Below are 576,716 nucleotides of genomic sequence, written 5' to 3'. Positions count from 1 at the left end.
AAAATCCATCGATTCCCTGCATCACAAATACGATACGAGTTCAAACATGAAGACCTTGAAAACAGGGCATGCCGCAATAACCTCCGCATTCGGGGCGTCCCATCCTCTATCCCCGACAACAAGCTAGCGGACTATGTGGGTAGCTTCTTTGAGGCCCTACTCCCGGACCTGGACAAATCCCAGCTCCTGCTGGACTGGACCCACAGACTCTGCCCGCGCAGTGGGACAGATTCGGACCCCCCCCCAGATGTTATTACCAGGGTCCACTTCTTCACGACTAAAGAGGCAATATCAGCCATCAGTCGCCAAGGAGATGAGATCACTTTTCAGAGCACTCCACTTCAAATATACCATGACCTCTCACCACTTACTCTCCAGAAAATAAGAGCACTTCGGCCTCTGACAGTGCTCCTTCAGGAGCAACAGATCTGTTACAGGTGGCTGTTTCCGACAGCTCTCCAGTTTACATATAATGGCACCCTACGCCGAATCAGCCACTTGGAAGACGCAGAGAAAATCTTACACCCAACCTCACCCCGAGATCCTTCCACGCCAAACCCAGAGGGGACCGAAGACTCTGGACCGCTTCCCTCCCCAAAGCCCAAACGCACGCCATGGTCGTCAACCCAGCGGAGCAACAGAAAGAGATGAACGGGGACGCTTCCACGATCCCAGGTTCCACCAGCAATTAAGCCTGGACACAGATGCCCCTACCTAAAGTAGGACCTGCCACCTAGATTTAGAGCTAAGGAACCTTGAATTCCGTGGCGGCAGGCCATACCCATGGTTCATACCCACTCCAAGGATACTTTCCATCCCTTGTTCCTTGGAAACCCACAGTACACGATACGTGATGGGACAGTTGGCCCTGTTGGCCGTAGGTACGACCATACTTACAATGTCGGTCTACCCCCCTGTTAAAGTTGCGGCCCCCTGTTGGGGCTCCGCGTTAAAACCTCAAGTGCAGGATGATATCAAGAGATTCCCTAACAGGCATGGCAGTTGAACCACCGCCCCACGACCCCCCCCCCCAACCCAAGGAAAGGAGAGTGAGTCTTCAGTGGACCTCCAGACGCTTCGGATCCTCTCCCTGAATGTTAATGGCCTGAACTCCCCTAACAAGCGAAAGGCAATTCTACTGAAACTCCGGGACGAAGACGGAGCGATAGCCATGCTCCAAGAGACTCACCTGCTGCCGGCAGATGTAACCCCTCTCTGATCCCGGTTATTCCCGCTCCAATTCTTCGTCTCTGGCACAAACAAAAAAGGAGGTACGGCGATTCTCTTCAGGAAAGACTTGAACCCACAGATTCTGGAAACGAAAATATGCCCACAAGGCCGATTTACAGCGGCCAAATGCGTCCTGATGGGAGACCTATATACCCTCATCTCAGTGTACACCCCTAACACTGGACAGTCACACTTCTATGACTCCTTGGGCGCATCTCTCGCTAGCTTTGTGGAGGGCCAAACAATTGTCGGTGGGGATTTCAATGGGGTTCCCGACCCCACCAAAGACCGATCACACCCCCCGACTCCAGGCGACTTCGCCCAAGCACTTAGCCTCCTCCGATTCTTCAGGACCCTGGAGATAATAGACTCATGGCGGGTGTTCCACCCTGACGAAAAAGATTTCTCCTTTTACTCTTTCGTCCATCGCACCTTTTCAAGGATCGACCTGTTCCTGATCTCCCCGCAAACGTTCCCCTCTGTCAAAGAAGTCTCCATCGGCACAAGAGCGATATCCGACCACGCCCCAGTGCTCCTGGAACTCCGGGTTCATAACCCTAACCCCAATAACCCACGTAAATGGATGTTGTACGACCCGATCCTTAACGACATGGCCACCAGAGACAAGATCGCAACAGGAATAAGAAACTTCTTTAACGAAAACCCAGCCTCAGACACCTCATAGCGAACAACTGGGACGCCATGAAGGCAGTAATCAGGGGCTCCCTGATAGCCCAAGGTGTGGCCTACCACCGAGACAGGCGTCAGACCCGGACGGCCCTAGAGAACGAACTAAGAGAGGCCGAGGCACTCCATAAGGAGAAAGGCTGGTCCCCCAAAACACAACGGATCATTCGTACGGCACGGAAAAAACTGGAAGCCCACTATGCGGAACAAACTGCCCAACTAATGGCGAAGGCCAAACAGTCATACTACGCAAAGGGTAACAAGGCGAACAAGTTCCTGGTGGCCAATCTAGCCAAGCAGAGACGCGTCAACGCAATCACGGGCCTGCGTGATTCCAACGGGGTCACACTATACTCAGAGCCCGATAAGCAACGCTTCGCAGCAGGCAGCAGTGCCCCGGCTCTCCGACGCAATGAGAGACAAACTGGAGGAGCCCATTACAGGGGAGGAAATTGAGGAGGCCATCAAATCACTTAAAACACGGCTTCTCAACCAGATTTTACAAACTATTCAGAGCACAATTGACCCCCCACCTGGCTACCCTATTCAACTCCTTCAGGGAAACGGGAGCGGTGACCCCATCGATGCAGGAATCAACTACCATCCTCCTGCCTAAACCTGGAAAAGATCCAAGAAGCATAACATCCTACAGACCGATCGCACTTTTAAACATCGATGCGAACATATACTCAAAAATTCTAGCAACCCGTTTAAACCGCATCTTGCCGAAGATCATTCACCCCGACCAGGCAGGTTTCATCCTACACCGGACAGCAGGTGACAACATCCGGAGAACCCTGAACCTGGTGGACCTTGCCTCCCAGAACTCCCAAAAACTAGTCTTGGTGGCTCTCGACGCAGCTAAGGCGTTTGATAGGGTGGATTGGATGTTCATGAGACACACCCTAGGGGCCTTTGGCTTCAGGCCAGCTTTCCAAACGATGGTTCTAGCCAACTATGATAGCCCTAAAACAAGCCTGAGGATCAACGGTCATAACTCGGCCCCAATCCCCTTATCATGCGGAACCCGGCAAGGCTGTCCACTGTCGCCCTTGCTCTTTGCACTCACCATGGAGCCATTTGCACAAAAGATCAGGCGAAATGACCAAATCAAGGGCATACAAAGTGGTCCCATGCATCACAAACTCGCCCTATACGCGGATGACATTCTGCTCACGATCTCGGAGGCCCACTCATCTCTCAAACACGCGATACGTGAAATCGCCAGCTACGGCGAAGTCTCAGGCCTCACCATAAACTTCGATAAATCATCCGCCTTGGGTATCGGCCTCACCCCAGCAGAACGAGAACCATTGACTAAGATGTGCCCGATAACATGGGAAAAGAGTGCCATCCCCTATCTAGGGGTCCACATCCCGGCTGACCCAAGGGACACGTACAAAGCCAATTTCCCCAGACTCTTCAAAGAACTGGAAGGCGACTTGAAGCGCTGGGAGACCCAAGAGATCTCACTGCTCGGGCGCATCACTGCATGCAAGATGAACCTCCTTCCGAGATTCCTATACGCCTGTGCCTCCCTACCAGTAGCAATCCCCACGCCAACTCTTCGAGGGATCCAGAGAAAAATGCTGAACTTTATCTGGAGAGGTAAGAAAGCGAGAATCCCTCTCAGAACTATGCTGGGGAGTTCCAAATTGGGAGGGCTGGGGGTCCCAGACTTGCAGGCCTACAGAGTGGCAGCCCAACTGGCCCAGGTCCAGGCCTGGCAAAATACGACGAACCGCCCCAGATGGGTAGAGCTGGAACAATCGCGGGCGCCCCTACCCCTACAATTTCTACCACACATCCCACCCCCCCTCAGGACCCAATGGGGAGAGCTCCTGCTATCAACCAAACACACCCTTAGCACGTGGGACTGGGCGCTAAAACGAAAGGGAGTGCCAAGAGGACTGAGCCCACGTTCCCTGGTCTTCCATAATCCAACGTTCGCACCGGGAACGAATCCTCACAATTTTCGTAACTGGATCAAAGGCGGGCTGGAGACCATAGACCAGCTGTATACGGGGGGGAGATCTCTCACATTCGCCCAATGCAAGGAGAAATTCCAACTTCAGGAACGGGATAGATTCACATACATTCAACTACGCCACTGGTGCTCACATCTCCAAACTTTGCAAGCAGCGACACGCCCTCCTACTGCCCTAGAACTCACTCTGGGAGACCTTCCAACCCGCGGCAGAGTATCCACCCTATACAGGCGCTTCCTAAGCGACTTCCTGACCACAAGAACCCGCTGCATGGCCCAATGGGAGGCGGACCTGGGTCACCCGATAGAGGATCAAACCTGGGTTGACATATGGACCAGAACTCACTTCTCGTCCACCTGCATCACCAATAGGGAATGTGCGTACAAGATCACGCTGCGGTGGTACTATCCGCCCCTCGACTTCACCATATGAACCCCCAGGTGGATCATTCTTGCTGGAGAGGATGCGGCCACCCAGGCTCCTTCTTCCACATGTGGTGGGCTTGCCCGAAGATCCAACCAGTCTGGAAAGCGTGCCCAGGGTCCAACACACAAATTACCGGAACAACGATTCCCCTGGAACCAGAACCGGTTTTGCTGGGAGCTCCAATTCCCGGGACCTACCCGCGCTCCGGACCCAGAGCTAAACTACTAACCCACTGCCTACTAGCAGGGAAAACGGTGGTGGCCCGAGCTTGGAAAACCCCGGAAGGCCCTCACATAGCCCAATGGTGGACCAAACTTTGGGACATTTTGGTAGCAGAGAAGGTGACGGCAGCGCTAGCGGGAACTCTTCATCGTTTCCAGAATATCTGGGCCCCAGTGCTGGAATTCGACCAGCGCTTCCCCGCCCTGACCTATAAACCTACCGGGGCCCACTGGATCTTAAAAAATCAGGAGATCCTGGAGGAAGATACATAGACGCTGAGGCCCAATCTGAACAGCCCGGGAGGGAAGAGCCCGCCTACAAGGCCTAAAGGACAGATGGACCAAGGGGAGGGAGCAGGGAGGAAACGCAGGGGGGATAAAGGACTGGGGATCAACATGCCTAAATAACCACTGCTTATAATGTCTGTACTTGTCATCCTGCCTTGATTTAAAATAAACAAAGTTAAAAAAAAAATAAAAAAAATCTGATTATCCCTTGTCGGATACTAATTGTACTTTAAAGTCTCTACTTGGATACCATTGGAAAAATGAACATTTTCAAGATACAGTGGAAAAGCAAAACTGTTACATGATCCGATTATCTGTTAAAAATAGGTGTGAATTTGCATAGCTACATCAATGCAGCTTTCAAAATGATTGGGCCTTTCCTTGAAGCAGCTACAGCTATGTGCACACGCATATTTTTGTTGATTTAATCGATTGGTCAATAATTTAGGTGCTAACACGTCATTGTTCTCGGGCACATCCGTGCATACGGAAAACACATTCTTGTTCTCTATATCATGTAACCGTGGTTATATCCCACTCCCAAGCATGTTTTTCCTTTTTTCGGTCACTGCTTTTTGCCTCTTGGTGGGTTAACTTATTTGTAAGCCTTTCAGGAACTTTCAAAAGCAGTAAGATGTATCCATTACTTGTTTACCTTTCTTCATCCTATACCTTTGTCTTGTGCTTTGTCTTTTTTTATTTTCGCTTGTTAGTTTTTATTTTTTAAGTTTTTTATATTAAGTTGCAGAGTCCTTTTTGTGTTGTGTGTTTTTACAATATTTATTTTTCTTCAATGGTCCTGCATTTCAAAATGAGCATGACCAGCAGTGATAATGAGGTGGTGTGGGCGGCTTCCGTTTAACAACTTCGTAAGAAGCAATGTGCACAAAAATAAATTCTGACAGTGGCAATATTTCCATGTAAAGGACCAATGCAGCAAAAAGGAGTTTGGGGGGGTTATGTTCAATTTTTGTTGTAAGGTTTTGCAGAGTGAACCTTCACACAAACCGCCACAAAGCTTTGAATCATCCACGTTAATTCAACATCTTGTCCAGGTTCATTGGGATGAAGTGGATGAATTATATAGGAAGGCTCATGTGAAACATAAGGTAAAAGTACATGGAGCAAGATCAGCACAGCAATATTTATCATCTGCGCTACCGATTTCCAACATAATTACTAGCTATTTTCCCCCAACTAACACCCAACCTCAGTCCCTTGTGTGTGCACCTGATCTTTCAAACTTTATTGTGATCTGCAAAACCTGTCTAGGTGGTACCCAAGACCCTTGGGGAAGGGCTCTTTCAGATCATACGACCAATTGCCAATGCTAGGCATTTTTTTAAGTGTCAATTGTTTTTTTACCCTGTTATTTAGATTTTAAAAAACACAAACAAATCTACTAAATATAGGTACCTTTTTTATAAGTGTGAATCCTAGTATTTTCCCTTCCCAGTTCCTACCTCTTTTTTCCTTATCTACCAGAACGGCCCTTTTTAGGGTCAACTTATCATTTATAAAAATAGACAAATAAAATAGACAAAAAATACCATACTGAATGTATGGTTCAAGGACCTTTCATTGATCCTTTCAATATAGTGTTAAAAGAAAAAGACATATTCTTATGTATTTCATTATAGCCGCTGTTATCCCCTATGGAAGCTTTGGGTAACCCCCCCACCCCAGTCTGCTGCATTTACCCATGCATGCATCTTTGGTAGCATGGGAATAAAACCATTAAAAAAAATAAACATATGTACATATATATGTGGGCAGTAGGATACATTGAGCGCAGTGTTTGTAAACATTTACTGTAACACTTTACTAACTTTCGATTCATCAACAGTAAATATAAATGTAAACACCTTTAACAGTTAAATAAATATAAAAACAAAGCTTTTTAAGAACAGGGTTATTTGGGGGGAATGTTGTTGCACAATTTCTTTTTATTTTACTTTCTACACATGTTTGATGCATTGTTTTCATCAGCCCAATTGTCTGTAGTATTAATGTCAGTTGTGTATGGAATACCAAAATGCTTAAAATTCAAGGAAAAACCTTTAGTTGCAGGGATGTTAAGGTGAGCAATACATTGTAACAAAACTTTTGAAATTCAAGGAAAAAACATTAGTTGCAGGGATAAGGTGAGTACATAACGCAACAAAACCCCTGGAAACCAGTTAAAGCCACCTAACCTTTGCGTCCCCTGTTACGCAGCCTATGACCATAATGATGACATCACAGATCATATCACTGATGACATCACTAATTACCAGTTGTATGAGAACACTGATGGTCACTTCCACCATCTCCTCACCTGTGTCTCCTGTGGAAGTGTCTGAGGTCTCGTCTTCTTTCTTCTTTGGGGTGCTGGCTTCTTACACTTGCTCTTCTTCTGGAAGAGATAAGGGCGGGCTCCCCCGGTGGCCACCTTGCCTACTAAGGAATCTGCCCGGCAACGGAGACCCCGGGGAGCCAACCCCAATACAGGGAAAACCCATTAGGTAGAAAAACCCTGGTTTCAGTGGTTTTGTGCAGACAAGTTGGCTTGCAGGTTTGTAATCCAGAAAGAATATCCAAATGTTCCAAAGATTGGGCAGTAGAACCAATAAGGTAGGTGTTCTGGTTTTGTGATGTTTTGAGGCTTGCACAGATGGAAGATGTGAAGCAGGACTCCAAAGCCCAAGATGCAACAGGTGGGAACCACAACTCCAGAAAAGGTATGGTAAGCAAGGACAAAGTTAAGTGAGCATGCGAGTAGATGGGAGACCAGACGTGGGGGAACAGCAAGGGGATTAACAGTCAGCAGGCAGGCACATAGCGAGAATCCCAACAGAACCAGCTGGGAAGTGCTGGGAAGGGAGAGGAGAAACTGGAGCCAAGCTACCATAGCAAATGCAAAGCGAGGAAGGCGCAGCAGCGCGGGACGCACAGAGAGAAGTGAAGAGGGAGATGCAGTACCGAAGGAGCCGGGACTGGGAACAAACGCTGGAGGGAAAGCACAAGAGGAGAAGGTGTAGCGAACTACGGAGCATCTGACCAAGCTGGGACAGAGTTGCAATGCACATGAGCGATGCATTGTTCTTTGGATAAGCATGACAGTGGCCATGTTGGGAGAAGTCTAGACCGCTGAGAAGGGTTCAGGCCGTGAGTCTGTTAGTCAACAGAACTTCCAGCAGTTCCATATTCTCCATGGCTGATTTGTGACAGAAAGCCCAATCATCCCTAGTGCCTTTTACTATGTCAGACATCCAGTGAATTCTGCTCTTCACCAGTTTACTGTTTCCAATGTCAATATCATGGATGCACTAATCAATTTTACCTGGAGGCAGTGAGAACAGACTTGATAATGGCCTAGCAGATGCCAGCAGTCCTGCCATTGCTGTTTTCATAGGTCGGGGAGAACTGGACTCCTTTAAGAGACCCATCGTTGGACTCTGCATGCCCAAAGTCTGGGAGGGAATCTCTCTCCTCCTCAGTTCCATCGTCTGTAACAAAATATATCATCAAGTAATTCTGGATGCAGTGAAGCTTCAATCAGTTGCCATTAAAGACCCTGTGCTTCTGCTCTTTGGTCTTTGCATAAATTATGTAGTTAACATCAATGATATTTTCAAACACTACATAAGGCCCAGTCCACTTATCATGAAGGGTGCTGGGCTTGATAGGTTGCATAACCCAGACCATCCGTGCTGGAGTATACTTTGTCACTGTGGCCTACTGATCATGCCAATGCTTCATGACCTCCTGGCTGACCTTGAGATTCTCAGTGTTCTCTTCTCTTTACTGGGCCATCTTGGAGCTGAGACTAAGCACATAAACCACTATGTTATGGGAAGGAGTTTGGGTATTGCCCTGCCATGCTTCCTGCACCAGTCTTAGTGGACACCTAATGGGATGACCAAACAGGAGCTCAAAAGGAATGAAAGCCGCACTGCTCTGTGGTAGCTGCTGTTGGGCAAACAGAAGGTATGGCAGGAGAATATCCCATTTCATCCTCAGAAGTCCAAGCCACCTATTATTATTTCAGGGTCTTGGTAAACCTCTCAACAAGGCCATTTGTCTGTGGGTTAAATGTCTGTAGAAACCCCACACTCACCCACATAGCCTTTATACACATCAGAAAGAAGAAGAGCTTTGAGGTTGGATTTAAATAGTGGAAGAGTTGGAGTAGTACAGATAGGGAGAGGAAAAGCATTCCAGAGTACTGGAGCGAGAAGAGAGAGAGCGCAAACTAGAGGGAGCACAAGGGGCTCAAGTGATGGCAAGGAGGTGAGCTGAGGATGATCTTAAAGGAGAGAAGAGGATATAAGAAAACGGTCAAGGGAGTTTCCCTTTGAATGTGTGGACAGAGAGTGGATAGAAGAGAGTGACTGGTTAAGTTAAAGTCAGTGGATAGAGCAGCAGAGAGGGGATGTTGGAGTCACCAATGACAATGATGTGATGATCGGGAGGGAGAGAGTCAATTAGTTGAGAGATGTGGTCAAAGAATTGACCTACTGGACCAGGTGGCCGGTACAGAGTTATAACATTGATGCTATAGGGGAAGGTATTGTGAAGATAGTGTATTCAAATGAGGGAGAATTTGCAGGAGATAGGGCAGTAGTAGGAATAGGAGGTTTGGAGGATGAAAACAGTCCTACACCACCACCCCTGCTAGTAGGGGGGGGGGGGAGAGTGAGTGAATGTGTAGGCAGGGACATGAAGGACAACAAAGTTTGCAGAGTCCGAGGAAGAGATCTATGTTTCAGTAAGGGTAATCATTTCAAGAGAAGGAGAATGAGAAAGGAATAAGTCAGAGGAAAAGGAGTTATTTCTGCAGACAGAGTGAGATGTAGAAGCATAGCAACGTTGAGTCTGAGAAAAACAGACACTGGGGTAGATGAGAGAAGAGGATGTATATTTGAAGTTAGGGTTGGAGTAGGTTTTGTGAATAGAAACAGTAGTGGAGCAAGAAACAAGGACCGAGGAGAAGAGATGATAGGGATGGGAAGAGAGTTGAGATGGTTCTGAGTGGAGGAGAGTAAAGAGAGAAGCAGAAGGGAAAGGAGGAGATAGCATGGGAAGGGTGAAGCTGGGAAGAAGCAATTAAGGGTACTTACAGACAAGTAGCAGGACATGGCTAAGCAAAGGCTTATGCCCTTAACTGGGACACTCCTGGTGCACACCCCTAGGGAGTTCAGAAAGGATGACACATGCTGTCATCACAGATCACCTAGTCCACCGGTGGTTGGTCTCTCTGATATTGTCCCTTGTGTTGCTGAGATGAAGCAATTTCTTCCTGATTGATGTTCCGAGAGGAGCCTCTTTTGGTTTCCAGCTGGAGATAGGGCTGGTCCAAGATGGCCACATGAAGTGCTGTCACCAATCAAAGATGGCCACTGGAAGCAATATCACTGTTAAGACACATTTCTGAACTCTGACCTGGTGGGCAGAGGTTCAGAAGGCCAGCCTTGTTTCTTGGAACAGGGTAATTGTTACGCTCACCTGGTACCCACGGGGGCGTCACCCAGCCGGGTCGCTGGTATCCTTCTCAGTGGTTCCAAGATGTGGCCTTCGGGGAAGGTTCTGCCTGAAAATACAGGAGGGCTGTGTTCAAGACTGGCTGACCGAGGTAAGTATCCTCCCACCACCCCGTATGACTTCAGCCCTTCTGGGTCCTTGTTGTAGAATTAGGCGTGCTCTCCATCCTGCCTCCTTGGCAGGGGCACGTTGTCTTTCGTGGGCGTGTGCAGTCCAGTTACTTCACTGACGCCGGCCCGTTGGATGTCTTTCAGGTAGGTCTTATTGCTGTTTTTTCGTATTTTGTTGTTATTCCTGCATGCCTTTCTTGGTTAAATAATGTCTCTGTTCTCCCTTAGACATGCAGAGCTTCAGCGTGGCGAATTGGCTGAGTTGGGCCTCGCCGGTAAATGATGGCGCCTAATGAGCGCTATGATATGGTAAGTAAGCGTTATGCGCAGCGCTGTCATGTCTTGCCTTTGCTAACCTGTTTTCCTTCTTTTCTCGCAGGTCGCGGTGTTTTCCCAGCATGTGTGGAATTTCGGAGCGATGCCGGCTGAGAGGCAACCAGCCAGGTAAGCCTTTTGAGCAGATCTTAATTTTGTAATGTCTCTTATGCCTTCTTTAATGTTGTCGTTTCCTTCCTCTTTCAGGTCTTTCGTTCCGGGAGGCTTGCGGATCCAAAGGAAGCTGTTCACTGGAGCTGCGAGTGGATAAAGATGGAGATTGCAGGTAAGATGCTGCTGCTAACGATGTTCCTCTTGTCTCCTTGCAGGTTCTGTTTCTCCGAGGCTTATGGGTATAGCTGGACATGATGAGCGTCACGTTGCAGACTGCAAAGTAACGCAAAGTGGGTTGTCTAGTTCGGGTGTGGTTTAAATAGCCTCAACAAAGTAGTCCAGGTAAAATAGTCCCTAGGCCACCACACCCAAAACACTATACCACATAGCTTGGTTCCTAGGAGCCAAGCTATGTGGATGCCTCCATCTTGAACGCCTCAAATAAAGTAGTTCCCTGAACACATGTCTTTCACAGTGTATGAGCCTGGTGCCATAGGCACCAGGACTGTCCCCAAGAGGGCTTTGGAAGTGGATGCCAGGCCTTATTAGAGACCCAAGCCCTGATTCCACCTGACTAATGGGCTTGCCAGTGGGGATCTGGGATGAGGGTTGTGACAGTAACCTTCTGGACAAGCCAGACCAATCAAGGTAGCATTGGCAGCGGTCAAGACTAGGTCTCAGGAGGGGTGAGGGTGACTGAAAGACCTCAATGAGCACACAGAGTAGGACACTTACAAATCACTCCCAGTCAGGTGTGTATATATTAAAAATACAACTACATTTATTTCAAGGCCTTTGGGTTTCAACACACAAAATAAAATCACAGTAATACTTCCAAGCCAACAAAATCCAATCAATATGCATATATACAAGACCAATGGGGTCTAAAGGGTGATTGCACAAAATGGGTCCACAACCTACAAGGGTAAGGAAACAGGCATTGCAAATAGTCTTTAGTTCCTTCTGCATTAAACACAATCCTAACTGAAAGGCAGTCCAATCTCTAAGAGCAGTGGAGCCTATTGCTCAAATGTACTTGCAATGCTGGAGCACGCGTTAATGCAGATGTGCAAAATGTTGTCTCTTCAAGGGTCTGTAGCAGCTCAGGAAGGTGGGTGAGGTGATGCAGAATAAGATCCCACTATTTGTGGAGGAACTCCCCAACAGGGCAGAGCAGGTTCCAGAGTTCAGGAATAGCTTGCTAGTTCGCACTAGCAGTGAAAGGACAGGGGCCCTCAGGAGCCACTCGTACATAAAAATTGATGGATGCGCTAGGGCCCACCAGTTAGGGTTGCAATAAGTCACCGACCCCTGGTGCACTCCGGACCAAACTTTGGCAGTCGAGTCCACTTCGATTGCAGGTTCAAATGCAGCAATCTCACGACTCTGCAGCTTTCAGCGATAAAGTTACAGATTCCCAAACGGGACAGTGGCAATGTATCCTCTCCTGGTGGATGGATCAGGCCAGTTCTACTGTATCAGGCTTCGGTGCAGAGAGGGGTACAGCTGCAATGGGTTTGCAAAGTTTGTCACCATGGCTGGGCGACACGGTAACCGCGTGTACTCCAGTTCGGGAGCTCTCTCTTTACTCCAGAGCTGGGAATGCCAAGTGTACGAAATTCAGTGTGAGAGTGCCGTGAACACAGAGCTTATGGGATACAAATTTTCAAGGGCCTCCTCAAAACGGCGGCAGTGACAGAGCAAAGGTCCTGCGTAAACTGGTGAGCTCACTGGTTGGCCCAGGGACACTTCTGAGAAGGCTTACTTGCAGATTTTGATGAAGGTGCCGAGAATAGTTGGTTCCACTACTCCAATGGGTCAAAGTGCCTTTGCAGACCTTCTAGGACGACCAGATGCAGAGGGGTCCAGCGGAACGACAGCTGGCTGAGGATGCCAAACCGTCCAGCAGGTCACCAGTGGTTCCGCGACTCAGCTTCTTAGTTTCAAGATACTTGGATCCTATCCTTCTTTCAGTGAGAACTCCAGAGATCGACATGGTATGGGTGTTTGGAGACTTCCCTTATCCAAAATCCAAACGTTGTAACCACGGTTTACCTGGCAGGAAAGGGTTAAAAATACATGAGAAGATAAGCTTGTCCAAGGCACTTCTGCACTTCTCCTAAAAAAATCCTTTGAGAGTATTAAATGACAGGAAGACCTAAGTGTACTGTACTGTAAGGTACTTTGTACACTTGCAACATGTTGCAGAAAAGTTGCAACATTGACAAGGACTAAGGGAAACAAAGTCTCCCAGTATTGACTGTCTTTAAGATCATGTCAGTTTCTCCATAAAAGATGAGGGAAAAGCCCAGGGGAGTGCAGCAGAAGGCTGTGCTCCTCTGGTAAAATCAAACTTTGGTGTTTAAACAGAGCAAACATGTTGGGGGTACACAACTGGTGGGAAAATTACACATCAAATGGAAATCTTTCCTGACAGTCACCAATCCAAGATGGCCACTAGACGTGAAGTTCAAGACAAGTGAAGCCAAAAACCAGAAGGGATGACACGCGCTCTCATCCCCTGATTGCCAACTCTATCAGTGGTTGTTCTCTCTGATATTGTCCCTGGTGTTGCTGGGAAGTGGCAATTTCTTCCCTGATTCCAATGTTGTAATGACCGGTTGCCCATCTGTAGTGCACTTGCTTAGCTTAGGCTTTTGCCTCAGGACAGTACCATGTGCACAAGGTTTGGCCCTTGACCGATGCTAATATCTTGGTTGGGGGAGTGGTTACTTGAATCATGTGACAACTCATTTATTCTGCATGACATCCTTCGGCAGGGTCGTTAGTCCTATTCACTCTTTTATTGTCCAGTACACACCACAGCAGTTCTGAAATGCCATCTACGTACCTAGACTCCTTAGAGGTTCATTTAAAAAAAAATGATTTAAAGGTTAACATCAATAAAGTTAAAGTTCTGGTGTTTTCAAAGTGTAGGTCTTGAAAAAAATTACAATGGCTCTTCTATTGACTTGTCATGTGAGAAACGGAACACGTCTTTGCTTGCATTGACTAAATATCCATTTGGGTTGTTTGTCCTATGACACAGAAGGAGGTGCTAACCATCGTGGCTATGCAGTTAATACATCTGGCTAATCATTCATGCCATCTCCACTTACTTTCCATCCACAAAGAATGACTGGCGATTGTGTACAATTGTGCACCTGTGCAGTTACTATGCAGGTACTGTGTGTGGGACGTACATCATTTAATGATCATTTATGAGTACAATTATTAGGGCTTTCAGTGGTACTATAATTATGAATGATATTGATGAAAAAAATATATTTTTTTTTTGGACACCTTTGAAAGCGGATGTAATAATTACACCGATTATATATGGAGCGCATTGATTAGTAGAGCTATGTACAAGTGAATGTCAGTGTTCTGCGTGGATGCTATTTAATTGCATTTCATATAAAGTAATGTTATTTGATGAGCCCAATCAATAGATTGGAAATGTCACGATCTTGAAAGCTGCCACGGGGCTGCCACCCCTGACTACAGTTGAGTGGAAAAGTCAAGATCCTTCTTTAACGTCAGGGGACTTGTTGAAGGTACCACACGTTGACTATTGGGTATCATGCTTCGGCAGAATACATTCGCCACTGGCTTTCTGTCAAAAATCGTGTTACAACCAGGCAAAACTAGCATCGAGAAACTTATATAGTGATGTCGGTTTCCTTTCTCTGCAGCAATGGGGAAAAGGTGTATCATGGCCTGTCATGCACCGCCCTAACTGGTTTGCGCAATGTTTTCATAGTACTGCATTTAATAACATTTTCTTTCAAAATGTCTTCTTCTTAAACTACTTCTTCCTAACCATCTACAACTGTCATAACTTGCATGTGTATACAATAACGCAAAGTTGTAAGCTGTCCGCAAATGTGGACGTGATATTTTGAAGGCGGCCACGGTGATGCAGGCTGCATGTCAAGCTGGGGCAACTGCAGCATTGTCCCCAATTCCCCCCCCCCCCCCATCAAGACATCACAGCAGATTAACTGGGTGCCGCCACTTATCGCGCCCCAGCGGCTCCCCTGGTCTGTTTGTTCGAGCCTTCGCCAGATTTCTGCATAAGTCAGCCACGGAGCTGCGCGCGCGGGGCGGCAGGTTGGAAGGGGGATAATCAGAAGCCAGACTGAACGGTTTGTGAAGAGTCAGACTTGACTGGTCCTGCAGCCCCACGTTGACAAAGGGATCCTTTCCGCTGGGCATGCGCATGCGCGACGTCACCAGGGCTGCCTCTACGGCCATTATCTCCTCGGAAGGAAGACGGGCTGATGGTTTGACCTGAAAACTCTCACGATTCTGCATTGTCTAGATGGCGTCGCTTGTTTCCGATGCACTGTGAAGTGCCCATGGCCTACTTAAATGAGAATGGTAATGAGTGACCTGTGCAAAGAAAGTGCACACAGGCGAAGATCCACATTCTACCAACGTCCACTGCTCCAAGCTATGCCTGTGTGAGCGGCCTTGTCGAGCTGGGCATTTAACCTAAACTCAGTTGAACACGAGGCTACATTATGTGTTATGGAAATCTGAAAACACAGCTTTGAAGTAGCTCACTGCTGATGCCTTGCTTTCAACTTAGTTATTGAAACCGGTACAGGTTGCAATTAAGTGCACCGCTTTGAAAAGGGTGCCTTTCTGGCATGGCGGGATGGTCTGATCGCCCTTGGCCCTACAGCACACGCCTAAAAGCAGTTTAAACTAATCGAATGAATACATTAATGCACACATGAATAAGCCAGCAGATGAACAGATGTATGAATTAATGAATGTATGAAATTTGATAGTGCTGCTCTGCACATTGAATTCATTTAAGGAGCTTGTTTTACTAAAGTGCAGTGCACCCTGTGAGTCACAATGCACTTACCTTACGGCACACCTTTGTCCCACACCCTTGTTCACACAATCCATGTTCTTTGTTGATGACTGTGACATCATCAACAGGGACAGCAACTTCTAGAGGTATGGCCCAGTTCCACACCACAAGATCATATATATATTTATTTGTAATTAAACACACTTAGCACGAGCAGCCTGAGTGCTGTTGGCCAGTGCTCCCTTCCCCGGCTGATGGTTCCCATAACCGCTCCATGCCCAACTCTTAGCAACCGTGATAAGATATGATAAGTAATTTATAGTGCGCCTGTACACAAGTGTTTCTATGCAGGTGCTTAGGGTATTGAATAAGAAAAAGAAAAAGAAATATGACCTCATGGTGTGAAAACAAAATCAGAATATCAAGGCTGAGTACCCCTAAAGGAAATACACCGAACACGGGTTACAAAGGAACATACAAAGTATTTTATTTTATACTGAATTCAGTTACAAAAACAGAGCAAAATCAGATAGCTATCGGCCCTCAGTACAACACAATGAACCCCAGCATGGTTCAATGTGTTCAGTGGGAGACGTTGTACATTAGAATGCATTCGCTTTTTATACACTTGGTGGGCACGATGTCCAGCCCCACTTCGGGTTAATATTCCACTTAATACATCACCGATCTAGGGTTCGTGCCAAGTCTCGAACAACCGCATATAACTGGTTTCCCTTTAATACATGTATCAACAAGCCTATGCAATAACTGTGTGATCTGGGATTTTTCCATGCTAATCTTTTTAAATATTAATACAATGCGGTTAAACAAGTGTTCTATGTTCAGTATTTGGATACATTGTTTTTATAGTATACTCGTGGCTTAGTTTCTTTACACGAGTAATCCCTTACACACAAGTCAACGAAGGACAAGCTCTCAGTTCATGACCTCAACAAGTGGCCTGCAGGCAAGTTACATATTAGCTATGTACAGAGGTCAAGACGGCCATGTTGTATTTTGGAAGGACATCGTCCACCATTTTAACTCACAGGGTGACTTTTACAAAGCAAATCCTAAAATGGCAGATTGACCTAAAATGGCGGCTCACATTGATTTTAAGGTCAGGTCAGGACCTTGCAACACGGATTCTTTTGCAAGCGACTTTTGAGCAGCTTGGCGTAGGCCAATATACATATATTTATTACAATAGGAGGCACGATATAATTTCACTTTTGACAAGCCCTCCTTTTGGCCTATGCCAAGTACTAAAACTACTTTGGATCTCCTTGCAAATAACTCCATGCGTGATCGTCTACACACTTTGTAAGAAGATTCAATTCAACACTGAGCAGTTGAAAAGCTGAGATTCTAAGCTTTCAGAGGAAAGTTAAACCAAGTTCCTAGCCCAAACGGTTCCAGAGATACGGACGATTAAATAAAGGTAGTTTTTCGGATTTAAAGTAAACTCAAAATGACAGGTGACAGCTTGCAGCTGCAGAATTGACAAATGACAGTGGTGCAGCTTTACAAATGACAGGTGACAGTTAGAAGGCAGTTCTGGTTAGATTAAAATAGTTTGGATTAGATTATTTTAACTAAGAGATTGGTTCTGCACAGTTCTGCTAGGTACTCACAATACATTTTTGAAATAGGCCTCGCCACGGATCTGGTCAGATTTTGGACTGGACTCCGGTTCTGGTCTCGGCACTTCACAGTGGTCTGGGTCAGCTCTCTGGTTCTACTCACAGCGGTCTGGGTCACTCTGGATCTCTGGCCTCTGGTTCTGGATACTGCTCTGCTTTCTCTGGGTACAGCACTGCTTCTGGATCTTCCTGGCACAGGGTTTCAGGCCAGAATCAACAGCTGAGCCCGGCTGTGAATAGTCTGCAAATGATTTTTGGGCCTGCTGACAAATACTTTTGCTTGCAGTGGGCCTTCTTGTTTCAAAGTTCTGTAGTCTCTGTTTAGCTTGGAAGTCTAAGTGTAGGATCTCTGGATGTGAAGTCGTCGGTCAGCATGCTCCGCAGCAAATGGAATTGAATGTCTCTACCTGTGCCAGCAGTCTCTTTTTATGTGTTTTGAAAGTGGGTGTGTGCCTGGGCCTAGCTAAGCCTGCCCCTTTCTACTTGTCATTGGCCCAATTCTCCCCTCTCCCATGATTGGGGGAAGGAAATGTGAGTCAGAGTGATGCTGTAGGTTTTATGGGTCAGAGGATCCTCCCCTGGTCAGTTTGCCCACAAATCTATATTTGATTCAAATACATATTGCACAGATATACAGTTGTTTAAAATTACATGGACCCATCACATATCACATGAGGTATACTCTGTTCAAACTCTGCTCTTCCTGGGGGCTTGCATTCAGAAATGGCAACATTTTGCGCTTTTTAACTGGTTTTGCACTATCGGACATTAACCCAAATTTACACACATGTGCGCAAGGAGTATGGACATTAATTGATGAAGTGTCAGATTTTTAACATGCAGACATTTGGAGTGAGACCCTATTTTCCGCTAGCAACCCCCCAGATCATACCACCAGGTCCTAAAACCTCTTAAAATGTGGGCAGAAAAATCACAAGAATTATGGTATCATTTAGATAATTTTGACAAGTCCGCACCATGAGTTATACATCTTTCTTAAAATCATATTCTTGCCAACAGGGGTGTGTCTTCCCAGGTCACATGGTGGTAAACCAGTCTATCCACTTTCTTTAAGCTCAGCCTGTCCTCAGAGGGGCTGCCCCTCCCCGTTTCTGCCAAGAGGAAGCCACTTTACGACCTCCCCTATAAACCATCTGCCTGAGTCAAGGAAGGGCTTTGTTCAAAAGGAAGCCATTTACGACCACCCTAATAAACCATCTGCCTGGGCCCAGGACATGCCTTTGTTCAACTCCCTGTAGCTGCTCCACCCCTAATCTAATCAGAGAGGTGACAGCTCCTTTTGGCAAGGGTAAGAGTGGCTGAGCAGGTTTTAACTCCTGTGGGGGTAGATGTCAGGCAGAATTCAGTTTCATTAAGCCAGGTTTCAGATAAAATGTCACTTTTTGTCCCCCAGTTTAAATCACTTACGATTTTTACATACACATTAAATAATTACTTCCTTCAAGTCATTTTAGAATATAGTTTTACATTGTATCCACCTCTTAGCAAGTCTTTCCTTGGTCTGGTTTTGTTTCATTTATTCAGTTTTACACAAAAGTCTGGTGGTTTTAAAACGCCGGCTTTCTGATAGTGGTGAGTACTGGTAATGCAACCATTTTTGGGATTTAAGAAAATGAATTCCCCACAGTTCTAGGTTGCTTTTGGCAATCAGCATTGCCATTCCCAATGGTTTCAGGCTACTGTGTGGGTAGCCCAATGGTGGTTTTAGGCAGTGCCCTTCTGTGCCCATAACATCGGCAAAAATGGGTGGCAGCCTATTCTTCATGCATTTCCCTGTGCATTTTCTGGGAAGCTCTGGCCATCATGATGTTTTCAATGCCAGTAATGCACAGTTTTTTTTGGTAGGGCTCGGATGCATGGGTAAAAACATCCCACAAGATTGGGCGGTACCCCGGGCCCCTCGGGTCTCTGCTCCCAGTCTCCGGATCATCCTCCTTGGCCAGTCTCCAGGTTTTCTTTCTCCTAGGACGACAAAGGAAGAGCGGCAATACCTATTCATGGACATTTCTCCCCCACCATTGATATAGTGGGGTGGCATATATATTTTAGAACTCAACAGATATGAACATGCACATTTTTTTTTAATTAAGAGACAGGAACACAAACTTGAGAAACACAGAATTTGATAGGCTATATGGAGGATCTTTTAGGGTTGGAATTGAATTACTCTGGAGCGGTACCCTCTGGGATTACAGAGGACTCCTCCAGTTGCTGCAAAGTGTGCCTGGGATGGCAACACTTCAACTGGTTTATGTGGACCCACTTGTCTTCCCCCTCTGCCAAACCGCCTTTGAGGATGCAGATCTTGTAGGCCACAGGGGAGATCTTGTCTATAATCTCAAAGGGTCCCTTCCATGTAGGCAAGAATTTTCGCTGTTTTGCCTGGTTTCTTTGGAAGTTGTATAAATAGACCCGATCACCCACCTGATATTCCTTCCTGGAAGTTTTCAGGTCATAGTGGGTCTTCATACTCTCGGCTGATCTTTCTAGATTCCGCTGAGCATAGGCAAAAGCATGCTGAAGGTGTTTCCTTAAATTCTCCACATACTCATGAGTTGTGGAGGCATTTGTCAACGTTTGCTCTTGGGTTCTGTAGAGAAAATGCTGGGGAAGCACCATCTTGCGTCCAGTCATCAACTCAAATGGTGACATTTTCGTTGCAGATGAAGGGGTAGATCTGATGGCCATTAGGACCAGAGGTAATCGGATATCCCAACTTGGCCCAGAATCTGCCACAAACTTTTTTAAGATGCTCACAATTGTCCGGTTGTAACGTTCCACTGCTCCAGAAGAAGCTGGCCTGTAAGCAATATGTAGCTTTCTTTTGACCCCCAGTATCTCCCACATCTTTGTCATCACTTCACTGGTGAAGTGGCTACCTCTGTCTGACTCAATCCTTTGAGGTAGACCAAAACGGGAAAAGATGTGGTTAATCATCAGGGCAGCTGCAGTTTCTGCCTTGCAATTTGGGGCTGGGAGACATTCCACCCACTTGGTAAACAAGCATGTAACGGTCAACATGTACTTGTTTCCTCTAGACGAGCGAATCACAGGGCCTACAAAGTCGATTTGCAAATCTGACCATGGCAGTGTCATCCCCCTCTTTTGGAGAGGCGCACGGTGTGTGAGGGATGATGGCTGAAATTGTGCACACACAAGACACCCCTTCAAGTATTGGTCGAGGTCCTGCCCCATGTGTGGCCAGTATGCAACCTCTCTTAAGATTTCCAGTGTTGTGTGAAACCCCCTATGACCGGCGGTGGCCGCATCATGGGCGTGACTTAACATCAGGCTTCGGAATGAGGTAGGAACCACCCACTGATCATGGCCAGCTTTGGATTTCCTTACCAGCAAACCGTCTTGAATTCAGAACATTTTTGGACATTTCATCAACACTCTTAGGTCCTCTTTCCCAATGTAATCGGTATCCGTCAGGGGAAAGTTCTCAGGATCCTCAAGGTGTTGGTAAAACTTACCAATAATTGGATCCCCCTTCTGAGCTGTAATTAAATCAGCATCAGGGGTTTCCTTACTCCATTGGGCAGTTGAAAGATCATTGTGGGCATTTGTCTGGGACCTAGTGATAGCAGTGACCTGGATTTCCCCCAACAGGGACTCTATTTCGATTAGATCCCCTTGGATGGCCCCGGTTTTGGCCAGCTGATCAGCTAAGTCATTTCCAGTTTTGTCTGGTCCCTCTACTTTGGAATGACCCTTGATCTTTTTCCAGTAGATGGTCATCCCATTTGATGTGACCAGATCATCAATGTTTTGGATTAACTTCCCATGTTTCAAGGGTTTGTTATTAGCGCATAACATGCCTCTGGTTTTCCAGTTGACCAGGTGCTCCACGAACCCATTCCGTACATAATCCGAATCTGTGATTATGACCAGTTCGTGGAGTTGATGCTGGACAGCAGTGAGGATGGCCTGATGCACAGCCATCAATTCTGCCACCTGACTACTTCGGGGACCAATTTTGTATCCAGCGGAGGGTTCTGGGAACTCCTTCACCCATGCATTCCCTACGCCAGCCACCAGTTCTTTCTCCCCGTCGTTGTCAACATGGTAAGAGCATCCATCCACCTAGACAGTGGGAATTCCCTCACACTTGTCTTCTTCAAAGACTTTGTGTGGGGAATTAAGGTAAGCCTCCGTGTTGTCCTTGATTTTTAGACTTTCGTCCTCGAGACAGTTTTCTCTGGCACAATCATGCAAGTCAGCCAGACCTTGCGCGAGGGGACTCTTCTTGTTTTGGCCATATCTGACCTCCAAAGGAAAGCTTTGCATTGACAAAATCCAGGAAGTAATTCGGGAATTACTCACATTTCCAGCCCGGATTCTGTCACTTTGAAGATATTGCAGAGGCTGGTGTGGAGTCTCCACTATGATGTGTTCCCCTTGGATAAACGGGCGGTAATTCTTCAATGCCCACACCGTTGCCAGGAGTGCCTTCTCACAATCGTTGAATTTTTCCTCCACAGAGGATAAAGTTTTGCTCGCATAGGAGATTACTTTATTGACCATGTCATGCTTTTGGTATAATACTGCCGTCAAGCACGTATTAGAGAACCCTGTCTCCAGGAAGAACTCCTTGTTTCTGACAGGGTAAGCTAGGCAGGGCACTTGTGATAGGCTTCTTTTGAGTTGTCTTACTGCCTCGGCTTGTTCTGGACCCCATTCCCACTTGACCCCCCCCTTCAAGAGATGAATCAGCGGTCTAGTGATCTCTGCGTAGCCTTCAATGAACTTCCTGCTGTAATTAGTCAGTCCAAGGAGGCTTCTTAGTTCCCGCAGAGTTGTGGGGTCTTTCATTTTCTGGAGTGCTTCCACTTTCTTTTCTTGGGGACAGAGACCCTGAGGAGTAATCTCATGCACCAAGAAATTAACACGGGTTCTACACCACTGTGCTTTCTGAAAGGAAAGTTTTGCTCCGGCGGCCCTCATCTGGGTCAGAACATAACGGATCTCCGCTATGTGTTCCTCCACAGATGAACTTTTGATGAGGACATCATCTACATAAGCCAGGTTACCCCTTGCACCCAGGTCGGGCATGGCCTTGTGTAGGAAAATGTTGAATTCATTGCCGGAGTTGAGGTATCCGAAGGGAGTCCGGGTCCATGTGTACTGCTGGCCCCCAAAGGTAAAAGCCAGCTTGTATTGGTCCTCCCTACTGACAGGCACGGTCCAGTATCCATAGGTCAGGTCTATTGCAGTGAATACTTGTGACCCTTGAATCTGGGCCAGCCCTTGGTCAATGTAGGGCAGAGGCCATCGGGAAGTGTGGACCCGTTTGTTGAGCTCCCTAAGGTCGGCGCAGAGTCCCCACTGGCCGTTTGGCTTCAATATTCCCAGCACCGGATTATTGAAAGTGCTGTGGACTGGACGGATTATTCCCCGGGACTCAATGTTCTTAATTATTTCAGTAAGGGACTCCAGGGATGCGAGAGGCAAACAATATTGCTTCACAAAAACTGGAGTCATTCCAGGGTCCGTGGGAATTGTTGTTGTGTGGATGTCGGTGCGACCACAGTCATATGAGTCTACCGCAAAGAGATCTTGGAAATCCAAGAAAACTTGTTTCAACTTTTGCTTTTGTTCCAGAGTCACACAGGCATCAGCTCGGTTGACTCTCTCTTCCACCATCTGCATGAAGCCTGTAAAGACTTCTGGTTTGGCTATCTCAGCGGCCTCCTCCAGCTGGGTGGAGAAGTCCCTGGTCAGAGTGCTGATTTGGACTGGAGGCCTCAGGTGGGAAAGGCAACCCTCATGGACCTGGAAAATCACCTCATCCCTCCTGAAGTCACAAGTCACATCTTCCTTACCATAGGGGCAGGAAGTGTACACCAGGAAGTTCCCCCCATGCCGGGTAAAAATCCTGTCTGGTGTTGTATTGTCATCACTGTCACTGTCAAAGCAGTCCTTGGGGATTGGTCCTAACAGTTCATTTCCTAAATCAATGGAAAAATGTCGGTCATCAACCGCCATTCCAATAGTGGTGCCTACGTCTAGAGTTATACTCTTTAAGTCGCTGTTATCCACCTCTATTGGAATGGTGTCAAGTTCTATGTTGACTAATGGTGTTAGGTTTACCCCCAACCCTTGCTGTTGGAGAGAAGCGTTTAGATGTATGTAAGCATCAGGGTTTTTCAAATGTTGTCCTCTTTTAACTTTCACTTCCAGGGAGAATTGTCAGGTCCTTTCTGGGATGGTGACTTCCTCTTTAATCTGAATTTCAACTGCATAAGGTAGCAATTGAGCTGACCTACATGCTTTTTCTGGATCATCAAAGCCCATGGGATTATCCGCTAATCGGGACCAAGCTTTGAAGTTTATTAGGTCCAAACTAATGGCAAAGCGATTGAGAATGTCACTGCCTAAGTAAAAGGCAGCAGTGACGTCTCGCACGACCCAACAATTATGGACTATGCTCTTGTTGCCAATGGAGATTTTGAGCATACACCTGCTTGGCAGGAGCTGTTTGGAATTAGGTGCTTCCAGGTCCATTTCCCATTTGTCTATCAGTTTGAATGTGGGAATGGCTGGATCTTTTGGGAGTTGGCGGAACATGGCTTCGCTGATGAAGCTCTTACCGTTGTTCACGCACACTCGAGCGAGAACAGAGTCCTTCCCATCATTTAACTGAACAGGGATGAACAACTGCTCTCCAATTTGCTGAATATCAGCCAGGCTCTGAGCTGATTTCACATCTTTCTGGACTATAGGAGTGGGAGTTTCTGATTGTGGATTAGTAAAGAATTTCAGGGTGTTTCCTTCCAGTGTGGAATACCACCTTAAACTGGAAGGAAGGTTGATTTTCAGAAATAGAGAGGACCCCCCATCACCAGTCTGTTGTCCTAGTGCTATTACTGTCACGTCTGGAATTTGGTTGTTCTGGAAGTGAAATTCTACTTGGTCAGATTTTTGTTCAACCATGTGGCAGGTGCCGTTTAAACTAACATGGTTGACACTCTGTTTTAATTTTATTGGTCGGCTAGTCTGGGTCCAGAGGACCTTGTTTACACAATCTATTAGGGGTGACAACCTTCTCAGGAGGTCATTCCCTAGTAAACAAGGGGTGCCCTCTGGAGTCACTACTATGACCGGGTGTTTCACCTTGTGTCGCCCAATTTTAATGTCCAAGTCTGCAGTCCCCTCAACGGGAATTTCCTTCCCGTCAAAGTTCTGCAGTTGTCCAGGAAGAGAGGTGAGAGGAATTTGGTAATTCTCCCCCCTTCCTGCATTTAGTTCCTCAAAGGCCCTTTTGGACAGAAGGGTAGCTTGGGATCCACTGTCCACCAGTGCCAAAATTGTACCCTGCCCCTGTATTTGTACCGGGGCATAGTATCTTCCCTCCTTCTCCTCAAGGGGGCACAGATAATGCACATTTTTGGACAACTGGTGGGCTAACTTTCTGGTTTTGGACATTGCTAGAGAAGAGATTTGTGCAGAATTCTGTGGAGAGTCTTGGGAATCTGAAAGAAAAAGTTGGCCACTGGAGATCAGAGCCATTGTGGGTTCCCCTGGTTCCGGTCCTGGGCTGCCCCCCCCTTTTTGGAGGCAGTCACCAGGATGGGTTTGAACCAGGGGATTTTGGTATTGTGGGTTCTGGGATGAGATGATGGGCGGCGGAAGCTCAGTTTCCATATCTAGCCAATCTGGATTGGAATCCCTTGGGACCCATTTTTCTTTGGGAGGAGTTCCCCCATCTCTGAAGGAGAAGATCCTTTTCCCAGGATCTTCTGAGGATCCCTCTCCCTCAAATTGGAAGATCTGTACCTCCTCCACAAAGTGGGTCTTTTTGGGTCCTTTGTTTCTCCTACCCCCCCTCTGCTCCTTGGGAGGCAGGCTTTCAGGGGTAGGAGATTTTGTTTCCGGTTCCTGGTTTTCCAGGGGCTGTTTACAAGTTGGGAAGGAAGCTTCCTCCAAGGATTTACACCCCCCTTCCCCTTGTGCTTCCTCCCTGGGAACCGGTGTGTTATCGGGGTGCTGCCCCCGTCATTGTTCTGGAGCACCAGGTCCAGAGTTTGGGGCATTCTGCTGTGGCATGCTCATCTGAGGGTTCTGTTGAGCCCTCAGTATGTGACCCAGATCTCGTGCCATATTTTGGACCTGGCGCTCAAGTTGTGAAACCCGCTCAGGCTGATACGGGGCTCTATTTTCTCCCCTGGGCTGATCCAGGGAAGGGTAGCTATCCCTTCTCTGGTAGTAACCCTGGTTGGGAAGATTTTGGTACCCCTCCACCCTTGGCCTCCCCTCTCCCGGATTAGGTTGTCTGGGCTCAGGGAATTGGGGAAAGAAGGATGGATGATTTTGGGGCTGGAAATTGGGTGAATACCTGGGGAAAAAGTTCTGCCCAGGATTTGGAGAATTTCTGCCCCCCTGTGGGAAGTTAGGAGGGAAGTTCCCCGGGTCAGGTGCTTGGCTGGATCCCCCCCTTGGGCTGGAGGAGTCCACACATAACCCAGGATTGGTCGGTTTCCCTTGTAGCGGGGACTTACATAGTCAGGGGAGCGGGGGACCCCATTTGTGGGACTACCTCCTCGACTCCCTGTCTGTGACTGGCCCGAGGGCCTTCTGGGCTGTGAATTATTTGGTGCAGGCAGGTTTTTAGGCCCCCCCATCTCCAAATCTAAAACGGGGGCAACCTTTACCTCTGCCACCTTGGCAGCAGCAGGGGTGCTGTTGGTTTTGGGGTTTTTCGGTGCGTTATTTTTATTTTCGATAGGCTTCTGCACCTCCTAGATCCGGGTAGCCTGTTCAATGACCCAGTCTAAAGATCTTTTCTCATGAAAATCTCTCATGAGCTGGGTCATTATATATTTAGGGAGAGCATGGAAAAATGTATTGACAAACTCTTTGCTGTCTGTGCGCACCCTTCTGGTGGTCTGCGCAAAAGCACGCTTTAATTCTTGCACAAACTCTTGTGGGGCCTGATCCTCCCCACATTGCAAATTGTAGGCTGCCTTGCGAGCCTCTTGAGGATTTCTGTGAACAGAAAAATGTTTCAAGGTGGCCGCCTTATAGGTGGACCATCTTAAATGATTTTGGTCCTCCAGCCCCGCAAAGAAACTGGAGTATTCTGGGGAGAATGTCCATTTGACGTACTGGATGCAGCTACTGCTGTCCTTCAAATGGAAAGTCTCCATCATTTGCTCATAGAGCTCCAAGTGTTCCCAAACGGAATACTTGGCGTTCATATGATAAGGCGTGATGACACTCCTTATTGCCTTTATTTGCTTCAATGGGTCCTTAAGCAAGGCCCTTTTTGCCTTATTTGGCCTTTTTGGTTCGGGTAACCCTGGTCCATTCATCCTCTGACTCAGAGGCACTGCTCCCAGAGGTTCCTGTCTGCTCTTCCAGGTTTTCCCGGATTCTGCGAGCCTGGGAATGGCTGGCAGAATGTGGGGACCTGGTCTCCTGTGTCCTGCGCCGTTCAGAGGAGTCTTCAGATTCCTCCTTGCTGCCAGGATTTGATGGGTACCCCCCCACTGACCTAACTGGGCAGAAGTTTTCAGGATGCCCTTAATGGGCCTACTCTCTTGGGGTTCCCCACTAAATTGCACCGTGCTTGGGTGCCCATACCCGGATGCCCGCCCCTCCATTCCTGGGAGGTACTGGCCTATGAGCCCCATACTTCTGGTTGGATAGTAATCTGCCAACCCCGTGGCCCTGGGCTCATGTGCGCGAGGGGACATGGGGGTGGCAGAGTCCAGGGACTGAGAGATATGAAGACCTCTGGTACTAGGGCTCCTGAGGTTATGCTCAGGAGTCTCCCTCTCCCAGCGAACCTGGTCTCTATCCGCCCCTGCTCCCTGTTGCAATGCAAGAGCCTGCGCTTTCAGTTCCTCAGTTAAGGCCTTACTCGACTCTATCAGTCTCTCCTGCATCGCTACCTGTTGTTGGAGCCTATCATTGTGCTGACAGAGAGCCTCATTTTCTCTCTGTGCCTCCTGATTGGCCCTGGAGTACTGGGCCAGTCTCTGCTGCAGGAGGGTTACCTCCTGAGCTGTGTCCCTATTGGCCTGCTCCTTTCTTGCCAGAGCATCCTCCACCCTCCTGGTGTGCTCTAACAAGTTCTGGTGTTCTTTTTGGAGGTCACCCAGTCCCTGGAGTGCCAGGTGATTTTCTTCCATTTTCCTTTTTAAGTGGCAGACTTCCTGGCCTAAGGTATCCCTTTCCTGACTAAGAGCCTGCATCTGTGCCGCCAGGTCGTCCCTTTGCCTTTGGAAGGCACCAGCTTTCTGGCGCTCCTGGTCAAACTCTGCCTGGGTATCTAGGTCTTTCAAAATCAGTTTATTGCTCTCTGCCTTCTCCCTATCTAGGTGGCTTTGCAGGGTGACTACCTGCTCAGCACATGCCCTATTGAAGTCTAACTGTTGCTCCAGCTTTTTCTGGCTCTGCAGTAGGGAGTCCAAACCTTCTTGGTACTCCTTCTGCAAGGCCAGAAATCTGGTATCCTGGTCAGCCTTTTCCTGTTGCAGCACATCCATGTCCTCCTTTATTTTAGTGATGTACCGTCTACTGTCATTTTTTGACTCCTGGCTCCTGAGCAGCCTCTGCTCAGAAGAGTCCAGATCAGATTGGGCCTTCTGTAATGCCAGCAGTTGCCTACTCGCCAGATCTTGGCCTTCAGCACATTTGTCCTGCATGGCTCCCATATGTAAATATAAATATGCCGCTACCCTGGAAATCTTGTTGTGCTCATCCTTGGCCTTAGGGGCCATCTATAGTTCACTCAAGGCCACATGTAGGGGACCCTGATCTCCCCATATATCTGACCCTGTTTCAGGGACCTGTTGCGCGATTGCCTGCAACCAGACCGTTTGGTCCTGATGAGTCCACTCACCTCTCACAAATAGCTTATGTAAGAAGTGCTCTCTGGCTATTTTGATGTCTACCAGTGTCGTCATTCTGGAATTTGAGTTCCTTCCTGACTTGCAGAAGTTTGTATTTTATTTTTGCAAAACAGACCGTTTCCTTAGAGCGTTCCTTTGAGGAGTGCTTTACCGCGTAACACAGCGTGGTGATCCGACCGGATGTATGTATCCCGTCAGTTAGCACACTGTATTAAGCTGCACAAGTGATAGATCTTACCCAGACATCCCGGACGAGCCCCCACTTTGTAAGAAGATTCAATTCAACACTACAGCTAAGTCAATGCCTAGTCTGGGATACTGAATGGAAACCCTTATTGATATATCTTTATGTCCAGTTCATGAGTTCTGGATGACTACCCCTATATAACACCCCTCTCTTAGAATCCCCCTGACCCCACTGAGCCAAGAAGTAGTTCTGTCTTGCAAGTTTAAAAGGTTTATTTGAAAAAAATTAACAGTATATATATATATCACACTTTTATAATGAATTAATAATTAATATCACACTTAAAACATGAGCAGTGATCTTTCTGATAGTGGTGAGTACTGGTAATGCAACCATTTTTGGGATTTAAGAAAATGAATTCCCCACAGTTCTAGGTTGCTTTTGGCAATCAGCATTGCCATTCCCAATGGTTTCAGGCTACTGTGTGGGTAGCCCAATGGTAGTTTTGGGCAGTGCCCTTCTGTGCCCATAACATCGGCAAAAATAGGTGGCAGCCTATTCTTCATGCATTTCCCTGTGCATTTTCTGGGAAGCTCTGGCCATCATGATGTTTTCAATGCCAGTAATGCACAGTTTTTTTTGGTAGGGCTCGGACGCATGGGTAAAAACATCCCACAACCCTGAATCACTGTCACAAAAATCTATTGCCATTAGGTTATTTGCTAAAATTTCTTTCAACACATATTCCTTGGAGGTTTTATCTGGGGCATAAACTCTATGTCCTATCGTACCTAACGCTTGTGCGCAACATCCCCCTAGCATTGAACATATACCAGGTAGACACTGAATACAGCAACAAAGAAACAACAAGATTCCCAAAATAATCAGCAAGACCGAAAGTACCTTCCAACCCCAAGATCGCAAGAAGTCCCAGAACCAAGCGCTAAGATCCCAGTTTCCCTCGGGAACATGCACTTCGGAACTGAGGACGTACAGGTTCTGTATTGCCTTGAAGATAGTTGGGGAGGAATCTGGTGTGAAAACACAGCAAGCGGACCACACTAATTTACACACTCCACACGCTCAGCCAGAATGACATCTAATGCCATTCGGTTTTGAAGCGCTACTAGCCTTATCGCCTTTTGTTCTAACATCATATTATAGAGTATGGGCCTCATTACGACCCAGGCGCTAATGGGTTAATGGCGCTGTAAAAGGCTGCAGCGCCGTTAACCTATTAGCGCCTAATTACAAGGTCCCTTTGCGGGACCCGACCTTAACGGCTGGTGTAGACCAGCCGTTAAAGTGGGGACCCGCGAAGGGACCTTGGTGCTAATTACGGTGCCGCAATTTGCGGCACCGTACTTAGCGCCTTCCCCATTCCCATTGATCCCTATGGGGCAAAAATGGGAATGGGGAAGGGCCATGGAGGAAGGGGGAATTACCGCCCCGGCAACCTTGTAATGGGGTGGTAATTCCCCCTTTCTCCATGGCGGAGTCGGTAACTTACCGGCATGGACCATGGTGCTAGTAGCACCATGGTCTTCCACCAGGGTCGTAATGAGGCCCTATGTCCGTGGTCCGGTTGATAGTTCTCTCCAGTACTCTTGCTAGCTTTCTAATGTCTTCCGAATTCGTTATCTGCCCCCAAAATGACACAAATGATTTTGCTATATCTCCCAAGATTTGTGCTGGGGTGTCACCATTCTCGTCCCGCCGTGGACGAGCCTTTGAAACTTCTCTTGTACTAGCTATAAACACCCCAGGTAACAGGATCCCTAAATAACAGGATCCCTGCCAATCCCTGGGCAACCATGGGAATGCTACATTGCCGCAGACAAAGTAGACAGGTTCGCCTACGTGCAAAGGTCTGTTTTCCCCAGTCAAATTTGCAACGTTGGCACAACTAGAAAATTTCCCATTGACCCATTCCATTCCTCTGTATGCAGAAGGAGACTGAATCGGGGCTATGATTAACAGTGTAAGAAGGAGGCATGGCATCCTTATTACCTATAGGAGCCATTTTAAAGGAAATCAAAGATTGGAAAGGACGAGAAAGTTTATCAGAAGGCCTAATAGAAGCAACATTCGGTTTACTCCTGTTTGCGAAAAGCGAGCATCCCAGGGGAGTTAAAACATGTTTCTCAAAACTATTCAAATTGGTGCCATCAAAGTTCCCTGAGATGCTATCATTCCATCGGCCAAAGAACAGTGCTCTAAGAGAAGCATAGCAAGCAGTTGTCAAAGGTAAAGGATGAATATACCAACCTAGCCCCTTATGTTCGTGTTGCGGTAAATGTGAGCAGACCCAACAGTTAGATTTATTCAAAATGGCATGCGTAGCATTCATGATAAGCAGTAGAGTGTTATTGTGCTACCTTTGTCTATGCTAAGAATCCCTAGGGGATAGAGTATGCAAATGTACAAAGGGAGTAGGAACAATAGGTGTACTTTCAGTAGGCAACAAAAGTTCTAAAGAATGAGTTTCCTCAAGGTACCACAATCCTAAGGCAGCAACTATTAAAAACCCAAATATCATTATAAAAATACAGCAATACATTTTCGGGGCCCAGGCATTTTGTCCATCGTCCCGGTTGGTCACCCCCTTATTTACAAGTCCCATACGAGCTGTAGCGGTTGCAGGCATTGTAGTCTTCAAATGGATACCCCAATGTTCATTGCTGGCGACCTCCTGGTCGAGCGACTTCTTAGTCCTTCCACAACCCTAGCCAACAGAATCCCCTTTCTCAAATTTGGGCAAAAACAAGCCCTCGATGATCCTTTTCTTCTTCAAATGCACAGCCAAACCGTGCCATAAGTCTATCAGATGCACAGCAAAACCATGCCATAAGTGTATTTTCTTGGATGCAGATTGTACCTTACTTTTCCCGGTACTGATTGATCCGGGAACAATATGTCGTCACTTCCTGGTGGAAGCAACTTGTCGCAAACAAGTGAAGATGCTGAATTCGAAATAGCAGTTTCCGGATGCAAAACCTTTGGAGAATGTGGAGAAAAAATGGCAGCTTCCCCAAGCCTCACAGGCTCAGAGAGATTCTCCGACACACTCTCAGTGCTACTTACTGCTTTGGGATCGTTGGTTGCAGCATTAGCGAGGGGTTCTGTTTCTTCTGTAACATGTGGCACAGGGTGAGGAAGTTTCTTGACTTGGGACGCGTGTATCTAGTTCTTTCTCCCAGTGACCCGCACCGCTGTCTGGGTGACCAACAGGACTTGGAATGGACCCCCGCCAGCGAGGCGCAAGGCAGAAGGAGTGCTCCAACGATTTGACGAGCACCCAGCCTCCAGGCCGTATGCTGTGGCCCGGGCCCTCGTATCGCACAGGTAAAGCTTCTCGTACCTGGTGATAAATCAAATACAGGTTTTTAGTCAACTGACTACAATAATCTGAAAGTAATACATTTTCAACATTTTTCAATGAATTGCATTTAGGAAGGTTCCAAATATTGGCAGGTCTCCCCATTACCACCTCAAATGGAGAGAGCCCAGTCTTAGTTTGAGGGGTTGTACGCATGGATAACAACACGATCAGTAAGGCGTCCAACCATTTTAGTTTGGTGCCGGCACACGTCTTAGCAAGCTTGTTCTTAATGATACAGTTGTGTCTTTCTACTAGTCCGGCGCTCTGAGCATGTCTGGCCGAATGGAACCGTCTGTCAATTCGTAATGCCGTACATATCTGCAGAATTACAGCAGCAACAAAATGTGGATCATTGTCCGACCAGATAACTCTTGGTAGCCCGAACCGCGGGAAGTATTCCCTTGACATGATTTTTGCAGTAGTCATAGCTGTAGCATCTTTAACAGGGAAAGCCTCAACCCATTTACTAAAAGCGCAGATTACCACCAGCACATATTTTTTATTATCACATCGTTCCATTTCAATAAAGTCAAAGTGGATCACTTTGAAGGGGACAGAGGGTGGCCCAAAACTACCCCTTGGAGTTACTGTCCCCTTTCCCACGTTGTGTTGTAGGCAAATCATGGGATCCTGGATGTAGCGCTGGGCAATTTTTGAAATGTTGTCATTTACCCAAACTTTCTCTAACATTTTTTTTCATCTTCTGGGCACATACATGCGTAGGACCATGAGCCATAATGACCATCATCATTGCATGCGCATCAGGGAGTAGCCATTTCCCTTCCACTATATCCACCCAACACCCGTCATCATCAAGTTTCCCTGAGCCTTCAGCCCACCTTTTGGATTCTTCTAACGTGGCATCAGCTTGGATATGCCATACAGACCCAACACCCTCATCCATAGCATAAGCATTTACAATCTCCCTTGAAACATGCATCTCCGTAAGGGGATCGGTAGCAGTTTGTCTAGCTATCTGATCAGCGAAAGCATTCCCTTTCCCTATATCATCTGTAACCTTTTGATGTGCTGCACATTTCATAACTGCTAACTGAGTAGGGAGCGCAAACGCTGAGAGTAGTTGTACTATTAGGGAGCCATGTTGGATTTTGGTGTGATGTGAAGTTAGAAACCCTCTCTCTGACCAAAGTCTCCCAAAGTTGTGAACCACCCCAAAGGCATACTGACTATCAGTATATATATTTACTGCAAGCACTTTGGAAAATTCACAAGCTCGGGTTAATGCTATAATGTCTGCGGCCTGCGCAGAATTATGCGTGATTCTCTTAGTTTCCACAACCGTGCTTAATGTAGTGATCGCATAAGCAGCTGTGGATGTACCATCCGGAAGTTTGAAGCAAGAGCCATCACAAAACAGCTCTCCTTGCGGATTATCCAAAGGAGTATCTTTCAAATCAATTCTACCCTTTGTCTCTTGTTCGGTCTATACAAACAATCATGTGTCACTTCATCGGCGCAAGTAGTATCTTGCGGGAAAGGTAGGAGTTCAGCCGAATTAAGAACACAACACCTCTTAATTTGAATGTGGGGAGCAAACAAGATCAATTCATATCTTGTTAATCATGCAGAAGTGAGGTGTTGCGTTTGAATTTGGTTCAGTAGAACATCTACAGAGTGAGGCACCATCAGGGTTAGATCATGGCCTAGGACCATTCCCTCGCTCTGTTTTACAGACGCAGCAGCAGCAGCGACAGCTCGCAAACATCTTGGCAAAGCGCATGCTACAGGATCAAGGGCGGAAGAAAAGTAACCGCACGGCCTATTCTTTCCTCCATGTGCCTGCATTAATACAGCCAAAGCACATCCATCACATTCATGCACAAACAACACAAAGGCCTTTTCATAGTTTGGTGTGTCCAAAACTGGTGCAGAGCATAATGCAGTCTTAAGCAAGTCAAACGATTGCTGGTGTTCCGCATTCCATGGCAATGGTGAAGAAATGCCCTTCTTCGTTAACGCCAACATCAGTTTGATCACTAGTGAAAAATTTGGGATCCACAACCTACAGTAAGAAGCCATACCTATCAAGGCTCTAACGTCCTTCTGTGTATTTGGGACAGACATGCCAGAAATGTGTTTTATTCTTTCAGGTGTCAATCTTTTTCCCTCCTTTGACAGGAGATAGCCTAAATAGGCGACCTCCTGGCAGCAATATTGACATTTTTTAAGCAAAGCTTTGTGACCATGCTTAGCTAGATGGATAAGCAATAACACAGTGCCCTCCTTACAGGCACTCTCAGAGGCAGCAGCTAAAAGCAAATCATCAACGTACTGAAGCAAAGTACAGGTAGAGGCCAATTCAAGGGTATCAAGTTGTTCTTTCAAAGCCCTACTATAAATGCTAGGACTCTCTGTGTACCCCTGAGGTGCAGGAGAAAATGTGAACAAGCGTCCCCCTAAGGTGAACGTGAGCAAGTATCTACTATCCTTGTGTATAGGAATACTAAAGAAAGCATTCTTTAGATCCACCACACTAAAGTAAGTACCTGTAGCTGGAATCATGGTTAGGATTGTCGTTACATCAGGCACAATTGGAAATTGTGGAGCCACGACTTTATTAATGGCACGTAAATCGATTATGAAACGGAATGGAATTGCATTATCGCCTTTCTTATGCACGGGTAAAATTGGACTGTTACACAAACTTCCTGAAATTTCTTCGATCGCCCCTCGATGCACAAAATCAGAAACAATGCATTTCAAAGCTCGCTCGCCCTCAACGGAAATCTTATACTGGGGAATGCGTGGCAGCTCAATTCCATGTTTCAAAACTATTTTAACAGGTTCAATCTGTAAAACACTGACATCATTGTCTTCAACAGCTCATAAGCTTTCTGGTACATTAATGTATTCTGGCGGCAAAGGTCTAGTCAAGAATTGCGAGACAGAAAATTGCTGTGGTAAAATCATCAAACGCACTCCATCAGAAGAACAATAAATCACTGCATTTAATTATTTTAACAGATTCAACCCCAGCAAGTTTTCTCCACAATTCGAATTCAACAGAAATGGACAGTGGTCCGTAAAGGGACCCAAAGAAATAGGTACCGGCAAAGAAACCGGACAGACAACTGGTGTGCCAGAAAACCCTACAGAAAGATTGGTTGGCCCTGACAGTGGAATGTTTGGAACCCGTGAATGATCAATGGAACACTTCTGTGCTCCAGTGTCTATCAAAAACTGATGTTTCCTATTTCCCACCACCATTTCAACGTAGGGACCTTTCTGATTGATGGGAATAGGTGTAGGTTCCAAACCCTGCTTCGGGCAATCCTAACGAAACAGAATATCATCAAAAGGAAGCTCTTCAGATAAATATGCAGCAGAAGGATGATCAAATATGTTCCTGGTGTCCACACTTGAAATCTGATTATCCTGCGAGAAAGGTTGCTGAGGGTCCTGTGCAGACTGACCTCTACCAGGGCCCCTACACCCGGGCGACCTCTGGATCATCTACCCATATTTCCAAATGTATTATTTGACTTTTGTTGAAGGACGGGGCATTGTGCTCGCCAATGACCCTCTTGACGACAATAAGTGCACTGATTAATGTTCACAGGATCCAAGGGCACATTCCCCTGTGGGACATACTGACCTCTAACCTGAGAACTACCCCCTCTGGGGCCTCTAACAATTTGCTGCAGTAGCACTTTAGTTTTCAAATCGCCTTTTCATTTTTCAACCCTATCTTTTTCATTATTGACACGGTTCTCGTAGTACTGAGCCATGTGCAGTACTTCTGATTGTGGTTTTGCCTGGCAAGCGCTCTCAGAAGACATAATTTGTGACTGGATGTCAGGCAGCAATCCACGCACAAATGTGTCCACGAACAACCTTTTCCCAGACTCTGTGCCTAGGTCTTGTCCACTGAAATCTGAGAATACCTGTTCGAACCGATTAAAGAACTCAGTAGTACCCTCAGACTTTCCTTGGACACAGGCACTAAATTTGTCCCATATAATTCTTTTTTCTGGAATTATAGTTTTTAATTTTGCAATAATTCTATCAGGCAAAGTTAGTATCACCTGAGGCGGTCTTTCACCAGCTGGCCTTTCTCCATCGAGTCTAGTTATATTCACCCATGTATCTCCCAACCCTGCTACGTCGTCTATAGTTCTAACTTGTTTCCACAAATCTACGGGCAGGAGTACAGGGAATAACAAATCGATATCACCTAAGGTGAACACTGAGGATTGCAAGACAGACTCTATTTCTTTATAGAATCCTGTCGGATTTTTCTTAATATCAGGAATGCATTGCCTAATAGTATTCACTTCCTGTCTTGAGAACGGGACGTGAACGAACTGTGATACATAATGTGCAGGAATGTTCACAGCAACTATATTTCGTGCAGCATCGGCTGCAATCTCAACCTTTGGGACAAATGTCGGAGGAACCTCTCTCATGGGCAACTGAGAAGTAGGTGACTCTGAACGCTTACTAAGCAACAGAGCTAAATTGAGCGCTAAAGCAGTCAAAGAAGTGTCAAGTGATAAACTCTCTTGTAAATACTCAATAACTCTGGGGGACAACTAATCTTTCTTTTTACACAATCATCCTGTAGGTACTCTATATCATTACCTGTATCACTTTCCTCTGCATTTCTGGCGTATACTGACTATACGTGTCATATACTTCAGCTGGAGTTATCGACATATCCGAAATCCATCTAAGTGCGTCCTTCGTACAAATTCGTGCTTCCTCAGATATCGATTTATGACAAGGAAGGAACCGTTTCTGTACATACATACTTTCCTCCTCGTCATCCTCATTCTGTAACTTTTCTAACTTCTTTCTATACCCAAATAACCTCTCGACATGCTCATTTACCTTCTCCACAGTGTCCCTAGAAAACGCTAAAGTATTTAGATCCCTTAACCATTGCGGGAGATCTGTATTATTTAATTTTCCCCACATTATACATAACTGAATCACTAAACCTTCAATAAAAAAAAATGTTCTCAGGAAAAATATCCATATTACAAAGTGTGGCAAAAACACTAGCTTGATCATCCTTCTCCATACAATGCTTAGCCCATGCAATTAACTCACGTTTCTTCTCCGGTGGTATAGTATTGTGAGTGACAACCTTTGACCCTGCACCTTGATCGATTACAAGCGGCTGAGAACCACTTGGAAGAGAGGGAGCGGGCAAATTCAATGGAGGTACTGTAACTGGTGCGATAAGAAGAGGTGTAGGAGCTGGAGGAAGGGGAACATTAGGAGGCGCAGGAACAACGGGAACAACAGCAGGTAGAGCAGGAATAACAGGAGGAAGAGGCAAAGCAGCAGGAAGAGGAACATACGGAGATGGCGCAGAGGTCCCAGGCCTTCGTTCATTTAATAATTTATCTATAAATTCATCGGAAGCCTGGAGGTCTTTGGACAGATATATTTTTTGAATTCCAAGTGAGAAAGCCATGTCCATTTTTCTAGTCGATTCAGAATGTTTATCTTGGTCATACATAATGCTTTTTCGGCGTTCGTCTTATGACCGCGCGCATGCTTCTCTCTACTTTTAAGTTGTTGCAAAGCTTCTTTGTTCCAATTCTGCAAAACATTAAATGCTGCAGGTCTAGCCTTTTTCTTTAATAGAATTGACTCTCAATGCTCAATACGAGGGATTTCAAAACTACCGTTGATTGGCCACTGAAGTTCGGAGGCATGTCTGGTTTGTCTGTGCCAAATATCATTAAATACTATACTTCCAATGCCATGCTTACAGTACATAGTACATGCCGGCGACCCCTACTGTGGTGCCGGACGGCTAAATTCCAAAGATTGTCTATCGCTGCGGAACAATGGCCTGAAGCAGGTAGACAATTTCCCAGGCATATCAAATTATTGGTTGAATTAAGAGTTGGGTCACGACTCACCTGAACAAACCAAAGGAGGTCCGATCTGATTTCAAAGAATCTTACCTAACTATCTTATCTCGTGTATGGTGATTTTGGCAAATCTGCCTGCCTCGATAATTGGACCCTCGCCAAGATGCTGTCTCAGACCACAAGCTAATCGTCCAGGGATCGGGTCATGCAGCGCTGCTGAGGTGTTGCGTCTCGTTCAGTGGGGCCCCTTTTTGTCACACCGTCCGATCCCGGTCCGATAGCCTGCGCCAACCTTCAATATTCCGGCATCAATCTTGAGGGTCCCTATTCGGGTGCTAACTGTGAAAACAAAATCAGATTATCGAGGCTGAGTACCACAAAAGGAAATACACCGAACATGGGTTACAAAGGAACATACAAAGTACTTTATTTTATACTGAATCCAGTTAAAAAACAGAGCAAAATCAGATAGCTATCGGCCCTCAGTACAACACAACAAACTCCAGCGTGGTTCAATGTGTCCAGTGAGAGACGTTATACATTAGAATGCATTCGCTTTTTATACACTTGGTGGGCACGATGTCCAGCCCCACTTTGGGTTAATATTCCACTTAATACATCACAGATCTAGGGTTTGTGCCAAGTCTCGAACAACCACATATAACTGGTTTGCCTTTAATACATGTATCAACAAGCCTATGCAATAACTTTGTGATCTGGGATTTTTCCATGCTAATCTTCTTAAACAATAATACAATGCCGTTAAACAAGTGTTCTATGTTCAGTATTTGGATACACTGTTTTTATAGTATACTCGTGGCTTAGTTTCTTTACACGAGTAATCCCTTACACACAAGTCAACGAAGGACAAGGTCTCAGTTCATGACCTCAACAAGTGGCCTACAGGCAAGTTACATATTAGCTATGTGCAGAGGTCAAGACGGCCATGTTGTATTTTGGAATGACATTGTCCATCATTTTAACTCACAGGGTGACTTTTACAAAGCGAATCCTAAAATGGCGGATTGACCTAAAATGGCGGCTCACATTGATTTTAAGGTCAGGACCTTACAACACAGATTCTTTCGCAAGTGACTTTCGAGCAGCTTGGCGTAGGCCAATATACATATATTTATTACAATAGGAGGCACAATATAATTTCACTTTTGACAGTGGTGCGGAACTGTGCCGTCACCTTCATCAACAGAGAAAAGGGATTTCAGATATGCTGCAAGCTAAGTTTTTAAAAAAATTATTATTGAATATCTGTGTCACCTTTCTGGTGCTAAGGGTGTTTAATAAAAAAACAAAATATGACCTGTGGTGTGGTGCTGTGCTGTTCCATTCCTTTAGAAGTCTGTTTCTCTGTTGACTTCATGGTCATTAACAGAGAAATGTGTTTTCCGGAACTAGGGTGTGGTTCAGAGGTGCATTGCAATGTAAGTGTGTTTTTTGTTCAATTAAACTCACTTAGCACCTGCATGGGGCTACTGGTGTTCAATTAAAAAAGTATATAATCTTGCAGTGTGGTGTAGCATTGGGCAATGTGGTACTTTCTGAAGTCTGTTTCTTTGTTGATGCCACGTTCATCAAAAGAGAACAATTATTTCAGAAACTAGGGTGTGGTGCCAAAGTGTGCTGCAAGGTAACTGTGTTTTTCACTCAATTAACACCACTAGCACCTGGATGGTGCTAAGGATGTTCCATTTAAAAAAAAAAAAGACATTGGGCATCATTACAACCCTTGCGCTCCAGGAATGAAGGGGGCCGGTCCCGTACAGGCCCCCTTCATTCCGGGAGCGCGTATTACGAGGTTCACTTCACGGGACCTGGAACAGACATCTGGTAAAACCAGACGTCTTTTCTGGGTCCCGCGAGGGAAAAAAGGGAGGTAACAACGGGATACTTATAATGTGCCCGTTGTTACCTCAATCCCCATTCCCATTGAGCCCTATGGGGGCTCAAATGGGAATGGGGAATGGTTCCTACAAGGAGGATTTACCGGGTCCTCCTATGTCGGAATGACCCGGTAAATCCCCATTGCAGGAACCCGGTAAAGGAGCCCAGCCATGGAGCTAATAGCTCCATGGCTGCCTCCAAACTCGTAATGAGGCCCATTGTGGTGTGACAATGTGCCGTGCCGTACTTTCCGAAGTTTGTTTCTTTGTTGAAGATCTCACAGTCATCAACAGAGAAATAATTTCAGGAACTATGGTGTGGCGCCAAAGTGTGCCTCAAGGTAAGTGTGTTTTTTTCAATTAAACACCCTTAGCACCATTCAGGTGGTAGATCTGCAAGGTCCTAAGGGTGTTCAATAAAAACTAAAATAATCTCTTGTGGTGTGGTGCTGTGTCATGTCATACTTTCTGAAGTAAATTTCTCTGTTCATGATGTTACAGTTATCAACAGAGAAAATGGATTTCGGGAACTAGGCAGTGGTACCAAAGTGCTCCACAAGTCAAGTGTGTTTTTCCAATTACACATCCTAAGCACATGTGCAGGAAACTACAAATGGCGATATAATCTGCAGCGGTGGGCCGAGACTGCTGGTAACAGTGCCGCTGCCTGTGTTAAGGGCCCAAGTTTCATTTGGCCCTTGCCCAAGTTTCATTTGTCCCTTTAACTTGGGTGGCGGGCGGTTACAGGTAAGGTTAGCACGTTGCAGTGGGGCTTAACATTAAACACACCTCCCCCTAGTTTAGATCTATTTTGAACTTAAATGGTGGTTCTGAAAAGAACCGTTGTGGGGTTAAGGAGGGTATGGGAGGAGGAGGGAGTGGATGTAGGACACGTTATATATATATATATATATATATATATATATATATATATATATATTCACTGAAAAAACCCACTTTGCTAAAGGGACATTATGGTTAAGTTGCACTAATAAAAACCGATTAAATTCAATGAAAAAAACTTTGTTAAAGGGACGTTATGATTACAAGTCAAACCAAAAAACCTCTGAAATTTGCTAGTAACGGTAAGCTAAGCAACCATAACTCGCACCACCACCGTGTTCTGCTAAGACTAAAACCCAGGTCATGAAAATGACATCAGAAATGTCATTGATGACATCACTGATTCATTGAATTTCAAAGGTGTTAATGAGTGCAACTTAACCATAATGCCCCTTTTAATAAAGTTTTTTCAGTGAATTTCATAGGTTTTTACCAGTGCACCCTACAACTTACTATCATACTTACCCCAGTATAGCAAACTTTTGTCCACTTTCCAAAGTTTCACCTTAAAACTCTGCCATTCCCCACCTTCTAGTATAATTGTTAATACTCCTATACACTTTTTGCAACTTTTTCTGTGTGTGACATTGTTTGCGAACATATGACGTCATTGCAGACTTTTCTGAGAGTGTGACGTGACCACGTAGTCACACGCGGCTTGATGACGTGAATAGGTCCATGCTTCGCGAACAGCTCGGAACTGCATTTTCTGCTGATCTAGGAACTTTCAAAATTTACCCATGCACAGCTCCTACACCTATTCTTACTTATTTTCCATTAACAATCTAGCACAGTGCACATACTTGGAAGAATATTAGCACAACTGCTATTTATCTTATAAATGGCATCAGCTATTGCCATCCCTCCTTGCCAAGAGCAACCACCACAATCACCAGCTGGAGCACCTACACAACAAAAAAAGCACAGTACTTGAAAAGACAATGAAGAGAACCAATAAGATGAGGTGAAGGAAGTGCCTACCTCACACCCAGAGAGAATCATGTGTGTGGCAGTTCTTTACCACTGTTGGGAATGACCAAAGGCTAAAGCTACCAAAATGAAATGCATTGAGTGCAACATTTTACTCAGTCTCAGACTACATAGACAGTACTCCTACGGGACCACCTCCCTGCGCGCCACACCAAATCCAACCACCATAATGCTCTCAGAAAGGTTGTTCCTTTCTAAGCAAGTAGTAGGCTGTCTTCCTCCACCTCATCTTCCTCAACCAATACTGTAACCGTGCAACCTACTTCTGTGGGACAGAAAATCCCACCAGCAACCTTGCAAGCGATAAACAAGGCAGTTGGTCCATGTCTTTCAAACACAGCAATACTCTGTATATACTGCAACACACCACTCTGTAGGGGGCAGTAATTTCTAAGTGCTTTTGAAGATGTAATCAAGGAGCATGGTAAACACTGCCTCTTACCTTAGATGTAACACATGCGCAACATCTTCCACTGTCCACCTGCCCCTCCATGTTTGTGGTTGGTGCCTCTTCCCTCCTCACCTTACTTTCTAAACACTCCTGTAAAAAAGATACAATAAAAAAAATTAAAAAAAGGTTCCTTTAGGAACTACCTTTCACAGTTAAAAAATAGAGCAAAGGAAAACAATTTTATAGACTCCAACTACTTTATATTTCTCAGTAAAGTAGTTAGACTCAATAAGATTTTCCAACATTTCCAATAACATTTTCTGTTATGCTAATGGGAATAATGGGCAATTGTATACTAGAGAAAAATATAAAAGGACAGAAACAATTTTTTGTCCACAACACTTTTCTCAAGCATACAATAAGGACCATAATCGATGCACCTTTATAACTATCCGCGGTCTCCACAGTCCCCTTTCCAGGCCATGGATAATTAAATGACCCGGATGGCACGTGCACACCATTGCATAGGGCATCCCTTCTACCCTTTTTAATTTTATATTTGTAACAACCCCTCAACGCCTGCTTTCATACAGTCACACTTCTAAAAACTGTACATATAACCCTATGACCATATTATGCTTCCACACACCAGCTGCCACTTAACAATCTTCTATAAATCTTTTGCATCAGCATTTCCCTTACATATGCATTGTGCAGTTAGAGAAGTGCATACATAAAAGGGGCAGTATGGATGGACAAGTGCTCATGGAAACCCAGGAAGGAAGTGTCAAAGGATCCCACATTGGGAGGCCACTAGCTAAGTACTGGGGCAGAGGAGTCCCAAGGGTGGGGTTCATCTTAACTGTAACGTCCCTTTAATAGAGTGCTTTCTCTCAATTGACTGGGTTTTTATAAGTGAAAATGTTTCATAATGTTACTTCACTGTATATAAGTTATTAATAATTCCCATTTTAACATATATGAAAAAACTATAAAAATTCTTTAACAAACATATTTTTTGCAACACATACTTATGTTAGTCATTATCATTAGTGCATACTACAATAGGAAAATTACAGTAGACATTTGTCCTTGCCGAAGGCCAGGCCCTTTGCCCACGACAGAAAAGTTATGTCACTATTTCTTGTACATAGGTTTTGACAATTTCCAAAAAGTAAAACATAGGACAGATTTCCAAAAGGATCCTTTCAGGTCCTTGCTGATTCTCCTTGCACAACTTTGCTGCAATCCTGTCTAGCACTCCGGGCTGCAGCCTCAAGCAGATTTTTTCCCCCATTTAAACCTACAGCTTCAGCCATGCCGCATGTTTGTATCTCTGCTGCAATCCGGTCCAGCTCTATGGGCTGCAGTCGCAAGCCAATTTCTTTTCCACATTTAAACCTGCATCTTCGGACATGCTGCATGCCCCAATAAGTAAATCAAAGTAGGCATTTGTCATTGCCCATGCACCAAAAGTGTATCACTATTTTATGTACCAATGCCCACAGCAGAAAAGTTATATTACTATTTTTTGTACTTGCGTTTCAACTCTTTCAACAAATTAAAACACAGGACCGATTTGCAAGAGCATTGTTTCAGGTCCTTGCAGATGCTTCTCGCACAGGTTTGTTGTCATTCAGTACAGCACTTCAGGGTGTAGCCGCAAGCAAAATATTTCTTCCCATTCAAAGCTAGGGTTCATCCATGCTGCATGCCCCAATTATCAAATCAGAGTACACAATTATCAAGTAATTGCAGTGTGGTAGAATGGGTAAATCACTACACTTCTTCTAGTACTTTAAACAGATAAGGCCTCATAACGACCCTGGCGGAAGACCATGGTGCTATTAGCACCATGGTCCATGCCGGTAAGTTACCGACTCCGCCATGGAGAAAAGGGGAATTACCACCCCATTACAAGGTTGGAGGGGCGGTAATTCCCCCTTCGTCCATGGCCCTTCCCCATTCCCATTTTTGCCCCATAGGGCTCAATGGGAATGGGGAAGGCGCTAAGTATGGTGCCGCAAATTGCGGCACCGTAATTAGCACCAAGGTCCCTTTGCGGGTCCCTACTTTAACGGCTGGTCTACACCAGCCGTTAAGGTCGGGTCCCGCAAAGGGACCTCGTAATTAGGCGCTAATAGGTTAACGGCGCCGCAGCCTTTTACGGCGCCGTTAACCCATTAGCGCCTGGGTCGTAATGAGGCCCATATCCCTGCTGCTGGTGATGGGTTTCTTTTGTTAAGCTGCCCTCCCTTCTATAAATGTTAGGTTTGGAATCGGAGAGTGAGCCCTGTTCACTTCAGCATTGGGTTATTCAATAAGTAACTGTTGTCGTAATGAAGCAGTCTTCAAAACCATTCTTGATGCTATACTTATTTTTAGAACTCAGCCGACATGTAATTCTACTCTCTAGAGTTTTTCTCAAGGCATGTGGATTGTGGGCCAGTCATTGCTTCGCAGTTGTGAAATGAGTCCAGCATCCAATCCCAATATCCTGGTTCACTATGGTCGCAAATAAGGGTAGGTAATGATTTCAGGGGGGGGCCTGGTGACCATGTGGGCACTTGGTTCGGCATGCTTGGTAATTATCTCCTGAGTAGAATTGTCTCAGAGTTCATGCAGCGATAGTCACAGTGATCTGTTGATGCAATCCTGTGCAGCACTTTGGGCTGAAGCCACAGGCAGAATTTTAGCCACAGGCAGAATTTATTATCCCATTCAAACCTATGCCGATTTTGAAAAACTTCACCACATAGCCAGTCCCTGGTGACCATGACCTTTATATCAAGAAATGTGTCCCACGCAAGAACAACTATTTGAAACGTATCCAAAATGGCCGCTGGCATGCAATGATATCACGTTGATGACGTCATCACACTCCACTCGCCGGCGCCATTTCGGAAATAAAAACGAGCAGGGAACACAGGCAGTGGCATTATTGTGATTCTGGTGCCCCACGGATGCTCTGTTGAACAATTGAGAAGGTACAAATGTATTATGTATAGTACATTAGACAGAAACTATGCACTTTTAGGAATCCCACCTATCTAGTGGCATATTTGAATCCAGGGCACCAGAACAAGAACCCTTGCAAAACTGAGTGAGCAAGAAAGTAAGGTAGGATTTGTAATAAATACTTGATGTTAAACACTTCACCAGAATTACAGAAAAAGATAGTAAATTTGGTTGAACATGAATGTATTGCAGATTCACACAAGGGCTACCGACCAGAAAATGCATCTATAATGTTAATGCACTAATGGTGTCCAAGTAAAAAGCCTAGTAATTATGAGAATGTAACTATTCTGGTGTTGACAATATTTTTAAAACAAGAAATCCTTTTGAAAAATGTTTATAATGATTATGATTTTCTGTATATATTCTTCTTCTTTTTAGAAATTGTCCCTGAAGATGGTCACTAGGATCGAAATGCATTGGACTTTGATTTTATAGGCCTTTTCTTTCTTTGCAATAAGACATCTACAGTATTTTACTTGTACTTGAACTTTTATGAGCTACAGAATTATCTTCTTCTATGAAAAAAATGAAAAATGTATTAAAACAGACTCAAAGAATAACAATGAACTTAGAGTGAGAACTCACACATGTCCTCCGAGGTTTTTGGGTCACCACACCCAGACAAAATCTTTCCTCATGCCCACTTTAACCCCATTGCCAGTCTCTTGTTGTCATGGTCAGTAGTCAGATTATCCGAGTCATGGCCTCTGGCCATGACTCGGAAAATCTGGCCACTGCTGATGGCCACCAGCAATTCCTCAGTCACCAAGGGTATATCACTATTCTTTGTACCACCATTATGACTTTTCAAGAAATAAGACACAGGCACATTTGCAAAAACATGCTATCAAGTCCTTGCCAATGCTCCTTGCACAACCTTCCTGCAAATCCATCCATGTTTTAGTTTTTGAAAAGTGTCAAAATATACGTACGTAAAATAGACATATAACTCAGCTACCAGTTGACAACATCCATTAATACTTTGCAGAAAAATTCAAGGTTTGATCTATAATCTTTCTAAAATCTTGTGTGCACATTAGTCAAATCGCAACAAAGTTATAACCCATCTAAAATGTGAAACACTCCCTCTAATTTTGCCCCCTCTTCACAACATCCTACCAAACTTTGTAAAAACATCTCGGTCTTAAATATTTTTGCAAACCTTTGTGCAGATTTGTGAAACGGCACCACATTTATAAGCCTTTCAAATATTTTGGGACCCCACTCTAATTTCGTTCCCTCTTGGCAAAACAGCAACTATCTATGTAGAACCATTCAAGGTCATGCCTAGAATAATATCACAAAACGTCATACAGTTGCATTGAGTGGCGCCAAAGTTATACGCCATCCAGAAACTGCTTTTCAACAACACTGTAATGCAAAAATATGTATGGATGTCCCTGAACATCTGAGATGTTCGTGAGCATTAGAGGGCTGTCCCCAAACCATTCACGGACATCAGAGATGAAATCTGCCAATTTTATGGCTTTTTATGGCCATGTCCCATCCCATCCTCATCACCCCTCACGTCCCCAAAGATTGTTTCATTAGTTTGACAAGTGCAATGTTGTGGTTTTTAATGGGTTTTTACTGTGATGTTCGTGGACTATGGGGGCAGTTTGTGAATCCAACATGGCGTCAATTTAAAAGGTTTTGCGCACCTCATGTTTTTAATTGACCAATCAGCGGCGCAAATGATGTCTGCAAATACCACGCTGCTCTCTGATTGGTCCAGGGCGTGTATGCGGACTCCAAAATCAGGAATGGAGTCCGCATCACTAATTAGTCTTCTTACTTTTTGGCAATTTTTAAAAAATGACTGTACAGATTTACAACAAATTTGCAAGAGCCCACTTGCAGGACCAAGCTGCCACTCTTTGCGCACGTTTGGTGAAAATCCATCAACCGGTTTGGGCTGTAAGAGCGAGCAAAATTATTTTTCTACTCTGTCTATGAGGATTTAAAAAAATGTGGGACCCCCCCTTTAACTTTGCACCCCCTGGATGAAACTGCACCACACTCCACAGGTGAGGATTCAACAAATGGCGCCAAAGTTATAAGCCACTCAGAAAAGTGCTCTTTATATGAGTTGAACAACTTAACCATAACAACAGGGCCGCTAGCGCAGGCCCTGTAATAAATATATATTAAAATGAGCAAACCTGGAAAATGGAGTAAAAAAAACAATAAAAAAATGAAATTACTGCCAATTTCACCCATGCTCCACCCAAGCATCCCCAGTTGCCTCAAAAGTAGTTGCATTCAGTGCTATTGGCATATGGCACTTTCTGCAAGTGAAAGCTCCACCTACTGGAGGCCTGTGTTGCTGTGGACAGTCAGATGGGTGGGCAGCAGAGGAGACACTCCCATTATTGGCACTAGATGAAGTAATTGAAAGTGGTGCTAAACCTAAATACAAATTCTGTCTAACTTTAGTGAACAAAGGATTGGTGTTTTTGAGGCAATGGTTATGAAGGGCTTTAGGAAATTGACAACTAAACATAAGACTTATCAATTGAATCTAACTATAGCTCAATACGCAGCTATTAAAGTTCTTCTAAATGTATAAAGTATTAGTATCCGTCATGCAGATAAAGGTGTTGGAATGGTCATTTTGGCCAGAGACTTCCATTTAAAGGAAGCTTACAAACAGCTTAATCACTCTAATTGATTTGAACTGGTTAATAATATGCTCTTATACAAACCAAATAGATGTTTGGTACATTATTGAATGATTGGCATATAAGAGGACTCCTGGATTGGATAGAATTCTCATGTTTGAAAAATTGTAATACTCTTACCCCCATTCTATACTTCTTTCTCAAAGTACACAAGAGTATAGTTACCACTGGCAGACCCATAGACTCAGCTAATAATGGCTTACTAGAAATGACTTCCAAGTCTTTGGATATCATTTTGCAACCTTTGGTTTAGAGGTTACACTCATACATAAGGGACAAATCAGATGTATTAAACAAACTGAAAGATGTAAACAGGGAACCTTCATATAAGTTGGTATCCCAGGATGTGTTTTCCCTTTATACTAGTATTCTGTACATATTTGGTTTGCAAGCAATAATGTTTTGTTTTTACACATGATGTCTATCAGTTATAAGCAACAGAATGACATTATATTGGCCATGATGAAATTTTGCTTAGAAAATAATCTTTTTCCCATCCGAAGGAGAATATTTCAGGCAAACCTGTAACACAGCCATGGGTTCCTGAATGGCACCAATCTATGCAAATCTCTATATGGGCTGGTGATGGGGAATGATGGCATGGTCAGACACATTTGATGAATATATTGATCATATAATCGTACAGTACCAGTTCACTAACCCTCCACACTTAATCTGTTGGTTGTCCCATGACCATCAGTCTGGCTTCAGAGCAAACAGATGGACAAAACTGCTCTCCTGAATGCCCATGAAGACTTGCACTCTAACCTTAACTCTTACTTTCCCTCTGTGCTCATCCTCCTTGACCTTTCTTCTGCCTTTGACACAGTGAACCACAACATTCTGATCACCCATCTCTGAGATACCCTGGGCATCATGGATCTGGCTCTGGAGTGGCTATCCTCTTTCCTCTTGGACCGATGTTCCGAGGTTGAACTTGGGTCCTTCCCCTCCTCCATCACACTCTCTACATGTGGTGTTTCCCATAGATCTATCCTCTTGCCCTGGCTCTTCAATGTCTATCTGGGTCCCTTGGCCCGACTGATATCTACATTTTCCTCTAACGTTTGGTGTTATACAGATGGCAGGCAGCTCTCTTTCAGGCTTCCCTCTGCCTCCTCCTCCTCCACGCTCATCACTGACTCCCTGCCCTCCCTCTATTCAGGCATGGTGTACCTCTAATGACCTCTGCATTAATTCCAGATCCTTCTCATTGGGACCCCTGCTCCCTCTTTTCTCCTTTTACTCTGGCCAGCCTCCTTTGTCCTGTGTGCCAACCCTCTTGTGAGGCAATAAAACCTTGGGATCACCTTCAAATCCACTCTCTTCTTGTCTCCACACATCACAACGTCTCTAAAAAAAAACATTTCCAAATGCACCTCTCAGAGGTGTTCTCCCTTTTGCCTGACATTCCCACAGAAGCTCACTTTCTCCAGAGCCTTGGTTCTTTCAAAGCTTGACTATTGCAACAGCCTCTTTCTCAATCTACCCTCTTCCCTCTGCAACTCATCTAAAACAGAACTGCAAGACTTATCCTTGGCCTCAAGCCCAGGGACCACATCTCTCCGGCTCTGACATCCCTACACTGACTCCTGGTGGCTGCAAGGATCAAGTTCAAGACCCTCTGCATTGTCCACAAGGCCTTTTGGGGCCCGCATTATCTCTGATGCTCTCGTCCTAAGCTCCTTCCTTCCAGAGCCCTCCGCTCGTCTACCTCCAATTCTCTACAGGTGAGCCTCTTCTCCAAGCAGAGACTGGGTGGTAGATTTCTTTTCTCTGCTGGTGCCTCCCTCTGGAATGGCCTCCCTGCCACTCTCTGCCTTGAGCCGGACCTCCTTAAATTCCAGAAGCTCCTCAAGACTCTCCTTTTCTCCTCTTCCTTCTCTTTGCCGCGCCCCTGCTAACTTTTCCCCACCTTCCTTTTCTCTCTGCCTTCCCTCTGCTATCCATCCCTTCCTACTGCTGTTTCATCTACTAGCTGCCTGGTGCTCCTCTTAGTCATATAGGACACATGCCCCCCCTTACCCAGTCCTTAGCACTTGCCTTTGGGCCCTAATATGCCCCTTGGAGGCTTAACACAGGGCACTGTTCCACTGGGTGCACTTCTCCCCCGTCCCCTACACTTCTTGTCTGCGCACTTGCACAATCTAAATGATACTAGGGCTAGTAAGATCGTTTGTCTTGTTCTCCCCTGTTTAACCCCACCCTGCCAGTGTTGCACCTTGAAACACTTGTGTATAGGTGCTTTATAAATAATTTATCAATGTATCAATCAATTCATAGACGATTTGTTTATTATTTGGAATGGTTCTGAGGAATCATGTTGACTGTTTTAATGAAAATTGATTGCAAGCTATGAGAAGTTGAGTTTGTGGCATTAGCACACATCCCATAGGATGAAAATTAACAAAGCGAGGAAACTTAGGCAGCTGTAATAAGAACTCACCATAGAACTTAGCACAATGAAACCGTTGGCACAAAACTCTGATGAAGAATTAGCGGTCCACCTTTTAAATTGTTACATTATTCAGTCTCTGCCATCATTTTATTTTAGTGAAGTGAACATTATAGTGTAGATCCACTAATGACCCACTAATGGTACAGTATGCTATCATCTGAGGAGGTAACTGTGCATATTGGATGGGTATACATATAGTTGCCCCACTTGGAAGGTATTTACTATTTTGAAACCAAGTGCAATTATATATCTTTCTATAATTTACATGTACTGGGCCTCATTATGACTCTGGCGGAAGCCGTGCAGGTAAATACCGGCACGGCTGCCGCCGGAGTCATTTTTTTTCCAGCACCCGGCAATGGGGACTTACCGGGGCATTACAGCCCTGGCGGAGCCAGTAAGTCCCCATTGTCGGGTGCTGGAAAATATGACTCCCCATTCCCATTTGAGTCCCATTGGACTCAATGGGAATGGGGAGGACAGATGCACCAGCACTATTCATGAATGGTGACTGTGCATCCGTCGAGGTCTGCGAGCGGGTGCCGTTTCGCCCGCCAGTTCAGACCTGGCGGGCTGAAAGGCACCCACTCGCATATCTCGTAGTTTGCCGGTCCGGAAACAATGGTACCGGCAAGCTTACCGGTACCGTTGTTTCCGGACTGCCAAACTTGTAATGACCCCCAGTGTTGTATCTGTCTCGCCTAGCAGACTATTGTTGTTTTCCATTGTTGATGATGTTTGTTTCACATCAATCAGGGTGTTTTAGAATTCAGGATTTTCAAATTTTGGGGATTTTTATGTATTGGTATTGCAGTGAATATATTCCATCACACATACACAGTGTTGAATTGTGGTGTCATACAAAAGTAGAATTTTGCACATTTCACATTGCACTTTTTGATATTTTGCATGTATGAACATTGTGATGAATTTTAACTGATGAAATTGTTTGATTTTTGTGATTATTGTAATATGTATGTCCAACAATATAACAAACCAGCTATTGCGGCGTTCTAAGACATAATGACCAAGTGAATAAAGCATTGTGATGTGAAAACAATTACTTATCCTCATTTCATCTTTTTAGTGTATCAGCACACAATGTGGAGATGCCTCTAGCTCCCTTCCCCAAGTTCAGGATACAGTTCCAACAATTATGGCTTTCAAATGTTCCATGAGCACTTCGGTTTCTGTTCCCCAAGTTTCAAGCACACTTGGTTTTAAAGTTTAAAAGGAGCTCAGGGTTCCCTTCCCCAAGCTTCAAGCACTGGTTCACAAAAAATAACGTTCCAAAGTCAAGCACTTGGTCACAAAGCAATTTTCCAAAAGAGCTCAAGATTCCCTTCCTCAAGCTTCAAGCACTAGTTCACAAAACAATGTTCAAATGAGCTCAGGGTTACCTTCCTCAAGATTCAAGCACTGGTTCACAAAACAATGTCTCAACAGAGCTCTGGATTCCCTTCCCAAAGCTTCAAGCACTGGTTCACAAAAAACAACGTTCCAAAGTCAAGCACTTGGTCACAAAGCAATTTTCCAAAAGAGCTCAAGATTCCCTTCCTCAAGCTTCAAGCACTAGTTCACAAAACAATGTTCAAATGAGCTCAGGGTTACCTTCCTCAAGATTCAAGCACTGGTTCACAAAACAATATCTCAAAGGAGCTCTGGATTCCCTTCCCCAACCTTCAAGCACTGGCTCAAAGAACAACCTCACAATGTTCAGCTTGATCTTGCTTCAGGGCTATTTTCACAATTCTCTGGGATTTGTTAGGGTGTCCTGGTTGAGGCGCAGTTCACAGGCCGCACAGCCCACACATTATAGGTACCAGATACCCTTGCACCAGCTTTCTGCCACCTTGACTTAGATTGGTTTGGCAGTTCACAACCAACTCAGAAGCTCACAAGTTCATAGATTTCTCTTTCTTCGCACTTCCTTGGCTCACTTTTCCAAATTCCACTTTATTAACTTTCATTTACAGCCTTCACTTCCACTTACTCAGCTTACTTTGGTTCGGTCGGCATTCTGTTTACAGGCTGCCCTCTGCTGCTCGCTCTGAGCTTTCATTCTTGTTTTTGAGGCATTAGCAGTTCATATTATTTTCTTAGTATCCTTGATTGATCAAAGAATTTTGATGATGTATAATTTCATCAGACGTGACCACTCTGATATATTGTTTTTATAAAGTCCACTTCTAACATTGCATTACTTTCAGCTTGCTCTTCTGCTTGATCAGCGGCTTTCGTGAATGTGACGATTGCACGTAACCACTCTGATACAGTGTTACGCAGCACCTTTGATACATGCACCAGGTTTCTCGTATTCTCTGAAACTCACCGGATGCGGTGCTCTTTTCCTTAGCTTCCTGAAGATGATTTCTTACACTTGAGGCCAGGGTCTCACTGCCTGCCTCTCAGATACTACCGGACTGGTACTTCCATTCAGGGGAACTAGCACTGTTTGGCCAGAGCGAAGGGACCATCACTCTCTATTGTTTCCTTCTTCTGCCTTTGCCGGATACCTGGAGACACAGCTCTCTCACCATGCATGTCCACTCTGCTTCACCATTCAGTCCTTCAGTCTCTCTGCGTTCCGTTCTCCTTTGGCTTCTTGCAGGTTGGGCTGGCCTTCCTGCTGCTCTCCCTCCCTCCACCAAGGCAGCTCTCTCTCTCTGCACAGGGTCTCTCTGAGTTCTTTGGTGTCCCACCTTTTATACACCTGAGCTCCATCAAGGGGTTTCAGGAGTGATCCACTCGCCTGGTTTGCCTGATTCCAATTAGGCCATTTACTGGGACATGCTTGACCTTCAGCCCTAAAAACATTGGGATCCTTCTCCTTCATCCCAGTACTAGCGGTGTTTCCTATAGGTAGTCTGTATTACTCCTAGCCCCTTCTTCTTCATTTCAATACCCTGTATTGGTGAGTGGGGTATTATGGTTTGAGATTTATAGAACCCATAAAGGCTAAGGAAGGGTTAGATAAGTCAGTTTTGGCAAAGGTGGGGAACCATGTCTCGCCTTCAGGTCCTCTCTCCCCAATCCCCAAGGACCCTCCACCCAGGTGATCCTCCCTCGCTAGTCCACCCCAAGGCTCGGGATCCAAAAGTGATGGCCCTTCCCAGGCCACCCGAACAGAAGATCCCTGGGGAGTAGATGTGAGAGCACCTTCAGGTTTCTCACAATTGTGAAATGTGGGTGTGCTACAAAATGCATTATCTAACTACTCAGTGTTGTGTTCTTCTAGGCCTACTAAATGCATGTTGTATTCTCATTCTGTTGACCTTGTCCTTTGTGTAGAATGCCCATAGAAGTTTTAGAGGTTTCACATTCACCTCTGTCTATAAAATGCATGTGGGAGTCCTATTCTGGGCTTCTCCTTTGCAAGAAACCTGTGCAACCAGTTATTATATTAGTGTCTTGTAATTATAAGTTCCATTCAAAATGCATGTGAATTTCTTGAAACTTTGTCACAACTATGTTTCATAGTCAAAAGGGTAAATGCTGCACCTTTACCTTGTACTCTTTTTCAAACTCAGTATGAATTAAACAGAGGGTCGGTCACAGTGCTGAAAAGGTCTTCTCCCCATAATTTTCATAATTTGCAAGTAGTATTGCAGGAGGTATAATGTGGAGTTGAAAATGCCTTTATATCTCTCTTTTGTACTCTGACATACACACTGTATAAAAGCCACCTACCATTTATTTATTTTTATTAGCACATTTTTCTAATAGTTATTACAACTTTTTCAATGTAGAAGTGCAGAGTCGGTTAGCAGATGTTCAAGTGATTCTTACAAAATCTACATGTCGTGTTTAGATTTAAGGATTTATTATACATATCTAAATTGGTTTTGGTGGGCCACAAATTGAGGCGTAATATTAAAATAGAGTGGGCATACTTGGGATCTGGGAATTGGGTCAAATATTAGGGCATCTGATGGAGTGATTTCAGCTAGAAGGATCCAAATTGAAATTTTGCGTACATGTTGCAGGTTTCCCACGTGAGTCGCCAGTCCCAAAGCCAGAGTTTCTGCTTCACCGTGTCAGGAAATTCTGTTAGCAAGTCGATGGAGATGTCAGCAAGTGTACCTGCTGAGTACTAACTGCACGTCTGCATAGTACGCTGCCTCAGATTGCTTTTCAATGCGCTCAAACCTTTGCTGCTCTGGACTTCAACCAAACTTCGATTTTGGACTTGTTGGGTATACTGACCTATTTATTGGATTCAAATGTTTCACTTAGCATACAATACCATCTACAAGGAAGCTAATTATTCTTATCTTTACACAGCTCCTGTAGCTCTGCCTACTCTGCCTTCATATTCATGCGCCACGCGCAACAGTGCACGCGCACAAAGCAAGAGTACCTGCTGACTACTGACTGCTGACCGCTGCACCGTGGTGCAGCATGTCAGCGATTCAGCGACTCAGTTATTACTATCCTGGTTCCCATATTTAGCTTTCAGCGCTTCCTGCTTTCGCTGCGATAATATTATCGCTTATATTTCTTTTCTACTGTTACATTTATTTGCACAGGTAAAAACGAGAAATATACTCATATAGCCTCAGAATTGTGAGTCCATTTAAGTGTCTGAACCTATACAAATGATTTGTCTTGCCTCAGGTATGCCTTGCCCACCTTTCTACGTAACCCAGCGGTTACCGCCTGTCAAATCTATTGCTAGCCCTTCTACTTCAAAGCCTGCTATCCCTCCTAAATCTATGGGCTCCTCTGTAGATATTCGCAATTTCCTTGTGTCTGCCAAAGCGGACGATATTATTACATCGAACTCAACAGCAGTGAATACTGCTATCGTCCAACCGGCAACTAACGGTGTACCTCTGCACCTTGAATCAAGAAGTGGTGATCAAACCCCCTTGCTTTCTGACCTTACTTTGCAAGGCTGTGCTTTATCTATAGCTGCAGTCTCAGAACCTGAACCTGAAATATATCACACTCCTAGCTATTTACCATAACTGTGTTTGGAGGCTCTCACCTCTACTTCTATCCAACCGTTACAGGCTTCTCTCTATTCAGAAGCTGCTAGACCCCCAACTGATATAAATGAAGCTGCAAGCTTTGCTTGTAAATTGTCGTTAAGAATGCAGAATTTAACTCAACCCTTTTCATTGCCAGTGTCTCACTCTACACATTCCATCTTGATTAATGATGTTGATCATCAACTGCCTGAAATTTCTGCCCGACAGAGTTGTGCTGCCCACTCTGCTCTCTCAAACTCCCCGGAAGTATATCCCACTGATGCCCCGGATGATATCATCTCCTCAGGAGATTCTGAGTCATCCTTGGTAGCCTCCTTCACCAAACCTGTCCGCCGTCCGTCATTTGGCTTCCCTTCAATTTCAAATCTGGCCTTAGAAACAGCACTTACCGCTATAAACACGAGCATTTTTACACTAACTAAGCTCTATGAAGTGCTAGATTCTAGATCTGCTTCTCAAGCCGTGTCTATGAAATTACTTCACAACAAACTTGACGTCTAATACACCTTACTGTTTAAATGCAACGATGGCCAAACCTGATGTTACTGTGCTTCCAACTGAATGCAATGTTGAAATACCTCTGGAGATGTCTTTGAATCAGAGGGAGGGTTCAGTGACCTCAGTTCAAAGTTGCTCCCCAACATCGCATTATAAAATTCCTCACGATTATAACAATGGGGGCGATGACACCGACATCCAAGTAATTGAAAACCCCCTATATGAAGTCTTTTCCTGCGCTTCTCAAAATAAACGAAGGAAACAGAAAAGCAAAAGAAACAGGAAACGCACCACCCGAATTTTTAAGGACTCAAATCCAAACCTGAAAAATTTAACAAAGGAAAAATAAAAAGTCTAAAAATGTACCAACTCCTCCCAAAAATAAAAATTCCAAATCAAAAACAAAATTCTTTGTGGCAAATATTTCTCCCCCCTCAATATTGCCACCCAGTATTTTGGACCCTATGGACGGCTGCCCTGCTCAAAAACTATACACTGAGATTGCGGGCCAAGTCATTCCCCCTGAATCAGACAGAGCCATCTCCAGAGGTAAGTCGAATCTTGTTTCCAATACACAATGTGATTCTTCAGTGACTGCTATTGGGGACCTGAATCAGGTTCTCAAAATACGACACAAGAAAACCTTATGAATTTATCTGTTTACTCTCATAGTAACAATTCTATCTTGCAGGATGTTCATCATAGTTTACATGATGTTCTGTGTAATCGCCATGTATTGCCATTGACATTTCGTGTGAATTTTGATATAAACCCTGCTGTTTTTAAAACGTTGCATCAGAAGCATAATTTAATAGCTATCAAGGGTCCTTTTATTCCAGAAAAAACTGATTTGCAAAACTCTACTTCTTTAAACTCTGTTACTTTTCCTCTAAATACTACTTCTACTGATTCAGAACCTCTAATGACTTCAGATGTTGGCATACACTCCAACCCCAATACTTGTATACCATCTGGAACTTTATCTAGAGCTTCATGTCTAGCTCCCCTTAACACAATTTACAAAGACAGCCGACCGGCTATATACAATCCTGATCCAGCAATACTTAATGACGAGATTATACATATCACCATGTTCGACAGATTGCATTCTGATCCATTCCCCAATCGAATAACAATTCTTGCAGTGTTTAATTCGATTCTGCCTTTGAAACAAATCAACTCTGGTGACATTGCGTCAGTGAGATATCCCATCCCTGCCCAAAAGGATATCACTGAAATTAGTATCCAATCGCAAATAGTCAAGAACCTAGTGTGGAAAGAAAGACAGCATCTGTATACTAAAGGGCTATGCTTAGAAGTTATCACTCCACCTCCACCAATGAAGGAAAATTCCCAAATTGAGCTTGTCTGCACTGTTAATACCGTTAACACTGTTGCAAGTAAAGAAGTATCCTGTTCCAGATGTAAAAATGACTCGCATCACCCTTCTCAATTTCCTTCCTCTAAATGGGATTGGGTGATAGCAGCGAAAAAAGATGGACTTCTGTCCGCAGCTCATCAACATGATCCTCTTGATATAACCCATGCATGTTCTTTCACTTGTTGGAATACTAGGGGATTTTCTAATTTATTCACTACTCACCCATCTGTTTTAAATGAAGCTGATGTAGTCCTACTTCAAGAAACCTGGATGCTGTCCACAACAATATGAGAAAATCACCAAGTTAAAGCTGTGGCAGCTTCCAAAGTAGCACGAGGATGTCCAGCTGCTGGGCTACTAGTTGCTGTTCGCAATGATGCTCAACCATCTCTAGAAGCTTGGACATCTCCTGATTCAGGCATCCACGTTACTAAATTAACCACTCTAAACAAAAATCATCCTCTTTACCCTGCTGCTGTGATAATAAATATTTATTGGAGCCCTCTTTCCCCCTCAGTGGCACAGTTAATTGATAAAATTGAAGCTATTTTGAACAAATGCTATTAGAACCCGATTCTACAACTACAATAATAGCAGGAGATTTTAATTTAAATTGCTTCACAGCTAATAACACACCTTCTGATTCGAGAGCATGTAGGTAGTTAAATCTATGATTCTACTCCTGAAGATTCACCTCCAAAACCCATATTGTCCAGAAATGTGAGTGCTTCTGTCCTGGACTACGTGTTTATCTCATCAGATATGAATAAACTAATAGCGTCTTTTCAAATGATCCCTTCTTCGGCCAGTGACCATAACATTCTGAAGATGTGCTGATTACCTCATACTCAATTAAACCAACAATTTTATGATCATCACGTCATAATAAATAGTGCTAGTAATCACCTTAAATGGTCCTCTAAGCAAATTTCCAACTTGAACCATAGACTTCTACAAGGTGATACTAATGCTCAAAGAATCCCAAAAGTATTTTTACAATGATTGCATCCTGATGATTAAGCAAACGACTTATTCACTTAGTTGCCCCGTTTATACCCACCAATATCTTCGAATATCAGCTATTAGCAATCTGAAGTTCGAAATAAAGCAAGCTGTAAAAACTCCTCTTGTAAAATCATCTTCAGCGCTAAGGACTCTTCTGAAAACTAGTTATAAAAATAGAAATAAGCAAGCTTTAGTACTCCCTAAACAAACTAAAGCTGAAGAAATGCTAAAAGCTCTCCTATCCAGATCTTCAGGTGAGATATGGAAAGTTATTAATAACACACCATCTAATGCTCGCAGATCAGTTTTGATAAACATAATCTCTGAGTCCATCTGGACTACTTATTATCAAAACCTTCTCTTTTCCCCTAATATGCAGACGAGCGTTCATTTTTCAACTAAACATGATTTAACCCAGTTAAAATGTGACACTTTAGACATTGGGTCTCATTACACGGTAGGCGCTAAGGGATTACCGGTACCGGTAAGGTCACCGGTGCAGGTAATCCCTTAGCGCCCTACTACGAGGTCCCTCAGCGGGTCCCGTCCTTAATGCCTTGTCTGACCAGGTGTTAAGGACGGGACCCGCTTAGGGACTTCAGAGCTAATAACGGTACCGCAAATTGCGGTACCGTTATTAGCTCCTTCCCCATTCCCATTGAGCCCTATGGGGGCTCGAATGGGAATGGGGAATGGTATTCGGTATGGGGACTTACCGGGTCCTCCAGGGTCGGAATGACCCGGTAAGTCCCCATACCGCCAACCCGGACCCGGTATGCGGTAAGGGAGTAGCCATTCCACTATTAGCGGCATGTTTACCTCCTACCGTGTAATGAGCCCCATTGTTTTAATAATCAAAAAATTTAGCTCCTCCAGAGCCCCAGGTGCTGACAGCTTAACAAATGCAATACTTAAATCAAACCCTGAGGCATGGGCCACTCTCCTTGAAATTGTTTTTATGAGGGTAATAAACACGACCCAAATCTCACCATCATTGAGAGTGGTTGTTCTTATCCCAATTTTTAAAAAAGGAGACAGATCTAAACCTGACGATTATAGACCAATAACACTTCTAGATGCTCCTGGCAAAATCTTTGCTAGATTAGTTGTTCGAGATTTCACAAAATGGCTTACTGATAACCAATTAATGGACAAACACCATTCAGGTTTTGTGCCGGGTATTGGCACAGCACTAAATCTTCTAATACGCTCCATCATAAAACACCAAGCAATCCAAACAAAGCAACCTGTTTTCCATGCTCTAATAGATTTTAAGGAAGTGTTTGATTCGGTCCCACAACCGATTTTATGGTAAAAACTTTTAAAAGCAAATTGCCCTTTATATATCAGGTTTTTAATCTATCCATTTTATTCTAACACATCTATTAAAATCAAATTGACAATAAATGGTCTTTCATCTCAGGGCATCGCAACAAATGCTGGCCTAACACAAGGATGTCCATTTGTCTCCATTCTTTTTAATTCTTTTATTAATGATGTTCACCTTTGTCTTAACTCTATGCGATAATTTCTGCCAAAGTTGGGATCTTGTGAAATTTCATATTTATTATATGCAGATGACTTAGTGCTGTTAGATAAGACTCTGATCGGCTTGCAGAGAAAGTTCTCAGCTCTGTCAATCTAAGTGCAACAGAATCACTTGGTTATTAACACATCAAAATCTGACATTCTGATTTTCCATCATCAACACAAGAAATGAAGATACAAATTCAATTGGAAGCTTGATACGTGCTCATTACTTCAGATCTATGAATATAAATATCTTGGTGTTAACATAAACTCGCACCCTTCAGATCGACCTTATAAAGGCTGCTAGCAATTCAAGGAAAGGCCTTACAAGCAGCCTATGGTAAATGTTCTCTTTCACAAGCTCGTATATTCTGTGTACAAAAAGTTATTCTCATTATCATCTATGTAAGTCAAACCAATACCTTTCCAAAGTCAATGAGATGGGACATCCTGGAGGGCATATATTGGACACATATTCAGCCAGTTCCTCCGAGCATGCCAATTGCTCTTAGAAGACACAAACTTGGTTTAACATCTCTTAATGCCGCAGTCTCTTGGTCAATGTTATAGACTTACAGGAAATGCCTCCTCTCTTCTTCCACCTCAGCCAATATATTTCCTAGTCTTAAAAAATGCTACAAGCTCCTGGCTCCACGCCACTACAAGAATGGAAGCAGTCCTGCTGTGAAATACTTGAGGAGGCTGACATTGCTGAATCTATGCTACTCGATACCCCTGATAAAGCTAAAACTAAATTGTGGATATCTGACTGGATCAGCACTTCTGGCAAAATCAGAATCTATAAAGCAGTTAAAGAGGGCTCTTTTCAAATTAGAGCTCTAAACAAACTCCCTCAGAACCTTGTTAAGTTTCCTAATTGCAGATACGCTGACTCCTTTCTACGATTCCGGCTAAATCTACTTCCTACAAATGATAAACTTGCAACGTACAACAATCCTATTAAATTATCCAGTACGTGCAGACATTGCAAAATTGCTAATAGCATCGAGACCACAAGACCTCTCATGATAGAATGTCCATTACTAACTGATATGAGGACTTGTTACTTGCATAAACACTTTCGCAATGTAACTTTATTAACCCAAGATGAACTTTGGGCAGAGCTATTTAATGCTACTAAAACACCCCTTATTATTGATATAATTCAATTCCTTACAGAACTGAATTTATTTCCATCTTTTCACCTTGGCACATCAAAAGATTAATTCATGTGTGACTTAACATTGCTTTGACAAACTAACTGTATTAACCTAAAGTAATAAGGATCCAACTGAAACAGTTGCGTTTATCGATTTAATTTTAATGATTTAAAGCTATGTGTACGCATGTTTATCGAGGCTCCAAGTTTTAATCTTTTTCATGCTTTGCATTAATTTTAATATCTGGTTTTAAATACTAGAATTGTATAACATTTTTGCTCATCATTGTAAGGCCAAGATATGTATCATTTTAAGTTTACTGTATATAGTATCAGGGGTTTATCCTGGATACCTCGCAATTCGTGTAATGTTTCAAAAAGTCGATTTGCCAAACTTTTCAAAGATCAGTTTTGAGTGCAATTTTTATTTTTATTTGTTTATCAATTGTTTCATGTGGATTTATAGCCCCAATTGTGATCAGCCGACACATGTTTCGACTGCGTAGGTCTTTATCAAGGCAGGTAGTTTGAAGTATAAGCCCCAAGTGGGCTTTGGGTGGCGAGGAGCGGTCAGTCCAATGGATGACGGCTGTGCTTGAAGTATGCCCTTATTGTTTCAATGTGTCTCGGTCTGTTGTCTGTTGTTGGCATGTACATATTATGCCAAACAATTTACAAATGTTCTCAGAAAGTATTTGTAGAGCTATAATTGAAAAAGTTAGTAACTCAACTAAACTTATTTTTACTCTCACTGTGCTTAGAGAGGCATCAGCTTCACCTCACTGATGATCCCCAACAAGGGTGAAACACGTGTATGGGGTTGCTGGTGGTACTCTCGTTCAGATTGGAATTGCCATTGTATTTCGGTGCTGGACTGCCCCTGGGCAGGACAAAGACTGATATGCAAATGGATATTTCCCATCTGTGAAAGGCACAGTGAGTAAAAGCAGTGGCTGCGAACTCTCAAGTGGTTAATAACCACTGAACAGGTTATCATGTCTGTTCTTGCGAGAGAGGGGCGCCCGCTACCTTTGTAAAATTATTTTTACTTGAAATAAAAAATAAAAACAAAAGATGTCAGCCTCATTGAGAATGGCTATGAGCTTTCCATGTTTGTAGCTGGCTGTTATTCATAGTGTCTAAAGTTGCTTTCAAAATTGGAAGCAAAGTGCTATTGGTGGATAGTGTTGAAAGACATTTTCTGTAAGAGGATACAATTTGCCATGCTACAATTGCTGCCTATGTCGTTAGTCCGAGCTCGTATCTGATGGTAGCTATTGGAGTGCTGGAAGGGAGAGATATGATTTTTTTTCCAGCACACGCCTTAAGGAGTTTCCCATTTTGGAGAGTTGGCTGGCAATTTGCTTTGGCGCCATAGGTAATAATTGGTATTACTTTATGGCTATAGAAGATTTTGGTTGGGTTATATGAGAATTTGCAATATTTTGTTTGGATAGCTTTTCCTTGAACTGTGAGAAGTTTCATTCTCGACTTCAGTTCCATTTTATACGGCAAGTCAGAAGCATGGCTATTTAGTTTTGTGCCAAGGGACTTATACTGGGTGATTTGGGATAAGGAAGCTTTAGCAAGTGTCCAATTGAATTTATGCTGACTCTTTGGCATTTTGTGATGGAAGACTAAGGTATCTGTATTTCTGCGTATTGATAACTAAATGGTTATCATGGGCATATTTATCCAGTGCTGCAATCTTCCTTTGTAATCCTATCAGTGTTCTGTCTAGTATCACCAGGTCGTCAGTGTACAGAAGCCATGATATTTCTTTTGTGCCAAGTTTCGGAGGGACAGAGCGCTCAGCGTCAAAGGCTTGGTAAATGTTATTGATATAAAATGTTAAATAATATTGAGGCGAGAATACAACCTTGTTTAAGTCCTGCATTGGTTGCAATATTGTTGGAAAGTAAACCATCATTGGCTAATTTCACCTTTACCGAAGTGCCTGTTTAAAATCAATAAAATCTAGAAAGACTGCTTGTCTGTTGGACATGGCTTGTTTTTTAATTGCCGAAAGAATAGTTAGATTTAATAGGGTCCCTACTCCTTTAATGAAAACTGATTGATGTTTGTCAAACAGGTAACTAAAATTCATCCGTGCCGTAAGGTCGCGTAACAGGAGCCTAGTGAAGATTTTGCCTGGAACATCCAGGGGAGCTATGGGCCTGTAGTTCATAGGGTTGGTGTGGTCTCCTTTCTTAAAAATGGGGATTATAATTGACTCTCACTGAGTTAGGTGAATGATGTCCATCTGAATCACATTGGAGAAAAATATTTGGTCCAGGTCTGCTCGCTGATAGAATTTAGTGCCAGTGATGATGTAACACAATTGTTTGTTTCCTTCAAGAGGTTCCGAATTTGTGAGGCTGTTGTGGCCATTTAAGCTGTGATCATTTTTTCTGCATTTTCTTTTTTATTTTGGCAATAATCTGTGTGATAGCGTTTCTGTATGTATTTTTTAGTGTGGTTCTTTGTTTTGTATGTGTGAGGGGCGGAAGTTGTCTCATTGCATGTCATTATTTTCTTTTGAGATCATGAATGAGTGAGCCATAGGTGTATTTATGTTTGAAAACCGGTCAGCTTGAAGTGGAGGGTGACAGGGCAATTAGTTGTATGCAGCCAGCCAAGGGTTGTATGATTGGGTCTGTTTTCATTTTAGTAGATTCAGAGAGCTGGGTGGTTAGTAGTTTTTGCTTATGCGGTTGCCAGATCAGGCGATTTCTGCCTTGATTAACGGCTACTGGGTGGTTGCAGCGTTTGGGCAGGGGTGTCACATGAGCAGCCCACCTTACTTCTAGGATTTGATGATCGCTTGCTGTGTTGGGAATTACTTTGAATCCTGAGATCTGTCTCACGGCGTGAGTAGAGATTAAAACATAATCAAGAGTTGAACATGCAGTACCTCTCGACCAGGTAAAGGCTGGCGGTATATCCTGGTCAGTTGTTCCATTGAGCATGATGAAGTCTCTTATTTTCATGAACATTAGCCACGTGTCAGCTCGATTTGTGGTTTGCTTTGTATTAGCCATAATGCAGTTGGTGTTGAGATCTCCAGCTACTATAGTGGTGCAAATCTGTGGGTCAAGGAGAATGAGGTCTAACATAGATTTGATGTGGGTTAGGAATTGGTCTTCATTAGAGGCTATGGGGTTCCAATGTATATTCAAAATTGCTGCATGGGGATAGAGAGGGTGGAATCGATTTGTTGGTGATATTTTTACTAATTGTATTCCAGGGTGAGGGGATTCCCGATTTTTTAGATGAATTTGCGAGTGGCGTTTGACTGCTATTAGTAGGCCAGTGGCTGGGTGACCTCTAGCGGATTTGATCGCAGGAACCCAGGCTAGTTGAAAATCTGGCCATATGGGTTGTACTGTGATCTAGGTTTTATGGAGGAGAATGATATCAAATGAGTTTAAGATATTGGTTTTTGAGGTGAGGGATGCGAGAAGCTTCTCGTATTCCATACCATCAAGGAGCAGGAGCGAGGATATTTTTTCAAATCGCTCTAGCTAGAGCTAGTTCGGTTGGAGGTTTTCATGGATTCAGAAAGCCATCTGCATTTGTATTTCGGACATGCAGGAGTTCTGTCTGGGTTGAGATTGCATTTACTGGGGGGAAGAGTTTTTGGGGCAGTTGCGTTTGCAGCAATCTTGTTGGGCTGGTTCAATGTCAGGTCGTGAGTGTTCCCTAAACTGGAGTGGATTTGATTGTGGTTTCTGATTGCCTATCCTGTCTGTTTTCCTGATGTAGGGGTCTGACTGAAGAGCCTGATCTGCAAGGTCTAGTTTTGACAGTGATAGTTGTTTTTGCACCTGTAGATCAAAGCCACAGCGTTTTAACACATCTTTAGTGTGCCATATAAGATTTTCTTACAATTTTGGATGGAATCTTTAATTGAACTTTTGATGAGTTAATGAAGCCAATTGCTTTGATATCTTGTGTACTGATGTGTACTAGTTGTGAGATGGAATGGAAAGCTGTTAAGATCAAGGTTCTACTGTGTAATCTGTCTAACATTGTTATAGTTAGGTGGTCTGATTCTAGTATAACAGTTTCGATGGGGTGAGAAGGGATGGATAGGGTAGGGACACTGTTTGATAATCTAGGAGCGGTCGTAGGAAGGCAGTCTGATGGTCTAGCCTGGCTCGTGTCTGTTTCCATTTGTGTTGTGCTCATGTGTATGGAAGGTTGCATTCCTTCTATTTTGGCTCTCTTTTGGTCTAGTGTCTTGAAATTTGGGTAGTTAACATCTAGATTAACACAATATTTTTGTTTGGCCTTATTCGAGAGGTATTGAGGATGATGTATGCTCTGATAAACGATGTCTACGATGGGGCGAGAGGGGACAGAGTAGAATGAGAAGTTCATGAGTGCCTCATTGGTGTTGTTAGAGTCAATTGGGGCAACATTCACAAGTAATGAATTAGCATTGTCACATTTACATTTGAGACAGAATCATGCAGGTTACCTTGAGTTGAGGCCAGGAGGCACGGCGGAGGGAGAGCAGAAGTCAGAAGCTGGATGGACCACTGGGAATGCAAGTAACTTTGTCAACAGTTTCAGGAGGAATTATGCTAAATTGATTGTCTTTTCTGGCAATAGTTAGGCTAGAAATGAATTTCCTAGATTTTTGCTTAGAATTCTTTTTGCTTTGTGCAGGCAGTTTTTTTGGTTTCTTCTGTGTTTCAATTATGGTTGGGCCATTCCGTTTCTCGGATTAGTTTTTTCTTTGTTGTTTCGGGTGGAATAGATCAAAAGTTGCGGTTTTAGTGTCAGTAATCTCCATAATTTCCTGGTCAGCGTGATGGGTCTCAGGTAAGTTTAATGATTGATCTGGGAATGAGTTTGCGCTGACGGATGCATCTGGTGATGCTCTGCTGGCGACTATGTTGCTCTCCGTCCTGGCCATTGGGGGGCTCAAGGTAACCTGAAAAGGTGTGGATAGATCCAGCTGAGGTACAATAGAAATGACTCTTGGGATGGTTGGATCACTCCAAACTCTCCAGGCGAGCAAGTCAATTTTTGATCTGAGTGATTGTAGAATGGAGGTGTGATCAGATGGTTTGTTTTCCACAGATTCGTACAGTTTTGTCAAGGTGAGGATAATTGTATTGATGGCATGAGGGTCGTGTCAATAGACAGAGAAGTGGGGGAGGAAAGCCTAAATATGGTATCGGCTTGGGTTTGGAGAATGAAGCCACTAGGGAGGATTCAGAGAAGGACGAGGTGATTGTCTCTGGGACCTCTTTGTTGGTATAGAGGTTGGGGGAGTTTGATTTTCTAGTAGGAAGTTTGTTTGTGGCGCCTTGATATTGCGTATCACGGATGGCGTTCAGAGGGGTTTGCATGGAGTGGCCTAAGGGATCAATGAAGGGAAAGCTTTGAGGGTGATATTGGTCATCTGGGTTGTTGGGGGATTCTCTAGGAGAAGTGTGTTGCAGTACTTGTGAGTAGAGAGGGGAATTTGGGAAGAATCAATGGTGTGTATGGCTGCAAGCATTTGGGGGCATGAGTTATAACTGGGTAGGCATTTGGTGTTGCATAGAGCTCTTGGTCCTGTTCAAGTGTTGCTGAAGTCAGGCAGGCTTTCAAGGTGGCATCGGAAAGAGTTGTGGCCGGATCTATCTCTTGTAAGTCTCAAGTTGATGCAGCAGGGGGGTGGGACAACTCGGGCCACTGTTGGTTATCAGTCAGAATATTTGTGAGTGGAGATCTTGCAGAACCATTGTCGATAGCTGAACAGAATTGTCTGATGTCAGCATTACCCATTTTCACCCACTTCAGTGAATGCGCCCGCAAGTTGGGAGATTTGAAGTCGTTGCAGATGGTGGGTTGATCATTTGGTGTTTAGTATTTAGCGCAGCAGCCTGTTGGGGCATGGCACTTGTTAAGCGGTATGCTGTCATAACTAAGAAGAAAATGAAAAGCTAAGAGAAGGGACAGGGGTGAGTAAGTTGAGAGGGGGATTAAGGTGCTGCTTGAGGTTCAAGGAGGCAGATGCCACTGCGGCACAGTGGACCAGCGGTCAGCTGTCAGCACTCATCTGATGCACTCCGCTTGACGCACGTGCGCGATGCGCGTCGGCTCCTCAATTTGAAGACGGTCACGTGACTGGTGGGCGTGGCTAGGTAGAGGAAGGAGAAATAGATAGTAAATTAGGGTTTTTTAGGTGGAATAAAGGTCCATAAGGTCCATAAGTGATGTCAAGAAGTAGTCCATGTACCCAATGGTTAATCCAGGTTAAGTTTCAGGTAGGGTGAAGCAGTAGGACAGAGGGACAAGCGGCAAATAGTAGGAGCGGCAGGTTCAGCTGTCAGCACTCATCTGATGCACACCGCTTGATGCACGTGTGTGATGCGCATGGGCTCCTCAATTTGAAGGCGGTCCCTTGACTGATGGGCATGGACAATGGTTAATCCAGGTTAAGTTTGAGGTAGGTTGAAGCAGTAGGATAGTGGGAAGAGCGGCGAGTAGCAGGAGCAGCAGGTTCAGCTGTTAGCACTCGTCTGATGCACTCGCTTAATGCGCCTCTCATGTTGCGAAATCCACGCCCCTTCTCCTCCTCAGATGTAATGTCTGGCAGGCTCGCATGGCTACTCCTACCATTTATGCATGTCAGCAAGCCATTACAGTGGATTCCTATGGCATCTTCCAGCTTTTTTTGTGGTGTAAAAAGCAGGCAGATTCCAGAAAAATCCACATAATTTACACCAGCATGAAAATGACATGCTGTTGGAAATGCCAGAGTATGTGCATAGTAGAGAGGACATGAGGAAGAATCATTAATTATAATTCTTGCCCCCTCTCCGCCATACAAATGAACTAAATGTTGGATGCTCAAAAAGTTGTGCATAAAATGTCAGTGCCTACATGTTACTCATTCATTTTACTGCACACACTCAATAGCAAGACAAACAATGCCTCTGTTAATAACCATTCTATAGTATTACTAGTATGGGAGATCTGAAAAGAACTGTAAAATGGTTAAGGATGGGAAAATGGATGTTTGATGGAACAAACAAGGATGAAAGGATAAATATGTGTTTAAATGTTCATATGTGGTTTAAATATTATTTGTTAATAAATTGAAAAACAAAAACAGGAAAAACATACCCAAAAAAGAGTTTAAAAAAATGTCAACAATGGGGGGTAGGAGGGTTGCGCTGTTGAGCAGCCCAAAGATGGCTGCTTAGTTTATAAGCTCTGTGTTATGCCAACGACAATATCCTTGGAATGGCGGTTTTCCTGATCTTACTGCCCTCAGAGGCTGACCACACGGCAACGAGGGTGTGAAGCAGCTCTGGTCCAAATTTTGAGCGGATTGGATGTCTTATTGTAAAGAAGTTGGGAGCTGTGAGGGACGCTGCGCGGCTGCGATGGCCTCTGAGCTACTGATTGTGAGGTGAATGTTCCCGGGTGTGCCCTCTTGTGACAGAGACTCGATAGAGAGCTGTATCCGGCACTGTGCCCGCATCCATGACCACACAGACCCGACTGTGAACTCGAGCCTTTTTTGCCACTGTGCTGTGTGGGCTGTGTGCGGCCCATGTTGGATCCCTTGCGGCCAGTGGGTCAGGAGTGCTCTGCGAGAGAGGACTGTTCGATCCCACACTGCGGTTGGGGTGCGCTGCCTGCCCGGGCTCCCTGAGCGGACTGTCTACCGACTCGCCAAACATAACCCGGCATTACGAATAACACTAAGTGCTGCGGATGGGCGCAGTGCCCCCAGACATCCTGACACCGTGGACAGGCCCCTTCCAAGAACTGTTGCTGACCCGAGGACATGCAATCCCTGCACTGAGAACATAAAGAGCTGTAAGCGACCCCGCGGGGAGGGGGCCTCGGGCACTCACACGCCCGCATTGTGCTATGGTGCTGTTTCTGACGGCCTTCCCATGCAGGCATACCCTTGGGAGCCTGTTGGTCCACATAGAGACCTGTGTCCTGGCCCATTGGAGGGGTGCTGCATGTGTCCTCAGTCTGGCATGCCACGCCGCACCAGTGGATGGGAGTGGGAGCCCCAGGTGACCGAAAACCCACACTACTGCCTGAGTAGTATCACAGATCACACCGGGCTGGCATCCAAGCCGGCACCCTCGGACACAGCAAGTAAGGGCACTAACTGGGGTGTTCCCCAGGTGTCCCGCTGCCTGATTGCCGGGCATGGGCAGGCCCAGGATCTTGTATCATTAGCGCTGCTGCGCCCTGCCCCTTAAGGGCGCCGCTGGCCGAAGGCACGCCGCAACCTTGCTTGCCCCATTTCACCGCCGGAGCTGTGTTCTAGGTCCCGATGGGCGGAACCCCTCCAGGGACACCCTAGCTAATGTTGTCTCACATCACTTGTCCAGACCTGAAACACTTTTGACTCTGTTTGAGTACCTCATGAGTACCGCGCCAAACCCCACCATTCCAGCTTGCTACACTGGCCGGGCACTGCGGGGCTGGTGGTATGTCGAGTGCTGGGGGGACTACACCAAGTTACTTCATCATCACCTCAGCTGTGTTCCAGCTACTAGTTGATGCCTACCCGGCACTGCTCCACCTTCCCACTCCCCACCGGCCTTCAACCCGACACCATTGTGGGTGTAGCCCTGGGTCACCGGCAGTCTGGTTAGGCCCATTGGATCTAGGCCTTGCACATTCACTTGTTGCCACTGTTGCCATAAGGAATACACACTGCTCCCACCTACAGCTGTCCTGCAGGTCTGCACGAGCTGGATGGTCCTCTTTCTATAGCTGAGATACCAGTGGGACATCCCTCCGGCTAAAGATATACTAACAGCAGTCCTGAGGCACGGAACGCTGGGGGTGCAAAGCAACAAGGATCAATACGTATGTCTTGCTGCTATATACCATGTCTCCAGCTCTTGATTTACCACCCACTGAACCTGGTGTCCACATGAAGACGCCCTTGGAGCCCTTCCATAATCCTCTCGTACCCCGACAGGACTGTGGTTGGTTTGTGACCCCCGGATTGGCCCTTCGACCCAGCACTTCGCTTGAACCCCCATCACTACTGCTACACCATCTGTCACCCCTGGGCCAAGGAGAACACACGACCATCACGCCCGTGTCGATCAGTGGGAGCCAGATACTCCCGGCTACCTTGCAGAAATCACTTGCCTACATGTACAATGTCTAATAGATCCCATGGAGCAAACAAGGTTTGGCCATGCACAAATTTGCCAAGGCAACACCCAGGCCTGAACAGGGGCAGTCCACGTCCAGCCAGGAAGAAGGGAACATGCCAGTCAGAGCCTCAGCTCCTGACCTAACCAGCATGATGTAATCCATGGCTAAAAACTTTGCATCCTTTCATGAAAAGCTAGATGACATAAACGCAAACGTGGCGTCACTCAAGTCCAAACTGGATCAGGAGGGCACTAGGATCACTGAGGCTGAAACCAGGACCAGTGCCAATGAGGACGGTATCTATCCATGTGCTGCAGGACACAGTGGCCAACCTCGTCCATGATATTAAGTTTGTCAAAGCTAAATGTGACAATTTGGAGTCCAGATCGCGCAGGAATAACATTTGTATAATTGGGGTCCCAGAGAATGCACTCAAGGGACGAATCGAACTGGCAACTGAAAATCTTCTTAAAGACCTGCTCGACAACCCAGAACTGTCTCCCTTCTTTGCTGTTGAGCAAGCCCACCATGCTCTGGCCCCATGTCATAAACACAGCGATTTCCCAAGGCCTATTATTGCTAGAATTCTAAGCTACAGAGACCATATACTCTGCCTGGCGCAGGAAAAAGGGGAACTTAGGCTAGACTTGCAGTTCATCAGGATCTTCCCAGACTTCTCCACAGGAGTGCAGCAGGAGCGACGTCAGTTCCCTGGAGTCAAGAAAATGCTTAGAGTGAGAAACATCGCTTATGCAATACTATTCCCAGCACGCCTTAAATTCACATTCAGGAATAAATTGTACTTTTTTACAGTTCCAGGTGAAATTCATAGACGCACACATCCCCCTACATCATCCCGTGGTTGAACTTATGGAGAATGACTAAATATGAATGCCGCCCTCTACCGAGGGCCCCTAATTTCAAGCTCAATGATCCTCTATTCCACGTGCTGTTAGCACCTCAAATAACTGTGCCTCCCCTGGTGCGTTGTACATTGCATGCTTGATCAGGTTTCACTGCCCGCGCTGCAGTTCCTCATTGAGGATTCTCGCAATCCTGTTACTCGCCTGTTCATATCAAACAAATGCCTATATGCCATTCTGCTCTATCGGTCTCTCTATGCACGGTGGGATGAAGAGACCGCCACAATATGAAGTTGGTAGGGTTCTTACCATGTCTCCTAAGAAGTTGGTAACACAGCAGCGGCGCACCCCACCGCGGCTGCAATGGTTATTTTTGTGTTTCTGTTGTACACGAGCCTCTGTTGGGCCCGTGACATGAGTGGGCCAAGTTGGGGGTGGCTCACTAGAACAAAGTTTTCCGGGGGGAATACTCACACTGCTGGTTGGGAAATGGCAGTGAGGGTGAGGGGAGGGAATGTTGGGGTATGTTACATGAAAAATGACGGAAGTGGTGTGTCGGTGCATATGGTGAATGAGCGACATGTTGCCAGTATTAATGCAATTATATATGTTCATAGGCGTGACAGCTGGGATGTCCCTTGAAGCGACGAAATGGCCACCCGGATAATGACATGGAACATCCGAGGGTTCAGTAACTTCACCAAGGCCCGTAGAATTACTGCTTACACACAGAAGCATGGGGTGAAGATACTCCTACTGCAGGAGATCCATGCTGTAGACCGCCTTGCATCATACCTAGCACCATCCTGGGGCCCTAACAGGTTCGACACGACATACTCCACACAGTCCAGGGGAGTAATGACACTAATTCACAAATCCATTTAATTTGTGTTGAAGAAAAGCCACATTGACCCGGAGGGCAGGTATGTCACACTACATTGTGTAATAGCAAATGAGCAGTACCTGATGGTGAACACCTATGGCCCAAATGTTGATACTCTAAATTCTTCGACACTATTGTTTCCCTACTTATGGGATACATCGGGGTTCCTATAATTTGGGGTGGGGACATGTATTTGATAATGGATAACAATCTAGATAGAACAGGAGTGGCTCCAAGAGTCCTGTCCCATGCGGCTGGGAGACTAGACACGCACATAACGTCATTGGGTATGCACAACGTCTGGAGGACCCTCCACCCCCAGGTGCGAGAATATACCTTTTACTCGTCTGTGCACGACAGCTCGTTTAGGATAGATATGTTTTTGGGGACGGGCGGACTGATGGGCAGGGTTGTCGACACCCAGATACTCACATGCACTCTATCAGACCACGCCCCAGTTGTGATGCTTGTGGAGCTAGGGATAGCCCCACCACCCCATGCTGCTTGGCGTTTCAAATCTGAAGCACTACTGGAAATAGTGTTTAAAGCAGAGATCCTTTCGGATATAAAAACCTTCTTTGAATGTCATGCACAACAGGACACTACCATTGGGGTCCGGTGGGAGGCCTTCAAGGTGTATTTAAGGGGCATGTCTATCTCATGGGAAGCGGGAATATTAAAAACCATTAGGAAGGACCTAGCCCGCTCTGAGGCTAAACTCAAGGACTTGGAATGTGAATGTGCTACGGCAGCTGCACCCTCTATATTGGCACAGATCAGGGAGGAACTGGAAACGTTTCAATCTCACAACCTGTGAGAAATAAAATACTTTGCTTGCCCATGCGCAGCGAGGAAATATGGGGAGGGCGATAAACCGGGGAGAACACTTGCTAGACTAGATCGAGCAGAAGGAGGCAGAGCCCAGACCGAATGCATAAGGGATGCCCAGGGCACCCAGCAATGGTCAGATCAATAAATACTTGAAATGTTCTCACAATTTTACAGCGACCTGTACACACCACATCATGGACACTATTTACAAGATGTTCGAGAACTACTCGACCAAATCCCCATGACATATGTATCCCAATCTACTAGGGAACAGCTTGATACCCTGATAACACTGGACAAAATAGTTAAAGCCATCACTGATCTCCCGAGAGGTAAAGCCCCAGGGCTGGATAGACTCACACCAGAATTTTATCATGAGAATGTAGCACTTCTCATCGACTCTCCCTCCCTCAATGCGGGAAGCAATTATAACGATCCTCCTTAAGCCCGGCAAGCCTAGTGACGAGTGTGGATCTTATAGACCTCTGCCGCTTATGAACATTGACACTAAGATATTAGCCAAGGTAATAGCTAACAGATTACTCCCAATCATGCCACATCTCGTCCATGAAGAAAAGGGCAGATTTCTGCCAGGCGGTCGACATCCTTAAACATCACATGGCTCTTTAATGTCCTTTCTAGGATAGACCAGGGGCTGAGGCTGCAGCGGTCACTTTAGACGCTCAAAAGGTTTTTGATATAGTTTCAAGGCAAAACATGTGGTTAGTCATCGAGAAAATGGGGATCGGTCCGAGCATGATTCAATACATCAAACTATTGTACACAAGCTCGACAGCTAGAGTCCTTGTCAACTCCTTGGCCTCGCCGCGCTTCGGGCTGCACATAGGTACCCGACAAGGGTGCTCGTTCTCCCCCATCCTCTTTGCATTGGTTATCAAGCCAATGCCGGATTATGTCAGGGCGCGGCACTCCTGCAAAGGCATACGCCTAATTGATGCCCTTGAGGTAATATCACAATGCACAGACGACGTGCTGTTATACATCAGGAGCCCATCCACTCATTTAGACCCCATTGTACTTGACATATTTAAAATAGGTACCTTCTCCGGCTTCACCATTAACTACTCGAAATCCAAGATTTTCCCCCTTACCAGCACGACTCAACAACCAGCATGAAAATATCCTCTCCGCTGGTCCCCGGGGGGCATCAGGTATCTGGGGGTTCAAATATCAATGTCCAAAATGACCTGATAACTGACAATTATACCACGGTGGCGCAGTACTTCGAATCAAAAGTAGCGAGGTGGCGATCTCGCCCGCTGTCACTAGTCGGGAAGCTATCGCTGATCAAGATGATCCTGTTCCCTAAACTCCTATATATCTTTGCAAATGTGCCGATCTGGCCTGTGGAACAATACTTTGATAATCTGCATAAAATGGGCACCCAATTTCCATGGCATGCTGCCGCGGACCGGAAAAATGTGGGAGCACATGGCTCTACCCTGTGAGAGAGGGGGCTTCACTGCTCCTAATCTGACCTTATATTGGGTTGCAGCACAAGCAACGGCTGAGGTCAATATTATGACACTGGTCCTCCAATACAAGTATGAAACCAATGCTTTATCTGACCCCATAGCTTCTACTTTGTTGGTGTGGCAACATCTCCTTGATCTGGTATCTGATCCGCGCCCCTATAATAAATGGCCCCCCATGTAGAATTTTCCCGGGCTGGAACCCACACATGACAAACTCCTCTCTCAGCGCTGGCTAGAATTGGGTTATTAAGCTCTGAATTACCTGTTTCCAGAAGGGAAGTTTATCACCCCACAGGCATAGCACCCTGGACACTCCAGCTCGGCACTTGCGATGTTACAGTATCATAGACTCAGAACTGCATTCCGAGCCAGGTGGTCATCATATCCGAACGAACCCCCAGACACACCCGCACTACAATACATAGCCAACTCCAGCAATAGCCAGGGGGGTAGTTTCTGCGCTCTATAAAACACTACTGGCAAAGTCTCTGGACCATCCCCTAAAGCACACAACGCGTGGGCTGATGAGCTAGGTCTTGAGATCTCAGACGGCCTGTGGAGGAAAATGTGCTTACATACATGCAAAGTTTCACTTAACTTCAAATTCCGCTGTATGCAATATAAGCTATTGAACAGAGTGTACTACACCACCGCATAGACTGACTAGGTTCAATTGGAATCGGGTACATAACTGCTCCAGATGCCGCTATGAAGGCGCAGACCACATGCACATGTTCTGGTCTTGTACCGCACTCAACACATTTTGGGGGGATAGCCTCAGTGCTCTTTCTGAAATTGTGGGAACTGAAATTGACCCCACCCAATGTATGTGTTGTTCGGGGTGTGGAATGGAGACAAAGGCCCTCATTACGACCCTGGCGGAAAGTGACTGACCGGACCGCAACAGCGTAAATAGCGTTTCCGCCATTGCACGAAGGAGCAAAGTGCGGCTAATCACGACCCATCGGGCACGAGCATTACGCCATGGCGGAATCCGAAAGGCTGCGATGGCGGAAATGACCCCAAAACGGCCCTTACCGCCGCCGTACGCTGCACCAGGTGCAATACCGCCACCCATCTTAGCGGTCACCGTAATGAGCGGTCACCGTAACGAGCGGGCACCGCAAATTACGGCCACCGTAAATATACGGAAACGGAAGTAAAAGCATGTGGCCGGAACGGGAAACAGCACGCCGCACAACTATAAAAACCGAATCCCAACACAACCATTAAAAATCCGACCCTGACACACATCCCAACCCGTTAGCAACCCCAGTTAAAAAAATAAATATGGGAAAGGTAGCCAAGAAAGCGTGTGACCGCAAGCGGCAGGTACACTTCTCCCGAGAGGAACTGACCGTGCTCACCGAGACCCTCCAGGAAAATGCCGCCGTCGTCTTCTCCAGTCAAATGACCAGGACGGCCCTTGCCAACAAGAAGGCCATATGGGCCCTGGTGGCACAGCGCGTAAGTGCGGTGGGGACAACACCCCGCACGCCACAGCAATGTCGCAAGCGGTGGGACGACCTGCGGATCCGCGTACGCAGCATACTTTCTGCGAACAGGAACATCGCCACAGCTACCGGGGGGGGTTCAGAGTCGCCCATCAAGTTGACCCCCTGGGAGGAAATCTGCGCCTCCACCATAGGAATGGAGAGCATAGAGGGAGTCGGAGGGATGGAGAAAGGAGTGCCGACATCCGGAGAATCAGGTAGGTTGGCCAAGAGAAACAATGCGAAATCCACAAACCACGAACATGTGCAGTACCATGTGACCCCATAGTGCAATACATACTTTGCCCTGACAGCGCCCTCTAAAAGTCAGAATGAATAAACAAATCAATCAAGATGCCATAAACAACCCCTACATGTGCAGCATGCACCCCCTAACTGCAGGCAGCCAAATGAATGCATCCTCAATCCACACGAAAATGAGACCACCTCCAAGGCCCAGTCCCAAATCAGCCTCATGTACCACCCCAATGCATTTGATACGTTGCCATTCCAAATCCGACAGACCCATAACTAACGCTCGCCCCTCTTTACTCCACCACAGGGTCCGATACCAACGACGAGCTGCAGGACACCCCTACCAGCACGCCTGCAAAGAGGGCCAGGACCAACGTCCCAAGAGCCTCCACCTCAGGTGCAAGGATCAAGACACGGCAGCAGCAGGAATCAAGTGGCAGCACACTGGAGGGGACTGCAACAGGCACCCCAGCAGCCAGCAAGTCCACAACCCCAGCACCACAGGTCCCCCCAAAGAACGTATCTGATGGCACTGCCTCTGGTGGTAGCAGCACCATAGGTGACACAGCTGTCATGCCAGCATGCTCCGACACGGAAAACAGTGCTGGCGACGTAGGTACCATCCATGACCTTTCCCAATCCCCCTGCATGTTCCATCCCCTACACCATGACGAAACCACGCAGGGGCACCCTGAAGACGACGACTGGCCAACCCCCACAAGTCCTGTGCCAAGGCAACATGTGTTGAGCAGCCCCCCTGTCACACCACCGCAAATGTCCATGGCCCAGCAGAGGCAACAGTCCCTCGACCTGCTGATCGAGCAACAGCAGGAAGTGTCCACGCTACTCAAGGACCATGCAAATGAATGCGGGGGTTCCAGGGCAGCCATGGAAACATCCACCGAGACACTCAGGGCACAAATAGAGAAAAGTAGTGAGAGCCTCAGGGGAGAAATGGAGAGAAGCACCGAGAGCCTGAGAGCACAAATGGAGAAAAGCACCGAGAGCCTGAGAGCACAAATGGAGAAAAGCACCGAGAGCCTGAGAGCACAAATGGAGAAAAGCACCGAGAGCCTGAGAGCACAAATGGAGAAAAGCACCGAGAGCCTGAGGGGGGAACTGCATGCGACGTCCAAAGACGTTTGTGCTGAACTTGCTGCTGTGCGCCGTGTGCTCTCGGAGCTCTCACAAACCCTCAGAGACATGCATGGACGCGAGCAGGCAGAGACATCATCCGTGGCAAGTTCCGTCCAGGGCAGCCCCCAACGCAGATCTGGCAGGAACCTGCGCTCCACGGGCAGGGGTGCCCCTGATACCCGTAGAGGGGGCTTGCAATAGCGTCCAACCACGGACAGCATGCATATTTGGACACTGGTGTTGGGGGGGGAGGTAGTAGGGTGGAGGGGGTGTGTTGGGCTTCACTGGGTGGCGGGTCCATAGGGTGTATAAATCAAATCACATTAACAATACAGCATCTCATAATCATCCAATGACATGTGTGGACATTGATATTTGCGTACGAGGCCTTCATAGGCGTACAGTCCACAATGTGCCTGTACTACACACACACAGTGCCACAGGTCCCCTTTCCGTGTAATAGGCACCATGCGTGGTTGCTAGAAGCATGCATCTATGATGCTCTGTCGGATTGCACGTGCATCCTGTGCCTCATGGACTCCTTGAGGTGCCTCCACATCCCCACCCTCATCATCATCATCATCTTCAGGTGCATGCAGTACAGCGTCAGGGGGCATGGGCACATTCCTACGTATGCACATGTTGTGCAGCATGACACATGCCATGACCATCTTAGAAACCTTCTCATGGCTGTACATGAGTGCCCCGCCAGACCTGCTGAGGCTGCGGAAACGAGCCTTCAGTAGGCCGAATGCCTGTTCAATGACCACACGGGTACGTGAGTGGGCATGGTTGTAGTCCTCCTCATGCTCGTTCTGTGGGTTCCGGATTGGTGTAAGGAGCCATCTCTTCAGTGGATACCCGGCATCACCTGTATGAGACGAATAAAGGGTGTCAGTGGAATGATAGTGCTAAGTAGCCCCCCCCCCCTCCTGCAAGGTCATTGACGCATCAAATGGGCCACGATGTCATGCATGGAATGAGACTCACCGAGTAGCCAGGATCTGTGCCCTGCGTGTCGCTCCATGTAGCGTGGTATTCTTGTGTTCCTCAGGACCATAGAATCATGGGTAGATCCTGGAAATCTTGCACAACAATGCGTAAATATCTTGTTGGAGTCACACACCATTTGCACATTGATTGAATGAAATTGTTTCCGGTTGCGGTACTGGACCTCCATGGCATGTGGGACAACCAATTCAACATGGGTGCAGTCGATGGCACCAATGCAACCCGGGATGCCGCCAAGTGCATGGAATCCCACTTTTGCGTTGGTAATCTCCTGGTACGTGCGTGGTAGTGTGATGTGGTCGTCGGCGTGCTTCAGGAGGGCATCGTGCACTTGGAAGAGTGTCCGTGAGAACAGTGGCTGTGAAATGCCATGCAACTGTCCCACTGTGTGCTGGTAGGTGCCTGTGGCCAGGAAGTGGAGTGCAGACACCACCTTCAGTAGGGGTGGGATGGCGGTTGGGCTATCTATCATGCTCACGAGGTCAGCATGTGTCATGTCCACAATGGCGATTATGGTGTCCCGGTCCAAACGGTAGAGGGTGTGGATCTGCTCAGCAGTGAGGTTGAACGGATCGGCTCGGAGGCGTGGGATTGCGGGCCGCCTGCGTGGTGGTAGTGGCAGTGCTTGTGGGCCTTGCTGACCCTGCCTTGCCCTCCTCCTCCTCCTTCTCCTCCGTCTCCCCTGTGCGCCCGGTTGTTGTACCTGTTGTTGTTCGTCGTCTTCTTGTAGTTGTAGCACTTGCAGTGCTATCTGGTCCCCCAGGCCCAACATCGCTAGTCCTGCCGGTAGCATTTTGGAGTGGGAGTGGTTGTGGGAGGGGTTTGGGTCTGCTATATATGTGCTGTCGGCCTGTATGGCCTCCACCTGTGCTGATTGAATGATTCTGTGGCAGATGCTATCCCTTCTGGCCGAGCACGTCCCGCACGTAAGGCTGCATTTGGCCGCATGGCATCTTGGGATTGGAATCATGTATCAAATCCCGATGGCAGTGTGATGTACTTTGACTGATTTTCATGGTATGCTCCCATTGTTACACATGCTATGATTGCAGCCGCTTACATACCTGTGAAGAGTCAGTGGTATGTAGGGCTCGATCGATGGCCGACCCTCATGCAGCACAGTAACGTACTTCACCGACGGGCGTGGCGTCCCATTTCTGATTGCAGCCAGTTAGCATCATGACACACAGCCGCACTACATTGATGTAATTGTGAATGCAAGCGTTCACAGAAGCCTTTTCGACGTAATGTTGCAAGTGAGGAATTCGAAGGCCAGCATTTTTGGTTTTGAAGTAGCGGCGAGGATACGCCCACAGGTCTGGCTGGAAATGTAACGTTCTATTGTAGAATGTCCTTGGGACATGGCCCATAACGAGCAGGCAATGAATGATATGAATTGAATGGGATGCGCAATAGCGTAGTGGACGATAAGGCAGGACGTTCCCAAATCCATCTTGCTTCACAACACTACAGATCCGGCCAGGGGCACAGTGGTTTTTGCGGACTGCATTACGCACAGACGCGATGGAAGTTTCACATATAATGTGAGTGAATATTCATGCGTTTTCATTGCGGGATGAGGGAATGATGAATGGATGCATGGACTGATGATTCCGTTTAGGGTCTGCCATGTACATGGGTTTTTTGAATCACTCCCCTTCCCCTGCGCTATGTGATGCAAGGCTGCCATAGTGGGACATACGTCTATCTGCCCTTGTCGGATCCTCCCTGTCTCGACGCGCCTTCATACACTTGTGTCTAGGCACGTTACTAATCCCATGTCATGGGTTCTATCTTGACGGACGCATGCACAGTAACCGACGTTGCCAATGGTGTATTTAGCTCGATTGATTTCGTTATGATTCGATACTGATTTAGGGGTGTGTATATTCCTTTGGAGTGGGCTAGCATGCATATGGGTGTGGATTTGGTGTGTTGAATGAAGATTGTAATGCATCATGAGTCCCGTAATGCAATCGGTTAATTTGTGTTTCTTTTGGGTGACAGGTATCTCCTGCCCTATTGCAGATGCCATCTCTACGCCACTCCTCCAGATGGTTTTTACTCTCGACTCCTGCAGCTTCGGGTGAATCAGTGGAGCACCATTTCGATCTTATGGGACGATCGCCAATGGGCCACATGCCCTTACGCTGTACTGGTGGCTAGGTGCAACATTTCGGCCTTTCAGCTCGACTAGTGGCTGCCTCATGGGACGGACCTGCGGTTCTTGCCGCTTCCATGTTGCCTTTTGGAACGTTGATGTAGGCCCTGTGTGCCATGATGGTACAGGGCGTCACACAAGTGGAAGCTGGTCAATTATTGCAGATGCAGACCTCGGTGATGATGGTTGTTTTGGTGTTATTTTGCAAATTGCTGTGGGGCCTTTGTCATTTGGATGTGCATTTAAATTGTATTCCGATATTTGTCGTGTTGCGTTGTTCTTTGCAGGTGATGTGGCGATTTTCGCTTTGTGGCGGTATGTATTGCGAGATGATCTGCATTGTGTTCCGCCTTCTGAGTTGAGTTGTGTGGTACAGTACTGGCCGCGTTTGCCTACGTAGCACAGTATGGTCACGGATAGGGGCTGCCATTGTGACTGTTTACATGATGTGCTGTTCAGGGGCGGGGGATTGGCTTTTGGCCGACTGGTGCCTGTCAGCCAGGTCGATTGGTGGAATGATGGGATGTTCAGAATGTGGCTGGTCACAGGTGACTGTGTTTGCGTGCGTTTGTTGGAGGGGGACTGGGGTCATGTCCATTGGAATAGCTTCTGTATTGATGCCATCTGTGCCCTGCAGCTCCCATCGGCCCCTCTTGGGATGAGCCTGGCTGCTCAGTCACTCTGCCAACTTGTGTGGTACATGCTTCTGCTGATGGTTGGTTTGTTTACTGGCATGAGTACAGGGCTGGTGCAATCCCCCTCAGGATGCTGTTTTGGATGTTGCCTTGCGCTGGTGGCAAGCGATGGGGGACTACTGTTGTTTTGTGTCATGTGTTCTTGATTTTCATTTTGATGTATTGTACCTTCACATGCCTGTGCTGCGTCAGTACGGCTATGGTGACATGCCGTACATGGATGCCCACTCACGGGGCGCTTTGAGCCCCTGCATGCTTTTCTACGTTGGCATGCATGGGTGAATTGTAGATTTCACTGGTTGCATAGTGTGAGTACATTGCGCCTGCCAGGAGTTGTGCAATGTGGCCAGGGAGTGGAGTACAGGCACTCAGTGGGCCATTTACGGTTGGTTCACGTTGCCGTATTTCTCGCCATGGCGGAATGGTACTTTACGACGTGCTTGATGGCGTTCAGTACATGTCCGCTAGGGTCAGAATTCGCATACCGTTGCGCCATGGCGGTGATTCCGGTTTTGCAAGGCGCGCGTGCGCGTACTTGGTGCAGTTAGCGTTGCCGTTCACTGCGGTGTCGCTAATGGCATCGTACTTTACGGTGACGGGTCATGATCGCAACGAGCGGTGTTCGATGGCGGTATTGCATTTCCGCCATCATTTTTCCATTTCCGCAAGGGTCGTAATGAGGCCCAAAGTCAAGAGAATGGCACAATTCTTGAATGTAAGTAGTATGGTAGCCAAGATGTGTTTACTGCCGTGCTGGAAACGCCCCTCTCCCCCCACCTTTAAAATGTGGCTGAAAGAACTCACCTGGACTCAAACATGTGATGAGGAATAGGTTACCTCCCTTCCCACACAATCCCATCCCAAGAACATATGGTCTGCCTTTTGCCGTTATCTCAACCGACAGGCCGATGAAGAAGTTGACCTATCAACATCATCAGACCTACAAGACTAATCTGAACTACTATATCATATGCTTGGCCTATAGTCGGCAAACAGTTTTGTATATGCTGTCCACTAATATGTAACAGAAGGTATCTGTGTAATTGTTCAAACTATGCTCCCTTTGTGTATCTGCCACTAAATGTCTGCCAATAAAATAAAAGTAAAAATAAAAAAATCAACAAAAAAAAAAAATAATGCCGTTGTCAGCAATCCTCTGCCCAAGTGTCCTCAGTTGCCGCAAATGTAGTTGCATTCAAGATGACTGGCTGAAAGCAAGTGCTGTGGGGCAAAACAGACCATATTGGAGACCTGTGCAGGGTTACTGACACAGACGCAGCCGAGGAGCTTATCCCATCATCATTGCTCCCTGATCACTCAGCCACAGGAGGCACAAAAGAGGAAAGATGCCTGGAGCAGGACCAGCAGCAGCATCAGATGCCAATGGCTGAGGAGAAGAGGTGAGAGAAAATAAACAATAATGTCCACATAACAACTTTTTAACTTTACACTCATCCGTGGTAGCTTACTCACTATGTGAGGTTCCTGCAGGGCCTTCCTCACCGCTATTGCGCATGCAATAATACGCGGGACACGAGACTTGGAATGCACGTTTTCTTTATTTAAATAGCAAACTAGAACTGCCCATTTCCCCCTGTCCCGCTCCCTACCCAATGTCACTTCCTTCCCCTTAGGGCCGCAACGGCGGACTTCGCACCAAACGATGTGGAGGGGATGGACTGCTGCTCAGGGTGTTACGGCACATCCTGACATCTCCCCCCTTTTAGCCTGTGGCCTGGGAGGTGTCCTTACCCCATCTCTTCAATAGCCTTTGTGGCTTTATTCGACTTCTCTGTGGCCTTCCGTGTCTGTGAGGGGTGGCAGGGACCGACCGTGACAGTGTCTCTTCCTGTTCGGTTTCGGACGCCTCACTGTCACCCAGGTATGGTTCATCTCGCCATCTTCCATCTGTTCCGTCGTCAGTTCTTCTCCAGACCTGTTCTAGAGGAGCCGCCACTCTCCTAAAGTGGGACACATTGCGGGTCGTTGCAGCATGACTTTCTCCCTCCACGGTGATCATGCTGCTTTTCTTCTGGGTCACCATGAGCAGCTCAGGTGCGAATGTGGCATCCTCCTTTTGCCCCTTTTGTTGTTTTATGATCGCTAGGTCCCCAGGTTCTATGGTTGACTCTTGAGCTCGTCTTTTCCCGTCTGCCGTGTCTTTCATTTTTCTTTTTCCCTTTGTGTCATTTAGTCTGGTCTGTTGCTCTAACAGCATTGGGGGCTCTGGCTGTGGGTCCTCTGGTAACCTTGTCTTTACTGGTCTCCTGAACATTAGTTCAGCCGGACACACCCCCTTGGTGCTGTGAGGGGTGTGTCTATACTCCCTTAGGAATTGGTAGAGAGCTTGTTCAAACAGTTTGTTCAGTATGTTGGCTATTTGCAGTGTCTGCTTGATGCTGGACATAAATCTTTCAACAATGCCATTCGCTTGCTGCCATCTGGGAGTGATCTTTCTATGTCAGAAGCCCATGTATCTTGGAAAGTTCTGAAAGTCCAGGCTGGTGAATGGTGGGCCGTTCTCTGATTTTATTATCCCCGGGACCCCGTATGCTGATAGCATCCGGTCCAATGCTGGGATGATACAGGTGGCGGCTGTGCTTTCGACTAGTTGTGCTTCTGGAAATCTTGAATGCTCGTCAATTAGTACCAGTACGTATGTGCCATTTCTGAGTGGTCCGAACATGTCCACCGCCCGCTCATCCCAGAATTGTTCTGGGAGCAGGGATGTCTGTATTGGATTTGGACGCGTTGGGGGGGCTACCTGCGCACATGTCGTGCATCCCCCCACTAGCCGTTCCACCAGGGTGTCCAGCTTGGGGAACCACATTTTTTGTCTGAGAAACAGTTTGGTTGCTGCCACCTCGGTGACCTTCATGTGCCAGCTGGACCATCTTTTCATGGAGGGACTTGGGTATGATGACTTTTCACACTTTTAGAATGACGTGGTGCTCCACGACAGAGAGTTCATCCCTAACTTGGTCTAACCACCTTACATTGTCCTTGACCGTCTCCGGTTCACGTCTAGCTTGTTGTTTCATGTGGGCACGTTTGTCTAGCTTTATGCAGTGTGGACTATTCTCATGGCCGGGTCTTTTTCCGATTGGGCGACCAGCTCCGGCCATCCAACCGGGAGTGGTTGCAGGTGGTGGATCACATAGTTGATGTATGCATCCGCTATGGATAGTTGGTCCGCTGCTGGTCCTGTGGGGTAGCGGGACAGGTAATCTGCAGGATTATCTTCTTTGCCCGGTCGGTGTCTGATGACGAATTTGTAGTCTTCTAGGTGCAATCCCCACCTTGCGATTCTTGGAGGCATTCTTGCCTTGGGGTCCCCGTAGATCTTGAGTAGGGCTTGATGGTCAGTTATGATTGTGAATTCCTTTCCGTACACAAATAGATAAAAGTATTTGCACGCTCATACCACCGCCAAACTTTCTTTCTCTGTTTGGGAGTATGCTTGTTCAGTGGGGGTGAGGCACGTGCTGGCGTACGCCACTACAAACACATCAGATGGACTTGTTGGGTCTTCTTGTGTGAGGATGGCTCCCAGCCCTACAGGGCTGGCGTCGACGATCAGTTCCATATTTCATTGGGCGTCGAAATATGCCATGTCGTCTGCTCTGGTGATGGCGTTTCGGATGGCTTCAAACGCGTGTTGGCATTCTTTGGACCACTCAAAGGTTTGGTCCTTGCGATTGAGTAGTCGCAGGGGGTTGCTTACTGTAGCGTAATCTTTTAGGTACCTGGCGCAGTAACTGGCAAGCCCAAAGAAAGAGCGTAGGTCTGTTGTGTTCGTGGGGGATGAGGCCGTGTTGAGGGTGGCCACTTTGTCTGGATCTGGGCGCATCCCTTTCTTTGAAAAGATGTGCCCAAAAAACCACAGGGACCCCTTGTTGAATTCACATTTTTCCTTGTTGAGTGTGAGGCCTACTGCGTCCAGTGCAGTGCAGACTCGGTGCAAGGACATGTCATGCTCTTCCTTGCTCTTCCCGAACACTAGCACGTCGTCTGAGTAGTTTAGGGAGTTCGGCACGTGGCATATGACCAGGTGAAATTCTTCCTGGAAAATCTCTGCAGCCGATGAGATGCTGAAGCTGAGCCTCTTGTATTGGAAGAGTCCCATGTGGGTCACAAAGGTTGTGATGTAGCGAGATTCGGGGCTTATATCTATTTGGTGGTACCCCTTTGTTAGGTTCAGTTTTGAGAATGTTGTAGCCCCATGGAGGAGGTGGATCATATCCGTGATCCTTGGTACCTGATGTCGCTCTCTTTCGATTGCCACATTCTCCTTTCGCATATCCACACACAGGCGAATCGATCCGTCCAGGGACTTTTTGGGGACAAGGACTATGGGTGACACCCATGGGGTTGGTCCGGTAACAGGCTCGATGACTTGTGCCTTGATGAGCTTTTCAAGCTCGTCTTCCACCTGCTTTTGAATGTTCACTGGTATTCCCCTGTAGTGCTTCGCTACTGGTGGGATGTCCGGGTTAATGTGGAGGTGGACTTTCCTGTTTTTGAGCTTTCCGAGCCCTTTGAACAACTTAGGGAACGTGTGCTCAATGGTTTCTGGTTTTCCGAAGTAGTTGTGTGCCATTAGTTGGTATAAGATGTGCACCAGCCCCATGTCAACAGTGGTCTTGAAGTTCAGGATGCATCCACTGTTGGCCTCAGTCTTGAGTACGTGTAGTGGTATCTTTGCAGCGTGGGACTTGTGCGCGCACCACATGGTGATGGTGCATTTGCACGGCAGAGGCGTGGTTGCCCCGTATGGGTATATGTCCACGGTGGCTTTGCGTATTTTTGGTGGGTTTGTCAAGGTGTTGTATGCCTGTTCACTAATGATATTGACGGTGGCCCCTGTGTCTATGAGAAATTCCAGGGGTGTGTTGTTTACTTGTAGCGTGAGAATGGGACTGTGCTGGGTGGCCGTTTTGTTGTCGTTTAGGGTCCAGACATACCTTTTCTTTCTTTGGTCATCTTCGGATGACCGGGTGTCTCTGGATGATGGAGACTGCATCTCTATGTATCTCACGAATCTTCTCCTCTGGCTGCGTCTTGATGTTTCCACTGAACGCCTGTCCTCCCTGTTGTGAGTGCTTCGATGTTCCCTACCTTCTCTGCGTTGTGTTCTGGGGTCATCATCATGTCTCGTGTCTGTCGGGCTGTGGCGGGTGCTCCTCCTACGTTCTGACGGTCTCTGTCTACTTGACATGGGGGTGGGCACGTTTTTGCACACCGCCCTGAAGTGGTCCATCCTGCCACAGGCGGCGCATTGCTGGCCTACTGCTGGGCATTCTCCTGTGTGCGGGTATCCGCACCTGTAGCAGGTGGCCTCTGATCGCTTGTTACCTGGGTTTGCGAATGTAGCCAGTTTATTGATTTGGTCCTGGTGTGGTGTCTGTTGTTGTAGTGCTATTTTGCTGAGGCTGTCTAGCTAGGACTCTATAGCTGCTTCCATCCTGGCTAGGGACAGTATTTCTTCAAGGGTTCTCTGCTTTTGCAGTAGTTACTTCCGGAATGGTTGCTATATGCATCCCGCTATGACTTGCGAACGTAATGCCTCTTCGTTGGAGTATCGGTGAAATTTGCAGTACTTAAGTTTGATACGGCGACGCATTACGAAGTTGTCGAGGGACTCGCCCTTTTCCTGCCTGGTAGTGTGAAATAAGTGCAGCTCATAATCGATGTTGGTGTGCGGGGCGAAACAGTCTGTTAATTTGCCATGTAGCTCTCCGTAGGTGGCGTTGTCCAGATTTAGTAGCTCTCCCGCTACGTCCCTGACTGCCGGCCCTACCGCCACAGACAGGGTGTTTTTTAGCCTGTCATCGTCCGTGAGACCTATGGCCCCAGCGTGAAATTTAAAGTCCCTTAGCCATGTGGCCCAGCGGGGTCCTAGGTTGGTGGTGTCACTCAGGTCGAATGGCGGGGGCATGTTCAGTGCTTGGGTTGTCCCTCCTGCTGCTATGGCCTGATTTACGTTAGCATTTGCATTTGCATCTCCATCTGGTTGTGACGAGGATGTTGTGGAGGCTGTGGAGGCCGAGGATGCCACCGGACTTGACATGGTGTCGCTGTTGTTGGTGTGGCGTGAGGGTCTTTTAAGTGGTTGTTCTGCATTGCACCCTTAGTGAGTTGGCTGGAACAGGGTGAGCCTGATTGTCACTATTGTATTCCCCCCACCAGCTGCTTTTGGTCGGCCTGTGCTGGTTTGGCGTGGGGTGTGTTGAGGCCTTTGATGCCTTGTGATTGTTGTTCAGTCTGTGGGCTTGTTGTGGGTGCTTCCCTCCCCACTATGTGGGCTGATGTTGCCTCTCACATGGTTTTCCGTATGCTGCAGCAAGCCTCGCTTTACACCTGGACCGCTGTGCGCCCCTCCTTATGGGCTCCCGGCTCCTGCGGCTGATTTCAGCACGTTCCGTCTGCTGCTTGCCTCGCTTTCCACGTGAGACGCTGCATGCCCCTCCTTTCGGACTCCCGGCTCTGCCTGCGGATTGAAGCTTGTTTTGTTCCACGCCGTCCCGGCAGATGCCACTGCTGATGGCGGGCGTGGACTGCCGCCGTGTCACTCAGGCAGTGTGCGGCGGGCTGAGGGACTTCGGGGCTGCTGCAGGTCTGTGCCTTCTCTCACATCTGGGAGGTGCGCCGATGCTCGCTAGCTGTCCGACAACAGCCCTCCTAGAATGCTGAGTCCGTGTTCTTCGTCGCCATTGTGAGGTTCCTGCAGGGCCTTCCTTACCGGTATCGCACATGCAATAATACGCGGGACACGAAACTTGGAATCCACGTCTTCTTTATTTAAATAACAAACTAGAACTGCCCGTTTCCCCCTGTCCCCCTCCCTACCCAACGTCACTTCCTTCCCCTTAGGGCCGCAACGGCGGACCTCCCACCAAATGATGTGGAGGGGCTGGACTGCTGGTCAGGGTGTTACGGCACATCCTGACACACTAGTGTATATCTTTTGATGTTTTTACAGATGTGTTCAACATTCGATGATTGCAGGTAGCGCCTTATTTTGTTTTACTGTTGCAAATCTTGTAGTACTATGGAGTTGCGCTATACAGTGATCGAATTATTTGGCCGGTTTAGCATCCAGGTTTTGCCATGAAGTGCATGGTCATTTATGGAGTGCTGAAGAATTAGATCTACGCAATTTATGAGATACAGGGGTTGTGAATTTTCCATTGACAAGGAGGTTAGTAATTGTTCTTGCCGATGAGACATTGTAAAGGTATGTCCTATTGTTACAATTACATTTTAAAGCATTTAGAAATCATCAATCCTGATGGTGGGGTGACGAAGAATGCCCGAAATGTGCTGAGTTATAACATTCGCAAGACGGGAAGTCTAACATAGATGCAATATTTAAAATTAGTTGTTGTGACATCTATGCTTTGTTTTGAACTCATTCTGTAAATGCACATGCCATCTGGGATGGAGAATAATACTTATATGTTATGTGTATCTAAGACGTTGACTATTTGACACTAAATTTGAAGATGATTTTAAATTTGGGAAACTGATTCAAAGTTTGAATTAATGAGAGTTATGTTTAGGTGGCTTTATCACATAATGTGGCACGATTTACACAAACTGTGTACGTGTGACATTTAATGATATTTGTCTATAATTCATAGCGGAAGTCCTTTAAGTCAAACATTGATGCATGCTTTAGGAATGTATATGATTTTACTAGGAATTAGATTTTTAACGTGACATTAGAGTTCAGTCTATCAACTTTGTGATGTTGTGTACACATTAGGTTCAACTTGGACATAGCTCTGCACCACATTATTAATTTATTTTACTAAAATTGAATACTACACAAAAAGATTTATGAACCTGTAAAAAACCCAAGGAGAAGGGTGTAATTCATAGAATTACTGCACACAAGTGGCGCACGCGGCTGGCGCACAGTGTGCGCGTGCGACAGTCTGCGCCAGCCGCGTGCACCAAAATCCATTTCCGCGCACAGCGTATTCATGGATTTTAACATCCATTACCAGCCGTGGCGCAGAGTGGCGCTGCGACCCTGCAGCAGAGCCAGTTACGCCCCCAACCCCTCCCCGTGCACCATGTACAGCGCACAAATCCCGTACATGGCGCACAGGCCAGTGGACCAGCATACAGGCCCCCAACCACGAAAACGCCTGTAAACCCCCCCCCCACCTCTACGAATACACGTACCCCGCTGCGCAGGGAAACTCACATGCAATTGGCCCTGTGCAAGCGGGGTACGTGTATTTTGGGGGTGCGCGGGAAGTTTCACACGCGATTGGCCCTGTGCGAGCGGGGTACGTGTATTACTGTGGTTCGCGGGGAGTTTCACATGCGATTGGCCCTGTGCGAGCGGGGTACATGTATTTCAGAGGTGCACGGGAAGTTTCACACGCGATTGGCCCTGTGTGAGCCGGGTACGTGTATTACTGGGGTTTGCGGGGAGTTTCACATGCGATTGGCCCTGTGTGAGTGGGGTACGTGTATTTCAGGGGTGCACAGGAAGTTTCACAAGCGATTGGCCCTGTGCGAGCGGGGTACATGTATTACTGGGGTTCGCGGGGAGTTTCACAGGCGATTGGACCTGTGCGAGCGGGGTACTTGTATTACTGGGTTTGCGGGAAGTTTCACACGTGATTTCGCTGTCAGAGCGGGGTACGTGTATCTAGTGGGGTATGCAGGGGGTCCCACACGTGAATTGGCAGTGTGGGTCCTCCCAGGTGTACCCTCTACCCCCTCCACGGCCCCTGCAGGCAGCCCACACCAGAGGGGACTACCCAGCACCCCTAGCCATGTCCCGCACGCAGCCCATCCACCATGAGCATGCCCCCCAGCCAGCCCACATGTCACCTTGCACTCGTGATCACCAACTCGTGTGCCCCAGCACCCCCACCCACCCAGCAGTGAGGGGCACCTGCCAGCAGGCCCCGACTCATGTCCCCCAGCATCCCCACCCCCAGCAGTGAGGGGCACCTGTCAGCAGGCACCGACTCATGTCCTCCAGCACTCCCACCCACCCAGCATTGACTGACACCTGCCAGCAGGCCCCGACTCATGTCCCCCAGCACCCCCACCCCCCAGCAGTGAGGGGCACCTGCCAGCAGGCCCCGACTCATGTCCCCCAGAACCCCAACCCACCCAACAGTGAGGGGCACCTGCCAGCAGGCCCCGACTCATGTCCCCCAGCACCCCCACCAACCCAGCAGTGAGGGGCACCTGCCAGCAGGCCCGAATAATGTCCCCCCCTACATGACATAAAGATGCACAATCATGGCCCACATCTCCACCAAAATACCACAGCACACCACCCCAGTCTTGAGACGCAATGATTTCCCAATCCACCCCACACTGACATGCCTATCTCAAGACACAAACCAAAAGTCAACTATGTACATCAACACATGTCCGTCACACACACACACTGGTTGGCATTGATTGTGTAAACCCACATTTTCACATGCATGAACTCAAAGAGCGAATTACACTCATGGAAGTAAAATATCAAAATGTATTATGGACAAAAATAAAGCAATGAAATGAAAGCATAAAAAAATTGCTAACATGAAATGAAAAGCATGTCCAAAAGATGAGAACATGAAAAGTATAACCAATCCAAACAAATCCAAAAGAAAAATAGTCCAAACTCTCCCTCCACCAAAGCAAATCCAAAGGAAACGTAAAAAGTAAAATCCATGAATCCATGGTGAAATCCAAGGAAAAAGTTCTGAGCCATCATTGCTCCCACCTAGAGCCTGCTGCTGCTGTCCATGTGCCCTATCCGATGATGCCTGCATATCCTCCATCAGATGGTCTACAGTTGCTGTGGTGTCCACCCCTGCTGGACCGCCGACTCCCGACTGTGGCAGGGATGGGATCTCCACCTAGCTGGCTGTGTTGGTAAGGCCAGGTCCACAGGGGGCCCTGGTGGAATCTGGGCTGGAAGACGGCAGGGAGAACGACTGGCGCATAGTCTCCACAGAGGAGGAGAGGTCTGCCAGAGTGCGAGACACATGTAGGAACCCACCGACCAGGGCCCCTCCCAACAGTGCCACGTAGCGACGCCGCTGTTCGTGATGGCGGGCGTGCTCCACCCAGGAAGCAGGCACGTCATCACAAATGTCACGCGTGCGCAACGCAACACAAATCAGGACGGATTCCACACGGTCATGGACCCCTCGTCCACAGGTAGTGGAGAGGCAGATGACATAGCACTCCCCCTACCTGAGGACGGGTCTGGGATGGGGCATCCCTGCTGGTGCATGGTGGTACAGTCACAGGGTCAAGGACAGCGACATGCATAGGCCCCTCTGTGGTGACCTGTGCTGCCTCCTGACCCTGGCCCTGGACTGCACCACTTGCACCAGTGGTACTACCCCCACCAGGCCTCATGTGCGGCTCAGTAGCGGGCTCCTCCTCCTCTGTGGAGACCACCAACCTGGATGTGTCCGCACCGTCTTCCGCCATTGCAAGCCCCTGTGGGGGCTCACCCGGCCCTTCCGCTACAGTCGTAGAGGCAGACACGGCACCAGTCCCCTCGCTCCCGGATAGTGGCAATTCATGGGAGGGTGGCTGGGCCTTGCGTTGCCGCCCGGTGGAGGCATCCCCGCCGCTTGGCTCCACAGCGCCGTCTCCGCCCTCTTCTTCACTAAACGCTGCATAGAGGGAGACATAGAACACAAGCATCAGGGTACAGTACAATATTCCCCTAGACAGGAAGCAATAACACTTGAGTGGCACTGTCAAATGTCACTTCCATCCTGTCCCTCCACAATACATGGGTGAATGCACGCAACACACATGCAGAAACAGGCACGGCGCCTGCAATCAAGATCAGCATCCATGTACAAGGGCCTCTTTTAACCAAAATGTTGCCTTCAAACTCACATGCATCTTGGCTCACACTGATCCCATGCACACACATCACTGGACGGTCATGCATCATGGCTTGTACACCACAGCACAGTGGATAGACACAGTGGATACAACGGTGACCGCACTACATGAGTGAATCTACACATCATCACGGACATGTGTCATGCATCCATGGTGTTTCAAAGTCACACACACACTTCTCAGACACACACACATGTGCACCATATATGTACATGAGAGCAGCACCCATCCCCCCCACCCCTCCATGTCCAAGAACAGAGACTGGCATGCATTCATGTGTGCATTCCGCATACAGATCCCCATGTTGCATTGGAAAACATGCACCATCCATGTGGTTCACACATTACTGGTCTCACATGCATGACCATGATGTCCCTGCACACACACATCCATACATGGCCTATGTCACACATACAGGCAAGTATCAGACTACGAACACTGCAACATGCCCTGGCTCACACAGCAATGCTTGGCCACTTACCGCTCAACTCCAGACGGGTCTGGAGGGGGCGTGGAGCGCTGGGCCTACGCGTTTCAGGACCCTCATCTGGATGTTGCTCATGCTGACCCGGCACACCTCTGCATCCTCTGCCTTCGCAAGGTGTCGGGCCTTGTAGAGAGTCCTGGACCTGAAGTCCTCCCAGCACTTCCGGACGTGCTTGATGTCGCGGGTTGCCACCCCCTCCGCGTTGATGGCAACCACTGCGTCCTCCCAGATCCTCTCCCGTCCTTCCTTGTTGGCACGTGATGATCCGAAGAGGGCATCATAATGCCCCAGGACATGCTCCACCAGAACACCAACTTCCTTCTCACTGAAGCTGGTGGCCATCTGCCTCTCTGGCTGCGGGTCGCCAGTGGTCTCAGATGGTGTTTGCCCCGACATGTCGACCCCCGAGGCAGGCGTGGATGGGCAACTGGGTCCTGGGGCTGGGCTGTGGAGCGATGGTATCCCAGTCTGGAGTCTTCTGTTCCAGCAAGGGTGGACACAGCAACTGGACCCCTGCAGATGGCTGACGTGCAGGGCACGTGGGCAGCAGGCAGCAGCAGATGGCTGGTGGGAGAGTGCTCGGGGATCTTGAGGGCAGGAAAATGGTCTTTTGGGCAGGAGCGTGGTCTTCCGTGTGTTTTCGCGTGGCCAGCTTGATACGGAGTGATTTGGCATGTGAAAAAAGTGCACGTCAGCGTGAAATCTGAGGAAAGGCCCTTAGTGCGTAAGCGCGTAAGGATGTTACGCGCACGGGCGTTCCCCACAACACGGGTGCATTGTGAATCAGAATGTGAGAAAACTGCACGTCACCATGCTATTGGAGGAAAGGGCCTTAGCGCGTAAGCGTGTAAGTGACGTCGCACATGTGGGCTGGCTTAAAAGGTACGAGTATCACACTATTTTCTTGTACGTGCTTTTTGTGGAGAGCGAGCAGGTGTTTCTTGTACTTCTTGTCGGTTCACACGCGATTACTTTACGTTTCCAGTTCTTACTCCCTGTTTCCTCGTGTCTTTTTCACATTCTTTTTCAAGGCAGGCGGTGAGTCGCGCACGTATTTTACAACTGTGGTTGCCCCCATGTGTCGCGTACCCCTTCAGAGGTCATTGTAGGCTGCGTGTAACACGCATATGCTTATTTTTGTGTTTCTGGGTGCTACAGCGTAGTGCGGGTTCATTTTTCCATGCACGCGGTCTACCAGGGGTTGCGTGCACGTGTACTTTTGTTATTGGGTTGCCTGTGCATTGCGTGACCCGTCATCTTCCCCCAGGGGGCACATACAGCCTTGCTAGAGCACTAGGGTACGAATTCCATCTAGTACCCTACCCCTTTCACCCCAGTTGCCCAGGACAATTGTTTACTGCAACTCCCATACGCACAACAACATCAGTGCCATGGTTGGGAGGCGACCAAGCAGTAAGGGAGGCAAAGGTGGCTGACCTCCAAAAGGTGGGTGTGGTGGGTGCGGTAGGGGATGTAGCCAAGATGTGCAGAGTGCTCCTAGAGCCCACTGTGTGGAGGACCAATCGGGGCCACCTATGCCCCCCCCATGGTTGTGGGAAACGTAGCTGACACCATCCCAGCTCAGCCCTTGTTGGACTGGCCCATTTTGTCACCTGAACCGGCACCGGATGACTCCCAGGCTGACTTCCAGGTCAACAAGTCTAATCCACGTGTGGCGGTTAAAGTTGCTGTCACCAGGCCATGTGGATCTGAGGCAGCAATGTCATCTGCTGCCCCAAGTAGCCAAGGGGGGAGGCTGCAGGGGCAGCTGCAGCTCAATCCACCCCAGCTCCGAGTCTCCCAGCCGGGATAGTGTCGGTACAGATCCATCACACCAACGTTGGCCCTGCCAAAACATCACCCTGCAGCCAATGCCTGCACCAAGACCTATGGTCATTGTGCCTTTACAGGCTTCTAGTACCCAGTCCACCTGCGCTTCTGCCCCTACTGACCAGAGCGGCGTAAGCCACTCAGGATCCGCAGCACCTTCCAAGAAGAAGAAGAAGGGTGCTCTTGCACTACAGGCTGAGACCCCAGACACGGCTACACACTCCGGCACATCAAGGAAGCCTAGCTTCAATGACGCCGAACTTGATGCACTAGTGGCCTATGTGTTGGCATATAGCTGCAAAATGTTGGTGACTGCAGGCTGTAAGACTACGACTGCTCAAAGTAGGGCCCACTGGCAGACCATCGCGGACTACATTAGTGCCCTTGGATTTGTGAGGCGCACAGCTGATAATTGCTACAAGTGGTAGAATGACCTTAAACGCAGAGCAAAGAACAAGCTGGCTTCCAATCATGCATCTACTCTGGTGACTGGCGGTGGGTCTCCACCAGAGGATGACCAACTCACTGAACATGAGTCTGTTGCAGAAGCCTTCGTCACAGAGGAACAGATCCAAGGCATGGGCGACCTACCAGATTATGAGGCATTGTCCGGTGAGTGCCCATGCAAGTGTTTGTAATACATGTGTATTTTTCTTGGGTGATGTGTAATGATTGAGTGCCAGGTGAGGATGTGTACTCCTTAGTGGTATGGGTCACCCATGTGCTTCCTCCAAACCATTCACCGGGCTTGGGTTTGGGTATGACAGTATCCCTTCTGACCACAGTAGCCAATTAGCGCCACATTACTGCAGTTGCCCTTGAACTGTCATCTTTCAACAACATTGTTCTGATTTTTCAGTGTTGATTCAGCCTGATTGTTTCAATCCTCCCATTTTTGCAATGCATTTTTCTGCCCTAATGCCACATATGTGACATGCTTCTGTAATAGATTACACTCCACAATGACCCACATTTATTACCTTGTTATGGGAATGATTTGACCATCCAGGCTGATTGAGTAAGGGCCTGCTCACATTAATTTTTGGGGCCTGTTTGAATGTGGAACATGATTGTTGTTTCCTGTCATGTTGAAGTGACCAACCATTGATGTATCCATCTGCCTGCCATCACTGTATTATTGCACACTGGATGTGTTGCAGTGTGTGGCACATGCGTATTTTGTCACACTATTTTGCATTTATCATCTCATCATGTCCCTCTCACATGGATGGGTGACAGTACTCATTCACTGACATATGGCTGTACTTGTCAAATGTACCATGGCTATGATACGTGCCATCTGTGTGCTGGCATGTGTCATGTATGTGGATTGCCCATGCCACTCACAGGCTAATCTGTGATGCCAGTGCTATCTAGCATGCAGCACATGTGTTGATTTTCCATCTTGGAGTCCTCAGTGTCTGCTTGTTGCCTCCCCTTCCAACTCATTGACAGTGCATGCATGCCAGGGTTATAGTTGTGTAGGACATGTGTTATTCATGTACTGGATCTCTGCCTTGTCAGGCCTATGTGTGTGCTATGGTGCTCATGCCTATTTCCATTTGTTGTCTTTCATGTTTTTGCAGGTAATGATGAACTTGATGCTGTTGAGGTGGAGGAGATGGTGCAGACCCAGGAGGAATCTCATCCACGACCGGGCACCAGTGGAGGACGTGGTGTGGTGGTGGGTGAAAACCCTATCCTCCTGCAGACCATACTGTCCACGGGTGTCTCTGGGTGCACCTCCCCAGACCTCTATGATTCAGGTGCTGAATCGGACAGTGGGACTTATGTGCTGTCGCAGGTGAGTGTTTCTGGCAGGGATGCTGTTCTGTCCAACCCACCTGCACCGGGGGTAGGCCCCTCTATGGGGATGTCAGTGTTGGTAACTCCGCCTTTGGCGGTTGCGGATGCAGGGTCACACTCCACAACATCTGATCTTGTTCCTGGGCCAACAGATCAGAGTTGAAATGCAGTCCTGCAGCCTCAGGCAGTGCCAGCACAGCAAGGTGCAGATCGCCTTGCCCCAAACAGGTGTGGTGCCCGCCGATGCGGTGGCCATACGCCACCAGGCAATACTGTATGGGAAAACTCCATGTACAGTATAGCAGCACAACAGGGAACATCGGTTGAAATGATGGCTCAGGCAATGGAGAGGGTGGCCACTTCCATTCTCTCCCTGAAAGGCAGATGGAGCAACAACAACAGACAACAGACTCCATTTGCCAATCACACAGGGAAGACATGTTGGCGTCTAACAGGGACCGACGGGCAGCACTGGAGACTCTGCGCGAAGCCATATCTTTAGAGTCACAGGGCCACAGGGAAGCCCTGAGGTTAGAGCTCCATTTCCTCAGGGAGACTCTGGGTGAACTTGAGGCTTCCCGAAATTTTAGGTCAGAACAGCAGCTGGAGCAGCTCACACGTTCGCTCTCAGCTGAGCTGCAGGTAGCTCGTGAGGAGATCTGGGCATCACGCGAGGCCATGCATGCAGAAATGCAGGCAACCCGTGAGGTGCTGCATGGGGATCTCCGTACTATCATCCTCCAGAACCAGACCTTCAACACCCGCATGCTTGCTGCCATGGAGGACCACACCAGGGCTTTGCGTGGGCTGCCTCCCATAGCACCGGCACCTCCTGATGTAGCAGCAGAGGGTGAAGAGAGTGACAGCAGTTCTCCCACATTGGTGTAGCCGTGCAGGCCATGAGCCCATGGAGGTATTTTATTTTTTTTGCAACATCCACGCAGGTGGGTGTTGGGGTTCACCCTGTCCTCGAACCTCCTGGGTGGCGCCCCCGCTGGTCCACACATGGCGACAGTGTGTTGCCTTGTGTGGCTTCCGTGGGCATCCGCTGTGTATTCCAGCTGGGCACATGCAGGCTTGTCCTGTCTTTGGGTTAGATGCCTGGGTTCATGACACACACACCCCTCCTGCTTCCCCTTTCCATGGGCTTGCAAAAGGTGTGACCAAGTGACAGTGACTTACACAGTGACATTGGGCTCCCATGAGCTGTGTGGGCAGTATGTAGTCAAAACTGTGTGGACATCCCTAGTGGGGATTGTTGTATTGAACACTGCATGGTGATTTGATATGTGCTTGTGCATCCATGTCTTCCTCCTCATTCACACGTACCTTCTTCATGTCTTCACAAGGCCGTCTCCTTTGCAGATGCAGTTCATGTTGTATTCAGTACACTGACACATTTGCCTGACAGCAACACTCTGCAGTTGGAAGGGGTCGATGTGCTGGCTTATTCAGGTTGTAAGACTTGCACTACTTTGATTTTGTACTGTCATATTTTGCCACTGTTTCATCCTGTGTTGCTGTATTGTGCTGCTGGTAAGTATTTGTTCATGTGTGCTGTTTGTTATTGATTACTGGGATCATATTGTCTGTGGCCTGTTTCCATTTGGGACAGTGCACTTTGTGACACTTGTGTCATGTGTGTGCATTCATTTGGTTGCTTTCACATTGCATGACATGCCATGGTGTGTTGGGTAGCTGAGATGGGGAGGGGTTTGGTGACATGGCGCTATTTTCATGTTGTATTTTGCAAGGGGGTAGTCATTCATGCAGCATAAATGTGTGTCTTTTTGTGACACAGCATTGTTTGTCTTTCAGTAGGTAGGGATGCACACAATGTAGCACTTCAAGGTGACCAATCTCAGGCCGGTATGGTTGTGACAGTTGACTGTCCCTTATGTCATCAACATTGGTTGTCAGCTGGTATGTGCCAGGGCTGTGTGCACTCACAGGGGTGTGATTTTAAGTGAAGTAATTAGCCACCAGCTGCTTACGGGCAGCCTCACCACATGCCCTTTCCCCTCCCATGCGCAGCATCGGTGCATGTGGTTGGGGATGTGGGGGCACCACCATGTCCACCACCAGGTCCCGGCGGGTTGCAACGTTGTGCAGGACACATGCTGCCACTATGATCCTGCACACCAATCAAATCCGCGTATAGCAGCTGCCCACCAGAGCGGTCAAGGGAGCGAAAGCGTGACTTCAGCACTCCGAATGTGCGCTCCACTATGCCCCGGGTTGCAGTATGGGCTGTGTTGTATCTTACCTCGGGTGGTGTGGTGGGGTTTGGAATTGGTGTCATCATGTGGGTGCTCAGAGGGTAGGCACTGTCCTCTGGGGAGGTGATGATGGGTATCATTAGTGGGGTTGTGACATTACTCAGTATCTGACATGCATGCATGTGCAGAGGCATTTATACTCACCAAGCAGCCATGTATCACCATGCCGCCCAGCTTCTAGGTCCTGGTTTAGGGGTGACATTCTGAAAATGAACCTGTCATGGGTGGACCCTGGATAGTTGGCATATACTGAGGTGATGATTCCCTTGGCATCACATACTACCTGCACGTTGATGGAATGCCAGTGCTTGCGGTTTCTATAGATGTGCTCAGTTGCCCTGGGAGGACGTAGAGCTACATTGGTGCAATCAATGGCACCTAGCACTTTGGGGAAGTGTGCCACCCATAAAAGTCCTGGACGGCAGCCTGCCTTTCTGCAGGTGTTCTGGGCATGTATATGTGCCTGCGGACTGAAGAGCGTGCAGTCATGATGGCCAACACCTGGTGTAGGCAGCGTGACTGTGTGGCCTGTGACACCCCCCCCACTATGGCACTTGTCCGCTGAAATGAACCAGTGGCCAAGAGGTGCAGTACATTGAGCACCTTTTCCAAGGGGCTCAGTGCTTGGGAGCACAGGGTGGGTGATGTGAGGTCATCCTCCCACTCACTCACCAGGTTGAGTGTTGTGTGGTGGGACCCTGTACCTCCCATACACCTGGTCATCAGGCATCTCAAAAAGGCTGGACTTGGGTGTAAAATTTCTGGGCCTGGCTATCCTCCTCCTGCGGTGTCCCACGACCACTTCTGCGAGGAATGGTATATTCATCATAGCGCCTGAGCTTGTTTGTTGTTTGCACGCACTTTTATGCTACGCGGGGCCGCGTACGCCTGCTTCCTGCTGGCGTACGTGTTTCTGGATTAGCACATCTTTTTTGGCGCACGTGTTTCCCCTGTTCGATTCCATGAATACGTGTTGTAGGCGTGCGTGTGGGCGTTCTGCGCATTTACCTCCTGTACTTCCCCCGTAATGGCCACATTTTCACGTGCTGTTCCCCATTCCGCGTGTTACGCCCCGTGTTCCGCCAACTTTTGTTGTGTGCGCCGCACTATGCGCGCTTCACTGTGTGCAGACTTCCATGAATCGATGTGCGTGGCTTTCGCACGCTTGCGCTGCAATTTTTGCACTTGCGCTGCGATTCGCACGCTTTCGCACGCTTTCGCACGCTTGCGCGGCGATTTTCGGCGCACATTAATTCCATGAATCGGCCAGTATATCTCACTAGAAAATAAATTAGTCCAAAACCTTATGCCAGTTCCTTGGACAGTACTATACAGCCCAAAGCATTCCCAAAAATCTAAGAGTAAATTTAGCCCTGACACTTTGTAAGAACAAACTTACCTTCATAAAGAAGCAGCATTACATACTTGTATTGTATTTGGTTATTTATATAGCGCTCTTTCCTCATTTGTATGGCTTCAATGCGCTTTGTGGTTGGAACCCACTCGGTGTCCGTAGTCAATGTGCTGGAGGTTCTAAGAGTTTTAGATTCGGAGATGCATGTGTGCATTTTCGCTGGTCTAAGACTTAGGTGGCTAGCAAGGCTTGAGTAAGCAGCCCAAAGAGGTTAGGCACGTGGGTAGGCAGTGTTGGTGGTTTGCGATAAAGTGCTATTGTTGAAAAGAGTCGATGTGTGGCAGAGGTGTTGAGGTACTTCAGGTGTTTCTGTGTGAATGGCTATGTGTGCTGCTAGGCCGGATGAGAATCACCATAGCTGTATTCTACGGTACATGGATGTTTGGCCGTGCCTGCGGCCTTTGTCCACAGACGTGGTGTAAGGTATACGTACCATAGGCTTTGATGTTGCTCAGCTGCAGTGATCTTTGTCTAGTGTGGACGTAAGGGTCTCGTTATTCTTGGTCTCTCTGGTGTGAGAGTCTGACCTGCGAGGGCGAATGAGGCCTGGGTTTCACAGCACAATTTGGGTACGGGAGAGCACACCTAGATTTCAGAGTCCTGTATAGTGGGAGGGAGGCTTAGGTTTCACAATACAGTAGGTTTCACAATATACTAGGCAGAAATGTCGGGATATAAGTAGATTTTAGAACCCAGTATAGTGGGAGAGAGGCCTAGGTTTCACAGTACAATTTGGGCACTGGAGAACAGACCTAGATTTGAGGGTCGTGTACGGTGTGAGAGAGGTCTAGATTTCAAATACAGTAGGTTTCACAATATACTAGGCATCTATGGGGGGATATACATAGATTTTAGAATCCTGTATAATGAGAGAGATGTCTAGGTTTCATAATACAATTTGGGCACTGGAGAACACACCCAGATTTGAGAGTCCTGTATGTTGGGAGAGAGGTCTAGGTTTCAAATACAGAAGGTTTCACAATATAATAGGCAGATATAGGTGGATGCACTTAGATTTGAGGACCCTGTATAGTGGGAGAAAGGCCTAGGTTTCATAACACAATTTGGGTACGGGAGAAACACCTAGATTTGAGCGCCTGTATAGTGGGAGAGAGGCCTATTTTTCAGAACCAGTAGGTTTTACAATATAATAAGCAGATATGGGTGGATACACTTAATTTTGAGGACCCTGCATAGTGGGAGAGAGGCCTAGGTTTCACAATACAATTTGGGTACAGGAGAGACACCTAGATTTGAGAGTCCTGTATAGTGAGTGAGAGGCCTAGGTTTCACAATAAAGTAGGTTCCACAATATAATAAGCAGGTATGGGGGATACACTTAGATTTGAGTGCCCTGCATAGTGGGAGAGAGGCCTAGGTTTCACAATAAAGTAGCTTTCACAATATAATAAGCAGATATGGGGGATACACTTAGGTATAAGAGTCCTGGATATTGGGAGAGACGCGTAGGGTTGACAATAAAGTAGGTTACATAATATAATAAGCAGATATGGGGGGATACACTTAGATTTGAGAGTCCTGGATAGTGGGAGAGCGGCCTAGGTTTCAAATACAGCAGGTTTCACAATATAATAAGCAGATATGTGCGAAATACACTTAGGGGTGAGGGCCCTGTATAGTGGGAGAGAGGCCTAGGTTTCACAATAAAGTAGGTTTCACAATTTTATAAGCAGATATGGGGGGACACACTTAGATTTGAGAGTCCTGTATAGTGAGTGAGAGGCCTAGGTTTCACAATAAAGTAGGTTCCACAATATAATAAGCAGGTATGAGGGATACACTTAGATTTGAGTGCCCTGCATAGTGGGAGAGAGGCCTAGGTTTCACAATAAAGTAGCTTTCACAATATAATAAGCAGATATGGGGGATACACTTAGGTATAAGAGTCCTGGATATTGGGAGAGACGCGTAGGGTTGACAATAAAGTAGGTTACATAATATAATAAGCAGATATGGGGGGATACACTTAGATTTGAGAGTCCTGGATAGTGGGAGAGCGGCCTAGGTTTCAAATACGGCAGGTTTCACAATATAATAAGCAGATATGTGCGAAATACACTTAGGGGTGAGGGCCCTGTATAGTGGGAGAGAGGCCTAGGTTTCACAATAAAGTAGGTTTCACAATTTTATAAGCAGATATGGGGGGACACACTTAGATTTGAGAGTCCTGTATAGTGGGAGAGAGGCCTAGACTACACAATAAAGTATGTTTCACAATATAATAAGCAGATATGGGGGATACACTTAGATTAGAGATTCCTGCATAGTGGGAGAGTGGTCTAGGTTTCACAATATGATAGTTTAAAAAAAAACATTTTGTGTTGACAATGGATTTCCTAGTGAGTGTGATGGATTTGATTGGTTGGTGTATTTCTTTACTGGTGGTGCTGCTGTGTAATGGATTGAAATGTTGGGTGGTTATTATTATCAGTGAAAACATTGTTCCTACCTTATCCTTTCATGCTGGTTGATGGTAGTCTGTCCTCTGACACCTGTAGACAAAGTCTGGGGCCGCTGCAAAGGAGCCGCCCTTTGTCTTGGGCTCTAAACCGAAGGGCTGCACAGGCAGACATCCTGCCCTGGGAGGTTGTGGGCCTAGATCAGGAAGCTGGAAGGGGAGACAACAACGGCCCGCACACAGAGAGCAAAACAAATGAGAAAACCTGTGTGTGGCTGGGGAGAAGGTTATCAGGTAACTACCTTTGAGGGCATGATTTATTTGGTCATGCGTGAGCACATTTTTGCCTCTTGTTCCCCAGAGCTTAAGCAGCATTTGGCTGACTCAAAGGAGTTAAATCCAAAGAGACTAGCCATTGCTGCTGATTTATGGGTCTCACATAGAGTGTCCCATAAGGACAAGCCTGCTTCAGATAAGCAGGAGGAGGGAACGAAGCAGAAGGAGAAAGAGGGTGAGGGTACAGATAAACCTATGTCCAAGAAGGCATACAAACATTGTAATAAGGGAGAGTCAGGTCAGGGTAGTGGGACTGACACTCTCAAACATGAGAGTGGTTTCTCTAAGCCTCCCTATGTGTCAAGATCCAGTGTAACGGGTTACACATGTGGAGCCAGCGACCACAAGAAGGGGGACCCCAAGTGTGAGGGGTCCTAAGGGGTCCACTCTTCAAGTCTGGCTTTCTCTCAGTATGAGGAAAAGAAGATTGAAGGGGTGTCCATCCCTTAAACTTACTTCCCCACAGTTGAAGAGTCTGAAGATAGACTAGGTTCATTGGAGGATAGTAGGGCTGGAGCTTCTGCTGCCTTTCCAGAACTGTCCCTTAGGCATGTGTTCTCTGAGGATAGAAGCAGGTTGTTTTTACAAACACACTGCGCGCACACACAAATTGAATATAAATTGGTGTATATTTAAATCCCAAGAAAGTAGCCTGACACGTGTTTCGAGTGACTTGCTCTTCCACTGAGGCTACAGGTTAATGTACATGCAAATTAGGCCAGTACATGGAAATACAGGAGAATGTATTATACATGAGAACGACCTAAGCAAAGAATCAAAAAACAAGTGGCAAATCAACGCACAGTTACACATTAGTCATATGAAGTCCAAAAAGGATTATATCAACCACAAAAAGGCAATTGAATACATAGTACCAAGGCGATCCAATTGCAAAATAAATTGTGCCAGTGCACGAAAACAGAAAGCAATTCAAAATATAACAACGAATTGACACATTGAAAATGGAATGGGGGTAGAGAAAGACAAAAATAACAAAGAATTCGTTATAATGGTTGATCACGGTTGCCCATCCAGTTAGTTACATATTTCCATAAAGTTAGAGCGAATTACCTGTGCTGGGGAATTCTGTATTTCTGACACTAAAACAGAAGGATATGGGAGGGAGGAAGACCCTTTAAAAACTTGGTCTCAGAATCAGGCTGCCTAAGCCAAGCCTAAAGGAAAGCCTAGGCCTAACGGGAAACCTATGGCCAGACGAGTCAGAAGAAGAGGTGGAGGAAAAGAGAATATTCCCCCTGTCCTACCTACAGCAGCTGTTGAGGTAGTTCGTAGAATCCTTATTCAAGGTTTCAAAGAAACACTCCCAGAAAATCTTGGATCCTATAAGACTCCCGAACTGCCTAGCATTCTGGTAGATGAGATCCCTAGGTTAGAGATTAGTATGGTCCAACAAGGAAGGAAAACAACATACATCAGCCTGTGGAGAAAGGCCTTCTTCCAGTGGGAGGGTTTCCCTCCAATGAAGCAAAGAATATAACAGGAAGGTGGGTTACTGGAAAGTAAGCCCACAGAACCCACCAGAAAACCATGAGAGGTTGGAGGTTTCTCAGGATGTGAGGCCCTTCCTCCTAAAGTTGGGGTGTGACATTCCCCTAGTGGTTCATCATAGTGACACCATACCACCAGAGTGGTCTAACACACTTTCTTGCTGGTCCAAGATGGGATTGTTAGGACTGATGTTCTACACCTCAGCCCGGTGGAGCGATGCACAGAAGGCCAACCCACTCTGTGAGGGACAACCCCAGGGAGGCTCAGCCAAACCCGTCCAGGCAGCAGCGAGCTAGCAAAGTGCCCACAATAACCCCACACAATGGGAATCACAGACCACACCCAAACAGGATGCACAAAAATACTATTATTGCCTATTGGCCAAAACACACTATAGAAACATGACCACTAGCAAGTAGAGTTATCACACAACACCAGCAAAAATAGATACATATATGCATTCACTTATTAGAGGGCACAATATTCAACAAAAACTCCAGAAAAGGAAAGATAAGGTTATTACTATGCACTCAAGGTCCACAGAGATTGATCCCTACTTAAATTGTCCAGCCCTAAATTGTCTGGAGCCCCCTGCCCAATAGTTCAGGCAAAGCTCCACAGAATCTTTGAAGCAGGATAAAATGCAGGTAGGGTCTCTGGGGTCTGGCGTAGGGTTCCCATGGCTAGAGTACAAGTTAAACCAACCAACAGAAGTAGTCCCAACTCTCGGAAGTCCAGCGCAAGCAATGGCAATGGCAAAAGTGTTATTATAAAGTTTATTTTACATCCATTGATTTATAATGGGAGTTTATGGGCAGGCAAGAAGCTTAATAGATGTTTATTAGACCTCACCCTAATAACCATTGAGGAATAAGCTAAAATAGTTTGTCTCAACTTTTCACGAAGGAAGAATGAACAGCCACATCACTGCTGACACAAACCCTGATTCATGGAACTGTGCAAAGTCTATTTTTGCCGTAAACAGTAAAGGCATAGACCTCTGATCGCACACTCCATAGTAAATACAACCCGCTAGGGAATAAAGCAAATAGATAGTTTTGCAAGGATAACAACATTTTATATAATATAAATGTCAGCAAAGAACTCTGCTTCCCGAGAGCGCGCTGCCAAAAATTACACGGGCAGCACACTAAAAAGTCCAAACGCATCATCAGTGACATAATCATATACAGTAGTAATTCACACAGCTGGTTGGTGCAGACATATACCGAGGCCTGCTCCATAGGGGATGCCAGGCGCTAATTGGCTGCCTCTTACCAGTCGACCTTGGTGCACATGGGTCAGCTGGGTTCATCCTTGTGGTGAAGGTCAGGACGGACATTAGAAACACTCTATCTAATCTAAGCTAAATAACAGGAACTAGTTAATCATTCATCATGGCAGGCACCTGAACATCATATGAAAGGGGTGTCAGAGAGAAAGGAGGTTAAAATACTGTTATGTTTAACCCACATTCAGGGCTTCATTAATACTGCAGTTCCTGCTCCCACGGTCTCCCCCTGGGGTTTGATTTATGATTTACCTTCCCCGGTGCCTCATGATACAACAAGACATATGTTGCTATCATAGAGATATGTGGTCGCGCAAGCTTTAGATCTGTGGTGGGCACCCTGGCAGTGTCAGGATCAGGGGGTTGGATACTTATCGGTATGTAAAGAGGTAGGGGGTTGGGGTGATGAAGTCTGGCCGGCTCCGGCCTGGCGTGGTGGGGGTCAGGGGCGCAGTGGCAGTTTATTTTTTGTTTTCTCTTCGGGTCTACTGTTTGTTAGCAACACATTACTACTTTTGTTCATGCTTTCATTTGGTGTCAAAAAGTGAGAGGAACCTATAATTAGTGCATGGAGTGGGCAACAAATGAAATACTGAGGTAGGTTTTTGAACTGTAAACATTTTGGGGGGTACAAAAGTAACATTTGGTACATCTGGTAGACTTTCAGTCACCTTGTCATTGAATATAGGAACACCGGGGGCTTTTCTTGTCGCATTTCTATGCAAACTTGTTAGGTACAAGGATATGGTACCATTCCACTTCCATTGAAACCCCTCCCATGTCCATGAGTATTACTTATAGTCACTCCAGCTCTAACAGCAATGCATGTTCTTTCTTCCATATGTCACATGCAATAATAAAAATTCACTCAGCGCTTCTTCTTAAGGAGTGGCAGAAGTTGTCTGGTTCTCAGACTGGGTACTTGAGGGCACATTACCCTGTGCTTTCCAGACATCTGAGAGGTGGATCCAGTACTGCAACCCTTTCAATTTTACAGCGATCTGGGTGCAGTACACTAATTTGTACACTCCATGGAACCTTTGAGAGAATGCCATTTCCGAATGAAATTTCGCACATAGATCCATTCTCCCGGCATTAAGGGTTGCATGGGGGTGATTTCCGCTGGAGCCCCCGTGGTTGTTTCACTCTCTGCCTTAAATGGGGATGCAATTTATTTTGATATACATCTTATTGCACGGGTGAGCTGTGTGAGGCACTCTTTGAAATCTTCTCCTAGGACCGGGGCCATCCTGTGTGCATCAGAGGCTCTTCTTACTGGTGACAGTGTCATTTGCATACGTCGACCAGTTACTATTTCATGGGGGGACAGGTGGTGGTCCTTGCTAGGCTGTGTGCATAGCTGAAAGAGTACGCAAAGTCTGGGCAAAGTCAGCGCATAGTCATTTTTGCAGTGCAAATAGTCCATGAATTTGGCCCCAAATGTTCATATGCTAGAAACCCAACACACAGAAGTGGCACACTCATATGCCAGAATCTCACACACAAACGTATGTGCCACATATACAAAATATTCACATATGTCATACACCATACCGTGTATGTCATATGTCATATACTCATATGCCACACACTCATATGCCATACACACCCACACAATTGACATGAACACAGACAACATAGGCACATATGCTATAAACTCACACATGTGCCTTACACTTGCACACCCTATGCAAATGATTCATACACCATACACTCATACGCCATACAGGAAACACCCATACACGATAAACTCATTTGACTTTCATGTAGAGCATATCCTCATATGCATGAGCTCATACACTAATACACTCATATGCCACACACATATACGCGAAACACTTATACGACATACATTCATATTCTATATGTCACCCTCCCCACAAAATGCCACTGATATAAAATTGGAAAAAAAACTTGATAAAAATAGTTATGGTTATTGTAACAAAAAGTAAAGTGTATAAACAGTAGAAATAACAATTTTACATTACACACACTCACTCGTAGTTCATATACCAATACAAATTCATCCATGAAATGTGGAATATAAACACTCACTCCATACCACTAAAAATCCAAACTTGACACTTTATTCAAATATTATGCAGTTTACATCAATACCATAGTCCAAGTGAGTGTTTACTTTTTGCTAGGATAACCTTAACCCTTTTTTAAAAAAAAACATATTTCTATTTTTTATATCTATGTGAAACTTTCCAAACATCATTTCTCTCCTATGACACTAATAAATGGGGGATATTTGTGTAATGGTTTAAAAGACATAAAGCCTTTAGAAAGAGTGTTTTCTTTTTACTTGTGCAATGAATTTCCCATAGGGAAAACAAGCATTAATTGAACAGGAGCACAGTTGGACAGCTGTGCATCAAAGTTTAAACAGGTCAGTCATAAACTGCTACCTATGTGACTTTTGCTGGTTTGGTGGGAATCTGTCTAGTAGTAGGTATACAAATGTGGCCATGAATGGGGTGCCCTGGCACCATTTTTCCGCAGGGTGTATTGCAGCAAGTGAGGCTTTTCAGAAATAAAAAGACATCATTTGTTTCACTGATGCAAGCTTTTCTCAAGAGTATTCACGCGAGAATGTAAAACTGAATGTAATAAAAATATTACGAGTGGAGAAGGTGATTCATGCCGTAAGAGGGAATCAGGGGAGGATGAAAGCGGAGCATGCTAGTAGTGCAGGAATGGTATCCAGTGATAATGTCACCATGAAAATGGCCACACGATGGCGACATTTCCCTAAAAATGCACCCTCCAGACAATCAAACACGTTCCCAAATATTCTAGGATGGAGGTAATCTATGTATATATATTTGTGAAAGCTTGTTGGTATATTCAGGATGGGCTCCAGCCTCATAACAGTTGGTGGGCTTAAACTTTTGCCCAAGGTCGGCATACCAGTCTGGGGTGTACTGACGATAGTGAAATTTGATCAACCTCAGCCATTCACCCTGTACAGAGTGGGGTCCGGCCCTGTGCTATCAGTATAGGTGATTTTGGGAGATTGACGATTTTGCGATTGCTGGCTCCAGCCCCACAACAGTTGGTGGCCTAAATTTTTGGCCTGAGTTCGGCATACCAGTCTGGGGTCTAGTGGCGATGGTGAAATCTGGCCAACCCCACCCATTTGCCCTGCACACAGTGTGACCAGCCCTGTGCTATCAGTATAGGCGATTTCCGGAAATGTTCGATTTTGCGACTTTTAAAAAAAAAATAGGAAGTTAGGACACAACTTCATCATACCAGTCTGGGGTGTACTTGCGATGGTGAAATCTGTCCAACCCCACCCATTCGCCCTGCACAGGGTGGGATCCATGCTATCATTATAGGCGTTTTTGGGAGATTGGCGATTTAGCAATTTTTCAAAAACAGGACCTTATGACACAAGAAAACGTACACAAGGCTATAACAGACCCCACGTGAATGTCAGCTGCAGACCTTTGCAAAGCTAGGTGGTACCTTTTACACAGCGACATTATCACATGGAACTGCAGGAGCCTGGTGTGGACTAGGGTAGACGCTTTCTTACCTTTAGTTCTCATCTTGTTGTGCAAGATTAGCATGCTCCCAATCTGTTAGCGAGTACACTGATATTCCTCCGAGGAGCCATTTGAATATTGGTTGTGTTTGATGGGAAGAAGAACTGTGCTACAATTATATTATGAAGGATGATGGGAGCACTTATGGCTTCAGGGTGTTTATGGAGAGACAAAAAGAGTACCATTGAGACAAGTTTTTACAGATTTTTCATCTTCATGTGAAAATAAATTACATATTTGCAAGAAGCCTAACTTCAAGTGGTCAAGAGTTTTGTGCTAGCAATGGTGAATTCTCACAAGACTTGTATTATTGCCACAATCAGGAAAACCATCATGTTCTCATGAGAATATTTTACTAGAAAATCTTGTGATAAAATCTTGAAAGACAAAACAAAAAAACACTTTTTAAAATGTCTGCAAAAACATAGTATATAGCAGGACATTTTTTAACCAGTCCATAAATATGCTGTGGTGCCCAGCTAAGACACATAGGCCATTTTTAGTGCTACAGTTTTGGTGTTATGTATAGCAAAACAAAAACCATGCAATTCAGTTAAGTTGAAGCAATTCAACACATGGAGACCATTGAAATGAATTGACAAACCATTAGTTGAAGTGACATTCCGGTTACCGTTTAGCACATCAAAATCCTTGAAATTCAGTAAGTGTTGGACGTGTCACCATCTTAAGTCTGAGATCCCATCACGCAGCCCATGAGCACAGTGATGACATCATAGATGACACTACCTACTAAATCACAGATTACCACGTCTGAAATCACGGTTATAGGTCAAAGGTTCGACTGAAAAGGATCGAATGACAAAAGGGTTGGATCAAAAGGACTGAAAACAAAAGGGTCGATTTTTTATTTATTTTCAAAAAAAGTTGGGGGGCGGGCCCACCAAACCCCCATTTTTGTGGTAAAAACAAGTATTTTTCCTATGCGGAAACCCCCCAAAAATATATATTTTTAAAACAAATTCGACCCTTTTGTTTTAGGTCCTATTGACTCGACCCTATGGCATTCGATCCTTTTGGATTTGAACCTTTGACCGGACACCTGAAATCACTTATTACACCATTCACTGGAAACTAGAGAAAAATGATGGTTTTCGTGGGAAACTATATGTCAGAATGCAAATATGTTCTAGTCTATTTCAAGAAACATGACAAACATATTTTATAGGTGTATGTGTGGTGTTTGGAAAAAGAGACGTAAAATACCTGCTGAGCCATCATGGGTATAAATTAGCCATGATCTTAGCTGAAGGACAGGCCCACTTCCTACTTTGGGCGCCTTGGTGAGTCATGGGGTTTGATCGAATGCCAGGCCACAGGTGGTGTTGCCACTGTCCATGCTTGTGCTCCGGGGTTAAGGTGTTCACTGGGCCATGTCCAAATCTAGGCCTAGTGACTCCTTTGGGTGTCTGGTGGCTCTGAGGCATGATCTATAGTTAAGGGGAAACATAAGATAAATTAGCCCACATTATGAGTTTGCTGGTAATCCGCTGGAACGACCGGCAGCTAACCAGCAAACTCGCCTTACCATTTCCGCCACCCGATATCCTGCTGATTGCTGGATATTACGGGTTTCGGCAGCATTGTTCCAAGACCAACTTACTCGTAATCAGGGCCATTGACTTCACGAACATTATATTGCAAATACCTTTTCACACATTTGAAGTATATTTATATATTCCAAATATGTTTTCTGATAGTATGTTTATTTTGTCCAGTGCACAAAACTGCATAGCAATTTTTGCAATACATGAGAAGCAGCTATTATGTTTCTGAACAGACTCTATATGGGTTATTCGTATTAACATCTGGATGATCTCTTGCAAGATAGTAAGAATTAGACCAACTATTAAAGGGGATGAAGGTGCGGCCATGCATTATAAGAAATGCAATACCACCGACTGTATATAATACGGATATTGCAAGTTTCCTTGGTGTCTGTGCCTTTATAAAAGAATTTATATTTTGGCCCTGTTTCTCTATTTCATCATAAAACTCCTCAGAACATTGCCATATCCTTATGATGTAACAGAGCAGGCACTTTGCCCAACAAGATTGCCCGTTGGGTGATGTTTACTAAAGTAGGGGTTAAGATGTGTATGTTGCAAAAACTAGTGGAATCCACCCTTTTCCCATAATGCAAAGACAGACTAGATTAGGCATCTCTTTTGTCTTCAGCACAATGACAAAAGAGACAATGAAAAATGCATTTTTGTCATGAAGGTTTACATCCAATGCCTTTCTTGGGTTGTGCGTAAGAAGGAAACAATACACTTAAGGATCTTCTAGAATACATGTCAATACTCACGATTTTCCGGAAACCCTTAACTCACTTACAGAAGGTATCAATTAGGTCATTTTAATTGTGGCAGAGCGCCCACACAGTTCATGAAAACCATGCAAAAATGTAAACATGGTATTACTGTATGTTGCGATTTCAGTCATTTCTTTCATGGAGTGGGGAGACATGGTTCACAAAGATCAAGTCCACCTTTCCCAACTGCTCCGTAAGAAATTCAATCGCATCTCCCCCCACATTGAATGCATTTTCCTGCTAGTTGAGAAGCTTTGGATTCCTGTAAAATCCACGTCTTCACACCTGCAACAAGGTGATGGATTCCATGGTAATCCATATGAATGCTGCCCACAATGCAGGACAATTCTAGGTGGCATTCATGATTGTTTGCATGTTTAGGTGTAAACATGGACTGACTCCGGGGCCACCCAGATGTATGTGCATTATTTGTCCACACAATGAAACAATCAATATTGCATGGAGTGGACTGCTTATGTGCTAGTCTATGCATAACCTGTCCTCTCAGTGCAATATACAGGTCTATGACCCCATATTATAAAATCAATGAATTGTGATTAAGTTAAGGTATATAGGTTTCCTCCGTGGACGTTGACTTTCTCATAATATGCTTGTTTTCCTTCGGGTGAGTGAATTAAATCAATTAATATCAAAAGAGGTTACTCCCCTACTGACATACCTGCACCATCAGCTCACCTGAGTGCAAAGATCAACCCTAGTCATGTCCAGTTATGTAGATCACAGTTTTTCATGCTATCATATTCATCCTTTTAATTTCATTAGGTTGCAATGCACTGGACAAATTCCTGGTTAATCAACTATGGCCCAGTGTAGGGAGTCCCGTTCCATCACACAATTTTGATATTCAGGAAGAAAAAGTCTAAAGTGGTCTCAGTGGAATAGGATTATTTTACAATTGTGTTGAATGCTGACAAATGCGTTGCTCATAGGGAAAAGGTGCAAGGTTGTTAACTACTGGCAAGACCTATTCAAATTTAAATTGTGTTAGTCATTTGAAATCACTTCATGTGTGTATTAGGTCAGTGGTTGGGTTGTTTAGACTACTCAAGGCTTAGGCACTAAGCCCTGTCCCCCATTTAACAAGTAGAATGGAACATCATTCTTAAGATAAGGGAGTCCACAGCAAGCACTTAATACTGCAGGTGGAAAAATGTGTTATTGTATGTGTTAACAAATACACTAATACAACAACAAACTAATAGTGAAAATTTCAAATCTATTTAACAACAAATGCCAGCTTTAAGATATTGATTGGGATGCCATATGAGGCCAGTGGATGCAGTCGCGTATACTATATTTACTTAAGTTTTCAGTTCAGTCAAATGTAACGCATTTTCTTGATGGAGACAATGAAAATTACCCCTGCTAGCTGCGCAGGGAGTATTAATTCTATTAAAGACTAAGGAGGCGAGCATTATGCTTCATCTTCATTTATTTCTACTCTTCAGCAGTTCAACAAAAACACTTAAAAACCATGAAAAGTGTAAACAAAACTTTTCTTTTTTTTTTTTTTTCAAACTACAAAATCCATGAATCTCTGTAGTCCATGCTCTTTCCACCAGTCACAATCCACTTCCTGTGCTTGGACTCCTCCTCTGCTTTTACTTGCTCTGATCTTCCTCATGTTCTTAATTAATCCTCGCCAACGGTGCGAAATCTGTTCTGAACTTTTAACTCAACTACCGGGGCACTTCCGGTTCCCTGCAACTGTCAGCAACGCCACTGTCCTCAGTTATTCTTCTGATCTTCCCCTATAAAGAAAAACATAATAGGAGATCTTAGGGTGGTGCGTACGTAGTGTACTAGCTCATCTAATGCATTGACATTTTATACACAGTACAATACTCGGGTGGGAATTTAATGCTCGCCTCCTTAGTCTTTAATAGAATTAATACTCCCTGCGCAGCTAGCAGGGGTATTCTTCATTGTATGACAAGACTGGAGGCGAGCATTATGCTTGTTCAAAGCTTCCCTAACACCGTACTAGCCAAACCCTCTACTGGCTTAAAGTAAAACTCTTTAAATGTATGTTCGCTGGACCAGTCTGCCGCTAGCATTATCTCACTTAAGGGTACTCCCGCTCTCGCGGCTGACGAGGCCATTGCCCCTGTCACAGAATGAGCACCATACACGGTCACATGCACACCAGCTGCTTGCATTATTTCCTTGACCCATCTCGCGATGGTAGCTGCTGCTACCGCGTGGTAGGGCTTCCTGCGCGCTATTAGTAACTGGGTGTACTTTCTGCCCTATTCTCCGCAGTTCTACTCTCGTATTCCTTAATGCATCGCGCTACGCACCATTTTGGATTGTTCGAGAAGTATGGATAATGGACCGTAGAGGTCCCTGACTTGGTCCTTCTGACAATGGAGAAAGTGACTCCCTCCGGTCCAAAGGATCGTCTGTTAATCTCCAGAGCTCTTACATCTGATACTCGCTTGCAGGAAATTAAACATAACAGCATAGCTAGTTTGCCTGATAACTGCTTGAGCAAGAGGTACTTATCAGCTTGCCAACCTGATAGCAGGTTCAGCACTGCCGCAACGTCCCACGTTGTATCATACCTAGGCTCCGGGGGCACCTTAAATCTTGCTCCTCTAATGAGCCTCACTACTGCAGGATGTTCCCCTGCTGGGGCGCCTTCTATCGGGAGATGGCCTGCCGAAATTGCCGATCTGTATACTCCTATCGTACGGAAGGCTCTCCGTTCTGCAACAAACTTGCTAGAAAATTCAAAATCTCCACTACAGGTGCTGAAACGGGATGAACACTTCTGTTCTTACACCAGCTTGTCCATTTTGCCCAAGCTGCGTCATAGCTCCTCCGAGTGGAAGGAGCCCAGGATTCAGCGATGAGCTGAGCAGCCTGTGCCGAAATTCCTGGCAGCGCCCAACGCTTCCTGATATCCTGCACACGACTAACGGGAGTGTCCCTCTCACTCTCAGAGGATGACACGATCCAGCTGGGTCCGTGAGGAGTCGCTCTCCTTCGGGGAGAACTCTGGGTATGTCTGATACTAGTTCCGTTAAAGTGGGAAACCACACTTGCGATCTCCACAAAGGCGCTACTAACACTAGCTCCGCTTTCTCCCTCCGGCATTTCGCCAGCACTCTGCTCAACATCATGAACGGGGGAAAAGAGTAGTGTGCTCCTCCTATCCACTCTTGAAGGAATGCGTCTGTTCCTTGAGCTCCCGGGTCCAGCCTCCAGCTGTAGTAGAGGCTCCTCTGCGCCTTTAGTCGGGAGGCGAAAAGGTCCATCTGTAATGGACCCCATCTCGCGTTCAGTCTCTGAAACACTGTTGGATCCAGTTTCCAGTCGCTGGAGTCCGTCAGGTATCGAGAGTTCCAATCCGCTACTACGTTCAGTGATCCTGGCAGGTATTCTGCTGTCACTGATGTTCCTGACTGGAGGCAAAAATGCCACAGGTCTTTTGCTAGCTCTGCCAGCATCTTTGATCTCGTGCCGCCTAAGAGGTTGATGTATCGCACTGCTGAGATATTGTCCATCTTCAGCAGGACACAAGACTTTACTCTTTCTTTCGTGAAGGCCTTGATCGCGAACGATCCTGCTAGGAGTTCCAGACAGTTTATGTGTAACTGAAGCTCCTCTTCGCTCCACTTGCCTCCGGTCTGTAGAGACCCGCATCTGGCCCCCCAACCTTTCCGACTGGCATCCGATTCAATAATCAGATCCGGCATGTCTCCGAATATGGCTCGCCCATTCCAAGCATCCATATTCTTTAACCACCATTCTAGCTCTGTAATGGAGTCTTGATCTAGGGGAACTAGTTGATGGTACTTCAGACCTTGCTGCAGATGCTTTATTTTCAATCACTGCAGTGCGCGATAGTGCAGGGGACCAGGAAAAATGGCCTGGATAGAAGCCGCTAATAGCTCCACTATTCTCGCTAATGTCCTGAGAGATACTTGCTTCTGTCATGATGCCTACCTCCAAGGAGCCAAGTCCGACCCAGCAACCCCAGAGGCAGGCATCATTCCCCCCAGGGAAGTGCCAGCGGGCCCAAGTTGGGGCCCTTTGGACACAGTCCTGGCGCCTTAGGCGCCAGGCTCATGTTGGACACCTGTCCTGGCGCCTTAGGCGCCAGGCTCATAAAGCTAGACATGTGTTCAAGTGTTTTAATGTGCACTTACCTGATGCAGACCATGCTGCTACATCCAGGCCCTCTTGAGGCCTGAATGGAACTACTTTACCTGTGGGACTACTTTCCCCTGGGTGTGGTCGGGGAAGGATACATACCTGATCGGTGGCAGGATACATACCTGGAACTTCTTCCAAAGCTATTTAAACCATGCCCGATCAGCAACTCACGCTTCGCGTTGTTCTGCTCCTCGCAGCTGGACGCTCACCGTGTCAGCTCCTGCATCTGGACTCCAGCCACGCCTGTCAGCATCCTGGGTCACCTGCTAAGAGAGAATTGGAGAGAAAGAAGACCTTACCTGCTAAAGCTGCATCACAGAGACATAACACCGACGATCCTGAAAGGGAAGACATCATTTTTAAAGCATTTCGCTTCGATCGCTGCAGTGCTGCATTTCACTCACCTTTCCTGGGCACCTCCATCTTCAGCAGCGATCATCTGGATCCGCAGCCACTTCCCAGAGCCTAGAGAGAAAAAGACAAGAACACAAGGTGAGAGAAGGAAGGGAATAGGAAAAGCTCAGTTTCCTTCTAAGACTTACCTGTTGGGTCATTCCCATTTCATTTCGGGTCCTGCCGCTTCCTGGCATTCCGGACCCCGGCCCCTATGGGGAAAAAGACAAAGACATTGAATGAGCGAATGCAAAGACATTACCCGAACGCTCATCCAGAACTTACCTGTCATTTACTTGAACTGCACGTTTCACTTCGGGTCGGCGCCATATCTCCGGCATTCCGAACCCCGGCCCCTAAGGGGAAAAAGACATAAGCGTTAGCGCTTGCTGCAATAAGACAATGAACATTATTATTAAGCTTGAACTTTTGAACTTGCTACAGAACTCTTACGGTGCCTTACCTGAATAGTCAAGCCTATTTGAACTCCCATCAAACCTCAATCCAGTTAAGTAACTGGGTTTCAACACGCCCCTGCATCAGAAGCAGGATGGAGAACTCATCCTTCCAGACCCTAAGGGGAATATTCCTGCGAGCCAGAGAGTCCATCTTCAGAGTCCTGCGCTTCACCATTGAAGAGGCATCAGCACTCGAAGCCAGACCTGCGCCTCCGTGGGAATCAGGTGAGCGTGACAGCTTCTTCTCTAAGCATACTCTGATCTCTCTCTTGATATCTCTCGTCTTCCGAGCTGGAAGTTCCAGAGTCGCCTTCCTGGTGTCTAGTATGAATTCTAGGAAGTCTAGTCTTTGCGCAGGTGTAGTGTCTGACTTTTCTGTGTTCACTAGGAATCCCAGTGAGATCAGAAGGTTCTGAACCCATTCCGTCTGGTACAATAGTACTTCTCGGTCCTCTGCCATGAGTAAGAGAGCGTCTAGGTAAATAATCAGCCTGAAGCCCTTCTCTCTGATAGCTGCTGCTACTGGCTTCATCAATTTTGTGAAAGCCCAGGGTGCAGAAGCAAGACCGAATGGCATTGTCCTGAATTGCCAGAATTGTTCTTGCCAGCGAAAAGCTAGGAATGGTCTGCATTCTCTGATCACAGGTATCGTAAGGTAAGCGTCTTTCAGGTCTAAACACGTCAGCCAGTCTCCCTCTCTTAGGGAGTCTCTGAGCTGATGGACGCCCTCCATCTTGGAGTGCCGATATATAATCCAGCCGTTCAGCTCTTTGAGATTTATAACCGGGCGTACCTTCTCCTTCCTGTGGACCAGGAACATATTGCTCACAAACCTCGGTGGTATGTCGCACTTCTCTATCGCTTGTTTGGTGGCTAGACAAACCTGTTCCGCTTGCGCTAGTCTTTGCCTCTGCAGTCTGCACCGCTGAACCGGGGCCTCTATGAAATCTAGCTGTAGACCTCTGACGGTCTGCAATATCCAAGAATCGCTTGAAAGCTTGCGCCAATTCTCTAAAAACCTGCGCGTCCTCCCCCCTACTGGGGGATACTGTATAGTTCTCACCTGGTGTAAAACCTTGACCTTGTCCTGCTCCTCTGGACCTACGGCCTCTTGGGAATCTTCCCCTGGCCGGAAAGAAAGTGTCTTGGCTTCTGTTCTCCCAGTATTGCGCCCTGGTGTTCTGGGGTCTTCTGCCTCCTTGGTTGCGACCGGCTGCGCGACCCCTGTAGCGGCCGGTCCCTCCAAAAACTCTACTGGGGAATATTTTTCGGATAGACGCTTGTGCTTTTTCTAATGAAGCGTATGTTCCGACGAAGCGTCCCATCTCCTTTCCAAAGTTCTCTCCGAAGAGGAGGCCTTGGGCTCCTTCACCCGCTTCATATGATGACAAATCGCTGAGCTTTGAATCTATCTTGAGTAGGAGACCCTTCCTTCTTTCTGACGCAATGGCACAATTTGCGTTCCCGAGCAGGCAGACTGCTCTCTGGGCCCACCCTGCTAAGGCCTCTAGGTCAACCTCTTCTCCAGAATCCTTTGCCCTTTCTGCGAGGTCCATTATTTTGGCTAGGGGCCCTGTTAAGTCTAATACCTTTTCCTGGCAGCTTTTCCAGGATCTATCAATGCCCTTGCGGGGGTCCTTACTCGTCTTTGACACAAAGGTCAACATTTTCGGGTCGAGCTCGGGTGCCTCCGTGTCCTTTCCCGGCAGGTCTGGGCGTGGGCACTCTGCCCATAGGCGTTGTCTCACCTCCTTGTCCAGGGGTTTGCGCAGCCTTGCTGCCATATATTGTGCCACTCGAGGGGACGGTTGCCACTCGGTGGATCTCGGATTGCGAATGCTGTCCGGGTCGAACATGTCGTCTTGCGATTCTAGGAGGTGCTTCTCTTTCCGCAGCTTCTTACCCTCGCTGGGATGCGCCCAGTCTTCCTCCTCGGCCTCCTCCTCATCCTGTGAGGCCTGATCTTCCATCGGCTCCTCTTCCGAGCCTGGGTCTTCTCCATTGTTGTCATCCCCTGGATTGGGGGTCGTGAGGTTCGGCACAGCCTGCTTTCGTAGATAAGCATCTTTCAGCTTAGAGAAAGCGTCAGGCACCTCTGAGGTCTTTAATACTACCTCTTCCAAAGAGCCCCGGGGGTCGTCAGAGGCTTTCCTCTTGAGGGCTAGTGTACTCCCCTTTTGTCCCTCCTTCACGGGATCTGCGGGCGTGCGCTTCCAGATCTTGGTGCTGTTACTAGGCTGCGAAAGCATGGCTTCCAAAGTCTCCAGCCTCTCCTGGAGGGGTCTGACGCCCTCTGCCACTGCGTCAACCAGGGAGCTTCCCAGCACTTTCTTAAAACTGTCCGCGAGGTCCTGAGGCTGTTCCTCCTCGCTCCACTCAAATTCGGACATTTTTGTACTGTGCTGTGTGCCTAAAATGCCTGTGTCAGGTGTCTTAGCACGCCCACTGCTCCTTCTTACTGGTGACTACTTGGTATTCGTATCCCTTTTTTTTTTATGTGGCTGCACCTTTATCTGTACACTGACTTTCTTCAGGGAAGTGTACTTTCTTGCAGCATCAATCTTCTGCTGCTCAGCAGTGTGGGGGACTCATGGTCCTGTGATCTGCTGATCCATAGCACAAGTGCTGCTATCTCATTGAGTGATCTCCTGCCACTCCGTCGTGCGATCGTTATGACCGCTGCTGTCTTGAATTGCTAATCAAAGTACCTAAGGTCGGAATGTCTTCGGCTCGTGTGAGCGTTCCGAAATGCGTGTATCCTTACACCGTTGTCGCACTAATGCAACGAATTTCGATGCGCGGATGCCTTTGTGCTAATGCTCCGCCCCTACAAGGGTGGGGGCTACTCCTCCGGAGTATGGAGCTCCGTATGGGCTCACGCAGCCACAGCCCGCTCACGCAGGGGCTGAATTCCGGCACGCTGTTCCCTCGCGAAGGCTAACTCCTGCCACACAAAGGTGGGGGCCGCCCTCGCGAGTGCGGTCGCGGGCCGTGCCGCGTAGCTCGCGAGGCTGATAGATCCCCTGGGGTGTCGGTCTTACGACACAGGGCCGTCAGCCTGCGAGTAATCTCCTGCTCGATAGGAGAAAACGTAAGGGTTTTCCTGACTAATCCTCTCGGTATCTAAAGACCGCACAACGCCTAAAGCTGCTCGCGAAAGCGCGCTAAATCAAGGCGAAAACCTCACATGAAAAATTATATACATTTTCTTTTTTTAATAAAAACGCTCTAAGTCAATCACTCTTGCGTGTATGCCTACTATATATACTTTTCTAGCTAATCTTCCGCTCACACTCAGTCAATTCTTTCACTAACAAACGGAGAGGGAAGAAATGCTACTTATCTGCTTGAAGAGCAGTAAAAGAAGAGGAGGAGTCCAAGCACAGGAAGTGGATTGTGACTGGTGGAAAGAGCATGGACTACAGAGATTCATGGATTTTGTAGTTTGAAAAAAAAAAAAAAGAAAAGTTTTGTTTACACTTTTCATGGTTTTTAAGTGTTTTTGTTGAACTGCTGAAGAGTAGAAATAAATGAAGATGAAGCATAATGCTCTCCTCCAGTCTTGTCATAGAATTGTACCATCATTAAATAATTAACAACGTAATTCCTGACATGATTACAAAGCCACTGCACCCACAGTTGACACTTTTTTGACATCATTATAAATAACATGAATACATTATCCCAGGAAATACTTGATAGCAACATGATAATACAAATAATAGAAATATAAATGTGTAAATGTTTTATAGGGATTTAATTTGGCTCCAAATGTATGATTGCAATTGATGACTTTAATCAATTAATATCACTTTGCCAAAGCATTTTCTTTTTTACTTGGGTTCCGTCGCATTGGCGTGTCAAGCCCTTAAGGGAAGTCGGTTTGCATCAGATTATGTTTGCATTTCTATGGCGGCACAACACAGCCTTTGATTCTTTTTGATTATTCAAAATCTTTAAGAGAAGAGTTGAGGTGTAACCCAGTAGGGATCCTTCACGTTAAAGACAAGAGATCTTTTCCCCAAGTCTCCTGGCAGTCTCTGGGTATAGGAAAGATGGCCTGGATCCTTCCAGTGGGATCTTTGTACAACTTAATGTTCTATAAAGGATGGGGGGGCAGAAGATTGTTGGACTTCATGTTCTATGTATCATCTTAAATCATGTATGTGCTGGTCACAAATCACACATAACTCTGCGTGACATAAATTCCTGGAAGAAAGAACTACCAGACTAAATTAGGAGAGGGGGACACTGGGGAATAGAATTAAACTAGAAAACTCAGAGCTGCAGGAATATTTGAAGTGTGGTCTGGGGTAAGTCAGAATCAGGAGACATACAACTCATAATTTCTAGTAACACAAGTTTTATTCAGGTACCAACATCCTACCCTTCAAGGACAGCCATATGTAAGGCGTCTCTATCCCTTCTCTTTTACTAGCTATGCTGAATGAAAGGAAAGAGTTAAAATGGGTGCAAATCAGGGTGTCATACAAAATAAAGTATGTCTGCCATTTATAAACCTATCCTAGCCTAATTCCTGCCCCTACCACTATCAAGGAAAATAATCTAACTTAACCAAAGGACATCATAAGCGTCTTTTACCTAAAAGAAACAATAGGGCAGGTTTCTGTCCCCACCAAAATGTCTGTATGGATTTGAAGAGGTATCTTGCCCAAAGCCCAGTAATGTTAACAGCAAATGTCTCTGGAATTCTTGCCCAATGCACAGTTCCATTGATGTTACCAGCAAATGTCTTTGGGATTCTACCCTGCTGCACAGTTCCAATAACGTAGTTAGGAAATATCTTTTGGGTTTCCCATCCATTGTACAGTTCATGCACAATTATCAGTAAGTGCCTATAGGACTCCTTGCCCATTAAACTATTCAAGTGGAATGTTGTACAAAGCCCTCTCATTCTCCCTTGAGAGCCGGGCCGCTTCTACCATGTTTTGAATCCCATTGGTTCTAACTCTGCACTGGGGTCTCAAGGTTTACACCTTTTTTGGGGTGGGTCTGCTTTCAACCCACTCTGGGTCCTTCTGCTTCCCTCCCAAACCTGGGGTCTCAGGTTTCAAACCCCTTTTTGGGGTCGGTCTATTTTCAGCCCACAACCATTGATGCCTTTTCTTAAATACATTCACCTTAAGGGGGATGGTCAGTAATCAGTTTAAATGTTAGTCCCATCTGGTAATATTGCAGACTAATGATGGTCTACTTGATAGCCAGGAGTTGCATAACTTGGTTCTTGGGAGAACAATTTCCTGAAATTATATAGGAACAGGCATTCATGGCTATCATGCAACTGCGAGAGGATGCTCAAAGGCCTACCATGGATGAATCTGTCTGCAAAATCAATTCCATATTAAAGTCAGGCATTTTGAGGATGGGCTCATTGCAAAGGATTCTTTTCAGTTGATCAACGCTGGACTGTTCCTGTTGGGTGCAGACAAGTTTGTTGAGTTGGGCATTCTTAAGCTTATCCATAAGTTTTGCTGCAGTGGTTGAAAAGTTTGAAAGAAACCGGCGGTAATAGCCTGCTAACCCGAAGAAGGCTCAGAGTTCGCTCTTAATCTTAGGTGGAGCTGTAAATGACACAGCCTTCACTTTCATTTGATTTGTTCTCAGACTGGGGCTGGATGTGCCGGTTACCCATATAGCAGCTCAAGTACTTTACTGCATTCTGGATGAGAAGAGACATTTTGGGATTGGCCTTGAGCCCTGTTCTGCATAGGGCTGGAGTGGTCTCATAGAGGTGGTGGAGGTGATCTTCCCAGCTATTACTATAGATCACAATAAGGTGGAATAAGGGCGTAGTATGTTAGCCATCAGCCAATAGAAGGTGGTTGGACCTCCATGTAGGCAGTACAGGAGCATTTTAAATTGGAATAAACCCCTGGGTGTACTAATCGCAGTTGTTTCCTTATCTGAGGGATTCAAGGGGACCTGTAAGTAAACCTTAGTTAAGTCTACGGTCATAATAAAGATACTGTTCTCCAGTTGCTTAATTAGCAAAATAGCAAAATTAGGGCAATAGGGAGGTCTAAGGGCTCTCTGAGGGTTCGATTACTCCCATCTTCAACATCTTTGCTATTTTCTCCCCTATGATTTTCCGGTATCCCCACAAAATATCCCCACCAAAAATATCGCCGTACATATGTTTGTCTCGCCATAGGTGATATTTTTTGGGGGGGATAATTTGTGGGAGCGGGGGTTGGGGGTGTCCCCCGCACATTTTAAAATAATGCAGGGGTTACGGGGGTTTCCCCCGCAGGGTCTATGGGTCAATATTGCCGCAAAAATATGGCAATATTTTTGTATCGCAATATTCTTGCCGGGATATTAACACATGGAACCGATTTTTCTCCAGACCTCTGGGATTCTGTAGGGCTTCATGTTTACCAACTTTCTGGTAGGTGTTCTAATAGGATTGAAGACATGTTTTTACTCTCCCTGGGTTCTTCTGAAAGATCCTCAGGGAAAAAGGGAAACAAATCTCAGAGGTCTTGCTGTGGGGTTTGCTGAGATTTTCATGGATCAGGCAGCTTCATTTTGATTCCCTCCTAGGAGAGTGGCCCAGGTCTGCTCTCCAAAACTTCAATAGGTTTACATGGTCGATTTGGTTCTTTTGCTCTTATCTGGTTGGAAGCTCAGGTAATTAAGTGGCCCTTTGTGCTGAAGCATCTGGCCTAGGCCACAACACTTTGAGATCATTTTGTTTTTGGAGGAGGGCAGCAGGACTAACGCCTGATCTCCTACTGAAAAAAGACATAGCTAATGCCTGTTGGTCATAAGTACCCTACTGGTGTCCCTGACCTTTGCAGCGGTAACCAGTGACAATCTCCGTCACTGCTTTCATATGGGCCTTTAATTTGTTGCTGGCTTGATATATCGTAAAGGGAACCTCTTCCCTCTCCTACCAAGTTTCTCTCCACATGTCTAGGAGACCTCTGGGATTTTGCTGTTTGTCTCCAGCAATTTATTTAGAATTTGCTTCAGGGTCTTATTGAAGTGCTCTACAAAACCATCCATCTGCGGATTGCAAATAGGTTGTCCTTGAGGTCTTAATATTGAGTATATCCTTCACTTCATGCATGAGGCATGGCATGAATGTTTTAGCTTGGCTAAGTAGAATTTCTTTTGGAAACCCCACTCTGTAAATTATGTGAATCAGATGTTTTAATATTTGTTGTGTCACATTAGTCCTCATTTAAAAGGTCTCTGAATTGTGGATGGCAAAGCCCAAGATCACCAGGATGAATGAATTGCCCAGTTTGAATGGTTCAATGGGTCCGACTATATCCATGGTGATCCTAGAGAAAAAAACTTTGATGATTGGGGAGCTGTTGTAATGGGGCTCTAGGAACGGGAGTGGTAGAAGTATTCTGGCATATTTCACAATTGGTAGCATAGATCTTGACATCGGCATATACACTGGGCCAGTACAATATGCTCACAACCTGATCCTGTGTCTTTGTCACTCCCTGATTGCCACCGTTAAATGGGAATAGGCTAGATCCACAACCACCCTTTGGTCGCTCCTAGGGATGACAAGTTGTTGTCAGTAGGTTCCTTGCCTCTTGATATATCCCCTATAGATTAGGTACCTCTGCGTAAAGAAGAAGGGACCACTCTGTTCCAGGCCCACAGTTTCAATGACCGCCCTCTAGAAGGTGTCTGCCAGATTCTAGCTGTTTCTCTGTGCAAATGCCAGGTCATGTAAGATGTGAGTGTCAGCTGGGGAGGTAGGGTCTAGGTTTTGTGCTTCCTAGTCAAAGTCTAGGGTGTCTCTAGTAGTCAGAGATAGACTGTCTACTTCATATATTTTAGGTTTATGTGTTTGTTCTAAGATTCTTGTGCTGTGGGTCCCCCTTTTTTCACAGTATATTTTTATGGTATCTGTAGAAATAACCGAATTCAAAACTTACTAGGTAGAAATCACTACATTTTGTTGGTCGAATTTCTGTGAAATATGGGTTCATTTTTAGTACACAATAGGTGGGGGTGGGGTAAGAGTATAAGTTAGAGTAAGGGCAAGTGGGGGGTCTCGCCCCCATTATCAATAAAAAAGTGCAAAAAAAATGGTTAATTTCTAATTCATTATATTATTTTCGTTTGTTTCATGGACAACCTATATTTATGGCTCTGTATTGCACAATAACACTTGAACCCAGATGGTCTGGATCTATGGCTCTGGTGGCTACATCCAGGGATTATTTCAAGGTCAGTCCTGATGTTGCTGCCAGTCTTAGATAGTTGCTCTGGGGAGTGGAGATGGCCAGACCTCTAGTAACGAGCAAAATCTGTTTTATTACAATAATTTAAGCCTATAGCTGAAGTCCTTAGCTCTGACTAAATGTCCCCAAAGAGAGAAGGAATCTGTTCCAGGTTTTATCCGGGAACAGCCAAAGGGGCATTTACCCTATCCTGGCTCACTACTTTCCTGTAGTTACTAAAAATAGGTGCACGCCCTTGGGAGTCAACAAATATCTTTATTTATGTTGCTATCCCTTGGTGTGACTTATATTTAAAAATCAAAGCGATCGTTGGTCCAAGTCCATTTCCTGCTGGGTACTAAAAACACAATGGATAACCTTTACCAAGCTCATATATTGCTTCCTTATGAGTCAAGTAGATCAGGACATCACCCTGAGCTTATATTCGTCAACCGGTTTCAGCAGAGGAATATGGTTTGCCACTTTCTTCAGGACTATAGAGGTATTTTTGACACTCTACACATTCATAAAAGGACAGTGACAACAATTCTCCATCTTTCAATTTCTTTGTTTGGATCCCGCGTGTTCCATTTCTAGATGGGACATCTCATCTGTATTTCAGCTCCCACTATCGGCTTTCTATTGTGGTAAGCCATCATTTCGGATTTTTCCCAACCTTATATCAGGTTGATGAAATCCCACTGTGACCTTCTGGTTCTCGGGTAGCCTTCCTGTCCTCCTATCAGTTTCTTGGCTCTCTGTTTGGTACTCCTCTGGGTAGGTGTTTTGTCGCGTGGACTCGCCTCCCAGTTCTGGCTTCTCTGAACAGCTCTTCAGCTATTGCAGCAGCTGTCCTGGTCCCGTGGCCGTTCCGTGGGTCTTCAGCACTGACTTCTCAGAGTCCATCCCAGTTATGGGTTAAGCACTTCATGCTGTTGCAAAACATTCATGATCCGGCCCCCTTGCTCAAGTCTTAGCACGGGAGAAGGGTGCTCCACTGGCTTCTATGGGTTTCTGCCCCTGACACTGGGCATTTGTACTCCTCCCGCTGCCACACCTCCCAGGCAGAGGTCTCTCTCTCTCTGCGTTCCGATAGCAAACTTCTGCTCTTCTGCCCTGTGAGCTTCTCTCTCCCCTGGTTATCTTCCTTGCAGAAAGGGGGTTGGATGCTATACCATTCCCCTCACATGCATAGTCAACAGTGCCTAAAAGTGGCCAGAAACCATCACAGACATCTTTGTACAAACGGGTAAGTCATTACACAATATTAATTGCCATGTAACAAACACAACCATTACAATACTGGGATGAGTGAGGTTGATACATATCGCTATCTAGGGATTGCATTTAGCAGAGGGGGCTCACTCCCAGTGGGATCCATCTTGCCCTACACCCTAGTGGGTGTTAGTCTTAGCGAGCTCACCTCCCTAGTCTCAAAGGTAGTGCTTCTCCATTGCGGAGGGGGGACGAATTCCCTGGATTTGTCAAAGGTCCCAGAGGACTTTAAAAGACTGGTTGATGCCTAAGGGAGTATGGAATAAGAACTCTTGTCCTCCTTCCAGGACCAAAAATATTATCCTGTTCCAGATGTGTTCTATTCTGATAGACCAGGTGCAGAGTCTCTACTGATACAACCTAAGCACTCCCAACTAGAAGCCCAGAATGTTAACAACCTGAACCCGTTCTTACCTGTTCTTGGAGCAAGTGATCAAATCTGTCTGTAAGTGCCCCTACGACTAGATGAAGGCTACTCCCAGAGAGGAGTAGCTGTACAGTGACATAGCTATACATTGATTCATTTGCATCTTAATGCATTTGCATTGGTACATTTCCATAAGTGCATTTTCAAAGATTTTTTGATTCTTTTTGAGGGAACCAGCAAAACAGATGTAAAAAAAACGGTAAGGGAGTATGGAATCATCAACAATGTAGGGTTGTCCAAAGGCTTTTTTTGTTTGTTTTTTTTTTTAAATGGTGAAAATGCACAGATTCAAAGGCATAAAGATGTAAATGCACGAATGCAAAGTCATGGAATGGAACCTTGTGTACTAGTTTGTCAGGAGATGATCCTAGTTCCTCCTGTATTGTCCTGATGCCTGTAACAAAGTTTGGGCATCCTGGGATGAAGTCTTTTGCGCTTGAATTCACCACTGCTCTGCTAGTGCATTGACTACTCTCAGTGAAACCCTTATGAATCACAATCAGCTGATGATTGTTTCAATGGTATTCCGCAAATGAATTAGCCAAACAGTCACGTTGAAGTTCTTTATCTTTAGTCGGAAAATATTAGAGTATACAACATGAAAACGGTCATCTAAACTGTTTCTATAAGAGAGGAGTGGAGCGCCCCAAAAATTATCTCAATAAGGCAACTAGCTCTTTAGAGGCAAAAGAGACAGGATTTTTTCAGTTCGATCTACCTTACGGAGCACATCTTCGAACCCTAGCACACTCTAAAGAGATTATGAGGGGATTACAACAAATGTTGGACCTTGACTCTTAATTATTCCCTGGGACCCATGTGAGTCTATAGCAAGAGTGTTAAAATGAATCAGACAATGGGCCGGTTTGGATTCAAATGCCCCAGTTGTGGGCCTCATCACCGGGCCTCTGAAAATGAACAAGTTAATAATAAAGAGACTCACAATTGCACTGTGCATTGATAAGCTAGACTGCTGAAGGAACATAGGCTGGCAGCTGGACAATAATTGTAGATTTAACTGTGTTTCAGTTAATGAATAGGTTTTCAGGCATGGTGTCCTGGCAATAGAATATCTCCAATGTTTTATAGTCATTTCTCCGTAGGTTTATGGGCACAGAATAATGGCCCTTTTTGTTTATTAATGGCCCAACGTCTTTTGGGGTTGCTGCAGAAAAAAAGCCATTCGGAGTTTGCTTAAAATAAAACCTCAATAAATGTGACAGTTACTGAGAGTGGACCTCATTCCGAGATTGGTGGTAGTAATGGTGCTATTTGCATCATGAATGCCACCAATAACGGGTCCGACACCGGTCCAGTTCAATGGGGACTTACCGGTGTAATCCGACCTTTGCGGGACCGGTAAGTCCCCATTGAAAATGCCATTCACCATTCCCATTTGAGCCCCCATAGGGCTCAATGGGAATGGGGAGGGCGCAAATAACGGGCTCGCGTATGTCAAGTCCATTATTTGTGCCCTGGTCCCTTAACGGGTCCCGTCCATAACGCCTGGTCAGACCAGGCGTTACTGGAGGGACCCGCTAAGGGACCTTGTAGTAGGACGGTAAGGGATTACCGGCACCGTTTTCCTTACCGCTGCCTGGTATCCCTTACCGCCCCACTCTTAATGACCCCCAATGTCTATACTTGTATTTAGTTTGCTTCATTTTCAGTTGCAATTTCATTTGTTCACCTTTTAGGCCGTTTTGCTTTCAATACAGGGGTGTTTTGATGAGAATCAGCTACTGGCGACATTGCCTTTCCCTCACATCAATGGAACGCAAGCTTCTGATGTGAAGAGCCTTGTCTTAGATCTTATATAGCTGAACACATTCCTCTGCAGCATGCACCATGTGTGGATGGCCGGAGAAAGAGGCTTTTGGGTCCTTCCTGGTCCTGCTTGCAAACCTTAAGTTTGACGTACTTGGTCGTTGGGCACAGAATATCCCATTGTCTGCCTTTATGTAATCATAAAATCCCCACAGACTGCTAATTCCTTTTACTCTTGGTTACAATTCTAAGCATGTTATCGTGATTGTGGCACATCTTTTCAATAATTACGGGATTGTTCTTACCTTAACATGCTTTCTGAGAACATAGGACCTATGCAATGTTGAACACATCTTCCACACTCTGATTCATGTCTTCCGGTCCGGTTGGATTTGATTTGCCGTATGTCAAATACACTTTCCACCTGTGAGGGGCTGAGGCAAGGGCATGTTTTGGCCCCTGCACTTTTTAAACTATGGGCCTCATTACGAGTTTGCCTCCAAGCCGGGCTCCATTACTGGGTTCCTGCAATGAGGAATAACCGGGTCATTCCGACATAGGAGGACCCGGTAATTCCTCTTTGCAGGAACCATTCCCCATTCCCATTTGAACCCACATAGGGCTCAATGGGAATGGGGATGGAGATAACAACGGGCACATTACAAGTGTCCTGTTGTTACCTCCCTCTTCCCCTCGTGGTACCCAGAAAAGGCGTCTGGTTTTACCAGACGTCTGATCCGGGCCCCGGAAAGGGAACCTCGTAATCGGCCCTGACGGAATGAAGATGGCCGATTACGAGGGAATGCCTTTCCCCCGAAATTGGGATCTATGCCTATTCACCATTTACCTTATGCAGACGATATTCTCTTCTTCTTGATCAAACACCAATTGGCACTAGCAGTCATATGTCTATGAATAGTCTAAACATAAATATTCAAAACACAAAGATAATGGCAGACGCGGCACTAAGGAAAAGGTCTTGTTTTTCACTTTTGCCTCTAATTAGTTATTATAAAGCTAAGGTGATTCCTTGTTTAAGAAATCAAGAGATGGAGTGCCCATGAAGGTCTAATCCTGTATAAATACTTGTCTTTACCCAGGGGAGTCCAGGTATCTGTCCTTAGATAAGGATTGCTCTCCTTTTAGGTACTGATTAAGTGGAAAATGCAATATTTATACAAAAAGGTAATTCTTGAAGTTATTGGTGGCAGAAGGTCAATCAAGCTCTTTGTTGGAATGGGTGAATGATTGGGTTCCATGTCATTTCATAGCCTACAATGTCATTCCCTGTCATTTTAAAGTGTACATTCCAACGAAAGTGCTCATTGTTTATTTCTTTTTTTTTGGCTGGGGGGTTCCCCCCAAACCTACTCCCACACTTATTTTTGGCTATTGCCTACCCATCCAAACCTTTATCTGCCCTTTCCCACCTCCCATAAACAATGTGATGAGCATATCCGTTGTAATATGTACATTAAAATGCCTGGGGATGAAAATGCAGGCGATGAAAGCACGTCGTACCAAATGATTGCCAGTGTATACTAGGCGGTATGAATCATCCAGTCTGGTTATTAACCGAAAATCCTTTGGCAATTGGGAAATAACTTTGGTCATATTAATGGTGTGAGACAAATGATGAAATTAGCAGCTACATATTGTTTCGTTTTGTGGGGTTGACAGTTAAAAATAATCAGTTTTGGTTATCTCCTTTTCGAGACTGCAATTTAATCTGTTCTATATTAATGAAATGATTGGGGAATATATCAAAAGTCCCCTGACAGGAAAGATCTTTCAGATTTTGTAAAGGTATTTTAATGTTGGAATCCTGCGATCATTTTCTAATAACGTCCACTTTTTACAGAAGTAAAGGGAGCATAATTTCTTACATTTTGTTTATGAGGCTACTTTTCTATCTGCACACATTTTTTGGTTGGGGATTTTATCCGGGAGGCCACATTATTTGATAATTGTTGTAACTAGGTTATTACTCATGTTTTATCAACTGTAAGGTCTTGTACGGGAGTATTTATTTATGTGTGCTTTTCATATTTGTAAGTGCAGAAAATGTTAAACTGTATTGCACAAATAAACAATAAAAAAGATTTAGGTTGGCCCAGGTACACTACAATGCCATAATTGAGACAGGGCTGGACCAGAGCAGCAATAGCAAAATGGTGTGCTGAGGGCGAGATAAAAGGGACAAGATGGCAGGAAGCCAAAGTTGGACAAAAATGCAAGAAGGCAATACGGTTGATTTTGGAAAGTAAAGAAATACAGACTCAAATATACTTGTAAAGTTGCCAACATAGGGGATTCGAGGAGTAGATATAGGTTGAGATGTGGACCATAACACTGTAGGCTATCTAGACCTTCAAACTAAGTTTCAGTGGGTTAAGGTTGGCGATAGCAGATATTTAAGTCTGAAAGTGGTTAGGTGTGGCACCCAGGTCCCCATCCAACTGGTGCGAACCCGACACGATGGTGAGAGCTATTCGCACCCCGGGACTCCGTCTGAGGTGTGAATAGTTTTGTTTATTAGACTTCTCAAAGAAGACGGGCTAAGCATGTATTGCGCAAGCCCAATCTACAATGAAAAAAGAACAAGATGGACACTGCCAAAGAAAATAGAAACGGGGCAATTTGGAGTGGGGGTGGATGACATTTGAGGCATGACGTGTGAATAAGGGGGAGGCTCTGGCATTGAGAGGGGCGGGGGTCTGGAGGAGGGCTCGGGTGCCAAATAAAATGGCGGCATGTGGGGAAGTGCCTCGGGTGGCTGGTAAAATGCAGGTGGTATTTTTGGCAGTTCATTCCCACTTTTCAGCCACTTGATTGATTGAGCGCCTTTCCGCAGGTGCTAATAGAGTTATACATATTATGAAAAGCTGATTAGCAGAATTAGGAGCTGAGTTAAGTGCATTGCCAAGATTACACTTTTTTATTTTTGGTATAGCCTCTTTATTGATCTTGGTATGAGCCCTTTCAAAAAGGCGTATCCTCTGTGAGTAAACTCTTTTGCCATTTAAGTTCAAGTGCGCAGTCTTGCTGTTCAAATTTGGAATGTGCAGAAGTGAACCAAAGATTGACCACTTTCCTTATGGATTGTTGGCTAAGACTGGAGGTAGGTACACAATGAAGTCAAAGTGACTTCCAAGAGAAACAAAAGCAAAACATCAGGAAGGACAATGTTGCCTTCTATGCAAGTCTTAGGGAGAATTCTCCAGAATTGCTAATTTCCCTAACCTACTGAGTCCCTCAGCGGCTTTGCTGGATTTCTAGGATTTATTTTTTGACCTGGTAACAGTGTGAGCCTTTTTTTCCCACTCTTACATGTGTTTTGCTGTGTGTATTTAACATTTTCTTGTGTTCATAGACTGTGGAGCCTCACCTACTCCATGGGCATCATCTTTTTACTGTGTGTTACACAGCACCTTCAGTGCAGTGACACAGGCTTGTCTTTTTCAGACTTCCCAACTTCGACTCCATTTTCTGAGACTGACTACTGTCTCTCAGAACATGTAAAGTTGCCATTGACTTTATTAGTCGTTTTAAACTCACAGACCCAGTACAAACTGTCTTACATAGAGTTCTGGAAAGGGTTAATACTTATCCCTTTTTGTCTGTTTCTCATGGAACATTGTTTCGTACTCTTTTAATCAGGACTTGTCTGGTGGCAGTGGTAACTACCCTATTTTTCCTACCGCGGCTATCTTAAATAGCCCTGGTATTGTTTTAGGCTATCTTGGTAGCCTCAAACTTAAACCCGCTAGACCATATACGGTTTTATACAGTTCCGGCTGGGTTTATTCACCATTTCTTTTTGTAAAAGTCTTTCTCGTGTTTTACTCTGCGCGCCAAACCAGGTTTGGTTCCTTTGTTCACCGGCCTTTCATGGGCTTCTGCACAGAAGCCCTCCTTGGACGCCTGTATGTCTCAGGGGCACAGGATGTGAGGGAGGAGTTTGAGACTCCCTGCACAGGGTCTCCTTGGAGACCCATGTCGCACTCTGGTATGATTGGCTGTGGTGACTGTCCCGGCGGGACAGCCACCCGGCTGCGTGATTGGCAGCCAGGCTGTGTGAATGGGGGAAAACTGCATAAAAACCACTTCTCTGGGGCTTGAAAGGCAGAGTCACCACTCGATCGAGAGAACCGAAGAGAAGCTGACAGAAAATGACCTCTACCACGACTGAAACTCCCGGTGAAGCCCTGCTGCAGGTCCAAATCTTCAAACTTTGCTGACAGGGAAGATCTGCAAGGAATCTTCTCCCCTTGAGCTGGTGGCAACAACCAGTGCGCCAAACTGCTTGTCAGGCCTCCCTTCTCTGGTCGAATTTGCTGTACACAGCTACAGTGAACCGGATAGTCAGGAGGAACAGAAAATGCTTGTGTTTTAAGGAGCGCATCTTTTATTCCTCGCTTTGCTCCGCTGCTGGTTTCTTCCATGGGCAGTGCAGGACCCTCCAGTCTTCCTCCTTCTTGTCAGTTCGACAGTCGCTTCAGGAACTGAGAGCCTGCAGGACCTGCCAGGAACGTCTGCCTCAGCTACAGCATTCTTCTGCTTTAAAGGTACTGTGCTAACCCGATTGTTCGTTTCGTCCAGCCGCGGTGAAAGTGTGTGAAATCTTTCACCAATCCGAGGGCTTGTCCTTCTTCATTCTTTAAAGTAACTTTTCGTCTGACCAACTTCGTTCTGAACTCTTGGCAAAGACTTACCCGCAAACTACTCTGAACTGTGTGATCCTCTGCAAAGACTTTGGTCCATTGACTTTGGGCCAGGGCCCTTTAATTTGATTTCCTCATTATAGTTCCTTTTTCTAGATTGCCCTGCTTACTTATTTGTTGGTGCTGCTCAATTTCTGCCTAACTTTGTCTTTCCCAACCTTTTAAATTGCTGCAGTGCCATTTTGCTCACACTTCATTATGAGCCTAACTTGCCCAAAATCTTTTGGGTGCAGTGTAGTGTATTGGTAACATGATGTTTCTACTGTTTGATAATAATGAAATGTTTAACAACTGTTGTGTAAATAAATGTATATTCTTTTACTCAGAAACCTTGAGTCAGTGTTTGTTTGAATCATAGTAATTGCTGTCATTTGTGTAACTATTGGTACGGCTCACTTTACTCTTGAGGTAAGTCTGGCTGCTCAGCCATCGCTACCACTTTACTGTGTAGTATGGGCTTGTACCAAAGGTGAATTTGTACTGTCATTTGTAGCCCTAATTGTGTGTGGTGTTCGCAAAGGGTACTGCATATAATTCTGCCTAACAGCAAGTCATGTACAAGGCCCCCTAATACCCTACATTCTATGCAGCCACATTACCCTGAAACTGCCCCACGTGACCTGACTGCTGACTTCCAGTGCTGGTGGAAGGCTGTGCTGGAATTAAAGACATCGCATTACACTCACCCAAGTTCGGGGCCTAGACTTTTCTCCTGCCCCCAGTCACCCTTTTCTCCCCTTTTCTCCCCTTTTCATACACTTTCAAGAAACCTTAAACTTAGAATGCAGGCACAGCTTTACTTACTTCTGCTCCACAAACCCCAAGATTGTCTAATGTAAAAAGGTCCCATACCTCACATGCCACTGTGGCATCCTCTCGGAATGTCCCTTTGTGGCGGGTTTAGGGTTGGGGAAACCATTACTAGGCCTTGGTCAGAATACTCACCTAGTTATACCTCTGCCAAGTAATTCAATTTCTACTTCAGCCACAAAAAGCCACCAATAATAAAAACAGTGCGTAATTTGTAAAGAATAAAGAAGTGCCAGGGTACAAATATTTTCCAGCACTCCTGTTACACTATGGATGTGCAGTTCCCACCAGTGCTGCCACCACCCATAGTTGCTCCAACAGTGTCGACGCATTTGGGGTTAGACTACAGGTCGCACCTGCTCATTGTGGTTGAAGGATGCAGTGACTATCACCACTTCATAATTAAAGTGCGTCTGGGACATTAAGTGCCGGGTCTCAGAAATAAGTGCCAGGGCTGAGCCCTGGCAAACACACTCACAAATGAAACACTGGTTCTCTACCGTCTCGCCCTTTGTCCTAGGTGACTGAGACGGAAATGACAGCAAGTCTGTACATCGCAGATGATGCCACCTTTCTGGGTAGCTCCAGTAAATCCGTTTTCCACCGGCGTACAAGGCGGGACAATGGCATCAGGGGTTACACGAGGCCAATGCAGTCTCGTTGGCTCCTAAACCTTTGCCGTTTTGAATGATTCTGAAATCGTAAATTCTGAATATTTTAATAGTAATTGGGTTCTCCTTTTTTACGGCTATATTGCTATAATTGCTGAGAGGAACGTGGCGTGCCCGCCCTAAACACTCCTCCCATGCAATTACCATGTGATGCTTTTAAAAAGAACAGTGTTTTTATTTGCAGACAGCACACACTCTCCTGGCTCTGCAGTCCACGCACATGCCCTATTTGGTTAATCTAAAACCCCAGCATCATTATACAAATGTTGTATTCTTTTACTCCAGTACAGTTTATTACTTCGGAATAAAAAAACTATTTAAAACTAGGCCAAGCACGAACATGCTGACCAAAAAACATAAATTAAAGGCAGAACTTAATTTAGAAAGTGTCAACAAGGATAGATAGCCATGGTCCAATAATAAAACCTGGTTTAAGAGCCTTCTATCTTTAAATAAGCTTGCACGCACAGCCCGTTTGCGAGCAATCTGTGCTTTCCAATCTTTGCTTCCAATGTGATTAGCATACAAATGCAAACATCAAGGTGTCTACATGGGTGACGATTGTGGCATAGCCCAGTATGACATCCTAGGGGATTTGCCAGAACATTGTGAATCCAAAAATTAATGTTTTTCTATGGCGTTTTAGTCGGAAATCGCTTATATTCATGCATCGCCATCCGCAATATTCTAAGTTGGATTTAATTTAAATTGCTGATACATTCCTCCCCTAACACACGGCCGTGGCGATATGGTTCTTCTGAGTTCGAACACTGCTTCATAAGGCACGGGCTGGAACCGAGCACTTTAAACAACTGGTGATATTTAGAGTTAACTTACGCCAAAATGTACTTAAGAGAATACTTTTGGGCCGAATGACGGTGAATTCGACAACTTATTGAATGGACATACAATGCACTTGTTGTACTTGGCAGATGAAAAGTGCAGTGGCCGTATTTACAATGGTTAACAACCCCTTTCCTGGGGGCTGGGTGCCAGCGCAAGTGATGTCCAGTCCATCCCTTGAATACATTAGGACAGTCACATGTGGTCAACAGGCATGTGTGAGAGACTCACAGTGCCCATATTGCTGCTTGCAGTACATTTCACGATGACAACCCTTTAAATGGCCATAAAAGCCATCATGGTGAATTGTTTCTCAGAGCTCATGAACCTCTCTCTCTGTGACCCTTCCCTGCCTCAGCAAGTGTGTTATCCCTATTGAAGAAACCCTCTAATGACCAAACATTATAGCAAACTACCGACCATTTTCTCTCCTTCCCCATTATTGAAACGTCCTTACGTTAGTGGTCTTCGCCAGATCATTACATACCTTGAGGACAATGGCCTTGAATCCATTTCAATCTGGCTTCCATAGTAAACGCTCCATCGAGACCATCCTCAAGCAAGTCTCCCACTTTCTCTCTAATGCTCACGACTTCTGAACTCTCTTCTATACACATCCTTTTGGATCTTTCTGCTGCTTTTGACACTGTCAACTACTCCTCTGTCCTCCTCATTCTCCAGTACCTTGAGTTTCACAAATCTGCTCTTTCTGGGTAGCCTCCTCCTTGGAAGGTCGATCCTTTAAAATTTCTTGGAACTCTGAAACCTCTGACCCCGCTCCTCTCTCTGTTGGCATTCCCAAAGGGTCACTCCTTGGACTTCTACTATTCACCTTTGATACCTCTGTCCTAGGAAGACTCTGTCCTATTGCTGATGACACTCAAATATTTGTTCTCCCTGCTCTCCTTCACCGTAGCCATCTTGGAAGCGATTGCAAACTGTCTCACTGCAATTCATCAGCTAGTGGCTCTCCACTCCTTCATGCCTCTTCAAAAATGGAAGTCATGTGTTTCCAGCTTCCAATGCCAGCCCTCTTCTCCCCTTTCTCCTTTCCACCTAACTTTGTTGCTCCCTCACCCAAGACTCACAATTGTGGGGTCCTCTTTGATATCAACCTACGACTGCAACAATTCATCACTACCACTCAACATTCATAAAATCCTTCCTTTTCTTACTAACAACTCTACAAAATCTCTCATGTTCATTCTTGTGCCCAGCAAACTGGACTACTGCTCAAATCTTCTTCTTGGCATTCATCTCTACACCTTCCTCCCTAAAGACAAAGCCCTCAACGTTGCTACCCTCATTCTCTACAACCTACCCAAATCCTCTCCTACTTCGGCCTACTGGCACCATGCTGGTTGGATCAATGCACAACCGCTCTCTCTTTTCAAATTCCTTCTCTAATCTAGAAAGCTATCAATGGTCTTGCTACGCAGTACCTCTCTGATTCTATCACAGTTTATTCAACCTCACCATCCAATACCATCCCTGTGCCTCTTCTTGCTTCTGCTATTTCTCCCTACTCACCCACTCAACTGGAACCCACTGCCCACAGCAAAGCCAGACCAACAGTGTATCTCTTCAAAGCTCAGTTTAAACTTCACTTACTTGCTAAAGAAGGAGCCCCACCTTCTCTCTCCTAATTGTCCCTACCTGCCTCCAGCGACACTTAATAATGCCATTTAATAATATATTTAATTAGTATACCTCTTTAGTTTGAATCACTTGCCGCTTAGGTTAATGTTATCTGTGTAAGTCACCTGTCTTATTATAGACATCTTGTTTCTGCTTGTTTTGTTTTATCCCTGGAATATTTCCACATTTGTACACCATCATAAACTGTCTCACTGCTTCTTCTCATCTTTATGCTATTGTACCCTTCATGGAAATGCTTCAGCCAACCGTAAATGTATTATTGTTATTCATTTCTGATCAAAATTGACATCCCTGCTCTTGAAATATATACAAATACAAATTTGGCATTAGAAATATGCAGTTTGCATGGTCTTCTAAGCTTTGCAAAATCTGTATTTCATGCTGCACGTTAATAACTTGGGAGAGCATGAATGAACAGATGCTAGTCTATGACCTGCTGTAATGCAGCAGAAATATACTTCCAAGCATGGCACTTTGCACTTCCTGGCATTAGGTGGGATCACAGTCTTGAAAAACCTGAACTAATGCTTTGTGCTATAATGTAATTATGCTTCTGCACCTCTATTTTGTAATTGGGGGTTTGCTGTCTTTATATCATATTATGGTTCTTCGAGCATACTGTGAACATGCCACTGATTTAAAAACAAGTTTTTGGTTGTTGTACAGTTTGATAATACACTAATGGGGATTGCTCCTATTGGGTTTGATGGCTTGTTCAAGTAATACTATCAATAACCATGCCTATACAGAGCTACAGAGAACATGTCTAGAGCTACTAGAGGCAATTGGTCTATAAGGATAACATCTATGATTTTATGAGAAAACTCAAACCCAAGAACACTGATTGGAATCAAATATCAATCTTGGAGGCATTGGCTACTAAAAGGTGATATTATCAATGTATGAAACACATCTTTACCCCAAACATCATCTGTAACTATCGCATAAAAATATGTGATGTAAACCTTGAGAGATTTGTTATCTACCTATGTTTTGACATACTGAATATACCGGAGCTTGCCTAGATAATCCATATGAGAGATGATTGTACTGTTTGTGTAGACAGAAAGTAGTAACAGCGAGGCATGTATTAAAAGAATGTCCTTCTTTCGAACAGCAGTATTGGAAATGACATTCCAAGTCTGTCAGTTTCTTTTCTAATGTTACATTGTATCTATTCTGGGCTAGTATGTATTTTATTTATTTTTTATTTTATTAATTATTTATAAGGCACTTATACAGCAGGACAGTATACCAAAGCACCACAAGGCAAAAGCAAAGGGAACACGGGAGCAGTGAACATAGAAATTGCCAATGAATAAAAAGAAACAAAATAACGGTCCTACTAGGCCTTGTGGCATTCAGAGTGTGCAAGTGCAGTGAAGAGGAAGAAAAAGGGTGTGTGGTGTGGGTAAGTGCTATTAGAGTGCCCCGGGGGAGGGAGGGAAGGAAGTGCCAGAGGTGCCTGTTGGAGGGCAACAGGTAAGTGCATGGGCGGATACATTCCAGTATACTGCCCATCAGTTAAGTGAAGAGTGGGACAAGCAACTCGACAGGTGGGTGTGGACCCTGAGGGCATTGCAGGGGATGCTGGTGGTGATTTGGCAGGGGGCAGTATCCGATTGGTGTCTTTAGAAATCAGTTAGCACAGGCGGGGGAAAGGGAAGTAGGAGGAAAAGAGAACGGTCTTGAGTAGTTTCCAGGACTTGAGGTGGTCTGCTTCCAGACAGAGAGAAAGAGAAGGAGATGGCTGAGGAGAGGGATCTGCCTCCAGCTCTCTGCTTGGAGAAGCATTTGACCACCAGAGAGTTGGAGCGAGAAGATCAAAGGGATCTGGAAGGAGAGTAGTTAGTAAGAGAAAGCTGAAGGTGGTGTGGCCCCAGGCCCCAGACAGCCTTGTGGAGGATGCAAAGGGTCTTGAATGTGATCCTTGTAGCAACCGGGAACCAATGGAGATATTGTTGGGCTGGAGACATATGGTCCCAGGGCATGAGGCCAAGGATAAGCCTTGCAGCCCTATTCTGGATTAGTTTAAGTGTGCAGAGTGAAGAGAGAGGCAGGTTGAGGAAGAGGCTGTTGCAGTAATCCAGACTGGACAGGACCAGAGCTCTAGACACATTGAGCTTCTGGAGGAAGTTAAGGAAAAGGAGAATGCCTCTAAAGAGGTAGAGTTCAAAGTGGGCCTTCTTGGCAAGGTCCAAGATGTGAGTAAAGGAGAGAGAGGAGTCAAAGATGACCCAAAGGTTTCTGGCTTCAGTGGAAGGAGAGGGTTGTGAACCCATAGAGGGCAACCAGAGAGCAAGAGGGAAACAGGCAACAGGTGTCCTGATAGGACAAATCTTGTTCTTACTGGCATTAAGACAAAGATCATTGGAGGCACACCAGGATTGAATAGCAGACAGGCGGTCATGGAGGATAGAGTGGGGAGAAGAGGAGGAAGAGGGCAGCTTGAAGAAGAGTTGTGTATCATCTGTGTAACACTGGAATTGAGGAAAGAAGACAGAGAACAGGTGTACAAGAGGTGCAAGGTAGATGTTGAAAAGCCAGGGCAAGAGGATGGAGCCCTGGGGAACACCACAAGTGGAGAGAGTGGTGGTGGAGGAGAAGAAGCCCAGAAGCACTTGGAACGTGCGATTAGTGAGTAAGGAGGTCAACCAATCCAGGGCCCGTCTGAGATACTGAGGGTATGATAGAGCTGCTTTGTCAGAATAGAGTGGTTGATCATGTCAAAGGAGGAGGAGAGGTCAAGCAGGAGAGTTAGAATAAAGATTTGCAAGCAGTTCCTCACGGATGTTCAGGAGAGCAGTTTCCGTGCCTCTGGATGCTCAGAATCCAGATTGATGGTTATCCAGACAGCCAGTGAGCTCAGTGTGTTGGGAGAAGACCAACTTCTCCAGGGGTTTCACAAGGAAGGGTGTAGTAGAGATAAGGGAGTAGTTGGCCAGACAAGAGGGGTCAGCTGAGGCTTTTTTAGGAGGGGGTGCACAAGGGAGTGCTTTAGAGAGAAAGGGAAAGAGCCAGAGGCTAAGGAGTCGTTACAGAAGTCAGCAAGAACGGGAGCAAGGGAGGAGATGTTGTCCTTAATGGTTCTTGAGGAGCAGAGCAATACCTTTTTGGATGAGACCTTCATAGAGTGGACCACTCTAGAGACCTCACCTGTTGTGATGGGAGAGAAGGAAGGGAAATCAGGTGGGGGTGGATGAGAGGCCATGGGAGGCAGGGAAATAAGGGGGAATGGAGGAAGGGGAAGACAAAGACAGAGGTCAGAATATCACAGGTTTTGGAGGTGAAATGGGTGGCGGGTGCAGTACAGAGGGCCTGAGAAGGGAGAAACGAGGTGGAGACTGCAGATGGATTTGCTAGTTTCTTGCAGATTGTGAAGAGGTCAGTCGTGTTGTTAGAGGCTCCGGAGATGCGGGTATGGATGTGGGCCCTCTTTTGGAGTGGATAGAGAGACGATATTGTCTCCGTAGGAGGAAACAGGCCAGTTTGTCAGAGGATGAACCCAAGGTCTGCCACTTCCATTCAGCAACTCTGCACTTGCGTTTCAGAGAATTTCAGAAACTGTGAAGACAGGAAGGGGTATCAGTACTTCTTCTGCCCTATATATTGCAGAGTAGAGGCAAAGAGCACCCCAGCTAAGGTTCTCTATATGGTAGTTTATGGACAAACAACCAATATCTAAGCTCTCAGGAGGTGATGCAGGCTGGTTCTTAGGTACAGTGAGTCCCCAAACCCCCAAAAAGCAATGTCCACACACTATGTTATGTGCTCATTTTTAAGAATGTTTTAATTAAGTCCATATGGTTAATTTAACCTTTCACACTTTTCGACAAACAGGCCTCGATACGGTGACCCTGGTCATGATGTCCTACTAAACGCTGCTCACTGTCCAGGGATCGGGCATGCAGTACTGCGGAGGAATCATGTCTCACTTTGCAGGGGCCCCCAACACTCTCCGATCCCGGTCTGGTAGCCTTGTCTTCGTCTAGCAATGTGATTTCAATCTTAGGGGTCCCTATTTGGGCGCCATCTGAAAGATTAAAGAAAATCGAGGCTTAATATCACATAATAGGAATACGTCAGTCACAAGATCAAAGTATAATTTACATTTATTAACAGGCCGCTGTCTGGCTCTCAACACCCCGCAATGTGTGCAAGCAGACACCATGAGATGAGAGAGTGCTGGACATTTCAGAAACACAAGTATTTATACAAGTTTTCCACAATCCCGGACACATTGTCCAGCCCCTCTTCGTGTAATACATTTACCTAGGGTTCATGCCCTATCCACATAACTAAGTTATGCTTAAACATCTTTGAATAGTTTGTTGTTTTCCTTTAAACATTTCACATATTTTCCTAATTATAAGACACAAAGGTAACATTCCTTATTTTGCTTGCTTATATTTGTCTATCATTTGTTCTTCAGTTTAAAGTCAGCTTAATTTCAAGGAGAGAAAACAAAGATTTCTGCAAAAGAGCACGTTCAACTATTCATCATTCTACTTGGCTGTTTGAACGGAGAAGGCACTATTGGAACAGATGGTATCGAAATTACTGATTAGTATGGCTTTTGTTTCACTCCAAGGTTTCTCAGTGTAGGACAAACAGTCAATTTTAGCAGCTTCAATATTCTTATCTACGTTGACATCATGGAAACAGTACAAAGTTGATTTTGCTCTGCTGGAGCCGAAAACACAATTCTAAACATGGGACAGAAAGCAAGAGGTGATCAAAATGGCGGATAACTCAAAATGGCGGCGTAGTCAGCCTGTTTCAGGTTCATTCAATGTGATATTACAGTGCGATGCGAATGTGCTTAGGCCAATCGTTTACTATCCGGTGGTATTCATGCAAAATATACTTTTACAACCAAAACGTCACCCTTTGAATGCAGCGAGAGCCATTGTCGAAGGATACTAGTGAGTGCCACCTTCAGCCCCTTAGTCTGCAAGCGACCAGGAGGGTCATACAAGGAAAATATTAACAAATCCCCTCCACCCCAAAAGGTAGCTGTCACGATCCTCGCCCAAAACCCCCTCTGGCAAACCCATTGGCCAGGTGGAGTCAGGACTCGGGCCTCTAGAGCTTGGCATCCTCTTCAAAAGCCCTCATGGGGCCAGTCCAGGCGCCTATGGCGCCAGGCTCATACACCATGAAAAACAATGTGCTTGGGAACTACTTTACTGTATTGTCAGCCACATGGAGGAGGCATCCACATAGCTTGGTTCCTAAGAACCAAGCTAAGCGGTCTAGTGTTTTGGGTGTGGTAGCTAGAACTACTTTACCTGGACTATTTTGTTGGGGCTATTTAAACCACACCCGAGCAAGACAACACGCTTCGTGTTACTTTGCAGCTTGCAACGTGACGCTCATCGTGTCCAGCTAGTCCCTTCAACCTCAGAGAAGCAGGACCTGAAAGGAGACAAAAGGAACATCATTAGCAGCAGCATCTTACCTGCAGTCCTCATCTTTAAACACTCGCAGCTACTGAGAATAGCTTCCTCGAATCTGCACGACTCCCGGACAGAATGACCTGAAAGAGGAAGATAGAGGCAACATTAAAGAAAGCAGTAGAGACATTTACAAATTACGAACTGCTCAAAAGGCTTACCTGGCTGGTCGCCTCTCAGCTGGCACCGCTCCGGACATTTCACTGCAGCTTACTCGTTAGAAATTCCATGCTCAGAGCCAGACTCTCGAAACTCCATGAGCCTCTGACCAGAACCTTACCTCCCACAAACAAAAGATCCAACACCCTGAAGGCTAACATCGCCCATCTCAACAACCGTAGACAACTTCTTACTTATACCAAAATTGAAACGTCCCATCAGCTAGCCCCCCCCCTCAAAGGAGGTTAATAAATGTCAGATCCCTGATAGCACATGCTACAGACATCTGCGATTTGATAGTACTTGACAACTTGGACTTCATCGCTATTACAGAGTCCTGGCTGCATGACGCAGCAGGACCCCAACTCTCACTAGCGATCCCAGAAGACTTTAAAACCAACATGCGTGGTGGAGGCATCGCTATCATCGCTAAAACTTGCTTAGGGATGAGAATCTCACCCTCAATAGCAGCTGATTCTTGTGAATCGCTTACCATTAAAATTCCACTAGCCAGCTCCTAAACATTAACTATCCACCTCATCTTCAGACCTCCAGGACCACTAGGGACATTCGAGGAGGACCTCCACAACATACTCTCCAACAACCCCAAAACCTCCTCCCAACTACTTATACTAGGGGACTTTAATTTGGGCTTCAATGACCCCTCAGATAAAAATGCCTCCATCATTGCTAACTCCCTTTCCAATCTGGGTATGACGCAAAAAACCCTAGAACCGACTCACAATAAAGGAAGAATCCTTGATTGGCTAGTAGATTATAACTGCACCGCCAATATCAAAGCCATTATCCCCCAACCTTGGACAGACCATTTCTTCCTGTTATTTGAACTATCTACCTCTAGACCACCTCCACCAGCCTCCATCCTGGCCCCGCCTTGCCTAACAAGAAATAAAAAGAGCATTACCAGAGATAAAGTGATCCCGGCCATACTACCTACCCTTAACGGTTTAGAGGATCATTTAGACCCAGAAACATGAGTATAACAAAATTATGTTAACCACCCTTGACAACATTGCACCTTTGAAACTCAGACAAAGTAAACCAAAATCTCATTTAAACAAATGGTTTAGCCCCGAACTAAAGGATCTGCGACTACTCAAGAGGAGTTGCGAAACAGCATGGAGGCTCACCCCTTCAGAAGATCATAAAACAAAATTAACAGAAATCTCCTCCCAATATAAGAAAGAAATCCATTTGGCCAAACAGAACTCATTTAACAAGCGTATCTCCAGTGCCAACTCAAGCATGAGGGAACTGTTCCCCATCCTCAAGGAGCTAGAGTCTCCCATCCCCATTCCGGACATATGCACCAAAGATAAAACGTGGTGCACCAACATCCAGCAAGCTTTATCAAACAAAATGCCCTTACTCCAAACGAAAATAGCCAAAAAGAAAGCCCCCCTTACACAACCATCGAAGACCACTAATGCCATAACAGACCCTGCCCTAAAGGTTCAGGACCAAGCTACACGGTTCATGTTCTCCAAAACCTCTGTCCTTGAGGTGGAGAAAGTTATCCTCTCCCTTAATCCGTCAAATTGTCAGGGCGATTCCTGCCCTGCCCAGCTTATAAAAGATGCTGCTAGGGATCTTTCCCCGTTTATTGCTAAACTTGTCAACTCCTCATTCACGTCCGACACGGTACCCACTAATCTAAAACAATCCTGGGTACTACCACTGCTTAAAAAGCAAACACTAGACCATCTTATACCAACAAACTACCGTCCCATTACGACAGTCCCCTTCCTGCTCAAAATCCTGGACAAGTTTGCCTATAATCAAACCCAGAGTTTTCGGGAACAACACAGACTCTTAGGACAGCGACAATCAGTATTTCGCCCCCAACACAGCACAGAGACTGCCCTCATTGACCTAAAGGCACAAATAGATGAACTAAGAGATAAAGGAAAAATGGCTCTCCTTTTGCTGTTGGACCTATCAGCAGCATTTGACCTCGTGGACCATGGGGTACTCTGTAGCCATTTAGACTCTGCCGCACATTTCTCTAGAGATGCCATAACTTGGATTGAATCTTTTCTTAGCGACAGGACCATGAGGGTGTTCTCCCCATCATCAGCGGCGGACCCAATCCCCATCCGATGTGGAGTCCCTCAGGGCTCATGCGTATCCCCAACTCTTTACAACATATTTACTAAGCCCCTCTTTGACGATCTGGACCATCTCGGTATCACCTACACTAACTATGCAGATGATACCCATATTCTCCTCCCACTTTCCGGGATTACAATGAGGATTTGGCCTTGGTGAATAGGGTGTACATCATCATCCTAGGCATGGATGGCTACCCACGGTCTATGCCTGAACGATGATAAAACAGAGTTGATCATCCTAGGTACACATTCTAACCTGAAAAAACTTAGCCTGGATTATACCTCATTTGAAATTGACGGGAACATCATCAAGGTATCTAAAGATGTGAAGACACTTGGCTTCTATCTGGATGCCACCCTCTCATTCGATAAACAGGTGAATTAATTGGCTTCGGCCACCGCCTACACATGCAAGCTCATTAGAGCAGGCAAGCACTTTCTCTCTGACAACAACTGCCTTATCCTAGCAAGATCACTAATCCTCTCGAGGCTCGACTATTGTAATGCCCTATAGATTGGAGCAAATAAATCCATCACCCACTGAATCCAAATACTACAAAATAATGCCCTACAGCCGCCCTTGGTGTCTCTAAAAGATCACATATCTCAAAGATCAGGCGTCAAAACAACTGGTTGTCCACCCAAAATAAAATCCACTTAAAAGTAGCATTGCTGGTTCACAAAGCCCTGAATAATGCTGCACCAAGCTATCTCTGCAATAAACTCACTAAAAGAAGCCAAACACGCCCTGCCAGATCTTCAAATGCCAATAGCCTCATCATTCCAAGATTCAGACTCACCAGGGGGGGGGGGGGGCGTCAGCAGCTTCCAGGTCCAAGCAGCCCAATTATGGAACTCACTGCCAAACACTCTACGGGAGGAGCAGCCCTTTCCAAAATTCAGAAGTAACTACATTAATCTGTTGAGGTCTGCCAATGATTAACCCCTTTGGCTTCCACTTATCCTCACTCAACCCCAACTTACACACACCTTGATCCTGCCCCTTAATCTTTAATCTTATGGACCTTCTCACAGTGCCCATCTGGCCACTGAGCGAACGTCCGAGTGCCTTATATATACCATCATTATTGTATCTTGTATTTATTTTACATGTATTTGTGTATATTTTGCTATCGCCACATACAGGCGATGTATTGTGTTTTGTATCAGTATTTTTAATGTTTACCCTGTAACCTAAGCTTCGCATTTTCTGTACTGCTGCGCCCGGCTACCTTCGGGTCTGGTGCGCATTATAAATGAATAAAACAAACAAACAAACAAACAAACAAACAAACTTGTGCTGAAGAACACCGCGACCTACAAGGAGGGAAAACGCAGGTTAGCAAAGACAAGACTTTGCAGTGCTGCACATAGCGCTTACTTACCGCATCATAGCGGTCTTAAGGCGCCATCATTTACCAGCGGGGCTCAACCAAGCCAGTTTGCCGCGCTGAAGCTCCACATACCTAAGGGAGAAAAAAGAGAAATTTTAAACAAAGAAAGGCATGCAGGATAGCAACAAAACTAAAGAACACTAATAAGACCTACCTGAACGATATCAAACGGGCCGGCGTCAGTGAAGTAACTGGACCGCACTCGCCCATGAAAGACAACGCGCCCATGCAAAGAAGGCAGGACGGAGAGCACGTCTAATTCTACCACAAGGTGAGGAGAGGGTGCCAGAGGGACTGAAATCATACGGGGGTGGAGGGAGGATACTTACCCCAGTCGGTCAGCCTTGAACACAGTCTTCCTGTAATTTCAGGCAGAACCTTCCCTGCAGACCACATCAGGGCAAAGCTGAGAAGCATACCAGCGAGTAACCCGGCTGGGTGGCGTCCCTGTGGATACCAGGTGAGCGTAATAGTAGCCCAGCAATTTCAACACAAAGCAAGTATTCCTTTCCCCCCACAATTTTAAACTCTTTAGCTGCATAAAGAGTTGTAACACCCACACATAAACCACCCATCGGGTAGCCAGCCTTATGGGTTAATGACCAGAGAAAAAACATGGCATAGCCATCCAAATGAAAAATAGTAGTAAGCCTTGTCTCCTGGAGTAGAAAAATATCATTAAGCATCATAAAGTCTATTACATTCATATTAAACATTAAAGAATGATGGCCTCACAAATTCCAGGACATGACCTTGAAAATAGCATTTCTACTAGTGTCCAGATTTCAATATGGGGTGTGGGATGTTTTTACCCATGCATCCAAACCCTACCATAAAACTGGGCATTACTGGCATTGAAAACATCATGATGGCCAGAACTCCCCAGAGAGTGCACAGGGAAAACATGAAGAATAGGCTGCCACCCATCTTTGCCTATGTTGTGAGCACAGGAGGGCACTGCCTAAAACCACCATTGGGCTACACACACAGTAGCCTGAAACCATTGGGAATGGCAATGCTGATTGCCAAAAGCAACCCAGAACTGTGGGGAATTCATTTTCTTAATGTCAAAAATGGATGCAGTACTGGTGCTCACCACTTTCAGAAAGCCAGCGTTTTAAAACCACCAGACTTTTGTGTAAAACTGAACAAATGAACCCAAACCAGGCCAAGGAAAGACTTGTTAAGAGGTGGATACAATGTAAAACTATATTCTGAAATGACTTGAAGGAAGTAATTATTTAATGTATATGTAAAAATTGTAAGTTTGATTTAAACTGGGAACTAAAGTGACATTTAGCTGAATTCTGCCTGACAACTACCGCCGACAGGAGAAACCTACTCAGCCACTCTTCCCAGGCCTAGCTGCATCCTGCTGCCCCTGCCAAAAGGAGATAACACCTCTCTGATTGAATTAAGGGAGGGGTACCTGCAGACTGCAGGAGGTTGAACAAAACCCTGTCCTGGGCTCAGGCAAATGTTATATTGGGGGGGTCGTAAAATGGCTTCCTCTTGGGGGAAACTGGGAGGGGCAGTGCCTCTGCCAGCAAGCTGAGCTTGGGGGAAGTGGATAAACCAGTTATTCCACCATGTGATGTGGGAAGCCACACCCCTTTTTGACCAGGGCATAATTTTAAAAAGATAGATAACTCATAGTGCGGACTGGTTAAAATTATATAAATAATATCATTATTCTTGGGATTTTTTCCGTGCACATTTTAAGAGGTGTTAGGACCCTGTGGTGTATTCTGGGGGGTTGCTAGCAGAAAATAGGGTCTTACTCCGAATGTCTGCATGTTAAAAATCTGATACTTCATCAATTAATATCCATACTCCTTGCGCACATTTGTGTAATTTTTGGTAAATGTCCGATATTGGTAAACCAACCAAAAAGCGCAAAATGTTGTCATTTCTGAATCCCAGCTCGCAGGAACATGGGGCCTGAACAGAGACCTGTCTTAATTCATCTGTAATATGTACATGTAATGTCAACCACTTGTGTATCTGGGAAATATGTAATTGAATCAAATATAGATTTGTGGGCAAATTGACCAGGGGAGGATCCTCTGACCCTTAAACAGACCTCATCATGATGACAATCCATTTCCTTCCCCCAATCATGGGAGAGGGGAGAATTGGGCCAATGACAAGTAGAGAGGGGCAGGCTTGGTTATGCCACGCACACACCCACTTTCTAAACACATAAAAGCAGACAGTGCAGGACAGGTAGGGACATTCACTTTCCACTTTCTTGCGGGGCGCTTTGCCGGGAGACTCCAGACTTCAAATCCATCAACCTCCACAGACCAGAGATCCAGAGAGACCAGAGATCCAGAGAGACCAGAGATCCAGAGAGACCAGAACCGGTGCCTGACAGACCCAGAGAGCAGAGCTGACCCAGATAGCCAGGACTTCAGAACCACCCGCCGGAAGTCCCGTCCAACCTGACCAGACCTTGACGGCTTATTTCAAAAATCTAGTGTGAGTACTCTAAGACTGTGCCAGACTAATCTCTTAGTTTAAAATAATCTAATTAAAACTATTTTAACCTATTTAGAACTACCTCATAGGAATCGTGTGTGTCATTCTGTCCTTTTGAAAGCTGAAAACTGTCACCTGTCATTTTGAACTTTTAAAATTTCAAATCCGAAAAACTACTTTCACAAAATTGTCCGTATCTGCGGAACCGTTTGTGCTAGGACCGAAATTATATTAAAGCTAAGATTCTAGGCTTTCCAACAAGCCTAGAACCGACTTCCTACTCCTTATAGTGCCTCCGCAATCACGCTCGACGCATGCGATTACATTTGCCGCGATTTGACATTTTGCACAATTTCAGCCACGTGTAAAAATCAGCAACTCCTTGCTTTCCTTTGCTAAAATTCGTTTTAACCTGCTAGTTACTCATAGAGCATTGCTAAAGTGAGCCTGAACTAATATAAACTAGATATCACCCATGCTGAACCTCTAGAGGGAATTAAAAGCATTTTTAGCACAATTCTCACTTCATTGTCATCACATTCAAAGCATTTTGGGGCCTGTGTTTCAAACTTCTACCTGTTTTCCTCTAAGCTTGCTAGGGGGGAAGTGCATTTCGTATTGCATTTTGTTGGGATTCTTGAAGACTGTGCACTCTCCTTCCATTTCTTACATTGCAAAAGGGGGGGGGGGTGAATTGCCAGAGAAAAAGTGATTATATTATCTTTTACCAAATCATATCAAGTTATATAAAAGCATTCTCAGCTACTTCATCCTCTCTATATCACTTCTAAGCCATCATAAAGAGTGTACCACTGTAACATTATCCATTGTTGATCACTATCATCCTCACAGGTGTGCTATCAAATATTAATTTACTATAGAAGTGTGATATATATATATATTGTTAATTTTCAAATAAAACCTTTTAATTTGCGAAACAAACCTACTTCTTGGCTCAGTGGGGTCAGGGGGATTCTAAGAGAGGGGTGTGATATAAAGTTTGTCATCCAGAGTACGTGAACTGGACATACAAATATATCAATAAGGGTTTCCATCAGCATCCCAGACTAGGCATTGACTTAGCTGTGGTGTTGAATTGAAGTCGCTTACAAAGTGGGGGCTCGTGCCGGGAAATTCTGGGTTAGACTTACCACTTGTGCAGCTTAATACAGTGTGCTAACTGACGGGATACATACATCCGGTCGGATCACCACGTTGTGATACGCTGTAAAGCACTCCTCAAAAGGGACGCTCTAAGGAGAAGGTCTGTTTTGCAAAATAAAATACAAACTTCGGTAAGTCAGGAAGCAACTCAAATCTCCAGAATGACGACACTGGTAGACATCAAAATAGCCAGAGAGCACTTCTTACATAAGCTATTTGTGAGAGGTGAGTGGACTCATCAGGACCAAACGGTCTGGTTGCAGGCAATCGCGCAACAGGTCACTGAAACAGGGTCAGATATATGGAGAGATCAGGGTCCATTACATGTGGCCCTGAGTGAATTATATATGGCCCCTAAAGCCAAAGATGAACACAATAAGATTGTTAGGATAGTGGCATATTTGTATCCATATATGGGAGCCATGCAGGACAAATGTGCTGAAGGCCAAGATCTGGCAAATCTACAACAGATCGCGTTAGAGAAGGCCCACTCTGACCTGGTCTCTTCTGAGCAGAGGATGCACAGAAGCCAGGAGTCAGAAAATGAGAGCAGACAGTATCTCATTAAAATCAAAGAGGACACGTGTATCCTGCAACAGGAAAAGTCTGACCAGGATACCAGATTTCAGGCCTTCTTGTACCAAGAAGGTTTGGACTCCCTACTGCAGAACCAGAAAAAGCTGGAGCAACAATTAGATTTCAATAGGGCATGTGCTGAGCAGGTAGTCACCCTGCAAAGCCACCTAGATAGGGAAAAGGCAGAGAGCAATAAACTGATCCTGAAAGACCTGGATACCCAGGCAGAGTTTGATCAGGAGCGCCAGAAAGCTGGTGCCCTTCAAAGGCAAAGGGACGACCTGGCGGCACAGATGCAGACTCTTAGTCAGGAAAGGGACACCGTAAGCCAGGAAGTCTGCCACTTAAAAAGGAAAATTGAAGAAAATCACCTGGCCCTCAGGGACTGGGTGACCTCCAAAAAGAGCATCAGAACTTGTTAGAGCACACCAGGAGGGTGGAGGATGCTCTGGCAAGAAAGGAGCAGGCCAATAGGGACACAGCTCAGGAGGTAACCCTCCTGCAGAAAAGACTGACCCAGTGCTCCAGGACCAATTAGGAAACACAGAGAGAGAATGAGGCTCTCTGCCAGCACAATGATAGGCTCCAGCAACAGATAGCCATGCAGGAGAGATTGATAGAGTCGAGTAAGGCCTTGATTGAGGAGCTGAAAGCCCAGGCTCTTGCATTGCAAAAGGGAGCAGGGGCTGATAGAGATGAAGTTCGCTGGGAATGGGAAACGCCTTAGCATAACCTCAGGAGCCCTAGTACCAGAGGCCTTCATCTCTACCAGTCCCTGGACTCTGACACCCCCATGTTCCCTGGCGCACATGAGCACGGGGCCACAGGGATGGCAGATTACTATCCAGCTAAAAGTATGGGGCTCATAGGCCAGTACCACCCAGGAATGGAGGGGCGGGCATCCGGGTATGGGCACCTAAGTACAGCGCAATTTAGTGGGGAACCCCAGGAGAGTAGGCCCACTAAGGGCATCCTGAAAACCTCCGCCCAGTTAGTTCAGTGGGGGGGATACCCATTAAATCCTGGTAGCAAGGAGGGATCTGAAGTCTCCTCTGAGCGTCACAGGACACAGGAGACCAGGTCCCCACATTCTGCCAGCCATTCCCAGGCTCGCAGAATCCGGGAAAACCTGGAAGATGAGACGGGCACCTCTGGGAGCAGTGCTTCTGAGTCAGAGGATGAATGGACCAGGGTTACCCGAACCAAAAAGACCAATAAGGCCAAAAGGGCCTTGCTTAAGGGCCCATTGAAACAAATAAAGGCAATAAGGAGTGTCATCACGCCTTATCACAAGAACGCCAAGTATTCTGTTTGGGAACACTTGGAGCTTTACGAGCAAATGATGGAGACTTTCCATTTGAAGGACAGCCAAAGCTGTATTCAATATGTAAAGTGGACCTTCTCACCAGAATACTCCAGTTTCTTTGCAGGGCTGGAGGACCAAAACAATTCAAGATGGTCCACCTACAAGGCGGCCATCTTGAAACATTTTTCTGTTCACAGAAATCCCCAAGAGGCTCGCAAGGCAGCCTACAATTTGCAATGTGGGGAGGATCAGGCCCCACAAGAGTTTGTGCAAGAATTGAAGCGTGCCTTTGCGCAGACCACCAGAAGGGTGCGCACGGCCAGCAGAGAATTTGTCAATACTTTTTTCCATGCCTTGCCCAAATACATCATGACCCAGCTAGTGAGAGATTTTCACGAGAAGAGGTCACTAGACTTGGTCATTGAACAGGCTACCCGGATCTATGAGGTGCAGAAGCCCATAGAAAATAAAAGTAATGCGCAGAAAAACCCCAAAACCAACAGCACCCCTGCTGCTGCCAAGGTGGCGGAGGTAAAGGTTGCCCCCGTTTTAGATTTGGAGATGGAGGGCCTAAAAACCTGCCTGCACCAAATAATTCACAGCCCAGAAGGCCCTCGGGCCAGTCACAGACAGGGAGTCGAGGAGGTAGTCCCACAAATGGGGTCCCCCGCTCCCCTGATTATGTAAGTCCCCACTACAAGAGAAACCGACCCCTCCTGGGTTATGTGTGGACTCCTCCAGCCCAAGGGGGGGATCCAGCCAAGCACCTGACCCAGGGAACTTCCCTCCTAACCTCCCCCAGGAGGGCAGAAATTCACCAAATCCTGGGCAGAACTTTTTTCCCAGGTATACACCCAATTTCCAGCCCCAAAATCATCCATCCTTCTTTCCCCAATTCCCTGAGCCCAGAAAACCTAATCCGGTAGAGGGGAGGCCAAGGGTGGAGGGGTACCCAAATCTTCCCAATCCGGGGTATTACCAGAGAAGGGATAGCTACCCTTCCCGGGATCAGCCCAGGGGAGAAAATAGAGCCCGTATCAGCCTGAGCGGGTTTCACAACTTGAGCGCCAGGTCCAAAATATGGCACGGGATCTGGGTCACATACTGAGGGCTCAACAGAACCCTCAGATGAGCATGCCACCGCAGAATGCCCCAAACTCTGGGCCTGGTGCTCCAGAACAATGACGGGGCAGCACCCCGATAACCCACCGGTTCCCAGGGAGGAGGCACAAGGGGAAGGGGGGTGTAAAGCCTTGGAGGAAGCTTCCTTCCCAACTTGTAAACAGCCCCTGGAAAACCAGGAACCGGAAACAAAATCTCCTACCCCTGAAAGTCTGCCACCCAAAGAGCAAAGAGGAGGTAGGAGAAACAAAGGACCCAAACAGACCCATTTTGTGGAGGAGGTACAGGTCTTCCAATTTGAGGGAGAGCGATCCTCAGAGGAAGCTGGGGAAAGGATCTTCTCCTTCAGAGATGGGAGAACTCCTCCCAAGGAAAAATGGGTCCCAAGGGATTTCAACCCAGACTGGGTAGATGTGGGGATGGAGCTGTCGCTGCCCATCATTCTATCCCAGAACCAACAATACCAAAATCCCATGGGTCAAACCAATCCTGATGACTGCCTCCAGAAAGGGGGGGGGGGGGCGGCCCAGAACCCGAAACCATTTCCAGCTGCCAACTTTTTCTTTCAGATTTCCCAGGCTCTCCACAGAATTCTGCCCAAATGTCTTCGCTAGCAATGTCCAAAACCAGAAAATTAGCCCACTAGTTGTCCAAAAATGTGCATTATCTGTGCCCCCTTGAGGAGAAGGAGGGAAGAAACTATACCCCCGTACAAGTACAGGGGCAGGGTACAATTTTAGCACTGGTGGACACCGGATCCCAAGCCACCCTTCTGTCCAAAAGGGCCTTTGATGAACTAAATGCAGGAAGGGGGGAGAATTACCGTATTCCTCTCACCTCTCTTCCTGGACAACTCCAGAACTTTGACGGGAAGGAAATTCCCGTCGAGGGGATGGCAGATTTGGACATTAAAATTGGGCCTCACAGGTTGAAACACCCGGTCATAGTAGTGACTCCAGAGGGCACCCCTTGTTTACTAGGGAACAACCTCCTGAGAAGGTTGTCACCCCTAATAGATTGTGTAAACAAGGTCCTCTGGACCCAGACTAGCCGACCAATAAAATTAAAACGGAGTGTCAACCATGTTAGTTTAAATGGCACCTGCCACATGGTTGAACAAAAATCTGACCAAGTAGAATTTCACTTCCAGAACAACCAAATTCCAGATGTGACAGTAATAGCAGTAGGACAACAGACTGGTGGTGGGGGTCCTCTCTATTTCTGAAAATCAACCTTCCTTCCAGTTTAAGGTGGTATTCCACACTGGAAGGAAATACTCTGAAATTCTTTACCAATCCACGATCAGACACTCCCACTCCTATAGTCCAGAAAGATTTGAAATCAGTTCAGAGCCTGGCTGATATTCAGCAAATTGGAGAGCAGTTGGTTATCCCTGTTCAGTTAAATGATGGGAAGGACTCTGTTCTCGCTCGAGTGTGTGTGTGAACAACGGTAAGAGCTTCATCAGCGAAGCCATGTTCCGCCAACTCCCAAAAGATCCAGCCATTCCCACATTCAAACCTATAGACAAATGGGAAATGGACCTGGAAGCACCCAATTCCAAACATCTCCTGCCAAGCAGGTGTATGCTCAAAATCTCCATTGGCAACAAGAGCATAGTCCATAATTGTTGGGTCGTGCAAGACGTCACTGCCGCCTTTTACTTAGGCAGTGACATTCTCAATCGTTTTGCCATTAATTTGGACCTTATAAACTTCAAAGCTTGGTTGGTCCAGATTAGTGGATAATCCCATGGGCTTTGATGATTCAGAAAAAGCATTTAGGTCAGCTCAATTGCTACCTTATGCAGTTGAAATTCAGATTAAGGAGGAAGTCACCATCCCAGAAAGGACCTGACAATTCTCCCTGGAAGTGAAAGTTAAAAGAGGACAAAAATTGAAAAAACCCTGATACTTATATTCACCTAAATGCTTCTCTCCAACAGCAATGGTTAGGGGTAAACCCAACACCATTAGTCAACATAGAACATGACACCATTCCAATAGAGGTGGATAACAGCGACTTAAAGAGTATTACTCTAGCCGCAGGCACCATTATTGGAATGGCGGTTGATGACCGACGTTTCTCCATTGATTTAGGAAATTAACTGTTAGGACCGATCCCCAAGGACTGTTTTGACAGTGACAGTGAGGACAATACAACACCAGACAGGATTTTCACCCGGCATGGGGGGAACTTCATGGTGTGCACTTCTTGCCCTTATGGTAAGGAAGATGTGACTTGTGACTTCAGAGGGGATGAGGTGATTTTCCAGGTCCATGAGGGCTGCCTTTCCCACCTGAAGCCTCCAGTCCAAATCAGCACTCTGACCAGGGACTTCTCCACCCAGCTGGAGGAGGCCGCTGAGATAGCCAAACCAGAAGTCTTTCCAGGCTCGGGCAGATGGTGGAAGAGAGAGTCAACCTAGCTGATGCCTGCGTGACTCTGGAACAGAAGCAAAAGTTGAAACAAGTTTTCTTGGATTTCCAAGATCTCTTTGCGGTAGACTCATATGACTGTGGTCGCACTGACATCCACACCACAACAATTCCCACGGACCCTGGAATGACTCCAGTGTTTGTGAAGCAATATCGTTTTCCTCTTGCATCCATGGAGTCCCTTACTGAAATAATTAAGAACCTTGAGTCCCGGGGAATAATCCGTCCAGTACACAGCACCTTCAATAATCTGGTGCTTGGAATATTGAAGCCAAACGGCCAGTGGAGACTCTGCGCCGACCTTAGGGAGCTCAACAAACGGGTCCATACTTCCCGATGGCCTCTGCGCTACATTGACCAAGGGCTGGCCCAGATTCAGGGATCACAGGTATTCACAGCAATAGACCTGACCAATGGATACTGGACCGTGCCTGTCAGTAGGGAGGACCAATACAAACTGGCTTTTACCTTTGGGGGCCAGCAGTACACATGGACCCGGACTCCCTTCGGATACATCAACTCCGGCAATGAATTCAACATTTCCTACATAAGGCCATGCCCGACCTGGGTGCGAGGGGTAACCTGGCTTATGTAGATGATGTCCTCATCAAAAGTTCATCTGTGGAGGAACACATAGCAGAGATCCGTTATGTTCTGACACAGTTGAGGGCCGACAGAGTAAAACTTTCCTTTCAGAAAGCACAGTGGTGTAGAACCCGTGTTAATTTCTTGGGGCATGAGATTACTCCTCAGGGTCTCTGTCCCCAGGAAAAGAAAGTGGAAGCGCTTCAGAAACTGAAGGATCCCACAACTCTGCGGGAACAAAGGAGCCTCCTTGGACTGACTAATTACAGCAGAAAGTTTATTGAAGGCTACGCAGAGATCACTAGGCCTCTGATTCATCTCTTGAAGGGGGGGTCAAGTGGGAATGGGGTCCAGAACAATCCGAGGCAGTAAAACAACTCAAGAGAAGCCTCTCACAAGCACCTTGCCTAGCTTACCCTGTCAGAAACAAGGAGTTCTTCCTGGAGACAGGGTTCATTAATATGTGCGTGACGGCAGTATTATAACAAAAGCATGACAAGGTCAATAAAGTAATCTCCTATGCGAGCAAAACTTTATCCTCTGTGGAGGAAAAATTCAACGATTGTGAAAAGGCAATCCTGGCAACGGTGTGGGCATTGAAGAATTACCGCCCGTTCATCCAGGGGGAACGCATCATAGTGGAGACTCCACACCAGCCTCTGCAATATCTCCAAAGTGACAGAATCCGGGCCGGGAATGTGAGTAATTCCCGATTACTTCCTGGATTCTGTCAATGCAAGGCTTTCCTGTGGAGGTCAGATATGGCCAAAACAAGAAGAGTCCCCTCACGCAAGGACAACATGGAGGCATACCTTAATTCCCCACACAAAGTCTTTGAAGAAGACACGTGTGAGGGAATGCCCGCTGTCTATGTGGATGGATGCTCGTACCATGTTGACAACAACGGGGAGAAAGAACTGGTGGCCGGCGTAGGGAATGCATGGGTGAAGGAGTTCCCAGAACCCTCCGCTGGATACAAAATTGGTCCCTGAAGTAGTCAGGTGGCAGAATTGATGGCTGTGCATCAGGCCATCCTCACTGCTGTCCAACATCAACTCCACGAACTGGTCATAATCACAGATTCGGATTATGTATGGAACGGGTTCGTGGGGCACATGGTTAATTGGAAAACCAGAGGCATGTTATGAGTTAATAACAAACCCCTGAAACATGGGAAGTTAATCCAAAATATTGATGATCTGGTCACATCGAATGGGATGACCATCTACTGGAAAAAGATCAAGGGTCATTCCAAAGTAGAGGGACCAGACAAAACTGGAAATGACTTAGCGGATCAGCTGGCCAAAACCGGGGCCATCCAAGGGGATCTAATAGAAATAGAGTCCCTGTTGGGCGAAATCCAGGTCACTGCTATCACTAGGTCCCAGACAAATGCTCACAATGATCTTTCAACTGCACAATGGAGTAAGGAGACCCCTGATGCTGATTTGATTACAGCTCAGAAGGGGGATCCAATAATTGGTAAGGTTTACCAACACATTGAGGACCCTGAGAACTTTCCCCTGACGGATACCGATTACATTGGGAAAGAGGACCTAAGAGTGTTGATGAAATGTCCAAAAAGGTTCCGAATCCAAGACGGTTTGTTGGTAAGGAAATCCCAAGCTGGCCATGATCAGTGGGTGGTCCCTACCTCATTCCGAAGCCTGATGTTAAGTCACGCCCATGATGCAGCCACCGCCGGTCATAGGGGGTTTCACACAACACTGGAAATCTAAAGAGAGGTTGCATACTGGCCACACATGGGGCAGGACCTGGACCAATACTTGAAGGGGTGTCTTGGGTGTGCACAATTTCAGCCATCATCCCTCACACACAGTGCGCCTCTCCAAAAGAGGGGGATGCCACTGCCATGGTCAGATTTGCAAATAGACTTTGTAGGCCCTGTAATTTGCTCGTCTAGAGGAAACAAGTACATGTTGACCGTTACATGCTTGTTTACCAAGTGGGTGGAATGTCTCCCGGCCCCAAACTGCAAGGCAGAAACAGCAGCTGCCCTGATGATTATCCACATATTTTCCCGTTTTGGTCTACCTCAAAGAATTGAGTCAGACAGGGGTAGCCACTTCACCAGTGAAGTAATGACAAAGATGTGGGAGATACTGGGGGTCAAAAGGAAGTTACATATTGCTTACCGGCCAGCTTCCTCTGGGGCAGTAGAACGCTACAACCGAACCATTGTGAGCATCTTAAAAAAGTTTGTGGCAGATTCTGGGCCAAGTTGGGATATCCGACTACCTCTGGTCCTAATGGCCATCAGATCTACCCCTTCATCTGCAACTAAAATGTCACCATTTGAGTTGATGACCGGACGCAAGATGGTACTTCCCCAGCATTTGCTCTACAGGACCCAAGAGCAGACATTGATAAATGCCTCCACAACTCATGAGTATGTGGAGAATTTAAGGAAACACCTTCAACATGCTTTTGCCTATGCTCAGCGGAATCTAGAACGATCAGCTGATAGCATGAAAACCCACTACGACCTGAAAACCACCAGGAAAGTATACGAGGTGGGGGACCGGGTCTATCTATACAATTTCCAAAGGAACCAGGCCAAACAGCGAAAATGTTTGCCTACATGGAAGGGACCGTTTGAAATTATAGACAAGATCTCCCCTGTAGCGTATAAGATCCGCATCGCCAAAGGTAGTCTGGCGGAAGGGGAAGACAAGTGGGTACATATAAATCAGCTAAAGTGTTGCCATCCCAAGCACACTCTGCAGCAACTGGAGGAGTCCTCTGCAATACCAGAGGGGACCGCTCCAGATTAATTCAGTTCCCATCCTAAAATATCCCACATATAGTCTCTAAAATATTATGATTGGAAAAAAAAAATGTTTCATGATGATATCGTGTTTTTCAAAATAAGAGTGCTATGATCTATTCTCGGGATTTATAAAATGTATGTCGCCCCACTATATCAATAGTGGTGGAAAAATGTCTATGAATAGGTATTGCCACTTTTGCTTTGTCGTCCTAGGAGAAAGAAAACCTGGAGACTGGCCAAGGAGGATGACCGGGGACCGGGAGCAAAGATCCGAGGGGCCCGGGGTACCGCCCAATATTCCCATCAGGACCAGCGAGGAGAACCGATCGATCAAACCGGGTGGAGGAAAAGATGCTGAACTATACCATCTACAGAATTGGAAGAAGATGAGGCGAACATCCCAGATCTTGCGAGTTCCATCAGTGAAAGGACAGAATGGCCATCGCAAGAGGGGGGCTTGTGGGATGTTTTTATCCAAGCCCTACGATAAAACTGGGCATTACTGGCATTGAAAACATCAAGATGGCCAGAACTCCCCAGAGAGTGCACAGGGAAAACATGAAGAATAGGCTGCCACCCATCTTTGCCTATGTTGTGAGCACAGGAGGGCACTGCCTAAAACCACCACTGGGCTACACACACAGTAGCCTGAGACCATTGGGAATGGCAATGCTGATTGCCAAAGGCAACCCAGAACTGTGGGGAATTCATTTTCTTAATGTCAAAAATGGATGCAGTACTGGTGCTCACCACTTTCAGAAAGCCGGCATTTTAAAACCACCAGACTTTTGTGTAAAACTGAACAAATGAACCCAAACCAGGCCAAGGAAAGACTTGCTAAGAGGTGGATACAATGTAAAACTATATTCTGAAATGACTTGAAGGAAGTAATTATTTAATGAATATGTAAAAATTGTAAGTTTGATTTAAACTGGAAACTAAAGTGACATTTAGCTGAATTCTGCCTGACAACTACCGCCGACAGGAGAAACCTGCTCAGCCACTCTTCCCAGGCCTAGCTGCATCCTGCTGCCCCTGCCAAAAGGAGATGACACCTCTCTGATTGAATTAAGGGAGGGGTACCTCCAGAATGCAGGAGGTTGAACAAAGCCCTGTCCTGGGCTCGGGCAAATGTTATATTGGGGGGGGGTCGTAAAATGGCTTCCTCTTGGGGGAAACTGGGAGGGGCAGTGCCTCTGCTAGCAAGCTGAGTTTAGGGGAAGCCACACCCCTTTTTGACCAGGGCATAATTTTAAAAAGATAGATAACTCATAGTGCGGACTGGTTAAAATTATATAAATAATATCATTATTCTTGGGATTTTTTCCGTGCACATTTTAAGAGGTGTTAGGACCCTGTGGTGTATTCTGGGGGGTTGCTAGCGGAAAATAGGGTCTTACTCCGAATGTCTGCATGTTAAAAATCTGATACTTCATCAATTAATGCCCATACTCCTTGCGCACACTTATGTAATTTTTGGTAAATGTCCGATATTGGTAAACCGACCAAAAAGTGCAAAATGTTGTCATTTCTGAATCCCAGCTCGCAGGAACATGGGGCTTGAACAGAGACCTGTCTTAATTCATCTGTAACATGTAAATGTAATGTCAACCACTTGTGTATCTGGGAAATATGTATTTGAATCAAATATAGATTTGTGGGCAAATTGACCAGGGGAGGATCCTCTGACCCATAAACAGACCTCATCATGATGACAATCCATTTCCTTCCCTCAATCATGGGAGAGGGGAGAATTGGGCCAATGACAAGTAGAGAGGGGCAGGCTTGGTTATGCCACGCACACACCCACTTTCTAAACACATAAAAGCAGACAGTGCAGGCCAGGTAGGGACATTCACTTTCCACTTTCTTGCGGGACGCTTTGCCGGGAGACTCCAGACTTCAAATCCATCAACCTCCAGAGACCAGAGATCCAGAGAGACCAGAGATCCAGAGAGACCAGAGATCCAGAGAGACCAGAACCGGTGCTTGACAGACCCAGAGAGCAGATCTGACCCAGATAGCCGGGACTTCAGAACCACCCGCCGGAAGTCCCGTCCAACCTGACCAGACCTTGACGGCTTATTTCAAAAATCTAGTGTGAGTACTCTACGACTGTGCCAGACTAATCTCTTAGTTTAAAATAATATCATTAAAACTATTTTAACCTATTTAGAACTACCTCATAGGAATCGTTTGTGTCATTCTGTCCTTTTCAAAGCTGAAAACTGTCACCTGTCATTTTGAACTTTTAAAATTTCAAATCCGAAAAACTACTTTCACAAAATTGTCTGTATCTGCGGAACCGTTTGTGCTAGGACCGAAATTACCTTAAAGCTAAGATTCTAGGCTTTTCAACGAGCCTAGAACAGACTTCCTACTCCTTCTAGTGCCTCCGCAATCACGTTCGATGCACACGATTAAATTTGCCGTGATTTGACATTTTGCACAATTTCAGCCACGTGTAAAAATCAGCAGCTCCTTGCTTTCCTTTGCTAAAATTCGTTTTAACCTGCTAGTTACTCATAGAGCATTGCTAAAGTGAGCCTGAACTAATATAAACTAGATATCACCCACCCCGAACCTCTAGAGGGAATTAAAAGCATTTTTAGCACATTTCTCACTTCATTGTCATCACATTCAAAGCATTTTGGGGCCTGTGTTTCAAACTTCTACCTGTTTTCCTCTAAGGTTGCTAGGGGGGAACTGCATTTTGTATTGCATTTTGTTGGGATTCTTGAAGACTGTGCGCTCTCCTTCCATTTCTTACATTGCAAAAGGGGGTGGGGGGATTACCAGAGAAAAAGTGATTATATTATCTTTTGCTAAATCATATCAATTTATTTCTGTACTGCATTTTATTCATCATTGCATTGTCCTTGAAGCCATAAAAGCATTCTCAGCTACTTCATCCTCTCTATATCACGTCTAAGCCATCATAAAGAGGTACCACTGTAACATTATCCATTGTTGATCACTATCATCCTCACTAGTGTGCTATCAAATATTAATTTACTATAGAAGTGTGATATATATATATATATATTGTTAATTTTCAAATAAAACCTTTTAATTTGCGAAACAAACCTACTTCTTGGCTCAGTGGGGTCAGGGGGATTCTAAGAGAGGGGTGTGATATAAGGGTTGTCATCCAGAGTACGTGAACTGGACATAAAAATATATCAATAAGGGTTTCCATCAGCATCCCAGACTAGGCATTGACTTAGCTGTAGTGTAGTAGAGCCCTACATTCTTTCCTCCAGTCAACCATAATCAGAGGGGCATACTTCCTCATAGCCCCCAGCAAAAGATGTCTTAGCTCGGGTATCAGGGCCAGGAGCCAAGTTTTGTGATGAACAAAAAACATAAATATCAAAACCCATTTGAAAAAGAAACCCCAAAAACTTGCATATGGATTTAACCACCTGGGGAGAAACAAAAGCAGCCAATACCCAGTTTGAAACACTGTTAAAAGCCGGTAGCTCCATCCCCTCAATATCCTTCGTTGTAATAGTGGTGAGGGCAGGAATTTGATGAAGTAAATTCAGTAATCATGTCCGATTTAAACAGGGACTATCACCACTAGATGATCTCTCCACAACTTTTAGGTATTTTAACCCGGAGTAACATGCAGGATTAGGCAATGAAGTAACAAAGGCTGACCTGGCATTCCTCGTAGCCTTCACCTGAGGAAGCCAGTTATCGTGATTTTATATATGTGTATTTTCTTTAGACCCCAGACAAACAGAGCCCTCCATCACCTGAGGCCCAGAAAGTCGAGGTCCTGTAGCAGCTTTAGTTACCTGTCTTGATGAATCAACCTGCGATGTAAGAAGTGATGACTCCTCACAGCCCTTTTGAAGACTGGGAGGAAGCAAATCCTGTCTCACTATACTTCTTTTCTTAGAAGTTTTTGACAAACCATTGCCTAGAGCGACTTCCTGAAGATTCACCTGCACAGTAGAACCCACCCTACTCGGTATTCCTTTGCCAAAATCAGTAAGGGTAGACAGATGTTTGATCGCATGTGCCATTTTCCCCTAACCATTTGTCCAGAGGGCCATGCAAAAGGACTTGCCATACTGGTCCCCCCTTTTTTAGTGGTGGTATAACGGCCCACCGGAGGGGCAGTAGGGGGGGGGAACAGACATGCTTGCTACCTTTAGGAAGATGGATTTTCCTGTGAGGCTTTGCAGGGTTCTTACAACCTATCTTGAGTTGTTCCTGAACATCAAATGAAGGCTGTTTGACCCTGGGGCCTTTGGCATGCTCCTCGAGCAAAGATGAAGGACTATCCAGTATAGAGGACTCCATACAGAAAGCATCCAAGGCTATATCCTCTGTCAAAGCAGTAATATGCACAGTATCATATTGAAGAAAAGGAAAGTCTTTGTGGGGGAAATCAAACTTCTCGTGCCCCCACCCGCCCTGATGATTAGTGTTATCCCCAGTAGGGACCTGAATTGCCTGGTCACAGATGGTAGAAATGCGTCTCACTTCGGTTAGCAGCTTATACACACTATTCTTAATGTCAGTCTGACCCATTGCTAGACTAGAACATAGCTGAAACAAATATTTTACCTTAGCCTCAATATTCTGCAAAAGAGCAGAAGTAGAAAAAGTAGCAGTCTTGCACCCACCAGCAACAGTGGACTGAACACCCTCTCTGTCTTCACTATACAAGCTAATGTCATCAGTAGAAGACATATATTTCTCCAAATCCGGGGAGGCAAAGAGATTAATAGGCAAATCCCCTCTATGCTTTTTACAGGAAGGGCCCAGAGAGTTCCTTTTTAGGGGCAAACATAAGTTCAGGAGAGACCAATTGTTATCAATTGAATTGCCAAAGCAGTCCATTGCAGTTATGTGCTAACACAGTTCTTCACATAAAAATAATGTTCAAGGTATGCACCTAATTCAATAACACACTTTGTATTCTGGTAATTCTAATATGGCAAATATATACAATCTGTATTTGGTACCACACTTAGCTTTAGATTCCTTTAATATGCATCAATGCTAACAGTTGTAAGGTAGCATACAAATTATATGCAGTAAGGTGTATCAACATAGATCCTAGGAAGGAAGGCAGGTTAAGTTAAACAATGGCAGAATGCTTTCTTTAGCTTGTAAGACACAATTCCGAGTGAGGATCCCCCCTTCTTGGCAACCTGAAATTAAGTAATAAAAGTATTAACAAGCCCAGTCCATAACTGTTTAATATGTCTTGCTTCCTCGTCAAAATGTTCACCATCCCAATGTACCTGTTGCGAAAGAGTTTCGTTGACGGTTCGTCGACGTTGCCTTCAAGGGTGGGCTACCTTTAAAGCAGGAGCCACTGGGATTTTAGATCCTTAACAAAAAGTGGAACACGGGCATCAATGTTGCAGCTTGGACCTTCTCAGTGCTCTTCGATGATTTATCATGGAAGTCCTGGGAAGATGAGGCGCGCAGTACACCGTGATGCAAAGTGTTTGGTACCGCAAAGTAGACTCAGTGATGGATGTAGGCCCAGCAGTGGGCGTTGGGTGTTGGGAGTTGTGTTCAGCAGTCTTCTGGTCTGTCGGTGCTGCAGCCGGAGCGCAGACCTCAGGATATCTTTGGCGATTGAGACTCAACCACGGGCTGGACCTTGTATATTCACTCCGTCAGTGTCCTCAGGATGTCTTTGTCAGCTTCAGGTGGTGGGAAACCCACCAGCGGACTTTCCTCAGTAGCCGGTGACCTTGATTTTCTGTGGTGGGACAAAGTGGTCGACGGTGTTGGCAAAGGAGCCCTTCGTTTAAACGTTCTTAGGCGATGAAGAGCATTTGAGCTCCAGGTGTCGAGCAACACAGCGTCAAGATGTCCCCACTTCTGGGTGACATGAATCGACTGAATTCCAGTGGTCACGGAAATCCTCGGAACCCTGGTCGATGGCAATGGACTTCGAAGCCTCGATGTCCAGGCGTTTCTCATAAGAGTTCTTGGCGGACACCTTCTCTGGTCGACAGCCTTTCGGGACTGGCTTCCAGGATGCCTCCATGAAGGGCAACAGGTTTTACATGATGGTCCCTTAGCCGTAGCTCGGGAAATGATCTCCTAGCCAGGTCCTTTCTTAGATCAGTCCTCAACAAACTGAACAGCTTTTAGATTTCATCAAAGGAAAGCAGCAGCAATTTCCTTCTTCCAGCTGGGCTTCAAGGATGAGCTTCTAGTTTCAACTTCAGCTTCTGAAAAAATTGGTAAGTGAGAGGTCCCCAGATATACACATCTGTCTCTCATTCACTCTGGCTGAGCCAGGCTCAGTCAGCCAATCACACAGAAGGGCATTCATGCAGGCAGGCAGTCAATCAGGCTCACATGCATTCAGGCCATTCACTTCCACCCACGCACCCATAACAAGGAATGTGGATTGGGGCAAACACCCAGCCTTTCAGAACACCACCTTGCATTCATGTCAGTTTCAGGCAGGGCTGTCTCATTCATTGTGTCACACACACAGAAACCAGACACCCATAACATACAGTCACTTGGAAGGCTGCAGCCGGTCTGGCCTGGACTTCCCCACAATACCATATATGGTTCTTCCACTCAACAGCCATTCAGGGGAAGGGACAGAGTCAGGGCTACCCAGGATTTTGGGAAAACAAGGTAACCGGCAATAGAAACCAAGAGGCCCCAGGGGCCATCTTGCCTTCTATCAGGAATCTACTGATTCCTATGACAGGGCCTGGGTATCCCAAAATGGAGGATACTCAGAGCTCCTGTCATATCAACATGAAGCTGGCAACAGCCCATACCCAGCTCTGTGGGCAACACACAGGTGCCCAAAACATACACTAGTGGTACAGGGTAGTACCCCCACCCATGGGTGCCATGAAGGTATCCCAAGGGTCTCTGTTCACCATGACCAAAAAGAGGAAGAGCTGCACTGCCAGTGGTCCCACTGGACTTCTGTGCAGAAAATAACACAGAACACACATGATAAGGGAGTACAGGATAAGGACATGTGGCCCTGTCCCTCCAATGCATTTCTAGCATCACAGATACTCTGCAGAATCACTGATTATCACGGCTGCTTCATACCATATATGCAAAATCGTTTTAAAGCTGTTCAATAAGATCAAATAATTACACTGGGAAATTAGTGTGCATGACATGATAATTGATATCTAATTATTCAATGACATGTTGTCCTTCTATTGTGTTTTATATGATATATTGAATGATTTTGTCACATTTCTGTATACTATGCATCGTAATGAACTGCAAATATCCTATGGATAATGTGCAAAATGTTTTGTATTAAGCCATATGCACTTAGAAAATACATTAAAAAATGTGAAACAAATGTAAGTGAGTGACTGATATACCCTTCTAGGATGGTGTGTTTCCCGCCCATGTTTGGGACAGCTGCAGGAGAATATGTGATTGTCCAGACATTTCCTTATGCCTCCCATCTATGAGTATGGGACGTACCATCATGTGTGAAAAAAAGTACTCTCCCACCTCTGAATTTGTGTAGTTTTCCACTGGGATTGGGGTAACTGTATTTATATTTATTTAATGATAAAGCACTTTCACCAAACCACTGTGCAGGACGGAACAAGTTGTTCAAATTAAAGGAATTGCAAATACAAACTTACAAAAATTACACATGGCTGAAGAAGATAGCAAGAAAGTTTTCAGAAGAACAAATAAAGAGAAACCAAAGTTCCAGTGCTTACAAACGAGTAAAGATGAATAATGGAAATGAGACTGTGCACAGAGAGGATTAGGCGGAGCAAGGAGGAATTGGGATTGATAATGTAAAGTATGTGAGGGGAATAACTGGACATTAAGGAAGAGAGGTATTGGGGGGGCTAAACCAGGAAAACATGTCTAGACGATGGAGAAGAAGGAAAAAGAAAATGGGTTGCAAAATAATTAATTTGAGGTAAAAATCATTTGAAGTTCATCACAAAAAAGGGCATGAATGACAGAGTTAAATACTGAGCGAAGAGTTAGAAGCTGATAAGCAGAGAGTCTGACTAGCAAAGCAAAACAGTAGACAAGACTGGAAAGAACAAGATTGCGAATTAGTAATTTAACAGCATGAAAAGATGAAAAGGAACAGACTTTGCTAATGTGCAATAAACATGTGGTAACGTCAAGACTGGGAGACTGAAGGTGGTCACTCCCCACATTGCAATTAGAGACTCAGAATAACAGACACAACCCAGTGGGGAATGAGACGAGGAGATTGGTTGTGAGAGACAACAAAGTCTTCATGTAAAATTCAGCATCCAGAGAACTCTGCTGCCTCGAGAGCGCTCTGGCCTACAATACAGATACAAAACATTTTTAAAGGGTTACATTCATAGATGACGTTTTCAATGGTTTATAGTCATAGTTTCAAATCAAAAGATTTGAAAAACAAAAGTTTCGAAACAAAAGCTTCGAAAACAAAAGCTGCGACGTGCTATGTTTAACATGCGAAGTGCATTTCTTTCAAAACCAATCCGTCGACAATAGTCATGGATTGGTTTCAATTGAAATGCACTTTTACATGTTAAAAGTAGCATTTCAATGCTTTTTTTTGGTAATGTTGAAACGTTAGATTGAGCTGTCCAGTTCTGTAATTTCAGCACTGGACAGCTGATTGTAACGTTTCAAAGTTTTTGTGCATATTGGCATTTAAAAGCTTTTTTTAAAACTTTGAAACATTACATAGAGCTGTCCAGTGCTGTAATTTCAGTACTGGACAGCTCCATTTAACGTTTCAAGGTTTTAATGTATATTGGGGGGTTCCCCCTACCTCCCCCAACCCTCACGCCACCCTCCCAGCCCCCAACCCTAACCCAAGCCCCAACCCTAACCCAAGTTTCGAAAGGCAAACTTTCACATTTTTTTCAAACAAATTGTAATTCGAAAGAATGGCATTTTGAAAAAAAATATTCGAAAGTTTGCCTTTCAAAACTTTTGTATTCGAAAAAATTAATGGACACCGTTTTCCAAACAGTCTACAAGTTACATTTGGATTGGTGAGGGAATGGGTCCTATTATGGTACTATAGGGGCAGGCTCCATGAGATTGGCTGGCAGCTTGGCGGGTTGGTAGGCATCATGTGGTTAATCTGGGCTCGTCCGTGCGAGGTGAAGGTCAGTTGGGTCCAGGAGAGGCAGCTGGTAGTGTCTAACTAATCTACATGCTATCACTGGACATGCAATAAATAATAACCCATAAACTATACCTTTGGTATTAAGAGAGGCCTATAAATTGTACACACTTATTTACATTATCCCGCCTCAGATCATTGGCGAGGTGAAGGGTGTGGGGTCTTGCCCTCCAGGTGGCTTACTGGGGGGGGTGAGATTTAACAGTTGTCGGGTCTGGCACTTCAGAGCAAGAGGGGGTGGATTGATATGTGTTGGTTTAGGGCAAAATATATGACAACAGGAGATTAGTTATCTTGGGGCACTCTAAGGTGGTCAACAAGGAAGGGTCACACTTCTGCTACATCAAAAGAAGGCTGGAAGGCACAGGGTTGAACAGGCAGTAGCTTTCCAACAGAGGGGTGAGAGGTGCAGGAGCGGGTTTGTTGAGATGGATAGGCCACAAGCCATGATTCGGCCCGGTCACTCGCAGTGCAGTGGTCTCAGAGGAAGGATGAAAAGAATATACTGTTTGCTTGTATCAATTCACGCCAGAGCATCCGTGAGAAATGAGCTTAGGTGGCACAGGCCCGGGAGGAAAAAGGTGGGGGCTGTCAGTGCTCACTGTGTGTGGTGCTGCTGAGGGGAGAGAAGGCTTCAAAGATACCAGAATGAGGCCTAGTCCAAAGATGGAGTCTGGGTTACAAAAAATGGAGTCCAAATGTATCTTGTTATTGTCCCGCTTCGGTATGTGCCAGGGACCCATCCACTGAGGCCACAGTAGGGCAAGGAAGGCGTCCCCCCACTATTGCAAGAGTAGGTGGTCCCTTTCATGTTGAATGCATGGGGAGGTTGGGCAAACTGACCCCTTCTTTCCTTACAAGAACTTGGAAATATATGAAGAAAAGGAAATAGAGGAATCAGGGAGGATACCTAGGTTGTGTGCAGAGGAAGAAAAAGAAAGGAGAGAGGGTGGAAAGGAACGTGGAGGGGGATAAGGTGAGAAGGACATGCTAGAGGAAAGGAAGAAAGGAAGCTCCATTTTAGACGCATTGAGGTATAGGAAACGAGAGAGCATATGAGATTGGATAGCTGACAAACAAGCTGTAAAGGGTTGTGAAGAATATCAGTAAACATGTAAATGCAAACCAAGATCTGAAAATCACCAGCATAGAAATGATAGGAAAGGCTGAAGGTAGCAATGCCAGAAGAAAGAAGAGTTGTGTAGAGTGAAAAGGCAGCAGTGTGAGACAGCGCCCTGAGGAACACAATATTGAAGAGTAAGACGGTAGGACTGTGTACCAAACCAGGAGGCCTAGAGAATATGGTCTGATAGGTAAGAACAAAACCATTGCAGCACAGAACCAGAGAAACCCATAGAAGAAAGTGTGCTAAGAACTATAGGGTGACCAACAGTGTTGAAGGTGGTAGGGGCAGAAAGAGCCAGAAGAATAAAAATGGCAGTTAATTTAGGGAGAAGTGATTTAGTAATGTGAAGCAAAGTAGTTTCAGTTCAATGTAGGGGATGAAAGACCGAATAATGTTGTGTCAAAAAAGATAATCATAATCATGGTGGTGTAGACCTTAGTGTAGATGATTCATTCAAGTATTTTAGATAGAAAAGGGAAAAGGGAGAAAGGATGAAATTAGATGAAATAGAAAGATGGAGGCATTGTTTCTTTACAATTGGGAGACTAACAGCATGCATTAAGTTAATGGAAAAGGTAGAGGTGTAGAGTGACAAAGTAAAAATGCAAGTCTGAAAGGCAGTAAGATGTGCAAAGGAAATAAGAGAGGAAGGTATAGGGTCAAGTGAGGAAGCTGTAGAATAGACATGAGTAAGAAAAAGAGAAGTATTACAGTGAAGAGAGAAAGCAGAAAAATACCGAGAATGGGGAGAATGAGTGAGTTAGTGATGAGGAAGCAGACAAATAAGAAACAGAAAAATAGAGTTGAACAACTTTATTAGAGACAATGTTAGCAATATCAGTAAGAGCGAGAGAGAGAAGAAAAAGAGGAGTGGGAGAAGACAAGAGATGATTAAGAAGTTGAACAAGTTGACAAAAAACTGAAGAGAATAAGAAAGAACAAAATCAGAAGGATTGCTTCTTACCAGCTAGTAATGTAATGTCATAAGAAGAATGGAATGAGGAACGTAAGTTGGGGTCAGAAGGAAAGTGGAATGTTTTACAACACCTTTGATACATGCACAGAGAGGAACAAAGGGGAGAAGGATCTGGAACAAGCACGGCTGCAGATATTTGTGAAGAGGGAGAGAGAAGGAATGAGACAAAGGTCAGATCAAGTTAGAGGTGTCACAGCTTTTAAGATTACACTGAGAAAAACTGGAGAAGAGAACAGGCGGAAAAAATGAGTCAGAGGGGGGAATGAAAAGGAGAATAAAGTATGATTAAAATAATAGAAGCATTGAAAGGAGAAGGAAAAAAAGTAAGTCAAGAACACATCCCAAAGTGTTGGAAGGGGAAGAACAGTAATGGATAAGATGATAGAATTCCAGCATGGAAAGAAAATGGGAGGAGGCATGAGAAGTCAGCCATTGAAGATTAACATCATCCATTAGGCAAGAAAGGAAAAGATAAATGAAGAATACAAGAGAGCCAAGGTCATCACAGTAAGAAGAAGTACCTAGAGGATGATGCATGATCAGAAAAGCAGTAGAATCAAGTTTAGCAAAAAGAGCAAGGTTATATTCCAAGGAGGATAAGTGAGGAAACACGTATGAGGGGGTGAAGGAGAAAAGAAAGAATGAACTAGAATTAAAGTGCCACTGCCTGTGAGAGATTTAGATGAGGAATAATAAAGGGAAGCAGGAGTAACAGTATCTAATGGTGAAATCCACGTTTCATTGAGACAGAGACACTAGAGATTAAGATGGGGTATTCATTAAGCAGGCCGATAGACATAGAAGGAGCACTCCTAAAAAAGGAACAGGAATTAGATTAGGTGAATTCAGAGAGCAAAAAGAAGAGGAGCAAGAGAAGGAATGTGACGTAACAGGAACTGGAATAGAATGGGATGTGAATCAACACAAATAGCAGGAAAAAAGGGAAAAAAGAGTATAAGTGCAACGGCAAAAGAATGCAAGCAGGACACCATCTGTGGTAAACAAGAAACAAGTACTAGGCCCTAGAGAAGCTAATCAAAGGATGCCAATACTTGGAAACCCACAGATGATATGATCATAGCGAGACTGAAACCATTGAAAACGGCCACTAAATGTTACATATAAGCTCAGATCAGTCTTAAACTGGAGCCAACATGATGGTATGCTGCGCTTAGAATCAGCCGCACTTTGAAGGAGAAACACACGGCAAGTACCCGTTATGAGTTTGTATTTAAATGGAGAAACTGTTGGTTGCGTGACAAGGTCGCGTGATCTAATGAAACAGGTGAGATTGGAAGGGCTGGCCTGTATCCCACGGCCCAATGTCAGTGGCAGGGAAAAGGAGGGGCAGGGCGTGATTGTCCAACCATGCCAGCACAGATGGAGGCAGGAACTGCAACTTCTTATTCCAGGAGGGCAGAGTTGAAGCTGTGGATTAGTACATCCTTCTCCTGGCGGTCCATGGGTCACGTGACAAGGTCGATTGTGCATGAAACGTTGATGATGGCTTACTTTGCATTACACACAATAAACACACTTTTGGAAGCCATACCATTTGGAATGTAATCATCATGGCCCCAAATAATAGTTTTATGAGGGGAGCATAAGTCCCGTATAATGCTGACTTTACCAACGAGTATGTCATCTAGTCCCTGCCACTACACAAAATCGATATATTGCACATATTACGAAAATAGATGCTTTTCAACATAGTTGAAGAAAGGCATGAGAGATAAGTGTAATAGCTTCTTATGATGTACTCAGTTCGTTATTTAATACCCCCTTACAATTATCTTATAGAGAGGCCCGGGTAATGAGATTAATAATCACTTGTCCTATCATCTCATTAATGATCCATTCATTATTATCTGATTGATTGTTCAATGCTATTAACTGAACGGTAGATCAACATAAATAACATGCACTAGGGCTGTAACCGTTTGCACTTACATATAAAAGTTTCCGTTCTGAGTCATTTCTGTCATTTCCAAACGGAGTGGAAATGTGTAGAATAAAACCACTCTACTCTTCTCTTTTTTATCTGTTTTGGAAAAATGGAAAAGCCACCCGCCGGCAGCATTTACAAAGCAGGTGTACAAGTCATGCATAGTCCATATGAATCCTTAGGCTTTCCACCAGCATGAAAATATATGCTGCCAGAAAACAATAGTGCAATTTATATTCTGTTCTGTACCCCCACTCCACCTTTACATTGCTTGGAAATCCCCAGATTGTTCAAATGGAGCATAAAGAGCCGATGCTTTGCTTTTAGGCTTCTTTTTAATGATCTGGGGGTTTAGAAAATTATCCCCACTATCTATGTTCCGCAGTGCCACCCTAAAATGAGGCAAGGACAGGACTTACCTAGCTCCCCTTGTCAGTTTTGAAAATGCCCCAAGCCAGATTTGTACTATTTGAAATATTCCTCTCAGTTTAGCCAATAAATACACCACATTCTATTAGTTTATTTCCATTAATCAACAGCATTGTGCCAAACCACCTCCAAATCAACTCACTGATATGCTCAGTAGATGATGCCTGCCAGCTCATAATGAGATTTTTCTGGCCACAATGTCATCTCACTTTACCACGACGGAGGGCCTGATTCTGAGCTAGTGATAAAAGTGTGTAGAAAGCCACATTCTCCCCTCCAGTTTCCAGCACCACCATTCTGAGGTGGGTGGAAATATTGGACAGGAGATGTTGTGCTTTCCAGCTGCAAAAGCTGCTAATATCACACGTTGTGGGGGATACACGTGCTCCAGTGACATTGTGAGCATTTCTTAACTTTCCAGCAGCAAAAGCTGCTAATATCACACGTTGTGGCAGATACATGTGCTCCAGTGACATTGTAAGCATTTCTTAATAGACTGCCACTTTTCTAGTTTAAGAAAGTTTTCTTAAACTTTCATGAAATTAGAAATGTGGTGCTGCAGTCTAAGAAATAGATTGTTTATAAAGGGGGAAAGTGTGCAGTGGAGTTTAACCTTTTTTGCCATGCTAAACCAGTTCTGCTGGGAGGAGAATCCCCTCCATTTGGAGGCCCTGCGTGCCTAATGGTTGCTAGGGCTGTTGTCAAGCCATACATCAGGCACGTGCAAAAGTCAAAGCGTTCATGTCCCTGCACCACATTCTTTCTTCATCCGAATATGGTGTTTCTAAGTAAGGTGTTGTTCCTTCATGGAGGAACACTTTCTAACATTTGCACACACCTTAGAATTGGCCCTTGAGTCGCTAGAAGCACGAGAAGATTTCAGTGCTGACGAGCATGTTTGGTGACATGAGCCCCTGTCATCCGTCAGAAACAGATTAACCAATAAGCAACAATCTTGGCTCCCACATAGTTTGCATAGGGTATATTCGTGCCATGCAGTGCTGTAGTGTAGGTGCAAGCAGCTTGAAAACGTTTATGATATTTTGGTTTTCAGCTTTTTCAGTGCGTTGAAAATAATATTTGCTGTTGGAAGCGGCTGCATGTGTGTGTGTGATTGTGAGAAGCAGGGCAGTACGGCTTCACAGCAAGAGGTACTTTCCTCTAACTACCTAAACTCCAACAGCCTAGAACGCTGCGTTGGCTCGGTGCAGTGGAGCGGAGAAGGTGAGACGAAAGCTGCGGTAGACACGCAGTGCCCATCCCGCTCCTGTACCGTGAGTAGCCTAGAAGCGGCTTTAGAGCACTTGATGGGTGGTGGTGTGGCCTCTGCCCCACGGGTAAGTGCTGTGCAGCTTGAACATCCTGCACCGTGCTCTATCAGCATTCTGCACAACCAGGGGGCTGGAGGCACAGAGGCTGTAGTCCCATGTTCCGGCTGGCATTGGGGGATTTCTATATTGGTTGGAGCGGACTAGCCTTGGAATGGACCGCAGCCTGCTCTTGTTCAGTTTTTACTCCTCTTTACTTTGTTACTCCCAGGATTACCTTCAAATGGTCGGAAGCTGCTAGTATAGTTTAGTGGCTGGTGCTGCGGTTGTGGCCCGACCCAGTTGGTGGTGAAGAGCTTTCCCCCCTTTTTGACCCACCTATATGCAGAAAATTGACACTATTAACTGCTGTTACGGTGAACTCCCTTGGTACTTGGTATTACCTTGTTCTATATTGGGTAACTGGCTTTGTGTGCATGAAAAGTACTGGCTAGCAGAGAGGCAGCCTGCATAGCGGCGCACAAATGGCAGGTAAACGCACTCAGAGACCTTTGAAACACCCAGCTGGGGCAAACGACATCCCACGTGCAAAGAAGGAAAAAAAAGATAAAGTAGTTAACACTGATACCACATCAGCATTGCAGCCAAACATCTCGTTGTTTTAATGTTGTTTGCCTTAAACCCTCTGCGGTAGACATACAACCCGAATAATCTCCGCCTGTTGAACCCATGGGTGCCTTTGATAATTGCATTTCCTGCTCGTCACCCACTATTGATAATAATGGCTCTCTGCTTAATCTTTGCATCAACCTTAAACAGAATTCACTGGGGACCTCCCAAATAACGGATTTGGAAGCGATATGGGAGCTCTTGTCTCTAGATCAGAATCCTCTGGGGAAGAAAGCGTCTGGGGGGATGCCGCACTATCCCCTACTAATAACGTTTCTTTCTCCGACAATGCTCCCACTGTATCATTGATTAACATTATTTTATCAAATATAGATGCCTCATTCTTTCTCTGTACAAATATGGCTGCAGAACAGTACATATTAAAGATCATTACAGCGAAGGTTGTTGCTATCATCTTAGCCAGTAACTCAGACAAAATCATGCCCCTATGGGAGATGGAGAGGAGTGAAAGGAGGAGGGAAACACAAAGGTTGATCTGATTTGTGTCACACATAATGCACAGGAAAATACGAGTTCTATGGATAGCATTATTCAAGTGTTAGACAAACAAGATCAAGAACGGGTTTCGCCTGGCTGTGCGGCTTCGCAAAATGACCCCTTGACCATTGCAGCCTGCACTGAGGAAGACGCAATGGAAGCACTACACAGAGAAATGTCCTTGATGAAAAGTTAATCTATCGCACTGAATACTAGGCGCGTTAATCGTCAACCAGCCAGTAAAATTCCCAAACCCAATAAGCGAGTGGTATTTATGGAGAAGGGAGCTAGTCCACTGAATGTACCGCAAGTAGAGATTGAGGCTGCTACATACAACTCGCGCCTGAACACAGTCACCAAAGACCAGGGTGAAAGGTCAGTGAGACAAGTGATGCTGAGAGGGCTGTTAGACAAATGGATACACCCCAACAGCTGAATGTACAGGACAAGGAATACGATGCTGCTAAAGGAGAATTTGCCACCACCTACCCCGCGGCCAAGTGGAATGAGACTGCTGTTGACTCTGGGTATATTATATCCATGCAGAAGTATTGAAGTTGATAACCAAAGAAGATTGGAAATGACTGCCTTTCGTCTAAGAATCCCTTGTTAAGTGGGGAACTTTCTTTGAGAGACTATAATAGTGGGAATGTGCTTGACAATAGGTCCTGCATCTCGGACCTTTCATTGTGGGTGGATCAAGCCGTAAGTGACTGTAACTTCAGTGGGGTATACACCCCCAAAATGACATTGGGGAATTTGGTTAAGATAGAACATACTCATGTTTGCTCTGTGCATAACACCAGTAACAATGCTATAAGAAAACATGTCCAAGCTGGCTTAGCCAATACATTCCAGTACCAGCATATTAAAACATACTCCTGTTGACTTTGCCATTACAAACTGCAATGCCATGATAAAATAAAATATACGCCATGTGACAGCAGTTACCAGGTTTGTTGTATCATAAATTCCCAGTACAAAAAATAACATATCTCAGTAAAAAATGGCCAGATTGGCTGCACCACAATGCCGGACTAGACATGTAATAACACTAATCATACTTTCTTTATCATAAATGCACAGAACAAATGTCATAAAACGAAAGAATAGGAGGGAGGTGCAAAACTATATTCATATGAAAACCTTATTTGTGTCTTTCTTTTCTGCTCTGTTTAACCAGTTTCTGGTGCACCAGGATAAGGCCTTTGCCTCGGGTCCGTGTGAAAACTGTCTAACCAAAATCCACTGTTGCCAACCAATAGTCCTACTGTCCAGTCATTCATCAATGCTCTTGTAAAAAAGTAAAACAAAATATCTCTTTTCAAAAATTGTTATATGTTTTAATTCTTCACTAATCCAAGATTAATGTAAATTTCATCTTTCAAAAATAAATATATTTTCATCTTTCAAAAAGAAATTACACCTGGCTTTTTACCAAGGTCCCTTGTCAGTTTGAAATTTGTGCTGCAATCTTTGTCAATATCTAATTACATCGACTAGCACATTTATTTAAACATCACCCACATCAAAACTTAACTTACGACAAAAATAATAATGACATTTTCATGTTCGGCTGTTTTTGCCGACATGTTTCGGATATCTGTATTATCCTTCTTCACAGGCTAGTCTGATGTGGTTTCCTAATATCAGTTCTCATTCATTCATATTCTACAAAAAAGAACAATTTTCATATTTGTAAATCAATACTTATTCCCACAGAAATAAATGGTAACTTAAAATTTAAGCACAAGTTATTTTTCTATGCACCAAGGACCTCCACTCATCACAGGCATGTCTTCCTTTTCCTATGCCTGAATAAATATATGCATAAAAAAGCTGAAGATACAAACACACTAATACATTTCAGCAATATAAACGCCTAATTCATAATAATGAGGACAATACGCATCTATTCTATTTAACCGACTATCAGTCGGTTAGAACATGCGCTCATGAGTAATAATTCTGATTTCAGTCTGGTGCAGGGGCCTTTGGCGTGCTTAGGGAAGCAGAAAGTCCCATTTGCGTAACTAACATTGTATGCGATAAGTAGGTATTTCCTACCATTGCCCCACTTGAACGTTCCTATGTCATGCCACAATAAGAAATCATTAGACTGGCTACATAAAAATGCCAGTCTAGCCATGATATAACACTTATTGTTTTTTTACATCATGCGTCTGTGTCATGATGGAGTCCAGCCTCTAAGCGTGTCTTGGTTCCAAGACAAGTGTGGTGCCCTTGAATTATCCTCCTGGCCATGCATGAATTATGCATGATAAGTGTTGTTACATGGCTAGACTGAACTGCATTGCTACAGCCAGTTTGGTTACATTTTCTGACTCTGGCATGGCATTGTGTACTGGAAATCAATGTTAAAGCACACATGATGTTTGATTTAACATTGTTCAGTCACGCCACAGTAAGAACACTTATCATGAATGTATGCAGCCAGTCTGGTTACTTAGGTATAGCATCATTTTCGCTTACATTCACTATCAGATCCACACGTGTACCCACACAACAGACACACTCTTTCATTTACGCATTTACGCATCCATGCACACATTTCTTTTTCTTTCTTAATTGCTGCCCCAGTCCAGTATTTGGCCTGCCAGGTTGCGTGAAACATGAACAGGAACCAGGAAGAGTGAAGCCCTTCCTGGTTCCTGCACATTATTGCCGGAGCCAGAGCGTCACCTGGAGTTTGCCCTGACAGTTTGTGCTGAGAAGTACAGGAATGCCCCCAAGCAAAGTCAGAGCTCCAGTAACCCAGTGTTAATGCCCAATGAGCCATGCAAGGCTGGGGAAGCAAAATGCCTGTCTTTGCATGGGCCATCCATCAGGTGAGCTGGGGTGCAAACTGTCAAAAGGAAACAAAGTTTCCCTTTGACAGATCAAGGCAGCCCTGGAAGCACTCCCTCAGCTTCATCCACCAGCAAAGGGATTGCTTAGTAATGGCTTGTCGAAAATGGGCGAGTCAATGCCCCATCACCCATTATCGATGAGAAACAAACCAAATGCATCATGCCAAAGGCTCGGTAATGATTGTATGGGAAAACGATTTAGAAGCATACTGTTTTCCATCACCCTTCCCTACAGGAAGAGGAGGAGTACATGATGGCAGACCATTGAATATCAGTGCCTAAGCATATCATTTTATCAGAATACACTTTGAAGATCTCAGATACTGTAAAAACATTGAATACATGTTCCATCTATTTGAAAGGGAACTAGCAACTCAATGGTAAGAATTGATCATATAGTAAAAACTGGAACCCACTTTATCAATATGCAAGCGAGTGAACTACTTCAAAAGCCAAAAGACAAAGATGAAATGTTGAAGTCAAGAATTATCTGTGTATCCCTTTCTGGACCAAGTGACTGTGTTTCCAGAATGTCTTGGTGGAGCCATAGGGCATTCCTTCACAGCATTTTGTGAATGGCGCAGTACATGCATAAACCCAGTTTGCGTTGTCTGGCCCTTTCCTCCATGGAGAGGGGTGCACGAGAGGCCCAAATGATCTGTAGGCGAATAATGAGGCGTAAATGTGTACTGGATAGTACGGGCATCCATACATTCCTGAAGGTGTTTTGGCAAACCATAGAATTTCCCAGAAGATAAGGCAGTAGGTAGTAGTTGCGGGACCTGGGTGTCTCTTATGGAAACCAATTGCCTTAGGGTGGCGTTTTCCATTTTTAATGCTTGAACCTCAATGGTGAGGGCTTCGACGGCAACAATGAACTGTTGCATTTGATCAATTTTGCCTTTCTCAGTTTGGCATCACAATCTGTCAGAGATTGGACCTACCAGGGGAGTCTTCTTACTCCTGGATTTGACAAATAATGGCTGGTCTCAACTGAAAGCCACTCCATCACCTGTCGGACTGGAACCAGTAGGCGAGTGCCCTCCAGGGAAGCCTCCTGAAGCGAAACCCTATAGGGGAAGAAAACCCTTCTTTGCAACGTCATGGAAACAGAGGCAGGAGGAAGGTGCCTGGAGTACTGGATCAATTAGGATCATGGAATCAGGAGTCCAGGAATAGAGGAAATGTCCGGAGGAAAGTATTCACACTGAGAACGAGGGAATGGGAACATAACACAGGAACCAAGGGAGACTGGACGAGGAGGAAGGAACAGGAGTGGGAAAAGACGAATAGTGATCACCAAGGAGGAAGAGCACAAGGAGTTTCATTAACAGTAGGAATAACTGGAATGTTGCAATGCAGTGGGCATTGGGATCCCAGTCTCTAAGTAGCCAACAACAGGTCCCGGCTGCCGAAGCAGTAATGAGGTAGCGTAAGCGGTGGGCACCATCTTGGAATGAGCCGGGTGCCCGATGGCAGACTCCATTTTGGTTGTGGCAATGCTTGCATTGTTGCCACAGAGACCATTGTGGCCGAAGGCTGGCTGGCATTCCACATGACAGTCGTTATCACTAACATTTAGAAAACTGATTAAACAATCTGTGGGATGAAATGTCTTTGAAAAAACCTGTTCACAATAACTGTACAACTTTGGCATAAAAATGCTCTCCCATTGAAAATGTGGACCTTGTGTAGCTTCAGACCAATTAACAGGCACAGCCTGGTACAGAAAACCGGACAATATTAATCATCTGAAGAACAAATCTCATTGACACAAAAGTCCCTCTTTGGAAAGCATCTGTTTATGTATAGCAGCACAATGCTACACATAAAGAAAACATTGCATGCCAAATTATTCACCTGGCAGATATGCAGTCTTAAGTTGTGATTGAAGTCACTTATTCATAGAATATGTGTTATTTGTTTATTCATAGAAATCACAGTATAGCAATGCATTCTTGGCACAAATACACTTACAAAATGTAGCATTGATAACAGAGCGGAGCATATGGGTCTTTCACAATGGGGTGGGAGAGTGTGACTTGAAGACCATGTGTTGCAAGGGAAGGTGGAGACATAAACCAGGGCCGAGGATAGGACAGAAAAACATATGAACTAGATCTTAGATGAAGTGCAAAATTAAGGATAGAGGGGTGATGGGAAAGTGCTTCATGGTTGTCCGTGATGGTAGGGAGAATTGGAAACAGGGTGATGAGTAACGTACAGTGATAGGAAATAGGCTTTTCAGAAAGGACGAGGACTTTGAGGTTGGATTTAAATAGTGTTAGAGTTGGAATAGTACAGAGAAGGAGAGCAAGAGCATTCCAGAGTAGGGGAGCGAGGGGAGTAAGGAGAGGGAGCGCATGGAAATGAGAGGGAGCACGAGGTGGTTCGACTAGTGGCAAGGAGAGAGAGTAGAGAGTGAGAGGAGCAGAGAACTAGGGTGGGACAAGTCCATGGATAGTTTTGACGAAAATTAAAAGATGTTTATATTTAGCTATTTGATACATAGTTAGCCAGCCAATCTGGCGACGGTCAGAAGAGGCAAAGGAAAACCAAAAAAGGTTTAAAAGTGTGCAGACCAGAAATTTGAAGGCTCTGTCCAAAGTTGAAAAAGCCTAGTTGGGAAGGCCATAGAGGAGACTGGCACAGTAGTCAGATCTAGAACGGACTAAGGAGGAGATAAGCTGTTTAGCAGGATTGAAAGGAAGAAGTCTGGTTGAGTCTGGCTGTTGTAGCACATTTGGAGATGAAGAGACGAGAAGCTGTGGGATTGGTCGAAGATGATACCAAGGTTATGAGTGGAAAAAGAGTAAGCACGGTAGTGAGGAGAGAAGAGAAGTAGAGGGGTAGAGGCAGTGATAGTCTGTTTGGCTGGGAAGTAGAGAACTTAAGTCTTAGTGGCATCAGTGAGTGAGATGCCAACCAATATTTGATGGCAAAGAGACAGTTTACATTTTTTTACAACAACTCGTCAGATAAGGAGCGAATGGAGAAGAAGATCTGAGTATCGTCAGTGAAGAGTTGATAGGAGAAGCCATTAGAGGAGTTCACGGCACCAAGAGATGAAGTATAGAGAGTGAAGAGAAGTGGACCAAGGACAGACCCTTGGGGAATTCCAACAGTAAGGGGAGGGGGGCGGGGAGTTAAGGCTGTCCCATGTTACCTGTAAGCATGTAGGATACCAAGGAGAGATAATGTAAAGAAAATGTCAGCATGGTCGACACTATCGAAGTCATCAGAGAGGTCAAGAACAATAAGAGAAGATGAATATTTCACATGGTGTACAGAAGAGATGAAAACAAAGTCAAAGCAGACATCCCTTGAATTCTTGAATATAACAAAATACATACATTTTACACTCCACACTTGGAGATATACCCTGTACCTGAAAAAACAAAACCTTCAAAAATAGAAATAGCACAGAAAATCCTCTATCACACATCTCTATAATCCCCATAAAAAGAAAACAATTACACAGACCTCAAATCCGTCATTCAACATCTTCCAGTCCTTTCCAGTTGTTGAACATCACTGGAGTCAATTGCTGCACAAGTGTAACAATCAATCTTTTGTGCCAATTGTCACTTTTCTACTTGTACGACTCATAACAACTATGTTCAGAACTCATTCACCTGCACAGAAATGCCACAAACAATCCCTTCACAATCTACACTGTTAATACACAAGAGGAACCCCATGAATTCCTTGTGTACTTAATAGAAGGTCTAGAGAGAAATCATCCATGTAAATGAAATCCTACATGCTGTTGTTGCAACAATGTTTCACAAGGCCACGTTCCAACTGAATGAGTTTTATAATATCTATAGCAAACTGTGATAGTATACCATTTCACCAACTTCTAAATAATGCAAATCATGAAATGTTGTGCTTATTTTCAATTCAGACAATATTTCAACTATGGAAATAGACGCACATGGCCAATAGTTCATACTAATGCTTCTAAGATACAGAGCAGAGGGAACAAAAAATAACTGTAAACACACCAACTTCACATATGAGCGACTGTCTCTTGGTGTAAAAACATTAAACACAAAAGGCATAATATACCAAAAAGGTGCCACAGCAACTTCAGGCCACTATACTGCATATTTAAAGCACACAAGTGGTTGGCTTGAATATAACAACATTCCTGTTACTCAAAGTCAAAGATTATCTGCAAACCTAGAGAATGCCTACTTAGCATTCCTTCAATCGAAATTGCATCATTAAATTAAACTGTTGGTAAACTCATACACTGGTCAATCACTGCTAATATGTTGGTACGTTCTTGCTTTGCTGCCCTGATTGCTTACTTAAGCAGCCCTCCAGCCTCTAATCTTTTGCAGATGGTGAACTGATGCAAGTGGTTCTAGGTTGCATAGCATTAGCCCAACCCACCTGTCAATCACTACTAATCTTTTGTACTGTGAGAAACCAGAAGGTGTCTCACCCAGCAGTTCCCATGGAGTGGGAAACTAGATGGTGAGATGTGGTATCCCCTTCCCTGTAACACCTTTACCCCATCCCACCAGGCAGGATACTTAGGAACTCTACCCATCCCCTTTTTCAACACAAACACTTTCACATGGGCAGCCTGCTATGGGAGAAAACAGACTTACACCCGAGCAGTATTCCTGACGTGTCCCAATACCATGGTCAGGCGAAGTCAGGCAATTACTGACCATCACACACGCCTGACTTCCATTAAACTTCCCCTCACGGATAAAATGTGGAGCACGAGAGCATACTCGGAGCAAGACAAAGCACACGAGGAAACAGCAGTTTTGAGATTGCAGCTGAACAAGAGAAGAAAGATAGTAAAACCAGAGGGGATCACAAGGAGGGAAATTCCCTTGACCTTTGCAACAAGGAACAGTTACTTTCCAGAGTCCTCACAATTAGAAAATGTAAGACCAGGAAACCAGGCTGAAGAATCCTGCATTGTGTGTTGGAGATACCCGGGACCTTCCACGTCAAAAATCAAGGCGGGGAGAAGCATCAGCCGCTGTTGTACTGTCCCTGGCTCCAAGAACAAAGCAGCATCAGTGAAATCAACACAGCCGGTGAGTTGGGGAGACCGATACAAGACCGGTCTGTGTTGAGGCCAAGGTTGCAAACAGCAACATTGTGTGACAAGCGGTGGAACGAACATTGGGAAAACACAAAACACATGCTAGGGATACAAAGGTGTACCCCTAACCATGGGTGCCCTAGGGGTATCCCATGGGTATTATTCACCCAAAGGTACAAATGAAAATCTGCACTGCCAGAGGTCCAGAATGGACTTCTATGGCAGAAAACAGACAAAAAACACCAACAGGTAATTAGTGGGACAAGGACAAGGAGGCCCTGTCCCTCCAAAGCATTTCCACCATCACATTCCTGTCTTGTATGATCCAGTGGGTCAAATTGATGTTGCTATTTTTGATAACTCTCAATCATAGTTGTGGAGTTCTGAGATTAATTGGATCATTCACATAGCCTAGGCCAACTTCAACGTGTGTAAGATGTATAGGAGCACCATGGGACAGACCAAGTAAGGAGTGCAAAAAATGATTTTCCTTACTTGGAATTGAAAGAGAAGGAACATGACCCCAAGCTTTTGCACATAACTAGCAAACATAATTGCTTTCTCCCAGTATATGGAAAGCAATGGGTCCAAGGTAAAAACAGCCTTGTTTCTACCTAATTTGAGAAGGCACCATTCACTTGAGCCAGTTATAAGGTTTGACGTTTAATATATGAGCCCCAATTTAAATTGCTCAAGTAATCCCTGGATTAGAAACCAGAATTGGTGAAGCCATTTGAATTCACCTCCCGTGGCTTGTATTAAGAGCAATCCCCCACTGTAAGGACCTGGGATTGCAAACGGCCATTAACAAACACCTGTAAGCATAGCAGAACGAGGGCTAATAAAACAACATAAACTGAGAATAGTATAACCGGCTAGTTTAGATGGTCCATAGTAATCTTATTTATCTTGTAGCAGAAGAATTAACATGACGTTTAAATGGAAGGGGAGCTATGTGCAGCCATGCCCTTCTACGAGGATGAAGGAAAAGCAGGAGTACATTTGCCCAGCTGGTCAAAGCAGAACCTGGTAAAGAGATCTTGAGGCTTTGCCACCAGGATTGCTAGACGTGGCATACACAGCCACCTAGAGCAAAGTATGACTTATGCAATGAAACGCTGAACTCAAATCCAGAAATCCCAGGCAAAAAGTGCCCCTATAACCAAGAGCATATTTAGCAAGAAATAGCCTAAAATGTAACATATTCTCAATGGTCCCTGCTTCCTCCACCAACCCAAACTGTTCCTGCAAGAGAACTTTATGTATTCTAGCCCAGTCCCTCTGTATATTATACATCGATTTGCCAAGCCACTTGACCGATGAATCAAGAAGAGAGATAGAACGGTAATAGAGTTCAGTCTACCTCCCTTCTTAAATATTGGCACAATACATGCTTTCTTCCAGCTACTCAGCAGCGAATGAGCTACAGCAAGTGCACTGAAGACTTTTCAATTCCAGGACCCAAGATGTGTGACTGTATTCAGAGGCGTTGCTAGGGCAGTCCTGAGGGGGCAATAGCCCTGGATATTTTGGTTGTAGCCCCAGATAGAAGTTCAGAGGCTACAACCAAAAGCCTAGCTAGCCCGAGTGCCAGCCAACAGTGCCAACATTAGCATAGCCCAGATCTGTTCCAGACCTAGCAACACCCCTGACTGCATTTAAACAAATCCAGAGTTACCTGATCGGGGCCAGGAGCTTTCCCAGTTGAAGACAGAAATTAAGCTGCCCCACCCTCATTATAAGCAAATTCAACAGGACCAGAGTTGGTCTGGTTCTAGTTGCTACCTGCTGACGTTTCTGCAGATGGAATAAACTTGCCAGGTGCTCGTTGAGGTTGCGAGTTATATAAAGAAGTAAAGTGATTGACCCAAACAGTTGGAGACAAGTTGTTACCATGAGCAGCAGAAGGCTGGCCCAACCAGCGAGAAACAATTCTCTAAACATGATGTGTTGCCCTTACTTCACGTGGTTTGCTCTAGATTCGGCCAAGCTTCCCACGCCCAGGCCTTTTTGCCCTCAGCAATAGCCCTTTCAGAATTGCACCATGCTACCACATTTCTGCGTCCTGAATGAGTGCCTCAGAGCTTTTAACAGGGTGCACCTAAGTAGCCAGCAGTGTTTAGTAAACCATTCTTGAGTAAATGCTGGTACTCATGCTGCATGTGGTGCCTGCCCATAAGATATTGCGCAGCTGTTGCCACAATCGTATCATAGGCCTGAAGAATAGGATCCAGGAGCGAATGACTTGTTAAGCAGGCTGCCATGTTTACTAGGGCAGCAGAGATACAAGTAGATGGTAGAAGTCGTTCAAGCATATTATAAAACAACTCCAATTGACAATTCAAAAACGTGTTTCGATGAAGTAGGGCAGAAATAGTTCTCCTAATTTACACATAGCAGAGCCCACCAGCACTGGGGTAGAAATGTTATACGTGAGATCTTCCTCTGTGATGGGGGCACCCTCTCCTGACAACACCCCGAATATAAGGTTGAACCCGCCTGCCCCAACAACATTCACTGGATGAGTGGCCCCAACTCTGGACCAACGATCTGAGCCACAGGGAATCGTTTTTACAAACGATATATTGGTTAAGTTTTTTCTGACGTTAGTGCAATTAGTACCAGCAGAGGTTGAGGCACTCGTAAATACAAAATAAAATAAATAAATATGTAAAAGTATGGAATTCTACTTTGTATCACTCACTATTCGCTGATCGCATGTGTCAGTTTCGCTTAAAAAAAAATTATATTAATCTACGTTCGCTTAAAACGCACAATCTGTACCTAAGTTCTTGCTTGCCCTTTTTAATAAGTGTGTGGAAAGATCAAACTATTAATTAGATGTGTCAATTTATTGTCAGTCGCTCAGCGAGTGAAATAATATAACCAGCACAACAACAAAAACATAGAGCCCTGTTGTCGGATCCTGTAATTCTTTCTACAACATGTTTCTGATTTAGTTGAATGATAAAAACAAACACGAAGCTCTTGTGGAACTGTGCTTTAATTGGAATATTAAGCGGGAAACCAAAATAAATTGATATCCAGTTTGAAATCAAAAACATCTGTCACTCAAGCCTAGTTTGCATATGTTCGCCATGCATACGCACAGACACATTACAGTACATGCTGCTGCAAGGTCCCAGGTCTCTTTCTGGCAGAGAGTGCCAATTGCCCCGCGTGTTGCATGTGTTCTATGAGACCGATAATTGCCCATGAGGAAGTAGCTGAGCACCGCCAAACTCATTTCACTTTTGGCTTCGCCGAGCTTACAAGTGAACGTCCCTGGAGGTGGCCGGCGAGGGCGCTCAATTGCTCTGCCTCTCATCCCTGTGCAGATCTGCTTTCCACGCAATTTTAGTTGAAGCTTTTCAATTGTTAAACACTTACTAGAACGTACTGGCTAAATTGCAAATGTTCATTGAAAGGAAGGCAAAATAATTCTGATTCAATGCGTTTGCCAGAAAAGGAAATTCCCTTTTGCCATATTTTATATTCATTTTTTTAATATATCAAAAGTTGTAATTGACTATAGTGTTGCAAGAGGGGGGGATAGAGATATTTAGCTACCAAGTTGACGTCACTGTAAATACTGCCGACCATAATGTTAACTCGTGCAAACCCGAGTGATTTGGTTATCTTTCATCTAGCATGCTATATATAGTCAGGTGGGTTGGATTCATTCTCCTTGCTATAAATTGTTTTTAATGGCCCTGATCTGTTCATTTTCCTTTGAAGCAAGCCCCCAATCTGAAATGCATAATCACTCTTTTAAGAGATTATTCAGAACCGCAGTGAGACCCGGAGCTCAATTACTTGCAAATGCGGTGCACAATCTAACCTCGGCTAGCTTCAGGCACACCCTTCAAGTAGTGTCCTTTTTACATTTTTGTCGTATTTTATCTTTTTCTTTGAATTTGTGTTGTAACGGTCTCTACAGAGCTGCCACTGTTCAGTTCATCACCGCATGTGCAGATGCTTTAGTGCTGTAGTCAACCCAGGATAGGCCTTTGCAAAGGAGCTTGTCAATCTCTGAGTCTTGCCCTCCTTAGGGTCATTTGTTATCTTGTTCTTTTCAGTTTGGGGGAGGAACTTGGAGAGGGCAATGAGAGCCACTAAGCATTTCTTTGGCATATTTCTTGTGTAAAGATGGTATTTGAAGAGTGCAATAGCCACATTAACCCATAGGGACCATCCGACATTAGTCGATAACCACAACAAATTATAAAAGTCCAGTCCTGGCTGAGAAAAAATTAAGGTTATGGTTTAATAATTTATCGCCAACCCAACACAGAGGAACTGATTCGTTTCTGCTAGAATGTCAGCCCGCCTTCGGGTATAGCCTTACTGGGGCAAGGCCCTCTTTCGACCAGTTTTCCCTGTACCTTTCTACCAGCACTTGCCTTCCGGCACCGCTCCCCAACAGGCCTACTTAGGCTGGTCCACCCCCCCTTCCCGTGCACTAGTTTACCCCCTTCCCTGTCTTCCTGAGCACTTGCCCCCTGGGTTCCCCTCGGCACTTGCCCAGCCCCTGGGGTCCCCTACCCCCTGCACTTCTACCTCTTCCGCTCTCCTTATCCCATGCCTGCCCCTGGTCTGCCCCCTCCCACTGCACTTCCTATTACTGCACTTACACAATCCGAATGTCACAAGGCCAAGTAGGACCGTTACTGTTATTTTCCCCATCGCCCTCCCCCTTTTGTCTTGTGGTGCCTGGAAACACTTTTTGCTGTATAGGCGCCATACAAATGTTCAATAAATAAAATACATAAATGCATATGGCTGTCCTAGAGCAGTTGACAATGCAAGACAGCAGATATATGTGGGCATTTAAAGACAACAAAAAGTAAATATGAGGGTTGCAGTGAGGGTATGATCAGCCGCATTGCCAAAGAGGATAGGAATGTTGTCTATGTGGTGTGTGAAACACCCCTCTACATCTCCTACTAGTAACTGTGAGACAAGAAACACAACATCTTACTTCCTGCAGGTTGCAGCCCCTTGAAATGTAATAGTTGCACCCATATGCCTTACCAATCATTGGAGAGGCGACTGGGTTTTGTCTCCCATCAGTGCGTCACAATGGCTGTTTCTTCATTCTTTGATCTCCAAGTCCATCTCAAAGGGTTTGATGTATGAAGGCCTTACCTTTGTATGAACAGTGGTTTTCCTTCCACCTGAGGATTATCATGTTTGTCTTTGATGGGTTATCAGTTGTCCATACCTGCACAAAGTCCCCTGCCTTCAGTATATTTATTCAATTTTGTAGATTTTTCAACACAGGCACATGGCGTTCTGTTTGAAGAAGACAATATCCTTCTAAGTGGGGCTTGATTTCTAGATTCGAACACTGCTGGATACATATGTTTTTGTATTTCTGTTTATTTTTCATTTTGTAGAGTGCTTAATCAAGACATTGGGGTTTCTTGTTTCTAGACCTGCTGATGAATGAGAGAGCTGGTCATCTCCTAATGCGGAAAGCGCCAGAACAAAGACAGGGTTTGTGTTTGCACTTCAAAAAAGAGTAGGGAACAATGGAAGGCATGCTGATGGGGACATTCCACTGTACATGCACATTCACCTCTTCGAACCCGGTGGAACCAACATTTAGAGACGAGAGAAATGATGAATAGGCGAATAAGTCTAACTGAAAAGTAAAAATTCAGCCTGAAAATGAGGACCATTGTGAAAAAGACAGTAATAGGCAAGGCAAACTAAAATGCACACAAAAACAAGCATTCACTCAGTGGGCACCCAGAGCCTCGAATATCCCACCACTCCAGATGTGCAATTTACCCTCCATCATCACTGTCCAAAGAGCCTAGCCACTCCACCTCCCCTGCCATCGTCTATCTATCCTATCTTCCTATCCTGCCCTAGAATATTTTGTAACTTCTATTTCATCTCCCATTTTTTGAACTTTTGAACCTTGTATGGTGCTGTGAGAACCTCTTGTTAATGCCAATGCTGGTCAAATATTCAAATAAACTAATACAATAATTAGAATAGGTGTACGAGAAAGATTGTCATCAAACTAAAAACGAGGATTCTTCACTATGGAGTGTTGCGCATAGCAGGATCTCAGTCACCAGAGGCAAAACCAGATGCTCCAGGGCATGGGTTGACCACCAGAAAAACACCACACTCTTTTAGGAGATGGGTCTAAGAGAATTAGGGATTGTCTAACACGAAATTGCAGTCCGACATGTTTGTATGTGTGAGCAGGTGACAAACAGCTCACATTCTGAGAAGAGGAGTTGGTTATCATTCACACAGGTATACAATGTAAACCCTGATGTGGCAAACAGACATGGGGTTCAATCTCAGGTCATGTTGGTTCATCAAATCTTTAATAGACACACTGAATGATGAACACAGACAAGGACAACATGCATATCCACCATGCAATCCCAGACTGTGTTACCCTGCCGAAAATGTCACTGATCTTCATACATTTGTCAGTACATGGGATGGTTTCAAATCTATGTGAAATAACCCACACTGATGTGCATCTCTAATACATCTAAGCATGAATATTCTTCTAACTTTTCTAAAGTGACTTTAACAATATGTTCTAATATATTTTTTGTAGTGCAGGCATGACTCTGAATAATTTGATAATGCAGACTATAAAAAATTGAGTAAATACATTGTTAGTTTCCAAGCTACCTTTTCCCATTCTGCTACAGGCACACACACTTTCAAAATGGTTCCACTCTTCGACTGCACTGGGCCTTATAGTAATAATGAGTCCTAATCTTTCTCAAAATATTATATTCATTAAAGTTGCTTTAAATTCACTTGCTTTTAGATTTCCCATTAACATTTTCTAAGCATGCATTTGCATGTTTTCCTGGCAACCCAAAAAGATGAAACAAGGCAGGGGTCAGACATACCAATTGAAAAGAATTGCTGATAGAATACACCCCTGCAGAACACTACATTTGAGTGAAAGAGGGGTAAAGGAAAAGGTAGGGAATGAGAGCCCACAAACACAATTGGTGAGAAAAGAGGGAAAAACAAGTAAGGGAAGTATTCTAGATGCCACACGTATACAGACAGTCCAACAGATTGGCCCTCTTCTACTGTTTCAAGCTCTAAAAGTGATTGGTCCAAGCAAGATGTATTCAGGAATGTCTGACTATTTTTATGTAATCATTGAACAACACTCTATCCAAGGAACCTGAAAACTCTACCACCAAACTAATTATCACAATCAATATATCTATGGGTGACCCTAATTATAATAATGCAACATGTAACAACACCAACCTCACCCTTTAAGACAAGAAAAAAGCTAGTTTGTAATAAAAATCCTTTTTATTAAATAAAATGTCAACTAAATAATGTGACCGCTGATCCCCATTTGAATTACAATAGGGCCACATCCGGCCCTTAACCTAAACTAAACCTTATATCTGTCTCCAGTTTAGCTATAGACACACAATTTGACATTGAAGCTTTACAGAAAATGAAATCAATAAATCTGCAGCAGAGAATTTTACATACTTTAATGGATATTTAAAAGTATTGGCCACTATGGCAACCTATCTGTTCCTTGCTTGGGCATAGGCACTACTTGACTATATCTTCTATGAGGTTGGGTTTATTGCAAACAATTGTAAAAACTTATGTTTGTCATGATTTATGTCCCTTTTTTAATGCTGGTACAGTGGTGCTTATGTTAGTAACTATTTTCAAGGAATCAGTCTCACCCTCACAACACTACAGTTCAATATGTTCATTAAAGAATGGACTTCAATTGCTTTATTTACTATGACAGACAGCTATCATGTGATGTCTTACTCCACCTTCAATTTGAGGTGGTTAATGCTCCCAGAGGTTACAAATTTCAGAAGAATATCCTAATAAGATTGTGCTCTCTGAGGCTTTAGTTTTAGTTATAATCATAAATAACATATCATTATGTAACATGCACCTTTTCAACAAGATATCTTTTGAACAGGGCTCCCAAAATACCTATAAATGCTCTCTGGGATTTAATTCATTATTGGGAAAATGCCTAAATAATCATGGGACTTCCGTACTGACTTTCTGTGTGCTTTTCAAAGACAGAGGATAGATAAGAACAATGACTGGCCTCAGGCAGCTATATCAGGTAAGCTAGGTTTATGAATCTGCTCCAAAATCACTCTCAGGTAACCTAGCCCTACTTTTGGAAAATGTTCTGCATTCTGTCCAGTTTTGATAAGGCCCCTTTAAAGATAATTCTGAATTATGTTCATCCCGTTAGAATCCAACCAGCTTCTCTCCTGTCAGACAAGATCTCATACTTCTTTGTGTCCTCAAAAAGTTTACCTTTCATCCAATGTGTTTTAGCTAAAATACCCAGCAAACTCTACCCAAAGGGGGAAGATGAATACTTAAATTTGCTATTTAATATAAGACGGTTTAGTAAAAGAGTGTCTGTCTTAAATGTTGGTATAATTTCATCATTAGCTATCTGCCTAGCATATGACATTACTGAATTACATATTTTAGGAAGAATAATGCCACAATTGTGTAAATATAAGTTCTTTAATCACACATCTAACTATATAATAGTTTCAGAAATGTTTTCATTGTATAAACTGTATCACAATTCATCCCATATCTTTAGAAAGTGCCATTGCAAAAGTTGCAAAGTTATAATTGTACTTTCTTAGTTGCAAAATGTCACTTAATGGTAATAATATCAATATGTATAGATGCAGCATAAAGTCACCACAAGACACAAGTGTTGCCTTTGTAATCGGCTAATGGGAGGCCGAGATGTGGCAGTTTGGGTGGTGTTAAATGTTAAGCAGATGTAAATGCACTTTAAGCCTTATTGTCACCACTTCAAGCTAAGATTCAGTTTCAATTATTCCTAACCCACTTCTTTTTCCTTTCTTTATGTAGCCTTTATGTAGCTTTGGATAAAGGTATATCTGTTCCATTAGGGCTTGCTTTTAAAGGTCATTACAATGCAAAATGCGTTTTACTTAGGGGACCTGTTATACTTAGTGATGCGAGGTCACCTGAAAACAAAAGATTCTGTTTGATCTGATCAGGTTTTCCATGCATAGTCATCCGGAAACATGGCTCAGTGGGTTAAACATTTTTTTGCTGTGATCTGTGTTTGATTTGCAGGTTCAAATGCCAACTCAGCCTTTCATCCTTCCGAGGTTGATAAATGAATGCCAATTGTGATTGGGTAATAATAGAAATGTATGTAAATATGTACTATGTAAAGTGCTTCAGGTGAAAGCGCTATATAAAAACCAAATTATTAATATTATTAACTTTAAATTTAACCTCCAAAATGTGGGTCAACTCCCAATGATTAGACCAAGAAAATAGAACCCACTAGGGAAAAAGACTCAGTGCACTCAGTGCACACGCTGTTGAGAAAGACGAGAGTTTATTTTTTTATACAAAAAGAAAAATGCATCAGGGTATTATGAATCCACTGCCACAGAACTCTCTGATGTCTTTCATGCAGAATTCAAGTTATAAACACACAAATCGTCACTCATGACGTAATGAATATGCAGTGTCAATCCCCCACCTTCATTGGCTGCCGCCTATTTACATGCAAATGATCACATATAGCCCTTTCTCCCATTGGTCCCGTTGTCTTCTCCCTCATCTTCACCACACATGGATATCATCCTCGTCCATCATAGAATACTGTAAGGCAATTGGTTAACATCAATTGGCACCACCCTACCTTTTATCCTGACCATGTGACATACACCTGGTTGTCAACATGAACTCAGTAGGACTCCATGAGGTCAGTCTGGTCCTTGCGGACAAAGCAGCTCTTGTCTCATCCCAGACATGCTGGCACCCCAATAGGCCCTCCCCACTGTGTCGGCCTCCTTCTTGGCTCTCCCTGGCACAAAATGTAGATCATGTCGTTCTCTGTTTTCCCATTTTTCAGTTCCCCATCTCCAAGAATAAACTTAATATCCCACTAATCAATCCAGTTCACAAAGGATTTAGAGCCAATTTCCCTGCACATCTGGTTGTTCCAATAGAGTGATCATCATTCTAGTGGGGACTGGTGCCCTAAACTTAGCTCATGTCTTGGCATCTCACGACCTCTGACTTTGCTGCCAGGAATATGACCTTGGTGCTGGTGCTAAGCCGCAGCCCTTCACGTCTTTGGCAGCACACACTCTCACCCAATTAGTTCAAAGACCTATATAATGTGGGGGCATATGGTGTTTTTTGCCGTACCTGGGAATAGGGAAACACTAATAAGACGAGAAGCAAGACCTCGTTGTTCTGTGTTATTTGGAAGGACAGGGCTTGTGAGGATTCAGCCCTACTCGTAAATTCAATGTTAGTTCATGCTGTGTCTGTTGTGTATATGAGCATACTATATTCTACATAAGTAAATTACAACATTGCTAATTAACTTCCCTTTACAGGTTTCTATTCCCGCCACTTATCCTTTCCCATGACACAGCCCCCTTCCCCTGCACCGTCCCGTGTTTAATTCCATATTCTAATATATTTTCTGCAATCTAAATCATCTATGGGGGCAGTGGTCTGGAAGTGCATTCTAACACAAGCAAGTAGATCATGATCTAAGAGTACTCCATGATTCTATTTATCGGGGTGTCTGCTTTTGCTTTAGACAAAGAGATTCCCAATTCCATGTTGATTTGCGAGTCATTCATAAGCCTCTACTGTAAACAAGCTTTAACATATCTATTTACATTGAACATCAAAATGTTCTCTCAGAGTTTTTTGAATACACAGGACCGTCCTCAGAGAAAAATGGTTATTTACAGAACGTTGCTTTTTAAATTAAATACACACTTGGTTCTTGGCTGGGAGGATAGCTCAGGGGCAATGCGCTCACTTTGGAAGCAAGATGATGTGGAGCTGCACAAGTTTGATCCCTGGGTCCACGCTTAGAAACCTCTGGGTATTAGGCATGTTATGAATCATAAATTATATTTATCACAAAACCTGTAGTTGAAGTTACAATGTGTACTGTCAACATACATAATTAGCATGTATTTCTTAGAGAAAAGTGACTGGGGAATTGTAATTTTACTTTGTTGTGCCTGTTTAATACGAATTGCTTGCTATGTCATAATAAACATGTGATTCCCTGAAATGTCTGTTCTTTCAGAGTTCCTTAAAATGGAGTAACGATTGCACCTTTTTCTTTATCAATTCCTTATTTTCAAGTTTAAAAAATATGTTTTTATAATGAACGAATGTATGGTAATGTTCATTCGGACTTCATTTCATGGCAGTGATGATGAAATGTTCCTACTGGTGAGTGTTTCTTTATCCTAGGTACCATGTATTTCTTCTTTTCCATTGGCTCCTTTCCTTTCTGATCAGTCCCAGGATTCCTTTTCGTGAATGAACACCTACAAATCATCTGCGTTCAGTCTCCAATATCGATGTAAGCCCTTATTATTTGACTGAGCAAGAGCGATAGAAAGGCTGGTTTTGTTGACTGGTAATAGCACAAAGATGTTATGTTTTTGACATTCTTCCTACCTTAGAAACATTATTAATAAATTGCCATTTTTAAGCATGCCCATTCATCCCTTCAATCAATCATTTTAACCCTTATTTGCCTATTTAATCAAATGTTTTTCCATTTTTCTTTGTGTTTTTACATAATCATATTTCCCCAGAGTCCCCCCATTATTCAGTCAATTTTGGTAAAAAATACCATGAAATCTGAACAAAATACAGCATAAAATCAACATTGATAGCATATTAAAGGGATGTATTGCAGGTCATAACAGTCATATCATACATTTCCAAAGAGCAAAACAAAAGGTTAACAATCACTGTGTAGCATCAATGCACATTTAAAACAGGCATTTGGGCATTCTTTAGGTAATTATTCCTAATTGCTAGTCCTGACCACAAAAATGTCTGTAGTGTCCATGAGATCAGGGGGTGTCAGCTAATAGAGTGAAAGGTGTTAGGGAGAATGTTCAGTTTAGTGCTAAATTCCTCCCACCTTAGAGACCCCCCAGGTATTTTGCTGAACTTTGGGACTTTGTACTTTTAATTCTATGTGTTTTCTGTGTTTCTTTTGACTTTGGAGTCTGACAAACTCCATAGGCATCATCTTTACATTGTGACACACAGCACCTTCAGTGCAGTGACACACGGAACTCTCTTAGATTTCCCAAATGTTTAAATACTTTCTCTTGGCAAAGCTACTGTTTCCAAGATCAGTAAAGTGAAATTGACTTTACTTACATTTTGTAACTTTCTAGACCCCGCACACACTATCTTACCATAGGAAAGGTGCTTCTTGAGATATACTCTGTGCTCCATGCCAGGTTTGCTCCCTTTGTTCATTTAGTCTTTGGAGGGATTCACGAGTGAAACTGGCCTCTGTCTCAGGTATGTCTGGGAGTAGCAGGAAGGGAGGGAGGTTCCCGAAGCTCCCTGTGCTTAATCCCCTTGGTTACGGGAATGCACCCAAAGGTGACTGTTGGACAGTCACCCTTCTGTGTGACTGACAGTTAGGCTGGAATGAATGGGAGAAACATGCATAAAAGGCAGAGTCGACCATTGGACGAAGGAGTCCGAAGAAGAACCTTGAAGAGACACCTGCTGCAAATCCTGGACTGTTGTTTTGCTGGGTGAAGTCCTGCTGCTGTGCTGAAGCTCCGAATTCGTTTCGACTAAAGAAGCCCTACAGGGACGACTTCTCCACTTGGGATGGTGGGACCAATCAACCCCAAAGTGAACTTGTCTGGACATCCTCTCGGAGCTGGTTGTACTCCCACTGCTGCTGCTGCTAGAACTGAAGTGCCAGGGAGAGGAACACCAGATCGAGTGTGTCACTTTTAAGTCGTACCCAAGCACCAGGAAGATCCTCCAGACTTCCTTGAAGTAGGACTGACCAAGCCTGAGCCACCTCAACAGAATGATGGACCCCACATGTGAGGAAAGTCTGAAGTGGTATTCGAGAACCGCAGTGTTGCTATTTTCTATAGACGCGAGGAGCTGAAACCGTGAAGTGACGCTCAGTTGAAGTTTGCCCATTGCTGCTGCCAACCTTCCCCCGACAGTGTATGAGTCCCCAGACGTCCTCCCTCCTGTCCCCACGACTGAAGCCCAGGAACAACATGATATACAGAGCTTTTCAGGAACAGAAGCCAGCTGGAACCATATCTTCTAACCAAAGGTACGGTAAACCTAAGAGGACTTACCTCTTATTTATTTATTTATGTATTTATTTATTTATTTTGATTTTTGTAATGCGCCAACATGCCCGTGGGCCTCAGGAACACACACAGAAACAGAACAAGACAAGACAAACAGGCAGAAGAGGCAGAGGAAAGGAAAGTCAGGAGGTTATTCCAAGTTGAAGAAGTGAGTCTTTACGGCACGTTTAAATGCGGTATAACTCTGAATCTGCCGCATCCCAGCTGGAAGTGTGTTCCACAGAAGGGGACCCTGAGCATCAAGAGTATTACCTCCAAATTTGGCTGTCCTGAATTTGGGATGGTTGAGAGTGACCGCAGAGGAAGAGCGAAGGTTCCTCACATTAGGTTTGATGCTTATACGGGATGACAGATAGATAGGACTGCTGAGACTGAGGCATTTATGGGTCGTGGTAAGCATCTTGTGCGTTATGCGGTGTTTAACGGGAAGCCAGTGGAGTTTTTTCCTGAAAGTGGAGATGTGTGTACGACGCGACTGATTGAAAATGTTATGTACGGCATTGTTCTGTGCGACTTGTAGAGATTGGATATTAGAGGCTGTGGTGCCCGCCAAGAGGATGTTACAATAGTCCAATCTTGAATTTATGAATGCAGTGGGCAAGAGAGCACAGTTCTCCTCCGATATGAATGGGTGAATATATTTAATTCTCTTGTTTATAATACCACAACTAGATTTAATGCTGGCAACAGGGAATTTCATGGAGAGTTCTTCATCAAGGATTACTCCTAAGGTCTTGACTTTCTTTTGAACAACGATGGTATTGTTGGCAATATAGAAACTGGCGTAGTTAGGATCAAGTTTTGCCCGAGTGTTTTTAGATGCCACAATAAGGAGTTCAGTCTTTTTATCGTTTAGGACAAGAGAATTGCAAGCCATCCAATCTTGAATGGCTTTATATATTTGGTTAATGGTTTCCGAATCGCTGCTGTATGAGCCACTCAACTGAATAACAACCTGAGTGTCATCAGCGTAATTTGTATATTGCACTCCCAATTTGTTCAAGAGATCGAGAAGGGGCCGGATGTAAAGGTTGAAAAGCAGTGGCGACAGACAGGAGCCCTGAGGAACTCAGAATGTCTGAGAGATTGGAGAAGATTGTTTATCACCAACGCAGACCCATACCATTCTGGGACCCAGAAAGGAAGCAATCCATTTGGATGCTTTTGCAGAGCAATTGGCGACCTCTCCGAGCTTTGACACTAGTAATCTGTGATCAACTAGGTCAAAGGCTGCGGAGAGTTCCAATAGCAAGAGCAGAGCAGCTTGGTTTTTGTCAGCTATGCTAGCAAGTGTTGATTTGAGATCCAGCATAGCTGTCTCAGACCGTGACGAGCTCTATATCCCGACTGACGGGTACCCAAGATGTTGTATTTTTCAACATGGGCCTGTAGCTGTAAGTAGGCAAGTTTATCAAGTATCTTAAGAACATAGGGCACGTTAGTTATGGGCCTGTAATTGTCGTTGTTTGCTGGGTTAAGGTTTTCTTTTTTCCGTAGAGGAGTGATCCATGCCGACTTTAACAGGTCCAGCACCAGACCCTCATCAAAGGAGAGGTTAACCAATTTGGTAATCCATGGAACCAGGGTCTCTAAGGACTCCTTAAGAATACTGGGGGGCAGTTGTCAGCAGGGCAGGATGTGGCTTTGAGGTCCTGTATGATTTTGAATACTTCGTCTTCAATATAGTGCATGAAAGAAAATAGAGGGATGGTGTTGTCACAGATGTTGGTATCAGTAATAGATTGTGTAACAGCTACGTTTCTAAGGGCTTTACTGATTTTTTCTTTATGAGAATCAATCTTGAGTAGAAAGGCATCATGAATGCCCTGACACCACTTATCATCCTTGATGATGTTGTTAGTGGGAGGACGCTGATTTTGAAATTCTGATAAGATTTTAAATAGCTCCCCAGTGTTGTATTGAGCGTTCACTATTCTTTCATTATAGTGTGTAGCTTTTGCTTCTATAATGAGTTTTTTGTAATTGAGAATAGATTTTTTATATTTTGTAGGGTGTCATCATTGGGGTCTTTCCTCCAGGCTCTCTCAAGAGCTCTCTTTTCTTGTTTGGTAGTAAGAATTTCATTATTGAACCAAGTGTTCTTTGTGGTTTCGGACTTTATTGCCTTCATTTTCAATGGAGCAAGGTTGTTAACTGCTTCTTTGATGTTAGTTGACAGATGGTTAATAAGTTTTGATGGATCATCAAAGTTGTCTAGGGATTGAAGCTTAGTTGACAATAGTGCAGTAAGTTTTGGGGCTGTTAGATTCTTTAGGTTGCGTGACATTATTTGAATACGTGGGTTCATTTTGAGTTTGGGAGGAGGAGATGGTAATGAAATCTTGGCTTGAATGAGAAAATGGTCCGACCAGATGCATGGTGTGACTAAGATGTCAGAAATGTTAGTGTTGTGTAGCCTTGCTTGTTCTCAGAACTTGTTGTGGTTGCCATTGCTGAGGTGCTTGCAGCTTTGCCATTCACAAACCTCCCAGCTTGTGGCCCTTCAAGTGAATCTTATTCCTACAAACCTTTCTAAAAACATTGTGCAAGACTTTTACTCACCTGCAAAGAAGATCTTCATCTCCTCCAGACTTTGCTCAACTAGCATTGGGTGTCCTGGCTCCCTGATAGACTCTTCTATCTCTGATTTTTTGCTTTTGCCTTTCCCCCACGAAAGGGTTAATTTACTTTGCATTGGAGGGTTTTAAAAGTACTTACCAGTTTTTGAATTATTTATTAACCTTTGTTTTATTCCCATATCTAATCCTTTACACTAAACTCAGTATTGAACTAAATGTACCAGTGATAAATCAATGCCCACAGTGTACTAGCTATTTTAAGTCACATGAGGGTGTAGGAAGTGTCTGTGTGCCATTCCCAATGGGTATCATCTGTTTTAGAGAAACAGAGTTTGTTTTGAAGTGTACTTTAAGTGTTACTTGTTTTGCTCCCTTCTGAAGAAGGCTTATCTACTGACTGTTAAATAAATTAATAATTGTTTAATCAGAAAACCTTGAGTGTAGGTGTTTATTTGAATAACAGTCACTGTGAAACTCTGTGTTACAACCCTACTGCTCACATTTACCCCTCTTGAGATACGTCTGGCTGCTCAGCCACACTACCAATCTGTGTAGTACAGACTTATACCAGAGGTTGGATTCCTATTGCCAGGAAGTCAAGGTTGCTGCAGTCTTCTAAAGGATACTGCACACAATCTTGCCTAACAAAAAGTTAAAATTGCATGGTAGTAGTATTAAAGTGTGTTTGCGGATGTGTGCATACAATGGGTAAAAACCATAACATATGTTAAAGGTCTTCCAGACCATTATTGCACAAATCACAAATAACATTCTGATGATCATCAGCAGACTATCTTGTCATGGCAGATTTTAAAGGAAGTGCATTAAAGCAGGCTCTGGTGATAAAACAACGTTCATTTAGGAAATAAGAACATAACAGATAATTGTGGAGAGTACTTGATATCAACAGAGTATGCTGATGATTCACTGATTTCTGTAGTTCTAGTTCCTCCATATCAGCAGTCAGTATTTCCCAAAGTCTATTATGGTGTATTTTTATCTCACTCTTTTTTATTTCTGCAGAATTGGTAAACAGAGAATCACAATTAAGGTAGCTGAATGCCTCGTCATCTAATTAGTGATGCGCATAAATGGATAAATGAAATTCCCACTGTCCCTACCTACTATCTAGCGAAAGCGCAGCCAAGGGAACGGGCGTTTCAGAGTCAGTGGGGAAAGAAGACCCAGTTGAGCCTGACTTTCGTCTGGCACTGTGAAGAGACATGAGAGGTGAAGAATAGGTGAGAGGCCCTTGGGCCACCGGGGAAGCACCACTACTCTTATTGTTGTTTCACTTAGCCGGTGAGGCGGGGGATAAGACCTGTGTGGGGGGTGAGACCAAGCTTCCGGCACCCGCCACGAGCGTCCCGCTCCGGGGACAGTGGCAGGTGGAGAGTTTGACTGGAGCCGTACAACTGTCAAACGATAAAGCAGGTGTCCTAATGCAAGCTCAGGGAGGACAGAAACCTCCCGCAGAGCAGAAGGGCAAAAGCCTGCTTGATCTTGATTTTCAATATGAATACAGACCGTGAAAGCAGGGCCTCATGATCATTCTGACTTTTGGAGTTTCAAGCAGGAGGTGCCAGAAAAGTGACCACAAGGACAAATGGCTTGTGGCAGCCAAGCATTCATAGCAACATTGATTTTTGATCCTTCAATGTAAGCTCTTCCTATCATCGTGAAGCAGAATTCACCAAGCGTTGATTGTTCACCCACTAATAGGGAACGTGAGCTGGGTTTAGACCGTCATCAGACAGGTAAGTTTTACCCTACTGATGATTTGTTGTTGCAATAGTAATCCTACTCAGAACGAGAGGAACTGCAGGTTCAGACATTTGGTGTATGTGCTTGGTTAAGGAGCCAGTGTGGCAAAGCTACCATCAGTGGGATTATGACTGAACACCTCTATGTCAGACTCCCCCCTAAACCATAACGATACTGCCGCAGTTGGCCTAGAATAGCCGGCCTCTGGGCCAATGCATAGAGCCACTCGCCTCGAGACTCGAGTGTGGATAGAAGGGGGCCACCTCTCTAGCCCTTAGAGCACTGCATGTTCTTGGGGAACCTGGTGCTAAATCATTCGTAGACAACCTGATTCTGGGTCAGGGTTTCTTAAGTAGCCAAGCTTTTGTCAAGGGTCTCCATCCTTTCTCCTGCTGAGCCGCAGGGTGCAGGGGAAACTCCCACCCACCCGGGGTGCACACCCGTGGGGGTGTGCGAGCTGGGCAGGGAGCACTCTTCTCCCTTCCCAGTCTTCCTGGAGGGCCAGATGGCCTCGGCCCCAGGCCCTCGAGGTGGTGCCTTAAGCCCTGCGACAGGGCTGGGAAGAGAGGCAGCAAGTCACACCAGAGCCTGGGTGAGTGGTACCTTGAGCCTATGCCCCTGGATGGTGGAGTCAGGGCAGACACGGCCGCCGGGCCGCCAAACCATCTGGCCCAGGGAGTAGGCCCAGATGGCCCAAGTTGTGGCCGGCGGACCAGATGGCCCGAGTAACGACTGGCGTGGCTGGCTCCTGCTTTTGTCTCTGGTCAGGTTCCATAAACCCCTGCTGTGTGGGGGCTTAATAGTTGGTGTGGAAGTGTCTCCTAGGCCCCGGCCCAAGTGCACAGAGGTGATGCCTTCAGCAACGGGCAGGGCGGGGAAGAGAGGCGGCAGCTTAAGGCCCCACCCCAGAGCTCGGGGGTTGGTACCTTAAGCCTGTGCCCATGGATGGTGGGATCAGTGCAGGCATGGCAGGTGGGCTGCTGGGCCATCTGACCCAGGGAGTAGGCCCAGATGGTCTGAGTTGTGGCCGGCGGAACAGATGGCCCGAGTAGTGGCTGGTGCGGCGGCTCCTGCATTTGTCTCTGGTCGAATTCCATAAGCCCCCACTTTGTGGGGGCTTAATAGTCAGCGGGGAAGGGCGGCCGTTGTGCTGCTACCAGCCTTGGTTCCATGGCGTTCCTGGGTTGCTCCCGATCTTCTGTGTGCGGTCAAGTCCAAAACAGGGTGCGTGTGTCAAGGGGCACCCTGAGCAGGCCCTTTTCCTTCACTGGGCTATAACCGCTTGTAGCATCTGGCCTTGAGTTTGATGGCATTCGTGGGTTGCTCCCGGTCCTCGGTCCAATGCTACCCATGTGCAGTCAAGTCCAAAATGGGGTGCGTGTGTCAAGGGGTACCCTGAGCAGGTGAGCAGGTCCCTTTCCTCCACGGGGGTGGGGCTAAATGCACTCATAGTGTCTGGCCCGGAGTTCCACTGTGTTTGTGGGTTAGTCCCGGAGGGAAAGACTCTAATGTGGAGGGAGAAGCTCAAAGGTGGCCCGGCCAGAGCTTCAGGATGGGCTGGGTTGCTGCCCAGGCCTTGGGCACCTGTCTCATGCATGGTTTCGAAAGTAGTGGTCATGGGGAGCCACAGTAGGGTCCCCATTGCTTCCCAGAGGGAAAAGTTCTAAAGGAGCCATGCTAAAGCCCCAGGGCGGCTGGAGGGTGTGGCACCTGGTCTTTGGTGCCTGTCTCATGAGTGAGTTAACTGTCTCCAAGCCCGGCGGCAGTCCTGGGGAGCCCCGGTGGGGCCCCCCTCGCTCCCCAGATAGAAAGGTTCTAATGTGGAGGGAGATGCTCTAAGGTGGCCCGGGACAGAGCTCCTGGATGGCAGAGACTCCTGCGCCAGCCTTGGGCACCTGTCAACTGTCCCCAAGCCTGGCGGCGGTCCCGGAGAGCCCTGGAGGGAATATCTCTAATGTGGAGAGAGAAGCTCTAAAGTGGCCTGGGCCAGGGCTCCTGGATGGCAGAGACTGCTGCTCCCGGCCTTGGGCACCTGTCAACTGTCCCCAAGCCTGGCGGTGGTCCCGGGGAGCCCTGGAGGGAATAGCTTAAATGTGGAGGGAGAAACTCTAAGGTGGCCTGGGCCAGGGCTCCAGTATGGTTGGGTCTGCTGCTCCCAGCCTTGGGCGCCTGTCTCATGCATGGGTCGAAAGTCCCCAAGGTCGCAGAGGTCCCTGAGATTCCCGGCAGCGCCTGGTCCCTCCCTGATGGAAACGCTCTAAATCAGGTCCGCTAAAGCTCTAGGGCGTCTGGGGGGTGCTGGCCCTGAACCTTAAGTGCCTGTCTCATGTGTGGGTTGACCTTCCACAAGCCCAGCGGCAGTCGTGGGGAGCCCCAGCGGGGTCCCCTTCCCTCCCAGGAGGAAAAACCTCTATTTTTTTTTATTTATTTGACATTATATGGTTACAAATTTGAAAAACTTTAGCCAAAAGAAGAATTAATACATCTTAGTTCTAAATGTTTGCTGTTTCTCAAACGTAAAAACGTATCAAGTACTAACACTTATATAAAAAGAGAGCATAATAAAGGCTTATGGTGCACAAATAAGTTACATTAATGCGAGCATGTGCACGTCGATGAACCTGCAGACATTCTCAGATGTCCATTTTCTTTGTTGCATTAGCCAGGTCCAGTCTGGCTTGGATTCACAGCAGAAATTTCGACACCACCAAAATAATGGGCGTTTTGTCATCCTCTATCAAGAGTCGCCACCAAACATCAATGGACCTATTACAATACTGCTTCAAAATGTTGCCCATTTCCAGATCTCGTTCCGCGTTTAGTTCAGGACAGCTGAGAATCAAATATTGGATTGATTTGATCTCATTGGTGTTAAAACAGAGTCTGTTTCAGAGTCTTAGCAAAGCTCTAATGTGGCAGGAGAAGCTCTAGGGTGGCCCGGGCCAGAGCTCTAGGATGGCCGGGGCTGCTGCCACTGGCCTTGCACGCCTGTCTCAATTGTGGGTTGAGGGAGCCCCGGTGGGGTTCCCAATCCCTCCCCAGAGGGAAAAGCTCTATATGAGCCCTGCTAAAGCTCCAGGGTGCCTGGGGGTGCTGACCCCCCAGGCCTTGGGCACCTGTCTCTTGTGTTGGTCGAGAGTCCCCAAGCCCAGCGGTGGTCACGATGAGCCCCGGTGGGGTCCCCATCCCTCCTCAAAGGGAAAATCTGTAAATCAGCCCTGCTAAAGCTTCATGGCAGCTGGGGGTGCTGATGTGGAGGGGGAAAAGTTTGAAGGTGGCCTGGTCAAGGCTCAAGGATGACCTTTGGTGTTGGCCCATGCCCTTGGGCACCTGACGGTCCTTGGTCCTTTGTCAGGCAGGAGGCCAAAGGCCCTTCCCATCCAGGTCCACTGGAATGCATTGATTATCAGCTGGCCGCTCTACAAGCCGGGTCATCTTGTAGTTGGCCATAGGAATGAATGGAAGGACTAGATGACCTGGCTGCCCTAGAAGTCCTGATGGGCGTTAATGTGACATTTTTCTCCAGTGAGTCTACAAGGAGCCTGGATGCTTTTGCCGAGAGGTCCCCCTCTGTCACTATGGGTACACAGATTACAAGAAAGTGTTGTCACCTTCCCCTGGATTACTATAGACAGGGTGTGAGGGACCTGTCTCCACTCCACTTGTTTCTCGCTGCTCAACCCGTGCTCCGTGGTGAAACCACTGCAATTACCAGGACAGAGACTGGCCTGCTGGGGGTGCTCTTCCGAGCACTTGATGGGATCGATTTGGTGCACTTGGTCTGTCTAGGGTTGGACTGCTTGGCCAGCCTGAGCTGTTGTTTCAAGCAATTCGCTTCCACCCACCTTGGAACTGGGTCGAGGGTATGCCTCCTGGGGGATGGCCCCCTCATGGAATTCAAAGGCTTTTAACAGCTTCTTAAACAATGTATGGGTCAGGAAATTACTTAACCATAGCATTTTATTATTGCAAGAACTTTGGCTTCACACAGCAATAGTTGTAGATGGACATGTGGTAATCGAAAAATTTGCAATATCCTCAAATGGTGGTTGACCTTCTGTAGGATTTATCATATCCATCAAATGTAACATCTTAAAGAAGCAAGAGGTTCTTTTGAATACACACTATGGTTTATTGGCAGTGAAAATCGCTCTACAAGGGGATGATAATCCAAACCCTAAATTGCTTGTAAATATGTATTGGAACCCCTCAAATTCTACACTTGATGTGTTTTATGGGAAGTACAGACTTAAGGAATGTTATATTAGCAGGCAATTTTAATTCTGACTGCAAGGTTGCATTGGACAATAAAAACACACAGACTATGAGATCTCACATCTACACCACTGACATGTATAAACATTGGAAACAACAGATCTATTTTGTTGAATACTGTGACTTGCAAATGACAAATGGAAACGTCAGAGGTGATATTCCAGGCAAACAAACATGGAAAAATACTAACCGATTAACGTGTATCAATTATGGGCCTCATCACAACTCTGGCGGTAGCTGTGCCATTCAAAACGGCATGGCCGCTGCCGGAATTGCATTTTTTCTGGCACCCGTGATTGGGCAAGAACCGGGTTATGCCGAGTTAGGCAGACCCGGTACTTGCCCATTTTCGGTTGCCGGACTCAAGGGCCTCCTCATCCCCATTCTGCTGAATAGGGCTGAATGGGGATGGGGACGTCGGATGCACTAGCACATGCAGAGTTGTGCCGGTGCATCTGATGTGCTGTGCTCACGGGTGTCAGTCAGCCCGCCAGGGAAAACCCTGGGGGCCTCAGGCGCCCGCAAGCACAGCCCGTAGTATGGCAGTCCGGGAACTATGGTACTGTATTTCCCGGACCGCCAGGGTCGTAATGAGGCCCTATGGGCCTCATTACAAATCAGGCGGTCCGGAAATAACCGTGGCGGTAAACCCGCCGCCACCGTTGTTTCCGGACCGCCTGATCCTGACTCCTGCAGGCGGGAGGTGATGTTCCCGCCAGGTCTGACCTGGCGGGTTTAACACCGCCCGCCTGCAGGCAGACGAGGAAACACTGGCAGCATTACGAGATGCTGCCGGTGTTTCCATGATCCCCATTCCCATTGAGTCCCATAGGACTCAATGGGAATGGGGATTAACACCATTCCGCCTCTGTGATTCCTGGGAAACCGGGGTTGTAATGCCCCGGTAATTCCGGGAATCACGGAGGCGGAATGGTAATACGAGTCCGGCGGTAACCAGGCGGTTTTACCGCCTCGGTTACCGCCAGACTCGTAATGACGCCCTATGTCTTTTTAACTCTATTACTATTTGACAGGTGTGACTCTTTCCAGATTGAGGACACAAACCTGAGCAATATTTATATTTTAAGTCTAAGGTTAGAAATTAATCTAGTGGTTCATCCAAAAAGAAACAGGATTGCAAAGAGGATCCAGGGCACAGATGTATTAAATAAACTGGTGAGAGAAGTATTTTACAAATGACTCTGGAAAGCAGATTGAAAATTATAACCTTGGATTGTTTCATCAGATTCATTTCAACAATGACACACAAAACAGGGACTTGAATAAAGCCCCTAGGCAAAACATACATCGTTTCGACATGATTGTACAAGCTAAGAAACTATCCCTAATATCTAGCCTAAGACAGTTAAGTAAAGCCTAACTCTCAGGACTGATGATCATCCAAAGTGTGAAAATTACAACAAGCATACAAACATTGGCATAAAGTCTACCTCCATAAATTACTGCAGAAACATGGTCAATTTATGTTGCAAACCATCATGCTTAAAATGTGCGTAAATTCTGGAATCTTATTAATGAGATGACTCTGTGTCAAGAGGATCCTCAATGTATTCCTGTTGCAGAGGAAAAATGAGCAACACACTTTTAAGACTGATATAGGCTACCAGAAAGTGATGCCGCCCTTTAGGTGAACGTGTTATTCTTAATGTTTAATGATATTATAATGAACAAATCCACACCCAAATCATGGAAAATGGTGACCATGAACTGAACTACAAATACTCATTCATCGCCCCACAAGACATAACACACACAGGAATAGTCGCATACAACACACAATTGCCAACCTACCAATTCATACCAGCACACAGTGACTATTTTTTCTAAACTGAAGCTACCAGCAGCATTTAAAAGCTCTCTTGCGCTCTTCCCTCTTAACCCCACTAGCCATCTCAACCCCCTTTCTTTTCAGAATGGCTTAAGTACCTGGATACCATGAGAAATGGCAGGGTGCAAGTCCCAATAACATAACATTTACAAGAAGGGTGACACTTGAACGCAATAAAATACCGACCAACACCCCTTTTAGATGTGGAAAAAAAGATCTTGGCATATTTTGTTCTCCGAGCGTTAGAACAGTAGGCTGATTCAGCAGAAAGACTAAAGAAATATCAAAACGGGTTCAGGAAAGGAATGGGGACGACATTAAATGGTTTTATTATGAGAAGGAAAAGAATGGTTTGATGGTGCACTTCCCGCCAACATGGCATCAGTAGACCTCTCTCAAGCATTTGACACTGCAAATAGAGCATTGTCACGGGAGATGGTGAACTAGTGGTTTCTTTCTGACCCGTTATTGGCAATTTTAGTTTAATTGCACCAGGACACATGCCTGCATGTGAGGTTGAACAGACAGGGTTGTTTAACAAAAGAGTTTCCAACTAATGGAGGACTGTGACAGGGCTGCGTCCTTGCACCCTGTCTGTTCAACCTTTACCTGTTGGATCTTGAGTACTCATTATCAGGTTCCTCATTTGCCCGGCCAAGAGTTCAAAACATATCTATTCACTGGCTGACATATGCCAATGACGGCATCCTCTTAGTCTATACACAATTGGGTTTGCAACGCCTCACTGATGCTACCAACAAGTATGCTGTAGCAAATGAACTATCAATTAATGCCAATATAATTCACTTTATCAGAAGTGTGAGGAAACCGTATGGTTACAACTGGAGAATTGGGACCTTTCCCCTCATGCCAGAGGCACATTTAACCTCTGGGGTTTTAACTGGATGCAACACCTAACATTAAGTTAATGACTATGAGGTTATAGGGAAAAACAACCCTGTTGGCTGCACAAACGAAGAGAATAAATAATACATATTGTAGATTATCATTACTTCCCCATTTGAATTTTTATAAGGCGAAAGTTATTCCAACCCTGTTCTATGGTTATGAGATATGTAATTTGGCTAGGAACATTGATTGGGATATTATTGAAGGCATCATCTGGAAAAGAACACTCAACCTTTCCATTTGCCTCCTGATCACTGCCCTTAGATACGAACTGGTTCAACTGGAAAGTACTCACGTTTTATAGAAATATACTGAACCCTCTGAAAGATTCCATCTACAGAGATTTAAGAGAAGGTGTATTTGGGGGAAGCCAAGGGCTTGTTACAAATTTTATGAATCTCAGTGAGTCTATCTTGAGAAATATTGACAGAACAGCAGGAATGTTGAGTGGTAATTGAAAGCAATCCAAAAGAGTTCTCTTATGTAAAGACTGGAGTGACACCATTGCAAAGATGCTCAATTATACATTTTACAAAAGCTTCTCCAAGATCTATAAACCATTGGGAACCTTACCTAGATACCTGAACATATTTCCTATGAACTCCTACTGGATGGCCCAATTCCTGCGATTCAAATTAAAAATCTAATTCCTACAGGTAAAATTCAATATATTCGCTCCAAATATCCTGAAACTCCCAAATTCTTGTGCTTTATGCAACCAAGAAGAAAGTATTCAAACTTTAGAACACTTATTGATTACTTGTCCAACCCTTTAAAATGTAAGACTGTTGCTGTTTGGCAGATATACCAATAATGAGCTGTGGCTAACAACACAAGAATTTTGGGGAGGTTGTCAAGTAGAAATGAGATGTCACTGTCAATAGCGGTACTAACATGTTTACATCGTATCAATGTGATTGAGATCAAATGGTAAAGATTTGCGGGCAATATTAATATCACCATTTTTTTTATTAAGATTGACCATTCATTTGTAAAACAGCACTAGGCACTTTTATAATGATAATAACATGGAATGATCTACTTAATAACTAAGAGTATTCTTTTTTAACCAGATTGGATTTTAATACTGCAATCCTTAATTTGATCTAACCATGGATTAGTAATGATCAGTTTAACTTTGTATTTGGATGCATAGATATTATGATAATGAAATGTCTGTATTCTCAAAAATGATTACAATTGATAGGTTAATTAAATGTTGAGATATTAATTTATTTGTATTAATACTGTTTGGTCGTATCATACATAAGTACATTACATTTAAATTCAACAAGAAAACAATATTTGCTGAATAACATAGCAATATATAAACTAAAGCAAAAACAGTCAAAAAGTTCTCACCCCTCCCTCCCTCAATCTAACTTCATATGTAATTCATTAAGAAAAAAAATAATAATAAAGAAAATAAATAACTAAAATCAACTTATCTTTCGGGTTTCTGTACTCTACCAATCTGCATATCAATCCAAGTCTGATTAAAAAAAACAATCCAAATGTCATCAAATGTTTTGCCCTTTTTCTGTATTCTCATAGGCACTCTCTCAATGATGCAAAGTGAGTACTTTCTTGTAAACACATATCTTTAGTTGGAAAAACAGATGACTTCCAATTCCGTAATATGATCCTTTTGTGACCATGGAAACCCCCAGGATCCAAGTTACTTGATGATAGGACAAGTCCTCCAGATCCTTGCCTTCTCCTAAAATCAAAGTTCCAAAGTCATATTCTCTGTCTTTTCCCAGGACGGCATTCAATATCTTTGTTACATGAATTCAAACTTATCTTACTGTACAACAATTCCATGTATGTTCACGTGTACCTTTCGAATGGCTGCATATCAAACATGCATCTGACTGGCTCAAAATGTGAGTGCACATCCTCTCTGGAGTCCAAAAAACCCTATTCAGCAACTTATCTGGCTCTTTCTCTTATATTAATTGACAAGCGGGGAATATTCCTGCAAAGTGCATCCCATCTTGTCTCTTTCATTTCCTCTTGAAGGTGCTCTGACCAAGTTTCCAGAGGCCTTGTGTTCCCAATCACACCACTACTCATGAGATTGTACACTGCTGATGCCATGTTATCCTGACCCCCCCAAACGAATAACGGAATCCACCATATCAGGTTTTGCAAGGGTTACCACCGGCATTGCAGCTCCTTCAAGTCACTAAATGAGAGCCACGACACAGCTTCAAAAAGGTCCATAATATTTTTCACTCCTCCCAAATACCAAGTTGGCCACAATATGACTTTGTTGTTTTGTTTTATCAAAGGATTCAAGCATATCAAAACAGAACCCATCCCATTCGTATCCATGTTCAGGGACCTCGCTATGTCTCTCCAACAGGACCGCAAGAATTCATTCAACATGGACTTCTCACTCCAACCTTTACTTGTGGTAGTCAGTAAAGCCGAAGGTTCCAATGGACCCACCATGCTCGCCTCTGCAATTGACCATTCATCAAACGGTTGCCTTAGAAATGGTAGAAAATGACTGCCAAACGTTACCTTCCAAAGTTAGGGCCAACCAGACCTCCACTTCCACACTGTAGTTGTAGTTTCCAAACTTTAAGCCTGGGTGGTTTGTGTTCCCATAGAAAATTCTGAATCATGCTGTCTATTTTTTTCATCACTGAATTGCATGTCGGAAGTTGGATCATAATCATAATATAGATTATTTTTGGCGCTGCAGTCATTTTCAATGCATTCACCTTAACTCCCAAGGATAGTTTGAGAGCATCCTAGTGTTGTAAATCCACCGACAATGTTTTCACTGCCAATTCTAGATTAACTTCCATCATTTGACTAATTTCACTAGTCAGCCAGATCCTCAGATATTTCATTTTCAAGGCACACTACTTGAAACCAAGCCAGTTGGAATTGTGCTGTTGCATGAATGTCAGCACGGTAAAGCCTCAGACTTGAGCCAGTTTATTTTATAATTTGAAAACCTGCCAAATTCCTCAATCTTATCCATCAATCCTGGAACAGACATTCTTAAATCCTGCAATACCAATAGGAGGTCATCTGCATGCAGGCAGAGCTTCTGCATCACTCCATTAAAATGTATTCCAGTTATTCTTCCTTCTGATCTAATGGCAGCTGCTATTGGCTTTAAAAATAGGACAAATAGCATTGGTGAGAGCGCACAGCCTTGGTGAGTCTCTCGGTGTAAGTCACATTTTGTGGACACAGTACCATTAGTTAATACCTCCGCCGTTGGGCCTTCATATAACAATTTTACCATACTCATGTGAACTGGTCCAAAGTTCATCCTCTCTAGTGTCTTAAATAAAAATTCCCAACAGACTCTGTCTAAGGCTCCCTCTGCATCCAACGAGAGTGCCACTTCTCCTACCTACATCTCGCTGGACTAGGACAATGTCAACAATTATCTCCTCATATTTGACACAGATATTCTTTCCTTCACAAATCCTGCCTGATCAAGGTGCACCAACGTTTGTACGTCATCTTCCAATCTTCTGACCAATGCTTTAGAAAGGATTTTACAATCCGCATTCATCAAACTTTGAGGATCCTGCAGAGACTTCCCTGGTTTAAGAATGACTAAGATTGTGACATGTCTTAGGGACGGAGGGAGCCTACCTTTGTCTCTGCATATTGCATAAGTGGATTTCAGTAAGATAAAGACCCCCTCGGGTATTGCCATATAGAACTCAATGGGTAACCCAGCTGGACCATTACACTTTCCCAAGTTTAGCGCATATATAGCCCTCTTAATCTCATCCACAGTCAACTCCTTTTCCAATATGCTCATACCTTCACCCGACAAGCATTCCAAGGACTGTTTTTTCAAGTATTCATCCACCAGTTCAGAACCGTCCAATCGTGTCTCCTGATATAGTCTCTCAAACCACCATTGTGAGACAGCAGTCACTGTACCCCTCCAGCTGCTGCAGCTCACACACTGGAAGGAGACAGTGAGTTCCATCCTCCACATGGCAGGACTTGAGGTTGTTGTCAGAGCCGCCAGCCAGGAAGATCCCTGTGAATACATGAGTGAATCATGGGCCCATTTAACCCCAACACCAATATAATGACAACATACACAATTTCAGTCATCCAGCAGAAAATTGGCCAGCCAATGCACAAGCAACATATAAAACACCTCGTGGCTGTACATCAGGGGGCATATCCGGTGTGAACCCCCCAAACACCCACCATTGAGAATGAGGAGGCCCTTCATGTAGGACATACACAAAAAACATGCAACAGCAAGTATCATGGACAGACAACCAATCACATGGTACATCACCAACACCTGTTGGTAGCACACTAAGCACCCATGTATAAACAACACATTTCCACCAAAAAGCAGCCACTATACGCATGGCACAAATCCAACATATGAAGGTGTTCTTGCCCAACAGACAAAAAGAGCAAGAAATCAGTAGTAGCAGGACCTCTATGGAGAACTGTTGTACTCACACTACTATGGCTAGCAGGGCACCCCTAGGGTGACATATTACATGTTACATAAACAATATTGGCCCTACTCTACATGGACACACATGACCTTGCACAACCGTGAAGCATATGAGACCACAGTCCAGGCAAGTTAGACATTCTCAACAGTTAGGAATCACACCTAATCATCAAGCTAGTAACACATGCTACTGGCTGTCACTTGAGCAAGGCAGTCTTGGGACAGTAGCACCCTGGAACCGCAGTGTTCACAGTACACTTCATGAGATCACTCCTGATATTTCAACAAGGGTAATAATGCAATAGTTCCTGTCTCCCAAGAGGCACACAAGACAGCCAGAACCCCATGGTAGTTAACAGCAGATCTGGTACACCTGCTCCTGGAAGTGGCAAGAAGGGATTAGGACAGAAGGCAATTGGGCAGATGTACACCTCTAGGGCCTCTGAGTCTAACAGTATTTCTGCAGCCACCTCTGGGTGCACAGGCACACCTGCTGTAGTTGTGGCCTCAACTCTGGCCATTACAGACCCTGCAGGACCACCTCCCATCCACCCATGGTCCACCACTTTTGGCACAGTGTCTGGGGTTCAAATCACTGACCCAACTGGAAACACCATTGAGGCTATTGTGCAGGCCACTGCATAGGACACAGGCACCATACCTGATGACATAGCTGCACCTGTGGTAGGCAACACTGTTATAACCACTTCAGCTGCCCTAGTGAGACAGATTTCCATGGACCCATCTCCCCTGCCCAGCATCTCACCACTTCCAACCAGTTCCTCCCTCTTCTCATATTGCCATGCCCTGCACTTGGGCCATTTAGAGGACAGTGAATCCCCCCAGAGGATGAGAAGGTACATGGGGCCCAGCATCTGGCACCGAGGGAAGTCACCACCATGAATCTGCGCGGCTAACTCACCAGCATACACTTGATGTCATCTGGGAGAGGCACTCTCAGATTGAGCATGAGAGAATAGAGAGGGTTGCCCAGGAACAACTGGGTCCCTACAAGACAATGCAGGACACAGTTCAGGGTGCCTCCAGGAGAGTTTCCACTGCCCTAGACCATCTGTGTCTCCACACTGCAAATGGCACATCAAGCATGACGCTCATGAGTCAAAGGACACGGGATTTGGCAAAGACTATGTCAGCCACCAATGAGAATTTCTCACAAGCCATAACCCTAATGCTGCAGCATATCCAGGGTGGTGAACCATCCATATCTGTGTTGGCCACCCCAACAGAGGGATATGTGGTGAGCACCCCACCAAGCGCCTTGAAGAAGCGCATCAGTCAATCAACCACTACAACACAAAAAGGTGGCAAGAGGAGGAAGCAGCTGACACGTTTATGTAACTGAATGCAGCCCATGAGTGTGGGGAGTGGTGATGGTGTTGGGGATGAGGGCATGGGGAGAAGATGGTGTTGGGGATGATGATGTGGGGAGAGGATGGTGTTGGGAATGAGGATGTGAGGAGGGGATGTTGTTGGGTATAGGGTGAGGGGAGGACATGGTGTTTGTATGAGGGTGCAGGGAGGCGATGGGTGTTTTGCACTGCACAGAATAAACCACTTGTAAACCATCACACTAGCAAGGACAGCATTTTTTGTTTGAGAGTGTACAATTTAAGCATTGGCTATATCCACAGGAGTGAAGTCGGCACAAACGAATGTGACCAAAGTAATTGTCTGCAAGTTTTTGCCACACCATGCCGCCGTCCCTGTCTTCATCACTCCAACTGCTTGGTAGCACTTCATATTCTGAACAGATGTCATTTTCCTCTGGTGGAGGTATAGCAACATCAGGGGGCAGGGAGAGATGTCACGTGATGCACATTTTGTGCAGCATGGCACAGACAACAAAGATTGTCCCCACCTTGTCTGAGTTGTACTTGAGTGCCACTCCAGTCAGGTGCACACACCAGAATAGCTCCTTCAGTAGGACGAAGGTCGGCTTGATGCACAGCTTGGTCCTGATATGTGCCTCATTGTAGGCCACCTCCTGTAGTGCACGTGGATAGCACACAGGTGTCATGAGCCACGGGAACTGTGGGTCCCCTGCAAGTACAAAGGGCACAGGTGTCAGTAACGGTAAAATAAGGATGTGTTGCACCTGTCCATGGCATGTTCATTTACAACATGTAGATGATGTTAGGATTCATTGTTGAACAACATGGTTGTATCTCAATGTTATTACTTACGCAGGCATGTTCTATGGGGGGTACAGGTGCAATATCACTCGGGTACACCACTTTCACACATCTCTCTCATCCACCAGTTGTGACTTTCATACACTGTGGCAGAATTAGCAATGTACATGTTGACTGTGGTATTCCATTGCTGTGCTTTAATGAATGTGTCCTTAGGGGCGTACAGATGTTTTTGATTTGCATCTTACATGCCATCACCATATGGCAGTGTTGTATTATCATTGTGTTGTGCTATTGACTGTGTATGTATTTTTGTCCTATACATTGTGGTAAATGTAGTTCTTTCTTGGTGCATTACTGACTTGCTATGGCATTTTGCTTTAATGTCATGCTATCGCACTGTCATGTAGGGCATAGTCATGTGGTTTGATGGCTGTAATGTGTGGGTTGAGAGGGGAAGCCATGCATGCACATTTACCGAAAACATTTTCAGGCCGATTCATGGAATCAATGTGCGCCGAAAAAACGGCGCACGCGTGCGAAAACGTGCGATTCGCAGAGAAACAGCGAAAATCGCAGTGCAAGTGCGATTATCGCACAGAAAACATCGCACATCAATTCATGGAAGTCCGTGCACGCGCGAAATGTGGGATGTGCACTGAGAAAGTGCGCGGCGCACGCTGGCGCACAGGTCAATGAACGCTGTGCGATAAGGCCACAGCGAATTCGCACATAGCGCGGCGCACATAACAAAAGTAGGCGTAACACGGGGCGTCACACGCAGAATGGGGAACAACTCATGAAAATGTGGGCGTCACGGGGGAAGTACAGGAGGCAAGTGCGCAGAACGCCCACACGCTCGCCTACAACACGTATTCATGGAATCGAATAGGGAAAAACAGCGCACGGCCAAAGACGCGCACAGGCCCATACATGTCCGCCACACGAAAGCAGGTGGTAGCGTCCCTGCGCAGGAACAAAATGTGCGCCAAAGACCTACACGTGCGAGAAGGCCCACACGTGATCGGGCCTGGGGGAGCGTGTGCGTGTATTTCAGGGGTGCGCGTGAAGTTCCACACGCGATTGGCCTGGGCGCGTGTATTTCAGGGGTGCGCGAGAAGCTTCTCACACGCGATTGGCCTGGGCGCGTGTATTTCAGGGGCTCGCGGGTGTTTTCACATGCGATCGGGCCTGGGGGAGCGTGTGCATGAATTTCAGGGGTGCGCGTGAAGTTCCACACGCGATTGACCTGGGCGCGTGTATTTCAGGGGTGCGCGAGAAGCTTCTCACATGCAATTGGTCTGGGTGCGTGTATTACAGGGACTCGCGGGTGTTTTTACACGCGATCGGGCCTTGGTGAGCCGGGTACATGTATTCAAGGGGCTCTCGGATATTATTACACGCGATTGGGCCTGGGGGATCGGGGTACGTGTATTTCAGGGGCTCGCGGGTGTTTACACACGTGATCGGGCCTGGGGGAGCGTGTGCGTGTATTTCAGGGGTGCGCGCGAAGTTTTACACATGATCTGGCCTGGGCGAGCGTGTGCGCGTATTTCAGGGGTGCGCGTGAAGTTCCACACGCGATTGGCCTGGGCGCGTGTATTTCAGGGGTGCGCGAGAAGCTTCTCACACGCGATTGGCCTGGGCGCGTGTATTTCAGGGGCTCGCGGGTGTTTTCACACGCGATCGGGCCTGGGGGAGCGGGGTACGTGTATTTCAGGGGCTCGCGGGTGTTTACACACGCGATCGGGCCTGGGGGAGTGTGTACGTGTATTCCAGGGGTGCGCGAGAAGTTCCACACGCGATTGGCCTGTGTACGCAATTCCATTGGACCAAAGGCCCTGACAGCGCAGGCGCGTCTGTGACGTGACACGCGCGGGCGTGTCCCTGTACCCGGGGGAATGTTACAAGACCAAAAACTGCACGTCCGAGTGTCAGCCTGAGTGATTGGAGGATTGTGCCTCAGTGCGTATACGCGGAAGTGACGTTGGACGTGTGGTGCGGTTTAAAAGGTGCGTGTAGTACGTCATTTCCTTGTACGTGCTTCCCGTGGAGAGCGAGTGGGTGAAATCTGTACTTCTTGTCGGTTCACACGCAATTTACTTCACAGCGTTTCCAGTTAGTACTCCCTGTTACCTCTGTCAGTATTTTTCTGATTTTCTTTTCGACCTGTTTCCTCAAACAGCGTTGACTTCTCCTTTTGTCCTGTCTCCTCAGACAGTGTACAATTCTTCTTTTGGCGGGGGTGTTGCCAACGTGCACACGCGCGTATTTTTCACGCTCTTTTCCCAGGCAGACGGTGAGTCGCGCACGTATTTACCAACTGTGCTAGCCCCGTGTGTAGCGTACCCCTTCAGAGGTCATTGTAGGCTGCGTGTGACACGCATACGTTCATTTTTGTGTTCCTGGGTGCCACAGCGTAGTGCAGGTTCCTTTTCCCACGCACGTGGTCTACAAGGGGTCGCGTGCACGTCATTTTCTGTTTTAGGGGTGCCTGTGCGTTGCGTGACCCGTCATCTTTCCCCAGGGGTTACATACAGCCTTGCTAGAGCACTTGGGTACGAATTCCATCTAGTACCCTACCCCTTTGACCCCCAATTGCCCAGGACAATTGTCCACTGCAACTCCCATACGCACAACTCCATCAGTGCCATGGCTGGGAGGCGAGCAAGTGGTAAGGGTGGCAAAGGTGGCCGAGCCTCAAGAGGTGGGCGTGGTGGGCGCGGTAGGGGACGTGGCCATGATTTGCAGACTCCCCCAAGCCCCCCACATGTGGAGGACCAGTCACGGACACACATCCCCTTCCCCCCCCATGGTTGAGGGAAACGTGGCTGACACCATCACTGCTCAGCCCTTGTTGGACCGGCCCGTTGTGGCACCTGACCTAGCACAGGGTGACTCCCAGGCTGACTTCCAGGTCACCAAGTCTAGGCCACGGGTGGTGGCGCAAGCCAGTGTCACCAGGCCACGTGGTACAGGGGCAGCCATGTCATCTGCTGCCCCGAGTAGGCGGGGTGGGGAGGCTGCAGGGGCAGCTGCAGCTCCGTCCACCCCATCTCTGACTCCCCCAGCAAGGACAGTGTTGGTCCCGGTACATCAGATTGAGGTTCCCCCTGCCATCATCACACTTCAGCTAATGCCTGCAGAGAGTCATGTGGTCAGTGTGCCATCGCACACTACTACTACACAGTCCACCGGTGCTCCTGCCTCTAGTGTCCAGAGCGGCGTAGGGCACTCCGGATCCCCACCACCCACAAAAAGAAAGAGGAAGAGTGCCCGTCCAGTACAGGCTGATGACCCCGACACGGCTACACGGTCCGGCACGCCAAGGAAGCCTAGCTTCAATGATGCCGAACTGGATGCACTTGTGCAGTATGTGTCCGAACATGCCGCCGAAATGTTGGTCACTTCAGGATGTAGGATTACACCTGCTCGACGTCAGGCACACTGGCATAAGTGCCCTTGGGTTCATGAGGCGCACAGCTGTTGAGTGCTACAAGCGCTGGAACGACCTTAAGCGTAGGGCAAAGAAAAAGCTGGCCTCAAGTCATGCCGCAACTCTGGTGACTGGAGGTGGGTCTCCACAAGAGGACATAGAACTCACTCTACATGAGCATGTTGCTGGGACCTACGTCACAGAGGAGCAGATCCAAGGTGTGGGAGAACTGCCAGATTACGAGGCATTGTCCGGTGAGTGCACATACATGTGTGTGTGATCCATGTGTATGTAGTTTGTGGGAGGGGATCTGGTTGAGTGCCAGGTCAGGGTGTGTGTGCCTGAGTGTTTTGTCCCATCCATGTGCTTCATCCAATGCATTCTGCGCCCCGGATTTGGGTATTACAGTATCCCTTCTGGCCACAGTAGGCGTTCTGCACTACATTGCGCCAGTTGCCCTTGAAGTGGCATCTTGCTACCACATTGTTCCGTATTTAGCTGTGTTCATTCAGGCTGATAGTAGGAATTCACCTGGTTCAACTGCGCATCACTCTGCCCCATTGTCACAAATATGACATGCCCATGGTACATGCCATCTGTGTGATGGCATGTGTCATATATGTGTATTGGACATGCCACTCACAGGCCAATGTGTGATATCACTGCTAGACAGCATGCAGCTGATGTGTTGCTCTCCCATCTTGGTGTCATCAGTGTCTGACATTTCCCTCCACTTCCAACTCATGGACAGTGCATGCATGGGAGGGTTATAGTCATGTGGGACATGTGTAAATCAAGTACTGGTACTGTAGCTTGTCTGGCCTAATAGCGTGCCATGGTGCTAATGCCTGTTTCCATTTTTTGTCTTTCTTGTTTTTGCAGAGGATGACGCACCTGATGCTGTTGAGGGAGAGGAGATGGTGCAGGACCAGGAGGGATCTGAAGCACGACCAGGCACCAGTGGGGGACGTGGTTTGGTGGTGGGGGAGAACCCTCTCTTGCTGCAGGCCATACTGTCCCGGGGTGTCCCTGGCTGCACCTCCCCAGAACTCTTTTCAGGTGTTGATTCGGATGAGGCCTATGTGGATTCGCAGGTATGTGTTCATGGAAGGGATACTGTTCTGTCCGACCCACCTGCACCAGGGGTAGAGCCCACTATGGGGATGTCAGTGTTGGTAGGTGCGCCTGTGGTGGTTACGGATGCAGGGCCACACTCCACAACATCTGATCCTGTTCCTGGGCCAGCAGTTCAGAGGGGAAATGCAGTCCTGCAGCCTCAGGCAGTGCCGACACAGCAAGGCGGAGTTCGCCTTGCCCCAGACAGGTGTGGTGCCTGCCAACGCGGTGGCCGTCCGCCACCAGGCAATACCGCATGGGAGCAATCCATTTACGGTATGGCCAACCAGCAGGCAGCATCATCCGAAATGATTGCTCAGGGCATGGAGAGGGTGGCCACTTCCATTGTCCCCCCAGAAAGGCAGATGGAGCTACTACAGCTGGCAACAGACTCCATTTGCCATTCAGTCAGGGAGGACATGTTGGCGTCCAACAGGGACAGACAGGCGGCCCTGGACAATCTGAGGGAATCAATTTCTATAGATGCCCCGGGACAGAGGGAAGCCCTGAGGGGAGAGGTCCGGGACCTCAGGCAGACACTTGTGGACCTTGAGGCTTCCACTGTCACCAGGACAGAACAGCTGCTTGAGCACGTCACCCGTACGCTCTCAGCAGAGATGCAGGCAACTCGGGCGGAGGTCCGGGCAACACGTCGGGTGTTGCATAGGGATCTCCGCACCATATCCCTCCAGAACGAGGCCTTCCAGGCCCGCATGTTTGCTGCCATGGAGGACCAAACTAGGGCATTGTGTGGGCTGCCTCCCATGGCACCACCACCTCCTGTGGCAGCAGAGGTTGAGGAGAGCGAATCCAGCAGTGAATCTCCCACTATTTAGTAGCCGTGCAGGCCATGAGCCCATGGAGGTGTTTTTTTTTCGCAACATTCACGCAGGTGACTGTTGGTGGGCACCCTGTCCTCGGACCTCCTGGGTGGCCTCCCCCACCCCCCTGGCCCACACATGGCCATTTTTGATTTTTAATTTTTGATTTTTGATTTTTGATTTTTTGTTGCAGTGTGTTGCCTTGTGTGGCTCCCGTGGGCATCCACTGTATTCCGTCTGGGCACATGCAGGCTTGTCCTGAGTTTGGGTTAGATGCTTGGGTCAGTGAGACACACACCCCTCCTGCTTCCCATTTCCATGGGCTTGCAAAGGGTGTGCCCAAGTGACAGTGAATTACACAGTGACGTTGGACTCCCATGAGCTGTGTGGGCAGTCTGTAGTCAATACTGTGTATACATTCCTCGTGCATATTGTTGTTGTATTGTGCACTGCATGGTGTATTGATGTGTGCTTGTGCATCCATGACTCCCTCCTGATTTGCAGGTTCATTCCTCATGTCTTCACAAGGCCGTCCACTTTGGAGATGGGGCTCATGTTGTGAGCAGTGGACTTCCAGATGTGCGTGGCAACAACACTGTACAGTTGGAGGTGGTGGATGTGCTGGCATTCTCATGTTGTAAGACTACGTATCCTTTGCCTTAGTACTGTCATGTTTATGCTATGTCGATTGTATTGTGGTAAGTATTTGGTCATGTGTGTTGTTGTTTCTACATTCATGTGGGCATATTGTGTGTGGCCAGTTTCCATTAGGGACACTGTACTTTGTGACACGTGTCACGTTTGGGGGATGACTTTGTTTGCTCTCACATGGCATGTCATGTCATGGTGTGTTGGGTGGCGGTGCTGGGGAGGGGGTGGGTGACATGGCACTGTTGTCATGTTGTGTCCTGCAAGGGGGTAATGATTTCAGCAGCATAGAAGTGTGTCTTTTGAACACAGCATTGGTGCTGTTTGTGTAGTTTGGGAAGCACACAATGGAACACTTCCAGATGTACAATCTCAGGCTGGTATGGTTGTGACAGTTGACTGTCCATTGACACATCATAATTGTCAGTAACAATCATCATTGATTGTCAGCTGGTATGTGCCAGGGCTGTGTGCACTCCACAGGGGTGTGATTTTATGTGAAGTAATTAGCCAAGAGCTGCGTACGGGCTGCCTCACCCCGTGCCCTTTCCCCTCCCATGTGCAGTGGGCATGCATGTGGTTGGGGATGTGGGGGCACCACCATGTCCACGGCCAGGCCCCGGCGTGTTGCAACGTTGTGCAGGACACATGCTGCCACTATGATCCTGCACACTACTGGGGGAGCGTATAACAGCTGCCCGCCAGAACGGTCAAGGGAGCGGAAGCGTGACTTGAGCACTCCGAATGTGCGCTCCACGATGCCCCGGGTTGCAATGTGGGCTATGTTGTATCTTACCTGGGGTGGCGTGGTGGGGTTCCGAATTGGCGTCATCATGTGGGTGCTGAGAGGGTAGGCACTGTCCCCTGGGGAGGTGGTGATGGGTATCAACAGTGGAGTTGTGACATTACTCAGTATCTGACATGCATGCATGCGCAGTGGCATTTATACTCACCGAGCAGCCATGTATCGCCATGCCGCCCAGCTTCTATGTCCCAGTTTAGGGTAAACATTCTGTAGATGAAACTGTCGTGGGTGGATCCTGGATAGTTGGCGTATACTGAGGTGATGATTCCCTTGGCATCACATACTACCTGGGCGTTGATGGAATGCCAGTACTTGCGGTTTCTATAGATGTGCTCAGTTGCCCTGGGGGGACGTAGAGCCACATGGGTGCAATCAATGGCACCTAGCACTTTGGGGAATTGTGCCACCCTGTAGAAGTCCTGGGCAACAGCCTGCCTTTCTGCAGGTGTTCTGGGCAGGTATATGTTGTAAGAGGATTCAATTCAACACTACAGCTAAGTCAACGCCTAGTCTATAATACTGAATGAAAACCCTTATTGATATATCTTTAGGTCCAGTTCATGCGTTCTGGATGACTACCCTTGTATAACACCCCTCTCTTGGAATCCCCCTGACCCCACTGAGCCAAGAAGTAATTCTGTTTTGCAAGTTTAAAAGGTTTATTTGATAAATTAAAATATATATCACACTTTTTAATAAATTAATAATTGAATATCACACTTAATCTGATATGGTAAATATTAACAACGGAGAATCTGGCACTAGCACACTTCTTTAATCACTAATGAGTTGACATGAAATGGATAAGGTAGCACACTGGTAAATAGGAACAAAAGTATAATGTGGTAGAGGATGCTTTATGTAGGCTCAGGTGGATGCAATATTCAATGAATGCAGTACAGAAAACACGCAATATGATTTCAACCAAACAATGTAATCACTTTTCTCTGGCTACTCCCCTCCCCCCCTTGATGCAAGGCAAGGAAATGGAAGGAAAACACACAGTTCTCAGAAATGCAATCAACTGTAATTCAGTTCAATCCAGCAAGCTTAAACAGAAGTTTGAAAACGCAGGCAAATGCTTTGATAGGTGCTAGCAATGAATGAGAAATATGCTGGAAACGCTCTTAATTCCCTTTTAGAGGTTCAGGATGAGTGGTATCTAGTTAATATTAGTCCAGGCTCACACTAGCAATGATGCAGGGATAGTTAGCAGGTTAAACGAATTTCTGGCAAATGAAATCAGGCAGCAGCAGTTTTTTTACATGTGAAGAAATTGCAAATCGCGGCAAAATTCGCGGATGCGCCGAGCGCTATTACAAAGGAACCGCGAGGACTATCTCTACCGTTTTGTGGTCCTAGGAAAGCCTGGGATCTCAGCTTCCAAATAAAAGTTATTGCAAGTCTCTAGCCCAAACGGTTGCGGAGATATGAGTAATTTAGTAAAGGTCGTTTTTGGTTTTGTAAATTTTAAACGCACACTTTTTCAAAATGACAAATTTTACTAGAAATGACAGGTGACAGATAGGAGGCAGTTCTACTTAGGTTAAATAGATTGAATTAGATGAATTTAAACTAAGAGATGTGTTCTGAGTTTTGCTAAGTACTCACAAGAGATTTTGAACAGGAAAGCGACTTGGTCACGATCTTCAGTCTGGTCAGGTCTTTCCGGATTCTGCTCACAGCGCCTGGTCTGGTCTCGGCTAGGCACAGCACTGCTTTCTCTCTGGTCTGGTCTCTGCTAGGCACAGCACTGCTTTCTCTCTGGTCTGGTCTCTGCTAGGCACAGCACTGCTTTCTCTCTGGTCTGGTCTCTGCTCTGGATAGATTGAAGTCTCTAGTTTGGCTTTCTGGAGTTTGATGGAGGTAAGTATGGATTTTTCCGGCAGGGCTTCCAGCGGCAGATGAAATTGAATGTCTCTATGTGTCCTGACTCTCTGCTTTTATCTGTTTCTTGAGAATGGGTGTGTGTGTTGCATCACTAGACTTGCCCCTCTCATTCGTCATTGGTCAGGCTTCCATTCCTCCGCTTGATTGGCAAACTGAACTGTGAGTCAGATTGATGTCATTTTATAATCTCTTGAAACAACCTCCCTTGTCATCTGTGCACCCAAATATATATATGATCAAAATCCATACTTCAGAGTTACACAGTTGTTTGAAATTACATATACATGGTGTGGCTGAATTTAGCCATGTCTATGTCCAAATCTGCTCATTCTCGGAGCTTGCATTCAAAGAGTGTACATAATTGACTTTTTAACTGCTTTTTCAATTTCCGACATGGACCCAACTTTACATACATGTGTGCAGGGGGTAGGGACATTAACTGATGAAGTTTCAGATTTTTAACATGCACACATTTAGAGTAATATCCACTTTTCCGCTAAAACCCCCCTGAACATACCACCGGTTCCTACCACGTCTTAAACTGTGGGCAGAAAAATCACAAGAATTATGGTATCATTTATAAAATTTTCACATGTCCGCTCTATGAGTTATTCATCTTTTTAAAGTTATGTTCTGGCTCCAAAGGGGTGTGGTTTACCCTCAGCACAAGGTTGAATTTCTGGTTCTTTCCAGTTCTGCCAAGCCAGCTTGCTCTCACAGGCAGTGCTCCTCCCAGCTCCTGCCAAGAGGAAGCTACAATTTACGACTGCGGTAATAAAAACCTTTGCCTGAGTGAAGAGGGCTTTGTTCACTCTCTTGCAGAGCACAGATAATTCAATTATCAGATAGATGGCATATCCTTAGCTTGGGCAGCAAAAGGAAGGTTGGCCTGGGAACACAGTTGTGACTCAAGTTTCACTGCTGATGGGGGTAGTTGCTAGGCAAAATCAAGTTCCTTAAGCCAGACCTTCAGCTAACTTTTTGTTGCTTTTAAAATAACTTGTAATTTTACACATGCAGCTAGAATGCTGATTCTAAGTGCAAAACTATGACATTTCAACAGTTACAAAGGCATGTGACACCAAACATAGGTCACTCATTTAATTTAACATTTTCGATTTTAGTGTCTTTAAATCCAGTGCAACTTAAACTGCTGCAATCCACAGCTCAGCCAGTCTTGTTATAAACCTTGTCTTATGATCTTCATTTCCCAGATTCTGTAGGCACACAAAACTCCATTCTGCCAATGTCTGCTGGTGTTCAGTAAATATTTTGCACATGTTGCACTGTTAGAAATAGGCATTTTGACTTGCCTTCAGAAACACACAGAGTGGTTTTAAAACGCCGGCTTTTGGATAGTGGTGAGTACTGGTACTGCACTCATTTTTGGGATTTAAGAAATGAATTCCCCACACTTCTAGGTTGCATTTGGCAATCAGCATTGCCATTCCCAATGGTTTCAGACTACTGTGCGGGTAGTCCAATGGTGGTTTTAAAGCGCTTTGAAGCTAACCGGCGCTACTGTTTTTCCTTTGGCAACCCATTTCCCTCATGGCAACCCGGCCTTTCATTCTCGCACTGGTGGGTGGCAAGTGAGGCAACCATTTTGGTGGGCGCACAAACTGCGCAGCTTTCCTGGATTTCGGCGCACATGTGGGTTTTCCGCCATCTTGAATTTCCTAAGCCCACAGCACCAAATGTTGTAGCAGGATAGCTTAAACGTGGGTCAGGACACCCAACAAGTCCCCCCCACGCGACTGCACTTTGAATTTGAGTCGATGGGGAGTCGCGTGCACAAGGGTTTTGACCCATGCACCGGTCTGTCCGCATAATCTTCTTCCTCTTCTGTAGATGGCACAGTTCAGCATCTTCTTCTCCATCCGGTACTGATCGATCGGTTCTCCTCGCCTGTCCTGATGGGAGTATTGGGCGGTCCACTGGGCCCATTGGATCTCCGTTCCCGGTCTCCGGATCGTCCTTCTTGGTCATCCTTCATGGTTTCATCTCTCCTAGGATGATAAAGCAAAAGCGGCAATATCTACTCATAGGCGATTTTTTCCACCACTGTTGAGATAGTGGGGCAGCATATGCATTTTATCATAACGAAACATTACATTCTTATTTTAATAAAAACAGTATGACTAAGAGACAGTTTCATACAATCACAGTATGTTAGAGACTAGATGTGGTATGTTTTATGATTGGAACTGAATTAGTCTGATACAGTACCCGCTAGGATTCCAGAGGATTCCTCCAGTTGTTGCAGAGTGTGCCTGGGATGGCAACATTTCAACTGGTTTATGTGGACCCACTTGTCTTCCCCCTCTGCCGAACCACCTTTGGGGATGCGGATCCTGTAGGCCACAGGGGAGATCTTATCGACGATCTCAAAGGGTCCCTTCCATGTAGGCAAAAATTTGCGCTGCTTGGCCTGGTTCCTTTGGAAGTTGTATAGATAGACCCGGTCTCCCACCTGATATTCCTTCCTGGAAGTTTTCAGGTCATAATGGGTCTTCATGCTATCAGTCGATCTTTCTAGATTCCGCTGAGCATAAGCAAAAGCATGTTGGAGGTGTTTCCTTAAATTCTCTACATACTCATGAGTAGTGGAGGCATTTATCAGTGTCTGCTCTTGGGTCCTGTAGAGCAAATGCTGCGGAAGCACCATCTTGCGCCCAGTCATCAACTCAAATGGTGACATTTTGGTTGCAGATGAAGGGGTAGATCTGATGGCCATTAGGACCAGAGGTAATCGGATATCCCAACTTGGCCCAGAATCTGCCACAAACTTCTTTAATATGCTCACAATTGTCCGGTTATATCTCTCTACTGCCCCAGAAGAAGCTGGTCTATAAGCAATATGCAGCTTTCTCTTGACCCCCAGTATCTCCCACATCTTTGTCATTACTTCACTGGTGAAGTGGCTACCTCTGTCTGACTCAATCCTTTGAGGTAGACCAAAACGGGAAAAGATGTGGTTAATCATCAAGGCAGCTGCAGTTTCTGCCTTGCAATTTGGGGCTGGGAGACATTCCACCCACTTGGTAAACAAGCATGTCACAGTCAACATGTACTTATTCCCCCTAGCCGAGCGAATCACAGGACCTACAAAGTCGATTTGTAAATCTGACCATGGCAGTGTCATTCCCCTCTTTTGTAAAGGCGCCCGGTGTGTGAGGGATGTCGGCTGAAATTGTGCACACACAAGACAACCCTTCAAATATTGGTTGAGGTCCTGGCCCATGTGTGGCCAGTATGCAACCTCTCTTAAGATTTCCAATGTTGTGTGAAACCCCCTATGACCGGCGGTGGCCGCATCATGGGCGTGACTTAACATCAGGCTTCGGAATGAGGTAGGAACCACCCACTGATCGTGGCCAGCTTTGGATTTCCTTACCAGCAAACCGTCTTGGATTCTGAACATTTTTGGACATTTCATCAACACTCTTCGGTCCTCTTTCCCAGTGTAATCGGTATCCGTCAGGGGAAAGTTCTCAGGGTCCTCAAGGTGCTGGTAAAATTTACCAATTATTGGATCCCCCTTCTGAGCGGTAATCAAATCAGCATCAGGGGTCTCCTTACTCCATTGTGCAATTGAGAGGTCGTTGTGAGCATTTGTCTGGGACCTAGTGATGGCAGTGACCTGGATTTTCCCCAACAGGGACTCAATCTCAATTAGATCCCCTTGGATGGCCCCGGTTTTGGCCAGCTGATCAGCTAAGTCATTTCCAGTTTTGTCTGGTCCCTCTACTTTGGAATGACCCTTGATCTTCTTCCAATAGATGGTCATCCCATTCGAGGTGACCAGATCATCAATGTTTTGGATCAACTTCCCATGTTTCAAGGGTTTGTTGTTAGCACATACCATGCCTCTGGTCTTCCAATTAACCAGGTGCTCCACGAACCCGTTCCGTACATAATCCGAATCTGTGATTATGACCAGTTCGTGGAGTTGATGCTGGACAGCAGTGAGGATGGCCTGATGCACAGCCATCAATTCTGCCACCTGACTACTTCGGGGACCAATTTTGTATCCAGCGGAGGGTTCTGGGGACTCATTCACCCATGCATTCCCTACGCCGGCCACCAGTTCTTTCTCCCCGTTGTTGTCGACATGGTAAGAGCATCCATCCACATACACAGTGGGCATTCCCTCACACTTGTCTTCTTCAAAGACTTTGTGGGGGGAATTAAGGTATGCCTCCATGTTGTCCTTTATTTTTAGACTTTCGTCCTCGAGACAGTTTTCTCTGGCACAATCATGCAAGTCAGCCAGACCTTGCGCGAGGGGACTCTTCTTGTTTTGGCCATATCTGACCTCCACAGGAAAGCCTTGCATTGACAGAATCCAGGAAGTAATTCGGGAATTACTCACATTTCCGGCCCGGATTCTGTCACTTTGGAGATATTGCAGAGGCTGGTGTGGAGTCTCCACTATGATGTGTTCCCCCTGGATAAACGGGCGGTAATTCTTCAATGCCCACACCGTTGCCAGGAGTGCCTTCTCACAATCGTTGAATTTTTCCTCCACAGAGGATAACGTTTTGCTCGCATAGGAGATTACTTTATTGACCTTGTCATGCTTTTGATATAATACTGCCGTCAAGCACGTATTAGAGAACCCTGTCTCCAGGAAGAACTCCTTGTTTCTGACAGGGTAAGCTAGGCAAGGCGCTTGTGAGAGGCTTCTTTTGAGTTGTTTTACTGCCTCGGCTTGTTCTGGACCCCATCCCCACTTGTCCCCCCCCTTCAGGAGATGAATCAGGGGTCTGGTGATCTCTGCGTAGCCCTCAATGAACTTTCTGCTGTAATTAGTCAGTCCAAGGAGGCTCCTTAGTTCCCGCAGAGTTGTGGGGTCTTTCAGTTTCTGAAGTGCTTCCACTTTCTTTTCCTGGGGACAGAGACCCTGAGGAGTAATCTCATGCCCCAAGAAATTAACACGGGTTCTACACCACTGTGCTTTCTGAAAGGAAAGTTTTGCTCCGGCGGCCCTCAACTGTGTCAGAACATAACGGATCTCTGCTATGTGTTCCTCCACAGATGAACTTTTGATGAGGACATCATCTACATAAGCCAGGTTACCCCTCGTACCCAGGTCGGGCATGGCCTTATGTAGGAAAATATTGAACTCATTACCGGAGTTAAGGTATCCGAAGGGAGTCCGGGTCCATGTGTACTGCTGGCCCCCAAAGGTAAAAGCCAGCTTGTATTGGTCCTCCCTACTGACAGGCACGGTCCAGTATCCATTGGTCAGGTCTATTGCAGTGAATACCTGTGACCCCTGAATCTGGGCCAGCCCTTAATCAATGTAGGGAAGAGGCCATCGGGAAGTGTGGACCCGTTTGTTGAGCTCCCTGAGGTCAGCGCAGAGTCTCCACTGGCCGTTTGGCTTCAATATTCCCAGCACCGGATTATTGAAGGTGCTGTGGACTGGACGGATTATTCCCCGGGACTCAAGGTTCTTAATTATTTCAGTAAGGGACTCCATTGATGCGAGAGGCAAGCGATATTGCTTCACAAACACTGGAGTCATGCCAGGGTCCGTGGGGATTGTTGTTGTGTGGATGTCGGTGCGACCACAGTCATATGAGTCTACCGCAAAGAGATCTTGGAAATCCAAGAAAACTTGTTTCAACTTTTGCTTTTGTTCCAGAGTCACACAGGCATCAGCTAGGTTGACTCTCTCTTCCACCATCTGCCTGAAGCCTGGAAAGACTTCTGGTTTGGCTATTTCAGCGGCCTCCTCCAGCTGGGTGGAGAAGTCCCTGGTCAGAGTGCTGATTTGGACCGGAGGCTTCAGGTGGGCAAGCCAGCCTTCATGAACCTGGAAAATCACCTCCTCCCTCCTGAAGTCACAAGTCACATCTTCCTTACCATAGGGGCAGGAAGTGTACACCAGGAAGTTCCCCCCATGCCGGGTAAAAATCCTGTCTGGTGTTGTATTGTCATCACTGTCACTGTCAAAACAGTCCTTGGGGATTGGTCCTAACAGTTCATTTACAAGATCAATGGAGAAATGTCGGTCATCAACCGCCATTCCAATAATGGTGCCTGCGGCTAGAGTAATACTCTTTAAGTCGCTGTTATCCACCTCTATTAGAATGGGGTCATGTTCTAAGTTGACTAATGGAGTCGGGTTTACCCCCAACCCTTGCTGTTGGAGAGAAGCATTTAGATGTATGTAAGCATCAGGGTTTTTCAACTCTTGTCCCCTTTTGACTTTCACTTCCAGGGAGAATTGTCGGGTCCTTTCTGGGATGGTGACTTCCTCTTTGATCTGAATTTCAACTGCATAAGGTAGCAATTGAGCTGACCTAAATGCTTTTTCTGGATCATCAAAGCCCATGGGATTATCCGCTAATCGGGACCAAGCTTTGAAGTTTATTAGGTCCAAACTAATGGCAAAGCGATTGAGAATGTCACTGCCTAAGTAAAAGGCGGCAGTGACGTCTCGCACGACCCAACAATTATGGACTATGCTCTTGTTGCCAATGGAGATTTTGAGCATACACCTGCTTGGCAGGAGATGTTTGGAGTCAGGTGCTTCCAGGTCCATTTCCCATTTGTCTATCAGTTTGAAGGTGGGAATGGCTGGATCTTTTGGGAGTTGGCGGAACATGGCTTCGCTGATGAAGCTCTTACCGTTGTTCACACACACTCGAGCGAGAACAGAGTCCTTCCCATCATTTAACTGAACAGGGATGAACAACTGCTCTCCAATTTGCTGAATATCAGCCAGGCTTTGAGCTGATTTCACATCTTTCTGGACTATAGGAGTGGGGGTTTCTGATTGTGGATTAGTATAGAATTTCAGAGTGTTTCCTTCCAGCGTGGAATACCACTTCAGACTGGAAGGAAGGTTGATTTTCAGAAATAGAGAGGACCCCCCATCACCAGTCTGTTGTCCTACTGCTATTACCGTCACGTCTGGAATTTGGTTGTTCTGGAAGTGAAATTCTACTTGGTCAGATTTTTGTTCAACCATGTGGCATGTGCCGTTTAAACTAACATGGTTGACACTCTGTTTTAATTTTATGGGTCGGCTAGTCTGAGTCCAGAGGACCTTGTTTACGCAATCTATTAGGGGTGACAACCTTCTCAGGAGGTCATTCCCTAGTAAACAAGGGGTGCCCTCTGGGGTCACAACTATGACCGGGTGTTTCAACTTATGTCGCCCGATCTTAATGTCCAAGTCTGCCGTCCCCTCGACGGGAATTTCCTTCCCGTCAAAGTTCTGCAGTTGTCCAGGAAGAGAGGTGAGAGGAATTTGGTAATTCTCTCCCCTTCCTGCATTCAGTTCGTCAAAGGCCCTTCTGGACAGAAGGGTAGCTTGAGATCCAGTGTCCACCAGTGCTGAGATTGTACCCTGCCCCTGTACTTGTACCGGGGCATAATATCTTCCCTCCTTCTCCTCAAGGGGGCACAGATAATGTACATTTTTGGACAACTGGTGGGCTAATTTTCTGGTTTTGGACATCGCTAGCGAGGAGATTTGGGCAGAATTCTGTGGAGAGTCTTGGGAATCTGAAAGAAAAAATTTGCAACTGGAGATCAGAGCCATTGTGGGTTCCCCTGGCTCCGTTTCTGGGCCGCCCCCCCCTTTTTGGAGGCAGTCCCCAGGATGGGTTTGAACCAGGGGATTTTCTGGCTGTTGGTTCTGGGATGAGATGGTGGGCGGCGGTAGCTCAGTCTCCACATCTCCCCAGTCTGGATTTGCATTCCTAGGGACCCATTTTTCTTTGGGAGGAGTTCCCCCCTCTCTGAAGGAGAAGATCCTTTTCCCAGGATCCTCTGAGGATCCCTCTCCCTCAAATTGGAAGATCTGTACCTCCTCCTCAAACTGAGTCTGTTTGGGTCTTTTGTTTCTCCTACCCCCCCTCTGCTCCTTAGGAGGCAGACTTTCAGGGGCAAGAGATTTTGTTTCCGGTTCCTGGGTTTCCAGGGGCTGTTTACAAGTGAGGAAGGAAGCTTCCTCCAAGGCTTTACACCCCCCTTCCCTTTGTGCCTCCTCCCTGGGAACCGGTGATTTATCGGGGTGCTGCCCCGTCATTGTTCTGGAGCACCAGGTCCAGAGTTGGGTGCGTTCTGCGCCGGCATGCTGATCTGAGGGTTCTGCTGTGCCCTCAGTATATGACCCATATCCCGCGCCATGTTTTGAACCTGGCGCTCTAACTGGGAAACCCGCTCAGGCTGATACGGGGCCCTGTTTTCTCCCCTGGGTTGGTCCCGGGAAGGGTAGCTGTCCCTCCTCTGGTAGTACCCCTGGTTGGGAAGATTTTGGTACCCCTCCACCCTTGGCCTCCCCTCTCCCGGATTCAGTGGTCTGGGCTCAGGGAATTGAGGAAAGAAGGATGGATGATTTTGGGGTTGGAAGTCGGGTGGATATCTGGGGAAAAAGTTCTGCCCAGGGTTTGGTAAATTTCTGCCCTCCTGTGGGAAGTTTGGAGGGAAGTTCCCTGGGTTAGGTGCTTGGCTGGATCCCCCCCCTTGGGCTGGAGGAGTCCACACATAACCCAGGATGGGTCTGTTACCTTTGTAGCGAGGACTTACATAGTCAGGAGAGCGAGGGACCCCATTTGTGGGGCTGCCTCCCTGGCTCCCTGTCTGCGACTGGCCCGAGGACCTTCTGGGCCTAGCATTATTAGGTGCAGGTAGGTTTTTAGGCCCCCCCATCTCCAGATCCAAAACGGGGGTGACCTTTACCTCTGCCACCTTGACAGCAGCAGGGGTGCTGTTGGCTTTGGGGTTTTTCTGGGCATTGCTTTTATTTTCTATGGGCTTCTGCACCTCATAGATCCGGGTAGCCTGTTCAATGACCCAGTCTAAAGATCTTTTCTCATGAAAATCTCTCACGAGCTGGGTCATTATATATTTGGGCAAGGCATGGAAAAATGTATTGACAAACTCTCTACTATCTGTGCGCACCCTTCTGGTGGTTTGCGCAAAAGCACGCTTTAACTCCTGCACAAATTCTCGTGGGGCCTGATCCTCCCCACATTGCAAATTGTAGGCCGCCTTGCGAGCCTCTTGAGGATTTCTGTGAACAGAAAAATGTTTCAGGATGGCCGCCTTATATGTGGACCATCTTAAATGATTTTGGTCCTCCAGCCCCGCAAAGAAACTGGAGTATTCCGGGGAGAATGTCCACTTTACATATTGAATACAGCTTTGGCTGTCCTTCAAATGGAAAGTCTCCATCATTTGTTCAAACAACTCTAAGTGCTCCCAAACAGAATACTTAGCGTTCTTATGGTAAGGCGTGATGACGCTCCTGATCGCCTTAATCTGCTTTAAGGGGTCCTTAAGCAAGGCCCTTTTTGCCTTATTGGCCTTTTTGGTTCGGGTAACCCTTGTCCATTCTTCCTCGGACTCAGAGGCACTGCTCCCAGAGGTTCCCGTCTGTTCTTCCAGGTTTTCCCGGATTCTGCGAGCCTGGGAATGGCTGGCAGAATGTGGGGACCTGGTCTCCTGTGTCCTGCGCAGTTCAGAGGAGTCTTCAGATTCCTCCTTGCTGCCAGGATTTGATGGGTACCCCCTCCACTGACCTAACTGGGCAGAGGTTTTCAGGATGCCCTTAATGGGCCTACTCTCCTGGGGTTCCCCACTGAACTGTATTGTACTTGGGTGCCCATACCCGGATGCCCACCCCTCCATTCCTGGATGGTACTGGCCTATGAGCCCCATGCTTCTGGCTGGATAGTAATCTGCCATCCCTGTGGCCCTGTGCTCATGTGCGCCAGGGGACATGGGGGTGGCAGAGTCCAGGGACTGAGAGGTATGAGGGCCTCTGGTACTAGGGCTCCTGAGGTTATGCTCCGGAGTTTCCATTTCCCAGCGAACCTCATCTCTATCCGCCCCTGCTCCCTGTTGCAATGCAAGAGCCTGCATTTGTGCTTTCAGTTCCTCTGTTAAGGCCTTACTCGACTCTATCAGTTTCTCCTGCATCGCTACCTGTTGCTGGAGCCTATCATTGTGTTGACAGAGGGCCTCATTCTCCCTCTGTGCTTCCTGGTTGGTCCTGGAGAACTGGGCCAGTCTTTGCTGCAGGAGGTTTATCTCCTGGGCAATGTCCCTATTGGCCTGCTCCTTTCTTGCTAGAGCATCTTCCACCCTTCTGGTGTGCTCTACCAAGTTCTGGTTTTCTTTTTGGAGATCACCCAGCCCCTGGAGGGCCAGGTGATTTTCTTCCATTCCCTTTTTTAAGTGGCAGACTTCCTGGCCTAAGGCGTCTCTTTCCTGACTAAGAGCCTGCATTTGTGCCGCCAGGTCGTCCCTTTGCCGTTGAAGGGCACCAGCTTTTTGGCGCTCCTCATCAAACTCTGCCTGGGTATCCAGGTCTTTCAAGATCAGCTTGTTGCTCTCTACCTTCACTCTATCTAGATGACTTTGCAGGGTGGCTACCTGCTCCGTGCATGCCCTGTTAAAGTCTAATTGTTGCTCCAGCTTTTTCTGGCTCTGCAGTAAGGAGTCCAAACTGTCTTGGTGCTCCTTCTGCAGGGCCAGAAATCTGGTATCCTGTTCTGACTTTTCCTTTTGCAGCACATCCATATCCTCCTTCATTTTAGTGATGTACAGTCTGCTGTCATTTTCTGACTCCTGGCTCCTCTGCAGCCTCTGCTCAGAAGAGACCAGGTCAGATTGGACCTTCTGTAATGCCAGCAGTTGCCTACTCGCCAGATCTTGGCCTTCAGCACATTTGTCCTGCACGGCTCCCATATGTAAATATAAATACGCCGCTACCCTGGCAATCTTATTGTGTTCATCTTTGGCTTTAGGAGCCATATATAGTTCACTCAGGGCCACATGTAAGGGACCCTGATCTCTATATATATCTGACCCTGTTTCAGTGACCTGTTGTGTGATGGCCTGCAACCACGCATCCTGGCCCTGTTCGGTCCATTCACCTCTCACAAATAGCTTATGCAAGAGGTGCTCTCTGGCTATTTTCATGTCTACTAAGGTCGTCATTCTAGAGGTTGGTCTCTGTCCTGACTTACAGAAATTAGTATTTTATTTTTGCAAAACAGACCTTTTTCTTAGAGCGTTCCTTTTGAGGAATGCTTCACAGCGTAATGCAGCGTGGTGATCCGACCGGATGTATGTATCCCGTCAGTTAGCACACTGTATTAAGCTGCACAATGGTAAATCTAACCCAACGTCTCGGCTCGAGCCCCCAATTTGTAAGAGGATTCAATTCAACACTACAGCTAAGTCAACGCCTAGTCTATAATACTGAATGAAAACCCTTATTGATATATCTTTAGGTCCAGTTCATGCGTTCTGGATGACTACCCTTGTATAACACCCCTCTCTTGGAATCCCCCTGACCCCACTGAGCCAAGAAGTAATTCTGTTTTGCAAGTTTAAAAGGTTTATTTGATAAATTAAAATATATATCACACTTTTTAATAAATTAATAATTGAATATCACACTTAATCTGATATGGTAAATATTAACAACGGAGAATCTGGCACTAGCACACTTCTTTAATCACTAATGAGTTGACATGAAATGGATAAGGTAGCACACTGGTAAATAGGAACAAAAGTATAATGTGGTAGAGGATGCTTTATGTAGGCTCAGGTGGATGCAATATTCAATGAATGCAGTACAGAAAACACGCAATATGATTTCAACCAAACAATGTAATCACTTTTCTCTGGCTACTCCCCTCCCCCCCTTGATGCAAGGCAAGGAAATGGAAGGAAAACACACAGTTCTCAGAAATGCAATCAACTGTAATTCAGTTCAATCCAGCAAGCTTAAACAGAAGTTTGAAAACGCAGGCAAATGCTTTGATAGGTGCTAGCAATGAATGAGAAATATGCTGGAAACGCTCTTAATTCCCTTTTAGAGGTTCAGGATGAGTGGTATCTAGTTAATATTAGTCCAGGCTCACACTAGCAATGATGCAGGGATAGTTAGCAGGTTAAACGAATTTCTGGCAAATGAAATCAGGCAGCAGCAGTTTTTTTACATGTGAAGAAATTGCAAATCGCGGCAAAATTCGCGGATGCGCCGAGCGCTATTACAAAGGAACCGCGAGGACTATCTCTACCGTTTTGGGGTCCTAGGAAAGCCTGGGATCTCAGCTTCCAAATAAAAGTTATTGCAAGTCTCTAGCCCAAACGGTTGCGGAGATATGAGTAATTTAGTAAAGGTCGTTTTTGGTTTTGTAAATTTTAAACGCACACTTTTTCAAAATGACAAATTTTACTAGAAATGACAGGTGACAGATAGGAGGCAGTTCTACTTAGGTTAAATAGATTGAATTAGATGAATTTAAACTAAGAGATGTGTTCTGAGTTTTGCTAAGTACTCACAAGAGATTTTGAACAGGAAAGCGACTTGGTCACGATCTTCAGTCTGGTCAGGTCTTTCCGGATTCTGCTCACAGCGCCTGGTCTGGTCTCGGCTAGGCACAGCACTGCTTTCTCTCTGGTCTGGTCTCTGCTAGGCACAGCACTGCTTTCTCTCTGGTCTGGTCTCTGCTAGGCACAGCACTGCTTTCTCTCTGGTCTGGTCTCTGCTCTGGATAGATTGAAGTCTCTAGTTTGGCTTTCTGGAGTTTGATGGAGGTAAGTATGGATTTTTCCGGCAGGGCTTCCAGCGGCAGATGAAATTGAATGTCTCTATGTGTCCTGACTCTCTGCTTTTATCTGTTTCTTGAGAATGGGTGTGTGTGTTGCATCACTAGACTTGCCCCTCTCATTCGTCATTGGTCAGGCTTCCATTCCTCCGCTTGATTGGCAAACTGAACTGTGAGTCAGATTGATGTCATTTTATAATCTCTTGAAACAACCTCCCTTGTCATCTGTGCACCCAAATATATATATGATCAAAATCCATACTTCAGAGTTACACAGTTGTTTGAAATTACATATACATGGTGTGGCTGAATTTAGCCATGTCTATGTCCAAATCTGCTCATTCTCGGAGCTTGCATTCAAAGAGTGTACATAATTGACTTTTTAACTGCTTTTTCAATTTCCGACATGGACCCAACTTTACATACATGTGTGCAGGGGGTAGGGACATTAACTGATGACGTTTCAGATTTTTAACATGCACACATTTAGAGTAATATCCACTTTTCCGCTAAAACCCCCCTGAACATACCACCGGTTCCTACCACGTCTTAAACTGTGGGCAGAAAAATCACAAGAATTATGGTATCATTTATAAAATTTTCACATGTCCGCTCTATGAGTTATTCATCTTTTTAAAGTTATGTTCTGGCTCCAAAGGGGTGTGGTTTACCCTCAGCACAAGGTTGAATTTCTGGTTCTTTCCAGTTCTGCCAAGCCAGCTTGCTCTCACAGGCAGTGCTCCTCCCAGCTCCTGCCAAGAGGAAGCTACAATTTACGACTGCGGTAATAAAAACCTTTGCCTGAGTGAAGAGGGCTTTGTTCACTCTCTTGCAGAGCACAGATAATTCAATTATCAGATAGATGGCATATCCTTAGCTTGGGCAGCAAAAGGAAGGTTGGCCTGGGAACACAGTTGTGACTCAAGTTTCACTGCTGATGGGGGTAGTTGCTAGGCAAAATCAAGTTCCTTAAGCCAGACCTTCAGCTAACTTTTTGTTGCTTTTAAAATAACTTGTAATTTTACACATGCAGCTAGAATGCTGATTCTAAGTGCAAAACTATGACATTTCAACAGTTACAAAGGCATGTGACACCAAACATAGGTCACTCATTTAATTTAACATTTTCGATTTTAGTGTCTTTAAATCCAGTGCAACTTAAACTGCTGCAATCCACAGCTCAGCCAGTCTTGTTATAAACCTTGTCTTATGATCTTCATTTCCCAGATTCTGTAGGCACACAAAACTCCATTCTGCCAATGTCTGCTGGTGTTCAGTAAATATTTTGCACATGTTGCACTGTTAGAAATAGGCATTTTGACTTGCCTTCAGAAACACACAGAGTGGTTTTAAAACGCCGGCTTTTGGATAGTGGTGAGTACTGGTACTGCACTCATTTTTGGGATTTAAGAAATGAATTCCCCACACTTCTAGGTTGCATTTGGCAATCAGCATTGCCATTCCCAATGGTTTCAGACTACTGTGCGGGTAGTCCAATGGTGGTTTTAAAGCGCTTTGAAGCTAACCGGCGCTACTGTTTTTCCTTTGGCAACCCATTTCCCTCATGGCAACCCGGCCTTTCATTCTCGCACTGGTGGGTGGCAAGTGAGGCAACCATTTTGGTGGGCGCACAAACTGCGCAGCTTTCCTGGATTTCGGCGCACATGTGGGTTTTCCGCCATCTTGAATTTCCTAAGCCCACAGCACCAAATGTTGTAGCAGGATAGCTTAAACGTGGGTCAGGACACCCAACAATGTGCCTGCGGACTGATGGGCGTGCAGTGATGATGGTCAAGACCTGGTGTAGGCAGCGTGACTGCGTGGCCTGTGACACCCCCCCACTATGGCACTTGTCCGCTGAAATGATCCAGTGGCCAGGAAGTGCAGTACATTGAGGACCTTCTCCAGGGGGCTGAGTGCTTGGGAGCACAGGGTGGTTGATGTGAGGTCATCCTCCCACTCACTGACCAGGTCGAGTATTATTGAGGTGGAAACCTGTACCTCCCATACACATGGTCATCAGGCATCCCAAAAAGGCTGGTTCTGGGTGTAAAAATTCTGGCCCGGACTATCCTCCTGCGGTATCCCACGGCCACTGCTGCTAGGAACGGTATCTTCATCCTGGCGTCTGAGCTTGTTTGTTGTTTGCGTGCACTTTTATGCTGTGCGGGTGGACGTACGCCTACTTCCTGCTGGCGTACGTGTTTCCGGATTTGCCACGTTCGTTTCCATGAATACGTGTTGTAGGCGAGCGTGTAAAACTTCCCGCGCAGCCCTGGAATACCCGCACACGCTCCCCCAGGCCCGATCGCGTGTGAAACCACCCGCGAGCCCCTGAAATACACGCGCCCAGGCCAATCGCGTGTGGAACTTCTCGCGCACCCCTGGAATACACGCACACGCTCCCCCAGGCCCGATCGTGTGTGAAACCACCCGCAAGCCCCTGAAATACACGCGCCCAGGCCAATCGCGTGTGGAACTTCTCGCGCAGCCCTGGAATACCCGCACACGCTCCCCCAGGCCCGATCGCGTGTGAAACCACCCGCGAGCCCCTGAAATACACGCGCCCAGGCCAATCGTGTGTGGAACTTCTCGCGCACCCCTGGAATACACGCACACGCTCCCCCAGGCCCGATCGCGTGTGAAACCACCCGCGAGCCCCTGAAATACACGCACCCAGGCCAATCGCGTGTGGAACTTCTCGCGCACCCCTGGAATACACGCACACGCTCCCCCAGGCCCAATCGCGTGTGAAACCACCCGCGAGCCCCTGAAATACACGCACACGCTCCCCCAGGCCCGATCACGTGAGAAACCACCCGCGAGCCCCTGAAATACACGCGCCCAGGCCAATCGCGTGTGGAACTTCTCGCGCAGCCCTGGAATACCCGCACACGCTCCCCCAGGCCCGATCGCGTGTGAAACCACCCGCGAGCCCCTGAAATACACGCGCCCAGGCCAATCGTGTGTGGAACTTCTCGCGCACCCCTGGAATACACGCACACGCTTCCCCAGGCCCGATCGCGTGTGAAACCACCCGCAAGCCCCTGGAATACACGCACCCAGGCCAATCGCGTGTGGAACTTCTCGCGCACCCCTGGAATACACGCACACGCTCCCCCAGGCCCGATCGCCTGTGATACCACCCGCGAGACCCTGTAATACACGCACACGCTCCCCCAGGCCCGATCGCGTGTGAAACCACCCGTGAGCCCCTGTAATACACGCGCCCAGGCCAATCGCGTGTGGAACTTCTTGCGCACCTCTGAAATACACACGCCCAGGCCAATCGCGTGTGGAACTTCTCGCACACCCCTGTAATACACGCACATGCTCCCCCAGGCCCGATCGCGTGTGGAACTACCCGCGAGCCCCTGAAATACACGCACCCAGGCCATTTGCGTGTAATACTTCTCGCAGGCGCAGCCCTTTGCGATGGTTTTGCGATCTTGATGGCTTTTCCTTGCGCAAGGGCATTCTTGGGGGCGTAACTGGCGCTGATGCAGGGTCGCTGCGCCACTCTGCGCCTCGTCTGCTTTTGGAGGTGGGAATCCATGAATACGCTGTGCGTGGAAATTGATTTTATCGCACGCGGCTGGCGCAGATGTTCGCACGGGCACGCTGTGCGCCAGCCACGTGCGACACTTTTGGGAGGAATTACATGAATCGGCCTGTTTATTTGTGATGCAAGTTTGTAATGTGTAATGGCACTTGTGCTTACCCAGTAACCCTGTCTGTTGCCACCTGCATCTCATCTCTCCATGTAGTCAGACAGTGTGCTGGTCCCCAGGACCATGGCATTGTGGGTGGACCCAGGAAAGTGGGCCCAACAATGTATGATGTAGAGGTCCACATCACAGGTCACCTGTACATTCAGTGAATGGTACTGCTTGATGTTGTGGTATATTCCTCGTCTGCTGCCGGAGGGGCCACCATGGCCACATGGATGCATTCTAGGGCTGCTAACACATTGGGCAGTTGGGCAGCCAAGAAAAGTAATGCCTTTGTGGCAAATTATCTCTGCTGGGGTGGTGGGCAGGGAGATGCGGTGGGGTGCATGCCGCAAGAGGTCATCCAGCATCTGCACAAGCACAAGTGAAAAAGTGGGCTGTGACATGCCATGCAGCATGCCTATAGTGTGTTGTTAGGTGCCTGTAGCAAGGAAATGCAGCACTGACACGAGCTTGAGCAGTGGTGGTAAGGCTGTTTGGATGTTGATCCTCTCTGGATGTCATCCTAGATCAGGGAGAGGAGCGCAGTGATGGTCTCCCTGTTGAGCTGGTAGAGAGTGATTAGAAGGCCATCTGTTAGTGCTCAGGATGATGACCTGACTCAGGGTACTTTGGGTGCCATTTACTTTTCTTCCAGCTCACACTTTTGGTATGTTTAAATATTTCCTTTGTCCTATGGTGATAGATACTTTATTTCCTTTTTTGACCACTGGATCAGGTATGTCAATTGTAATAATTGTATGCATTATTTGGTAACAACATTTACTGTTGGTGTTATTATCTGTTATGTCCTTGGCTTTATGGCCTGATCTACTTATGTACCTAAAATGTCCTTTTGTTTACATGGTCATCTATTTTTCCTAGTCCTGACGAAGGCAAAGATACATATATATTGCAGAAACCTGCGGGATAGGCATCTTTCATGTTGCATTACCTTAAATGATTATTAGGAGGAGAGCATCAGACATGCTTTAGCCGTATCTAGGGCATACCTATGCTGCATAGGGGTACACCATTGCACGTAGACCTGTGATGTTCAGTGTCATTAATTGTCTGCACAGATTTCTAATTACTTTGGACTAGATCGAGACTAGGCTTGTTATAGATATCTAATTGTAGGTATCACAGGTGTATCTATAATTATTTCTGCTGTTGTCTACAGTAATATTGTTTTTTGTAGCGTTTTTGATATATACATGTTGTGTTTGATTAATTTTCACAGCATATGGTTCTCTTTGATGCACTGAATAATGATTGAATACATTTAGCTTCATTTTTATACTACTTGTATCAATTTGTTTGATTGGTTTATGTATAAGCATGATTTATTAAATATTTCTTACAGCAGATATGGCATTATGGTGAGGGGTGAGGCCCTGGCCCAGCTCATGTAAAGTAAATAACATTTGAATAAGTTGTCAAATAATTCCTGATGGGAACACACCCTTGTGTATTTACCTGTACCTGATGGTTGCCGACTCTGTGGTTGTGCGGGCACTTGGCTATCACTTATCTTGTGTCTTAGTTTGTAATTGTTATCCATTTCAGAAAATATCTGATGTTTACAGTTAATTAACTAGTCTCTCCAATCAAATAGACTGGCCTGGCTAGAGTTGAGTATCTTACTGTTAGATGCAAAAAGATCTGTTTTATTTTGTAATTCCTCCTAAATGGATTTTTCTCTAACTTGTGAACTTGCACCATATCTGCATGTCTTTATAATTGTTTTGCCAGTTCGAGACCTCTTGTTCCAGCAACCCCTTTTGTTGGGCTTCCTGCGCAAGGTCAGCCACTGTCAGATTAATTTTAGTTTTTAGCATCAGATTTTCATTTGCCATATTAGCTCATTCTTGGGGAGCAGCCATATTCAGTTATTTTGTAGAGCGTGCCTGATAAAAAAATGTTGTACGTTGTTGGTTTTCGTCTTTCCCAATTACTACTGCTTGCAATCTCTTTTATTTAATGACTATCAACTTATGATATAAATGGTCAAATTCTGTTTTGGAATCTACCTCCTTACCAAGCCTTTTGGCATTTTCATTTCTTGGTTAAGTAATTTGTTTTTTTCAGGGTTACAATGCTGTCTAGAAAACTCTAATTCTGGATAACTTGATTACTTAGCTTAGCTTGTGGTATATTGGGGCCTGCAGACAATGATTTCTAAGTGTTGTGGAGACTCTGATATTGTGTTTGCCTGTTTTCTTGTTTGGCAATGTGGACCTTAATTTCACCTTGCATTTCATTAATGAAATGTGATGCTGCTGAATAGGTGTCTGGTTTATTTCTAGTGTCCCTTACAATGAATAACTTATCCGTTGCTAATAATCATTTTGATGCAGACTAGTTTCATGAAGGTGTTCCTGGCAGGTTCTGCATGCCTATCTAGCTCAGCCTCTCTTAAACCACCCAGTCGTCCACAAACAGAAGATGAAAAACCAACTGAAAGATCGGTTTGCCAGTTTTAAATTATTATCCTTTTTACTGGTGGCCATCCATTACTTTTGCAAGTACTGATTCAAAATGTCATGCTCATTGCAAATATCTCCAAATCCATTTTGTGCTGCCCATTCCCCACGTATATACCTTAGAGAAAGCATAAGGCAGGTGCTTCCACAACTCAGATTATATTTTATATTTTTACTATTGCAAACTCCTGGTCGGCTGTATGTGATTACACCTCAAAACCATGGAAGTTACCACAATACAATATCTCCACACAATACGATAACCTTGTGCACAAATATCTAAAAAGTGTGTGCTGCAGTAAGACTGGAGCCTCCTAGTAGCTAGATCTTGGTGGGACATGGAATTTGTCTGATTATTTTTATATCAACTGGGTCACCCTTTCCAAGGAAGCTTAAAGTTTCACCCCAGAACAAGATCATCACAATTGATATATCCATGTTGATTTTCAACGTTCTCGCCAGATGGTGTAACCATCAGTTTAGTATTTAATCATGTAATGATCCCACCCTCACACTTTGAGAGATGAAACTAGCTGGTTTGCAATAGCAATTAAATGTATTAATTAAAAGGGCATCAGAATTGTGTGACTGGTGAGCCCCCACTTGAATTACAATGGCACAGCGCCTGCGCCTCAATCTAAACCACATCTTATAATTGTCTCTACTCTATCTAGAGACATACCATCTGATACTGGTGATTTTTTCAGAAAATTAAGTCACAATCTACAGCAGAGAATCATGCTTAATTTAAACCGAGAACAAGTTACTGCAGTTACAGTTCAGTTCAAATACCATTCTCCAATAGTCAAAAATGTTGGACAGTATCTGTGACAAACTATTTGCTCCTAACTTGGGCTTAGACATTACTTGACTGCTTCTTCTATGACACTGAATTTGATGGAAATTATTATGAAAGCATGGGTCTCTCAGGATCTTTGCAGCTTTTTTAATACTGGAACAATGGGGCTTAACTCACTTACTATTTTAAAGATTCAGGATCACACTCACAACACCCCAGTTAAATGTGTTAATTAAATATTAGATTTCAATTACTTTATTAAGTATGGCAAATACCAATCATTGAACCTGTTCGTACATATAAAATGTGTGACTTTCTTAATTTCCCGGAGATCCCAAATCGCTGAAGGTACTAAAAAGAGGATGTTATCTAGGGTTTAAGTTTTAATTAAATAACAAAGGACAGCCACTTTGCACTATATTCCTTTTTTGGAGATGTAGTTTTTGCTCAGCAATCTCACATTATGATTTAATTCTATCTGGAATTTAATTAATTCTTGGGAAAAATGTCTAGCTAATCTTGGAGCATAGATATTCGCCTTTTCTTTGTCTTTCAAAGACTCGGAACAGGTATGGACACTGACTTACCTGCGGCAGTTCTGGCCATTCTAGATGAAATTACTTTTTTATTTCTCCAGACTCGGAAAAAAAATCGGTTTAGAAAGACCGGTCTGTGACCGCATGGAGCGGTCTTACTAAATTGAACTGTCACACCCCTGCCACACACAAGTTGTGCAGGGGCTGACAGGCTCACTAGGACTCGGAAGAGAATGGGTAAGTGTGTGTGTGCGTGTGTGTGCTGGTGTGTGTGCTGTGTTCTTTGTGCATTTATGTTTGGGGAATCAGGGGAAGGGTGGGTAGGAGGCAGGGGCTGAGAGAGGGGAGATTTGTGGGGGCAAAACCCACAATTCCGAGGTAATTGTGAGGATGGGGTTTGGGGAGGGGCGATAGAGGCTCGAAAAAAGAAACGTAAGCGAACGCTGCATTGGACAATGTACTAATATACTGGTTGTGCAAGCAAAAGAAAATTGAACATTAGAAATCAGTCTTTTTCTCCTGAGACCTTTAGAAAGAGGTCTTTTCACGTAAAACCAATCTGTCAGGAAAGCTCTCCCTCCATTCTGTGCAGCTGCTCTAAAATCCTTCTGAGATAATTCAGTCCTAATTTGTGAAATGCCTCTGCATTCACTCCAGTCTGGATAAGACCCTTTTAAAGATATTTCCCCACCAGATACATCCCAGAGGAATACAACCCACCTTTCTGCTGTTAGACAGGATCCCTTGCTTCTCTTTTTTCCCAAACACAAATGTTCCTTCTTCCCATGTGTTGGAGAAAAAACAACCAGGAAAATACACCCATGTGTTGAAGGTGAATCAACTATTGGTGTATGAATGTCATTGTTCTCTAGACCCATGGGAAAAGAACACTTTTCACATCCTCTTGTTTCCCATTGACTCTTTCTCATATGAAGGATGGACAAAGGAGTGGCTGCCTTAAATTCTGATTCTTCCCTTGTAAACCCTGTCCCTAGCTTCTGACATTATTGAATTACATACTTTAGGCAAAATAATCCCACAATTTCATAAATATAGGTTCTGTGTATTTCCTAGATGACAAATGCCTAGTTTTTTTAATCTTTCACTATGTAAATAGTGTCCCAAATCACCCCATCTCTCTCGAATGTACAGTTCCAAAGTTATAATTGTAATACTTTAGTTGAAAAACATCACCATTGGCAATAATCGTCATATGCATGGATGCAGCATAAAGACAAACAGAGGCGCATATGCATATTTTTATAAAAGCGTAGTGGCAGGCTAAAATATGGCATTTTATGCGGTAATGCATGTTAAGCATATTTAAATGTCCTTTAAGCCTTATTGTTGCCACTGCAAGCTAGAATTCAGTTTCAATTATTCTTAGCCCACTCCCTATATCATGCCTCTCATTTAAACTAGGATAAAGATAAATGTGGTCAAATAGGTCTAGCTTTAAAAAGTCCTTAGACTATGGAATACATAGCTTTGGGGGACCATTATGCTTAGTGAGCTTAAGGGTCAAACTAAAACAATAGATTCTATTTGTACATGTTTTACAGACATTGGCCCTCATTATATGTGTGATGGTCCAGAAACAACGTGCCAGTAATTCCAATTACCGGCACTTATTCAGGACTGCAACACTACAAGATGGAATGGCGGTAACAACGGTGCCAGTAATGGCGTGCACTGTGCTACCATTGCTGGTAGCAGAGGTGACTGAAACTGCGGGACCCTCGTGAATCAGTGCTGTAAACTCCGGCACCATAGAAAGAATCAGTATTACAACAGCAGGTTTCCTAGAAACATGGCACAAAAATGTTGGTGCCACTGGGAAAACTGTACTGGAAACACCAGCACCGCAGAGAAGGCAGTAACCAGGCCTAAGTGTAGAGGAACATGCCACAGGTGCACCCAATTGACCCAGCTGCACACAATGAGCACAGGGACTGGTGAAAAGGACCACACCCACACCACACACTCCTTCCAACACAACCATGCTGTCACTCGTAGCAGCAGTCATGGCCAATGAGGTGCTGCATTCAGGAGTGGAACTCTATGAGCAGGAGGTGCAACAGGCCAACAGGCAGTGGAGGAGGATGAGGAAGAGAAGGAGGATGCAGAGGAACAATGTGCAGCAGGTTGTGCCCCGGAGGCGTGCACCTATATCCTGCAAAAGGGCTTAACCCTGGTTCCTGACTGACAGGCAGATCCACACACTTTACCGTCTGAACAGACCATCTGTGCAATAGTAGACCTCATCGAGGACGGCTTCCAGAGCATCATTGGCATCTGGACTGCCATACCCCCATGTTGAAGGTGGTGTCTGTGTTGCATTTTCTTGCCACAGGCACATTCCAACCCACAGTCGGGGAGCTGCATGGCATCTCCCAACCAGCATTTCCAATTGAGCGCGTGCAGGTCCTGGATGTACTCCTGCATCATGTGTCCCAGCACATCGCCCTACCAACGACACAGGCACAGGTGAACGCCACCAAAGTCTGCTTCAATGCCCTTGCAGGCATGTCTAATGTATTGAGAGCAGTGGACTGCATACACATAGAGCTAGTGGATTCCCATGCCACAGAGGTGTATCGGAACATAAAGGTGTACCACTCTATGAATGTGCAGGTCGTCTGTGATGCGGACCTGACGATCACACACTGCTTTGCATGCTTCACGGGATCAACACATGGCTCCATGGTTCTGTGCAATAGCATGCTGCCTGGGTACATGGTGCATTACGGTGGACCATGGACCTGGCTTTTGGGTGAATCAAAGGATCAACACACACCCCACAGTGCACCAGGGTGGTCACTGTCACCAGTGCATGGCCCAGAGGCACCATGCAAATGCAGGGACACATTCTGCATGCAAGAGTGGTGGCTGGCCACGACTGGCATGTACCATGTGAGTCTACAGAAGGACACACCAGCACAATCTGGGCATGGATGGACATGCACATGTAATGCACGACAGGTACCTGAATGCAAAACACCCATGTCACAAAGCACAGCGTATCCTCACTATGCCTCATCCACCACCACTAACCCATCCTTGGGAGTCTGATCCTACACATGTCCTGACCAGCATTACGTGTCACAGGGTGCAGCAAGCTGCTTAACGGCCCGCAAGCACACAGACCCAGATGCAGTTGTCACACATTCACATCCCAACATGCATGCACAGCCCAGTCAGCTCAATAATGTGGCCATCTCTCTGTCCCTTTCCATGCAGGTAACTCTGGCTACTCCTTACTACCATGGCTGATGACCCCTGTGAGAAAACCACAGAGCAAGCAGGAGACAGCGTACAAATGTGCCCACATCAGAACAAGGGTGACAATTGAGCAGACCTTCGGACTGTTGAAGGCACTATTTCATTGCCTTCATCACTCCGGTGGGGCACTGATGTATAGGCCTGTGAAAGTAGAGGAGATAGTCCCGGCCTGTGCCATGTTGCACAATTTATGCATCCAGTGGAACATTCCCTGCCCCCAGAAATCAACAGGACTCTGTGGACGATGATGATGACAGTGATGTGGATGCAGCTGCAGACATGCACATACACCATCACAGAGATGACAGGGATGGGCGTGCAGCCCACCAGAAACTAATACAGAACTACTTATGATCACACAGTACTTGGACATGACCCATGACACACGCTGCATGTAATGCAGCTAGCTCAAAAATAAAGCACTCCACTACACAAATCGACTGTCCAGATGTGAATTCATATGCAGAACCATGAGTATTATTACATAAACATACAACAAGAAATGTGTTGCCCACCATCCCCTCCCCAACTTGCCCCTCCCCAACTAGTCCCCCCACCTAGCACCCCCAACTGGCCCCCCACCTAACCAGCCCAACTAACCCTCCCAAACACAATGTCCCAAAAACACACACTAGGTAGCATCAGTGTCACTTGGTGTCTGCCACTAGCTCACTTCCATGGCTTCTTGACAATAGACCTGCCTTTTTGTGGTGAGCCTGACAGGCACAGGGACCTGGGTCTGGGGCTGCTCTGTTGAGAGCTGGCAGGCGTGGTGATGGTTAATGGTGGGTCGACTCTGGCAAGTGCCTGCGCTCTAGTGCTGCCAGAAGGGAAAGGGTGAGGGACTCGGCTAGTGCCAAGCTTGCCTTGTTTCCCTCCTGGACCCTCTGTGTGAGCAGGACCATTGCACATGTTGAGCAGCCCAGGGCGCATGCATAGCACCGGCGAGGGGCCTGCACGCTCTCCCGCAACAACATGGTCTCCTTCCGCATCAACCTGAACTCCTCCAGGTGCTTGCGCACATGTCCCACCATCTGTTCTTACCGTTCCTCTATGTGCCGTAAGTGTGCATCCATGTCTCTGATGCTGGGGATGGGTGGTGGAGGTGGACTGTGGAGGTTTTAGGGGCTGAATGAGGGATGGTAGTAGGGGGTGTGTTCAGGTGTCCCCTCGGTTGTGTCCCAAGACTCCTGTCTGGCATTGTCATCTGTAAAAGCACTGATCTAAATGGGAGGAAGGTGTGGGGGGCTGTCCTGTTGGTGAACAATGCTGTGTGTCAGGGGCTGCTGGATGTGCCTCAGTTGGGGCAGCAGGTGTAGCTGCAAGGGCAGCTGGCTGTGCCTTCATTGGGGCAGCAGGTGTAGCTGTAGGGGCAGCTGTCTGTAACTGCATTGGGGTAGAAGGTGTAGCTGCAGGAGCAGCTGGCATGCTCACTTCCTCTGTGCCTTGCTTGGCTGGCGCTGGAGATGCCTTGGCAGTGGTTTTCCATGGTGTGGCTCTCCTCTGTGTGAGTGCCTGTGAGGTGCTTGGTCCTCCTTGATCATGTCAGATGATATGCCTGTGGGGGTGAGATGGCATAGGGGTAGATCAGTAGAAGCACTCCCTGGTATTCTAAAATTAGAGATTGATTTATTCAATAATGTGTAGAAGTATACATATTTTTTTGAGGTGCGGGGTAGGAAACGTGAACCTGGCACAGGATCACAATAACGATATAAGTAGAAACAAAAGACGAGGATCCAAAATTAGGAACCCTCCCGTCCCCTGCACTCTATCATAAGTCCATCAATTGATGGTTCAGCAATTTTAAATGCATTTTTTGTAGTTAATTAATAATATTCTGATCAAGTTAGTAGTAAGACTGAACACTCAGTGTTTTTGTAAAAAAAACCAAAAACAGGGGGAGGTTTTTAATTAATGTCACAGTAAATTCACCATACAGATTTGAAGTGAAAAAGCCAAAATGACTGTCTACAAAAAAACATGAAAACAGTAAACAATGATAGTCCATTTATACAATTCGTGGCTGACGCGTTGCGGGATATTCATCCCTTCTTCTTGAGCCTATTGGGTTTGGACTGCAAAACCTTAAGTATAGTGGAGGTGAGGCGTAAGAAAACCCTCAAAGTTTGGTGAACTCGTGTTTCTCAGTTCTACCCGCCAGGCGGTGGAGAAAACCCTCGTCTCAGGCATGCAAGATGCTCAGGGTGTGGTGGCTGGAGTGTCCCTTTTTGTCTCCTGTGTATTCCCAGAGCCAAGCTCCATTGCAGTAGCAGTTCAAATGCTGCTTTCAGCGTTAATAGAGCGCTGCAGTACTTAGAGTCTTGCGAGGGGTCAGGATCTCAATCTTGTCGGGTGTGGTCGGGTGAGATGGCATGCCATTAGTCACCTCTGAGCCATCGTAGGCCTTGCAACATGCAGTACAAACAGTGTGTGACATAATGCTTGTGCATGGTGTTTACAGTTCACGCATTGCAATATTTAATTGTGCATATTCACAAGTGTTTCCAGTCACCACCAGCAAGATGATGGTGGACATGGGTGGACAAAATAGGAGATTTGGTCATGCTGTGGCTTGTATCATTGTCACCGTGCAAATGCAGGGTAAAATGTCATACAGGGGAGGGAGACGTGAGGGCACTGTAATGGGAGGGGGTACAGTGCAGGTGGTGGGGGCCAGAAGGAGCTGAACACATGTTGATGGGAACTACAGGGACAAGTGGAAAGGGTGAAGCGGGGGAAGGGAGTACAGTGCTAGGATGGGGTGGTCCGGAATCAGACTAGTCCAGGGAAGGGAGGCTGTGTGCAGGTGCTGGTAAGGGATGCTGGGGGTGACTGGACAAGGATGGACTTCCCCAGTGTGACTCGTGGGGGACCAGGCACCAGACAGCCTTGTGGATGAGACAGAGGGTCTTGGAATTGATCTTTGCAGTCACTTGGAGCCAGTGGATTAAATCCAGGGCTGGAGGAGGGTGGCCCCAGGGATTGAGGCCTAGGTTGATTCATGCAGCACTATTCTGGATCTGATAGAGGGGGCAAAGGGAGGTAAGGGGTAGACTGAGTTAAAGGTTGGTTCTGTTGCCAAGCCTAGTGGCAAACTGTGCTCTAGTGACATTGGGCATCTGGGTGGGGGGAGGGGTGATTTAAGGGGGGGTGCACCTGATGTGGTGGTGCTGTAAATTGGACCACTTGCCATGAGCTGTGATGTGCAGAGGTGAGGTGTGGGATGGGGTAACAGTAACACCAAGGTCTGTAGCCTCTCAGGGGGTAGCGGGGAGGGGCCACATGGGGTGGCCAGGGAGTGGGTGGGTAATAGGGCACAGGTGACATGATGAGGGGCTTCTCTGTCTCACTGGCATTCAGGCTGGGATTTTCAGCAGAGCACGTAGCATGATAAGCAGTCAGACACTCATGTATGAGAGAGGATGGGAAGGAAGTAGAGGATGGCAGATTGAAGTTGAGCAGTGTGTCATCAGCATAACATTGGAAGTGGGGTACAATGGTGGTGGTCGACTGGGCCAGATGGGCAAAGTAGCTGTTGGGGAGCCATGGCGATTGAATGGTGCCCTGAGGAATGCCACAGGTGAGTAGTGAGGTGGAGGTGAGGGAAGGGCACTATTGCACTTGGGGGTGTTGGTCAGACAAGTAGGTGGTCAACCATGCCATTGCCAGGTACATCAGGGCACTTTGGATGTGTGCATACATGTGAGTGTGTCTCGGGGGCAGATGCAGGTTGTGTGCCTCGTGTATGTGTTGCTTCTCATGTCGTCAATGTCTGCACATGGCCAATACTCATGTAGGCATTTGTGTGTTTGGAAGTTTTGGGTGGCAACGTTTGTGCAACCTTGGCCACTGTATGGGTTGAATGTGGTCTGTTGTTGTGCAGTTGGACATGTGTCCCTGTGGTGTGTGCTGCATTTGCATGCCCGCTGTCATTGTTTTGGTGTTGCAGGCTGTACTCACAGCCGTCTCCAGGTGCCCCTGCACCAGCCTCCACCGCTTCCACACCCTCTATCCCTTCAAAGCGCAGAACACTGATGCATTTCCCCTTCCATGGCATTAGTGTGATTGGTTTGGTGGTCGCACCTCCAGAGGCCAGGCATACCTTGCAGACTCTCAGGCGGAGGTCATCCAAGCGCTTATGTGCTCTCCAAAATGGCCACCGGTGAACTTCCAGTTCTGGCGGTGATGTTTCCGGTGCTGGTGTTGCCATTGCTGGTGTTTCTGTGAGTGACGTCCCATAAATGATGCGACTGGCATTGATGCTGGCAGTGCCTCTGATTTCACCAGGCTTTGACAGTGTTTTCGTCATGCCGGTCATGCCGTTTATGGCATGCCGTAATGTGCACTCCTCCGATGTTATGGTGTACCGCTACAATGAGAATTACAGCCATTTCGCAAGAGGCTTAACCCAGGATACCTCATTACAATTGAGTGTGCCATCAAGTTATTTTTACATTCGACGTTCTACGTTCGAGCCACGTGTAGATGGGCTGATGAAATAAAACCAACCCGTATTAATTAATGGGACATAGCAATTCATTTACACAGATGACACAGTGTGAAAGTTCAAAGCGCTAACAACTAATGCATTGGCGATGATTACGGATTGCCCTCCTTTTCAAGACTTCACATCTTACAACCCCTGAAGAATTTCTGCTGATTCAACCAATAACGAATTGTGAAAGAAACATGTTGGGTCTTTGTTTTTTATTAATCAGCACTGATTAATTATCGGCAATAGGTAGTGACTAATTGATATTGGGCCTCATTACGACCTAGGCGCTAATGGGTTAACGGCGCCGTAAAAGGCTGCGGTGCCGTTAAACTATTAGCGCCTAATTACGAGGTCTCTTTGCGGGACCCGACCTTAACGGCTGGTTTTACCAGCCGTTAAAGTAGGGACACGCAAAGGGACCTTTGTGCTAAGTACGGTGCCGCAATTTGCGGCACCGTACTTAGCACCTTCCCCATTCCCATTGAGCCCTATGGGGCAAAAATGGGAATGGGGAAGGGCCATGGCGGCATGGGGAATTACCGCCCGCAAAACTCGGAATGGGGTGGTAATTCCCCATTCCGCCATGGCGGACACCGGCATGGACCATGGTGCTAATAGCACCATGGTCCTCCGCCTGGGTCGTAATGAGGCCCATAGTCACACTAAAGTGAGTATCTAACTGTATTCACACTCTTGCAGTTGAGTTTGTTGAACCTCTGTTAATTAGTTATAACACACATTATTTTGTATTATGTGTTATAATCCCTTTTTTGAATAGTTGCTTGTATTAATTGAGTGAGTTTGGTGATGTGGTATGAGTGAAGTGAGGTTGGCGTTTTTGAGAGTTGTGGTAGCTGTTTCCTTGGTTTGATGCATTGTTTGATGTAATATTTGAATTATTTGATTTTGTATTTTGTGGTGAATGTGTTAGGAATTAATTTATTTCTTACTCTTTTTTTCCACATAGACACCTATTAATTGTAAAATTGAATTTTACAATCCAGGTTTGGATATTTATGAAAAATATTTTTATGGAATTAATACATTCATTGTAATATTTTGTGGTTTGGATGTGAATTAAATTCTTTCACCTTCTGGTTTATTGTAAAAGATGTTTTGTTTAAGTGTATTAGGGTTGATTTAGACCATTACTTCGTGACTTTGGGCCTCATTACTCGAATGGCGGTAAGGATTTACCGGTACCGGTAAAGTACTGGTACCGGTAAATCATTATCGCCTTACTATGAGGTCCCTTTGCGGGTTGGGGGATTTAACGCCTGCTTTTTGCAGGCGTTAAAAACCAACCCGCAAAGGGCCCCAGGGAGCCCCATTCCCATTGAGCCCTATGGGGCAAAAATGGGAATGGGGAAGGGCAATGGTGGAAGGGGGAATTACCACCCCGCCAACCTTGGAATGGGGCGGTAATTCCCCTTTCCGCCAAGGCGGTGCCGGTATTTTACCGGCATGAACTATGGCGCTAATAGCGCCATGGTTCTCCGCCATCCGTGTAATGAGGCCCTTTGTCTTTCTCCTGATATAAGCATACATGATTCTGGTCCCTTTGTATTGTGATATATATCGGTTCTCTCCAGGAATGACCAGAGTCAAGATTTATCTGGCTTCCCCCCTTTTTATGTTTATGGTGCCGGTGGTGCCACCAGATCTATGGATTCACCAGCAAAATACTGGCAATCTTGTAATGAGGGCCATAGTCATTAATTAATCCATTCTAAAGATAACCTAGTAAGCACGTAGATTATGATAAAAGAACACTCCATGGTTTGTGTATTTTTAACATGGAACCAAGATTCAAAATATGTATTAGGGCTTCTGCTTTTGTTGTAGACAAGGAGCTCCCCAACTCTGTTGACCAATATGTCATGCAAATCCCTTTGGGATTTGTCAGATCTCTTTACTTTGATCATCAACATTATTTCTCACAGTTTTCTGAATGGCGCCTTCCTAGCAGAAAAGGTTTATTTACACAAATGGTTCCTGGCTGTGCATGTGACAAAACCTGTAGATGAAGTTAAAATATGTACTGTCAGCATACATACATATCATGTACTTCTTAAAGCAACGTGTCTGTGGAATGTAATGTTTACTTTGTTTTGCCTGTTTAATATTATTTGATTGTTATTTCAGTACACAGTATTTGACCTCCTAACATTTAGCAAAAGACATTACATTACATTAGATTAGTTGATAAAGTATAGGGTGAAGAGTTTATGAATTTGAGTAGTGGTTTGATCGGAAATAAAATAATCTTAAGTTAAAGGGATCTTGCTGTAATAGTTACTAAGGCCTGGTTCTGCATAAGAGGAAGGTAAAAGTGTACAGGCTAGAAGCAATGAGAGGAGATACTCAGCAGTCACTTTTTTCCACAGGCGAACAGCAGGAAGATTGATGTATAAGTGGATGAAGATCTAGTAAGTTGAAAAGAAATAAAACAATGCTGATATGATCAAATGAAATGAGGGGAAAAGAGGTGTAAACAGCACAAAGTTCTGAAAGACTGAGTAGTACAGCCAAAGTGTTTACGGCAAGATGTGTATTACCAGAAACAAGCTGAGTGGGGCTGAGTAAGTTGGCCATTCACCCAAGTGATTTAAATCACACAAAACAAGAATTTTAGAAGATGAGAGATCAATATGTAAGTGAGAAGCTGCAAAGTGCTGACAAACAATGATTTAGATCAAGAACAACTGTAAACAAGGGCTGATAAAATAGTAATAGAAGAAGACTCGTGGTTGCACTGTGTAGAATGATCTGCTGGACAGGCATTTGCCCACTTCTGTTCCCCCTTTGTATAATTTAATGTGATAATTTGTTAACATACGTGCTTCTATCAACATAGTTTGTCTACTTGAGCTCTACTCTTTACATATGTCTGCATGTAAGGATGGACACATGACTGGTCACAATAATGACAGCCTCTTACAAAAAACTAGAAAAGCGCTTTAAGTATGATGTGAAACATAGATTGGCATAAGTAAGGGCGGTTCCAGGAGTGTCTCTCTACCAAGCCTATATCCCAGGTTTGAGTCTCAACCAGATTATTTGGCATCACATGCAATCTGTGATTTGAGGATCCCTAGTCTCATTATTGTAAGTAAATGGGTGACATAGTGACATCCTTATTGCCATATGTATGCAGTATCTTGTCATAGGTTATGCTATGACAAGATTGTTTTGGAATGTATATGTCATCATCAACAGTGGTCTAATTGTGCAGAGGATTGTCCAGAGATTAGGGATATAGGGAATTATTTAATTCATTTATTTGTAATGCACCATAGCACGCAGGCATCAGGGCTCAATCCGGAGTGCCACTTACACAACAAATATAAGGCTGTACGAACAACACAATTAGTTAAACAACAACGTTTGAACTTGCTTCTGCATGGGACAAGATTTGCTTCCTTAAAGAGGAGCTCCGGAAGGACGTTCCAAGCCATAGGTGCTTTAACAGAGAAAGAAATGCCTTTGCCTCTTAACCGCAGGGACGTCGTTTAGGGGACACCAGAGGTCCCAACTGTGACCTCCGAGATCTCCCTTACTACCCCTGTGGTCACCTGTGCTACCCCTAAAAAAAATAAAAGCTCCTGGGCTGTGGCCAGCACCATGTGGCTCTTTACTTCTGGAGTGGCTGGCTTTCTTGTTCAAGCATCTTAAAAAAAAGAAAGAAAAAAAAAGAACTGGGGGGCCACAAGTCTAATACTTTCATCACTGGCCCAAAATAAGAAAGAATAGGAATACCAAATAATGTGTCTTTCTGGAATTCTATACAATACTTTAAAGGTTTATTTAAGGCACACTTCAGGGGGTGAGTCACTGGTTTAGTCTGTTCTTAAACACCTCAACTCAGCCTTTAATCCACCTGAGGTCGATAAATGAGTACCAACACAGGTTGGGTGATATTAGGTGAATATTTTTTCTGTATAAAGCGCTTATGCGTAAGTGCTATATAATAACACATCATTATCATTGTAGTGTCCTTAGGAACAATGCTATGTGATGCCACTTCCTGTTTTGTCAGGGGGTGAAAGGTCATGTTCCATCACTTCCCGCAATATCACATTGGGGTGGGGTTAAATGGCATGACTTCCTGTGATGTCGTCAGAGGTCAAGGGTCATGTGATGTCACTTCCGCTACCCCTGGCATTTTGGTGAAATGACGTCCCTGCTCAACCGAGGGACTACGAGCCAGTTTGCTGTGCTGTAGCGCAATCATCTGGTCGGCACATGCCTAGTTAGTATTTGTGAAAGGTATGTTGTGGCCTTGCCAAACAGGCATTTATGAGTTATTGCAAGGATTTTAAACCGGATCCTTTCTGTGACGGGCAGCCAGTGTAATTCTCTCCTATAACTGGAGACATGTTCTTTCCTGAGGATGTTGCAAACTATTCTAACCATGTTATTTTGAACAATCTAGAGTCTCTGCATACTCTCCTTACTTGGCACCCCCATGGAGGTCATTACAATAGTCCAGCTGTGGCATGATGATTGCGCGAACCAATGTTTCGCAATTTTTGCGGGAAACAATTCCCAAGGGAGGCTGCACTTATGTTCTTCTCTTCATAGCACTTCACCCGAGCACTTCTCCATGAGCACCACAGTACCTATCCCGTACCCCCTCCCCTCTGCACTTGTATGTTCTGAACACTCACAAGACATAGGGCCTCATCACGACTTGGGCGGTAACGCCGGCGCTATTAGAGCCGGCACTATCTGCCCTACCGCCGAACTCCCCGGCGCTAATAATCACGAGTTCGGCGGTAATGTTAATCCCCATTCCCCGTTGAGCCCATTCGGGAATGCCCCATTCCCCATTGGGTTCAAAGCGGAAATTTCCCGCTAATACCGCCAGCGGATTTCCCGCCGGCGGTATGTGCACAAATTTTCGGTGGATTCCCCCCCAGCTCAGAGCTGGGGTGAAATCCGCCAAAGTCCTGATTTGGCGGACCCTTAAATCCATCGGTAATAGCGGTAACGCCGGATTTAAGGGTTACCGCCAAAGTCGTGATGAGGCCCATAGTAGGTTTATCTCCCCCCCTGTTATTCTCATTATTTGTTTGTACTATTAATTCATTTATTTATCCTTGTTGTAATTCATTGTCTACATTCCCCTGTCGCCACCCTGTTGCCCTGTGGGCGCTTTGAAACAGTTTTGCTAATTGTATAAGCGCCTAACAAATGATCAATAAATAAATACATTTGTCAGAGAATATTTAGATGGTATTGGGTATTTTGACGATGTTGTTTATGTGTGCCTCAGTACTCATAGATGCTTCTACCAATGTACCCAGGGTTTTCACTTTTTCTACTACTGGGATCTGCGAGCTATCAATCCGAAACTCAGAGTTTGCTGAATCTAGCTTGTTTCTTGCTGATTTTGTGCCAAAAATCATGAGTTCCGTTTTAGACTCATTTAGGCACATCCAGTTTTTTACCATCCACTGCTGGATGGATGAGTGGAGGTAAGTTTGATATTTCAGTATCGTAGTCCCCACTAACGTCCATAAAAATCTGGTAATCATCTGCATAATTGGTAAATTGCAGACCTCTTGCTTCAAGTTGGTCACACAAGAGCTTGATGTATAGGTTGAAAAGGGCTGGAGAGATACATCACCCTGTGGAACTCCATATTTAATCAGGATTTTCTTGGAACATGCAGTACCACAACAGATTTTGGAGTGTCTTTCACTAAGGAATGATTTTTTCCATGTAACGACGTCCCTAGAGCAGTTCCCCACAGAAGCCAGCGTTTTGAGTAGATAGGAGTGATCCAGCAAGTCAAATGCGCTGATAAATCCAAGAGGATCAGCAATCTGGTTTTACTTCCCTCTAATCCTTCCAGCATTTGTGCTTGAAGATTTAACAAAGCACTCCCAGTCCCATGGTGGCTCCTAACGCCTGATTGACTGGGATGTAGAATGGCAGATGCTTCAAAATGGGTCTGTATTTGCTTGGGCGGAACCTTATACTAGATGTTTAATAGGAAAGGCATATTAGTAATAGGTCTCAGATTGCCGGGGTCTTTAGGATTAAGGCCAGGCTTCTTGATTAAGGGAGTAACAACCACTTCCTTAATGGTGTTAGGAACACTCTTACGTCTAATGGAGGAATTGAATAATTGTGTCAGGAACAGGGCAAACATGTATTATTCGCTAGAATTACTTTAGACGGCAGTAGTTCTCCTGGACATGATGAGGGTCTCATTTTAGCAAGGATGTCTTCCATTTCTAACATGGAGATGATTTGAGATGAAAAACCTAGGTCTATGCTTACTTTCCTGAGGTTTGGTTCATATGCCAGACCAGGCGGTATGTTGATTATGTCACGACAGGTTCGGATCTTATTGCATGCCAATAGAACGTTGTCCTACAGTGCTCTCAGGACATTTTCACAATCAGTAATATCCAACGAAAAGGACAGGTATAGAGCTGCAGGTTTTTCCCAGTTCCTGTAGATTTCAAACAGTTTGTGATTGCTCTTTCCTGTTTTGTTAATATGATCATCACAAAGAAGTATTTTTGCTTCAAGAGTATTAGTTTTGTAGTTTCTTTCTAAGTGTCTCAATTTTTCACTATCTTCTATTGATCTGCATTTACCCCAGGGTTGCTCTGCCTGTCTGTTCTTCTTTTTCAGGAGATTGAGTTCAGGGGTGAACCAATTTTGCTTATTAGAGCAGTGGCGCACTGTTAGCGATCTGAGCGGGACTTTGTCTTCTAATAGAGCAGACAGGTGCTGTTTATAAATCTCCACTAAATGTTCAGGTGGATCCATCTCAGAGGATGCAGTCATAATTGCCATCAGGCAGGTGTTTAGATCTGGGGGATCCACTTTATTAAAATTCATATTGAGGATTTTCTTGGGGGGAGCTCTACTTGTGCCCATCATCCTAGGGAGGTTTATCGTACAGTTTACGTTCCTGAGATCTCGCCAAGTTCATGTCTCAGTGTCTACTGCGCTGGTAAGAATATTACGAGCAGCTACCCAATCCAGTATGTGTCCTTTCATATGGGTTGGTTTGAGATTAATGACATGAAAGTTACTATTAGCCAGAAGGAGCTCCAGTTCAGTAGCTTCCTTGTCTAGCGGGTCACCTTTCTAGCAGTTGAAATCCCCCAAAAGAATGGCTGATGTTTTAGGCCGGTCCAGTTGCTTGAGGAGATTTAGTAGCTCTTTGTTAAAAGATGGGATATCTGCGGGGGAACGGTAGATGAGAATAAAGTGTAAACAAGTGTTATTAGTTGGGGAAAATTTGGCATGAAGGATTTCGCAGTTAGTGCATTCTGTGTTGGCCTCAAAAAGACTGCTTATAATGGCCACCCCACCTCCTATTCCATGTGGGTGTTTATGTTGTTGATCTTTTCTGGAGATGTGTAATTTATTGATGGGTGCATCAAGCATTGAAACGTTGTTACATATATGCTCTCAGTGAGTCTGCGACCTACGAGATTGATCTGTGAATGATTCAGGGTGCCCTTGGTGAATAGGTTTAGAAGTCCAGTATCATAAAAGAGCAAGCCATTCAATAAAGCAGATATGATTTTGTGGCTGTGTGGATACCATGCTCATCCCTGCCTTGAAGATCTCTTTAAGCATTTAATTTGATTTCATCATGCCAGAGAAGCAATGTCAGTGTTCCTTATAGCAATGAACATCATATTATAGTAAGCCCTATTTTTGACACCCTTTAACTAGTAACCAAAATAATAACATATGCAGATGAATTCTTTCACTTTTTCATGTGAGCTTCACACTACATCCTAGAGAAATACATGCCTAGAAAACTCAATACAAAGAAAACCATGTGTCTATGGTTGTCTCAGAATCTATACACTATACAATTAAAAAGCAAATGATAAATATCGAAAAATATGTTGTCACTGTTACTTTTGAAAACATTGCACCATTTCACATAGCACATCAGAACAATGTAATCTTCACACCATTAACCAGCCCTTTTCCCACATATTTTGGGACTGGAGTTTGTGTATATAGTAACCTGAGGCACACTATGGACATGAAGGCTTGAATTAAAGGAACATAAGGTGTACTCACACTCAATACAGATGCAAAATATAGCCATATTAAAAGCAACAACACTCATACCCACACCTTGCAAGAGTAAAATTACACTCAAGTCACCTTCCTTAATGCACCCTGCCGACATTCACACAGTCACCAATATAGCCAACTTATTTGCTGATACGTTATTGAAGATTGTTTCCAAAATATTCATAGAGAAGTGCTCACCCCAAATAAACTGTATTCCAAAATAGATTGCACCTGAACAATCCATGTTCAATCAAATCAACACCGCCTAACTCTTCTTCATTAAGTCGTCTTGTGGAAGCTATTTGAATATATGTAATGCAGTTCAATAAACCAGGTTAATTTTGGAATGCTGCATGTACATTCACATGGTGTATTTTAATGTCAAATATATCAGGAATTATGCTAACAAAAATAAAATACAGCATTTCCTGATGCAAAGAGGGTTTCTGTTTGTGCAGCCATGCACATGAAAAACATGCATACTTATACACATAATATTTTAATAGCTTGTGAGAAAAAGATAACATTATATTAAAAGCTAGTTAGATTGTGTTAAATCTGTTGATAAGACATATGTTTATTACACTGTCATTACCACAAAACAAATACAAAACAATAATGTTCCCTTTTACATGTAACTTTAAAATAATCAATTTAGTTGGAATCTATTTAAATCTAAGATGTGCTTGTCCTGGGTCCAACTCCCAAGACATGGAATGCAGAGGTGTCATGACCCCCATTCAGAAGACCCCCTGGCAAGCCCATGGGCCAGGAAGGGTCTCCACTAAAACCAGGCATCCTTGGCCTAGGCCTTCTTGGGGCCAGTCCTGGTGCCTTTGGCGCCAGGCTCATACTTGATAAAGGACTTGTATTGGGAACTACTTTATTTCAGTGTGAATCAACATGGAGGCATCCACATAGCTTGGCTCCTTGGAACCAAGCTATGCGGTATAGTATTTTTGGGTGTGGTACCATAGGAACTATTTTACCTGGACTACTTTCTTGAAGCTATTTAAACCACTCCCGACTGGGATAACTGGGAAAAAACACTGGGTTTTCCCCAGTTTCTGTAGATTTCAAACAGTTTGTGATTACTGTTTCCTGTTTTGTTAAAATGATCATCACAAAAAAGTATTTTTGCTTCAAGAGTATTAGTTTTGTAGTTTCTTTCTAAGTGTCTCCATTTTTCACTAGCTTCTATTGATCTGCATTTAGCCCAGGGTTGCTCCGCCTGTCTGTTCTCCTTTTTCACGAGATTGAGTTTAGGGGCGAACCAATTTTGCATATTAGAGCAGTCGCACACTGTTAGTGATCTGAGCGGGACTTTGTCTTCTAATAGAGCAGACAGGTGCTGTTTATAAATCTCCACTAAATGCTCAGGTGGATCCATCTCAGAGGATGCAGTCATAATTGCCATCAGGCAGGAATTTAGATCTGGGGGATCCTCTTAATTAAAATTCATATTGAGGATTTTCTTGTGGGGAGCTCTACTTGGTCCCGTCCTCCTAGGGAGGTTTATCGTACAGTTTACGATCCTGGGATCTCGCCAAGTGCATGGCTCAGTGTCTACTGCGCTGGTAAGAATATTACGAGCAGCTACCCAATCCAGTATGTGTCATTTCATATGGGTTGGTTCGAGAGTAATGACATGAAAGTTACTATTAGCCAGCAGGAGCTCCAGTTCAGTCGCTTCCTTGTCTAGCGGGTCACCTTTCTAGCAGTTGAAATCCCCCAAAAGAATGGCTGATGTTTTAGGCTGGTCCAGTTGATTGAGGAGATTTAGTAGCTCTTTGTTAAAAGATGGGATATCTGCTGGGGAACGGTAGATGAGAATAAAGTGTAAACAAGTGTTATTAGTTGGGGAAAATTTGGCATGAAGGATTTTGCAGTTAGTGCATTCTGTGTTGGCCTCAAAAAGACAGAATTCTTTCTTGCATATAATGGCCAACCCACCTCCTATTCCATGTGGGTGTTTATGTTGTTGATCTTTTCTGGAGATGTGTAATTTATTGATGGGTGCATCAAGCATTGACACGTTGTTGCACATATGCTCTCAGTGAGTCTGTGACCTACGAGATTGATCTGTGAATGATTCAGGGTGCCCTTGGTGAATAGGTTTAGAAGTCCAGTATCATAGAAGAGCAAGCCATTCAATAAAGCAGATATGATTTTGTGGCTGTGTGGATACCATGCTCATCCCTGCCTTGAAGATCTCTTTAAACATTTAATTTGATTTCATCATGCCAGAGAAGCAATGTCAGTGTTCCTTATAGCAATGAAAATCATGTCATAGTAAGCCCTATTTTTGACACCCTTTAACTAGTAACCAAAATAATAACATATGCAGATGAATTCTTTCACTTTTTCATGTGAGCTTCACACTACATCTTAGAGAAATGCATGCCTAGAAAACTCAATACAAAGAAAACCATGTGTCTATGGTTGTCTCAGAATCTATACACTATACAATTAAAAAGCAAATGATAAATATCGAAAAATATGTTGTCACTGTTACTTGTGAAAACATTGCACCATTTCACGTAGCACATCAGAACAATGTAATCTTCACACCATTAACCAGCCCTTTTTCCACATATTTTGGGACTGGAGTTTGTGTATATAGTAACCTGAGGTACACTATAGACATGAAGGCTTGAATTAAACAAACATAAGGTGTACTCACACTCAATACAGATGCAAAATATAGCCGTATTAAAAGCAACAACACTCATACCCACACCTTGCAAGAGTAAAATTACATTCAAGTCACCTTCCTTAATGCACCCTGCCGACATTCACACAGTCACCAATATAGCCAACTTATTTGCTGATACGATATAGAAGATTGTTTCCAAAATATTCATAGAGAAGTGCTCACCCCAAATGAACTGTATTCCAAAATAGATTGCACCTGAACAATCCATGTTCAATCAAATCAACACCGCCTAACTCTTCTTCATTAAGTTGTCTTGTGGAAGCTATTTGAACATATGTAATGCAGTTCAATAGCCCATTTTGGAATGCTGCATGTACATTCACATGGTGTATTTTAATGTCAAATATATCAAGAATTATGCTGACAAAAATAAAATACAGCATTTCCTGATGCAAAGAGGGTTTCTGTTTGTGCAGCCATGTACATGAAAAACATGCATACTTATACACATTATATTTTAATAGCTCTTGAGAAGAAGATAACATTATATTAAAAGCTAGTTAGATTGTGTTAAATCTGTTGATAAGACATATGTTTATTACACTATCATTACCACAAAAAAAATACAAAACAATAATATTCCCTTTTACATTTAACTTTAAAATAATCAATTTAGTTGGACTCTATTTAAATCTGAGATGTGCTTGTCCTGGGTCCAGCTCCCAAGACATGCAATGCAGAGGTGTCATGACCCCCATTCAGAAGACCCCCTGGCAAGCCCATGGGCCAGGAAGGGTCTCCACTAAAACCAGGCATCCTTGGCCTAGGCCTTCTTGGGGCCAGTCCTGGCACCTTTGGTGCAAGGCTCATACTTAATAAAGGACTTGTATTGGGAACTACTTTATTTCAGTGTCAATCAACATGGAGGCATCCACATAGCTTGGCTACTTGGAACCAAGCTATGCGGGATAGTATTTTTGGGTGTGGTACCATACGAACTATTTTACCTAGAGTACTTTCTTGAAGCTATTTAAACCACTCCCGACTGGGATAACTGGGAAAAACACTGGGTGTTTCCCAGTTTCTGTAGAGTTCAAACAGTTTGTGATTACTGTTTCCTGTTTTGTTAATATGATCATCACAAAAAAGTATTTCTGCTTCAAGAGTATTAGTTTTGTAGTTTCTTTCTAAGCGTCTCCATTTTTCACTAGCTTCTATTGATCTGCATTTAGCCCAGGGTTGCTACGCCTGTCTGTTCTCCTTTTTCAGCAGATTGAGTTCAGGGGTTAACCAATTTTTCTTATTAGAGCAGTCGTGCACTGTCAGCGATCTGAGCGGGACTTTGTCTTCTAATAGAGCAGACAGGTGCTGTTTATAAATCTCCACTAAATGCTCAGGTGCATCCATCTCAGAGGATGCAGTCATAATTGCCATCAGGCAGGCATTTAGATCTGGGGGATCCTCTTAATTAAAATTCATATTGAGGATTTTCTTGGGGGGAGCTCTACTTGGTCCCGTCCTCCTAGGGAGGTTTATCATACAGCTTACGATCCTGGGATCTCGCCAAGTGCATGGCTCACTGTCTACTGCGCTGGTAAGAATATTACGAGCAGCTACCCAATCCAGTATGTGTCATTTCATTTGGGTTGGTTCGAGATTAATGACATGAAAGTTACTATTAGCCAGAAGGAGCTCCAGTTCAGTCGCTTCCTTGTCTAGCGGGTCACCTTTCTAGCAGTTGAAATCCCCCAAAAGAATGGCTGATGTTTTAGGCTGGTCCAGTTGATTGAGGAGATTTAGTAGCTCTTTGTTAAAAGATGGGATATCTGCTGGGGAACGGTAGATGAGAATAAAGTGTAAACAAGTGTTATTAGTTGGGGAAAATTTGGCATGAAGGATTTCGCAGTTAGTGCATTCTGTGTTGGCCTCAAAAAGACTGCTTATAATGGCCACCCCACCTCCTATTCCATGTGGGTGTTTATGTTGTTGATCTTTTCTGGAGATGTGTAATTTATTGATGGGTGCATCAAGCATTGACACGTTGTTACACATATGCTCTCAGTGAGTCTGTGACCTACGAGATTGATCTGTGAATGATTCAGGGTGCCCTTGGTGAATAGGTTTAGAAGTCCAGTATCATAGAAGAGCAAGCTATTCAATAAAGCAGATATGATTTTGTGGCTGTGTGGATACCATGCTCATCCCTGCCTTGAAGATCTCTTTAAACATTTAATTTGATTTCATCATGCCAGAGAAGCAATGTCAGTGTTCCTTATAGCAATGAAAATCATGTCATAGTAAGCCCTATTTTTGACACCCTTTAACTAGTAACCAAAATAATAACATATGCAGATGAATTCTTTCACTTTTTCATGTGAGCTTCACACTACATCTTAGAGAAATGCATGCCTAGAAAACTCAATACAAAAAAAACCATGTGTCTATGGTTGTCTCAGAATCTATACACTATACAATTAAAAAGCAAATGATAAATATCGAAAAATATGTTGTCACTGTTACTTGTGAAAACATTGCACCATTTTACATAGCACATCAGAAAAATGTAATCTTCACACCATTAACCAGCCCTTTTTCCACATATTTTGGGACTGGAGTTTGTGTATATAGTAACCTGAGGCACACTATAGACATGAGGCTTGAATTAAACAAACATAAGGTGTACTCAAACTCAATACAGATGCAAAATATAGCCGTATTAAAAGCAACAACACTCATACCCACACCTTGCAAGAGTAAAATTACACTCAAGTCACCTTCCTTAATGCACCCTGCCGACATTCACACAGTCACCAATATAGCCAACTTATTTGCTGATACGATATAGAAGATTGTTTCCAAAATATTCATAGACAAGTGCTCACCCCAAATGAACTGTATTCCAAAATAGATTGCACCTGAACAATCCTTGTTCAATCAAATCAACACCACCTAACTCTTCTTCATTAAGTCGTCTTGTGGAAGCTATTTGAATATATGTAATGCAGTTCAATAAACCAGGTTAATTTTGGAATGCTGCATGTACATTCACATGGTGTATTTTAATGTCAAATATATCAGGAATTATGCTAACAAAAATAAAATACAGCATTTCCTGATGCAAAGAGGGTTTCTGTTTGTGCAGCCATGCACATGAAAAACATGCATACTTATACACATAATATTTTAATAGCTTGTGAGAAAAAGATAACATTATATTAAAAGCTAGTTAGATTGTGTTAAATCTGTTGATAAGACATATGTTTATTACACTGTCATTACCACAAAACAAATACAAAACAATAATGTTCTCTTTTACATGTAACTTTAAAATAATCAATTTAGTTGGGCTCTATTTAAATCTGAGATGTGCTTGTCCTGGGTCCAACTCCCAAGACATGGAATGAAGAGGTGTCATGACCCCCATCCAGAAGACCCCCTGGCAAGCTCGTGGGCCAGGAAGGGTCTCCACTAACACCAGGCATCCTTGGCCTAGGCCTTCTTGGGGCCAGTCCTGGCGCCTTTGGTGCCAGGCTCATACTTGATAAAGGACTTGTATTGGGAACTACTTTATTTCAGTGTCAATCAACATGGAGGCATCCACATAGCTTGGCTCCTTGGAACCAAGCTATGCAGTATAGTATTTTTGTGTGTGGTACCATAGGAACTATTTTACCTGGACTACTTTCTTGAAACTATTTAAACCACACCCGACTGGGATAAGACGCTTCACGTTACTTTGCAATTCTGCAACATGACGCTCACCGTGTTCAGCTGCACCCGCAAACCTCGGAAGAACAGTATCTGTAAAGGAGAAAAAGGACATTGTTAGCAGCAGCAGCGTACCTGTAATTTCTTCGTTAGCTGTCCACGGCTCTTGAGATCAGCATCCTGGTACCAGCGTTCCTCCCGAACCGACGGATCTGCAAAAAAGAGAGAAACAAGGCATTAGACTTTTTTACAATTTAATGAACGGTGCCGAAAGCTTACCTTGCAAGCCGCTCCTTGACCAGCATCGCCTCAGGAATTCCATGCACCGGGTGAGCACCGCGACCTGTGGGAAGACAAGACAACAGGTTAGCAAGAGGCAAGGCATCATAGTGCTGCGCTTAGCACCTACTCACTGCATCAAGGTGCTCTAAAAATGACCCAATTCAGTCTATGCCACATATTGGGCTTCCGCGCACCTAAGGAAAAGAAAAGACATTAGTTAAACTAAAAGGCATGCAAGGACAATAATATAGCACAGCAATAAGACCTACCTGAAAGACTCAAAGCGGGCCGGCATCAGTGAAGTAACTCGATCGCAAACGCCCACCAAGCACAATGCGCCCCTGCCAAGAAGGCAGGAAGGAGAACACACCTGCATTAAAAACAAGGTGAGGAGAGGTCCAGTGAGGCCGCGGGTATACGGGTGGTGGGAGACTGTTTACCCCAGTTGCACAGTCTTGAACATTGCCCACCTGTATTCCATGCAGAACCCTCCCGCTGGTCACACCTGGGAACTGCAGAGAAGAATACCTGAGTCCCAACTGCTGGGTGGCGTCCCCGTGGAACCAGGTGAGCATAACAAGAGGTTAGCTTTCTGTAAAACAGCCTTCCTCATTAATCAGTGAATAAGACATTAAAAGCGATGAGTAGGCACAGCTGTGGATACTCAGAACAAAAGATTTAGCTTTAAACTACCATGAAAACTGACCTAAATGTGAACCAAATATTGGAATTAGCTCACATCCAGTGACTTGTAGATTGTGCAAGGAAATTAAAATTAGAGTTCAGGATGCATAATCAGCTAGAAATTGACACTTCCAAGGAACATATATATACATAGAAACCTGTACCGTCACCTAAGCAGAACAATGCAGTCTTATTCATTAGGTTTATGCTTCATGAAAAGCACCAAAATAAATTAAATATTTGTTCCCATAATATTTGTTAGCACATATTTATGTTATATCCAAAAACGTTGAATATAAACTGCTTTTAAAGTGGCAAAATACAGTATTGGCTCTAAATAAAACACAAACCAAAAGTGAGTACACTAATCCAAGTGTATTCAGATGTATGCACCAAGAATTAGTGAAATCCCAGATAGCAATTGAAAGTATTTTGGGGAACCCTGTTTACAAGTTATGACACTAAGTGGGGACTGGTCCTTTAAATGAAACTTTGTGGGGGTTTATTTCAATATAGAAGGCCTTAGAATCAATAAATGCATAAGACATATTAGTCTCTGACAGAAACCAATCATTAATTAATTCCCTGAGTTTGCACAGGAGCAAAATGGATCTGTGGTTGAGCATGGTGTACTATGTGATTCAAAGATTTACAGGGATTTAAAGTCTTCTTGACCTGTAAACACTAGAGAAAAACAAAACTGTAAAGAATTGTCTACCCCTCAAAGTGGAATAGGAAGGAGGCTATTTCCTCTCTTTTACCCTCTTGAAAATAATGTTGGTTTAAATAATCATTGTCATATTTTCAAATATCCTTGCACAGAAAAGAAAGGATTCTGCCTTCAGTGGATGTCTGATGCCAGGAAAGGTTAATGTACCAATTTTGTTTCTACTTCAATGTTATATTCTCATGGGTGTGTGACCCTTTAATAGATCAAGATAATGTTGTGTCCAAAATAAAAGCGTTTACCCTGAACCCAAACCTTGAGACAAAGAAGCAAAGTTAACTTTATCAAACATTCTCTTATCTGTGTCCACAATAGAAAACAATAATGTCCAACATTTTAACGTTAATCAGTTTTATGCTAAATCAATATTTTTTTTTCTGATGGCAACACTTTTCAATGGTTTCAGTGAAAACGAAGTGAATTGTTTTGTGTAAAGTGCATTTTAAGGATGTGGTTGTGTTTTCTTAATGTGATGTCCAAAACAATTTGGATGTTTATATTGTAGAGTATTTCACTGTTTTGTCTAGAGTAGACATTCACACATTCTTTTATACATGTGGATGTCTGTGTGTTTTGTGAAAGACAACATTAGCGAGATAAGAGCAGGTCGGTTGCTTTTCTTCTCTGTAGAAAAGCTGCCTTTAATTCTGTAGAGGTTTTTGGGGGACTTCCCTGGCACTGAAAGTTAGGGGACCACCTTTCATTTGTTAGTTTATTATTTTAAATAAAAAACAATAATTAGATTAAAGACTGACTGTTTCGTATGCCAGATTCTGGGGTGGGATTGTCATGTTGGAGGTTTTAAATCTGTGGCATTTATCCATAAAAGAACCTGATATTAGAAATTCAGATATATTGTATATACAGATGATGTCATATTAACAGAACTTTGCATCCATATCTGAACTCCAGCAAACATTTTATTTTAAAGTGTAAACACTTCCCCACCCCAAGGGTAAGCCATCTCTCAAATAAAAATAGGATCAATACCAATGTATTGAACAACACTACATCTCAAACTAAAAGTCTTCAGAAACATTAGAATCCTTTCTGAGTGAGATTTCACAAAATTGTGTTGCCACATACTTTCAATGCTTCTGTAGTGATGATTCAGACCAAAGTGCACTACAGAGACATCAGCAGTTCAAGAGGAATCAGCACTGCATACTATGGATAATGGAGACAGTTGTCTATAGTCATTATGGAGTTTTGCTATTTTACAGGGGGCACTTCTCTCCAATCAATCCACTCCCAAGGGGATTAGCAATATGGTACATAGCTCCTTTCCCTTCAAATAACCTGGTTCATTCAGACTCATCAAGTTCTTGCTCATTCTATTGGAACCTAATTTTTAAATCTAGTCCCTATCCTATTCATTATGTACAGTCAGCTTTTAGAGGTGTTGTTCCTAGAAGGAAGGCAGCATTTAATCAATATGCAAATAACACCCTGATATACCTTGGCCCATTAATGCAGCTGATATGAGTAAGCTTAATACGTTTATGGATGAACTATAAAAACAGATGGAATTGTGGTTCCTGAAATTAAATGAATAGAATTCAATATGCAATCTACTTTTCTGATAAAATGACAGCAAAACTGTTCATTAATCATTGGAGCAAATCATGACTCTAGAGTATTACAACTGTGATCAACATATACAGTTTGGACAAGAAAATAATCTAAAATCACAATGCCTATTGTGAGGGCACTAAACATTGTCCATATACAACCAGGAATATTTCTAGGTCAAATAAGCATAAATCACATCCAATATCAGGCACATATGTATCTTCCTATGCACTTCGTAGCAAAGGGAATAGACTATGTTGGTGGTTCCTATCTAGGTCTGCAAGACAAGTGAACTTTCCTTAATGACTCCTCAAGACCAAACCTTTTAAATGTGGGCATGTTTACTTCACATTAGAATATTGTTTTGGAAAAGACTTGTCCAGTGTCTTTACTCCAATACCCCAAGGTGGGTGCTTTGAAGATCCAGTGACTCACACCTTTTTGTACACATTTTCAAAACTACTCATTTGACAGGTATTGCTATTATATGCAGCTAGTTCTACTGGCAGTCGATCCAGTTTTGTCTCTTCTCCAAGTGTCATATCATGTGCTTTTTCTGTCCCTGGGCTGTCAATTTCGAAGTTGAGAAAACAAAATTCACATGAAATGGATATCAGCATCCAGGACAACATTTAACCTGCCATGTTGATTTTACCATTCTGGTCTCGAAGTGTATTTCCTAATTTGTTCAAGACATAAAACACACATAGTTTAAGTTATTAATAAGTCTCAATCAACTTCATTAAAAAAAAACAACCAGCAGGCCACTCAAATCTTTTCATGGATGATTTGTCCTATCTTGCCCTATCGCGTGAGTGTACACAATGGGTTTTTTGGTTTGGTCAAATGCCAGGTATAACTCACAGCTTGTTTCCAGGGCCCTCCTGATGATTCATGCTCCAATCTGGTTCCTCAGTTCTCAGATTGACTCGCAGACATATTTACTGCACTCATTCAACCAATCAAAGCTCTCTCAGCCTAATTTTTCAGGTTTGTTCATCCAATTAGAGCCCCTGAAGCTGTCTCCTAAAGTAAAGTATAAGCTCTATGAGCAATCCTGTCTCACTTCATTTTCTATGGTGTTTTTGTTTAGGCTGTGAGCAAGCTACTGCACAGGGCAGGCTCACACATGGAGGGTGTTTGGTGCATTTGAAGAGTTTTGAGTAGTGTTTATAACAGTTTTTAATAGTTATAGGAGTACTTTCAGAAGTTAGATGTTTGTTTTTATGCACTTTAGGATTTTTTGGAGTGTTTTTGTTTTCCTTTGTCTGCATTGATTCTTCAGTATTTTGTTAGTTTCCCCTAAAGAAAGGAAAACAAAACTTTGAAATGTCCTCTTGTCCACTTTCCTTTTTGTACCCAGGATGAAACTTAAAATGCAAAAATAACTTTCCTGTCCTATCCCCAAAAAACAATAAGAAAATTGTTTACCCTTTTTCGATTCAGCCCACATGTTTTTGTTGATGTTGACCCATCTTTCTGCTTACTGTTGTATTGGATTGCCATTCTTGTTAGTAAAGTCTTGTGTCTTGAGTCTTGATTTGTTCCTTGGGTTCCTACCCTGTTCATTGGGTGTGTTTCCAATTTCTCAAAGAATATTATGGTCTCTGACTACTCTTTCTTTAGGTTGAGAATGGCACAGTTGTAATGGTATGAAGGAATGAAGGTTAGAGGAGGAAGAAAAGTTGTGCTTCTCCTCGCCGAAGGAAGACAATTCCCCCACGATTGCTGAGAAGTGTGGGATGCATGTGCTGCTTTTTCCACAAGTACACAGGCATGAGACACACATCACTCATGGTTTTTGAGTCCTCATGGAGGCTGAGGTATTGGTGGTTGAGTGAAAGAGGAGGCAGGGCTACCAAATGAGGCCCTGAATACAGAGGCAATGGAAGCAGCGCCCCTGGTAAATACCCCCATCAAAACAGAAGGGGCAGGAAATCTGGTGGAGGCACCAGGGAGGTAGGGCTTGGGGTGGAGGGCATGCAAGTGAAGTAGGATGGCACAGGTATGTTCCTCATATGGGAGAAGGAAGCCATTGCAGAAAGCACCCTGGGTGAGTGGTACAGTGGGATGGTTCCTGTCTGGTTGGCTGTCATTGCTGAGGATGATGAAGTGGCCTCCACCCTGAAGAGGGATGCTGCTGAGTGCTTTGGGAGGCGTTTTAGGGTTGTGGAGACAAGGATGTGCTTGTGCACTAGAGGTTCTCCATCTAGTGTACCTGCTTGAGGTTAACATGCTCAACAAGCATGGGAACATTCCTGGACAGGTAATGCAGATGTGGCACATATGGTCAGGAATCTGTTTTCAACCTTGTGTGATGATCCAGGGGTAGATAACATTGGATGGTGCTGGATTTGTTCATGGACCCAACTATGTGCTGGTGTCCGGGAAGGAGTGCGTGCAGCAAGCATCACAAGGAGGGGACGCTGTTCAAATCTGCAAGAATGTTTTACTTCATTGCTTGAAAAATGAGTTAGAAAAAGAGTGCAAGTAGGAAAAAGACCCCTAATCAGCCCACATTTTCCAACTATACCAATAATATCAATATCAATATTGATGATATCAGCAGCCAATTCATCACTAACACATGGCATGTTGGCATCGCCTACTTGGAGGTACCCTCCTCAGTATCTTAAGTACAGATGGGTCAACGGGAACAGGCAGAAGGCCATCATTTATTGTATTTATTTTATTTTTGAATTTATAGATGCACACCAAACCCTAAGGCATCAGGGCGCTAGATACAATAAGTGTGAAATTATATTATTGACAGTGCAATACCACGCGTACAGATTACAACATACAGGTGGTTCTTAAAAGCATAATTTGACAGAGCCACACCACATGGTATGGGGGCTACATCAGGTAAGTGTTGGGCTGAATCAGGTGTGCCGCGACATAATCAGGTAAGTGCAGAGTCTGGCAAAGCAACGCCTCATTGTACGGGGGCTACATCAGGTATGCAGAGACAACATCAGGTAAGTACATAGTCTAGCAAAGCCTTGCCTCAGGGTATGGGGGCTACATCAGGTATGCAGATACAAAATCAGGTACAGGAATTGTCTGTCAAAGCCACACCTCATGGTATGGGGGCTGCATCAAGTATACAGAGACAAAATGAGGTAAGTGCGTAGTCTGGCAAAGCCGCGCATCGTGGTACGGGAAATACATCAGGTATGCAGAAACAAAATCAGGTGCATGCATAGTCTGACAAAGCCAGCCTGATGATATGGGGGCTACATCATGTATACAGTGACAAAATCAAATAAGTGCAAATCCACGACCCAAGGAATCCCCTTGAAGGGTAGACTTAAAGGTGGCCTTTGTCTAGGGGCCAGAGTAACCGCCAACTTAGTTGAATTTTAACCTGGCCCACCACATCCACATTATTTGGCAGCATCTATAAGGAATTTTGGAGGTGGCTCATTACCAATATTATTGGCTACCCTTTATGACCCTCCAGGGGGAGCCTTAACATCAGAAATCATAGATGTCACGGCTGAGACTTTTAGAGCTTGGGTGGTTGCCTACCCAGGATGTTATATTATTGTAACAGGGGATTTCAACGTGGATTGTTTGCAGGATCAAGAGGGAGGGGTGGGGATGGGCATGAATAAAGGTCTAAGGGGGCAGCCGAGGGCTAGTGAATGGCTGAGAGCTATGGCAGAGTTTGATCTCTATGCGTTAAGGAAGGGAGATGGGTTGGGGGAGATAGCTTGGTCAGATGGCACTGCTAGTAGCTGAATAGATTTCATTTTTATGAATTTCCATCAGGGGAGTCAAAAACCTGTGTTGGAAATTAGAACTACCAAGGCAAGTGACCACTCAATGCTGCTAATGAACGCTGAGGGGTTGAGACAAGACGGCAGAGAAAGATTGTTTGGTAACCGAGAAGTCAACTTAGGGAGTAACCAAGAAGGATTGAAAAATGTAATCTTTCTCTTAGAAATCATGATCTGGTGGGTAGCAATTTGCACCCACAAGATAATTTAAACCTAACCAAGTTTCATGCCTTCGATGATCCTATGGTATCTAGACAAGTGGTCAAACAAAATGGCCCATATAGGATGGCTCATCATTATGACTATGATGTCGCAAAAAGGAAGTGGGAGTTAAACATCGCCCTACGAAGTATTTGTAGAAATTGTACCTATTTGCTTGATCAAAAGAGGAGAAAGCAAGCAAGTCTGAAGACAAAGTACAAGAATTGTCTGAGCAATCATAGGTTCTCCCAAAATGTTGCAGGCTGGAAATTCCTTCACAGGCTAATTAGAATAAATGACTCAAGGAAGTTCTGGCACTGGTTGAGCGGACCCAACCTAATGCCAGTGATCCAGGAGAATTAGTAGTCATTTCAGAGGAAAAGTGGGTTAAGTTTATTGAAAGAGCTTTTGATTGTGGCCAAATGTGTCCATGGGAAGTCAGGCCCATGGCAAATTCAACTGTTTGTTTGTACCTAAAAGGTTCTGATCTAGAGGCCAAAAATAACCATCTAGTGCGGTTGACCCTGATGGGCTTTAAAATCTGGTCCAGAAGGCAGATGTCATATTATGGGCTCATATCCTAAAACACTTGTTCATATATGTCTGTGAAACTGGTATCATCCCTAAACCATGGAAATCAGCAATTTTTATTCCAGTCTATAAAAAGGGCCCACGAGGCCTACCAGACAATTATAGATTATTAGCCATGTTAGATAACAGTGCAAAATTCTTTGCTAGCATATTATTGGAATTGCTGTCTGCTTGGGTGACTGGAAAGGGCCTACTAAGTTCCCATCAAACTGGTTTTAGAAAAGCATGTGCCACATCTCATTCAATTTCGACATTATTGACATTAATATCAGATACACAACGTTACCCTGGTACGGTGCTTTACGTCTGTTTTGTAGGTTTTTCAGCCGCCTTTGATAGTGTGGATAGAGATAAATTGTGGGAAATGTTGGAAAGTTGGCAAATTGACCCATCACTGCTGTATTTTGTTAAAACATTGTACAGCGGGACAGAGGTCAGAATCAGACTTTCCCTGGATGGGGACTTATCAAGCCACATTCAAATTAAGAAGGGGCAGAAACAGGGCTGTGCGCTGGCACACCTGCTTTTCAATCCATATATATCCCAACTCGCACAAAGGCTAGGGGAAGTGATGAACCTCCCCCCTCAGTATGGGGACAAGGGCTTGATTTGTATGTCATATGCTGATGACGTTGTCATTCTAGATCGGACTAAAATTGGTTTACAGCTCGCATTGCCAGCATTATTTGACTATTGCATCAACCTAGGCCTGAGACCAAACTTATCAAGCCACATTCAAATTAAGAAGGGACTGAAACAGGGCTGTGCACTTGCACACCTGCTTTTCAATACATAGATATCCCAACTCGCACAAAGGCTAGGGAAGGTGATGAACCTCCCCCCTCAGTATGGGGACAAGGGCTTGGTTTGTATTTCATATGCTGATGATGTTGTCATTCTGAATCAAACAAAAATTGGTTTACAGCGTTCATTGCAGACATTATGTGACTTTTCCATCAACCTAGCCTGAGACCACATATTAAAAAGACGAAGATTATGGTCTTTGGAAAAGGGGCACTTGTAAGGAGCACTTACAATTGGAGGTTAGGGGGGAAAGAATTAGAAAGAACAAAGGAGTATAGATACCTATGAATCTCTATTAGGACAACTCTTTCTGGTGCCTACTTACTGGATAATATACCCCGGAAGTGTGGATTAAGTGGCTTCCACTTAAAAAAATGATCGACCCCCAAGGACAAAGATGAATTGAAGCCAAGATTGTGGCATATAAGATCTCAATTGTGCCAACTATGCTGTATGCCGTAGAGGTTTTCCCATGGAGGTTGGTGTCCCACCTCAGTAAGTTGGAGGGAAAGATCCTTCGGTCCTTGTTGAACCTACCATTGTGTATACCAATACAGGCCATTAGGCTGGAACTTGGATTACCCTCTCTTTTTGCAGTGTGATTGCTTGCTTCCTGTAATTTCTGGGTGAGGATAAAATACAACCTAGGGGGGAAGGATTCTCTGTTGGCATATATGATTCAACACACAGTGAGATTCCTGAAGAGCGAAATATTTTAATAACCTGGACTCAATGGTGAAGAGTTACCTGGCTGACATCAGAGTAACTCCATTGCCAGACTCATGGCTTGGATTCAAACTGGCCGGGATATCTGTGAGAGCCAGGACTTTTGATGCCGATCAGGCTTTTAGCCATCTTGGCACCCTATGGAAATGTGGGGTATACGCCCAGCAGGCCTTTGCTGTGGGTGTTCCCAAGACGTATTTAACAAAAGAGCGTCATCCGGCTTTGAATAGGTTTATCCTCTCAGTGAGGTTGCAGACTAATCCCGTACTTGAAAATACAGGGGAATTGGCGGGCATCCCGTATGAAGATAGAATATGTAGATTGTGCTATCGAATCTGCGCAACATATTCTAACCCAATGTGTGGTTTTGGAAGTTGTATATGAGCGAGACTATGTAAAATTTGTGACGCCTGCTACTAATCAATTTCGGAGCTCTGTGTTCAGGGCTGAATCCCTAGTCATTTCGGCGGCTGCTTTTCATGCATGGGAAATTGCTGCTAGTTAACTTGTGTTATTATAGGGATTCTTAGGAATGGAAGATTTAAATATTGTCATTTTAATTTTGACTGTAATATTTGAGGATATTTTGTTTTTTAATTACATACCTGCTTTTTTATTGTTTTACCAGATTTTGATATTAACATGATGGCATCTGATGGCAAGGGTTTTTATTCTGTTATTCGCTATGTGCTGTAACAATGTGAAAAATGCGTTTATTATGTGTTTGTAATAGTGTGAAAAGGTTGCAATGTAACCAAATGCACTTTAAACAATAAAAAAAATATATATTCTGCAAAGCCACGCCTCATGGTACGGGTAGCTACATCAGGAATACAGATATGCGAGAGACAAAATCAGGTAGGTTAAAGACGGGTAAGATACATATTCTGCACTAGCCTGCGGGACAGGTCAGGTATGATGCAGGCATGTTGGGCGACATACAGCACTAGGCTGCATTGCAAATTAGGTATGCTGCTATCAGGTAAGATTACATATTAGGCAGGTTAGGATACACGTCCAATGAGATAAGTTGTAGACAGGTAAAGTTGCATAGACAGCCCAAGGCTGTAAGGGCAAGCTAGGAGCATAGAGTGCGTCTAGGGCATCCCCTGGGTAAGCACTGAGGTTGAGAACATCTGGTATGAAGGGCTTATAGTTTTTTGGTGGCTGACGTGGAACGGCACATATGGAGCAGATTGGACAAATGAGTAACCACTTAGTGCGGGTGCCTGCAGATGCAAAGCAGTGTAAGCAGTTGTAGGCAGTGAGGGAATGACATAAATGGAACACACCAATATGGCACGACAAGACAGTCCCCTCCAATTTTCAATCTACAGTAAGTAGCGCTGCTAAGGAAACAGAGAACGAAAATCCATGGTTGAGAAAAAGGCACAAGACTAGTCAAAAGAGACCAAATAAGCAAGTCTGTGTGGGTGCGAGCAGGTGATTCTGTTCCAGTCTTGACCAGAGGACGAGATGGATTGTGCAGGCGTGATCATAGCCATTTTGGTATGTGGTGCGACACGGGAGACAACATCCTCCCGTGGAAGTGTTGAAGGCCTCGTGACCAGCCATTTATGCATGTGTTGTCCCGGTGATGCATGGCAGGAATGTTGTAGTGGGAATAGATCCATGCAGTAGACAATTATGAGTAAGTAGGCATCAAGCAGCAATGGAGACCTTACCTATGGGGTCCCTAATAGGTGAAAGCTGCTGGGTGCACATAATCGGTAGAGCGCCTGGGAGGATGCGATGGGAATTGGGGAGGTGGAGGCGCAGCAGGTTACAATGGTGGGCCTGTAGCCATGCAGACAGGGCCAGACAGGGTGAAAGAGTGCAAAACCTTAAACAAGGCCTTTAATAGGGCCAGTATCACCTGCCCGCTCCCAAAGGAAGTAGAATAAGAGGACAAGCCAACCAATAAGCTGAGGTTGGAGGTGGGATATTGAGTGAGCTGAAAGCAAGTGAATTCATTGTAGTATGGCGGACGTCCATGTTTGTAGGGAATTTGATATTATGAATGCCTTAGCTCATCAGGGCTTACCTGTAGCTTGCCGGTCTCATCCTGAATGCGATGGAAGAGTTAGCAAAATCCGAGACCTATGCCAGATGTCCCTGGTATAAGAAAAGTTCCATATTTTGTAGAAAGTGAGGTATATATTTTGACGAACTGAGGGTGGGCTTGATGGCTAAACAACAGCTGAACATGAAAGCAAGAAGAAGAGATTTTGATCTTGGTATAAACAGCGTGAAAAATGTACACTCACTGGGACACCTAATGGTGGCACGTCAAACCTACCACGAGAATTTCACAGTGAATTCTATTCATTCACCGGTGCAGAGACGTATCGTGGCTATGGTGCAACTGAATGTTTTACCATTAAGGACCCAGATGTCGTGGCAGTTCAATACTAACCTCTGTGTTTGTGATAGTGGGGCTTTAGAGGATTTAACTCACTTTTTATTTATTTTTGAACATCTTTTAGATCTGAGACGCCAGCGGCTGAGAAGATATTTTATTGCCATTAATATTAGGCTTGTCTCTGACCCATTGAATTTTGACCTGTCTTGTGTTGATGCTTGCTTTGTTAACAATGTATGCAAGTATATTATCGCCTCTTTTAAGCATATTGCAAGAACATTTTAAGTTCATATTTGTCTTCCCTTTATCAAGTCTCGCTCCCAGTAGCTGTACTGTATAGTTTAACACAACTGTTGTAATATACATTTTGTATTGTATTTTATTTTGTCTGTAAATTGTGAGAACCAAAATAAAGTATCTATCTATCTATCTATCTATCTATCTATCTATCTATCTATCTATCTATAAATCTATCTATCTCCACCTTACTGCTAAATTGTAAAGAATATGGAATTTATGACCAATCAATAAGGTTTCCTTTTTTCCCCATGTCATTATCAATAAACTGTTCTGTTGTTTGGCCCTGGCCATAGGCATTGCAGCACATTTTTAAACTTACAGATCTCTGGTGACTCTTAGATCAAGCACACTCTAGACCCGAGAACCAGGACTTAGCTAAAGCAGGCACTTGGTGATTCTTTCTGTAAGGAAATAAACACAGCCAAGTGATAAAAAGGTTTCTGCAACAAGTTAAAAATTACATTGAAGGAGATATGAGTCTGTTCTGTTGTCATCAATACATTCTATTGCAGAGGAAATATTCCAGGAGCACAAGGAGGTACTTTTCTGCTCAAGATAACAGCTATCTCTTTTTACTACCTTCGATTAGAAAGTGCTGTTTGAAGCCTATTCAATAGGTCATGGGCATGTTACTTTTTCAAAATTCGGTACCTCTTCATTATGTTTATTATTAAAGTGGATGATTCGAGCTCAGTCAAAGGAAGAGATTTATTTAAATTTCCTTTCAATACTTCTTGTGTTAGTTTTCACCAGAAAAGGTAATATTCCTTAATCTCAGTTTTGTGTTTGTTTGTTAGACAATTTTGGGCTTTGTGATCCGTTAAATAGTTAAATTTGCATTGAGAATGGAATGAGGCTCATCAGAGTTGTTGTGATTAGCACATATGGTAAAATCTCGTTAAAAAATCCTAGATTATCGTGTTTTCAACAAATCTACAGTCTTTTGCTTTTTAAACTTTTGATAGCCGTTTGCCACCATTACATTTTTTGCTGGACCTAGATGACTTTTTATTGCCTTAGTTTGTTCAATTCTTAAACGAGGATCACTTTAAGTAGCACCAGTTTAAATAAACTGTCAAGATTGAAGTCTGCCGAGGATGTGAGCAATGAGGGATAGATTACCTGTGGAGGTCGATGTTTGTGTGATAATTCCACTGTTAATAAATCATCCGAAGTAATTCTCTCTGATGCCTCACGTGTCAGCAAATTTAAAAGGGCCATTCACTTTCTGATATGACCTTCTATAAAAGTTTGTGAATCTTGAATATATTTTAAAATTGTAGAGTGGGTCTTTACTTCCTCATTGATATTTTCATACAGCCTCCATCTATTAGTAAATTAAATGCTTGATATAGATAGAGGGTCCAAATGTAATTGGTCTTTCGGTTTTATATAGCAATCACCCCCATGTCGGAGGGCATACATGGCCAGTAATGTCCCGCCAACCTGAGCCTAGGCAGGCCTGAGTGAAGTGAAGGCCTCATTGAGTGCTGTGGGCCGTTACCGGCCATGTAAGCCCCCTGAGAAGGGACTGATAGCTTTTTGAACCCTGGGTGCAAATAGTTAAATATTTGTATTTTTTGTATGGGAGATGTGCTCTGCACGTATTGCACTAGTCGAATCGTCCGTAAAAGAAAGATGACCACTGTCATAGAAAAAGGGACCGGCAGGTAAATGGGAGGGAGAGAGGGGTGGGTAAAGGAAGCAGGATATCTTTGGTGAGGGGGACGGTGGGGACATGGGGAGGCAAAAGGGAGAACCTCCCTGTTGCCTCGCCACAATCAAGATGGCGTCACCCGGGGAAGGGCCTAGGGTTGCTGAAAACTGCAGGCTGTACATTGTGTGTTCTTGCCCGCATTTCCAGCCACCTGATTGGCTGAACGCCCTTCCCCGGGTGTGAATAGTCTATACTAGATGTCAAGTTGGAGGACAAAATAAAGTTATTCTTGGGGTAACATGCTGAGAAAACATTGCAGGCAAATCTAGTAAAGAACCCGGTGAGCTCTTTTGGGGCAGTAAATTGGTGACCACCAGTACTCCATCTAACAACTGGCATTCATTTAAGGAGTCAGTGGAAGAAACCAATGATGGTGATGAAGGCATTGTGAAAGGCAAACAAACTACTGACAAGTGATAGTCCACATAAATCAGGCACGATCTTCTGTTTACATCTGTAAAAGATGTACACTCTATCAGGGTTTAATAGAAGTCCCCCTTGAGAAAGTCATCTGTAATTCCAGATTTATTTAGATTAGTTCTCATGTTTGCATCACTCGCCAAAGCTGTGGTATCAAATTGCTGAGTAAGCTCAGTTTGGTTATTCATTCTAATGCAATTGGAAAAAGGAAATAAACCTGTGTCCAAAAGATTGCAAGGTTGTGAGGGCTGTACATTAATTTTACTCCAAAAGCACACCTTCTTTGTGTCATCTATAGTGTTGAATTAAAAAATGCACGTAGTCATAAAAGAGGAGAGGAGCTTCCAAGTGGGGTGCTTTGAGGGTGTACACAGTGTACATACAATTATGATCACTTATGTCAGAGGCTGACTCACCTACTGCCCTCTGCGCTCCACTGTGATTAATTGCTTCATCTTCACTTGCCGTGCACTTCTCTGCAAGCATACTCCAGAAGCTGCCTGTGCTTTTCTATGCTCTGCCAAAGTCAGGTCGGTTCTTATAGACATCAGGCCAATAACTTGAATTGTATGGCAAATGCAACAAGTGAGCTTCAGATGCACTTGTCCGTGCACTTCTCTGAGTGGTGCTTGTGAGTTTATGTGCTCCACCCAAATCAGGTTGGTTTTTGCAGACAGCAGAATAACAGCTTGAATTGTACACCGAAACACCACCAGTCAACTTCAACTTAACTTGTTCATGCACTTCTCCAGAGGCGCACACTGTGTGCCACATATGGATTTGAATGATGTGCAAAAATCAGGTGAGTCTCATGCAGACTTACAGCTTCAATTTTACACTGAATGCCACTAGTTTGTTTCAACGGCACTCGTCTGTGCAATTATTCATGCACGCTTTCTTAGTAGCGCCTGTGATTTTATATGCTCCAGCCAAACCAGATGCGTTCTTGGAAACAGCAGAGCAATAGCTTGAATTGTGGACCAAACACCACAAGTTAGCTTCAACTGCACTTGTCTGTGCACTCTTCTGCATGCTATTTCAGCTTCCAGAGAATCACAGGTAACATGCTCTACCCTTTTAGGGCACAGGCACAACACCATAAAATGTCCCCATTGGCGAGCATAAAGAGTCTCTGACACCATCTGTATATTTATAACAAACTTGAGGTATTTGACCAAGAATAGAATTTGTAAAATCGATTAAAACATGTTTGGAATTGGCTGCCATTGCAATACAGAAGGCTTGCACACAGCTTTTTCTTTAATACAGAATTTGAAATTAACTTTTTTTACAGCTAATAAAATTGTAACCTTTCACAAAACGCTTAGTGTAAAATTCATAAAATGTATTTCAAATACAAATGTAGCAGATTAATTTTATTTATTTGCATGAATTTGAGCAATGTGCAGGTCACCTTATTCACAAAGGTTGCCTGCACATTTTCAGCAGACTGTGCTGCAGCACAAGTGATGTGATGACCAACCCCTTTGCACACATTAGTGTCAGCACATGCATGGCACTCCTAACAAAACATCTTACCAGACTAAATGGTGTTCCTTCCTCGAGTATCAGGTAATATTATCTGCACCAATAATATCGCCATATACATGGTTGTGGGGTAAGTCCATAGGCAATATTATTAGTGGGGCTAATTTATGGAGTTATTGGTACTGGGGTTTGCAGGGGTTTCCCCCACTCCATTAAAAAAATTATGGGGATGCGGGGGTGTCCCCCACAGGTTACATGGCTTAATATTGAAGCATAAATATGGCGATACTTTTGTATGGCAATATTTTTGCGGGGATATTAGCACATGGAACCCCTTCAAGGCACTCCAAAGTTTACACCATGAATGTTTGTATTTCACTTGTTTTTATTAAAAACCGTTTGGGTGAATTTGCACGGCAATTGAAGGAAAATGCAACTTTTACACGTGTCATTTTGCTGCAACATGTTTTTTTTTTTTTAAACCTTTATCTTTGGTATTTCAACACACCATACACATACACACCCACATTAGGGTGGATTTTAACTTTACGCCGTCAACCAGTGGCCCAACCATCCCCGCCTCCGAGTCCCTCCACTAAGCCTCGCCGCTCCTCCATATCGTCCCCATTGTGCATCATTTCAGCCTCCCTGCGACCCTGTAGCAAGTAATGTCGGCCCGAGTTAAGACTGCATCAGGGTGTGTTCCCAGCGTCCAATGGTCCCTCTGAGGAGGTGTCGGCCTCACTTATCAGGAAGGATATCAGCGGGCCCCATATGTCGGGCGGGCGCGCGTGAAGAGGGAGGAGTTTTATGAAATCTGCTTCTATGTCCTGATAGTAGAGTAACTCTTTCCGCCAAGCGGTGTAGGAAGGTGGGAGGCAGCGGCCCCATGCCATGGCAACTCTCCTGCGAGCTGGTGTCAGTAGGACTCCGGTCAGTTTCCTCGACGGCGTGGATAGCAATCTTGTCTTTCCCAACAAAGCTGCCATGCATCTCGGTTGTATTACTTCTCCCACGATTGCGGTTGTCGTGTCTATCACTCGGTTCCAGAATGGGGCTACTTCAGGGCATTCCCATGCCAAGTGTATGAAGCTCGCTGATAGAGTTCCACATCTCTTGCATTCGGCCTGGGTGTCGGGATGGTGTTTATTAGCTTTTTCAGGTGTATAATAGGTTTGGTGGAGGAAATTAAAATGGATAAGTTTGAGCCGGGAGTTAAGTGCAATTTTCTGGGTCTGATTCAGAAGGTAGTCCCAATCAACCTCTGATATACTTGCATTTAGCGCTCGTTCCCATCTTGTTTTCACTCCAGTGTTGATGGGGCGTGTTCCGGTGGTCAGTGCTTTGTAAATTTGCAACACTAGCCTGCCTTTCCCCTGTGCTTGAATGACATCATGCAGTAACTGCCAGGTCGGTGGTTGGCTCGGGAAATCAGGCAGGTAGGTCTGCATAGTGTATCGAGTTCTGAAGTAGAGGAACACGTCCAGTGCTGTGTTGCCCCCTTTCTGTTTGTCTTGGTCAGGGGTCAGGAAGCCCTCCTCTGTGAATAGGTCTCCTAGGGATTGTATGTGTAGCTTGTCGACCCACTGGTGAAACACTTTCTCTGATGTTAGGGGGATTCCAGGAATAAACTTGACTGGCAAGAGGGGAGAGTACCTTATCTGCACCCCCAGTTTATTTGCTAGCGACTTCCAGACCTTGTATGTTGTGAGCATCACGTTCATTGTGCGGCTGGGAACGGGAAGTTGGCTGAAAACCACAGCAGTCAGGAAGTTGGGAGTTGCCAAGGCCCTCTCGACCTGTACATGAGGGCGAATCATTTGCGTTGCATACCAGTGGCTGAGGTACTGTGCTTGAGCTGCCCAGAAGTATTTTTCCATGTCGGGGAGGGCTAGACCACCGCTGGACACGGGAAGCGTCAGTATTGTGTACACCACTCTGGCTGGTCTGCCAGCCCACAGTAGATCCAGAACCAAGCTTTTCAGCCTTTTCAAGAAGGATTTTAGTAGTAGCAGCGGGATATTGTTGAAGAGATACAGTAATTTTGGCAACAGTACCATTTTGACTAAGGAGGTTCTGCCCCAGAGTGTCAGTGGGAGCGTCTTCCAGCGCATGACCTTGTCCTGTAGGGACTTAAACACCTCCTCATAGTTGTCCTGGAATACCTCTTGTGGGTCCAGTGACAGTTGGATTCCAAGATAGCGGACCCCCGAGGTTCTCCACTTGAGTCCGAAGTCGTCGGCGAATTGTTTCGTGTCTCGGGTCAGTGGGAAGACGACTGATTTTGAGTGATTTGTTTTCAATCCGGAGGCCGCCCCGAATCTGATGACTTCCCGCATGACCAGGTTCAGATTGACTTCTGGGTCCCTTATGAATAGTGCCACGTCGTCGGCGTATAAGGATACGATGAGTTTGTGTGGGCCGTTGGTGAGTCCCATTTGTTGGCGTAGTTCCCGCAGGTTGGAGGCCAGTGGCTCCATTACCAGAGCGAATATTAGTGCTGACAGGGGGCATCCTTGTCTCGTACCACGCTGCAGGTTTATTGGTGCTGATTTTGCCTTGCCCACTATGATATTAGCTTGTGGATTAGTGTACAGGAGAGAGACAAGTTTGATAAAGCGGGCCCCCAGCCCCATTCTGGTGAGAACCATGAACATGAACGGCCACTCCACTGAGTCAAATGCTTTTTCTGCATCAAGCAGGACCGCGATTGCCTGGCCTGTAGGGTCTAAAGCCTCAATGATTCCAAACATTCTCCGGATGCTGAAGGTCGTATTGCGGCCAGGTATGAAACCTGCCTGGTCTGCTAGCACCAGGGCAGGCATCAGGGGCATCAATCTATTCGCCAGGATCTTAGCAAGAATTTTACTGTCCAGATTGAGCATGGAGATCGGGCGATACGAGGCGCATTCGTCTGGTGGTTTTCCTGATTTGTGTAAAAGAATGACATTGGCCTCACGAGAAGAGTGAGGGAGGGTCCCAAGCTCTAGCGCTTCCTCGTACACCTCTGCCAGCAACGGAGCCAGAGGTTCTGCAAAGGCCTTATAAAATTCTCCCATTAGGCCGTCAGAGCCTGGTGCTTTGGAGGGTGGAAGGGTCTTTATGGCTGCTTTAATCTCTTTCTGTGAGATTAGTTCATTCAGAGGTTCACGTAGTTGATGTTCGACCCAGTAGAGTTCTGTGTCTTCCAAATATTCCAGGGGGAGGTGTGAGTCTTTCGGTAGCTTGGCACTGTAAAGATCTTTTTAGAATAGACTGAATTCCTCCGCTATCCTTTCGTCAGTGTGGACCTCTTCCCCTTGCCTAGTTCTGATCCTTTCGATTTGGGACTGTTTACTGTCGGCTTTAATTAGATTTGCCAGTAAAGCTCCTGGTTTCTGGCCCTCGCCGTATTGGCGGATTTGGTTGGTGCGGTGTAGAAATTTAACCTCACGTTCCGCTGCGTCGTTGAATTTCTGCAATTCCGTCTTCAACGCCGCTGCAGCTTCCGGGTTGTCTTTGTTCGCGTTCTGAGTTTCGAGCTGTTTTAATTTATTTTCGCTGTTTGCAAGCTCGCCCCTAATGAGCTTGAGAATGCCATTTTCTTTGGCGAGGCAGACTCCTCTGATAAAGCATTTAAAGGATTCCCAAATTATGCTTGCCGAGGTGACCGAACCCAGGTTGGCTTCTAAGAACACGTCAATCTCCTCTCTTAATTCGGAGGCAAAGACCTCGTCCCGCAGTGATCCCTGTTTGAAGCGTCAACGTTGTGGCGGCGGAGTGAGGCTAGCTGGCTTGAGCTTAAGGAAGATTGGCGAGTGGTCCGAGAGTGTTCTCGGGTGGATGTGGCACCGGCCACATGCCAGGGGGCTGTTAGTTGAGATAAAAAAGTAGTAAATTCGGGAGCTTTTATTATGGACTGTAGAATGAAAGGTGTACTCGTGCCTTTCCCCATTGGAGACTCTCCAAGTGTCCTGTAAATCAAACTCTTTGCAGATTTCCTTTATCTGGAGACCAGCTTTGGAGGTTGGTTGTAGTACGGCCGATGATCTATCTCTCGTAGGGTCCATAACCGTGTTCATGTCGCCGCCCCAGACAACCGTGGCCGGGCCGAGCGCGGAGAGCTGCGTCAACACCCAGCCGAAGTTGTCAGGGCCATCCACATTCGGCGCATATGAATTGACAAAGGTCACTTTCTGACCTGCGACGATGCCACTCACCAGTAGTGCTCTGCCTTCCTCGTCTTTTGCCGTGTGCAGTAGCCGGAAAATGAGTCGCCTGTGTATGAGGATCGCAACTACTCTCGAGTACGTGGAGTGGGATGAAAAGTATCTGTGGCAGCCCCAGCTTTTGGCCCACTGGCGTTCTATCCCCAGAGTAAAGTGCGTCTCTAGAATCAGGGCCACATCTACATCGTGGCATCTGAGATAGTGCAGAATTTTCCTAGATTTAGCCGGGATGTTACCGCCTCTTATATTCCATGTTAAAACATTGAACGGGGCAACTTTGCTTTTATTTCGGACCACATTTCTGATTCAGCGGGCGGCCGTGGTCTGGTTGAGCCAGAGCTGCTGACTGGGTCTGTATGTGAGGGATGGGAGTCTCGATGCGATGATGAGTATTTCAGCGAGTAGGGAGCAGGCGGCGAGTGGACAATCGGGAACTGGTGGCGTTGAACTTCCCCATTAACTTTGTAATATTCAAACTTCGGGCAATCCCCAACAGGCCCAAGACGTAACTCTCCCGAGGGTGGGCAACCCTGAACATGCTCACCGGGAGGTTCCGACTTTCCCAACCCCAAACTAAAACGGCCCTTGGAGTCGCCATGCCGAGATGTGATGTCCACACCTCGCCGGACAGACTCAACTCAGGCTAACAGTAACTTAACAGTAGCTGAGCTAGGGGCACCTGGGGTCTCCCAAGTGTCCCAGCCCCGACTTGTGCTGCTGTAAATGGTCTGGCCCACTCAGTGCTGCTGTGGGCAGTCTTGTGTCCAGCCATGTCCAACCGTTTAAGGAGGGTTCCTGGGGATTCTGTCTCTTTGCGGTCTGGGGCTAGCCTGACTCTGATCCGGGAGACCTAGACGGTCCAGGAACAAATTTGCTTCATCTGAGGTTTGGAAAAATTGGACCTTTCCCTCGTGTTGGACTCTTAAGCGTGCTGGATAAAGCATGGAATACGGCAGTTGGCTGTTGCGGAGTCTCTGTTTGACGCTAGCAAAAGTTTTCCTTTGTGACTGTACTGCCGGGGAGAAGTCAGGGTAAAAATGGATTTTGTCCCCGTCGTGGCTCAGTTCACCTTTTTCTCTGGCGAGGCAGAGCAAGGAGTCACGATCTCTGTAGTTCAGCAGTCTCGCTATTATGGGCCTAGGGGGAGCTCCTGGAGCAGGTCTTGTCGCGGGAATCCTGTGGGTTCTCTCGATTATGAATAGGCAGGATAGGGCTTCGCGGCCAAATAGAGTGGTGCATAAGGCTTCCACGAAGTCTTCCATTTTCTCCTGCGTTTGATGTTCTCTCACACCGACTATCCGTAGATTATTCCTCCTCGACAGACCTTCGAGGTCCTCGCACTTGGCAGCGGTTAGTTTAATTTGCGATTCCAGATGCGAAACTCTATTAGTTAGGAATGCCGAACTGACATCGAGATTTGACACCCTCTGCTCCATCTCGTTTAGACGTTCGGCCTGGGAGTCCATACGGTGTTGCATGAGATCGACTTTGGACGCAAGACCGTCCATTTTGTTACTCAGGCTGCCAATGCCTGCTTTTAAGTCAATAAGGATTTCTTTGATTTCAAAGGGGTTCTCAGCCACTTCATCCTGGTGGGAGCATTCGGATGATGAAGCTTGGTCTTCTGGGTGGTGAGGGGCTCTGGGGGTCGGGCCACTCTCAAAGTTTAGCTTCCTCTGAGATTTATCGTTTTTTTTCCCATCTTGGCTGTGAAAATGGAAGCGTCGAAAATGAGTTGCAGGTAGTCTAGTTGTGCCTCAAACCCCCTCGGGACCCACCTCCGGACCGGGGTGGCCGCGGCTGGTTGTATGTGGTGCTTGATCAGAAATGCGGGGCGGGGGGGCGGTTTTCATCATGCGCCAAGCTCTCCACTGTTAGCGCAGCCTCCTTGATGGGTTTCAGTGGAAGACCGGCGTAGGAAGGATGTTACCCGCAATGTGAGCAGGGTTGACTGTTGAGGAGCTTCGTTGGCTCTGTCAAAGATGTTTACAGAGGATTTCTGCCAGGGGGTAAAGTGTTGGACAATTCCTTGTGCCCCTGTTTTGTAGTAGAGGGCCGAGTGTTGGTCTGCGGCAAGGAGGATGCTCTTCCCCAAGTGGCGGGGTTCAGGTCGTCCAAGTGGACAGGGCCCCCAGGTGCTCAGTGTGTGCAGATGCCGCACCCATCCCGGCCCAGCTGGTTGCAGGAGTGAATGGTTTGCCGGGGGGGCGCTGTGCTGCTCACTTGTTCCTGCCACTGCGGGTGAGGCTGCCGCCGAGTCCCGAAGGCGGAGGGGGGGGAACAGCGCTGTCTCCCCACCACTCCTTACCTCCCGGAACGACCCCTCCGGGTGTCTGCCAGCCCCGTGAACGTGGACGCCTTCAGGGGAGTCTCCCGCTCTCCTGCCGCGTCGCTGCAGCTCGGCGATCGCTCGCCACCTCTAGGTGGGTGTGGGGGTTCTTGCTGGGCCGCTGGCCGCCGTCCGGGGTCTGTCGCTCCACGGCCCTCGGCTGGGAAACCGGATGCCGGAGCCGCAGGTGCAGATTGAGGGAGTGGGGGAGGCCTTGGCGTCTTAGGGCCATCTCCTCCACTCTGGCGATGGCTCCAGGCGGGGGCAAGGGGGTGGTCAGGATCTCCCGCCGACCCTCCGCTGTTCGGCGCGTGCTCCCCGGGCCGCTGCCGACTCCTTGCCAGGATACTGGACCCCCGTCTCGTGGGTGGCTGGGGGGGGCGCGTCGGGCTCCGCAGTGAAGGAGCTCAGCTCTTGATGCGCGGGGCCGAGTGACCGACCCCACGAGTCTCGGCAGCCGGGCCTCCCGGGCTAAATCTCGGGCTGGGAGCTCCGATTTTACACGAAACCTCGGGATGGCATAGCTGGGGACATCAGCAGTTCATTCACAGGCAGACTGGGGCTCAGTAACGCCAGGATCTGCAGGATTTTCCAGGATTGATGCAGGGCTACGAGGGAGCTGTGACCTAAGCGTCCATCTTGGAGGGCCCTCTAGCGCCCTCTTACATCATGAAGGTTTGGCATGTTGCTGACTTTGTATAAGCCCTTCCAGCCTTTCTAAGGTCATCGACCTGCACCCATGGACTCTTCCTATTATTAAATCAATATACTCAGAATCCCATGCAATAATTCTCAGCAGAATTTAACTTCATGCACCCCTAATGCATGATTGACTCTTCCCCAGGCTTGTCAGAGGTCCTGATCTGATATGAATTCCCTAGGTGGTAATATTATAAACCTCAATCATTCACAATGTGTTAAGCTCTAAATGATGTAAAGAAGACCCAGGCTGACTCTGCTGCTCTAACATTCAATCGTACAATTCCCTATTTCACCTTTACTTATTTGATCAACTTCAGAATTATACAAGGCTGATTTCTTCTCACTCAGGTTAAAACAGAGGACCATTAGGTTACACATAGATTTCTGCTGTAGGTGTATTACTCTACCTAGGTAGCCTGCTTCATAGTTTAATGTGCTGTCCTACTTGGATAACATTAACAGATGCACAAAACGTAATAGCCTGTTGATAATACTACCACCCACCCTCACCTGAACCCACCTTTTCCTCTAAACTTTCTCTCCTTTCCTGAAACCTTCTAAGTTATTTTGTGGTTGTTTCCTTCCTAAGAATCAGTCGGAACATGCCCACACTCCTCCCAAACTTTCTTGAATATGTATGGCTCTTGAAGGAGATTCAGTCAGATTGGAGCTAGGAGATTTGCAAGAGCCAGGGTAACAATTTTGATAAAGTATGCCTGGACTTACTTGGTGAACACTTTTAAAAACGATATCTACCACACTATCCACTCTGATCCAAGATGGATCACTCTGGTGTTTATATAAGTGTATGGGCCACTTATATCTGGTTATGTAGTACGTACACAAATATTGTCTACATTTGCTTTCTCGACTAGCTCTTGTGAATATAGCATGCTTAACCCAACATTATTACTGCACATAGGTGAGATGCGGATGATTAGGTATTATCTTTGTAGCCAGGCGCTGTTTCATTTGACCACAGTTCCACCCTTACATCAAATCTCCCATTTGAATGGCTTTTTATGTGTATATTCAACCTGGGGGTGTCCCAGAAACTTTCATTAGTGGCATGAGGAAAGAGTTTTCAAGGTTATGTTTTAGGTTAGTGGTTATTGGGCCATTTAAGACTCACATATGTGTTCTCATATGAAGCATCAGTGTTAATCACGTTTCCCTCATGACCCCTTTCAATGCCTTCTCTGTCTGGTGCATTTGATTTCTGCCATGTAATGAAGGGTTGCAGAGAAATTCATGGCTAATATGTGTCCTTGTTATAGACTGGTTGTTCTTTTTCTGGAGTCTGCCGTCCTCCACGTAATAATTTCTAATCCAAAATGACTGCCTTCTTTTATTGCTTGAAAGTCAAGTGTTCGAAGGAGTGGAATTGTTGCTATAATGCCAGTGTGTTACTCTGCACACAATTAATACTATGATCCACTAATTTGGCCACACACATAGGAGTGGTCTGAACAATACAATATCGGCCAGTATCTACCTTGATGACCAGCAGCTTAGAAAATGTGGTTAATAAAGGCATAAACTATTCATAAAACTCTACAGAGCTAACACAATCTGCATATATTCGACTCATGTATTGTTGGCAGAAAGGATGGACTCAATGCAGTATGGCTGCCCTCACTTTGGTCTGGAAGTTGGTTGATATCTCTGGAAATGCAGTCTCCATATTTGCATTACGTGTTTGTATGTGTGTAAATCTCCAATTTGTTGTTTAATATTCTAAGCAAAGATTGTAAAGCTAGTTATACCTTTATATATTCAATGGATGTCACAATCAAATCCACACATGTCCAAATAAATTGTTCAAGCATTCGCTCTTAGGATATGTCTATTTATCTTACTGGGGTGTCTACCAGCAATCACTCTGCTTGATAGAGTTCTTTGACTATTGTCTTCATACAGAGAGGATGCACTTTGAAGGACATTGGAGTCTAGAGTTCGAAGAAGACAGAAGTATGTCTCTAGGAGCACTGCCCACTGACGATGAACCTGCTAGGTCATGAGACTGCTGCCCTTGACTGTTCTCCTATATTCCCAGGGAGTTTTCCTTGTGGTGCTTGATTGTGGTCTTTCCAGCATAACAAATATTCTACTGTGATTCAAACATCGGGGCTGTTGCCGAAGGGAGTTCCATGTTCTGCTCTGACTACAGGCCCTGGCAATTGCATCACAGTCATATGTTTGATGGTAAATACGCAGAGAAACAGACATCTGTAACACTTAAGCTCACGTGTGTGCCTTATGTCAGTTTTATATGTTGAAACATTAGCTGCCTGCCTCACATGTAGCAAGTTGTGTGCGGCTCTTGTTTTTTCTCCTTTATTACTCTTTTCATCCTTCTTTGTCTCTTCTTTATTCTTCTTCTTCTCTGGTGGCCATTTGAAGAAGTCTAACATAATAGAAGTTACTCTTAAGATAGAGTTTTGAGTGCAGGAAACGTCAGGGCTATCTGAACACATATGATCTGGGGTGTCTTTGAGGTTTTGAGAGACACAGAAGATTTAGCCACAGTTCACTATATCATGTAATGTTGTATGTTATTGTATGTGGATTTCATAAAAGACTCTGACACTGCTAAGGGCAGATTTCTGAAGCTAAAAACCATCAGCATGATCACGGACAACAAGTTGCATGAAAGGACTAATGACCCCTGAAGCTAGTGGTTTGCAAATCTTTCTTGAATTGGTAGTAATCCTCCGAAAATCTAAGTGAGTCTGAAAGACAATTTCAGAGGCGGGCTGCCTGCACGGAGAAAATCTAGTTGCCACCTCGTCTGTATCTTGGAATGCCGAGAATATTAAATGTGCCGAATCGCAAGGCCCATACAGGGGTATATTTTTTAAATGGCTATATCAAAAGAGGATCCATTCTAAAACATGCCATGTAGAACATTAGAGTATCTTAAACTTAACTCTCCAATGGGAGCCAGTGAAGGGCTGTGGTAATGGAGTTTAAGTATAGCAGCTTTAAGATAAGACGTCCAGCTGCCTTTTGGATTCTCTGCAAACAGTTGGTCAGGGATGACAAGACAGATTGAATTTGAATAGTCTAAAAGAGACAACACCAAGGCTACTGTGACCATGTAAGAACTATTTAGATCATTCCTTTTCAGTACATATAACATAGAGAAGAACTTCTTTACAGTCGCCCTGACTTGAGCGTGCATAATCATGTGTGTGCTCTTTAGTAATGCCAGTTCTTTAACACAGTTCTTTAACACAGCAGTGACTGGTAGACAAGGGCCAAGCTTGGTTAGCCAGCTTTTGGCAACAAACACGCTGGTATGTAATTCACCATAATCTCAGTTTTTGTTAGGTTTATCCTTAGGTGATTTCCATCTTCCAGTCATCAGATCCCATCTTGAATATCAATTGTGTGTCATTGGGGTAAATGTAAGCTTAGACGCAGAGGTACTTAATAAGCCTGAGAAGGGAGCTGACATAAATATTATATAAGCAGGGGGACAGGGCAGATCTCTACAATGCACCATGCGCCAATGTAAAAAGAAATGAAGAAAGAGGGAGGAAGATAAATCTTGTACCAGTGGTTTGCCAGAAAAGATTGAATCCGCCCCCACACTTTGCCTCCACATCCTATTTCGAATCTGCAGCATATCATGTGACTCTGTATGGAATGATAGAGTTACTACCAAAGTGTGTTATGAAGACAGTGCACCAACCCTGGCGTATTGCCAAAATTCCTTTTTAACACTATCAGTGAGATGGACCAGCTGCTACTGTCACAGATGCAGGCTGTTAAACACCTGACGGCCTAACATAATCAATGAAATATATAAGCATTCGGATTTCAGTGTGCTAAGTCCCAAAGTATAACAATATTTTCACCTTATGTTCATTATTATGTATTGAATCATCAAATGCACTCCTTCGTGTTTGTCAAGTAAGTATTTTAATCATAAACTAAACATCTCAGTGTGCCAACATCAACCAATGTGTGCACGTGCATTTGTTTCACCCTAATGGTTTTCATAAGCGCTAATTGTAAAATCAATATTTGAAAAGTTGTATCTAACTAACACAATTCCATTGCTCAATATTCCATTCGGTGCTATTCGCATGCAAATAAAGACCCAACCATTTCGTGGCAAAGAGAGAAGAAAAAGAAAAGGGAAGGATACACATGAAAATAAAAGAAATATGTATTAGAATATCCTTATTGGGAAATTCTAATAAATGTTTCTTTTATTTATTTTTTACTTGGCATATATTGATGCTTTTATACTCACATTGAGGCTTTCAGTTTATGATTAAAATACTTAATTGACAAACACGAAGGTGCACATTTGATGATTCAGTACCTACTAATGAGTATACAGTGGAAGTATTGCTATACTTTTGGACTTTGCACTGAAATCCGAATGCTTATATGTTCTGTATAGAAGGATGCTGACATATCAGAAGCACCAAAGTGGACCACCTTCCTGCTGGCCTGCAAGCAGTCACACATTGATGATTGATGTAACACATTATTCTGTGCTGTGCAGTGTCTAGAACCCACTTGCAGTGGGCCCCAGATCTCATTGGATTACTGATACATTTGCAAAGCATTCGTTATTGCTTTCGTGATCAGTTTAACCTTTGGTTTGAAATGGGATGAACCTTGGCAATGTCTTGAGGGTTCTCACAACGTTTTATTATGAAAGAACATTACCACAGCACTATATAAACTCTCCTGGAGAGTGTCAGAGCCCAAGGAGTTATTTAGAATCCCACAATAACATAGCCAAATGGGTGGGGGGTGGGCGGGTGTAATGCTCTTAATTACTGCAGGTGGACTTGTGTGCATCATGGAACCAGATAACCTAATGAGGTATATCACTTTGAAGAATTATTGGTGATGTTGAAGTTGACACTCTGTGAAACTGTGCTAAACAATAGTTATAGTGTTTGTGAGTTTGTAAAAATCATTTTTTGTAATAGCTCTGGAGATTTTTGTTATATGTTCCTTGGAACATTTTGCAACATATTCATACAATTTTATTTTGAAGCCCAGAAAAGGACCAAATTCCCAGATTATGCTTCAAAGATCCTTTAGGGCTTGATTAGAGCTCCATAAACATCCATGGAAAAATGTGCTCTTAGGAAGATTGAGTTGCTTTTGTAGTGTCAATTTAAGAACAGCATCCTTTTTTGATTATTGATTATAATAAGTACTCAGGATTCATTCAGCCTTCTTTTCCCCTTTTTGAGTAAAAGGAGAACCATTGTTTTATTTATTTTCCTTTTGTTACTGATAGCTTGTTTTCTGGGATCCTGGCATCAAAGTGTGTATGTCCCTGAACAACAAAATCATCATTGGACATAACATCTGCATCCCTTTCAGCATTCAGAAATGGAAGTGTAAGTGACTCCAATCTAGCAATCCAACTAAGTCAATGCCTGGCCTGGGATGCCCAATGGAATCCATTATTTATATATTTTTATGACAAGTTCATAAATCTGGATGATGAACCCTTATATAACGCCCCTCTCTTTGAATCCCCCTGACCTCACTGAGCCAAGAAGTCGGTTTGTTTTGCAAATTAAAAGATTTATTTGAAAAATTAAACAATATATATATATCACTTTTATGAATAAATTAATATTTGATAACACACTTATGAATATGGCAGTGATCAACAATGGATAATATTACACTAGCACACTTCATTAATTACTGAGGAGTTGGTATAGAAAGGATAAGGTAGCAGAGAAAAAAGCAACGATGGAACGAATGCAGCACAGAAATAAACTGATATGGTTTCAACAAGAGATAATATGATCACTTTTCCCCTTGTGGCAATTCACTCCCCCCTGATGCAATATAAAGAGATGGAAAGAAGAGCACACAGTTCTCAGGAATACAACCAAAATGCAATTCAAATTCCAGTTCCCCCCTAGCAAGCCTAGAGCAACCGGTATGCCTTTAAACAGGCAAAAATACTTTTAAATGTGATTTGCAATGAAGTGAAAAATATGCTAAAAATTATTTTAATTCCCTATAGGAGATTCAGGGTAGGTGGCAGCTACTTTGAATTAGTTCAGGTCAACACTGGCAATTATTTAGGAATGATTATCAGATTGAAAAAGAATTTCAGCAGTGGCAAGCAAAAGACAGCTATTTTTTTAACATGTGGTGAGATTGAGCTAGTTTTCAATTTGCGGCACTTTTTCTGAGTGCGCCGATCGCGATTACGGATAAACTATAAGGAATAGAAAGTCTTAGCTTTAAAATGAAAGTTAAAACTCGCTTCTAGGACATATGGTTCAAAGGATACGGATGTTTTTGTGGAGGTAGATTTTCAGAAGTAATTTTAAAGTTTCAGAATGACAGATGCGCTGTGGAAGGCTTTGAATCAACAGGATGGACACACAATTTCTTATGCAGTTCTTGCTATGTAGAAATGGTTTGAATTAGATTATTTTAAACTAAGAGATTGGTTCTGCACAGTTCTGGCTGGATACTCACACTATAACTTTGAAATAGGCCGTCAAGATCTGGTCAACAGGTTTAGACTAGACTTCTGGCGGGTGGTTCTGAAGTCACAGCTATCTGGGTCAGCTCTGCTCTGCTGGTCTGGATTTCTGGTTCTGGCAAAAGTTCTTGGCACTGCACAGCGGTCTGGTCTGGTCTGCTATCGGCACTGCACAGCGGTCTGGTCTGCTATCGGCACTGCACAGCGGTCTGGTCTGGATTCTAAGTTCTGGTCTCTGGATATTGCCTGGATTTGAAGTCGTCCGTCAAAGTGCTTTGCAAGAAATCATTTTGAAGTGAAAAGTGAATGTCGCTCTCTGGGTCTCAGCGGCTCTTTTTATGTCTTTTGAAAATGGGTGGGAAGGCTGACTTTCTATGCCCGCCCCTCTGAGGATCCTGATAGGTTAGAGGATTCTATGTCGCCTGACTGGAGAACTGAGCTCTGAGTCAGAGTGATGCTACCATTTTACAATCTATTGAAGAAACGCCCCTTTGGTTTCACTTAGAAAATTATTTTTTCATGACAAACAGGTTTCCCAGATATACACGTGGTTCATAATACATGTACACATCACAGATGAATTAAGACAGGTCTCGGTCCAACCCTGATCTTTCTAAGAGCTTGGGTTCAGAAACGACAACATTTTGCGCTTTTAGTGGGTTTTGCCATGCTCGATTCTGCATCAAATTTTACACAGACCTGCACCCCCTTCCTGAGCATGTTACTATAAGTTATCATATTTCTAGCATAAACCCAGTGTCTACAATATGAATAAATCGCAGGGTTTGGTCTCAGAACATCACACAGAGTTTAGCTTAGTCTCAAATTGTGGGTACATTTTTCATATTAAGAATCTCCAAATTGTACATTTTTGTCCGCTTGATACAATATTTTATAAGCAATTTAATAAAACATACATTTGCCTTCCCTGCAGTACACCCATTTGGTTGTCCCCACCCCTGGGAACTTGGTGAGTCAGAGATATCAGATGTCTTCCTGCCAGAGCAACTGTTGACAATTACACCTCAAATCAGCATATTCTATTCAGCTGAAGGCATCCATTGTCTCTTTCCTCCAGGCTGCAGGGAAACTCTCCTCCCCATTTAATCAACAGGACCCTGTGATATCCTGTGCTGTTGGTGTAGGGCCTGGGAAGAGTAGGTGTTAAGAATTCTCATTGACCAGCAAGCCTTTTGAAGTCTCAGCTAACTTAGGATGCTGTTTAGTTTCTGAAATACAGTCTCCTGTCAGAATTTAGATCGCTAGCACCGGTTAGTGTCAAGCACCGGTATTGCAGCCATTTTTGACAACTGCCTTTCCAGTAAGCAGTCCTCAAATTATACTTTGTTCAAATATAGGTGCACTTCTGTGGAACTCAGATTCATGTGGATTCTTGTGGCAGAATGATGTTGACCCCCCAACAAGGAGGTGGGACCTTTTTAGTGGTTCTGTGAGCCATGATTTTGGCAATTTTTGACATAAATTAAAATGGATTTTGACCAGCACTATATTCCTTTGCACTGATTTTGCTCTGTGTGCAGCCAAAGGATAGGATCTGGCAATGGTCTCCTGTATTAACACTGACAGATGCAAAAGTGGATGGTGGCCTATCTGTCTGGTTTTCACTGCGCATTATTGGATGATCTCTGGCGAGCAGCATGCTTTCCGGTGTCCATTATGATGTTTCCCTTTCAGTAATGCACAATGATGTGGTAGGGCTTGGATGCGTGGATGAAAACATCCCACAGAAGAGAGGGGAGGTTTGACTTTTCAAGGTTTGAACTAGTCATTTTAAATGGCCACTAGGTGAATGTGTCAATAAAGGAATTGATTAAAGATTAAACATAATGGGTAGATGATCTGTCTAGATCAGCAGTTAAGGGGGTGGTGGAAGAATACATTGGGCCTCATTACGTGTCCGGCGGTATCCCTGCCGGTGCTACCAGTGGTTTGCTGCCAGACCTGTAATAATTAACCGGCTTCTGACCTCCCAGTGCCACTGGCTCATTATGAGTCCAGCGGTCGGGAAATCAGGTGTCGGCATATTTGTTAATCCCCATCCCCATTACCATAGAGTCCTAAGGGACATGGGAGCACAGGCACCATTAGCAATGGTGCCGGTGCGCCTGTGAAGAGTCTGCCTACCATGGCCGCTGCACCTGGCAGGGTCAGACCCATCGGGCACACATGGCCACGGCAGCCATATTTGTAGTTTGTCGGTCTGGAAACAAGGGTTCCAGTGAGCTTACCAGCATCCTTGTTTATGGAACCAGCAAACTTGTAATGAGGCTTGTTGTTAGCATAGAAAAACAGATCTCAAATATGTGATGTGATGCAGTATCAGTTGGAGACTTGACTTCTTGGTCCTGGTCAGGAAGGGTCCCCATCATTACGAGGGGTTCATGTTGTGCATACCATTTTGATGCATGCAGGTTCGGTGAACTGAACGTGAGTGCTACTTTTTGTTCAGAACTGATACATATTAGCTTGCACGCGTGCAGAAAGATGAAGTATTACATCTACCAAATGTAAAAACATGCATGCACATTAATATGAATACATGTGGAATTCATGCCTCTCATTATAATTGGCCTAGGAACGTGGGATTTAGGGTTGTCTTGCAAAATGCACTTTGAATTCTAAACAGGCTTTCAGATGGCAGAAAGCAGGTGAATGAGTGACTTCAGCCTTCGTGATCAGCGGCTGCAGAAATAGCCTTGAGTTTTTATGCTCTGATACGTTTTGTAGATAGGAGATATAATCTCCTGCTCTTTGAGAGCATGACCAAGAGAGTTTCTGTTTTTATTTTGGTCAGTATTAAAACACAGGGTAAGCTGGTGCATAAAGCTTTTTAGGAGTTTTAATTGTGTGCAATAAAGTTTTAATTGTGAGCTAAAGATTGAGCTTTGTCGATAAGAAGCATTCAGAGGTGTGCTATGAATTTAATCTAAAGATAAATATTGAGATAAACCTGGCCAATAAAAATGTAGACATTAGGAAAAGATTGGATTTCTTTGAAGGGGACTGTGTTCAATCATGTTTAGGTGTGGATTGAAATAAAGTATTTTGGGAGTGGTTTAACTGTTACAAAACTGTATAAAAGATGTGAACTGATGTGGTTTGTTGAGACTTGGGTTAGTTTGGTCCTGCAACATTTAACTGCTCCCCGGAACATTGTACAATAAAGTTGATTTTATGTACAACTGAATACTCACTTCTTAAGTATTGGGCCTGTTTGGGTTAAGGTGATTGAAGGACCATCCACACATGAGTCTTTTCAAAGTTTAAAATAGCGGCATGCTACCAGATAATTAAACTCTGTGATAAGATCAGCCACCAAGTCTACCAATAGCAGGTCTACCAATGCCCTTAAGAAGTGTATACACCCAAACACCAGAATCAGCACTCCAGCACTCCAACAACACAGGAGTGTCAAAATGCCATGAGGTAAGTACTACCCCGAGTTCCACAGTACCTGAGGAAGATGCAGCTGCATTTTTTCACTGTGAAGCAGCAATGGACCCAATCTCCTGTTCCTTGGTTGTGGTGTTGAAAGGAGGTACTCTGAAAGGGATGTCGGAGCAGCAGGCGAGAGAAAGGACTCGCAGCATGGTATTATTTCTACTCCCACATCGGTCTGCAGTTTTGGTGCCTTTTTCACAGGCTCCAAGGATGAAAGTTTACTGCCCGCGGTCAAGTCCCCTCGATTCTTCAGTCCTGCACTCTGGTGAGGGGACTTTGTGAAGAGAGATCTTGTCTCTGAGAGTCCACCTGGAGCTCACCATAGTTCTGGAAAGATTTGTTCACAGGAAGACAATGCACTGCACATGGGTTGGAGGTCCTTTGGTATTGGCCGTTTGCAGTACTGGAAGGTTACATACAGCATGTCGGGGGATGGCCCATTCTGCAGGTCGTCTCATGACTAGTTGGTCCCACCAGCCAAAGGGAAGGAGTCCTCTTTGTACCTCCTGTCGATTTGTAAACTGGGTCAGGACAGCAGTCGACTCTTCCAGGTTGCTGGAAGAGGCTGCAAGCGTCTGTGATCATCTTCTTCTTCAGATCCTCTGTTCCAGTGGTTGACTTGTCTTGTGCTTCAGGAACCTCATTTTTTATTAGGATATCCGGAAAGGGGATGGTGGCTGTACAACCAGGACAGACAGCTCACCAGTGGGAACTGCTTCCTTTCAGGCACACCAGAAGACAAGCAATTGCAGAGGTTTCGGGATCCTGCCATGCTTCCTGTCCTCACACACCCACTGGAGCCTCGGCGGGATACACAAGGGTTCCCACCGAAGCCAAACTCAAATAGGACCTCCCCAACCAAACAAAACATTGCGAAAAAAGAAAGGAGTCACCATATTGGAACAAAGATGACACTTCTTTACATAACCGCAGCTGTGGATACAGTCAGCAAGCAGAAATAGCACACAAGCCAGTAGAGCATGTCCAGTGCCATTAGCCATAACTAAAGAATTGTTACTTTAACAGGAATGTTACAGGAACAGAGAGAAAGGGTATACTAGGTAACCCCTTAGCACTCCATATAGGGTGGTGTGTGCTGATCTCTCAAAAAGAGAAGCTAAGAAGAATAAAAAATGATGCTCCTAACCATGAACAGTAATTCTTAAGGAGAACTAAAAGAATATAAAAAGGACAACCACGAAGGGCTCTCAGCAACACTACACAAAGGGTGCTGTGTGCTGTAAAAGTGGGACGCAGATGCCTTAAAAAGGTATGGAGGAAAGCAGGTATCCATAAATATTGTGAAGACTCAATGAACAGGGTCCCCATGGTCAGAGCAAAAAGAATTGAATAAGGGAAAAAAGACTACCCTCATTAAGGAGAACAAGAAAAATTCTACCGACATCCAGAAAAAGTGCTGGAGGTTCACTAGGAGAGGGGATTAAGCATAACACTGATTTTTAAAAACTTTTTTATTTTTACTGCTGTCTGTCAAATCTAGGTGTCACTGCATTTGCTGTTAAGTACCAAACTTGGGCGTTTCTCCATTTATCCAGGTGCCTCAGGTTTTGGTATTTTATCACAGCGGCACACCGTGGTAAAGTAGCCTGCCCCCTCACCCACAGACGATCGTACATCAATTCCCTGTCCCTCAGGACCCCTCTCCCATTGTTCAGGCTCTCAATCTAGGGAGTCCACAACTGGCGAGGCCTGACAATCGCATTGGACCGAGAAAAATGACATCAAAGATGAACTCCATCCTAGTTTAAGGTATGCATACCTTGCACCATGTCTGTGGACACAGGTGACAGGCACGGCCACACATCCATGCACTCTAGAATGCAACTCTGATTATGCAATTCCTGTCTAGCAGCTCGCATAGCCATCCACACTGAAACCCCTGACGTACCTCAACACCTCTGCCACTAGTATAGAGTGACAGCCTATGAACATTTCCGTCTAGCTGGGCACACATCGAGTCTCCGGCACTAGCACTCTATCCTAAAACACCAACAGCATCCACCCATGTGCCTGACCTCGGGATACTTACTGGAGCTTAGCCAGCCCACCTAAATCCTAACCTGGAAAAATGCACACACACCGCACATATTATAAATTAACTCTTAGATTCTCCCACACATGGACTACAGTCCCGAGGGCGTGCCAAACCACATAGCTCATTAAGGCCATACAAATGGGAACGGGTGCTATATAAATGACAAATACAATATAATAACATACAATACAATATTGTGTTTCAAGCAAAGGAAACATTTACCTAGATTGCGTGGAAAAGACCATTGAACGTCTTGTTGCCGAATCAGAGGGCTGCTGCTTCTGCCATAATCCCTTGGACTTTTCATACATTTTGCTACATTCCTGTGTCTTGCATCGCCTGTTCCACTTGGGTTCCATTGTCTGCCTTTCTACATGCTGAGGCAAACTTGGAATTCATCTTCAATTCTAACCTACTTTGATTCTGAGGGTTGGCGGGAAACACTGAAACCATGTAAATTAAAACAAACTTAAGGTGGGAAATGTTGGGACCTGCTGAATGTGAAAAGTCACGCTCACTATCTATATGTGTTTCTGTACCCACAAATGTGGTGGCAAGAATGCTAAAAAAGAAACAGAGATAATTTAAGAGAGGAACAAATTAAATGAAGGAAAAAGAGGGAACAGCAACACAAAAGGCCCTTTTCTTATGGGGGAACTGCAAGGTAAAAATAAAACTTTGAAAATCCCCCAAAACCTGTAAACAAGCATTGGCAATGCCAAAAGTTTTGCCTTGTATGTACGCACGAAAAAGCCACGTGTCTGGTACTTATACATAAGTCAAAACTGTTGGGTTTGCCAATACCTGTTTTTAAAAGGACTTCACTAAAGAACACATATGGTTTTTATTACCCCAGTAGTGTGTTTACAGCTGCAATTAAGTCATTGGCCCTCATTCCGAGTTGGGCACAAAGGGATACCGGGCACTGTTAAGGACATCGGTGCTGGTAATTCTTTTGTGCCCTATTCCGAGGTCCCTTAGTGGGTCCCTTCCTTAACGCCTGGTTTTACCAGTCGTTATGGACAGGGCCCGTTAAGGGACATCAGAGCTAATAACGGTACCGCATTTTGCGGTACTGTTATTACCGCCTTCCCATTGAGCCCTATGGGGGCTGAAATGGGAATGGGGAATGGCTTTTTCAATGGGGACTTACCGGTCCCGCAAAGGTCGGAATAGACCGGTAAGTCCACATTGAACCAGGGCGGACTCGGTACCGGTATTGGAGGTAGTCATGGCGCAAATAGCGCCATGATTACCTCCAAACTCGGAATGAGGGCCATTAACTCTCAAAATACTTCTTTGAAAAAAACATTGACAGGCACTTTAAGTTTAGCTTGGCCACCGGCACTCAATTGGTGTAACGCTCACCTGGTATCCACGGGGACGTCACTCAGCCTGTTCTGACCTCTTACAACCTCAAACCCTTCCTGGAGTCTACTCGACTGGAGACTGGGCCTGAAACACAGGATTGGTAGAGTTTAACTCCCTATTGTCTCTGTGTGCTTGAACCCCTTCTTCTGCGGGGTCCAATCCTTCCCTTTGATCCACAGCTCACCTTGTTTTCATGGAAAGTGTGCTCTCTGTCCTGCTTTCAGCGCAGGGGCCTGATTGACGCAGGCTCGTTGCTGCCTAGTTACTTCACTGGCAAGTCCGATAGGTAAGTATAATGAGTCTTTTGAACAGTTCTCTAACTTCGTTCCTTTCCTTCCTTAGATGATGGCCGGCATCCAGGGATGGTGACATGCTGCTGAGATGAGTAGCGCTGAAGGTGAGGGAGAGCACGATGCGCGATGCGACCCTTTCGTATTTGTATTGAACTGAGTTCTTTTTCTGTGTCTTTTAGGTGCTGCAACGTTTTCAGCGTGGATGCCGGTTATGAAGAAGAAATGCGGTGAGTAAGCACAGTATGCGGCGCCTCTAGATGTTTCCATGCTAACCTGGAGTGCCTTTTCCCTCTTGCAGATGGATGAGAAGTTCTGGAGACAGAGTTCCCCCAGAGCGGATGGGATTCAGGTAAGCGTTTGAAGCTCATACAGTCTTTAAAAATAAGCGAAGATTTGCTGAATGCTTACTAATGCCTTTTTAGGTTCTTTTCCCTTTTCCTTAGGAAGCGGCGTGCCAGGATGGGAATGACACTGCCGAAGAGGCCCCCAGAACAGAAGAAGCGATGAATGATGGGCAGAAGCGCTGCAAGGTAAGGCTGTTCCTAACAGTTTTCTTGTTCTTGCAGGAGCTGAGTGCAGAAGAAAGATGCAGGCCTACTGGAGACCAATCCGAACACGGTGAGTGTCACGCTGCAGGTGCAGAAAACACAAAGCATGTTTCTCAGCCTGGGCATGGCTTAAATAGTCTCTGGGTATCCCAGGTGTCTCTGGGCTGAACCACACCCAAAAGACTAGACTGCACATGCAGTTCTGAGAACCAAAATATGTGGGGGCATCCATCTTGTCCCCATCAATGCACTACAAGTCCAATCCCCAATGTTATCCTATGGGAGTGAGCGAGTCTGGTGCCACAAGCACCAAGTCTGACTCCAACTGGGTCTTTGGAGGGTTGGAGAGGCCCTTGAGGGCCATGTAGGTGATTGTGGCCTGGCTCCAGCCTGACATCTTGGAGGGCTGGGGACATGAGGGGCAGGAATCATGACAATTGGTGGGCAAATAACCAAATAACATGCGCAAGCTTTGGGTGCCACCCCATATGCCATTTCTCCCTATTTGTACTCTAATGCAATAGTTTTGGCTTACATGTGGCACAAAAGCGCCAGCTACTAGCCCAAAATATAAATGATTAGATGCTGCATGACTAGAACTGTAACATTTGGCAATCGACAGGCGGACAATATAGTTCAGTGTAGACAATCTGTAGGCATTTCATCCCTAACCACGATGGCACTGTAGGAGTGTTTAGCGTGTTTTGGGAGCACAGAGTACAGCACCACTGCACAGGATCAATGTATAGCATGTTTATTTTTTTGAAGTGCAGCGCCACTGCATGGGTTTGGTGCATTGATATAATGTGGTACAGCAAGACATGTGTTATTGAGCATTTGTATGCGGCGCCACTGCATGGGTTTGGTGCATTGCTATGATGCAGTTGTTTCAAGCTATGTGTTGCCAGTGTAACATGGACATATAAGTAAGGGCAGGTTATTCAGTCAAAAACGATTTTTACATATAAAATTCAAATACATTTTTCACAGTTAAAAGCACACATCTGTACCTTCAAAATGCACACCATTTCTCACCTGAAATGCCTATGTTGCAAGAGACACATTTGGTAATTAACAAACTAATCTCACTAACAAGACTAATAATTATAACTCATTAATAAAAGAATGTGTCTTCACTGCAAAAAGAGGCAGACTCTGAAAATCAGTTTTAAACACACATTCAAGTTATTTTTTCTTTGCCTTTCTGTGCTCTGTCCACAGTAACTGCAGGAAGCAAAGACTTTGAATAAGCAGGAAATCAGCTTGTTACAGTTGCAACTGTACAAGAAGAACCATTGTTAAAAGTAGGAGGATAGAACATGATTGATTCTGATTGGAGCACGTCACATCAAGCATCATGTTAGAGGCTGTGACTAGTGCTTTGCTGCAGAATCTGGGGGAAGAAAGGCAGAGACATCTTGACACAGCTCGAAGAAGGACGGGGTTGACAGCTGGGGATGCCTGATTCCTAAAGCAGATTCAACTTGGTTGCAGAGACTGGCTTTTCCAGTCAACAAGTCCCAGTTCGAGTGACAGCAGATGCTTGTCCTTGCTGGGTGAACCCCTCTAGAAGGCGAACAGCCAAAGAAGTTACATGCTGAATAAGCCTGGTAATTATCTCGCTGAGGTGTGGGGGCTGAGTGTGTACGAGAATATTCAGTCAGTGTAGGAAAGGAGATTCCTGTGCTTTTACTCACGTGTTTAATGTTGCAAATTGAGTTCTTGTCTCCGCCACTCTCTTTTCAGTGTATCACAGATAATGCTGTTACTGTGCTATTTCATTTATTTCTGTAAAGAGTGAGATCGTGTTTAAATGCAACTTTTATAATACACAAAAATATCTGAAAGCAGACGGGTGGTGTGTTTTATATTTACCAATACAGTGCTGATGATGTGGGGAGATGTTTAGACAGTGCAATTGTCATTTTCAAGGTAGCTAAACATAAGATTTGGCTGCAGCTGTGTGCACAATGTAATTCAGTATGAGCAATTATAACTAACTGTGTGTGTTGTAGTCTGCCGGAGGTCTATGAGTCGGCAGAAAGGGAGGCCCGGGACATAGTTCACTACCGTATATAAGATAGTGAAAAATACCACATGATAGCTCGCTGCCGTAGATAAAACAGAGAGAAATTGCCCATGGTGGCACACTAAAAATGAAAATGTGGTGTTCCTTAAATGCAAGCCTGAGGTCCCTCTAGTGATTACACGAAAAATCGAAACAAAAATAAGGGGTTCTGGATATTGGGGCCACAAATAAAACAAAGAAATTATGCTCACCAAAATACCACCAATCACGCATACCAACCACGCATGACAACCTCGGATGTCTGTGTGCTGAAATAATGCATGTCCACTGTATTATTTGTAAGCGATATTCAATCAACACTACAGCTAAGTCAATGCCTAGTCTGGGATGCTGAGGAAAACCCTTATTGATGTATTTTTATCTTCAGTTCAGTACTCTGGATGACAACCCTTGTATAACACCCCCTCTTAGAATCCCCCTGACCCCACTGAACCAAGAAGTAGGTTTGTTTTGCAAATTAAAAGGTTTATTTGGACAATTCAACAATATATATCTATCACACTTTTATAATATATTAATATCTAATAGTACACTGAGACATATGATGTGGATCCACAATGGGTAATGTTACAGTGGTACACTTGATTACTTAGGAGTAGTATAGAGGATGAGGTAGCTGAAAATGCATTGTGGTTTCAAGGAAATGCAATGGGGAATAAAATGCAGTACAGAAATACTTGATATGATTTTAGCAAAAGATAAGATAATCGCTTTTTCTCTGGCAATTCACCCCCTCTCCTATGCAATGTAAGAAATGGAAGGAGATGGAAAGAGGATCACACAGTTCTCAAGAATGCAATCAAACACAATACGAAATTCAGTTCCCCCCCAGCAAGCTTAGAGGAAACAGGTAGGAGTTTGAAACACAGGCCCAAAATGCTTTTTAAATGTGATGGCAATGGATGGGAAAATGTTCCAATGATTTTAATTCCCTCTAGAGATTCAGGGTGAGTGGGAGATGCGTGTTGGTATTAGTTCAGGCTTACTTTAGCAATGCTCTATGAGTTATTACCAAGTTGCAAACGAATTTTAACAAAGGAAAGAATGGAGCTGCTATTTTGACAAGTGGAGAAATTGAGCCAAAATCGCAAATCGCGGTATATTCGCGAGTGCGTGAATCGTGATTGTAGCAAAAGTTTAATGAATAACAAGTCGGTTGTAGGCTTGTTGGAAAGCTTTCAGAGGAAAGTTAAATTCCGTTCCTAGCCCAAACGGTTCCAGAGATACGGACGATTAAATAAAGGTAGTTTTTCAGATTTAAAGGAAACTCAAAATGACAGGTGACAGCTTGCAGCTGCAGAATTGACAGGTGACAGTTATGCAGCTTTAAGAATGACAGATGACACGATTTCTAGGAGGCAGTTCTACTTAGGTTAAAATAGTTTGAATTAGATTATTTTAACTAAGAGATTGGTTCTGCACAGTTCTCCTTAGTACTCACAATATAAATTCGAACTAGGCCTCGTCACGGATCTGGTCAGGTTTTGGACTGGACTCCGGTTGTGGTCTCGGCACTTCCCAGCGATCTGGGTCAGCTCTGCTCTGCTGGTCTAGCCTCTCTGGATTCAGCGGCCTCTGGTTCTGGATACTTCTCCGCTTTCCGGTCCGGATCAAGTGGATTCTGGATGTAACACTGCTTTCTGGGTACTGGCAAGAGTTCTTGGCAAAAGAATTCAGACAGCTCGCCCAGCTGTGGAATAGTTTGCAAATGATTTTGAGGCCTGCTGACAAATACTTTTGCTTGCAGTGGGCCTTCTTGGTTCAAAGTTCTGTAGTCTCAGTTTAGCTTGGAAGTCTAAGTGTTGCATCTCTGGATGTGAAGTCGTCGGTCAGCATGCTCCGCAGCAAATGGAATTGAATGTCCCTACCTGTCCCAGCAGTCTCTTTTTATGTGTTTTGAAAATGGGTGTGTGCCTGGGCCTAGCTAAGCCTGCCCCTCTCTACTTGTCATTGGCCTAATTCTCCCCTCTCCCATGATTGGGGGAAGGAAATGGATTGTCATCATGATGAGGTCTGTTTATGGGTCAGAGGATCCTCCCCTGGTCAGTTTGCCCACCAATCTATATTTGATTCAAATACATCTTTCCCAGATATACAATTTGTTGAAATTACATGTACACATTATATATTCCTTATGGTCCATGCTTGTCCGCCTCTGATCTTCCTGGGGGCTTGCATTCAAAAATGACAACATTTTGCGCTTTTTAACTGGTTTTGCAATATCGGACATTTACCCAAAATTACACACATGTGCGCAAGGAGTATGGACATTAATTGATGAAGTGTCAGATTTTTAACATGCAGACATTTGGAGTGAGACCCTATTTTCCACTAGCAACCCCCCAGAATACACCACAGGGTCCTAACGCCTCTCAAAATGTTCACAGAAAAATCACAAAAATAATGATATTACTTATATAATTCTGACAAATCTGCACTATGAGTTATCTATCTTTTTAAAATTATGCCCTGGTCAAAAAGGGGTGTGACTTCCCACATCACAGGGTGGAATAACTGGTTTATCCACTTCCCCCAAGCCAGCTTGTTCACAGAGGCACAGCTGCCCCTCAGTTTCTCCCAAGAGGAAGCTATTTTACGACGCCCCCAATATAACATTTGCCTGAGTCAAGGAAGTTGCATTGTTCTGTTCTTTCCAGTTCCCAGGTACTCCACCCCTAATCTAATCAGAGAGGTGACAACTCCTTTTGGCAAGGGGCAGCAGGATGCAGCTAGGCCTGGGAAGAGTGGCTGAACAGGTTTCTCCTGTCGGGGGTAGTTGTCAGGCAGAATCCAGTTTCACTAAGCCAGGTTTCAGCTAAATGTCACTTTTTGTTCCCAGTTTTCTACATTCAAATCAAACTGACAATGTGTACCTATTCATTAAATAATTACCTCCTTCAAGTCATTTCAGAATATGGTTTTACATTCTTCCACCTCTTAGCAAGTCTTTCCTTGGTCTGGTTTTGTTTCATTTGTGCAGTTTTACACAAAAGTCTGGTGGTTTTAAAACACCGGCTTTCTGATAGTGGTGAGTACTGGTAATGCAACCATTTTTGGGATTAAGAAAATTAATTCCCCACAGTTCTGAATTGCTTTTTGGCAATCAGCATTGCCATTCCCAATGGTTTCAGGCTACTGTGTGTGTAGCCCAATGGTGGTTTTAGGCAGTGCCCTCCTGTGCTCACAACATAGGCAAAAATGGGTGGCAGCCTATTCTTCATGTTTTCCCTGTGCACTCTCTGGGGAGTTCTGGCCATCATGATGTTTTCCATGCCAGTACTGCCCAGTTTTATGGTAGGGCTTGGATGCATGGGTAAAAACATCCCACAAGCCCCCCTCTTGCGATGGCCATTCTGTCCTTTCTCAGATGGAACTCGAAAGATCTGGGATGTTCTCCTCATCTTCTTCCAGTAGATGGCACAGTTCAGCATCTTTTCCCCCATCCAGTTGGATCGATCGGTTCTCCTCGCCGGTCCTGATGGGAATATTGGGCGGTACCCCGGGCCCCTCGGGTCTCTGCTCCCGGTCCCCGGTCGTCCTCCTTGGTCAGTCTCCATGGTTTCATCTCTCCTAGGATGATAAAGCAAAGCAGCAATACACATTCCTAGACATTTTTCCACCACTATTATTGTACATATACATTTTATGAATCAGAAGATATGAACATATACATTTTCGTTTTTAACTTAGGAGACAAGAACATATATATATATACAAGGATCACAGAATTTTATATGCTATATGTGGAATATTTTAGGGTTGGAACTGAATTAATCTGGAGCGGTCCCCTCTGGTATTGCAGAGGACTCCTCCAGTTGCTGCAAAGTGTGCCTGGGATGGCAACACTTTAGCTGGTTAATATGGACCCACTTGTCTTCCTCTTCCGCCAGACTGCCTTTGGGGATGCAGATCTTATAGGCAACAGGGGAGATCTTGTCTATAATTTCAAACGGTCCCTTCCATGTAGGCAAGAATTTTCGCTATTTGGCCTGGTTCCTTTGGAAATTGTATAGATAGACCCGATCACCCACCTTATATTCCTATCGGGTAGTTTTTAAATCATAGTGGGTCTTCATGCTCTCGGCTGATCTTTCTAGATTCCGCTGAGCATAGTCAAAAGCATGCTGAAGGTGTTTCCTTAAGTTCTCCACATAGTCATGAGTTGTGGAGGCATTTATCAACGTTTGCTCTTGGGTTCTGTAGAGCAAATGCTGGGGAAGCACCATCTTGCGTCCAGTCATCAACACAAATGGTGACATTTTAGTTGCAGATGAAGGGGTAGATCTGATGGCCATTAGGACCAGAGGTAACCGGATATCCCAACTTGGCCCAGAATCTGCCACAAACTTTTTTAATATGCTCACAATGGTTCGGTTGTATCTCTCCACTGCTCCAGAAGAAGCTGGTCTGTAAGTAATATGTAACTTCCTTTTGACCCCCAGTATCTCCCACATCTTTGTCATTACTTCACTGGTGAAGTGGCTACCCCTGTCTGACTCAATCCTTTGAGGTAGACCAAAACGGGAAAAGATGTGGTTAATCATCAGGGCAGCTGCTGTTTTTGCCTTGCAATTTGGGCCCGGGAGACATTCCACCCACTTGGTGAACAACCATGTAACGGTCAACATGTACTTGTTTCCTCTAGATGAGCGAATCACAGGGCCTACAAAGTCGATTTGCAAATCTGACCATGGCAGTGTCATCCCCCTCTTTTGGAGAGGCGCACGGTGTGTGAGGGATGATGGCTGAAATTGTGCACACACAAGACACCACTTCAAGTATTGGTCGAGGTCCTGCCCCATGTGTGGCCAGTATGCAACCTCTCTTAAGATTTCCAGTGTTGTTCGAAACCCCCTATGACCAGCGGTGGCCGCATCATGGGCGTGACTTAACATCAGGCTTCGGAATGAGGTAGGAACCACCCACTGATCGTGGCCAGCTTTGGATTTCCTTACCAGCAAACCATCTTGGATTCGGAACATTTTTGGACATTTCATCAACACTCTTAGGTCCTCTTTCCCAATGTAATCGGTATCCGTCAGGGGAAAGTTCTCAGGGTCCTCAAGGTGTTGGTAAAACTTACCAATAATTGGATCCCCCTTCTGAGCTGTAATTAAATCAGCATCAGGGGTCTCCTTACTCCATTGTGCAGTTGAAAGATCATTGTGAGCATTTGTCTGGGACCTAGTGATAGCAGTGACATGGATGTCCCCCAATAGGGACTCTATTTCTATTAGATCCCCTTGGATGGCCCCGGTTTTGGCCAGCTGATCAGCTAAGTCATTTCCAGTTTTGTCTGGTCCCTCTACTTTGGAATGACCCTTGATCTTTTTCCAGTAGATGGTCATCCCATTCGATGTGACCAGATCATCAATGTTTTGGATTATCTTCCCATGTTTCAAGGGTTTGTTATTAGCACATAACATGCCTCTGGTTTTCCAATTAACCAGGTGCTCCACAAACCCGTTCCGTACATAATCCGAATCTGTGATTATGACCAGTTCGTGGAGTTGATGTTGGACAGAAGTGAGGAATGCCTGATGCACAGCCATCAATTCTGCCACCTGACTACTGCGGGGATCAATTTTGTATCCAGCTGAGGGTTCTGGGAACTCCTTCACCCATGCATTCCCTACGCCAGCCACCAGTTCTTTCTCCCCGTCGTTGTCAACATGGTAAGAGCATCCATCCACATAGACAGTGGGCATTCCCTCACACTTGTCTTCTTCAAAGACTTTGTGTGGGGAATTAAGGTATGCCTCCATGTTGTCCTTGATTTTTAGACTTTCGTCTTCGAGACAGTTTTCTCTGGCACAATCATGCAAATCAGCCAGACCTTGCGCGAGGGGACTCTTCTTGTTTTGGCCATATCTGACCTCCACAGGAAAGCCTTGCATTGACAGAATCCAGGAAGTAATTCGGGAATTACTCACATTTCCGGCCCGGATTCTGTCACATTGGAGATATTGCAGAGGCTGGTGTGGAGTCTCCACTATGATGTGTTCCCCCTGGATAAACGGGCGGTAATTCTTCAATGCCCACACCGTTGCCAGGAGTGCCTTCTCACAATCGTTGAATTTTTCCTCCACAGAGGATAAAGTTTTGCTCGCATAGGACATTACTTTATTGACCTTGTCATGCTTTTGGTATAATACTGCCGTCAAGCACGTATTAGAGAACCCCGTCTCCAGGAAGAACTCCTTGTTTCTGACAGGGTAAGCTAGGCAAGGCGCTTGTGAGAGGCTTCTTTTGAGTTGTCTTACCGCCTCGGATTGTTCTGGACCCCATTCCCACATGACCCCCCTTTCAAGAGATGAATCAGGGGTCTAGTGATCTCTGCGTAGCCTTCAATGAACTTTCTGCTGTAATTAGTCAGTCCAAGGAGGCTCCTTAGTTCCTGCAGAGTTGTGGGGTCTTTCAATTTCTGGAGTGCTTCCACTTTCTTTTCTTGGGGACAGAGACCCTGAGGAGTAATCTCATGCCCCAAGAAATTAACACGGGTTCTACACCACTGTGCTTTCTGAAAGGAAAGTTTTGCTCTGGCGGCCCTCAACTGTGTCAGAACATAACGGATTTCCGCTATGTGTTCCTCCACAGATGAACTTTTGATGAGGAAATCATCTACATAAGCCAGGTTACCCCTCGCACCCAGGTCGGGCATGGCCTTATGTAGGAAAACGTTGAATTCATTGCCGGAAGTGAGGTATCCGAAGGGAGTCCGGGTCCATGTGTACTGCTGGCCCCCAAAGGTAAAAGCCAGTTTGTATTGGTCCTCCCTACTGACAGGCACGGTCCAGTATCCATTGGTCAGGTCTATTGCTGTGAATACCTGTGACCCCTGAATCTGGGCCAGCCCTTGGTCAATGTAGGGCAGAGGCCATCGGGAAGTATGGACCTGTTTGTTGAGCTCCTTAAGGTCAGCGCAGAGTCTCCACTGGCCGTTTGGCTTCAATATTCCCAGCACCAGATTATTGAAAGTGCTGTGGAATGGACGGATTATGCCCCAGGACTCAAGGTTCTTAATTATTTCAGTAAGGGACTCCATGGATGCGAGAGGCAAGCGATATTGCTTCACAAACACTGGAGTCATTCCAGGGTCCGTGGGAATTGTTTTGGTGTGGATGTCGTTGCGACCACAGTCATATGAGTCTACCGCAAAGAGATCTTGGAAATCCAAGAAAACTTGTTTCAACTTTTGCTTCTGTTCCAGAGTCACACAGGCATCAGCTAGGTTGACTCTATCTTCCGCCATCTGCCTGAAGCCTGGAAAGACTTCTGGTTTGGCTATCTCAGCGGCCTCCTCCAGCTGGGTGGAGAAGTCCCTGCTCAGAGTGCTGATTTGGACTGGAGGCTTCAGGTGGCAAAGGCAGCCCTCATGGACCTGGAAAATCACCTCATCCCTCCTGAAGTCACAAGTCACATCTTCCTTACTATAAGGGCAAGAAGCGTACACAAGGAAGCTCCCCCCATGCCGGGTGAAAATCCTGTCTGGTGTTGTATTGTCCTCAATGTCACTGTCAAAACAGTCCTTGGGGATTGGTCCTAACAGTTCATTTCCTAAATCAATGGAGAAATGTCGGTCATCAATCGCCATTCCAATAATGGGGCCTGCGGCTAGAGTAATACTCTTTAAGTCGCTGTTATCCACCTCTATTGGAATGGTGTCATGTTCTATGTTGACTAATGGTGTTGGGTTTACCCCTAACCCTTGCTGTTGGAGAGAAGCATTTAGATGGATATAAGCATCAGGGTTTTTCAATTTTTGTCCTCTTTTAACTTTCACTCCCAGGGAGAATTGTCGAGTCCTTTCTGGGATGGTGACTTCCTCTTTAATCTGAATTTCAACTGCATAAGGTAGCAATTGAGCTGACCTAAATGCTTTTTCTGGATCATCAAAGCCCATGGGATTATCCGCTAATCGGGACCAAGCTTTTAAGTTTATTAGGTCCAAACTAATGGCAAAGCAATTGAGAATGTCACTGCCTAAGTAAAAGGCGGCAGTGACGTCTCGCACGACCCAACAATTATGGACTATGCTCTTGTTGCCAATGGAGATTTTGAGCATACACCTGCTTGGCAGGAGATGTTTGGAATTAGGTGCTTCTAGTCCATTTCCCATTTGTCTATCAGTTTGAATGTGGGAATGGCTGGATATTTTGGGAGTTGGCGGAACATGGCTTCGCTGATGAAGCTCTTACCGTTGTTCACACACACTCGAGCGAGAACAGAGTCCTTCCCATCATTTAACTGAACAGGGATGAACAACTGCTCTCCAATTTGCTGAATATCAGCCAGGCTCTGAGCTGATTTCACATCTTTCTGGACTATAGGAGTGGGAGTGTCTGATTGTGGATTGGTGATGAATTTCAGAGTGTTTCCTTCCAGTGTGGACTACCACCTTAGACTGGAAGGAAGGTTGATTTTCAGAAGTAGAGAGGACCCCCCATCACCAGTCTGTTGTCCTATTGCTATTACTGTAACGTCTGGAATCTGGTTGTTCTGGAAGTGAAATTCTACTTGGTCAGATTTTTGTTCAACCATGTGGCAGGTGCCGTTTAAACTAACATGGTTGACACTCTGTTTTAATTTTATTGGTCAGCTAGTCTGGGTCCAGAGGACCTTGTTTACACAATCTATTAGGGGTGACAACCTTCTCAGGAGGTCATTCCCTAGTAAACAAGGGGTGCCCTCTGGAGTCACTACTATGACCGGGTGTGTCACCTTGTGTCGCCCAATTTTAATGTCCAAGTCTGCAGTCCCCTCAACGGGAATTTCCTTCCCGTCAAAGTTCTGCAGTTGTCCAGGAAGAGAGGTGAGAGGAATACGGTAATTCTCTCCCCTTCCTGCATTTAGTTCCTCAAAGGCCCTTTTGGACAGAAGGGTAGCTTGGGATCCAGTGTCCACCAGTGCCAAAATTGTACCCTGCCCCTGTACTTGTACCGGGGCATAGTATCTTCCCTCCTTCTCCTCAAGGGGGCACAGATAATGCACATTTTTGGACAACTGGTGGGCTAACTTTCTGGTTTTGGACATTGCTAGCGAAGAGATTTGGGCAGAATTCTGTGGAGAGCCTGGGGAATCTGAAACTGGAAATGGTTTCGGGTTCTGGGCCACCCCCCCTTTTTGGAGGCAGTCCTCAGGATGGGTTTGACCCACAGGATTTTGGTATTGTCGGTTCTGGGATGAGATGATGGGCGGCGGTAGCTCAGTCTCCCCAGTCTGAATTGGCATCCCTTGGGACCCATTTTTCCTTGGGAGGAGTTCCCCCATCTCTGAAGGAGAAGATCCTTTTCCCAGGATCTTTTGAGGATCTCTCTCCCTCAAATTGGAAGACCTGTACCTCCTCCACAAAGTGGGTCTGTTTGGGTCCTTTGTTTCTCCTAGCCCCCCTCTGCTCCTTGGGAGGCAGGCTTTCAGGGGCAGGAGATTTTGTTTCCGGTTCCTGGTTTTCCAGGGGCTGTTTACAAGTTGGAAAGGAAGGTTCCTCCAAGGCTTTACACCCCCCTTCCCCTTGTGCCTCCTCCCTGGGAACCGGTGGGTTATCGGGGTGCTGCCCCCGTCATTGTTCTGGAGCACCAGGTCCAGAGTTTGGAGCATTCTGCAGTGGCATGCTCATCTGAGGGTTCTGTTGAGCCCTCAGTATGTGACCCAGATCCCATGCCATATTTTGGACCTGGTGCTCAAGTTGTGAAATCCGCTCAGGCTGATACAGGGCTCTATTTTCTCCCCTGGGCTGATCCCGGGAAGGGTAGCTATCCCTTCTCTGGTAATACTCCGGATTGGGAAGATTTTGGTACCCCTCCACCCTTGGCCTCCCCTCTCCCGGATTAGGTTGTCTGGGCTCAGGGAATTGGGGAAAGGAGGATGGATGATTTTGGGGCTGGAAATTGGTTGGATACCTGGGGAAAAAGTTCTGCCCAGGATTTGGAGAATTTCGGCCCTCCTGTGGGAAGTTGGGAGGGAAGTTCCCTGGGTTAGGTGCTTGGCTGGATCCCCCCCTTGGGCTGAAGGAGTCCACACATAACCCAGGATTGGTCGGTTTCCCTTGTAGCGGGGACTTACATAGTCAGGGGAGCGGGGGACCCCATTTGTGGGACTACCTCCTTGACTCCCTGTCTGTGACTGGCCCGAGGGCCTTCTGGGCTGTCAATTATTTGGTGCAGGCAGGTTTTTAGGCCCCCCCATCTCCAAATCTAAAACGGGGGCAACCTTTACCTCTGCCACCTTGGCAGCAGCAGGGGTGCTGTTGGTTTTGGGGTTTTTCGGCGCGTTATTTTTATTTTCAATGGGCTTCTGCACCTCATAGATCCGGGTAGCCTGTTCAATGACCCAGTCTAAAGATCTTTTCTCATGAAAATCTCTCACAAGCTGGGTCATTATGTATTTGGGTAAGGCATGGAAAAACGTATTGATAAATTCTCTGCTATCCGTGCACACCCTTCTGGTGGGCTGCGCAAAAGCACGCTTTAATTCTTGCACAAACTCTTGTGGGGCCTGATCCTCCCCACATTGCAAATTGTAGGCTGCCTTGTGAGCCTCTTGAGGATTTCTGTGAACAGATTTTTTTTTCAAGATGGCCGCCTTATAGGTGGACCATCTTAAATGATTTTGGTCCTCCAGCCCGGCAAAGAAACTGGAGTATTCTGGGGAGAATGTCCATTTGACGTACTGGATGCAGCTACTGCTGTCCTTCAAATGGAAAGTCTCCATCATTTGCTCATAGAGCTCCAAGTGTTCCCAAACAGAATACTTGGCGTTCTTATGATAAGGCGTGATGACACTCCTTATTGCCTTCATTTGTTTCAATGGGTCCTCAAGCAAGGCCCTTTTTGCCTTATTGGCCTTTTTGGTTCGGGTAACCCTGGTCCATTCATCCTCCCACTCAGAAGCGCTGCTCCCAGAGGTGCCCGTCTGATCTTCCAGGTTTTCCCGGATTCTGCGAGCCTGGGAATGGCTGGCAGAATGTGGGGACCTGGTCTCCTAGAGGCGCCGGTCTTGACTGGGCGTATACCGTATCTTCAAAGGTGATGTGTAACACACGGCTGGCTCTTTGGGCTGGACCTCTGTGCACTGTATGTCTGGCTCGAAGGGTAAGATGTCTTAGGTAAGTGAACGCCGTGCTCTCCATCTGCCTCGAGGCAGGGTGCTGTAACCAGTTTCTTCACTGGATAAGGGGAGCAGGCCTCTTGACTTCAGAGGACTGCTGTCCGTCGTTTACTGCACGAACGGTAAGTTTTCGAGTAATTCTAATGTCTTTAAAGTCTTTAGTAATGATGTCTCTTGTTTTGCAGGGTTCCGGCGATGGCGGATGGCGGGCTGAAGTGAGTTGAAGATGGAGCCCGTATGATGAATAGAAGCGCCTGGAAGCACGTAAGTAAGCGCTTGTTGCCTGCTTCACGATGCGCTCTAACTGTGTTTTTATTTTGCAGGTACAAGTTCTGGGCGGCTGCAGGGTGCCGGAATACCCACTGGGTTAGATGTGGAAAGGAGTAATGGCACGTGAGTATTAAAGTTCCCCAATGTCTTTAAACGCACCTTGTTTTGTCTTTCAGATGCGGGATGCAGCGCCGAAGGCCTCCGGAGCGTGCGAAGAGTTGGTAAGCTTTTGTCTTTTAGATGCCGGAATGCAGTGTGAAGACCTCCGGAGCGCACGAAGAGTAGGTAAGCCTTTGTCTTTCAGATGCCGGAATGCAGCGCGAGGCGTTGGTGACAGCCGATGGACCAGGTAAGCGAAGAGCTGTCACTGAAGACCGTAATGCTGACCTGTTCTTTCTTGTCTTTATAGGTGTTGCTGAAGACTGGATTCAGAATGGTAAGCCTTTTTCCTTAGGCCCAGGATCAGATGCAGAAGACACGATGAGCGTTCTGCTGCTGAGGATGCAGAATAACGCAAAGCAAGATTCATCCATCGGGTGTGGTTTAAATAGCCTCCTGTAGTGCTTAGGTACCTCCTTCCACAGCCACGCCTAGGTAAGAAAAGAGTTCCTGCTTTCCAGAAGAGTTCCAGTGTTCTGAATCTAGGGAGTGGCTCCTGTCCCACCCAACAGGAAAAGTAGTTCCAAACAGAAGAGGATCAGAGACTCAACTGGCAGGCAAGTAAGCAGCATGGTCTGCTGCAGGTAAGTCCACCCAAGCATTATGAGCCCGGCGCTTCCAGTGCTGGGACTGGGCATATTTATGAGCCTGGTGCCACTGGCGCCAGGACTGGGTCCAAAAGGTCCCAATTGGGACTGGTTGGCACTCGGAACCTGGGTTATGGATCTGCTTCCAAGGGAGTTGGGAAAACCATGACCTTTTGGAAGCAGAGATCATGACATCCTGTGACGCTCAGAGGAGTCTTCAGATCCCTCCTTGCTACCAGGATTTGCTGGGTATCCCCCCCACTGACCTAACTGGGCAGAGGTTTTCAGGATGCCCTTAGTGGGCCTACTCTCCTGGGGTTCCCCGCTAAATTGCACTGCGCTTGGGTGCCCATACCCGGATGCCCGCCCATCCATTCCTGGGAGGTACTGGCCTATGAGCCCCATACTTCTAGCTGGATAGTAATCTGCCATCCCCGTGGCCCTGGGCTCATGTGGGTGAGGGGACATGGGGGTGGCAGGGTCCAGGGACTGGGAGAGATGAAGGCCTCTGGTACTAGGACTCCTGAGGTTATGCTCAGGAGTTTCTCTTTCCTAGCGAACCTCATCTCTATCCGCCCCTGCTTCCTGTTGCAATGTAAGAGCCTGCGCTTTCAGTTCCTCAGTTAAGGCCTTACTAGACTCTATCAGTCTCTCCTGCATGGCTACCTGTTGCTGGAGCCTATCAGTGTGCTGACAGAGAGCCTCATTTTCTCTCTGTGCCTCCTGATTGGTTCTGGAGTACTGGGCCAGTCTCTGCTTCAGGAGGGTTACCTCTTGAGCTGTGTCCCTATTGACCTGCTCCTTTCTTGCCAGAGCATCCTCCACCCTCCTGGTGTGCTCTAACAAGTTCTGGTGTTCTTTTTGGAGGTCACCCAGTCCCTGGAGGGCCAGGTGATTTTCTTCCATTTTCCTTTTTAAGTGGCAGACTTCCTGGCCTAAGGTATCCCTTTCCTGACTAAGAGCCTGCATCTGTGCCGCCAGGTCGTCCCTTTGCCTTTGGAAGGCACCACCTTTCTGGCTCTCCTGATCAAACTCTGCCTGGGTATCCAGGTCTTTCAGAAACAATTTATTGCTTTCCTCTTTCTCTCTGTCTAATCGAATTTGCAGGGTGGCTACCTGCTCAGCACATGCCCTATTGAAATCTAATTGTTGCTCCAGCTTTTTCTGGTTCTGCAGTAGGGAGACCAAACCTTCTTGGTACTCCTTCTGCAAGGCCTGAAATCTGGTATCCTGGTCAGACTTTTCCTGTTGCAGGATGCACATGTCCTCTTTGATTTTAATGTGATACTGTCTGCTCTCATTTTCTGACTCCTGGCTTCTGTGCATCCTCTGCTCAGAAGAGACCAGGTCAGAGTGGGCCTTCTCTAACGCGATCTGTTGCCTATTTGCCAGATCTTGGCCTTCAGCACATTTGTCCTGCATTGCTCCCATATATAGATACAAATATGCCGCTATCCTAACAATCTTATTGTGTTCATCTTTGGCTTTAGGGGCCATATATAATTCACTCAGGGCCACATGTAATGGACCCTGATCTCTCCATGTATCTGACCCTGTTTCAGTGACCTGTTGCGCAATTGCCTGCAAACAGACCGTTTGGTCCTGATGAGTCCACTCACCTCTCACAAATAGCTTATGTAAGAAGTGCTCTCTGGCTATTTTCATATCTACCAAGGTCGTCATTCTGAAATTTGAGTTCCTTCCTGACTTACAGAAGTTTGTATTTTATTTTGCAAAACAGACCGTTTCTTTAGAGAGTTCCTTTGAGGAGTGCTTTACAGCGTAACACAGCATGGTGATCCGACCTGATGTATGTCTCCCGTCAGTTAGCACACTGTATTACTCTGCACAAGTGATAGATCTAACCCAGAATATCCCAGACGAGCTCCCACTTCTGTAAGCGATATTCAATCAACACTACAGCTAAGTCAATGCCTACTCTGGGATGCTGAGGAAAACCCTTATTGATGTATTTTTATGTTCAGTTCAGTACTCTGGATGACAACCCTTGCATAACACCCCCCTCTTAGAATCCCCCTGTCCCCACTGAGCCAAGAAGTAGGTTTGTTTTGCAAATTAAAAGGTTTATTTGGACAATTCAACAATATATATCTATCACACTTTTATAATATATTAATATCTGATAGTACACTGAGACATATGATGTGGATCCACAATGGGTAATGTTACAGTGGTACACTTGATTACTTAGGAGTAGTATAGAGGATGAGGTAGCTGAAAATGCTTTATGGTTTCAAGGAAATGCAATGAGGAATACAATGCAGTACAGAAATACTTGATATGATTTTAGCAAAAGATAAGATAATCGCTTTTTCTCTGGCAATTCACCCCCTCCCCTATTCAATGTAAGAAATGGAAGGAGATGGAAAGAGGAGCACACAGTTCTCAAGAATGCAATCAAATACAATACGAAATTCAGTTCCCCCCCAGCAAGCTTAGAGGAAACAGGTAGGAGTTTGAAACACAGGCCCAAAATGCTTTTTAAATGTGATGGCAATGGATGGGAAAATGTGCCAATGATTTTAATTCCCTCTAGAGATTCAGGGTCAGTGGGAGATGCGTGTTGGTATTAGTTCAGGCTCACTTTAGCAATGCTCTATGAGTTATTACCAAGTTGCAAACGGATTTTAACAAAGGAAAGAATGGAGCTGCTATTTTGACGAGTGGAGAAATTGAGCCAAAATCGCAAATCGCGGTAAATTCGCGAGTGCGTGAATCGTGATTGCGGCAAAAGTATAAGGAGTAGCAAGTCGGTTGTAGGCTTTTCGTTCCTAGCCCAAAACAGTTCCAGAAATACGGACGATTAAATAAAGGTAGTTTTTCGGACTTAAAGTAAACTCAAAAAGACAGGTGACATCTTGCAGCTGCAGAATTGACAGGTGACAGTTGTGCAGCTTTAAAAATGACAGATGACACGATTTCTAGGAGGCAGTTCTACTTAGGTTAAAATAGTTTGGATTAGATTATTTTAACTAAGAGATTGGTTCTGCACAGTTCTGCTAGGTACTCACAATATAAATTTGAACTAGGCCTCGGCACGGATCTGGTCAGGTTTTGGACTGGACTCCGGTTCTGGTCTCGGCACTTCCCAGCGATCTGGGTCAGCTCTGCTCTGCTGGTCTAGCCTCTCTGGATTCAGAGGCCTCTGGTTCTGGATACTGCTCCGCTTTCCGGTCCGGATCAAGTGGATTCTGGATGTAACACTGCTTTCTAGGTACTGGCAAGAGTTCTTGGCAAAAGAATTCAGACAGCTTGCCCGGCTGTGGAATAGTTTGCAAATGATTTTGAGGCCTGCTGAAAAAATACTTTTGCTTGCAGTGGCCCTTCTTGGTTCAAAGTTCTGTCGTCTAAGTTTAGCTTGGAAGTCTAAATGTTGGATCTCTGGATGTGAAGTTGTCGGTCAGCATGCTCCGCAGCAAATGGAATTGAATGTCCCTACCTGTCCCAGCAGTCTCTTTTTATGTGTTTTGAAAATGGGTGTGTGCCTGGGCCTAGCTAAGCCTGCCCCTCTCTACTTGTCATTAGCCCAATTCTCCCCTCTCCCATGATTGGGGGAAGGAAATGGATTGTCATCATGATGAGGTCTGTTTATGGGTCAGAGGATCCTCCCCTGGTCAGTTTGCCCACAAATCTATATTTGATTCAAATACATATTTCCCAGATATACAATGTGTTGAAATTACATGTACACATTATATATTCCTTATGGTCCATGCTTGTCCGCCTCTGATCTTCCTGGGGGATTGCATTCAAAAATGAAAACATTTTGCGCTTTTTAACTGGTTTTGCAATATCGGACATTTACCCAAAATTACACACATGTGCGCAAGGAGTATGTACATTAATTGATGAAGTGTCAGATTTTTAACATGCAGACATTTGGAGTGAGACCCTGTTTTCCGCTAGCAACCCCCCAGAATACACCACAGGGTCCTAACGCCTCTCAAAATGTTCACAGAAAAATCACAAAAATAATGATATTACTTATATAATTCTGACAAATCCGCACTATGAGTTATCTATCTTTTTAAAATCATGCCCTGGTCAAAAAGGGGTGTGGCTTCCCACATCACAGGGTGGAATAACTGGTTTATCCACTTCCCCCAAGCCAGCTTGTTCACAGAGGCACAGCTGCCCCCCAGTTTCTCCCAAGAGGAACAATCAAACAGAATATTGCTTCTAAAACAGATTCAGAAAAACACATTACCACTCTTGCTGAAATGTTGCCAGTGTAACATGAACATATAAGTAAGGGCAGGTTATTCAGTCAAAAACGATTTTTACATATAAAATGCAAATACATTTTTCACAGTTAAAAGCACACATCTGTACCTTCAAAATGCACACCATTTCTCACCTGAAATGCCTGTTGCAAGAGACACATTTGGTAATTAACAAACTAATCTCACAAACAAGACTAATAATTATAACTCATTAATAAAAGAATGTGTCTTCACTGCAAAAAGAGGCAGACTCTGAAAATCAGTTTTAAACACACATTCAAGTTTTTTTTTCTTTGCCTTTCTGTGCTCTGTCCACAGTAACTGCAGGAAGCAAAGACTTCGAATAAGCAGGAAATCAATCCAATTTGCTGAATATCAGCTAGGCTCTGAGCTGATTTCACATCTTTCTGGACTATAGGAGTGGGAGTGTCTGATTGTGGATTGGTGAAGAATTTCAGAGTGTTTCCTTCCAGTGTGGAATACCACCTTAAACTGGAAGGAAGGTTGATTTTCAGAAGTAGAGAGGACCCCCCATCACCAGTCTGTTGTCCTACTGCTATTACTGTCACGTCTGGAATCTGGTTGTTCTGGAAGTGAAATTCTACTTGGTCAGATTTTTGTTCAACCATGTGGCAGGTGCCGTTTAAACTAACATGGTTGACACTCTGTTTTAATTTTATTGGTCGGCTAATCTGGGTCCAGAGGACCTTGTTTACACAATCTATTAGGGGTGACAACCTTCTCAGGAGGTCATTCCCTAGTAAACAAGGGGTGCCCTGTGGAGTCACTACTATGACCGGGTGTTTCACCTTGTGTCGCACAATTTTAATGTCCAAGTCTGCAGTCCCCTCAACGGGAATTTCCTTCCCGTCAAAGTTCTGCAGTTGTCCAGGAAGAGAGGTGAGAGGAATACGGTAATTCTCTCCCCTTCCTGCATTTAGTTCCTCAAAGGCCCTTTTGGAAAGAAGGGTAGCTTGGGATCCAGTGTCCACCAGTGCCAAAATTGTACCCTGCCCCTGTACTTGTACCGGGGCATAGTATCTTCCCTCCTTCTCCTCAAGGGGGCACAGATAATGCACATTTTTGGACAACTGGTGGGCTAACTTTCTGGTTTTGGACATTGCTAGCGAAGAGATTTGGGCAGAATTCTGTGGAGAGCCTGGGGAGTCTGAAAGAAAAAGTTGGCAACTGGAAATGGTTTCGGGTTCTGGGCCACCCCCCCTTTTTGGAGGCAGTCCTCAGGATGGGTTTGACCCACGGGATTTTGGTATTGTCGGTTCTGGGATGAGATGATGGGCGGCGGTAGCTCAGTCTCCACATCTCCCCAGTCTGAATTGGCATCCCTTGGAACCCATTTTTCCTTGGGAGGAGTTCCCCCATCTCTGAAGGAGAAGATCCTTTTCCCAGGATCTTCTGAGGATCTCTCTCCCTCAAATTGGAAGACCTGTACCTCCTCCACAAAGTGGATCTGTTTGGGTCCTATGTTTCTCCTAGCCCCCCTCTGCTCCTTGGGAGGCAGGCTTTCAGGGGCAGGAGATTTTGTTTCCGGTTCCTGGTTTTCCAGGGGCTGTTTACAAGTTGGAAAGGAAGCTTCCTCCAAGACTTTACACCCCGCTTCCCCTTGTGCCTCCTCCCTGGAAACCGGTGGGTTATCGGGGTGCTGCCCCCGTCATTGTTCTGGAGCACCAGGTCCAGAGTTTGGAGCATTCTGCAGTGGCATGCTCATCTGAGGGTTCTGTTGAGCCCTCAGTATGTGACCCAGATCCCATGCCATATTTTGGACCTGGCGCTCAAGTTGTGAAACCCACTCAGGCTGAAACGGGGCTCTATTTTCTCCCCTGGGCTGATCCCGGGAAGGGTAGCTATCCCTTCTCTGGTAATACCCCGGATTGGGAAGATTTTGATAGCCCTCCACCCTTGGCCTCCCCTCTCCCGGATTAGGTTGTCTGGGCTCAGGGAATTGGGGAAAGGAGGATGGATGATTTTGGGGCTGGAATTTGGGTGGATACCTGGGGAAAAAGTTCTGCCCAGGATTTGGAGAATTTCGGCCCTCCTGTGGGAAGTTGGGAGGGAAGTTCCCTGGGTTAGGTGCTTGGCTGGATCCCCCCCCCTTGGGCTGGAGGAGTCCACACATAACCCAGGATTGGTCGGTTTCCCTTGTAGCGGGGACTTACATAGTCAGGGGAGCGGGGGACCCCATTTGTGGGACTACCTCCTTCACTCCCTGGCTGTGACTGGCCCGAGGGCCTTCTGGGCTGTGAATTATTTGGTGCAGGCAGGTCTTTAGGCCCCCCCATCTCCAAATCTAAAACAGGGGCAACCTTTATCTCTGCCACCTTGGCAGCAGCAGGGGTGCTGTTGGTTTTGGGGTTTTTCGGCGCGTTATTTTTATTTTCAATGGGCTTCTGCACCTCATAGATCCGGGTAGCCTGTTCAATGACCCAGTCTAAAGATCTTTTCTCATGAAAATCTCTCACGAGCTGGGTCATTATGTATTTGGGTAAGGCATGGAAAAACGTATTGATAAATTCTCTGCTATCCGTGCACACCCTTCTGGTGGTCTGCGCAAAAGCACGCTTTAATTCTTGCACAAACTCTTGTGGGGCCTGATCCTCCCCACATTGCAAATTGTAGGCTGCCTTGCGAGCCTCTTGAGGATTTCTGTGAACAGATTTTTTTTTCAAGATGGCCGCCTTATAGGTGGACCATCTTAAATGATTTTGGTCCTCCAGCCCGGCAAAGAAACTGGAGTATTCTGGGGAGAATGTCCATTTGACGTACTGGATGCAGCACCTGCTGTCCTTCAAATGGAAAGTCTCCATCATTTGCTCATAGAGCTCCAAGTGTTCCCAAACAGAATACTTGGCGTTCTTATGATAAGGCGTGATGACACTCCTTATTGCCTTCATTTGTTTCAATGGGTCCTTAAGCAAGGCCCTTTTTGTCTTATTGGCCTTTTTGGTTCGGGTAACCCTGGTCCATTCATCCTCCGACTCAGAAGCGTTGCTCCCAGAGGTGCCCGTCTGATCTTCCAGGTTTTCCCGGATTCTGCGAGCCTGGGAATGGCTGGCAGAATGTGGGGACCTGGTCTCCTGTGTCCTGTGACGCTCAGAGGAGTCTTCAGATCCCTCCTTGCTACCAGGATTTGCTGGGTATCCCCCCCACTGACCTAACTGGGCAGAGGTTTTCAGGATGCCCTTAGTGGGCCTACTCTCCTGGGGTTCCCCGCTAAATTGCACTGCGCTTGGCTGCCCATACCCCGATGCCCGCCCATCCATTCCTGGGAGGTACTGGCCTATGAGCCCCATACTTCTAGCTGGATAGTAATCTGCCATCCCCGTGGCCCTGGGCTCATGTGCGCGAGGGGACATGGGGGTGGCAGGGTCCAGGGACTGGGAGAGATGAAGGCCTCTGGTACTAGGGCTCCTGAGGTTATGCTCAGGAGTTTCTCTTTCCCAGCGAACCTCATCTCTATCCGCCCCTGCTTCCTGTTGCAATGTAAGAGCCTGCACTTTCAGTTCCTCAGTTAAGGCCTTACTAGACTCTATCAGTCTCTCCTGCATGGCTACCTGTTGCTGGAGCCTATAATTGTGCTGACAGAGAGCCTCATGTTCTCTATGTGCCTCCTGATTGGTTCTGGAGTACTGGGCCAGTCTCTGCTTCAGGAGGGTTACCTCTTGAGCTGTGTCCGTATAGACCTGCTCCTTTCTTGCCAGAGCATCCTCCACCCTCCTGGTGTTCTCTAACAAGTTCTGGTGTTCTTTTTGGAGGTCACCCAGTCCCTAGAGGGCCAGGTGATTTTCTTCCATTTTCCTTTTTAAGTGGCAGACTTCCTGGCCTAAGGTAACCCTTTCCTGACTAAGAGCCTGCATCTGTGCCACCAGGTCGTCCCTTTGCCTTTGGAAGGCACCAGCTTTCTGGCGCTCCTGATCAAACTCTGCCTGGGTATCCAGGTCTTTCAGAATCAATTTATTGCTTTCCTCTTTCTCTCTGTCTAATCGAATTTGCAGGGTGGCTACCTGCTCAGCACATGCCCTATTGAAATCTAATTGTTGCTCCAGCTTTTTCTGGCTCTGCAGTAGGGAGTCCAAACCTTCTTGGTACTCCTTCTTCAAGGCCAGAAATCTGGTATCCTGGTCCGCCTTTTCCTGTTGCAGCACATCCATATCCTCCTTTATTTTAGTGATGTACTGTCTGCTGTCCTTTTCTGACTCCTGGCTCCTGAGCAGCCTCTGCTCAGAAGAGTCCACATCAGATTGGGCCTTCTCTAACGCCATCTGTTGCCTATTTGCCAGATCTTGGCCTTCAGCACATTTGTCCTGCATGGCTCCCATATATAGATACAAATATGCACTTTCCTGGCAATCTTATTATGTTCATCTTTGGCTTTAGGGGCCATATATAGTTCACTCAGGGCCACATGTAGGGGACCCTGCTCTCCCCATATATCTGACCCTGTTTCAGTGACCTGTTGCGCAATTGCCTGCAAACAGACCGTTTGGTCCTGATGAGTCCACTCACCTCTCACAAATAGCTTATGTAAGAAGTGCTCTCTGGCTATTTTCATATCTACCAAGGTCGTCATTCTGAAATTTGAGTTCCTTCCTGACTTACAGAAGTTTGTATTTTATTTTGCAAAACAGACCGTTTCTTTAGAACGTTCCTTTGAGGAGTGCTTTACAGCGTAACACAGCATGGTGATCCGACCGGATGTATGTCTCCCGTCAGTTAGCACACTGTATTACTCTGCACAAGTGATAGATCTAACCCAGAATATCCCGGACGAGCTCCCACTTCTGTAAGCGATATTCAATCAACACTACAGCTAAGTCAATGCCTACTCTGGGATGCTGAGGAAAACCCTTATTGATGTATTTTTATGTTCAGTTCAGTACTCTGGATGACAACCCTTGTATAACACCCCCCTCTTAGAATCCCCCTGACACCACTGAGCCAAGAAGTAGGTTTGTTTTGCAAATTGAAAGGTTTATTTGGACAATTCAACAATATATATCTATCACACTTTTATAATATATTAATATCTGATAGTACACTGAGACATATGATGTGGATCCACAATGGGTAATGTTACAGTGGTACACTTGATTACTTAGGAGTAGTATAAAGGATGAGGTAGCTGAAAATGCTTTATGGTTTCAAGGAAATGCAATGAGGAATACAATGCAGTACAGAAATACTTGATATGATTTTAGCAAAAGATAAGATAATCGCTTTTTCTCTGGCAATTCACCCCCTCCCCTATGCAATGTAAGAAATGGAAGGAGATGGAAAGAGGAGCACACAGTTTTCAAGAATGCAATCAAATACAATACGAAATTCAGTTCCCCCCCAGCAAGCTTAGAGGAAACAGGTAAGAGTTTGAAACACAGGCTCAAAATGCTTTTTAAATGTGATGGCAATGGATGGGAAAATGTGCCAATGATTTTAATTCCCTCTAGAGATTCAGGGTCAGTGGGAGATGCGTGTTGGTATTAGTTCAGGCTCACTTTAGCAATGCTCTATGAGTTATTACCAAGTTGCAAACGGATTTTTTGCGTGAATCATGATTGCGGTAAAAGTATAAGGAGTAGCAAGTCGGTTGTAGGCTTTTCGTTCCTAGCCCAAAACGGTTCCAGAAATACGGATGATTAAATAAAGGTAGTTTTTCGGACTTAAAGTAAACTCAAAAGGACAGGTGACATCTTGCAGCTGCAGAATTGACAGGTGACAGTTGTGCAGCTTTAAAAATGACAGATGACACGATTTCTAGGAGGCAGTTCTACTTAGGTTAAAATAGTTTGGATTAGATTATTTTAACTAAGAGATTGGTTCTGCACAGTTCTGCTAGGTACTCACAATATAAATTTGAACTAGGCCTCGTCACGGATCTGGTCAGGTTTTGGACTGGACTCCGGTTCTGGTCTCGGCACTTCCCAGCGATCTGGGTCAGCTCTGCTCTGCTGGTCTAGCCTCTCTGGATTCAGTGGCCTCTGGTTCTGGATACTGCCCCGCTTTCCGGTCCGGATCAAGTGGATTCTGGATGTAACACTGCTTTCTGGGTACTGGCAAGAGTTCTTGGCAAAAAAATTCAGACAGCTCGCCCGGCTGTGGAATAGCTTGCAAATGATTTTGAGGCCTGCTGACAAATACTTTTGCTTGCAGTGGCCCTTCTTGGTTCAAAGTTCTGTCGTCTCAGTTTAGCTTGGAAGTCTAAATGTTGGATCTCTGGATGTGAAGTCGTCGGTCAGCATGCTCCGCAGGAAATGGAATTGAATGTCCCTACCTGTCCCAGCAGTCTCTTTTTATGTGTTTTGAAAATGGGTGTGTGCCTGGGCCTAGCTAAGCCTGCCCCTCTCTACTTGTCATTGGCCCAATTCTCCCCTCTCCCATGATTGGGGGAAGGAAATGGATTGTCATCATGATGAGGTCTGTTTATGGGTCAGAGGATCCTCCCCTGGTCAGTTTGCCCACAAATCTATATTTGATTCAAATACATCTTTCCCAGATATACAATTTGTTGAAATTACATGTACACATTATATATTCCTTATGGTCCATGCTTGTCCGCCTCTGATCTTCCTGGGGGCTTGCATTCAAAAATGAAAACATTTTGCGCTTTTTAACTGGTTTTGCAATATCGGACATTTATCCAAAATTACACACATGTGCGCAAGGAGTATGTACATTAATTGATGAAGTGTCAGATTTTTAACATGCAGACATTTGGAGTGAGACCCTGTTTTCCGCTAGCAACCCCCCAGAATACACCACAGGGTCCTAACGCCTCTCAAAATGTTCACAGAAAAATCACAAAAATAATGATATTACTTATATAATTCTGACAAATCCGCACTATGAGTTATCTATCTTTTTAAAATTATGCCCTGGTCAAAAAGGGGTGTGGCTTCCCACATCACAGGGTGGAATAACTGGTTTATCCACTTCCCCCAAGCCAGCTTGTTCACAGAGGCACAGCTGCCCCCCAGTTTCTCCCAAGAGGAAGCTATTTTACGACGCCCCCAATATAACATTTGTCTGAGTCAAGGAAGTTGCATTGTTCTGTTCTTTCCAGTTCCCAGGTGCTCCACCCCTAATCTAATCAGAGAGGTGACAACTCCGTTTGGCAAGGGGCAGCAGGATGCAGCTAGGCCTGGGAAGAGTGGCTGAACAGGTTTCTCCTGTCGGGGGTAGTTGTCAGGCAGAATCCAGTTTCACTAAGCCAGGTTTCAGCTAAATGTCACTTTTTGTTCCCAGTTTTCTACATTCAAATCAAACTGACAATTTGTACCTATACATTAAATAATTACTTCCTTCAAGTCATTTCAGAATATGGTTTTACATTCTTCCACCTCTTAGCAAGTCTTTCCTTGGTCTGGTTTTGTTTCATTTGTGCAGTTTTACACAAAAGTCTGGTGGTTTTAAAACGCCAGCTTTCTGATAGTGGTGAGTACTGGTAATGCAACCATTTTTGGGATTAAGAAAATGAATTCTCCACAGTTCGGAATTGCTATTCGGCAATCAGCATTGCTATTCCCAATGGTTTCAGGCTTCTGTGTGTGTAGCCCAACGGTGGTTTTAGGCAGTGCCCTCCTGTGCTCGCAACATAGGCAAACATGGGTGGCAGCCTATTCTTCATGTTTTCCCTGTGCACTCTCTGGGGAGTTCTGGCCATCATGATGTTTTCCATGCCAGTACTGCCCAGTTTTATGGTAGGGCTTGGATGCATGGGTAAAAACATCCCACATATTGTTGTACATTGCCCAATCTGAATACAAGGAGTGATTGTTGCTAAATTATTTTTCGGCGGTAAGAAAATACCATCAGGCCCCAAATCTCCACAAAAATACCCAACATATTTATGGTGCATTGCAGGCCGGGAAAGTGATCATAAAGTACCTACTGGGCGTGGCAAGCGTCTCACACTGCCATTTGCACATTAAAGGGAACCCATTTTATAATAGCAGTGTGCCACTAAAAATGAATTTCAGAATGTCACAAAGGGAAACCACATTTTCAGACCTAGTGCAATATTTAGAGGCAAAGTTGTTGTTTGCACATGGGACGTGGTCGTCGAACAGTACCTTAGAATGGCGTGACCGCATTCAGGGTGAGGTGCAGAAAGAAAAACTAGCCAATATTTTTGCAGAAGGCAGCATAATTCAGGTCTGCCTTACAAGATTATTGAATGCAGCCGATAAAAGTGCAGAGAAAGACTGTTTAATACGGCTATGCGGCAAAATATGGTTTATTTTCAATAGGTCCCTGCGAATGCAGGAAAATGATACCCAGCTAATTAACAGGTTAAAGACTGAATTAGATGGGGCAAGTAAAAATCAGGAAATGTTAAGAGCAGAATTGGATGTATGCCAAAAAGACATGCAATTAAAATGCAGAGACTTTGATGCTCAGTTATCCAAAAGCAAGAAACAATTTGAGGATAGTGAGCAAGAATTGGTACACTTAAAAGCCTTAGTGGACCACATTAGACAGGATAAAGATGAGGTTGTTTCAGAAATGCAGATTTTACAAAAAGAACATTGTGAAAAAGAATGTGATCTCCAGAGTGCAGAACAAGAAATGATTAAAATGACTCAAGAAAGAGACAAGAGAAATAAAGAGTTCAATGAATGCCAAATGCAAATGTGCGACATGCAGGAGGTGATTAATAAGATGAGTGATGAAAACAGCTATTTGCAAAATGAAGCAAACAGACTCCTTAAAAAGTGTAAGGACTTAGAACAGCAAATGTGCATTCCCAGGTCGCAGGAGAGGTGGCAGGGTACCACATTCAATCGAGTGGAGGTGAATTCTAGTTCTGCCCAAAGAGCTAGTGCTCCAGTGACTGGGCCGGTGACTGAACTTGGTTGCAGCGCCCTTGGGGGATTTGATACTCTCAATGGGGGCAGCCACCAATCTCATACACCTGAAAACAGGATTGAATCACAAAGTAGTGCAATTCCATGCATTGCAACAAGTAGCCCCATAAAAATATTGAAATCCATTAAATCCCTGATCAAACCATTTAAAAAGGGAGGTGAATGCTGCATTGAGGATCACTTAGAAGCGGTGCATGACATTTTTAAAGCACTCCAGATACCTAAGGAACAGTACAGACAATATTTTCATTTAACTTTAGATGCCCCGATGGCCAGCATCATAAGGGGATTGAATGAACAGCAGAATATGGCCTGGGTGGAGTTTGAAAAAGAAATTAGGCGTCATTTTTCTCCTTTTCAGTCATTGCAGGAGGCAAAGAAAGTCGCTTACACAATCACTGCTGGGCCTAATACATCCCCTCACCAATTTTTACAAGACTTAAAAAGAGCATTTTCTCGCTTTGATGTATCTTTTGACCCACATTCCAATGAGTTTAAAGCTGCATACTTCTATGGGCTACAGAAAGACATCATATCCCAATTGGTCCGTGAATTTGACCGTGACAAGTCCCTTGAATGGATTGTACATCAAAGCACAAAACTATATGAGGTACTCTATTGTCAGGGTAGAGAAAGTGATAAAATGAAAGATACTAGACCTAAATCTAAAGAACCCTCAGCCACAGTAATGGAAATCAGGTCAGCCAAAATGTCCCTTGAGTCTGCTCAGAGCCAAGGTAAAAATAATGTGATACCTGAACAAAGGGGTAATCAACAAAGATCGCCCTTTCCTGTACCAATGTTCCAATCACATGATCCTAGTAATAGGGAGAGCTACATCAGCCCTAGGTATTTAGGGGATAGACCCCGGGTAGGATATCGGCCTAATATGGCAGGTATGAACAATAACCAGAGACAAAATCAAGATCAAAGAAATGATGGTCCCTGCCAGTTATTGGGGACACAGAGCAGATTTGATCCCAACACCATGATATATGGTAATCAGGATAGACCCCGATATGTGGATCGATTTACTGATAATGGAAATCAACATAGGGGCCAGTACCCACAATCTGAGAGACAGGACAATCCACGTCAGTACAATGATTCCCCACCAGGGGACTATAATCAAAGGATGGGTGCACCCCGCTCCCCTCCACAAATGAATCAAGAGTTCAGAAACCATCCCAACAGACATCAATCACCTGAGAGGTATCAGAATAGATCCAATCAGGGGGAAAACAACCAATATCGACCTAGGCCACAGAAAGAGGATTCTAGAGAGATGGAAAGGCTCCAGTGCCTTGAGGCCCAAGTGAAAATGTTAGCTGAGCAAATTGGAAAGCTCTATACAGCACAAAAACAACCATCTAAAGAGGGGGCTGATGGCCCTAGCAATGACCGGGGGGCTTCTGAGAAGTGACTAAGTACTTATGACACCTGCAGTGCCAAAAAGATAGATTGCCCTGATGTAATTTTGCATAATGACTCTGAGATGCCTAATGATTTAAAAGTGAAAGCACCAATAAATGAACATGTAACAGAAAATGCAAATACTTCTAAAAAAGAGGTACGGTTTAACATAGAACTAAATCAAACATTGAAGATTTGTGCAAATAAAAAAGAAACACCTGGAATTCCAAAAGAACAAAGAGACAGATTTAAGAAAAATGACTCATGCATGAGCAATACGAGTGAACAGGGAGTAAGTGGGGATGCTATAGCTCCTTCCCTGGGCAAGCAAAACAATGATCAAACACAGGTAGAAAAAGGAAATACTCAAAAGGAGGGTACGGGTCAATCACCTGAAGAATTCTTTGGGCCACATATTTTTAAAGAGGCTGAAAGAGCTGGTATCACACTAAATGATCACAAATGCACCGAATTAAACAATGACAAATTGCTGAATGATGTTGTTACACATGTTCAGTTGGAAGGTTGTAATGTGGTCTCTGATGTTACCCAGATGGATGGGTGAACAGTGGCCACACTCCAAAAAACCTCTGATCATGGGGAAATGAATAAAGTCTCTCGCGCAGAAATGGGTAAAAAGAAGGGAAAAATGTCTTTCCATTTACCAATGTGCTTAGCCGAAGTAAAAAAGGCCTGAGAAAGGTGAGCCCTGAAATCAGTAAGAATTCACACTTCTTATGTGTATTAGAGGAAGCTGAAGACAGATATTATGCACCCATCACTGTAGAAGAAAAATGCCACACATTTGCTATGATTGACACTGGCGCACAGGCCACAATTATGTCCAAGGAGCTGGTAAAGAGTATCAATGCAGGGAGACCCCCACAGAGTCAGATCACGGTGAAGGAAAATCAAGGTCTAGTGCATAACTTTAATGAGGAGGAGGTGCCCATCATAGGTGTAACTGAGTTTGACATAAAAATAGGAAAGCACAGAATGAAACAAGAGGTATTGATCACATATATTTGTGAAATTCCATTTTTGATGGGGACAGATTGCCTGAAAAGATTGTCTCCTCTCATAGATGGGGTGGATGGAGTGCTGTGGTCCTTAACCAAAAAACCATTGAGGCCTAAGAAACTAAAATCACAAAACAGCAACATAAATGAATGTCACACTGTTGCCAAAACAAATAATGCTGTGGAGGTATATCTCCAGAATAGTTGCATTCCTAGTGTCACTGTTATATTAATGTGACAAGACAAAATGCAGAGCCACAATGAAGGACTACCTGTGCAAATCTACTTGGACCCAAGGAAAAATTGGCAGACTGCCATAGATGAGCACACATTACGTTTTTATTTAAAAGAGAAAACAATCAAACAGAATATTGCTTCTAAAACAGATTCAGAAAAACACATTACCACTCTTGCTGAAATGTTGCCAGTGTAACATGAACATATAAGTAAGGGCAGGTTATTCAGTCAAAAACGATTTTTACATATAAAATGCAAATACATTTTTCACAGTTAAAAGCACACATCTGTACCTTCAAAATGCACACCATTTCTCACCTGAAATGCCTGTTGCAAGAGACACATTTGGTAATTAACAAACTAATCTCACTAACAAGACTAATAATTATAACTCATTAATAAAAGAATGTGTCTTCACTGCAAAAAGAGGCAGACTCTGAAAATCAGTTTTAAACACACATTCAAGTTTTTTTTTTCTTTGCCTTTCTGTGCTCTGTCCACAGTAACTGCAGGAAGCAAAGACTTCGAATAAGCAGGAAATCAGCTTGTTACAGTTGCAACTGTACAAGAAGAACCATTGTTAAAAGTAGGAGGATAGAACATGATTGATTCTGATTGGAGCACATCACATCAAGCATCATGTTAGAGGCTGTGACTAGTGCTTTGCTGCAGAATCTGGGGGAAGAAAGGCAGAGACATCTTGACACAGCTCGAAGAAGGACGGGGTTGACAGCTGGGGATGCCTGATTCCTAAAGCAGATTCAACTTGGTTGCAGAGACTGGCTTTTCCAGTCAACAAGTCCCAGTTCGAGTGACAGCAGATGCTTGTCCTTGCTGGGTGAACCCCTCCAGAAGGCAAACAGCCAAAGAAGTTACATGCTGAATAAGCCTGGTAATTATCTCGCTGAGGTGTGGGGGCTGAGTGTGTACGAGAATATTCAGTCAGTGTAGGAAAGGAGATTCCTGTGCTTTACTCACGTGTTTAATGTTGCAAATTGAGTTCTTGTCTCCGCCACTCTCTTTTCAGTGTATCACAGATAATGCTGTTACTGTGCTATTTCATTTATTTCTGTAAAGAGTGAGATCGTGTTTAAATGCAACTTTTATAACACACAAAAATATCTGAAAGCAGACGGGTGGTGTGTTTTATATTTACCAATACAGTGCTGATGATGTGGGGAGATGTTTAGACAGTGCAATTGTCATTTTCAAGGTAGCTAAACATAAGATTTGGCTGCAGCTGTGTGCACAATGTAATTCAGTATGAGCAATTATAACTAACTGTGTGTGTTGTAGTCTGCCGGAGGTCTATGAGTCGGCAGAAAGGGAGGCCCGGGACATAGTTCACTACCGTATATAAGATAGTGAAAAATACCACATGATAGCTCGCTGCCGTAGATAAGACAGAGAGAAATTGCCCAAGGTGGCACACTCAAAATGAAAATGTGGTGTTCCTGAAATGCAAGCCTGAGGTCCCTCTAGTGATTACACGAAACATCTAAACAAAAATAAGGGGTTCTGGATATTGGGGTCACAAATAAAACAAAGGAATTATGCTCACCAAAATATCACCAATCACGCATACCAACCACGCATAGCAACCACGCATGTCTGTGTGTTGAAATAATGCACGTCCACTGTATTATTGTTGTACATGGCCCAATCTGAATACAAGGAGTGATTGTTGCTAAATTAATTTTCGGTGGTAAGAAAATACCTTCAGGCCCCAAATCTCCACAAAAATACCCAACAGCACTTTAACTTTTATTTGCTACTTGCTGAGGGACAAGTTAGTCTTGAGACAATAGGGCCAGCATTGGAGCAGACCTAGGTCTGTCTTTCCTGTTAACGAGCAACACATAAAAACATAGGTGTGATAGAGGTACTTTATCTGCATGTTTGCAAGGTGACTATTTTAGTACTTATGATTTTACTGGAGAATCTAACAGACTATTTCACAGACCGTATTTCCAATGGTGTTTTGCGTTATAAAACTCTTCTGTGAATTATGCTCTTAGTCTCTAGTGAGGGACAGTATTAGTCTTGAGATAACAGATTCACAAATGGAGTAAACCTCTGTCTGCCTTTCAAGCTTTTAGAGGCTTGTCTTACAGTGCCTACACATCGGAAATGTGCAAGTTGCAGAGCTGGAACATGCCATGGGCATGCCGAATACATGCTAAAGTCTTCTGGGAAACCTCTATGGAAACCTGCCTATGCCATACTTCTCAATATATCAAATCCCTCTTGTGGGATTTGAACATTTTAAAAGACAATGGGCCTCATTACTACCCAGGCGGTAAGTTACCGCCTGGGTCGTACCCTTACCACCATGGTGTAAACTACATTTACACCATGGTGGATGGCGGATTTACCGCCCCATTCCAAGGTGAGTGGGGCGGTAAATCCCCATTTCCCATTTTACGCTTCCCCATTCCCATTTTTGCCCCATAGGGCATAATGGGAGTGGGGAAGGCGCTAATTACGCCACCGTAAATTACAGTGGCGTAATTAGCACCATGGTCCCTTAGCTCCATGGATTTTAACGCCTGCAAAAAGCAGGCATTAAAATCACAATGGCGCTAAGGGACCTTGTAATCAGACGTTAAGGGTCGGCGCCGTTAACCCCTTAACGCCTGACTCATAATGAGGCCCAATGGGCCTCATTACACGGATGGCGGTAAGGATTTACCGGTACCAGTAAAATACCGGTACCGGTAAATCCTTACCACCTTACTACGTGGTCCCTTTGAGGGTTGGGGAATTTAACGCCTTCTTTTTGCAGGCGTTAAAAACCAACCCGCAAAGGGACCCAGGGAGCTAATTACGGTACCGCAATTTGCGGTACCGTAATTAGCGCCTTCCCCATTCCCATTGAGCCCTATGGGCCAAAAATGGGAATGGGGAAGGGCAATAGTGGAAGGGGGAATTACCGCCCCGCCAACCTTGGAATGGGGCGGTAATTCCCCTTTCCGCCAAGGCGGTGCCGGTATTCTACCGGCATGAACCATGGCGCTAATAGCGCCATGGTTCTCCGCCATCCGTGTTGTAATGAGGCCCAATAACATCTCTATAGCTATCCCCTGCAACATAATAGGAAACCGCTTTCTAGATTCTGGCCAAAACTCATACGTCATCCTATCTTTGCTTTAATTAATGTCCACTGAGTGATGAAACACCTCTCTGAGATCTCTGATTTTAATGATATACAAAACATTGAAGTTATCGTTATACCAGAATCTTGGCTAGGAATTACAAAATGCTCATGAGCAATAGACCATCTGCTGACTTAGGGCCTCATTCCGAGTATGGCGGTAGGGGGTTAACGGCACCGGTAAGGATGCCAGTGCCATTAACCCCCTACCGCCACATTCCGCGGTCCGCAGCCGTTCTTAGCGGGACCCGCTAAGGGACCTTGAAGCTAATAACGGGCCCGCAATTTGAAGGCCCGTTATTAGCTCCTTCCCCATTCCCATTAAATGGGAATGGGGAATGGTTTTCTGAATGGGGACTTACCGGGTCCTCCAAGGTTGGAATGACCCGGTAAATCCCCATTCAGAGACACCGGACCTGGGTTTGGAGGCAGCCATGGTGCTAATAGCGGCATGGCTATCTCCAAATTCGTAATGACCCCCTTAGGGATATTTCAGGACTTCAGTTTCAAATTAGTCAGCACAAATGAAGGGATAACCTTGATAGGGAGGTACATGTGTGCACCTGCAGCTTATACACCATAGCAATGATTTTTCATTTGTATGCAGAACCCACTGGTGTTATGCTATTGAACGTATTGAACTGCTATTGCTGGTAGGGAATGTGCCCTATGTATTACTATAATAGAACATTTTCTGAGTGAGTTTTCTTAAACACTTGTATTAGCATGAATCACCTACTAGATATAGCAGAGCGGCTGTGCCTGAGTGCTGACCCCAACATTTATTTATTGCAGTGTTGGCTCTCAAGTGGGGATATTTTTGTTTTTGCATGAGTAAATAGACTTTATTTTTGGGACACGTGTTGCTTGCGAGTTTCAATTCTTTGTATCTGGGTGAATTCAGGCCTGCAAGCATTATCTAGCATTTCTTGGAAAGTTACTAAATAAAAGCTATCCAATCGATCTTGTATGCCTACTTTCATAGGAATGCTGAACCATACTGTCAGGGCTTGCCCCACGTATGCTTCTATAGGTTTATCCCGTGCAGGTTATTAAGCCAAGTTAACCATGTTGCTGAGAATATGTGCACGTTGAGCAAATGCATAGCACACAGCCTATAGTTTATTTTTTATTTTATTTTTTATGTGGCTGTCTGATGTCACATTTTGCTCCAACATTAAACCTACAGTGAAAGGCTGTAAACAAATTGAGCATTTTGGAAGATGAATTCAGAATACTGGTAATTTGATGATAAAAAAAGGTATGACCATCCAATTTGAGATCACTTATAAGACAAGCCACGTAATGAATAGGCCACTGGTGGGCACATTGAACAGATGTGATGCTGATGATGCTTTGCCTACAGTGCATTTTCATTCCAAAAGGCAATGCAAAGCTACCCTGTAGTCTTATGACCCCGCATTCTAGGATAGCATGATATTTGCTAGTGGGGATATTGGGCAAACGTGGGCACAGAGTCCCCTTTTAGTGCAGGCCAGCAATAGCTGTGCATAATATGCCCCATCTTTTTCACCTGGCCCTTGAACTCGCACACAAGAAGTAAGACTAGCAGCAAGGTATTGGCAAGAGCCAGTGCAGAAAGCAGGCATCTCTGTTCAGTGCACCCCCTGCACCTGCCCACCCACCCCACTCCACAGCCAGCACACGGTCACTGGAACGTGGCTGATTAGGGGGCAGGTTTATGTGAAAGTTGAATTCTCAGGTATGCCTGGGAGTTGACAGGCTGCATGGAGAGCTCAAGCTGTTTGTGTTCTTGGTGAATTAAACTTGCACTATAACTGTCCATGATGTGAAGGGCCTAATTCACAGAACGTTTTCCAATGGGGTTTTGCCTTTATAAAACACTTCTGTGAATTAGGCCCTCAATGTTTGTCTCTGGGGATAAGCTTGCCCTGGCTCTGATTACTGTGCATATACAAGCCCAGGAGGAAAACCTGCACTTACCTTGTACATGTCTTGTACTGTCATGCTTGTACTATAAATAGATCCATTTATGGGAGAAGTTGCACAGTCTCTTACAAGCTGTTGTTCTGTCGATATTGTACGTGTGCGCATTTGTAAGTGAAACTTACACTAGCCCCAACATGCTATGCCAGTAACCGTTTGCATGAAAGCTTGTACGTTTGGAAGCTTTTCAGCACTGTTGCCTATGCTGTGACTGTTATTGGTGCCTGTGAAGGAAGAGGACACTGCTGCTGCCAGTGTTGTACATGTTTGTTGTGTGATGGAATCTTTCCGGGATCCTGCATGTGCAGTACATGGTCTTTGTTTAATGGTCTCTTTCTCTGATGTTAACCACATTGTACCTTTTCTGTATGTCAGAGATGTTTGAGTTTCTGCTGTATGTGTTATATGTTTTGTGTGGGAATAAGGTGCGCATGGTTTCTGCCAGTGCTGTGCCTGCTTGGTGAGATAAGGATAGATTTTAAAGAACATGATGACAATAACATTGGGAAAGCTCCCAGCTGCAGAGTGCACTGACGCCCCTGTTTAGGAAACAGAATGGAAGCAAAGCTTTCCGCAGGTCTCTGATACACATCCTGTTGGCCAGGCAGTGGGGCAGCACCACCATCCAGTTTGTATCTGGCACTAATGGGGGCCAGTTGGGGGTACTCAGCCTGGTGGATTCCCAGCAACACTCAATGGGCCTCATTACGAGTTGGGCGCAAAGGGATACCGGGCACCGGTAAGGACACCGGTGCGGGTAATCCCTTTGCGCCCTATTCCGAGGTCCCTTAGCAGGTCCCTTCCTTAATGCCTGGTTTTACCAGGCGTTATGGACGGGACCCGTTAAGGGACTTTAGAACTAATAACGGTACCGCAATTTGCGGTACCGTTATTAGCTCCTTCCCCCTTCTGATTGAGCCCTATGGGGGCTCAAATGGGAATGGGGAATGGCTTTTTCAATGGGGACTTACCGGTCCCACAAAGGTCGGAATAGACCGGTAAGTCTCCATTGAACCAGGGCGGACTCGGTACCGGTATTGGAGGTAGTCATGGCATAAATAGTGCCATGATTACCTCCATACTCGGAACGAGGCCCAATGTTGCTCTAGAGAGTGTAGCACCTGCTCTGTACTGGTGGGAACAGTCCCTCTCCTATCCTCCTCCCAGGCATACTAGATTCCAAAGGAATTCCGTCTACTTGGAAACAAATGCACAGCCAAGCAAAAGGTATTTCATCTCTGATACCTTGAAGTAGAGTGTGAGGTGGCAGGTGGCAGTAGCAAAGCTTCTGGTAGCCGCCCCCACCCTCTGATGTTCATTGACTAGATGAGCAGTTTCTTCCTCTGACTCTAGTGAAGGCAGAATTAATGTGGGTAGAGGCAGAGATACAGCAAGCAAAGCCAGCACTAGCTTCACCTCCTCATCGGATGGTGTTGGTGGAGAGCACATGGTGTCGGTGGAAGGAAGTAATAGACCACTTCGAATAATATTTCAATAGACACTTTCTGTACGTCATTAAAGTGACCCACAAAGCCCTAGAAAACAAGCTCACACAGTCATATGTGTGGGAGAGGGAATGAAGGAGTATAGAATGGAGATGCCTGAAGGTCATTATTTCTAATTCTACCTGATATCACAGATGTGTCCTAATCCTGCCTGATATTGGTAATTCTACTCTAGCCAATCTGGTCATTGCTTCCAAGCCTGCCTGTGTGTTCCTGATTATGTTTCTAACAGAGAGTGATTAAATTCGAACTTGTTATGAAATGAAAGTCTAGAATATGATGGTGAAATTGCAGCTTGTGAATGTGGTGGGCAAGACTTGCATATGAGGAGGGGAGGACGCATCTGGCATTAAGGGATGATATAGTCAGTACACATGGGGGTGGTAGCGAGGAGTTGACATAGTAAGCGTTTGCCTCAGTGGAAGAAAATACCTGCACTTCGTAATAAACAGTGTGGCATTCTCCTCTGTTTTATACATCACACATCTGCTTCTGCCAATGGCTTCACAAAGACCCATTATCCCTCTGTTAGTGTCAGCAAAATTCTAAAACAATGTTTATCAAGCAGGTTTCTTTATGCCTTGTGACCACTCCTTCTCATACAGACTGTGGCAGTACTGCCTCTCCAAAGGCAGCAAGGCCTTCACTGTGTTAACCATAAAAAAATATTGCAAATAAAGAATGGCAAGTTTGAGAAGTATACATAAAAAACGTGTTTCTATGAAAAATGGTGTCTGCATCTTTAACAATGGCAAATAGGCCTAAGCCCGGCAGTATGTGTTGGCCAATAATGGCCTGCATGTAGTGCCTTTTCATTTTGCGCACGCAGGGAACGTAAACAATCATCTCAGCTGCCCATAGTAACATTTATCCATTTTCTGTTCAGGACAAGAGGGAACTATTCGCCCACCTGAATGGCATTCTGAAGAGCAGCATGGAACTAATGCAGTGACAGGCAACACGGTAATTGGTGCAATCATTCTTCTGCTCTCCATGCAATAATATATTTGTCGAGGGCTAGTCGACGCTAAAACAGAATGGTAAAGAATATTTTGTTCACGGTTAGCAATGTAAGATATATATATATGTTAATATTAATATTGTGTCAGGGTGTTCAGCAGAGGTGTCTCTCTATGGCTGGAATCTTTAAATAGGACACGAGAATGTTCTACTGTCAGCCTGAAAGCAAATTCAGTTAGTTTTGCTAAATGGCTTAGAACAGCAATCGGTATGCAATCGTGTGGCCACTGTATGGGCTCTTGAAGTGCTGGGTAGTCTTCTGATTGGCTATTTTCGATACAGCTTTTCAATTATGGTTCATGAATTAGACCTTGTTTTTATTACCAGATGTTACACATCTACAAAAGATGTCTGGGCTTGATAGATGCGCATCTTAGCTGATTAAAATATATGTTTTTTTTTTTAGATATCTATTGCTTGCTTACCATTTGAGACCAATTATCACCTCCCGTGTTTTGTGTTGTTTTGTTTTTGTTTCATGTTGTTACAAGATCTGCAGTGATTCGATTGCAGTAGTCCAGTGCTCAGAGCTTGGCCCCCCATTAGATCTGCTTTCTGTTCCAAAGTGACGAGGTATGGGGTTTTCCAAAAACGAAAATGGATTGAAAGTTGTTCCCTTTTTCGATTGCGCTGTACCTTTTTGTGGAGGAACCTTTTGGTGCCCGATAGGTGGGGTGCCTAATGAGGGGGCACCAGGATTCTAAATGATTCATGGTAAGTCTGGTGAACATTTTTTATGAAAAATGTTCCCAAATAATTGTGATCCATAGGGCATAAAGAGAGAGAGAAAACAATTACAATTTTGGTATCGTTGGGGGTTGTCTCTCAGCTCAGAGAATGTTTAAAATAATGTATTGAATTAGTGCATTTTACATGTCACGGATTTAAAGACACGGCACACTCCAGACCAGGACTCTTTCTACTGGCAAGGTATGTGGTGCGCAATAAATACACCTTCAAGTTTATTAAATTCAGATTATGTTTCAGAAGGCAGCCAACCCGTCTCACTACCCCCCGCCCGCCTCCTATGACATACACCCTGAACCAGGCCGGTTTCTGACATCAGACACATTAATGCAAATATGAATGAAAACCAGATCACCTTTGGGAATACTTTTAAATGGGACAACTGTTATGCATTCCCCCCGCAACACTCCCTTAAACCCCTTTTAACCAAGCTTTGTGTGGGTGGAGAGGACTAGCAAGGAGTCAGGTATACTAGACAAAAATCAGATTGAAATCTGACCTACCACCACTGAAAGGGAGGCCAAAATTGGATTGAATAGCTTTGAAATTGAGCAAAATGACACTTGGAAATACTGAATAGTTATGGACAAGACAGGAATTTGTGTGACTGTACTAAAGAGGCAAGAAAACTTATAAGCTGCAAGGCACTACACAATATACATACAGGTTAGAAAATCGATTTTGGGAAGGAAAAACAGTGCAGCAAGAATGACAAATGGCAAAATTGCAATTTCTTAGTTTTCACGGGTTTAAAATGAGCAAACATCTTCAGAAATGAGCTAAATGGACAGAATCGAAAATCGGTTTTACTGATGAGGTACAAAGGCACATAATAGGTGTGTTACTAAAGTGAAAGTGTGAATCTTTATGGGTGACAGTGTGGGATTCTTAAAAGGAAAGAAAATCAGATTTTAAAAGGGAAACACTTTTACAGGCAACTCAGTTTTGTTAGCAGAATGATTTGTTTTACTGCAACTATATTTTAGTGGCTATATAAGTAAGACACGGTACGCAAGGAGGTGAATTTGCAAGGTTAACCTATTCACGCTGCGTTCTTCTCTATAGGAAATTAATTAATTAATTGAAAATAGTACTAAGGACTTACACAACGAACTGAAATGATTTGGAAAGAAGTGCACTAACATGGAGACTAACACACATTCTTCTAAGGACAGGATGCACAAAGGATTCTAACAATTTAAGAATTCACTAGGCTATTTATAGGATTTTTATGGGGTTGGACAGAATACAAGGTAACAGAGTGGTGTATGCAGCTTTTTGGTTAGTGGGGAGGGGTGATACTTTAAAAATGCACTTGAATTAGGTACGTTGGATAGCTAAACAGGTCTGTTGACAGCAGAACAAGGGTCTGGTGACTGCGCAGTGGCTGGCTCTCCTTTTAGGGAACATCAGGGCAACCGGGGTCTGGTCACAGTGGACAGCAGGGTGCATCAGCTGGGCAAGGACAGGTATGGTCACTGGATTCTCCTAATGGGTCACCAGCTTTTCCCCCTTTCTCCCTGAATTATGGGATTTGTGTAGGGTTTAATTCTGGATAGTGGTTCTGCCTGGATAGCAGGTTCTGCCTGGAAAGGAGTTTCTGCCTGGATCTGGAGTGTTTTAGGGTGGATTTTGGATTTCTGCATCTCTGGATGTTGAATGTCCTGAATTTTGAATGTCCTGACTCGCTCTATGCTACCTCCTTTTATAAGCAGGATGACATCAGAGGATTTTTACTATGTGGGTGGAAATAACCTGGACATACCTCTAAGATGGGATAGGTCAGGCTGTGGATGTCACCACCTCCCTGTAAGCAGAGTGGACCCAGGGAAATGACATCAGTTTTAGTGTGGGTGTTTTTATGATGTGCTTTTTTACACCACAGTTACTTTTGCCAAAATCAGTTATGAAACAAAACCCTCATATTTACAATTGTTATCCTCCTTAAAATCAGATGGGCAGAAATGGAAAGAAATATGCCATTCCAAACCTCATGTTTGTGGCATGCCGTTTTGTTCTTCTGGCAATCTTTTGCCATTTCTATGTAAAATATTTTATAAATTCCACAAATGGCTACACATAAGCGTATCAATGTCGGGCATATTTCCATTAAATTCTACATCTGTGTTATGTACCCTTTCCTCAGCAATGCCCCTTTAATGCCATTTGCGTCCCCCACATGCTACGAAGACCCAAATGGTCTTATTTTAATGGTCAAAAAATTACATTAAAGCTGTAATAATTTAACGTTACTGCTTCTTGAGATTGCTGAAATAAATGTCTTAATATAAAAATGTTTTTTGAATCAAATGGGCTGGCTTTGTTCCCAAAAGTGGGCAGTCTTCCCAACCCCCGCAGCCAAATGTCTGATGCTGGTCAACTTTGCAAAGAGGTTGCCATGGCGTCTCCTTTGAAGACCTTCAGTTTGAATGCAGGGGGTTTCACAGTTCTGAGGTAAACCCATGGGTTGGATTCCCCCTTTGTTCTGGGAGCATCTCTGCCATGCAGTCTGAGGCACCCTGCAATTGTGTTTTTTTTAATTATTTTAATTGCATTGCAATTTTTATAAAAAGAAGTGACATACATATAAATTCCATATTTCCACTGTTGGGTTTCATTTTCCCATCGAATCAATGTTCTAAAAGTTTCCAACCTTTAATTTTCATAATTTCTTAATTTACGGGTTGTTAGGGAGAGCTGCAGTAGTTGATGGGTATACTTTCCGAATAAATTGAACTACTCTGATCACCCATAATGTAGAAGTACCACTCATCAGTGCAGACCATAGTTGTTCATCATCCATTGTTTGCAAAGAGTGGAAAAGAGGTGTTAGAAACTTCTGACGCTCGGCAATCAGGCCTGGGCAGTAAATCATCACATGATGAATTGACTCTGTCTCTGCCTCGATCTTACAGAATCAGCAGCCAGATCATTGATTTAGTCCTCTTATGGTCAGAATTTCGTTAGTTTGAATTAGGTTAAGGCGTGCTCTCATGAAGGTTTCCCTGTAGCAACAGTCTGGAAATTTCAGGAGATAAGGCTGCAAGTCATTTAGTTTTAGAGCACTATTTGACCAATTTAGAGGTGTCTGCCTTCTCCAAACTTCGAAACTAGTCAGCACAGAACAGTTTTTCCTTCAGGTCTTCCTCCGAGCAACACAGATCTACCAGAGTAGTCTTAAGATGGGTAACCCAATGAGTCAAACGAGGAAATGATTTATTCATGATTTCTCTGTTGATTACACCCAGCACCTTTGGCCCGTTTGGTAACATTATTTTCTGATATAAGGAAAGCCGTTTCCAGTCCACTGCTACCTGGGTCGATGATAGTGATAGTTCTCTGCGAACCACATCAATTTGAACTGAGTCTGGAAGATTTAATGTTTTTTTCTCCAGATGATCGATTCCAGTCGCCCCCAGATCTCTGCAGGAATACCCAGAATACCATCAGTGCCATATGTTAAGGATGGGATTATTTTCCCCGTATAGTACATTATAGTGGCTGCCAGAGAAAAACGGCCAAATTTAACATCCATGATGTTTACTTGGCTGGCCAGTTGTTTGGCTTTGGCTTTTAGGTTTTCGAGAAACGGAGACTCAAGCGTGCTGTTGTTAATAATGTTTCCCAAATATTTAAATGTCTCAACTTTTTCAATTGAGTTTGAGGGTTGAGGGTTCTGTCATCTGAGTTCCTCGTTTGAAACGCATTACTGTGGTCTTAGAACGATTTATTCAAGATGGTTCAGGACGGGGTATCTGTGCAGACTGTCCAGCTGTCTTTGCAAGCCAATTCTTGTTTGGTCAGTTAATACAAGGCCATCCGCGTAAACCAGGCGGGTCACTTTCTCCCCTCCAATTGTGGGTGGGAAAGATCTCAATGTTGGCTCAAAATGGTGGATATCCGAGGTGAAGAAATGATATATGGCCAGAGCCAATGGGCATCCCTGCTTTACTCCTCGTGTGTTTGGATTTGAGATGACAAAAGCCCTGCTTGATTCCGCCTAACTTTGGTGTCAGTATGGAGTGCTTTCAAGGGGCCCATTATTTCTTCAGGCCATCCTAGGACTTACAGCTTGGTCCAAAGAAGTTGGCGATCGACTCTGTCAAACGCTTGGACAAGGTCCACGAATGCTATAGAGAGCTGATCGTTGCTGGAATCTATCTTGTCTTTCAGTATGCTTAATATCATAATGCTTGCTGAAGTGCCCACAGTTTTGACAAATCCAGTCTGGAATGGATCGATCGCGTTGATGTTTAGAGTCCAAGCTGAACATTTTTCCAAGAGGGAGGTTCCAAAGAATTTTACAATCCCGTCCAGCAACGCTATATGTCTGAAGTTCTTCGGGTCAGACGTATCCCCTTTCTTATAGATTGGGACTATTACCGCTAGTTTCCATGAGTCTGGAATTAGCCTTCCTTTGGAGATGTCGCTGAACACGGCTTGAATGAAAAGCGACCATTCATGCGGCTGTTCTCTTAGGATGGCGTTTGTCAGGCCGTCCGGGCTGGGGGCCCTTGATCTGTTGAGTTTTTTTATTTTTTCCATCATGTCGAGTGCTTCATACTCACAATCCCACGATAGGCCAACTTCATTTAAATTCCTAGGTTCACAGAGCTGGTTTAAGTCCGTGAAGAGGGAGGAGAATTGGGATATCCAAGTCCTCTCATTCACGCTATTTGATGTGACCTTGTGATTTCTGTTCAGGGTGCCTTTGATCAGTGACCAAAATGCTTGTTTTTTTTCCGCTAAGAGTTCTTAACATTTGCTCAGCGTCTTGCTGCAGTAGCATGTGTCTGTGTTTTATTATCCAGGATTTGTACTCTTTGATGGTTCTTGCAGCTTTGGCTTTGATGTCAGGGTTGGTTGATTTTGCAGCCTGCCGTTTGATGCGCCTCATTGTTCTTTTTTTCTCAAGTAAACTGGGGTCAAATGAGTAGTGCTGATTGATGTTTTTGCTGCTATTTGAAGAGCGGGTATTGAATGGGATAAGCAGCAGTCTGGAGTTGATAATTGTTTGAGGTTCTTTGCCTGGGTTTCTCGAGGCAACGTATGTTTTTGTGACTGCTGTTATTTCTTCAGGTTTCAGACGCAGACTGTTCCCAGCATTGTTTGTCTCGATGCCAGCCATAATTGTAGAGTGCCAGCTGGTATTTACCTGGGGAAGCGTTAGCTGTAGGAGGTTATAGTCACTGTTAATAGTTCTTCTGACAGTGATACGGTTGAGTAGTTGGGAAAGATCGGAGGTAACGAAGATGTGGTCCAAATCAGCAGATTGAAGATCTTTTTTCCATGTAGGGATGTTTGTTTGGTCAATACCCTCCTCTTTTTTAAGTTGGTGAAAACCTCTGTCCTTCATGAATGTTGACCATTTCAAAACTCTTTGTGAGGCCATGCTGTTTTTTTTAGGCTTTGTGCACTGCTTTGTGGGTTCAAAGACCATGTTTAGGTCACCACAAATTAAGATGAAGTGAATCACGTTTTCTGCCAGGGCACTGTCGAGTAATAAGGTAAGCAGATCGATGAATTTAGCGTCTAAAATCGCTGACGGGTTCCAGTAAAATGTCACTACGAGCAAGTTTCCACGTTTTTTTTTCTTGCTGACCTCACAGTTCGTTGACCATTCAATGATAATTGCCAAGCAAAAGAGGTCAGAGTGGATGGTTTTGGCGACAAATAGGCCCACTCCAGTTCTAACAGCTATCAAAAGGCCTGAATAGAGGCGTCCCTTTTCTCCCTTTGTGGCCAAGGCTGCAATTACTTCGTAGCCGTCTATGTGTGGCCGATTGACTAGCCAAGTCTCTTGTAGGCATAGTATATAGTAGTCAACCAAATTTACATCGCTTGCAGACATTAGGTGATGAAAATCTCTGGTATTCCAGCATGCCAACCTCACTAGTTTCTTTTTAACTTGTTGGACAGTGCAAGGAGGTTCCAAATTCCAAGGTTATCTAGTCTGGGCTTCCTGGGAGGCCAATTGCAGCGGACTGGATGGCTATGCTTTGCTTTTGCAGAGTGTATCCTGAATCCATGACCAGCCTTCAGCTAAGGGTTCATTTGATTCTATCTCCACGGGCCGCCCTGATGTTTGTGTAACTTGATTCTTGTTCTCTTGAATCACGGTGATCGTGATGGCAGGCCGTGGACGAGTCGGCTTTCTTCCTATGTTCAATGGGTCGAGGTAATTCAGCGGTTCTGACTCAGTCTGATGCTCGTTTTTTCTCAGAGTGGGATTCACGAGTTCCTTACGTACGTGTTGAAGCTGGTCGGGTTCTATGTTTGTTAAACGTTCCCTTGTTGGAAGTGAGGGTCCAGCTTGTTCTGCGCATGTTAGGTCAAATCCCAGGATTCGTAGATTTTCTGTCTCGTTAAGCAGCATTGTTCGATCCACTTGAGATGGTATGTGGAGAAAGACACAGTCAGTTTGATGTTTTATGCCAAAGTCCACAATTTTGATGTCTTCAGACACTAATTGGCGCACATTTGGAATTCTGTGAAAGATCTGTACGATTGTTCCAAGATTCAAGATCAGATTTTTACTTTTGTTCAGTATAGATTTAGAGTTAAATGACCTGTTCTCTCTCTGATCGTTTCTCTGATGACCAGCCTTTCGAACATGCCGGGAGACTTCATGCAGGCGTCGAAGTGAAGTAGGGCTTCTCTGGCCGGTATTAGAAGAATGTTGTCTCAGATCACTAGCGTGGCCTGCTTTGTTGATGGGAAGATCTTTGTTGCACTGAGGCAAAGTTGGATTGTCAAGCTTTTTCAACTCCTTTGTAGTCCCCCTTGGTCCAGGGCCAGGGATTTGGACCTAGGGACTTGCGTGTTCATGATTCTTGGCTGACCTTGTCTAGGACAAGGAACAGGGGGCCGCTCCTTTTCTATGGTGCTTTTTCTTTTTTCATATAGTGTTAAGAAACGAGGTGAATAGGGTGTGCATAGGGTTTCTACCGAACTGCCGCTGTTTTTGAGATGTCCTGGCGAACCCGGTTTCCTGGGTTTAGGTGGGAGTTTGCCAAGTCATCTTTGCGCAGCTCCTCGATCGATTGTTGTGAGAGGTTGATCATGTCCGTGAGGGTATCTGATGATTTACTTGTATGTCTAAGGGAATCGTTACTTGGGCCATCAACATCACAAAAAGCTCCAAGTGGAAGGTGGCGTTCGATTACCAGGGCGTTTTCCTTCACCCGTTTAGTTGGACAGTCATCGTGAATGCTATTTGATCCCATTCCTTTGGGTCCATGGCCCGAGGTGGTAGAATCCTCAGTTGGGCGGGTTACAGTACTGGTCTTTTGCTCGGCAGGCTTGGAATTTCGTTTCTCAAAGATCCAATAGTCTTTGTTGGCAGTCTCGTCGATGCTATTTTCAATTAACACCATCCGGGTTTGGTGGCGGGGGGAGAATACTGCAGTTGGTCTGCTAGTTTCAGGACTACACATTCATTGCTGGGTCCTCTTGCTTGACTGCCAGCAGGCTTGATATTTTTCTCACCTGACATCTTTGTTTTTTATTAGTTCATTGGCTTGTAGTGGATTTGAAAGACTAGTGTTTGCATTGAGGATTCAGATGTTTCTTTCGTGAGGTCAATTTGGGAAGGCGGAGTTGATTTGGTGAAAGCAGAACTGTTGTTGGCGTTCTGGTCCGGTTGATACACACTTGTAGTTTGACAGCCCATGTCCAGGGAGACAGACTTGATCTTGGGTGCCAGTTGTGATGGTTTCTCCAGAGCTGTAATAAATCCTTCCAAAAAGATTGATTTAGTGTGCATCATGGCTATGAGAGATGTGTGGTCTCTCAAGGTGTTGTTTATTCCTTTGTATAATTTTGTGAAGGGGGCAAGAGCAATGGTAATGGTGGACATGATGGACATCAAGTCCAATTTCTTGGGGGTATTGTTTAAACTCTGGTCCAGGTGGCCCTCAGATCTTCTGTCGCCACATCGAGGAGAGTTTAATACCGACTTGTTGTTTTCCAATTTGGACAAAGTACGAGGTGGTAGGTTAGAGGATCTGATGTTCCTTTTGGGTGTGGCAGCTGGGTGTGCCGAGGTGTCTGTCTGTAAATTGGTAGTTGAGCCTTTCACCAGCTCCAAGACGGAGGAACTTGCGTCTTTTAAAGGGCTGGCCAGAGAAGGAGTCGGAGTGCAGAGACTCTGATCTGTTATGCTGGGCACCTCTTCCTCGGCTGAGTCGCGATTTAATTTTGTTGGCTTTGTAGCACTTTGATCCAGTGTTTTATGTAGAGACTTCTTTTGCCTGGTACGATGTTTCGCATATCAGTTGCCTTCTTGTTTGGGACCACTGGCCTGGAGGTTTCCCGACTAAGGGCGAGTGAGTCAAGTGCTTTTGCAACTGGCACTGCAGGGATGGTGAGGTATACAATCGGTCTGGTTTTTTTTCCAAGGTCTGGCACCAGCTCAACTGGTGGTGGAGGGGTTCTCCCTCCCCCTGCCTCTCGTGAGCAAACCAACCATGCTGGTTTTTCCTGACTAAGCGAGGGCGTTCCTCCGAGAAGCTCCACTATGCCCTCTGACAAAGCACCACTCACGCTTGCGCATGGGCTGAGCGAGGAGGAGGGATGCAAGCGGTCATCCGAACCAAGATCCGCCAAGTCCCCACACCCAACTGGGACGTCCGCCGAGACCCCTCCTGCCAGTGAGAGAGCTTTGTTCCCTAAATCCATAGTGACATGGATTTGGGCAGATTTTATAATGTGGGGCACATATGGCATTTGGGTGGACGGGAGCCCTGTGTTTGATTGAGGGGAGCAGTGATCCTTCTGTGCGTTAAGTTTCGGTTTGTTTTGGGGTAGGGTAGGTGAAAACAGGGACGAAGGCAAAGCAGAGTACTTTGTTATGTCGGTAGGTAAAGTTTCGGCCACGTGATCAATAGTTACTGTGGGGACAAGAAAGTCAGAAGTGTTGAAATGTTGTTTCGACTGGTCAGGGCAGCCTGACACTAGGCGACACTAGGCGACACTAGGGGAACAAAAAGGTCGGGTTGGAACGGCAGCCGAGGTGACAGGGGTGGAGAATGACAAGTCCTACATGGAGCCTCTGGGCATGCCCCAATGGAGTTGGCGCCTCCGTGGCCGGTAGGCGCAGGTGTCGTCAAAACTGGGGTCCCGCTTGACCCGCTTGACCGTGGAAAGTAAGTGGGAGGAAGCTCGGTGGATGTCTCTGTGGCTGCATCCAGCGGGGGGCTCTTGCTGCTCTTTCCTCTTCTTCCCGCCAATGGGCGCTTCGCAACAGGCGGCCTTCCTCTGACATTCCCACTGGTTGTGGAACTTCAAGTAGGTGCTAGAGAGCGATGGTAGAGCAGTCCGGCAGCCCAGCAGGACTACAGGACTGCTACTCTACATTACTCCACGGCCGCTCTGTGGCATGAAGAGGTTTTTGAGCTGTAAGCTCTGGGTACACCCACAAAGGAGACTGTAGAGAGACTTCCAACAACAGTCCACTGCAGGACTGTTACTCTACGTTACTCCTGTAATTATCACACCTGTCAGCCCAAAGAACAGTGAAGTGCGACATATGGCCATTAAGCCAAACTTGTCTAACAGGAATGCCTGCCTCATTTAGGCTATTGAAGTTCTTTTTGTGACGAAAATAAAATACAAATACACAGAGTTAACTATACCTTTGCTGCTTTTCTTCCCCAAATGTACAGTTGTGTTTCTGGGCATTTTACATTATTCTTTCCCATTTAGCTGTCATAATGTCATTTAATTTCTTTGCAAGGCAAAGTATCAAGGGTTCATTTTATTTTGATGTCCATTTAACAAATGCGGTTTTCCACGCATTTTGCTGTCTGAAAGCTTTCATAGCTCTGATCAATTTCTGTACACAGGGATATGTTCAAGAAATGGGTTCTTTGAAACTGACACCAAGCAAAGAAGGAGATAGCTTCTTTTGAATAGATGTGTGTGTGTTAATTTGTTGCAAAAAGTGAAAGCTGGCCATATGGGCTGAATTTATCTGCTCTTCACAGATTTTACTTGACACAACAATGCCGTTCAGGGAGGAATGGCCCTCATTTGATGATGTTCATCCTGAATATAGATGAGCATGGCTGTGTTTCACTAGAACCAAACTTTGTAATGTTCAAAGATGGAAATAGCGCCAGTGCAAGGTCATTTTAAACACAGAACATTTTCTTTTTCAGTTTGATGTTTTGAGCTAGCAGCATAGCAGCACTGAGCCATTCTGCCTTTGTATCCTTCTCTTTGGGTTCACATGAGAAAACAAAATGCAGCCATTCTCGGGATGTTATGCTCCATCTTGCCCCATATGTGCTCAGCAGAGACAGCGCAGCCATTACTTCTGTAACTGCTAAAAACACAGTTTTTGTGATGCAAGGGAAAATGTGCTCAGCAGACCCAGCGCAGCCATTATTTTTGTAACTGCTAAAAACGCAGTTTGGTGGTGCAGGGATTTCTGTTGGGCTGGTACATGTACTCCACAGAATCCCCCCTATTTTCCCAGGACTTCTTGTTGAGGGAGGTAGTGCAAATTGTGGTTCATCTGGTGAAGTTCTTCATTCATCCGGGAGTGGTACGGCCAGATCTCCTTCCATCTTTTGGTCAGAGGGTGTGGAGTGGCACCCCCTTTCCTTCGTTCCCTTTCCAGGTCCCCGGGGAGGTCCTCATCGGTCTAGGAGGGAATGGAATTAGTACTCTAATAGGAGATAGATAAAAACAGGTTTTACAATCTTTCACTGACCGGAAGGTTGACATCAGTGGTGCAAGGCATACATGTACATTTATCAGGGGTATTTGAACAATATCAGCACACAAATTACTTAACAAGGCAAAGGCCCTCATTCCGAGTTTGGAGGTAAGTAATGCTACTTACCGGCATGGCGTAAATAGCGTGTCCGGGCAGTCATCAGTTCGCTAATGCGGGCACAAGCTTTAGCCATGCCGGTAAGGTCATTTGCGCCATGCCGTTAAAAGCACCTAAAATGCCCTTAGCGGCATCAAGCATAGCGCAGATAAAACTACCGACAAGGTCCAATGCGGCATTAGCGGTGACCGTTATTAGCGGAACTGGAAGTAGCGTCATCGCACAAGAACGGGAAGGAGCACAGCGGCCAGCTTTAAAAAAACAATCCGTTGATATCCTCACCACACAGGACCCTTCAGACTCTGCTGATGTCTGATGCCAGACTCTCTAAACTTTATGAGCCGCCCCGAAGATCCCTGTCTGACTCCAAACGCGAAGCCAAAAGGTCCACCAAAGGCACCACTATACCCACAACCAAGTCCAAACCTATCACCCATACAAACATCTCGGTAAAAACGAATGTACACTCCTACAAAGGAGCTCTCCTAAATACCAGATCATTGGTCGCACATGCCCTCGATATAGCAGACCTAATTATCACAGAGAAATTAGACTTTATTGCCCTAACCGAAACGTGGCTCCACAATGCAGCAGGCCCATCTCTAATGCTGGCCATCCCAGACGGCTACACTATATCTAGGCAGGACCGGGTAGGTAACCGGGGCGGTGGCATCGCCATCATATCCAAAGCAAGTTTAGCTCTCAGACTAGCCCCGACTCAAACTCTGCAGTCGTGTGAATCCCTCACTGCCAAACTCCCCATAAATCACACCCAATCCCTCACTATCCACCTGATTTACAGACCACCAGGTCCACTTGGAACATTTGAGGAAGATTTACATAACCTAATCTCTAACAATGCGAAAACCACCTCACAACTACTGCTACTAGGGGACCTCAACCTAGGGTTCAACGACCCAGCAGACTCACATGCATCTACCATAGCCAATACGATATCCTCACTCGGACTCTCTCAAAAAGTCAACCTACCCACCCACCTGAAGGGTAGAACCCTAGACTGGGTTGCTGATGCCAATTGCTCAGCGGTCATCACCGCCACCACACCACTACCCTGGACCGACCACTCGCTGGTCTCCTTCAACCTACTGACCTCTAGATCAACTACCACAACCGTGTCACTGGCACCACCCTGCCTCACAAGAAACAAGAAAAATATCTCAATAGAAAAAATCATCCCAGCTATCCTTCCAACCTTAAACGCATTACCAGACAATCTAGATCCCACTACACTAGTTCACGAATACAATAAAATCATGCTATCTACCATGGACAAAATTGCCCCACTCAAACCCCGCACCAGCAAGCCAAAAACCCATTTAAACAAATGGTATACACCCGAACTCAAAGCCCTCCGCCTACAAAAGCGAAAATGTGAAGCTGATTGGAAACTATGCCCCTCCAGTGAAAGGAAAGCCATCCTTGACACAATTTCTCGTCATTACAAAGCTGAAATCTGTTTAGCCAAACGGAACTCCTATAACATCTGCATTGCCAATTCCAATTCAAGTATGAAGGAGCTCTTTTCCATACTGAAGGAACTTGAGTCACCCATTGCTACACCCGACACCTGCACTAAGAACCAGACCTGGTGCACAGACATACAACAAGCACTAGCAAATAAAATAAACACCCTACAAAACAAAATTCAACTAAAAAAAGACTCACTAAACCTCACTAACCCTCCCACAACTCCGCCCACTGCCACACCAAGTACACATATCAACTCATTCACCTTTTCTAAAACCACTACCCTGGAGGTTGAGAAAATCATCCTTTCCCTTAAACCATCAAACTGTAAAGGCGATATCTGCCCCGCGCACATAATAAAGGACGCAGCCAGAGACCTGTCGCCCTTTATCTCCAAACTCATAAACGCCTCTTTCTCCTCAGGCAGCATCCCCGCCAACTTAAAACAATCTTGGGTGCTCCCCCTCCTCAAAAAACAGACGCTCAATCCCCTCATCCCCACTAACTACCGACCCATCACCACGGTACCCTTCCTACTGAAAATCTTGGACAAAGTTGCCTACGTCCAGATTCAAAAATACTTAGAACTACACAAACTACTAGGCTCCAGACAATCAGGTTTCCGCCCACTTCACGGCACGGAAACAGCCCTTATCGATCTGAAAACCCAAATTGATGATCTTAGGGACAAGGGTAAGACAGCACTCCTCCTCTTACTCGACCTCTCCGCGGCCTTCGACCTCGTCGACCACAAGGTCCTCTGCAAACACCTTGACTCAGCCGCTCACTTCTCCCCAGAAGCTATCAAATGGATTGAGTCCTTTCTGAGCGAGAGAACCATGAGAGTCTTCTCCCCTTCAGCAGCAGCAGACCCCTCTCCTACTACTTGTGGAGTCCCGCAGGGCTCATGCGTCTCCCCCACACTATATAACATCTTCACCAAACCCCTGTTCGACGATCTGGACCATCTGGGTGTCACCTACACTAACTATGCTGATGACACTCAGATTCTCCTCCCACTTTCAGGTGATCACAGTAAGGACAGAGAGTTGGTGAATAGGGTATATCCCATCATTCAGGCATGGATGGCATCGCATGGTCTATGCCTGAATGATGACAAGACAGAGCTCATCATCCTAGGTTCCCCCGCCAATATCAACAAATTAGGCCTTGAATATGCTGAATTCAACATAGATGGCAATCTCATTAGAGTATCCAGGGAAGTAAAAACCCTCGGCTTTTATCTAGATGCCACTATGTCATTCAATAAACAGGTCAACTCACTAGCATCTACCACTGCGTACACCTGCAAATTAATAAGGGCAGGCAGACCATTCCTTTCCAATGACAGTTGCTTGATCCTGGCAAGAGCACTCATACTATCTAGGCTCGATTATTGTAATGCCCTCTATAGTGGCGCTAACAAAGCCATTATCCACAGGCTTCAAATCCTGCAAAATAACGCCTTGAGAGCTGCCCTCGGCATTAATAAGAGAGATCATATCTCTACCACTAGACGCCAACAGAAATGGCTCTCCACAGACAACAAAATCAAATTAAAGTTGGCCTCCCTAACCCATAAAGCCCTCAACAATGCCGCCCCCAGCTACCTGATGGACAAGGTAAAGAGAAAGTCCTCCATCAGACAAACAAGAACTATCAACTCCAACCGCCTGATAATTCCCAGATTCAAACTCTCCACCATTGGTGGGAACAGCTTTCCGGTGAAAGCTGCCATGCTCTGGAATTCGTTGCCACATAACCTAAGAGCTGACCAACCATACTTACACTTTAGAAAACACCTCATCAGTCACCTTAACTCCAACAACCCTTGTTTGTAGCTGCACTTTCTATACCTAGGTATAGATAGTGATACCCTGCCCGTGACCTCGCCCTCGCCTCTAACAGCCCTTACAGCACACATCTGTACACCTTCCTCCTGTATAGATATTGACCTATTTGTATGAAGATTTGCATACACTTCCATACCTCCTATTCCTGTAATCCTGTAAGCCGGAATACTTTTCTCAGGAGTACCCGCCTCTAACAGCCCTGTACATATTTGTATATTTGTTTATTTACCCCTGCATAGATATTGACTTTGTATGTTTGAAGATTTGTACATCTCTTATCCTGTAATTTTGGTTATCTCTATCATTACCTCATTGTGTATATTGCCGCAACATTGTAAGCTTCGAATTATCTTCTGCCTGCGCCCTGGTGCCCCTGGGTAAGGTGCGCCATATAAATAAATAAACAAACAAACAAACAAACAAAAGATCCACCTATAACACCACTATGCCCAAGGCCCTGAAGAAGGGAGCTGCCCGCCAGCGGAAAGAAAGATTCAATGATGATGATGCTGGTAGACACACTGCAGGAGTATGCTGCCATAGTTTTCTCAAAAAACATGAAGAGAGAGGCAGAACTGAAGAAGAAGGAGATCTGGGCACTTGTTGCTCAGAAGGTCAGTGCTGTGGGGAACACCCCACGCACGATCAAAGACTGCCGCAAGCATGGGACGACCTGCGACTTAGGGTACGAAATATCCTCTCAGTGAACCGCAGCCAGACAATGGGAACAGGAGGAGGTTCCAGTTCCCCAATCAAGCTCACCCCATGGGAGGACATCTGCGCCAGCATGATAGGAATGGAGGGGATTGAAGGTGTTGGCAAGATGGAGTGTGGTGCCACAACATCGGACGATAGAGGTGAGTGTCCTAATATAACCAATATGTGAGTCCAAAGAGTCAAGCCATGGTCCAACACACACACACTCCCAGCAAAGTAGGCGGACGAATCACAGACAGATGCAGATGCCTGCTGTAAGGCAATGCCGTACCTCACACATACCCCTCAAAGTTGTAAATGCCATGAATGCCGTAGCTCACACATACCACACAAAGTTGTAAATGCCATGAATGCCGTAAAGCCGGTCAAGTGGCACAGCGAGTAGAGCACTTACTTTGACATCCGTGCAGAGCCTGCTAACGCATGTTCGAATCCCGGCGGGGCCAAACTCAGCCTTTCATCCTTCCGAGGTCGATAAATGAGCACCACACACCGTGGGTAATAATAGGCAGCGCTCAGATACCTGAGGTTTCGTAGCACTATATAAATGCCAAATTATTTTTATTATTATTATTATTTATTATACCACACAAAGTTGTAAATGCAATGAGTCACACAGCGTGCAGGCCCAAAATAGCATGCATGTCAGATAGTATTGCTCTTGGCCAACATGAGTGAAACCAATGTATGCCTGCATAACCCACCCATGTATCAAACAACGTGCTCATCCAAACACAAATGCCTATTGCCCCCAATGTTGTGGATGATCAATTCTCCAAATGTATGTATGATGCCTATCAAAACATATCTCATGCCGTCCCTCTCTTCGACCCCCACAGCCTCTGACCTTGACAGCGATGGGCAGGACGCAACCCCTGCACAGACCCAACCCCGGAAGAGGTCCCGGGATGATGCCGACTGCCCTTCGACCTCGAGGGGACAACCCAGGGGCCACCGTACACCAACTTGCAAGACACCCCATGTAGCTATAACACCGATGCCACCTAAGCCCGTAGAGGGCGAAGCACAACCACCACCCAGCGGCCATCCTGATGAATCAGGCAAGGCACCACAGTCAGAGGAGTCCTGTTTGGCTGGGGAGGTGGCAGCTGCAGCACCCCTGGCTGTGGGGGACCCACAGGACGACATATGGGTGCCCATTGAGGAAGATGTACTGGAAATGTTGGGTACACCATCCCCACTAATATCATCACTCGATACAGAGCACACCACCACCCTGGAGCAGTCTGGTCAGGAGCAGACAGTAGGGCACTTCACTCCCATTTTGACAACTAGGGTGGCTGACCAACAACCAGCACAGGTGCACCTGTAGGGCCGCAGCGGTCTGACCTGCTTACTGCCCTTGTGCGGGAGTTTATCGAGGACAACAGAATGGCCACACAGGAGTGGCATGAAAACTTTGCCTCTCTAGGCAGGTCCATCACAGACAACACTGCCTCCATGGCCAAATCCTTTGCTGACAACACCAGCCTCCTCTGCGAGGAGGTCTCGGCCCTCCACCAGGTCTTAGGCTGCATAGTGGATGCCATGGAAGCAGGGCATCCCGCTTCACTATGCCATCAGGAGGCCACATCGTCTTCATCCAGTTCCACCCAGACAAGCCCGCTCTGCAGGTCGGCACGTACCCTGCGCTGGCAAGACATGCCGCCACCTGGACAGGGAGTGCCAATTGATCATAAGGGCAGCCTCATGTAGGCATTGGAGACTCGATGGGACACGTGTGCAGGAGTTGTGGGGCGAGGGGGAGGAGGGTGAGGGTGGTGAGGGTTTTGCACTTACGTTTACATTGTTATATTTAATACACCCGTTGTGTGAAAAACAAGACCTGTGTGGACATTCATCATTGCGCCTGTGTCATTTATTCATTTATAGTGCATAGTGTACATGTACCCCCACATCCAGTACCCTCTGTTCAACCATCTCATCACCCTCTGCTGCCATGTGTGTCAGAAATATTGTGCAATCACTGACTGGTGCACATCATGTCCTTCCTGTGCATCAGCACCGCGATGATGTCCAGCCACATCTTCTTCTTCCCCTTCATCATCACCAGGTGGTAGCAGTTCAATGTCAGGGGTAAGGAGCATGTTCGGGCGGATGCACTTATTGTGCACTATGACACATGCCATGATGATCTTGGCCACCTTCTCATGCCTGTAGAGGAGTGCCCCACCCGACAGGCTGAGGCAGCGAAATCGTGCCTTCAACAGGCCAAAGGTCTGCTGAATGACCACACGGGTATGGGTATGGGAACGATTGTAGACCTCCTTGTGCCTGTTCTGTGGGTTTCGGACAGGGGTGAGGAGCCATGGCTTCAAGGGATAGCCAATATCACCTGCATGAGAGGCAATTAAAGGTAAATGTTAGGCGATTCATGATGGACATCTGTACTAGTCACATATGCCTGCAGGTTATCGTTGCCCACATGCACATGTCCCTGGATGTATTGACGCCATTTTCAGTCCCTCAATGTGTCCTGTGCCATGGACTAATGGTGTGGGTTACATCTTCAAGATGGCACATGGTGTGCACTATCGTCTTGTTGCACATGCATCGTGTACGCATCCAGCTGTGTTAGTGTCAAATTAGTGAGGTGTTGTGTTCTGTGAGATTTACTTAGAGGAAGCATTGGCAGTAGTCTGTGAAATAATGGGAAATGAGCGCTGATCATTCCCATGGTGACATGCAGCACTCCTGTTGGTGTGCCCGACCTGTGACAGACAGTGGATTCTCTAGTAGGTTCATTTTGATGCACTCCCAGGAATGCTTGTCCTGTGTGGTGATATGCTGGAGACAGAAACATAGTGCATATGCACTGCAAGGTGCTGGATGGCGTTACGGAGGGTGAGGGCCACTGATGAGTGCTGCATGTGTTGTGGGATGTGGTGTGGTTTCCTGTTAGTCATGTAGTGATAGGTGTCGACCTTCCTTCATTCATATGGGATTTGGGTGTCATGTACCGTTTGTGATGGTTTGGGGCACAGTGTTTTGTGATGTGCACATCATGCAGTCACATCAACATTGACAGCATGGTGGTGTGTGCATCTCTCCACCCATTTCAATGCCATGTGCCACTCCTGCAACTTACCAAACAGCCAGGCACGTCCTCCAGCATGTCGCTCCATGAAGCATGGTAGCGTGGAGTTCCGCAGGACCATAGAGTCATGAGTTGATCCAGGATATCGGGCACAACAATGAGTGATGATCTTGCTGGCGTCGCATACCATCTGCACATTGATGGAGTGGTATTGCTAACGGTTGCGGTACACCACCTCCATGTCATGCGGGACCACCAACTCCACGTGGGTGCAGTCGAGGTCACCGTCACAATTTGGCATGCCTGCCAGTGCATGGAAGGCAACTTTTCTATCAAATATCTCTTGGCGAGTCCGTGGTAGGGATATGTAGTCCCTTGTGTGCTTGAGGAAGGCATCCAGCACTTGGTTCAGAATCCGAGAAAATAAGGGTTGTGATATACCATGCATGTGCCCCACTGTGTGCTGGTAGGTGCCTTTGGCAAGCAAGTGGAGCACAGACACTACCTTCAGTAGAGGGGGGATGGCAGTGTGTATTTCTATGAGGCTCACTATGTCATCGTGTATCAGGTCCACTATGGTGGTGATGGTGTCCCGGTCCAGACGGTACAGGTTGTGGATCTGATCAGGGGTTAGGTTGAAAGGACTGGCTCTGATGCGAGGGATTGGGGCTGTTGGCGTGGTAACGGTGGCTGCACTGGTGGGGCATGCTGGGCCTGTCTCATCCTCCTTCTCCTCCTGCGTCTCCTCTGTGGTGCCGGCTGTTGTTGTTGTTGTTGTCAATGTTGTGGCAATGCAAGCATGTCCCCCAGCTCCAGTAATGCTACTACTATTGGAATCATCTTGGTGTGGGAGGGGGTGGGGTTTGTGGGTGTGCTCCTTTTGTACTGGGCCAGACTCCATTGCCTCCACCTGTGCTGATTGTGTGCACTCTGGCAGTTGGGAACACTGCTCAGGGCATTTTACGGTAGGTCGGCGATGCCGGTATTTACGGCATGCCCGTAACCACTTTTTCTGCCTTCATGAAGCCATTATTTGCATGTCCACTTCACTTGTGATCTACCCCAGTTTACGGCATGCCGCTATTGCCAGCATGGTGGGTCGCATGCCTGCGCACAGACCGCTATAAATGGCACTGTACTTTATGATGCTGCTAATAGCGGTCGGGCTGGTCAGAATAGCCCATAGCAGTATTCGATGCCGGTATTCCTTTACTGGCATCGTTGTTCCCTTAGCACCAACCTCGGAATGACCTCCAAAGACATGATTGAACTTTTACACCATGGTTTCATTACACATTTTTGCAACACCAATGAAGAAAAGTACTCCCTGTTAGATAGATATACCTATGGACCTACCTATTCTCTTCTGCTTTTTCTTCTTCTTTCTTCTCATTCTCCAAAAGTCTACTCTATTTGATTTTCCGTTGGCTCCTTAATCAGCAGCAAAGTGTGTCTGGGGTGACAACTTTTTAACTGATTAATGTTAACCCATTTCTGTTCTGACAGCTCTCCTTTGGGGATGCGGATTCTGTAGGCGACAGGTGAAATATTCTCTACAATTTAAAAGAGACCGCGCCAGGAGGGGAGACATTTTCATTCCTTTGTCTGGTTCGTCTGAAAATTGTACAAGCAGACCCTGTCTCCTACTTGGTATTCCTTTTGGGTTATTTTTAAGTCATAGTGAGTTTTCATTCCCTCTGCCGATTTTTCCAGATTCCGCTGAGCATGCATAAGGTGTTTTCTTAGATTCTCAACATATTCATATGTTGTTGAGGCATTTATCAGTGTCTGCTCTTGTGTTCTGAAGAGCAGATGCTGAGGTAGCACCATCCTTCGTCCAGTCATTAGCTCAAATTGAGACATTTTGTTCGCAGAAGATGGTGTAGATCTGATGGCCATCAGGACAAGCAGTAATCAGATGTCCCAACTTGGCCCAGAATCTGCCACAAACTTTTTTAGAATGCTCACAATGGTTTTATTGTACCTCTCAACTCCCCCACTAGAAGATGCCGTATGCAATGTGAAGTTTCCTTTTTACCCCAAATATCTCGCCCGTCATCTTCATCAGTTCGCTGGTGAAGTGACTTTCTCGTTCTGACTCAATCCTTTGGGGAAGACCAAAACATGAAAATATGTGGTTGATCATCAGGACAGCTCCTGTTTCTGCCTTGCAATTTGGGGCCGGGAGACATTCCACCCATTTGGTGAACAAGTATGTTACTGTTAACATGTACTTGTTCCCCCTAGAGGAGCGAATCACTGGCCCGATGAAATCTACTTGTAAATCTGACCAAGGCAGTGTCATCCCCCTCTTCTGGAGAGGAGCTTGGTGTGTGAGTGAACTTGGCTGAAGTTTTGCACACACAAGACGCCCCTTCAAATATTGGTCAAAGTCCTGCCCATGTGTGGCCAGTATGCAACCTCCTGCAAGATTTCTATAGTAGTGTGAAACCCCCGATGACTGGCTGTGGCTGTGTCATGGGCGTGACTTAGCATCAGGATACGGAATGAGGTAGGTACCACCCACTGGTCACATCCAGAGATGGGTCTCCTTACCAATAAAACCGTCTTGTATTTGGAACATTTTAGGACACTTCATCAAGACCTTGAAGTCCTCTTTCCAAATGTAATCGGTTTCTGTCAAAGGAAAGTTCTCAGGGTCCTCAATGTGTTGGTAAACTTTCCCAATAATCGGATCTCCTTTTTGTGCTGTGACTAAATTAGCATATGGGGTCTCCTTACTCCACTGAGCAGTTGAGAGTTCATTGTGGGTATTTACCTGGGACCTTGTGACAGCAGTGTCCTGGATTTCCCCCAACAGGGACTCATTCTCAAGGAAATCCCCCTGGATGGCTCTGGTTTTGGCCAGCTGATCAGCCAGGTTGTTTTCAGTTTTGTCTGGCCCCTCTATTCTGGAATGACCCTTAATCTTTTTCCAATAGATGGTAATCCCATTAGAGGTGACCAGATCATCAATATTTTGCATGAGCTTGCCATTTTTAAGTGGTTTGTTATTCGCACACAGCATGCCTCTGGTTCTCCAATTGATCAGGTGCTCCACGAAACCGTTCCAGACACAGGGCCTCATCACGAGTTGGGCGGTAACCCTTAAAATCGGCGGCAACGCTATCAGCACCGATATTAAGGGTCTGTCGGATCACAAGTCCAAATACCACCGGCGCCATTACAGCCGGCGTAAGTACAACCGGCTGTACAAGCGTCGGCTGTAAAAGCGCCAGTAACCATTCGTGCTAAAACATAGCAATCACGAGTCTGGCGTAGGCGCAATTAGAGGCAGAAAAGCAGCAGACAATCCGCTGAAAATACCTGCAACAAAATGCTGGAGGTAAAAGAACACAGGCCACATCATTAAGGGCCCAGGTGAAACCAATGCAAATCAGAGGCCTACAAAGGACCCACCCATGCACAACACACCCTCCCCAACACCATTCCACCAGCAGGAGCAGGGAGGAGAGAGCATTAAGGGCCCAGGTGAAACCAGTGCAAATCAGAGGCCTACAAAGGACCCACTCATGCACAACACACCCTCCCCAACACCATTCCACCAGCAGGAGCAGGGAGGAGACAGCAATAAGGGCCCAGGTGAAACCAATACAAATCAGAGGCCTACAAAGGACCCACCCATGCACAACACACCCTCCCCAACACCATTCCACCAGCAGGAGCAGGGAGAAGACAGCAATAAGGGCCCAGGTGAAACCAATGCAAATCAGTAGCCTACAAAGAACCCACCCATGCACAACACACACTTCCAAACACCATGCTGCCATTTGGAGCCGGGAGCCTTGACGCCTGGAGCTACAGAGGCCAGCCAACCAGGCCAGGGCCCTGGGAGCGCAGGGGGTGGTGGGGATGAGGAGAAGGAGGAAGAGAGCATCACCAGCAAGGCGGCCAGCCATCCCCAGGGTCAGGCCAACACCCTGGGCCCTGACTGATGGCCAGTTGGTGACCGAATATCGGCTGGACAGGGCAACCATCACCCAGTTGCTGGACACAATCCAGGCTGACATCAGCAGCCGTATAACCATCAGCACAGCAGTACCCCTGCTTGTGAAGCTCGTGTCTGTGCTACAATTCCTAGGGACTGTCAGGTACCAACACACCGTTGCCATGATGCATGGCATGGCCTAGTCCACAGTCAGTGCAATGCTGGGACAGGTGCTGGATGCAGTGTTGAATCATGTGAATGAGCACATTGCATTGCCAGCCACACAGGCACAGGTGAACCAGCTGAAGGGTCAATTCCATGCCATAGCCCAAGTCCTGAATGGAATAGCAGCTTTGGACTGCATACATGTAGCACTCATACCACCCCAGGCACATGAGGCAGCCTACAGAAACCAGAAAAATTACCATTCCCTGAATGTGCAGATGACATGTGGCCCTGACCTCACCTTCAGCCACTGCTGTGCCCGCTACCCAGGATCCACCCACGACTCCATGGTCCTGCGCAAAAGTACCCTGCCAGCGTACATGGAAAGGCACTGAGGGCAAAACACATGGCTGCTGGGTGAGTACAAATATATACTGTAATGCATGTTAATCCACATCTGATGGGGCTGGTTACACACAATGAAATCCCTGAATGTTAAAAGCCAGCACCATCAGTGAAGCATTTCCATTGAAGCACCTTGCACGAGAAACCTTGTACATGTCCAACACAGCAGAAGACACCCATTTGGGATGTAAAATACATGTGGCAGCACAGTAACATATGGAAGGCCTACCACCACAAAGCCTCCTGTGTGAGTAGCACTATGGCTTCCCACACTGACACAGTACAGACATCCCACCCTGCCCACCCGACAGTCATACAAATGTAACACAAAAGTCGGCACATCCACAAAAACACCACACATAAGTAGTCTGATTAATGCCAATGTACATCCCACAAACACTGTCCCCTGATTGGCCAATGAAATGCCTGGAGAACAGTACACAATAGCGACAACCAGCAAATGCAACAGCAGCCAAAGGGAATGGCAATGACACATGAGGTAGTCACTTCTCGCATGCACAATCAGATGGAAGGGTCCCCTTCCCCAGTGACAAGGGAATGAGTACTGTTACAATCTGAAACAGAGGCGTACCAAGTTGTGAGTACTTCATTGAATCAATGCTGCTCGTAGCACAGCACACTCCACAATGTTAGTGACCAAAAGACAAGTATGCCAAAATGACACTGATGACTGAGCCCTGTACACCCACTGAACTTACCTTCTCCCCAAACCTGCTTTCTCTCCCCTGCAGGTGATTCTGGATATCCCCAGTACACATGGCTCATGACCCCTGTGCGTCATCCACACACTGCAGCAGAGCGGGCATACAACATTGCCCATGGTCGTACACGGATATGCGTGGAGAGGGCATTTGGAATGCTGAAGGCGCGCTTCCGGTGCCTAGACCGTGCGGGAGGGGCATTGATGTATGCCCCTGAAAAAGTTGGAAAAATTGTACGGACATGTGCCATGCTGCACAACATCTGCTGTCGCAGGAATGTGCCACTGCCCCCTGATGCTCATGTGCATCCACCTGAGGATGGGAGTGAAGGTGATGACCTGCCTGAAGGTGTTGCACGTGCACAAAGGGTTGGGCTGAGGGAGAGGAGGTTGGCCAGCCAGGGCTTGATTGATGTTTTTTTTTTATACGGGTGACGGCTACATTTTGCACATGTCACTTCAACATTAAAGAACACTTAATCACAATCACTACTGTCCATGCTTTGTGAATTTTGAAACATGATTTATTCTCAGTTTAACAATCCCTCCTCCCCCTAGTGAACACCCAGCACACAATCCCCCTCCCCCAGTGAACACCCAGCACACAATCCCCCCTACCCCCAGTGAAGACCCAGCACACAATCCCCCCTCCCACCACTGAACACCCAGCACACAATCCCCCCTGCCCCCAGTGAACACCCAGCACACTATCCCTCCTCCCCCCAGTGAACTCCCCACAACAGTACAGGTAGGTGCATGTGTGTTTTCAGGGCACCCACAACGATGCCATGTCCAACTACGATGGTCGTGGGCGCTTTCCATGTCCAGGCCCCTCTGGTGTGTGTGACCTAAGGTGGCACATTGAACGGCGCCTAGGAGAAGGCTCAAGGGCTCCCTCCGTTGGTGTAGTGGAGGTCGATGGGACTGACCCGGTTGCTTGCATATGCTGACGGAGAAGGTTGTTCCCCTCCCTTGTCTGCTCAGCAAGTGCAGATACTGCCTCGCACAACTCCCTCACCCTTTGACCAAACCCTGTCAGGCCTGAGGTGCATTGCTACACCACTCTGCGTGTGCGCGCATTGTCTCGTGCAATGTACTTGCATCCATGGCGTATGGATGCACTGATGACCTTGATGTGCTGGCTGTGCACTTTGGCCATGGATTCAAGTTTGGCCTGTTTGGCCTCGATCACGTCCAGTCGTCCCATCACTGCTGCCCCCATGACAAAGGGTACCCCTGGTGTGGCAGGTACCGGCCTGCCACTTGTGCGCTGTTGGGGGGGGTGCATGGGGACATGTTACCGGCTGGGATTGGGCTGCCGAGCTCTGAGTGCTGGTCTTCAGGGCTGCCATATGATGGTGTGTCTTCGTCTGGCTGTGGTGTGCGGACACGACTCACATGCACAGGTGGGGTTTGTGCTACCTGTGTGCCTGGCCCTGGGGTCCCCTGTGGTGTGCCCATCCCTTCAGCGTCACTGCTTCTGGGTGAATGCAGACGTCCTGCCTGATGCGCACGTGGAGGTGTCACTCCCACGTCAGGCTCTGGTCCACAGGTGACTCCCTCTGCATTGGGGGTATGCCTGGTGGCTTGTGGACATGTGGGTGCTGCAGCAGTCTGGTTGGGCTGCGTTGTGGTGATGTGGGATGTGGCCTGCGTCGGTTCCTTTCCGTGCAGCCCCTTTGTGGGGTGGTGGTGCTGGTCGAAACGCGCTGCCTCGGGCGCTGTGATGTGTGGCCTCCTCCCCATCATATTCATCCCGTGAGGTTTGCCGTGTGCCTGTGGGGTACATAGGGTGTGGATTGAGTTCAAGGCAACCTACATAAGTATCAAGCAGTTCATGCCATCAAGTGGGATTGTCGACAGTATCAATTATGCATTCAACTTGCATTTTGTTCAGTCACCATGTGGTGATTGTTGGGATGTGTGAGTGTGGATGTACACTGCATGGGAATGTTTGTGTGAGAAGATCAGATGCAGGGTTGGGGTGCTCTGCGCTCAGGGTCCTGGGGGTTTATTCTTGCACACTCACACTCTACATAGCTGTCCCATGGCTATGGATGTCTGTCCCCTGCCCCTTCTATTGATGCACTGCATGTGCACGGTAGTCTAGGCAGCACTACGGTTCAATGGATCAGGGATCACTTATGGGTGTCTGCAGTGCCTCACACGCATTTCTTCACATTCATTCACTCAGGGTCTGCATGTGTGGTACTTTCATATGCATGGATTTGGGGTGGGACTCAACTGCAGTCGGATCAATGCCAGTGCCTGCCTCCGCTCCACCAATTCCTTCGATGGTGCCAATGTCAATCAGGGCACTCATATTCTCCTCCCAGGGTGTGAGTTTGGGTGGGGGTGGTGGTGGCCCTCCTCCAGTGCCCCTGCTTGCACTCCTGTGCTGTAACAGGATGCCGCAGACTCTCACACGCAAGTCGTTGAGGCGCTTGCGACAATCTTCGCCATCCCGGGGCACGCGCCCAACTGCAGTTACCCTTTGGCTAATGTTGCGCCAAATCTGTGCTCAGTGCTGGCCACTGGTCTTGCGCTGCTGCAGCTCTTCATGGTGGATCTCTGCCTCCTTCACCAGTACAGCCAACTCCTGATCGCTAAATTTGGGCTTCCTCACCCTGTCCAGGGCAGACTTGCCCCTAGTGCGCTCCAGTAACATGATTCTGTCTTCCCAGGGGTGGATGGCTTCCAGGGGTTGTGATATCCGACGGATTGTGATTTCCAAGATGGCCACCGCTTTGTTTCCCGTTCCAGCGGTGGCGCATTTCCTATTAGCGCAGTATGGCAGTAGCGCACGGTGCGCCGGATTTACGGGTTCTTGGTCCGTTTTCCCGTCGAGCGCTCTTTGCCCTACCACCATGTCACTGTGCGCATGCACGAAAACACGTGATCTGGTGGACTATCCGCCAGGGGGCTTGTGTTAGTGCTATTTATGCTCGACGGGAAAACCGCTGCATTACCGCCGAACTCGTGATGAGGCCCATAATCTGAATTGGTGATTATGACCAGTTCATAGAGTTGGTGTTGCACGGCAGTGAGGATGGCCTGGTGAACTGCCATCAACTCTACCACCTGACCACTACAGGGACTGATTTTGTACCCAGCCGGGGGCTACGGGGCATCATTCACCCATTCCCAAGGCCGGCCACCAGTTCCTTTTCCCTGTTGTTGTCAATATGGTAGCAGCACTGTCCACATAAACTGCGCACTTGTCTTCTTCATAGACTTTGTGCAGGGAATTCAGGTACGTCTCCATGTTGTCCTGGGTTTTGAGACTTTCGTCCTCGAGACACTTTTCTCTGGCATAATCATGCAAGTCAGGCAGACCTTGCGCGAGGGGACTCTTCTTATTTTGGCTATATCTGACCTCCACAGGAAAGCCTTGCATGGACAGAATCCGGGAGGTAATTCTGGAATTACTTACATTTCCTGCCCAGATTCTGTCACTTAGGAGGTATTGCAAAGGCTGGTGTGGAGTCTCCACTATGATGTGCTCCCCCTGGATAAACAAGCTGTCATTATTCAATGCCCACACCATTGCCAGAAATGCCTTCTCACAATCGTTTAAATGTCCTCCACAGAGGATAAAGTTTTACTTGCATAGGATATGACTTTATTGCCTCATTACGACCCTGGCGCTAAGTGAAAAACGATGGCGTTAAATGGTTACCGCCATCGTTTTCCGCTACGTCCGATCATGACCCATGACCGTTAACTACGATGCCATTAGCGGCATCGTAGTTAACGCTGCCGCTAACTGCGCCAAGGGCGCGCGCATGCGACCTCCCACACCGTATTTAGCGCCATGGCTGAAAGGTACGCGAATGCCGACCCAAGCGGACATGCACCTAACGCCATCACCCAGCCCGTTAAGTACCTTACCACCATGGTGCTAATTACGCCATTGCGAACCACCCGTAAATGGCCATGTAAAGTGAATGCAGCTGCCACAGAAACAGCACAGGTGAAGGCAATACAGACTCAGGAAGTACAAAAAGAGCACACCCCACCCCTTCCCACACCCAGTCACACTCCACAATGATACCAATACGACTAGCAATGTTGGGGCTGGAGGACCTGATAGCAATGCAAGTGCTACAACAGCAACAACAACAACAGGCAGCACAGAGGAGACACAGGAGGAGAAGGAGGGCAAGGCAGGCCCAGCAAGCCCCACCAGCACAGCCAGTGCCACCACGCAGGCAGCCCCCAATCCCACGCATCAGAGCCAATCCATTCAACCTCACTGCTGAGCAGATCCACACCCTGTACCGTTTGGACCGGGACACCATCACCGCCATCGTAGACATGATACACAACGACATCGTCAGCATGATAGAAACTCCAACCGCCATCCCACCCCGACTGAAGGTAGTGTCTGTACTCCACTTCCTGGCCACAGGCACCTACCAGCACACAGTGGGGCACTTGCATGGCATTTCACAACCATTATTCTCACGAACACTCATCCAAGTGCTCGATGCCCTCCTCAAGCACACAAACGACCACATCTCATTACCACGGGCTGCCCAGGAGATTGCAAACACCAAAGTGGGTTTCCATGCACTAGCCGGCATACCTGGTTACATTGGTGCCATCGACTGCACCCATGTGGAATTGGTGGTTCCACGTGCCATGGAGGTACCGTACCGCAACCGGAAACAGTTCCACTCAATCAACGTGCAAATGGTCTGTGTCTCCAACAAGATCATCACACATTGTTGTGCCCGATTCCCCGGATCAACCCATGATTCTATGGTCCTGAGGAACTCCACAACACCATGCTACATGGAGCGACATGCAGGCCCAAGATCCTGGCTATTCGGTGAGTCCAATGTCATGACCATGGAAATGTGAAGTGGGTAGGTGAATGATGTACCAATGCATACTCCACCTGGCTGAAAGGGGGGGGGGATGATGCATACTCCACCTGGCTGAAAGGGGGGGGAATGATGCATACTCCACCTGGCTGAAAGGGGGGGGAATGATGCATACTCCACCTGGCTGAAAGGGGGGGGAATGATGCATACTCCACCTGGCTGAAAGGGGGGGCGGAATGATGCATACTCCACCTGGCTGAAAGGGGGGGAATGATGCATACTCCACCTGGCTGAAAGGGGGGGGTGATGCATACTCCAATTGGCTGTGAGTAGCAGAGAGAACAGAGACAGATGATACCCTAAAGCAACCCAAACTCCACCCAACACCAGTAAAGCCAATACCCAATGTATGCAGCCCTACCATGTGAATGAGGTTGTGTCCCAACCATGACACAACCGTCTGCAAATGCATTCTACCAATTCAGACCACATTGTCAACAATGAAATGCACCTACATGCACGTCACCAAACACCATCAACCGATAGGCCTGTCCCCCATAACTGCCCACGAAGGAGGCACATGACGGACAGAAACATCAACACACCATTACACAGACAGCAGGGCCCCCAAAATGTCCCTGTCTACATCAGCATTGCTCACTGGGGTCATGATGAGGCCCACAGCAATGTTGCAATGATGTGCGCATTGCCATCACAGGACATGTGCCAGGCCAACTAACCAAACGGCATGAACGGACACAGTGGATGGGCACTCACAATGCACTCCACCCCTCTGCATACATTGGGTGATGGCATGCAAAACAGGCCATGAGAGCCATGAGCATATACTGGTTGCATTGTGTGAATCAATTAGTGCATGTAGAAGTGAGCCAAAGTAACAGTTGGATGCAAGCCATGGTGGCACATCATGTTCTTGATCAGACGTCATGACTGACACATACATTCTCGCCTACATACAGGTGATGCAGGCTATCCCCTGAAGAGGTGGCTCCTTACACCAGTCCGGAACCCGCAGAACCAGCACGAGGAGGACTTCAACCGTGCACATACACGTACCCGTGTGGTCATAGAGCAGACATTCGGCCTATTGAAGGCACGGTTCCGATGCCTCAGCAGGTCTGGTGGGGCACTCCTGTACCGCCATGAGAAGGTGGCAAAGATCGTCATGGCATGTGTCATGCTACACAATATGTGCGTCAGACGGAATGTGCCCCTGCCCCCTGACGCAGAACTGCAACCACCTGACGATGAGAATGAGGAGGGTGCAGATGGGGCGGCACCTCATGGAGGAGACGATGCACAGGAGGGGCGTGAAATGCGTCAAAATATCATCGACCACTGCTTCTAGCACACACAGCTGGTGTGTATCACATGGAGACTGCACTTGGGGCACTGTGTGTCTCTGGGACATGCACACTGTGGACTGTACACCAATAAAGCACACATAGGCAATGAAAATGTCCACACATTTCATTTCGGAAAAGGAAAAAGTGTATTTCAATCATAAATTGTCGTGACACACCCCCTCCCACCTCCCCATCGCACACCCCAACACACCCCCTCCCACCTCCCCCCTCCCCCCTGCACACCCCAAGACACCCCCTCCCACCTCCCCCCTCCCCCCTGCACACCCCAACACATCCCATGTAAGTGTCTACAGATGCCTGTGACAGTGGCCACAGGCTGTTACGAGCCCCCTCTCCCGGCCCCCGGGGGCACCCCTGGCTGTGGAGCGCAGGTTCCGTCCGGAACATCGGACGGGGCTGCTCTGTGCAGAACTGGCAGCAGTGGATGTCCCTGCCTGCTCCTGTGCATGCACGTCCTGTAGGGTGTGGGAGAGCTCAGTGAGCGCACGACGCAACCCAGCAAGTTCGCCACAAATGTCCCTTGACATGGCCTGCATAGCATCCCTCAGGGTGGCAGTGCTCTGCGCAATTTCGGCCCTTAGGGTCTCCGTGGCCTGTTCAATGGTTGCCCTAGCCCCCACACATTCCGCAGCATGCTCAGTCAGCATCGTGGACAGATGTTGCTGCCGTTGTATGATGTCCTCGAGGGACTGCTGCCCCTGCTGGGCCATGCCCAGTGCTGGTGGTGTGATGGAGGGGCTGCTCCCCTCCTGTGGACTGAGAACTGGGCATGGGGTAGAAGGCCACTCCTCTTCCTCTGTGTGCCCCTGTGTGTGATCCTCATGGGGGCTGGCATTTGACAAACAGGGGGAATGTAGAAGGTCAGTGGGGCTTCTGACTTCGTGCTCCTCAATGTCAGAGTCTGAACATGCAGCAATTGCAGCTATTTCACCCATGTTGCTGCTGGCCGCAGACCCGGTGCCTTCTGTGGCAGGCAATGTTGGTACAGGTGGTGGTGCTGCTGCTGGCCTGCTGCCTACTGGGGTGCTTGCCGGTGGGCTGTCCAGTTTGCTTGCAGTGGATTCTGCTTGTTGTGGGGTCTGCCTCACTGCAGCTGAGGTTGAGGGTGCGGGGATGGTATTCTTGGCCTTCTTGGCTCTTTTCGTCGCAGGGGTGTCCTGGTCCTCGGGGTGTGATTCTGTGCCTGTGGTGGAGCAAAGGAGGGAGGGCGTTATTGATGGGTCTGCAGACTTTGGAATGGCAATGATTGACATGATTCTGGTCAGTAGATGAGGCAGATTTCAGGCAGGGCCATGCAGGTTGTCTCCTTTTTGTGTGGAATGTGGATGGGGGTATGTGGGTGCCAGCAGTGTATACAGGGTGGAGCTCGCATGTGGCTGTGGGCAGTGTCCAGCTAATGTGTTGCATTTACACTCTAGGGCAACATTGTGCTAAACATGAATGGACTGCAGTGACTATGGCATGTCTTGTTTGAGGCACCTACCTTCATCGCCTGATGTCGGAACTCCCCTTTCCATCCCTCCGACACCTTCAATGCCTTCCATGCCAATCGTGGTTGCACATATTTCCTCCCACGGTTGGAGTTTCAGTGGGGATTCCGAACCTCCACCGGTACCCAGGGCAAGGTTGCGGTCCGCAGAGATGACAGCTCTGACCCGTATGCGAAGGTCATCCCAACGCTTCCTGCACTGCTGTGGGGTGCAGGGTACGGTCCCGACCGCGCTGACGCGCTCGGCCACCAGGGCCCATATGGCCTTCTTTTTTGCTATCGCCGGCCTGGTCATTTCCGGCGAGAAAACGACAGCTGCATTGTCTTGCAGGGTCTCCGCAAGCATGCAGAGTTCCTCCCGGGTAAATCTTTCCTGGCGCTGGCGGTCACATGCCTTCTTAACAACTTTAGGCATTTTTGGGTGGTTGAATGGGTGGGTGATGGGTTGGGACAGGTGTCAGGGTTGGATCTGGTGTTGTTCGGAAGGATGGCAATGGATTGTGTTTTTAAAGATGGCCGACGTGCTGTTTCCCGTTCCGCCGTGATGACGCTATTTCCGGTTCTGCTTTTTACGGTGACCGCTAATTGCGGCCACCGCTAATTACGGTGGCCGCTACTTACGGTGGCGGAAGTGCACCTTGCTCGCCCTACGATGCCGGTAGGGGCCCTTTCCGCCATGGCGTTAATTACATTACCGCCATGGCGTAATGCTCGTGCGCGATGGGTCGTAATGTGGCGCTCCTCACGCCATCGGCCCACGGCGTAAGCGGCAGATTACCGCCTGGGTCGTAATGAGGCCCATTTGATTTTGGTATAATGCTGCTTTCAAGCATGTATTCGAGAACCCCGTCTCCAAGAAGCACTCCTTGTTTTTGACAGGGTAAGCTAGACAAGGCACTTGTGAGATACTTCTTTTTTTAGTTGTTTTACTGCCTCGGCTTGTTCTGGACCCCACTTCCACTTGACCCCCCCCCTTCAACAGATGGACCAGGGGAATTGTGACCTCTGCGTAATCCTCAATGAACTTCCTACTGTAATTAGTCAGTCCAAGAAGGCTTCTTAGCTCACGCAGAGTTGTGGTGTCTTTCAGTTTTAGTAGTGCTTCCACTTTCTTTGCCTGGGGACAGCGGTGGCGCATTTCCTATTAGCGCAGTATGGCAGTAGCGCACGGTGCGCCAGATTTACGGGTTCTTGGCCCGTTTTCCCATCGAGCGCTCTTTGCCCTACCACCATGTCCCTGTGCGCGTGCACGAAAACTCGTGATCTGGTGGACTATCCGCCAGGGGGCTTGTGTTAGTGCTATTTACGCTCGACGGGAAAACCGCTGCATTACCGCCAAACTCGTGATGAGGCCCATAATCTGTGAGAGACTTGTGAGAGACTTCTTTTGAGTTGTTTTACTGCCTCGGCTTGTTCTGGACCCCACTTCCACTTGACCCCCCCCCTTCAACAGATGGACCAGGGGAATTGTGACCTCTGCGTAAACCTCAATGAACTTCCTACTGTAATTAGTCAGTCCAAGAAGGCTTCTTAGCTCACGCAGAGTTGTGGTGTCTCAAAAGAAACCCGCAGGGGTTATTTCATGTCTCAAAAAGTTGACACCGGTCCTACACCATTGTGCCATCTGGAAGGACAGTTTTGCTCTGGCAGCCCTCAACTGGGTCAGAACATGGCGAATTTCTGCTATATGTTCCTCCATAGTTGAGCTTTTAATCAAAACATCATCCACATAGGCCAGCTTACACCTTTCACCCAAGTCAGGCATGGCCTTATGTAGGAAGATGTTGAATTTGTTGCCGGAGTTTATGTATCCGAAAGTAGTTCGGGTCCATGTGTACTGCTGCCCCCCGAAGGTAAAGGCCAGTTTGTACTGGTCCTCCCTACTGACGGGCATGGTCCAGTATCCATTTTTCAGGTCAATGGCGGTGTACAACTTTGACCCCTGGATCTGGGCCAGCCCTTGGTCAATGTAGGAAAGAGGCCATCGGGACATGTGGACCCATTTGTTTAGCTCCCTAAGGTCTGCACAAAGTATCATTGGCCATTTGATTTTAAAATCCCCAGCACCGGATTATTAAAGGTACTGTGGACTGGATGAATTATCCCACGGGACTCTAGGTTTTTGATAATGTCTGTCAGGGACTCCAAAGATGCGAGTGGCAAGTGATATTGCTTCTTGAATACAGGAGTCATTCCTGGGTGCATGGGAATTGTGGTAGTATCTATCTTGGTGCGACCAGAGTCGTACGAGTCCACAGCAAAGATATCTTGAAAATCTAAGAACACCTGTTTCAACTTTTGCTTTTGTTCCTCAGTCTCACAGGCATCAGCAAGGTTGACCTGCTCTTCAAACATCTGCCTGAAGCCTGGAAAGACTTTGGGTTTTGTGATCTCAGCGGCCTCCCCCAGCTGTGTGGAAAGATCTCTGGTTAAGGTGTTGACCTGGACAGAGGGTTTCAGATAGGATAGGCAGTCATTGTGGACCTGGAAGATCACCTCATCCTTCCTGATGTCACAGGTAACCTCTCCCCCACCCGTAAGGGAAGGAAGAGTAAACCAGGAAATTCCCCCCTTGCCGGATGAAAATCCTTTCTGGCGGTATGCCATTGTCATTGTCATAGTAGTCATTGGGGATTGGTCCTACCAGTTCATTTCCTAAGTCCATGGAAAAATGCTGATCATCAACCGCCATTCCAATAATGGTGCCTGCGCCTAGTTTGATACTCCTAATGTCGCTGTTATCCACCACTATTGGAATGGTGTTGTGTTCTACATTGACTAATAGTGTTGGGTTTAACCCCAACTCATGCTGTTGGAGGTGGACATTGAGGTGTATTATGCATCTAGAGTTTGTAGTTTCTGTCCTCTTTGTAAGTCAAGTGGGAATTGTCAGGTCCGTCCTGGGATGGTGACATCCTCTCCAATTTGAACTTCAACCGCATATGGAAGCAATTGAGCTGACAGAAATGCCTTTTCAGAATCATCAAAGCTCACGGGATTGCCCCCCAGTCGGGAAGAGGCTTGTAATTAACAAGGTCCAAATTAATTGCAAACCGATTGAGAATGTCACTAACTCAATAGAATGCAGCAGGGCCACCTTGCATGACCCAACAATTATGCTCTATGCTTTTGTCACCTATGGACATTTTGAGCATACTCCTGCTAGGCAGGAGATGTTTGGAATTGGGAGTTTCCAGGCCCATTTCCAATTTATTCATCTATTTAAATGTGGGAATGGTTGGATCTTTTGGGAGTTTCCTGAACACGCTTTGCTGATGAAGCTCTTTCCATTATTCAGGCACATTCTGGCAAGAACATGTTCCTTCCCCTCATTTAACTGAATAGGGAGGAACACCTGTTCTCTTATTTTCTGGATGTCAGCTAAGCTTAGAGCTGTTTTTCATCACTTTTGACTTTCAAGAATGGAGAGGAGTTCCCATCACCAGTTTGTTGTCCTACAGAATTTACTGTAATGTCAGGTATTTGATTATTTTGGAAATGAAACTCAATTTGATCAGATTTGTGTTCAACCATGTGGCATGTGCCATTTAAACTAACATGGTATACACTTTGTTTTAATTTTATTGGCCGGTTAGTCTGAGTCCAGAGGACCTTATTTTTTTCTTGAGATGGTATGTGGAGAAAGACACAGTCAGTTCGACATTTTATGATTTTGATGTTTTCAGACACTAATTGGCACAAATTTGGAATGCTGTGAAAGATCTGTATGATTGTTCCACGATTCAAGATCAGATTTTTAATTTTGTCCAGTATAGATTCGAATTTAAACAACCTGTTCTCTTTCTGATCGTCTTTCTGATGACCAGCCTTTTGAATATGCCGGGAGACTTCATGCAGGCGTCGAGGTGAATTAGGGCTTCTCAGGCCAGTTTAAGAAGAATGTTGTCTCTGATCACTAGTGTGGCCTGCTTTGTTGATGGGAAGATCTTTGTTGCGCTGAGGCAAAGTTGGATTGTCAAGCTTTTTCAACTCCTTTGTTATCCCCCTTTGGTCCAGGGCCAGGGACTTGGATCTAGGGACTTGCGTGTCCATGTTTCTTGGCTGACCTTGTCTAGGACAAGGAACAGGGGGCCGTTCCTTTTCTATGGCGCTCTTTCTTTTTTCAGATAGTGTTATGAAACAAGGTGAATAGGGTATGCCTATGGTTTCTACCGAACTTGCTGCTCTTTTTAAGATGTCCTGCAGAACCCGGTTTCCTGGGTTTAGGTGGGAGTCTGCCGAGTCATCTTCGTCCAGCTCCTTGATCGGTTGTTGTGAGAGATTGATCAGGTCCGTGAGGGTATCTGATGATTCACTTATATGTCTAAGGGAATTGTTAGTTGTGCCATCAACATTGCAAAAAGCTCCAAGTGGAAGGCAGCGTTCGATTATCAGGGCGTTTTCCTTCACCCGTTTAGTTGGACACTCATCGTGAAGGCTATTTGATCCCGCTCCTTTGGGCCCATGGCCCGAGGTGGTAGAATCCTCAGTTGGGCGGGTTACAGTACTGGTCTTTTGTTCGGCAGGCTTGGAATTTCTTTTCTCAGAGATCCAATAGTCTTTGTTAGCAGGCTCGTCGATTGCTATTTTCAATTGACACCGTCCGGGTTTAGTGGTGGGGGGAGAATACTGCAGTTGGTCTGCTAGTTTCAGGACTACACATTCATTGCTGGGTCCTCTTGCTTGACTGCCAGCAGTCTTGATATTTTTCTCACTTGAGGTCTTTGTTTATTGAAGTTCGTTGGCTTGTAGTGAATTTGAAAGGCTAGGTGTTTGCGTTGAGGATTCAGATGTTTTTTTCGTGAGGTCAATTTGGGAAGGTGGAGTTGATTTGGTGAAGGCAGAACTGTTGTTGACGTTCTCGTCCAGTTGATACACACTTGTAGTTTGACAGCACATGGCCAGGGAGACAGACTTGGTCTTGGGTGCCAGGTGTGATGGTTTCTCCAGAGCTGTAATAAATCCTTCCAAAAAGGTTAATTTAGTGTGCATCATGGCTATGAGAGATGTGTGGTCTCTCAATGTGTCGTTTATTCCTTTGTATAATTTTGTGAAGGGGGCAAGAGCAATGGTAATGGTGAACATGATGGACATCAAGTCTGATTTCTTGGGGGTATTGTTTGACCTCTGGTCCAGGTGTCCCTCAGATCTTATGCCACCACCAAGTTGAACAAAGTATGAGGTGGTAGGTTAGAGGATATGCTGTTCCTTTTGGGTGTGGCCGCTGGGTGTGCCGAGATGTTGGTCTGTAAGTTTGTGGTTGAGGTTTTCGCCGGCTCCAAGACGGAGGAACTCACGTCTTTTAAAGGGCTGGCCAGAGAGGGAGTCGGAGTGTCGAGACTCTGATCTGTTATGCTGAGCACCTCTTCCTCTGCCGAGTCGCGGTTTTATTTTGTTGGCTTTGTAGCACTTTGATCCAGTGTTTTATATAGAGCCGTTTTTCCTGGTACGATGTTTCGCATATCAGTTGCCTTCTTGTTTGGGACCACTGGCCTGGAGGTTTCCCGACTAAGGGCGGTTGAGTTAAGTGCTTTTGCAACTGGCACTGCAGGGATGGTAGGTTCATGGCTCGCTGTAGGTTGAGCTTGTTTGGAAGGTAGTCTAACAGCTTCCATGGCACTAGCGGCACCCTCCAAGAGTTCTGCATCTGAGAGGTCGAGAGCTGATGTTACGGAAGGGTCATCACCAGACAGTTTCTGCTTTAAGAAAAAGTTTTTCAGGTCTGCAGACAATAGTGGGCACTTTCCTTTAATCTTCCTATAAAACCGCTTCGACGGGTTTAAGGCCTTTCATTTACTGTCGCTTGTAGACTTTTGAGGCGCAGCTTTGTCATTGGCCTCACCAGAGGTAGATGGTGAGGTATACAATCAATCTGCTTTTTTTTCCCAAAGTCTGGCACCCCTGCTGCGCCACCTGGGTTTTATATTGTAGTTTCCTTAGGGGCGGTTCTGCACGTTTACGTGCTGTTAGGCTAGTCCCTCGTTTTGTATGTGCAGATGCACTGGACAGCGTTGACTTTTTTCCTTGCATTTGCTTTTTCAAAGAGACAGGCTTTAAAGCCCCGCTGGCCGGGGGACAGGGGAGCTCTGGCAGCGGGGGGCTCCCCCTGCATCTGGTGAGCAAACCAACCTCGCCGGCTTTTCCTGACTAAGCGAGGGCGTCCCTCCGAGAAGCTGCACTATGCCCCCTGGCAAAGCACCACTCGCGCTTGGGCTGAGTAAGGAGGAGGGATTCAAGCGGCCATCCGAACCAAGATCCGCCAAGTCCCCACACCCAACAGGGACGTCTGCCGAGACCCCTCCTGCCAGTGAGAGAGCGTTGTTCCCTGAATCCAGAGTGACATGGATTTGGGCAGATGTTATAATGTGGGGCACACACAGCGTTTGGGGGCCCCGTTTTTGATTGAGTGGAGCAGTGATCATTCCATGCATTAAGTTCCTGTTTGTTTTGGGGTAGAGTAGGTGAAAACAGGGACAAAGGCAAAGCAGAGTTCTTTGTTATGCCGTAGGTAAAGTTTTGGCCATGTGATCAATAGTTACTGTGGGGACAAGAAAGTCAGAAGTGTTGAAGTGTTGTTTCAACTGGTCAGTGCAGCCTAGCACTAGGCGACACTAGGGGAACAAAAAGGTCGGGTTGGAACAGCAGCTGAGGTGACAGGGGAAGAGAATGACAAGTCCTATCTGGAACCTCTGGCATGCCCCGACGAAGTTGGCACCTCCATGGTCGGTAGGCGCAGGTATCGTCAAAACTGGGTTTCCGCTTGACCCGCTTAACCGTGGCAAGTAGGTGGGAGGATGCTCTGTGGATGTCTCTATGGCTGTATCCAGCGGGGGGCTCTTGCTGCTCGTTCCTCTTTCTCCAGCCGACAGGCGCTACGCAACAGGTGGCCTTCCTCTGACATTCCCGCTGGTTGTGGAACTTCAAGTAGGTGCTAGAGAGCGATGGTAGAGCAGTCCCGCAGTCCAGCAGCCCAGCAGGACTGCAGGACTGTTACTCTACGTTACTCCACGGCCGCTCCGCGGCACAGAGAGGTTTTTGAGCTGCAAGCTGTGGGTCCACCCACAAAGGAGACTGTAGAGAGATTTCCAACAACATTCCACTGCAGGACTGTTACTCTACGTTACTCTGCAGCCACTCCACAGCACAGAGAGGTTTTTGCACTGCAAGCTGTGGGTCCACCCACAAAGGAGACTGTAGAGAGACTTCCAACAACAGTCCACTGCAGGACTGTTACTCTACGTTACTCCTGTAATTATCACACCTGTCAGCCCAAAGAACAGGGAAGTGCAACAGATGGCCTTTAAGGCAAACTTGTCTAACAGGAATGCCTGCCTCAGTTAGGCTATTGAAGTTCTTTTTGTGAAGAAAATAAAATACACAGAGTTAAATATACCTATGCTTGTGCAGCTTTTCTTCCCCAAATGTACCGTTGTGTTTCTAGGCATTTTACATTATTCTTTCCCATTCAGTTGTCATACTGTCATTTCATTTCTCTGCAAGGCAAAGTAACAAGGGTTCCTTTTATGTTTATGTCCATTTAACAAATGCGGTTTTCCACCCATTTTGCTGTCTGAAAGCTTTCATAGCTCTAGTCAGTTTCTGTATACAGGGATATGTTCAAGAAATGGGTTCTTTGAAACTGACACCAAGCAAAGAAGGAGAGAGTTTATTTTGAATAGATGTGCGTGTGTTCATTTGTTGTAAAAAGGGAAAGCTGGCCATATGGGCTGTAATGACGTTTTTTCTGCTCTTCACAGATTTTACTTGACACAACAATGCTGTTCATGGAGGAATGGCCCTCATTTGATGATGTTTATACTTAATGTAGATGGGCATGGCTGTGTTTCACTGGAACCAAACGGTGTAATGTTTAAAGATGGAAATAGCACCAGGGCAAGGTCATTTTAAACACAGAACATTTTCTTTTTCATTTTGAGGTTTTGACCTGGCAGCATAGCAGCACTGAGCCATTCGGCCTTTGTATCCTCTGTTTGGGTTCATATGAGAATAAAATGCAGAAATTCTCGGGATGTCATGCTTCATCTTCATATGTGCTCAGAAGAGACTGTGCAGCCATTACTTCTGTAACTGCTAAAAACTCAGTTTTTGTGATGCAAGGGAAAATGTGCTCAGCAGACCCAGCGCAGCCGTTATTTTTGTAACTGCTAAAAATGCAGTTTGGTGGTGCAGGGATTTCTGTTCGGCTGGTAAATGTACCCCACAGAACCCCCCCCCTGTTTTCCCAGGACTTCTTGTTGGGGGAGGTAGGGCAAAGTGGGGTTCATCTGGTGGAGTTCTTCATTCATCCGGGAGCGGTACGCCCAGATCTCCTTCCATCTTTTGGTCGGAGGGTGTGGAGCGGCACCCCCTTTCCTTTGTTCCATTTCCAGACTCCCAGGGATGTCCTTATCGGTCTAGGAGGGAATGGAATTAGTACTCTAATAGGAGATAGATAAAAACAGGTTTTAGAATCTTTCACTGCCTGTCTTCCTGGAAGGTTGACATCAGTGGTACAAGGCATAAATGTACATTTATCAGGGGTATTTGAACAATATCAGCACACAAATTACTTAACAAGGCAAAGACACGATTGAACTTTTACACCATGGTTTCGTTACACATTTTTGCAACACCAATGAAGAAAAGTACTCCCTGTTAGATAGATATACTTATGAACCTACCTATTCTCTTCTGCTTTTTCTTCTTCTTTCTTCTCATTCTCCAGATGTCTCCTCTATTTGATTTTCCTTTGGCTCCTTAATCAGCTGCAAAGTGTGTCTGGGGTGACAACTTTTTAACTGATTAATGTGAACCCATTTTTCTTCTGACAGCTCTCCTTTGGGGATGCGGATTCTGCAGGCGACAGGTGAAATTTTGTCTACAATTTCAAACGGACGGTGGCAGAAGGGGAGACGTTTTTGCTCCTTAGTCAGGTTTGTCAGAAAATTGTACAAGCAGACCCTGTCTCCTACTTGGTATGCCTTTTTGGTTGTTTTTAAGTTATAGTGAGTTTTCACCCCTCTGCCGATTTCTCCAGATTCCGCTGAGAGTACACAAAAGCATGCTGAAGGTGTTTTCTTAGATTCTCAACATATTCATATGTTATGGAGGCATTTATCAGTGTCTGCTCTTGTGTTCTGAAGAGCAGATGCTGAGGTGACACCATCCTTCGTTGAGTCATTAGCACAAATGGAGACATTTTGGTCGCAGAAGATGGTGTAGATCTGATGGTCATCAGGACAAGCGGTAATCGGATGTCCCAACTTGGTCCAGAATTTGCCACAAACTTTTTTAGAATGCTCACAATGGATTTATTGTACCTCTCAACTCCCCCACTATAAGATTGTGGTATGCAATGTGAAGTTTCCTTTTTACCCCAAGTATCTCGCCCATCATCTTCATCAGTTTGCTGGTGAAGTGACTTCCTCGTTCTGACTCAATCCTTTGGGGACGACCAACACATGAAAATATGTGGTTGATCATCAGGGCAGCTGCTGTTTCTGCCTTGCAATTTGGGGTCGGGAGACATTCCACCCATTTGGTGAGCAAGATTGTTACTGTTAACATGTACTTGTTCCCCCTAGAGGAGCAAATCACTGGCCCAATGAAATCTACTTGTAAATCTGACCAAGGCAGTGTCATCCCCTTCTTCTGGAGAGGAGCTTGGTGTGTGAGTGAACTTTTCTAAAATTGTGCCCACACAAGACACCCTTCAAATATTGATCAAGGTCCTGCCCCATGTGTGGCCATTATGCAACCTCCCACACAATTTCTAGAGTAGTGTGAAACACCCGATGATCGGCGGTGGCCGCGTCATCGGCGTGACTTAGCATCAGGATCCAGAATGAGGTAGGTACCACCCACTGGTCACATCCAGAGATGGATCTCCTTACCAACAAACCCTCTTAGATTCAGAACATTTTGGGACACTTCACAAAGACCCTGAGGTCCTCTTTCCAAATGTAATTGGTTTCCGTCAAAGGAAAGTTCTCAGGGTTCTCAATGTGTTGGTAAAATTTCCCAATAATCAGATCTCCTTTTTGTGCTGTGATTAAATCAGCATCTGGGGTCTCCTTACTCCACTGGGCAGTTGAGAGTTCATTGTGAGCATTTATCTGGAACCTTGTGACAGCAGTGACCTGGTTTTCCCCCAACAGGGACTTGATCCCACAATGATCCCCCTGCATGGCTATGGTTTTGGCCAGCTGATCAGCCAGGTTGTTTCCAGTTTTTTCTGGCCTCTCTATTCTGGAATGACCCTTAATCATTTTCTAATACATGGTAATCCCATTAGAGGTGACCAGATCATCAATATTTTGTATGAGCTTGCCATGTTTAAGTGGTTTGTTATTCACACACAGCATGCCCCTGGTTCTCCAATTGATCAGGTGCTCCACGAAACCGTTCCAGACATAATCTGAATCGGTGATTATGACCAGTTCGTAGAGTCGGTGTTGCACGGCAGTGAGGATGGCTTGGTGAATTGCCATGAACTCTACCACCTGACTACTGCGGGGACCGATTTTGTACCCAGCGGAGGGCTCCGGGGCATCATTCACCCATGCATACCCAACGCCGGCCACCAGTTCCTTTTCCCTGTTGTTGTCAACATGGTGCAACATGGTAGCAGCACTGTCCACAAAAACTGTGGGCGTCCCTGCGCATTTGTCTTCTTCATAGACTTTGTGCGGGGAATTCAGGTACGCCTCCATTTTGTCCTTGGTTTTGAGACTTTCATCCTCGAGACAGTTTTCTCTGGCACAATCATACAAGTCAGCCAGACCTTGCGCGAGGGTACTCCTCTTGTTTTGGCCATATCTGACCTCCACAGGAAAGTTTTGCATGGACAGAATACATTTCCTGCCCAGATTTAGTCACTTTGGAGGTATTGCAAAGGCTGGTGTGGAGTCTCCACTATGATGTGCTCCCCATGGATGAACGAGCTGTAATTTTTCAATGCCCATCACCATTGCCAGGAGTGCCTTCTCACAATCGTTGAAATTTCCTCCACAGAGGATAAAGTCTTACTTGCATAGGATATGACTTTAATGACATTGGCCCTCATTCCGAGTTTGGAGGTAAGTAACGGTCCTTACCGGCATGGCATAAATAGTGTGTCCGGGCAGTCATCAGTGACCTAATAGAGGACTATTAAGACTTTGCAGGCACGAGCTTTGCGCCATGCTGTTAAAGGCACCTTAAATGCCCTTAGCGGCATCAATCATACCGCAGATAGCACTACTGACAAGGTCCAATGCGGCATTAGCGGTGACCGTTATTATCGATGACCACTAATAACGGTCACCGCTAATAAGTGGAACCGGAAGTAGCGTCATCGCACAGGAGCGGGAAGGAGCGCACATGCAATCTTAAAAAACCCAATCCATAGCCATCCTCACCACACACGACCCGTTGGACTCTGCTGTTGTCGAGAAAACATCCTATTATCACACCACTATGCCCTAGGCCCTGAAGAAGGGAGCTGCCCATATGCGGAAGGAGAGATTTAATGAGGATGAGCTGCAGATGCTGGATGACACACTGCAGGAGCATGCTGGGATAGTTTTCTAAAACAACATGAAGAGGGAGGCAATCCTTAAAAAAGGAGCTCTGGGCACTTTTTGCTCAGAAGGTCAGTGCTGTTGGGAACATCCCACGCACAATTAACGACTGCCATAAGTGCTGGGACGACCTGCGACTTAGAGTTCAAAATATTCTCTCAGTGAACAGGAGCCAGGCAATGGGAACAGGAGGAGGTCCCAGCTCACCAATCAAGCTCACCCCATGAGAGGACATCTGTGCCAGCATGATCGGGATGGAGGGGATCAAAGGTGTTGGCGAGATGGAGTGTGGCGCCATAACATCAGGTGATGGAGGTGAGTGTCCTAAGTAAACATTGTAAAGCCGAAGTCTGATGAAAGTCAACCAATATGTCAGTCCAAAGAGTCAAGCCATGGTCCAACACACACACACACACACACACACTGTCATCAAAGTAGGCGGACGCATCACAGACACATGCAGATGCCTGCTGCAAACAATGCCGTACCTGGCACACACCACACAAAGATGTAAATGGCATGAGTCACAAAGCAGGCAGGCCAAAAATAATGTGCTTGTCAGATTGCATAGCTCTTGGCCAACATGAGTGACGCCGACGTATGCCTGCTTAACCCACCCATGTATCAAACAACATGCTCATCCAAACACAAATGCCTATTACCCCAATTGTGTGGATGATCAATTGTCCAGATGTATGTATGATGCCTATCAAAACATCACTCATGCCGTCTCTCTCTTCGACCCCCACAGGCTCTAACCATGACAGCGATGGGCAGGATGCAACCCCTGCCAAGACCACACCCCGGAGGAGGTCCCGGGATGATGCAGACCGCCCTTAGACCTCGAGGGGACAACCCAGGGGCCACCGTGCACCAACAGGCAAGACACCCGATGTAGCCATTACACCGGTGCTGCCAAGGCCCATAGAGGGCAAAGCACCACCACCACCCATTGGCCATCCTGAGGAATCAGGCAAGGCACCACATTCAGAGGAGTCCAATTTGGCTGGGGAGGTGGCAGCAACAGCACCCTTGGCTGTGGAGGACCCGCAGGATGACATATAGGTGCCCGTTGAGGACGATGCTTTGGAAGTGGTCCGTACGCCCTGGCCACCGGCATCCCCCCAAATATCATCCCTCGAAAGTGACCACGCCACCACCCCGGAGCAGTCTGGTCAGGAGCAGATGGAAGGGAACATCAGTCCTATTTTGCCAAGTGTGGAGGCTGAGCAGGCTGAGCAGGACAGCCAGGGAGCATCAGCCTTCACAGGTGCACCCGCAGGGCCAGAGCGGTCAGAACAGCTAATTGCCCTTGTGCGGCAGTTTGTCGAGGACAACACGTGGCCAGACAGGAGTAGCATGAGATCTTCGCCTCTCTAGGTAGATCCATCACGGAAAGCACCACCTCCATGGCCAAATCCATTGCAGATAACACCTGCCGCCTCTGCGAGGAGGTCTCGGCCCTCCGCCAGGTCTTAGGCCGCATAGCGGATGTCATGGAGGCAGGGCATCCGGCTACCCAACACCGTCATCATCAAGTTCGACCCAAATGAGCCTGCTCCGGAGGTCGGCACGTACCCTGCGCCAGCAAGACATGCCGCCACGTGGACCACGTAGTGCCAATTGATAATCAGAGCAGCCTCATGTAGGCATTGGTGACTCGATGGGACATGTGTGGGGAGTTGTGGGGGAGGGGGAGGTGGGTGAAGGTGTGTGGGGGAGTTGTGGGGTGAAATGGAGGGGGGTGAGGGTGTGTGGGGGAGTTGTGGAGGGAGCAGGAGGGGGGGAGTGGTGGAGGGTTTTTGCACTTTCGTTGTCATTGTTGTATTTAATGCACCCATTGTGTGAAAATCAAGACCTGAGTGGACATTCATCATTGCACATGTGTCATTTATTTATATACAGTGCATAGTGTACATGTACCCCCACACCCAGTGCCCTCTGTGCAACTATCATGTCACCCTCTGCTGCCATGTGTGTCAGAAATATTGTGCTACCACTGACTGGCGCACAGAACATCCCTCCTTAGCATCAGCACCAAGATGATGTCCAGCCACATCGTCTTCATCCCCTTCATCATCATCAGGTAGTAGCAGTTCAATGTCAGGGGGCAGGGCCACATTCCGGCAGATACACTTATTGTGCAGCATGACACATGTCATGATGATCTTGGCCACCTTCTCATGCCTGTAGAGGAGTGCCCCACCCGACAGGCTGAGGCAGTGAAATCGTGCCTTCAACAGGCCAAAGGTCTGCTCGATGACCACACGGGTATGGGTATGGGAACGATTGTAGTCCTCCTTGTGCCGGTTCTGTGGGTTTCGGACAGGGGTGAGGAGCCAAGGCTTCAAGGGATAGCCACTATCACTTGCATGAGAGGCAATGAAAGGTAAATGTTAGGCGATTCATGATGGACAGCTGTATTGGACACACATGGCTGCAGATTATCGTTGGACACATACACATGTCCCTGGATGTATTTACGCCATCTTCAGTCCCTCAATGTGTCATGTGCCATGGAATAATGGTGTGAGTTGCATCTTCAAGATGATACATGGTGTGCACTGATGTCTTGTTGCACATGCATCCTGTACGCATACAGCTGCGTTCGTGTCAAATTTGTGATGTGTTGTGTTCTGTGAGATTTACTTAGAGGGAGCGTTGGCATTAGTCTGTGCAATATTGGCCCATCAGCGCTGTTCATTCCCATGGTGACATGCAGCACTCCTATGGGTGTGGCGGCCCTGTGACAGACAGGGGATTCCCTAGTTGGTTCAGTTCAATGCACTCCCAGGGATGCTTGTCCTGTGTGGTGATTTGCTGGAGACAGCAACATAGTGAATGTGCACTGCATGGTGCTGGATGGCGTTACGGAGGGTGAGGGCCGCAGATCAGTGGTGCACGTGTTGTGGGATATGGGGTGGTTTCCTGTTAGTCATGTAGTAATAGGTGTCGACCTTACTTCATTCCTATGGGATTTGGGTGTCATATACTGTTTGTGATGTTTTGGGGCACAGTGTTCAGTGATGTGCATATTGTGCACTTACATCAACATTGGCAGCATGGCGGTGTGTGCATCTCTCCCCCCATTTCAATGCCATGTGCCAGTCCTGCAACTTACCAAGCAGCCAGGCTTGTCGTCCAGCATGTCGTTCCATGAAGCGTGGTAGCGTGGAGTTCCGCAGGACCATAGAGTCATGAGTTGATCCGGGATATCTGGCACAACAATGTGTGATGATCTTGCTGGCGTTGCATACCATCTGCACATTGATGGAGTGGTATTGCTTGCGATTGCGGTACACCACCTCCATGGCAGGCGGGACCACCAACTCCACGTGGGTGCAGTCGAGGGCACCTACACAATTTGGCATGCCTGCCAGTGCATGGAAGCCAACTTTTGGTAGGGATATGTGCTTGAGGAGGGCCTCCAGCACTTGGTTCAGAATCCGAGAAAATAAGGGTAGTGTTATGCCATGCGGGTGACCCACTGAGTGCTGGTAGGTGCCTGTAGCAAGGAAGTGGAGCACAGACACTACCTTCAGTAGAGGGGGGATGGCAGTGCGTATTTCAATGAGGCTGACAATGTTGTTGTGTATCATGTCCACAATGGTGTTGATGGTGTCCCGGTCCAGACGGTACAGATTGTGGATCTGCTCAGGGGTTGGGTTGAAAGGACTGGCTCTGATGCGAGGGATTGGGGCTGCCTGCATGGTAACTGTGGCTGCACTGGTGGGCGATGCTGGGCCTGTCTCACCCTCCTTCCCCTCCTGCGTCACCTCTGTGGTGCCGGCTGTTGTTGTTGTCGATGCTGTGGCAATGCAATCATGTCCTCCAGCTCCAGTAATACTACTACTATGGGAATCATCTTGGTGGGGGAGGGGGTGTGGTGTGTGGGTGTGCTCCTTTTGTACTGGGCGAGACTCCATTGCCTCCACCTGTGCTGATTGTGTGCACCTGTGGCAGTTGGGAACACTGCTCAAGGCATTTTACGGTAGGTCAGAGATGCCGGTATTTACAGCATGCCGGTAACCACTTTTAACGCCTTCATGATGCCGTTATTGGCATGTCCGCTTCACTTGTGATCTCCTCCAGTTTATGGCATGCCACTACTGCCGGCATGATGCCTCGCGTGCCCGCGCCCATGCCGCTATTAGAGGCACCATACTTTACGATGCCGCTAATAGCGGCCTTGCTGGTCAGAATAGCACGTAGCAGAAAGCGATGCCAGTAATCCTTTACCCGCATCGTTTTTCCCTTAGCACCAACCTCAGAATGACCCCCATTGTCTTGATTTTGTATAATACTGCTGTCAAGCATGTATTCAAGAACCCCGTCTCCAAGAAGAACTCCTTGCTTTTGACAGGGTAAGCTAGACAAGGCACTTGTGAGAGACTTCTTTTGAGTTGTTTTACTGCCTTAGCTTGTTCTGGACCCCACTCCCACTTGACCCCCCCTTCAACAGATGGACCAGGGGAATTGTAACCTCTGCATAATCCTCAATGAACGTCTTACTGTAATTAGTCAGTCCAAGAAGGCTTCTTAGCTCACACAGAGTTGTGGAGTCTTTCAGTTTTAGTAGTGCTTCCACTTTCTTTGCCTGGGGACAGAGACCCGCATGGGTTATATCATGTCCCAAGAAGTTGACACTAGTCCTACACCACTGTGCCTTCTGGAAGGACAGTTTTGCTCTGGCAGCCCTCAACTGGGACAGAACATAGCGAATTTCTGCTACATGTTCCTCCACAGTTCAGCTTTTAATCAAAACATCATCCACATAGGCCAGCTTACACCTTTCACCCAAATCAGGCATGGCCTTGTGTAGGAAGATGTTGAATTTGTTGCCGGAGTTTATGTATCCGAAGGGAGTCCGGGTCCATGTGTACTGCTGACCACCCCAAGGTAAAGGCCAGTTTGTACTGGTCCTCCCTACTGATGGGCATGGTCCAGTATCCATTTGTCAGGTCAATGGCGGTGTACAACTTTGACCCCTGGATCTGGGCCCGCCCTTGGTCAATGTAGGGAAGAGGCCATTGGGACATGTGGACCCGTTTGCCCAGCTCCCTAAGGTCTGCACAAAGTCTCATTGGCCAATTGATTTAAATGTCCCCAGCACCGGATTATTAAAGGTACTGTGGGCTGGGCAAATTATCCCACAGGACTCTAGGTTTATGATAATTTCTGTCAGGAACTCCATAGACGTGAGAGGCAAGCGATATTGCTTCACGAACACAGGAGTCATTCCAGTGTCTGTGGGAATTGTGGTAGTATCTATCTCGGTGCAACCAGAGTCGTACGAGTCCACAGAAAATCTAAGAACACCTCTTTCAACTTTTGCTTTTGTTCCTCAGTCTCACAGGCATCAGCAAGGTTGACCTGCTATTCAACCATATACCTGAAGACTTTGGGTTTTGTGATCCCAGTGGCCACCCCAAGCTGTGTGGAGAGATCTCTGTTTAAGGTGTTGACCTGGACAGAGGGTTTCAGATAGGATAGGCAGTAATTGTGGACCTGGAAGATTACCTCATCCTTCTTGATGTCACAGGTAACCTCTCCCCCCCCCATAAGGGCAGAAAGAGTACACCAGGAAATTCCCCCCTTGCCGGGTGAAAATCCTTTCTGGCGGTATGTCATCATCATTGTCATTCTCATAGTAGTCATTGGGGATTGGTCCTATCAGTTAATTTCCTAAATCCATGGGAAAATGCTGGTCATCAACCGCCATTCCAATAATAGTGCCTGCGCCTAGTTTGATACTCCTAAGGTCGCTGTTATCCACCACTATTGGATTAGTGTTGTGTTCTACATTGACTGATGGTGTTGGGTTTAACCCCAATCCATGCTGTTGAAGATGGGGATTGAGGTGTACATATGCAACTCGATTTTGTAGTTTCTGTCCTCTTTTCATTTTTATGTCAAGTGGGATTTGTCAGGTCCGTCCTGGTATGGTGATATCCTCTCCAATTTGAACTTGAACCACATACAGCATCAATTGAGCTGACTGAAATGCCTTTTCAGAATCATCAAAGCCCATGGGATTGCCCCCCAGTCGAGACCAGGCTTGTAATTAATAAGGTCCAAATTAATTGCAAACCAATTGAGAATGTCACTTCCATAATAGAATGCAGCAGGGCCACCTCGCACGACCCAACAATTATGCTCTATGCTTTTGTCACATATGGACATTTTGAGCATATTCCTGCTAGGCAGGAGATGTTTGGAATTGGGAGTGTCCAGGCCCATTTCCCACTTATCAATCCATTTAAATGTGGGAATGGTTGGTTCTTTTGGGAGTTTCCTGAACACGGCTTCGCTGATGAAGCTCTTTCCATTATTCAGGCACACTCTGGCAAGAACATGCTCCTTCCCCTCATTTAACTGAATAGGGAGGACCAACTGTTCTCTTATTTTCTGAATGTCAGCTAAGCTTAGAGCTGCTTTTTAATCACTGTTGACTTTCAAGAATGGAGAGGAGTTCCCATCACCAGTTTATTTTCCTACAGCAATTACTGTAATGTCAGGTATTTGATTATTTTGGAAATGAAACTCAATTTGATCAGATTTGTGTTCAACCATGTGGAATGTTCCATTTAAACTAACATGGTTTACACTTTGTTTTAATTTTATTGGCCGGTTAGTCGAAGTCCAGAGGACCTTATTTACGCAGTCTATCAGGGGAGTCAACCTGTGCAGGATGTCATTCCCTAATAGACATGGGGTCCCCTCTGGAGTCACAACTATGACCGGGTGCTTCACCTTATGTCAGCCAATTTTAATTTCCAGATCTGCAGTCCCTGGAATTTAATTCCCGTTGAAGTTCTGAAGTTGTCCAGGAAGAGGGGTAAGAGGGATCTGGTGTCTCTCCCCTTCCTGAATTTAGCTGCTCAAAGGCCCTTTTGGACGGAAGACTGGCTTGGGATCCAGTGTCCACCAGTGCTAAAAATGCACATTAACCATGCATTCGGACGGTGGCATAGATTCTACCTTCTTTCTCCTCCAATGGGCAAAGGTAATGGGCATTTTGGGCAATCTGGGCGGTCAATTTCTTTATTTTGGACTCCGACACAGTGGGGTTTTGGACAGTTTTCTGTGCCATAGTCTGGGAATCTGTAACAAAAATTTGGCATCCTGAAATAGGTGGGATTTCAAAAATCCCCTTTTTCCCTTAGGTCTGTGTGCACCCCTTGACCTGGTGGCAGTCACTAGAACCAGTTTGTAGGGAGGATTCCTCCATCAATATTTTGTTCTCTGGATGACATTTCTGGGGTGCAGGGATGGATGATTCTGAATCAGTCCTCACACTTACCCAGTCTGAGTTCTGCTCTCTTGGGACCCATTTTTCTTTGGGAGGAATTCCCCCATCCCTGAAGGAGAAGATTTTCTTCCCAGAGTGCGCCAAGGATTCTTGCCCTCAAACTGGAGGACACTGACTTCCTCCACAATATGGGTCTTTTTGATTTCTTTGATTCTTCTACCCACCCTCTGTTCCCACGGTTGCAGATTTTCAGGGGCAAGAAAGAGATTTTAGTTCCGGTTCTGGGTGTCCAGGTGCTTTTCCTGGGTGAGGAAGGAAACTTCCTCTAGGGCTTTGCACCCCCTTTTCTCTGGTGCCTCCTCCTCTGGAACCAGTGGTTTTTGGGGTTCTCTCCTCGTCATTGTTCCAGGGTGCCAGACCCTTGGTTTGAGGGGTTCTGAGCCGCCATGTTTATCGGAGGGTTCTGCTGAGCCCTCAACATGCGACTCAGATCCTGAGTGAGGTTCTGGACCTGGTGCTCCAGTTGGGACACCCGTTCCAGCTGGTACAGAGGTCTTTGATCAAACCTAGGTTGTTCTCGGGAAGGGTAAATATACCTTCTCCCGGAGTACCCGGAGTACTGGGGATACCCTTGGTAACCCTTCGCCCTTGTCCTCCCCTCTCTCAGATTGGGTGGTATGGACTCCTGAAAGCAGGGAGAGAAAGGAAGGTTGTCCTGCAGATTGGGGTTTGGAAGGTACTGGGGGGAAGAACCATAACCCAGGCTTTGGAGGATTACTGCCCTCCTGAGGGAAGTTAGGAGGCAAGTTTCCTGGGGCAATACTCACCTGATTGGATCCCCCCTTTGGCACGGGGGGAGTCCATATGTACCCCAAGATAGGTCTATTACCCTTATACCTGGGACTGATATAATTAGCAGAGTAAGAGGTCACATTGGTGGGGTTTCCTACCTGACTACCACCTGCTGCTGATTGATCAGAAGGCCTTCTTTGCCTCTGATTTGGCTGGTTTTGGGAAAGTGTGTTTTTAGCAGCAGCAGGGGTGTTCGTTGGTTTGTAGTTTTTTGTTTGGTTTTTGCTTTCTACAGGCTTTTGGACCTCGCAGATTCGGGTAGCCTGCTCTATTACCCAGTCCAGGGTGCTGTTTTTATGAAAATCTCTTACCAGCTGTGTCATTATATATTTTGGGAGTGCATGAAAATAGATGGTTATAAATTCCCTACTATTTGTGCGCACCTGCCTAGTAGTTTGGGCAAATGCCCGTTTTAACTCCTGCACAAATTTACTTGGGGCTTGATGCTCTCCACACTGCAGATGGTCGGTCGCCTTGTGGGCCTCCTGGGGGTTTCTGTGTTTGGAAAAGTGATTCAAGATGTCCACAGTATAGGTGGACCACCTTGAATGGTTCTGGTCTACCAGCCAAACAAAGAAACTGGAGTACTCTGGAGAGAACATACATTTGGCATAGCCTATGCAATTCTGTTCCAGATGCTCCCAGACAGAATATTTGTCATTTTTGTGATATAAAGTCAGGACATTTCTAATCTGCTTCATGAAGTCTTTCATTGGAGCTCTCTTTTGTTTATTAGCCTTCTTTTGCAGCTTCACCTGAGTCCATTCACCCTCAGACTCAGAGCTGGTACTGTTTGAGGTCCGCTCGTTATCTTCTAGGTGCTCCCTGATTCTTTGAGCTTGTGAGTTGCTCGCAGAATTGTGGTGCCTGGTTTCTTCTCCCCTGTTGTACCTGGGGCTCTCTGGGTCACTCCCCTTGGACACCCTCTTTCGTACAAGAGAGTGGTCTTCTGACTCCTCCCTGCTTCCAGAGTTGGTGGAGAATCGCCCCCACTAGCCTGATAGGGTGGAGGTTTTTAGAATGCTCTTTTGGGGCCTCAATTCACACTTTATTTGTTCTGCAAAGCGAATCAAATGGTTTCTTTGAAGATGATGCTTCTGCAGGTCTAGCTCCCTGAGTATCTCCTCATAGGAGTCTTCCTGATCAGATATATCAGCCATAACATTTTGGAATCTGTACAGTGATGCCCGTCCATCAATCTCAATGGGTGGTTGCCTGCTTGTTCAATCATGCTAGACCTACTAGAGTCTGGCTGTCTCATGATTCCCAGTTCTTGTGAACCGGTGGGCATGAAGTTACCAGTACCTGGTTTATACAAGGTGGTAAATGATTTTGAGGCCCTTGGTACAGAGGGCATCACACTCAGATCAGGGGTGGCCCTGTCCCTCTCTACTTGTTCGGGGTCCTTCAAGTTTGGATTCAGCCTAGCATACTCTTTTTCTAACAGCTCAAGTTTCTCCATCTCAGCCCTTATATCCTGATGGTAGGCTAAGGCCTGAGCCTTTTGCTGTTGCTGTGCTATCAGGGCTTGACTTACCTCTGTTACCTGCTCTTGAGCTGCCACCTGGCTCTGGAGTCCCCTGTTCTCACCACAGACGGCCCCATTGTCTTTTTGTGCTGCCTATGTGGCCTGGGAACACTGAGACATTTTTGTTGCAGGAGGTGCATCTCCTGATTTTGTGCATTTTTAGCTTGGGTGTTCTCTTCTAGAGCACCATCTACTCGTCTTGTGTGCCCCCATAATTGTTCATATTCTACTTTTAGTTTGTTCAGTTCCTGGAGGTCTAACTCTTTTCTGTAGGTCTGCTTTTAAGTTGCACACTTCCTGACATAGGGTATCTTTTTTCCTGATGCCGGGCGCCCCTCTGTTCAGCCAGGTCATCTTGCAGTTGTTTGATTGTACTTAAGCTCCACCTCCAGACCTCTGTCTGGAGGTGGAGTTCTTTAAAAATTAATTCATTACTCTCCTCTTCCAATTTCTCAATCTGTTTTTGTAAAATAATTATCTGCTCTGAGCAAGCTCTGTTATATGCTATTTGTTGAGTCAACCTTTTCCTGAAACCCCTCTTTTAATGTGTCTAATTTGGTCTCTTGCTCTGAAGGTTTTTTTTTGTTGTATAGCCATGTCCTCTTTTAACTGTTTGATGTAGTTTTCAAATTCTACCTCAGAATCTTGGCTCTTCTGCAATTTCTCTTCCACTAGTTTTAATTCAGTCAGGATTTGGATTAAGAACTAAGACTGGTTTTGCGCAAGGGTTCTATTTTCCTCATATTATTCCTCCATAACCCCCATGTGGAGATATATGTAGGCTGTGAGTTGGACCATTTTAATCTGCTTCTCTTTAGTACTCGGAGTCATACACAATTTGCTCAAGGCTTGATGTAACAGGCTACCGTCCTGCCACACATCCATGTCCATGGAGATTAACTGTTGCATCATTTCTACTAGCCAGGCCTCCTGATCTTGCTCTGCCCATTTCCTAGCCATGTTTATCTCCACTGTGGTCATTATGAAGAGTGTTCTTCCTTTGTTAAATTATTTATATAAGGAAAAATCTGTATTCTGCTGCTTTTTGTCTAGTTCAGGGTTGTTTTTACTTTATTTTTACACACAAGCCTGATAGTAAGGGTTTAAGTTTTGGGATGGCGCTTTTACATTGTAAGACAGGTTTCTAACCACAAAATGTATCACTACTTTTTCAGGGTTAGCATGCTGTGTCAAGCTGTCACAGGTGTAAACACGTATCTTAATCCGGGCAAACGAGCCCCCACTGTGTCACGGATTTATAGACACGGCAAACTCCAGACCAGGACTCTTTCTACTGGCCAGGGATGTGGTGTGCAATAAATATGCTTTCAAGTTAATTAAATTCAGATTCTGTTTGAGAAGGCAGCCAACCCGTCTCACACCCCCCTTGACATACACCCTGTGTCTCAATGGACCATGAACCAGGACGGTGTGTAATAATGAAATATTTATTTATTTTACAAATTCAAATGTAAATCACACACATTCAATATAAGGCAGCAATCACCAGTTTGGTGATAATTATGCAGCAAAATGATAGGATACACTTAATTTAACTTTCTGACATCAGACACAGTAATACAATTATGTATGAAAACCTGATCACTTTTGGGAATACTTTTAAATGGGACAACGGTTATGCATTCCCCCTGCAACACTCCCTAAAACCCCTGTTAACCAAGCTTTGTGTGGGTGGAGATGAGTAGCAAGGAGTCAGGTATACTAAGCAAAAATCGGATTGAAAATCTGACTTTCCACCCCTGAATGGGTGTAACGCTCACCTGATTCTCGCAGAGGCGCCGGTCTTGACTGGGCGACTACCGTATCTTCAAAGGTGATGTGTAGCACCCGGTTGGCTCTTTGGGCTGGACCTCTGTGCACTGTATGCCTGACGTGTAGAGTAAGATGTCTGCAGATAGAAAATATGGGGTTAACGAACTGGGGTTATTGGGGTGTCCCTATCTCTTTCCTCTTCTCCTCTCCTGTAGACCCCCAAAGGTTAACGCTCTCACCTTAGGTAAGTGAATGCCGAGCTCTCCATCTGCCTCGGGGCAGGGTGCTGTAACCCGTTTCTTCACTGGATAGGTAGCGCAGGCCTCTTGACTTCAGAGGACTGCTGTCCGTCATTTACTGCACGAACGGTAAGTTTCGAGTCATTCAAATGTCTTTAAAGTCTTTAGTAATGATGTCTCTTGTTTTGCAGGGTTCCGGCGATGGCGGATGACGGGCTGAAGTGAGTTGAAGATGGAGCCCGTGTGATGAATAGAAGCGCCTGGAAGCACGTAAGTAAGCGCTTGTTGCCTGCTTCACTATGCGCTCTAACTGTCTTTTTATTTTGCAGGTACGAGTTTGGAGCGGCTGCAGGGTGCCGGAATACCCACTGGATTAGATGTGGAAAGGAGTAATGGCACGTGAGTATTAAAGTTCCCCAATGTCTTTAAACGCACCTTGTTTTGTCTTTCAGATGCGGGATGCAGCGCCGAAGGCCTCCGGAGCGTGCGAAGAGTTGGTAAACTTTTGTCTTTCAGATGCCGGAATGCAGTGTGAAGACCTCCGGAGCGCACGAAGAGTAGGTAAGCCTTTGCCTTTCAGATGCCGGAATGCTAACCTGTTCTTTCTTGTCTTTATAGGTGTTGCTGAAGACTGGATTCAGGATGGTAAGCCTTTGCCTTTCAGATGCCGGAATGCTAACCTGTTCTTTCTTGTCTTTATAGGTGTTGCTGAAGACTGGATTCAGGATGGTAAGCCTTTTTCCTTAGGCCCAGGACCGGATGCAGAAGACACGATGAGCGTTCTGCTGCAGAGGTTGCAGAATAACGCAAAGCAAGATTCATCCACCGGGTGTGGTTTAAATAGCCTCCTGTAGTGCTTAGGTGTCTCCTTCCACAGCCACGCCTAAGTAAGAAAAGAGTTCCTGGTAAGAAAAGAGTTCCTGCCTTCCAGAAGAGTTCCAGTGTTCTGAATCTAGGGAGTGGCTCCAGCCCCACCCAACAGGAAAAGTAGTTCCAAACAGAAGAGGATCAGAGGCTCAACTGGCAGGCAAGTAAGCAGCATGGTCTGCTGAAGGTAAGTCCACCCAAGCATTATGAGCCCGGCGCTTCCAGCGCTGGGACTGGGCATATTTATGAGCCTGGTGCCACTGGCGCCAGGACTGGGTCCAAAAGGTCCCAATTGGGACTGGTTGGCACTCGGAACCTGGGTTATGGATCTGCTTCCAAGGGAGTTGGGAAAACCCTGACCTTTTGGAAGCAGAGATCATGACAGTACCCCCCCTCAAGGCCCCTCCCAAACCGGGCTTCTCCGGGGGTTTTGGCTAGTCAGGAAATGTTCGGTGAAATCTTTTGATTAGGCGAGGAGCGTGGACATATTCAGCAGGTTCCCAGGATCTCTCTTGGGGGCCGTAGCCTTTCCAGTCAATTAGGTAGAATAGTTTAGATTTGGAGATCTTGGAGTCCAGAATGCTTTTGACTTCAAACTCGAGTTCTCCATCCACTAGGATAGGTTTTGGAGATTTGGTTAGTCGGGTTTGAGGTTGCACGGGTTTTAATAGAGAGACGTGGAAGACCGGATGTATCTTCATGTGCGGGGGCAAGTCCAACTTGACCGTTACTGGGTTTACTATGGTAGTGATGGAATAGGGACCAAGGTATCTTGGGTTGAATGTGCGTGGCCCTTTTAGAGATAGATATTTGGTGGATAACCAGACTTGATCCCCTACTTGATAGTGAGGGGCTTCCTTCCGATGTTGATCTGCTCCTTTCTTGTATTGTTCTTTAGCCCTTTGAAGGTGAGAAACAGCTTCCTTAAAGGCTTGGGTGATTGTAGAATGCAGGTAGTCTACTGCTGGTGTTTCAAGATCTTGGAGGGGATCCAACTCCGAGGTTCGAGGGTGACTGCCGTACAAAAGAAAAAACGGGGTTTTCCCAGTTCCCGAATGGACAGAGTTATTGTAGGCATACTCGGCTATCCAAAGGATATCTTTCCAAGTTTTTTCAGTTTGTTGCAGCATGCAGCGTAAATACTGTTCCAGAGTTTGATTGGTCCTCTTGGTTTGTCCGTCGGTCTGAGGGTGGTGACTGGTCGATAGTCTCACATCAATTTGAGCCGACCGACAGCAACTTCGCCAAAAATGAGAAATAAATTGACTACCTCGATCCGAAATTAGAACCGAAGGAAAACCGTGCAGTCGGACGATGTTTTCGAGAAATTCTCGGGCCAGAGTTGCTGCTGTTGGCAAGCCTTTGAGCGGAATGAAATGCGCCATCTTGGAGAATAAGTCCACGATTACTAGAATCGTATTGTATCCGGAGCATGGAGGTAGATCGGTGATGAAGTCCATAGAAAGCGTATGCCAAGGGCGAGGTGGGATGTCAATAGGGCGTAAGAGGCCTGCTGGTCTTTCCTTTTGACTCTTGTTTTGGGCGCATACTCCACAGGACATTATAAAGTCTCTGATATCTTTTTTCCAAGACGGCCACCAGAAGTAGCGCTTGATCTTTTCTGAGGTCTTGGCTATACCGGGATGACCTTCCATTAAAGAGTCGTGATAACAAGAGATTACTTTTTTCTGTAAATCTGTGCTGGGTAGGTATAATCGTTCTTGGAAATACAATAAGTTGTCCTTTACTGCAAAGTCCTTTCCCTGCAGATGCCAATTCTGTATGTCTGCTGGAGTTACAAGTTGCCTGGCTTTATCCTTAACTTCCTCTATGGATTCTGTGGCGATTACACCCAGAATTCTTTGTTCGGGAATGATTGGTACAGGTTTAGGGTTGACCAAGTGTTCTTCCACTCCCATCCGAGAAAGGGCATCGGCTTTACCGTTCTTTGTACCAGGTCGATAGGTAATTATGAAGTCAAACTCGGCAAAGAATAATGCCCAACGGAGTTGTCTAGAGGATTGGGCTTTTGCGGTCTTCAAATATTGCAGGTTTCGGTGATCCGTAATCACAGTAACGGTGTGTCGGGCCCCCAGCAGATAATGCCGCCAAGCCTTAAAGGCAGACTTGATAGCCAGAAGTTCCTTGTCAGTAATCGTGTAATTGATTTCAGGAGGCGAGAATTTGCGGGACCAAAATGCCACGGGATGCAACTGATTGGTTACCGGGTCCTTTTGTGATAGAACTGCCCCCATGGCAAGGCTTGAAGCATCAGTTTCCACGATGTAGGGGAGTTCGGGGCGAGGGTGTTTTAAGATTGGTGCAGAGATAAATTTAGTCTTCAAATCCTGGAAAGCTTGTTCCGCCTCGGTAGACCATTCAAAACGTTTGTTTTTCTTTAACAAGGCAGTGATGGGCTGGACTATTCGAGAGAATTCGGGGATAAACCTGCGGTAAAAGTTAGCGAAGCCTAACATGCTTTGCACACCTTTTACGGAGGATGGTGATGGCCATTTGAGAACTGCATCGACCTTCTTTGAATCCATACGCACTCCGCCAGGTGATAATATGAATCCCAAGAATTCAACTTCAGTCACGTTGAAAACACATTTTTCCAACTTAGCGAAAAGTTTGTGTTGACGCAATCTTTCGAGGACCATTTTCACGTGTTTCCGATGTTCAGATTCCGATGAAGAATAAACGAGGATGTCGTCAATGTAAACAACAACACATACATCTATGAGCTCTCTGAGGACATCGTTCATAAAATATTGAAAGGCGGCCGGGGCATTGCAAAGTCCGAAGGGCATGACCTGATATTCAAATAGCCCATACTTGGTGCGGAAGGCCGTCTTCCATTCATCGCCCTCTTTTACTCGTACCAAGTGGTAAGCTCCTCTAAGATCCAGCTTTGTATATATGCATGCTTTTCTGACTTGGTCCAGGAGTTCAGGGATCAAAGGTAACGGATATCTATTCTTAACGGTGATCTGGTTCAGGGAGCGATAATCGATACAAGTTCTAAGGTCTCCTTCCTTTTTTGGAACGAAGAACAAAGCTGAAGAAGCAGGGGCCTTGGAAGGACGAATAAACCCATTTGCCAGGTATTGATCCAGGTATTGTCGAAGGTGAAGGTTCTCAGGCTCGGTGAGGGCATAAATTCTACTACAAGGAGGAGTAGATCCAGGTATCAGGTCTATCTGGCAGTCATAAGACCTATGAGGAGGTAGAGAGTTAGCCTGATCCTTCCGGAAAACATCTTGGTATTCTAGGTATTCGGGAGGTAACTGGGGAGTCTCTGAAGAAATTGCGGCCAGTGCAACACCAGGTGGAGGGTGACAAGTAGAGACACATTCTGGAAACTGGACCGTTCTTGCTCGCCAATCGATCAGAGGATTGTGTTTCTCTAACCAAGGTATTCCTAGAATAATCTGAAACTGAGGGGCCTTGATCACATCGAACACGATCTTCTCATGGTGTCCATCTTGACTTACTAGCGTCACCTCTTGAGTGGTATGCGTTACTGGCCCTGAGGCTATCTCCGTACCATCCACCGTAGTAATGACGTCCTTTACAGTCTTGGGACAAAGAGTTAGATTCATCCTCAAAACCATTTCATGATCCACATAATTGCCGATGGCACCGCTGTCGACGTAAGCTTCAATTGCATGTAATCGATCCGGATTATCAGGGCTAATGAGGACCATAGGTATCACGAAATGCGAGGTCACGGAACTGGTTTTCACGCTCGGCAAGAGGACCTCTATTCTTGTCGGGCGAGGTCGTTTCCCTGCTCAGAGTTTGTAACTTTGGTAACTGCAGCTCCTACTGCCTTCTTGGCAGGTTTCACCGGACAGTCTCGAAGAAAGTGCCCTGAGTTTCCGCAATATAGGCATAATTGCAACTGTTTCCTCCTTTCCCGCTCCCTTTGTGTTAGAGGACCTTTCAGACCCCTTATTTGCATGGGTTCCCCGGAGTCTACTCCTTTGGAAGGAGTTGGCGGTTTGGAAAATACTCGAGCATCAAACTTGGAACGATCGGCCTTCCTGTTCTGCAGCCTGTGATCTATTTGAACGACCAAGTCTACATAATCCGAACAGTCTTGTCGGGGATTCACTACTTGGGCTAAAACGTCTTTGAGCTCTCCACGTAGACCTCTATAAAACAGCGTAATCCTTTTGTCCTCAGGCCATTGAGTTTCCACTATTAGTCTATTGAAAGATGCAATATAAGCCAAAAGGTCTTGATTACCCTGTCGCAACGAAAGAAGCTCATTGTCCAAGGCCTGCCCCTGTGAATGTCTTGCGAACAGTTTTTCCATACTAAGCTGAAAGGCTTGAAAATCATGGAGAACCGGATCATCTTGATTAACTAGAGGGATCGACCAGTCTGCCGCATTGCCACTAAGGTACGAAAGTACAAAAGCTACTTTTGCTTGATCAGTTGGAAAGGCTGCTGGCCGGCATAAGAAGTGCAACCGGCACTGATTGATAAATACTGCAAACCTCTTTGGGTCACCAGAAAATCGTTCGGGCGGAGCCAGAGGTACATTCCCAGGTAGGTTGATCTGCACTGGATTCATAGAGGATGTTGAAGGAAGATTTGCCCCTGATGCGGGTAACGGGGTCTGTCCGGCTTGTGACTGTAGTACTTGTCTAGCAAGATTGTCTGTTCTCTCCTTGGAAATAATTAGTTCCCTTCTTAGAGCATTCGTTTCCTGACGAGCTGCATGCACTTCTACCCTTAGTTCCCCAAGTAACCGGGCTAGGGGGTCAGTATCCGAGGTTTCCATAGCGCCTGGGCGAGAGTTTTGCGGTAGGCTTTGCGTTCTGTAACGCTCACCTGATTCTCGCAGAGGCGCCGGTCTTGACTGGGCGACTACCGTATCTTCAAAGGTGATGTGTAGCACCCGGTTGGCTCTTTGGGCTGGACCTCTGTGCACTGTATGCCTGACGTGTAGAGTAAGATGTCTGCAGATAGAAAATATGGGGTTAATGAACTGGGGTTATTGGGGTGTCCCTATCTCTTTCCTCTTCTCCTCTCCTGTAGACCCCCAAAGGTTAACGCTCTCACCTTAGGTAAGTGAATGCCGAGCTCTCCATCTGCCTCGGGGCAGGGTGCTGTAACCCGTTTCTTCACTGGATAGGTAGCGCAGGCCTCTTGACTTCAGAGGACTGCTGTCCGTCGTTTACTGCACGAACGGTAAGTTTCGAGTCATTCAAATGTCTTTAAAGTCTTTAGTAATGATGTCTCTTGTTTTGCAGGGTTCCGGCGATGGCGGATGACGGGCTGAAGTGAGTTGAAGATGGAGCCCGTGTGATGAATAGAAGCGCCTGGAAGCACGTAAGTAAGCGCTTGTTGCCTGCTTCACTATGCGCTCTAACTGTCTTTTTATTTTGCAGGTACGAGTTCGGAGCGGCTGCAGGGTGCCGGAATACCCACTGGATTAGATGTGGAAAGGAGTAATGTCACGTGAGTATTAAAGTTCCCCAATGTCTTTAAACGCACCTTGTTTTGTCTTTCAGATGCGGGATGCAGCGCCGAAGGCCTCCGGAGCGTGCAAAGAGTTGGTAAACTTTTGTCTTTCAGATGCCGGAATGCAGTGTGAAGACCTCCGGAGCGCACGAAGAGTAGGTAAGCCTTTGCCTTTCAGATGCCGGAATGCTAACCTGTTCTTTCTTGTCTTTATAGGTGTTGCTGAAGACTGGATTCAGGATGGTAAGCCTTTGCCTTTCAGATGCCGGAATGCTAACCTGTTCTTTCTTGTCTTTATAGGTGTTGCTGAAGACTGGATTCAGGATGGTAAGCCTTTTTCCTTAGGCCCAGGACCGGATGCAGAAGAAACGATGAGCGTTCTGCTGCAGAGGTTGCAGAATAACGCAAAGCAAGATTCATCCACCGGGTGTGGTTTAAATAGCCTCCTGTAGTGCTTAGGTGTCTCCTTCCACAGCCACGCCTAAGTAAGAAAAGAGTTCCTGGTAAGAAAAGAGTTCCTGCCTTCCAGAAGAGTTCCAGTGTTCTGAATCTAGGGAGTGGCTCCAGCCCCACCCAACAGGAAAAGTAGTTCCAAACAGAAGAGGATCAGAGGCTCAACTGGCAGGCAAGTAAGCAGCATGGTCTGCTGAAGGTAAGTCCACCCAAGCATTATGAGCCCGGCGCTTCCAGCGCTGGGACTGGGCATATTTATGAGCCTGGTGCCACTGGCGCCAGGACTGGGTCCAAAAGGTCCCAATTGGGACTGGTTGGCACTCGGAACCTGGGTTATGGATCTGCTTCCAAGGGAGTTGGGAAAACCCTGACCTTTTGGAATCAGAGATCATGACAATGGGAGGCCAAAATTAGATTGAAAACCCTTGAAATTGAGCAAAATGACACTCAGAATTACTGAATAGTTATTTTACATGTGCGGCTGAATGGACAAAACAGGAATTTGTATGGCTGTACTAAAGAGGCAAGAAAACTTACAAGCTACCGGGCAAGGCACTACACAACATGCATACAGGTTAGAAAATCGACTTTGGGAAGGAAAAACAGTGCAGTAAGAATCACACGTGGCAAAATTGCAATTTCTTAGTTTTCATAGGTTTAAAACAAGCAAACAGCTTCAGAAATGAGCTAAACAGACATAATCGAAAATCGTTTTTACTGATGAGGTACAAAGGCACATAACAGGTATCCTACTAAAGTGAAAGGTTGACTCTTTATTGGTGACCGTGTGGGATTCTTAAAAGGAAAGAAAATCGGATTTTAAAAGGGATTCACTTTCATAGGCAACTCAGTTTTGTTAGCAGAATGATTTGTTTTACTGCAACTATATTTTAGTGGCTATATTATTAAAGAAAGACACCGTACGCAAGGAGGTTAATTTGCAAGGTTAACATATTCATGCTGTGTTCATCTCTATGGAAAATGTATTAACTTATTCAAAATAGTACTTAGGATTTACACAATGGACTGAAATGATTTGGAAAGAATTGCGCTAACACATTGAGACTAAAACAGATTCTTCTGAGGACAGGATGCACAGAGGATTCTAACAATTTAAGAAATCACTAGGGTATTTATAGGATTTTTATGGGGTTGGACAGAATGCAATGTAACAGGGTAGTGTATGCAGCTTTTTGCTTACTAGGGATGGGTGATACAAAATGCACTTGAATTAGGTAGTTTAGACAGCTAAGGTGGTCTCTGAACAGCAGGACAAGGGTCTGGTCACTATGCAGTGTTTGGCTCTCCTTTTAGGGAACAACAGGGCAAATGGGGTCTGATCATAGTGGACAGCAGGGTGCATCATCTGGACAAGGACAGGTCTGATCACTGGATTCTCCCAATGGGTCAGCAGCCTTTCCCCCTTTCTCCCTGAATTATTGGGATTTTTGTAGGGTTTAATTCTGGATAGTGGTTCTGTCTGGATAGGAGGTTCTACCTGGATAGGAGGTTCTGCCTGGATCTGGAGTCTTGCAGGGTGGATTTTGGATGTCTGGATCTCTGGATGTTGAATGTCCTGAATTTTGAATGCCCTGACTCTCTCTATGCTACCTCCTTTTATACGCAGGATGACATCAGAGGATTTTTACTATGTGGGCGGAAATAACCTGGACATACCTCTAAAATGGAATAGGTCAGGCTGTGGATGTCGCAGCCTACCTGTAAGTAGATTGGACCCAGGGAAGTGCCATCTGTTTTAGTGTGGGTGTTGTTATAATGTGCTTTGTTACACCACAGTTACTTTTGCCAAAATCAATTATGAAACAAAACCATTATATTTACAATTGTTATCCTCCTAAAAATCAGATGGGCAGACCCCATATTTTACAAGGATAATGCCATTCCAAACCCCAAGTTTGTGCGATGCTATTTTGTCTTTCTGGCAAGCTTTTGCTATTTCTTTGGAAAATGTTTCACCTAAAATTCCACAAATGCCTACACATAAGCCTATCAATGTGGGGCATGTTTCCATTATATTTTACATCTGTGTTATTTCCTCAGAAATGCCCCTTTAATGCCATGTATGTCCCTCACATGTTAGGAAGACCCAAATGGTCTTATTTTAAGAGCGCAAAAATTACATTAAAGCTGTCATAATTTCACATTACTGCTTCTTGAGATTACTGCTATAAATGTCTCAATATAAAAAGTATTTTAAATCAAATGGGCTGGCTTTGTTCCCAAAAGTGGGCAGTCTTCCCAACCCCCCAGCCAAATGTCTGTCCCTGGTCAACTTAGCACAGTGGTTGCCATGGCGTCTCCTTTGAAGACCTTCAGTTAGAATGCAGCAGGTTTCACACTTCTGAGGCAAACCAATGGGTTGAAATCCCCCTTTGTTCTGGGAGCATCTCTGCCATGCAGTCTGAGGCACCCTGTAATTATTACACCTGTCAGCCTAAAGAACAGGGAGGTGTGACATATGGCCTTTAAGCCAAACTGGTCTAACAGGAATGCCTGCCTCAATTAGGCTTTTGAAGTTCTTTTTGTGAAGAAAATAAAATGCACAGAGTTAAATATACCTATATTTTTGCAGCTTTTATTCCCCAAATGTACAGTGTGTTTCTGGGCATTTTACATTATTGTTTCCCATTTAGCTGTCATAATGTCATTTCACTTCTCTGCAAGGCAAAGTAACACAGGTTCATTTTATTTTTATGTCCATTTAACACATGCTTTTTTCCTCGCATTTTGCTGTCTGAAAGCTTTCATGGCTCTGGTCAATTTCTGTACATAGGGATATGTTCAAGAAATGGATTCTTTGAAACTAACACCAAGCAAAGAAAGAGAGAGCTTCTATTGAAGAGCTGTGCATGTGTTCATTTGTTGAAAAAAGTGAACGCTGGCCGTACGGGCTGTACGGGCTGAAATGAATTTCTGTGTTCTTCACAGATTTTACTTGACACAACAATGCCGTTCAGGGAGGAATGGCCCTCGTTTGATGATGTTCAGCCTGAATATAGATTTGCATGGCTGTGTTTTACTGGAACCAAACTGTGTAATGTTTAAAAAATTTTAAAGATGGAAATAGCACCAGTGCAAGGTCACACAGAACATTTTCTTTTTCAGTGTGAAGTTTTGAGCTGACAGAGTAGCAGCACTGAACCATTCTGCCTTGGAATCCTTCTCTTTGGGTTCACTTGAGAAAACAAAATGCTGCCATTCTCGGGATGTCTATGCTCCATCTCACCCCATATGTGCGCAGCAGAGACAGCGCAGCCATTACTTCTGTAAATGCGTGCTTAGCAGACCCAGCACAGCCATTATTTTTGTAACTGTTAAAAACCCAATTTGGTGGTGCATGGATTTCTGTTGGGCTGGTAAATGTACCCTACATACAGCACAACGTTTGAGAAAAATGAGCTAAAAAGCATAAAAATTGACCATTGGTTATCTGGGGATACGCATGAAAAAGTCAAGTAAATGCAATGATTCACAGTGGAGGAGCCTAGATATTTCCTCAGTTAGTGAGAGCGATTGAGCTTAGCAAGGGATCTCAAATTAATGTTGAACTTTTTTTTTAACAATGCACTGAAATTGTGCATTTCAAGGCAAAATGTAAAAGAAAAATGTGGTAAAATAGCCACTGCATTTACAATAGTTTATCTAATTTACCACATTAAAATGTTTAGTAAATGCCATGTCACCAACAGTAAAGAACATCATTTTACATCATTTTCTGGAGGTGCCACAATCTATCATTACCACTAATGTTTGTTGCAAATCACGCGCTTGAGGCTGAGTCCACAATCTTCCCATGCTAAGAATGTTAATGGTAAATCACTTGCATGATGCTGAGCCCACAGTCTCTGCCAGCATAGAGAAAGTAAAACAATTTCATGAAGGTGAGACCACAACTTATCAATGCCAATATAGTCAGAAAACGTAACTTTAATTAAGGTGAGCCCACAAACTGGATAATTGCTACTGTCTCCACTCCCACTGCCATACAAACACCTACACACTCTATGTTCACGCTCCCACTTATAACCACACATTCAGTCAGAAACGTATTCACACACACAGACACTGACAAGCACTCACAGACTCACTTAAAATTATTGTGTACACACATAGGCCCTGATTCATGGATTTTATTTGCGGGGAGAATCGGGACGTTGCATGCCATTCTGCACGCAAAACCACCTTCATCGATTTGTCTAATCGACTTTGCAGGACTTTTGTGGGCTTCACAAGGACTTTGTACAGGCTCCACATGTCTCTGCTAGTCGTCGAGCACCTTGCGCAAGAAACCTTGCAGAGTGTGGGCCGGGCCTAGCAGAGACCCAAATAGGGGGCAGAACAGACAGAATGAGGAAGAACAAGGGAACATGTGGACCTGTTGAGGGACAGAGCATGCTAAGTAATCGCACAAACATTCCAATGCAAACCCAACCAAATTCATGGATTTCAATGCGCAACTTCACCTCCAGAAAAGGCACACTTAAACCCTGTGATCCATCCACCAGATGATAGCAGAGGTAAAGTTCAACGCACATAGGATCCAATGCATATAGATCATGCAATGCACACCAAACTAACATCAACTGCTATGATGAACCCAGTAATACCAGGAGCCATCGTCCATGAACACAGAAGGAGGAGGACGATGCCCAGGGCCCGGATTTTTGCACAACACACCACTCTGCTTGGGATGCCTGATGAACTAGTATATGCTAGGTACTGTTCCCCGCATGTAATCCTAGACCTTGTCAGGGAGTGGTAACATGACCTAGCATCATGGGCCATCTGCTACCAGGCCCTTACCGCCCTTGGAAAAGGGGTGAATGCACTCCATTTCATTGCAACTAGTTCCTTCCAGCAAACCACAGCAATAGTTGGTGAGATATTGCAGACCACACAATACCGCTGTATCCACAAGGTATTGTCATGAGTAACAGCATGTGCCTGTTTGTGCAGGCACATATATATGCCCAGAACACTGGAGGAAAGGCAGGGTGTGTGCCAGGATTTCTCGCAGTAGCACACTTTTCACATGTACTAAGTGCAATTGACTTTACACGGGTTGCGCTACAACCCCCCGATTCACGAAGCATATATACTGCAATCGCAAGCACTGGCATTCTATTAACATGCAGTTAATGTGTTATGCTAATGAACTAATCATGGAAGTGTATAGCAATTTCCTATGCAGCATGCATAATAGCTACATCTACCGCCAGTCACCACTCCACCGGAGCCTTGCATCTGGAAAATATGTCAACACCTGGCTCATCGTTGAGTATGAACTGTCACGCACATGCATGCACATGACACACCGAACAACAGACCATGATAATACATTTCAATAACAACCATGTAAACATTTTCAGGGGACAGTGCCTACCCGCTGTCACCATTCATGATGATGCCATACCGGAATCCTGCCAAACCAGCTGGGGTAATGTACAATTCACCACATGTAACCACTAGGACCATAGTGGAGTGCACATTTGGGGTGCTTAAGTCACATTTCGCTCCCATGACCACTCTGGTGGGGTTTTGCTATATACCCCACCAGTAGCCTATAAAATCATAGCGGCAGCATGTGTCCTGCACGATGTCGCCACACGGTATGGCGTAAAAGTGGAAATGCAGGTGGGACACCACCCTCAGCCACAGGAACCACCCTTGCGCTTGCTTGGCCAAAGGACACGTGGAGAGGCTGCACGCACCCAGCTGGTGCAAACACACTTCACCTAAACACCTGCCCCTGTGGAGCACGCAAAGTGAGGCCAAATCTTAGGTGCGATTCAATGATGGATTGGGGCCTATCCTCCTTGCCCATAACAACAGTATTTTACACCCTATTTTTTTAATGTTGGGAGTAAAAATGTAAGTCCAATTCCCAATGAGAGTAATTAAAAAACGAGTAAAAATATGTTCTAACTGAAAAACTGTATTTTTTGGTAATATTTATTTCTTTGCACCTAGTTATATATGCTCATCAAAAAATACATGTTTACTTCTTCCAATCAGGCAGTTAAAATAGTATTGTCTTCATGTGGTACTATATGCATTACTGGGCCAAACATATCCACGTTGCTGTGTGGTTGAAAATAGGGGCGCAAGATTCAACGTGTCATTTTCATAGTTTTGGTTGTGAGTATTTTTACTCCCTATTCATATTGATTTTTGAGTATTTGCCAATTTACAGTGAGTAAAAGTGGCTGATTCACCCCTTATCTGTAGGGCTGTGTGCAAGTCACCAACACAGTCGCATCTACTGGGACCAACAGGGTCCATGTAGTCCACCCAAAAGCACACAACACAAACAACAAAGTCCCTGACCACTGTCACATGGACACCAACAACTATTCTGCATGTAGCCCCCAAACTACACAGATGAGAACACAAGTAGAAAGGCATAGCACACAATGCAAATGAGCAACTAACACATGTGAGGACTGCCCTGGACTCCTATGTGTGTTCCGCAATAATATGCAGGTTCAGTGGCCAAAAGATTCCCTGACAACAAGTATGCTCACAATACACATTCACATCAAAATAGTCAAATGAAAGTGCACTGCAATAAAGATGCACAACTCCCCTCACACCTTTTCCCTTGTGAGCAGAACCCTGGAATGCATGTATGGCTCCCTCTGTAGGCCTGCAAACCACCCAACTCTGATGATGTGCTCCGTACACGCATAAAACGGCAACGTCCCCTTCAATTTTAGCAACATTCTTCCCCTGCAGAATACCTCTGTAGAGAAACAAAACACAGGGTCAGGACAGGCAACACATCCATGCACCCAATTGCACAGCAATATGTGCCACCCTGAGTGCCATGCAGCAAATGCAAAGAAGAACTCACCAGCCACCTATCCCGATGTGTCCCTGCACCCATGCAGCCAGATCCACCCATCTTGTGCCAATGCAATCAAAACACCCCACACAGTGGCACTTTGCACACCCACAACACCTACCGGCGTGCCCCCAGAGTGACATGCAGTGAAGAACCAGGTACCACTTACCCCTTGTCATGGTGATGGGACGTTGTGAAAACTAATCTGGCCACAGTCAGTATGACATTGAGAGGACTCTCAAAAAGAGATCACTGAGAGGTTGGAAACCCAGGATCTCCTTGGAATTACTCCAAATGCCACGATATGGCATCCCCTGATTCGCGTGGCAGCAGGACAGTGCAGTAAACACTGGCAGGGAAGCTAATGATGTAAAGCCCAAGATGATGGAATGCAAACATATCAGCAATTGAAGTGAAGACAGGATCCGGCAGAAAGCAGCTGTGCGCAGAGGCAGCAGTCATACAGGAAGGTAGGGCACAGAAGCAACTGGCATGAAAGAGACACGCAGACATGAGAAAGGAATGAGATACAGAGGCCAAGGACTCTGGCACACATAAGGGACTGGACAACAGGCAAGAGGAAGGGAAAGCAGACTTCACAGGCACTGGATTGAATGGGAACCAATGTGCTTGGAACTGAAGGAAGCGTTGAGATGCACTGAGCAGCTGTCAACAGGATGCAAAATATCTGCTGGTGTACCAATCCTGGTACTTGTTAACCATCACAAACAACACTTGGCCAATGGTGTGTGCCTGGTGTCTGTGGTGAACATGGCATCCTCCAAATGGCCATCAATGCTGTGTTGTGTGTGGATTTGTTCCCGGACAACACCCACAGAAGGGGCAGAAGGACAAAGAGTGGACTGACTGCATTGGTAGACATGACTAGAAAAGCTCAGCGAAGGGATGCCACACAGCAGACAAGACACATGCAAAAACTGGAAGGAAATTCTCAGCATCACTCCCATCACCATGTCTCCCAGCACACATACAGCTGGGCCTGCCACCATCATGACAGCTCACCAATAAACGCACTACAGTCTCCCTTACAACAATAACCCAGCAACCAGTGCCACCGTGATTGTCTTGATAAAAGAGCATGCATAGAAAACCCAGCCTGCCATCCCATTATGTCACATGCACCCATGAAGCTGGACCCGCTCACCACAATGCAAGGAAAATAAAAACAACTCCACACAGTGCCAGACTCCCTCCCACTCTGAGTGCCTTTTTACTTACCTGCACAAGGTACCAACCTGGCTCGCATAAACTGCATCCCACCTGAATAACATTTTGAACTCACAAAGACATCCATTGCATCAATGTAAAGATACTGGACAGCCATGACAACTCCTGTATGGACCAGGGAAATAGGCATGGACCACCCAGTAGCAACCTCTAGAAGTACAAACAACCAAGTATGAGCAACCATCAACATCACAACAGCAAAATTGACCAACAGAGAAGTCACTGCCAGCAACGCAAACAGATTACAAGCACAGCACAACATGCACCCTGGAAACAGGTGTTACTCAGCCCTGGGTTGTAGGTCCAAGTGGGGGCCTTGATTGCAGGCATACATGTTCTGCACACCCACTATCAGGTCTCACGTGTGCCTTTGTGTCAACTATGGATGCCGGGTAGAAAAAGTACACCTAATGAGGAGTTGATGTCCCAGGAGTGGAAGTATGCGTCTGGTAGCTGATGAGAAGGATGACATAGGGCAAGAGGGAGACAGGACACAGAGTGAAGATTGCATAGAAGTGGAGTGTAAAGAGAGAGAGAGAGAGAGAGAGAGAGAGAGAGAGAGAGAGAGAGAGAGAGATAGAGGGACAGAGGAAAAGCGATGAAAGGAAGAGTCTTGCTGGTGGGGTGATACGGATGGATATGTCTGACATCACAGTGGGTGAGGGCAGAGAGAAGGTTGCCTAGAGAGGAAGACAGAGACATGAAGACTCATTAAAGACGCAACCTCATCAGCGAGCCTGGAAGGCACATAGATGGAAAAGTAGCGCATGTAGTCTGCAAGGAAGGACAAAAGTGGGTGATGTAGAAGGGCAGACTGCCAAAGAAAGACCACCTGTGAAAAGTCAATCAGCAACTTTGCATAAAAGAAACAACATGCACAACCCACCATGACATGCAACATTCCCACAAAGAAATACCAGCAAACACATACCCATACCCTGCACCAACCCCCCCTGTTGGACACCACTGTAAATGTACCTCAGGACAATATGCTCTTATATTTTTATAAAATATATATATATTATATATATTCTTAAATTTGCCGGAGATCAAAGAGAGCATGATAGGATTTTGGATGGAGCGTTAAGGAAACTGCATAAGATGGGCATGACATTGAGTAGAGAGAAATCAAAGATTTACAGGGAGCAAATTGAGTATTTAGGCCATGTAATATCGGAGCAAGGGATTACACCCAAGCCGGATTTATTGTCTGCCATCAATGATATGGCTCAGCCCGGCAACAAAGAAGAACTAAGAACCTCCTTAGGTATGGCTGAGTATTACTCTAAATATGTCAGGAAGTTTGCTGATCATACGGCTGCGTTGAGGGATCTCACCAGGATGAATGTTAAATATGAGTGGAATGAGAATTGTGAAAAAGATTTCAAATACATAAAGAGTGCCCTCACAACTGCACCGACACTGAAGAACTTTACAAGGGGACAGAGAACAGTAATCACGACAGATGCCAGTAATGTGGGTCTAGGTGCGGTGTTAGCACAGCTGCATAATGGAGAGGAGAGGATAATTGCATTGCCTCGAGACTATTAAAAGGAGCAGAAAAGTCATATGCGACTATTGAAAACGAGGCTCTAGAGTTTTGTTTGGGGAACGCAATTTGAGGTAAATACAGATCACAAGCCACTTGTGGAACTATTCATGAACAAAGGTTTGGACAAAGTATCGGCAAGAATATGGAGATGGGTACATAGAATGCAGGAGTTCAATGTGGTAGTCAAGTATATTCCAGGAGTGAGGAATTATGCTGCAGACTGTTTATCTAGGCTTACGAATACCCAGAAAGATAACAAAAGTGATGGTGAAGAGGATCAACAAGAAATGATATGTGTGGTACAGGACACAGCAGTTGATAAGGAGGAATGGCTTGAAGGAATGAGTAAGGATGCCAAGCTACAATTTGTGATGGAAAACATAAACAAAAGACAAGTCCCGCTCAACAAGATAAAGGAGGCAGATGTGCAAGGACTGTGGAGTGTCAGGGATGAATTGAGTGTACAAGATGGATACTTGCTCAGAGGAGATAGATTAATTCCACCTGAAGATCTACGGAAGAAAATAATTGATCTAGGCCACGTAGGCCATCAAGGGATTTCCAAGACCAAATCCAGAATAAGAAACACATACTGGTAGCCGGGATGTGATGCAGAGATCGAGAGAGTCACAAGAAACTGTATCCTTTGTAATAAATCTGATAAGGGTTGTGTGAGTAACGAGTACCCGATGGTTATGACTGATGTGCCAAGCAGACCATGGTTGAAAGTGGGAATTGATATTATGGGTCCCATATGGAGTGAAGGCAGCCAGACGTTTTGTGTGGTTATAATTGATATCTTAACAAGATGGGCAGAAGTAAAAATGATGCTGAGTGTCACGACTAAAAACATTATTAATTTCATGGAAGAGTTATGTAGTGGGGAAGGATACCCTGGAGTTATATTATCTGATAATGGCCCTCAATTTGTCTCGAAAGAAATGGAAGACTATTTGGGAAAGAGATTGATTAAACATGTGACCAGTGCAATTCATCACCCACAAACCAATGGGGTGTTTGAAAGGTACAACAGGATTCTTAAGGATGCCATTAGGTGGGCATGGGCCAATGGTATAGACTGGAAATAAGCAGTTAGGAATGTCATAATGGCACACAGATTTACGCCGCACAGTTCTACAGGTATATCACCTTTTTAATTGAGCAGGGGTAGATAGGCAATCACCAAGCTCTGTCCTGGATGGATGGGTGAAGTGATAAATATGGAAATTGGAACTAGTAATGCTTTAGATAGGGTTAAGCAGAGACAATGCAGAAACAAAGCAGAGTATGACAAGAAGAGATTCAGGTGCAATGAAATACTTAAAGTAGGGAGTTTAGTCAGAGTGATGCTTCCTGAAGCTTTGAGAGTGAGAGGCGTTAAGTCGTCTGATCCCATTCAAGTTATTGAAGTGTTTAAGCATGCCATTAGAACAAGTGATGGAAGGGTATGGAACAATGGAAGAATTATGGGAGTGATTGGTGAGAATGATGGTGAAGGTGCAGACAAAAGTGGTGATAAAAGTGATATGGGTGACATTAGAGAGAACCAGAAATCTTCCTTACCAATGAACTCCATATATGCATTGAATGTAACACAAGTTCCGATGTCAAGGTTTGGGAGAAGATACCGAAGACCCGAACGATTAATGGACTATGGAGAGTGAAGATGCGTTTGGAGAGAAAGGGGATGTGTAGCATGGTGCATCTTGTGCTACACTGAAGTGGAATCCACAAGGATTCCAGAAGGAGAATGTGGAGGTGGAATGAAGCACACAGAGGACGGTTGGAGACACAGAAGCAGCTCCCTCCAGAGACTCCTTCCCTATTTCCCTTCGTATATATATACACGTACTTATATTTAATATGTAACTTAATTCCTTCTTAAATAAACCTTATAATTCATTAAATAATCAATTTGGTCCTGTGCTTCATGCTACACAACTGTTCACTCACCATCCAACAGACCACACACCCTATGCGAGACAGTCCCAGTAAGTGTGCATGGTTCCCAGGGTGCACTGGCAACACCTACAGGGACAGCAGATAAAGACAAGCTGGGGGGAGTGGACGATGTACCACATGAATGGGCCGGAGTAAATAAACAAGTAAATAAACAAGTAATGTACAAAAAATCATGCAATACATCCAGATGTAGAGAACATACAGAAATGAACAATGAACAACAAGTGACCTGATTGAGGAACAAAGGAGCAGTCTGTCAGGGTTACTATGTGCATATTTGTACAACCCTACATGCAGAAAGTGCGACAAACCTGTCCTGTGGAGTCAATGTACACAAATTCCCCGAACTGTGCCACCAGAGACAACACTATGAAGCAGAGCAGCTGAAGATGTGTAGACCTGACAACAGACGTGTTTGTTACATGTGGAATAGCAGCAAGGCAGGTCATGTGAGCGGATAAGGGAGTGGAGAGGGCATTGGCACAGGTCAAAGAGGAGTGTGGTCAGGGAGTACACCTGCATGGCCCCGTGAGATACATGGGGGAGGACGAGTAGAAGGATGACAGTAAGGAGACATCATCACGGTTAGTGTGGCAGGTGTTGGAGAACCAAAATACACAAAGTACAGATGCATAGAGAATGCATGTCGTTAATTAGCATGTGCATCCAGAATGTGGGAAATGCTGCCATTGGCTCAACTGTGACAAGTGCTGCACAATCCCTTCTATTGTCATCCATTGTGTAAGTGCATCCTCCAAAACAATGGACATGCATAGAAGTGGTAGTGCACATACCCACTCAAGCATGTGGACAGACACACATCTGAAATGACATTTATCGTGGCTCAATGATTACACCACCAGATAGAAAATATGTGGAATGCATGCAAAGACCATGGTGACCAATATTACAGACATAACACGAGAGACAGTGCACATGCTTACCGGCTGATAAACCTGGCCTGATGTTATTCCCTCATCACCTCCAGCGGAAACTGTACCTCCAAATTTGTGAATGGAGGCCCAGTGCCTCGCAGAGGGCATGAGGACTAGGGACGTGAAAAGGTGCAGGGCAGGTGAGGCAATTAGATTGGCGGTCACCTTCCAGAATATGCATTTTTCCATAATTGATAGGTGTATACATTCTCTCTGTGTTGCATCCTAGAGAAGATTAAGGACGTTCTGCCTGCAGAATTAAAAATCTAGAAGTGGTGATCCAGACACGAGACACCTCCATACCTGAATTATTCATCAGGTAAGATAGTATGTTTAAATAGCATCCATTAAGAAACATAGGGCCTCATCACGACTTGGGCGGTAACGGTAACGCTATTAGCCTGGGCGGTATTAGCCCTACCGCCGAACTCCCCGGCGCTAATAGCGCCGGATCACGAGTTCGCCGGTAATGTAAGTCCCCATTCCCCACTGAGCCCATTCGGGAATGCCCCATTCCCCATTGGGCTCAATGGGGAATCTTCGTGCTAATACCGCCGGCGGATTTCCCGCCGGCGGTAATAGCGCACATTTTCGGTGGATTTCCCCCCAGCTCAGAGCTGGGGCGAAATCCGCCAAAGCCCTGAATCGGCGGACCCTTAAATCCGGCGGTAATAGCGCTACCGCCAGATTTAAGGGTTACCGCCGAAGTCGTGATGAGGCCCGTAATGTTGAAAAGCTTTAATTACGTTTAGGAGGGAGTTTTATTGAGATGCCTTGTCCCTCTTTTCCATTGCAGTCTAGGTGCTGAGTAATCCATCACCACTGTAGGATAAATTTCACCGTTGACACGTGACTCCGTCAGTGTTTGTGGAGGTGAGTGCCAACATGTATACACATTAATTGAGTTATACACACAAGGTGTATCTGTGTCGACATAAACAAGAGATCAGAATTCTGATGAATTGTATATTGTTTATTTGTAGATTGATGTTTGATGACATCCCCCACCTTATTGACATCTCGGAGTGGTTGCAATTGAACCGTCTGTCTCCTGAAGAAGGTCGCCTATATCGACTGGCCTAAATTAGGAGCCTATCCCTTGACGACCAAAACATATGTCGAGTCATATCAAATAAGCAGGATGATATTTGATTTTGTGTATTAACACTTACTGAAACTTCAAAGAAGTGCTGTGATTTATGTAAATATATGTGTTTTTAGGTGGATGTATTACCCTAATTGTGGAAGATTTATACATAAAGTGACATTGTGAATGAATGATGGAATGAATGGTGGTATATAATTGTGGATGTTAAAAACAAAAAGATTTGAAAGTTACATAGAAATAAATATATATTTTTTTGACAAGAGTTGGTGTTCTCATTGATAACAGACATTCTGATCTCATTTCGCCAAGGTGCATTTTTCGTTGTTTCAGTGCCATGCATATGACATTGTCATATGATGACTCAGTCTCTGATTGGCCATGAGTGAGAGCCCAAAAGTCATTGACTGTTGTTTTGTATGACACTGTCATGGAACAGCCACGGTCATCGCATTCTTTACAAACTTCTACTGCACATCATGGGTGTAGCACCATATTTGTCCATGCACTGTGTGTCTGCACAACTTGGTATGCCCTTGAACCATCACTGCGCCAAAGGTGTATTAAATAGTGAACTCGGAACATTGACACATGCATCTACCACGAATGTGCCATACTGTGCACATTATCATTGGCATGAATCAATCATGGATTTCTCGTCAAATGAACAGCACCACTGTAACAAATACCCTTGCCACACCACCACAACATGGGATTCAGTGGCTGCAGGCCACCACTGAGTAGAGACACAGTTGCCAGCACTGTCAGAAGAAGCATGGCCCTGCTCTTTCAGCCACGCTTCACCCGTGATTCTGAGGAGGCTGTGTCTGTGCAAATGTGTAGCCCATACGACGCATCCTGGTTCATCTCTGTCTAAAATACTGATAATGGACATACAAGGTCCAGGATTACCATGCACAATCATTTCCTATAGTAATTCCTCCGGTATAGGTGCTATTGTATTTGAATCATTCCCTCACTATGAACATCATCACACAATGATGGGTCTTTGCACATGTCTCTGCATGCTTGGACTGAGAACCTGCACCTCCGGAGCTACTTATCCTATGTACAAGGAGCAATAGAGCCATCATGCTGAGTGGACGATGTAGCTGGCATGCCTTTCTTTCTCAAACAGGTGACACAAGTGTGGACATGCATGCATGCATGTCTCAAGTGCACGGACAGTCCAATGTCTGTGCAAGTGTACAGCACAATGATGTAAGTAACAAGGCATGTGCCTGTCATGTATCAACTGATGGACACATACAGGCCTTTCGTGTCAGACAGGTGCCTCTAATTTGGAGTGGATTGACATGTGTGTACAACTACCAAGCACATACATGAAATGGAATGCAGACAGGCACCTTTCACGTGGGCTGCCTACAGACATACAATTTTCTCATTGCAAGAATGGCAACCTCTTCATGACGAACCACCATCAGCTATTGTTCACCATGTAGGTTAAAGTGTAAACCTTTAAACCATACAAGTGTTATTGCATCAACATCAAGCCTGCTAGTCTGGGCAGTGGCCTGTGGGCACTGATGCACCGTCAGTCTGGTCACACCACAGGGTGTAATGACAGATAGCTCTGATATACATCATGACAAGGCATCCCCTGGGAGCGGGTGCCAATTTGAACATGCAACTCTGCATCAAATGATGTGATGGGTCAACATCTATTGCATATACCTGTTGAGCAATGCAAAGTAACAGGCCACAAGAATGTAGCAAACAACAGTACATGTAGGTGTGAAATGTATTGGGCATGACACAGAGGAGTACACTGTGGGTGCACGTCATGGGGTTGTGAAATTTGCACATGTTCTTGACATTGATGCCCTGCATACATGTACTGTCACTGTTGTGTAGGCCAGCAGACTGTGAATTGTGTCGTCACACGAACATGTGCCAGACATGAACAACACACAGGATACTCCCAGAATGAAGTCCACATGAGATTATTCTAAACTTTAGCAAACATGCATTCCCCAAGGATGTTATACAACTACAGACAGATGTACCACTACACTTATGTGGTGTGCCATACATGATTGGCAAAACATACGATGCACAAGAAATGCCACTCACCAGATGTGTCCTCATAGTTCTCCAAGCCTCCCATGCCTTGCACCTGCTCAAGGGTGATAAACCCATGCAGTGTCAGCTGCTCCTTCTCTGGTGGCTCCCCTCCAGTGGCCAGAGCAGAGACCAGGTTGACACTGAGCTTGTGCTTGGTACTACCTGTGTGATCATTCCAACACTTCTACACCTGATCAGCAGTGTGCATCTCCAGACCTAAGGCGTCGATTTGGTCTGTGACCTGCTGCCAATGCACCATCCGTTGTGTGGGTTTATGGGTGCTCCCAGCATAATGGCACATGTCACAATAGTGATCTGTCAAGTAGTCAACAAGCACCTGAGCTCCTCATCAGTGAAGCGCCTCTTCCTCTGTGGACCTGTCTCCTGTGCTATGTCTTGGAATGACGCCTCTTCCTGCTCTGTAGGGTGTCCCTTCTCAGCTCAAGGAGCCCTATGAGGTGGTGCTTCTTCTGTCTAGCTGTGACCATGTTGATGTCCAGGTGTCGGGTCACCTGTGGCCTGAGGCCCTCCACGTCCTACTAGGGCTGGGGCAGATGTGTCCTCACCACTTACCGACGCCAACCCTGTCTGCTCCCTTTCCCTCATGGGGCCTTTCCACTCATGTCTCAGATGCAAATGACAATTGGAAGGCACACCAAGATGTTGTTCTGGGCAATATGAGCAAGGGAACAGTCTGCGTGATTGGAAGCCTGGCCCAGCAAGGCTCCAAAGTACCCCAAAAGCAAATTATATGGTATGCGATACGCAGAGGCACCCCTAAACTCAGAAATTGTGTACACGATACAAAGAGAGCTTCTTAAAGGTGTAAAAACCAGTATGTGATATGCAGAGGCCCACCTAGACTCAAAAATAGCATACGCAGCACACTGTAGGCCTCCAAATGGCAAATAAATACATGCGAGTATACGTAGAGGCAACCACCAAAATGAACAATGTGGTGCACGTTACCAGAAGGAAACTGAGGAGGGAAAATGGGACGTTCGCTTCCCCCGGTTCTCAGCCAGACCATAGTCTAGATCATCATGGCCTAAGCACCCACCACGAGAGGAATTCGACCCACTCACAGATGCACCAAACATCAATATCTACTGTGGCCACGCCCCACACAGTCAGGGAAACTGCCAGTCAATCAAGCCACATGATGGAACCTCTGCCAAAGCTCACATAAACCATATGGATCAACTCGACTGACACAACAACAAGGAAAGCCTCCATCGTTAGAGATGCCATGATGACATAGCCGACGGACGGTAACACATGTGCCACCATGCACACTGGTCATACCCACACCAATCTCACACGAAGAACATACTCAATACCATGACGTAACGGACAGTTTACACACACTGATACATAGTTGTTATTTTTCACATAGGCTAAGCTACAGTTCCGCAGAAACGCAAGACGCAAGAAGAGCTTGTGTGCATGCTTGCAAATGCTTCATTGCTAATGAAACCACGGCAACATGAGGCATTTATGTATAAGGACCACTGTCGCCCATCGTGACCCCTGTGTTGTGAACCATATGCCGCCACCCATGGACCAGGCCAGAATAGGCCTTAGCATCAGAGTAGGCTGCAAACTCAGAAGTCAAAGGCCCAGAGCAGCTCGGATGGAGCTGCAAGGCGCTGATCATGCAGAACAAACCCCGACGAGGGCCTCACAGCCAAAGCCACGAAGTTGCAACTTACACGGCGCCCACCCCGAGCCAAGGTTACACCTGCCACGGCTAACCGCCCCTCAGAGCTGAAATACAAATCAAATGCTCGTAATTCTGCTCCAGCAATACCACACGTGACTAGGCCGACCTGATGCGGTGCCAAATACCAAAGACCAGGGAAACTCTGGGGTCTCACGTTTGGGACACAGACTGCAACAATGAAGTGACAAATTGGACACTGATGGCGGTGAGAAAGAAGCGCCCCTGCAGCAAATGGCAGACCTGTCCATTGTCCACTGCTGACACTTAGTCGCACATTGTTTCTAACATCAGGTACACTGCGAGCTGGGAACGACGATGGTCCCAGCCTTGGGGGCTCGCAGATGAAACAATCAGGGCACGGGCGGCTAACCACTGACGGCATCACAACCTAGCCAATCGCCAACCTTCTCCATGTAGCCGTTGTAGTGTAACAATTTCTAGGGACAACCCAAGCATGCCACCTGACCTCTTCTCTACCAACCACTAACTCTTCTATATGTGTCTATATTAACCCTATTACTCGAAAACCAACCCGAGGTGTTGTTAGGTTTTGGGGGAAGTTTTCCCAGGTGACGCATGATGAGGTGTCACGCGTGTAGAAAAAGGGCCCGCGAGCCCACTCTTGCTGAGAAGTGTTCCCGGATGACCTGTGATCCCAGAACCTATCCCTGCCGTTTTACCTAATAAACAGCAGTGACGCTTTGCTCTTGCGTGTGTCTCATACTCATTGGGGACTGCGGGAGGAATTGGGGCTTCCCTACCCCTGGAGGTCTTCGGACAGCCCTGCCGACCCCCGGGCAATCACCCCGACAAGTTGGAGGCAATGCTGAGATCTGCTGAGATCTAAATACTGAGGGTGAGGCATGAGGGAAGCGCAGCCTGCGCCAAGGTGGCCCGGCACAGCGGCCCCCTCCTCTGTTGCCTCCTTTTGAGGACTACAGGACCATTGCGGAACTGTGAGACTACCGGACAGCGCAATCCAGAGTATGGCCGTCGGGAGCCGACTTGAGAAGTATCCCGCCCGCGGTTGGCGAGTGTCCAGACGTGGTCCAGACAAGGGGAGGTGGCGAGCAGATTGGGAGGGGTACCCGCAGCCAAACAGCACCGGCAGGCGAGAGCCGATGTGAGTATGGCACACGCAACCAGCAATGCAAAATTGTGTGTGTGGCGGGAGGAACTGTAATGAGGGTGGCGGGTGGCTTTAAAGGGTGCTCAGAAAGATTCTAACAATTGAGCAGCGGTTGATGTGAAAAGTATTGAGGGGCAGGCACGAGGGCCGCCTCGCATAGTATTGCAGAGTGAGTAGGGTGGGCTTAAGGCACCCACATGTGACTGGTGAATCGCGCTGATTGGTTTTGATTGTGGGCACCTGTGCGACGAGGGGGGTGTGGTATCCTATGAGTTGATGTTTTTGATCGATGAGTAGATGAGGATTCCTGTTGGTCGAGTGTTCTAGCTCGGTAAATAGATGACGTATTCCTGGCTGAGGTAGCTTGATTGTTTCTCAGTGCGGAAGATAGTGGGCTGGTTTAAGTTCCCCGGCGCGTGAGCGTATCGCACGCGAGACGACGCAGTGTGTGCGGTCTACTATAATAACAAAGTGATCAATGAATACTCTAATCCAGACGTGGTGGGAAGACAGCTGTGGGGATTGTGGGGAGTAACATTGTAAAACAGCGTGCATATTACTTTTGTGTGTATTTGTACGTACCTGTAACCAACTGTCCTAGGCCTGGTGACGTCACCCATAGAGTTGCATAGGATTGCGCAGTGCTATTTGAATCGCGGTGAAGGAAGGGGCGAAAGGGAGGGCCTGCCTCGATCCATGGGAGACTACGGGAGGTGGTGAGAAGGAAACAGTCGGAGGGAGAACGGGAGAGTAGGGAGATTGGTTGGTGGTGGAACAAGAAGGGAAAAGGGGAGGAGCTGACACCACGATTGAAGGCACCCTGAGTAGCGGCGACACTGGAAAGGGTGGGGCAGCTCAAACGCACGCTGCGCGTGACATGAAGTTGCATGGGGCTTCGCGTACAGTGGGCCGGAGGGGGCCCTAGCATTGGGAAGTGCAGAACAAGGAAGGGACACAATAGAAAGGGAGGGAAGGCGGTGACGCCCAGCAAATAGTATTGTAACACGATTGCTTCCTTTGCAGCAGAAAATCGTAAGACAACAATTTACGGGACCAGGTAACGGTGTTGGTGACAAAGTAAACGTTTTTAACAATGTCTGTGTTTTATGGAGTAGGTTCTGGGTATAGGTCCAGCACACTAACAACACTGCTTCAACACATATGCGCAACGTTAACACCGCATAGAGATAAAATAGTAAAATATAGCACCGAATGGACACAAGGAACAGACAATAAGATAAGAATACCATGGCCGCCCAACGGCAGCTTTGATATGTACAGCCAACACTCACTCTTAGCGTATCTACATAACACATATAAAGGAAAGAAGCTAACGAATCACCTAGAAGTTTTCAGTCTCTGGAAGCTGTTCCAGGGATGCGCACCTGGAGTGACGGGAATGTTGACAATGCAGGGGGTGAAGGAGGAGAAGGCGGAAGAAAACGGTGGGTGTAGCGCGCCTCCAGCACCTCCCAGTGCGGTGGAAAGTGAGGAAGAATCGGAAGGGTCATATCCAGTATCAGAGGTCAAAAGGTAAGGAGAAGGGGAGTTGCCATTAACTAAAGAGGTAAAGAAGAAATTAGAAGGGCTGTACCCAGTAAAAGAACTTAGAGAGGCAGCGCGATCACATTTTATAGCTGCAGATGGGTATTCAAACCCTACATTCAGCCCGCTGCCGTACGCAACAACAGATAGTTACCAAAAGGGGAGGGGTGCGGGGAGCGCCGCAGACGCACAGCAGGCACAGGTGAATGCGGGAAGTGCACAGAAGATGCATGTAGAATTTGCAAATGTAGGACCGGACAAATGGATAGCTGCCCAAGTGTTACTAAAACTACAGGGGAAACTAACAGAAGAGGAGGAAGAAGCGGTTATCAGGGCAGGAAAGGAGGAGGACAGAGGAGCGCAAGGAGGGTGCGAGGTAAGTACAACCGAAGAAGGGAGGATGACCAGGGCAGTGGAGGCGATGTTGGAGGAAAAGCTGGCAGAACTGAGGGAGGCACAGAGTGTACTGATCAGGCAACTATGCAGGAGGAACGGGAGAAACAGAGGAAGAGGACAGGTGGTAAGACTGATAAAGCGGAGTTAAACAAGCAAGAGCTAGAAAGGAAAAAGAAGGAGGAGGACCACCTAAGGGGGAGTGCGGAAAGGGGAGTACGCATGGTGCAGCGGGAACTTAGGGGGAAAGAAGAGGAACAAGAAGAAAACGATAGGGAAATGATGCTGTGGAAAAGGAAGATTATAGCAGGAAGCGCACGTAAGTATGAGGAAGGGAGGATACTAGAGAGCTTATTGGAAAAGGAAGGTGGAGCATGGTATGAAAAGGATAGAGATATGAGGGTGCTTAAAGAGGTAAGTGACGCGATACTGAGCAAACTTAGCAGGACAAGAGCGGGGGTAAAGGGTGAGGGGAACAAACAAGGGAACACAGAAATAGGAGGATCAAGCAAGGCACACGGGAGTAAGATGCATGAACGGAACACAGAGGAAGCGCAGATGGCACAAACGCAGGGAAACGCGGGAAAGACAGGTGAGTACACTGACATAGATTTAGAATCAGTAACAGTGGGGGGGGGACTCATAACAACACCTTTGGCCTTCTCAGATGGATTTTGCAGTGAGGAAGAAGAAGGGTCTTGCGAAGGACAAAGCGAGGGAAGCAGGGAAGGGCTGAATAAACTTTACATAACACGTACAGACTGCGGGTCGTCATGGGAATGCAAGACAGAGGGAGGGGGGAGGAAGAAAGGGTGAGCAAGAGACAACAAGGAGGAAGGGCACAGTGACCACTAACACCACAAGCTCAACACATGCCATATGTTAATAGGCTCAGGGACCTCCCAGGACGTAGAATGGAGGAGTTGACAACACCACATAACAAGGACCAGGTAAGTAAGCGGAAGGGACATGGGGCCAGAGGAGAAAATAGGCTTTCACAACACATTACTGACTTCATCGAGGAACTTTCTGGTATGGAAGAGGATAGCGAATACGCACATATAACACCACGCAGATGCACACTAGGAGAGGTGAGAGAATACACACAAATGCCATTATTAGAGAGAGGGGGAGCAAGGCCGCAATACGTTCCATGGAAGCATGCAGATAAGGAAAACATTAAATGTAGATTGCCATCATTGAGCGGAGGGGCTGGGAAATGGATATACGAAATGGAGAAACAAACTGCTGGACTAAAGTTAGCAGTGGGCGATGTAAAGGGGTTGTTAATTTCTATATTGGGTGATGCAGCAGATGACATCTGGAAAAGGGATTCACGGGGGTAACCATCAACGACACATCAGATGATGGAGCACCATTTCCAAACTGCAAAAATGCATTATGGCAAGCACTGAGAATACAACACGTCAGACATAGGAGCAATAACATCACGTAACATGCGTGAGAATGAGGACCCTGTCAATTACATCCAAGAAATTCAAGAGAAGTGGTGCTTGGAAACTCGGGAACCGTGGGACAAAACGCTAGCAATTTTTTACCACATACTGATACAGGGCCTCCCAGAGCCAGTACATAGACAATTAAAGAAATTAGTGGGAATGGAAGCAAAGGCATGGTCAGAAATACAGCTAACAATAGTGCACCATTGTAGATTGTGGCAGGAGAAGATGAAGCAGAAGGAAGAGGAAAGGAAAGCAGAAGAGGAGAAACTGGTACAAAAGAAACTGTCCAAATATGCGATGGAGGGTGCACTAATAACAGGCCCCACACAAACAGTACAAGCACCAGACATGACACAACAGCACCCAGTAGCACAAATTCAACAAGCACAGGTAACAACACAACAAATGCCACCGCCACCACCATATACAGCATAACACTCCTATGCTCCTCAGGTGAAGGGCAGATACTCACAAATGGGAAACGGCCAAGCAAACAACTATAGGGGAAGAGGTGGGGCAATAAGAGGATGGGGATTTGGGCCAACTGCACAACAACAAGGGGGAGGGTTCCGAGGGTGCAACACATATGGACATCAGGGTTACTCAGACAGCACTGGGGGGGTACCCATGGCAAACACGAGAACCTCCAACATGCTGGATGTGTGGAGTGGTAGGGCACGTGTCACACACATGCAGGGCAAGACCGGCACAAGCTGGATGGGGAGAGCAAGGACAACAAGGATACAATGGGGGACAGCAGTATTACCAACAGACACAACAACCACAACAGATGGCACAAAATCAAATACAACAGCAACCAATGCCGCCACAACTTCAATACACACAGCAACATCAACAGGTACAGCAGCAAGCACAACAACAAATGACAAAGGCACAACAACAACACGTTCAGACAGTACAACAGCTAACACATATACAGGACAGTAACTCACAACCCGCAGAGGAACCAATGCAACAAACACATTTGGGAAGAGTGACAATACTGGGTCACAACCCATATACAGGGAACGGACAATCACTGTACCCCCAATAGGACAGCCCACAGACGTCCTTGCTGTGTCCAATCCTGTCGGTAACACCGAACCCTGAGGAGGAACCACGCATAAAGGTGGCGATAGGTGACAAAACATTTTCCTTTTTAGTAGACACAGGTGCAACTAGGTCTTGCATCAGGGAAGGGAAGTTTAATTTTTCACGTGATGCCATGCACACTCAAGTATTCTCTGAGGCTAAAGGGCTGGTTCCTTTTACTGATACCATCTCCTTATCTGTTGCGGAGCATGACTTATCTCTACCATTGTTATACTCAAAGCAATCGCCAGGAAATATTCTTGGAAGAGACATCATGAGTAGGTTGAACATAACTATCTCTTTTACTGATGAGGGAATACTGTGTTCCACACCAGGCATACACATGCTCACAGCCCGACACATAATACAGGCTTATTGTGGAAAGAAGGTGATAAGGGCAGAGCCAGTGGACGGGGACCTATTCCAATACGGGTTAGACATGGCAATAGCGTGGCTACCAGGAATAGAGGGCAAGATATGGAGGAGACCTGCAGCATACCTCTTCAGGCCAGAAACACCCACTGACGAAGAGGAAGGGGTAATAATATCAGTGGACGTGGAGGGTATTGTTGCAAAACAAGACTACATCGCAGTACACGCCCAGGATGGGGGAGGCAAGGCATAGAGATCAGTGATAGCATTGGCAGAAGGATGCAGACTTACACAGGTATCAGATGAGGAACTATTTTCTGATGACGAAGAAGACGGGGAAATGATTTTTGACATGTGAGTTTACATAGGGCTGAAAGTAACACTCAAAGACGTAGCTCAAAAAATGGCAATGGCGCTGGAAGTACCCTGCCCTACCAAGGTACAATTTTATGAAGAAGACTTAGCTGCAATACCCACATCTTTATGGACTACTAGTCCCTATGATGTGGGTTGCATCAAAAGCATTGGAGGAGTGAAAATAAAGCTAAAGAAAGGGGCAATGCTGCCCAGAGTAAAGCATTACCCACTATCAAAAGAAGCTGTGAGGGGATATATGAGACAATATCAGCTCTTGTAGAGAGAGGAATACTAGTACCATCAGAGTCACCATGCAACAAAGCAGTGTACCCAATGTGTAAGGCAAAAGGGGGGTCATGGCATTTCATCCAAGATTTAAGCCCTCTCAACCAAATTGTGGAAGCAGAGTACCCTGTTCCAGCCAACTCAGAAACAATACTGTGCGGGATTCCAGCGGAGCCATCAGAGTTCACCATGATCGACCACAAAAATGCCTTCTTCTCCATTCCATTGCACCCTGATTCACAAGACTTAACAAGTTTCATATCCCGCAACACAAAGTGGAAACAAACTAGGCTGCCCCAGGGGTACTGTGAGTCACCATCCATCTTTAACAGAGTAATACAAATGGATTTGGGCAATATAGAGATGGAAAGCACGGTGCTGAGATATGTTGATGATATCATCATATGCAGCACCACTGAGGAAAAGTGTAGGAGGGACTCAGTTAAAATGCTCACAGTACTAGCTGAGAAAGGATATAAGGTGAACAAGGAGAAACTGCAGTACTGCCAAGAGCAAGTACTTTACATTGGACAGATCATTTCACAAAAAGGAAGGAATATTGCACCACAAAGAGCACTAGCAATACAAAACACACCACAGCCGCAAACAGTGAGAGAACTGCAGCAGTTCCTTGGCCTATGCAACTACTGTAGGGCGTGGATCTTTGATTACAGCTCATACATACGACCACTGCTCGAAGCACTCAGAGAGGTACAGAGGGGGCAGAGGAAATTGGAATGGACATGAAAAATGACAGATGCGTTCAATGAATTGAAAAATTCTATTTCAACTGCACCAGTACTAGCAACCCCCAATTATCAAAAATAATTCTACATCTTTTCACATTGTGACTCAGCAGTAATGAAAGCAGTACTAACTCAAAAGACTAGCATGGGACACAAGCCAGTGGCCTTTTACAGTGGCCATATAGCCCCTTTAATGATGGGACATTTCCTATGCGAACAAAGCCTAGCAGCCGCAGCATTTGCAGTGGAAAGATCATCTTCCATCACCATGGGATGCCAAACTATTTTGTATGTAGAACATGCCCTCTTTGCAATATTGACAAAACCAAAATCAACACTAACACAAAGAGCATCAGGGTATGAGATACTTTTATCGGACAAGAGTTGACAGTAGTGAGATGCACTAATGTAAACCCAGCGTGATTTATAGCAGAGGAAGCAGTAAATGGAGAATACTCACATGACTGCCCGGAAGCTATTGAGAATTACTCAGGAGCAAGGAAAGTGGAGGAAAATGTACTAGAGGGGGGTGAGGATATGTAAATAGATGGGTCATCAACTATTGACCAAAGTGATGGAATAAGACGAACAGGAGCAGCTGTAGTGCGGCTCAGAGAAGACTGGACCTTCGTTCCAGTAAGAGGTGTAAAACTACCCCAACACTACTCAGCACAGGCAGCAGAACTGGTAGCACTTATCGTGGCCCTAGAAGAAGGAAATGACAAAAGAATAACAAAATACTCAGATAGTGCATATGTAACATCAACAGTACACTCAGGATTAATAAAATGGGAAAGGAGAGGATTTCGGAGAGCTGATGGTACTCCAGTACAGCATGCTCTTCTATTGGCCAGATTAATGGAAGTAATTAATTACCCAGAAGAGGTAGCACTTGTGAAGTGTCAGGCTCACTCCAATGGTGACGACCCAATATCAAGAGGTAATGAAACCGCTGATGCACATGCTAAGTATGCCGCATATTTTGGTGAAACAAATGCTGATGAAGGATGGGTATACACACATCCCGGAGACACAAGTCATGGAACTGCAGGCAGCAGCCCCTATGGTAGAAAAGGAGCTGTGGGTAAAAAGAGGGTGTACCATGTCTCCCACAGATGCACTATGGTGCCAGAACAATACAGGAAAAGTAGTGATGCCCCTAGCACTGCTAAAAATAGCCCTGACCCAATTGCACCATCCCATGCATACAGGGAAAGAGGTAATTGCAGCACGGATAAAAGAAAACTGGTTCTGCCCTGAGTTAAACTCACATGTCACTAATTTCATCAGTAACTGCCTTACATGCCAGCAATTTACAGCCGGTCACACGCTGCAAGTGATCAAAGGTACCATACCCCGGCCTGAAGGACCCTTCCTGCACCTCCACATTGACTACGTTGACATGATCAATGTAAGTCAAGGTTACAGATACATGATTGTAGTGGTGTGCCCATTTTCACGATGGATCTAGGCTGGTCCATGCTCTCATGCTGACGCATTCAGAGCAGCAACATTTCTGGTGAAGGAGGTCTTTCCAAGGTGGGGGTATGCAAAGTGTTAAGGTCAGGCAATGGCCCCCACTTCACTAACGAACTGTTCCAACATGTAACCACTCCCTTAGGGATCAAGCACAAGTTTGCATGTGCGTACCACCCTCAAGCAAATGGTGTATGCGAATGCCTCAACGGCCTCCTAAAAGAAGAAATAGCGAAAATTAAGCAAACAACCAAGAAGAGTTGGCTGTACTGCCTTCCTTTGGCTCTGTTTGAATCAAGGAACAGGCCAGGATTAGACCACCACCTCACACCCCATGACCTGGTGACTGGACGTCAAATGCAACACACCACCATTAAGAGCCACAACTGATATCCAGTCAACTAGTACTTTTTTTGGTAATGAAATGCACGAATATGTCTCTTCCTTGGTTACTAGTGCCGCTTTTATCTCTCATATACACCACACTTTGTAAACATGTGCATGTTCTCTTTTTTGTCTTGCACATGCAGGACTTGCGTATGGTTATTGTGGTTACAATAAAAAGCAAAAATATATGTATAAAAAGGAAAAAGAGTCACTGCCCAGGGGTAAATGCTGCCGCAGATGATGACACTCCAGAAGCACTATCACAGCAGTTTGTGTATGTTATAAAAAGATCAAAACATCTAAAAGAAGAAGGATTTGTGTATATAGTACATTCCTTATGATAATTACTGAATCATTTCCACACCTCCACGAAGCATTACCGGCCCTACAAAATAGGATGGTAAGGAAAGCGTGGGAAGAGCTTTTTGCCTGGGCATTGAACGACTACCTAATACGCAGGGCTTAACTAAAAATACTAACAATAATAACGCATATTTTTAGAAATTTTCAGGCGGGCACCTATATCATCTAAAGTAACGCAGCTGCAGGACCACAGCAAAGGTAAGAGTGGGAATGCTAGTGGTACTAGCAACTGTAATTAAAATGCTCACCATATTTTTCACCACTGACCTTATTACTGTCGCTGTCTGGCAGGCATACTACGCTTTCTATGTGGCTGCAGTTCCCACTACTAATTCTTCACCCCAAATGCCCGCAAAGAGCACTGTGTCAGGTGGTACAACTAGTACGGGGCAAAACATTAAGAGGAACAAGCGTAGCATGTCTAGTGATGTAAATGGCGTGGACACATATCTCACAGAATCTGCACACGTCTCTAACAACATGTGGTATAAACACATGTCAAAAATTGGTAAGGATACGACAAAGGGCAACTGTTATGTGTGTTCACTGATTCCCTATGTCATGAGCGCTTCCTGAACTTTTGTTGCCACAGAGGCGCCTGCATCAACTGCTGAATGCTTGTTATACCTAGCCTTATTCCAAACGAGAGGAAGATTCCAAGGGAAAAGGGCGACACTCCGGTGGAAATCAAGATCGACGTACCCATATGAGAATAACTTCATCAAAATACTCCCCATGTATGATGATTCATGGTAGCAGACTAAAGGACTTAAGTACATAGCAGAAGGACCAGAAAAACACAAGAGGTCACACTGGATTATCTACCATGCGAGTGGTATGTGAAAGAGGTTGCCGATGAACCAGGATGCTGGGAAAGACCACTGATATATGGAAAGATGTTCACAAAGGACGGATGGGTGGACGGAGTTGTGGGAAGCAAGATGCTGACATTGGCAAAGTCACCCGTGATGAGAGTGCAAGAAGAAAATGACAAGTGCAATAAAGAATGGATGAAGAGTGCAGCACTGGTGACGTGGTTAGATAAAGAAGAGGAACCAATAACAATACTCCCGCTGACAGCACCAACACTGTGTTACCAGCATGATGGAGAAATAGACGTTGGAACAAATGAAGGATGCAAGAGAGTAGTGAAACTTCCTGAAGGGGGTGCAGGAACAGCTGTACTAATGGATCACTACTGGGCCTGTGGAGCAAGGGCATACAACAGCCTGCCACCACTATGGAATGGAGAATGTACTATGGTACACATCAATGTACCATCACTAGTGGTACCACAGAAGCATGTTAACTTGGAAAATTTCCCGAAAATGGATGAAGGAAATAAAAGAAGGAAAATATCACTGAGGATGGTAGAAAGGAAACAAGGGAACAAGACAGTACACCTGTCAAGAGTGAAGAGACAAGGAGAACCACTGACAGGGAACTACTTGTGGGGGAAATCGGAGACAGCCCTGAGTGACATCCCATCAGCACACAGATTATTCAGCAGAGCAGCAATGTTCTTCCCCTCCATCATATATCCAGGAGTGCAAGCTTACGCAAATGCAAAATGGTTGCAGATCACTAGGTGGGAGCTCATGCTGATGATCATCAACTCCACTGTGAACGGATTTAATGCAATAAATGAAGAATTAAGAGCAATCAGGATGGTAGCACTACAAAATAGATATATACTGGACCTACTAACAGCAATGGAAGGAAGTGTTTGCGCAAAAATTGGAAGTTTGTGTTGTACATTTATTCCTGCCAATGATGAAGATAATGGTACACTATCGGAAGCAGTATCGCAGCTTGCCCAGATGCATGCCAAGACGGAAGATGAAGCAAAGGGAGTGACGAAAGATGGCAGCTTGTTCTCCTACATCTGGTCGTGGATGCCATCCTGGCTATCAGACGCCCTCAAAGTAATAGCAGGTTGTGTGATTTTAGGAATGGCTGCTATTATAGGAATGAAGGTATAGAAGACAAGATCTAAGCGCACTACTGATAGGGATGCACATTCGAATGCCAGCTGAAGACAAGAAGAACGCAGACATTATCATCAAGGAACGAGAACGACTGCGCCAACAAATAGTGAAAGCAGACTTGTACCCGGTCAAGTGGCACAGCGAGTAGAGCGCTCGCTTTGACATTCATGCAGAGCTTGCTAACACAGGTTCGAATCCCGGCGGGGCCAAACTCAGCCTTTCATCCTTCCGAGGTCGATAAATGAGCACCACACACCGTGGGTAATAATAAGCAGCGCTCAGATACCTGAGGGTTCGTAGCGCTATATAAATGCCAAATTATTATTATTATTATTACCCCCTATCAATTAAAGTTGAAGATCCAAGAAACATGAAGAGTTACATTGGGAAGTGGGTTTGCTGCAAACCCGGTGGTGGATGTGTTTATATGTATTGGTCTTTTGAAGATCACATGGACAGATCCGGACACTTGGCGGGAATAATGAAGGTATGGCGAGTAACATGAGACAAGAGAGTGGATAATTTTGTGGTTGACAAGTCGACCAGAGGGGGGACTGAAGAGGGAAAATGGGACGTTCCCTTCCCCCGGTTCTCAGCCAGACCATGGCCTAGATCGTCACGGCCTAAGCACCCACCATGAGAGGAATTCGACCCACTCACAGATGCACCAGACGTCAACATCTACCGTGGCCACGCCCCACACGGTCAGGGAAACTGCCCATCAATTAAGACACATGCTGGAACCTCTGGCGAAGCTGACATAGAACATATAGATCAACTCGACTGACACAACAACAAAGAAAGCCTCCATCATTACAGATGCCATGACCACATAGCCGGCGGAAGGTAACACATGTGCCAACATGCACACTGGTCATGCCCACACCAATCTCACACGAAGAACATACTCAATACCATGACATAATGGACAGTTTACACACACTGATGCATCGTTGTTATTTTTCACATAGGCTAAGCTAACGTTCTGCAGAAATGCAAGACGCAAAAAGAGCTCGTGTACATGCTTGCAAATGCTTCATTGCTACTGAAACCACGCAACATGAGACACTTATGTATAAGGACCCCTGTCGCCCACCGCAACCCCTGTGTTGTGAACAATATGTCGCCACCCATGGACCAGGCCAGAGTAGGCCTTAGCATCAGAGTAGGCCGCAAACTCAGAAGCCAAAGGCCCAGAGCAGCTCGGACGGAGCTGCAAGGTTCTGATCATGCAGAACAAACCCTGAAGAGGGCCTCACAGCCAAGGCCAGGAAGTTGCAACTTACACGCCGCGCACCCTGAGCCAAGGTTACACCTGCCGCGAGTAACCGCCCCTCAGAGCTGAAATACAAATCAAATGCTCATAATTCTGCTCCAGCTACGATCTCACCACATGTGACCAGGCCGACCTGATGCGGTGCCAAATACCAAGGACCAGGGAAACTCTGGGGACTCATGTTTGGGACAAAGACTGCAACAATGAAGTGACAAATTGGACACAGACGGCGGTGAGACAGAAGCACCCCTGCAGCAAATGGCAGACCTGTCCATTGTCCACCGCTGACACTTAGCACAGTGCTTCCTCAAACCCTTTGCTAACCGATTCCAAGATTGAAAAAGTCAAATCTTGCTGTTTTTGCTTTGTACTAAAAAGTCAAATCTTGCTGTTTTTGCTTTGTGCTACAAAGTCATATCTTGCTGCCCATTGCAAAATTCTCTGTATTTTGCTTGTATACTGCTTCTTCTCTGTAACTTGCCAGCCCAGTGACCTCACCACTCTCTTTTGTCTCACACCTACCTGCCTTACCCCCCCCAGTATCTCCATCCTCTCCTTACTTCCACCCCAATGGCGCTTTCTGTTTCTCCTATCTTCTCCAACTGCTTCTCCATTGACTATCCTTCCCTTCTCACTAAGTCTGGTAGTTCAAAAAGGATATCTTGGCCTCTAATCCTGGTCTTCCTATTGCCGACACCTACTCCAATGCTTCCTCCAGACAGACACTTACCGACATCCTCTTTGTCGTTCCTTTGCCAGATCTATGGACTCCTCATATGGTCTCTGTGCTCTGCCCTATATCCTCCTCTCCCATTAATGGTGGCACTCGCTGGGAAGTTCTCATGGCTTCCCTCGACTCCTCTAAAGTCATCATTAATGTCTACCTAAATGGCACTGTCATGGTCCAAGGCCCTCAGGCCAATCTCCTCCTCTTTGATAGGCGCTTCCCTCACCTCATCAATTTCCTTTCATCTCCTGCTGTCCCCTCCTCTCCCCCCTTGGCTACCTTGCCCTCGCTCTACTCCTCCTCCTCTGCCCCTCCGAGGGCTCTTTCTCCTCCACAAGGCGTACCTCTGATCTATACCCCTCCCCGGAAGGTCTTTAAGGCTGGCAACCTTCTTCATATTGCCACTCTCAACTCTCGCTCTGCCGTCAAACACTCCTCTGACATCTGCCACCTCCTTTAAGAACTAGACCTTGATGTCCTTGGTCTTACTGAGACATGGTTCACGGCCAGCTCAGTCACGAGCTTTGACACTCTCCTCCCTGATGGCTACTAGATCCTCTCAGCACCCAGATCCTCCCGCTCCGGTGTGGGGGTAGCCCTGATCTTTCCTGAGTGGATTCCTGCCTCTATCATTCCCACACAGACCTACTTCTCTTTTGAATGCCTTGTCTGTAGACTTTCTCTCTCGCCTACCCATTCTCTTACTGTGGTTACCATCTACCGGCCTCCTGGTCAAATCACCTAATTTCTCTCTGAGTGGGCAGACCTCTCCTCCTCCCTACTGGCCTCTACCACTCAACTCCTCCTCCTTGGTGACCTAAATATACATTTAGACTCTCCTTGCTCCTCCTATGTACTCTTCCGTGACCTCTGCGACTCCCTCTCCCTGTCCATCCTCCGCTCTGGCCCGACTCACTCTGCAGGGCACACACTCGCTGTCTTGATGTCCTCTGACCTCCGCCTCTCCATCCCTCTGACCACTCCTCTCTCCTGGAGCGATCACTCCCTCCTCACATCTCATCTCTCCATATCTTCCCCCCAAGCCAAGCCTACCCCAACACTGCCACCTACCTTCTCGGACATCGGGCCCATGAAGCGTGTGTCAGTTGAGGCGTTTGCCGCCACTTTCTCTCCCCCCCTCCACCTTTGGCTGTCTCTCATCCTGATACATCCCTGTCTCTGCTCTACTCTTCAATTTCTGATACGCTTGATGCTCTTGCCCCTGTAACGAGGATCTGTTTGAAGTCCAAAGCCAAGTGCAATTTCTGGTATGACTCTGACCTAGCTACACTTAAACGTAAGTGTAGGGCAGCTGAGAGGAAATGGAGGACTTTCTGGTCATCCTTTTGCAAACTGGCATGTCGCCTGCTACAAAGGCAATACCGACTCTCTGTCCTCACCAAGAAGAGAGTCCACATTCAAGCTCATGTCTCTGCGGCATCTAACAACTCGGCCAAACTCTTTAAAATCTGCAAGGAGCTGGCCAACCCTGCTGCAGTCTCTACCCCTCCTGTTGCCTCCCAGGCTCTTTGCAATGCCCTTGCCTCTCACTTCATTTCAAAAGCCCAGGACATCCTGTCCACCCTCTCCACACACACTCCTCCTCTTCCCTCTCCATCTGTGCTTGCTGACCCTCCTTCAGCCACCCTCCCACCATCCTTCTCGTCCTTTCCTCTTTTCACCCCTGACGAGGTTGCTAGACAAGTCCGATCTATGAAAGCCTCTTCAAAACAGGTTCATCCCTGTTCCTCTAAAACCATCAAGGACCACATTGACACCCTCCCTCCGGCCCTTGCTGATTTTTGCAACCACTCCTTTGCCTCTGGATCCTTCCCCTCCCCTCTGAAGCACTCCTTTGTGCATCCTCTTCTCAAGAAACCCACAGCTGATCCTTCGTGTCCAGCTAACTATTGCCCAATTTCCATTACTCCCTTTCTTGCAAACTCCTGGAAAAGTTGGCCATCTCTCAGTTTAACCTTCATTCCAATTCGGTTGGCTATCTCCATGACCACCAGTCTGGCTTCAGAGCTGCCAGAAGCACGGAAACTGCTCTCCTAAACATCCATGAAGATCTGCTCACCAACCTTGACTCTAACATCCCATCTGTCCTCATCCTCCTCGATCTCTCTTCAGCCTTCAACACGGTCAACCATACCATCCTGCTCACCGTCTCCGTGAAAACCTGGGTATCACTGATCAGGCTCTGGCCTGGCTGACCTCTTTCCTCTCAGATCGACCCGCCCAGGTCCAACTTGGGTCCTTCCTTTCATCTATCTTCCTCTCTACCTGTGGTGTTCCCCAGGGGTCTAACCTCTCGCCCTGGCTTTTCAACCAATACCTGGCAACTCTTGCCCACTGCATTGCCATTTTCTGCTCAAATTTCCAGTGCTACACTGATGACACTCAACTCATTTTTCAGCTGCCCTCTGCCACCTCCTCTCCCTCTCTCATCTTGCTTGCCATTCAAGATTGGTGTGCCGCCAATGATCTTTGTCTGAATGCCAGAAAGACGGAGATCCTCCTCATCGGCACACCTTCACCATCCTTTCCTCTCACTCTCTGGCCGGCCTCCCCTGGCCCTCCTCCTACCCCCACCTGCGGGGCTAAGAACCTCGGGGTCATCTTTGACTCCACCCTTTCCTTCTCCGCCCACATCTCTGAGGTCTCTAAAAAGTCAAAATTCCGACTGCACCTCCTCAGAGGGAGGTACTCTGCCTTTCCTCTCCTTCCCCCAGAAGCTCATGGTATCTCAAGTTCTGGTTCTCTCTAGCTTGGACTATTGTAACAGCCTCTTTCTAAATCTACCTGCCTCTACTCTCCGCCCTCTGCAACTAATCCAGAACAGGACTGCGAGACTTGTCCTTGGCCTCAAGCCCTGGGATCGTATCTCTCCAGCTCTGAAATCTCTCCACTGGCTCCCAGTGGATGCAAGGATTAAATTCAAAACCTCTGCATTGTCCACAAGGCTGTCAGGGCCTGGGTCCAAAATACCTTCAGCTATCCCTCTGCAAATACCTCCCCTCTTGAGCTCTTCGCTGCTCTACCTCCAACTCACTCAGGGTCAGTCGTTGTTCTAAGAAACAAGCTGGGGGTTGATCTCTGTCTTCGGCTGGGGCCTCCCTCTGGAACAGCCTCCCTGCCACTCTAAAACTTGAGGAGAACCATCTCTGGTTCCGGAAGCACCTCAAGACCTTCCTCTTTTCTTCTGCCTTCGCTCCCCCTCTCCCCTGCTGATCTGTTCTCTCTTGGCACCGTGGACCTGGCCGCCCTCTGTCTTTTGGGCCCAGGTACCTGCTCATCCTGCCACCCTCCCGCACTGCCTCCGGGCCACCCCTTGTACTGGGGTCTGTATCTGTACCCATACAGCCCCCCCTTTTTCTTCCTGCACTTATCGGACCTACCCTGTCTGCTGCCTTAAACCTAGCACTTTCAAATTGCTGGCTGCATTACCACTGTTTGTTGCCTTTATTATTTATTTATTGTTATTTATCTGTTTCTCCTCTGCTTCACACTTTACACCTCTCCCCCATCCATGCACGTTTCCCCTCCCCCCTCTCCCATGCACTTGCGCGTTCTCAATGTCACTGTGCCTAGTAAGATCGCTGTTTTGTTCTCCCCTGTTCCCCTCCCTTGCCTTGTCGCACTCTGAAACACTTGTGTACGAGCGCAATAGAAATAAAATATCAATAATCAATCAAATCACATTGTTTCTAACATCAGGTACACTGCGAGCTGGGAACGACGATGGTCCCAGGCTTGGGGGCTCGCAGATGAACCAATCAGGGCACTGGGGGCTAACCACTGACGGTATCACAACCTAGCCAATCACCAACCTTCTCCATGTAGCCATTGTAGCGTAACAATTTCTAGGGACGACCAAAGCGTACCACCTGACCTCTTCTCTACCAACCACTAACTCTTCTATATGTGTCTATATTAACCCTATTACTCGGGGAGCCAACCCAAGGTGGTGTTAGGTTTTGGGGGAAGTTTTCCAAGGTGACGCACAATGAGGCATCGCACGTGTAGAAAAAGAGCCTGCGAGCCCACTCTTGCTGAGAAATGTTCCCAGATGACCTGTGATCCCAGAACCAATCCCTGCTGTCTTACCTAATAAACAGCAGTGTCGCCTTGCTCTTGCGCGTGTCTCATACTCATTGGGGACTGCGGGAGGAGTTGGGGCCTCCCTACCCCCAGAGGTCCGCGAACGGCCCTGCCGACCCCCGGGCAATGACCCCGACAAAAACGGCTTGCACAATACTCCCAAATATGTGTATAGGATGCACATCCATCTTCATACCTTCATGCGCACAACCAGTGATGCACATTGCACGCCTTGTATTACACCGTCATTACCGTGAGCTGCATAGGTGTGCAGCATAGGTGCGCTGCGTCCATCGCATCAGACCTGACTTATGCTTTAAGGGCCTTTACTCTGTTATCGGCACACCATAGTTCCTCCTGCGTGTGCACTGCTGATTCTGCCTCCTCAGGGCCTGCTTTGCCTCACTCACTCCTCATCTGCTGCTGCCTGCTTAAGTGTGAGTGCCTGCTTGCAACCAGCGCTGTCTCTTAGTGCCAGCTGTCCTTATTTTGCTTGTACTCCTATTTTGGGCCTGTGACCATCTCTTCTGTGTTTAGGACTTCCACCTCTCCCTGTCAACACTACCACAACTCCACAGCACCTACCCAGGTCCCGGAAAAGCCATACCTGCCTCAGGGGTTCCATGTATGATCCATCTACATCCTCTGTGAAGTGCAGAACCTCCACATCGATGCAGAGGGATGCCTACTGCACCTCCACCGAAGTTGGCATCCTGGTGGATCTGGTCCTGGGAATCTATGATTCCCTCTTTAACCCAGCAACTCAGCTGGTCAATGACGCAATGCAACAGATATGGGACAACATCATAGCTGCCAACAACATGGGGGGTGGCAGACCGCATGAAGAATACAGTACGGAAATGTTGGGGCGACCTCAATGCCCATAGCCATTCCAAGGATGTTGCAGCTCTCGCCAAGGAGCCCACCTCAGAGGTGCACCATGTGGGCAGCCTCGATTCTCCCAGGTACAGATGAAGGATTTTGAAAGGTTCTATCCAGACCTTCATGCCTGGATCGGTGCATGGGGATGTCATCTGGAAGCTGCAGGTAAGCACCCATGTGGAGCAATGCTCTACAGTGTATGTGTAGCATGCTTGTTTTTTCATATGCCGCTTTATGTTTGCAGCTTGTGTGTGGTGTGAGACACAGCAGCTTGCTGCCTAATGTCAATGCTGGGCATATGTGGCGTTGGACATTGTATACTGGCATATGCATGGGTTTTGGCTGAATTTTCCACAGTGACTTGTTGAACACAGGCACATGCTGTGTGAGATCATGGAGGAAGAGCAGGGACAGTACGGATGTGGGCATGCTATGTCGTGGGCATTTTAGGGATGTGCATGATGGATACTTCCATGTGTGGTACACCTGCAAGTGCATCCATATAGGATACATCTACTAAGTAGCACATCTACTAAGTGGCACATGCGCATGGATGGCTGCAAATGGCAAGTTGTTGCATTGACATCTCCTGCACCATGATGCGATATCTCATCCCAATGCATTTGGAGCACAGTTGTACATGTGTACATGCAATATGTGTATGCTGGGCCAAACCACATGGGCAATTGAGTGCCAGTTATGTGTGGCGATACATGTTGCTTGCTTGCACGTTATGCTGTCACATACGCATGATGGTGACTGTGTTTGTGTGAGCATGTGCCCTGGTACAGTCCCCATGGCCCTGTAATGCTTATGTTCGTTGGTCATTGGTATGGTGGCGTAGCATGTTTTTGATGATGTGTTTGTGGCCACACAACAATGTAATGGGTTGACATGTGCATGAGTCATGACTGTGATTAATCCTTCACACTACACCCATGCGCCAGTTGACTTGCAGTTTGCATGAGCATGTGCATGTGTTTCTGCAGTGTGTGTGGGTGTCAGATCATGGTTGCAACATGCTGCATAATTGGTGGTGTTAATTTTTGTATGCCACACATGCATTGATTGACAATGACTGATGTCAATGTTTTCTTGTCACATTTTCCAAAGTTGCTGCAGCTTGTGAAGAGGGAGAAGGCACCACTGTGGAGCAGAAGGTCAGGGACTGGCCCACCAGTCCGAAGTGCACACCCCTGCTTGCCACCATTGATACCACCTATTGTGAGGGAGAGTTGGCTGGGGGAGTACATGTACCATCCACGGGAGCTGCTCGGCGCATGTCTCAGGAGGTTGTTGTAGTGGGGGACTCCTCAGTGGCTGTGGTGTAGGGTGCACTAAGGCCCTTGGGAGTCATCCAGGGAGATGGATGTGGTGGGGGAGGAGGAAACAAGTGAAGGCCAGCACAAAGGAACTGGTGAGGGCATCTGGGAGGGTGTTTAGGCTGCGCCCCTGGGCCATGGACAGGAAGAAGTGCGGTGCACCATGAAGGGAGCTGCCCAACCTTCTGTCCCTGGTCGAAATGATGCTGAAATGACCACCGTCATGGATGCCTCCATCCAGATTGAGCCCCCCTTGGGCCCAAGGCAATCACCCCTGGGATGTTGCATGCCTTGCTGGCTGGTCTTGCGAGGCGGACAGCCACGATTCATGATGATCTGAAAGATACTCATGCAGAGCTGTCACAGCATCACAAATTGATGGCCCTCTACCTGGCCCAGCTGGCACATGCACTTATCTCGGTGGTCTCTGTGCACTGGCACATTCACCAGCCCCCTCATCCATTGCCAGCTATGTGCTCCTGTTATCCTCAAGGGGGCCTTCCTTGCCAGTTCCCATCAAGGCCCCCTCTATGCCAAACCCACCCATACCACCCAGTCTGGTGGTGAGCACGTCTCTGCCTCCAGTTGACGTCCCAACAACTACACAAGCGGTGGTCACTGTGCCTGACCAAGCACCAACACGGGGACAGGCAGCTATGGGACAGCTGTCACCTCAGGACAGTGCTGGCACTGTACCCCCAACAGGTACCATCCAGATGGTGGGGGTACATGCAGAGTCTATGCTCAGCCAGGCAGCACCAGATGAGGAGTGCCCAGAGGCAATCCTCGCAGTCCCATGTTTCATTGAGGAGACAAGTCAGAGGTGACAGTTCAGACACCTGTCAAGAGGAACGGAGCAGACCCCACATTATGGTGTGCATCCAAATGGATTTCCAAAGGCAGCTGATGGCAGAGAGGAAGCCGGCTAGGGAGGCAACAATTTCTAGGGCCAGGGCAGAGGTGGGGGAGAGAAGGATGTTGGGGGACCTACAAGTTATCCAGGTGACAGCAGAGGCCCGCCTCCATTGGGGAAGACCAGGAATGTGACTGTGCCCTGTCATGAGAGACAATTGAGCCCACTGCCTATGTATATAGTTCTTTGTGTGGATTTTTGTTTTGTCTTTTGTTAATTTTTGATCCTTGGACATTTCCCCCTTCCACATAGTTGTTTTGTGTAGTTTCAGCTTCTTGATCACAAAGTTGTTGCTGTCTCTTTATTCATGTGCTGAATTCGGTCTACTATAGTTTTGGAATGCATTTGTTCTGTGACTGTCACCTGGGTTGGGGGCCTCAATGTGGATGTGCGCAGTCGTTATTTGATAGGTGTTTTCCACCCAATGCATAGCCACTCACCTGCACATAGCAGCTATCCCCCAGGAGAATCTCTCTTGTCATGCTGCACATCTGCCTTTGAAATACTACATCTTCACATCAATGTTTTTTAATTCTGCCTGTATGTATCATCCATTTCCTTGGTTCACACACCCAAACACATGCCTGTTGAACTTGTGTTACTTGCAAGGGCTTTGACAGCTATGCCTTCCTACATGACTCCCTTCATTCATTGATTTCTACATGGTACTATGCGCACGCATAACAAGTGACTCTGTCCTATCAGTGATGTCTTTGACTTGTGTCTTCCTAGGTCAGTTACCTACAGCACTTACAGTACCTACAGCACTTTGAGGCCATTACAATGGCGTATGTGCACATTGATACGTCACATTTGAATTTCATTGCTTTACTATGTTACATGTACATGGTGTGTTCACAATCCAGCTGGTGCAACATTCTGCTGTCCAGTTGCTTTGTAACTGAGTGTGATGTACCAGGGAGTCCAGTGATGAGATACAGACATGATTTATGTAGCTGTACCCTCAGTTGTTCAGGCTAGGGGAGGAAATGTGGCCAGTGTGCTTCGTGTTGGAGGCATGCCAGTGGAGTTTAGGTAAGATGTTGGTCAACATCAGACTGGTAGAGTTGTAATGTGGTAGGGCCAGGATGGGGTGGTGGCAGAGGCCAGGGGTAAGTGGAAAGGGGTGTACTGGCAGGGGGCTCCCTCGGGGTAGTGGCGGAGGTGAGGTCGGCTTGTGGGTGGTGTCAGGACCAGAGGGGTGGCCTGGGGGTGGTGGCAGAGGCCAGGAGCTTGTGCAGAAGGTGGTATACTGTCCAAGGGCTGCCTGGGGGTAGTGGCAGAGGTGAGGTGGGCTGGTGGGTGATTTCTGGACCTGCAGGCTGGGGGTGGCGGTGGAGGCCATGGGTGTGTGGGGAAAGGGGTGTACTGTCAGGGGGCTGCCTGGGGGTAGTGGTGGAGGTGAGGGTGGTTGGTGGGTGGTGTCAGTACCTGAGGGGCTGCCTAGGGGTGGTGGCAGAGGCCAGGGGTGTTTGGGGTGGGGGCTGTGCTGTCAGGGGGCTGCCTAGGGTAGTGGGCAAAGGTCAGTGGGGGGTGGTGGGAGGTATGAGGACTTGAGGGGGTTGCCAGGGGTATAGGCGGAGGCCAGGGGTGTGTGGGGATGGGGATGGATGTACTGTCAAGTGGCTGCATGGGGGTAGTGGCTGAGGTGAGGCGGGCTGCTGGTTGGTTTCAGGACCTGAGGGGCTGCCTGGGGGTGGTGGTGGAAGCCAAGGGTCTGTGGGGGGTGGAAATGTACTGTCAGGGGGTCACTTGGGGGGTGGCAGAGGCCAGGGGTGTGTTGACGGGGGTGTACTGTCAGGGGGCTTCCTGGGGGCAGTGGCAGAGGTGAGGGCAGCCGGTGGGTGGTGTCTGGTCTTGAGGGGGCTGCTGTGCAGTAGTGATATATGCCAACAGTGTGGGTGCATTGGGAGTAGGGGGATGTTTCTCGGTTTCACAAGGATGCAGGTGTTCCTTATGGGGGACTTCCTGCAGACTCACAGGGGTGCAGCCTTTACTTATGTGGGACCTTGCACAGTTTAGCTGGGATGCAGCCTTCATTTACTTTGGACATTGTACATTTCCGCTGGGGTGCAGCCTTTACTTACGTAGGACCTTGTGCAGTTTAGCTGGGGTGCAGCCTTTACTTACATTGGACCTCGCACAGTTTAGCTGTGGTGCAGCCTTTACTTATGGGGAACTTCGCGCAGAATCACAGGGGTGCAGCTTTTAGTTACGAAGGACCTCACGCAGTTTAGCTGGGGTGCAGCCGTTACTTATGACGGACCTCGCTCAGGATTGCAGCGGTGAAGCCTTTACTTATGTGGGACCTCGTGCAGTTTAACTGGGGTGCAGCCTTTACTTATGTGGGACCTTGCTCAGTTTGGCTGGGGTGCACCCTTTATTTTCAGGGACCTCGAGCTGTGTCGCCTGGCTGCTGGATGTTGGGTCAGAGGTGGATGTGGAGGTTTGCAGAAATGTTGGTCTATTGGTGTGTTTTTGGTTTGCGTGGGGGCGTGTTGTGGGCGTTCCTCGAGCAGTTCTGTTTTCTTTACGGGTCACGTTGAAATACGCTTTGGAATCCATGAAAGTATGCGCTTAGGGCCACGGAGAGTTGTTTTCGGCAGATGGGCTTTGCAGGGTTTATGCGTGGATTCCATGAATACGGCCCCCACACACATACAAACACACACACACACACCGTGCAGCATTAGTTTAAAAAATGGATGCACTCATGCATACAGGACAAATCCTTATCTAGATCTTCTGCTTGCCACCTGCTCTAATCTTTTCTTCCAGCAGGAGGGTCTGCCACCGGCACCTTGGCGCAGCCAGGGTTGTAAGCTGGTAGTGAATTCAGGAAGCACTGGAGCACCCTGGAGAGGTCTTGAGCACGCCTGTCCACTGGGTGCTTCCCATCCTATTTGAATCAATATATGTAATGGACATGGGGGCGGGGCGCACCGGGTACTGAAGCAGCCTGGAAGTGACTGCTCTTTTCCCCACGCTGGCTCTCCCACTGTTGGGGTGGTTGTCATCCCTTTCCAGTTCTGCTTCTCCCCATTTCCCTTCCCATTACCGTTAACCCTTTCCCAGTAGCCCTATGCATTTTTTCTGTCGTCTAAATTAGGGTGTTTTTTGTGAGATTGTTTTCACAGGTTACCATTGAATAGGTTGGGAGTTGCACATTAAAAACAAGATATAAAAAGAAACATTTGTGTTTGAGAGGGGCCTTGCATGTAAATTTTATTTTGGTTGACACAAATGTTAAATGTAATAAAACCTTTCATATTCAAGGTGCACAATATGTATCCTCCTCGCAATGCTACAAACCCAATTATTATTATTTTGCATATTTTTTTTATTGGCTAAAATCAATTCACCCAAACACATCCAAACAAACATCTTGTGAAAAACGACCAAAGAACACTAGCCTTGCAAATACTTGCAAGCTATGTTAAGATTCACTCTCACTCAATAATGTATCAAAAAAAGACCCAGTTAACATAATGATACAAATAGAGACCTGTATAAGAATATAACACAATTGCAAGTAGCTCTTAAACAACGGTGGCTTCACTTTGCATTGATTTACCATAACTCTACTTACAAAAGAGGTTACTACGAAAAAGGAATGCCACTGTCCCCACTGTTAGCCAGAGCCAACCCTTCAGTCATTACATTTCCAACCAATGATACGTATAAGCAGTTGTTTCTGGCAAGGATAGGGTGCACAAAATCAATGCATGAGGTGGGATGACATCTTCTTGGGAGCAGGCGCCATCTTCTCTATTTACTAAGCCCTACCCATCTGCTGACATGACAGAAGGGCCTGATCTAAAAAGCGTTTTTCAGTGGGATTGCACCATTGAAAAACGCTTTTGTAAATCAGACTCCAGAGGATTTATATAGGATCATTGTCAAACAACACGTACAAGACGCCTACAAACCAAAGCTAACAGTTTTAAATGAATTACGTTTGTGAACAATACAGTATATGCATATTGCAAAAGAGATCAGCGCATAATCAGTACTGCTGTGTGAACTTGCCATGCACACACTGATTAAGCGTTGTCCACACAGTGAAGCTTGAAACAGGATCGGCGCATAACTGGGGACACAAAATGCAAATAGAGCGACTTAACGTAAAAATTAAATTAGTTCTAATAGAACCCATTTTGCTAGAGCAGCTGGTGTCACACTATAAACCGAGTTCTCGTGTTGTGAGAAATAAAGGCTTCGGCTGACTGATGCTTATATACTATTAAATATGGGAACGCAGGTTATGAAATGGGGTTCATTCTGGGGCACGTGTTCGGGACGATCTGTGCTCTGTGTTCTGCTAAACGATTTGCAGTAGATTCTGATAATAATGGCACTTCTTTATTAAGGTTCGGCTTCTGGCTGTTTATGCATGCACCGACTATGGCGCTGCAGATAGTAAACTGAAGACATACAGACATTTTGCACCGGTGCATGTGCTCTTAGCACTGGGCTAAGGATTTCCCCACTGCAGAAACATTCTTTCAAATGTGTGTTTGCACCATGGCAAAGGACCAAGGCAAGGGCAATCATTACCCTTTTGCAAAAATGCATTGAACGAATTCTTTTGGTTGTAGTAGGTTTGCTTTAGTGCTAATTGCACTTCCATCAGTGCAAAGTGTTCTGTAATACGGCCATCGTCTTTGCATTACACGCCTGCAATAAGTGCGCTAAAAAGGCCATGTTTAATAGGCAAATATATCCTCCTAATTGTAACCCCACCTTCACATTACGCCATGCCATCGAATAGAAACCTGCAAACACAACAATTATTGTGCTTCTTGTTGTTGCCAAGGTAGGTTTTGTTAAGGTAACTTCAGTGACAACATTCAAATTGGTTTTATGCCTTTAATAATTTATAGAAGCATAGTGTGTGTGTGTGTGTGTGTGTGTGTGTGTGTGTGTGTGTGTGTGTGCGCGCGCGCGCGCCTCTCACTGGAGCACCAAAGAAACCATCTAGTTGGTTCCTTTGCTCTGCACAGGTATTGCCTCTGGTTATGCCACCTAGTATCCTTGAATGGAGCTCAGAGTCATCGAGTCAGCTGGTTCTTCCAAGTCATCTCATAAAGAGAGTACAAGCAGCTATGAAACTGTAGCCACATGTAAATATGCCCCTTCCATTAAACTCTCCAATCCCAGTACCCAAATTGAGTGACTCAAAAAATGGGGTCCACTCGAATGTACGTGCGATTTGTCCCCTATTCTAAATATCCTACTACACCACTGTGATTCCTTTTTGTCCTCTGCTACTGTGTGAGTATAGATAGATTTCTTGAAAGTCGATCTTCCAGAATATCTCAGGATCTTTGACTTTCATCAGAAAGGGCAACAAGAGGTAGCCTAATACATTATTTGATCAGACCAAACCCCCCTCCCTCCCACACAGCATGTGGTTGCATTGAATACACAATTCTGTAACAGGAAAGAAATAAAAAAGCAACCCAAAGCATAACTTTTAGGGCAACTAAGAGTAACTAATAGAAGCATGAATGGCTATTAAATGTAAATGAATCTATTTCAGGTGTCCTCACTGTGTTCCGCTGACTTGAAACACGTTCTTGCTTAGTGGGTTTTACCATTCAAATTATGACCATGAAATGAAGACCTTTGTGTGCTGGTCCAGACATATCCAAAGGGTCAAAATTAATGTGGTTGTTTAACATTAGACAGTGGATGGCATACATTAGTACCCTCTCCCATTATGGAGGAGTCGAACCACCCCATTGTAAACACTGAGTGCTCCCTCAGCTGTTTTCTGCAGGTGAGGGAGCACTCCAGGGCTGGCTTAAACTGTCAAAGGGACACCAGATGTCCCTTTGACAGTTCAGTAGTACCCCATTGTGCATGCCTAATGGGTCATGCATGCCTGGGGCGTTTTGCCTTCTCACGCTTGCATGGCCCATTGGGGATGCATGCAGGGGTACTTCAGTCCTGTATGTGTGAGAGGGCACTCTTGCACCTCCCTGTACATATTGGGGCTTAGTGGCAATTGGATGGCAGTGCTTTGGCTCCACCATGCTTATGCAGGAGCTAGGAAGCACTGCCTGCTTCCTGAGTCCTGTTGTATGGTGCGCAGGAGCCGGCGAGCCTTCATTGTAGCAGGCAATGTGAGGCAAAGAGGACTAGAATCTGGGGTAGGACTGCATGTAAGAACATTTTAAAAAGTGCATTTGTGTGTGCGTGTATCCAAGAGTCTGTGTGTCTAAGTGATGTGTGAACGAGAGAATATTGTTTGGGAGCACATGTGAATGAGAGAATGTATGAATGCTGTATGGGTGTGCAGCATGGGTGAATGTGAGCGTGAATGACGAATAAATGCCACATGAATGCTCATATGTGTTTGTGAATGCTGTGTAAATGCTGATGCATTCATGTGAGAGTGAATGATGAATGAATGACATATATATGCTATTCTGTGTGTGTGGAAGTGGGAGTAATTGAAGAATAAATGATTCTGGGGGAATGTTGATGCAATGCTCAAAAAGTAGGTAAAAAGAAATTAGTGATATCTGGCTCTGGTCCGCGGACTGTAAGTGGTTTCAACCCAGGACTCCACCTAAGTCAATGCCTGGTATGGTATGCCCAATGGAAACCCTTATTTATATATTTTTATGTCAAAAGTTCTTTTATTTCTGGATGATGTACCCTTATATAACGCCCCTCTCTTTGAATCCCCCTGGTCTCACTGAACCAAGAAGAAGGTTTGTGTAGCGATCTAGCTTGTCGTTGTGGAGAGTGTTTTTTAAATTTAAAGATTTTTTTGAAGAATTGAACAATATATATATCACACTTTTATGAATATGTACAATATCTAAATATCACACTATCATGAATATGAACAATGATCAGCAATGGGTAATATCACAATATCAACAATCTCTTTAATCAATTTGGAGTAGGAAATAGAAGAATAATGTAGCAGAGAATAACTTTGTATGGTTCAAGGAAATGCAATGATAGGAAAGAATGCAACACAGAAATAAAACTTGATATGAATTCAATCAAAGACTATGTGATCACTCTTTCCCCCTGTTACTACTCACTCCCCTCAATATGCAATATGAAGAGATGGAATGAGGGCACACAGGTTTCAGGAATAACAATCAACAATTGCAGTTTCAATCCCGATTCCCCCCAGCAAGCTTAGAGAGAACAGTAATGCTTTTAAAACCGGTCAATTGCTTTTAAATGTGGCTTGAATTATATGTGAAAAATGCTAAAAATGATTTTAATTCGCTAATTTAGGATTCAGAACTAGTGAAAGTTGCTTTGGATTGGTTCAGGTAGACACTAGCAATGATTGTTGAAGGATTAGCAGAAAGGAAACGAAATTCAGAAGTTGAAAGCAAGAAATAGCTGTTTTTACAAGTGGTGATATTGAGCCAAATGCGAAATCGTGGGTAAATTTTCAGTGCGATTACAGCAAAACTGTCAGAAGTAGGAATGTGGTTCATAGTTCCTTTGAAAGCTGAGGAAGTTAGCTTCAAAATGACATTTAAATCTCGTTCCGAGCACGTACGGTTCAAAAGGTACAGAGGTTTTAATCAAGGTCGATTTTTCTCAAAAGAGTCAAGATTTCAAAATGAAAGACGCACTGTTGAAGATTTGGAACAAAGATTTCTTAACACTAGGGAGTCTATGGAGCCGCAAACTACATGACAACACAGCTAACGATCCAAAGGCGCCTCCGGATGGTTTCTATCTACCTGAGACGATTGCCTTTCTCCAGAAATTATATATTAGCGCCAAGATGATTATAACTACAATTATCACAGGATTATGTGGATGGGAGAAGGAGTCAGGATAGACAAAAGAGATTCAGTAATACTGTCTGGATATGTTGGAATGGGTTGGATTGGGTTACTTAATACTAAGAGGTTGGTTATGCACAGTTCTACGCTAAATACTCACTACTATGGATTTGGAATGGGCCCGTCAAAGATCTGGTCAAAGGTTTGGCTGGAATTCGCTCACCACCGGACAGGTCTCAGGCGCTGGGTTCTGCTCTCACAAGGCACTGTGGTCTGCACAGCCTCTTGGACTGGATCCGATGGGTTCTGGGTTACAGCTCTGCTGGACTGGTCTGGATCTTGGGTTCTAGCAAGGGTTCTTGGCCAGAGGTAGCCGACATAGCACAGCCAGGCTGTTGAATTGATTAGGCCCCATGGAAGTTTAGGGGTTCAAATCAGGTTGCCAGATTTTTTATTGATTTTGACATTGGTAATGAACTCACAGGTGGTTATATACTATGCATCAACATTTACATCAGAGAATACTTTGCGCCACCTTAACAATACATAACAACATTGGCGTGTTTCATTCCAACGAAGGTGAATTGGAAACCCTTCCCCCCACCCGCCCACCCTCCCTCCCAGCTCAAGAGTCTCCTTTGGTCGTGACAGTGCTGTGGTAGACCGTGTTGGGCTGCATGGCGTTCATCTTCAGTGATCTTTGGATCATGGAGCTCTATTGAGATTAGTGACTGGCATGGGTAATTGGCTGTGAGATAGAAAGTGTTCAGGTACCGATGGCTCAGAATGAGTCCTAAGTTCTTTGTTGTGTCGAGTCATTTGTATCCGGGTGCGTAATGTATTGCTTGACAAAGTCGCACCAGGCTTCTTCATGTCGTGCGGCCTTGTCATGGAGGATTGCCGTTATTTTTTCCATTGCATAAATGTTCTTGGCGATCTGTATCCAGTCCTTTTTATCCGGAAGGCGTGGAGATTTCCACTTTATAACTAATATAATAAACAAAAAAATCAGGATGACGAGATCCAGACCAAGTTCTGTGTGTGTGTGTTTATTCGCATCAACACAGAAAGTTTTTCAAGTAATCAAAACAATTTATTTTACAGATCTTTCGATAAGCACGAAAGGTACAATGTGAACGGACAAGGTTTAGTGATGAGAAGTGATAACACATATGTGTGTAGACCTCGCAACTGCAGAGGCCAAAACTCCACTCAAAAAAACAGATTTCCCACAGTTGGACAGGGTAACAACCCTAGTAGGCAGGGAAAGGTGTGCTCTTAGACTTGCGTCAGTCCAAGGCATGATTAACACATGGTGCACACAACACAATTTACATGAAACGTACACAAGGGGGGTAGAGTTGTGTCAACTGTGGGAAATCTGTTTTTTTGAGTGGAGTTTTGGCCTCTGCAGTTGCGAGGTCTACACACATATGTGTTATCACTTCTCATCACTAAACCTTGTCCGTTCACATTGTACCTTTCGTGCTTATCGAAAGATCTGTAAAATAAATTGTTTTGATTACTTGAAAAACTTTCTGTGTTGATGCGAATAAACACACACACACAGAACTTGGTCTGGATCTCGTCATCCTGATTTTTTTGTTTATTATATGTTTACCTACCTGGGTAAATCAGGACCCCGCCAGGTGCCCTACCATTTATATTCACTTTATAACTAAGCCTGCCCTCGCCGCGAGTAGGAGGGGAGACACAAGTCCTTTTATCCTAATCAGGTTGTCATCTTCCTATTCAAGGCCAAAAAGAATCAGATGGGGAGATAATTCCCTCTCTATGCCGTCAACCTGCTTAACCCATCCTAGGACCTCTTGCCAGTAGACGCGAACTTTAGGGCAATCCCACCACATGTGCCAGTAGTCGGCATCCATACCGCATTGTCCACAGCATCTCGGGCTGGAGGTTTGGAACATTTTGGATAACCTGTGCGGGTCATATTGCCACCTGTGGAGTAATTTTATAGCGTGTAGTTTATATTGGGCTGCAATTGATATTTTAGATGGGGTTTCGCAAATTTTGTCCCATGCCTTCTGGTCGAAGTGTCTGCCAAAGTCTCTTTCCCATCTTCCCTTGAGACGGCGACTTGGGGTATCATCTTTGGTGATTAGGGCTCTATACATTTGCGCTATTAGGCCTTTGGAGGTCTTGGACATGTCCAGGATCGTTTCAAAGGGCGTGAGTTCCCTTTGCGTGGTGGCTTTCCATTCCTTTCTGGATAGTTCATCTTTCAACCGCAGGTACAGGAAGATCGGGATCGGGTGAATTTGGAGGGCTTCCTCTAGGTCGGTGTTCAAAATGAATTTCCCATTTCTCCACAGCTGGCCGACTCTTTCAAGGCCGGCATCAAACCAGGTTTGGTATCTAGCATGTTCTGGGATTTCTTCTCTGATTCCGGGGGACCAGAGATGGCTCAGAGGTGAAGGCCACGTCGTAATCCCTGACATTGCTTTCCCTTTTTTCCATATGCTCCACATCATTCCCAATATTGGGTTATTGCGTAGTCTTCTTGCGAACTCGGTCTGGGAACCCATAACCATTCTGCTAGGGTTACATTAACTAGAATGTTATTATCTAACTGGATCCACTGCAGGTCCTTTCTGTCTCGGAGGTGTGGAATCAGGATTCTGAGTTGTGCAGCCTGATAGTAGCGTTCTATGTCGGGAAGTCCTACTCCACCTAGCTCCTTTGGTAATATTAAGATGTCGTAGGGAATCCGGGGTTTCTTTCCGTTCCACAGAAATTCTAGTACGGCCTTCTTGACTTGTCTGAAGAAGTGTTCGGGGATCGTGATGGGCAGGACCTGAAAAGGATACAAGAATCGCGGGAGGCTCACCATTTTGATTGTGTTTAGGCGCCCCATCCAGGAGATTGTGAGTGGTTTCCATTTCCTGAGATCAGCCTTAAAGGCTTCAAGAAGTGAAGGAAAGTTCGCCTCGTAAAGGCTATCGAGGTGTCATGTTAGGTTGATCCCCAAATACCTCAGTGTTGGGCCTCCGATAATCAGTCCAAGGCGTTCAAGAGCTACTTGATTTTCGGGGGATGGTTCATGGAGTGGGAAGAGAGTGGATTTGGTTTTATTAATTTTGAAACCTGAAAGTGCGCCATATTCTTCTATCAAGTGGATCGTCCGCGGGATTGAAGACGTTGGGTTTAGTACGTGAAGCAGGATGTCATCTGCGTACAGGCCCAGTTTGTATTCCGCGCCATTTACCTGAATCCCCTCCACGGCAGAATCTGCCCGGAGTGTTATGGCGAGAGGCTCCAGGGATAGAGCGAAGAGTATCGCCGAGAGGGGACAGCCTTGTCTCGTACCCCTACTGAGGGGAAACCAGTGGGAAAATTGGGAGTTTACTGCTACCGATGCTCTTGGGGCCATATAAAAAGCCTTGATTCCTCGACGGAGCGTGGGGCCTAGGCCTATCTTCTTTAACGTGGCTTCTAGGAAGTGCCATTCGACTCTGTCGAACGCCTTCTCGGCATCGATCGAAAATAACGCTGGTGTGTTTAATGAATTTTGGGCCTCGTGAATCAGGTGGAGGGTCTTCCGGGTGGAATCTGTGCCTTGTCTGCCTAAGATGAAACCCACTTGGTCGTTGTGAATTATTGCGGGCATATGAGACTCCAGCCTTGCAGTGAGAATTCTAGTGTAGATTTTAGCATCGATGTTTAAAAGGGATATTGGACGGTAGGATGCGCACAACTTTGGGTCCTTACCCTCCTTGGGGATGACTGTTATTATAGCTTCTGAGAATGATTCGGGCGTGACGCCAGATTGAAGGATGTTGTTAAAGAGGTCAACCATGAATGGGAGAAGGGCATCTTTGAAGGTCTTATAAAATCCCGCTGTTTAGCCATCGTTCCCGGGGGCTTTCCCTGTTGGGAGTCTTTTGATCGCTTCTTCAGTTTCTTCCCCTGTGATGGGGGCTTCAAGGGTTTGTACTGTATCCGGCGGGAGGGCGGGCAAGGCTATTTTGTCCATGTAATCCGTTATCGCTTCTGGATGCGGGGTAGCCTGCGATGTGTATAGTTTCTCGTAAAAGTCAGCAAAGGCTTCGGGGATATTGGGGGGGTGTGGGCCGCAGGGGTCTCCTTCGTTATGGATCGTGGGTACCCACCGCTCCTGGCGTTGACCACAGAGTCTTGCGGCCAGTAAGGCACCTGCTTTGTCCCCATGTTCATAATGCTTCTGCTTCAGGCATTGGAGTTTGCGGGCGATGGAACCCGTCTCCATCTGTCGTAATACTTCCCTTTTGTCGTTGGCTTGCTTAATCTTTTGTGGTCTGTCTTGGTCTGCAGATTGTGCCATTAGGTCGAGTTGGGCAATTTCAGTTCGGAGCCTGGTTTCTATGAGTTGGCGCTCTCTTTTCTTCGCGGCTCCCTCTCTAATGAGTAGTCCTCTCCAGGTAGCTTTGCCAGCTTCCCATACTGTATTTGTAGAGACTTCACCCGTGTTATTGAGCTCAAAGTATTGGGTGATATCTTGCTCGAGCTGCTCCGGGAAGATTGGATCCTTAAAGAGGGTTTTGTTGCAGCACCATTTGGAGCTCCTCCGGGGGAGAGCCATCCGATCAATGGTGACCATGACCATGTCGTGGTCTGACCACGTGACGGAAATTATGGTAGCTTCGGACATTGCCGCAGTAAGGTCTGAGGTAAGGTATACATAATCTATTCTGGAGAATGTTGCATGCGGTGCTGAGAAAAAGGTGAAGCCAGTTCGGTTGGGATTCATGTATCTCCATGCATCGGTGAGATTGTAGGCATCCATCATGTCCGCAGCAGGCGGGCGTCGAGAGCCCGATGGGGGGGCTGAAGAAGAATGGCCTGCTTGTTTGTCCTGGTTCAGGTCCATCCACGTGTTTAGATCGCCCCCTAGTATTACTTCTCCCTCAGCTTTGCTCGTGACTTTCGGGATCATTTGCTGTAGGAATCTAGATTGTCCCGTGTTGGGCACGTACACTGATGCAAGGGTAATGACGGTGCCTTGTATCTTGCCCACTAAGACTAGTGCTCTACCACTCACATCACTCCACGACTTTAAGAGTTCAAATTGAATCATTTTATTGACTAGAATGCCGACTCCTGCTTTTTTTTAGTTGGCTGGAGCCCCAGAATTTGGCTTATAGGACCTTCCACTCTTCTCCTTTGCTATATCGGGTTTCCTGTAAGAAGAGTATATCTAGTTTCGCCCTCTTAAATTCTCTGGATACCAGCAACCTTTTGGTGGGGGAATTAAGTCCTTTGACATTCAACCTTCCCGGTTTTGAGTGTGCCATGCCAGTCACTTGGTTCACTATGGTTGTGGATCAGTGCCATGTTCGTAGAAATCGTTTGGCGCGTCATGCTGCCCATTGAAGGATGTTGCCACGGTGAAAGCAGTGTGGTAGCTGCTTTCAGTTAACGGAGGCTTTAAGATTAGGTGTGCCCTTTCCCTCCCCACGCCCCTCCGGGTTTTAAACATCATACCCATAGTCCCCAGTTTCAGCTGTCCTCACCTCATTTCCTTCATGGGGATTTGTGTCCTAGTTAGATGGCGTCCGAGTTGGACCAGGTGTATATAGCCGGTCTACTGTCGGACCACTAGTGAGGGTCGTAACCGCATGACCCCGACCACTACTATCATCTGTATAACATTCTGAGCCCCCCCTTTTTCATTCCGTTTTGTGTCCCAGTCTTAACAGCATATTAACGAACAAAAATAGCTGCAACTGTGCACTAATAAGTAAAATGATACGTGCAGTTTTTAGAGTCCATCTCCACCAGCTGCTCGTCTCTGTGTTCCGGATGGTATTCTCATCATGTGCCAGAACAAACCTGACCACTGTACCGATCTCCGGAGTGCAAGTGGCCACCAAGAGATGGCGTGGAGGCGTATGACGCTGTAATTAGGAACCCGTATCTGCCATTTCATTTGCCACTGTCCAGTGTGTCGTTAGGTCATCTGTACTTCCTAGATCCCTTGACCCTTTTTCTTCTCGGGCCCTGGGGTCTGCCTCTCGCTCTGTTTTGTAGTGATTCCTCCTGCATTTCATCACTTGGGTCGGTCTCAAGCAGGTCAGCGATACATTCACGGATGTCCTCTTCCGAGCGGAGGATTACCTTCCTACTTCCGTGATCGAACGTGAGGGCGAAAGGGTACCCCCATCTGTATCTGGTCCCTTGTTCTTTTAGCCATTTCATTAGGGGGGCGACAGAGGCGCCGCAAGGCCAGGGTGAGCGAGGATAGGTCTTGAAAGATGGTTATCTGGGCTCCACCAAGGGTGAGAGCTTCGCAGAACCTAGCCTTCGCGAGTATCTTGGCTCTGTCTTGGTATTTATAAAATCTGGCAAGGACGGATCTCGGGCCAGCCGGAGGACCTCCAGCTCTATGTAATCTCTCTATTGTCGGTTCATCTATGTTCTCGTCTGCAGCTAGGATTCTAATGATGTCATGCACAGTTTGTTTGAGATCTTCCTCCGTCTCACCTTCACGTTCCGGAATGCCGAAGAACCTTAAGTTATTTCTTCTTTCTCTGTTTTCTAAATCATCGATTTTCAGGCGAATTTCGTCTTCCCTCTTCTCTATATTGCGCATTCTGAGGTCTAGTTGGGTTTCTAGTGTATCTATTGAGGCTTGATTGTTTTCAACCCCCTCCAGTCTTTCTTCAATTTCGTCCACTCTCTGGGTCATCTTGTCCATTTTGCTACCGAGGTTCGCCCCCATGTTACGGATTTCACTCAGGAGGGCAGCGATGTCTCCCTTCGTGACTGCCGCTCCCGTCTCCACTGAGTCCACTGACATTGTGGTGTTCGTGTCCGGTTCAACGTGCTGTGAGCTGTACGCGTACCTGGCCAACTTGCTTTGGGTGTTCATATGGTGCCCGAGTGTGAGGAGGCACACACCCCGTTTCCTCAGGCTCGAGCACCGGGACCCAGACCATGGCTTGTGGTGATAAGGTCCGGTGCGGGTGGGCTAAATCTGATTCATGCTACTCCTGCCCAAGTAGCACCTTATGTGGAAGCCAGGAGGTTTCAGTGGATAAGCTCTTGTCTTTACCTCCTGGGGAGGTGGTGCAGCCGTGGGCCTCCTCGTTGGGATAGTGGGGGAGGGGGAGATCCTTTATCCCAAGTGCAGTACTGGATGTAGCATGCGGCGAGTTGCGTTGGGGGGCTGGTCCCCGTGGCCTATGCCGTGGCTGTGCTTATGAGACAGGAAGGGTGCTTGGGGCACTGGACAAGGCTCTGAGGCCTGCAGATCACTGGTCTTCCGGGGGTTTTGGGGTTCTTGGGGTAGGTGGCGTAGGGAGTTTACTCGCTGGTGGCGCTTCTCCTGTACAGGGGAGAGGCTCGTGCCGTCTCCGTCACCGGCGGTGAGAGACAAGGTCCCGCTCAACTCGCAGCCTGCCCATGGGTGTGCCTTCAGTCAGCTGTGGAGAGCAGAAGGGGCCCTCCCCTCTGCATGGAGGGCCTCGGCAGACACCCCGTAGGGAGGCAAGGCTGGGGATGGTGGGCACTCACCGGGTATATTGCGCAGCTCCTCTCGGTTCCACGCAGTTCCTCTCAGTGGGGCGCCGGGCGGCTCAATGGGGAGTTTACGCAGAGCTCTTCGCAACTCCCCGACCAGCTCCACCCGAGACCGTAATACGGGCAATGGATCGGAGAGTGCCCGGAAGCCGCGACAAAGTCCTCGCTTTCCGCGAATAGGTGGTGAGAGGTCTCGTCTCTCCCAGAGTCACCGGTGGTGTCCCGATCGGGAGCGGAGACTAGAGGGTGCCCCCCCAGCAGCGAGGGCCTCGGAAGGCACTTGGGGAAGGCGAGGTCACGGTATTGGGTGGGGACTGCTTGATGTTCCGGGGGGGGGAGAAGCAGGGGGCCTCTCAATGGGGTGCCGGGCAACGAGTCCTGTCCACGTCCGCAATACGGACAGTGGGGCGGGAAGGTCTCTGCGAGTAGCTGGTGGGAAGTACCGCTGCCTCAAGGTTCGCGCTGGTGCCGCCGGCGGCCTGTTTCATGCGCGTGTGCTCGGAGAGGGGAGGGTCACATCCTCGGTCTTTTCTCCTGCCGTTTTGCGCCAGAGTTTCGATCGTCCAGTGGAGGGTCGGTTTACACAGCTGGGGGTGTCACTATGATGCCTGGGGGGGTCAGAAACGGGGGCTCAGGTCACTTTTGGGGCCCCTGGGCTCGGAGATCACATGGTGGTGTTGCTCATCCGTGCGCCCCTGGTAGCCCATCTGCAAGATTTTTAAAGGCCCACTGAGAAGGGTTCAGCTTTTGGGTTGGGCCTCTGCTTCAGGGTTCTGGAGTCTGGTTCTGGAGTCTGGAGTCTAGAGATGGGTTCTTCCTGCAGAGTGCTTCGCCGGTAGATCAGTGATGAGTGAATGTGTGTCTTTCTGGGTCCTCAACAGTCCCTATTTATCCATCTTCTCAAGGGGTGGGAAGGCTGATTATACTATGCCCAACCCTGTAAGAATCTGATAGGCCAGAGAATTCCCGCTCTCCTGATTTGAGAAGGGAACAGTGTGTCATGATGTGTTATCATGTGTCAGAGTGACACTGTGTTTAGGGTCCAGGGAAAATCCCTCCCCTTTGCTTTTACCCAGAAAATCTATTTTTCCCAAAAAAACACATTTCCAATATGCACAACTTGTTAATAATACATAATTAAATGACAGATTGACTAAGGTACGTTTCTGTCCAAGCCTCATGTTCCTACGAGTTTTGGTTCACAAATGACAATTTTCCGCCCTTATGGGCTGTTACTCAGTGTCAGTTCTGCACCAATTTTTACACATGTATACACATACCATCTGGGCATATTCCTGGAAATGTTCATGTTCCTAGCATAATCCCAATAGCTAGAATATGAGCATTTTCGTGGTTCAGTTTCTGAATGTCGCACAGATTCCAGATTAGTTTTAAACTGTGAGCAAACTTTTCATTTTAATTACCTATAAATTCCATATTTTTATCAGTTCAGTACAATTTGCTATAAGTCTTTTTCTCAAACATACAGTTACTTCAGTTTCAAATCCACATTTTCAGTCTGGCCCGCCTCCAAGCCTTTGCTGAGCCAGAGAGTTACATGAGCTTGTTCCTGCCTGGGCTAGTTTCTGTCACACCCGAATTAGCATTTTATTTCAGTTCAAGAAACCCATTGGGCCTCATTACACGGAATGCGGTAAGGGTTTACCGTTACCGGTAAGGGTAACGGTACCGGTAAACCCTTAGTGCCTTACTACGAGGTCCCTTTACGGGACCCGACCTCAACGGCTGGTTTTACCAGCGGTTAAGGAACGGGCTCGCAAAGGGACCTTGGAGGCAATTACGGTAGCGCAATTTGCAGTACCGTAATTGCCGCCTTCCCCATTCCCATTGAGCCCTATGGGGGCTCAAGTGGGAATGGGGAAGTGCCATGGTGAATGGGGAAGTACCGCCCCCACACACCTTGGAATGTGGTGGTAATTCCGCCATTCGCCATGGCGGACTCGGTACGGTACCGGCGGCAACCATGGTGCTAATAGCGCCATGGTAACCGCCTACCGTGTAATGAGGCCCATTGTCTCTTTCCCAGAGCAGCAGAGGAAGTCTCCTCCCCTTCTCATTAGCATCCCAATGTGATATCCTCTCCTTTTGGTGGGAAGGAACAGGGTGGTGTGTTCTCAGTGGAAAAAAAAACCCTCTTTGAAGTTTTAGCTGAATCAGGTTACCTTATAGTCAATTGTGACATTGTTCCTTGTTAGAATTAAAGTTACAATTTTTAAAATAAGCAAACATATCTTCAATTCCAGTCTTTTTCAACATGAAAATCAATGTCTGGCACCCTATATTGCATTTGATGGGAGTCCCTTCTTTCCCCACACTTAGATTTTGGGACACAAGTTTAACCTGACAGATTTAGAGATCGCCAGCTTCTGACAGAGGTGAGTAGCGGTATTGCGCCTATTTTCAACATATTTTCTCAAGCAAGCATCTTTTACATGTGGATTTTCTTCTGATAAATGTACTTTTACTGACATTATATTTATGTGGATTCTTGAAGAAAAATGATGTTTAACATCCAACAAGGAGGTTGGATCTTTTGCGTGGTTTGTGAACCATGATTTTTGCAAATTTGCCAACCAAGAAAAATGGATTTCCAAACAGCTCTGTGTTTCTTTTGCAATCTCAACATTGCTTTTTCAAGTTGTTTCAGGCTGCTCTGTGGGTAGCCCAATGGTGGGTTTTGGCAGTAGTCTCCTGTGTTACCACTGACATAGGCAAATGTGGATGGCGGCCTATTTTTCAGATTTTTCTTGGGTGATTTTAGCGTGCATACTGCTTTCCATCAGCCATTCCGATGTTCCTGATGCAAGCAGTGCACAGGAATGTTGCAGGGCCTGGACTAGTGGGGGAAAACATCCCACAAGCCCCCCTCTTGTGAGTTGGCGTTGATCGTCCATCAATGGCAATTCGCAAATGGCAAAGTTCATCCTCTTTTCCTCCATCAGGGGTGGATTGATCGGTTCTCCTCGCCAGTCCTGATGTGATATTGAGCGATACTCCCGGTCCCCGGGTAGTCCTCCTTGGTTAGTTTCCATGGTTTCCAATCAAACTATGGGTGACAAAACAAAAACATATTTGTAGACATTTCCCCACCACTATTAATGTAGTGGGGCGGACACATACAATTTGATAAATCAGGACACATTTTTACATGGTAATCATGGACTATATATGGAGTATTTTAGAGTTGGACTTTTATGGAGCTGGAGTGACCCCCTCTGGGGTTCCAGAAGACTCCTCCAGTTGCTGCAGAGTGTGCCTAGGATGGAAACACTTTAGTTGATTAATATGGACCCACTTATCTTCCCCTTCTGCCAAACTGCCTTTGGGGTTGCAGATTCTGTAGGCGACTGGTGAGATTTTGTCTAGAATTTCAAAAGGTCCCCTCCAGGTAGGCAAAAATGTGCACTGTTTGGCCTGGTTCCTTTGAAAATTGTATAAGTAGACCCGGTCTCCTACATTGTATTCTCTTCTGGTAGTCTTTAAGTCATAGTGGGTCTTCATGCTGTCGGCTGATCTTTCTAGATTTCGCTGAGCATAGGCAAAAGCATGTTGAAGGTGTTTTCTTAGATTTTCAACATACTCATGAGTTGTGGAGGCATTGATCAATGTCTGCTCTTGGGTTCTGTAGAGCAGATGATGGCGAAGAACCATCCTGCATCCAGTCATCAGCTCAACGGTGACATTTTAGTTGCAGATGAAGGGGTAGATCTGATGGCCATTAGGACAAGAGGTAATCAAATATCCCAACTTGGCCCAGAATCTGCCACAAAGTTTTTTAATATGCTCACAATTGTTTTGTTGTCTCTCTCTACTGCACCACTAGAGGCTTGTCGGTAAGCAATGTGTAGCTTCCTTTTGACCCTAAGTATCTCCCACATCTTTGTCATTACTTCGCTGGTGAAATGGCTACCTCGGTCTGACTCGATCCTTTGGGGTAGTCCAAAACGCGAAAAGATGTGGTTGATCATCAGGGCAGCTGCTGTTTCTGACATGCAGTTTGGGGCCGGGAGACAGTCCACCCATTTAGTAAACAAGCATGTCACGGTCAACATGTACTAGAGGAGCGAATCACGGGCCCGATGAAATCGACTTGCAAATCGGACAATGGGTCCTCAATGTGTTGATAAAAATTACCAATTATTGGATCCCCCTTCTGAGCCGTAATCAAATCAGCACCTGTGGTCTCCCTACTCCATTGTGCAGTTGAGAGTTCATTGTGAGCATTTGTCTGGGACCTAGTGATAGCAGTGACCTGGATTTCCCCCAACAGGGACTCGATCTCTATTAGATCCCCTTGGATGGACCCGGTTTTGGCCGGCTGATCAGCTAAGTCATTTCCACTTTTGTCTGGTCCCTCTACTTTGGAATGACCCTTAATCTTTTCCAGTAGATGGTCATCCCATTCGAGGTGACCAGATCATCAATATTTTGAATTAATTTCCCATGTTTCAAGGGTTTTTTGTTAGCACATAACATGCCTCTGGTTTTACAATTAACCAGGTGCTCCACTAACCCATTCCGCACAAAATCCGAATCTATGATTATGATCAGTTCATGGAGTTGATGTTGGACAGCAGTGAGGATGGATTGATGCACAGCCATCAACTCTGCCACTTGACTACTTCGGGGAACAATCTTGTACCCAGCGGAGGGTTCGGGGATCTCATTCACCCATGCATTCCCTACTCTGGCCACAAGTTCTTTTTCCCCGTTGTTGTCAACATGGTAAGAGCATCCATCCACATAGACGGTGGGCATTCCCTCACACTTGTCTTCTTCAAAGACTTTGTGTGGGGAATTGAGGTACGCCTCCATGTTTTCCTTGATTTTTAGACTCTCGTCCTCAAGACAGTTTTCTCTGGCACAATCATGCAAGTCAGCCAGACCTTGCGCGAGGGGACTCTTCTTGTTTTGGCCATATCTGACCTCCACAGGAAAGCCTTGCATTAACAGAATCCAGGAAGTAATTTGGGAATTACTCACATTTCCGGGCCGGATTATGTCACTTTGGAGATATTGCAGAGGCTGGTGTGGAGTCTCCACTATGATGTGTTCCCCTGGATAAACGGGTGGTAATTCTTCAATGCCCACACCGTTGCCAGGATTGCCTTCTCACAATCGTTGAATTTTTCCTCCACAGAGGATAACGTTTTTCTCGTATAGGAGATTACATTATTGACCTTGTCATGCTTTTGGTATAATTCTGTAGTCAAGCATGTATTAGATAACCCTGTCTCCAAGAAGAACCTCTTGTTTTTGACCGGGTAAGCTAGGCAAGGCGCTTGTGAGAGGCTTCTTTTGAGTTGTCTTACTGCCTCAGCTTGTTCTGGACCCCACTCACACTTGACCCCCCCCCTTCAAAAGATGAATCCGGGGTCTTGTGATCTCTGCGTAGCCCTCAATGAACTTTCTACTGTAATTAGTCAGTCCAAGGAGGCTCCTTAGTTCCCGCAGAGTTGAGGGGTCTTTCAATTTCTGGAGTGCTTCCACTTTCTTTTCCCGGGACAGAGACCCTGAGGAGTAATCTCATGCCCCAAGAAATTGACACAGGTTCTACACCACTGTGCCTTTTGAAAGGAAAGTTTTGCTCCGGCTGCCCTCAACTGTGTCAGAACATAACGGATCTCCGCTATGTGTTCCTCCACAATTGAGCTTTTGATGAGAACATCATCTACATAGGCCATGGCCTTATGTAGAAAAATGTTGAATTCATTGCCGAGTTGATGTATCCGAAGGGAATCCGGGTCCATGTGTACTGCTGCCCCCAAAGGTAAAGGCCAGCTTGTATTGGTCCTCCCTACTGACAGGTACAGTCCAGTATCCATTGGTCAGGTCTATTGCAGTGAATACCTGTGACCCCTTGATCTGGGCCAGCCCTTGGTCAATGTAGGGAAGAGGCCATTGGGAAGTATGGACCCGTTTGTTGAGCTCCCTAAGGTCGGTGCAGAGTCTCCAATGGCCATTTGGCTTCAATATCCCCAGCACCGGATTATTGAAGGTGCTGTGGACTGGACGGATTATCCCACGGGACTCAAGGTTCTTAATTATTTCAGTAAGGGACAGCGAGAGGCAAGCGATATTGCTTCACAAACACTGGAGTCATGCCAGGGTCCATGGGAATTGTTGTTGTGTGGATGTCGGTGCGACTGCAGTCATATGAGTCCACTGCAAAAAAAGATCTTGAAAATCCAAGAAAACTTGTTTCAACTTTTGCTTCCGCTCCAGAGTCTCACAGGCATCCGCTAGTTTGACTCTCTCTTCAACCATCTGCCTGAAGCCTGGAAAGACTTCTGGTTTTGCTATCTCAGCGGCTTCCTCCAGCTGGGTGGAGAAGTCCCTGGTCAGAGTGCTGATTTGGACTGGTGGCTTCAGGTGGAGAAGGCAGTCCTCACGGACCTGGAAAATCACCTCATCCCTCCTGAAGACACAAGTCACATCTTCCTTACCATAAGGGCAGGAAGTGTACACCAGGAAGTTCCCCCCATGCCGGGTAAAGATCCTGTCTGGTGTTGTGTTGTCATCACTGTCACTGTCAAAACAGTCCTTGGGGATTGGTCCTAACAGTTCATTGCCTAAATCAATAGAAAAATGTCGGTCATCAACTGCCATTCCAATAATGGTGCCTGCGGCTAGAGTGATACTCTTTAAGTCACTGTTATCCACCTCTATTGGAATGGTGTCATGTTCTATGTTGACTAGTGGTGTTGGGTTTACCCCCAACCCTTGCTGTTGGAGAGAAGCATTTAGATGAATATAAGCATCAGGGTTTTTCAATTTCTGTCCTCTTTTAACTTTCACTTCCAGGGAAAATTGTCGGGTCCTTTCTGGGATGGTGACTTCCTCTCCAATCTGAATTTCAACTGCATAAGGCAGCAGTTGAGCTGACCTAAATGCTTTCTCTGGGTCATCAAAGCCCATGGGATTATCCGCTAATCGGGACCAAGCTTTGAAGTTTATTAGGTCAAAATAATGGCAAAGCGGTTGAGAATGTCACTGCCTAAGTAACAGGTGGCAGTGACGTCTCGAACGACCCAACAATTATGGACTATGCTCTTGTTGCCTATGGAGATTTTGAGCATACACCTGCTTGGCAGGAGATGTTTGGAATTGAGTGTTTCCAGATCCATTTCCCATTTGTCTATGAGTCTAAATGTGGGAATGGCCGGATCTTTTGGGTGTTGGCGGAACATGGCTTCGCTGATGAAGCTCTTACCGTTGTTCACACACACTCGGGCGAGAACAGAGTCCTTCCCTTTTCATTTAGCTGAACAGGGATGAACAACTGCTCTCCAATTAGCTGAATATCAGCCAGGCTCTGAGCTGATTTCTCATCTTCCTGGACTATAGGAGTGGGAATGTCTGATTGTGGATTGGTAAAGAATTTCAGAGTGTTTCCTTCCAGTGTGGAAGACTACCTTAGACCGGAAGGAAGGTTGATTTTCAGAAATAGAGAGGTCCCCCCATCACCAGTTTGTTGTCCTACTGCTATTACTGTCACGTCTGGAATTTGGTTGTTCTGTAAGTGAAACTCTACTTTGTCAGATTTTTGTTCAACCATGTGGCAGGTGGCGTTTAAACTAACATGTTTTAATTTTATGGGTCGGCTAGTCTGGGTCCAGAGGACCTTGTTTACACAATCTATTAGGGGTGACAACCTTCGTGGAGGTCATTCCCTAGTAAACAAGGGGTGCCCTCTGTAGTCACAACTATGACCGGGTGCTTCACCTTGTGTAGCACAATTTTAATGTATAAATCCGCAGTCCCCTCGACGAGAATTTCCTTCCCGTCAAAGTTCTGAAGTTGTCCAGGAAGAGAGGTGAGAGGAATTAGATAATTCTCCCCCCTTCCTGAATTCAGTCCATTAAAGGCCTTTTTGGACAGAAGGGTAGCTTGGGATCCAGTGTCTACCAGTGCAAAAATTGTACCCTGCCCCTGTACTTGAACCGGGGCATAGTATCTTCCCTCCTTCTCCGCATGGGGGCACAGATAATGCACATTTTTGGACAACTGGTGGGTTAATTTTTTGGTTTTGGACATTGAGAGAGAAGAGATTTGGGCAGAATTATGTGGGGAGTCTAGGGAATCTGCAAAGAAAAGGTGGCAACTAGAGATGGGAGAAGTTTTGAGTTCCCCTGGTTCTGGTTCTGGGCCGCCCCCCCCTTTTTGGAGGCAGTCGCCAGGATGGGTTTGAACCAGGGGATTTTCATGCTGTTGGTTCTGGAGTTGGGTGATGGGCGGCGCTAGCTCAGTCCCCACATCTACCCATTCTGGATTTCAATCCTTTGGGACCCATTTTTCTTTGGGAGGAGTTCCCCCATCACTGAAGGAGAAGATCCTCTTCCCAGGATCCTCTGAGGATCCCTCTCCTTCATATTGGAAGATCTGTACCTCCTCCACAAAATGGGTCTGTTTGTGTTCTTTGTTTCTCCTACCTCCCCCTCTGCTCCTTGGGTGGCAGGCTTTCAAGGGCAGGAGATTTTGGTTTCCATTCCTGGGTTTCCTCGGGTTTCTTACAAGTGGGGAAGGCAGCTTCCTCCAAGGCTTTACACCCCCCTTCCCCTTGTGCCTCCTCCTTGGGAACCGGTGGGTTGTAGGGGTGCTGCCCCTGTCATTGTTCTGGAGCATCTCAGGGTTCTTGTGAGCCCTCAGCATGCGACCCAGATCCTGTGCCATGTTTTGGACCTGGCGCTCTAAATGTGAAACCCGCTCAGGCTGATACGGGGTTCTCATTTCTCCCCTGGGCTGATCCCGGGAAGGGTAGCTATCCCTTCTCTGGTAATACCCCGGGTTGGGAAGATTTGGGTACCCCTCCACCCTTGGCCTCCCCTCTCCCTCTCCCAGGCTGTCTGGGCTGACGAAATTGGGAAAAGAAGGACGGATTGTTCTTGGTGGAAAGTTTTGTGGGTACCTGGGGAAAAAGTTCTTCCCAGGATTTGGGGACTTTCTGCCCTCTTCAGGGAAGTGAGGAGGGAAGTTCCCTGGGTTAGGTGCTGCTTGGTTGGATCCCCTCTTGGTCTGGAGGAGACTACACATAACTTAGGATGGGTCTGTACCCCTTGTAGCAGCGACTTGTATAGTCAGGGGAGTGAGGGATCCCATTTGTGGGACTACCTCCTTGGCTCCCTCTCTGTGACTGGCCCGAGGGCCTTCTGGGCTTGGGATTATACTGCAGTGCAGGCATGTTTTTAGGCCCCCCATCTCCAAATCCAAAATGGGGGCAACCTTTACCTCTGCCACCTTAGCAGCAGCCGGGGTATTGGTTGGTTTGGGGCTTTTTTGAGTATTCTTGTTGTCTATGGGCTTTTGCACCTCATAGATCCAGGTGGCCTGTTCAATGACCCAGTCTAGTGATCTTTTCTCATGAAAATCTCTCACTAGCTGGGTCATGATGTACTTTGGTAGAGCGTGGAAAAAAGTATTAACAAATTCTTTGCTGTCCGTGCGCACCCTTCTGGTAGTCTGCGCAAAGGCACGCTTTAATTCCTGCACAAATTCTTGTGGGGCCTGATCCTCCCCACATTGCAAGTTGTAGGCTGCCTTGCGAGTGTCTTGGGGATTTCTGTGAACTGAAAAATGCTATAAGATGGCCGCTATAAGATATAAGATAGGTGGACCATCTAGAATGATTTTGTCCTCCAGCCCCGCAAAGAAACTGGAGTATTTGGGTGAGAAGGTCCATTTCACAGACTGAATGCAGCTACTGCTGTCTTTCAAATGGAAAGTTTCCATCATCTGCTCAAAGAGCTCTAAGTGCTCCCAAACAGAATACTTAGCGTTCTTATGATAAGGCGTGATGTCCTTAAGCAAGGCCTTTTGTGCCTTATTGGCCTTCTTGGTTCGGGTCACCGTGGTCCAATCCTCCTCTGACTCAGAGGCACTGCTCCCGGAGGTGCCCGTCTGGTCTTCTAGGTTCTCACGGATTCTGCCAGCCTGGGAAGAATGTGGGGACCTAGTCTCCTGTGACCTGGGGCACTCAGAGGAGTCTTCTGATTCCTCCTTGCTCCCAGGATTTGATGGGTACCCCCCCACCATTGCCCTAGCTGGGCAGAGGTTTTCAAGATGCCCTTAGTGGGCCTACTCTCCTGGAGTTCCCCACTAAATTTCACAGTGCTTGGGTACCCATACCCAGATGCCCGCCCATCCATTCCTGGGAGGTACTAGTCTATGAGCCCCAAACTTCTGACTGGATAGTAATCTGCCATCCCCGTGGCCCTGGGCTCATGTGCGCCAGTGGACATGGGGGTGGCAGACTCCAGGGACTGGGAGAGATGAAGGCCTCTGGTACTTGGGTTCCTGAGGTTATGCTCAGGTGTTTCCCTTTCCCAAGTATCCTCATCTCTATCAGCCCCTGCTCCCTGTTGCCATGCAAGAACCTGAGCTTTCTGTTCCTCAATCAAGGCCTTACTAGTCTCTATCAGTCTCTCTTGCATGGCTACCTGCCTGTGGAGCCTATCATTGTTCTGACAGAGACCCTCATTTTCTCTCTGTGCTTCCTGGTTTGTCTTTGAGTACTGGGCCAGTCTTTGCTGCAGCAGGGTTACCTCCTGAGTGCTGTCCATACTGGCCTGCTCCTTCCTTGCCAGAGCATCTTCCACTCTCCTAGTGTGCTCTAACAATCTATAATGTTCTTTTTGGAGGTCACCCAGTCCTTGGAGGGCCAGGTGATTTTCTTCCAGTTTCCCTTTTAAGTGACAGACTTCCTGGCCTAAAGTGTCCCTTTCCTGAGCAAGAGCCTGCCAATGTGCCACCAGGTTGTCGCTCTGTCTTTGAAGCGCACCAGCTTTCTGGCGATCTTCATATAACTCTGCCTGGGTGTTCATGTCTTTCAGAATTAATGTGTTGCTCTCTGCCTTCTCTCTATCTAGGTGGCTTTGCAGGGTGACTATCTGCTCTGTGTATGCCCTGTTGAAATCCAGTTGTGTACTCCTTCTGCAAGGCCAGAATTCTGGAATCCTGTTCTGCCTTTTCCTGTTGCAGAATACTGTTGGGTATTTTGTGGATATTTGGGGCTTTGCGGTATTTTCTTACCGCCAAAATATCTTTAGCAATAATCACTCTCTGTATTCATATTGGGTCACACATGACAATAACACATTGCATTATTTCAGAATTCAGACCTATTTAGATGGTATGCGCGGTAGTTTGCGTGGTTGGTTGGTATAGTGGTTGGTTTATTTGTGACCCCAATATCCAACATCCCTTGTTTTTTATCTAGATTGTTCTTGATCACTAGAGAGACCTCAGGCCTACATTTTAGGGATACCACATTTTCAGTGTTAGTGTTGTGTGCCACCATGGGCTATTGTGGTATTTTTGTGGTAATTTCCACTACCTTATATACGTTAGGGAACTATGTCCAGAGAGTCTCTCTTCCCGTTGACTCATGTACCTCCAACAGGCTATGCTACAAACAGTCACTCACAACTGTCCATACTGAATAGAATCATGCACACATCTGTTTTAAAATGACAATTGCACTGTTTAAAAATCTACCCACGTTTAAACCTTTTCCCATGCAAAATGAAAGAGAGAAATAATAAACACTAGCTATCTGTTTTCAAATATTTTTGTATTATAGAAATTTCTTTTAAACAGTTTAATAATAAATGAAATGGTACAACATTATTTGTGATAAAATGAACAGAGAGCTGCGAGAATATATTCAATTGGTAACATTAAATATGCTGATAAGGGACTGAGACTCCCTCGAATACACTGACTGAACAGTTTCGCACACTTTTGCACAGCTCCCACTCGCTTCTGTAATTACCTTATCTGTTCAGCATGAGTTTTGTCCGGCTATTCTCTTTCTGAATTTGGCTCCCTTGAAGATTAACCCCAGTGAAAACAAGCGTCTGCCGTTCTCAAACCGGGGTTATTGCCTGGAACTCTCAGCTTTTGCAGCAGGAATGCCTCAGCTAGGAAACAGGTCCTTCTCCCAGCTATGCAAGATCTCGATTTTTCTCCCCCTCCCCTCAAGCTTCTCCAGCAAAGTTCTAATCACAGCCTCTAGCATGATACTTGCTATGACGCTGCTCCAATCAGAATCAATCATGTAATCTCCTCCCTCACTACACAATGGCTCATTTCTACAGTAAAAATTGTAACAAACTGAGTTCCTGTTCCTTCAAGCTCTTTGCTTCCTGTAGTTATGTGGACAGAGCAGCAGAGAAAAAAAAATGAATGTGCGTTTAAAAGTTCACTTTCAGAGTAGGCCTAATTCTGCAGTGGAGACACATTTTTATTAGTGGGTTATGTTAAATGAAGTTTTATTAGTCAGGTTAGTTATTAATAAGGTTAGTTATTAATTTTCAAATGTGTCTCTTGCAACATAGGCATTTCAGGTGAAAAATAGTGTGCATTTTGAATGTGCACATGTGTGCTTTTAACTGTAAAAATAGATTTGCATCTTATATGTAAAAATCGTTTTTGACTGAATAGCCTGTCTTTACTTATATGTCCATGTACTCTGGCAACACATATAACAATGCACCACACCCATGTGGTGGTGCTGCATCAAAAAAAAAATGCTACCTGTGCAGTAGTGCTGTACTCTGTGCTGTAACACGCCAAATATCCTTACATACCCTCCTTTTGTTTTTAGAACTTGGCTACGATCCAAGCCAATTCCTAAAAACAACTTGTTCTTTTTTTTCTTTTAAAATGCATGTGTATTGAGATATCTTTCTCTTCCTGACGTAGCTACTAAAACCAGTAACATTTTCATTTTTACTGATAGCTTTATCAACCATCCACCCATGATTAGCACCAGGACAACCAAACCCACTATTGAGCGTTCCCCCCAGGTTCCCCAATTAACTCTTTCCACTTCTATTATCCCCAGATTACTAATTGTAATATTGTTTTTTCTCAAATTCATTTTTATAACATGTCTTTCTTTGTGATTCAATAAATATCCCACATCCGGATCTATTGGAAAAGTATCCCTTTGAAAAAAATTGATATTTTCCACTTGGCTTTCCCAAACATCATTTGTTACATGAAACAATGTTAACCCCCCAATTGACACAATTGTATCCTTTGGAACCTGTAAATAAAAAACATTATATTTCACCTGTTTAACCACGTATGTTCCATGGTTTAAATGTACTACCGTCATGTTCTTTAAACAGGTGCTGACAAACCATTTACCTCTGACCATCTTAGCCTGTGCCAGTTCTTCACTCCCCATATTGCTAATAATCACTTCACATCCTTCTGATATACTTGGGTCAGTTTTCAAACCACAAATAGCATCTGTGGCATCAGGAACAAACGGTTTACCTGGACACATATAATTTTGTTCTTTAAATTTGACACATGTTTCCAGGTTTGGAATTAAATAAACTTCAGGTTCCCTTGACTGAAATGCCACCACTTCTGGAGACTTGATCTTAATAAATGTGTCCTCTTGCCAAAATCCCACGTTGTGTACCCACTTCGTTTGATAAATAAGTTCAGGGGCTACATATGGGATGCATAGCAAAAATCCGATCTCTAGTCTTTCCAAGTCCACGTATAACGGCATTGCATTACCCATTTCGAATGCAATTTTTACCTGTATTATATCAATTTCCCTCCTGGTCAATCTTTCTGTCATTTGGCGAATAATATCCTGCGAAACAAAATACAAGGGGATATGTCCTTGAATCAATTGTGAAACTGCAGTTTGAACTTCTCTCATATAATTCGTTAATAGTCTATCAACAGGACTCATTATGTTCAATATTTCATTTAAGGTTCTGTCATGCTTAAGTATTATTTTAGTCGCCCGTTGCATCACATCTGCTTGTTCATTTAGAATGATTGCAGTTTCATTTATGAATCTTACTTGTTCATCCAGTCCCCCTCTAATCCCATCTAATGTTTTTTGTATTATTTCTAGGTCAATACTCAGTTGTTGCGCTTTAGTACTCAGTGTTCCTACCGAAATAGAATTGGCTGTTGATATTGTGGTACCTATTATGGCTCCAACTATAGACATTACCAATGATATTGCGAGCATCACCGCACCTCTCTTTCCTCTCCTCTTCTTAATGTCTGCTGAATTCACAAATGTTTTCTCCAACTGCATTAATATATCTCTTATTGACTGCTTAGTGTCCTCTTTTCTTATTTCCAGCCACTCTTTAGTCTGTTCAATCTTAATTCCGGTATTGTTCAAATGTTTTTCAATCAAAATCTCAGGATTCAATTGTATGTAGATATTTTGGAAAATCATCCTTCTATCACTCATGATGAATCCTGGTGCCTCTTCCATCGCGATACCAGATGCTGGTCCAGGTTCAATGACAACCTGTGCTTCTGAATTCTTGAAGATCCCTCCAAATATCATCATCATTAACCATATCATCGGTATCATCTTCAATGCTGATCGCTTTGCAGCCTTGGTCTTCACCCCTCTTTGGGGCTTTCCCGGAATCCGTCCACGTGGGCTCCAGGACTCCATCGTCTCCCGTGGCCTCTGATCCCGGAACCTCCGACCAAATAATGTTAATTTTCTAAATCAAATAGAAAAGAAACAAATTAAGTATATAGCACAATACTAACTTCACCCTTTTGCCAAAAATAAAACATGCTTGGTAAAAACATTTTTTTTTCTTCTGAAATTAAACACAAGTTAAAAAGAAAACAAGCATATATAAAACAGCAGTCAATATTTAATACATTTCTCTCTGCACACCAACCATGAGCTTCCATTATATATATTTATTTATTTACTTATTTTATATTATATATTTTTACATATATTACAGTGTTTGTGTGCAATTATAACAATTAACTTTTTAACTTCTCTGTCACTGCCTCCTGATTGTACCCATTTATTTTCTCTTTTTGTGTTCAAGGGACTTTATGTTGTATTGTGTGCATCAGTGGGTAGTAGCCCCAGGGCTTTCTGTTTCTATATGCTCAAGCCGCCTGATCTCGTGTCTGGGATGGCATGGTTTGATCTGATTTACATGGACAAACTGCTCTATCGCCGTTTCACCTTCATTTTTCTAAATTTTATAAACCACAGGAGAGACCTTATCTATAATTCGAAATGGCCCCTGCCAGGCTGCTAGAAATTTAGAATTTTTCTGTTTACTTTTTCCAAAATGAAACTTGTACACCTGATCTCCTACACTGCATTCCTTACTGATGTCTTTTTATCATAATAAGACTTTGCACTGTCAGCAGCTCTTTCCAGATTTCTCTGCACAAAAGCAAATGCATGTTGCAAATGCCTCCTCAGTTCATCAATATATTCATGAACTGTGGATGCACTCACAAGTGTTTGCTCATGTGTTCTGTATAGTAGGTGTTGTGGTAAAACCATTTTCCTACCTGTCAAGACCTCATGGGGGCTAACACCTGTTGCTTTGGCAGGAGTTGATCTGATTGCCATCAAAACCAATGGTAAACGTACATCCCAGCTGGAACTTGCTTCTGCCACGAATTTCTTTAAAATATCCACAACAGACCTATTGCTTCGTTCAATTCCACCTGAAGAGGCTGCCCGATATGCAATATGTAGTTTTCTTTTCACACCCATTATTTGCCATACCTTACTCATTAGAGTACTTGTGAAATGACTTCCTCTGTCTGACTCAATTCTTTGTGGCAACCCAAACCTTGAGAACACATGGTTCACCAGCAATGTGGCTGCTGTTTGCGCACTACAATCTGGTGCAGCAATGCATTCAATCCACTTTGACATCAAACATACCACACTTAAAATATAACGGTTTCCTCTGCTCGACCTTTTTAAAGGCCCTACATAATCTATTTGCAAATCTGACCATGGAAGAGTTAGGCCTCTTTTCATTAATGGGGCTCTATGCATTGGTGAAGCAGGTTTAAATTTGGCGCATACTAGACATCCTCTAGTATATAATTCCACATCTTGGGACATATGTGGCCAGTAAGAATAATCTTTTAGTATTTCTAATGTTTTTTGTGAACCTCTATGGCCTGCAGTTATGGCATCATGTGCATGGTGTAGCATTAGCCCTCTGAATGAAAGGGGTACTACCCACTGTATTTGTCCTGTTATGGACTCTCTAATCATGAGTCCATCCTGTAATCTAATTCGTGTTTTGTTCTTTAATAGCACCCTCAACTCTTCTTTTCCCATACAATCATTTTCTGTTAAAGGATTTTGTTCAGGATCTATCAAATGATTATAATAGATTCCCAAAATTCGATCATTCTTTTGTGCCTCAATCAAATCTTGGTCTGGCGTGTCATGACTCCACTGTACCACTGGTTGATCTACCTCCTTTGGTGCTTTAGAACGTGTTACTGCATCAATTTGTATTTCACCCATTAAATAATCAATAGGTAGCAATTCTCCCATCACAGCCCCAATCTTAGTCAGGTGGTCTGCCTTATCATTTCCCTCCTTATCCTCTCCTGGTGTTTTTAAATGCCCACGAATTTTTCTCCAGTATATTGGTAAATTATTCTCTGACACCAATTTGTCTATGGCTTGTATCATTTTTCCATGTTTAAGTGGCTTTTTGTTGTATGTAACCATGCCTCTTGCTTTCCAACCAGGCAAATACTCCACAAAACTATTCCGTGCATAGTCAGAATCAGTCACCAGGACAATTTCACTGAACTTTTTATCAACTGCAGTAGCAATTGCTTTATAAATGGCTGCCAATTCCGCCACCTGACTGCTCCTATCTCCAATCCTCATCCCTATACTGGGGACGCCTTCACATTTCAACCAGACATTTCCTATTCCTGCCACTAATTGTTTATTACTGTCATTTTCAATGTGAAAAGCACAATCATCCACATATACAGTTGGCAAATCCTTGCATGTTTTTTCATCAAAAGCTTTGTGTGGTGATTGTTCAAATTCCTGCAAACTAGTTTCCACTTCCATTTCATTTGGTATTTGTTCAGCTGCGCAGTCATGTAAGTCAGCTAACCCTTGAGCAATTGGGTTCTTTTTATTTTGTCCATATCTCACTTCTACGGGAAAACCTTGTAATGCCAGCGTCCATGAAGTGATTCTGGACTGCGCTAGATTACCTGATCTAATTCTTTTACTCTCTAAAAATTGCAAAGGTTGATGATTTGTTTCAATAATCACCTTTTCTCCCTGAACAATGGGGTGGAAATGTTGTAGCGCCCCCATAGTGGTTAATAGGGCTTTTTCACATTCATTAAATTTCATTTCAACTTGGGAAAATGCCTTACTTGCATAGGCAATGGTTTTGTGATTCAAATCGTGTTTTTGTGATAACACTGCTGAAATACAATGTTCAGAAAAACCTATTTCTATAAAGAAATCCCTGTCCTTTATGGGATATGCTAAACATGGTGCCTTCACAAGACATTCCTTTAATTTAGCCACTGCATTAGACTGCTCTTTTTCCCATTTCCAGGGAGTAATCAGTTTAAGCAGTTTAGTCAATGGTTGAGTGATTTCTGCATAATTTTCAATTAACTTTCTGTTATAGCCTGTCATCCCTAATAAACTTTTTATTCCTTTCACATTTTTAGGATCTTTTAATCTTTGTATGGCCTCTATTTTCTTCTTTTGTGGATTTAGCCCATGTTCAGTCACTTCATGCCCTAGAAAGTTCACTTTTTTCTTGCACCATTGTGCTTTTTGCAAAGATACTTTGGCGCCTGCCTTCTGCAATTGGCCAAGCACATGTCTTATTTCATCAAAATGGCTTTTCAGGCTTTCATTTTTTATCAGGACATCGTCCACGTAAACTATTGTTCCTCTTTCCGCTGCATCCGGCATGGCCTTTCTCAAAAATATGCCAAATTCACTCCCACTATTGATGTACATGAACGGAGCTCTAAGCCAGACGTATTGAGTCCTGTCAAATGTAAAGGAAAATAAATGTTGTATCTCCTCTGCCAATGGCACGCACCAATATCCAGAGGTGAGATCTAATGTGGTAAATACTTTTGAACCATGTACCTGAGCTAGGCCCTGATCAATGAATGGCAGTGGCCATCTAGATACTGGTACTCTTTTATTTAACTCTCTCAAGTCTGCACATAGCCGCCATTGACCATTTGGCTTTAACACACCTAAAATAGGTGTATTGGATGTGCTATGAATGGGCCTGATGATTCCCCGCGATTCCAAATTTTTAATAATCTCTGCCAATGATTCTAAACATGCCAGCGGTAGTCTATACTGGCGTACAAACACTGGACTTCTGCTACACCCTTCTGGTAGTGTGGCCACATGTAAATCAGTTAAACCACAATCATAAGCATCTTTTGCAAATACATCCTTAAACTCCATAAATATCTCCCTCAGACTGTCCCTATCATCATTGCTGTCACACGCATCTGCTAAGGAGATCTGCTCTTCTACCATTTTGGAAAATTCTGGAAAATCTTCTGGTAAGGGAATCTTGGCGCTTTCCTCTAACTGTGTGGCTGTGTCTTTTTGTAAAGCTGCCACTTTTAAATATTTTGGCATATCAGCTTCCACTTCAATGGGCTGATTTTCTGTTTCATTTTCATTTAAATTAAATATTATGCAATCCTCTTGATGGCAGCACACTGTCTCATTTGAATCATAAGGATACACAGAATGAATTTTAAATATTCCTTTGGGCTGAGAGTCCAGGTGTTCTGGCAACTCACCCTTGGCATCTACATACTTTTCAGGGATATTTCCAATCACCATGTTATTTAAATCTGCCGTATAATGTGATTTTTGTATGGCCATTCCTAATGGGGAGTTTTCCTCTAAATGAACATCCTGACAACCTTTATTATTTACCATAATTTTTACAGATCCTTCACCAATATCTACCAATGGAATGTATTCATAATACAGGCCTTGCTGTTTTATGGATTCATTCAGGCATACAAATGCATCAGAGCCTTTCATCTGCTGTCCATTTTTGCATTTCAGTGTTATTGCAAACTGTTTTGTAAATGCAGGAATAATAGTATCTTTCCTCATTGGTAATTCGATTGCATAAGGAACCAGTTGTGCACAATGATAAGCCCTTCTTTTGTCTTCAAATTCAGGTGCCGGACCACCTAGGCGTGACCATATTTTTTGATTAAGGAAATCTAACACCATACACATTCTGTGCATGATGTCATTGCCCATGTAAAATTCATTTTGTGCTCCACTCACTATCCATACATTATGGTAAATTGTTTTCTGCCCAATGCTAATTTTAAGCATGCATCTGCCTGCAATTCGGTTTTCAAAGTCTGGACTGTCCAACCCAGAAACATATTGGTTTTTAATCCTAAATTTCGGGATTTCTTCCCTCTCCATTATTTTTTGCAACAATTTCTCATTAATTAAACTCCTTTCATGTCCAAGCGCTAAAGTGGCTTTTATTGTTTTAAAATAGTCATTTATACCAACATGAACCCATGGTTGCTCATCTTCCATGTGTATTTCTGCCAGAGTGGTAATGTGTTTTTCTGAATCTGTTTTAGGAGCAATATTCTGTTTGCATGTTTTCTCTTTTAAATAAAAACGTAATGTGTGCTCATCTATGGCAGTCTGCCAATTTTTCCTTGGGTCCAAGTATATTTGTACAGGTAGTTTTTCAATGTCGCTCTGCATTTTTTCTTGACACATTAATATAACAGTGACACTAGGTATGCAACTATTCTGGAGATATACCTCCACAGCATCATTTGTTTTGGCAACGGTGTGACATTCATTTATGTTGCTGTTTTGTGATTTTAGTTTCTTAGGCCTCAATGGTTTTTTGGTTAAGGACCACAGCACTCCATTCACCCCATCTATGAGAGGAGACAATCTTTTCAGGCAATCTGTCCCCATCAGAAATGGAATTTCACAAATAGATGTGATCAATACCTCTTGTTTCATTCTGTGCTTTCCTATTTTTATGTCAACCTCAGTTACACCTATGATGGGCACCTCCTCCCCATTAAAGTTATTCACTGGACCTTGAATTTCCTTCACTGTGATCTGACTCTGTGGGGGTCTCCCTTCATTGATACTCTTTACCAGCTCCTTGGACATAATTGTGGCCTGTGCGCCAGTGTCAATCATAGCAAAGGAGTGGCATTTTTCTTCTACAGTGATGGGTGCATAATATCTGTCCTCAACTTCCTCTAATACACATAAGAAGTGTGAATTCTTACTGATTTCAGTGCTCACCTTTCTCAGGCCTTTTTCACTTTTGGCTAAGCACATTGGTGAATGGAAAGACATTTTTCCCTCCTTTTTACCCATTTCTGCGCGAGAGACTTTATTCATTTCTCCATGATCAGAGGTTTTTTGGAGTGTGGCCACTGTTCGCCCATCCTTCTGGGTAACATCAGAGACCACATTACAACCTTCCAACTGAACATGTGTAACAACATCATTCAGCAATTTGTCATTTTTTAATTCTGTGCATTTGTGATCATTTAGTGTGATACCAGCCCTTTCAGCCTCTTCAAAAATATGTGGCTCAAAGAATTCTTCAGGTGATTGACTTGTACCCTCCTTTTGAGTATTCCCTTTTTCTGCCTGTGTTTGGTCATTGTTTTGCTTGCCCAGAGAAGGAGCTATAGCATCCCCACTTACTCCATGTTCACTGGTATTCCCCACGCATGAGTCATTTTTCTTAAATCTGTCCCTTTGTTCTTTTGGAATTCCTAATGTTTCTTTTTCATTTGTGCAAATCTTTACTGTTTTATTTAGCTCTAGGTTAAACCATACCTCTTTTTTAGAAGTGTTTGCACTTTCTGTCACATGTTCATTTACTGGCACTTTCATTTTTAATTCATTAGGCATCTCAGAGTTGTTATGCAAAATTATATCAGAGCAATCTGTCATTTTGGCACTGCAGTTATCATGAGTACTTAGTCACTTTTCGGAAGCCCCCCGGTCATTGCTATGGCCAGCAGCCCCCTCTTTGGAAGGTTGTTTTTGCGCTGTATAGAGCTTTCCTATTTGCTCAGCTAACATTTTCACTTGGGCCTCAAGGCACTGGAACCTTTCCATCTCTCTAGAATCCTCTTTCTGTGGCCTAGGTCGATATAGGTTGTTTTCCCCCTGATTGGATCTATTCTGATACCTCTCAGGTGATTGATGTTGGTTGGGATGGTTTCTGAACTCTTGATTCATTTGTGGAGGGGAGCGGGGTGCACCCATCCTTTGATTATATTCCCCTGGTGGAGAATCATTGTACTGACATGGATTGTAGTTCATGTTTTGCCTCATATCCTGTCTCTCAGATTGTGGGTACTGGCCCCTATGTTGATTTCCATTATCAGTAAATCGATCCACATATCGGGGTCTACCCTGATTACCATATATCATGGTGTTGGGATCAAATCTGCTCTGTGTCCCCAATAACTGGTAGGGACCATAATTTCTTTGATCTTGATTTTGTCTCTGGTTATTGTTCGTACCTGCCATATCAGGCCGATATCCTACCCGGGGTCTGTCCCCTAAATACCTAGGGCTGATGTAGCTCTCCCTATTACTAGGATCATGTGATTGGAACATTGGTACAGGGAATGGCGATCTTTGTTGATTACCCCTTTGTTCAGGTGTCACATTGTTTTTACCTTGGCTTTGAGCAGACTCAAGGGACATTTTGGCTGACCTGATTTCCATTACTGTGGCTGAGGGTTCTTTAGATTTAGGTCTAGTATCTTTCATTTTATCACTGTCTCTACCCTGACAATAGAGTACCCCATATAGTTTTGTGCATTGATGTACAATCCATTCAAGGGACTTGTCGCGGTCAAATTCACGGACCAATTGGGATATGATGTCTTTCTGTAGCCCATAGAAGTATGCAGTTTTAAACTCATTGGAATGTGTGTCAAAAGATACATCAAAGCGAGAAAATGCTCTTTTTAAGTCTTGTAAAAATTGGCGAGGGGATGTATTAGGTCCGGCAGTGATTGTGTAAGCGACTTTCTTTGCCTCCTGCAATGACTGAAAAGGAGAAAAATGACGCCTAATTTCTTTTTCAAACTCCACCCAGGTCATATTCTGCTGTTCATTTAATCCCCTTATGATGCTGGCCGTCGGGGCATCTAAAGTTAAATGAAAATATTGTCTGTACTGTTCCTTAGGTATCTGGAGTGCTTTAAAAATGTCATGCACCGCTTCTAAGTGATCCTCAATGCAGCATTCACCTCCCTTTTTAAATGGTTTGATCAGGGCTTTAATGGATTTCATTATTTTTATGGGGCTATTTGTTGCAATGCATGGAATTGCACTATTTTATGATTCAATCCTGTTTTCAGGTGTATGAGATTGGTGGCTGCCCCCAATGGGAGTATCGAATCCCCAAGGGCGCTGCAACCAAGTTCAGTCACCGGCCCAGTCACTGGAGCACTAGCTCTTTGGGCAGAACTAGAATTCACCTCCACTCCATTGAATGTGGTACCCTGCCGCCTCTCCTGGGACCTGGGAATGCACATTTGCTGTTCTAAGTCCTTACACTTTTTAAGGAGTCTGTTTGCTTCATTTTGCAAATAGTTGTTTTCATCACTCATCTTATTAATCACCTCCTGCATGTCGCACATTTGCATTTGGCATTCATTGAACTCTTTATTTCTCTTGTCTCTTTCTTGAGTCATTTTAATCATTTCTTGTTCTGCACTCTGGAGATCACATTCTTTTTCACAATGTTCTTTTTGTAAAATCTGCATTTCTAAAACAACCTCATCTTTATCCTGTCTAATGTGGTCCACTAAGGCTTTTAAGTGTACCAATTCTTGCTCACTATCCTCAAATTGTTTCTTGCTTTTGGATAGCTGAGCATCAAAGTCTCTGCATTTTAATTGCATGTCTTTTTGGCATACATCCAATTCTGCTCTTAACACTTCCTGATTTTTACTTGCCCCATCTAATTCAGTCTTTAACCTGTTAATTAGCTGGGTATCATTTTCCTGCATTCGCAGGGACTTATTCAAAATAAACCATATTTTGCCACATAGCCGTATTAAACAGTCTTTCTCTGCACTTTTATCGGCTGCATTCAATAACCTTGTAAGGCAGACCTGAATTATGCTGCCTTCTGCAAAAATATTGTCTAGTTTTTCTTTCTGCACCTCACCCTGAATGCGGTCACGCCATTCTAAGGTGCTGTTCGATGACCACGTCCCATGTGCAAACAACTTTGCCTCTAAATATTGCACTAGGTCTGAAAATGTGGTTTCCCTTTGTGACATTCTGAAATTCGTTTTTAGTGGCACACTGCTATTATAAAATGGGTTCCCTTTAATGTGGAAATGGCAGTGTGAGACACGCTTGCCACGCCCAGTAGGTACTCTATGATCACTTTCCCGGCCTGCAACGCACCATAAATATGTTGGGTATTTTGTGGATATTTGGGGCTTTGCAGTATTTTCTTACCGCCAAAATATCTTTAGCAATAATCACTCTCTGTATTCATATTGGGTCACACATGACAATAATACATTGCATTATTTCAGAATTCAGACCTATTTAGATGGTATGCGCGGTAGTTTGCGTGGTTGGTTGGTATAATGGTTGGTTTATTTGTGACCCCAATATCCAACATCCCTTGTTTTTTATCTAGATTGTTCTTGATCACTAGAGAGACCTCAGGCCTACATTTTAGGGATACCACATTTTCAGTGTTAGTGTTGTGTGCCACCATGGGCTATTGTGGTATTTTTGTGGTAATTTCCACTACCTTATATACGGTAGGGAACTATGTCCAGAGAGTCTCTCTTCCCGTTGACTCATGTACCTCCAACAGGCTATGCTACAAACAGTCACTCACAACTGTCCATACTGAATAGAATCATGCACACATCTGTTTTAAAATGACAATTGCACTGTTTAAAAATCTACCCACGTTTAAACCTTTTCCCATGCAAAATGAAAGAGAGAAATAATACACACTAGCTATCTGTTTTCAAATATTTTTGTATTATAGAAATTTCTTTTAAACACAGTTTAACTTTTTTTACAGAAATAAATGAAATGCTACAACATTATTTGTGATAAAATGAACAGAGAGCTGCGAGAATATATTCAATTGGTAACATTAAATATGCTGATAAGGGACTGAGACTTCCTCGAATACACTGACTGAACAGTTTCGCACACTTTCGCACAGCTCCCACTCGCTTCTGTAATTACCTTATCTGTTCAGCATGAGTTTTCTCCGGGTATTCTCTTTCTGAATTTGGCTCCCTTGAAGATTAACCCCAGTGAAAACAAGCGTCTGCCGTTCTCAAACCTGGGTTATTGCCTGGAACTCTCAGCTTTTGCAGCAGGAATGCCTCAGCCAGGAAACAGGTCCTTCTCCCAGCTCTGCAAGATCTCGGTTGTTCTCCCCCTCCCCTCAAGCTTCTCCAGCAAAGTTCTAATCACAGCCTCTAGCATGATACTTGCTATGACACTACTCCAATCAGAATCAATCATGTCATCTCCTCCCTCACTACACAATGGCTCATTTCTACAGTAAAAATTGGAACAAGCTGATTTCCTGTTCCTTCAAGCTCTTTGCTTCCTGTAGTTATGTGGACAGAGCAGCAGAGAAAAAAAAATGAATGTGCGTTTAAAAGTTCACTTTCAGAGTAGGCCTAATTCTGCAGTGGAGACACATTTTTATTAGTGGGTTATGGTAAATGAAGTTTTATTAGTCAGGTTAGTTATTAATAAGGTTAGTTATTAATTTTCAAATGTGTCTCTTGCAACATAGGCATTTCAGGTGAAAATAGTGTGCATTTTGAATGTGCACATGTGTGCTTTTAACTGTAAAAATAGATTTGGATCTTATATGTAAAAATCGTTTTTGACTGAATAGCCTGTCTTTACTTATATGTCCATGTTACTCTGGCAACACATATAGCAATGCACCACACCCATGTGGTGGTGCTGCATCAAAACAAAAAAAATGCTACCTGTGCAGTAGTGCTGTACTCTGTGCTGTAACACGCCAAATATCCTTACAATACCCATACCCTCTTTTATTGTAACTAAATACTGCCTGCTTTCATTTTCTGACTCCTGGCTCCTCTGCAGCCTCTGCTCAGAAGAGTCCAGATCAGATTGGGCCTTTTCTAATGCCATCAGTTGCCTACTTGCCAGATCTTGGCCTTCAGCATATTTATCCTGTATGGCTCCAATAGATAAATATAGATTTGCCGCTATCTTGTCAATCTTATTTTGCTCATCCTTTCCAGTTATCTAACCCTGTTGCAGTGATCTGTTGTGTGATTGCCTGCAACCACACCTTCTGGTCCTGCTCAGTCCATTCACCTCTCACAAATAACTTATGTAAAAGGTGTTCTCTAGCCATATTGATGTCTACCAATGTCACCATTCTGGAAATATTAATTTACTTCCTGACTTACAGAAGTTTTTTATTTTATTTTTGCAAAACAGACCGTTTCCTTAGAGCGGTCCCTTATGAGGGGTGCTTTTAGAGTGTAACACAGCATGGCAGCCCAACAGGATTTATGTATTCTGTCAGTTAGCATACTGTATTAAGCTGCACAAATGGTAGACCTAATCCAGAAATCCCGGACGAGCCCCCAATCTGTAAGTGGTTTCAACCCAGCACCCCACCTAAGTCAATGCCTAGTATGGGATACCCATTGGAAACCCTTATTTATATATTTTTTATGTCAAAAGGTATTTTATTTCTGGATGATGTACCCTTATATAACGCCCCTCTCTTTGAATCCCCCCGGTCTCACTGAACCAAGAAGAAGGTTTGTTTTGCAAATTAAAAGATTTATTTGAAGAATTGAACAATATATATATATATATCACTTTTATGAATATGCCCAATATCTAAATATCACACTATCATGAATATGAACAATGATCAGCATTGGATAATATCACAATATCAACAATCTCTTTAATCAATTTGGAGTAGGAATAGGAAGAATAATATAGCAGAGAATAACGTTGTATGGTTCAAGGAAATGCAATGATAGGAAAGAATGCAACACAGAAATAAAACTTGATATGAATTCAATCAAAGACAATGTGATCACTCTTTCCCCCTGTTACTACTCACTCCCCCCAATATGCAATATGAAGAGATGGAATGAGGGCACACAGGTTTCAGGAATAGCAATCAACTATTGCAGTTTCAATCCCGATTCCCCCCAGCAAGCTTAGAGAGAACAGTAATGCTTTTAAAACAAGTCAATTGCTTTTAAATGTGGTTTGAATTGAATGGGAAAAATGCTGATTTTAATTCACTAATTTAGGATTCAGAACTAGTGAGAGTTGCTTTGGATTGGTTCAGGTAGACACTAGCAATGATTGTTGAAGGATTAGCAGATAGGAAACAAAATTCAGAAGTTGAAAGCAAGAAATAGCTGTTTTTACATGTGGTGAAATTGTGCCAAATGCGAAATCGCAGCAAACTTTTCATCGCACGAAAAATGCGATTACAGCAAAACTGTCAGGATTAGGAGAAAGCTGAGGATGTTAGCTTCAAAATGACATTTAAATCTTGTTTGTAGCACAGACGGTTCAAAAGTTACAGAGGTTTTTCTCAAAAGAGTCAAGATTTCAAAATGAAAGATGCGCTGTTGAAGATTTGGAACAAAGATTTCTTAACACTAGAGAGTCTATGGAACCGCAAACTACACGACAGCAGAGCTACCGATCTGGAGGCATCTCGGGATGGGTTCTATCTGCCTGAGACAATTGCCTTTCTCCAGAAAATATACATTAGCGCCAAGATGATTAACATTACAATTATCACAGGATTATGTGGATGAGAGAAGGAGTCAGGATAGACAAAAGAGATTCAATAATACAGTCTGGATATGTTGGAATGGGTTGGATTGGGTTACTTAATACTAGGCGGTTGGTTATGGACAGTTCTATGCTAAATACTCACTACTATGGATTTGGAATGGGCCCGTCAAAGATCTGGTCAAAGGTTTGGCTGGAATTCGCTCGCCACCGGACAGGTCTCAGGCACTGGGTTTTGTTCTCAGCAAGACACTCTGGTATGCATGGCCTCTTGGACTGGATCTGATGGGTTCTGGGTTACAGCTCTGCTGGACTGATCTGGATCTTGGGTTCTAGCAAGGGTTCTTGGCCAGAGGTAGCCGACACAGCACAGCCAGGCTGTTGAATTGATTAGGCCCGTGGAAGTTTAGGGGTTAAAATCAGGTTGCAAGATTTTTAAAGGCCCACTGGGAAGGGTACAGCTTTTGGATTGGGCCTCTGCTTCAGGGTTCTGTCGTCTGGTTCTGGAGTCTGGAGTCTAGAGATGGGTTCTTCCTGCAGAGCGCTTCGCCGGTAGATCAGTGATGAGTGAATGTGTGTCTTTCTGGGTCCTCAACAGTCCCTATTTATCCATCTTCTCAAGGGGTAGGGAGGCTGATTATACTATGCCCAACCCTCTAAGAATCTGATAGGTCAGAGAATTCCCCCTCTCCTGATTTGAGAAGGGAACAGTGTGTCATGATGTGTCATCATGTGTCAGAGTGACACTGTGTTTAGGGTCCAGAGCAAATCCCTCCATTTTGCTTTTAGCCAGAAAATCTATTTTCCCCAAAAACACATTTCCAATATGCACAACTTGTTAATCAAACATAATTACATGACAGATTGACTAAGGTATGTTTCTGTCCAAGCCTCATCTTCCTACGAGTTTTGGTTCACCAATGATAATTTTTTTCGCGCTTTTGGGTGGTCACTCAATGTCAGTTCTGTACCCATTTTTACAATTGCATACACATACCATCTGGGCATATTCCTGGAAATTTACATGTTCCTAGCATAATCCCAATAGCTAGAATATGAGCATTTTCGTGGTTCAGTCTCTGAATGTCGCACAGATTCCAGATTATTTTTAAACTGTGAGCAAACTTTTCATTTTAATAACCTATGAATTCCATATTTTTATCAGTTCAGTACAATTTGCTATAAGTCTTTTTCTCAAACATACAGTTACTTCAGTTTCAAATCCACATTTTCAATCTGGCCCGCCTCCAAGGCTTGGCTGAGCCAGAGAGTAACATGAGCTTGTTCCTGCCTGGGCTGGTTTCTGTCACACCCGAATTAGCATTTTCTTTCAGTTCAAGAAACCCATTGTCTCTTTCCCAGAGCAGCAGAGGAAGTCTCCTCCCCTTCTCATTAGCATCCCAATGTGATATCCTCTCCTTTTGGCAGGAAGGAACAGGGTGGTGTGTTCTCAGTGGAAAAAAAACCCTCTTTGAAGTTTTAGCTGAATCAGGTTACCCTTGTGGTCAATTGTGACATTGTTCCTTATTAAAATTAAAGTTACAATTTTTAAAATAAGCAAACATATCTTCAATTCCAGTCTTTTTCAACATGAAAATCAATGTGTGGCACCCTATATTGCATTTGATGGAAGACCCTTCTTTCCCCACACTTAGATTTTGAGACACAAGTTTAACCTGACAGATTTAGAGATCGTCAGCTTCTGACAGAGGCGAGTGGCGGTGTTGTGTCTATTTTCAACATATTTGCTCAAGCAAGCATCTTTTACATGTGGATTTTCTTGTGATGAATGTACTTCTGCTGACATTATATTTATGTGGATTCTTGAAGCAAAATGATGTTTAACATCCAACAAGGAGGTTGTATCTTTTGTGTGGTTTGTGAACCATGATTTTTGCAAATTTGCCAATCAAGAAAAATGGATTTCCAAAAAGCTCTGTGTTTCTTTTGCAATCTCAACATTGCTTTTTCAAGTAGTTTCAGGCTGCTCTGTGGGTAGCCCAATGGTGGGTTTTGGCAGTGGTCTCCTGTGTTACCACTGACATAGGCAAAGGTGGATGGCAGCCTATTTTTCAGATTTTTCCTGCTCACTTCTGGGTGATTTTAGCATGCATAATGCTTTCCATCGGCCATTCTGATGTTCCTGATGCAAGCAGCGCATAGGAATGTTGCAGGGCCTGGACTAGTGGGGGAAAACATCCCACAGGACTCATTTCCTGATTCGGAGTCTGCGGACACCTCTGGATCAGTCAGCGGTTGCCTTGATGTCTGCAGAGGTCAAACGCACAAGCTGATTGGCTGCTTAAAAACGTGAGGTGCATCAGAATTTTTGGAACAGTCACCATATTGGTTCTATGGACAGCTGCCTTTGTCTGTGGAAAGCGTGGTGAGGAAATAGTCTGGGAATTGCATTTGGGGTTATTTTGTGCCTGAAAGAGGGCCTGGAAAAGGTCAGGCAGTGGCAAAAAGTTGTTAGGGAGGTGTTTTCCTGGGTGAAAAAAAGAGGTGCAGCTGTGCCTTGTCCACAGACACGAACAGTGACCATGGACACAGTAGCAGCTGCACTGCTTATTTTCACCTATGATTGAAGGTGTAATGTATCCACTTGTTATATGGTTTAATTGTATTGTGGTGGTTTTGACCAGTGACCAGATCCGTGGCGGCATGGCCGCAGGCCATGTCCTCAAGGTTCTGGCCACAGGTCAGAAACACTATAGTAAAATGTGTATAGTAGTTAGAGGTACTTTAGGGGGAGTATACAGTATTTATAAAATGATGGGATGATATAATTGAAGTGTATACTGTATTTATGATCATAAAAGAATTGAGGATAGTGCTTATGGAATCTGCAGGTGAAGAAAAAAGAAATATATCACTGGCTATGGATACTTAGCTGCATATGGAAAATAAACATGGAATCTCTGGTTCATTTTCTGTGGGAAAACAGTATAATGTGTTAAACAAAATAATTTAAAACATTTATTTGCATTCAATTGTACATATGCATTAAATGTTTAGACCCTCATAAACAGTACACTGTAAGTATTATGTTTGGCACAACATTAGTGTGTATTACACTGCTGTTGTATTGACTTGAAATATTCATTGGGTCATTGTGAAAAAAACATAGTCGATAAAAAAAACTACTACATTTTAAAGAATATGCATGTTACAAAGTACATGTGGGTGGTAGCATTGGTATATGTTGTGATTGTAATTGGAATATGATGTTTGTTTGAAATGTGTTTTAAGTATGGATATGTTTAAAGTAGTTAGATACCCGAATGTATACGATTTGGGCGTGGCACAATTGTTTGTGGCCGAATTGACCGTTGTCAATTCGCCCTTGAAGACAATTTTGCCATGGCCAAATCTGCCCAAACTTAAACCCCTCATAGCCCCCTTGGACTCCCCCACAGACCCCCTACTGAACTTTTTTGTGTCTGCTCATCTTCTGACCCTGTGGCATCAGATCCATCCCTCCTACGCAGAACGGACCTGACGTCACAGGGTCCGCTTTTCTTTTTACTTTTTTTTTTTTCGTCTCCCACCTCCAAACCTCTGGAAGCTGAGGACATCCCACTACTCCAAAGGCCATCACTACCAAACATGAGGAGCAGGGGACACCCCCGCAACCCCCCCTTCCCATGTTTGGTAGTGATTATCCAATCTGATTGTTTCCAAACCATCGAATGGTACTGGCTGAATTCAGTCAGATTTACCATACGATCAATTGAAAACAATCAGTTCAGGTACTTCCAGATACCCATTGGCATATGATAACTATAATGGATTTCAGATGATGTAATGCAGTAGCAATATGTGTTATGGCATGTGTGAAGTGTATTAGAATGAAAAGGATTTTTAAAGTAGTCATCCGTTGGCGTATTCTTTTTATTGTACTATACGTCAGTGAGAAACTTTGGGTTGTAGGAATATTAAGTAGGCATTTGTTAGATTTGCTGGTAACCTATGTTTTTGAGTAACAGATATTTCATTACATTCAAACCAACCACTTGTTTTTTTTTAACATATGCAGTATAGTAGCCTAAAGTGGTTGTGGCACCAGTGCGGTAGATTATGCCTACTGTTGTGAACATTTTCTTGCCATGAGATACTTGGCCGTGTGGGAAGTTAATGAGCTTACAGTTATTTTTGCTACCATCTACATTGTACCATAGAAGCATTAGTATGACATATTGGCCATGTGAGTTTATTTGTATGCTGGAATGATTGTCTAAATTCCAAAAAGGGCATAACATGGCATGATTTGCATTCTGGAGAAGCTGCTGAAATAAAATGTATTTAGAATTTGGTATGGATACATACAGAAATCAATCATTAGGGATGTGCACTTGTGAAACATGGTTGCAGAGAGTGCATGTATGTTTCCACGTGTAAGAAATCTGGAATATTTCATTTATAGGGATGTATTTGGTTTCTAGTACTTGTAGTAAGTACATTAGGAATTTGTGTGGATCTTCCTGTGTGGTTATGGTGAATTTTACCATTCCTGTGCAGTAGTCCAATTCTTGCCTTATATCTGAGACACTGTAAGCAGTGTCAGGATTATTTGTGGCCTTTCTATGAAGGATGAGCATTTGCAAACAAACTGGTCCAAGCCGTTTAAGTAAATGCTGTAAACAATTGGTGGCAATTGGAAGAGAAGATTGATTGCTACATTTGCATAGCAATTCAATCCAGTTGTGTTTTTGAATTTCAATAGATGAAAGAGTTTTCCTCTGTATACTTTGATGGGCCTTCAGTTGTTTTTTGACAAGAGTCTCTTTGTTTTCTGATGCACATGCTGTTCTTTTTGGACTAGTGAGTTTTGTGGTTGTATTACCTGATGTAGTAGTAGTAGCTCTTTCTTTTTTTAGTGGTGTTGCTGGGAGATCTGCTATGGGTTCGGTTTGTATTAGTTTTCTTTGTAAAGGTTGTTTTCTTTATGTATAGGCTACATAGCTAGGTGGGGTAGTACAGTGTGCATAGCCTGTACTATTATAGGATACAGGGAATGTCAGCATTGACTTTTTTTGCATCAAAGGCAACTAGGAATATACCATTTAGAATATGGAGACATGAAAGTGCTACGTAACTCATACCTTCTTTGAAGATTGTGCTGCCAATGTCATGAATGTGTGATATAGGGTTAGACCTTGTGATTTGTGAATAGTGACAGCATATGCAAGAGATAGAGAAAATTGTTCACTGCGTGCGTACATGTCTTTGAATCCTATTTTCTTAACTTCTGCACGTTTGTCAAAGTGGATGTTGACAAGCTTAATGTTCTTCTCATGTAGATATGTTTGGAAGCTTGTTCTATGTCAAGGTTGCATTTTAGGATTACCCTGCAGTTTTGACACAGAGGTAATACTTTTTCTAATCCAGCTGTGTTGGAGATACATTTTTCTTAGCTATTTAGTCGTGCTGTTGCATGTTGATACATAGGGAGTGTCATGCCGTGCACTTCTTGTTTGTCTGTGGAGCTGATGCACACTATGGGTTGCATTCCTTTTTTCAACATTATATCATCGAATTGATCTAGTTTTTAAGATGGATTTTGCATCTTTAGTAAGCAGACCAGTTCTAATGCTTTTTAAAATGTTAGCATAGGTGAGATCTGCAGACGGACACATATTTTGAGTTAATTTTCTGTAGCAAAAATATTGCCAGAGATTTACATGCCAAGTGTGTTATGGCATTGTTTGTGTCCTAATGTTTTAAAATAGGTTGCACTTTTACTGGTGTTAACTGTAGAAGGTCTCCAAAAACATTGACATGTTTTCCCCAAACAGTTCTTCTTAGTCGGTTTTTAGGACTTCATGCATTCTGAGATGAATTAAGGCCAACATGAGGTTGGAAACCATGCTAACTCCATCTATCAGGAGTACTTTCATTTGCTTCTGCTGATAATGTGTAGTATTCTAATTTGTTTTGGTGTTCTAATGGGTGGAGCAGTAGTCGGTGTAAAGTTACACCCCCTATGTTGTAGGCAGCTAAACTGTGGGGGCTGTTACGATAGTTGTAATTTGTTAAGTCTTTTAGAAATGCGCAGATTATTTTAATAAAAAATGTTTTACCAGAACCAGCTTCACCACTTACATGCAGGAGCAGAGGTTTATCATTTTTACAGCTACAAGTTTTAGTTTCATGTTTAAGACCATGTTCAATTTCTTCAGTGACTTCTAGATAAATGGTGAGTTTTTATGATATGATTTGATATGGCATGTGTAACGCGCCTATACACAAGAGTTTCAAGGCACAATGAGGAAAGGGAGGGGGAACAGAGGGAGGACAGAGTGAACAATCTTACCAGGCCAAGTGACATTGAGATCACGCAAGTGCAGGGGAGGGGGAGGGGAAAAGTGCCAGGGGAAAGGGGAGGGGGCAGTGCTGTACATGGGATCAAAACAATAACAAGAAGTGCGGCCAGCAGGTGGCAGGTGAAAGCTAATTGCAGATATCAGGTGTCCAAAAGTGAAGGTAGGGGGGCTGTAGGGTTACGAATACAGACCCAAGTACAAGGGTGTCCGGGAGGCAGTGCAGGTGTGCAACTGGGTGGGAAGGGACCTGGGCCCAAAATAACAGGGTAGCAAGACGGCCAGTGCAGTATCAGACAGGAAATCAGCAGGGGAGAGGGAGAGAGAGGTCAGAAGAAAAGAGGAAGGTCTTGAGGTGCTTCTGGAACTGGAGATGGTTCTCCACATTTTTTTCATCATTGCTTTCATACAGTAGTCAGGACAGTGAATGTGATTTGACTGTTACAGAAAAAACCCAAGTTGAACTCCTCGTTCATCCCATCTGGGGCTAAACTGTCCAACGTCTCAATCAAACAAAGTTCTATTTGGTCCATATGTTTAGCATGATTCCCCCCTCTCAGTGGTTTCTTTACCACCTCTAATATTGTGACCTTCAATTGGGCTATGGTGTGACTATTTTCAGAAAAGTGTTGAGCTACTGGTGACCTGATGTTATTAGTGAAGTATACCGGGGCACATGTTTGAGACCCTATTCTGCCCATGGGGGCTAACTAGTTACACATAAACAAATGAAAAGGGTTGGTTTCACCTATACCTGTGTCTAATAGTTCTGTACAAAATCTAAGACATGCCTTGTTTGATTGATATGAAATATTAGTTTTTCAAGGTCTAGGCCACAAATGTCTATTACCACACATAAACAACAGAGTTATCCACTTAGAAACATGTTGCAGAATGCATTGTGTTCTGAGACATACACTTTTGACAAAGTAAAAAGACTCACAAGTTTGGAACAATCAAGTATTAAACATTCAGAAACCTACTGTTGTGTGAGGTCACAGCAGGGGTTACAACAGTTATTGCATAGATAAAGGAGACCACATATAATTTACAAATGGATACAGTGTTGACAATTTATCACTGCACTTCAAATTCAGAAAATTGTCTACACAAAGTGTTTCGGCCCTCGTGGATTGTGGTGCCAGTCATTCTTGAACGGGCCTTCACCAGGACGAAAAAAAAGGGGAGCCAGATGGGAAGCTCTATGTGTGTGCTGCCTAAGGGGTAAAACAAATGAGCAGGTGTCAGTACTCAGGCATCACTAGGTAGGTGAATTTCGAAAAGCATAGCTTATAATTATTATGCTTATGAGTAGTTAATTTTCATACCGTGTCAGAGAACAAAATGATCCCGCACATACTCAAAGAACAAGCAGGACCCGTAATTAATTGGGTGGCTTCTTGATTTCTTTCTTGTGAATTGGCCTGTACAATAAAGGCCGGTGTCGGAATTAAATCAAACAAAAAGTCCCTGTTAATGTTATTAGCCGTTGAAGAGCTAATTGGCTCACCTGTATGGAACACAGTATCCCTGAGAGGCTGGTAAGGAATGCCAGATGTTAATGTCTCCTCTGAGAAGGGTTGTCTAGGGCAGGTCTGATGTGGAATAGCAGACTGCTATGGAGCTGGAAAACCGGGGTATTAGTCCAGTCTCTAAAGAATTAAAAGTAGAGAACAAAGCTAAGTATCTGTGTCTCTAAGGTATTGGTAAAGGTATGAGCGGTACATGATGCAAGCAAAACATGCACTTGTTACCTGTGATGGACTAAGGGACAGAGGAGCAGCTGCAGCACTGTACCTACGGAAGAAAACTTTTTGCGTGTCTGGTGGCGTGCTCACTAGAATCTGCGTCTGTTTCTTTTGTAAACGTCCAAAGTATGTCTGTAAAGAGAGAGACAAGAGCGTGGCTCTATGTTATCTCACTCTATAATTTACGATCTGAACGTATGTTCAAGAACGCCTCACTAGATCATGTAGGTAAGGCAAGGGGAATCGCTTACCTTCGCGGATGTGTCAGCATTTCCCGGGACAGAGGAGCAGCTGCAGCACCGTAGTGCGGAAGAAAACTTTTTGCGTATCTGGTGGCGTGCTCACTAGAATCGGCGTCTGTTTCTTTTGTAAACATCCAAAGTATGTCTCTAAAGAGAGAGACAAGAGCGTGGCTCTATGTTATCTCACTCTATAATTTACGATCTGAATGTATGTTCAAGAACGCCTCACTAGATCATGTAGGTAAGGCAAGGGGAATCGCTTACCTTCGGGGATTTGTCATGATTTCCCGGGACAGAGGAGCAGCTGCAGCACCGTAGTGCGGAAGAAAACTTTTTGCGTGTCTGGTGGCGTGCTCACTAGAATCGGCATCTGTTTCTTTTGTAAACGTCCAAAGTATGTCTGTAAAGAGAGAGACAAGAGCGTGGCTCTATGTTATCTCACTCTATAATTTACGATCTGAACGTATGTTCAAGAACGCCTCACTAGATTGTGTAGGCAAGGCAATGGGAATCGCTTACCTTTGCGGATCTGTCAGCATTTCCTGGGACAGAGGAGTAGCTGCAGCACCGTAGTGCGGAAGAAAGCTTTTTGCGTGTCTGGTGGCGTGCTCACTAGAATCGGCATCTGTTTCTTTTGTAAACGTCCAAAGTATGTCTGTAAAGAGAGAGACAAGAGCGTGGCTCTATGTTATCTCACTCTATAATTTACGATCTGAACGTATGTTCAAGAACACCTCACTAGATCGTGTAGGCAAGGCAAGGGGAATCGCTTACCTTCGCGGATGTGTCAGCATTTTCCGGGAGATCCAGAAACGTGTTGACATAGTGATCTTGGTGTTTACATATGGTGGCCATTTTGGAGTATGTGCGTGACTGTATATCTTTTTGTTTTCAAAGTGTCATAAATGACAAATATTGCTACGGGCAGCAGATAATATATATCACAGAATAAATCCATAGCTATTTGTCAGTCACAGACATGGGGAGGTAGAAAAGTGATTGAAAACGAATGGTTGCCATGGCAACCATCGCGTCAAATTGCTGCGTGGGCCGAGGGGGAGGGAGACAGATCTAAAAATGATCTTAAATCGTCCTCTCTAAAATGGACAGCCAGGAAGTCTTATTTGTTGGCAAAAAGTATCCCGAAGGAGATGGGGGAGGAGTAATCAAGGCGACCATCGATAGGTCAAAAGTGCTGAACTAGATGTGGAGCGATGTCTGAGATGTATGGAGGCAGAAGGAATGTATTGGGTATGTGGGATGTTTTTACCCATGCATCCAAGCCCTACCATAAAACTGTGCAGTACTGGCATGGAAAACATCATGATGGCCAGAACTCCCCAGAGAGTGCACAGGGAAAACATGAAGAATAGGCTGCCACCCATTTTTGCCTATGTTGTGAGCACAGGAGGGCACTGCCTAAAACCACCATTGGGCTACACACACAGTAGCCTGAAACCATTCGGAATGGCAATGCTGATTGCCAAAAAGCAACTCAGAACTGTGGGGAATTAATTTTCTTAATCCCAAAAATGGTTACAATACCGGTACTCACCACTATCAGAAAGCTTGCGTTTTAAAACCACCAGACTTTTGTGTAAAACTGAACAAAGGAACCCGAACCAGGCCAAGGAAAAACTTGCTAAGAGGTGGATATGATGTAAAACTATATTCTGAAATGACTTGAAGGAAGTAATTATTTAATGTACATGTAAAAATTGTAAGTTTTGATTTAAACTGGGAACTAAAGTGACATTTAGCTGAATTCTGCCTGACAACTACCCCTGACAGGAGAAACCTGCTCAGCCACTCTTCCCAGGCCTGGCTGCATCCTGCTGCCCCTGCCAAAAGGAGCTCACACCTCCCTGATTGAATTAAGAGAGGGGACCTGCAGACTGCAGGAGATTGAACAAAGCCTTGTCCTGGACTCAGGCAAATGTTATAATGGGGGGGCCGTAAAGTGGCTTCCTCTTGGGAAAACTGGGAGGGGCAGTGCCTCTGCTAGCAGCTGAGCTTGGGGGAAGTGGATAAACCAGTTCTTCCACCATGTGATGTGGGAAGCCACACCCCTTTTTGACCAGGGCATAAGTTAAAAAGATAGATAACTCATAGTGCGGACTGGTCAAAATTATATAAGTAATATCATTATTCTTGTGATTTTTCTGTGCACGTTTTAAGAGGCGTTAGAACCCTGTGGTGTATTCTGGGGGATTGCTAGCGGATAATAGGGTCTTACTCCAAATGTCTGCATGTTAAAAATCTGACACTTCATCAATTAATGTCCATACTCCTTGCGCACATGTGTGTAATTTTGGGTAAATGTCTGATATTGCAAAACCAGTTAAAAAGCGCAAAATGTTGTAATTTTTTAATGCAAGCCCCCAGGAAGATCAGAGGCGGACAAGCATGGACCATAAGGAATATATAATGTGTACATGTAATTTCAACAAATTGTGTATCTGGGAAAGATGTATTTGAATCAAATATAGATTTGTGGGCAAACTGACCAGGGGAGGTTCCTCTGACCCATAAACAGACCTCATCATGATGACAATCCATTTCCTTCCCCCAATCATGGGAGAGGGGAGAATTGGGCCAATGACAAGTAGAGAGGGGCAGGCTTAGCTAGGCCCAGGCACACACCCATTTTCAAAACACATAAAAAGAGACTGCTGGGACAGGTAGAGACATTCAATTCCATTTGCTGCAGAGCATGCTGACCGACGACTTCACATCCAGAGATCCAGAATTCAAATCCATCAATCTCCAGAACCTGTAGCAGAAATGAACTCCAGAATTTGTAGCAGAGAGGCCTGAATCCACCAGCTGAATCCTCTTCAGCAGGCCTCAAAACCAACCAAACTATTCAACAGCCGGGCGAGCTGTTTAAATTTTTGCCAAGAATTTTTGCAAGAACCTGTAGCAGTATCCAGAAAGCAGTGCTGTATCCGGAACCCGAGAGAACCACAAACCAGACTGTTGTGAGCAGATCCGGTGCTTGACAGACCCAGAGAGCAGAGCTGACCCAGATCGCTGTGAGCAGAACCGGTGCCTGATTGACCCGCCGAGCAGACAGAACCGCAGACGGACGTGTTGACCCTATACTTTTTCAATTTTTTCCGTAATCGCGAGACACGCACTAGCGAAATTGACCGCGATTTGCGATTTGCCCCGATTTCTTCATCTGTAGAAATCAGCAGCTTTTTGCTTCTCTTTGCTAAAATTCGTTTGCAATCTGCTAATCATTCATAGAGTTTTGTTAAAGTGAGCCTGAACTAATATAAAGTAGCCATCACCTACCCTGAACCTCTAGAGGGAATTAAAAGCAATTTTAGCACCTTTTCACTTCCTTGCAAACCACATTAAAGTAATTTGCCTGTGTTTAAACTCATCCCTGTTTTCTCTAAGCTTGCTGGGGGAACTGGAACTGTGTATTGCATTATAAAGTGTGATTTGTTGGGATTCTTGAAGACTGTGTGCTCTCCTTCCATTTCTTGTATTGCCTAGGGGGGAGTGAATTGTCAAAAGAAAAAGTGATCATATTACCTTTTGATAAAATCATAACAAGTCATTTCTGTACTGCATTTTCTTCCACCTTGCGTTTCCTTGAACCATATAAAGCATTCTTTCCAACCTTATTCTTCTGTTCCTATTCATAAATTACCTCTGGCTGACTTCTGCTCATATTCACAAGTATAATATCCATTATCAATTTATTTATAGAAGTGTGATATATATATATTGTTTAAATTTTCAAATAAACCTTTTAATTTGCAAAACAAACCTACTTCTTGGCTCAGTGGGGTCAGGGGGATTCTAAGAAGGGGGTGTTATACAAGGGTTGTCATCCAGAATACTGAACTGGATATAAAAATACATCAATAAGGGTTTTCCTCAGCATCCCAGACTAGGCATTGACTTAGCTGTAGTGTTGATTGAATATCGCTTACAAAAGTGGGGGCTCGGAGCCGGGATATTCTGGGTTAGATTTACCACTTGTGCAGATTAATACAGTGTGCCAACAGACCAGATACACATATCCGGTTAGATCACCACGCTGTTTTACTCTGTGAAAGCATCCCTCAAAGGAACGCTCTAAGGAAACGGTCTGTTTTGCAAAATAAAATACAAACTTCTGTAAGTCAGGAAGGAACTCAAATTCCAGAAGGACGACCTTGGTAGATATGAAAATAGCCAGAGAGCACTTCTTACATAAGCTATTTGTGAGAGGTGAGTGGACTCATCAGGACCAAACGGTCTGGTTGCAGGCAATCGCGCAACAGGTAACTGAAAGAGGGTCGGATATATGGAGAGATCAGGGTCCATTACATGTGGCCATGAGTGAATTATACATGGCTCCTAAAGCTAAAGATGAACACGACAAGATGGTTAGGATAGCGGCATATTTGTATCTATATATGGGAGCCATGCAGGACAAATGTGCTGAAGGCCAAGATCTGGCAAGTAGGCAACAGATGGCGTTAGAAAAGGCCCAATCTGACCTGGTTTCTTCTGAGCAGAGGCTGCAGAGGAGCCAGGAGTCAGAAAATGATAGTAGGCAGTATATCATTAAAATAAAAGAGGACATGGATATACTGCAACAGGAAAAGACAGTGTTTGCCGAGTGTTTGGCAGCAAAGGAGAAGGAGAAGCTCTGCTAGAGTCTGTTCTTTGTTTCTACATTTTGGAACCCTCAAGAACCACCCACAGACGCGGAGCGTAGCGGAGTGTTTGCCGAGTGTTTGGCAGCAAAGGAGAAGGAGAAGCTCTGCTAGAGTCTGTTCTTTGTTTCTACATTTTGGAACCCTCAAGAACCACCCACAGACGCGGAGCGTAGCAGAGTGTTTGCCGAGTGTTCGCCGATGTGCGAGCAAATAGACCTTGAGACATCAGGAGACATGCACTCAAGAACTCGAAGTAAGGTACGTGCACTGGATGAAAATCAGTCCAATAATGCACCTTTAGCCTCCTCTTTTGCTCCTTCTAACTCAAAGCCCGGCATAAAAGGCACCGGGAAACAATGTAAAAAATTACCATCAAACCTAAGCCTCATTAAAGTCTGCAATACAACCACAAATGAAAGCATCTCCCCAATCTCCCCAATCCCGCCAATCCCGCCAAACAACTGCTCCTCACCTTCTGCGGATGCCTATGTGGTGCCTGGAGGGTCATCGGCGTGCTGTGTTGCGGCGTGCGGCTGTCGCCGCGGCTCAGGCGCCCTCTGTGATGGGGTGTTTGCTGGGGCCACGGTCGGTATGCGTTGCGACCAATGGGAGGGGCGGGCTGAGGAGTTTGTGGTTGGGGGTGCGGGAGTGCCGCCTGCGGTCCCCGTCCCCGTCCCGGAGGCGAGCGCTGACATGGGCGCAGTCCACCTGGCTGTCCGCAGGGGAGGAGAAGTGGGCAGCGGCCCGCGCACTGAGCCCCCATGCCCCGCAGCGGTATCGTGTCTAGTGGAGGCGAGCGCTGACATGGGCGTAGTCCGCCTGGCTCCCTGCAGGAGAGGGGAAGTGGGCTGCGGCCCGTGCACCGAGCCCATGTGCCCCTCAGCGGTGTCGCGTCCAGAGAAGGCGGATGGCCGGGGAGAGGCGGAAGCTAAACCCCGTGGCTACGAGGAGACGCGCGGCTTGATGCCGAGCGGGGGCGGAGTTGCTCGGAAGCCCGAGCTGGCCTCGTGCCCCGCGGACGCAGAAAGAGAAATTAACTCTCTCACGTCCGGAGAAGAAGAAAGCCTAAATGAAAGGCTTCTGTTTACAGAAAAGCACTGGCAACCTGGACCAGCTAAAACAAACAACTCGACCTCGCAAATGTCCCCAGAGACTGCTCAAGCAGCCTCTCGACCCACCTCACTACTAAACATTTCAAATGGAAACAAAGTGCCAACATTTTCATACGAAAACACACATCCCAAAGTTGCAAAAAAAAACATTAGTATAAAAAAGTTGGTCACTAATGCAGAAGGCGACCATGATAAAAGATCAGAAGCCCATGGCATACAAATCCTAAAGAAGCAGACAAAAAAAAGGTGCTATTCCACATCTGAAATCGGCACTCTTAGATGGCACTTCAATGGAAAAATTGTGCCTTTAGAAAAAAGTAAATTTGCAAATAGTGACAAAATCGTAACTCCCAGTGCAAGAACTGTGTCAAAAGAGAGCAACATATCTCTCATAGAAAATGTGATCACTGAAATAACAGACAACGACCTACTAAATAACATAGTAGAGATCACAGATACACAGATGATAAATCCAACCATAGAAATATTGAATGATATGGAAAACCAGAAAAAATCTACTGCATACCGAAGCACAGAAAAGGAGATAAATGATTCTTGGGCCCCTAAGCGCCCTCGAATCTACTCACCAGAAAAAATCTCTCTGCCTAACACACCGGAGATCCTCACACAACCTGTTAACAAAGAAGCATCGACTAGTGAAACTGCCACTAAAACAATGCTCGAACTAGAAAATCACAGACAAAGGACTCCCAGAGAGAGAGAATCAAACAAAAACTGTGACCTGGAAATAAAAACATTACAAGACAAAATCAAAAACTTCCCACCACATACAAAAAAAGGTCCAATCGAAACTATGACATCAGAGGATACTTCTTCATCCTCTTTAGAGTCCAGTCCAAATGAAAGCAACAGAAAGAAAAGAACAAATTTACAAAGACGTACACACAGCACTATACATGGATCTGCAAATAAAGTGAGGTGGCTAAAGGAGACACAAGAAGCAATCATAGCATCTGTATCAATAACATTGGCCCATTTCTTAAAACTCTATGAAGCTTTAAACGAAAACCAACGAGACCAATCAACAATGATTGCCCTAATGAATAGCAAAATGATTTACGTGGAATCAGTCATGGAGCAAATTAAAGAAAAGCGAAGTCGAGAGAAAGAAATGGACGGAGTGGTCCTAAAAACCTTGATCGATTTACTAAAAGAAGCTAAAACTGACAAACATCATTTTCTAGAAGGAATTCGAGAAATTGTTACAACTTTAGCCTCTCTACCAAAAAAGGCTGAATCAAGACCGAGCCCCATGCGGACTCATATATGTGAGGAACAGAGAGAGGCCCAAAGTACTTTACATATGACGGGTCTTGAATCAATACACCCAGGAGCCTCTGCCATTGTGCCTCCAAATACAAGAACAATCCTCAATCCAATACAAACGGAAAATGAAATTGGTCAAAACCCCACATATGAGATTGCTGAAAAATCGACTGAAAATGAGGAGAGAACGAAAACAAGTACCTTCCCAATTTTTGACTCAAATGCAAATAAAAAGCCAGAAGCAGTAAACACAAATAACATACAAAAGAAAAACCAAAAAAGTTTAAGTAAAACAAAAAATGTGACCAGTAAAGAAAAGAAGAAGCAACGTGGATCAAGGAGCTTTTTACGAAATGTAAAAGACATAGAAGAAAAAGAGCCACTTAGTATCGCCTCTTGTAGCAAACTTATAGAGTCACCTACCCAGCTAACCCTTGAAAAGACCCAAACAGTCTCTGTGTCATCAGAAGAAGATAGCTTACAAGACGAAACTATACAAGAACTTCTAGACTGCTCGATATACGATGACGAAAATGCTCAAACAGACCAAATACAGGAATGAATGATCATGGATTTCAACACATATGAAGCCAAAGAAGTATGCATTGATTCCAAGACTTCCGACGAAGATTTTCTAACATTAAGTGATAAACTAAAAAAATGCACAGCTAAATACTTAGAATTAAAAGAACCGAAAGGGCCACATTTCCCAAAAAGAACCGCAATTAATCTTCCCGAAAAATGCCCAACAAAATGATACAAGAAGGGAGCCTTGGCCACAAAATGGAAAACAAGGAAACTTTAAGAACACCGGCTCGAATCCCAAATGGAATAAGCAAAAACCAAAACCACCGAAAAACACGATTGTAATAATAGAAAAAACAGTAAAAAATACGGATGGACTGACATTAAACCGATCAGCAATTATGAGACTTCTCCAATACATCCCTCAATTAAAAACAATAAAATCGGAAGAACTACTGTCAGTGAGCTTTCCGGATGAAGCGCGTGTTGACTTGGCGGAAATCGTGACGAACTCAGCGATACTTGCCTCAATTATGTTAGAGGCCTATGAGAATTTCAGAGCACTGGGATTTACGATCTCTGCACTAGCAGATACACAAACTACATACGAAGAGCCCAGAATGAATGAAAAAAAAAAGAAAACTGTACATTTTGAGAGAACATTCTCTGGAGACGAAAGTCCGTATCTCATCAACGACAGAATCGAAAATAGAAAGACAAATCAAAGAGAGAACTATCAACATGATCATAGCAATATGAGTGAAAATAAAAACAAATCAGGACTGACTATAGAATATCCATACAGTATAGAGATGAAAAATGGAAACAAAGAACAAATACAAATGCGAGAAAAAGAACATCTAAACAAAATAAAAATAACAATAAGAAGAAATTAAAATACAAGTGACCTAATAAATACGCAACAAATGACAAAAGAAGACCCGAAATATTGGAATTGGCTAGCAGGCTCTCTTGTTACCAGACCAAAACTGTAGCCACTCAAACAAACTCACACCAATCAATGGAAAATAGGAAGTTGGAACACCAGAGGCTTCCGACATCTTTTCAATGACTTCAATCCTCTTCTAAACGAGCTAGATATTATATGCATACAGGAATCCTGGCTAAAAACAGCCCCTTTTAAAGAAGGATATACTGTGTTATGCAATCCTGCTAAAGGAAGCTTGATTGGAAGACCATCTGCAGGTCTCCTAACTCTAATTAAAAATGGATCAGGAATACAGGTGATTGAATCAAAAAACGTCAACTCGCACACTCAAGCAATAACCATACAATTTCAGCCAGATACCCTAAAAGACAACCAAAAAATGTTAATATTAAATGTTTATTGGAACCCTGCAAAAAACGAAGATGAATACTTCATAGACCAAGTAATGGAATGCTTAGATGAAAAAATAGAAGCACACAAAGACCTATATATCATCATTTGTGGCGATCTGAATGCGAATTGCTTCGAAGAAAATAAGGCCACTCAAACAGGCACATACAAAAACGACTATAAACGTAAACGTGGCAAAATATGGAATGAAGAAATGGAAACAAGAAGATTACACAGACTTAACGGTAATATGAAGGGTGACATTCCACCTGCAAAGACTTGGTCAAATGGTAATGTGAGTAACATACTTGACTACATGTTTGTGTGCGAACGATTACTAGCAAAGGCACAAAGCTTTAGGATATCACCTTTGAATCATAGCGACCACGAACCAATCATTGCTGAATTCTTACACTCGAAGATCCGAACAAATCAAATATGGGATACAAAAATAGAGTTAGAACATGGCCTAAATCGTCTAAGGCTGAAAAAAAGAGACTTCGATGTTGTACTAAAGAGCCTAGAAAAATGGCAATCCAAAGAAAAATTGTCCGTAGAATATGAGACATCACTACAGATCTTTAAACAAAGCCATGGAAAAAACATAAAACCAAGAACCAGAAAGTTACATGTATATGATTCAGAAGTAGCGTCACAAAAGAAACTTCTAAGAAAAGATATATGTGCATTAAAAAATGAAAAGAAAAAAGATCTGAAAGAACATATCCAAAGAAGAAAACAAAAATACAAGAACTGGCAAAAAGCCCACAAATCACAACTGCTTCAACAAGATGCTGAGGCCATGCAGAAAGCAATATCTAATGCAAATAGTAGATCTTTATGGGACCTGCTAAATGAGAAACAATCAATGGCAGCTCTTATGAATCCAATACCAGAAAATGTTTGGGTAGAACACTTCACAAAATTATTCAATGTGAAAAAACTACGGAGAAGGACAACACTAAAGAAGAACCACAATGCCCATGGGAAATTGAATTCGATAAGGAAGAGATAAAATCCCTAATTCTGAGAGCAAGCTCGTCAAGAGCCCCAGGTCCAGACGGCTTGTCAAATGCAGTGCTAAAAGAAGATCCAGAAAAATGGGCTACTTTCTGCGAAAGCCTCTTTAAGAGAATTGTGAAGCAAGGACAAATACCAAGATCTTGGAAGCTGGCCATTATCGTCCCTATTTTCAAAAAAGGTAATAGAATGGATCCTAAAAATTACCGGCCAATCGCCCTGTTAGATTGTGTCGGGAAGATTTTTGCCACGATTTTGCTAAAACAACTAAAGACCTGGATAAAGACCTCGAATACCTATGATAAAAGACAATCAGGCTTTGTCGAAAATGTGGGGTGCAATTTAAATCTTCTGATCCTAGGCCTGATGAAAAGAAGAGCCTACACAAATAAACAAAAACTGTTTATAGCCAGTATAGATCTTCGACAAGCCTTCGATAGTGTGAACAGAAGTCGACTCTGGAAAAAATTGGCCTCTAAAGGGTGCCCCCCTGATCTTTTGAAAGCAATAAAAGAACTGTACGCTGAAACTTCAATAAGAATTAAATTAGACCAATGCGGAAATTTATCGGAGGACATAAAAACAGCAAAAGGCCTAAAACAAGGATGCCCGCTAGCAGCCACTTTATTCTGCTTTTATATTGAAGATATACAACAATGTTTTGAAAATACCAGGACCTTTCCACCGAGATTAAACTGCAAACCAGTTAATCATCTGCTATATGCAGATGACCTAATAATTTTAGACCATACACAAATTGGTCTACAACGAGCACTAAACCAGGTTGAAAAATACATAGAAAACAACGACCTAGAAATAAATGCAGATAAAACCGAGATATTAATAATCAGGGATAAAAGATGGAAAAAGACCAAAAATGAAGAATGGAAAGTGAACGAAACCTGGATAAAACCTTGCGATGAAATGAGATACTTGGGGATACAAATAAGCGGAATAAAGAATGAAGAACCTTGGAAAAAGATGCTAAAGACAAAAACCAAACAGTTAACAGCCCAAGCAATCATCATCAACAAAAGATATGGAAAATTCTCTCTATGCCCAGTGATAACATTCTATAAGCTAAAAGCAATTCCTACACTAATATATGGAGCAGAAACTGGTACAAACATCCCAGAGAAATTCTGGTCCACTCTAGCAGGTCTTTTTTGGAAAACCGTCCTCTCGATACCAAAAGCGATTCCAATCTCGGTAATCCGCCATGAACTAGGCCTAACATCAATGTATACACACATACGTTACAACCAATTGATGCTATATAGAAAAACAATGACCAATTTGACACCTCCCCAATTTGAAATATTGGGTAAATACAATAACTATGAAGAAAAAGTAATAGAAGATTGGAAAAATGGAAACAAACAAACCCTGACAGAATTTGGCATTAAAATCAAAACACTAGCGGAGAAACCAATAGCTGTAAAAAGAGCGCTGTGGGCGGAAGATTGGTCGAATACTGAAATGAAACGAGCTTTGGCGAAAACACACACACTTCTGAAATCCAACTGTGGTGTGATGTCTATTATACCAGACTATCTGAAAAAATTTCCAAGTTCAAAACAAAGAGATCTGCTATTATGTTTCAGACTGAACATTCTACGAAACAAGACCACAAAAGCAAGATATACGAAAGAGAAAATATGTACAAAATGCAGACTGTGCAAAAAAAACGAAGAATCTCTAACTCATCTAGTGCTATTCTGCCCAGAATTAGGAGAGTTGCGAAATCTCTTTCTAGCAAGTAATAGCTCTGACTTATGCGATCTAGATGCGGAGAAATGGTGGAGCCTAATATATACTTGTCAATCCCCAAAAATAAACTTCGCAACGGTCAAATTTTTAGAAAACACCCTAAAAAGACTAGACCACTTTGATGAGGAAAATACATCACAAACAATGAACTTGAACGAATGAAAGATTGCGTTGAGTCAATGTTAGATATCTACTCGTTACCTAAAACTAGTGATTTAACAATTTTATCCTAATTAATACTGTTGGCAATAGAAATTTATATTAAGTACTCCAGCGGATTATGAAGGAAGGTTTTAAATTAATTTATCTCTTCCGATTTTTTAGTTATTCTTGAGTTAATTTGTAAGCTAACATTTTGTTACCTCTTATTATCACTTATTCTGTGAATCGTTTCTTCGTCTAGTTCATTGTGATTGTATTACGACAGATCTCTTCATGAAACGTAATGTTTTACTGATGTGAAAGGTTTGAAACAAACCAAATACACTTAAATAAAAAAATTAAAAAATTAAAAAAAGACAGACCTGGATACCAGAATTCTGGCTTTACAGAAGGAGCACCAAGACAGTTTGGACTCCTAACTGCAGAACTAGAAAAAGCTGGAGCAACAGATCAATTTCAACAGGGCATGCACAGAGCAGGTAGCCACCCTGCAAATCCAACTAGACAGAGAGAAAGAGGAAAGCAATACATTGATTTTGAAAGACCTGGATATCCAGGCAGAGTTTGATGAAGAACACCAGAAAGCTGGTGCCTTTCAAAGGCAGAGGGACGACCTGGCGTCACAAATGCAGGCTCTTGGTCAGGAAAGGGATACCTTAGGCCAGGAAGTCTGCCATTTAAAAAGAAAAAATGAAGAAAATCACTTGGCCCTCCAGGGGCTGGGTGACCTCCAAAAAGAGCATCAGGGATTGCTAGATCACACCAGGAGGGTGGAGAAGGCTCTGGCAAGAAAGGAGCAGGCCAGTAGGGATGGGACTGAGGAGGTAACCCTCCTGTAGCAGAGACTGGCCCAGTACTCCAGGACCAATCAGGAGGCACAGAGAGAAAATGAGGCTCTCTGTCAGCACAATGATAGGCTCCAGCAACAGGTAGCCATGCAGGAGAGACTGATAGAGTCTAGTAAGGCCTTAACTGAGGAACTGAAAGCGCAGGCTCTTGCATTGCAACAGGAAGCAGGGGCAGATAGAGATGAGGTTCGCTGGGAAAGAGAAACTCCTGAGCATAACCTCAGGAGCCCTAGTACCAGAGGCCTTCATCTCTCCCAGTCCCTGGACTCTGCCACTCCCATGTCCCCTCGCACACATGAGCCCAGGGCCACGGGGATGGCAGATTACTATCCAGCTAGAAGTATGGGGCTTATAGGCAAGTACCTCCCAGGAATGGATGGGTGGACATCCGGGTATGGGCACCCAAGCACAGTGCAATTTAGTGGGGAACCCCAGGAGAGTAGGCCCATTAAGGGCATCCTGAAAACCTCTGCCCAGTTAGGTCAGTGGGGGGGATTCCCAGCAAATCCTGGTAGCAAGGAGGGATCTGAAGACTCCTCTGAGCGTCACAGGACACAGGAGACCAGGTCCCCACATTCAGCCAGCCATTCCCAGGCTCGCAGAATCCGGGAAAACCTGGAAGATCAGACAGGCACCTCTGGGAGCAGCGCTTCTGAGTCGGAAGATGAATGGACCAGGGTTACCCGAACCAAAAAGGCCAATAAGGCAAAAAGGGCCTTGCTTAAGGACCCATTGAAACAAATAAAGGCAATAAGGAGTGTCATCACGCCTTATCATAAGAACGCCAAGTATTCTGTTTGGGAACACTTGGAGCTCTATGAGCAAATGATGGAGACTTTCCATTTGAAGGACAGCCAAAGCTGTATTCAATATGTAAAGTGGACCTTCTCACCAGAATACTCCAGTTTCTTTGCGGGGCTGGAGGATCAAAACCATTCAAGGTGGTCCACATACAGGGCGGCCATCTTGAAACATTTTTCTGTGCACAGAAATCCTCAAGAGGCTCGCAAGGCAGCCTACAATTTGCAATGTGGGGAGGATCAGGCCCCACAAGAGTTTGTGCAAGAATTAAAGCGTGCTTTTGCGCAGACCACCAGAAGGGTGCGCCCGGATAGCAGAGAATTTATCAATACGTTTTTCCATGCCTTACCCAAATACATAATGACCCAGCTTGTGAGAGATTTTCATGAGAAAATATCTTTAGACTGGGTCATTGAACAGGCTACCCAGATCTATGAGGTGCAGAAGCCCATCGAAAATAAAAATAATGCGCCGAAAAACCCTAAAACCAACAGCACCCCTGCTGCTGCCAAGGTGGCAGAGGTAAAGGTTGCCCCCGTTTTACATTTGGAGATGGGGGGGCCTAAAAACCTGCCTGCACCAAATAATTCACAGCCCAGAAGGCCCTCGGGCCAGTCACAGACAGGGAGTTGAGGAGGTAGTCCCACAAATGGGGTCCCCCGCTCCTCTCACTATGTAAGTCCCCGCTACAAGGGAAACCGACCAATCCTGGGTTATGTGTGGACTCCTCCAGCCCAAGGGGGGGATCCAGCCAAGCACCTAACCCAGGGAACTTCCCTCCCAACTTCCCACAGGAGGGCAGAAATTCTCCAAATCCTGGGCAGAACTTTTTCCCCAGGTATCCACCCAATTCCCAGCCCCAGAATCATCCATCCTTCTTTCCCCAATTCCCTGAGGCCAGACAACCTAATCCGGGAGAGGGGAGGCCAAGGGTGGAGGGGTACCCGAATCTTCACAATCCGGGGTATTACCAGAGAAGGGATAGCTACCCTTCCCGGGATCAGCCCAGGGGAGAAAATAGAGCCCCGTATCAGCCTGAGCGGGTTTCACAACTTGAGCGCTAGGTCCAAAATATGGCACGAGATCTGGGTCACATACTGAGGGCTCAACATAACCCTCAGATGAGCATGCCACCGCAGAATGCCCCAAACTCTGGACCTGGTGCTCCAGAACAATGACGGGGGCAGCACCCCGATAACCCACTAGTTCCCAGGGAGGAGGCACAAGGGGAAGGGGGGGTGCAAAGCCTTGGAGGAGGCTTCCTTCCCAACTTGTAAACAGCCCCTGGAAAACCAGGAACCGGAAACAAAATCTCCTGCCCCTGAAAGCCTGCCTCCCAAGGAGCAGAGGGGGGGTAGGAGAAACAAAGGATCCAAACAGACCCACTTTGTGGAGGAGGTACAGGTCTTCCAAATTGAGGGAGAGGGATCCTCAGAAGATCCTGGGGAAAGGATCTTCTCATTCAGAGATGGGGGAAGTCCTCCCAAGGAAAAATGGGTCCCAAGGGATGCCAATTCAGACTGGGGAGATGTGGAGACTGAGCTACCGCCGCCCATCATCTCATCCCAGAACCGACAATACCAAAATCCCATGGGTCAAACCCATCCTGATGACTGCCTCCAAAAAGGGGGGGGCGGCCCAGAACCCGAAACCATTTCCAGTTGCCAACTTTTTCTTTCAGATTCTCCAGGCTCTCCACAGAATTCTGCCCAAATATCTTCGCTAGCAATGTCCAAAACCAGAAAGTTAGCCCACCAGTTGTCCAAAAATATGCATTATCTGTGCCCCCTTGAGGAGAAGGAGGGAAGGTACTATGCCCCTGTACAAGTACAGGGGCAGGGTACAATTTTGGCACTGGTGGACACTGGATCCCAAGCTACCCTTCTGTCCAAAAGGGCCTTTGAGGAACTAAATGCAGGAAGGGGGGAGAATTACCGTATTCCTCTCACCTCTCTTCCTGGACAACTGCAGAACTTTGACAGGAAGGAGATTCCTGTCGAGGGGACTGCAGATTTGGACATCAAAATTGGGCGACACAAGGTGAAACACCCGGTCATAGTAGTGACTCCAGAGGGCACCCCTTGTTTACTAGGGAATGACTTCCTGAGAAGGTTATCACCCCTAATAGATTGCGTAAACAAGGTCCTCAGGACCCAGACTAGCCGACCAATAAAATTAAAACAGAGTGTCAACCATGTTAGTTTAAATGGCACCTGCCACATGGTTGAACAAAAATCTGACCAAGTAGAATTTCACTTCCAGAACAACCAAATTCCAGACGTGACAGTAATAGCAGTAGGACCACAGAGTGGTGATGGGGGGTCCTCTCTATTTCTGAAAATCAACCTTCCTTCCACTTTAAGGTGGTATTCCACACTGGAAGGAAACACCCTGAAATTCTTTACTAATCCACAATCAGAAACTCCCGCTCCTATAGTTCAGAAAGATGTGAAATCAGCTCAGAGCCTGGCTGATATTCAGCAAATTGGAGAGCAGTTGTTCATCCCTGTTCAGTTAAATGATGGGAAGGACTCTGTTCTCGCTCAAGTGTGTGTGAACAACGGTAAGAGCTTCATCAGCGAAGCCATGTTCCGCCAACTCCCAAAAGATCCAGCCATTCCCACATTCAAACTGCTAGACAAATGGGAAATGGACCTGGAAGCACCTAATTCCAAACATCTCCTGCCAAGCAGGTGTATGCTCAAAATCTCCATTGGCAACAAGAGCATAGTCCATAATTGTTGGGTCGTGCGAGATGTCACTGCCGCTTTTTACTTAGGCAGTGACATTCTCAATCGCTTTGCCATTAGTTTGGACCTAATAAACTTCAAAGCTTGGTCCCGATTAGCGGATAATCCCATGGGCTTTGATGATCCAGAAAAAGCATTTAGGTCAGCTCAATTGCTTCCTTATGCAGTTGAAATTCAGATCAAAGAGGAAGTCACCATCCCAGAAAGGACCCAACAATTCTCCCTGGAAGTGAAAGTTAAAAGAGGACAAAAATTGAAAAACCCTGATGCTTACATACATCTAAATGCTTCTCTCCAACAGCAAGGGTTGGGGGTAAACCCAACTCCATTAGTCAACATAGAACATGACACCATTCCAATAGGGGTGGATAACAGCGACTTAAAGAGAATTACTGTAGTCGCAGGCACCATTATTGGAATGGCGGTTGATGACCGACATTTTTCTATTGATCTAGGAAATGAACTGCTAGGACCAATCCCCAAGGACTGTTTTGACAGTGACAGTGAGGACAATACAACACCAGACAGGATTTTCACCCGGCATGGGGGGAACTTCCTGGTGTACACTTCTTGCCCTTATGGTAAGGAAGATGTGACTTGTGACTTCAGGAGGGATGAGGTGATTTTCCAGGTCCATGAGGGCTGCCTTTCCCACCTGAAGCCTCAAGTCCAAATCAGCACTCTGACCAGGGACTTCTCCACCCAGCTGGAGGAGGCCGCTGAGATAGCCAAACCAGAAGTCTTTCCAGGCTTCAGACAGATGGTGGAAGAGAGAGTCAACCTAGCTGATGCCTGTGTGACTCTGGAACGGAAGCAAAAGTTGAAACAAGTTTTCTTGGATTTTCAAGATCTTTTTTTGCAGTGGACTCATATGACTGCAGTCGCACCGACATCCACACAACAACAATTCCCACGGACCCTGGAATGACTCCAGTGTTTGTGAAGCAATATCGTTTGCCTCTCGCATCCATGGAGTCCCTTACTGAAATAATTTAGAACCTTGAGTCCCGGGGAATAATCCGTCCAGTGCACAGCACCTTCAATAATCCGGTGCTGGGAATATTGAAGCCAAACAGCCAGTGGAGACTCTGCACTGACCTTAGGGAGCTCAACAAACGGATCCATACTTCCCGATGGCCTCTGCCCTACATTGACCAAGGGCTGGCCCAGATCCAGGGGTCACAGGTATTCACAGAAATAGACCTGACCAATGGATACTGGACCGTGCCTGTCAGTAGGGAGGACCAATACAAACTGGCTTTTACCTTTGGGGGCCAGCAGTACACATGGACCCGGACTCCCTTCGGATAACTCAACTCCGGCAATGAATTCAACATTTTCCTACATAAGGCCATGCCCGACCTGGGTGCGAGGGGTAACCTGGCTTATGTAGATGATGTCCTCATCAAAAGTTCATCTGTGGAGGAACACACAGCGGAGATCCGTTATGTTCTGACACAGTTGAGGGCCGCCGGAGCAAAACTTTCCTTTCGGAAAGCACAGTGGTGTAGAACCCGTGTTAATTTCTTGGGGCATGAGATTACTCCTCAGGGTCTCTGTCCCCAGGAAAAGAAAGTGGAAGCACTTCAGAAACTAAAAGACCCCACCACTCTGCGGGAATTAAGGAGTCTCCTTGGACTGACTAATTACAGCAGAAAGTTCATTGAGGGCTATGCAGATATCACCAGACCCCTGATTCATCTCCTGAAGGGGGGGGTCAAGTGGGAATGGGGTCCAGAACAATCCGAGGCAGTAAGACAACTCAAAAGAAGCCTCTCACAAGCGCCTTGCCCAGCTTACCCTGTCAGAAACAAGGAGTTCTTCCTGGAGACAGGGTTCTCTAATACGTGCTTGACAGCAGTATTATACCAAAGGCATGACAAGGTCAATAAAGTAATCTCCTATGCGAGCAAAACTTTATCCTCTGTGGAGGAAAAATTCAACGATTGTGAGAAGGCACTCCTGGCAATGGTGTGGGCATTGAAGAATTACCGCCCGTTCATCCAGGGGGAACACATCATAGTGGAGACTCCACACCAGCCTCTGCAATACCTCCAAAGTGACAGAATCTGTGCTGGAAATGTGAGTAATTCCCGAATTACTTCCTGGATTCTGTCAATGCAAGGCTTTCCTGTAGAGGTCAGATATGGCCAAAACAAGAAGAGTCCCCTGGCGCAAGGTCTGGCTGACTTGCATGATTGTGCCAAGAAAACTGTCTCGAGGACGAAAGTCTAAAAATCAAGGACAACATGAAGGCATACCTTCCCCACACAAAGTCTTTGAAGAAGACAAGTGTGAGGGAATGCCCACTGTCTATGTGGATGGATGCTCTTACCATGTTGACAACAACGGGGAGAAAGAACTGGTGGCCGGCGTAGGGAATGCATGGGTGAATGAGTCACCAGAACCCTCCGCTGGATACAAAATTGGTCCCTGAAGTAGTCAGGTGGCAGAATTGATGGCTGTGCATAAGGCCATCCTCACTGCTGTCCAACATCAACTCCACAAACTGGTCATAATCACAGATTTGGATTATGTACGGAACGGGTTTGTGGAGCACCTGGTCAACTGGAAAACCAGAGGCATGTTATGTGATAATAACAAACCCCTGAAACATGGGAAGTTAATTCAAAACATTGATGATCTGGTCACATCGAATGGGATGACCATCTACTGGAAAAAGATCAAGGGTCATTCCAAAGTAGAGGGACCAGACAAAACTGGAAATGACTTAGCTGATCAGCTGGCCAAAACCGGGGCCATCCAAGGGGATCTAATAGAAATAGAGTCCCTGTTGGGGGAAATCCAGGTCACTGCCATCACTAGGTCACAGACCAATGCTCACAATGATCTTTCATCTGCACAATGGAGTAAGGAGAACCATGATGCTGATTTAATTACAGCTCAGAAGGGGGATCCAATTATTGGTAAATTTTACCAACACCTTGAGGTCCCTGAGAACTTTCCCCTGACGGATACCGATTACATTGGGAAAGAGGACCTAAGAGTGTTGATGAAATGTCTAAAAAGGTTCCGAATCCATGACGGTTTGTTGGTAAGGAAATCCAAAGCTGGCCATGATCAGTGGGTGGTCCCTACCTCATTCCGAAGCCTGATGTTAAGTCATGCCCATGATGCGGCCACCGCCGGTCATAGGGGGTTTCACACAACACTGGAAATCTTAAGAGAGGTTGCATACTGGCCACACATGGGGCAGGAACTCGACCAATACTTGAAGGGGTGTCTTGTGTGTGCACAATTTCAGCCATCATCACTCACACACCGTGCGCCTCTCCAAAAGAGGGGGATGACACTGGCATGGTCAGATTTGCAAATCGACTTTGTAGGCCCTGTAATTCGCTCGTCTAGAGGAAACAAGTACATGTTGACCGTTACATGCTTGTTTACCAAGTGGGTGGAATGTCTCCCAGCCCCAAATTGCAAGGCAGAAACAGCAGCTGCTGCCCTGATGATTAACCACATCTTTTCCCGTTTTGGTCTACCTCAAAGGATTGAGTCAGACAGAGGTAGCCACTTCACCAGTGAAGTAATGAAAAAGATGTGGGAGATACTGGAGGTTAAAAGGAAGCTACACATTGCTTACAGGCCAGCTTCTTCTGGAGTAGTAGAGAGATACAACCGAAGCATTGTGAGCATATTAAAAATGTTTGTGGCAGATTCTGGCCCAAGTTGGGATATCCGACTACCTCTGGTCCTAATGGCCATCAGATCTACCCCTTCATCTGCAACTAAAATGTCACCATTTGAGTTGATGACTGGACGCAAGATGGTGCTTCCCCAGCATTTGCTCTACAGGACCCAAGAGCAGACACTGATAAATGCCTCCACAACTCATGAGTATGTGGAGAATTTAAGGAAACACCTTCAACATGCTTTTGCCTATGCTCAGCGGAATCTAGAAAGATCAGCTGAGAGCATGAAGACCCACTATGACTTAAAAACTACCCGAAAGGAATATAAGGTGGGTGATCGGGTCTATCTATACAATTTCCAAAGGAACCAGGCCAAACAGCGAAAATTCTTGCCTACATGGAAGGGACTGTTTGAAATTATAGACAAGGGGCCTCATTACACGGTAGGCGGTGAGCCATGGCGCTATTAGCGCCATGGCTCATGCGGGTAAAATACCGGCACCGCCTTGGCGGAAAGGGGATTTACCGCCCCATTCCAAGGTTGGAGGGGCGGTAAATCCCCCTTCCGCCATTGCCCTTCCCCATTCCCATTTCTGCCCCATAGGGCTCTATGGGAATGGGGAAGGCGCTAATTACGGCACCGCAATTTTGCGGTGCCGTAATTAGCTCTGAGGTCCCTTAGCGGGTTGGATTTTAACGCCTGCAAAAAGCAGGCGTTAAATCCCCCAACCCGCAAAGGGACCTCGTAGTAAGGCGGTAGGGATTTACCGGTACCGGTATTTTACCGGTACCGGTAAATCCCTACCGCCATCCGTGTAATGAGGCCCAAGATCTCCCCTGTTGCCGATAAGATCTGCATCCCCAAAGGCAGTTTGGCAGAGGGGGAAGATAAGTGGGTCCATATAAATAAGCTAAAGTGTTGCCATCCCAGGCACACTCTGCAACAACTGGAGGAGTCCTCTGCAATACCAGAGGGGACCGCTCCAGAGTAATTCAATTCCAACCCTAAAATATCCCTCATATAGTCTCTAAAATATTATGATTTGGAAAAGAAAAATGTCTTATAATTGTATCTTGTTTTTTTGTTAAAATAAGAACGCAAATGTTTTGACTATAAAATGTATATGCCACCCCACCATATCAATGGTGGGGAAGAAATGTCTAGGAATGTGTTTTGCCACTTTGCTTTATCATCCTAGGAGAAATGAAACGATGGAGACTGACCAAGGAGGACGACCGGGGACCGGGAGCAGAGACCCGAGGGGCCCGGGGTACCGCCCAATCCTCCCATCAGGACCAGCCAGGAGAACTGATTGATCGACTGGAGGGAGGAAAAGATGCTGAACTGTGCCATCCATGGAATTGGAAGAAGAGGAGGCGAACATCCCAGATCTTGCGAGTTCCATCAGTGAAAGGACAGAATGGCCATCGCAAGAAGGGGGGCTTGTGGGATGTTTTTACCCATGCATCCAAGCCCTACCATAAAACTGTGCAGTACTGGCATGGAAAACATCATGATGGCCAGAACTCCCCAGAGAGTGCACAGGGAAAACATGAAGAATAGGCTGCCACCCAGTTTTGCCTATGTTGTGAGCACAGGAGGGCACTGCCTAAAACCACCATTGGGCTACACACACAGTAGCCTGAAACCATTCGGAATGGCAATGCTGATTGCCAAAAAGCAACTCAGAACTGTGGGGAATTCATTTTCTTAATCCCAAAAATGGTTGCAATACCGGTACTCACCACTATCAGAAAGCCGGTGTTTTAAAACCACCAGACTTTTGTGTAAAACTGAACAAAGGAACCCGAACCAGGCCAAGGAAAAACTTGCTAAGAGATGGATACGATGTAAAACTATATTCTGAAATGACTTGAAGGAAGTAATTATTTAATGTACATGTAAAAATTGTAAGTTTTGATTTAAACTGGGAACTAAAGTGACATTTAGCTGAATTCTGCCTGACACCTACCCCCGACAGGAGAAACCTGCTCAGCCACTCTTCCCAGGCCTGGCTGCATCCTGCTGCCCCTGCCAAAAGGAGCTCACACCTCCCTAATTGAATTAAGGGAGGGGACCTGCAGACTGCAGGAGGTTGAACAAAGCCTTGTCCTGGACTCAGGCAAATGTTATATTGGGGGGGTCGTAAAGTGGCTTCCTCTTGAGATAACTGGGAGGGGCAGTGCCTCTGCTAGCAGCTGAGCTTGGGGGAAGTGGATAAACCAGTTCTTCCACCATGTGATGTGGGAAGCCACACCCCTTTTTGACCAGGGCATAAGTTAAAAAGATAGATAACTCATAGTGCGGACTGGTCAAAATTATATAAGTAATAGCATTATTCTTGTGATTTTTCTGTGCACGGTTTAAGAGGCGTTAGGACCCTGTGGTGTATTCTGGGGGGTTGCTAGCGGAAAATAGGGTCTTACTCCAAATGTCTGCATGTTAAAAATCTGACACTTCATCAATTAATGTCCATACTCCTTGCGCACATGTGTGTAATTTTGGGTAAATGTCCGATATTGCAAAACCAGTTAAAAAGTGCAAAATGTTGTAATTTTTGAATGCAAGCCCCCAAGAAGATCAGAGGCGGACAAGCATGGACCATAAGGAATATATAATGTGTACATGTAATTTCAACAAATTGTGTATCTGGGAAAGATGTATTTGAATCAAATATAGATTTGTGGGCAAACTGACCAGGGGAGGATCCTCTGACCCATAAACAGACCTCATCATGATGACAATCCATTTCCTTCCCCCAATCATGGGAGAGGGGAGAATTGGGCCAATGAGAAGTAGAGAGGGACAGGCTTAGCTAGGACCAGACACACACCCATTTTCAAAACACATAAAAAGAGACTGCTGGGACAGGTAGAGACATTCAATTTGCTGCGGAGCATGCTGACCAACGACTTCACATCCAGAGATCCAGACTTCAAATCCATCAATCTCCAGAACCTGTAGCAGAAATTAACTCCAGAATTTGTAGCAGAGAGGCCTGAATCCCCCAGCTGAATCCTCTTCAGCAGGCCTCAAAACCAACCAAACTATTCAACAGCCGGGCGAGCTGTTTGAATTTTTGCCAAGAATTTTTGCAAGAACCTGTAGCAGTATCCAGAAAGCAGTGCTGTATCCGGAACCCGAGAGAACCACAAACCAGACCATTGTGAGCAGATCCGGTGCTTGACAGACCCAGAGAACAGAGCTGACCCAGATCGCTGTGAGCAGAACCGGAGCCTGATTGACCCGCCGAGCAGACAGAACCGCAGCCGGACGTGTTGACCAGATTCGTGACGAGGCCTAGTTGAAATTTATATTGTGAGTACCTAGCAGAACTGTGCAGAACCAATCTCTTAGTTAAAATAATCTAATCCAAACTATTTTAACCTAAGTAGAACAGCCTCCTAGTAATCCTGTCATCTGTCATTCTAAAGCTGCGAGCTGTCATCTGTCATTCTAAAGCTGCAAACTGTCACCTGTCATTTTGAGTTTTACTTTAAATCCGAAAAACTACCTTTATTAAATCGTCCGTATCTCTGGAACTATTTGGGCTAGGAATGGGATTTAACTTTCATCTGAAAGCTTAGAAGCTAGGCTTTCCAACGCACCGTTCCTACTCCCTATACTTTTTCCGTAATCGCGAGACACGCACTCACGTAATTTACCGCGATTTGCGATTCGACCCGATTTCTTCATCTGTAGAAATTAGCAGCTTTTTGCTTCTCTTTGCTAAAATTTGTTTGCAATCTGCTAATCATTCATAGAGTATTGTTAAAGTGAGCCTGAACTAATATAAAGTAGCCATCACCTACCCTGAACCTCTAGAGGGAATTAAAAGCCATTTAGCACCTTTTCACTTCCTTGCAAACCACATTAAAGTAATTTGCCTGTGTTTAAACTCATCCCTGTTTTCTCTAAACTTGCTAGGGGAACTGGAACGTTGTATTGCATTATAAAGTGTGATTTTTTGGGATTCTTGAAGACTGTGTGCTCTCCTTCCATTTCTTGTATTGCCTAGGGGGGGAGTGAATTGTCAAAAGAAAAAGTGATCATATTACCTTTTGCTAAAATCATAACAAGTTATTTCTGTACTGCATTTTCTTCCACCTTGCGTTTCCTTGAACCATATAAAGCATTCTTTCCCACCTTATTCTTCTGTTCCTATTCATAAGTTACCTCTGGCTGACTTCTGCTCATATTCACAAGTGTAATATCCATTATCAATTTATTTATAGAAGTGATATATATATATATATTGTTTAAATTTTCAAATAAACCTTTTAATTTGAAAAACAAACCTACTTCGTGGCTCAGTGGGGTCAGGGGGATTCTAAGAGGGGGTGTTATACAAGGGTTGTCATCCAGAGTACTGAACTGGATATAAAAATACATCAATAAGAGTTTTCCTCAGCATCCCAGACTAGGCACTGACTTAGCTGTAGTGTTGATTGAATATCGCTTACAGGTACAGGATGCTAACTGATTTCTATTGATTTCCTGTCAACTGGTCTGTGTGGATATCATCACTGGTGTTTCTAAATATGGCATTTTCTCGATGTAAAAGTGACAGAAACACTATTCAATTCGGCTGTTGCAGTGGTGGACACATACAGAGAATGGATTGGCCAAACGATGGATGTATATATCCCTGCCATCCGATCAACAAAAGCACCTTCCCTGGTGTATTCTGATCATGGTGGTAGCTCAATCAGCACATCATAGAAAGCTTCAACTGCCACATTTAGGCCCCCCTTCACAGTATTCAATCTATGTACCCATCTTTGTTCAAGTTGTGTCATGGTTTTGTTAATGTCGCCTCCCCTTACTGTCAGTTTGAGTTTTTGTAGTATTAACCATTCCAGGTCCGAGTCATTGTGTTTCTTCTGTATATAATGCTCCACTACGGGTTTGTCTGGTACCCTATTGCGGATGCATGAACAAAGTTCTGAAATCCACATCTTCACTGCTCTGATGGTCTTGCCTACATAAAGTCGGACACAAGGGCAATTGATTATGTAGATCACGAATTTGGAGTTGCAGTTTGTGTGTTCCAGTAGTTTCCACTTGATATTTTTGTATTCAAAGACTTGTGTCTGTATAGTGAATTCACATGCTATGCAGTGTCTGCATCGTAACTGCAAAAATTGCCCATAGGGCACATTATATTTAAGTCCTTCAGGATGGTAACTTTGAAAGTGTAGTAGGCTATTTCTGTCTGATAGTTTTCTGTAGAGTTCCATTGCTAAAGTATTGCCTGATCTATAAATGTGTAGATCGAGAAAATTGACAATATGGTGGTTCCACTAAATAGTTAGGTTGATCTGTTGATTTCGTTGATTTAGCCATTCATGAAACTGCAGTAGTTGTGTCGATGTGCCTTTCCAGAAGAGGAGGATGTCATCTATATAATGTTTCCACATGGTTATGTTGTCCAAATATGGATTGTCAGTTGAGTAGATGTTGTCCATCTCATATTTTGCCATGTATAAATTGGCGACGTCGGGGGCGAAAGTAGCCCCCTTGCTCATCCCTTTTGTCTGCTTGTATATCTGTGTTTTAACGAGGAAGACGTTTTTGGACATGGCTATTCTGATACATTCGAGGATGAAATTTGTTGGTGTGGAGTTGGTGTCTTCTCTCTGATTGAGGAAATCTCACATGGCTTCCAGGCCTTCTTGTTGGGGTATAGAGGTATATAGGGCCTCCACGTCCATGGTTGCTAGTATCTGGCCATCTTCCATCTGGATGTCGTTTAGTAGTAAGATGGTACTTGTCATGTCTTTTAAGTATGATGGCATCTGGTTTACAAAAGGTTTCAGAAACACATTACTGTAGAGGAATAGCGGCTCCAGAAGGGATTCACAGGCTGACACAATGGGTCTACCTGGGGGATTGGTGCTGTTTTTGTGTACCTTTGGTAGAATTTAGAACGTTGGTGTGCGTGGATGCATCCTAATCAGAAAGGTCATTTTGTCTTCACATATCCAGCCCTGATGCTGTGCATGGGTAGTTAGGATCTTGATCTCTTCTTGTATAGTTCTGGTGGGGTCCTGAGTACGTTTTCTGTATGCAGCCTGGTCGCTTAGTAGGTGCGGGCACTCAGTGTCATATTTGTTGATGTCCATTACGACGATTCCCCCGCCTTTGTCGTCAGGTTTTATGATGATGGTATGATCCTCTTGAAGCATTTTTAGGGCATGTCTCTCATGTTGGTCCCGGTTATCAGAGTAGTGATTATTGGGCTTGAAACCAGCCATGATGGTTCTGGTGACTATCTTCTCAAAAGCATCAATTTCGCATGGTATGGTACTGGCTGGTGGATAAAAAGTCAGTTTTGCTTTCAGGCCAGTGATGTTCTTGATCCCGGCTTGTGTGTCTGTGGATTCCATTGTGTCGATTTTTTGAATTTCCGAAGGGTGTCGAGGTCAAGGTCGAGGAAACATCGCACAGAATTGGCGTTTGAACCAGCATATTCCTTGTGAAATATGGGATCTGCCTATCTGATTTTTATGATGGTGACGATTGTAAATATGAGGTTTTTGTTCCATAACTTATTTTGATAAACAGTAACTGTGGTGAGACAATGCAAATTATAAAACACACACACTTAAACTTATGTCACTTCCTTTCCTTGGACCAATCAGCCTGAAGTGAGGAGGCGACCCCAATAGCCTGGCCTATCTGCAATAAATATGTTTTCTGAACAGTGATATAATAAATGAATGGTTACCTCAAGGACTCACCGATAGTTTTCTTCATTTCCTTGCTTCCTCTTTGCCCAGGGAATATGTCCAACAGGGGGTGTGAAAGCAAAGGCCTCCCTAAGTCCCTTCCTCCGCCTCTTGGTCAAGATTAGAGGAGGGGAAAGGCCTCAGGGAAACCCTCTGGGGGAGAAAACCCTGTGTCGACAGCTGCTGGAGTGATGTCGTCTAGACGGCGAAGATTCAGGAAACTGCAGGTTGAAAGCAGTCTGATGGAAAAGGCAGAAGAGGATGGTGAGTAAGGGATAGGTAAGTATGAGACAGGGAATTCACGTTAGAGAGCAAGGAATACCTGTGAAAGTGAGTGGTTGATCTATCAGGCTGGAAGGGAAGTCCTCCGGTAAGAACCTGATGTGTATAGTAAATGGTTAGCTCAGAAATGATTTCAGAATAAACAGAAGAAGAATTGTTTAGGAATATTACCTGATGGGATCAAAAACGGGGACATATAAGGAAGTACAGCAAGAACAAGCACCGAGAGGGCGGGTTGGACCACAGGACTCAAGGCTCCTAAATATTGTAAACGGAAAGAAAAAGCCAATTGTAATTCCCTATAGGGACCTTGGAATCCCTGATATTCTATCCTACGTACCGAACACTAGGGGGTGAAACTCTTTGGAAGACTGCTCCGTGATTTCCAGATCATCGCTGGTGAGAGTAAGAGCGAAGGCTAGAGTTCCCTGCTTCGGGAAGGAGCCGGAATAGAGGGTCGAGTCTGAATAAGGGAAGTAAGTAGGACACGATTAGAAGGAAGGAATATAGAGCACAGAAAAGTTTAGTAACAAAACTTCCTAGAAACGAACTCACATAGCGTTGTTAATGAAGAGTAGCAACGCGTCCGCGCGTTGTTGACAGGAACAGATGAACTGAATCCCGAGCAGGAGGGCAGTCCTTCCTCAGCGCTGGGCTGTTCAACGTCTAGACCCACACCTTCCGTAGCTCAGTGACCACGGCCTCCAAAGAGGCGTGACACTATCCCATTCAGGGGTAACCCCAGGATACTTCTGCCCATATTGTAAAATTCTATGATGTCACTCTGCCTATATAAGAGGTAGATAGGGAGACACAGGGTATTCAACATTCAAAATTCACCCTGCTAGATTCCAAGACTCCAGAACCAGGTCCAGGCAGAACCACCTATCCAGAACCATATTCAACCAAATAATCCAGGGAGAAAAGAGGAGAGGCCGCTGATCCCCTTTGGGAGAATCCAGCGACCAGACCCTTTGGCCAGCTGATGCATCCCGCTGTCCACAGTAACCAGATCTCTTGACCCAACTGCTCATGACCAGATCCTAGGCCCCGCTGTCCAGAGACCCGGCTGGCTGTCCAAATTACCCAACTCAAGTGTATTTTGTAAGTATCAACATCACCCTGCACCCAGAAATTGTATATCCCGCTCTTTTACCTTGCATTTTTTCAAATCCTATAAAAACCCCATAAAAACCCTGGCCATTTCCCAAACTGTTAGTATTCTCTGTTTACCCTTTCCCTAGAAGAATCCGTGTTAGTTCATATTTCTTAGCATCTTGCTTTTCCATTTCTTTCAATTATTTGTGTAAATCCTTATTATTATTTGAAATTAATTAATTAATTCCCCTGTAAGGAGATACCCCGCGCAAGCTGGTTAAAAGAGCAAATTAACCCCCTTGCTTGAAGTGTCTTTCTTTAATAATATAGCCATTAAAATATAGCCCTAGTAAAACTTGTTAGTTTGCATCAAAAAATGAATTTGCCCATGTCTTGTGCTTTTCGCTAAAAACCTATTTGCATTTCCTACAGAAAAACCCATACTAGCATCCTATAAAGAGTCATCCTTTACCTCAGTACTCTTTCTGTGATGTGCCTTTGTTTCCCATCCCAAAAAACAATTTTCGATTATGATTGCTAAGCCCATTTTCTTAGCTGTTTGCCAGTCTAAAGCCTGTGTGAAATAACCAATTGTAATTTTGCCACGTGTGATTTCTGCTGCATGTTTGCCATATGTCTCCCTTCAGATGACAGAAAAACAATTTCTGAAATGTCTTGCAGCGTCCCCTCGGCTCTTGTCGCTTTTGAACAAGGGCACAGCAAAATCAAATATGAGGTTATGCTCAAACCCCTTCTGTATTGGCTCAAGATTTGGACTTTGGGTTGATCTTTCCCCCCTATACAAAGGGCCTTGCTGATGTATTATCCAGGGATGGTGAAAAAGCTCTATCACGGCTAAAACATGTTAAGCAACTGTTCTCAACACTTGACATTGAGTCTTTGTGGTTCAATCCATCTAGTATTGGCCCACTGCCCAAGGCAGCTCTCAAGAGGAAAATGTAGGGTTTGCTATACGTGTTGATTGTCAGCAAGTTATACAATTGTCAAATCTAGTTTGGTTATGGAGCCCTATCTAGATTACCAAGCAGAAAAGAAGAAGTCTTTGATTAATAAATTCCAGAGGGGTATTCAGCCTCTTGCTAAGTTTGCCAAACACTGGGGGCAGGGAATGTCTGCTTTTTGCCCTGCATGTGCTACCCTTGTGGAAGTTGAACTGCATCTCGTGTTGACTTGTCCCTTGTATGAAGCATTGAGACAGAGATGGATTAAGCCAATGCTGAACCGGCATGCTGTTGAATCAAGGATAGAGGTTCTCACACTTTGAAATCATGTCCCTCAGCTTTGGTATTCAATGTGGCCTCAATGTTTTTTACTATTGCTTTCAGCCAGATAAAAAGCCTTCTTAAGCAGCAGTAGGAACTAGATATTCCACAGTGGAAGGGCTTGGTAACTATAAACATTGGTTTACCTTGTCTGTGTGCTATAGAACTCGTTCTTGGGATTATGTGTTTTTTCTTTTGTTTACAATTTTATGCACGGTAATATCTATTCTTATTGCAATAACTGTTCATCTGCAAATTTTGCACTGATATAAGCACAGGTAAAATCCTGCTGAATGCTGGTAAATTGTTTTGATTTTATGTGATTTTAATTGCACGGTTTTGTACAGATCTGTCTTCATGCCTTTATGCCTCTCTCACCTCTAATCCTTACTTCTACCCTCTGCACTACTCTCTACTATTCACCTTTCCCACTACTCTCTTCTACTCTCCTCACCCTCTACACTTTATTAATCTCCACTCTCCTCTCACTTCTTCCTAATACACATTCTCCTCATGTCTCTTGCTACTATACTTTCACTACAGTCACCCCACTACTCTCCACTCTCCACTCACAGTACTCTCTATATACCCTCCCATTCCACTACACACCACTCTCCAGTCTCACTTCTCTCCACTCTCGACTCACACTAGTTTCTACTACACTTTCCTCCCACTAAATTTCACTTGTTAATCCAAGTACGCTCTACTATATCCTCTTCCCACTACTCTCCATTCTCACTCGACATGACCCCTCCTCTCACAATCTCCCTCCTTTCACTCTCTAATGCTCCTGTTCTACTCACCTTTGTTTACAATCCTTACTCTTACACTTAACCTCAGTCACTCTCTCGACATACCATATATGCACACTCACACCCAAGTACCACTTTCTCTCTCCAACCAATACCTCACCTTGCACACTCTCTCTGTAATCTTCCTCCACACTCTGTTGCATCCTCCTTCCTCCATCTGTTCTCTTGGTCCACCTTCTCCTCCCTGGATCTCACTAGAACAACTCACACTGAACCGTTCCTTGCATCCCCCATTATGCCGTAATACTCCTCTTTCCCCTTACATTAGTCCTGGGACCCACCTGGTTCTGTGGCCAGTCTCTATCTTGCACTTTCACTGGGGTTGTGCAATAATGGTATGAGAAAGAAGGAAAGAAAATGGTGTCCTAAATCTGATAATCCTACTTACGAAACAACATTGTAAAGGAGGAGTGGGAGTCTGAAAGCTAAACAAATATATACTCTAGGAATAGAATTAGTAACAATTACAATCTGCTGTAATAACATTTCTCAGTCCATGAAGAATTGTGTAACCAGTCAGCCTCTCTGTCTGCTATTATTGTCTCTAATGTTTTGGCCAATGACTTGCCCAACCTTTTCATCCATAAACATGAAAATATTCAATCAGAACTATCCTCCTTTTCTGGGAAACCTAAACCTAATTTGTATACCATTTGACTGGCCTGGGCAAAGGTTTGGCCAGTCCTTCACACTTTCACAAAGTTTACCACATACAATACTGGCACTCTCTTCAACTGGACATTCTCCAAATGAAATTCTTCTACCTAAAATAGCCAATTCTCCCCACGCCCCTTGGACCCTGGAGTGTTTGGCAGATTATGAGACATCTCTTAAAAGGTGTCCCTGGATCAGACAGAGTTAGGACATTTTACGCAGATTTTCCAGTCACCATATCTTGGAAATCAAATGGAACGGGTGGTCGCACATCAGTTTCAAACATTCACTGAGGAGCATGATTTGTTGGATCCAGTCGAATGCAGCCACATACCAGCTCATTGCATGTATTCTGTTAGATCTCTTTGCTGTCTTCAGCACTATCAACCATCAAATACACATAGTAATAATTGAAGATCAGGCAATCCATGTCACATCCCAAAAGTGGTAGCAATATTTTATTTCTAACCATACTCAAATAGTTGAGTTAGGCCCTTTTTCATCAGAGCCTAAAAAGCTTCATCGCTTTGTTCTGCAAGGTTCAATGTTATTACATTTGCTTTTTAATCTCTGCAGTCATCGCTGGATGGATTTAATTGAAAAAGTAGTCTCTCAATCCTGAATTATAGGGCTGATACCCAGGTTATAGTGTAATTGTCTGGAAATAGAGATGTAACATCTAGTGCAGTGAGCATTTGCTGCCTTTCCATGAGACAATGGATGGGTTCCGCAACATCCACACCAACAAAATATAGGTTCTGGGGGTTTGTACAGCCCTAGAGCCATTGAATCCCTGCTTCTAGGCATATACGTTCAGCCCCTGTCCTAGTATAGAATCCAAGATCAGGAATGTCAAAATGTTCATGAATGTAGAGATCACAATAAACCAAAAGGAATCCACAATGTCCAAATTATGTTTCATCCACCTGAAAAAAAGAAAGATCTGCTTTCCCTACTGACATTTACCCAATCTGTAATGGTGGAAAATGGATTTGCGTCATTACAATTATATTTTGGTTTTTCAGATAAAGTTATGTTTTCAGAGAAAGCAAAATGTCGCAGCTTCTGCTGCTTACACTTTGTAAATTTGACCAGATGTTACCTGGTTTCATGTCTCTTCAAAGGCTCTCCGTCAAACGACTTACTTTTAAAGCCATGTATCTACTACTTAAAGGTCTACATGATCTCAAATTGGCCTATCACACAGGATCTTCTGTTAACCATCCTTTCTACCACTTTGGTCAGAAGCAGACAGAAAGATGCAGTGCCTGCTTAAAAAATGTAAAGCTGGGCGGCCATTATTTTTCTGTTAATTCTAATAATATGTGGAAAAAATGTGCCCTCTTCGCTGAGGAATTATTGAAAACTTCTATACATCTGAAACAATTGTATGAACTGCCTTTTTTAATCAAACTAATTTCAACTTTCTGATGATGAGTGCTCTTCCTAGTGCCACTCTCCTCATGACTACAGTCCCAAGATGACCAGGAGGTGAATAATTGGCGCTAATTAACACAGTTAATTGCATACTGTAATGCTGCCCCCTGTTGGATCTTGGGTCCATGTTCATGACTCATGGTGCCAGGCTCCTCACTGAGCTACTGGAGGATGGAATGGGTGCAGAATGGGGAGGATATCCAAGTCACTTTCCCCCTAGAGGCCCTCACATTGTAGGCGACAGCTCTGAAGACTAATGTCACCAATCTGGAACTCAAACAAACCATCGCTTAGAAAGAAGGGTTGAACCAGCAAGGGGAGGTGGTAGTAACAAAGAGGTGATGACAGATGGAGGATGGGGCAAAAAGGAGGAAGTGGGAACAGTGGAAAGAGGTTGTGTCATGGAAGTGAAAGTGACAACCAGATGTGTTGGTCAAACAGAAGTTATAACATAAGGAGGTGACTGAAATAGCATAGGGACAACAACTAAAGACCAAGGATTGGCTGTCCCAAGGCATGTTAGAATGGAAGATATCACACGGCTAACAGATCAGAGGCTAAACAGATGTGAAGATCGAGAGGGTTTGATATTGTTAGCATTCTTTCTTTTGTGCTGTTGACTGTGCAAAGCATACATTACTTTAAGATTCTGACTTTTCCTGTAAATAAACACACATTTGACCTATGCTGATGTGTCCAGTGAGTTGTTCAACCTATGAGGCCTATCTGACAATACATACATACAGAAGAGGTGGAGAAAATAGAGTTGTGAGAGTATACCATATTTTACAAATCTTAATAGAAAGTTAGAAGGCAAAGTCATTGTAGACAGTGGGGAGGAAATAGGACGTATAGAGTTGGAGCTGGAAAACCATTTTTTTTTAAGAATAGAGGAGAGCAGTGCGTTGGTGTTCACAGGGGAGGTAAAAGCAAGGTTGAATACAGTGAAGGCCTGGTCGATGAAAGATGACTGAGAAGGAGAAAGAGCACGATGAGAGGACCGGATTTCCACCAGCTAGGGAGATGATGGAGTCTGGCTTGAAATTCTTTATGGAGATGGGTGATGTGAGTGAGAGGGAGAAACTAGGTAGACCTGAAACATAAAATTGAAAAAGAGAGTGCTCAGAGTGAGAAAGGTCAATAGAGAGGTTGGCTACTAGGGAAATGGATGCTGATAGAAACATGAGATCAGGGGATTTACCTACAGTTGAGTAAGGAGGCTATGGAGGGTGAGAGGCAGTAGTCAGATAGAGGAAGGTCTAGATAGGGTTGATGATGTTGGAGATATGTTATCTCCCATTAGAGGGATTAGGGCAGTCAAACGGGAGGTGAAGGTCAGTGAAGAATTATTTCAAGCGACCAGGAGGGCTGTAGATTAGGAGGATAGAATAATGAGAGGTTGGAAGGGTTCCATGATGTTTCTCTCAGGCTGATTTGATTAAGTCCTTGTTCGCTGAGTCTGATTTTGGTGCTGTGGGAGAACCTTATGTCCCTTCTAACCCCATCCCTACACTCCTTCTGTGTGGGGGACACCCACGCAACCCCAATTGTCTCCCCTGCCCTTCTCCCTGATTTCTTATCCTGTGTTCTGCAGGGGACACCCCTGATAGCCCCTGCTTGCTAGACGTCCCATTCTGTTCTCTCCCCGCCCACCCTTCTTCCCCCTGTCACTCTCACACATACATACATACACATGCACACCTACACAACTAGCCCCAATCCCCTTCCTTACCTTCCCCGCCCATCGTTCTCCACTTCGGTGTATGTGCAGTAAGTGCATACAATGTTTATGGACAGGCCGATGTTCGGCAAAGGCGACATGTTGAAAAAACCTTTCAGACGAAAGTGGTGTAAACGGTTGGAAGCAGGTGTGTGACAGTATGTTCAAGGGAGAGATAGAGACATTCAGATGGGGAACTCAGAGGGGATGGGTGGTCCTATTAATTATTAGGCTTACCATTGACCACTCATTATATATTGCCACTTATTATAGTGTGCAGGGTAGGTAGACAAAGGAGACCGAGTATGAGGGAAGGGTTGCAAAAGTGGCAGTTTCATGGGGCTGATCCTGTGGATTCCACGACTATACTTTTGTGATTGTGGCAGTCAAAATGGTCAGAGAGAAATTATAGGTTTTTTAAGTTCAATGATTGGGAATTCCACTGCCAAAGGACAAGATAAGAATGAAAGGTGAGTGAATATGGCTATGTTGAGTGGAAAGTGATGGTGAAAAATGAGGTTAAAACCTAGTAAATTATGGCTTGTGTAACTTTGTTAGATATGCAAAGGATGCACATTTGATCAGATGGGATGAGGCAGGAGAACGGAATAGCACAGGGTTTCTGTGAATGAGGATCAGGAAATGTCGATAGAAGGTTGACAAGAGATGTAGGAGTATGAGTGAAAGTGAGTTGATGCATCTTGGTGCGAGAAGAGTCTAGGAGAACGTGTGTCTCAGTAATCCAGTTGGTATGTGGAGTAGGATTTGTGGAGGCTTGGTCAGGATCGAATTTCAGTGGGGCTGTGTGGGATGAGGGGAATGAATATGGGCCCTGGTACTGTCAGGGCTTTAGAGGGATACATTGTAGGTACCCTTAACCTCTTAACACCTTGCCTAGGATGTCAGCCATGAAGGACATGTAGGAGTCCAACAGATAAATGCTAAAGGCATGGTCACATAAGGGGCTTCAGCTACAAATAGGATGGCAGGCCTGATCTTGGAATTGATGATGCCTTCTAGTGATGGGGTTCGGGAAGTGAAAGGGGAACATATTAATTCTGCAGGTGCACATGCTGGATCCTGAAGGTCTCCACTCCAACTAAATTGATGGCCAGGCAACAGATGGGGAAGCGGACAAGCTGGCAGTCACATGGCAATGGGCTTCTGTTCTTCACATGGAGGGATCCAGTCTCTTGGACAAAGGTATGCATACTCTTCAAATTGCTGCTTCTTTCAACCTTCTTCCGTTTGAGGGTGAGGCAGAATGGTGGCCTAAGATTCAGCTGAATTCCATTTCACACTCAGTTACATTCACAACGTGTAATTTTCAGCCTCTTACAGTCACCTGAAGTGTCTGCTCTCTCAAAAAGTTCCATTTGTGCATTTGACTCCATCCTGTCACTTGAACTTTATGTGCTCCCACAAAGGTTACATGTGTATTTCGCTCCATACAGCCACTTAAACTTTCCCATAGACCCAATTCTACATATTACAAATCTGGTTGAATTCTGTGTGATTCGAACTTTTTAAACAAAGGAATGCCCAAGATTACACTTCAAAACCATTCCCTTCTGTATTTCATTGTTTTTCATTTAGTTTCTTTTGTAGTTTATTCTTTATTTTTTCATATATTATTCAAGAAAGACAACAGTATTAAATATATCTTACTCAACCAGGCATTTAAATGTTCTGCCACCTCAAAATAAAAGTCCCCTGTTTGCATTTTGCTCCAGTCAAAGGCGTTTTAGGCACCCTCAATCTTTTTTGAGGATGAAGATAATTCCAGGACAATCTATAGTAAGAAACATACATTATGTTTTTCTGTGACAGCAGACAATTCAAGTAGCTTGCTGCAGTGAACTACACACCTGATATTTTTTTGAGAGATAACAAATAAAGTAACTGGCTTCGGTGAGATAGAAAAAGTCACCTTTTTACAATGGGTGAAGATCGTCCAAGTGGATTGCTGAAGAGAGGGAAAGAAATGTGTCCCTGTTCGAGGATGCAGAGATGCTTCGAGATTGACTGCAGTGAGATGTCACATTTAACTGTTTTTTCCTGAGAGTGCAGAACATGCAAAGGTTTGAGTGAGATATTGACATATAACTGATTTTCAGATAAAGCAGAACATTCAAATAAATAGTTTCAGTTAGGTACAGGCCCATAGCACAAAGGAGGCAGTACTGAGAAGAATATCAGAATGTTTGATAAAGAGGAGGCATGGTGAGATGACCCACACATGGTGGTATAGAGGACGTACAAGAAAGAAGAACAGAGCAAGGAAGTGGAGACAAGGTGGTGGTAAGAAAGGCAGTGCCAAGTGTAAGAGGGAAACTGGTAGGGGAGAACAGGCCAGGGAGGTTTTGGGATGATGGTGAGAAGAAGAGGAAAGAGATAGGACACATAGGAGAGGCTGGAGGAGCTCTGGAGCAAAAGGTATCCGAGTAAGGAGGAAGAACATTTAAATGGAGAAGAAAGCATGCTAGAAAGGCAGTCTTACCAGGCAGCACAGGGTATTCATTGAAGAGATATCATTGAGGTCAAGATCCGGGAAGCAGCTAGTCAGAAAGAGTGGGAATTCTCCAGATGGCCAAGGCAGGCCAATGGGGTGTGTGGTTCCAAGCAGGGCTGAAGAGCTTAGTGTTAGCCCAGAGATGGACCTGGGTGCAAGAAGAGATTCCGTAAAAGCAACAGGAAGTAATCATTCTTCCTCTCTCATGGATGATCTTAGCCAGTCTGCTCTTGGTGTGCTTCTTGATCCAGAATGTCCACTATATCACAAGTTTTAAATATGGATGAAGAGCTGATTGGTTAGGAGAGGGTGCAGCGCAGATTATCTGCAAAAGTGGGCTTAGCAAAGTTATCGCAAAATAACTGTATTAAATTGAGCTTTGGGGACAGCACTCTGCTTGCATTTGGTGAGCTTCAGAAGTTCGATGCACTATATTTTATTTTTGAGTCTTGAAATAAATCATTTCTGGGGTGATGTGTGGTTGATGATCAAATAGATCTTGCCATTAAACAGGGAAATTCTTCTGTCAATGTTCAAATGTGAATCAACAATGATGTCCGAAGCTCTCCTTATCCAGAGGGGTCCAAGGTGTGAAATTTACATCTATCAAGTGCACTCAAAATAATCACAATAAATTGGAAATCCACAAAGCGTATCTTTCTACATACCTGGTAGGTAGGGGGTACCATGAAAAGATGCATTTATAATCTTTGTTCTATGAGAGTAAGGGATAGATCTCAACAATCACGAAAATCCTTCCTAGAGGATGTTGCTCTCAAAAGTGTAGAGAATCCCTATGGTTATTGATTGCAAGATACCACATGACTGCAACTCATGCCCCCCCCCCTTCCTACTCAATTTATAATTTGATTTCTCGATGTAAAGGATACTTTAAGCTGTATTAACTGATATATGGAATGGGGAAGATGTAAGCTTGACTCTGCATGAGCTTGATCCTGTATATACAGGGACGTCATTTCACCAAAATGCCAGGGGCAGCGGAAGTGACATCACACGACATTTGACCTCTGATGACATCATATGAAGTGATGTCATTTGACTCCCCACCCCGAAGTGACATCCCAGGAGGCAATGGAACATGACCTTTCACCTCTTGGCAAAACAGGAAGTGGCATCACATAGCATTGTTGCTAAGTACACTATGTAAAATATGGTTGCAATATCACTATAACGTGATATGGATTTCATATTTCTTACAAGAATGGATCAACATATATATCATTAATATCAGTGTGTATAGGCCCATATTACCAAATTACCTTGAGTGCAAACAGACGTCTAATGCCAAATGATAATGATGTGTTATTATACAGAACTTACGCTTAAGCGCTTTACATAGAACAGATATTCATACAATATCACCCAACTTGTGTTCGTATTCATTTATTGACCTCAAAAGGATGAAAGGCAAGGTTGAGGTGTTTAAGAACAGACTAAATCAGTGACTCACTCCCTGAAGTGTGCCTGAAATACATATTTAATGAGTCTAGCAATTATTGTATAGAATTCCAGAAAGATAAAATATTTGTTATTGCCATTCTTTCTTATTTATGGTCACTGCTCAAACTGTTACACTTGTGAATCCCCCTGTTTTTTTTTTTAAAGAGGCCAAGAAAGCCAGCACCTTCAGAAGCAAAGAGCCACATGACACTGGCAACAGCCCAGGAGCTTATATTTAAAAAAAGAAAAAAAAGGAAACACTTTTTTTAGGGGTTACAAGGGAAAGCACAGGGGTAGCAAGGGAGATCATAGGGGTCACAACTACAACCCCTGGTGACCGCCAAATGACATCATTGATATTGAAAATGATCCTGCGTGTCTGCACGTCCAGATAGTTACTCGCGCAGAGCACACCACTACACAATAGATTCACTTAGCACCATGAAAGATAGGCACTTAGCTCAAATTCAAGCAACAAACCTTTAATGCTTAGATCCCAGTTCCGCCACTCAGTGAATTTGTTTGTTTGTTTTGTTTTATTCGTATTTATATAGCGCACAACAGCCCGAGGACATCGTGGCACTTGTTACAGTACAAAACTTAGTTACTTAGTTACATGGTCATTAGCAATATATATACAGGTTGCAATATAGTAACATAGTCATTAGCAGTATATATACAGGTCACAATATAGTTATATTACATTTGTGTTATATTACAATATACATGGCAGACGTGGAGGAGGCAGTCCTCCACTTGCTAGTTGAGGAGAATGGCCTTGAGGTTGTTGCGGAAGACAGAGATGGAAGTTTCAGCTCTAAGGATGGCAGGGAGTGAGTTCCAGAGTTTCGGTGCAATATTGAGGAAGCCTAGACCTCGCGCTGTGGCTCTCTTTATGCGTCGTATGTGTAGCTGGTTGGTGTAGTGAGCTCTGGTGGGGCGAGTGGATGTGGTCCTTGATATTGCTTCAGATAGGTATGCTGGAGCGGTTTTGTTGATGCACCTGTGAGTGATGGTGAGGATTTTCATAGTAATACGGTCTTTGCCCTGGAGCCACCGTGCTTCACGTCTGGCATGGGATATATGGTCTCTTCTAGGGATGCTCATGGCGGCTCTGAGGGCATTGTTTTGTGTGGTTTGCAGTCTGTGAATGTTTTTGGCGGAGGTGCCAGCTAGAAGGGCGTTGCAATAATCAAGTTTGGCTCCTATAGTTGCTCCAGCTATGGCCAAACGGTTGGGGGTGGATAAGTAGGGTTTAATGGCATTGATGACTTTGGTGCTGAACACTGATGCAGAGGCTATGGCGCTGACTTGTTTGTTCATCGATAGATTTGCATCAATGTGAACACCTAGAGTCTTGACAGAGGATGATACGGAGATGGTTGAGTTGTCTATGTTGAAGTTGTTGTATTGGGGGCTTAGTTTCGATAATGTGTTTGTCTGGCCCAGGATGAGAATTTCAGTCTTCTCCCCATTAAGACAGAGGCCGTTGATTGCCATCCAAGCTTGGATAGTGGCATAGATGTTGTGAAGGGCTGTGGCGTCTTGGTGATAGAGTCCAGATAGGGGTAAAAGTACTTGAGTGTCGTCTGCATAGTTTGTATATGCAACACCCATGGAGTCAAGTAGGTTGAAGAGGGGTTTTGTGAAGAGGTTATAGAGGGTGGGGGCTGTACAAGATCCTTGGGGGACACCGCAGTTTATAGTGGTAGGATCTGCGTTAGCTGTCTCGGAGTAGACCTTCATGGCTCTTCCTTCAAGGAAGGATGTGATCCAGAATGCTGCTTGATTAGAGGAATGGGCTGCATGGGTGAGGTGGGTGGTGAGCGTTTGGTGATCTACCAGGTCAAAAGTAGCTGATAGATCGAGGAGGAGGAGCAAGGCAGATTTGCCTTTGTCCATGATCTGTGAGATTTGATTTTTTAGGTCTAATAAGGCGGATTCTGTTCCAAGCCCGACACGGAAGCCAGATTGTCTTTTGCCTAGTATGGAGTTAGCTTCTATGTATGATTGGATCTGGATGTGAGCTGCTTTGTCCAGGATTTTTAGGAGGAACGGGACTGTCGTTATCGGTCTGTAGTTGTTGGGTTGCGCTGGGTCCAGTGTGGCCTTTTTTAGAATAGAGTAACTATCTTGCAGAACCACACTGAAAAGGTCTGTCACCCTCCGCATTTTGCAATTCTTGAAGCAGTGTGAGTGACATGTGTAAAACAAGTGCCTGCTATGTTGATTGAAAAATACATTACTTCAGAAACTCCCCTGAACACTACAGTGCATACATTTCTGCGGGTTCATAGTCATAATATCGAAAACATAATTTCGAATTACAAAAATGTCGAAACAAAAATGTCGAATTCAAAAATGTCGAAAACACATACATATAATAGAAAAAGTCATTAATTCGAAAATAAAATGTCGAAAAAAAAATCGAAAAACCAATGCTAAAATAACTATGTAAAATGTCACAAATACTAATGTTTTTTATGGGGGGGTGTCCCCCCCAACCCCCCCCCCTCCTCCCCATCCCCTCCCAACACCCCCCATGGATATACCTTTAATTTAAAAAAATATATATTTAATAAAACATTAATTAAATAATTAATTATTAAAAAAAAACATCCCAAACCCCTACCCCAACCCCCCCCTCCTCCCCATCCCCCCCACCCACCATGGATATACCTTTAATTATTTAAAACAATTATGTTTAATAAACTATTATTGATTAATTATTTATTTAAACATTAATTCGAAAAAAAATCGACATTTTTGTAATTCGACATTTTTATTTTCGACATTTTTTTTTCGACATTTTGACTTTCGAAAATATTGTATTCGATATTATGACTGGACACCATTTCTGCGCACTAGCAACAATCTGCATGGTTAAGAATACGGATCAAATGTCTTTTTTCAACTGCAAAAAAAAGGCAACCAAATGTATGGCATAGTTTGCTTCTACCATCTGTAGTGCAGCGTTCAACCTGCACTCCCAAAATACTCACTGTATTTATCCACGGGATAGCAAGAGACCATAAAACGGCGGTTATAATGTAATAACTGATCTTTAATAAGGCGCTTATTAGCAGGACCAGTTTCTATGCGCGATTGCAGGACTCGAACTTGTGTTGTTATACGCTGTTTTGTTTCCAGGACAAACGCGTTGCCCCTGAGCCAGCTTCGTGGCCCAGTTCTACCCTTCCTGCCTCCCATTCACCTGAGGATGATCGTAAGATACATTTTGTACCTAAGCATAGATATGTGCCACTGTTGACACACCTTCACATTACTACTGTTATTACTTTTCTGATTTTGTTAACTTCATTTTCACAAGAACAATCTGTTACATATTCTGTGACCTGTAGTAGGTTTGCATGTAACACATTGCTTGTAGAACATTACTTTGTCTACCAGACACCTCTCCCCACCCAAGTACCACCTACTCTAGAGTAACAATAGAATCACTGTAAACAATTGAAGAATCATAAAATATTACTAGTTGTAAGACGTCTGATGTTGCCTTTAGTTTCATCATGAGGACATCATGGACACCTTGTAACTGGCAACTCTACCACACCTCATCCTGTGATGCAACAAAAAGCTTATTCCACTTCATAACAATGCATCTGTTCCATTGGCATAAGCAGTTTCTAAGGGTTTTCATTTTCAAGGAGTCATAAGAACCGATGGGTAGGCAACAGAGTCAAAGAATGTATACCAAAACAAACTGATTGATCCACCACGTGTTTCAATCTTCCCTCTGCCGTTCACCACTTAATTAGATCCTGGGATCACAACTTCATGGTAGGGGATGACAATCTTTCCATGTCATTGCTATAAGCCATTTAGCTAATATCAAGCCCGGTGACAGAAACTTAATTGTGTCCTTATGCTTGTTATTTTTGGGCACTTTTTTGGCTTAGGTAGAAGCATCTATCCTGTATCCTGAGTTTACTCAGGAACCCTACCACCACTTCCCAAAATGTCGATATGAATTCACGTCTTCACCACGTGTGGAAGAAATCACCTTTTAAACCACATCTCGGGCAGGTGCACTGCCCTCTAGACTGAACTTGTGAATAATACACAGATATGCTCTATTTAAACGTTTAATTATATTCATCGAAATGAACATCCGTACACCGAGAAGGGCTCTCAGCCAATCAGGTGGCTGGAAATGCAAGCAAGACCACACAGTGTACCACACATATTTTCCAGCCACCGGAATCATTCCCCAGGTGCTGCCATATTGATTATGAGGAAGCAACAGGGAAAAGCTACATGTTGCCTCCCCACACCCCAATCCCCCTCCCCCTGCAAGACATCCTGCACCCTTGTCCCACCACCTGCCTCCCTCCCCACTTACCTACTGAACGGGAGCTTTGTGCTCCGATCCTGGCAATCCATCCCTCTCATGGCCGCTGTCACAATAGAAACTTAAAGGGGACTAAGTCCCTTTTCTTTTTACTATGTTGGTGGCCATCTTGTATGTTTACAGGAGATTGGGCCCGCGCAATACGCTCGGAGCCTGTGTCCCAAAAAGCTATTTTCACCCCTAATGAACCCCGAGGTGCAAAAAGCAATTACTCCCGCTCACAGAGGCTCAGGCTGGCGGGCGGTTAATGACCGCGTACACCCTAAGGTTAAGCTGGGGTGTTTGATACATTAACAGGTTTCCCCTTTGTGAACACACATGGCAATTCACATAACGTCCTCTCCCTAAGCCAACATATCTGCAGCCCAATTTACTTTTAATTTCTCCATCACCTTTCTGATTTTGTTTCTACATGCCTTATATAAGACAGAGATATGCCGGCCCCAAATAGCTAGACTAACTGGGGCAGAGTTTACAGGAAACATCTGAGAACTCTGGCCAAACCGTTCATGCTGCAGCAGAAAATGTTGTGTACCTAAGGAAGTGTCTATGCTCTCTATGCCCCACTGCTCTGCATGCATATGCAAACCACATTAAGCACCCCAAATCATACAGCTGTAAAATAGTGGTTGCTGCTCCAAAACCAGTCATCTGCCTATTGTTAAAGACTACCTACAGAGTATTGCTTTACCCCCCCACACTGGTAGCCGAACATCAAAGATCCTTAAATATCAGTTTTGGGAGAGAGGGAACACTTCTGCCACACTCCTGGTTGCTAATGGGGCATACATCAACAGAGTGGGCTCAAGTACCATCTGAACCATGATGGTATGCCTGCCAAAAGCTGTTCAAGGCACCAAGAACTGCATTTGCGCTGCCTTGAAGTACAATGTAAATTCTGGTATGCTTTTTTCCAGACTGCTTGTAAGACAAACATAGCGTTGATTTATCATTCATAGTTACCCTCTCTCCCCATATCACCTTCTTTAGTAATGGGCCGGGGGAATAAAACTAAGATTCGAGAATCTTGACTGGGGTTTACTGAGAGATACGAAGGAAACTGGGAAAAGCAATCATTTTGATCAAGACATCTCTGCTAGGTAGAGTGTAAACAAAAATCAATACTACAATTTAATATTGCCAGGTGGCTTGCAAAATTCAATACATGAATCTCTTTCTTTTTACTAGTGACATTTTTCCCAAATATCCAAACACTTTTGTACGTAAGCATACAAGGATATCATTCAAGGTAGAAGACTTACATTCTGCCAGAGGATATAATAAGAGAGTATTCTACCTATTTGCAGTAGTGATACAATCTCAAATTGCTCATTTACCTCTAACATCTTTGGGACTATTACCTAAGATCCAACATGTGTTGTACTCATGGTTACCAAGCTTCTCCCTCGCCATGCAGTGAGACCCAATGTTAGTGTTAAGTTCTTCCTTGACTGGAATGTCAACAGCCGTAGCATCTGAAGTGGCCTCTGTTTGGGCAGACCTCAGATCTCTCTGTCGAAAATAAGCCCACCTCTCAAGAAGCAAGTGCACGTTTATCAGTAAAGCAAGTTTATTGTATACAAATGGTCGGGAGTATCTAGATGACTCCTTAGGGACAGAACTAACCAGATTCTCCTCGAACCACACAAATGTTACTCTCTAAATACATTGTTGCAACATTTAACACACTCCCACATATTTTGCTACAAAATATTCCCCCTACATATGATTGGATAATTTGTTGCAACTGACATTTCAGCCAACACGGCGTCTGGCACACGTACCTAGTCATCTAATTATATCCCGTAAACCATTTGTCACCTCTGTCCTAAAGCACCTCTTGCACCTGGTTTATTAACTGTCCCCAAATCATCTCTGCCATGTGGCCAGACTTCCCTGGCCACTGAATAACAAGCTCCCATGTTCTCAGTATGATTATATCCCGGATTCACAACATAAACATTCATAAACCTATGACCCACTAGCACAACATTTTGTCCTGGTCTCGAATGACCAAATGATACTATCACAACTGGTCAAATGCAGTTAGCTTCCTTCCTCTTTCCTTTGACCCTGGTGAACCAACTCTCCAGGTCACACAAAGTTCATCTCACCAACCCAGGCTTCTTTGGCCTTCACAAATACCAGCTACGAGAGACATGCAGTAAACAACCTTCCAATGTATTCACCATGAACCCACTGTTCCCCAAATGTCCTAAACACATCTCCCTTGAAAACCCTCATTTATTTAAATGTTTGTGTGTGTGTGTTCAGGACTACTACATCCCCTAAAAGTGGATTCCCTATCCACAGATTTCTCATCTTGCATGTGCATATAAATATCCTTGCTTCCCATCTTTAGGCGCTCTATTGCACATCACCCGACTACATTGTATTCACACTGTACCCGCATAATTGTCATTATGTTGCTACGTGTATGCAGATCTAAAATGTATCAAACTACACAAAATAACACTAATAGTAATACTCATCCGATCCAACTATTTTTGTAACAGAAGTATATATGCAGAATCCAATTATAGTTTAATCACATATTTCAACTCTTAGGTGAGTTCTGACCTCTCACATCCAAGATTTCACGATTCCAAAGTCAAGCGTCTCATCATTTAGGGTCTAAATAGTGGTGATTCTCTATCTCTGGGAAAGTCTAGGAAGGGAGCCCACACCGGGTGTACTTGGGAAGCAGATTAGTTAGTAAAGCAGTAATTGTCTCCATGGCAGGGATCTCCATATTGTAATCCACCAATATGCCAGGCAAGCCCTCTTGTTGCTTCCAAAATCAGGCTCAAATTCACTGTCATGAAAAGGTGGATAATACGTGTTGACCGTGGGCCAGAGATTGGGTATGAATCATCTTCTGGGGCATCACCCAGGAGCACCAGCAGTAGGTTAGGTGGCAACTGATGACCCATGATTTTTTAATTTTATCTTCGTCTAGACTTGCTTCCAATAGATCTGTATAATGGGGCAGCCCAACTACATTTGAGTTTACCAAAATTGTGACACTGATGTCCAGTTTCAACATATCTAATGGCGACTTTGCCTGCAGTTTATTCACTATGTATAGCCAGCTTCTATGATTACTAAGTCTACTTGCGTTGCTGAGTCTGTACATTCATTTAATGACGTGCATTTTCTGCAGTGCCTCTACATGCAATCTCTTTTTCTGCATTGGAACGTTCACTCGATTCCTTATTTCGTTATCAGCTTCTATAAGGTCCATACATCTTATTCTTCTTATCTTCTTAGTGTGTCACTCTAGCTTCTTGTGACATCATCAGCTTCTCTTTCTCCTGTTTTCATATTCCTTCAGGGACCTCTTCCAAGAGATTGTCATCTCTTTGGGCATACATCTGGTATGGCTTTCTTTATGGATACCTTTTCTTGAACACTCGTCGCGGTATGGTCACAACTACTGGTGTGAAGCATGGTGCAGTTTCAGGCTACCGACATACAGGCAGTAGGGGGGCGGGACTTCCTGCAGAGGCATTTGGCTGCTTCTCTACACTCCCCACTTTGGTTTATTCATCAACCACATCTTCATTAGTCTCCACATCTTGGAACCTTCTTTTGAAGAAGTGCTTCTTCAGAGTCCAAATCTTCATCACTCCTTTCAGAGACCCAGCTGATTTGACATGTCCATCGACACTCTGTGTCATGTAACTGCACTGTCCATTTGTGTTACAATAAACCCATTGTCCTACATACTTCTTGTGATTCTTTGGATACACAAACATCATTCCCTCAGGTGCTACTATGCTGGCGTTTATGTATCCTTTGATCTCTTCATCAGTCGAATCCTTAGGTCCCAATCCTGATTCAACATCAACCATGATTCTCATTTCCATGCTTTCGTGGCTGTCTTCTTGCACTGTGCAATTATTATCCTAATCACACAGAATCCAAACATCACCATCACCAAAATTGCTCCAAGAAGCTTGAAGATATTGTCCATCCACTGTGGAAACCATGCGAAGATAGATGCAAACCAACTGTCGTCTGCAACATCCTCTGTCTCGTCTTCATCTTGCTATGCAGGTTCATCAGGAACGTTATGTTCTCTGTCAAGGTCCCATTCTCGTCATTATGAGAAGGTCTGAATGTGCAACATGATGGCCCAATTTTGGTGCAAACTCCTCCTTCAATTGCTGTGAGCATATCCAGGACATATCAGTTCTGGAGGGTCATTAGTCGTATGGCCCTCAATTATTCCTTGGTAGCATTGAATCCTTTTATGGGAGTGTTGATTGTCTGCAGAAGCTCCCATCTCATAATTTGCAGCCATTTGGAATTGGCCATTATCTGGATCCCAGGCATAAAGATAGTCGTGAAAATTGAAGCAGTTTTGCTGAACAGTCCATGCTCATACAGGATGGCCTCATATGCATCTATTGATTTTGCTGAAAAGTAATTTTCTCTTTTAGTTTGATTGAGAAATTCGATCAATCTTCTCCTTCTCCTATCCTGGAGAAGGAGAAGAGTTTTGCAGCTAATATTATTTCCCACATGCTTCTTTCCTTCCCTTCAAAAGCACAATTTCACATTTGCCAGTCAGCCAAGCCAGGACCTTATGATACCCAGGTTATCACAGAGACAGTTGAGCAGGATGGCATGGTTGACTGTGTCAAAGGCAGAAGAGAGATCAAGTAAGATAAGGACAGAGGGGGTATTGGGATTCTAGGTTGGAGAGCAGGTCTTCACGGATGTTCAGGAGAACAGTTTCTGTGCTTCTGGCAGCTCTGAAGTCAGATTGATCGTCATGGAGACAACCAACAGATTCAGTGTGAAGAGTAGCTGGGAGATGGCCAGCTTTTCCAGGAGTTTGCCCAGGAAAGGAATGATGGAGATTGGTCAATAGTTAGCCAGGCAGGAGGGGTCGTCAGAGGGTTTCTTAAGAAGAGGGTGCACAAAAAAGTGCTTCATGGGGGAAGAGAAGACTCCAGTGGAGAAGGAGTGGTTTCAGAAGTCAGTCAGAGCAGGAGCCAGGGTGTCAATGTTGTCCTTGGTGGTTTTGGAGGAACAAGGGAGAACCTGTCCTGAAGAGACATTCATAGATCAGACTTGTCTAGAAAACTTGTCTGGGGAGAACAGGGGAAAGGCAGAGAAGGAGGGAGGAGAGGTGGTCAAAGAAGGGCCAGATGAAGAGAAGGGAGCAGAGGGAGGAGGGGGAAAGGAAGAGAGAGAGGACAGGATGTCCTGAGATTTTGAGATGAAATGAGAAGCCAGGGCCGTGCAGAGGGCCTGTGAGGGGAAAGAAGAGGTAGAGACTGCAGCACCATTGGCTTGCTCCTTGCAGATTTTAAAGAGTTCGCCCAAGTTGTTGGATGCCACAGAGACGCGGGCTTGGATGTGGGCTCTCTTCTTGGTGACAGAGAGTCGGTTTTGCCTTTGGAGCAGGTGACAGGCCAGTTTGTCAGAGGATGTACCAGAAGCATGCCATTTCCTCTCAGCCAACCTGCACTTGCGTTTCAGGTTGACGAGGTCTGAGTTGTACCAGGAGTTGCACTTGGCTTTGGGCTTCAAGCGGATCCTCATGATAGGGGCAAGAACATCAAGAGTGTCAGATATATCAGAGTGGAGCATGGAAAGGGTGTGAGTCAGCCGAAGGGAGGGGTGAGAAAGTGGCAGCAAAAGCCTCAACTGAAACACGCTTGATGGGTCGGATAACCAAGATGGTAAGTGGCAGTGCTGGAGTTGGCTTGTCCTGAGGGGTAGAGAGGGTGAGCTGAGAGGAAAGGATACAGTGATAACTCCAGGAGAGAGGAGTGGTGGGAGGGATAGAAAGGAGAAGGTCTGAAGAGATCAGAACATCCAGAGTGTGCCCTGCAGAGAGGGTCTGGCCAGAGGGGAGTATAGAGAGTGAGAGGGAATTGAAGTGGTCATGAAATAGTCCACACGAAGGACAGGAACCATCCAGGTGGTTGTTAAAGTCTCCAAGAAGGAGGAGTTGAATGGTCGAGACAATAAGGGAAGAGGCTACATCTGCCCACTCAGAGAGGAAGGAGGCCAATAGATGGTAGTCACAGTAAGGAAATGGCCAGGAGAGAGAGAGCCTGAAGACAAGGCATTCAAAAGAGGATTAGGCAAGGGTAGGAATGACAGAGGCAGGAATCCACTCCGGAAGATCAGGGCGACACCTCCTCCGGAACAGTTGGATCTGGGCATGGAGCGGATTTTGTAGCCATCAGGGAGGAGAGTGTCAAAGCTTGTGAAAGAACTGTCCGTAAACAATGTCTCAGTGAGACCGAGGACATCAAGGTCAAGTTCTTCAAGGAGGCAGCAGATGTCAGAAGAGTGTTTGACAGCTGAGCGAGAGTTGAGGGTGGCAATATGGAGAAGGTTAGCATCCTTGAAAGACTTCCGGGAAGGGGTAGAAATGAGAAGTATGCCCTGCTGCGGTGTAAAAGAAGCCCGGGGGGGCAGACGAGGAAGGAGGAGAGGGCAAAGTAGCCAAGGAGGAAACAGCACGGGGAGGAAAGGAAGCCATGGAGGGAAGAGAGGGGACAGCAGGAGAAGAAAGGAAATTGATCTGGTGCTGGAAGCATCTTTCAAAGAGGAGAACATTGTCCTGAGGGCCTTGGACGAAGATGGTACCATTCAGGTAAACATTAATGATGGCCGCTCTTAGTTGAGCTCCCGAATCTCCTGCTAAACATTTGGAATGTATCTGGCCCATCTTGATTGTTCCACCCCTGAAATCCGTGGGTCAGAGACGGAAAGCTGAAATGGCCCCGGGTTGGAGGCTTAGCTGGTTTGGTGCCTGGAAAAGCCTGACGTGAGGGTGCTCCGGGGGTCTGGAGGCATGGTCTGCATAAGCACAGGCAGAATGACAGCTGGGGTCTGCTGCAGCGCTGGGCCTCAGGGGTCATCAGTGGTGTTGGGGGTGCTGTGTGGCTGTCCCTGTGGCAATGGTAAAGCCGCCAATATCCCCACAGTGCTGTATCCAAGAGTATGGTGAATGTGGGGTGGCTCCCGTATGGAAGTGGTGCCAGTGGAAATGGACACTTGCGGTGCTCCCGGAGAGTGTTGACAGGCAGCGCTGCAGAGGAGCGTCTGAGGCCAGCCTGCGGCATGCTCGGAGCTCACACAGAGGTGGTGTAACTAGATTGGTCTTGATCATCGCTCGGCCTTCCAGCAGCCTGGTAGCTGCATTCCTCTGTGGTGAGGTGCAGCCCCCACCATTCGCTACATCAGAGCGGGATCTGGAAATAGTTGCCTCCTGCCAGTACGCCACGGTCTTGAATCCAGGTGTAATTCACAAACTCAGGGAGTGGATGCAGGTGTCCCGACCCGCCTGCGCCGTGGGTGCAGATTTGAGCATTTGTTCCCATGGTCAGCGGGAACCCCAGTAATAGCCACAGGGTGCGAGGTTGGAGCCCCAGAGTCTATTGAAGGTGTGGGGAGGCATGGCCTACAAGAGTGGAGCGGGTGATTAAAACTGCAGGCAGCACTGAATGTGATTGTTAGCCAATCTGTTTGTGAAGGGCCGTCATTGCTTCCTTGGTATTATAAGTCACATTTTGTGGTGGAGAGTACACCAGTGCCCCCCCTACTCCGGTAGGGGCCAAAGAGTCTGCTGTGGCAAACTTCTTGAAGGCGACATACTGAGTGGTTTGCCTACGGGTGGGAGTTGGAAGGGGGTGCCTGGCAAGAAGTCATAATCTGGCACCCTGTGTCAGGTGGACTCCACAAACTGTCATAAGTCAACTGTAAGCTGGGTAGCATCCACCGGGAAGGAGAGTTCACATAAACCCTGGGCTGCAATATTAGGCTCCCACCTGTGGGCTGGCAGGGGTTTCCCCAGGAGGATCTCGTCAGGGATCACTGGTGCGCAGTGGAGGCTGCTGAGCTCTGCATAGCTCCGGTCTGCATCCATCTACGAGTGGTGGTACACATCCTTCAGAGTGAACATGGGAAAGCACAACAAGACGCAGTGAAAACGTCCATATGGCACCCATTAGCAGGCAAAAAGTGCAGAGAGATGGGCTCAGGATGCAGAGGAATCAGCAGATCCAAGTGTGGAGCCCCAGTCGGACACCCTTAGAGACATAAAATGTATTCTGGCTCAACTGCAAACCTGCATTAGTTCACTGGACAACAAATTGGGCACTCTTACCTGTAAAGTTGACTTTATGCAGGCTCGCCTCAATAGGCATCGGGACAGGCTAGACGAGATGGAGCTGCGACTCTCTACAGTGTAGGATGAGTCCTCCACAACATCTAGGGAAATGGCCGAGCTTTGGAGGATGGTTAAGGAGCTACAGGAGAAGCAGGCAGATTTGGAGTCAGGTCCCGTCGGAACAACATTAGAATTGTTGGGGTCCAAGCGTGCCAATGGAGCAGATGGTGGAGGCGCTGCTGCAAGAGACACTGGAGGAGCCTGGTTTTTCCTCAGCCTTTGCGATCGAAAGAGCTCATTGAATACCAGGGGGATGTCTCCCATGCCATGGGCACCTCCCAGGCCCATCATCGCCAAGCTCCTCAATTACTTTGATAGGGACGATGCATTACAGAAATCTAGGGAACTGGGCTCCCTCAAGTTTTAAGGCGATCAGATTTAGCTATTCCTGAATTTCTCAAACAAAGTAAAGACATCAAGGAAGACTATTATCGAAGTGAAAAAAAGGATCAAGGCAAAGGGGTTTTAATATGCTATGTTGTTTCCGGAATGCCTCAGAATTAAGCAGAATGGAAAGCCCCATTTATTTCAGTCCCCTGAGGGGTGAATTACTTTCTGGACACTGCTGATAAAGGAGCTGGGCTGGCAAGGAGTAGGATTGGTCAGGGGAGATCTTCGGCCAGAGATCTGGGCTGAAAACTTGGTTGTACACCGGCACTCCAATACTGCTGTGTATTCATTAATTCTATATGGGTGGTACAATCGTTGGGGTCTTGTATTGTGGCAAGGGTGGGTGGGGGGAGTTGTTCCCGTACATTGGCCTTTGGTTACTAAGAGGGTGGGCGGACACAACTTGCACATTGGGGTTGTCGGTGGGGGTGGGAGGAATTGGGTAGTTTCACATTATGGTTTGGTTTGGGTGACACACAGTTCTCCAGCTTCTACTCACTGCTGTAGGGTTAGTGAACCCATAGACCTAGGGCCCTTTAAGACAAGGTAGAAATACGTAGAGATAGATGGGGATGAAAAAGTTACTCAAACATCAATAATTAAACTAACTCAGTTGGCAAAACTTGGTCTGTTTGATTTGCAATTATCTTAAAGAGGGAGTTACAACGGACATCAACTGACGTTCTCTCAATTTCTCTCAGTGCATGTTATAAAAAACGCAACTTTTATAGTAAAAACTTATCATAAGTGGTGTCACACTACATGGCAAAATTCAAAAACCTACTAAGGGATATAATAGGCTTACAGGGAACATCTAAGTATATGTTCCATACTGTCGGGGGAAGTGATAGGGTCTCTAGTGTCAGGTGGGCAACTAAGCCCATCCCATGTGCAAATCATCTTCCATGTCACACTAATACTCTACACTCTATTGGTTACACAAACTATGGGGCTCTTTGATACATGGCCCTCTACCACTGGTTTGGCACCCTTGTACCCTTCTGGAATATTCCACATGCTAGCAGCACGCAGGCTTGTAAAGACTGGAGGGGGGTGTCTGTACTTCTGCTCTCTATATGGTAGAGGAGAGGCACAGAGGACCCCAGCCAAGATTCTCTATTGTGGTAGCAATGGACGAGCAATCAATGCCTAGCTTCTGAGGTGGTGATGCGGGCTGGTTCTTAAGTGCAGTGTAGTCCCCAAGCCCCCACAAAGGAATGTCCATACACTGTATTACTGAAAACACAGTCTATATATAATTAACATTCAAGGTTATTTACACTATCTCAATAACTCACTTTGTGCTCGGAAAATCTACAATGGTAAAGATATACAGTTCTAAAGTGGTACCACAATTATTATCAGATCTCATTTAAGTGCATCAACTATACTCTGGTTACATGTCACACAAATCAATTAATAACGGTAACCAACAATAGACATAGGAGGAAGGCAGTTGGTTAGAACAATTGGCAGAATACTGGCCCAGTTACCTAGACACAGTTCTGTGTGGAGATCCCCCCACCTGGGCAACCTGTAAAGCAAAGATGTAACACAAGCCCAGTCCATATATTGTTTTATAAGTCTTATTTCCTTCTATAATGTTTCTACCCCCCCAATGTACCTGGTAGAGCAGAAATCTTCAAAGAGGTGTCGATGGATCCTTCTTGAGTGACTTTAAAGCAGGAGCCACGGATCGTCGAGAGGCGTCTAAGAAGGTGAACTTGGCATCAACGGCGTTGATGAAAAGTTTGAGGGTGTCGAGACAATGGCGTCGATCCAGGCGGTGCTCGCCGACGACGTCCTGCGAGGATGAGGTGTGCGGGGCACCTCAGCTTTGGATAGTTCAGAACTACAAAGACTTTCTGAAGAACTGTGGCCCAACAAGGGTGTCGAGTCATCGAAGTCTTTTTGGTCTTTGGGTGGCAGGAAACCCAACGGTGGATTCTCCTCGGCGCGTCGGCGTCCTCGACTTTCTCCGGCGGGATAAAGCGGTCGACGGTGCGGACAAGGGAGTCCTTCGATTCAACAGTCCTGGGCAAAGAAGCGGGCAGCTCCGGTCGTCGGCGGCACGGCGTCAAGCGGTCCCCTCGTCTGGGCAACACAGCTTCAACGGGCCTCCAGCAGTTACGGTGATACTCCGAACACTGGTCGACGGCAATGGACTTCGATGGCATCGATGTCCGGGTGCTTCACTTCATTCTCCTTGGCGGTCCCCATCTCCGGTCGGCAGCCTTTTGAGGGTCTGCCTTCCAGGGAGCTTCGTCAAAGGTTGGTGGTGCTCGATGGTCCCTACGAGCACAGGAAGAGGGTGCCTAGCCAGGTCCTCTCTCGGATCAGTAATCGACGAACTCGACAGCTTTCAGATCGGGTTGAAGCAAATGCAGCAGCAATTCTTCTTCTTCCAGATGGGCGTCGAGGATAAGCAGTTCCAGATACTCTTCAAGTGTTGACTGAGCTTCTGAACCATTTCCAGTGGTGAGATGTCCCCAGATATACTATTCTGCCTCTTATCCACACTGCTGGGTCACACTCAGCAGCCAATCATACAGAAGGGCATTCATGCAGTCAGTCAGCCAATCCGGCATACAGTGCATTCAGGCCATACTCCTCCCTCTCATACACTCACAACAAGGAATGAGTATTGGGACAAGTACCCAGCCATTCAACACTACACACTACGTTCATACCAGTTTCGGGCAGGGCTGTCTCAGTCTTTGTCTCTCATACCAGAAACCAGGCACCCACAACAAGAAATGCATATTGGCCACACACTCCATTCACCCAGGTCCCACCCACAGAGTGTACCCACAACATACAGTCACTGGGAAGGCTCCAGCCAGTCTGGCCTGGACTTCACAACAACACCTTATATGGAACTTCCACCCAACAGCCAGTCATGGGGAAGGGCTAGAGCCAGGGCTTCCCAGGACTTTGGGAAAACAAGGTAACAGGCAATAGAAAGCAAGAGGCCACAGGGGCCATCTTGTTTCCTATCAGGAATCAACTGATTCCAATGGCAGGGCCTGGGTGTTCCAAAATGGAGGATACTCAGAGCACTTGTCAAATATAGCATGGAGCTGCCACCAGCCCATACCCTGCTCTGTGGGCCACACACAGGTGCCCAAAAACATACACTAGGGGCACAGGGTGTCACCCTCACCCATGGGTGCCATAAGGGTATCCCATGGGTCTGTACACCAAAATAAAAACAGGAAGAGCTGCACTGTCAGGAGTCCCACATGAACTCCTGAGCAGAATACAACACAGAACATAAGTGAAAAAGGACTACAGGACATGGACAGGGAGGCCCTGTCCCTCCAATGCATTTCCAGCATCACAAGGCTACCATACCAGGTGCAGGGAGGGTCGGCTTGATCATGCCTCCCCTCCCAATTAGCCCAACATCTATCATCACTCTTAAACTGCCAGTCAACTAAGGCTTTGATCTTGTCTTGCAAAAGCTCTCTGTGCCTGAGAATAAAAGGGAGTATCTTCTTGGTTTTGGTGTAGCTCAACCCAATGTCTATTTTGATCTGACCATGTGACTTGGAGACCATGTTTTTGAGCTTCGTGTTGTATTTAATTCTATTAAATTATGAACTTTTGATGCCTTCAGTGTTTTTCCATTCCACCTCAAAGAAGTTTGTTTCTTTCTCACATTTATGTAACTACTGGATGGACAACCAGGCTCACGGTGGCCTTGACCTCTTGGTGCTGGGCCAGCCAAGCCTTTCTTGAATTTCTCTTCCGCCATCAGTAAGTTTGCAACTTTGCCACACTCTTTCCAATCACGGAAATTCAAGCCTTGCTAAAGTGCACTGTGGACTAACCTGGTTCTATCCATTCCTATCTAGATACATTGGCGCATCACCGCAAACTATTCACTATGTAGCCAGCCTTAAGATCACTTTGTCTACTTGCATTACTGCGCCTGTACAAGTGTAAACTGTTTTTTGTTTTCTTCAGCGTTTCTGTAGCATGAGCATCTTCATCTGAAGCCCAAAATGTTGCTCACCTTAGACACCTCCTCTTCAGACCTTATAGAACGTTTATGTTCTTTTATCTCGTGCATCTTTTCTAGATGTGTCAGCTCTGCTCCGCATGACGTCACCAGTCTTCTCTTTCACTCATTTTCACACTTCTTCCGGGACTTTGACCAAAAGGCCATTACTTCTTCATGAATGCATATAGGGTTTTCTCAATGGATACCTTGTTTCCAGGATTTTCTGTGGAATAGGCATCTTCCCTGGTACTGCACATGTCTCAATTTCTGGCTCCTAAAATATATGCAATATGAGGCCAACGCTTTTGGTGGGGGTACTTGACTCCACCTCTACATTATGCATGGGAATGGGATGGATGGATGGCAGGGGCAGAGGCAGGGGGCGACTGATGCTCTTCCTCATTTCGGAGGCATGACGGATCGCATATGGTTGGGCGGGGGCAGTACAGAGACAGAAAAGGGTGGTGATGCATGGATTATAAGTCCCCTATCTATGCCATTTCTTCAGTGGGGGAGACATGCCCAACAGCAGAATCACATTTATGACATGGAACGTCAGAGGTTTAAATTGCCCCTCTAAGGCACGGAAGGTTCTGTTATATATGCAGAGGTACCACATTGACATCACCGTTTTGCAGAAGACACACCTCTCTGAGACTCACCTCTCCCCCTCCCCTGAGGTCTGTTTTGCTAAATCATGGGGTTGTCACAGGTATTTCTCTCCATACTCCAACAACTATGATCCAGTTTTCTTTTGTGCTGTTTCAAGAAGTATTCTTTTACGGAAGATGATATCAGTGGGGTTGGAAAGCACTTACCCCCCCCCCCCTGCGTTTTGGGACCTACCTTTCGGTGGTTTTTTTAGAGTGTTTTGATTGGTGCCGTTGTTGTTTTCACATGACTTCCCTTTGGTGCCGAGTTTTCTTTCCCTGTGATGCTGCCGGGGATCTTCTTTTCGTTGGTCTGCGAGTCGCCCGACACGTTTAACGTGTTAGCCATCGACTTTGTGATAGTCTCTATGGTGGGTTCACCATTTAATAATTCTTCGACATCCTGAGTTTGTGCTTCCAGCCCCACCTGCTTCCCTGGGGGACTCCAGTGATTGGATTTTCCATCGTTGCTTGACTCGAAAACTACGTCGGCTACGCTCCGCAGTTCCTGTATGACCGACTGGTCATCTTGTTCAGAGTTTGAGGCGTCATTTGAGCTGATTCTTATGGGCTTGTCCGTGCTGGGGTTCAAGTGCAGATTTCCCGTAGGTGCGCTCATGGTGCTGTGAATCTGCGCTATAGTCGAGTGTTTTGGCAAGGGAGGAATCTGTGCCTGCACGTCGAGACCCCATCTGCTCCAAGTGGAAGGTCGCACGCTGGTTTCGGGGTCGGGTTTGTGAGTCTGACGTCTGGCGCCAGATGCAGGATCGTCCCCCCCGGCCGTTCATGCACCTGCCAAGGCCGTCCTCCGACAGTCTCAGGCTGGGTGCCACTCGTCAACACAGTAGAACAGCCAGGGATTAAGGAAGGGGTTGGGATTGGCCCCAGTTTGCTAGACTGCACTTTTGATGTTTCAAGTTCTGGCGCTGGAACCACAGCCGATGTTGGCGTCGGGGCCGCAGCACCCTCCGCTCCGTCCTCAGATCTAGTCCGTGACATGCTCAGTTCAGCGGTCTGCAGCGAGTCTGTGGGAGATGCTGCCTCGGGTGTATTTGTTAACTCCAGGTTCTCCGGGTCAATTTCGACTGTTCGTGCTTGCAGTGCCTGGGCCGTCGGAGGCCGTGGCGGCAGTGCGCCTCTTCCTTCCCCATTTTCTGCCGACAGTTTACTGCTTCTCAGGTGTCTCCCCGACTCGCCCTCACTGGGGGTAAGCGGGGCCATGATGTTTTGGGTCGGGGCGTGGCGTTTTCCTGGCAGCAGGAGTAGAGAGGTAGGAAGGGTGGGGAAGGGAGAAAGAGAAAGGTGAAAAACAGGAGGTGGAGGGAGGAGGGGGGAGAAAGGCTTGGAAGTCGAGGTTCATAATACCCTTTCAGCTGACCTTGTTTGACACTGGACTGATAGAAATTTTGGATATTGTTTGGTTTGTTGATGGTGCAGGTGGGACAGTTCCTTTGGCGGGGAGCCACATGGGGAAACGGAGGAGGAAAGGAAAGGGGGGAACCGCTTACCACTCCTCCCGACTCCGGACACCAGACACACTGCTCGCACACCGCGCAGCACTCTACGCATGTGCGGTGTCTTTGAAGTTGGAAACTGGAGTTTTCCTCGAAATAGAAAGCGGACTGTAGCTGTAGAGTCCATGTAGCAATCTGCTCAGAGAGAACGATGGATCAGCGGTCTATCCTCAGTCCTCACCAGACACACTGCTCACACACTGCTGTGAAGGCATTTGACTTGATTGAGTGGCCATTTCTTGTTGCTGTACTGGTGTGGATGGGGAATTAGTTTATAAATATAGATTCTCTGCTACATAAGGGCCCAGAGGCACGTCTTTGAGTGGATGGTAGGCTTGCATCACCTATTGAAAAAGGGAGGGGAACTCAGCAAGGGTGCCCGCTATCCCCGTTATAATTCGCTCTTGCTGTGGAGCCGCCTGCAGAACTGGTTCACTCTCGGCATATATGCAGCGTGGTGCAACCCTACAAGCACAAGCTTGTGATCTCGTTGTATGCAGATGATTTAATTCTGTTCATTAGGGACCCCGAAACAAACTTGCCACTGGTCATGAGAGATAGCGTGGTGTTTGGTCATTTTGCAGGGCTAAACATTAATCCCTCCAAGTCGGTATCATTACCCCTCACTGATGGGACTGGTTGGTTCCAAGATGATTTTAACTTCCAATGGCACCTTGTCCACACACGTTACTTGGGTGTGATGGTAGCCAGCTCACAAGACATATTGTATCAGCAGAACTATGTGGTCATGTTAGCGTGCACCGGGGCACTTCTAGGAAGGTGGATGGATTTTCTATTGTGCCTCTTTGGGTGTGCATCGCTCATTAAAATGGTAAAATTGGCCAGATTCGTGTATGTATTTCACAATGTACCCATTCTGGTCCCTACTCAATTTTTTAAATCACTGGAGTCTGTCACATCTAATTTTATCTGGTAGCGAACGCAGGCCTGATTGTGCTGGGATAAGCTGGTGGTGCCCCTAGGGGGAGGGCGGTTGGGGTCTTGCCCTTCCTGACCAGAGGCATACTGGCTTGCTGTGCAGGCGTCATTTTTGCTGCATTGGTATGATTTAAAGCCTGATAGGGCACACGTGCAAATTGAGAGGGAGAGAGTCAATTCTTCCCTCCTAAGAACAGTCATTCTCATCGCACCACAACAAATATCCTGAGTTCGAAATATGGTTGAACTAACCTGCAATGCTTGGAAACTGTTAGAGGGCATGATGTGTGATAACCTTCTGTACTCCCCGCTCCCCCAATTAAGCATGTACCGGGTATTCCAGTCACAGGAGAGGAGGTTTTCGTACAATGTATGGATAGATTGGGACTAGCATGCGGGTGAGAACTCGTCCCTTGTGGGCAGTTTCTGACATTGGAAGAATTTAAAGCCAGGGGCTAGGTATCTGCATTGGATGTTTTTCTATATACAGGCTTTGTGTTGGCTTGAAGGACAGGTTCACTAGCTTCCCACATGAACCCCTGGTAGCGCCTGTTCTGAACGGTTTGATCAGCACAGGGATTAAAACCAGATTGGTATTAAGGCTGTATGCTAATATAATTGATATTTTTTTTTTTTTTTTTTTTTGATGTTTTAGTTTTGTCTCAAACTTTTTCATCTTGTGATTCGTGCGAAGTACGTGGATAAAAGAAGAGACAGCAATGTAGTCTACATTGCTAGGAAAGCATTTTTCCTCCATTAATCTCGAGAATGCTGTGAAGGTAAAGGACAGCTGTGAATGTGTATTTGTTATTTTGTCCACTGAGAATCGCAGCCCATCTTTCATCTGTTGTCATTTGCTGCGAGGCCATGTCAAAATAGGCCCCAAACTGCTTGCGGTGGTTGGCGAGAGAGGGACATTCCATGAGCAAATGGAATATGGTTTCTGGTGTCGTGATGATTTCACAGAATCGACAGTGGTTCTGGTTTTTTGGGATCTGTCTTATTGATGCCAAGTAATCATTAGTTGGTAAAGTGTTCAGGCGGATTTTTAAGAAGGTTGATCTGATAGTTGGATCAGGGAATGACAAGATGTATGGTTGCGGTTCATGTAGTTTTCTGTTGTCCTTGTTGCACTGCAAAATCCGTTTGTATGTATTTTTCTTTTCGATGGTTTTGATCCAATCGTTTTGTAGCATTTTGGGTTTAGCGTGTTGAGGACGTTTCGTTAGAAGTTCTTCCGATATGTTTTCTTGTTCCATTTCTTTGGTTATTGTTTTTTTCCAGGTTTGTAGTATTGTGTTATTTAGAGCAGTTGAGTTAGTTTTCAGAATTTGGGTTGCCGGGGACTTGTCATCCGACAGTATTTTTCGGTATATGTCTAGTCTTTTCCATCGTACCATGGAACCGATGGATTGGGTAGCTACTTCGTATCGAATTCTCGCCATGGGATATGATTGAGGAAGGGTTAAGATCCTGCGCCAAAATATTGCTTCAAATTTCACCCAGTCTACCTGGTCTGCGTTCATCATTGTTTCAGTTCCATATGTTATGATGGGAATGTATTTTTGTCTGTAGAACATGATGATGGGCTTAAATGAAAATTTTCCGTATTTTCTGTGTAGGATGGAACCCTGTCGTGCGAGTGCTTGAGCCTTTTGTTCTAGGTTGTCTAGCCAATCTCTTTCTGTCTTTGATTGATTGATAATGATGCCAAGGTATTTAAATGTTGTGACATTTTCCAGGCGTATTCCATTGATGTTGAAATCCGGTGTTTTTTTTGCTTTTGGTTTAGGTTTCGTTAGAGCCATGGTTTTTGTTTTTGTGCTGTTAATTGTTAGCTCATTTTGTTTCATGTAGTCGCTTAGTGCTGTAAGAGAAAATTGGAGACCAAATGGTGTTCTTTCGAGCAAGACGATGTCGTCTGCATAGGACATAATGGGGACCGGTATTGAGTTTATTTTCGGAGGGTTTGTTTGAGTGTTGGAGAGGTATTGATCAATGTCTGATTTAAACAGGTTGTATAAAATCACTGCGAGGGGACATCCTTGTTTTAGACCATTCGCTGTGTTGATAGGCTCCGTTGTCAAACCTTGTTTTGTGAGTCTAATTTTTATTGAAGTGTTTGAGTAAAGTTGTATAATGGGTTCTAGGATATTCACAGGGCAGTTCCATTTGTTCAATTTAGCCCAGAGCTTTTGGCGAGGTATTGCATCAAAGGCCATCTTTAAGTCAATGAAGGCCGTGTAGATCATGGACTTGTTGTTTATTGCTTCGTGCTTAATGACATGCAATAGGAGAAGATTGATGTTAGTTCCAACGTTACGTGTGAAGCCTGTTTGTCGCGGTGATAGTCGTCCAGTGGAAGTGGCCCATGCAGTGAGTTGCCTCAAGAGAGCTGTTGCAAAGATTTTTCCGAGTGGGTCATGCAAGGCAATCGGACGAAAGTTCTGAGGAAGGTCACGTGGTCCTTGTTTGTGGATCGGCACTATGGTGGCTGTTCTCCATGTAGTTGGAATTCGGTTGTGTCTGTTTATAATTTCCAAAATCTGTGTCATAAATTCAGCCCATGCCGCAGGATCTTGTTTAAGGACAGCATTGGAAAGTCCATCAGGGCCCGGAGCTCTTGAGGGATTGAGGTTTTGGATCATGTGTAGTAGCTCTTCGAGAAATGAGTAATCCATGTTTGTTCTGGTACGTTAGCTGTGAGCTTGTGTTGTTTTTGCTGGTTGTCGTTCAGTAAATTCCACAATTCTCTTGTATTATTTGCCTTATAGGTCTTCATTATTGTTTCTGCATCTGTCTGGAGGAGGATTGCTTGTTGTGATTTCCTCCAGTTGTTGTATCGAAGTTTCAGTTTTCTACTCTCCGTCATGTTTTCTGATGTTTTGTTTTTCTTGAGTTGGCGTGTCTGTTTAGCTAGCTCCTTTTTTCTTTGTGCTATTTCTTCGTTGTAGGAGTGTACATGAGTTCTTTGCGGACGGTTTTTTAATGTTTGGTGAAATGGGAGCAAAATCCATTCATAATTCAACTTTTCAAGATCTGGTTTTGTTGAGGCGTGTAGTTTCATCAGCAGGAGTGATAGCGCTGATTGTGGTATTCGTAGCCTTGAAGATGTGCCAGTAAGTTCGAGCGTTGCAACTTTTGCGTTTTGTTGGCTGATGGTGTGTGAGGTGACAGTAATCTTGTTATGGTCGCTGTGGTCAGACGTTAGTGTTAGAGCTGTCTTGACCGATTCATGAAGTTTTTGCGAAAGAAATATGTAGTCGATAATTGCTGCTGAATGGCCTCTGTTCCATGTTGGGACAAAGGGGGTGGAGTTATCTTTTGCATGATTTAGGAGAGTAAGATTTCGCGTTCTGATTTCGTTCATCCATGTCGATGCTTTGCCTGTCAGTTGTTCGAGTGGGCGCGGGGTTCCATTTGGTGTGATTAGGTTGATATTGAGATCTCCGCACAGTATAAGTTCAAGGCATTGATGGGTCGTTACTAAGTTGTCTATTGTCGTGAATACGCCATCGATGAATGCGACAGGTGAAATGGCTGCAGGATTCCAGTACAAGTTCAAGATGGCGATTGTTGTTTCGTCAGTTCCTTTTTTTCGTTGTTGGTGCGCTTGTGTTGTTATTATAAGCAATTGAGTCCAGGGATTTATATTTTCATTGCGCACTACTTTCCATTGCGGGGTAATTTTGATTAGTGTGAGTAGACCTGATGCTGGTCTTCCTTGGTGTTTTTTTATGGCAGGATTTAGGAAGGTAAGATAGCCGTCGCATGCTGGTGTTTCAGTGATCCAAGTCTCTTGGAGACAAATGATGAGATATTTCTCGAGGTCAGGCGAGGGTTGAGTAAACAAATGTAGGTTTCCTCTTGTGTTCCATGAACAGAGTGACCATGTTATATTGTTATTGATTAGTTGTTATGAGTGGGAGTAGGTTGAACTTCTTGAGGAGATGGTTTCTGTAAATGACGTTTCTGGATCATAAATTCTCTTGAATGGTCTCTCGTGTGTGTTCGATTCTTCTGGAATTGGGAAGTACGGCGAGTTTGGGTATTTCGTTGAGTAATTTTTGTTACGATTTTGCGTGTACTTTTTTGTAGGATTTTTCCTTGATGACGTTGAGGCCCAGCAATTGAATCCAAGTTTGAGGAGTTGGTCGCGTTTTGTTATGATTAGTTCTTGATCATCTGGATCAGATAATTCTACAATGATTCTATCTAGGTGCTTTTCGTCTTTGAAAATTATTGAATCGATCTTGTTAGTTGTTATGTGTTTTAGCTGTGATATCGCTCCAAATAGTCTAAGGGTGTTAGTTCTATTGAGTATTAAAGGTTTTGGTCTGGTAGTTTGATTTTCAATGTGAATTTGATAAATTTGGTTTTGTTCTAGCGGATTGATGAAGGAAGGGAATGTGCAGTCAGTAGAATCCATTGTATGAGAGACAAAGGAACCATCTGAGACTTGATCATAGTCATCAGGAAGTAATAATCTGCAGTCGGACGTATTCGAGGAAATCTTGGAAGTTTCCTGTAAGGGATGTTCTGAAATATCTTCATATTGATATGAGGGTTGTGATTCGCGGGTGGTGGAGTATTCGTCAAGAATAATATATCTTGGTGGTGTTGTAGAGTGAATGGGTGGCGGTGTGTCATCTAGTTCGCAGTCTTCGTGTGTTGAACAGTTTAGAAGTTCTTCGTCGGTGGAGGGTGAATGTGGGAGGAGTTGTGGCAGTTGCATATTTGAAGTATCTTTAGAGGCTTGTAGTCTGTTTGAAGGTTTTGCCAGCTGTGGTAGTGCCTGATCCAATGGTGCTTGATGAGCCTGTATCAGTGTTTTTTCTTTTGACGCTTGTATAGCTTGATCCGTAGATTTTATTGTTCTGAGGAAGGCTCTAGAGCCTGTTTGTTTTTTCTTAGTTGTCTTGGGCTGTGTTGATTTGGTTGTGGGGATTGGTTTTTCTTTCAGGAAGATCTTGAACTGTTCTGGTTTGGTCGCTTGTGGTTGGCAAGAGACTTGGGTCTCTGTTAGAGTGGCAGAAGCCAATGACACGGGTTGTTGTGCGAGGCTTGTGTCCGAGCTTTCAGTTTGTGTGGCAGTCTGTTGGATGTTTGAACGCAGAGGTAGTTGAGGTTGAATGCTCTTTGAGACTAATTTTTGGTTTGATTGAAGTTGTTGTTGTAGTTTAAGTAGAGCTAGAAGTTCGTTGTTTAAGTTGGTTTTTTCCTGTCGATCACTTCTGGCCATTTCTGTTAGACATTGTTGCCATCGATTTGAATGCTCTGCTTCTGAATTGAGATGGGCCTCTGTTTTGTTTAGGAAATTTTCGATATAAATCTGTTTGGCGTGGATCATTGCTAAGAGGGTTCCTTGGTCTTTGATGTTATCGTTCATGGATTCGTGTAGTTTGATGAAAGGTATCATGATTTGAGAAAGTACTGCCATATAATTGATATGGTTGCTGGGTGCGTGGGGGATTCTTGGGTTGAAAGGGAGGATACACTAGGTACCCCTATCTCAGAGGAGGTGTGGAGATATTTCTGTAGGCAGACACAAGGTGGCGATTCACAGCAATTTTAAGCTAATATAGTTCAAATTCCTACATCAGTTCTATCTGACCCCAGTGGATATACATGGGTTCTTCCGTCAGGCACCGGATTCCTGCCGGAGATGTGGGGTTTCCCCTGCTACTTTTTTGCATCTGGCCTGGGCCTGCCCGCCAATCCAGTCTTTCTGGGTGCAAGTGTTGGAGATTATTGGGGGCATTGCGGGAGGCAAGGTGGCCTTAACTCCTAGATAGCATTGCTGGGCTATATGCGGCAGCTACCCAAGCATGTCAGACAACTGCTGGGCTTGATGCTGCTCCTGGCCAAAAGGAGTGTAGCCATGGAGTGGGGCCATCAGCCTGCATATGGCCGGTGGAGGTATCATGTCTTATACTGCCATGAAGTGGAGAAAGACTACGGAGCTATGGCACACCTCTAAGCCGAAAGACATTTGGATCTGCATGTCGCATATTTACTGTCAAGGGCCAGCGATGATTCGGAGTGGTCTGTTGTTCAATCAGTTAATGAAGCTTAAATCTGATGTCTTTTATGTTTGCCTTTTATTCTCCTACCACAGACTCGATTGTAAATGTGCCATCAGTAAGTGGTTGGGACCGGGGTTGGTGCCGCCATCGGTTCTGTTATATGTTTGGGTGAATTTTATCCATGCCTTAAAATCTCAATAAAAACAGGTTTTTAAAAAAAGAACTAATGGGGCTATTAGAGCAAAACCGTGCCTTTGCGTCAAAGCCAACCAAGCAGACACATTTATTATTATCGGTACCAAAACACAAAATAACACAAGCCCAAATAGGCAGACACACTGTCGAAACTGCAGTAGCAAACAATCACACAGGCTAAAATGCTCAGTGACTGAAATGCACACTCAACAAAACGCATGCATAAATACGCGTGATCAAGAGGCACAGACAAAACGAAACCCAAGGAAACATTACAGAAAGCGCATGTGAGAACATGCCAAAACATCGGTAAAAAAAACCCGTAGCAGCCCTGGCACCCGCTCCCACAGGCCAAATGCATTGCAGCCAAACCCGCATTGCTGCAAAAAACATCTCGCCCTGAACCGTCTAATGTGTCAAATAATTGTACAGAGTCTGCAGTCTTCTCGGCAGCCACAACAAGCTCTTCCGGTGCATGTTGGCAAGGTGGCTTTGTGAGGACACAATTACCATCTGTGGGATCGTATCCTTCTCCTAGCACGGACTACTTTAATAAAAAACTGTACTGCGAAATTAGAGAATGGACAATTCCCCATAACGGAAGAATAGGTTTTGTACCATCATACCCGCGCATTTCAGATTGTACATGAGGAAAGCACTGTGTTTCAGCACATTAAGCTGGTAAACAACGACAAACAGGCGCTGCAAGCATTACTGGCAACACAGCATCATAACGTAGAGACAGTTGCATGAACCCCCCTTTCCCAAGTGATTGCCCATCCTGTTATGGCGCCCTGGATAGCGGTGGGCCCTTCTGCAATGCTTGCTGGACATAGATGCAGGAGTCGGTGAGTTTGGTTGAAACTGCCGCAGGGCCCTTTTATTGAATTACTGACATGATGTGCCACATGTCGCTGTCATGTGACGCTGCACGTGGCTTTGGCGGGGTCCAAATCTTACACCCCATGCCAAGTATAAATGAAAACAAAAGACGTGATGCAACATCACAGATATTTGGCCTCAACACTTACATTACATATGGTTACTTTGCTGACATACGAACATGAACACACTTGAAAATGTGGGGTTTCCCCTAGAAAAGCAGAACAACAAAATCACATACTTTTAAAACTGCACCAGTGGGACACTGGTCGTGGCACAAACTTAGGAACCACTTTAATGGTCCTGGTAGATGATATCTCACTGATATCCGCTTTACTGAGCCCAATTTAAGCGTACCAGCAGTCCACAGGATCACAGCTTCTGGTTGACCCTTCACTGTGTCCACTTTAAGTGTAATTGTAATTGTTTATTCGTTTATAATGTGCGCCGGGCCCAGAGGCATCTGGGCGCAGATCAGGTTTGAAAGTTGCGTATAACAGCAAAGGCAGTTTACATATAATACAAAGACCATATAGGATGTTATATACATTTCAGCAGGAATATACAGGGAATTTACAGAGTGATATTTACATAAGGTGGACTAAGCATTAGGTGTAGTCATATCAGCAGTCTAGGGAGTGCAGCCATTTCTTTACCTTGGATTTGAAGCACTGGAAGTGGTAGATGGCTCTGAGTGTGTCGGGAGTGGAATTTCAAAGTTGTGCTGCTAAAACTGGGAAACTGGTGCCTCCAGTTTTTATGAGTTTGAATTTGGGAATTCTGAGGCTATTGACTTGGGCTTTTCTGATGGGACGTGTGGATGTGTGTTTGGAGAATCTGTCGGTAAGGTACGGAGGGGCCTTGTTGGATAAGCATTTGTACGTGAGGTTGAGTGCTTTGAGTTTGATTCTGTCATTGACGGAGAGCCAGTTAGTGTGACGCCTCGCGTGTGAGATATGTTGTGATTTGGGTATGCCCAATGCTGCCCGAAGGGCGTTATTTTGGATAGCTTGTAGTTTACAGGTATTGTGTCTGCTGGTGCCTAGGTATAAGGCATTGCAATAGTCTACTTTGGAGAGGATTAATGCTCTGGCAATTGTGATGCAGCTTGCCGTGGACAGAAAGGGTTTACATGCGTGTATCAGTTTGCAGGTGTAATTAATGGCAGATGATGTGGCGCTGATTTGTTTGTTGAGATTCAGGCTTGAGTCAAGATAGAAACCTAGAGTTTTAACCGCTTGAGAGACTTTGATGGGGATTCCGTCAATGAGGATGGATTTGTATTGCGTGGACAGTTTTGCCAATTCTTTAGGGGACCCAACGATGAGGAGCTCTGTCTTGTCATCATTAAGACATAGGCCGTGGGTGGCCATCCATGTTTGTATAATTAAATACATTTCATTGATCGTGGCTGTGTCATTTTCATGGTTGCCTGAGATGGGGATGAGAATCTGGGTGTCGTCAGCATAATTGGTGTATGAGACACCCAGATTGTCGAGAATGTCAAACAAGAGCTTAATAAAGATATTATATAGGGTGAGAGAGACGCAGGAGCCTTGAGGTACTCCACAGGTGATGGGTACAGGGTCTGCTGCAGCGATCGGCGAGAAGACCCGCATGTTCCTGTTGTCTAGGAAAGAGCTTATCCAAGTAGTGGCTTCTTTGGAGAAGTGGATAGCTGTTTGGAGATGGTTACAGAGGACGTTGTGGTTTACGAGATCGAAAGCAGCGGATAGGTCCAGGAGGAGAAGGCTGGATGCTTCACCTAGATCTTTCTGGTTGTCTAATTGGTTCTTTAAGTCTTTGAGTGCTATCTCTGTCCCGTGCTGGGCCTGAAACCTGACTGGAGAATGCCTAGTAGGTTATTGATCTCCAGATAAGCTTGGATCTGGAGATAAGCAGCTTTGTCCAGGATTTTGAGAATGAAGGGGACGGTTGTGATAGGCCTATAGTTGGTGGGGGTGTTAGGGTCTAGATTCGGCTTTTTTAGCAAGGTTAGTACCGAGGCATCTTTGAGGCTGGTGGGGACCGAGCAGGAATTGAAGGAGGTGTTGATGAAAGTGGAGATAAATGGGGCCAGGTTTCTTGCAGCTTCTTTGATGATGCGAGCTGGGCAAGTGTCTCCCTGACATTTGGATGGTTTAAGTGCCACCCCTATGCAAGAACACAGCTTCATAAAAATCCATCACAGTTACTGGGCTAAACGCAGCATTGTGCAATGGCTCTTCGTTCGTTGATAGCCAGAGAAACTGTTTGATGGGTTGATGGGGGATGGTAGTGGGTTGATGGTGGGTTGCGGTCACGTCCTTCCAGATGGCAACAATATTTAACTCAGGCAGCAGAAGCTGCTTCCATTCTCTCCCCCAGGCAGGAGCCTTGTGTGTTGACCACATCCATTTCTCTCCCCCAGGCAGGAGCTGTCTATGGTATACTGCTCCCCCTATGCTCATTAGAACGGCAGCTGGAATCTGCTGCACCACCGCTTCTTATCCCGCAGCGGTGGGAGCCTTTCTTTGTTCCTTGCGGTGGCTCGAAGATCGCGCTCCCCCAGGCAGAAGTGTGCTGTCACTCTGTGGCATTGCCTTGACTTACACCCACCAGTGGCAGCAGTGGAAGCCTCTTTCCATTCCCTGGTGGGGTTGAGCATCCTTGCTGCTGCGGTGGTGTGAGCGGCTCCAATCTTCCTGCTCACCAGGCCACATACTCAACACGGGTGCTCCTGCATCCTGTTGAGCCCTAGCCAGCGGACCGGCAGTCGACAGGACTGCCTCTGTCATCATTGGAAGTTGCAAGGGTCTCCAGCAGTGGGCGCCAGTGCCCCGTGGGACCTCGCTAGCCCTGCTGATGGTTGTCGGACACGATCTGACACGAAAGGTGAGAGCTACGCACGGCAGACACTCCCCCAGCATGTTCCGGCATGGCCAGGCAGCATGTGAGTTCCATAGTCCTGGTCGCCATTGTTATGGCGCCCCGGATAGGGCCGAGCCCCTGCCTGCATGCTTGCTGGACATAGATGCAGGAGTAAGTGAGTTCCGTGTGAAACTGCAGCACAGGAAGCCGAGGATGGCTCATGCAATAGCAAGCCGGTTGTCAGAAGTGAGGAAGGGCTTGCAGGCATTCAAGAGCTCGGAGGTGTTGGCAGCAGAATAGGCGTTAGCATTTACATGTTGTGTCATGCTGACGGTAGCGTTGAGGTAGACTACTCGGGCCTGATTCAAAGAAGTGTTTTACAATGGCACAATCCCATAGGACACTGCTCTCTGAATTAGGGCCTTAGTGTTTTAATGACTGGGGATACAGAGATAGTGTTTCCTCCACAAGGTGTTCCTGCTCACTGTGTCAAATGCGTTCAACGTGCCAATACATGCCATGTAGGCAGGACCCACAACTTCTCTTTTCACAACCAACACACGTGAAATTACTCTAGTATTTAAAGTGGTCCCCATGCTTATTCGGAACCCCGCCTGATAACGAGAAATTAAGTTTAAGGAAGAAATCTGTTAAGTGAGATCCCTAAGTAATAGGAAGCCAAGATTTTACTTGATGCGTACAACAAAGCAATTGGCCTGAAATTCGTAGGGTCTGCATTGTTGCCTTGTTTCTAAATCGGGATTATGATTGATTGCTGCCATGTCCGATGCACCCCGTGTTTGTGATAAATGTGTTTGAGTAGAACACTCAAAGGGCCGAGTCAGATCCCTGGGTCTGTTTTATGAGCATGAGAGGAATATTGTTCAGACCCGGAGCTCTAGGCGCCTTCGCTCGTCCTATGGTCCAATGATTGTTCTTGTACCTCCACGGGCAGATACCCAGTTCACTCTTGTATGTGAAGAGGACAGAACAATCCACGTCACCCTTCGTTAAACTATATTCATCTTTACGATAACTTGTTCAAATATAGAGCACCCCTTTGACACGGTGGCCCCTTTCAGTTTGCCTTTAACAGTAGACCAAAAGTCGGTATAATTATTTGTTATCAAAGTTTGGAGTACTGCTTGATTATCCCTGATGAGTGCCTCCAATTTGATTGACTTAATGTATCCCTTATAATAGGCTTGCATTTTCTTTTTAGCCTGACAATGGTGTACTGCTGTAACTGGTTGAAGCATCAAGTCCTTCAAGGTTTTCCTTTTGTTTCTTTTGGCCACCACTATTCTGCTGTCATAAGAATTCTTCTTGATGCCATAGTATTTGCCCATGTTTGCAAGTAACTTCAGACAATGTTTAAAAGTGGAGTGAAGTTTTCAGCTGAAAAACATACAACCGTGGAGCCCTCCCTCCCAACCAATTGGTCAAGTATGTCAACAAATGTCCTGCATTCAGCTGAATTCCAACTGACCCACGTCCCATTCCTCACAGATGTAACAAGGGTGGCACAGGGGTCATATGAAAACATTTCCAATGGTAAACGCACAGTTAGTAACAATGACAAGTGGTCACTATTTGAATGGGGCTGTGACCATGCGGCGCACACCCAGGTCTCAATGAATTAGAGACATACAAATTGTCAATCCACGGTTGCTTAGAACCCCTACACCAGGTGAAGAACACTTGGGCCAGGCCCCACACCCTTGGAAGGCAAAAATAAAAATCCCAACTCTTCAAATAATCATCCCACACAATGGCTGTTGAAGCATCCAGAGAGGAAGGATTGAGGCACCTCACCTCATTGTGTACCCAAAAACTCTCTGTGGCCGTGTGTGTGGTGGGAAGAATACAACTGCTGGGCCTTTGTTTGCCGTTCTTGTGGCAATTTCAATGTGGCCACCGCCTGGAAGGGCTGTAGAGGCCGCTCAACCAGGGACCGGCAGGCTTTATTCGGCCCCTTCTTCAAAGGCTCACTTTCTAAAGCCCTGTCTGTTCCCTGTCCTTCTCCCCACTCGTGAACATGGAGGCTCACAAGAACTTCAAACTTACCGGACACGCTGTACTCAATGGCGCTTCTAACATTTAACTGATGGTCAGTTGCCTTTAACTAACTTCATCGATCCTTTACTCCACACCTGAACCTGTCCCACCTCTCACTTCATCTCATCTGGACTCCCACTAACCTAGTTGCCCAGTTGCTGCATGTGTTTTCACCTGTCATGCTGAAATTCGAACTCAGTTGTGCCCAGTTGCTGAATCTGTTTTTACCTGTCCTGCTGAAAGTCGAATTTAGTTGTGCCCAGTTGCTGCATGTGGTTTCACCTGTCCTGCTGAAATTTCGAAATGTAGTTGTGCCCAGTTGCTGCAGGTTTTTTCACCTGTCCTGCTGAAAATCGAATTTAGTTGTGCATTGTGGCTGCTTGTTTCTTCACTAGCTGGTGTGCTACCTTCTGTCTAGCCCCTCCCTTGTGCCCACCCTGCACCCGACCCCCTTCCCCTGAGTGCATCAGACTTGTAAATGTCCCCCCTCCACTGCAGCCAACCATTTTGCTATCTATCTCTCCTATCCTCTCCAACTGCTTCACTATCTCCTATCCTTCTCCTATCACAAAATCTGGCTGGAAGTAACTTAAGAAGGACATACTGGGCTCCAACCCAGGCCTTCCTATTGCAGAAACATATATCACGGCTTCCTTCAGAGAGACTATTACTGACATCCTCTTCTTTGTTAACGCACCAGACCCATGGACTCGCTACATGGTCAACTTTCTCTCTCCTATCGCCTCTTCTCTTATTAATGGTGGCACTTGCTGGGAGGTTCTCCTTGACCTCTTCGCCATTTCGAAAGTCATCATTAATGTCTTTCTCAACGGCATCATCATGGTTCAGGGCCCTCAACCCAACCTTCTTCTCTTCGACAGTCTCCTCACTCGCCTCTCTAACCTCACCTCTCCCTCCAGCCAGGCTCCCTTGCCTTCTGTGCCCTCCTCCTCCTCTGCACGAGCTCCATTGCCTAATGTGCCTTCTTCTTCCTCCTCTGTACAGCCGCACCTGCCCTCCCGGCTCCCTTGTCGGTCCTGGCTCCTCCATCATCCTCCAGTATCCCCCTGGCCCTCTTGCCACCCTCGGGGGGGACCACTGTCCCCTTCGCCCCTTCCCCAAGGAAGACCCTCAAAGATGGCAAGCTGCTCCACATTGCCACTCTCAACACACGCTCGGCCGTCAAACACTCATCTGACATCTGCAACCTCCTCATACTCATGGATCTTGATGTGCTGGCCATCACAGAGACAAGGCTCAAGGCTAGCTCCATCACAAGCTTTGACACACTCCTCCCTGAAGTCAGGCGGGGGAGTGGCGCTTATCTCCCCATAATGGATACCTGCGTCCATCATCCCTACTCAGGCCTACTCCTTGTTCGAGTGCCTAGTTTGCAGACTCTCACTCTCCCTCAAATCCACTCTCATTATTGCCACTTCTATCGGCCATCAGGTCAGTCCACTCTCTTCCTCTCGGAATGGGCTGACCTGGCATCCTCCCTACTCTCCTCCACCTCTAAACTCCTCCTAATGGGTGATCTGAACATCCATCTGGAATCTCCTGGCTCCTCAGGTCCTTTCTACAACCTCTGCGACTCTCTCTCCCTCTCTATACTATTGTCTAGCTCCGCACACACCGCTGGCCACACCTTGGATGCTCTCATCTCTACTGACATCCCACTCTCTATCCCTCTCACTACCTCCCTCTCTTGAACTGACCACTCACTTCTCTCAGCACATCTGAAGGTCTCCTCTCCTCTTGCAGCAACACACCCGGCACAGCCACCCAGCTTTAAAGTCACCAGACCCATGAAAAAAAGTGACAGTGTCTGCCTTTGCCTCTACCTACTCTCCCCTATCCATTCCTTCAGCTGACTCCCACCCTGACACAGCCCTCGCTAACCTCAATCTCTCTATCTCCAACACTCTTGACACTCTTGCCCCTTTCATGAGGGTTCAATTGAAGCCTTCCAAAAAGTGTAACTCTTGGTACGACTCCGACCTGGCTGCCCTTAAACGCAAGTGTAAGGCAGCTGAGCAGAAAAGGAAGACGTCAACTGGCCTGTCGCCTCCTTCAAAGGCAATATCGAGTCTCTGCATCTGCTCCAAGAAAAGAGTCTTTATTCAAGCATGCATTTCCACGGCTTCTAACAACACAGCCAACATTTTCAAAGTCTGCAAGGAACTGGCCAATCCTGCAGCAGCCTCTTCTTCTGTCACACCCACCTAGGACCTTTGCTCGACCCTGGCTGCACGCTTCACCACAAAATCCGAAGACATCCTTTACACCCTCTCTTCTACACCACAGCATACACCAACACAGGAGCCCCCCCTACACTTACTTTCTTCTCTCTCTCACCCGTCACAACTGATGAGGTCACCAGAAAAGTCTGATCTATGAAGGCTCCATCCAAGAAGTTGGACCTCTGCCCTCTATAACCATTAAAGACAATATTGATTCCCTCGCCCCAGGCCTGGCTGATCTCTGCAATCTCTCCTTTTCCACCAGAGTTTTCCCAATTGCCCTTAAGCACTCCCTTGTGCACTCTCTGCTCAAATAACCCTCTGCCGACCCCTCCATTCTGGCAAACTACCACCCTATCTCCATCACTCCTTTTCTGGGCAAACTCCTGGAGAAGTTGGCTATCTCTCAGCTGGCCCTCCTCACAGAATCCATTGGTTGCTTTCATGACCATCAGCCTGGCTTAAGAGCATCCAGAAGCACAGAAACTGCTCTTCTGAACACCCGTGAAAACCTGCTCTCAAATCTTGACACTAACACTCCCTCTGTCCTCATTCTCCTTGACCTTTCCTCTGCCTTTGATGTGGTCAACCACAACATCCTGATCGCACGTCTCCATGACACCCTGGGAATCACAGCTCAGGCTCTGGCATCGTTAACCTCCTTTTTCTCCGACCACCCATCTCAGGTGGAAGTCAGAGTTTTTCTCTCGACTATAGCTCTCTCAACCTGTGGTGTTCCCCAGGGATCTAATCTTTCCCCCTGGTTCTTCAACATCTATATGGCTGCCCTGGCACGCGTAATCGGCACTTTCACCTCTAACTTTGAGTGTTTCGCAGATGAAACGCAACTTTCTTTCTGGCTACCCTCAGCGCCTCCTCCTCCTGCCTCATATTTGACTGACTGTCTGCTTTTGTCTTGAAAAGGGGAAAATCTTCCTCGGGACCAGCCCTTAAGAGCAAAAATTACCCATTTCAGCCCAAAATACAGGTTCTATCGTGCTGAGCAGTGAACTCATGCCGGAGAAAAATGACACCTTCAAAATGTTTAGCATTTATTAGACAAAAAAGTTTAAACAGTGAATTTAGCAACACTTTCGAATTCAAGTATTAGCGAAGATTACAAAGCTCATTAGAGCAAACACAAGATATAGAGAAACATAGAACTTAGAGAAATATAGAGAAACACAGTTTTACGCCCCTTCAATCAGCGCTGGGAGACCCTGGCCCTCATAATATAGCTGTTGCCAGCCCCGCTCAGATGACAGCGCTGCAGGGTGCCAACAGAGCATCAGGTTCCGGACACTCGATCTTGCTGGAGCCAAGTCCACGGATCGATCTCCCGCCCAGTTCTGGGTGAGTGCACTTTTTGTGCTCTTGTGCCATCAATCAGCATGACTCACAGTTCCAGAACTTTCCGTGTGCAAAATATAGGCTTGCTCATGGAAAAACCCAACTCTCTCTGAGATGCTCCCTGCTCGCTCCTACCCCTCCCTTGGAGCCCTCTCCGCGAAAGCACTGGAATGTCCTTATCAGCGTGTGGGCAAGGCCGTACCAGGCCTTCTCATGGAAACAGGATTTGTTTACGAAGTCATTCAGGGCTACAGTTAGAAAGGCAGAATATTCTAACAGAAGCCGAGATGAATTAACCCCATGTGAGCAAGCTCTAAAAGGCATGAACTCATAGCTTAGTGCCCATAGCGCTTCAAAGATCTAAGCACTATATAGGTGCTATAATGCTCCAAACCCTCCAATAATGTCTCTATTAGCTACAGAACTGGGGCCTTCGCCCTGCCTGTCTATCTACAATGCATAATGTGACCTACCACCCCTACTAGGCCTACATATTCCTTGTAGCTCACTAGTGCATAATGGAGGTGCTACCACAGATAACTGTCAACATTACTTTCAGCATTTAGCACATACTTTGAATGAACTATTGGCTTTCAGCGGCTAATGCTGTCATCTAAAGCCCTAATTAGCAAATTGGCACTTTGTATATCATGACAGCTTTTCAGTCCAGGTGTGATACAAATGACCTCTGCCTTAACACCAGTAAGACTGAGATTGTTTGCATTGGGACCCCTGCACCCACTTTGCCACTTTCAATCTGGCAGGCCACCCTTGGCCCTGCTCCCGCACCCACCTGCGAAGCAAGAAACCTTGGGGTTATGTTTGACTCTACTCTCTCCTTCTCCTCTCACATTTTGGACATCTCTAAAAAGTCTAACTATTGTACTGAGTACACCTACTCAGAGGTTCTTTACCTTTTCTCACTTTCCCCCAGTGACTCACTGTCTCCAGATCCCTGGTTCTCTCTAGGCTGGACTATTGCAACAGTCTCTTCCTCAACCTCCCTTCTCCTGCCCTGCACCCTCTCCAACTCATCCAGAACAGAACTGCAAGACTTACCGTTGACCTCAAGCCCAGGGACCTCATCTCTCTGGCACTGAAATCCCTTCATTGGCTCCCCGTGGCTGCAAGGACAAAGTTCAAGACCCCCTGCATTATTCACAAGCCTTCTGGGACCTGCGACCTACCTACCTGCAATGCTACCTACCTAAATACTGTCCCACACCAGAGCACTCCGCTCATCTACCTCCAACCTTCTGTGAGTGAGCTGGTTCTCCGAGCAGAGATTTGGAGGGAGATCCCTATCCTCAGCAGGTGCTGCCCTCTGGAATAGCCTCCATGCCTCCCTCTGTCTTGAGCCTGATCTTCGTAAGTTCCAGAAACTTCTCAAGACCTTCCTCTTCTCCTCTTCCTTCTCTCTCCCTCTTCCCTGCTAAACTAGCTCTCTGCACTTTCCCTTCTCCCTCCCTTCCATACAGCTTGTCGACTGGCCGCCTGGTGTCCCTGCGAGTCCTCTTATTGGCCTTGCCTCAGGGCCATAGACCCCACCCACTCTCAATGCACTTGAGAATTAACCCATGAGAGTGGCTCTCTGCGCACTTACCCTGGTCCCCACCGACCGGATGCACTTGGACCTCCCCCTTCCTTTGACCATGTGCACTTGCACGGTCCGTATTCACCATGCCTGTAAATAGTCTGTCTGTTCTCCCTTTTCTTCACCCCAGAATTGCACTGGTAAAACTGCAAAATCGACAACTGTTAAATGTATTTTACACACTTACACTGCCTGTGCAGACTATTATCGTCTCAGAATTTCAAGGCCTCTGAGCGATAGTTGTTTTTGCCCCTGTTCCCATCTTCCTCGAGCACTTTGAAACACTTGCCTGTGTATAGGCGCTTTATAAATAAACATTACCATACCATAGTCCTTGTGTTTGAGACTATCCGCACAAGAAATATTGAAATCCCCCACAGGATGACAGTGTTCTGCTCTCTTCTAACCATCCTGTCAGTAACCCCTTCAATGCCTCATGAAAAACAGACAGGGTAAGTTTAGCAGGGTTCCAGTACACCTTAACAAACAAAAACTCGTCACTGCGCATGTGCGATACGTTGATAAGGCCGTAAGCCATCTCGCTCCCGAGTGGCTGCCGGCATCGTGTGGAAACTATCCTGGTTCCTTGATGCATTTGGCGTGAGAACTCACACAAATTAGTGGTGGAACAGATCGACAAAGGTTTGCTGCCCGGACAAAGCAAATTGGTGCTGGGAAATGGCAGGGCGCCGATCGATCTGTGCTGGAGGGACAGAAGGTGCCATTTTGCTCTGCGCACCTTTGGCCAAGAGCATGGAGAGCTGCTGTGAGCTGAGGTAGAAGGTGGAATTGGTACGACCCCCTGCCCTGGGGCCAATCTCAGAGACACAATTGACCGCCGTCTGGTGGGTGGTGCCTGAGGGGGAGAAGGATATTCGCAAGGGCTGGAACACATGGAGGAGGACGCAGGACGCAGTCTCCACTAACCACAATGCGCCCACCCAATTCCGACTACTACATCCTGGCCCCCCTCATGTGCGGGTTGTGGAGGGCAGCCCCCTGGCTGTGAGCTCGAGTGGGGCCATCACCTGCCCTGGCTCACCAGAGATTTGACACTGAAAGAGGAACCCCGATCCGGACCAGACGGCGTGACTTGTGGCATCCTGGGCTTCACTCCTCTTGCGCCTCACTTGATATTGCCGCATTTGGACAACGGTGCGCCCCCAGATTAGGAGCGACTACCACTGTAGACCCACCGGTTGGCAGCCTGAGACCGGGACAGACCAGTGGGGGGCCTGCCGTTCCAGCTTTTGCACACTTCGGGCAGCGGGCAAGTCATTACAGTGTCAGCAGGGTGCTCAGCTGATTAAAGGACGTCCAACCGGGCCCTAACTACTATACACATGCCTGGAGAAGAACAGCTGCTGTAAGGTGAGGGGGAGAGCGGGAAGGCAAATAAAGGAATGGGTCCACATTGGAAAGCTGCTGTTTGTAGGTATTGAGGGAGACTACCACTGAGACTCCGGGCAAGGGCGAACCAGAGGGAGGCCCGCCTCCATTTCTCGGTATCCTGACTAGCGGGCAAACTACTGAGGAGACGGCGGACTGCCCTGCCAGATGCTCATTGGGGTCTGGCAACAGAATAATCATGCTTAGCCAAACAATTGACCTGAGGTGGGCAGCAGACACCTCCGCCAAGCCTGCAACCTCCCCCAGGTAACTGGCTATCAGTAGGACACTATCATTCTCAGACATCCAAACCCCACGCTGGCTGGCCTTGCCGGGTATTAGCTGATTGGACATCACTACTGTGATCACCCTCATAACAGCAAGCGTGGACTCACTGAATATAATCGCCAGGACTGGTGATGGGGGCTGCTGCTGCACTGCTGCTGTGGGCCCTCGCCCTGTAATTGACTGCCAAGGCAGTGACAGCTATCCCTAGGGCTGAAATCGGACCTGCATGATGGTCAAGGACAGAACCAAACAGCCGGCCCTACAGAGAAAAATAGACCACTTTGCGATGAGTGGCCCTCCCAGCCCATGCATCAGAGTCCGACTAGCCACAGGATCAGCTAATTTCCTGCAACAATGTCATGACGGCCATCGGTGAAACTTGATCATCCCTGGTAGAAAAGATAGGCGGCCTGTCCACTGAGGTGTCTTTTCTTCGATAAGATCTCTGTAACCTGGCCTCGAGAGCTCGGAGGATGCCATAAAACAGATGGAGAAATAACTAGCTGCAATTACTCAAAAGGTGTCCCACCTTGAAAACAACGCAAAAGATAATGAGGGGCGCACGGGCCGCAACAACCTACGAATCTTGGTCGTGCCGGCGGGAGAGGAGGGGCCCAGCGTGGAACTCTTTCTCGAACAATGGCTCAACAAATTGCTTGTCCCAAAGAAGCTTTCTAAGTATTTCTCGATTGAGTGAGTGCACAGAATCCCGACTAGACGCTCCATGCCTGGTGCGCAACTGCGCACAATAATTGCTAGACTCTTGAACTTTCGAGACAGGGGGCCTCATTACGACCCTCTCGGAGTGGGTTTACGCCAGCGTTATTCGCGGCGGACCCGTCCGCCCTACTACGAGTTCCCGTAGCGCCATGGAGCGTTTTCCGCCTGGTTTTTCCGGGCGGAGAAATCCATGGCGCTACGGGACCTTGTTGTTAATTACGCCACCGTATTTTACGGTGGCGTAATTAACGCCTTCCCCACTCCCATTATACCCTATGGGGCAAAAATGGGAATGGGGAAGGGTAAAATGGGGGATGGGGATTTACCGCCCCGCCAAGGTCGGAATGGGGCGGAAAATCCACCAACCCCCATGGCGCTATCGGCAGCTTTCCGCCGTGCTCCATGGTGCATTTTGCACCGCGATTTCCGCCAGGGTCGTAATGAGGGCCAGGGACTCCATACTTCAGATGGCCCGTGCCACTGGGCCCATCACCTACAATGGCTACAGTATCGGATTTTATCCTGATTACACCAGAGAGGTCCTAAAAGCTTGTCAATCCTTTGACTCAGTAAAAAAGGAAGCTACAGTCTTTGTCTCTAAAATACGCTGGCCCTCATTACGACCCTGGCGGAAATCGCGGTGCAAAATGCACCATGGAGCACGGCGGAAAGCTGCCGATAGCGCCATGGGGGTTGGCGGATTTTCCGCCCTATTCCGACCTTGGCGGGGCGGTAAATCCCCATCCCCCATTTTACCCTTCCCCATTCCCATTTTTGCCCCATAGGGTATAATGGGAGTGGGGAAGGCGTTAATTACGCCACCGTAAAATACGGTGGCGTAATTAACAACAAGGTCCCGTAGCGCCATGGATTTCGCCGCCCGGAAAAACCAGGCGGAAAACGCTCCATGGCGCTACGGGAACTCGTAGTAGGGCGGACGGGTCCGCCGCGAATAACGCTGGCGTAAACCCACTCCGCCAGGGTCGTAATGAGGCCCGCTTTGTTTTTCCCTGCACAGCTCAAAGTGCGCCATGAGGCAGCCCACCACCAACAACCCACCCGGGAAATTGAGGAGGCAGAGGAACGGGCATCTAGAGCAGAGGAACTGTTCCTCGAATCGGGGTCCCGAACCTTGCACGAGGCCCTCATTACAGCGTAGGAGGCCCTAAGGAATGTGGCATTGGACGATGCAGGGACAGCCCACTGAGTGATACATAGTCAGATACATGAATCGGGTGACAAAGCTGGGAAAACCGTGGCGTGGTTGGAGAGGAGGGACAGGAACAGGGGGCATGTGTGGGCTATACGCGATGGGAGAGGGGCTGCTAATGGATGACGCTGAGATCGCAGAGACATTTGCCACCTTCTATGAGCAGCGTTACTCCCCCCAGGCAACGGTGAGGGAAACAGAGGGCCCACACTTCCTTGACTCCATCACAATCCCCAGCCTCTCAGAACAACAAACACATAAACTCAAAGCGGAGATCACAGAGAAGGAGGTGGCAGCCGCACTGTCCCAACTCCATCCGGCAAACTCTGGGACCGAACGGCTTCCCAGTAGAGGCTTGGAAACACCTGGTTGAACCGGTGATAGGTCACATGCACCATATGTTCTTACACAGCCGAGAGGAAGGGTGACTCCCTCAAGCCCTGAGGAAGGCATCTATTGTGGTGATCCCTAAACGTGGGAAACTGCCAGAACTCTATGCCTCCCATAGGCCAATATCACTCATTAATGGGGAAACCAAGGGCCTTGCATGGGTTTTAGCCAATAGAATATTAGGAGTTATACACTCCCTTCTACACCCGGATCAATGTGGATTCATGCCATCTAGATCCACCTGGGTGGATCTGCAAAGGGTTCAGTTCTCTATAGACCAGGCCCCTGCGATAACGGACCCACTTCCGCTCCTGGCCATAGACTTTGAAAAAGCTTTTGACTCAGTGCGATGGATGGCCTTATGGGACTTTATGGATCGTATGGAATTTGGGGAAAGCTTCATGCTTTGGGTCAGGCTGCTATATGACTCCCCAGAGGCAGTGGTTTGGGTAAATGGGGTCTCTTCAAGGGCTTTCACATAAGGGTGGGGAACTAGGCAGTGCTGCTCCTTCTCCTCCCCTGCAATTCACACTTACCTTAGAACGGCTTGCAATCAAACTCAGGATGGCAGGAGAGTGGACAGGATTTGGTGGCCATTGGAGGCGTTGGCCGGGTCTCATCCTATGCAGATGACCTACTTATCTACATTAGCAATCCCATGACCTCCTGTCCAGTCGTGTTGAGTATCCTCACGGAATACCAGAAATTCTGTGGACTAAGGGTGAATAAGCAGAAAACAGTTATTTTTCCCCTTCAACAGGGGGATGAGGCAATCCCACGGCATTGCCTGTACTCGGTCTCAATCCGGAGCTTCGAATATTTGAGCATCCGTGTAAGCTCGAATTCAGATGACTTCCTGCATCTCAACCTACAACCAGTGATAGACAGATTCGGAACTAACGTGGTCCACTGGCAATCTCTCCCACTAACGTTGATGGGCAAAGCAGCTCTTATTAAAATGCTGACACTCCAGAGATTCTTATATGTTCTCTGGAACGCCCCCTCCCTATCCCCCAAACAATCTTCACATCAGTGTATAGCATTCTTCGGGGACTTCCATGGGGAGGGAAACAACCTCGCATAGCCCTCAAAACCCTGTAATGCTCGGCCTGGGAAGGGGGAATTAGTCTACCCTGTCTCCGCACTTACTGCTGGGCATCACAACTAGGAGTGGTGAACGACTAGCTTCATGGTGGCCCGGAGCTCCCAGACTTGGGGGAGATACGAGGAATATGGGAACAACACACCCCTACAAGTATTATACAGAACAAAAAAGCAGATGACAGATATGCCCAGAATGATGCAACACATCCGCCAAACCTGGTTTGATGCTCACCACCACATTGGATGGGGCGGGAGACCAACACTGGACCAACATGCACATTCCCAAAGTCCTAAAAATAGGTCACTTTGCAAGGTGGGAGGAGCATGGGATACGCACCCTTGCTGACATGGTACACAATGGGCAACTTTTGGCATTCGAGGACTTGCAGGAAAAGTTGCACAGCCCGCTAGGAAACACTATAGACACTTAAAACTACACATGCCATTTGTGTGAAGCTCCCTGTGTTAGCTGAGGTCCCAAAGTGCTCCCCCTTAAAAGCCAACATTCTTCATGCAAGAATCCCGACGAAGGTCACATCTACTCTGTACCAGGTACTTACTGCTTTTGGGCCCCAGGAGCTATCCCGGCTCTGCAAAAAATGAGAGAGGGATGTGGGCCCGTTGGAATCGGAGGAATGGGTAGAGGCACCAATGTTCCCATGAGAAATAGGAATAGATGCCAGGCTCCGCCGAATACACTATAAAATACTCCATCAGGCCTACTACTCCCATGCAGCGATGGCATGGTGGGGAGTGGCAGACAACGGGGACTGTCCAAGATGCCAAAGGCTAGAGGGTACATTCTTCCATATGGTGTCGAGCTGCAATATAATACAGGACTTCTGGCGGAAATGTACCCGCGGGATCTCTGGTGTACTGGGGTCCTCAGTTCTGCAGGACCCAAAGCTAGTGCTACTGTGAATCTGGGGGGAAAGTGAACTTCACCAAACTTGAAAAGACATTCTTATCTGTGGAACTGTGGGACTGGGGAAGAGACTTGCTGCTGCTGCATGGGGCGCTCCAGATAGACTGAGCTTTAGCCGCTGGGTTAATGAAATGCAGAGATGCACATCCTTGGAGAAACACATCTATAATGCCAGGGGCTGCCCTGACAGGTTTCAGAAGGTCTGAGGGAAATGGTCATGAACTGTGTAACATTCAACACTGAGGCGACCTGGGCGGCGCTGAACCCACTGTGTCCTGATGCACAAAGGCCTGGGACTCTCACCACCCTGCTAACCAGAGTCATGCACATATGTATTTGTATTACTGTCTCATAACCAGCGATAAGATGTACCTATGCAATGCAACCTTTGTTTGGTTTTGATTTGTTTTGTTCTCTTTTCTCACTGGTTCATATTGTAAACAAATAAACAGATTTATTTAAAATCAAGCTTCTTCTTTATTATCAAAAGTCTCACTAACTGCCAGAGGCTCATTTGATTGATTCATGACCTCATAATGATTGCAATCCACGTATGAATCAATAGCATTGGCAAAGCCACCCTGAGGATGTCCCCTACTGCCTCTAGTTGCGTTTTTGCAGCAGGTATAAAATCCCTCCACCTACAATATACTTAATATAAGTTTGAATAACCACAAACATTCCAGGAGACAACTTTTAACAACCCCGTATTATAGGCAGTTCTTCGAAGACTTGGCTTTGCCAAACATCTTAATTTCCGCTTCCAACCAAGACCAGTCCTCCGGGGATGATATGGATGCTCCAACCAATGCGTACGAGTTTGTGACCACAGAGTCTACATTGTAAGTTTGTAAGTTAGGTGCCAAAAAGACTTATACTTCTGCTGGAAAATGCAAAGCAAATAGGCCATAGCCCAAGGTGCTCAACAATTCCCTTATATGCCAGACAATCTGCACAATTAAGTTAGATGTAAAATAATATACTGATCTCTTAAAACCTGTTTTTGGAAAAACAACCAATTCTATGTCGTCTGAACGTAGTGCACGCAACCTTGGAATAGCCTAAAACCCTTTGAGCAGCTGACTTCGGTTCATTAACTATTTCCCATTCTCTTCATCAACATGCTCTCAACCCATGGTTGTCCGCTGAAATGTATGTTGTTCAACTCGATCAGGGGGGAACACAGGTCTGAGCACCTGTTGCAAAGGGCTAATGGATGACACCACTACAGGACTTTGAACAATCCTGGATGCTGCTGCTGGCAATCCCTGGACTACCAGGGCCACAGGATCAGTGGTAGCCAACTCCGGTGTCTCCATACAACTGGTTGACTCAGTATGCATTGTTACAAAAGGGTTTTCCCGGAACATAGTAATTTTGCTTTGTCTACTCATGGCCATTTTCTTAGATCCCATACACTGAGAAGTCTTACCCTTAGAAACTGTGCTCACATATGTAACAAGTTGTGATGGTTGATTTGTAGTTAAGCCTTGGACAGTCCCGTTGTCAGATAATGAGTCTAAACATTTCAGCAAACTTTTCCACTCGTTAAGATTTGGTGCCGGCAGATGCTTGCTTTTCTTTTTGGCCTGACATTTTTTTCTTTTTTTACGTTGCCCCCTAGAATTAACTTGGTAAAACAGATCATTATTGGTGGTTGTTGTTGGTAGTAGCCAAAACCTCAATTACATCCTCCTCCCTCACTGTATCGTTTGCCAATGGAAGCTGCTCTTCCTCTGAAGAACAAAAGTCAAGTAAAGCCTTTGGAGTATCTGTTGATTCATTTTGATGCATAGATGTATTAACTAGTGTCACTACCGAAGAACCCACTTCACCTTCTCGGGCTACCTCCATTGTGATACCACAGTCAGGGTGAGTGTTCATCAGAGGGACACTCTTAATAGCAGAAGGGTTAGACTTGAATTAAGAACTCTTTGATCTATCCAATAAGAGAATAACATTTGAATCCAGAATAACCATTTTCTCAGTGTTTTCTTGTACGACTTCATTGATCTTGTTGTATAATCTTAGTAACGCCTCCAGTACAAGATGTAACACTCAGATTGAAGCTGGACCCAATGGATTCATTTGCGGTAAAACAGTAGACTCTCATCGCAAAGCTGTGTTATGAGGGGTGAAGAAGTCTTCATTTATCGGTCATTTCAAAATTGACCTAGGCTTGGCCGGAGAAGGGTCAACAGAGTTGCTTAACAGTGGACTCAAGGACCTACTTAGTACTGGAGAAGGGGGATCACTTGGTTCCAAAATGGGTGTTGGCCCTGTATACCCCGATCTGAAGCCTCTGTTCATTACACCCTCCATGTTCACACAAAGATGTTCAAAAGAATGATCTAATACCATGTTTGGTATCTCAACCTGAGCCAACATTATCCCAACCTCTTCTTCCCCCGCTACCATGTTCATATTTGCTCATCAATTGATGGGGACCCCATTTTTGACCAAGTTCCAGGGGGCAGTTAGTGGGGAGTGTAAATTGGGATTCTCAAGCTCAACCGGCAGCTTCGAACGATATGTATTTCCAAGCCAAAGTTGCCACCATTATTGAGGTTAAATGGGGGAAGTAACTTGAGCCCACAACCTCTGAAAACAAAAAGGGTGTGGGGGTCTGTTTATTGTATAAGGACCCTCCCTCACCTGGCCGATCATTATGAACAATTACCTTGGGACTTGAAATTCAATTCTGCAATGTGCATTGCAGGGATGGTGCATTATTAGAAACTTCAGTTTCCAGAAGTTCTCTCATAGCCCTTTCATCTTGGACTCTTAATGCAGCCACCCTTTTTCCGTAATCAATAGCCTGCCACGGCAAGTGACTGAGCTTACCGGCAGCAGAAAGCACACACCGGCTTGTTGAATGTCTTCCTCCTTCAGTGCCTTTCGAGCCCAAGGACACAAAGACCACTTTCACCACTTGCAGTCTGCACTGCTCTCCACACTGTTCTTGTGGTTTTGAAGACAAGCTGAACAGCTGACAACACAAGCTCTTCCTTGCAGCATGGCCACTGTAGAACGACTTTAGGGATTCCACTAGAATAACAGATCCAAATACCATGTTCACCACTTTACTTTACTTTAATTATTCATAATGCGCAGCCATGGACCCTGGGGCATAAGGGCATGGATTAAGACAAACAAAGACATAAAACAGAGAAGAACATGCAACCTGCTGAGCTAACAAAGAGACTTCCTACGTATCCCTAAAAATGATTCAGGAGAACAGCCAGGTTTTCAGACCTTTCTCAAAGGCAATCAGAGAGGACTGTCTTCTTAGTGCCGAGGGTAACAGGTTCATGACTTGGGAGCAGCTACGAAGAAGGCTAAGTTTTCTACCTTCTTCGTTCTACATCGTGGGAGAAACAGAGAGTTTGGGTTGCTGGACCTTAGAGACCTGCCATTAACCTTCTCGATAATGTGGTCTTGCAGGTAAGAGGACATTAGGCCAAGTCTTCATTTAAAGGTAATAACCAGTAATCTAAACCTGGCTCATGCGCCAATGGAACCCAGTGCAAGGAACGTCTGGTGTCTGAAACATGATCACAGCGGGATATGCCGACGACCACTCTAACTGCTCTGTTCTGTACGACTTGGAGTCTGTTGGAGTCAGCCTTACAAAGAACGACCAAAAGGCTTCTGCAATAGTCGAGCTTTGCCCCGATAATAGCTCTGGCTATAGATTCCGCATTTGCCTGAGATATAAAAGGTCTAAGATGCAACAAGAGTTTCACATAATAGACAGCCTATGGTGGCGGACCCGTTAAACCCATTCCGCCTCATGAGGTTCCCTCGCGGGACCCGATGTGGACATCTGGTTTTACCAGACGTCCTTACTGGGTCCCGCGAGGGGACCAGGGAGCTAACAACGGGCCGGTCGTAATCGGCCCGTTGTTAGCTCCCTGCACCCATTCCCATTGAGCCCTTCCTGAAGGAAGAATTACCGGGCCCTCCAAACTCAGAATGGCCCGGTAATTCCCCATTCAGGGAATTCGGACCCGGACCCGGTTTTGGTGGCAGCCATGACCTTATTAAGGGAATGGCTACCGCCAAAGTCGTAATGAGGCCCCTTGTCTTTTTACACCTTTCTGAAGTATCTGAAGTGCCATTTTGCTCCCACTGCAGGGGCGCTAAACTTGTTCAGTTACTTACCGGTTGTGTATTTGTGATTTATTAGTGTGTGATGTTGTGCTGCTCTTGCTAGTGTAATGTTTTCAAACTGACTGTGTAAATAAATGTATATTCTTTTACCAAGAAACCCTGAGTAAGTGTTTGTTTGAACTACTGTATATGTTGGTCCTTTGTGTAACTTGTTCTACTGCTCACTTCAACTCTTGAGAGAAGTCTGGCTGCTCAGCCATCGCTACCACTTTACTGTGTAGTACAGGCTTGTACCAAAGGTGAAATTTTACTTACACTTGTAGTCTTATTTGCATGTAGTGTTCCCAACAGGTACTGCATGTGATTCTGCCTAACACCCATTATCTCGGGGAGGGACTGCTCCCTCTTTGTAAGATTTCCAATCGAATGCTGGGTTCATGACTAGGTTGAATCCCCTCCAAGGATTAATGACCCTGTCTTTCCACTATCCATTAGTGCCAGGAGATCTTTGCAGAAGGCTAGTTGCTGGGTGTTAGGGACATACACGGAACACAGTATGATGTTTTTTGTTCTGATGGATCTGTGTATAATTATGAATCTTCTGCTCAGGTCTTTGTGAGTATGTAAAATGTGTAGCTCAAGAGAGCTAGGGTACAGGATCCGAACACCCCCCCTTTTTGTCCGATCCTGAGTTCCAAACCACCCCCTCTCCCACTTGTCTACTTAGCAGTGGGAATTCCCCTCCCTTTTTTGATTTAATTTAGTTTTCTGAATGAACAATATATCAGGCCTCTGGCCGGCCTCTCTTGGCCCTTTTCCTGCTCCCACCTGTGAGGCTAAAAACCTCGGGGTCATCTTCGACTCCACACTCTCCTTCTCTCCTCACATCTCTGACATCTCTAAGAAGTCACACTACCAGCTGCACCTCCTCAGAGGTATTCTTCCTTTCCTCCCCTTCCCCCAGATGCTAACTGTCTCCAGAGCACTGGTTCTCTCTAGGCTGGACTATTGCAACAGTCTGTCTCCGTCCTCTGCAACTCATCCAGAACAGGACTGCAAGACTTGTCCTTGGCATCAAACCCAGGGATTGTATCTCTCCAAGACTGAGGTCTCTGCACTGGCTCCTAGTGGTTGCGAGGATTGGCCTGGGGGGCTGAGGCCCCCCCTGTGAAACCCTGTGGCCCCCCTTATCCCCCCCTACCTAAGATGAGCAGTGACCATGTTCTCCCCTTACTTTTGTCTGTGCCCCCTACTTTTGTCTTTGGCCCCCTCTGTGCCCCTAAATTTGATTCCTGGCGATGCTACTGCTCTCTCTTGCTAAATATCTTCCTTCTCGAGCTCTTCGCTCATCTGCCTCCAACTCCCTCAGGGTCAGTTGCTTCTCCAAGCAACGAGTTGGTGGTACATCTCTTTCTTCAGCTGGGGCCTCCCTCTGGAACAGCCTCCCTGCCTCCCTGAAACCTGAGGAGAATCATCTCTGGTTCCGGAAGCACCTCAAAACCTTTTTCTTTGCATCTGCTTTTTCTCCTCCTCTCCCCTGCTGACTTCCTGGCTGAAACTGAAACTGCACTGGTTACCTGGCCACCCTCTGATTTGGGCCCAGGTCCCCTCCCCCGCCAGTCGAACACTTGCTGGCAACCACCGCACTTGGGGACTGTTTTCTGTATCCCTACAGCCCCACTACCAGCACTTGACACCTGATGTCTGCACTTACCCTTGCACTTGCCACCTGCTGTCCTTACTTTTACTTATTGTTATTTATTCTATTATCCCATGTATTGCACTGTCCCCTTCCCCACCCCTCCGCACTTTCCCTCTTCCCCTTCTGATGCACTTGCGCAATGTGAATGACACCAGGCCTAGTAGGATCACTGTCTATCTTCCCTCTGTTTCCCCCTCCCTTGTGTATAGGCGCGTTATAAATGCCAAATCATATCATATCCAATTTGGCTTGTTGGAAAGTCTTGACTAACATGGACCTCTTCTGCAGCGAATTAAGACCCTTAACATTCAAAGACCCTATGCATATTGTGTCAGCAGCCATTAGGGTGTTGTGATATGAGCGTTGTACATGTTGTATTTAGTTGGATGTTTTGTCCTGCCTCTACTGTTTGTGGGCTTTCAGACAGTCAACAGCACCTTATTGCTAAGCTTTGCATGCCTGGGTGAGAATTCAAGGCCTGATTGCCCACCACAATTTGTTGGCAGGTTTCTCTCTCAGTCAGCCTTTTATTATTTTCCTCTTTACTGTTGTTAAAGTCTTGTGCCCCCCCCCCCACTTTTAAAACAAAAACCAAGAAAAAGGAATTGTGTCTTCAGTTTTGGAGATGCCCTAGTGAATAACAAAGGGCCACACAATGAGTGTCTCACCTGAACCCTTTTCTCACAGCATTATAACTTTTAGGGGGAGACACCCTTTCTCCTCTTCCCCCATTAATGGTGAAACCCGTTGGGACGC

Source organism: Ambystoma mexicanum, chromosome 5q (assembly GCF_040938575.1).
Source record: "Ambystoma mexicanum isolate Mex_15411 chromosome 5q, UKY_AmexF1_1, whole genome shotgun sequence".
NCBI lineage: Eukaryota > Metazoa > Chordata > Amphibia > Caudata > Ambystomatidae > Ambystoma > Ambystoma mexicanum.
This window is presented reverse-complemented; position numbering follows the sequence as displayed.